This window comes from Alligator mississippiensis, chromosome 11 (genome assembly GCF_030867095.1).
Source record: "Alligator mississippiensis isolate rAllMis1 chromosome 11, rAllMis1, whole genome shotgun sequence".
NCBI lineage: Eukaryota > Metazoa > Chordata > Crocodylia > Alligatoridae > Alligator > Alligator mississippiensis.
The window spans coordinates 30,165,809-30,742,524 of record NC_081834.1 but is presented as its reverse complement, the minus strand read 5'-3'; the positions used below and the strand labels follow the sequence as shown (position 1 = coordinate 30,742,524).

The 576,716-nt window shown below is 44.1% G+C and overlaps 7 protein-coding genes and 3 long non-coding RNA genes across 21 annotated transcripts in view; 5 read left to right on the top strand and 5 right to left on the bottom strand.

Moving 5' to 3' along the window:
• CHRNA5 (cholinergic receptor nicotinic alpha 5 subunit) overlaps positions 1 to 5,896 on the top strand; it is a 23,628-nt gene extending 17,732 nt beyond the window's left edge. The window contains exons 5-6 of the mRNA XM_006261353.4: positions 464 to 1,295; positions 4,885 to 5,896. Coding sequence (XP_006261415.1) covers positions 464 to 1,295; positions 4,885 to 5,046 — 994 coding nt within the window. The 3' untranslated portion in view covers positions 5,047 to 5,896. The remainder of the gene's footprint in view (positions 1 to 463; positions 1,296 to 4,884) is intronic.
• Positions 5,897 to 10,604: 4,708 nt separating this feature from the next.
• Positions 10,605 to 21,902, bottom strand: CHRNA3 (cholinergic receptor nicotinic alpha 3 subunit). The gene is made up of 6 exons (XM_006261354.4): positions 21,317 to 21,902; positions 19,045 to 19,184; positions 18,910 to 18,954; positions 15,257 to 15,366; positions 12,950 to 13,952; positions 10,605 to 11,304 (listed from the first exon to the last, which is right to left on the bottom strand). The coding sequence occupies exons 1-6, from the start codon at positions 21,369 to 21,371 to the stop codon at positions 11,176 to 11,178; spliced, it is 1,482 nt and encodes a 493-aa protein (XP_006261416.1). The 5' UTR covers positions 21,372 to 21,902; the 3' UTR covers positions 10,605 to 11,175.
• A 10,425-nt stretch (positions 21,903 to 32,327) lies between these two features.
• CHRNB4 (cholinergic receptor nicotinic beta 4 subunit) lies at positions 32,328 to 58,248 on the bottom strand. Of its 2 annotated transcripts, none has more exons than XM_019477693.2 (7): positions 58,172 to 58,248; positions 57,795 to 57,969; positions 46,081 to 46,226; positions 42,449 to 42,493; positions 42,223 to 42,332; positions 36,730 to 37,702; positions 32,328 to 32,756 (listed from the first exon to the last, which is right to left on the bottom strand). In XM_019477693.2, exons 2-7 carry the CDS (start codon positions 57,847 to 57,849, stop codon positions 32,616 to 32,618), a joined length of 1,470 nt encoding a protein of 489 aa, XP_019333238.1. In that variant the 5' UTR covers positions 57,850 to 57,969; positions 58,172 to 58,248; the 3' UTR covers positions 32,328 to 32,615. The 2 variants fall into 2 exon arrangements, with proteins under 2 accessions (XP_019333238.1, XP_014461433.1); XM_014605947.3 differs by lacking the exon at positions 58,172 to 58,248 and adding an exon at positions 58,075 to 58,163.
• Positions 51,289 to 55,366, bottom strand: LOC109280681 (uncharacterized). The gene is made up of 2 exons (XR_002087085.2): positions 55,054 to 55,366; positions 51,289 to 51,652 (listed from the first exon to the last, which is right to left on the bottom strand). It is a non-coding gene; the product is annotated as an uncharacterized LOC109280681 (long non-coding RNA).
• Positions 58,249 to 223,672: 165,424 nt separating the features above from the next.
• On the top strand, positions 223,673 to 247,026 carry LOC132243994 (uncharacterized). Its single transcript, XR_009455609.1, has 2 exons — positions 223,673 to 224,783; positions 244,289 to 247,026. It is a non-coding gene; the product is annotated as an uncharacterized LOC132243994 (long non-coding RNA).
• LOC109280682 (uncharacterized) lies at positions 225,392 to 246,486 on the bottom strand. Its single transcript, XR_002087086.2, has 3 exons — positions 246,397 to 246,486; positions 235,872 to 235,924; positions 225,392 to 226,720 (listed from the first exon to the last, which is right to left on the bottom strand). It is a non-coding gene; the product is annotated as an uncharacterized LOC109280682 (long non-coding RNA).
• A 3,863-nt stretch (positions 247,027 to 250,889) lies between the features above and the next one.
• Positions 250,890 to 340,981, top strand: UBE2Q2 (ubiquitin conjugating enzyme E2 Q2). 2 transcript variants are annotated; one of them, XM_059714761.1, is made up of 13 exons: positions 250,899 to 251,394; positions 278,747 to 278,851; positions 292,358 to 292,462; positions 295,108 to 295,164; positions 300,801 to 300,941; positions 314,688 to 314,772; positions 328,723 to 328,783; positions 331,886 to 331,976; positions 332,305 to 332,363; positions 333,823 to 333,871; positions 334,760 to 334,855; positions 337,411 to 337,477; positions 339,245 to 340,981. In XM_059714761.1, the coding sequence occupies exons 1-13, from the start codon at positions 251,203 to 251,205 to the stop codon at positions 339,274 to 339,276; spliced, it is 1,140 nt and encodes a 379-aa protein (XP_059570744.1). In that variant the 5' UTR covers positions 250,899 to 251,202; the 3' UTR covers positions 339,277 to 340,981. The 2 variants fall into 2 exon arrangements, with proteins under 2 accessions (XP_059570745.1, XP_059570744.1); XM_059714762.1 differs by lacking the exons at positions 334,760 to 334,855; positions 337,411 to 337,477; positions 339,245 to 340,981 and adding an exon at positions 334,511 to 334,753 and having other exon boundaries at positions 250,890 to 251,394.
• A 1,325-nt stretch (positions 340,982 to 342,306) lies between these two features.
• On the top strand, positions 342,307 to 415,992 carry FBXO22 (F-box protein 22). 8 transcript variants are annotated; one of them, XM_019477481.2, is made up of 9 exons: positions 342,307 to 342,518; positions 344,245 to 344,377; positions 348,661 to 348,748; positions 349,220 to 349,315; positions 350,737 to 350,901; positions 352,068 to 352,233; positions 368,042 to 368,107; positions 399,815 to 399,910; positions 410,612 to 412,852. In XM_019477481.2, the coding sequence occupies exons 1-8, from the start codon at positions 342,415 to 342,417 to the stop codon at positions 399,861 to 399,863; spliced, it is 867 nt and encodes a 288-aa protein (XP_019333026.1). In that variant the 5' UTR covers positions 342,307 to 342,414; the 3' UTR covers positions 399,864 to 399,910; positions 410,612 to 412,852. The 8 variants fall into 8 exon arrangements, 6 of the variants coding, with proteins under 6 accessions (XP_019333026.1, XP_019333025.1, XP_019333029.1 ...); XR_002087016.2 differs by lacking the exon at positions 410,612 to 412,852 and adding an exon at positions 370,020 to 370,202 and having other exon boundaries at positions 342,309 to 342,518; positions 399,815 to 400,048; XR_009455611.1 differs by lacking the exons at positions 399,815 to 399,910; positions 410,612 to 412,852 and adding exons at positions 370,020 to 370,202; positions 399,127 to 399,671 and having other exon boundaries at positions 342,309 to 342,518.
• Positions 359,258 to 464,324, bottom strand: NRG4 (neuregulin 4). Of its 3 annotated transcripts, none has more exons than XM_006261348.4 (6): positions 464,090 to 464,323; positions 401,117 to 401,182; positions 391,443 to 391,536; positions 369,147 to 369,296; positions 363,830 to 363,909; positions 359,258 to 363,725 (listed from the first exon to the last, which is right to left on the bottom strand). In XM_006261348.4, exons 2-6 carry the CDS (start codon positions 401,124 to 401,126, stop codon positions 363,712 to 363,714), a joined length of 348 nt encoding a protein of 115 aa, XP_006261410.1. In that variant the 5' UTR covers positions 401,127 to 401,182; positions 464,090 to 464,323; the 3' UTR covers positions 359,258 to 363,711. The 3 variants fall into 3 exon arrangements, with proteins under 3 accessions (XP_006261410.1, XP_019333030.1, XP_014461529.1); XM_019477485.2 differs by lacking the exon at positions 464,090 to 464,323 and adding an exon at positions 402,000 to 402,141; XM_014606043.3 differs by lacking the exon at positions 401,117 to 401,182 and having other exon boundaries at positions 464,090 to 464,324.
• A 4,299-nt stretch (positions 464,325 to 468,623) lies between these two features.
• Positions 468,624 to 573,823, top strand: TMEM266 (transmembrane protein 266). The gene is made up of 10 exons (XM_014606044.3): positions 468,624 to 468,713; positions 471,418 to 471,606; positions 494,703 to 494,857; positions 506,332 to 506,405; positions 527,787 to 527,843; positions 530,665 to 530,803; positions 533,861 to 533,976; positions 549,475 to 549,661; positions 570,057 to 570,119; positions 571,069 to 573,823. The coding sequence occupies exons 1-10, from the start codon at positions 468,700 to 468,702 to the stop codon at positions 571,674 to 571,676; spliced, it is 1,602 nt and encodes a 533-aa protein (XP_014461530.1). The 5' UTR covers positions 468,624 to 468,699; the 3' UTR covers positions 571,677 to 573,823.
• The last annotated feature ends 2,893 nt before the right edge of the window (positions 573,824 to 576,716 follow it).

Sequence of the window (576,716 nt, the reverse complement as noted above, 5' to 3'; positions counted from 1 at the left end):
GTCCCTGTAGTTTAACGGTATAATATTTGATAATAAGTCTATTATTGTATTTATAGAATAATGTTTGGTGCCATGTGGATTTTTTAAATATCTGTATTATTTGGCTACATTAAAATAGATTTTTGCTAGACTACCACTGAGGACATCTTTTGACTAGGAACTACGTCCAGGAAAAAAATCAGATGTCGAGTGCTTTTTTAATGAAGCACTAAAACTATTTAAAAAAGTATCATATTTTTTAAAAATGATAAATTGTTTATAATACCCTTTTCCCCAAGCAACTAAACGGTTTTTGCTTAAAAAAACAAAACAATTACTGAGCTGTAAACAAATGCACAAAATTTATTCTCAGAAGATAAAAATCTCATAAGTATCTGAAATGACACTTTGGAAGGACATCATTATAATCACTTGTCCAAAATGAATGCAATAGTAACGTTTGTTTGTTTGTTTGTTTTTTTAGTGCAGATGGCCGTTTTGAAGGAACTTCTACAAAAACAGTAGTAAAATATGATGGCACCATTGCTTGGACTCCACCAGCAAACTACAAAAGTTCCTGTACTATTGATGTTACCTTCTTTCCATTTGACCTCCAAAACTGCTCTATGAAATTTGGTTCCTGGACTTATGATGGCTCACAGGTTGATATAATTCTAGAAGATTATGATGTTGACAAGAGAGATTTTTTTGATAATGGAGAATGGGAAATAGTAACTGCAACAGGAAGCAAAGGGAACAGAACCGATGGATGCTGCTGGTATCCATTTATTACTTATTCATTTATAATCAGACGTTTGCCTCTTTTCTACACATTGTTTCTCATTATTCCCTGTATAGGACTTTCATTTTTAACTATCCTTGTCTTCTATCTTCCTTCAAATGAAGGTGAAAAAATCTCTCTCTGTACTTCGGTACTAGTATCTTTGACTGTCTTCCTTCTTGTCATAGAAGAGATTATTCCATCATCTTCTAAAGTTATACCACTTATTGGAGAATATTTGGTGTTTACTATGATTTTTGTGACACTGTCCATTGTGATAACTGTCTTTGCTATTAACATTCATCATCGTTCCTCCTCTACACACAATGCTATGGCACCATGGGTCCGCAAGATATTTCTTCATAAACTTCCAAAACTACTTTGCATGAGAAGTCATGTAGATAGGTATTTTGCTCAGAAAGAAGAAAGTAGCAATATCAGTGGATCAGAATCATCCAGGAATACCTTGGAAGCAGCTCTAGATTCCATCCGATACATTACAAGACATGTCATGAAGGAGAATGAAGTTCGTGAGGTATGTGTATTAGTCACGTTGCACTCATTTGGTAAGATTAGAAATTAGAATGTGAATCTAAATGATGGCATAGAGTACCCATCCCTTACTATATTTTAAGAATGCTGATGACCAGAGGTAGCTTGACATGAGTTAGCATTTCTGTCTGTCATGCTTTTAATGGAAGCAGTGCTATGACCTTGTAAAAAAAACAAACAACCACCCCCCACCCCCCTCAAAGTATGGCAAAGTGTATGCGTTTATCAAGGCTTCTTGTACAATCTCTATGGGTCTCTTGTTCAGTCACGCCTGTTGGGTCTTTCTAAAAATATATTCTTTTAATTATTTATAAAGTCCTCTAGAGTTATTTAGCCAATTACATTAGTCTACATTGTAAATCTTTTTTTTTACTTTTTATTTTTGCCAGGAGTGTATTTAGGAGTTGTTCTATTTTTCCATTATTACAGGGAAGTAAATGCTCATAATTCTGATCCTTTTTAAGCTTAAAATTCATTGCTTTTTATAATAAAAAAGTGGTGTAATGGTGTAATACCAATTCTTCTTAAAAATATAACTTAAAAAAAAGATTTCAAAATCAGAAATAGTACTACTTCGAAAAATGTAGCAGCTGTAAAATTAAAATCAAAACCATTCTTGATGTATAATAGACTTCTAAGTACTGCCCCAAGTTGTAGTTTGATTAAATGTAAGTGGTAACTGTTGTATATCTTATATCAGAGGAGTGTGTTTTAAATCATCAGCATTTTAAAAGGTGTTTTCAGTCCATAAGTCCTCACCCCAAAGTTGCCTTTTTTTAAATGGATGGTAAGTTATAGGATCACAGGAAAGTACAATTGGAAGGGTACTCACAGGTCATGTAGTCCAGACTTCTACTCAAGGCAAGATTGTCCCTAACTAAACCATCCCAGCCAAGTAGCTGTTTAATCTACTCTTGAAAACTTCCAAGGATGGAGATTCCACAACTTTTCTAGGCAGCCTGGTCCAGTGTGTTGTTATAAAGGTGACATCAGTTAAGAGCATCGTTCATGTATTTTTTCCTTGTCCAAAATTTGTTGGAACTTATACAGCCTAAACGCACTATTTCAGGCCACTGTGGATGTGTTTGAAAATATATAACACAAAATAACAACTTTGCTGTGTGACTCGGTGCATAATAGCTTTTGACGCGATCATACAGTTGCTGCTGGCAAGGCACAGAACTCCCATAACACATCTTCCAGAACTGACCTGACCTACATGGGAAACTAGTCTGTGTGGCTGTTGCCTATTCCCCTGGGTCTGCTTATCTGCTGCTTTCCCAAGTCTCTCTCCTGATGTTCATTCTCATGGGAGTAGCAGTCTACATGTGCATAACTAGCACATCCCTAAAATAGCATCTCTTTAGCCTCATGCTTTATATAGTACTAACTGAAGTACCTGTTCTTTGCTTGGGTTGTTATTTTTGTAGTTGCAGTGTTTGTTTATTTTCAAAGAACTAAGTACAGCATATTTAGGTCAAAAATATTGTTTATTTTTCAAGAACATAGTACAACATATTTAACATTTAATATTTAACGTGTAGTGAAAAAAAAGGCAAGCATCAATATAATAATGACAATTGAACTGAATTCAGTGTATCCAAAATGGAGTGGTATCAGTTTGTTATCTGAGAAGCGAAGTAATCCTAGTCAATAGAAGCCCCCAAAAGGCTCAAGTGAAAAATAACTTGCCTATAATTTTCCTCGGGTGGTATTCAGTGATTTTTGGAAGGTTGAGCGTAGATAGGACCAGCCATTCTCAAGTTATAACTAAACATACATATAGATATGCACTTCATTTATATAGATATAGCTAAATATATCTATATCTATAAATATGCAAATGAATATATTCTATATATAGCTATATATAGATAGATATCTATATCTAGGGTCTACATATAGATATGCACTTCATTTATCTAGAGATATATATATATAAAATGAAGTGCATATCTATATGTAGACCCTAGATATAGATATCTATCTATATCTATAGATAGATATCTATCTATATATATAACTGAAGTGCATATCTATATGTAGACCCTAGATATAGATATAGATATAGATCTCTCTATCTATATATCTATAAAATATATAGATATATTAGATAGATACAGAATATTTCTTGTGTACAGTATGCTATTAAATGTATAGTTTCTTTGTGTGTGTTATGGCTACAATATAGTTGTAGTCAGTACTGTCCTTTGAGTGTTATGACACTGATTCTTCTTTCATTCTCACTGCACAACTCCACTGATTTGGTTTTCATGGGAATAAATGAGAAGGCTTGTTTAGTTTCTCCAATGTGGTGTTGAACTGATAAGCTTTTTGCAATGAATTATTAGGGTGTTTTTAAGGAAAATGTGTGTAGTGGTATCTGAATGTGCATTTAGGAACTAGGCATTCAAATTACTGCATGCTTGAATATGAGCTGGAAGTGCTACAATTGCTTTTCTGCTTTATCAGTTGCATTCTCTGCCATAATGTTGCATTATCCTATTGTTTATAATTTAAATATGTTAAATACAGTTGTATGAGGAAAACACCAAAAAGAAATAAAAATGCAATCCAGGGTCTTGATTCTGCATTGAGATTCACACAGACACACCACCCTTCAGCCATGCAAAGTTTATTGTAAGATCAGAACCTAAGCATAGAAACTAGAACTCTTGTAATTATTTTTAATGAGAGAGAATTGAGGGGAACAAAAGCAAGCAACAAGGAGTCCAAAACTTTAGAGGACCAATCCTGCAAACAGTTGGTAGCAAGTGATGTTCTTATTTTTGGTCTTGCCTTTAAAGTGGGACTGGGTTCGAAAGGTTTTCTCATTTAAGGCTGTATGTGGTAGAAGACATTTGCACAATGACATGACAAAAAGCCCTTATGTTTCTTCCCCATGGTTTAAAGATTTTGATAACTTCTCGGACTGTGAACTATTGACTATAATTTTACAAAAACCTTATAGGTTAACCATATTGAACTTTACCTTTTTAGTTGATATAACTACAGAATAACGATGGTACTTTTTAGATAAATTCTATCACATGTAGGCAAAACTGCTGCTCAGATTTTGGATGAATTTGATTCTTGCTAAAAAGACCCTGAAGAACACAATTTTGTACATACACAAATTCCGTAAATACACAACTCCTGTCCTAAACCACAAAGCCCATTCCACTTATATTCTAATCTTATTGAGAAGAAACTCTGTTGTTGTAGCTGACTGATGCAGATGGATGTTCAATTTAAGGACACCCACAAACTTCAGTATCTTCAGTTCCCAGGAAGTTCTGGGTGACCAGCATTTTTCAGGGTCAGGTTCTGATTTTGTAACTCTGGCTTATGGGCTATAATTAACATATGTTCTGACCTCTTCACAAAGGGGGATTGCTTTCCCGCTCTAGCTCACAGTGTAACAATACAAAAGTGAGATTGGTTGTTTATGAAGTTGGCATAATTGAAAATAGACACTGTGGATTGTCTGAATGAACACTGTATTTGATGTTGTATTTTTCAAGTGTTCTGTAGTATTCCATATTGATCATTTTTTGTTTTTTGTTTTTTAGGTGGTTGAAGACTGGAAATTTATAGCTCAGGTGCTTGATCGAATGTTTTTATGGACTTTTCTTCTGGTTTCAATAATTGGATCGCTTGTGTTATTTATTCCTGTTATTCATAAATGGGCAAATATAATTGTACCAGTCCATATAGGAAGTACAAATACATAAACTATTTTTGAGGTGCTGTTACTCTTCTGAACCCTATTTATAAAAGGTATCCAGTAGCTCTATAGTTATGCAAATTCTATATAGGGCACATTTTAAAAACTGAATTATAAAAACTGAAACATGTTTATGTTTAAGCAACACATTTTAGAATAGAGTATTGCTGAGTGTTAGTCTAAGAATTAATTTCTACATCAGTCTAGATAAAACCAGAAAGACTTTTTCAGGCATTTGCATGTATGCTACGCCAAAAAAATACAATAGGTTGCTACCTATTGGGTGCATCTACACGTCGCCTTACTGTGATGTAGCAGTAGATGCATGTGATTGCCAGCTACATTGCCATAGTGGTGCACTCCCTGGGTATAGTGCACTGCTATAGCGACGTAGTGGCAAAATATAACTATGTGCCATGCGCAAGGCACAGTAACTGCCCGTACTTCACTCTACTTTTGTTCTTCCAAACGGAAGTACTAAACCATTGTGGCATAGCAGTGTCACTGTATGGCAATGTGTAGACACACCCATTGAGAAGTGGAGGGATTTAAAAAGCCAAGCAAACTCGGAATTTGTTTTTAGATGCTAATTGTTTAGAACTGGCAAAATACTATATAAACTGTTTGACTGAGTATTAAACATTTGCACATGTTTATGTAATAGTGTTCTGGTTTGTTACTTCAGTTTATTACTGTGGGTGGCAGAGGATTTTTAAGAAAACTAACTCTTTTAAGCATGTTGGAAAATTCCAGGGCTTTTTTTAGAACAAATGAAAACGCAAAGAATTCAAAAACAATAACCAGCTATTCTAACACACTTGTTAAAATATGTAAATAAAAATAGTGATCTGCACTTCCATATTTTGTCTTTATTTGTAAATTCTCAATAAAAATTGCTCAACTTTAAAGACAGCTCAGTTTTCACCTGAAGTTTGAAATTAGTACTACATTGCAGTTCTATAATGGTTCATAAAAATAAGCATCAGCACCTTTATAAGGCAGAGATATATATTACTGTCCAACACTCCACATATCAAAAACGAGGGAAAGAATTCGGACAGACAGGAAATCAAGCTGTCTTGATTTGGGGCTGGGGTAGGGGGGAATCCAGGATTTTTATGGTAAGACTTTTTTTCTACTACTGTTTACAAAAAACATTTTGAGGGAAAAAAAATGGTTTTATAAGAAATACCTTTTGGGGGAATTCCTTTCTTTGAATGAAACTTACTCGAGAGATGCATAAGCTGTTTAGTTAACTAAATAGAATCAATTGAATTTTCACACATTTATTAACTGATAGTCCTGAAATTGTCCTATCATTTTTAGAGCTGGGCCTAGGACTGAATTATAAATAATTGAGCTTAAGTGGTGCCACATGATCTATTTTTTGGATTTTTCGGATTTTTTTGGTATGGCAACATGTCAATACTACATGATAAAAGTACATTTTGGGCATTTATTTTATTGCATATTAATTTAGTTTAAAGTAAAGTTCTCTGTCAATTTTTTTAATGCAAGTAAAAATGCTCTTTAATAGTATCTGGTCTACCCCTGATTTTTCCTGTACTATATTGTTATAACACTTCATATGGAAGCTATGTTTTAACATACAGGTTTATTTAATTAAGAAATACCTTGTTTAAATAGCAAATATAAATATTTAGGTAACTATTTAATTGCCGTGAAAAGATGATGTAATATGCAATAAGTTTAGCAAGGTGTCTCTCTTATGGAAAATGACAGATTTCTTCCTTAGAGGTAAATGACACTGATTGCAGCCTTGAAGACTTGGGCTCTTCTTTTTCCTCTTTCTTTGCAATAATCACCAGTGTCCTGCGGCTGACCATCACACTGGAATTTTTCTTTTCTTTGCTTTTGAACATATACAGTAACCCAGCTGATTGTTGCCTCACATCCCATTTCTTCCCTTTGGAGTAATTTTCTTGGTTTTATATTACAATTTTGTTAGCCGTGTAAGCAAGAGGACAAGTATATATGCTTGAGATGTGCCTAACTTTCCTTCTTTGCTTGTAATCAGACATTTAACTCTGCTTACATTGTCTTGTTTAATTTGAAAGGTTGACTTCCAACAAGGTACTGTACCCACATCTAAGACAACTCTAATTTTAAGAGGATCCATCAATAATTAAATTCTAGACATGGGAAATTGATATATTTGTTATAATTTTCCATGTCTACAGTCTAATTTTTGGAGGCTCATCTTAAATTAATTCCCCCAAACTGCTGCTGTGGGGCAGACAGCAGCAGGGGGGCTGGTGGTAGTGGGACAGGCAACAGGAGAGTTGAGCCTTGACTCCTGTCCGTTGCCACCAGCCCCACACAGCTGTGTGCTCCCCACCTGGTGCCTGCATGCCCCATGCTTGTACACGCTGCTGCTTGCTATCCTCCCACTTGCACCCCTCTCACCTTCCCCCCCCATCCCAGCACCTGCCCCTCTGCTGCTTCCCTCCCTTTCTGTCTGTCCCCTCCCTCATGCCTCACCTGATGCTTGCCCCTCCCTGCAGTGCCTACATCCCCAGCACCTATCCTCCCCTTCTGCCTGCCCCCTCCTCATCCCGGGGTCTGAGTCAGAGCTCCCCCCTGCTTGTACTCAAATCTAAGATGAGGGGCTTCCCCCCATGTTGAATGGGGAAAGAAACCTTGCCTTAGATTCAGATAAGTATGGTATGTGATTTGACCTATGGTATAACTTCAGTATCTTGGTAACTTTTAGTAGATGGTCAGCACCCATGTGTGCTGGGTGCAGAACTTGTTTTGGATGCTTGTGTCCTCTTACATTCATAGAATTATAGAAAATTAGGCTTGGAAGGGACCTCAGGTGGTCATCTAGTCCAACCTCCTGCTCAAAGCAGGAGCATCCCCAATGAGATCATCCTAACCAAGGTTTGTCTAGCTAGACCTTAAAAACCTCCAAGGATGGAGAGTCACAACCTCTCTTGGTAACTCGTTCCAGTGTTTTACTGGCATGAGAGAGTGAGAAACTTCCTCCTAATATCTAACCTAAACTTCCTTTGTTGCCACTTGAGACCATTGCTCCTTGTTCTGTCATCTGCCATCACTGGGAGCAGTTTAGCTCCATCCTCTTTAGAACTACCTTTAAGGTAGTTTAAGGCTGCTATTAACGCCTCCCCCCTCCCCCCCCCCCCCCAATCTTCTTTTCTCCAGACTAAGTACGCCCAGTTCCCTCAGCCTCTCCTTACAAGTGATGTGCCCCAGGTCCCTCACCATTTTTGTTGCCCTCTGCTGGAATGTCTCCAATTTGTTCACATCTTTTCTGTAGTGGGGGGCCTAAAATTGGACACAGTACTCCAGATGTGGCCTCACAAGTGCTGAATAGAGGGGAAGAATCTCTTTCTTTGATCTGCTGGCAACACCCCTACTAATACAGCCCAGTATGCCGTTAGCCTTCTCAGCAGCAAGGGCACACTGTTGGCTCATATTTAGCTTATTATCCACTGTAGCCCCCAGGTCCTTTTCTGCAGAGCTGCTAATTAGCCAGTTGGTGCTCTGCCTGTACCAGTGAATGGGACTGTTCTGTCCTAAGTGCGGGACTTTGCACTTCTCCTTGTTGGGATGTCTTTTGGCCCAATCCTCCAATTTGTTGAAGTTTCTCTGAATCCTAGCTCTACCCTGCAGCGTACCTAGTATTCCCCCCAGATTGGTGTCATCTGCAAACTTGTTGATGGCGCACTCTATGCCATCTTCCAGGTCGTTGATGAAGATATTGGACATAACCAGCCCCAGGATGGACCCCTGTAACACTCCACGTGATACCAACTGCGAACTGGATATCAGGGCATTGATTATTACCCTCTAAGCCCAACGATCTAGCCAGTTTTCTATCCACCTTACAATCCATTCATCAAACCTGTACTCCTTTAGTTTGCTTGTGAGAATGTTGAGGGAGACTGTATCAAAAGTCTTGCTAAGGTCCGCTGCTCTTCCTGTATCCATAGAGCCAGTCATCTAATCATAGAAGGTATGACTTGCCCTTGGTGAATCTATGCTGACTGTTCCTAATCACCTTCTTCTTCAAGTGCTTAAAAATGGATTCTTTGAGGACTTCCTCCATGATTTTTTCAATAGCTGAGGTGAGGCTGCCTGGTCTGTAGTTCCTTGAATCCTCCTTCTTCCCTTTCTTAAAGGTAGGCACTATATTTGCCCTTTTCCAATCATCTGGGACCTCCCCAAATCACTACAAGTTTTCAAAGATGATGGCCAGCAGCTTTGCAATCGCATCAGCTAACTCCCCCGGCAACTCTGGATGCATTACATCCGGCTCCACGGACTTGTATATGTCCAGCTTTTCTAAATAGTCCCTAACCTGTTCTTTTTGCCACTGTTGGCTGCTCACCTCCTCCCCAAACTGTGCTGACTGGTGCAGCAATCTGGGAGCTGACCTTGCCTGTGAAGACTGAGATGAAAAAGACATTGAGTACTTCAGCCTTTTCTGTGTTATCTGTTACTAGGTTGCCTCCCCCATTCAGTAAGGGACCCACATTTTCTCTGATCATCTTCTTGTTGCTAATCCTTGTAGAAACCCTCCTTGTTACTCTTCACACTGCTTGCTAATGTTATCTGTGTTTCTGCTTGCATTCACAGTGCACGTATTTTTACTTCTGCAACTACATTATTTGAATGAGAGGGAGCATGGTCTTCCCAGCGGGTTCCAAACTCTTCTGCTCCCGTTTTTCCCCTTTTTGCAACAGGTACAATGGGGACCAGTCCTTGTATAGGTATTAATATCCATTTTGCCAAATTTGTGAAGTGTTTTTAATCACTTCTATAGTTTAGACACATTACTTAAGGATACAATGGTGAACACCAGAATTTCTAGGTGTAGAGGTTCATCCTCAGGTGTTCCTTTGTGTTTTCTAAAACCAAACTATTTTTAAGAGTTCCTTACTCCTGGGTCTGTGTTTTTTGTTAATTACTCAGTTCAGAGTGCAGAAATTACCTAGTTATATAACACTCCATCTGTCACACATGAAAAATAAAGAAACAACATATACTCTTGTGACAACTTAATGTTTTATGAAAATAAAGAGAATTACATCTGATGATAATATCAACTGCTGTATTTCTAAGAACATTTCCAAGGAATCTGGTATAGAGAGAATGACTTGCATTTATACCAAATATCACCCCATTACAAATACTTAGGTATGTTGTTTACTTTTGGTCATATATCATGCTCCTATATGCATATCTATGGTTGTTGTCAAAACATACATTATGGGATGTATGCCTTAGAAACAGTTTATCCACACTTTACAGGATTTTTTTAATCTGCTGAAACTAGAACTTTGCTGTTGCATGGCACTCTCACTATTTTAATCCTTCAGTGAGCTAGTGATTGATGCCAAATGGGGGTTGTGTGTGGTGCTTTAGTTTAGTTTTGTATGGTACAACTTGGTTTGAATATCTTGACATCTTGCTGACAATCTTGTTTTGTGACACAGAAAAATATGGGCAGAATCAAACGATGGCTGCTGGTTATCTTCATATATTAACCAGTTTTAAAATAACTTTCCCACTCTTCAATCCCCTCAACTTTTTTATTGATTTTTTTTACATACATCGCATAACAAGAAGCTGCACTTCAGCAAAATAGTTGAGCATCTAAACTTTTTAAAGGCTGTATGCTTGAATTGTATCACTTATGACCTTGCTTTCAGAAGATCGCATCACATCCTAAAGGGATTTTATTTAATTTAGCAGAAGCCATGCTGTTGAAAATAATGTTAGCCTTGACTTTGTGAACACTGTATGGGAATACTGTGGTTTTCTCCTTCTATTGATGACATCTGTGTTGAGCCCTCAACACGCTCCTGTACATTTTTTGTACATAAACTGCTTTTTCTACAATTCTAGTAAAAGATGTCTGGTAAGTCTGGAGAATATTAGAAATTAACTAAAATAACATTTTTAAAAAATCAGTTAAAATTTTTTTCACACTGATTATGAATCTTGCTGGGTCAAACATAGTGACCCAAGAGTTGTTGTTAAGCTACTAATACAACTTGACATAGAGAAACATGTGGCATAAAAAAAGGGCGTACATGTTGGGTCACCAAACATGGCACTTCCTTTTAGAACACAATAGTTTTAATTTCTACACTTCATCTCCAGCCATCAGGGGTTGTAAGAACAATCCTGCTGTTCCGAGAATACATACCAGAATAAATACCCATAGAAAAATGCGATCAATTACCATGGCAACATACTTCCAATCATCTTGAATCTGGAAAATAAACAAAAGAAATAGCAAGTGTATGTGTTTAGTGGATTGACAAATGCATGACAAGACCTGTGTTCAACAAAAACGTACTTGGAGCGTGTGTACATCCATCCTGAAAAGGCCATTTTCGAAGTACGTTTTGGAGTAAGAGAAAAGCAGGTCAGTTTGCTACACACTCATCTCTCAATGATTCCTGACTGAGTACAGCTGAAGCTTATTTGGTATGAGTGGTAGAAGCTATCTTTTAAAGCTGAAATTAGCATTAGAGCATCATTTCAAATAAAACTATTCGTTAGCCTGGCAGGACCTCAGCATAGGTGGCAATTCTTCTGTGAGCAAATATTAGGGTTGTAGGGGGTACACTGAAATAGGTAATATTGACCACCCAGTCACTTGAGGAACTTAAGTCCCACTGCAGGTTATCGAATAAATTTCTCCTACTGAAGATGCTGAGAGGTATATGCATGGGAGAACAGAAGAGAATTGACATTTATGACTGAAAAACTCAACACAATGAATTGATACTGACAACACCTGCATGCTATGTCTTGACATATCTTAATAAAAGATGATTATGTATGATAGCCTTTCTCTTGTCTCATGTACCCTTTCATATTTTGAGGTTTGGGGAGGAAGGTGCATTCCACGGGACTGGTTTTCACATTGGACAATAATAAACATTTAAAAAATGTTAAGAACTGATGTTAGGTACAGCTTTAGTTAATGCACTCTAATTTTAACTGGTGTTTTTAAACTCAGACAGTTCATCTTTACTACAGCTTCCCTAGTTTTACATTATATACCTGCACAACTATTTTTAAGCTTATTCCAAAAGTTAGTAATGCAGTTTTATTTTTGAAGCAGAAAGTAATTTTTCTAAGCTAAAATATATTTTTAAAAAAATGAGTCCTGAATAAGGCTTTGATTCAGCAAAACAAACAAAAAAGTAACAAAAAACAACCCCCACCCCCCCCCCCAAACCCCCACCCGAGCCCAACTTTAAGTTAAATAGATGCCTGTGATATAACTACAGGAATTTATTGTTTTCCCGTTGGCTTTGTATGACTGAGAAACATCCATAGCCAGAGGAAACTCCCCTCTTTTTATTAAAACAATATGTACATTTATTCTTAAGAACCACTGCAGATTATCAGCTCTGAGGATGGCTGTTCTATTTTTTTGCAAGGGTGGAAGGGGTACAGCACGGACTGGAATCAACATAAGCCTTGCAGCCAGTCTGAATAATACTCTCCTTAAAAAGGAATAACAGAAGCAGGTGGCAAATGACAGGGAAGTCATGACCTCCTAGTAATGAGGCAGCAGCAGTGTTAAGATCAGAATCTGGGAATTCCTAGTGATAAAGCTAATGTTCTCTTTCAACCATGTCTGTCTTGAAAAGCATTAAGTGACAAATACAATTTTACTAGAAGTGTAAAAGTTCAGTGCAAGTTGTTTCCCAAAAAGAGTTGCAGTTAACTAGCAGATTCAAAGCCCCCTGTTCTTCTAATATAATACATTGCTTATTTGCATAAAGTAAAGCTCTGTTCTGCAAAATATATTTTGAAACATGGGTAGTCAATTAAAATACCACTGAAATGTTCTTTCTAAATGGCCCCATATTCTGAGCAAAGTTGCCATTTGTTCTTACCTCTTTGGCTTCATTCTGCATTTTCATATTCTCTGCAATGTATTTGATGCTTTCAAGGGCATCTCTCATTTCTGGTGACAAAACTGAAAGTGAAAGCAGAGCATCTACAGACTCAGAACTTGAACTCCTTGTAAGATTGTCACTGAAATCTGTGATTTTCATTTGCTGATACTGACAACAGCTGCATGCTTCATCTTGACATATGAAGCCACCTTTGCTTTCAGAACTGTTGAAGCAATTTAAGTTTGAGAGTTCACCATTATAAAATGGCTTTGGCTTCTGATTATATTCTTCATCACTGGTGGGCCTTGTCATAAACATGATCCTGGGAAGCAAATTCAAGAAAATGGTTCTCACCCATGTAGGCATCGTGTGCGTCTTGGGTGTTCTATAGTGCACATTAAGTACAAACACAGTAATGACGATGGAGAGAGTTACAAATATCATAGTAAAGAGGAGGTATTCGCCAATAAGCGGAATCACCAGAGAAGTGGAAGGGATGGTTTCTGTGATTACAAGGAGGAATACAGTTAAGGATAAAAGGACTGATATGCAGAGTGTCACCTTCTCACCACAGTCTGAAGGCAAATAGAAAACTAAGACAGTTAAGAAAGAAATCAGCAGACATGGAATAATCATGTTAATGGTATAAAATAAAGGCAAACGCCTAATGTAAAGAGAATATGTGATATCTGGATATATCTCGTCACAACAGTTGTACTTAATGTCATGTTTATAGCCAGGGGCTTTGATAATAGCCCATTCTCCGCTCTCCCAGTAGTCTTTAAGATTCATACTAGAACCAATTAAAACCAAGTCAATTTTAGCTTTATCATAAGACCAGGAACCAAACTTCATGGTGCAGTTCTGGTAGTCAAATGGGAAGTAGGTAACATCTATTTTACATGAACTTTTAAATATGGCTGGAGGCATCCAGGTCACTTCTCCTGTGTATTTCAGTAAAGCCTTTGTCTTGTCATCAACTTGGAAGTCTCCAACTGCACTGTAAAAACAAACCAAGGGAAAAAAGCTAGTTTGACAGTTCAGTTACATGAGTTAATTTCAAACAATTTTAAGAGTAAGACTATAAATATACAGGTCATTAATCCAGGGTTGTCACATGAAAATACTAATTGGGCTAAACTGCATGTGTAGGACTAGAACAACGGTTGGTGTAAATGCATTGTTCCATTGACGAGGGTGAAGTTACAGTCCTACACCAGTTAATGATTTTAATTAAACTATTTTCTATTCCAGTAACATGGTTAGATGCCATGAAGACCCAGCACAACAAACATGAAACATGGGTGTCAGAACAAGCTTACACAAGCTGACTTTTGCTGTGTTTGGTGCATGCTCTATCTTGTCCACTCCACAATAGCTGATACTATCCCTTGCCTGTGGTACAAAATTGGGTCTATTGATGTGAGGCTTCTTTGCAGTAGTGGTTCTCAAACCTCTTAATGGAGATATGTTTTTAATAATGTTTCATGGATTATCTCCCTACCTGTTCACAATTGCACAACATCCTTGGTGCAACTTTGGTTACTGCTCCCATGTTAAAGAGATACCAAGGAATGGTCTTTAGCTCTTTATGTGATTAACTAGCTGTAGAAGGAGGAGGAGGAGCTGATTCTTTAAGGACTCACTACCAAATACTCACCAGCTCACTACTTCTAATCTACTACATCAGAGGGTAGTTTAACCATATTTTATTGAGGCCAGATTCCTTAGATAGAACATATCAGCTAGCTCAGTAACATCTGGGTTCCTGATTGACTTCAACAAAAATCCTGGAAATACCAAGCCTGGGGCTCTTATATGATCATTCTTATGTAGGTGTTGGTATCAAATGGGCAGAATTTTGAACTGCTAAAATCCTGGATCTAAAAGTCAATTATAGTTAAAAGTGTGAATAACTGAAAAGCATCTTCTCCATGTAAATGAGAAGAATATTGTTTTGTAGAACTATGCATTCTTCTTTACTTTGTACTTGCAGACGGTGGTGAAAATATCTTAGAGTGGTTTGTGGAGAGGAAGTAGTAAAGGTGGTAGATCCTCAAGTTTTTTGTGTTCTTCAAGTAAAATGTATGGATTTTTTTTAAACCAGGTTGTTCATCTCAATGGGCTCCAAAAATAGTAGCATTCAGTTTTACAGCAAAAACTGCAGTGGCTGGTAGGTAGATCTCCCTTAAGACATAGAAACTATTTAAATTACGTACCCATATTCACTGTGCTGCTGGTTTGAGCAAAATCTTGTTTGTGTGTGCCTGAGTAAAAACAGCTGTGATGACATACAAATCTTACTTGTTATATAAGACAATGTCAGGTTTCCAGATCCTGTCAGATGGAACTCGAATAAACTCTGCACCCCCGTAGTCCGCTGGATTCCACCTAAGCTTGTAATCATTCCAGATCTAACCACAGAAGAAACCGAACTGTATTAGAAATGCAAAAAAACCTAAATTATGTGGACTATTGTACATTATTTCTTAGAGCATGTTATTCGAATGTTCATGTCATTTGTAAGGTTTTTGTATGATGATGACTATATGTATCATGTTAAAAGAAAGTGTTTGTATTCAGTAGCACAGAGAAGGTAGTCCTATTTGTGCTAGGTACTGTACATACAGGCAAAGTCTCCAACAGCTTGAAAGTCCACAGGGAAAGTGGGAAAGGGAGAAGACAGAAACAATAACTTGACTGTAGTCACGTAGCAGGTAAATTGTAGAGATGGTAATTGAACCAATGTCTGCTGCTGCTAAGTGTCTTTCCATTGGACAATGCTGCCTCCTGTCCACACTGCAAATGTTTCATTAGGATGCTGTTGCCCCTGATATTTTTTCCTACAGCCCCCATTCGCATAGGAAAAGTAAAACCAGTTGAAAAATATAGGAATATAGGAGTGGATGGGGCCTCTGCGCCTACTGAATTTAGTCTTCCATTTTTGTGGTTATTCTATTGTAAGGAAACTGTCTGGAAATATAACCTTGTGCTGTTTTGCTGCCAGGTCCCTCAAACTAGAGTGGCACTAGGTGGGTTAGAATATGGTTATGACTTACTATAGTTAACGCTTTAATGGGAGCTATAAAAGGAAAGGCTGTAGGAAATGGTGGTGGTAATCACCTAGGTGATGGTGTTCATTGGAAGTCAATATGGAATTAAGAACCCAGGTTAGGAAAGTGAAGTAAAACTGCAGCTGCCAACATTTGGTTCAGACTTAAAAAGAAAAGTCCTGACCACCTCTAGTAATTTAAATCCTGGTGTACTTCAGATTAGTCAGTGTGTTAAGCTCCACTACAAGTAGTTACATTTTTCTCCACATAAAATTTCCCTGTAGATTCAGAGGGATGATGTTGTTTGTTCTCTGTTTCATTCTTACACCAGAGCTATATGGATATACCATCTTCCACAATGCAGGGGTGGCTGCATTTTAATGATGCTTGAGGTATTTCTTGTGCACGGATGTGTCTATGGTCAGTGTATGTGAGACACTGCTGAGCAAAGATTATTGCTAATACTTATTCTCAGTTTGGAAAGGTTAATAATGTAGCTGATGACTGACAATTCAGGCTTCATTGAGTCCTTCTGTTGGGCACATTTTGAAACAGTGTGGGGAGCTGGAATGAGGAAGTCCCACAAGTCCCACAAACTATTTAGAAAGCAGCAGTCCAGTATTTTACACTTGAAATACAGAAGTTTGGCAGACAGAGTTCTGGGTATGTCTACACTAACAGCTAAAATTGACCCAAAGAGCACATCTGTAAAGTTATTGGGCCAGACAGCTGTGCCCCTCAGTATGGACTGTCTTTTGAACTGCGTTCCTTTGGCACTGTGCTCTGGGCTGGCTAATTATCTTCAATTCTCATCAGTCAGGCTCAGCCCAAACCAGCAGGCCAGGCCAGCTCCAGAAACTCAGCTGAATGCCAGCACTGGAGATTGAGAGGGTGCTGCTGCCTCCCTTCATCTAGAATTTAGCTAGGTACTACAAGCCAAAGGCACTGCAAGTCCTTCAGCAGCAATCCCATAATTCTCTATTTCTGACTTTTGACCCTTTTGCACCCCATTTACTCCATCTGTGATCTAAAAGTAGTGCCCAGTACTCTTCCAGCAGTTTCCTAGAAAGGCTGCATTTGAAGAACATTAGCTAAGTGTGATGCACAGTGGCTACACGGTAAGAGAAAGACAGGGATGGGTGATCTATTTGGCTTGGGCTGTCGGAGGGTTAGGATGAGCCCTAAATATTAATGTAAATGCACCTCTGAATTGCTTCTGGTGTAAGGTGTTTTTAGTTCTTTTAGCCATGCATGAATTTTGTATTGGGAGTTCTGCTCCTGCCTCCACCATGACCTTGCTCTGGGACCTTATGCTAGTTGCACCCAATCCAGTCCTGTCTGAGCAGCTGCAATTGGAATCAATGAAATCAGGTGTTTCTGGACACCAGGGGTAGGGTTGCCAACTCTGAATCTATTCTGGGAGGTCTCATCACTGAATACCATACTGGTATAAATGACTGAACTCATTCACTATGGAGCCACAGGAAGGCAAATGCACATTACTATTACATTTTAAAAACCCATTGGACTACTGTATAAATTGGATTCAACATTTAGTATTTATTTTATCTCCCAGGTGACTCTCAGCAGTTTCCTGAATATTTATATCTACTTCCTGGAGGCTCCAGAGCAATCGGGGAGGGTTGGCAACCCTGACGTGGGGAGATGTAAGCATGGAGTACGGAAGAGTCCTTGCTCTCCTCTTCTTCTGTCTTCCCAGACCAAAGCCTAGGCATAAACTACCTTTGGGGTTGGTTTCAGCCCAATCAATATTTATTCACAGCCTAAAACTGTTGCATGTGGCCTAGGCGAACACAGCGGGCTGGATTCTGTTTGGGACTCCTAGATGAGCAGAGGGTGAAAGTACATTACCAGAATCTATAGTATCAGCTTGAAATCCCATGATCCCTATTGTTTCCCCAGGGTGTGGAGGGTCTTACTGACAACTCTTTCTTTCCTGAGGGGGACGCGTTTTGGAGATTCATTAAGTTGAAGCTCACAGTGTATCCTTTGTTTTCGCTGCCATTTCAAAAGAGCCTCCATCATGTATTTATTGCAAATATAGAGGTACCCACTAGGGGGCAGCAGTGGATTAGGTAAACCTGGCCACCCTTGCACTCTGCACCGAAGAGCAGGTAAGTACCTTACCAGGTGCCCCTTATGCTGGGACTCTTTCCATTCTTTTTGAATACAAATCAAATTAGAACAAACACTGATCTAGCAAATTAATGCATGTTCCAATGAAGTTATTTGTTTTTGCTTCGATCTTAAACTGAATGGTACAGCTCTATGCCCATATCAGTAAAGTTTCTAAGTTCTTTTTACCTGGAGAAAAATATATACTGTGTTATATGCACTTATGCACCACACCATCTGCAGCCCCTCCTCCACTTTCAAAATCCTAGATCTGCCCATGGTTAGCAATAGCATCTACCTTTTTAATCAAAGATCTAATGGAAATACAGGAGAGGTAGTGTGAACTAATTAATTGCTACACCATGTAACTCAGCCAGGGCCCAAGTGGTCAAGCATGGAACTGTGGGCCTTAATGTTAGATCACAGACCTGGGTGTGCTGTCTTTGGCTTGGTGTGTGACCCTGGTCAAATCACTTCACCTTTCTGTGATTCAGATGATCCATCTGTAAAATTGGAATAGTAATGCTTACCCACCTATCTAAAGTACTGTAGGATCTCTGGATGGAAAATGCTTTAAATGTAAAATGTAATGTCATAGTCCAGTTATCTAGATAGTGAGATTAACAAACATTAACCAAAGAATGGTTAGTAGGATGTATCATGTCTCAAAATTGCCTTGGAGAACACAACAGCAAACTCTATATTGAAATTAAATTTAAATAAAAATCAATTGAGTTCCTATCAGTATTAGTGGTTATTTTTACTTACATGTTTCAGCCATAGGTTAGTCTCCATGATCTGATTCACTTCGTCCTGAAAACACACAGACATGTTGAAAAAGGAGTGGGGCTTTCTTTAGTCTGACAGCATAACACCTCAGTTGAGAAAAAAGCTGATACTCACCACCTTCACAAGCTGTGACATGGACACCTCAAACTGTATGATGACAGGGTCTGATACATTCTCCACTGGTCTGATGAACTGACTATAGTTGGTGAACAAGACTGAGAACAGCTTGTGTTCAGCTTCTGAACAATTGAAACCTGAAGGGGAAGACATATGGGCTTTGGTTTTTTGAGACAGGCCCAGAAGCTTCTCAGGGCAAAATGCTGTTTTCTTTTCAAGTTTAATAACTAGCCATTAAACCTCTGCAGCTGCACTTGCACCAGTTTCTTACCGATAGAGGGGAGGGCGGGTTGAACAATGACACAACGATAATGCTTTCATTATTCATGTTGCCCAGCACTAGATTAATTGCTCAGTATTTGTGCAGTACTTGGAGGAACCACAAAGCCTGGCATAACTGTAAAGTACAGTGTAGTTTCTGATGTTCCTATAAGTAAAAATGGAGCACTAAGATGTAATGGTATGTGGAGCTTTTTCGTGTGTATCTTTGTGAATGGACGGTTTCATAAAATCATAGTTTGGAGCTGAAGGAGTCCTTTTTCCTTGCAGAAAGGGTGTGGGTGCAGTTGCAAATGGACTGGACATCCTTATATCTTCTAAGGAGCTATCAGAGAGTCTTATGACATGACAATCTTCCAGGGAGTGCTGAAGCTTTGTTTGGAATCTGAAGCTCATGGTAGTGGGAATTACACTTAAAATATTAAATTAAAATATGGAATTTTTATTAAAATATGGAATTTTTGATTAATCCATATGATTAAAATATGGAAATGAGGATTAAAAATTAATTCAGTATTTTAGGAAGAAAATACATTCTTTCTTATTGTATTAAAATAAGCCTTAAAATATCCATTTGGCTATTAGATTTGCTCCAATGGCTGCTGGCAAAGCTGCAAACTGACAGATTTATGTCACATTCACTCACTCTCTTCTGGCTCCAGAGAGAATCATATTATCCCCCACTACCCTCTTATCCACAGGGTCAAGGAATAAAAATGTTGGGAAGTAAACCATACCCACAAGGTGGTAGTGGTGTGCTTAGGGGTCCCTTACCTGGAACTGAGATGAGATTCCCCCCAGATTCTTTCAATGGAAAAAAACAAGTCAGATCAATTCTGCATTTCTAGAGGACATCAGTTGAAAACATGGGTGAGGAGGCACAAACTTAACAGAGCTGCATTCTGCTCTTGATGACTCTTGTATGTAGCTGAAATAGCTACACAGGGTACTTTTTAAATACTGTCTGTGGGATTTATATACATGTTCTATCCTATGTCTGAGGCTTTTCAGCCTTTGTAAAAAAAATTTGAGTAATCAGCAGGGAAATCTGAACCAGAACTGATTTTAATGTTTCACAAGCCAAACTTCTGTCCCCAGACTTGTTATATCTTGTCTCAAACCTGCAAAATGTCAGGCAACACAGTTTAATATCCCCTTCTTTGACCCCATGGTAAGCTGCTTTTTACAGGTTAGTAAAGTTCCTCAAACCAACCTACCAGTTTAAAATAGAATGATGCTTTCCTGCTTCTGAAGAATTAACTTTTTTTAGCCATTTTGCTTGTTTTCATCAATATTTATTAATAATCTCATCTATTTTTATTAGCAAGTTAATATTCCTTGGGTCTTTTATGCAGTTGTGGGGGTTTTTTCAGATTCATATTCAGTTTTTAGACTCTTCCTCCCTAAATATTATTAGCCTATTTACACTTCCACAACATGTTCTTTAAATCCTTTGCGTGTGTGTGTGTATTGCATATCTAATAACCACTACATTATCGAGAGCAACTACATTGACTTACCTAAGAATTTAGTGCATTTTTTAGCATTTTTTTCATCACCTCTCAGGTCATCAATAATAGTAAGAAGGAGACCTCTGCTTTGCAGGGAGGGAGCTATACTGTGAACAGTGCGTCTTAAGACTCTTGTGCAATTTTTTTAGTATCCTCTATCTCTTCTGATGCTTCGGCACTATATAGCATGTACTGAGTGTGGGCTAAGCCTTAAAATATCTAGAACTTTGTCTTACTATATTAACATTTAAGTGACTTAGTGGCAGCCATTTGGCATCCCAGATCATGACTGTCAAGTTGTTACTGCTTTATACAGAGAGATCTAAAAACTGCTTAAGAAAAAAATCTGCGCTTAATACGAATCTGGTGTATGTTTCACTAGCGCTGAACCTTAACTCTGGACTAATTAAAAATGCATCCTCCAGAGCCGTTTTCCATCTTCCTCCTACCCGCTTTAAGAAAATTCAAGGATCACCTACCTTTAAAGACAAAGACGATGGCAGCAGTTAGAAAGAGTATGTACATCCTTCCCATGGTGTTATGAATTACTGCTCATCAGTAGAGACTGCAGGAGATGAGCTCAGCTGCCAGGACTGTATGCATAGGTATGGGAAAATACAGACAGCTCCAATCCTCTGATGTATGAAATCCTGGGAAACGACAGACTGCAGGACCCTGAAGAAGAGATCCTTACAGAAGTGCTCCCATTAGACTGCCTGGGCTGCCCTCTTCCAGCTGTTCATACGGTTGCGAGCAGAGAGTGTTAGAAACATAAAATAAATCATAGGCAAAATAGATCTAGTGACTGCAGGCAAGAAGCAATAATCTGGTAACAATGGTAGGCAAGAGGCCACAAATTGATGTTTAAAGTAACCCAGTAATCTGATAATATAAGAGGTTTTTCCAGTCTGCTGCTGTACAGAATCTGAATCTCCACAGGAACTTTGTGCCAAGCTGTTAGGACAGGTTTAGTTAATGAAAATCTTGTAACTGAATTGTGCTGAAATGGATGTTGACATTAGGGATGCTTGAGTTAGCAGTCAGCTGAGCCTGTGGGACCAGAATTTCCTGTCGCACACAGGTAATGAATTCACTGATGCAGGTACTGCTGTACAAGGGTTTGTTTGTTTTTCTGACCAGCTTCCCAGTCCTGCAAGCGTGCGTGCATGCTTTACTTTTACTGCTGTGGGTAATGCCGTTGGAATCAATGGGACTGTTCTCAGTCCTGAAGCTAGCATGCCTGTAAATACTGACAGCATTGGATGTAAGGCCCAGCGTCATGGTGGAAACCTAAACCTCAAGAGATGGGGCTGGGGTTCAACATCACTGAAATCACCTGAGAACAGCTCTTCCCACAGGGTTGCTGCCATCTTGGGCTAGGAAAATCCAGTTTGGGAACCAAAATAGGGAGGGCAGAAAAGGGTGCAGGGTTTTCAATTTGCTTCCTCCTGGCCCAGAGAGTCAGGGAGAGAGGTTGGCTTTGAAATTTTGCTATTTGTAGCAATGATCTTGGCTTGAAAGTTCAGTGAAGCCTTCCTGCTGAATGTTAAATTTTGATCATCCTGTGGATCAAATATATATGATTTGCAGGATCCATATATCAAATGCATACAGCTACCTGAGGCTTTCTTTTAAACTTCAGGAATAATTCTGAGTCCCAGGATCTTGTTCCAGAAGTTACTTGTGATAGAAAATCTGCCAGGAAGGCGAGCATAACAGCAACACTGCTTTTGCGTGGTGGTTGCCAACTCACCTCAATGCAAGGTGCTACAGGAGAGGCAGGGAGATGGCTCTGATGGCAGCTCTTCCTAGCAAAGTTTTGTAGGGCAAGTCCTTTCAGTCTGGCCAAAGCAAGCTTCCCTTCTTGCCTTTCCTTCTCCATGTGTGTTTCTTCCTTTCTTGCATATCTACTTTCCATGAACATTAATATCTTTCTTTTTAATTATAAAGCAGTAGCTCTTAAGTTGGGTAATCTGTTAGGGGCAACTTACTGCCAGACCTTCATTGAAGCTTTTATTTTGCTTTTTAAGTGCAAAGGTAGAGCAACAGAGCAATGCTGAGTATCTGTGGAGGCAGGGAAAGAGGCACAGTTAATTCTCTCCTTAGTAACTGCAGGAGACAAGTGCTATCAGGAGAAGGGCCTGGCCCAGCAGATGTTTATCTCATTTCTGTTCTCAGAAACATATGTACTACTGAGCCATGGTAACAGTCTGGAGAAAGGTGAGAAAAGGAAGAATGGCCTTTTGTCATCCTATTGGACTGAGACAGAAGAGACCTGGGATCTGTTCCCAAGTCTGTCAAGCATCCCTGTTTCCCACGCAAATTGGGGGTAGCAGTACTTACCTCAAATGGGTATTCTGAGGATACAAAGTTACTGTGTTTGAGGTGCTTGGATACAGGCCAAAGGGGCACATTAAATACCCAGACAGGCAAGGTAGTACTAAACCATACTCCAAATGGACTGAGTGGTAAAGTGAGAAGATCATTGTCTTCTGCCAAGATCATCATTAATGGAAACAGGAAATGAATACATCAAGGTTTGGTTCTCAAAAAGGACCCATATCTAGAAGTCCAAATTCTACCCTCAGATGTTTAAAGTCAGTGGAGTTAACATATATTTATACAAATTAGAGTGAGAGCAGACTTTGGTCCATGAGAAATAAACAGGGATGCATTTGGCCCAGTGTGTCTGAGTTAGATAATACTTCTGGGATTAATTAAATATTTGACAATAAAGGAAATGGTGTGAAAGGGATTCTTCAAATAAAGCAGAATCATTTTGAAGGTTCAATTTCTGTGATGTCCACCTTGTATTTCTACACAAGGGTCAAAAAAGGAGAGTGGCTGCAGAATTGTTGGGTAATGGGGACTCTTTCCAGAGCTGCTTTCCCCAAGCACCATAAGGGTGACAATTCACCGAATCCTCATCGATGAAGTTTACAACGGAAGTTCTTCAAAAGAAACAGGGCAGATTGCTTTACATTCACAGTACATCTGAGAGAACAACATGCATATTTTTAAAAAAATAATTCTAAGTTCTGTACATTGTAATGAAACAAAAAGGCCAAGTTTTTGGAACTCCTTTCTAGCTCACCTTTAAGGCAATGAGAATCCTGAGTGCTGTGTGATGTATTGCACCAATTTACAGTCAAGTCATTTGCAATAAAAATCTCATAGAATGTCAGAGGTGAGTGGGTTTAGGGATTCTTGAAACTGGAGTCTCATTCTGTGCAGAATTGATAATGGCTCTTTGGAGAAGTCAGGTAGGCCAGTGCTTAGGAGAGTATCATGGGACTTGAAACACTTGGATTTGTTTCTCTGCTGTACTTTCCTGTACTTGAGTCACCAGTCACTTTAAGACTTTTGGCTGCTTGTAGGACCAGGGACTAAAAACAATGTTGTGGTGGTCAGTAGCTTGTGATGTTTGATGAAAGCTTCAGACTCTTTACTTAAGTGGCTATCTTGTTTACCTACCGAATTTCCAGGAATCCTCTTACTGTGCTCTCAGCACAGAGCTTATTAACTCTGGTTATCTGTCTCTCAGAGCATCATTCAATCCATCCCCAGACACATGCTCTTCTGATAATTTCTGTAATTCTGTTAGCCTGGAGGAAATGCTCTTTACTGTCCATCTGATTCTTTCCATGGGCCTTCTGCCTCCTTGGGCTTGAAGTTTAACTCTTTGTTTCCTAACCTTTTTAGAGCCTTTAGATCAGCCATTTACCCTGCCTTCCTTCCCTCCTGCTCTATAAATGACCAACTTTTGCACCAGGGAAAGAAATTACAGGAGTGGGAGATGAACTCAGGTTTCAAATATCAGATCAGAATCCAGACACTCCTCCAAAGTTTTGAGGGTGTTTAAACCTGTGGAACTGATCCAGAATAGCAGCCACAAGCCATTTCAAGCATTTTGTTTTAATTTGTCTTGCTGCTTCTGCATGGTGGTGGTGATGTGTTATTAGAAACATGTGATTATGAGTGCAGTGGGGGCTACAAAAGAGAAGGGTTTGTATAGATGGGGGTGGAGGGTAGGGGGGAGGAAATCAATTACTCAGTCCCAAGTACCACAGATACTTGGGGTTATGGAGAACCTTGGGGTATTTGTGTTCCTAACCAGTACTTTGTAAAAGTGTTTCTCTAAACCAAGTCATACCTAGCTCAGTTCACAAGGAAGGGAAAGGGAACTATTTTCTGTCATGCATTGTAATATTGATTCTGCCTTTACAATACATTTGTATTGTATTGATAATATTGATTCTGTATTGTAATATTGATTCTGCCTCTCATCCATTTGCTCTGCTGCTGCTGCTGCTGCTGCTTCCCTGCCTTTTATTATCAGGATTTCAAATGAACTGAGCAGGGCTTGCAAGGTTGCATATGTACAGCACCACAGCATTAAAAAAATACTACAAGTAGGGTGTGTCTACACATTGCCATACAGCAGTGTTGCTACAGTACAATGCTTTAATGCTTCCTTTTGGAAGTACTAAAGCACAGCACAGCATGAGTGTTTTACTGCCCCGGGCGCATGCTTAGATTTTATTGCTGCGTTGCCGTAGTGGCACACTATGGCGATGTAGCTGCCAATTACGTGTAGACCCACATGATCACTACATCGCTGTAGCATGACTTGTAGATGCACCTGTGATTTTCTAATGGGGGCCCTTGGCTCTGCCTGGGGTAAAACTGGGGGGGAAGGAATCTGTGTATGGCAGAGACTTCTGCATTGGGATAGGAACAAAGGCTGGCTGACAATTTACTTTCTTTTGGTGGTAAATTGGAGTTGTGTCTAAAACCAAGAGTTGTCATAGAAGGTGTCTCCTTGTAGGGAGGAAAAATGTCTCTAGCTTAAACTTCAAGCCTGAAAGCTGAAACATCTGAATGCCATGTTTCCAGTCTTCAATATGATGCAACTAACAACTACTCCTTGAATCAGTGTGGTTCTGATTCTCATCACAATATTTTAATTTTTGGTATTCTACATAAAGTCAATTTGTTTTTGATAGAAAATATCAATGAAAAAAGTGTCTGTATGTCTGGGTTTTTTTGTTTGTTTGTTTTTAAAATTTTCTGCAGGAAAATCTCACAATATTCACTTACTAGCTCTTATTGCATTATAGGCATAGCTGGTAAAGCTGCTTGTGGTTAAGATGTATAACTCTTTCCATTATAATATTTCCCATACTTGTAGTTTGAAAACTTAGCTAAACTTTAACCAGCTGGGCTGAAATTTTCCATGCGAGGTGTTTTGCTTGGAGCTGAATTACTATTTAAACTTCAAGCAAAATTTGAATTGGATTAAAATTAGGAAAAACTCTGTGGCTTTGTGAAAGTTAAGTATCTCTTCATTTGTCTTAAACAGAAGCTCTGGTGCTTTCTGCTCTGGAGCAAGGACTTGGAATTTGGCTGGGAGCAGGTGGTCACCCCTGACAGACTGGAGAGCAATGCTCTAAGGAGTAGCGGTCCATGAGCGTGCTGCTTCGGTCCATGAGCATGCCGCTTTGGTCCTGCCTCCCCCTTTCGGTGCAGTCCGCCAGTAAGTGTCCCTAAGGAGAGTGTAATTGTATTGTTTGCCATTGAAACTTGGTGCAGAAAAGTAGAGCTTTTCTGGTTAGTTACCTTTTACAAATGCACATTTATATATATTTTAAATAGGCTCCAAATTCATCTCCAGTTACACATTTAACATTAATCTTTTTTTCCTTTAAGTTGCACGGTGCTTCTCATGTGATTGTGTAACAACATCACCAGTTGAGCCACTAACTTAGCATTGGTGGCTGAGTAAGCACTGTATTGGTGTTTTATTTCAGCTCAAAATCCATCTGGTCTTGCAGCTTTTTAAGAGTGTGAGAAAAATGTCGGGGGAGGGGGGTGTGAGAGGATCCTCTCTGCCCTAACATAAAATAATACAAATAATACTTGCAGGTTTTTAGCATCTTTATTTTAGCACTGCCATTAGTACACGATGATGTATTTATTGAGGGTGGATGTGCCCAACCTTTGGCACTTGGGGTCAGTCCACGGGTGCAATCCCAGGTGTCATTCAGGCTAGGGGCTGGCGTGGGCTCTGCCGGCTCTGGGGAACTGCTCTGCTCCCCAGCCCTGATGACATGTACCTCCTCACTCCCCAAGGTGATGTGGGGGAGCGGAGCAGTTCCCCAGAGCTGGCAGAGCCTGCAGAGCAGTTCCCTGGAGCCAGCAGAGCCTGTGCCAGCCCCCAGCCCCAGCCCCAGCCCCTGTCCTGCCTCAGGGAGGAGCTGCTGCCTGTCCTGGAGTGAGGAGTTTACCTTCGGTAAGTGTCCCATGCCGGCCCCGGTGTCTCTGCCGCACTCCATGCCCAGCTCCTCTCCAGCAGAGTGTGCAGCCTTAAAAAGTTTGTGCAGGGCAAGATTTTTATTTGTGCATGGCCGTACACGTATGCACCTTAGAGGGAACCTTGCTGGAGAGTCCAAGGCAGCCTCAGTGCAGCCTCCCTATTTGTCTCTCTTACTCTATCAAGTACATTTTGATTTTACTCTACTCTGACTTGTCAAGGGCAGATCCTGGATCCAGCCAGGCTTTGCTGGGCATCCCCTGTCTCTGCTTCTCTGCTCAGGTAGCTCTTTGTGTGCAAAAAAAAGATGGAGTCAGGACCTAGGATCTGACTCAGTGTCTGAAGAATGCTGTTGTAAAAATAATCCATTTCAGGACAGTGTAAGGGAAGAAGCAAGAGGTTTGGGAAACTGGGTGGGGATGCTTAGAGCTGTGGCACCAGGTGTGGTTTGGGAATGTGCAATAAGCATATTCATTGCCTGTTCCTGCTGAAATGCCTCATTTTCCTGGTTACTATCAGGATCCCACACTAACCCCTTTGCAACAGCTGAGGGCAGGTGGCACATCTGAGAGCTGTTGTTCTGGGCTATGTGTAGTGTTAGCAGACATTGATGAGTCACATTTTAGGCTTCCAAAGGGTTTTATTTTTATCACCACATGAAGAGCTGGAGAACCTTGTGTAAGACAGCAGCTTCGTGCCTGAGCAATTTGCATTGAGGAGCTCTATCTAACACAAGAAGTCTACTGGCCGATCAGGGGCAAGGCACTCCTAGACTTGGTTCTGGCCAAAGGGGACGATATCGTGAGCAACCTGAGGATCGAAGGGAAACTGGGCAACAGCAACCATGAGATGATCACTTTCTCCATCCACCATAAGTAAGGGAAATTGGCCAGTAAAGTAAAAATCCTTGATTTTAGGAAAGCTGACTTCCACAAACTTAGGGGAATGATTGTCGAGGCCCTGCGGGACCATGGTCTGATGAGGAAGTGGGTACAAGAAGAGAGGTCATTCCTCAAGGAAGCAATCCTAAAAGCTCAAAGGAAGCCCATTCCCTTTCATAAGAAAGGCAGCAAAAGGGCTGGGAGACCCCCTTGGCTCAACAGGGAAGTCATGGACCTCCTGAAATTAAAACAAGAAGCCTACAAAGGATGGAAGTCAGGAATAACTATCGAAGAGGAGTACTCAGCAACAGCCCACACCTGTAGGGAGCGGATCAGGACAGCAAAAACACAAACTGAATACAGATTGGCAACCAGAATCAAGGACAACAAAAAGTCCTTCTTTAGATATGTAGGAAGTTGGAGAAAAAATAAGGGAAGCATAGGGCCCCTGATGAATGAAATGAAATGGCTGATAACTGGCACTCAGGACAAAACTGAACTCCTGAATAAATACTTCAGTCCAAGGGTGTTAGCCTGCTTGACAGGATGATCATGGTGGGGTGACCACCCCTCATAGTTGGTGTAGATCTTGTGGGGGAGCACCTACAAAAGCTAAATATCTACAAGTCAGCAGGACCAGAAGAACTATGTCTGGGGGTGCTGAAAGAAGTGGCTGATGTAATCGTGTGACCAATGGCAAAGTTATTTAAAGACTTGTGGTGCTCGGGAGAGGTCCCAGAAGATTGGAAGAAGGCTAACGTGGTGCCTGAGTTTAAGAAAAGGAGAAAGGAAGACCTGGGAAATTACAGGCCAATCAATTTCACCTCAGTCCCTGGTAAAATCCTGGAGAAAATTATCAAAGAATCCGTTACATACAGGCTAGCAGAAGGCAGTATTTTAAAGACTAGCCAACATGGCTTCGTTATAGGCAGGTCATGCCAGACCAACCTATTTTTTCTTCTATGATCAGGTTACTTGCCACCTGGATGGGGGAAATGTGGTTGATGTAATATACCTGGACTTCAAAAGGGCCTTTGACCTGGTCTTCCATGAAGTCCTCATGAAAAAATAGGGAAAATGCAGCCTTGACTACTTTACAGTCTGGTGGCTAGGTAACTGGCTCCATGGTAGGACCCAGATAGTATTGATTGACAGAACTGAGTCATCATGGCAGAGGGTGACCGGTGGCATCCTTCAGAGTTCAGTACTTGGACCAGTGCTTTTCAAGATGTTCATCAATGATTTGGATTCAGGTATTAAAAGCAAACTAGCAAAGTTTGCTGACAATACCAAACTATGGGGGAGTGTGGTTACACTTGAAGACAGGCTGGCAATACAGGCCGACCTGGACAGGCTCATGAGGTAGGCGGACCTCAACCAGATGTTGTTTAATATGGAGAAATGTAAAGTGCTCTGTCTGGGGAGAAATAATCCACAACACTACGCTTGCCAGCACCACATCTGAACGAGACCCGGGTGTCGTGATAGACAACAAAATGAACATGAGCCATCAATGCAATGCTGTAGCTGGCAGAGCTAATCAAACACTGGCATGCATTTACCAAGGCATCTCAAGCAAGACTAAGGATGTCATCCTCCCTCTCTACTTGGCATTGGTGAGACCACAGCTGGAGTTCTGCATCCAATTCTGGGCGCCGCACTTTAGGAAGGATCTGGAGAAGCTCAAGAGAGTCCAAAGGAGGGTCACGCACCTGATTAGAGACCTAGATACCAGGTCATACGAGGAGAGGCTGAAAGACTTGGGACTGTTCAGCCTGGAGAAGAGAAGACTCAGAGGGGACTTGGTAGCAGCCTATAAGTATATCAGGGCCTGGGGGAGCATCTGTTCACCAAGGCCCCCTAGGGGAATACAAGAAATAATGGGCACAAGCTGATTGAGGATCGTTTCAGGCTAAACACAAACAAAAACAAACACATATAAATATAAACATAAACGAAATAAGCAAAAAATAAACAAAAATAAACACTTCTATCCTGCTTCTGGATGCCAGTTGCAGGGTCCCCCTTGTAGTAGGTTCTTTGGTATGTTTTGACATAGAAACAGAGTCAGGATAAAGTCAATGCTGCATACAGTTGTGAATTGCTAAATAGGTAATTACCTTTATTGTAAGCCTCATACTGAATTGGTGTTTTTGAGCTTCTCCATTGGATGCACTGAGATACCTCAATGGTTTGCTTCATCTGTGTTGTTCAATGGTAGTAAAGTCTCTACACTGAGTTGAGACTGGTCCAGCATGAAAACTGTGTGCCAGGAATCCAGTTCTCTTGCTTCAGAGTACACATAGCATATAACAAAGTTGGTGGGACTAGCCTGTGGCAAAAAATTGGACACTGACTCTGTGACTACTTAAGAGTTGAACATAATACAAGTGTTCATGTGCTTTCTAGGCTATTTTTGGAGGATCAGGCGGCAAAATATTTTAAACCACACTCATGCACTAGAATCACTTTCTCAAACAAAACAAGATGATCTCTCAGGACTGATCTTTCTTAGTTGTTTCTTCCCATTTTAACACCACTCCTTTCTCCACAGGCTGAGAGTCAGACTCCTAACAGCGACTGTAGAGTAAACATGTCCTAGCTACGTTTAAGTTAGCAAGCTCAGGTACTGGTATCAGTCTAGCAATGGCAGCAAAGAGCTCAATGCAGGTTGCAAAATATGCCTGAGAAGCCAGGTAGATTAACCTGTGCTGAGTTCTATGATATTGTGGCTACTACCACCCAAACTAGCTTGGCTATGTGCAGTGATGCTCAATCTTTAGGCCCTATGGGTCAGATCAGTGGTGCTGGGCCCATCAGCAGGTTGGATCTTGGGGGTTAATGCCCAGATGGGGCTCTATGTGGCTGGATCAGGCTCCATGTCACCTTGGCCCAGCCCTGTGAACCTGGACTGGGCTCTGTGCAGCTGGATTGGGCCCCACACTGCCTCACATTGGCCCTATTTGCCTCCATCAGACGCCATACCACCTTGCCTTTATGCAGTTTATCTAGCATGCAGACCCATGCTTTCCAGCATGTGGGGCTTCCCACAGGTCAGAAATCTGGCAGCAGAAGAGTGGCAATTAAAGTTGCTCTGCTCCCCCACCACCGCATTTTCATGTCTGTGGGGAGCTCTGTAGGCTGGATGACATGGCTATACAGGCCAAATCTAGCCCATGGGCCAGGGGTGAGCACCCTTGGCTATGTGTACCTTATACTGTAGTCCCTATGTGATCTGCAGTTCAGTTTATTTCTTGAGGTGATACTTCCCCTCTATCGGGCGCTGGTCAGACTACAGTTGAAATACTGCGTTCAATTTTGGGCACTACACTTCAAGAGAGATGTGCATAACCTGGAGAGGGTCCAGAGAAGGGCCACTCGTATGGTTAAGGGCTTGCAGGCTAAGCCCTATGAGGAGAGACTGGGGCACCTGGACCTCCTCAGCCTCCGCAAGAGAAGGTTGAGAGGCGACCTTGTGGCTGCCTATAAGTTCATCATGGGGGCACAGAAGGGAATTGGTGAGGCTTTACGCACCAAGGGGCCCCCGGGGGTTACAAGAAATAATGGCCACAAGCTAGCAGAGAGCAGATTTAGACTGGACATTAGGAAGAACTTCTTCACAGTTCGAGTGGCCAGGGTCTGGAACGGGCTCCCAAGGGAGGTGGTGCTCTCCCCTACCCTGGGGGTCTTCAAGAGGAGGTTAGATATGCATCTAGCTGGGGTCATCTAGGCCCAGCACTCTTTCCTGCCTATGCAGGGGGTTGGACTCGATGATCTATTGAGGTCCTTTCTGACCCTAACATCTATGAATCTATGAATTGACTCATCTCTGTTCCTAGTACACTTCACTCTTGACCCTTGGAGTTATGATTCTATATATTGAATCCCCTTTGCTGAAGTAAAAGCATTACAGGATTATTTTAGGAGTAAAGCTTTATAAAGGAGACTTGTTCACATTTTATTTCTATTTTTTCCAATGAACAAGAGTGTATAAATGTGTTTGTATATTGGTTTGGCCTGGTGAGGGTCCTTTAGCAGAAGTGACAAGATTAGAAATGAGATGGTTTCCCCAAGACTATGGCTCTGTATGCTACTTGGTTGTAACTTGAATATTGAATTCAAAGCAGTTAAACTTTCAATAACTACATTCATAAGATTCTCTGAAAACCAGACACAAATGCTTTTGATGCATTTAAAGGAAATAAAGACAGTAAAAGCATTTCTCTTGAAATGAGAACTTGTGCGATGTTTAAACTGTAGGACCGCATGGAAAGAAAATGTCCTTCCCAAAGAGACCCAAGTACAATATCATTTTAATAATCCTTGTGTAGCCTGACTTAGATTGAATAGATTAACACCTTTCTCAGTAAAATTTGGGTTTAACCAGATTGAGAGCACCAATTTTGCCCCAAAATAATTAAATTAAAAAAGAAATAGTCTTTTGGATATTTTCTATCATCATAACACAACAAGACAAATACTGTCTTACTTCTCAGTTAAACCCAGAGCCATTCATTTGATGTGGAACTGAAAGCAGAGCATGGGCCAGCATCTATGTAAGCATTTGACAACTTTAAATGCGAATTACGGGTTTCCAGCAACAGAGTGGTTTTGAAAAAGTGGCTGGAGAAATAATCCAACAGTCCCCAGGACACAAACAAAGACAAATATCCAAAGAAACAGTCTGTCCACTACCATGGCAACATATTTCCAATCTTCAATGACCTGGAAGAAAAAGCCAATTAAAGATAATTAGCAATTTGTCATATTCAATTCCCTCTCTCTTGCTGCTACTTAATCTTTGCTATTTGTGTGCAAAAAGAAGAGGATAGCAATCTCAAGGGCAGGTTACAAGACAATCATTTCACAGGTCAGGAAGGAATTTTCTCTGTACTGTCTAGACAGTTCTAGAAGGGCCTGGAAATATTTTTCAGCTTCCTCTGATGCATCAAGTGCTGGCTGCAGCTAAATGCATGGTGCTAGTCTGATGGACCTATGGTATAATCTAGTCAGGTAAATTCTTGTTTGTGAATTTTAATTTGGTGATATTATTATATCAGTTTAATTGTGGTAAATATTGTCCATCCCCATTATGAATAGAGCACTGCAACTGATCTTGATTCTCAGTATGCTTTGATTTTAGTAAAGTGGAAAACAATTATTGTTTTCATATCCATGTCAATTTAGGGTCAGTCCTTACATACATTTCTTAAATTGCAGGCATGCACACACGCATGCTTTCCCCATATATTATACACACTGTCAGTTTTTTCCTGTGTAACTGACCTTAATGACACAGAACATCTTCCCCTTGATAGCCTTACAAGTACTTCCCAGTTATCTCATTCCTTGTACTATCCCATTTATGTGTGTTTTCCCTTTAGTACATGTCCACTTTAGCCATACAGTGTAGGTATGTGAACAGTTGTTATCTGACAGTCACAGTAATAAAAAATCAGAGATTATAATTCAGAACCTAGAAAACAATGGTATGTAGCTGAGCTTTTTACCTAATATCAGATGACCTACATGCAAAAGGCATTACATTAATTTCTAGCTTGCAAATACCCATGACAATTTCTGTTTAGTCTCAAATGAAACAGGGGTTTTGTAAATCCTTTAATATACAGTGCTAGCTCTTGCAAGACTTCCTGTCTTTTGCTTTTTCAGCACAGTACAGCCTGCACCTATATCAAATTTATTGCAGTCTGTATAACCTTACCTCTGATGTCATAGATTTAACAGCTCATCTTCCTTATTTACATTGACCAATAACACTTTAGTTGAAAAACACAAAAAAATCACATAGATGGAGGACTAGATCCTAGAAGACTTTCTTGGATCAGAAGCTAAAAAAGGAACCAGGCTTCCAAAAGTACTAAATTGATTGATTAACAGCAGAGGAGAAAGGAGTACAGAGCAGCAATTGAGGATCTAGGGCTAGATTGGAAGTAGGGGTACAGCAAGGTCACCTAGGGAATATGTATAGGTGTCACGGTAGGTTTCTTCAGCCATAGGTGCATATCTGGATTTAACACTGAACCTTTGGACTTTGCCAAACATTATTCCATAAATATTTATATGAAGTTGAATGGTGTGTGTATCTGTAGGCATAAGAGGGAAGCAAAACTGCTCAAGTATGCATTTACTACTAGCCTAAGGAATGTCACATTCATCTCATGTGAAATAAGTGTCAGCTTCTGCAGTATGAGGATCTTCATTCCATCCTCACTCTTGCTAGAAAGGTCTGAATGGCCACAGTTAGCAGCAGCAGGATGTATAGGTGTTTCACCTCTTTGAGAACTAATTGATATAGGGCAATCTTTATTCACTCAGTATGCTCACAGGAGTTTGCAGCAATTTAACCAAGTCATTTTCTTTCCCCCTTTAGTTAAATCAGTGTACAAACTGTTTGTAGATCAACTTTCAGGTAAATCTCACTCTGGCCAGGCCCAGTCATGCTTTGCTCAAGGCTGAGTTACAGACATTCCCTTTATTGTGGGCTTCATTATAGTCTTGCCAAAATCAACAGGAAAAAAGCATTTGAATGTGCTGCCCACCTCCCTGCCCCAGTCTGAGGTTGAATGTTAAAAATCTCACTGCTGCATACTATTTGGAGGGCTGGACATGCTATCACATCTCTGATATAAAAACAGTTTGCTTCTTTTCCCTTTCCCTGAGCAATACATGTGCTGTTTGTAGAGATGGGGTTCCTGACTGGCTGGCACCGTGCTTTTCAGGACACTTTTTTCTTTTCAAATGACTATTCACAAGCCCATTTTCTATAAATTTCCTTCTAGTAAACAGTGGGCACATCTACACATGCAATTCATGCAACTGAGTCTACTCTGGCTCAATTTGAGACAGAGTAAACTAATCCTGACGTCACTGTGTACCTGGGCATTTAAACACACTAATTTACTGTGCTGCTGTATACCACTTGTATCTGCAGCACACAGTAAAGCATCTTGCGTAGATGCACCCAGTGATAACTTATGAGAAACTAATACATAAATAAAGAAATAAATTATATATAAGGCCTGTGTGAAGTGGCAAGTATTCACTTCGGATTCGGCCAATTTGGAGGACAGTGATTCAATTTGGAGATTTGAATCACTGTCCTGATTCGATTCAGCCAAATCAAATCCAAAAGATTTGGCACCATTTCAGAGATTTGGCCATAGACTAAACATATAGCTGACATGGCTGCCTCCAGCTGGTAAGTCTATTGGGGTTGGGAAGGGAGGAGGGAAAGGGTGTGGGGGAGGGAGGGAGTGGGGCTGGGACAAACCACCCATCTAAGGTTGGGGGGCACATTACTTGGGGAGGGGGGCGGGAGGGCGTAGGATGCGGGCATGGCAGCACTCAGAGTGGGGGCTCTGCCCTGCTGCCGCTTGCCCAGCCGGAGAGGAGCTTGCCAGGGGTGGGGTGTGATGCAGGTGCAGAAGCTGTGGGAGCAGTGGTTATTCCCTGCTGCTGCTTGCCTCCTTTCACCCGGAGTGAGTTGCACCCGGATCCTGCCCTCCCTCCCCCCTCCCCCCCCGGGTCCCCGTTCTGAGTGCTGCCATGCCTGCATCCCTTGCTCCCCTCACTCCCCTCCTCGAGTCCCGTGCCCCCCACCCCAGCTGTGCAGCTTGTCCCAGCCTCAGCCCCAATCCTTCCCACTGTGTCAGCTGCCTGTTTAGCCTGTGGCCAAATTGTTAAATCTTTTCTGAATCTATTCAGATGCTTCAAATTAAATTGGTCTCCTGATTTGATTTGATTTGGATTTGGAGATTTGGTCTCTGAATCGGGTTGAATCTCCTGTGAATCAAATTGCCTACTGAAGTTTGGTACAGCCCTAATATATATAAACCCTTAGTCTGTCTGTCCATAATGCTTTATTCACACTCTGATTGGCTGTCTCAGCAGCCAATCAGAGTGCTCCAAGGGTGTTTCAGCCAGCAGCAGGCAGTGTGGAGGAGCGCTGCCAAGATGGCAGGGACAGAGGGGACTGGGAGAGGGGGCGGCGGTGGCAGGGAATGGGGTCGGAGCAGCGGCAGGGGGGCAGAACAGGGTCAGACCCGCAGCAGTGGTGGGGTGAGGAGAGTGGCCCCAGCCCCAGACCCAAAGCAGCCTAGACGAGGGTGGGGGGAACAGGCCCAGCTCCAAAGCAGTGGGGTCTATGGCAAGGGGGAAATGAGGTCAGGTGCACTGCAGGGAGGGTAAAAGGGGGGAGTGGGCCCGGACCCGAACCACTGGTGGGGAAACAGGGTCAGGCCTGAGGAGGGAGGGGCCAGATGAACACGGGGGCAGTAGGGCCGCAGAGCCGAACGCTGGGCTCTGTCCCTGCCATTCCCCCGCCATCTTTTTTGACAGGCAATTTGCTAGCGTGTGTGTGTGTGTGTGTGTGTGTGTATGTGTGTGTGTGTAAGAATAATAGAAAATTAGGGTTGGAAGGGACTGGAGGATGTCATCTAGTCCAACTCTCTGCTCAAACCAGGACCATCCCCAACTAGATCATCCTATCCAAGGCTTTGTCTAGCTGGGTCTTAGACCTCCAGGATGGAGATTCTACTACCTCTCTGGGTAGCCTTAAAATTAAGGTTGGTTGGATGGATTTTTCTTTCCTTTTTTTTGAAGAAGGACACAGATATTTAAAACATCAAGTAAAACATAACAACCTTGGAAAAATTGAATTATTTCTCCTTTTACTTACACTCTGGTCATTGTCATCACTTTTCATGTGGTCTGCTATAAAACTGACCCCCTCGATTGCTTCTTGGACTTCAGGAGAAAACTTTGTTGAAGATCGCAACCTGAAATCTCGATGGCTACTGATGTTGTCAGGATTCTCTGTCATTTTCAGATCATACTTTTTGGCAGAGGCAGTGTTCACAAAATAGGTGGAGCTCTTATACAGGTCGGCTGGATCAGCGCACAGGTTCTCAGATCTAGTCTTTCTGCGACTGCATAACCTTTGCCTTGCAGAATTATTCTCTGGGCGCCTCATGAACAGGTATGTTGGAAGTCTCTCAAGGAAAATCAGCTTTACCCATGGGGGCATAGTGTGCGTACTGGGAGATCTGTGATGGACATTTAGTACGCAGACACTGGTAACTATTGAGAATGTCACTAATACCATTGTAAACATCAGATACTTTCCAATCAATGGAACATCCAGTGACGTTGGAGGGACAATTTTGGAGATCAGCAGTAAGAACACAGTCAAAGCAAGCAGTACAGATATGCATAAGGTCATCTTTTCACCGCAGTCAGAAGGCAAGTAGAACACCAGGATGGCCAAGAATGTAATTAGCACACAAGGAATGATAAGGTTGATGGTATAAAAAAGAGGTTTTCTTTTAATAATAAAATCATATGTCACATCAACATAATTTGGATCCAAGGGGTTTACAGTTCTTCTTCCAGGGAGTGCTATAATGTCCCACTCTCCACTGGGTGTAAAGTCATCCATGCTTGCCATGGATGTTTTAAGTACCATATCAATCTCTGTGTGATCATATGTCCAAGACCGGAATTTTAATGTGCAGTTTTGTTGATCAAATGGAAAATGCTTCACCTCAATCTTGCAGGCACTCTTGTAGATGGCTGGTGGCAACCAGCAAATGCTTCCATTGTTCTTTACAATTGCATTTGTATACAGGGAGACTTCATATGTGCCATCCGCACTGTAGAAATGGGAAAGAAAAAGAAGAAAGAGACTGCATAGGGTAGAATCTAGGTTCAAAACTCAGAGAAAGACAATCTCCTGGATTCTCAGCCCCCTCTGCTGAATCCAGAATCATGGCACAATTACTGCAAAAGTTTTTATAGTCGAATGGTGACTGAAATTTAACTGTTTCTAATGGTTTAAAACCTGACAATTACATTTTAATACATTTTCTTAACCTAAAGTATTAATATTTTCTCCAATATTTAGGTAGAAGTAATAATGTTAATGATGATCAGCGAATTTGCACATCTGTAGCTTGTTTCCTCCATGAGCACAGAGCACTTTTCAAACATTAATTAATTTACCTGAGCACCACTATATCGCTAAGGGCTAGCAAAGATGAAATCAGCCATTGCTGAAATGCAGCTGTCCTTGGTTTGGAACACAGCCATTATTTAATGGCTCCCAGCAACACTACTAAAGGTTTTAAATCAGGAAATGAAAATGAGTTTTATGCTTAGTTGAAAATAGAGGGAGAATGTAGGCAAAGAAATGTAATTACATGAGTTATAATTTAGTCAGGATGCTGTGTTTATTGCTCCTCCTCTTACAAAGAGAATGCCACAGGATTTTTAGTGCCCACAAATGGCCTTGGGTTTGTGTCTTAGTTAAAAGATTGAACTTCCTAAAAAATACTGTCTTCCTCCCTCTTGGTGGGTTGCTGGTTTACTGAAAAGAATCTTGCCAAATGACCAACTGACCCCCATTTCTTAAACCAGTCAGCCTTCCCTTTACAGCTTGAATACTGCTTAGCTTATGATTTGTGTAGAGATAGCAGTGCAATAGGGCATGACAGCAAATAAATATTCTTGAAAGTGTAATTATCCTGATAGAGTTATTTTAACAATCTCTTTCACTAAACCTTAGTTTATTTTGCTTAATTGTGTCCTTTTTTAAGACAGGCAAGGTTCTTTGGGTAGACGTGATATCTTTTATTAGCCCAGCTAAATAGTTGGGAAAAATTGTTCTTTGCAAGCTTTTGGGCACAAACACCCTTCTTCAGGTGTAGGGAGAGTCTGGTGAATGGTGTGCTTTCCTGGGTAGAATAGAAGCCAAAATGCAGGTCTGTGAAAATGCAAATGTGTGGCAGTGAGGATCAATGGGGTGGAAGACAATAGATGTGAGGCAGATTGGAGGGCGGGGTAAAGGGGGAATGTTGAACTGATGATAGAAGAATATAGCTGGTAAAATGCAGATGGGTTGTCTGGGGTTATCCTTAAGGCAATACTAGCTTAAATAGTATTTACTTCTAAATTTGACTAATGCTGCTATTGAGGACACCGTCAGACTAGAAGGAGCAACTATTTATCACCTTAGTTTTTAGTAAAAAAGAAGCACATGAACAACATCTTGAGTAGGTAACTCTTAATAAAGCAGGTTAGTCATATTTTAGAGTTAGAAGAGAGCAAAAATGGAAGAGAACATGTCTGGACTATTGTGCTCTTCACTTTTGTATAGTTTTCCTCTTTTTTAATGTTTAAATATGGACCATAATAAAAATTATATATTATGTAAAGGCTATATCTCATCACAGGATCTTTCAGGGTGCATGCAGATGTTTGAGGAGGTTAGACCACATAAAAAATTTAAAATATTAATTCAAAATGGCCCTCTGATCTAACTTAGTTCACCCAGGTGAAGATCTAGCACTTAGGGTACCTGTACACGTGCCCAATGCCTGCTCCAACATGTTCTAATTAGAACACATCAGAGCAGACTCAACTAATTGAATCTGCAAGTGCGTGCTAATTAGCATGCTCTAGCAACCTCATTGTCCCATATATTCAGCATCCCTGTACTTCAAAATAGTTGCAGGGGCGCTCTAACTAAAGCTCATAGAAGGAGCTTTAGTTAATGTGCTTGTCACCATTTTGAAGTGTGGGATGCTGAATACACAAGATGCTGCCGGTGCTTTAAATAGAGCGGCTCCTGAGAGCCCCTCTAATTTAAAGCACCCTCCCCTTTCCCCAGAGCATGTGTAAAGATGCCTTTAGATCCCTAGTTAGGTCAATCTAAGTGCAAACTGTACAGAAATTCAGGACAGTTAGATCAGTCTGAAAATGGATGACTCAATCTAAGTTAACCATACCTCTGAGGTAGTCCAACTTAGATTGGGTCCAGTGAGACTGATCTAACTGAACAGTACAGTTCCAGCCCAGCCATGGTGCTGGGAAAATCCAGTCATTGGCACCACCCCAAATGGACAACCTCCCCGCCCCCAGCCTGGCAAACCCCTCATCCTGCAAGCCACTCCCAATGCTGGTTTCACCAGTATTTGTTGAATGCCAGGAGCTGAGGAAGTAAGTTGGGGTGGGTGTGGGAGGAGGGATGGGTGGTTGGTTTTCTGGGAGGGTTGTTAGTTTAGGCTTGTCAAGATCAGAGGGCAAAACATAGCCCCTGTTCCCAGGGGGGAGAGCCCCTCCCATCTCCCCCCCAGCCACCCCAGAGACTCCATGAGCCCTTCTGATCTTGCCAAACCCTCCCAGACTCTACGCCCCCCCCCCTTGGACCCCACTTGCTCCCCTGATCCCTCCAGGCCCCCAGCCCTGCTAGTCCGCAGCCCCCATCCTGACTTACCTTAGATCAGGTAGCCATTTTTAACTTGATCTATCCTTCCCCTAATCTCCCCGGATGTCTGTGCATAGCCTCAGATAATTTCATCATGGGTATAAGTGAGCAGAATATTTGCCCTGTGATGTTTACATATATGCATAATGGATTCCTTCTACTGATAAAAGCACTTTGAAGAAGTTACTGAGAAGTTTCTTCTCAGTTTTAAACAATAGCCCTGGCTCTGTGCATCTATGCTGTGAGTGCCCATTTTTTAACTCCCAATCAGTTATCTGAAAGGTGACAGACTAACAACCCCAGGTACAAGACCTGAACTAAAATCATGAAAACTTTTTCAGATAGCTAACTAAACCACAGCCAGATCCAGACATCTCTATGTCTCAATACCACTAAACTTCGATGGATTACAAGTAGCAGCACAGGGGTCTTCAACATATTGCCAATCAACCAATATTCATCACTAAAGAAACCCTTATATAATTCAAATGGTCTTTTTCTTCTCCATGTTGGCCACATAGTTAATAAGCTACTGGCCTGTGGGGAAAGGCTCTTGGACTCAGGAGACCATGGTTGTACTCCTAGCTCTGCCACTGACTGACCTGCTGTGTGACCTAGGCCAGGCCTAAGTCATGTACACCTGCTTTCCTTTTCCAACTGTGTTCTGTGTTTAGATAGGTGGCTCTTTGTGGCAGTGTCTGTCTCATACCAAAAAAGGTTTCCAGTCTAAGTTGGGCCTTGAGGTACAAATGTAATATAAATAACAGATGAAAGTTTTTCTGCTTCAGGGCCATGTGCTTTCCCATCTCGCACTTATCAGATGCACGATTTGTGTTTGTTTTTTTTCTGTAGATCTGTTGAGTCACTCCAGGACCATAAGCTGTTCCACAATGTCCCGTTGTTATTGGCTGACTTGCTGCTTAGAACAATTAGTTGTCTGCCCTCTCTTAATCTTCAAAAGGAATGTTTAATACGGTTTGCCTAAGGCCTTGCCAGGTGCTTAAGTGGCTAACTGTAACGTATGGTAGCCTTAACAGCATTGTTTCCGAGTTAGTTGAGCCCTTTATCATGTAAAAACCCATCTTCCCAACAAAACAACTAAAATCTACCTCATAGAAGGCTTTTGGGGAGTAGAAACAGGGAAAAACATGAAATGCAAGGTTTGTTTTGTGGTTTTTCAAGACTAAATGTATTAAGTTCTGTTGTTGTAGGCTAAATATCTGTTCAGATCCAGTCATTTTGTCCTTCTCTGAGCAAGAGATTTTTTTCCCTATTCATGCATGACTGTGCCTGCATTTCCATTTCACGCTCTTCTGTTCTTCTCATGCTGTGTTACACATGTTTATTTTATAACCTTGAGCATCAAATGCACTTTGATTGCTCCACAAAACTTCAAAATGAACATTTGAAATAAATGTTCACAGATTTTTATTTTTTCCTCACTGCATTCCCTTGTGCTTTGAGACTCTCCACTGTGTATTAGTTGAACATCTGAGGTATGATTCTTCTCTGCTAGGAGCCAGTGGAGGTCTTGTTAACTGATTTCAGGAGTAGCAAAATTAAGCAATCTACATTTTAATTCTGAGACATCTCAGACTTCAAAACCATTGCCATAAGAAGTTTCCTGTTATAGAATGCTAGTTAGATTTTTAATCACAAAGGTTTGTTCAAATATAAGGTTATTCGTCCACTGTTATCCAAGGTGTCATGAATACATATTTTTCTTGAAGAGTTTTCATTTTAACCATATAAAATATTAATTTAAATATTTTGCTAAGCTTATATTAAGTGTTTTTTCTCTGCAGAGGTATAGAGCTCAATGCTTTTCTTATTAAGGTGATAGACCTTGTGTCTGCTGAATGTCTCTGCAGCTATATAGATATAGATGTATATTAAATCAAGACTTACTTATTGTAAAGTACAATGTCTGGCAGCCAAATATGTTTAGCAGGTATCCTTAGCTTATTTATGCCTTCGTAGTCAGAAGGTGTCCATGCCAAACGATAGTCAGTCCATTCCTAAAGGAAGAATCACACAATGGTGATGTCAATTATTTTTTGGCCAGTTGGGACCTACTGATAGCAAGAAAACAGCATGTTAACAGATTGAGGTAGCATTGCTTTGGGAAGGTTACCTGGTTTAGCCAGACATTTGTGGTCATGATCTGTTCACGTTCATTCTAAAGACAAAGAAAATAATTTATAAAGGCTTCAGTATAAAAGTTACTCTTATTATTCAGATGTATTCATTGGGCTTTCAAGACTAGTTCTAACTCCTGGGAGCTTACATTGATTTAATACATATGTTAATCCAACCTTTTATAAGTGTAGAAATCTTTCTGTGTCTACTGGTATATTACTAAGATGCACAACTCTATCACTGTATTATAGTAATTACATAAAATGTGACATGCTGTTTCATACCACTATACAGTTCCTTTCAAACATATAAAATTATAAATGGGGAATCATCATCCTTTGGGGGTGGTTCTGGTGGGTTCCTGCAGGGATCTGTTTGTAGCCCTATGTTGTTCAATATTTCTATCAACAATTTGGAAGAAAAATAAAGTAATAGCTGGTAACATTTGCAGTTGACATAAGATTGATGGAGGATGTGTAAGTTATACAAAATGATTTGTATTAAAGTTGGAGTCCTGATGTCTTATAAACTCTGGCATATTCATGAGACTTAGAAAAATCTTAGCAGCAAAACTAATTATTGCATTATTTCAACAATGTCAAAAAATACCTGCCCTGATGATCCAGAAACAACAACAACCTTAACTATACGGCTGATGGAAAAAATAAGAAGCCTGAGGGAAGACCAGAATTACCCTTTTGGAATACTGAAGTCTGTGCAAAACCACCAAGGTATAGCCACTATCCAATAGCTGACCCCCTAAATATTGTCCTATATAAAAATGATGTGAAGTAACATCCAGATTCTAAAGAACTCTTAAAAATCTATAATTCCTTTACTGATTTTTTTAAAAAGTCACCAAATTTGTATAGCCAGGGACAAAAAATATCAGACCTGCTTTTGGCTTATCAGATGCAATTAAATACCAGATCTGGGTGCCAGAGCTCATTTCTGAGGGTCTTATTAGTGATGCTTGTATACCACAAGGACAGGTAACAAAATGGCACCCTGTCTGTTTAGTTAGTATGATGTTTATGGGGATAATTGTCTGAAATAGAAAGCAATATTCACCAAATGGAAAAATCAAGAGATTTTTAGATGTGAAATTCTATTTCCAAGCTGAAGGATATTCCAAGCAGTAAAGAGTAACAAAAATGAACATGCAGGAGGCTGTCTTTGGATTATAGATTCTTATACTCCTCGTTTGCTGGCTCAAATCCAGCCCAAGTAAATAGTGACTAATAGTTGATGATGCTGTGCTGTCTAAAATAAGTCTCAGTATGGTTCTTTAAAGCCAGTACATGGCTGTAATGTACACTGTGGAGGGCAGTCTCAACAAGAAGGCAGAGCTCTAATGGACATGAAATCTTGCTGGGTCTTTTACTTCTAGAAAGGGTTCTTCCATGTGGGTTGAGGCTCATTAGTGGAAGCTTGCCTTCCTGGGTCAACTGTACCTGTCTGGTACATAAACAGAGGTTTTCATAGCTCGGCACCTTGGGCCAGCTCTAAATCCACAGACAAACCTTGTAGAAATAGGGGAGTGTCCTTTGTAAATCAATCTAGCTACTTCAGAATGATATCTCTCAAATTGCATTGATTGTCATCTTGTGAGTTGGCTTGGCAGCTAGGGTAAAAAGAGTGCATGGAACAGAGGGACGGAAAGGAAATTGCATTATCCTTAGATGTTGCCAGAGACCTGCAGGGCAACTGCAGAAAGCAGAGCTGCTTTTGAGATAAGATGCCTGTAAAAGTCCAAAAATATAAAGATAAACTAAACAAATTAAGATACATAATATTATTCTTATAAATATTGCCAAGTGGATTTTAAGTTCCCAGACATCGTCCTGGTGTGGGACTTGTCTCAGTAGTTGTTCTATTTATCTCTACAAATCGGCTATATTATGCAAGTTCCTAGAATTCATATAAGCATACATTAAACATTATAATTTCCTTATTTTTCTTACTCAATCTTCCTTTTATCATCTCTTTATCATGCAGCTGGGAAATCAGCCTACCCCTTCCCTTGTCCTGAGCCTGAGTTGGTGCTGCATTAGTCAGTTGGTCTAGTGTTCTCTCATTTCACCTGGATCTTTCTCATAGGGAGATGCTAGATGAGGTGAGGCTGATTGGATGAGGTGAAGTGAGCCTGGATCCTCTTTTTTCCCTTTCTTAAATATGGGCAGTATGTTTGCCCTTTTCCAATCATCTGGGACCTCTCCTGATAGCTATGAGTTTTCAAAGATGATGGCCAATGGCTCTGCAATCTCATCAGCCAAATTCCTCAGCACCTGTAGGTGCAAACCATCCAGCCCCACGGACTTGTCTTTGTCCAGCTCCTCTAAATAGTTCCCTACAGTACTTTGTTCTTTCATGAAGTCTACCTATGAGCAGTAGCAGATCCTCCCTCTGCTCTGTTCCCTAAGACCAGCCCTATATTGAGAAAAAAACATGTTTCAATGTGTTAACAGGTCAAAGGAAATGCTAGGCTCTCCCTTTAGGGTTTACCTCAATCACTGAACACAGGCTTAATCTACACCTGGCTTCTTTGCATCAGAATTTTAACATTTTAACAGTGTAAATGTGGCCTTAGTGTTAATGTACACAAAAAGCTTTTTAACTTCATGTAAATCATTGTGAATTGATTTGAATCAGCTAATGTATATATACATACTACTCTGGACACTCTTGGGCTTGTAGTTTGCCTTTTGGGTTCGAGGAACAAGCGTTTGTAGAGCATTCAGGCTGGTACGTTCCAATGTATTAGCTAGCTTAGGTTTACCAACAATCACTTCTCTTTTGTTTTAATTTAGACTATGCCTAAAGGAGCAGGGTAAGAAAGGAGCAAGCCTAAATGCAATCTGGAGATGTTTGAGGATGTACACACTGTCTGAAATAGGGATTGATATAGACCTAAGTGATTCATCCTGGACCACAGCAAGACTTGGAGCATTTGGCTGGCTCTCTGATACTCAGACTATTCAGTCTTATTTTCTGACTGTAAACAGAAATGTGATTCACCGTTACTTATGCATTCTATGAAAATTCTCCTCTGGTGTAAATCACTGCAGCTTTTTTCAAGTTGGTGAAATTCTAGTAGCTATAATCATCTGGGATCAGGCTTTTTTGTTTTTTCTGTATTTTAAAATCTAGCCATCAATAAATCTCCTTTTGCCTGACTGAAAGTTATAGTGATATATTCCAAATATTGACTGATGCAAGAGTAGACATTAAGGCTAGGTACAGACATTACACTTTTACTGGTATAAGTGAACAGAAACTGGTCTATACTCATAACAGAACAGAAGATCAGCACACACAGACTGGTTTAAAAATGGCAGAATCCAGTCTAAGATTTTTTCCCTCCCCCTTCCACCCCCACAAAGGACAAATGTGTGTTCGGTTCACTACTGATCTAAACTATGCCACTTACAGAAGACAGCGTAACTTAGATTAATTCTGCCTTGGGCTTTTTGAATATCTGTACCTAGCCTAAAACACATGCGTGTTCTGACCATTGATAATTATTATGTATATAGAGGCCTAGTGGTACTAAGAATATATATATTGTTTACACAGTGTTGTGTAACAATAGTAAAATATGAAAATGTGCAGCCTGTTTAAACTTACCACGCTGATTAGCTGTGCCAAAGAAACTTGTAGCTGTATAGATACCAACTGGGAGGAGTTGATTGCTGGGCGAATTAAGTTATTATACCTCTCAGAGCTTAATAGGTGGTTCATTAGCTTCTCTTCAGCATCTGCTGCCTTGCTTCCTATAAAACAAAACAGAACAAGACCACAGAATTGGGATGGAATTAGATTATGCCGGGAGCACAGCAGCACAGAAATCCTATTCAAATGAAATAATGAGGACCCTTGATTTTTGAAGGACCCTAATTTTTAATGTGAAGCAAAAGGGATATTGGTTTATTGTGCACCTTTTGTGTGAAATTCCCTCTGGCTGAAGTCAGGGTATAAATCAAGGCATATTAGCCTTTTGTTTTTCACACTGAAACCAGAAACCCTTTCTTTTTTAGTGCTGTATCAAAATGAAGAGGCACTCCAGGTGGTGTGGTATAAACTAGAAACTGGAAGCAGACTTAGAAGTAGATTTTCAAAGATTTAAAAGGAAAGCAGGTGCTTACCTTCCATTTGTGTCTTTGAAAATCTTCTTACCTTGTCATGGCAGCTGAAAGAAGAATTCCAAGCACTTGTATAATACTATAGTCTGATCTGTGAAGGGGGAGGCCTGGGAATAAATTGTGAAAGATTTTTTTTTTTAAATGGTTAGAGAACTTGCTCACAGCCAACACAATTTCCAAGTGTTTTACTGGAGGCACAAATTCAAATGGAGGCCTTCTGGAAACAACAACTGAGAGTTATGGACTAGTCACACTGTTAACACTTAAGTTTGAGGATTTATGTGACTTGCCAATATACTGTCTGATGTAGCCCAGGTTATCAAGAAACACAGATCATTTCTCACCAAGTGAAATAGTTTTAGGCACAGAACCACCTATCATTTTACTCCTGCTTGTGTTGTTCAAGTCTCCACCACTGCCTTTTGCAAACTATTGTTGATTACATTATAGAAAATTAAAGGGTAAATTTATTTTACCCTTACGTAATTAATTTTACCCTTACGTAATTAATTTTATTACGTGGGAGTGAAATGTACTCTGTCCAAGTTTGCAGATGACACAAAGCTATGGGGAGAAGTGGACACGCCGGAGGGCAGGGAACAGCTGCAGGCAGACCTGGATAGGCTGGACAAGTGGGCAGAAAACAACAGGATGCAGTTCAACAAGGAGAAATGCAAAGTGCTGCACCTAGGGAGGAAAAATGTCCAGCACACCTACAGCCTAGGGAATGACCTGTTGGGTGGCACGGAGGTGGAAAGGGATCTTGGAGTCCTAGTGGACTCCAAGATGAACATGAGCCGGCAGTGTGACGAAGCCATCAGAAAAGCCAATGGCACTTTATCGTGCATCAGCAGATGCATGACAAATAGGTCCAGGGAGGTGATACTTCCCCTCTATAGGGCGTTGGTCAGACCGCAGTTGGAGTACTGCGTGCAATTCTGGGCGCCGCACTTCAAGAAGGATGCGGATAACCTGGAGAGGGTACAGCGAAGGGCAACTCGTATGGTCAAGGGCCTGCAGACCAAGCCCTACGAGGACAGACTAGAGAAACTGGACCTTTTCAGCCTCCGCAAGAGAAGGTTGAGAGGCGACCTTGTGGCTGCCTATAAGTTCATCACGGGGGCACAGAAGGGAATTGGTGAGGATTTATTCACCAAGGCGCCCCCGGGGGTTACAAGAAACAATGGCCACAAGCTAGCAGAGAGCAGATTTAGACTGGACATTAGGAAGAACTTCTTCACAGTTCGAGTGGCCAAGGTCTGGAACGGGCTCCCAAGGGAGGTGGTGCTCTCCCCTACCCTGGGGGTCTTCAAAAGGAGGTTAGACGAGTATCTAGCTGGGGTCATTTAGACCCAGCACTCTTTCCTGCTTATGCAGGGGGTCGGACTTGATGATCTATTGAGGTCCCTTCCGACCCTAACATCTATGAATCTATGAATCTATGAATCTATTTGTCTAAGTTACTCTATTGTATATCTATAGTAAATCTAATGACTCCATTGAAGTAACTTAGAACAGATTTGGTCCTAAATGTTCAGAGATGCCAGTGCTTCCCCTCAAGAATAAAATTCCTTTACGGGAGACAGGAGATTCACATTAGGTACAAATTTACAGGAGACAGGAAATTCACGTTAGGTACAAATTCCATGCCTGGCTAATAATAGCAAATATAAAGCATTTGCACTAACTTGGTGAGATACCATTGACCAATGTAAAAGGAGTCACTCTAGACTGACATTGATGTGAATGGGAACAGATTCTGGAGAGAGAAATAACAGTAATGTTTTCCTCTTCCAAATGAGGCAGCTCTGAATGTAGGTAACATTTTCTCCACTTACCCCCTTCATGCCCATTTTCCCAATACTCATAAATCCTAGTCATTGCAAAACAGTTATATGAAGTAAAAAAAGTAGGTGTTACAGGTATTTTGCATTTGGGGTGTGTTAAGTCAACATGGTTTTATACATAGTTGTCTACCATAAGACCCAGCGATGGGCAGACACAAATTATTTGTATCACACAAACTTCCAAAGGTTTCTGTGAATCTCTGAATTGATACCTGGCCTGAATCTGAACGAAGCTAGAGATCTCTTGGGAACATACATCTTCATGAGCTTTCTATATCTGGGTTTTATCAAGCTTTAAAAATCTTGTTGTTTCTGCTTTCATTGAAACCAAAAAGTGGGAAGACATAGCAAAAAGTAGGAGCTAGACAACCAAACTTCCTCACTTTTGTGAAGGTGCTGTTCAGATTTTGAGGAAGATTTTGTGCCTCCAGTAAATGCTAGGTTTTCTTGATTTCTATTATGAACCAGTATATAGCATGGTACTGACAACATAATTTGTACAGTGCATTATAGAAGTGTACACGCATCCCATGTACTTTACACTTCAACACATGCTTACAGAGCCTCTCATTTTCAGTTAACTTGCTGACATTTTCCATGAATAAAGATTAAACAATTGCTAAGTTGCTTGTGCTATGTTAGAAGAGAAAGCTGAACAAATGCCAAGTTTTCACACTGTACATTTTTAATTGTGCAAAGAGATTTTTGTAAAATTTCATGACAGAGAAAGGAGAAGAAATGTCACATTCTGCACTCACCATCTTTTTTTTTCAGCAAAAAACATTATCCTTCCTAGACAGATTGGTATGACCCCTAGGAGGAAAATAATCTTTTTTTAGGGTAGTGTTCTTTCCATGACTGGGAGCCTGTTTTACCAACCTGATGGGCTATGGTAGAGTGATGCACAATATCCTTTCAGCCTACAGTGGCTTTGTAATCTCAAGCATTGCAGTTCTCAGCAGCTGTTGGTGTAGCCAGAAATGTTCAGATAGGCTACAGTGTACTTTCCATGAGATTTTAAAAATATACATTTTTGTTTTGTTTTGTCCAGCAAATAGGACTCTTTTACAGGGTTCTAAGAAAAAGAAAGTTTTCTCTGAATTTAAGGAGAGGAAGAATAGTAGAATTACCTTGTAACTCCTTAGAAGATAGTGTATTTCTAGTACTGTAAGGCATAGGCAGTGGAAGGCCGGGACTAACGGGGCTTAGCCCCCCACAACTTTTTGCAGTGGCTGGCAACAGAAGCAGCACCACAGCACTGCCGTCCCACAGCACCTGTCACTGCTTGGCACAGCCACTCCTCTGCCGTTGCGTACAGCACCAGCACATGCCAGCCCTACAATAGCCCTGCAGGAGGGAGGGGCAGGGGTCAGACAGGGCTCAGCCCCCTCCCAAATAATATTTCCCTCCACCGCTTATGCTGTAAATGAGATGAAAATGTGGGCATTTAAATTAGGAATACCAGTTTACATTTGGATCCTGAAATTAACACTTAAACTGGACACCAGAGATGCTGACAGAAGTGATATCTGTCCTGCTATTGGCCCCTTGAAAGTGCTTTATATCCATGCCCTGACAGAAGTGCACAGTTGTAGAGTGCTTTAAAAGTGCCCCATCATGTGACACATTAATGCTTATGCAATGAAGGTTCAGCTGAAGGTCTTTCAAAGTGGTGCACCTTCATTTAACTTTTGTCTGTCCCTACCCTAATAGGGGTGGGCTTGGTACAACCCAGCCCTGCCCCCTGTGCTAACTACAGGAAGGGACAGGGAAGTAGCTACTGACTGGGGCTTGTCCAGCCTGATCTGGGGGGGCTGAGTGGACTGGAACCCCCATCTTGGGGGTGGGGGGAAGCTCCAATCCACCCGCCTCACCCACTCCAGCTCAGGCCAGGCAAACCCCAGGCTAGAGTTCCCTTCACTCCTTTCTCCCCCCTCCCATCCTACAGACAGCACTGGAGCTGAGGTGGTGGTGTGTGCTAGGGGAGAGAGGTTGCAGACAGGCAGCTCCTGCATCAGCTCCAAAATAGAGCTCAGTTCACCTTCCCAGCACCCATACCCAACAGTGGACATTTGTTCAGTTGGTGGGGCAGCTTTAACTCACGGTGCTTTCTGTGAATATGAGTTAGAGCAGGGAGCTGCACATCTGTCAGTGTCCTAGAGCAGTGCTTCTCAAACTATCTGATGTGGCGGACCAGCAATTTTTTTTCCAGTGGGCCAGGGACCAGTGCCCGGTTCAGCCGATGGCAGCAACTGCGTGTAACAGCACTACCGGCTGTTTCTTTCTCTTTCCTCACCTTGCACAACGTGATGTCACCTGAAGTGTTGGAACGTACAAACTGTGGCATTATGACATACCAGTGTTATGCTTCTGAAAATATATTTCTTTCTTTCCTGGCAACTCGCTGTGGACTGGCGACCGGTGGCTCGCAGACTGGCACCAGTCTGCGGACTACCATTTTGAGAAGCACTGTCCTAGAGCTTAGTACTACAGAGCCTGTGAGCCCCCAAATGTAAGTGCTGGCAGCATATCCTTTCTCGTAATATTTTTATTGAGCCCACAGCATGAAGAGCAGAGGGTTCTGAAATGAGAATGACACCCAACACATTTGCTAGCACTTCCCTCTGTGTAGGCGGGCTCCTTTAGGATTGACTTTACAAACAAGAGATTTCCTTGAAAACACTGTAATTTAACCTCTTGCTTGATTAAAACCTAGAAAGGCCTGACCTCCTCAAAGGATTCTTTGTTAAATTGATCACTTAAAGTATGTTCTGTGCTCTCTAGATCTGAAAGGCTCTCAGGTGTGATGGATTTGTTCATGGCAAGAACTTACGAAGAAGCAGCAATCAGGTAGGAAAATGTATTTATTTTCTCTCTCTCACAATATTCATTTCCACAGGAATTCATAATATGAGGATAACAGAGTTTAAAGCTTTTCCAGTCAAAACTAATGTAAATGATAACATTTTGAGCTGGGAGTGTATTCCTGCTTGTCTCAGGCTCAGTTAAAGCAGTGGCGCAATTGAAGGCAACCACTCTCTAGTCTCCCAAAATGTTTGGTGGAAAACCTACAATAAAAATAATTAGTGCACAGCAGATCATCCATCCATCACTCCAGTGCCTGTTGTGCCAACCGTCAGGTTTACAGTGATGAGGTGTGAAATTGTTCTCCTCTAGAAAGTGTGGATCTTCCACTGCTTTTCCTGTCTCCTGTGAAGGAAGGAGAAGCATAAGGAATTATGGCTATACCATTCCATTGTAAAGACATATCTTCCTTGTCTATGCTGTTCTTACACTTGACATAAATTATTTGGGGACAAGCACACAATTTTTTTCTTGTTGAAGTGATGAGCCTTGACTATTTCTGTTTCTCTCTTTAAGGGCTGAGTTGCATGCTCTAGCAATCAATTTCTTTCTGGGAAGACAAAGAATAGTAATAGAATAGTAAGGCTGATGATGAAGTGTTGCATTTGTATCATACATTTCAACTGAGTAGAACTCCCAAAAAACCTAAATGAGAACCAGATACACCTAAGGCAGTAGAGGCAGAGCCTACCTGAACATGCATGCACTACCATATTATGGTGGCCACACCACTACTACTTCTGGTTCACATAAACTTGTAGAGCAGCACTGTACACTGAGTGGTAGAGATATGCCCTATATCATAGTTTCTCAACCTGTGATGTGTACCCCTGGTGGTAAGCAAGACACAGGCAGGGGGTACGTGAGCACCCCAACACTCTCTCGCCCTCTGTTCCTTTCAAAACTATGGCAAATAATTTGGTGTGCGGTGCTTTAAATTCCCCAGTAATAATTTGGCTGGTTCAGCTCTCCTAGCTTTGGCCAACATCACCTTTAGCCCAGTTACTTACTTGAGTTGTGCACCCCGGTGTAAAAGGTGGCAACCCTACTCACACCAGACCAGATGTCCGTCATATAATGTCCGTCATATAATATACACAGCCCTTCTTCCAACATATGGCGCACATTAGTCTGTAAATGTAAAATCCCCTGGAAAATTGAGTGTTGGGGTACTTATTAAAATTTTCAGAAGCTAGGGGGTACTTGCTACTTTAAAGGTTGAGAAACACTGCCCTATATGCCTTAGTCAAGGGGACAGAGAGTCGGGAACAAGAGAAGCCAGCAGGCTATTTCCACCTATCAAAACTGCCTGGTTCCAACCACTAAGATCACACTCCATCCTATACAGAGAACACCGTTCTTTATTTTGAATGGCAGAAAGCTTTTTGATGTTGCCTCCTTTCCTCATTATTAATAACTCCATGTTACTAGCTGTTCACAAAGCCCTGCAGTGAAAAACTCCACCAAGTCTATTGTTCTGTGACTAATCTGAGTACTGGCTGGTTTCAGGGTAATTTTTCTGTTCTGCAACCATTGCCTTGGTGAATTTCTAACATGTGACAGACATGAACACCCAGATCTTGATTGTGATAAGGTGCTGCTCTGACACTTCAAAGGGGTTGTAAAGCTGCCCTATATTAACAGCTATAATTCTACTGGATTGTAAGAATCCTCACATGGTACAACTGACATATGGGATGGGCTGTAGTGCCTGTTCCCTAGTGATCCCTGTGCTGTATGATTGAGATTAGCCATTAGTCTGCTCTAAATTACACCAGAGCCAAACTGGTCCCTTGTAGCCCTGTGAGTTGCAATGCACAAACTTGGCTTATAGCTGCCTTTGTCCCTGTACTCATACCCAGCTCTGGAGAAGGAAACTCTGACCCAGTGCACTGCCATTAACGCTGAGTAACAAGACAGAAACCATGTACGTTTCTAGAATGATGTCATGCAGATCTTCTCTCCTGAGAATTATTTGAGACTTTTTAAAATTTATATTTATTTTAAATGAAGTCGTTTGCTGAATTAACACTTCAGTTCTTTTCTGCAACATCTCTGCTGCCTCCGTCCACATCTATTACCTCCATCTTGTGCTGCTGAGCAAGGAATACCTGTTGTGTGGTGGTTTTGTGGTGGAAGACAGCCACATTTTATACAAGCCTTTATACAAGCCAACCTCATTCCAGCACTACCACATTTTTTTCCAAGTGTCATTTAGCAAGGTTGGGTAGAAACGAGTGAAGTATTTTAGATAAAACTTTTTTTCACTAAAAGTTAAAATTTGAGTCTATTTAAAATATTTCATAAATCCATTTTGATGCAGGCAAATTTGTTTCAGCTGAAGAAAAAGCCATAAAAAAAAATCCAAAAAGATAAACATTTAATTTCAACATTTTCAAAATGAAATGGTTTACTATTTTATTTAAACAACATTTGAAACGTTTCTTTAGCTTATTATTTTTAATAAACTCAGTAAGAAATGAAGATATTTATTTTGTATTGCAAATATTTTTTCCCTAATTTTTCAGCTTGGCTGGTAGACTAAAAAATCAGGCATTTGTATTATTTGGGTTAGGACTATAGATGAGAAAGAGACTAATTTACTGTGCCCACAGTATATATTGACCAACCATACATATTAACTGGAAAGCAGCTTTAGGTACATTACTACCAGCAGGACAGGATGGAAACCTCAGCATAGGTAGAATATAGGAAATAAACTTAGCGTATAGCAGTGGAAGTTGTCACTTTGTTCCAGGTGACCTATTCCTGCTCCCATTGAAGTCAATGGCAAGCTTCTCACTGATTTTAATAGCACAGGATTGTACCCAGAATATGGTACAGAGTGTACATTTTATGTTGTATCTTGTATCTTCAAATACTTCAGAAAGAAATGGCTTATGTCTGAAGTTCAAATCCGTATTAAAAAACAATGCCACAAATTGTTTTGGGAGCACTGAGTTTTAGACATTCACTCCTTACAATACCTTGAAGCCTGTGTGCTCTTCTCCCCATGTTGAGGATATGTTTAATTAGTGTTATTATATAAATAGGACTTAAAAAATAATAATGACCATAGACCAAAGTCCTTTCTGAAAACTTTCAAACTAGTGTTCTGGGTTGTTGTTTCTTTTAATTAAAAATTGCCCCCCTGTCCTTACCACTTGTTATAACCTGCTCTGTGAGACTTTAGCAAATGGAGTATCAAACAGCAATGGTAAGTGAGCAATGCAAAATATTTGCAGAATGTATATTTTGAATTTAGGGCCGAATCTTCAGAAGTCTCACTTCAGTAATTATTGCTTATACAACAGGAAATCAAAATAAACTATGTGGACATAGGTGCTCAATCAGAATAGCTCATACTTTCAGCATTGAGTACTTGCAACAAACTATACAGAAATGAATTGCACAGCATGAATTATTTGCAGAAATTGTTAGATATTTTCAAATAACATAAGCATCTAAGAAACCACCATCTGCTCTTGGACAAGTCATGAGCCAAGAAAAGGGAAATTGTTCCTAGGGCAAATGATTCTTTCATGAAATATCCATTCATTAGGGGTGTGAGAAGCGGGCCCTATTCGATTTGGATTCGGCCTGAATCAGGGACAGTGATTCGATTAGTTGATTTGGATCACTGTCCCTGATTCGATTTGTTCAAATCTGAATCTGAAGATTTGATGCTGATTCAGAGAATCAGCAATTTGGACACAGACACAGCTTTAACAGTTTTTTCTACATACCTCAAGGTACCAGCCAAACTCATGATTGCTGTGATGCTGGGGTGGATGGAACGTCCCACAGGAGTGCAGGGGGGCCCTCCACATGCTCGGCAGTGAACCTGGAAGTGGGAAGTACTTCCAGTACACTTCCGGGTCTGCCAGGGAGCATGCATGGGAGGCCCCTGCACCCCCCCCCTTGACAATCGGCTGCAGGGGGACCCTGGGTGCCCTCCTGATCCAGGAGGCACCAGTTGCTGAGCTGGGGAGGGTGAGGGGAGGCCCCCAGCACACTCCCCGGTGGACTTGTAAGTGGAGCAGAAGTACTTCTGGTCCATTCCCGGGTCTGCTGCCGAGCACACTGGGGAGCCCCCTGTGCTCCTGTGGGACACTCCATGAGCCCCAGCATCACAACATTCATGAGCCCCTGCTACCTAGAGGTATGTAGAAAAAACATTAAAAGCTGTCTCTGTGTCCGAATCTCTGAATCTTTCTGAATCTCTCCAGATTGATTTGGAGGGTTCCAATTTGATTTGGGGAGATTACAGGGTCCTGTGATTCAATTTGAATTCGGAGATTTGGCCACCAAATTGGGCTGAATCTCTGCCAAATCGAATCAGGGACCGAAGCTTTGCATAGCCCTACCATTCATCTCTATCTTTAAATGACATTTTATCATCATTTAGATGGACATCTACAATGCCACTAGAGGTCAGCAGTGTACTGGCATAGAGATTCTCACTGTGTAAATAAGAGAAACATTTTCTGCATGGGAATCATTTTCATAATTTGCTGTCTATTTACTAAACTGCATCAGTTGGATGACACTTAAGAACCATAAAATAGCCATGTGCACAAGTTGATTGTAAATATCTTGTGTGTGTGTTTCACAATGTCAAGGCAATGGTTTCAAAGGTCTTTAGGAGGGAGGGGTGTTAAAAGGGGTGGGGAATGTGCTTCTTGGATGATATTTTCCAGTTAAGCAATGATTGCCCAAAATTTGCATTTGAGCAAATTGATGGTTTTAGACACCTGATGGCAACCGTTAGAAAAGGGATATATATTATTTTCACACACAGAAAACAGACATGGGGAAAAACACACAGGCTGAATCTTCAGTTGGTACTAATTGTCATGTGTCCAGTGGACACACTATACATATGCTACAGTATAATGAAGGAAAAATTAAATAGTCATGTAACTTACAGTAGACATTTCAACTTCAAGTTTCTTTCTGTTTCTTAGGGGTTATCACAAATGACTTCCATTTTTGTTCTGAATCTCATGCTAAAAGAAACACAACATTTTATTAAAACTTCAATGCAGAGGTTCTCTAAATGTTGTAAGTAAAACTGTAAATTGTGACTGAAACAGTTACTCACCACTTTCAATGGTTGGTCCCTTTTAAAATGGTTGATCCTGATAAAATACGCTTTGGCTCTGTTTCCACAGACTGGAGTAAAGTTTACAAATACAGCTGAGTATCTTGTGATCATCTTCTAAACTGCAGATGTGAACCTAATCACATTTCCTTTTCTTCCCCTTGACTTTGGTTTAAACCAATGTCAAGTCACATTTAGAACTGTTGTGTTGCTCCATGTGTAGTGTCACTTTTTTTTCTTCTTTCCCTCTGCAAAATCACTAAGTGGATGATGGTAACCTGCCAAACTATCCTTTCAGTTAGGAAAGAGCAAGCAGGATCCAACAATAAGAATTCTCCATCTTCTCCTCTTAAATTATTTACTGATATAATTATTACTTCTTAAAATACGCCAAGTAAAATTATTTATTTATGTAACTTAAACCATGGTAATATGGTTCCCTGTAGAGTGCTGTAGTTTTTAATGCCGTTGCAATAGAAATGACATCTCTTAGTTCCTTGTTTTAAAGTTTGTTTTAATTTGCAAGCAGAAGTTAATACAAAGAAATTGCAAATATTCAAAGAGATTAAAAACCTGTTTTCCTACTGGTTTCATTTAAATTAGGCCTCACTTCTCAATTGACATGCTTTAAAACAGATTTTTTTAAAGTTACATTTACTGAATTTAATTAAGTAAGCAAATACTGCATGCATAAGTAAATAAATAATGATGAAAAGGGAAAGTTAGTCATTTGGGAAGCAGAGTTGCGTACATAATAACATTACTAAGCTAATGCTGCTGCCTTATTGTATATGTTGACTAAATGCTGTATATGAAAACACTGGCAGGTTATTGTAAACATTTGTAGTATATGCTTGAGTTCTCTGACTTATATTGACATAGTTTAACTTATTTTAAATGCTATTTAAATATTGTTTGTCAAATAACTAGTGAGAACTTTGCAAAATACATAGATCAGAAAGCATGAATCAATATTTGTCTTATAATTGTAGAAACAGGGGTTGGATCCTTGTCGTACCTAATTTGAAGCAGTTTTCACATCACACTTTCCTTACTATTCACAGTCTTGCGAAACACAGTCCCATTTCTAGCCCATCACAGAGGAACCTGGGAACATCTACAGGAACATTCTTTAGCAATATTAATTTTCTACTGTCTTTAGTACACTACATCCACTTTTACCATTCCTACATACTGCTTTCATTAATAAAAACAAGATAAAAGCAACACTATAAAAACAGATCTCATAGGTTGCTTTTTTAAGTCTATAAACTACAGCCTTAGAAGTTGGAGGCAGTCTAAAATCCATAATGCATTCCTTTCTCCCATCTCCTGAAAGCTATCATTGTCTGTAAACTGTACCGGAGAAAAAGGACCACTCACCATTAAAAGAAAAGGAAACCACTGCAAGGAGAAAGAGCTTGTATGTAGACCTCATGGCAGTAACAAAAGGATGTAAATTTTTCTTCAGTCAAGACTGCTGGAGATAACCTCTGCTGTCAGGATTGCACAGGCACAAGAAATAAAAGCAAACCTGGACCTTGGAGATACTACACCCCTGGAAAGAGACAGACAGTAGGACCTGGCAGACACATTCTGCAAAATGAAGCTTTCATGACCATGGCAATCCCTCCCCCTTTGCAGCCGTTTTAAAGAGCCTCACCAAGAGAAAAGCATGTGAAGAGAGGAAGCATAGAATGTTAATATGAAATAAGGGAGGGGAAATAAAATGGCAAGCAAACAAACAAGGTCCACATTACCAAAATGTATGATTTTTGCTACTAGGTAACTTTTAAGGGCTTTCTCATCATTGGTGGTTTTGAGCTGGCAAGAAATGGCTGGATGGGAAAGTGCTGGAGATAATTTTTTGCCACAAGCCTAGTTAATGAAATTCACTTAAATGAATGATGGCCCTGGCATTATGGTCATTTTCTGTGTTAGTGGGAAAGTTGATTATCTACTACCAACCCATTTCCTTTCCACAGTCCATGTTGTATATGGTCTGTTCAAGTTACAACTCTGAAAGCCTTAGGAAACAGCAGGAGAGCCATGGGAAATTCATTGTTATTAACATTGACAGGGATTTTAAACAGGAAGGCAACATCAGCCCACTGAGAAATAATAGTCATGAGAGTAATAAAAAATAAAGATGTTCTTGAGAGGCATGAGGGGAAGCCAGGGAACTCTATGCCAGACACTGTTACTGTTTGAAGGGTTCTGATGACATAACCTGGTGGGAGAGTTGCAAAATGTTGTGTATTGTAGGAGATATAGTGAATATATGTGACTGGGGAAGAGGAGGGAAGAAAGCTTACATACCCTTTCAGAGCAGAATATAGCATATTACTCTCTGAAGTTACTGGACAGAAGGCCAAAAGTCCTAATATATCCTTTTTCCCTCACTCTGCTTTAGCCATCCACAGTGGGTGATGATGATGTCCTTACTTCACCCTTCTACCAGTCTAGCACTCTGGGCTTCAACAGAGCTATTCCTGACTCACATCAGTGTAGCTGGCATAAATGCAAAGCTCATAATCTCTACTTCTGCTTCCAATATCAGCAATGTTACTGTGATTATGAATTTATGGGGGTGGAGGTGTTATGGGTATACGTGATGTTCATAGTCAGTTTAACATTGAGAAATTCATTGCTGTCTCCCTAATCATTCTTGTATCCTTCCTTTTCTACTGATTAGTCCAGCCTTCCTTGCTGTAACTTGACTGCCTTTAAAGGAGCTTTTACCACGGATGAAATTGGCCCGGTAAATAAACAGACAGCACTCCAGTCCCAGCTAGTTAAAATCTCCCCTTACTTCTCTTTCCAGTTCATTGTGTCCTTTAGCTGATTTGGAGTCATTTCAATGCTGAGTTGACTTTGATCAGGTGGCCAGTTACTGCTGTTGCCTTTCAAAAATCTGAATCTGTTAGCCGTTCACACCGTATCTTAAACCGAGCTACCCCTAGCTGGTGATTTTGAAGGTTCATAGGAAAGTAGGCCTCAGATGGTCATCAAGTCCAGCTCCCTGCTCAAGGCAGGATCGTCCCTGACTAAACCATCCCAGCCAAAGGTCTTTCTGACCTTCTTGAAAATTTCCAGGGCTGGAGATTCTCTAGCTCCTCTAGGTGGGCTGTTTCAGTGCTTGACTATGCTCAGGGTCAGAAAGTTTCTCTTAATCTCCAACCTACATTTCCTCTGCTGCAACTTGAGGCCATTGCTCTTACCTGTGTCCCCTATGGCTGCCAAGAAAAACCCATCTCTACCTTCTCTATAATCACCCTTCAGGTATTTGAAGACTGTTATCAAACCACAACACAGTCTTTTTTTTCTCCACTGTATATAACTTTAGTTCTTTCAACTTTACCTCATAAAGCTTGCTTCCTAAGGTTGACAATCTTCTTTCACAGGAAAAGCTGCTGTACACCCTGTCTCTTTTATTCTTTACCTGCTTAAATATGAATAGCTGCTCATTCTAAGATAGATCTCACAGGCTTTGTTGTTATTAGGGCTGTGCGAAGCTTTGATTCGGCGGAGATTTGGCCTGATTCAGCACCCGAATCTCCAAAGCCAAATCAAATCAGGAGACCCTTTAAACTCTCTGAATCGATTCAGAGAGATTCAGCAATTCGGCCATAGACACAGCTTTAAATATTTTTTCTATATACCTCTAGGTACCAGGCGCAGCTCATGAATGCTGCATGGTGGGGCAGGTGGAGCATCCTACAGGAGTGTGGGGGGCTCCCCAACGCACTTGGCAGCAGACCCAGAAGTGGACCAGAAGCACAATCAATGAATTGACTCACTGTCCCTGATTCGAGCTGAATCCAAATCCAAACTGAATGAATACAGCCCATTTTGCAAACCCCTAGTCATTATGTTTTGCATTGGGTATCTTCTGTTTTTGCAATCTTAATTCCGAAATATACTTTAATTGGTTAAATCTCTTGTACCTCTGCCCTTACCCACATACCTACATAAGATTATTTTGTTCATGGATTTTTTTTCCCCTCCTTTATTAATAATCTTAAAAGTTTGTAGAACTTTGAGGATAAGAAGGTATATGTACTCATAATTATTTTCTTAATAATGTCCATATTTTCCAAAATAGTCACTTGTAATGTACAACTCTTGGTCCCTTCATCCTCATCTGTGGCTTTTCAATCTATGTTGTTGTAATTTCTAATACAATAACACCTACAGCAGTGACTTTTTTCAACCATGGTGCCAAAGCACCCTCGGGTGCCTTGACAATCTTTCAAGGGTGTCACAAGGTGCCACACAACGTTAGCACAGTTAGGTGTGCACATATGTTTCAGAAAAACCCAGAATTTCAAATAGGAATCCCTAGTGTTGAAACCATTCTGCCCTGTTATGGTCTTTCTGAGTTTTTTGGTACAGAGGACTTGCACCAATATTTTTCTGTAGTCAAAAAACTAGTGAAAAGGAAGAGCTGGTATTTTCTGAGGGCTGCCTTGAGTCTAATAATGGGGCTCAGTCTGAAAAGGTGGAGAACCACTGACTTAGAGGCCCAGCTGGGATCAGGACCCGGTTGTACTTAGTGCCATGCAATATACTTAAGGGTTGATATCACTTTTGTAACCTTGTTTCTCTTCATGTAGTTCAACAAGGACAAGAGCAAGGTGCTGCACCTAGGGAGAGGAAATCACTAGTACACCTATAGGCGTGGGCACTTCTTTTTTTTTATTCCATGTGTCTTGGTTGGAACAGAAATTAGTGAATCAATTCATGCTTCAAAGTACTATAGGGAATTTAAGGAAAATGGCTGGGAGGGGAAAGACGAATGGAGGGGCTGTTAACTTGCATAAGTCTGCCTTGATTTAAAAAAAAAAAGCCAGTGCAAACCCAGTGACTGCATTTTAATCCTACTTCCTGCAATCAAAACACAATACTTGCCCCTCTCCTCCTCTTGCCTTCACTTAATCTCCTCCTTGTAGTTGTACATTCTCTTGCTGTCAGAAAACCAGCTCCTTTGCCCTCTCCTTGGGCAATCAGGTTTTTAAGAATACATAGGGAATAGGCCTCAGGACAGCCATTAGCCTGGCCAGTGTCTTCAGCTTTTGAGATTGTGCTGGAGCAACGTATCACTCTTTTGGGAAAAAGCCCATAAATGTCAGTTTGTTTTTACCCTCTGCTTCTGTCTGTTTTCCCCAAAAGCAAGTTCTTCACCTGCCAAAGGAACACAAGTCTGGGCATCAGTAACAGGCATAGCAGGAAAGGATTTATGGAGCTTCAAGTCACTGCACTAGCAGTTTCCCCACTTAAATACCTCCTGTAAACTCCTTACAGCAAAGTAGGCACCATTAGGGCACATGGTGCAATATATTGAGTGATCTGTGATGAGCAATTAGCAGGTTCACATTCTGAAGTACTTGCAGTCCAATGCGCCCACTGATTGCATTACTGCTCTACTGCTAGGGGAGCTGGAGTCAAATAAAGAGGACAGACAGACCTAGCTTCTTTTTTATTTTTCATGTTCTTTTCCTTCTGCCGTTAACTTTTTGCTGGGCTCTGGAAACAACGCATTTAAGTTCTCTGTGCATCATTCTAGGCCTATGTACATTGGCTATAACCATACCTTCCTCAGAGTGATGTTCTGGAGTTTTATTGGTTATTATGGCTTTGAGATCCTGAGTTTAAAAAACCTCCTCTTAGACATCTTATGGTGTAGTATTCAGGATTCATGCATTAATGTTCTCTGCAAATGGTGAGGATGAGATGGTGCTGTTGATACTTCTAATATACCAAAGTACTATAGCCCACATCTCTGTACCTTGTGAATGCAAAACTCCTTTTGATTTTGGTGAGAACTTTGGGAGCATAAGAAATGCAGGATCACAGAGTGCCCAAGAAAACAGGCAGGTATTGTCAGCAGATTTGTCACCGTGTTTTCAAACTGCCACTTGAATTACAGAAAATCCAGTCACAGATGCTGGAGCTTGCCAAGCTGAAGCAGCTCCAGGCACAGAGGGCCTCCTGAATAAGACAGGTACAGGGTAAAAGGTTGCTGCAAAAAACAGAATTGCTTCCAGATAAACAAACCTCCATTAGCCTCAAGTAGTTGTGATGATGAACTGAAGTTCAGGTTTGAGTTTGTGGCTAAATTAAACTGGTGACAAACTTCAGATTGATTTCTTAAATGGTGCCCTTGCAAAATGACTGTAGATTGGCTTGTCTGTTACCCTTCCAGAACATGTGTCACTTACCCTTGAAGGGAAATGTCAAATAAGAGCACAGTACACCAGGGGACCTCCTGGGTCCTATAGCATCCAGTACCTTGCTACATTTCACACCATACAATTCCTTTGTAGAACAAACTTTGTCTTAAGAGCAATTAGTATTCCATCCTGCCGCCACCCCCACCCTGGCCCACCCCAGTACAAGGCTGCTCCAGAATGTCAGTACCCTGATGGTTAGGGACTCTCTAATTTCTAGTTTAAATGTATTTGTGACGGTTAATAAGTTAATACCTATTTGTTCTTATGCCAACACTGTCCATTAGCTTAAAAAGCTCTTCTCTGTCCATGCTGCTTACCCCAGATGCATTTATAGGCAGTATTTGTATCCTCTATCAGTCTTCATTTCTAGATTAAACAAGCCAATTCTTTTTTCTGCCTTTTGATATGGCTTTCTAGTCCTCTGATTGTCCTAGTAGCCTTTTTCTGCACCTGTCCCTGTAACAGAAAATTAAGTCTGTATTTCTACAGCACCTTCCATCTGAGTGAGCATTAATGAAGTAAACCTGGGTCATGGCTCATTTCACCCAGTCAAGGGATGCTTCCCTTGGCTCTTCATTCAGCTTGCAAAATGGAATAATTTGCTAAGGGCTGATCTTCTACAATATGGTTCCTTTGCATGGGAAGTCATGGTGGTGATTGGGAAAAGGATACAAATAAGCCCATTATAAAAGGAGTGGTGATGCTAGGGTTCTGCCTATGTTGGGATTTGGGGTGGGGGGAGTTGCACAAATATAGCTATAGTGGTGCAAATTCCCATGATGGAAGTGTGGTATTCAGTGTAAGTTCAAGGTTTTAGTGGAGTGACTTGGTCTATAAGTTATTTGTGTAAGTGGCACTGGTGCACTACATCTGTTTTAGGGATTTGCCTGGGTAAAACTGTTAGTGCCCTAAGATGGAGAAGCTCCTACTCAAAATTGATGATTCACACAAAGTGATGGGTTGGTGTGATCTACTGGAATATGTAGTATGGAATAACTAATCACAATGTGGAACTGGAAACACTTTTTGAGATTATCAGTGGACATTTTTATTTACAAACTAACATGATGCCAAAGCTATGCTTTTTCTGTGTCTGAGATCAGATGCCACTAAAGCTACCTGGTATAGCATCTCCACAAACCTGTCTGAATTGTCATATAGAATTCTACTCAAATGTGCAGATAACGATAGCAAAATTTCTTCAGGCAAGGTCTAATGCCATCATGTTTGTGTAAATGGTGGTAGGAAGTAGATTTGTAGATGTTGAAAAGTGCTCATATAAATAACTCCTTTAGGGTTTGAAGTTATTCCTGACATGCAGCTATCACAGATATGTTTCAAACACAAAAATACTTGAAATAACTGCTACTGCCAAGAATACGACAAGGACAATCATGCAGAATGCCACATAAAAATTAATAGATTTGCACTGGGTCTAAATGTGGATCCTGCTGTCTAAATATGAATGCATCTGCTAAATCAAAAAGCACAATATCCAGCCTCACACACAGCCGAAAGTTTCAATCCTCAGCTGTGTAGCACCAGTGTTGCCCTAAAAAAAGCATGAAACTGGCTCCTAACATGCCATCAAAAATGCAAGTAATCAGGCAAAAGTGATTTGCATCCAAGGATGGGTCTGAGATGTACATTTGTTGGGATTCAAGAGAGCTGAAGGCTGATGAGCCAGTGCTTGATTCAAAAGGATGGCTCTCAATATATTTTGCAACATGCTGCTGGGTACCGCAATTTCTGTGATATGTGAATGGTGTTAGCTACTGGAAGTCTGAGGAATGACCTGGTGATTGAGTTCAGTTAACCATTGCACTATAACCATTTAACAGCCAATGAAGGTAATAAGGTTTGAGGGAACCTTAGGTATGCAAAAGGCCCTATAGGACACTTTTATTTCTGCTGCCTGTGTAGCACAATAGTGATCATCTTTCTTTCACTAGCTCTTTAGGGTCTTTCAGTGGGATTGACTGAACATTACACATGGCTTAGAGATTTCAGAGCTTCAGGATGATGTTCCAGACCAGCATTGCCATGTTAGGAATGACTTTCTTTTTAGTGATCTAGATTAACAGAGAGTATATTAATGTTTCATGCCATTGGCTTTCTGTGGCAGAATAAGTATTATTTCCTCCTGTTGGCTTAAGACACTTAAGATGCTACTTAATATCCCAGGTAGGAGCATCCTATTCAAAGGTAGCAGCAGACTTTGAGTACTATTCTTTTGAAACAAGAGATGTTAGTTCTTTGCCCATGTGCAGAGAACTAACAGCAATAGACCTTTTCAGCACATAAATCCTCTCAAGAAAGGCTTAGTAGAGCTCAGGCAGTGGATGGATTGTGTTCTTGTTCTGTGCAGAAGACTGTATTTTACTCTGTGAGAATATGGTAGGCCTGTGTGAAGCGGCTAGTATTCACTTTGGATTTGGCTGATTTGGGAGACAGCGATTCGATTCGGTGATTCAAATCACTGTCCCAAATTGATTCAACCGAATCTGATTTGAAGATTTGGCTGCTGCTGAATCTCTGAATCACCCAGGCCCATCCCCCTCCCGCTCTCCCAGTCCAGCAATGGCTGCTCCATCTGCCCCAGCTCTGGGCACTCTTAAAAAAAAAAGCCCCAACTCACTGGGTGCTGCCCAGCGGGGGGGGGGGGGGGGGGGGGGGGGGGGGGGGCAGGGAATCCCTGCTGCCACTCACTGCCCCACACTGCATGGGGGGCTCTTCTATGAGCTCCCCAACCCTCTCCTCACTGTCCCAGCCCCCCCATGGCTGCCCAGCCCGCCCCAGGTCTGGCCCTTTAAGGGAAAAACAACCCCCAAATCCCCTGAAATCACTGGCTCCTGCCCAGTAGGGGGCAATCCCCACTGCCCCCCACTGCCTCATGCTGCATGGGGGGGGGGGGCTCTGCACGAGCCCCCCAAAGCCCCGAGGCCACTGCAAGAGTCAGTTTGCCCAGGCTTTTTGGTTTTTTTCCCTTAAAGGGCTGGAGCTGGGGTGGGTGGAGAGCCCCCCCAATGCAGCATGGAGCAGTGGGGGGCAGCAGGGATCGCCTCCCCTCCCGCCAGGCAGCATCCAGAGAGTGTGTGTTTTTTTTAAAAGCACTGGGAGCTGGACCGGGCAGGGCAGCCATGGGGGGGCTGGGAGAGTGGGCAGGGGCCAGGGGGCACTCAGGGGGGCTGGGGGAGTGGGCAAGGGATGGGGCCTGGCAGGGGTCTCCCCATGGCCCCCCTCCCTCCTCCTCCAGCCCTGCCTCCCCTGGCCCCTACTTACCAGCACGGAGTCCAGCTCCATGCTGCAGCGGGCAGGGACTGCCTGAATCACCAAAGCTCTCTGAATCTTTTCTGAATTGATTCGGAGAGCTTCAAATCAATTTGGACCTTTTAATTGGTCCCCTGAGTCGATTTGGATTCAGAGATTCAACCACTGGATTGGGCCTAATCTCCTCCGAATTGAATCAGCATCTGAAGCTTCGCACAGCCCTAAAATATGTTCTTTGGGACCAAGCCTGAAGGCTTTCATCATTAGTCAAGCAAAACTCTAACTAACTTGCTTGAGCAAGGACCAAATAGAGAGAAAGTGACACTGGGATGAATCATGGCTAGGATGCGTCTACTGGGGAGGTTGAAAGATGTCTCCCTTAGTCTTCTGTCCCCAGCAAGTCCATTTACTGTTGCACATGCAAGAATGATACATGACTGGCTCAGGTAGAATAAGGTGGCAATAGGAAAGAGCATGTGCTGCACTCTCTTCAAAGCCATTGCAGTAAACATGTTCCTTCTATGAACCAGTGAGATCAAGGATGCCCCTTAAATACCAGAGCTCTAGTGGAATTCTACCCTGCCTCCAGTACGGTGGTATGCCTATTGACCACAACTGAGCCCTGGATAAGGGCTTTGGGTTTGACCCAATATATGCCTAAGGCGAGCACTTAAGGAGCACAGCTGGACCAATATTTATGTGCTCCTGTATGTTTCTTTTTCACTTTCTGTATTGGATGCCAGTTGATTTTTCATGTTTGAATTTCAGTGAGGATGCGTTAATGATGTCCAGTGTCTTGCGTATCTTGGCAGGGCTTGGAGAAGGAGCTCTATGAGGAAAATTAGCATGCTTATTCTTGTGTATCATACTTCACTGATTAGATCTTTTCCAGCATAGATTCAAAGATGCTAGGATCAGAAGGGACCTCAATGGCTCATCAAGTCTGACCCCCTGCCAGTGGCAGGAAAAAGTGCTGGGGTCATGTGACCCCAGCCAGGTGCTTGTCCATTCTCCTTTTGAAAACCCTCAAGGTAGGGGAGAACACCACTTCTGTTGGAAGCCCACTCCAGATACTGGCAACCCTTACTGTGAAGAAGTTCTTTCTGATGTCCAGCCTAAATCTACTCTCTATCACTTTGTGGCCATTGTTCTTGTTTATTCCAAGGGTTGCTTTAGTAAATAGAGCATCTCCTATTCCCTGCTGCTGCCCCCAGTGAATTTGTATACTGTCACAAGATCCCCCTTCAGCCTTCTCTTACAGAGGCTGAAAAGGTCCAGGTCCCTCAGCCTTTCCTCATAAGGCCTACCCTGCAGGCCTCTAACCATATGAGTGGCCCTCCTCTGGACCCTCTCAAGGTTGCCCATATCCCTCTTGAATTGCAGTGCCCACAACTGGATGCAGTACTCCAGCTGCGGCTCGACCAGCGCTGCATAGAGGCGAAGCATCACCTCTCTGGACCTGTTCATGATACACCTACTAATGCATGTACTAATAGTACTAAGACTTTCTTGAGAGGATTTATGTGCTGAGAAGGTCTTTTGTTGTTAGCTCTCTGCACATGGGCAAAGAACTAACATCTCGTTTCAAAAGAATAGTACTCAAAGCTCTGCTAATTACTTCGTCATATTGATGACTCATATTCATTTTGGAGTTGACAATGACTCCAAGATCCCCTTCTGCCACTGTGCTGCTGAGAAGGTCTTACCCCAGCCTATAGGTGTGCTGGTGATTTCCTCTCCCTAGGTGCAGCACCTTGCACTTATCCTTGTTGAACTGCATCCTGTTGTTCTCTGCCCACTTCTCTAACCTGTCCAGGTCGACCTGGATTTGGTTTCTTCCCATCAGTGTGTTTACTTTGCCCCATAGTTTGGTGTCATCTGTGAATTTGAACAGAGTGCTTTCCACGCCCTCACCCAGGTTGCTGTTGAAGATATTGAACAGCACCAGCCTAAGGACTGAGCCTGGGGGGACCCTACTGCCCACATCTTTCCAGGTCAGTACCGACCCATCCACCGTCACTCTCTGGGTACAACCCTTAAGCCAATTTGCCACCCGCATGACTGTGTAATTGTCTATGGCACAGCCATTCAATTTGTTTATAAGAATAGGATGGGATACTGTGTCGAAGGCCTTCTTAAAGTCTAAGTAGATGACACCTACCTCAATTCCAGTGTCTAAGCACTTAGTGACCTGGTCATAGAAAGAAACAAGGTTAGGCAGGCAGGATTTACCTGCTATGAGCCCATGCAGGTTGTCCTTTGGCATTATATTACCTGCTAGACTCCTACAAATGTGATCCTTGATCATTTTTTCAGGGATTTTCCCAAGGATAGAGGTGAGACTAACTGGTCTATAATTACTTGGATCATCCTTCCTCCCTTTCTTGAAAATAGGGACCACATTGGCCATTTTCCAGTCCTCAGGGACCTCACCTGAGCACCACAAGTGCTCAAACAGCCATGCCAGTGTTTCTGCTATGACACTGGCTAATTCTTTCAGCACCCTTGGGTGGAGCTCATCTGGTCCCGCTGACTTAAACACATCCAGCCTCTCTAAGGCTTACTAGATAAGCGCTGACAGTTGGTGGGCTGGTGTTTCTCCTGCTTCTGTCAGTAATGCATTTGGGAAATTTGTCTGGATCTGTGTTCAAGAATACAGAGGCAAAAAACTCATTGAAGAGCTCTACTTTGTCCCTCCTATCTGTTACCAACTGCCTTTGTCTATCCTGTAAGGGTCCTATGCTGCCCTGCACCTTCTTTTTGCTCCCTATATACCTGAAGAAGAACGTTTTGTTGTCCTTAATTTTTGTCGCTAGCCTGAGTATTAGGGCTGTGCGAGGCTTCGGATCCGGAGAAGCTTTGGATGCTTCGGGGTCTGAAGCAGCACATGTGGGTCGAAGTGCAGGCCTCATTAGGCTTCCTGATGTAGTTCGGAGTTCCCAAAGAGCTTCGGAGCTGCCTTGGAAATCCGGCCATAGGGTATAATGGGGAAACAATAATATATTTATAACTTTGTTGGTTTTTTTGTCTGATTTGGATTAAATTTTCAGGAGTGGTAAAATCTGCAGTGAGGATAAAATCTACCAAGTTTCAAGAAGATCAGTGCAGGGGTTTTGGGGCAACTGTACCCCAAATTCTTGAAAGTAAAACTCCCGTCATGTTTCTGTGTTACAACATAGGGGGGTCAAAACTGCAGTGGTGGTAGCTCTTACTGAGGCCACAAAGCCTGCCAAATTTCAACAAGATTGGTGTAGGGGTTTGGGTGGAACTGCCCCTTAAGCTGCGGACAAGCAAAATTCATGCCCTGGGTGCTTGTGGGACAGACTTTCTGTCTTGGAGTGTGGGAGACACTGCTGCAGGCCTGGCTGCTAAGCTGCTGTGTTACCAGTTACCAATCAATCAATCAATCAAATCATCATTTACTCCGGGACCAGGGACTCAGTGACCAGCTCAATACACAGGACCTAGCTACTACATAACGACTTAACGAGCATCAATTAGCACCTACAAAACCAGCTAAGGAGAGGAAAGACTCAGTACAGACAATCAACTGCCCCAGGGCAGACACAGTCTTGGCACAAGTTTTGTCTGTCAGCAGCAGAGAGTTCAGGGCCCCAGGACCCCCTGCACTGATCTCCTCGACAGCTGGCAGGTGTCACAGCAGGGGCCACCATCCCTGCAGCTGTCACCCCACTGTGCCTTAGCACATGCAGTGTCACCCGTGACACGATTTTGCTTGACCACAGCTTGAGTGGCAGTTCCCCCCAAACCCCTGCACCGATCTTCTTGAAACTTGGCAGGCTTTGTGGCCTCAATAAGAGCTACCATCCCTGCATTTTTTACCCCCCTATGTTGTAACACACAGCCGTGACATGAGTTTGGCTTTCAAGAATTTGGGGTACAGTTTCCCCCAAACCCCTGCACCAATCTTCTTGAAACTTGGCATGTTTCATGCTCTCAGAAGAAGCCATCATCCCTGAAAGTTTCATCCAAATTGACAGAAAACAACAAAGTTATAAGTATTTCATTGGTTCCCCCGTATTCCCTATGGCCAGATCTCCGAGGTGGCTCCAAAGCTTTAGAGCCACTTTGGCCGGATCGAGGCAGAAACCTGGTCCGGAGCTCCGGATCGGATTGCAGCCATCCAAAGTGGCCAGATCCGAAGCTGGATTGGATCGCAGCCAACTCATACAGGCCTACTGAGTATACTCCTCCTTGGTAGCTACCCCCTGCTTCCACAGTCTGTATGCCCCTTGTTTTTTTGCCCTTAGGCTTTCCTGGATTTCCCGGTTTAGCTAAGAGAAATTCTTGGCCCCTTTGCCCCATTTTCTATGCAGTGGGATTGCCTCCTGTACCCAATGGATTGCTTCCTTGAAGAATGACCACCCTTCCTGAAGCCCCCATTTTGTCAACGCTCTTGAGCCTTAATGCCCCACTAACTAATCTCCTAAGCACCCTGAAGTCAGCTTTTCTGCTCTGCTGGTTACTTTTCCCACCCTTTGCCGGGTAATGAATTAATGTAGACTGGTTCTTTAACCTATGAAAGCACATAAATAAGCAGGCCTCTTCAGCCTCCTAGCTGGACAGTGGGCCCGATTCCTCTCTTACTCCAGATTTAGGATCATAGGAAAGCTTTGCATTGGTGCAGTATAGTCAATCTCCTCAGATTTGCTCCTTATTTATCCCAGATTCAGAATCAAGCCTAACTGGCTAATTCAAGCATAAAAGGACAACCTCATTAAGACATTGCCTACTGTTCCTTTGCAAAATAGCATCTAAGGTCCAAAGCCAAAGATGACCACTGAATTGTCATTTAGTCTTCATTCAGGCAAAAATCACAGTGCTTGGGACTGAATAGAAACTGAGATATGAAACTGGGAGTTAGATCCACTCTAGATTCCATCCTTTCAGGGTTCTGACGTGATCTTCACAGCTTTCCATCTCCAGAAAAAAAAATGTCGGGAACAACATAAACCTCTCTACATGGCCTTCTTGAGCTCACAAAAGCCATCTACCCTGTCAACTGAGAAGTATTGTTGGGTATCCTTCTGAAGTACCATGGCCACTGAAATTCATCACCATTCTTTGCCTGCTCCATGACAGTGTGCGAGCAGTGGTTCTCAGTCACAGATCTATCACAGATCCCTTGGAGGTTAAGATAGGAGCTAAACAAAGCTGCAACACTTCTTGATATTCCTTGCTGCAATGCTGTATCTGACCACCAACAGGCTTCCAATCAGAGTGGAGCTAAACTACTGAATGAATGCTAAGCTGTTTAATCTCAGCCAACTCTGAGCCAAAACCAAGACCATCCTGACTTCAAAATCACCAAGCTCCAGTATGCTGATGATGCTGTAGTCTGTGCTGACTCAGAAGTAGGCCTTCAGGTAATCACGGATGTCTTTACCAAGGCATACAAGAAAATGGGACTGATGCTTAACATTCAGAACATTCCATTGACAAGCTCTTAATGTGCAGAACCCAGATCCAGCAATTCAGATTCATGATGAGACTTTAGAGGATGCTGAGTATTTCCTGTACCTCAGGATGCATCTCTTGCAGAAGGCTGACATTGACAAAGAAATCCAACATCACTTCAAATAGGCAAGTGCAGACTTTGGATGCCCGAGGAAGAGTGTTCAAAGATCATGACTTCAGATCCAAAACCAAGTTCATGGTTTATCAAGCAGTTGTGATCCCCATCTTACTGTACGGAGCTGAGACATGAACAACGTACAGGAGACATCAAGTCATTGGAGAAATACCATCAACACTGCCTGTGGAAGATCCTTCAAATCCAGTGGGTAGACAGATTCACCAGCATTAGTGACCTCTTGCAAGCAAACACCGGAAGCATCAAAGCGATGATCATCCAATATCAATTTCACTGGGCTGGCCACATCATCCAGATATCTGACTCAAGCTTTCTAAAGCAAGTTTCATTCTCCCAGCTCAGTCAAGGTGTATGCTCAAGAGGAGGGCAGAGAAAGAGCTTCAAGGATGTCCTCAAGGCTAGCTTGAAAAAATGCAACATCAATATCAACTCATGGCAGGCTATTGCCCAGGACTGACCCACATGGAGAAAGTCTGCTGCAAGGATCTCAGTACTTTGAAGCCTTATGATGGCAACAAGAGACAGAAAAGCAGGAGCGGCAGAAACAGCATTTTGTGGACCAAATCAAGAATCTGGAGCCACCCATCCCACACGGAAACACATACCAGAGTTGCAACAGAATCTGTCAATCCTAGATTGAGTTCATCAGCCATCTTCAGGCTTGCAGATAAGACAATCATTGAAGACAATCATCCTTAACTGCAAGGGATTGTCAAAGAAGAGATTCTGTCCTGGATTGCTGATGCTAATGACAATAAATAACAAGTTTCTTCAGTACTTAGTGCTAGTGTTAATGTGACACACAAATAAAAGTCTGCTCCTCAACATTTTCCTGGTAATACCTGAGGTGACCTTACTCAGTGATCTGAAGGAAGATATTTACAACATATTTGTAAACATACAACATATTTACAAAATATTTACAACCTATTTACAAGAGAATGGAAAGCAGTTAATATTGCTGAGTAATGAAAGTAAACTCCTATATTACTAAAGTGGCTAGGTTCCTGTAACCTCAGTAGAAGAACAGAAGAGGTGAACTATGAAATTGCTATTCCAGAACAACATGGCAGCAAAGAAAGAGTAGGTAGTACATGCTAGCCAGTTAAAAAGCTATGCTGTCCTCACAAGGAAACCTGATTGATTTATTTAAAAAAATGTGGAGCCTAGATGCTTAAAACAGGAGATTGAGTAAAACTCCAGTTTGGATAGGAACTTCTAAAAAGGAATGTTTTTCAGCAGTCAGAGATATAATGTGGCAGACTATCCTAAGGGAGATGAATTCCAAAGAAGGCAATCTCCATAGGCACCGACTCCGTGGGTGATCTGGGGCTCAGGCACCCATTGAAAGAAATTAGTGGCTCAGAATCACAAGCCACGGCCATTTTGGTTTTACATGTTAGATCTCTGTTGTGGCTGCTCGCAGACATTTAAAAAAACCTAAGAAAACAGAACCCACACTTTACCAGAAGAAACAGAACATTACTTCAACCCAGCTCTTCAGTGTCTGTAAAGATCGGGCTTTAGTGGGGCTTTTATCTAATAGCCGATTGATCTTTACAAATGCTGCAGAGCTGGGCTGAAGTAATGCACTGCCTTTTCTGGGCACCTGTGGGGCTTGGCATGGGAATGTGCCAAGTTTAAGTTCAAGCACTAGGGGTTTCTTTGGGTTTAGTAGGGCTGTGTTTAAATTGAATCTACCTTGTCTACCTTCACAGAATTGAATTGGAAGTCCAGAAAAAGCCTTCAAATTGATTTGGAGCCTCTGAATTGATTCAGAAAACATTAGGAAAAAGACTTGGAGATTCAGAAGGCAGTCTTTCAGGGGAACAGAAACTGAGAAGAGGGAGGGGGTACAGGGAGGAAAGACTGACATCTATACCTGGCCAGTGATTGTGATCTTTCCCTGAGTTGCCTTCCAATCACAGCACTCTGGGGGAGGCATGTAGAAACAGCATATAAGCCTCTGTCTGCAGTCTTTCTGTCCCTTTTGTGAACTGTTTCTGTTTGAGTAACAGCATCTGAAAGGTACTGGACTGGCTTGGCTTCCCTCCTGCTAGCCTCTGTTCTTGGAAAGGATTAGATACAGTTTACTAATTACCCTTGCCTAGAATCCCTCTACTTATCCCTAACCAATCCATTTCTTTCAACTTATTCTTCCCCAAAATCCTCTTATTTGTTCTTGTTATTTCCCCCCACATTTTTTAAAAAGAAAGCTATGTTTTCCCTGGCAGTGTGATCCATCACGGTGCAAGAAAGCACATACATTACATGCACACACACACACACACACACACACACACACACAGAGTAAACAGAGAAGAAGAGATATTAGTTACACACACAGAGAACAGATATTATAGTTGCATGCATGCACACACACTTTCCAGCACACTTCATGTTAATCTTTGCTGTGCTGGAAAGGCAGGTGTTAGGTCTTCTGGCAGGGGAGGGAGAGGGGCTAGAGGGGGTAGGGGGAGAGCTGGAAGTTCTCCCCCTCCACCCAACGTAGACTCTTGCTCTTTCCTGGCAGCAATAAGTCTTCTGCTGCCAGTGGGAGCAAGGAGGTGGGAGCAGTACCTGTCCCTGCACCTGCACCACCTTCCCTAACACCAGAAATAGCTACCAGCACCAGCATGACAGTCTCCTCCACCCCAATTTAATTTCCCAGCATGAGCCTCCCAGCTCCTCCTCTGGCACTGGATCTGGAAGCAGGGGACCTGAGCACTCTAGCAAATGAGGGAATAAGGGGGAATCCGAGTTTGTGTTCCAAACCCCTCAAAGCTCCCCTAGAGCCAGGTCTCCTTCTCTGGAAAGCAGCTTGGAGGAGGCTGAGGTTGTGGAGGCAAGTGGCTTAGCTGAGTAGGCTTCTCCTGTTGTTGTGCCTCTGCCTGCTGAGGAGGGGGATAAGGCAGGATCCCCACCCTCAACCCAGAAGCAAGGGGGCAGGGGGCAGTGTAGTGTGGGATCATTTTGAGGTGGCAGATGATCCCAAGTATGCTATCAGCTGGGGCAAGGAGGTGAAACACTTCACCACCATGGTGATGCTGCTGCATCTCAGGAGGCAGCACCCCCTTGCCCTGGCTCCTCCTCAGCCTGGCACCAGTGGGAGCGTGCCCAAAGGGAAGTCCTCCTCTCACTCCAAAGCCCCTGTCCCCATGAAGCAGAGGCAGGAAAACCACATTCCACAGACAGGCCTATGAACTTCACTTCAACAACCTCCTAGATACAGAAACTCACAGACTAAATATAGACATTGGATTTATGACACACTACAGTCTGCTGGACATATGACTCCCCAGGTAGCAGGGACCTCTCCATTTTTACCTGCTACCCCCCCCTCCCCAATCCCCAGACTGTCTCTCACCCCCTGACACCTCCATTTCCATTTTCACTGGCTGGCCTTCTTGCCTTTATTGTATGCAAACCTCTGGCTTCTTTACTATTCCTTCCATCCAGGAAGAGTGCATACACACCAACTAGATGCTTCCTCAGCCTGACAAAGGGCTTTTAAACCGGAAAGCTTGCAAAGAAGAATTTCTCCAACTATTCAGTTAGTCTAATAAAAGATACCAGATTGACCCTAAGAACCTTGTCTGGGCTATGTCCTTAGACCAACATGGCTACAACCTACGCCCCTAAACACACACAAGTGACACAAGTTTTGCTTTCAGCAGTCTGAGGTGCAGTTTCAAAGAAACCACTGCACCACTCTGCCTGAAACCTAGCAGGCCTCATATCTGCATGAGGAGCTATGTATGTATATGTGGCAGGACAGGTGCTAATGAGGATGACCATTTAATGCCCCACTCTCAGAGCTGGAGGTGTGTAGCAGGATGGCGTCCTAAGTGTCGTCGTGCTCTCCTCTAGCGCCCCCTTACTGTGCCAAGCTGCCTAAAGGGCACCCTCTATTCTTGCCCGCCATGTCTTTGATGTTATATATATTATAGGGAGGCTGCCTTTTCATCCTCCTGGACACAGTTCTCCTGCTATACGCTGCCCCCATTTCTGGAATGGGTGTTAAGGTACACCCCAGCCTTATGGGGTATGCGTGGCTCCAACCACCCCTTTACCACACCCCAAGCCTCACAGATGTAATGGACGTTGTTCAGTCTCATTTGATATCTCACTGGTACTCGGGCTCTCCACAGCCCTGTCTTGCTCTGCGCCCCACTGGCTCTCAGGCTTTCCACAGCCTTGTCTCCCTCTGCGTATTGTCTCACTCTGCGCCCCACTGGCGCTCTGGCTCTCCACAGCCTTGTCTCACTCTGCACCTTACTGGGCACTTGGGGTTGGCACACTCCCCATACTGTGCCCTTTCTGACGCTCAGGGTCGGCACACTCCCCATGCTGCCCCCTCTCTGGGGCTTCTCAATCGCTGCCCCCTCTCTGGGGCTGGGGTCCCCACACTACCATGAGTCCCCTATGAGGCCTCCTCCATCCCCTTATAGCCTCACCCAAGCCACCGGTTAAACAGTAAACAAAACACAAGCCCCTGGGCTATAACTTAAATCCTACCCACCTGGCTACAACATTATTCCAGTCATGCCCGGGGTGTTCTAGTCTTCCCCAGTCTTGGACTGTACCTGCAGTCCGGCCTCTCCCCTCTGCTTGTTCTGGGAGAACTCCTTCCCCCTTGGCTGCCGGCAGGGAACTCTCTGCCTGGCCTCAGCCCTGGGATTTAAATGGGAGCCAGGCCCTGCCCCTTCTGGTCAGCTGACTGCTAGCAGGTGTGGGTCACTGGCTCCCTCTGGTTGCCCTGGTAACTGCCACCTGGGTTCCTATGTCTCTTCTTAGAGTAGCAGGCACCTTAGTGCCCTGCTACAAGGCGCAGTTTAGTTTCTCACCAGCCAGCAGGGGAAGAACATCTCCCTGCTGAGCCCCTGTGCCAGGAAGATCTTGGAGGTATAAGGGCTGGGGCTATATGGGGAGGAGGAGGCCCCACATAATCATGGGCATGACCTAAAACTGCACCCTGCCAGGGTAGGGAGGCCTGGTGGGACTGCCAGTGGTGCGGCAGCCCCAGGAAATGCCAGGACTGCAAACCTGCCTGGTGAAAGATGGGTAGAAGCAGGAGGCACCTGATAACCTCCAGCCACTGCACAGTCCTGGCTGGGCAAAGCCCAGACCTGGCTGGGGAAAGCCCAGATCTTTGAGAGACCTGAGGCTTACTGGTTGTAGTGGAGTTGTGAGGGTGAGAACAGGGGCTACCATGCCTGCAGTTTTCATCTGCTGCGCCTTAATACACACACAAAGTCACACGTCATGAGTTTTGCTTTGAACAGTTTGAGGTGAAGTTTCCCAGAAACCTCTGTACCTATCTCCTTGAAACCTGGCAGGTTTCATGCACTCAGAAGGGGCTACCATCCCTGCTGGCTTCATCCAAATCAGCCAAAAAATGACAAAGTTATAGGTATTTCAGTGATTCCCTATTATAGTTTATGACTGAATCACCGAGTCTCTCTGAATCAGTGCCGAATCTTCCAAAGCTGATTCAGCTGAATTGATTTAGGACAGTGATCCGAATCTCCAAATTTAATCACTGTCCTCCAAATTGGCTGAATCTGAATCGAATACTTCCCTATTCACACAGGCCTAGTATTTAATGGTGATCCCTACTAATAAAGAAAGATGCGTGTGGGGGAGGGGGGAGGATTTGGCCCTTTTTAGCTGGAATTGATGCAAGGCCCATGGATGTGATACTACACTGGTGTGCTCAGTAAGACTTCAGATAGATTAGAGAGGTATCTATACTATAGGCATCACTATAGGATCTGAGGGTCTTATAGATTCACCTATTCAATATCCATGCAGGAAATGCTTGATTTCTGTTTTCCTCTTCTTCCCTTTCCTTCCCACAGTTTGCTTATTGTGAGGATGCTACACTGCAGATGTAAGGTTCATGTTTTGTTCAAGAGGTAGTGAGGTTCGTGGCCTTTGTGACTTCCTGAAGCAGCTAGACAGACCATCTCTTAAGATCTCTTAATTGTCATGATTCCAGCAGTTCTTCTGTTTCTATTTTTCACTTTTTAGGACACATTTTCAAAAAGAATGTGGGGAAGTCACAAGTAGTGGTGAAACCTGTGTTGTATTCCCAAATTCCTCTTCTGGCTTATGCAGCTCGGAGACTATTTTGGTTTTGCTACTGAGATCAGGTCCTACAATGTTGGGACCTGTAGAAATATCTAAGATAGGTTCATTGTCTCTTCCATGTAAGGGTTGAAGATAATATCTATCTGTGCCACTTTGGTTTTCCAGCAGCTTTTGTTACTGGATGAATGTAACTGCTGAAGCAACTAATCCAGACAAACTAGAAGTATGAGGCCCATTTTGCAGGCTTTTCCCTGAAACAGAGTGAGCATGGGGTTCTGTTGATGTGGTCATGTTTTATTTTTAAACTTTGTACATGCAATATATTTATAGTGGCTTCATTTCATAAGGTAATAAGAAAAAAAGAAATAATATATATGCAGTACGTTATCTTCTCCTTTGCAATTTGAGCATTCTCTAGATTCTTATTTTTTGTACCAAGGACTCGAAAGATAAGTGAAAAAGAAATGTAATTTCTTTTCTTCACACACCTATTTTATTTTGACATGGGGAACTACATTCCCTCTGCCCTGCAGGGAATGAGAGGGCTTTTATATTTGAGTGCAATTCCCATCTATGGTATAACATAGCTTCTTACCTCTTGAAACATCTCTGGTAATAATCAGCATCTCAGATAGTCCAGCTTTACAAAAAAACACTTCCTTTATGACTCTCCCTTCTTTTAATCCTAATCACTTGTTCTGTTTATAAATTTGTCTCCTGAGATTCCATATTCAGCCCTTTCTGTGAAAGGGCATACGTGCTGAAGTACCTGTGGTATCATTTAGTAAAATCTGGCAGAGAACGCTGCTTCAGTTTGTGCAGTAAAGGTTATTTAGTAAAATATGCTACATTCCTCTCAAAATAGAACACACCACTCCTAACAATCTAGACCAAAATGCACAGATACATAGTGCTGAAGGAATTATAACTTCTACTGTCAGTTTAAATGGTCATGCACTTACAGTTCTGCCATACTCAGGCAGTGATCATTAAGCTACTGAAAGCTGCACATATTGTTAAGACTGTGTGTTAGGTTTGAAATGCACAGACACTCTTCTGTATGGATGTGGATTTCGATTCTGTAGGCCTCAGACTATAGTTCAACATGAAATTTACTTTAGTGATTTGCACCATACAGCTGCATTAAAGGACAGCGAGCTGATGCTTACCTGACAAGTGACTTGTCCCACATTGCATGGTGCTTAGAGCAGCTAATTATTTTCTTGCCTTGTTTTTTATACGCTTGCAGGGCTGTCACTTGGGAACTGTGAAGGTTTTGTGGTGCAGAGTACACAGTTTTGCCATTTTTGTGAAAGACTGTTAGACTCCTGCACATCAGAGGTCTTCGCTGGGCAAACTTGTGTATCACAAGCTCACTTGCTCCTTGATGTCATTGGCTTGGCGCCCAGGTCAGTGATTTTTTATATGACTCTTTTGTCCATTGAGGGCTTGTAAGATGAGAGACCTTGGAGTATATTAGCTGTTTCCCTACAATTCATAAGACCAGCATGCCAAGACATGGAATCTGTTTGCACTCAGATCCAAAGGGGAATTTTCAGCTCTGGAAACTGGAGGTCAGGGAGTAAACCATTAGCATTTTATTTGATGAATTGAAATACAGGCTGTGTTGAAACAAATGGAATTTGTATGCAGGAAATTTTGGCTCTGTTCTTGGCTTCCTTTGTCATGTTGGTTAACTGTGCCTCAGTTTTCCCAGCTTTCAAATGAGGATAATGATTTACCCATCTTGTAAAATCTAGCTAAATGGTTTCAGAGTGCTTTCATATCCAGATATAAATATTACTAACAAAATACAAGTGTAGTTACAATAGTATATTATCACTGTGGCTTTATGCTATTATTTCTATGAGCAGAGCATACAATTTGAAGAGGCAATTTTTTAATGTATGTACAGCAAAATGTAGAGAGACAGTCACTGGAGTATGTGCTGTCTGACCCAGATCCTGTAAGGTGCTAGGTGTGCTCAGGTTCCCCTGTAGTTAAATAGATAAAGCTGAAAGAGCTAACCTTCCACAGAAGATTTTCCAGTGCTTTACACAAGTAGCATCCTTGTGACATCAGAGTTGGCTGCTCTGGAAATTTTTGTACACTGGTTTCTGCCTGTCCCTCTTACAGAAGAAAGTAATAAACCTCTGCCCTATCACTTTCAGACTTAACTTGTAAGCATAAATGGAGACCTATGAGGGTAAAGTGAACCTACTAGCTACAGAGATCCCTTTAACTACTTAAACAGAGAAAAGAGAAATAAGTGCACTCGGTGCAGAGACAACATTATTTCTACCTACTGAGCAAAGTTAGAATCACAGCAGTTAGAAATGGCATAGCCCTGTTAGATTCAGTTTGGAGTCTACGGGCATTTGTACGCACCACAGAGGTTTACTTCTGTTTAATTCTCCCTAAATTGAAGAGGTGGGTCTTTCAAAACACCACTTCAATTTAGAGCAAAGTAAACCCCCGTGGCGTGTACACAAGGGTTAGGTCCAACCCTTACCTGCCTCTCCGGTGGTGGGAAGGGGAGGACAAGCTGCCGGAGGGCCGAGTGGTCCCTGAGCTGCAGCGGGGAGGTGCTTCCCTCCCTGGCAGCAGCGGTGCCATTCAGGTGGCACCTGCCCACAAGAACCTGGCCCGAGTGGTCCTGGAGGGCACCACAGCTGCGGAAGGAAGCACCAGGCCCCGGCACAGCTCAGGCAGGCAGGCAGGCTCCGGGGAGAAAAAAAATTTAAAAAAAAAAAATATATATATCAGGCTTGCTGCTTTTTTTTTTTCCACTTCAGTGGAGCCTGCCTGCACAGGCTGTCGCTGGGCTACCTGCACAGGCTGCCTGCACAGCCCCTGAGATGCACGGGGCCCGGTGCTTCCCTCCACAGCAAACTAGACCACCTTGGAGATGTTTTATTTTGCTGCGTCCCAAAGTCATTCAACGTGCATTACACCACCAACATTGCAGCCTGCCATTAAAGAGCATTATGCCGCCAACATGTGCAAACAGCTGCACCATTAAAGCAGTGCAAAAGGGCATTAAGCTATTTTAAAGGCCAATTTTGTGGCATGTACAAATGGCCTATTCTCCCATTGGCCAATGGGAACTGGTACTAAATTATTATAGGCCAGTGCAAGGTGCTGCACCTGGGGAGGAAGAACCAACAGCATACCTACAGGCTGGGGAACTCCCTTCTTGTCAGTGCAGAGGCAGAAAAAGATCTTGGAATCATTACTGATGCCAAAATGAACATGGGCCGACAGCGTGGGGACACAGTCAGGAAGGCCAACTGTACCTTGTCATGCATCCACAGATGCATCTCAAGCAGGTCCAAGGAGGTGATCCTCCCCCTCTATGCAGCACTGGTCAGGCCACAGTTGGAGTACTGCATCCAGTTCTGGGCACTGCACTGCAGGAGAGATGTGGATAGCATTGAGACGGTTCAGAGGAGTGCCACTCGCATGATCAGGGGGCAGCAGGGCAGGCCCTACGAGGAGAGGCTAAGGGACCTGAACCTGTTCAGCTTCCACAAGAGAAGGCTGAGGGGGGATCTAGTGGCCTGTGAAAAAACTAGTCAGAGGGGACCAGCAGGCATTGGGGGAGTCCCTGTTCCCCCGACCACTACCAGGAGTGACAAGAAATAACGGTCACAAGCTGGCAGAGGGTAGATTCAGACTAGACATCAGGAGGAGCTACTTCACTGTCAGGGCAGCTAGGATCTGGAACCAGCTTCCAAGAGAAGTGGTGCTGGCTCTTATCCTGGGGGTCTTTAAGAGGAGGTTAGACGAACACCTCGCTGGGGTTGTTTGACCCCAGTACTTTTTCCTGCCACAGCAGGGGGCCGGACTTGATGATCTGCTCAGGTCCCTTCCAACCCTACCAACTATGAAACTATGAAACTATAAATGCTGTTCACAGGACACTGCTACATTGTACCATGGGCTTTCCCCTGATAGTACATCTCTATTTTTGGGCAAGGTAGCAGGGAGCAACCAGGAAGCAGTTGCCTTTTAGGATGTACTTTAAGCTTGTACAAGAATGGAGAGTGAAAATTAGAAGTCTGTGGTTGCTCAGCCTTTGTGAGTTTGGACACTAATTTCACTGATGCCCACCCTCAGTCGCAAGTGGTGCTGGCTTTGCTTTGGAATGTATTTTCTCTCTGCAAGCCCCAAGATTTGTTTAAAAAAGAAAAAAGATTAACATGTGAGACAGGTGGGCATCTGTCGCTGGTGCTTAGCAGACTTAAGAATGGCTTAATGAAATGACATCACCATAGGATCCTTGTGTACTGAGTGCAAACAGTCAAACAGTTTGTGTGATCTCTCCCAGACGATCTCCAGGTGATCTCTATAGTATCTGCAACCTATTAAGGGGGCCCTGGAAGTACTCAAGTCACCCATATACAATATATTTGATAGAGCTACTGTTTCATTGGGTGTGGATAAGGATATGTGTATAGGGATACATTTCATGTATTCCATGAAGTCTCCCTGCTCTTTCTGAAGTTTCTGATCATATGCTTTCATTGGCTCCTGATGAGATGACTAAGGCTCTTTACTAGGATCTTAGGATCTTTAAAAGAGTCACTTTTTAAAGTAACAAAATACTCCTGAAGGTTCTGTGCTAGCCAGGTCTAGATTTGAGACCCAAAGCTACCATAAAGGTGGCAATATAAAAAATTGTGACTTATTCCCTTGCCCACAGCAGTATTGCCAACACCAAGCATTTAAAAATCTCAAGTGAGACTACCCAGAAACATTAGATTAGCTTTTCAACGACATGTATGTTTTGTGTTGTTTTTTTTGTGGGGTGGGGGGAGCGGAGGGGAGGGATATGGAAGCTGAGAATCTCAAAGAATAGTGACTTCTAGAGCTGGGGCTGAAGAAACAAGACAGGATTGCCAAGGTCACCCCAGGAAGGTCTATAGCAGACACAGCACTAGAACACAGATTTCCTGGGTCTCAGTCCAAGAAGCCTAAACACAAAGTGAGCCAGCAAGAATTGTAGGGATGTGGAAGACTGCAGATGAAGTTCCCTCTGCTCTGCAGCTGAGGTAGGACAAGTGCCCCACCCCACCCGTAGGGAATGACTGAATACTCGACAAAGAGGACCAACTGCTCGGAGCATTAGCACATTCCTCATAGTTAGCTGCCTCTGACTAACATTTTGGAGACCTTATTTTTTGTGTGCGTGCGCGCGTCTGTAGTGGACAACTCCTTTTCTATTACATAGGTTGTAATATAAAAATGGAACAGCAGGTGGCAACCTAGAGCTTGACTGTTAATGGAACACTAATACAGCAATGAGACAGTAATGGAGGAAAAAATTGGCAGGATAATGAAGCAATTTTCTACGACTTAGAGTTCCAAATTATCAGCACATCAAGTGACAAATCTGTGATTCTTTCACAGATTATAACCTTCCTATTATTTCTTCTGCCCTTCCTTCATTTGTGCTGCACCAGGAAAACCCAGAGGTCAAAAGGCAGGATACAAAAGCACTTTAAGTAAAATCACATTCTTATTTTGGTTTCTTTTGACAGTCTGTTTACAAAGCCAAAAATAAAGTTCCCTAGTTTTGCATACACAATTCCCCAGCACTGTGCGCCAGTAATACTGAGATCTGTATCTGCTCTTCAATGACAGGGATTGTTTTCTTTAATCCAGAACAGGGATCTGAAGTTTAGTTTTTAATTATGTGGAGTTTTTAAAGCTCTTTGGATGACCCAAATACTTCTCTTTCTCTCTCCTTTACTTTACCCAGCATGCTACTGCAAGCACTTGTTATTTCCAAGGCAAGGAAAGCAGTTCCTTCTGTCTATTCTGATTTGGTTTTCTTAAGCTCCTTTATGCCTCTGGTCCTATCATCTGCACTGTGTGGAAAGCAGTAATTTGTGCTGACATTATCTAACCACCCTGAAGAAAAAAGTATGTTGCATATCAGGAAGTAAAGACAGAAATTTATCTATAATTTGGGACAATAATGGGTTTTAATTCCTGAAGTCTCATGATATCTCAAAGGCTGCCAGAATCTGCTGTGGTTCGAGAGATGTCTCAGAATTCGGTTGCAGAGATATAATAAACAATGACTTAAAGGAGACCATTAGGCTGACCTTCAGCTTTCTAACCACCCATGGATGTATTGTCATTCCTGGTAATTGTGCTTATTAAAACTTGAGTGGTGGTTTTTATTTTCAAAGTTGAAAAGAAACCCATAAATAACTGACTTTTCAAATAGCAGAGAATATATTGTGGTTGTGGAAACTACCTGATGATATGCACTGGGCTGAATTCTCCTCTCCCACCTGTTTTAAACCAGTTTAAACTACTGACTTTCTGGACTTTCTTCTATTTTACACCAGTTTAACCAGGAGCAGAGTGAGCCCAGTGGCTTGGACATTGGAGTGTACTTGCCATGATTAAACAAAATAACAAGTAATCCTGATATTTTGCCATTTGATCCTTGAAGGAAACTTCAGTTAAGCTATTTCTAGTACACACACCTATAGCTAAACTCCTGCCTCTGATGCTAGGAGTTGCATAAAGACAGGAAGGGTTTAGCCATAGAGGGGGCGGCAGTCCCTGAGCTGCAGAAATGGCACAGTGCTCATAGGCTTGGCAAGACCTAAGCGAGGGACCCATTCCAGTGCAGCTCCAGAGAGCTGAAAAATGAACTTCCTCTCCAGCCTGGTACTGCAGACTGCAGTGCATGTGCCTGCGGAGGGCAAAGGTGCAACTGCAGCTCCAGCTTAGCTGATCATGTCTTTTTGGACCATGAAATACCAGGGAGCTGGATTCCTTTCCAGTGCCTGAGAATGTGCTAGTGGGGTACTCTGCCCTGCTGCTGCTTGAATGTGCCACAGTAAAAGACTATTCCACCTGACTCCTCAGAGCATCTACAGGGCACATAGGGCATGATCTACCAGTCAGGCGGAGAACAAGCATCCTCTTACTTAAAGCCTTTTTAGCCAATCTTAGGACCAGAATTAGAGTGTGCAGAAGAGGGTGAGAAAAGAGAATACTTGCAAGAGACAAATGAGAGAAATGTGCCAAAATCCTTCTTGCTCTAAGATTGATAAGGTAGCATCTGTCATTGTGGTTCATCCAAGAGAAAGTTAAGACCTTCTCTACAGTCTGTAATAGATTGAGCCCTTCCTAGGACTTATAAGACTTCCCCTATATTCAGATATTTTCTGGCCTTCAAGTTTTTTGTTCTGATATCTTGCAAGTTACATAGGAAATTATAGCACTATGGCTCTGATTTTGTCACCCTTGAAGCTAAAAGTAAAAGTCTCATGGACTTCAGTGGGGAAGATGGGACTGGTTTGGGCTAATATTAATGACTTCCTGACATGCAGGAATATTAATTGGTTTTACTTAAGGTATCATTGATTTGTTCCTAGTTTATTAGCACATCTCTCAGAGGGCTCAAAGGCCTGGTTTGCCCTGGAGTGTACCATAGCTGTATGCAGCACTCCTTGTGGAGTGCCCACAATACCACAGTAAATGTCTCACAAAGTCAAGTGATGGTAGCACCTAAATTGTCTATCTTTTCCTGCTTTTGCATCCTTTGCTGGTTGTATAAGCAGGAAAAGCAGGATTACCTTTGCTTTCCACATTGCACGATGAGCTTAGAGTCTGAGGATGTTAGCTTAAGTTAGCATGGATTTTGTACACAGCATTGTTATCTGATATGCAGTTGACACACTGCATACAGTTTACAAAGTGATGTATCTATTACAAGATGAGATATATCTGATCCAGTAAGCAATACATCTGAATCAGCAGGTAATACATTTGGTTCACTGGGTGACTTATCTGCTTCTGCCAATAGTATATATAATGTAATGAGTGATGTATGTGTCTCAGTAGGCAATTTGTTTTTCCTCCTGAATAATTAACTTGTGCATACAAGTGTGGAGTTAGCTACAGGTGCCCATATAACCTACAGTAGATTTTCTTTTGTGACGTATTTATTTCAAGGTTAAAATAAATCAGTGTATAGTCCAATGCCCTCACTAGTCCCTTCATTGCCATATAGAATATACCAGCAATTATTTTAATTTTGGATATGGGAAAATATTTATATTTATTTCTAAATAAAGGCTGGATATATGTATAGGGAATAACTGGAATAACAAAGCATTTTAATATGCAACTGAAAATCTATAGACATCACATCATCTTGTTTAGCTGAAAATCCACTTTGTATTCAACCAGGTACCATCGGAAACTCTATCCGATATCATCTCCTCTAGTCTGAAATATGCCAGGAGGCAAGAAAGTAAATAAAATCCATGTAGATGAGACTAGGAGTGTGACCTAGGATTTGTTTGCTGTAGGTATATTTAATGCTGGGTGAAAAATTGAGGTTTTGGTTTGATTTTTTTTTTTTAAGTACAGCTATCACCAAAGTAATTTTTTCATTCAACTTGAACCTTATCATCAGGGTGGATTGACCTGAAACATTTTCTTTTGTTGTTTTTCTTGCTGAAACAAAACATTGACAAATTCTGTTTCATTTAAAATTAAATGTTTTCATTTAACCAAATCTGAAATGCTTAATTTTGGGGCACTTGTAATATAAGTTAAAGGAACAACAAGCTAGATTCCCATAGCTGCTAGAGGAGGAGAAGGTATTGCTGCACTCTTTCTACCCCTCTCTTATCCAATAATGATTAGGGCACTCATTTCAGATGTGAGTTTAAATCATACTTTGCCTGAGGAGATTGAAAGCACATAATCTAATTCCCAGTAAAGTGCCCTAACCACAAAGCTATGGGTGTTTGGGAATGGACTGGTTTCTGTTTTTCCACTGGTCCACATTCCCTGGACTACTTAAATACCCATAATAGGGCCTTGTTACCTTGTAACTTTAGGTGGCTTCTGGAGCTCTTAACCCAGGGATGGGCAAAGTCTGGCCTGAGGGCTGGATCGGGCCCATGGCAGGCTCCATTTCCCAGCAGCCCCTGCCCGTGTCACTGCAGCCAGTTTCCATGGAGACCCCAGGAGCAGCGGGGCTGGGCTGTGACAGGGTTTCCATGGAGACCAGTGCTGGCAGGGCGCGCCGCTGGGCAGGAAGCTGCTCTGGGGCTGGGATGTTGCGGCGGTGACAGCATGGTCTGGAGCCAGAGCAGAGCTGCGATCTGCTGCCCAGACGCTCTGAGCAGGGGCATGTGCAGGCCGCAGATTGCGGCTCTGCCCCAGCTCTGGAAACCCTGGCCCTGCACTGTCATGGTGCCGCCACTACTGGGGTCTCCCTGGAAACCAGCCACAGTGATGTGTGCACTGCTGGGAAATGGAGTCCAGCCACTGACCAGATCTGCCATTTTGCCCACCCCTATCTTAACCCCTGGAGTGGCTGCACATTCAAAACCTTTTAAGTGGTTTAAAGCACCCTTTATTTGGTTTAATGTTACCCCACTCCTGGGCAGGATTATCTCTAATCCACCTAATTTTGCTTCTGTTCCATTAATTAGTGGCCACTCTCTCCACAGTGTTTCTGCCCAGGTTGAAGTCCTCCAGCATCCCAGGAGGCAGTGGACCCACTGTGCCTCTCATTGTCACTTGTTCCAACTGGAGCAGAGCCAACCCAGAGGAGCAGTGGTGGGGGGTGAAGGAGAGGGGGGGAGGTGCTGCTCGGACCTGGCTCCGTTTCCCAGCAGGAGCAGAGTCAATGAGGGTTGGGGGGAGGGGGGCGGCAGGACAATGTTGCTTAGACCCAGCTGGCTGAGCAAAACGCAGTCCAAGCCATGCAGTTCCTTCTCCTCCTCCTGCTGGGACCTGGTTGGCTCTGCTCCTGCCAGGGAGTGGAGCCAGGTCCGAGTGATGTGGTTCCCTCCCCCACTGGGTCCTGGCTGGTTCTGTTCCCGGTGGGGGGCAGAGCCAGGAGCAGAGCTAGTCGGAGCAGTGGTGGGAGGCAGCATGGATTCCAGCACCTGGGGCTACAGCACTCACTCTGCTCTGGGGGAGCAGGGGCATGTCCTTCCCCTAGCTCCGTGTCCTGCCCCTGCTCACCAAGCCTCTAGGGGAAGTTGCAGCTGGGCAAGTGAGGGACAGGGGTTTTTTTGCCTTAACGTGTGACTGCTCGACTGAGCCAAATAGCAGTAAGCTGATTAATATTTTCCACTTACAGCATAATGTCTGACCAGGCCCATACAGTACAATAGATATGCATGATTCTCTAGCTCAGTGGTTGGAGCATTCTCCTAAGAAATAGGAGATCTTGATTCCAATCCTACTCACTGCAATATTCAGAGGTCTGAACCCCCAGCTTTCAGGATAGTGTCCTAACCAATAAGCTTGAGAGCCATTCTTATTTTTTTGCTCAGTGACTATTCCATTGATCCAATGAAAGTGCAATGGTGTCATCAGGAGGGACTAGGAGCAGCTCACTTCAAAATTGCCATGGTGGCTAAGGCATTCTTCTGTGAGGTGAGCAATATTGGATTAAATTCCTTGCAGGCAGACAAAAGATTTGACCTGGGCCTTCCCTGTACAGCGAATACCCTAACAACAGGACTATGGGATGGAAGAGTGTGGTTCTGCTTCTAGAAGTCTGTGAATTTAGCCCTTCATTTCCTTGGCTTTCATTTCTTGTGCCTAAAAATACAAGTTTGGAAATATTGGAAGATTACATTGTTGTTTATATCTTGGCCAAAGCTATTCAGCAAATTTGGCTGCTGCCAAACTACAGTTTTGCAACTAAGTGATTAACCTAATAACTAGTCCAGTTCTAGTCACAGAAGAAGACACTTGCAATAAATAGGCAGACTAGGATGCACTCTCCCTTAAAATTTATGTTGCTGTCATCAACATATTTTACACATGACCAGCATAGGTAAATTTCAGACTCGAACTTTTTACTTGTTTTTTAAAAAAGAATGGTAATCATTCATAAATATCAATAATAGATCATCATAATGATCTATTATTCTGTATGGGAGCTCAGCTTTCTCCCTAGCTGTAGTGTGTGATACACTTTTCACAACACATATTAAATAGAATGGCACTGCCTTCTAAAGCAGATGTCACAAGATGTCCTGAACCTTACAGTCACTGAGGCTAGGGACAGACATTCAAAAAGCCTGAGCCTGAATTGATTCAATCTTTGCAGGTTAGTCTAACCTGGCGAAGCTGAACCAGTTTGTAACTGCACAGACATCCTCTCTGGACTGAGGAAATTTAGGCACATGCCTGCAGTGGCTAAGGCTAGGAGCCGGCGGCAGCAGAGGGGTGGGGCACTAGAGTAGCCCTCCCTTCCCTTCCACAGGTCTGAGCTGAGGTGGAGTATGGGCAGGCCCCAGCAGGACCCTCTGATTAGGGAGCTGTTCCCCTGCTCCTGGATAATAGAGCATTTATCAGCTCTGTTATCAGCCTTTAGCACCCCATCAGAAAACAAAGCCTCTCTCATTAGTTCAAGCTCATCTTAAACAACTTTTTACAAGGAAGGGAACATTCCAAGGAGGGGCATTACCAGCTAGCTGTCGATTAGCTCCAAAAAAGCCCTAAGTGGACACTGTTCTGTTTGCCTTTGTCCTGTCTGCCTTACACAGACACCTCTCAGCATTAGCTAGCATACCACATGCTGGCTACAGTCTGTGCTATGGGAGAGAGGAAGGGAGGAATCCCTGCTTTCCCTGCTTGAGCAGAGAGTGGGGGGAGGGGGGAATGGAACAGGGAAGCCAGGCAGATGTTGTTGTGCCTGCAAGTCTCTGCCAGAGCTCCAGCCAGGGAGCAGAGGGCCCAGCCCACAGAGCATGCCGGGATGCTGAGGGACTCTGATTTAACTTAAACCAGGAAGGGGTCTGGAACAGAAATTGCATAAACCTGTTGGACTCAAATCAGCTAAATCTGATACTACATTCAACCAGGTTTATCTCAAACTGGTTTCAGCCATTTTGAAACTGGTTTATGTGCACTGAATGTCTATTCTGTTACAGGTTTAAACCAGCTTCTGATCACTTAAACGGGTTTATGTGTAATGTTTGTCCCTAGCCTGTAAGATGTAGAAAGCCACAATATAGGTCTGCTTTGTGTCAGATACAACAGGTTATGCCTGACATTTGCAGGAATCACCATAGCAACATGCAACAATTTTAATTGTGCTTTGTATCTAACTCGTCCTCCATAATTTTAAGTCCCTTCAGAACTTGCATCTTGTTTCTAGCTTTGCACTTAGCAGTGCTGTACATGGTAAGTGTCTAGGGTGTATCATAAATTTTTGTGGTTGTAAAGTTTGTCAGAATTAATTTTTGCATTCTTAATGGGAAACTGTACTAGTGTCACCAGCTGCCCCTGGAGCCATCTAAATAGATATTTTATTAAGCATTGGCCTTGGCACAGCAACGCCCCATTGATTCTGTTGTCATCATGGAAGGTAAAGCATTTGGAGATATGCTCACTTTTCATTATATTTTTCTCTACCATCAGCCTCCTTTCTTGGAATTATGAGGCTTCCTGAGAGAAATCTCACAAACTTGCTTAGCAGGAGCTGTTCTGTTTTTGCAACAAGATGGACTAAAACTACAGGGAAAACAGGAGGTCAGATGAGAGGACAACTCTAATGGAGAAACTGGAGAGGGACTTATGTTTTTATTTCTCCTGTCCTCTTTCCAGGCACTTTATGTATATGCCTAGCTAGGAAGTCTCCTAATCAATGGTGTATGTCTCGCTCTTATTGAAGAGACAACTGATATAAAAATCTCTTATATAAAAAAATGAATGAATTGTGGTGGGAATGGATAGGGATTGTGATGTGGAACAGCTGGTAACATATTCATGAAAGACCTGACCATCGAAAACACCAGTGCATCCCAGAAACCAGAATGTAGCACACAAAATACTGAGGTGAGTTGTGGGACAGGAATTTGAGGCAATCTGCTGCCCTTTTTTTTTGTGGTATTATTACAACTATTTGGGTTGTGCAGCTCTAAGTTTCAGATATTGGTTTGTCACACTGTATTTTATCGTCTCTGAGTAACTGCAATTTTCCTAAGGTCTAATCTTTTTTACCCATAATTATTTGTTGTCATATTCAAGCAATTGAAATTGGCAGCCATCAGTAACAGGATCTTTCCGATCTCACAGCTATTGGTTATATGCTGGAGAGGGTAAATCATTTTCCTACATAGCAGTGTGAACTCTGAAGTGTTTTGTTTCTGAGTTTGGCCACTGGCCACACACATTGTCCTTCAGGGTCTCTTGACAATTTGAGGTCAGTTGAAAGTTGTATTTCTGAGAAGGTATCTGCCCAATCAGTCCTCTCTGCAGTAGGAAATGACACCAGCCTTAGAGGATTTGATGAGAGGGTTTGTAAATAAAGTACTTTTGATATTGTTGTTAGGTCACAGGCATTTCCAGGAATGAGGCCATTTGCTGAATGGGGACTGAAGAATTTCTATCCCTAATTTTTTTGTAATTTAATGTTTTAAAAAAGAAAATGGTCTTTGGGAATGTAAGTACTCACAATTGTCCTATATACAGGAATAGGAAGGACTTTGCAGCAGAGCTGATATGTTAGCAGGTGTGTATAATGTTGTATTGGTTTGCATATCTTTTTTGTCTATCATAGGCCACATGAGCTACAGGTTAGCATATGGTAAAATTAACTCTAGCTATTTTCTTTTCCTCCCCCTCAGTTTTGGGAAGGAGAATAAAACAAATCTCACCTAATTAGACACCATTACCTGTGCTTACATTAGATAATGACTTTCAGGAAACTACCCACCAGCATACATGCTACTATTAGGAAGGGATATGGAGTTAGAGAAGCACACTGACAGGAGGTTGGAAAATTATAGTTGTTCCTTAGAAAAATTTTAATTATTTTTTTCCATTTATATTGAACTTATTCTTTAAAATCTGCTAAACACTAAAAATAATTTTCAAAGAAAATGCAAAAAATGTCAACCAAAAATATTCATTTTGTTGAAAAATACATTGATGGTAAACAGTATCATCATTAGTCTATGTGCATGACATCTAGTGCCCATTCCCTTTGGACACCTGATCAGCTCCCTTTTAATGGGGCTAGTGAAGGGAAACTGTAGTGAGTTTATGCCTCTTCTGCTCCTTTATGGCATATAAAGCATGCCTGAGATTTTCTGAGTATTTAGGGTAGGAGGTGATCCTTCTATATGACATTGGTCAGGCTGCAGTTGGAGTACTGTATCCAGTTCTGGGTGTCACACTTCAGAAAGGATGTGGACAATATCGAGAGGGTCCAGAGAAGGGCCACTCGCATGATCACGGATCAGCAGGGCAGGCCCTACAAGGAGAGGCTACAAGACTTGAACCTGTTCAGCCTTCTCAAGAGAAGTCTGACAGGGGATCTGGTGGCCATCTATAAACTGGCCAAGGGAGACCAGCAGGCAATGGGAGAGTCCCTGTTCCCTTGAGCACTACTGGGAGTAACGAGGAATAACAGCCATAAGTTGACAGAGAGTAGATTCAGGCTAGATATCAGGAGGCACTACTTCACAGTCAGGGTGGCTAGGATCTGGAACCAGCTTCCAAGGGAAGTGGTGCTCGCTCCTACCCTGGGGGTCTTTAAAAGGAGACTAGATAGACACCTAGCTGGGGTCGTTTGACCCCAGCATTCTTTCCTGCCCAGGGCAGGGGGTCGGACTTGATGATCTGCTCATGTCCCTTCCGACCCTACCAACTATGAAACTATGAAAGTATGAGAGGTGGCTTCCACTTGCTTTTTACATTAGAGATTCATATCTGTTTTTGCCAGGAAGACCAGAAAAGGAATGACATAACTTCAAGAGCTGAGAGCAAGACGGGGAGAAATTTTCAATCAAAATTCATAGATTCATAGATTCATAGATGTTAGGGTCGGAAGGGACCTCAATAGATCATCGAGTCCGACCCCCTGCATAGGCAGGAAAGAGTGCTGGGTTTAGATGACCCCAGCTAGATGCCTATCTAACCTCCTCTTGAAGACCCCCAGGGTAGGGGAGAGCACCACCTCCCTTGGGAGCCTGTTCCAGACCTTGGCCACTCGAACTGTGAAGAAGTTCTTCCTAATGTCCAGTCTAAATCTGCTCTCTGCTAGTTTATGGCCATTATTTCTTGTAACCCGCAGGGGCGCCTTGGTGAGTAAAGCCTCACCAATTCCCTTCTGTGCCCCCATGATGAACTTATAGGCAGCCACAAGGTCGCCTCTCAACCTTCTCTTGCGGAGGCTGAAGAGGTCCAGGTGCCCCAGTTTCTCCTCATAGGGCTTAGCCTGCAAGCCCTTAACCATATGTGTGACCCTTCTCTGGACCCTCTCCAGGTTATCCACATCCCTCTTGAAGTGCGGCGCCCAAAATTGCACGCAGTACTCCAACTGCAGTCTGACCAGTGCCCGATAGAGGGGAAGTATCACCTCCTTGGTTCTGTTCGTCATGCATCTGCTGATACACGATAAAGTGCCATTAGCTTTTCTGATGGCTTCGTCACACTGCCGACTCATGTTCATCTTGGAGTCCACTAGGACCTGGTGGGACTCTACCCATGACTGGACCACAGGTATAGATGGCTATACCTTGTACAGGAGAGATCAAGTAGATAAAAGGGGCGGGGGTGTAGCTCTCTATCTTAAGGAAAGCTATGCATCCCTGCAAGCTGATGTTGGTGACCAGGGTGGATGACTGGAGACCCTCTGGGTTAAAATTTGTGGGGAACACAGCACAGGGGACACAACGGTGGGAGTCTACTACAGACCTCCCACCCGAAGTCAACAGCTTGACCAGGAGTTCGCCTAGGAACTGGCTGAGGCCGCATGCTCCAGGACCATGGTTGTCATGGGTGACTTCAATTACCCAGACATCTCATGGGAGGATCACTCAGCAAAATCCGAGCGATCGCAAAGCTTCCTATCGTGCGTGGATGACCTCTGCTTGGCTCAAGAAGTCTATGGGCCAACGAGAGGTAAAGCGCTGCTCGACCTGGTGATGGCTACTGGGGAGGACCTAATCGGCGACCTAGTGATCAATGGGAAGCTGGGTGACAGGGACCATAAGCTGATCACCTTCACTATCCACCATAAAGCTGGCAAGTCAGTCAGCAACACTGAAGTCCTTGACTTCAGGAAAGCCAACTTTGACAAGCTCAGGAGGCTTGTCAGTGAGGCCCTAAGGGACCACGATCCCAGGGGGAGGGGAGTCCAGGAAGAGTGGTTGCTCCTCAAGGGAGTGATCCTCAATGCACAAACTAATTCTATTCCATCTCGGAGGAAAGTCAGCAAGAGGGCACAGCAGCCCCCCTGGCTCTCCAGGGATCCAGCAGACCTCCTGAGGCTAAAAAGAAAGGCCTACAAAGGATGGAGGATGGGATTCACCTCCAAGGAGGAATATTCTGCACTGGTCCGGTCCTGCTGGGAGCAAACCAGGAAAGCCAAGGCTGCAACTGAACTCCAACTAGCTTTGAGCATCAAGGATAATAAAAAGTCCTTTTTCAGATATGTGGGGAGCCGGAGGAAAAGCAAGAGCAACATTGGACCCCAGCTGAACCAGATGGGACAACTGACAACTGATGCCCAGGAAAAAGCCAACCTATTAAATGGGTACTTTGCATCGGTCTTTCATCAGTCCCATGGGACATCCATGCCCACTACAGGACAGGGAGGTCTGGGTGAGGGAAATCCCTTGCCCTCCATCAATGCTGACCTCGTAAGGGAACACCTTGAGAGGCTGGATACCTTCAAGTCAGCTGGCCCTCACAATCTACACCCCAGGGTACTCAAGAAGCTGGCGAGCATCATAGCCCAAACTCTGGCACAGACCTTTGAGAACTCCTGGAGGTCTGGTGTAGTGCTTGAAGACTGGAACAAGGCCAATGTGGTGCCTATCTTCAAGAAAGGGAGGAAAGTCGATCTGGCAAACTATAGGCCCGTCAGCCTGACTTCTATCCTGGGGGAGATCTTAGAAAAGTTTATTAAAGAGGCCATCCTTAATGGACTGGCCAACTGCAACATCCTGAGGGATAGCCAGCATGGGTTTGTTGCGGGTAGGTCTTGCTTGACCAACCTCGTTTCCTTTTATGACCAGGTGACTTATCACCTGGACAAGGGAGAAGAGATTGATGTCCTATATCTTGACTTCAAAAAAGCCTTCGATCTGGTATCCCATGATCACCTCTTGGTGAAACTGGCCAACTGTGGCCTTGGGTCCACCACAATCCGCTGGCTGGGAAATTGGCTCCATGGTTGGACCCAGAGGGTGGTAATTGATGGAAGTCAATCGTCATGGTGCTCTGTGACCAGTGGGGTTCCCCAAGGCTCTGTCCTTGGACCCATATTGTTCAACATCTTCATTAATGATGTGGACATTGGAGTCGGAAGCAGACTGGCCAAGTTCGCTGATGACACCAAACTTTGGGGCATAGCATCCACACCTGAAGACAGGAGGGTGATCCAGGCTGACCTGGACAGGCTCAGCAAATGGGCGGGTGAGAACCTGATGGTGTTTAACACTGAAAAATACAAGGTTCTCCACCTTGGGAGGAAAAACCTGCAGCATCCTTATAGGCTCGGCAGTGCTATGGTGGCTAGTACTACGGAAGAAAGAGACTTGGGGGTCATCATTGACCACAAGGTGAACATGAGCCCACAATGCGACGCTGTGGCTAGTAAAGCGACCAAAACGCTGGCTTGCATCCATAGATGCTTCTTAAGCAAATCCCAGGACATCATTCTCCCCTTGTACTCAGCCTTGGTGAGGCCGCAGCTGGAGCACTGCATCCAGTTTTGGGCCCCACAATTCAAAAAGGATGTGGAGAAGCTTGAGAGAGTCCAGAGAAGAGCCACACACATGATCAGAGGTCAGGAAAACAGACCTTACGACGACAGGCTGAGAGCTATGGGACTCTTTAGCCTGGAAAAGCGCAGGCTCTGGGTGATCTGATGGCTACCTATAAGTTTATCAGGGTGACCATCAGTATCTGGGGGAACGTTTGTTCACCAGAGCACCCCAAGGGATGACGAGGTCGAACTGTTATAAACTACTGCAAGACCATTTCAGGCTGGACATAAGGAAGAATTTCTTTACTGTCTGAGCCCCCAAGGTCTGGAATAGCCTGCCATTGGAAGTGGTTCAAGCACCTACATTGAACACCATCAAGAGTAAATTGGATGCTTATCTTGCTGGGATCTTATGACCCCAGCTGACTTCCTGCCCTTCGGGCGGGGAGCTGGACTTGATGATCTTCCAAGGTCCCTTCCAGCCCTAATGTCTATGAAATCTATTAAATCTATGAACTTGAGAGAGTTAAATATCAGTGCCTCTGGCTAAATACAGACAGTCAAAAAGCCCAGGCTGAATTGATTCAGTCTTTCCAGGTTAGTCTAAGCTGCGTAGATTGAACTGAGAAGCAAGTGAACAGACATTTGCTTTTGGTTCCAGAAATGCAGCCACATGCCTGCAGTGGCCCACAAGCTGGGGGGGTGCTAGAGCACACCTCCTTGCTTGGGTGAAGCAAGGCTAGCCTGCTCACCCTGCCAGGGGAGGTTTGTGGGCAGTGGCAATGTGTAGGGGGTGCACGGAAGTGCATGTGCACCCCCTGAAAGTGATGGTGTACCCCTTGACAGCCAGCACTCCCTGGTTAGGTAACAGGCAGGGGGTACAGGTGGAAGTACCGATGCCCCCCTGAGAGTGCTGGCTGGGGAGGGGGTGCCAGAAGAAGCACTCCTGGCAGTTCTGGGAGTGCTGCTGGCACTTCTAGGAGCACCACTTACTCTTCCAGGTCAGCATGATCAGCTGCAGGGGAACTCTCCCCCCCCCCACCCCCACCCCGGTCACTGACTGGCTGCTGGGGGGGCATGTGCCCCCCCGACCCAGGAGGCACCAGTCACCCATGTTTGTGGGGGAAGGTGCAAAGCATCCTGGGGTGCTGGGGGACTATGAATTAACTTGACTCTAGAGGGGATAGTTCAGGAAAACAATTTAACCTAAATCAGTTAAGTTTGATACCACATCCATCCAGGTTTATCTTAAATCAGTTTGAAGCAAACTGTGTTGAGATGGCAACTCAGTCCTGATCTGCTGCCAATGCTGGGGACAGTTAAGGGGTAGGAGACTCCAAGCTAAGTGGCTGGTGCTGGGATCCAGACTGTGCCTGCTGAAAGGAGAAAAGCAGCAATGTTAACAGTGAAGCAAATTACATTTTCAATCCAAGAGATCCTTTGACATGTACTCCTATACATTTTCTCCAGTACAATGGTATCATAGAGAAGCAGGGTTGGAAGGGACCTCCAATAGTCATCTAGTCCAACCCCCTGTCTGAGGCAGGATCAACCCTATCCAAACCATGCTATACAAATACAATGCCTAACTTCTTAGCAAAACTACACAGTCAACCCTGACACAGCTCAAGATGTAACACCCAAACCTGCAACAGGGAAGGCAGGGGAACCACAGCAGCCAACATTTGGCTTCTGTAAAAGGTTGTTAATATACATATGCTCAAGAGCTCCCAAACAGAGGGCCTTGCCTCCTGGTACAGAGGAGGGCAGAACCCCCCCACAGTCCATACCAACCCCCACAGTCTATACTTGTATCTCCTGCCAGGAGATATGAGAAGACAAAGGGAGCTAACCTGGGAGTCTTGCAGTAATATACACAGACTTAAAAGACAGTCACAGAAACTGTCCATCTGCCAAACAGCAAAAGACCCTTTGATGAAGCACTTCATCCTTCCTGTGGCTGAGGCTAAGAGGGATAAAGGCTTTTTGTTTTGGTGATGGCCTTTTCTAAAAGAAGCACTTTTACACAAAAATAATTCCCTGCCTGCCTCTCCCCCACCACATTGGGTGTGTTTGTGGGAGGGCTTCTGGAGAGACAGGAGATGCAGTCCAGATCTTCTGCGGCCCCTAAACTGTGCAGAAGGCTGGACAGTACCTAATAGAATCATAGATGCTAGGGTCAGAAGGGACCTCAAATGATCATCGAGTCCAATCCTCTGCCAGCGGCAGGAAAAAGTGCTGGGGTCATGTGACCCCAGCCAGGTGCATGTCCAGTCTCCTCTTGAAGACCTGCAAGGTAGGGGAGAGCACCACCTCCCTTGGAAACCTGTTCCAGATTCTGGCAACCTTAACCATGAAGACGTTTGCTTTGATGTCCAAGCTAAACCTACTCTCAATCAGCTTGTGGCCATTATTTCTGTTTATTCCAAGGGGTGCTCTGGTAAACAGAGTATCTCCTATTCCCTGCTGCCCCCGCCCGGTGAATTTGTACACTGCCACAAGATCCCCCCTTAGCCTTCTCTTGCGGAGGCTGAAAAGGTCCAGGTTCCTCAGACAACGACTCTGAGATTTCTTTCTGCCACTGTGTTGCTGAGATCATCCCCAAGCCTGTAGGTGTGCTGGTGATTTCCTCTCCCTAGGTGCAGCACCTTGTACTTGTCCTTGTTGAACTGCATCCTATTGTTCTCTGCCCATTTCTCTAACCTGTCCAGGTCTGCCTGGATTTGGTTTCTTCCTATCAGTGTGTTTGCTACGCCCCATAGTTTGGTGTCATCTGCAAATTTGAACAGAGTGCTTTCCACACCCTCATCCAGGTCGCTGATAAAGTTACTGAACAGCACCGGCCCAAGGACTGAACCTTGGGGGACCCTACTGCCCACATCTTTCCAGGTCGATACCGACCTCTCCACCACCACTCTTTGGGTACTACCGTTAAGCCAATTTGCCTCCCACATGACTCTGTAATTGTCTATGGCACAGCCATTCAATTTGTTTATGAGAATAGGATGGGATATCATGTCGAATGCCTTCTTAAAGTCCAAGTAGATGACATCTACCTCGACACCTACATCTAATCTTTAGGGACCTGGTCATAAAAACAAACAAAGTTAGTCAGGCAGGATCTACCTGCTATGAACCTGTGCTGGTTGCTTTTGAGCATTATATCACCTGCTGGACTCCTACAAATGCGATCCTTGATATTTTTTTCAGGGGTTTTCCCAAGGATAGAGGTGAGACTAACCAGTCTATAGTTACCTGGATCATCCTTCCTCCCCTTCTTGAAAATAGGGACCACATTGGCCATTTTCCAGTCCTCTGGGACCTCACCTGAGCACCAGAAGTGCTCAAACAGTCGTGCCAGTGACTCTGCTATGACACTGGCTAATTCTTTCAGCACACTTGGATGGAGCTCATCTGGTCCCACTGACTTAAATACATCCAGCCTCTCCAAGTGTCTTTTTACTAGGTAAGCACTGACAGTTGGTGGGCTGGTGTTTCTCCTGCCTCTGTCAGTAATGCATTTGGGAGATTTGTCTGGATCTGTGTTCAAGAATACAGAGGCAAAAAACCATTGAAGAGCTCTACTTTGTCCCTCCTATCTGTCACCAACTGCCCTTGTCTACCCTGTAGGGGTCCTATGCTGCCTTGTGCCTTCTTTTTGCTCCCTATATACCAGAAGAAGGACTTTTTGTTGTCCTTAATTTTTGTCACTAGCCTGAGTTCTAATGCTGCTTTGGCTTTCCTAACTGATTCCCCCCAAGTGTGAGCCAGGGAGATATACTCCTCCTTGGTAGCTACCCCCTCCTCTACAACCTGTAAGACCCTTTTTTGCCCTTAGGCTTTCCTGGATTTCCCTGATTAGCCAGGAGGGTTTCTTAGCCCCTTTGCCCCCTTTTCTATGCAGTGGGATTGCCTCCTTCTGTGACCGAAGGATCACTTCCTTGAGGAATGACCACCCTTCCTTGACCCCCATTTTGTCAATGCTCTTAAACTTTAATGCCCCACTAACTACTCTTCTAAGCACATTGAAGTCCGCCTTTCTGAAGCCTAGCACTTCTGCCCTGCTGGTTACTTTTCCCACCCTTTGCCGGATAGTGAATTCAATCAATTGATGGTCACTATCCCCTAGGTTGCTTTGTACCTGCAGATCCCCCACCAGGTCATCCCCTGTAACCAGCATCAAGTCCAGCAATGTGTTCCCTCTAGTGGGATCATATACCTCCTGCATCAGGTGAGGTCCTGTATGCAGGTTAAGATCCTACGTGAACAATTAGTTTTGGCTAACTGATCCTCCCAGCAGATGTCAGGGTAGTTTAGGTCACCCATGACAACTGTATTTCTTGATCGTATGGCCTCTGACAGTTGCCCGGAGAATTCCAGGTCTAGCTCATCCTCCTGAGCTATAGTAGACCGCCACTACCAAGTCCGTTTCCCCTTGACCCCCCTTGTATCCTTACCCACAGTACCTCAGTTTGGCTCTCCTCTGATCCCATCTTGAATATAGAAGATATATATTGCTCCTTAACATAGAGAGCAGCACCCCCCTTTTCCCCCACTCTCTCATAGAGCCCTTCTCTACTTCCAGCTTCACTTTGGGACCCACAATGCTGGGTTCATACTGAGCACTCAGACCTCTTGCCCAAGGTCCCATATTCCTATCCCTTCACATCCCTGACAGTGAAGCAGCACCAGTAGTAAGGACCTCTTAATACTGCAGTACAAAATGAGCCCTTGTGTCACAAGTGAGTTTATATGAACAGTTGGGCTAAGTATAGACAGGCAAAAAGTCTGAGGCTGAATTGATTCTGTCTTTGAAATTTAGTCTAAACTGAAGAGATTAAACTGAGAAACAACTGGACACACATTTATTTTTGATTCAGGGAATGCAGCTACATGCCTGCAGTGGCTCAGGTCAGAAGCCAGGGGGCGCTAGAGCATGGCTGTCTGGCATGTAGCCAGCCTGGGCTGTGTATTCGCTTTCTCTTCCTGCTGCCCCCAATGTCTCTGGGATTTGCAGTCCGAATCACATCAGCAGGACTCTGCAGGGTTGCTCATCACTCCCTCTTCCTGCTTCCAGATGCCTCTGGGATGTGTAGTCCATAGTCGCAGCCAGGAATAACTTTCAGTATGTTTAGCAGGGCAGGCAGCTCTGTACTCAGGGGAAGGGGGGTTTAAATCCCCTCCCTGGCCCCAGACCCCAGCTGGGGTTTACCTGGGGGGGCAGTCTCTGCTGGAGCAGACAGCCCAGCCCAGCCCAGCCCAGCCCAGGGCTGGAAAGCATGCTGGGGGATTCTGATTTAACTTAAACCAGGAAGGGGTCTGAGACAGAAGTTTCATAACCTAGTTGGATGCAAATCAGTTAAGTTTGATATACTACATTCAGTCAGGTTTATCTTAAACCAGCTTCAGCCACTTTGAAACTGGCTTATGTGCACTGAACTTCTGTTGTGTTACAGGTTTAAACCAGTTCCTGATTACTTACATTTGTTTATGTGTCACTTCTGTCCCTCGTCTTGGAGTCTATGCATACCTTTTCTGGGCCATTGGTCCTTAAGAACGGAACCAGTGATGTATCACTTGTTAATTTTTCCTGAGATGATTAAATTAAAAGCACTAGGGGAAGAGCTCATTAGAGCTGGGGCTGCCTGACGTATTGCAGTTGGTGAATACAGGAGTGCCACCTGCTGGCCAGATCAGCACATCTGTTCCTCTCTAAGCTCTGAGCGCTTTTGGCAGGGAGAGCACTCCCATGCGTGGGCTGCATGGAGGGAGGGAGGAGGGGGTGCTCCTGCTGTATCTGGTATGGCTCATGGGCTCTTCCAGCGAGCAGTGGGGGTGTAATGTTTAGGAGCCCTGCTCACAGAGGAAGCTGTTCCTAGCTAAAAGTCAATGTAATGATGCTTCTGTGAAGAGCAACTTAAGTCAATTAATTGCATTGGTCTCCTCTTAAGTCAGTAGCTTTTGTGATGTACTTTCCTTCCTCAAGTCCCCTGGATTGTACTTTAGATTTCTGTCTGCTGACCTTCTTCCTCCATTTTTTTGCACTAGCAGAAAATGTACAGGAGAAGTTACTGCTGAAGGCCTAAGAAAGCCCTGTACTGGTTACTACAGATGATGAACCCTGCTCTCCATTACAGTACAGTTTCTTTGCAGTGCTGTGGGGGAGAAAGCCATGAAGACAGTTTCAGTGATGATACGGCAGTTTTTCTCCAATATAGGGCAAAGCAACAGGCATGTAGTCCAGCTGTTTGCACCAGCTTTTCCTGGCTGTTACAGCAGCCCCATGAGCAGAAGGGGAAAAACACTCCCCGTATTTGCAATTCTGTTGAGGCTCCCACCCCTGCTGCACCCTGATCTCAGACTGCACCACAGACTGCAGGCAGAAAGGGGAATATTCTGTAGCAGGGGCAAGCAATTATTTTGGGCTGAACACCACTTACTGAGTTTTGGCAAGCTATCGAGGGCCACGTGACAGGCAGCCAGGGGCAGATAAATACTAATTTTCTAAAAAATTTTAAGGGCCCGGTGGGCTGGATAGAATGGGCTGGCAGGCCCCGAGGCTGCATTTTGCCCACCCCTGTTCTGTAGTGAAAAGAGTATTGTCCCAGCAGTTCCTATTGGGAGGATCTCATATCATCTGTAAATGCCCCCCTCTGATTTAGGAAGAGGCAACATATTGCAGGGTGGTTCTCCAGTAGTGGAGCTCATACAAAGCAGGGTAGAGCACAGGCTGGTGAGGCCAAGATGTCTGCTGCTGAGGGATTTTTTTCCTCTTCCTTCCCACATCCACACAGGTGCTCTGTGGGTGGTGGTGGGCTGGAGAGGGAGAGTCCTCCCGTGCATCTGCCCAAGATCTAGGTCTACTATTCATGTTAAGGATATGGCAGAAGATTTGGCCCCAACAAGGAGATTCTACCCCTATACTTGCTGAGTATGGTGGGCACCTGGGATTAGGGTAAACCACCCCTGAGGCAGCTCTGATTAATGGAGGCCAAACTGGATCCAGGGTCAAGGAGCAACAAGTGTTGTAAAGCCCTACCCCAGAGGCAGCTCAGTTGGCATCTGAACCAGCACTGCCTGGCAGCCTTCTTAGACCCTTGCTGGAAGGAGTCACTGAGCTACCCATGCTTAACAGCAATGACAACACAAAAGGGTTGAATGAACATATGTCACTTCTTATCTTACACAACCCATTTCACCTGTCTTAACAGTACAGGTGCTCCACATAGGGTTCAGGCAAAAGCTGCCTGTGCAGTACTCCTTGCTATTAGGAGCTTTGTGCTCAAAACTGGCCAGAGGGGGCAGGACGTTGTTCAGTGAGGATTGCATGATGCATTTTATTTGTGAGCACTTTCTCAGTGCTTGCTGAATAACGTTATGGCTGATCCTAGTCACTGGCTCTGCATACTCAGATCAGGGTGTACAATACACATGCTTCAGAGCATCAACTGATCACCACAGGGGCTGTGGAGAAATTCTCCCCCTTTCATTCCCAAGAGTAGATTGTATAGTTTTTCTAGTATATAAAATGACTTTGGGCCTGTTCTACCCCCACTTCTTCTCAGAGGTGGGAGGGAGTGTCTCAGGTCTGAGGAAGATCTGGGCTGCTCTGGTACATCAGGTTCTCTGTTTTTACAGGTATGTGAGGATTGTCCTCCTCCAAACCAAATGCAATTTATCTTTAACCATTTTATATACACAGTCCTGCAGGGCTGTCAGCTGGGGCAGGTATCCCAGACAAGCATAGAGGGAAAGTCTTTTATGGGAGTAAATCTTCTGCCATGTCCTTATCAGGAGCTGACCTAGGTGTTGGGCACGTGCACAGGAGGATGAATCTCCCTCTCCAGCCTGCTACCATTGAGGCTACAGCACCTGTGTGGATGTGGGAAGGAAGGAGTCCCTCAGCAGCAGACATCTTGGCCTGCCTGAGGCTTGTCCTCACCAGCCAGTGCTCTTCCCCCTTTATATGAGCTCCACTGCTGGAGAACCACCCAGCAATACAGCAATATGTCACCTCTTCCTAAACCAGAGGGGTAGCTAACAGGTAATATAGGATCCTCCCATAAAGAGGAAGGGGATGCAGATACGACATTCTGCTCACTACATATTTTTCTCCCTTATTATTATATTTGCATTTCTGTTATTTTTGTTTACACTTATATTATGGCTGTATGCCTGTTATGTTGTTTTTGGGAGCATGGCTTTCAGCCAGAATCCTTAATAAATTGAAATTGAATTTAGTTTTCTCCCTTCTGTTTTCAGCCTGTGGTGCAGTTTAGGATCAGGGTGCCGGAGGGGTGGGAGCCTCAATAGAATTGCAAATACCAGGAATTTATCCCCCTCTGCTTTGCCAACTTATGATGATCCTCAGGCTGAGGTTTACATAGGCTTTAGTGCCTTTTTTGTAAATTATCTTTAGGTGGTTCCTTCTTCCCTCATTAAGTGCACCTGGATAATGTTTCAGTTAAGGCAGGTTAGTGTTTTATTAATATGATACAATGCCAGGATGTTTTCATGGCACTGTAATAAAAATAAATGGAACCTCAAAGCAAACAATGCAGGGGGTAAAGGGCTCTGAGGCACACAGAACCACCTTGCATATTACAGTTGCCACAGAAGAGAGCTTTAATTGAAATATTGAAATGCAAAACCTAATCATATTCAGAGGTATTCTTGAGCTAAATGGGTGTCTTGTCAATCTTGCACACAGTGCACATTTTCAGGTACATTCTATGGCAGCAGTTCCCAATCTTGTGCTTGCAACCCCATTTGGAATCACAAGGATAAAAAAATGGGGTCACACACTCCCAAGGAAGTTGGCATGGGGGAGCATGTGCCCCCTAGATTTGTGCGTGGGGTTGGGGCAGATATGGGATACTCACTGTGGGCTCAGGGCTCCCCACCCTGCTGTCCTTCCCCTGGGGCTTATGTGGCAGAACATGGCAGGGAAGCTCGGTGGTGCTGCTGGGAGCCCCACACCAGTCGTATTGCCATGGCAAGGCACCCCCTGCCCGCCCAGCAGCAGCAGAGGGCACAACTTTGTGCCGCCACCACCACTGCTGCCGTGGCAGCACAGCTGGCGTGGGGCTCCCAGCAGTGGCACCAAGCTTCCCTGCCCTCCCTCACTGAGTCCCACCTGCTGGGTCATGGCGGCCCTGGGGGAACAGCAGCAGGGTGGGGAGCCCTGAGCCCACAGAGGGGAGCCTGCATTCCCCCTTCCCCCAAGCTCCACTCCAGCCATGCTGGCCTTAGGCAGGCTCTGCGCTCTGCTCTGGCTGCAACAGCTGCTACCTCCTGCAGACAGCAACTGGGGCTTGGGCGCTGCTGGGAAGGGGGCAGAGGTTGTGGGCCCTGGCCCTGGTCCTGTAGCCCTGGCAGCTGAGGGCCCCCCACCAGTAGGGGGCTGCAGGTTGCAAGTGAGGGGCACCAGCAGGGCTGGGAGGATGGGGGCAAGTGGGTGGGAAGTAAGGAGCACCTGGGGGATGTGAGGGTCTGTGGTTTAGGAGTGAGGGGCTGTGCTGAGGAAATGGAGTCATAAATGAGGTCATGCTGAGGAAAAGTTTGGGAAGCACTGTTCAAGTCAATCTCTTTATGCAGGAAATGGTTGTGCAACATTGTAAACCTAGAGGAAGAGGGATAATAAGGTTTACATGGCATGTAGAGATCTATACATGGACACTGCTAAGTAGAAGAATAGGCATCATTTACCTGATTTCACAATGGGGGAAACTGAGGCACAAAGTGGCTTGGGCACCAGCTTTGCAGCCTGCTTTGCATGGACAACTGGTCTAAGCTGCATGACCAGAATGTTTTGCCCGCCTAAAGCAGTTTTCAGGATTGGGGTGCAAGCAAATTGCCCAAGATCACTCAGTGAGTCAGTGGGCACCTTTATGTGGTAATCTCTCTGTACCAGGCATAGTGCCCTCAGACTCACTGAGCTGCTCCCTGCGGGCTGCCTCCTCAACTGGAATGAGGATAGCTATGCTCTCACTCTGCCTTCGGCATGCTAATTAGCGCTGCTGAGTGACGGCACTAATTAACTTGCCTGCAGCACTACACAGATGTGGTTACTCCGCTTCTAGTTTAGGAAATAGACTTGCATAGCAGCAAGGGTCCAGTTTCCTTTCCCCAATATACAGGCTGTGGTTCTTTCAGTTCTCCCACCTTCATATTGTTTCCTTGTTCCTTTTCACTTTTTACTCCTCTTTGTGTACTACCCTTCACCCACCCTCTCCCCTCACTGTCTTTTGCTTCATGCTCCATCTATTTTCTCATCCATTGACATCACACTAGTTAGTGAGTGAGGAGCAGACTGGACAAGTCTGAAGTGGGCTGTTTTACCAAGAATACTGAGAGTTCCTGTAGCATTTGCACTGAGTGGTTTCCAGGAGACCTGTCAGTACATGGTGGTAAACTAGAGTTAATCCATTTTAACAACTCCTCAGGGTCTTAATGAGTTCATCCTGGCATGCACCTTCCAGAGCACCATTCACCAGCATACTGGGTTTTTAAATTTATCTTGGGGTAGCATCAATGCTGTTTTTATGTCATAACAGTGAAATTTACTCTAGCCTAGAAACAACAGAAGGCCCCCAAAGCCCTGCAGGATCTCTCACACACCCCACCCTTTAGCATAACAGAGCTGGATTCCATACCGCGATATTAAAATTTAGGTGCAGAACAGAGGAGGGATGGTTGGTGAGTCTGAGATTCTGGGGATCCCCTGGTCACAAATTGCTACAAAGGGAATATGCAGGAGTTACAGGGTCATTTATTATCATTTTTACTGTGTCACTACAACCAAGTAAGGAACCTAGTCACAGCACAGGGCCCCCATTGTGGTAGGGGCTGTATAAACACAACCCAAGACAGCCTCTGCTCCAAGGAGTTTGCATTCCAATCTAGGACAGAAGAAAACAGGGGCAGCACGAGGAACTGATATGGAACTCATGAGTTTGGTTAGGCAGACATATCAGCTGTCCAACCATTGCTGAGTAAGTGTATGTCTTGCAGCAGAGGGGAGTTTAAAAGAGGAGAGTTTGCAGGCAGTCATAGGGAGCTGCTCCTGTTCTCAGTATTGCCAAACTCACTGTGCCCAAAATCATGAGACAGACTCTTAAAAAAGTCAAGAGATTGGCATGTAAATCATGAGATGCTATTTTTGAAGTGTGTGTATATGTGAGGGGTTATTTGTGAAGGTGTTGGGGGCTATGGGTGTGTGTGTGTGGGGTCTGGAGCCCAAGGAGGGAGGGTCCCTGCACACCCTGGCCTGATGTGGGGTGCTTTGGGTCAGGAGTGAGAAGCAGCAGTAGGGATGGGTGGGCTGTGGCTTGGAAGTGAGGAGCAGACAGACAGACAGACAGAGACACAACAGACACACAGAGACACTGACAGACATAGACAGCACCCAGCTTGTAAGTGGAGGAAAGAGGTGGAGCTGGAGATCGTGGCTCCCCTGGTGAGAGAGAGAGTAAGGCAGGGGCAGGGGCAGGGGTGAATGGGGCCCTGGGGCTGGGGCGGGTTGTTCAGAGACACAGGGGAGGAGTGCACACCCAGCAACCAACGTCCCCTGCCTGCCCAGCGGGTGGCAATGGCATCGTGCAGCTGAGCTCCGGGGGCAAGGCAGTAGGGCACAGAGTCCCAGTCCGCAGCAGGCAGCCTGCCTCTGGCCCGCAGGGGGCACATTCCCCCATGCCTCCCCTGGGGGTATGCGCATGCCTCCCCCCACATCTCTGGATGACCTACCCCGGCCCTGGGGCCCCATTCACCCCTGCTTCTGTCCCACTTCCTCCCTCACTGCAGGAGCCTTGATCTACGCCACCCACTTCCCCTCAATTTACCAGCAGGGAAAATCTGGAGATCTGAGGGTTGAATCAGGAGATCGTGAGTAAGAGTTATTTTGCCTTTGAAATCCTGAGTCTCACGATGGTTTCGTGACAGTTGGCATTACTCTGTTCTGGTCCAGTGCCCTTGTTGTTTTCACCCTTGGAGCTTAAACAACTTTACAACATGGAGGCAGATCCAAAGAGTCACAGCTATAAAAAGGCTGCATGGGATAGGGCCTGGATCTTTGTCTCCGAAAGTGGGGGGCTCCAATTTACCCACCACACCCTTCAGCGCTGGCTGGGCACCCCCCCAAAATGGGCTCTCTCTGCTCCCTTCCCCACCTCCCATTCCAAAGACAGTGCAGGGAACAGAGCTCGGCTGCATCAGCCAAGCCCTGCCCCCACCCATGCTGACAGATGTTAACGAAGGCACTCCTTTTTGGACCTATATAATGAGAGTTCAGATTGTCACCCAATCTTACATTTTTAAAGCGCTCTGCAGGCGTGCCCTTCTATCGGTGCACGGCTGTAGAGCACTTTTAGTGCTGATTGCATGACTAACTGTCACGTCTGTCAGTGCTCTCTCTGTTAGAGTGGATTAACAGATGTTTCCTACAGGCTACTTCCATTTGTTGACCTTCTACTGAAAAGGAATCAAAGCCTTAGGCAGGACATGTAGCAGCTCAGGTCAGGTGCAGAAGTATAGCATAGCCTGTATCTCCGCTCCCATCAAGTGACTCTGGGCCCCTTCTCAGAAAGAGATTTGGTCAGTTACTGTAAGACGGATGTTAGCACAGATCGCTGTCATCCAGGTAAAAAGAATCTTTTAATTTAATCAGGCCCAAACTCACCCAATTCTGTTACTGATGCAAAAAAAGAGAGTAGGCTATGTTTTAAGATGCCAACCCTTTTGAGGACTGATGGGTAGTTCAGCAGTTCAGTCGCAGGAGAAGGCCACGCATTCAGTATCTCACAGCGGTTTTCTTCTCAGCACAAGACGGGTAACAGATAAATCAAGAAGCTGCTCTTGGGAGGGGGGATCTTTATATGTGGCAGTGTTTTTTCAAGATCAAGCCTTAATCTCTCTGCAACCTCCTTGCATCAAGTTCACTTTTGTCAGGGAAAAAACTCCCTCTGCTCTAAACATGGAAACAAGCTCTGCATCTATTAAAGACTTGATTAGGTTAAATAAAGACATCTCTGATTAAATATTACTAAATGGTGGCAGAAATCAGATTAAGAAAACAATTCAATTGCGTTATCAGGTGGCTAAAGGAGAGTTTCTACCTTGCCTGCAGTGTAGCAAAAGTTAATCACTTTTGTGTGGTGGTAGATTAATGGCCCAGGTCTTAGTGTGCTGCTTTGAGGCAAGGAAATATTGGATGTATTTTGGGGCCTGGAACATTGCAGCCACTCTTCAACTTATTGGGGTGCAGCATTGAACTTTCTGCTTGCCCTCCCATCACTACTCATTTCCTGCAGTTTCTTCTTGTGATAGCCTCATAATATGTTGCTCATATTAGAATCAAGTGTATTGTGTTTATATTTTACCTCATGGCAGTTAAATAATATCTACAAAAGCTAAAAGAAAATGTTTCACAAGTTCCTGATTGCCCAGCAGTATGGCCAAAAGGCACCATTGCCCTTTTCTCTGTTCATTTTAAGGTGGATTGGTTAGTTTTACCTCTGTGCCTAGTTTGCAGCAGGATGAGAAAAGATGTCTTGGGTCAGTGGAAATCCTGTGAGGCCTGAACTCAGTGGGAATCTTGCCCAGATGAGGACTGAGCTCAGATCATCATGGATGGCCCTTGCCCCTGAGCAAAGCCTTGTTGAAGCCCCAGAACTGCTCAGGACTTGGTTCTGTGGATGAGCGTAAGGTGAGGGCCTGGGCAATGTTCTCTGGGTTGGTCTGCTGGCCAGAGTTCTTGTGTGACTTGTTGGTTTCCTGTGGTTTATGGGAAGCATTTTGCACTGAAGATTTTCTTTTTTGCATTTGTGACTCAGACATAGAAATTCTGTATTGCTCAGAAAATGAACTGCATCATTCCGTTTAAACAACAGAGATTTTTTAGATTTTGAGGCCCATAGCACAAACTCAGCTGGGACAGGCTGGCTTTAGTCATGGTTATAGTGCTAACAAGGCTTTGCAAGACCTGGCTTCAGTACCTTGCTCTGTCTTAAGGTTTGCAGAACCTGAAGCAATAGTTCAGAGAGTAGGAAACTGCACTTTCTTCTGAATGGGGATGACTGTGGTGCACCACAGTGACTAGGCTGATACTTTACATATTCACTTTTTGCTGCTCAAATCAAATAACAACGGGAAGGGAGAGTCACAATGATGATCTACACAATTTGTTGGAAGGGATAGTTCACCTTGGCACCACAAGCAAACTAGGGGCGTTTCTGTCACTTCTCATCCCTTAGTGGTAAGCCAAATGTAAGAAGTTGCACAGACCCTATGGGAAATGAGTTTCCAGAGTGCAGAGAAGATGCATAGTCCTATCTGAACATTTGCCAAGCTGACCATAAGTGGCATCACATGTGGGTGGAGCTTGGAAGAAGTTGTGGTCTGAATGGCCTCAGATTGTTTAACACTGAAAGTACACTGAGGCAATGTGAGGCTGAGGAAAATACCAGCAAATCCACTCGCTGGACTTGCTGGTGGGTGCTATGTTATGTGATGAAGGAATTTTATGAAGCTGCTTCCGCTTCCTGGAAACAGCCAAGGATTCTTGCTCAGTAAAATATGTTAGAAATGGGCTGGTAGAAAATTGACTCTGGGGACTCAGTTGTAAAGTTATTAGATCATAAAAATTGTGTTGGGGAGTTGGATGGACAGTAATTTATAATATACATAAAAGAGGACAAAGGACAACTATCCACTGTATAGATTAAGAGTCTGGTGAGAGCCAAGTTCCATCAGTTTGCTTAGCTGTACAATAGACATCAGGGGCCTCTCAGCAGCTCATAAGATTTGTCCCCAAAAGAATCAAATGCGATTACTGATCTACCATATTTACTTGAATCTGAGACTTTTCCTCCATAGGTATAAAAGCCCCTCATCTTTGATTCAAGTGGCGGGGGCATAAGTGGCTGTGGTTCCAACTCTGATGAATAGGTGGCTGTGATGCAAGTGATGGTGGTAGAGGCACTTTGGGGGCAGGAGTGGGGCATGCAGGCACTGGAGGAGTAGGCAGCTAGGGGCAAGTAGTAAGGGGGGACAACAGGCAGCAAGGGGCAGGGGTCAGGCCCCTTGACTTCCCTGCCTCCCCTCTCACCCCCCACCCCGCCTTCTCCAGCCCCCCTACCACTACTTCTCCCACTGCAGCATTGGCAGAAATAAATTTAAAATGAGCCTCCAATTATTAGATTCTATGCATGGAAAATTATAACCAGTTTATACATTTTCCATTTCTAGAATCTAATTATTAGGGGGTCATGTTGAATTCAGAGCAATCTTGGATTAAGGTAAATACAGTAATTGCACAAATTAACAGCCAGATTCTTGCTGTCTCCTCCACATATGATATCAGTTTATTACAACTTGAAACTTGTGGAGACTTCTGGGAGGCAGAGTACATTTAATTAGACAGAATAGGCCTAGGGGACTGTGATTCTGATTGCCTTCCCTGTCAGCACAGAAGATGGTTTGTCCAGGTATCTGCTGTAAATCAGTGGCAAACCCAGTCCTTGAACCCAGAACTGCTGACTTTGTCTCCAGTGTTTTATCTGTCTAAGGGTGACACTGCCTTCCCATGCTTAAGTGACACTGTCTCTCCACAAGCACATGGTAGTGGCTTTCAGTTACTGCCAGCCTCATTTGGGTTTGGAATAGCAATTCAAGTGAGAAGATTTGAGCAGAAAACTGAATAGTAATAATGTGCTGGTCCAGTTCAGCTGTGGTGTGGGAAGGTGCAGTTCCTACTGAAACCAATGGAAATTACATGCATTTGGTATGCATGGGTTAAAGCCAAAGCCTTTTGAGTGGTGAATTATTGAATGCAAGAGCAGTGTGGGAGAAGTTTGTTGCATCTTTGTTATTCCATAGAGAGTGCTGTACAATCAAGAGATCCTGCAGTCCATAATGGTTACGTATGGTTGATTTTGTTCTTGCTGTGAGAGACAAAGAGGCAGTTAACAGTGTTTGTTTTTTCTCTCTGTCTCAGAAAACTAGAACAGAAAGTCATTTCAGTCTGTCAGCACACCACATGATGTGGAAGGAAATGAGCTGCTTCTCTCCCATTGCTTTCTACAGCTGCAGTAGAGCTCTTCTTAAGCAGGATGAGCAGAATGAGTGATGGCTGGAAAAAATCACTTCTGAAATGTTTGTTGGTTTGATGTAGAAGCCACCGGCTCCTTTGTGCTATATAAAAAAGCTTGAGTAATTGTTAAGTATCTTATTGTTGTGCATGGAGAATGGGCTGCCTGACAAAAGCCTCAGTCTCCTTCAGTTAACTCCTCCATTCTTTTGGTTCCATTCATCTCAACAGACTGAGGAGGGAGATGTCTAAGAGTATTTTGATAATGCAGTCAAAGGCAGGACTGTCTGCTCCAGTCCAGGCATACTTGAGTTAGCTTTAAACTAAGTAGCTTTCGTATTGATAATGGAGCAACTGGGCAACACAAAATCAAGGTAGACTGCTAATCCTTTCCAGGATCCTGAATCAATACTGCTCTAAACTTGCACTGCTTTGGCTGCACTACTGGCCGTACGCAAGTTAACTAGCCACAGCTAGTTACAGTCTGAGATGCAGTCATGTCTTTGACAGCAGTGTAGACCCACTGCAAAGGTCAAAAGATTACCACAGCAGAGCTGATGCTGAGTGTTGTCACCTTTCTGACCCAGCTACAGAATATAGTACTTTTCTGTCCTGCCCCCCCAGCCAGCCCATTAGAGTGCTCTCGCAGGACAGCAGAAAGAGGAGAGGATAAGAGGTTTCAGGTCTGCACCACCAATCAGCAACGTGTGGCTGCAGAGTAGTTATAGCAGCAGGCAACAATTCCAGAGCTGTGAGACTGAGCCTTGTTCTGGACTTGTCAGTGGTTACCCCATTTGACCCTGCTGTGAGGGGCACTTGATCATTTTGGCTGAGGAGTGGATAACTGCTGTGGTACACCTTACATCTGTCCGTTGTGTGCTATTGGCTACAGAAGGTAGTGTGTATTAACTGTGCAGCCCAATGGGCCATTTGGCTTGGGTGGACCTTTTCTTTGGCCTTTCCTTTTGGATTTGTGAAAGATCTGTGTGTGCATCCCAGGGAAGATGTCCTTATAGTGTTTGTATCCCACGAGGCAAGTAGGATCAAAGAGAATGCCTGGGGTGAGGACTGCACCAGTCCCAGGCTAAGACATACTACTACAAATTGGGCAGTGCCTTTGGCCAATAGACTCTTAAATGCAGTAGATTATTTCAGGTTATTGCGTGCCTTCAGTGCCCCTTTCTACGGCCCACTCAAGCCCTAGCTTCCAGACCCCATCACGAGCAGGATTTCCTTTTTTCGCATATAGAAAGAAGCCATATACCCATCTGCTGCTTCTGCAGGCACTTTTGAAGCAGAAGATTGCTTGCCTTGCTTTTCCATCCTTCCCTGTGGACTTGCTCTGGGCTATCTCATGAATCCAGCCTTTTTTACATTGCCTTGGTTTGTTTAGCCCTGGCTGCCTCTGTGTGTTCACAGGATCACAGCACTGTGCAGGCAAGAGTTTTCTCTGCAGCTCATCCTATTTTGAACAGCCTAAGTCACCGCTTTGCTGTACTTGGGATCAAATTCTTCCCCGGTGTAATTCCACTGGAGTGAATGGATTTTACAGAGAGGATTTATTTGGATTGCTGGAAGCACTTTTTTTCTGCCTTGCCCTGCCTATATCTGAATTTCTTTCTCTTGCTGCAGTTCATTACTTAACCCTATAACTGTGCACTTCACTCTGCAGGATTCAAGTTCTGTAACAGATGTCATAAAAATCACATTACTGAATTGTGTTTAACCAACATGCATGCAAAATACTAAACCAAATATTTCAGGTCAGATTAATAGGAAAGAGGGGATATTTTCTGCGGTTGCATGCACTTACTTTATTATTTTTTCACATGCCTGGTTTTATCCCTTGCTCCCCCCCTCAACTGGCCTCAGCATGTTTGGCATTATTTTTTTATTTTCAATCTATTTCAATTACAAAGATTTGAAGCAGAATCCAAAAAAAGTGCTGACCCCTCTGGGATGGCACTCAGTAGTCAGCATAGCACTTTGTCATAGCTCCACTCATAAGCATTCTGCCTGCTATTTTTATCTGTTCCTATCTTTCACTCTGAGCGCTTGTTGGAGGGAGAAGCCCATTGTTCTGGGATTTGTAGATACAAAGCACAGGAGCTAGGTTAGAAGTGCCTCTTTCATTCAGTTACGGATCTATTTTGTCTTCCCTAACTAAACGCAGGAACTTTATTGTTACATACAACATGATGTGTACACAGCTTTGACAAGGTGGTGTTATATGAAAAGTTGGGGAGGCAGTTACTAGATTCTTAGACTCTTTCAGCTGTTCAGCGCAGCTGGAAAGTAGGGCTGCGTGAAGCTTCAGGCGTCGATTTGAATCAGAGGAGATTCGGCCTGATTCAGTGGCCAAATCTCTGAATCTGAATAGAATCAGGAGACCAGTTAAATGGTCTGAATTGATTCAAAGCTCTCCGAATTGATTCGGTGAGCTTCGGCGATTCAGGCAGTCCCCGCTGGCTGCTGCAGGGAGCTGGGCCCTGACTCCATGCTGGTAAGTAGGGGGTGGGGGAGGGGACCATGGGGGGACTCCTGCCAGGCCCCATCCCCTGCCTGCTCCTTCAGCCCCCCTGAGCACCCCCTGACCCCCATCTGCTCTCCCAGCCCCCCCACCCCCCATGGCTGCCCCACCCGGCCCAGCTCCCTGTTGTTTTTTAAAAAAGCCCCAACTCACCAGGTGCTGCCAGGCAGGGGAGTGATCCCTGCTGCCCCCCACTGCCCCATGCTGCGTGGGGGGCTCTGCATTAGCCCCCCCGACCCCACCCCACACTCTTCGAGCCCTGCCCAGCCCAGCTCCCAGCCCTTAAAAAAAAATAAATAAAAAAATCTCCAGGCTCACCGGATGCTGCAGCAGCCTCGGGGCTTCTGGTGGCTCGTGGAAGAGCCCCCCCCCCCCCCCCCCACAAATGCAGCATGAGGCAGTGGGGGGCAGCAGGGATTGCCCCCTGTTGGGCAGGAGCCAGTGAGTTCAGGGGTTTTTTTTGTTTTTTGTTTCAAGGGGCCGGGAGCTGGGGCGGGTGGGGCAGCCATAGGGGGCCTGGGAGAGCAGTCAGGGGGCTCATGGCATAGCTCCCCATGTGGCATGGGGCAGTGGGGGGCAGCAGGGATCTCCCCCCGCTCAGTAGGAGCTGGTGAGCAGGGGATTTTTTTTTTTTCCTTTCAAAGAGCCAGAGCTGGGACCTGGCGGGGCAGCCACTGAGAGCGGGCAGGGAATGAGGCCTACCTGATTTGGAGATTCATCTGATTCAGCATCAGCCGAATCTCCAAATCAGATTTGACCAAATTGATTTGGAACAGTGATTTGAATCACTGAATCGAACCACCATCCCCCGAATCAGCCAAATCTGAATCCAAAGCGAATACTAGCCACTTCGCACAGGCCTACTGGAAAGATGCCCTTAAAGGGCACTTAACACTTCTTTGGATATAGGGAAATGCCAGCATGCCTTAAAGCTACCCTGGGTGTCTTGGAGTCATCCAGTCCCATAACAAAGTCCTTGTTGTGATATGGGAGGGGCAGAAAGGATGTTTTCTGATTACTGTATTTACCTGAATCCAGGGTGATTCCCACTTTAAGATGGTCCCCCCGCTCAATAATTGGGTTATAAACAAACTGATCGTTTTCCATGTATAGAATCTAATTATTTGGGATCATCTTAAATTCATCCCTCCCATTGCTGTGGCCAAGAAAATACTGGTGGGGAGTCAAGTGACCAACCCCTACTACTTGCCCCACTGTCTTCCTTCAGCTCCAGCCTAGCCAGGTGGCAGTAGTAGTTTCAAGGGCAGAGTCAGAGCTGGAGCTGTAGCAGCTGTCTTGTTACTGCGTGGTCTCCCCAGCACTCTCTCACTGCTCTAGGTTGAAGCTGTCACTGCTGTCACGGTTGCTTGGCCAGGCTGGTTTGGCTCATGGGGAGGGAGAGCATGGGGGAGATTGTGCAGCAGGGGTCTCCCCTGTGCTTCCCCGCCCAGCACTGCACAATTTCCCCCACGCTCCCCTCACCACAGGGTCTCCCCTGTTGTTCAAACCACCCTGGCCCAGCCAGGCAGCAGTGGTGCTGATGGCTTCAGCCCCTGCACTGGAACCTGAGCTGTAGCAGCCACCAGCCCCAGTCTGTTCTCAAATATAAGACAAGGCCCCATGTTGAGTTGGAGTGTGGGGTGGGGGGCACCCTCATCTTGGATTCAAGTCAATGTACTTTGTGCCTCAGTAGTCTTCAACCAGTGGAATTGTTCTTAGGGAACAGTTAATGCTGAGCTAACAGAGAAAAGAGTTAGGCTAAGAGAATATCTGCACCAGGACCCAGGGACTAGAAGACTGACAGAGAGGTATGTTTCTCTCATTTGGGTCCCATGATGAGCATTCAGCAACCAATGCTGAGAATCTGGCTTTTCATATTCTTTAATAACATGGTACAACTTGCACCCTTTTCTGGAAGTGTAGGCATTATCAAAAATCAGTGGCCTAATACTGAAGCACTTTTAGTCCTTTGCACTTGATCATGGTCTAAATAAATAGTATGTTTTGGGGTTTCTTCCCCTATTACTTAGGCCCTGCAAGAGCAGAAGATCTGAATCTCTATTCTGTCAGACTAGTTAATTAGCTGTGCCTAGACCGCTGTAAAGCTGGGTTAGGCATGTAGAAATTGAGGTCCAGAGTTTACAAGAGTGTTTTTTTCAGATATGGGTTTTCTAATGCTACTAAAGTTTGGGGGAATTCAGACTGAGGTATAGGTTCAGCTAGTTGTGGACACTGAACCAAATAAAACATTCACATTTGGATGCAGTCATGGATTCTGCCCTGCACTCAGTGTTTGGGAGTAGGTAGATCTTAGACTTGATTTAAAGATTACTTCTAATTACCATATTAGAGGCATTGATGCAACCTCCCTGCAGGCCCTTTTGCCACCTTTTCCCCTGATTGTAATGTGCCAATGCTTTGAAACTAATAACCAATGCAACCATGTTTACTGAAGACTTCTCTTGCTAAAATCCCATGATTGGACAGAAGCTGATCAGTAGATAGCGACTGTATTTCCAGGCTTTGGTGTCAAGGCTGTATTTGTTTTAGTAAGTGAGAGAAGACTTTTGGATCACTTGTGAAGAAAAAAGCAACTATAAATTATGCATTCCACTCTGTGAAATGATGGTTTGACTATCAGACTGTGAGCAAGGTGGATGTGCACAACTGATGAGAAATGACAAGTAAAACAAAATAAAGAGCACTATATTTATGATCTGTTAACTGCATTGTAATCGTGACCTTTCATACAACAGTTACCTGTCTCAGTGTATCTGGATTAAACTTGTCAATGAGTTCATGTATGCGGCTCATGTAGAATGTAAGAGTAGATGGCTATTGTAAGAAATTGTGAAAGCTTTGGTTCAAAAGCTTTAGTCAGAATAGTAGCTGTCAGTGGCTTGAATATAACCACTCCCCCTTTAGGGCTCTGGCTGAAGAAGGGATTTCCCTCTCAGAGTCATAAATTGGGCTGAAGAGGGAAAAACGAAGGGCGCCTCTAAAGGTAAAGGCACAATGGGCTGTAACATGCGATTCATACAATCACACCTCCTACTATGCCACACGTGAATGTGCATTAGATCCCATTATGCCTTTTTGCTGAGGCAGGGGGAGCCCAATCCTCCCCCGCCCCCACCCGCAAGAAGCAAGATCCCATGGCTGGGAGCCTTCTCAGCTGAGGAGCTCCCAGCCACGAAGGCATCACCCCCCCCCTAGGGTGGGAGACACAGCTGCCGCAATCTCACAGCTCTGGGAGAGCATGAAGTCCCCGGGGCTGGGAGACTGCAGAAAACACAATCTCTCAAGCTTGGGACTCCAGCATAAGACTTAGTGTTTGGTAAGGCAGGTGCTGTGAAGGAACAAACAATGAATTAATTGCTCTGCTAAAGGCACACTTTTGCCCAAGGCCATCTGTTACCCTGCAGAGATTTAATTTTTTTAACTGGACCAAAAGGCCAGCAAAGGCATAGCAGATTACCTGGCTGAGCTCCATCTCCTTGTGGAATTTGGTGAGTTTGGTGATCTCCTGGATGTCCTACTTCGTGACCGTGTCATGTGCGGGGTTCAAGATGAAGCAATCCAATGTTGCCTGCCCTCTGAACCAAATTTGACCTTGGCTACTGCACAAGAAAAAGCCTTGGCTGCTGAAGCAATATCCCATAGCATGAGAGAAATTTGCCAGGTGTTCTCCAGCAATATCCAGTAGGGCTGTGCGAAGCTTCGGGTAGTGATTCAATTCAGAGGAAATTTGGCCCGATTCAGTGGCTGAATCTCCAAATCCAAATCAAATCAGGGGACCAATTTAAAGGTCCAAATTGATTCAAAGCTCTCTGAATCTTCAGAATCACTGTCCCCCAAATCATCCGAATCTGAATCTGAAGCAAATACTAGCTGCTTTGCACAGGCCTATTGTCCACTTACTCCAAAAAGATCAAGAATCGGATCATCACCAGCAAATTCAGCAAATTATACCCTCACCAACAGCACCACGTAAACCAATTAATCTACAGACATGTGGCAGCCAACATAGACAAAGGGAGTGCGTGCAGGTTTAGGAATGTGGAGTGTCATGCCTGCAAGAAGAAGGGCCACATAGAGAGGGTTTGCTGCTCGAAGGCCAGTTCCAGGAGGCAAAAAAACTGTGGCAAATGTATTCACTCCCAAACCACTCACAAATTAGAGTGCTCCCCAGAATGTGAGGTACAAAAACTATATTTGATTCAAAATGTTGGTGTTGTTGAAACTCAAGGTTCTGAGATGATTGCAACTATAGTAATAAATGGAAAGAAGTGCAAAATGTAAATGAACTTGAATTCAGGAGTATCCCTCATAGATGAAAACACATTCTTCCAGTTGTTTTGGCACCCTCTCCCTATTGAAACCTGAGTGTCGCCTGCATGACTACAATGGACAGATTGTGGAAATTTTGGGTAGCTGTAGTGTAGATGTCCAGTATGAATCCGTTAGACATTTTATCACTAAGGGTTTCTGCAAAAGTCTTCTGGGGAGAAGTTGGTTCTCACCAGTGGGAATCAGTATTCAAGGCATACACAGTCTCTGCCCAGACAGTCTGGAAAGTCTTGCAAGGGAGTTTCCCCAGGTATTCTCTGAGGAATTAGGAACTTACTCAGGTCCACTGTGATGTTCCAAATGGATCCTGCGATAGCCCGATCTTTATGAAGGCTCGGAATGTTCCTTTTGCACCGTGGCTGAAAATTGATGCAGAATTAGATTGACTTATCATGCAAGGGGTCCTCGAGCCAATTGTACATACAAGCTGGGACACACCAATTGTTCCTGTTTTAAAACCCAACAGCAGTGTTTTCATCTGTGGGATTCCAAGTGCACTGTTAACAAAGCACTTAAGCAGGACCCACGCTGAGTGCCTGCCATTAACCAGTTACTGTCTGTTCTTGCAGGAGGGAAGGTTTTTGTCAAACTTGACCTCACTCAAACCTATCAGCAATTGATTGTGGATGACAAGGCTGCTGAAGCCCAAACAATAATTGCACACCAGGGAGCATTCCATGTCAAGCACCTTCAGTTTGGAACTTCTGTGGCACCAGGAATTTTCCAGCGGTTCATGGAAAAAATGCTAGCAGGAATTCCCAGAGTTGCTCCATACTTTGATGTGTTGATCATGGGGCTGTCTAGAGAGAAACTTACTGAGAGACTCAGAGAAGTTTTACAGAGATTTGATAAAGCAGGTATCGGAGTAAAAAGAGAAATGTCAACTGGGAGTTTCCAGTATCAGCTTTCTGGGATATCAAATTGATGCTTCTGGCATTCACCCAGTTGAAGATGAGGGAAAAGCAATACATGTTGCCCCTATACCAAAATGTAGACAGGATCTTCAAGCATTCTTAGGACTTCTCAATTTTTATTACATCTTCTTGAAAGACAAAGTCACCATAGCAGAGCCCCTTCATTGCTTACTGGATAAAGAAGCTCAGTGGAAGTGGACTTGCCAGTACAACGAAGCATCCAGGGCATCAAGAAGTTGCTTACATCAGACTCTGTCCTTGTTCACTATGATGAGCAGAAGCCACTGCTCATTACTTGTGATGCTTCGCCATTTGGTGTTGGCGCTGTCCTCAGTCATACATTGCACCCGTTTTAGTTTTTATTCAAGAACAATGACTTCAACTGAGAAGAGCTACACATAGACTGATAAAGAAGCATTGGCAATCATTGCAGGAGTTAAAAATTTTCACAATTACGTTTATGGCCATAAATTTGAACAGACCACAAACCGCTTCATGGAATTTTTACTATGGACAAACCAACACCTCCTATTTTGTCTCCCCGTATGCAATGCTGGAGCATCATGCTAAATGCATATGACTATAAACTTGTGTACAAACCTGGGAAAACTATTGCAAATGCTGATGCATTGAGCCACCTACCACTACAAATACCTGATTGTGCTACTGTGCCGGGGAAGGCCTCATGCTGCAAGCCATGTCAGAAGCCCCTCTTCAAGCTGATCAGATAGCAAGGATGACTGCAAAAGACCCTATCCTTGCCTGTGTCATCAACTGGGTGTGGAGGGGCTGGCCTGCAGACAAATTGGCTGAGGAATTCAGGCCATTTTCATCACGTCAGCATGAGCTGTCTGCCCACAAGGGTTGCCTCTTGTGGGGAAATTGTGTTGTAATTCCAGAAGCAGGACGTCAAATCACACTGACAACACTGCATGCAGCACACCTAGGCATTGTGAGGATGAAAGTGCTGGATAGAAGTTATGTATGGTGGCTAGGTATGGACAGTGACATAGAAAGGGTTGTGAGGGAATGCAGCATTTGTCAAGCAACCCATCGTAATCCACGGAAGGCACCAGTATGACCTTGGGAAATGACAAAGGAACCCTGGTAACACATTCCCATTGATTTTGCTGGCCCTTTTCAAGGTAAGAACTTCTTAATTGTTGTTGACTCATACTCAAAGTGGCTTGAAGTGATTCCTGTCTCGACTCTTACATCAACTGCCACTATAACAGCTCTCCTTCACCTGTTTGCAACCCATGGGGTGCCTGACACTATCGCTTCTGATAATGGCAGTGCATTCACCTCAGTAGAGTTCCAAGATTTTGCCAGCTACAACCTCATTTGAACTGTTACCATTACACCTCACAGGATGCAGGCCAATGGGCAAGCTAAGTGAATGGTGCAGACTACAAAAGATGCACCGAAAAGGATTGCTGTAGGAGACTGGCCTACCAGACTGGCCAGATTTCTGTTTGCTCAACATGTAATTCCTTGCCCTACAATGGGGTCCAGCCCATCAGAGCTTCTTATGGGTCATCGTCTCAAAACATGCCTTGACTGTGTTAACCCAGACCTTGTGAGAGACATGCAGTGGAGGAAAGAAAAGGAGTTGGACTCTCCATTGGCATTTGCTACCATATGTCTTTTCATTCCGCAAGAGACTGTGTTTGCTCAGAACTACGGGACAGCCCCACTGTGGGTTCAGTCTAAAATGTAAGTGCCACAGGACCTGTATCATATACAGTTCAGACTGACTACAGACAAGTCTGGAGACGTCTTGTGGTCCAGCTGTGTGGGCGTTCTCCTACTGATAACCCTACACCTGAGCAATCTCCAAGCACCAATCCACTGCCAACAGACATGGATTAATTGGGGAAGTGCCTTCCTGTTTCCACCAATGCAAACCCTTTTCCATCACTGTCAGAAGGAAGCATCACTGAGTCATCATCTGCTGAACCCCTCACTCAGTCAGGCTCTATGGGAAGACCACAGCGGAAGCAGAGTCCTCCCAAATGGTTGGCTGGATATTTGGTCTAGGGGGAAGGGGTGTTGTGTCTTCCTTGTACTGCCCCTTTAAGGCCAAAGCCCTCCTGGTCAGCACTGCAGGGTTCAGTTGTTTTGTGGCAGCCTTGCAGCACTGGGGACTCCATTGTCTCTGCCATGAGAAGCCAGAGGCTTTCTTGGTTTCTCTCTCTACATAGCACTGGACTGAGTCAAGTCGGAGGCAGAGCAAGTATAAGGTCTGCATACATAGACTGAGGGCAATTGTTAAGATCCACCCTGGGTATGATTCCAGAGAGTTATAATAATAAATAACTTGGTTCAACACAGGAGTGTCCAGGGTGATGTTGCAGAACTTGCACCTTATCATAAACAGAAGGAATGAGACCTTAGGGACTTGAAAACATTGTGTGTCCTCTTTTTCTATGTCAACCAGTCTACTAGCTTGCAGAGGGAGCTACATTTGATCTCAGAGCTTTTTGCTAAGATGTTTATTTTTTTAAGAACAAGTTAAGTGTTTACGGAAATGTACTGAAGCTATTCAGCCCCTACCTTCCTTCACGCTTGCCATTCTCCTGTCCCAAATTTGTTGCTACACATAGGCAAGTTCTCAGACTTGAATGCCTGACCTGACTTTCTAAAATCCTGGATGGTTTGATTCAAACTGAAATTTCCTTCCTGGAAGATTTAAGTTTAATCAGTCTTCCTTTTGAAGTAGATTGGGCCAAAGTAAGCCCCAGATCCAGACTTTGGAAAGTTTTGGATTTGCACTTTGTGGCTAAAGTTAATTTTTTACTCTGACTAAAACATTAGGGGGAAGAAACGTTAATGTCAGATTCAGGACCAAATCATAAACTGGAAGAGATTTATCAAAGGATACCAGCTGGAAGATCTGAATGTAGCAGGTTTGAGCCCTCCAGGAGCAGCCATGAGGCCGCCTGGTGGCTACATGGCCCCTGCCCTACTCAGGCTCCCTGGATACCCTCCCTCTTATCTCACCTGCCACACCTTGATTCACTTATCTGTTTTTTTTAAAAAAGGGAGTCTTCCTGAGGGTCCCAGAGTGAGTCTTTGTCCATCCTTCAGCCAGAAGGTCCCTCCCAGGCCCCACTGGATCCAGTCCTGTCCCTCAAGTGCTAAGTGGGCCCTCCTGGCCTGTCCATGCCCCTGGGCACTTGCTATCTCAAGGGCTATCTGTGGCCTCTTTCCAACCCTACAACCACGCCCATGCCTTGCAGATGTTACTACTTCAGGCCTCCATATCCTTGCTGGGGCTTCCACCTTCCTTTTTTCAGCCCTTTTTATCTGACTGGGTCCCTTTCAGCTGTGGTCCACTGTGCTGGACCTGGCATCTGGGCTCCAGCCCCTGTCCTACCCCTCTCCAGCTTTGGGGCCCTTGGCCCTAGTTGTGCCCCTCTAGGGCTGTGAGCCCCTCTCAACTTTGTGCCTGCCTGATCTTGAGCCCCGGCCCCAGGGCTCCAAAATGGCATGTGCTCAGGCACCAATGTGCACACGTCATGCCACTCAGGCACCCCACTGTGGCTTAAACCTCAGTGTTTCCTCAGGTGCTCCTCTGTGGTCTCCTCATCACCCCTTATAGCCATACCTGGTCTGCAGGTCTGAAGCTTAAACAAAAACAAAAACCCAAACCCACTGGCTGTCACTAACATGCCCTCACACTGGGCCCTACTCCCTGAAATCTATAAGCCTTTTATTTGGCAGCTCAAGTGCCAGGCAGTGCCTCCTGTAGCCATCCTGCCCAGGAGCAACTCTTGCAGCTGCCTCCAGGGCCAGACTACCTGCTCTGGCACAGACCCTGGGTTTATATGCCTCCTAAGCCCAGCTCCTTCTGGTCAGGTGGCTCCCCAGCCACTCACAGGGCTTTCCACTTTGAGCCTGATAGCTAGCTTCCAAGGCAGCCTACTGCTGCTACTCTTGCTGCCTTAGCAATGCACCAGTTGCCCAAGCAGGGCTCTGTTCTACTGCTGGGCCGCTAGCTACTTCGAGTTTTGAGTCCCTGGTTGCCTACTCCCCCGCAGCCAGCCCATAATGGGCAGTGTTTCCCCCAACCTGCGGACCTCCCTGCTACTGCTTTTCCCTTAAAGCAGGGGTGGGCAAAATGTGGCTCACAGGCCAGATGCAGCCCACCAGGCTGTTCCATCTGGCCCATGGGGCCCCTAAAAAAATTAGAAAATTAATATTTATCTGCCCCTGGCTGCCTGTCATGCAGCCCTCGATGGCTTGCCAAAACTAGTAAGTGGCCCTTTGCCCAAAATAATTGCCCGCCCCTACCTTAAAGTAAGAGGAGCCTCTGGCTCCCTGTTACACTGACCTAGTACTCAACTTCAGTAAAAATATGCTAGCTTATACCATCTGAGAATCTAGCACACAGGTATAATGGGGTCAAGCCAGGGGTCTTGCAAATAGTTCGATGCGTTATACTGTAGTTGCTGCACATTCAGAAGTGAATAAGGCCTCTTGCTGTCTGACCAGCTGGGCCCAGAAACATTGTAGAGTCAACACATTTGCCCTCAAAGGAGGTGGAAGGGTCCAATTCATGTCACACTTCAGTGCCTACTTTTAGTTTTCTGAGGCACATTTTTGTAGATTTGGAATCTGCTTCATTTCCCAGCTGCAGGGTGAGTAAAGCAGTAACTGCCTTTATAGGAGAGGGCAAGGAGAAAGGATATAGTGGAAAACATGCTATGTAAAGAGGTGGACCTGAGTCTCAAGAGGAACCCCTTGTTACCAGGCTTGATGGGGTATGTGAGATGAAATGCTTGGGGTCCCCCAATGCACAAATTAGAGCAAAAGAAAAGTCAATATTGCTGGCATTAGAAAGATAATGGTTGATATGCTATTGGTGCTAGGGTCAGCTCTCTCAGTTGGAATGAGTTAAGTACTCTAATGCTTTGGAGCAGTAAAAATTATTAATATTTAAATATATATGCCTTCTCCACTTCGCTGTTCCTGAAAGGCATGCTATTATAGATCCAACTATCCCAGAGGCCCCAAAAGAAAGTTAATGCACTTAGTATTGCTTTTTTGTGTGTTTTAGAGGGGTTTTTTTCTCTTTTTGTGCACCCTTTACTATTGCTGATCTGTCAGTAGAACTGATGGAACATCCTTGTAAAAATCCTAGGATGAAAGAGATTGACACTGACACTAACACTAAAAAGTTAGAGGTTTTTGGATTTTGCCTTATTTGCAAAGATTCTTATCTCTGTGTGTTAGCAAATTGTTTTTAGCACAATTAAAGGGGCTTTCAAAATTATTTCTGTGCTGTTTGGCTCCTAACTTGCTTTGATGACAAAATTGTTATAGATTTGTTAACAAGAAGTCAGTTCTTTTATAGGCTGGTTGAGGCTCTGAGGAGCCTGAATAATAAATCAAAGAGGACCAGGAAGTACTTCGCCTTGCAGAGAATCCTCTTTATGCAGAATAAATGTATGTAACTGTGAAGAGTCCCTAATATGCTGCGTGTATTACCAGAATGTACATAAATAATACAAAGAATAATCCAGCCCAAATCCATGCATTAATATTAGTCATTTAACTATCTATTAAGAGTTATTCAGACTCATCAATGGATTACTAGCACTTACTGCATGTTGTGTATGTAGGTATAAACACAATTTCATGATGCCTCTATGAAACAAGCTCCCCCATCCTTTCCTTTCCAGGTATGGAAACTGATACAGGAAATTCAAGTGACTGAGAGTTGTATCTGTAATTTTTTCAAAGATCCACTTAGAAGATAAGTGCCCGTAGATGGCAATCAGAAATATGTTGTGTTGTTCTTGGGTTTTGTAGGACCAAAAATACAGTTTGTACTGCTAATTGTATGTTACATCGGCTCTTAACAAAGGCCACAGAATGTCAGTGTTGAAGCTAGGAGGTTATGCATTTCCATCTGAAGTCACAACTAATTGACTTTACCACAGATTCATTAACCTTCCTCTGTTTTGCTTATCTTCCTGTATGGAAGTATCAATACACACCCTCCAGTGGTACTTTCCACGAACCTGTTCTGGGGGAAGGACCAGTAAGCACAGCATGGTGCCAGTTACCTTGTGAACAGTATTTTCCTGGAAACTAAAATATGGTTGGGTCCTAACTGTTCCCTGTATACAGAAGGAATGCACTGACTGCATCATGAGGGATCTTTAAAGATGTGGTAGCTGCAGAGCTGTGTGGGTGGGACAGAATAAGGGAAAGCAGCATTACAGTGGGGGCTGCTGTAGGCATTTTCCCTGGAAACCTGGGACTAGGTGCAGTGCTTCTAAGGATGATGTGGGAGTGTACATAATACCTGACCCAAAGTCATCAAAGTGAATGGAGAGGTTCTCAATGACTTCAGTGTGGTTTAGCATCAGGACTTTACTGCTCTGTAGGTGGAGGTGAAGATTTTTTTTTCTGGTACCAATTGACTTTAGGTCCTCCTTTCCCATTTTTTGGTGCCTGACTGCCCTTTGAAAACTTCTTCCTCTGGCTATGGAGCTCTCAGCTCTTACATGGTATGCAAAGGGACCCTGGGTATATTCTGTTCTTTGTACAGATGTATTTGAGCCCTCTTGGTCTCAAATATTGCTATCAGCTTAGCAGGATTCTGTTTCAATGCCTAACCTCAAGCCTGCCTGATATCCATTCAGATCACATCACCTGCTTGTGTGGGGTATTGGCAGGGAAGGAGCTCTTGTGAAATGTTTTCCTCACTGGTATCTGTGCCAGGCAGCTGCCACTTATCCCTTCATTCTATGTTGACTTAACAAACATTTTTATTGAGTAATTGTTTGTTCCCCTTAAACAGTTGGTCTTTTCAAGGAAACTCAGTCTTACTGAGGATACTGAAGTGTAAAATGCCACTACTGTGATCTTCATTTCATACTTTTACATCTCTTAATGTCTGAAGGACTGAAGGTGCCTCTGTCTGAACCAGCATTAACTCTGTCTCAGTGCCTGTCTATCCCCCTAGCATATGCAGTAAATTCAGCAATTCACTCTTTCTGCAGTTTACTTTTCTTGAGACAAAAGTACCTGCAAGGTGGAGAAGACTCCTTGGCCCTTTGGGGAACTTGGATGTAGTCAGCAATTGCTGAGCTGGCTTTAGGTGTCATGTGATGCTCTGCCAAAAGCTGTGAAGCAGTGATGAATATTCATAGGATCATGGAGAAGCAAGGCTTGGAAGGGAACTCCATAGGTCATGTAGTCCAACCCCCTGCATAAGGCAGGATCATCCCTTTCCAAGCCATGCTATACAAATCCATTGTCTAACCTCTTAGCAAAACTACAATCGACCCTGACGCAACACAAGATGTAACACCCTGACCTGTTACAGGTAAAGCAGGGGAACCACAGCAGGCAATGTCCTGCTGGTATAAAGGCTGCTAATATATGCTCAAGAGATCCCAGGAAAAGGGCCGTGCCCTCTGCTACAAAGGAAAGCAAAACTTCCCACAGTTCTTACCAATCTGACCATATGGTAAAATGCCTTCCTGACCCCAAATATGGTGATTGGTTTGATGCTGAATGGAGGGGCAGGACCTTCTAGTCAGGAACCTCTGGCTTTAATTTAGTAAGCACACCCCAGTCAAAATCATGAGCCTGCAAAGGTTTAAGTAAACCCTGGTACATGTAGCAACACTAGGGGAAAGGGGAAATTTCCGTCCAGCCCTATGTGGCAACCAGCAAAACCCAGAAGCATGGGAAATACCCATAGTAGAACATAGGCACAGCTACACCTACATCAGTGGTGCCCACCCCATGGGCTGGGTGGGTGGTGCAGGGGTACAATCCAGCTGTGTGGGGAGAGGGGGCCCAGCCTAGCCTTGATCGGGCCACACAGACTTTGGGAATTTGGCAATGGGGGAGGAGGGCACTATTAATTAGCAAACTCAGGCGATTAGTCAAGGACGCACTGCAGAGTAGGAGTTTTAAAGTGATGGGAGCCCAAGAAGGGTGGCTGTGCCTTAAGAAAATGATCCTTCGGGCACAAAGGGAGACAATCCCGATGCGAGGAAAAAGAGGGAAAGGGGCCAGGAGGCTTCCTTGGCTGACCAGAGAAATCCAGGGCAGCCTATGGGCCAAAAGGGGAGCACATAAAAAGTGGAAACAGGGAGAGATCACCAAAGAGGAGTATACCTCCTCTGCTCGCTCTTGTAGGGAAGCTGTTAGATGGGCCAAAGCTACCATGGAGCTGAGGATGGCATCCCAAGTAAAGGATAACAAAAAATTGGTTTTTTAGATATATAGGGAGTAAAAGGAAGGCCCAGGGAGGAATAGGACCCCTACTAAATGGGCAATAGCAATTGGTGATGGACAGGGGGGACAAGGCTGAACTCCTCAATGAGTTCTTTGCCTCAGTGTTCCTAAGCGAGGGGCAAAACAAGTCTCTCACTGGGGTTGTAGAGAGGCAGCAGCAAGGCGCCAGACTACCATGCGTAGACCCTGAGATGGTGCAGAGTCACTTGGAAGAACTGGATGCCTTTAAGTCGGCAGGCCCGGATGAGCTCCATCCGAGGGTGCTGAAGGCACTGGCTGACGTCATTGCAGAGCCACTGGCGGGAATATTTGAACGCTTGTGGCGCATGGGTCAAGTCCCGGAGGACTGGAAAAGGGCCAATGTGGTCCCCATTTTCAAGAAGGGGAGGAAGGAGGACCCGGGCAACTATAGGCCAGTCAGTCTCACCTCCATCCTTGGCAAAGTCTTTGAAAAAATTATCAAGGCTTACATTTGTGAGAGCCCGGCAGGACAAATTATGCTGAGAGGAAACCAGCATGGGTTCGTGGCAGGCAGATCGTGCCTGACCAATCTAGTCTCTTTTTATGACCAGGTTATGAAACACCTGGACACAGGAGTAGGGGTGGATGTCGTATACTTAGACTTGAGGAAGGCCTTCGATACGGTATCCCACCCCATACTGGTGAACAAGTTAAGAGGCTGTGACTTGGATGACTACACAGTCCGGTGGGTGGTGAATTGGCTAAAGGGTCGCACCCAGAGAGTCGTGGTGGATGGGTCGGCTTCGACCTGGAAGGATGTGGGCAGTGGGGTCCCGCAGGGCTCGGTCCTTGGACCGATACTCTTCAATGTCTTCATCAGCGACTTGGACGAGGGAGTGAAGTGTACTCTGTCCAAGTTTGCAGATGACACAAAGCTATGGGGAGAAGTGGACACGCCGGAGGGCAGGGAACAGCTGCAAGCAGACCTGGATAGGTTGGACAAGTGGGCAGAAAACAACAGACTGCAGTTCAACAAGGAGAAATGCAAAGTGCTGCACCTCAGGAGGAAAAATATCCAGCACACCTACTGCCTAGGAAATGACCTGCTGGGTGGCACGGAAGTGGAAAGGGATCTTGGAGTCCTAGTGGACTCCAAGATGAACATGAGTCGGCAGTGTGACGAAGCCATCAGAAAAGCTAATGGTACTTTATCATGCATCAGCAGATGCATGACAAATAGATCCAAAGAGGTGATAATTCCCCTCTATCGGGCGCTGGTCAGACCGCAGTTGGAGTACTGCGTGCAATTCTGGGCAATGCACTTCAAGAGGGATGCGAATAACATGGAGAGAGTCCAGAGAAGGGCCACTCATATGGTTAAGGGCATGCAGACCAAGCCCTATGAGGAGAGACTAGAGAACCTGGATCTTTTCAGCCTCCGCAAGAGAAGGTTGAGAGGCGACCTTGTGGCTGCCTATAAATTCATCACGGGGGCACAGAAGGGAATTGGTGAGGTTTTATTCACCAAGGCGCCCCCGGGGGTTACAAGAAATAATGGCCACAAGCTAGCAGAGAGCAGATTTAGACTGGACATTAGGAAGAACTTCTTCACAGTTCGAGCGGCCAAGGTCTGGAACGGGCTCCCAAGGGAGGTGGTGCTCTCCCCTACCCTGGGGGTCTTCAAGAGGAGGTTAGATAGGCATCTAGCTGGGGTCATCTAGACCCAGCACTCTTTCCTGCCTATGCAGGAGGTTGGACTCGATGACCTATTGAGGTCCCTTACAACCCTAACATCTATGAATCTATAATTGCCATTGCTTTCCCTCCACCAGATTTGGCCTACAGGCAGGAATTTGAGCACTCCAGGCCTAGATCATTCTCAACTGGTGGCTGTCCAACCTCTTGAACACCTCTAGGGATGGAGAGTCCACAACTTCCCTAGGCAGTTTATTTCACTGCCTCACTTTTAAGAGTGAAGACGTTTTTCCTGTTATCCAGTCTGAATTTACTGTGCAACTTCAAGCCTTTGGACTGTGTCCTACTCTCTACAGCAAGAGAGAGAAAGTGTTTTCCCTCTTCTTCATCTGACCCCAGCACTCTTTCCTACCTAGGCAGGGGTTGGACTTGATGATCTGTTGAGGTCCCTTGCGACCCTAGCATCTATGAATCTATGAAAGACAGCTTCTCTTTGGGGGACAGAGTCTGAATGTACATTCTCATTCTGATTCTCCTCTTGGTTTACTACTTATGTAATTTCATTGAATTCAGAGTTATTCCAGATTTGTTCTGGTGTGAGTGAGAGCAGAATCCGCCTCAAGGTTTTGTCAAATCAATGTGCCTTTCTATGTTTCTGTTGCTGAAAATCTTTCAAGCCTGGTTTGGGATTAGTTAGAAAGGTAATTCTAAGACTGTTTCTTCCTTCACCTGCGGCTGCTGGCTTATACGCAGTTGCTGATGACAAACCTCTGTTTAGCTCCCAGCATCTGATTTAAAGGCAAGATCCCTGTTATGCTACAACGATGAAGAACATCTAGATGTTTTTGCTACCATCTTTCAGATGATTCAGGGCCAGTCTTCAACACTTAGCAGTCTAAGTAAAAGATCAAACTCAGCCATGTCACCAGTAGGGAAAACAAGATATCTGGAACTCACACTTCTATAATTAAGGGCTGAATTTCTCTCACACAGCATCAGACTTGTCTTTGTACTAAGAGCCAAAGACCTATACACTGCTTAAGACCACAGGTTTAGTGCAATTTAAGTGATCCCCAGCCTTGAGCTGTCCCTCAGCAGAGGGCAAATTTCATCCACAGCTTGAAGGCTTTGCCTTTCACCTTCTATCGTCTGAGGACTCCCACTCCTGCAGGCTCCTCCATGTTGGGTAATAAGTCCCTATCTTCTATTGCTTGGAATAGCTGGAAACAAACATTTTCAGAGCTTATGAAAATCTGTCTCTGAAATCCATTGTTTGTTTAAGAAATCTCTCATTTCTAAATGATCTTTCTGGCAAACTGTTACATTCCAAAGTGGGCACCATTTTTCCACCCTGGCAGCAGTCCTCTGGAGTTATGGCCTAATTTACAGCAGGATTTTCTATTTAATCAGTGAATGATAGAAAAGAATAGGCCCATAGTGAAGCAAAAAAATTGGGAAGAGTCAAACTATGTCAACACAGCAGTTACAGCAAGGTTGCAAGGTGGCATAAAGCCACCCAAGGTAGATTTAAATTAGCTATCTTAGGTACCAGAGGCAGCCTTGCTGTGCAGGTCCCAGTGACTTAAACAGGTGCATTCATCATCATGCACTTCTATGCCTGCAGTATAGACAGAGTTACTGACACAGAAATGAACAGGTGCTGTCAAGGAGTCCTAAAGAATGAGGTGAAGCTAAAGGATTCTGTTATAATACCAGAGGGCTAGTGGGCAGAGTAATCTCCTCCCTTCACAGTGGAATTCACAACTGTGTGCAAGAGCCAACATGACCTTGATCCACTACATTTATTGTTCTCAAGGGTGAGTGCAGTCAGTGCCTGTGTTGTTTTAGCCTAAGAGTATATGAAAGAATTTGCCCATGAAAGTAGAAAAGGTGTTTAAAACTAACATGTCAGTAGATGTCTGGCAAAAAAAAACATGTCAAATGTTTAGAGCCTGAGTTGTAAACCTTCTCTCATTTTTTGTATCTGTAACTATATTTGGCTACAACTTACTGTCATTTAGCAGTCTAACTATTGTGCCAACATGTCAGGAATCAACAGTAGTTCTTTCTTTTACTTGAAAACAGTTCTATTTCCCTGATGCTCAGAAGGTGTCTTTTTATCAGGAATCTGATATTCTGTATCCTTCACTGAGCTGCCTGAGCATTTGCATCTGGTCTAGGTTTTCTTGGATAGTTCTTATTTGGTCTACTTTGTTTTAGTATGCAAGTCTGGCTTTAAGCTACAGCTTCTGTATTATAATTCTGGGATTTATTTTCACGCATAAAGGTTAGCTTTTTTTTTCATTCTGCATCTACAGTTAACTAATTCATTGTTCATGGTTACTGTGAACATATGTGCAGTTCTACAAATCTGACTCCCATATTCTTCCAGAATATATGTACAATTTTCTAATGTATATTTTAGCTCTTCTCTCCCCAGACAGGTTGGTTCTCTCCACAGCCCCTTCCCCTCCTCTCCTCCTGGTTTTTTTCTGAGATTCAGGAAGCACATGACTAATAACAATGGTTACACATAATGCCAGTTTCTCCCTCTCAGCTGTACCATAACTTCTCAGTACAAAATCAATTGTGCTTTAGTCCTGTGATGCTCCTGAGCAGAAAATGCGGTAATGTTGGTTGATTTTTGTAGCCTGGGAAGAGAAAATTGACTGAGATCGTCAAACCTTTTTTCAATTAACTGTATTTTATCCAGATTTCCAAGAGTCCAAAGTTTATTAGTGAATTAACCTACTGTACCACTGTGTCCCTTCCAACAAGGAATTGACCTTGTTTTAAAGTGAACATTGTTAGTGAACATCTAGTAAGGAGCTCAATTTCCTCCTTCCCAGAAAGTCTGTACCGCAAAGTGGAAAAAATTAAGTGGAAAAAATAGAAAGGGAAACTTGACAGCACTAGCTTATCATTATCTAGTAATTATCTTCATGGGCATTTGATAGCAATAATGCAAAACAAATTAATTCTCTACTTCCTAATGGCACCCTTCTAGCTTGCAGCCTCATCTGATCAGTCCCCTTAAAAGCACTTGGAAAGCAATACAGGGAGGAAGCTACTAAACAATGGCTCTTTTTAATTACCATTTTATGAAGAAGGCAGGATAGAGTTGCACCTTATAGACTAACTGAATTAGAGATGCATAAGCTTCTGTGAGCCACAGCTCACTTCATAACTTCCCATCTTAAGATGGGAAGCTTGGTTTTGCCTGCAAGATCTAGCAGACGCCCAGTTGGTAGTGAATCAAAGTTGTTCCCATTCAATGGCTGTTCAGTATGTGAACAAATTTAATTTATTGCCTTCTAGCTAGTTCCTAAGCAATATCTTCAGTAGGGAGGGCAAGGTGACTTAAGGAATATCTTCCACTTAGGCATTATTTATGCTGCAGAATGTAGGCAATTAAGTTATCTTAGCCAAAGATGACCATGGTTTAGGGTTGCCAACTCTGTTTGAATTTATTCTGGGAGGTTGCCAGAATGCCAACATGCCCATGACAATGCGAATGTGCCCACATGCTTGCGTATATCAGTTACGGATTACCATGCGTAGACTTTGTCAGGACGGCAAATACACATTTCTATTACATTTTAAAAACCCACTGGACTACTGTATAAAATCAGATTCAACATTTAATATTTATTTTAATGAGTGCCTTATCATTTGTCTCTAGGGTGACTCTCAACAGTCTCCTGGAGATTTATATCCAATTCTTGGAGACTCCAGGGCAATCCTAGAGGCTTGGCAAGCCTACCATGGTTTGTCAAAACGGGGTAGATCAGAACAAGATTTAATTATGACTGGCTGACACAATGCTGAAGACCTTTATCTTGGTCTACACTTGTCATGTCTACATGTTCATTAATGCACTCTTCCTAATGTGCATTAAATGTATTATATCTGGGTACATGTACACGAGCGTGGAGGTTGTTCTGATGTGCTATAATTATAGCACGTCAGAGTTGACTCAGTCAAGTCTGCTGGAGCTTCCCATGCTTAAAAATGGCTGCAGGGGTACTTAAACTAAAGCTCATTCAACAAGCTTTAGTTCAGTGCCCCCACCACCATTTTTAAGCTTATATCAGGGATGCTGATATACAAGACACTGTGGTGCTTTAATTAGAGCAGCTCTTGGTGTGCTGCCCTCCCACCCCAGAGCACATGTAAAAGTATCCCCTAATGTAAGGTACTAAATGTGCATTAGGCTGCCCCACTGTGCAGTAGTGAAAGCTCACGCTTTTTTAGTGATGTTTAATGCGCAGTAGCCTATTTTTACTGTGGATTAGCATATTAGCATGGTTTTTACATGATGCTTTAATGCACAGTAAAATAGGCTACTGTACATTAAAGCGCACATGTAGATGCACCCACTGATTACTAAGTCATAACCAGCATTGTGTCAGTAACACAGAAAAGGCAAACTGAAATTAGATTGTTTACCTATAAACTGACACTGATTTAACTAAACTTTTAACAAGTAGCTTTCTTAAACCAATTAAGAGCAACTTCTGTGTGTAAACAAGATCAGAAGTGTTTCATCCATTCTGTAGCTAAGCAGAGGACTGACTCCAGGTTTTTCAATCTGGCATCTTCCATGAATGCTTAATTCACATTCTCCATTGTAAAAGTTGTCACTTGAGTTCTTAGGATGTTATCTGGAGCTCTACTTTTATACAGCAGCTCTACAAAGGATTAAAACCAGTATTTTACTGTTCAAAGATGCCATTTAATGTTGCCTATTACAATCAAAGTGCTGTACTAGTAGGCTATTATATCAATACTAAATTGACTAACTTAGCTTTTCCATTTTCCTACACATGAGAATAATGAATTATGGCATCTACTGGAAATTTCAAAAAAGTTATATATGCAGTAAGAAACAATGGGATGAGAATTATATTGCCGTACAGTAACTGATTACTGCAGTATAAATCACAAGGATACCAACCAATTGACTCCCTGTAAAACTAGATGAGAATTAATCTATGTAAATTAGTTTTGTATTTCTGTAAGATTATAATTATTTGGTTCCATTTTAAAGGGCACAACTCACTTGAAATTTAGTTAGTTAAAGGGCTGTGGTTTATTTCAGATGTTTTTTCTTGCTCCTGAATCCCCTTTCTATTTTTTCTGGTTTTACAACCAGTTTTACCTATTTTTAGCTGTGTTCTCCTCTTATTATCATATGAAAGATTTATGCAAATAACAGGAAAATGTTTTAACAAACATCTTGGTGGGGAAATAATGAACTGACTCTATAAGAGTGATGTTTAGGATATAAACTGGGGTACTTTGAACTACAGAGTTTTTAGGGTTTTTGTGTTTTGTATTAAAAAAATGTTGAGTGTGCCCCTTCATTCTTCTGCCCTTTGACATATCTTGTCTCTTTAGAGTGAGAGCTCCTTGGAACACACCTGTTCCCCTCCTCTGCTGCTTTGGTGCCTGGCACAATGGAATCCTGCAATAACAGTAATTAACATTAGTGTTTCATTAAGTCAGTGGTGTATATGAAACTCCCTCCAGGTTGAGAACTTTTTCTAAAGTTTTTCTAGTGATGATGGTTCTTAACTGGAGCTAGATTTTCAAAGAAATAATAAGAAAATGTATTTGTTTTTGCAGTAACGACTTGGTAGTCCTATTCCACTAATGCAGCCTTGTCCAACATACGGCCCACAGGCCACCATGTGGCCCACCAAGCCATTTTCTGAGGCCTGTGGTGCTGCGATGGGAAACGAAAGCAAAGGGCCAGGTATAGTATTTGTCGCAGAGCACTCAGGTGCCTTGCTTCTAAAGAGGAGAAACTGCAAGGGAAAGAGCCCTAGCAGTGAGTGATGAGCCCAGCTGCAGGTTGCCAGGGGAACCAGAGGAGGTCAGCTGGCTGTAAGGGGCAGGGCCTGGCCCTTATAAACCCTAGGGGCTGAGGCCAGAAGCAGTTCCCTGCCAGCAGCCAAAGAGGAAGGAGTTTTCTGTAATGGGAGAGAGGAGAAGCTTGATACAGGAGCAGTATCTAACATTGCTGAGAGATAAAGGGTCACCGGTAGGATTGAATGTTGTTATGGCTGGGTGGCTTCAGTTTAAGTTATAGCCAAAGGGCTTGCATTTGTGTTGTGGTTTATCACTGGTGGTTTGGGTGAGGTTATTAGGGGTTGGAGGAGGCCTCATAGGGGACCCACAGAGGAGTGAGAAAACCCCAGTGCCAGTGAGGGTGCAGCACTTGGGGTACATAGACCCCAGCCCTACAAAAAGGCAATAATGCCCAGAGAGGGGGCATTACTGAGAAGCCCCAGTGTGGGCATGGTGAGCTCCAGAGAGGGGGCAGCCTTATTGAGAAGCCCAGTGCAGGTGTGGCGAGCCCAGAGAGGGTGCAACATTACGGAGAAGCCCTAGAGAAGGGGGCGTTGCTGAGAAGCCCCAGTGCAGGCGTGGTCAGCCCCGGAGAAGGGGGTAGTACTGCAGGGGCAGTATTCCTGAGAGAGGGCGGCACTGTAGAAGAGCCCAGAGGAGAGGGCGGCTTTACTGAGGAGGCCCAGAGGAGAGGGCGGCTTTACTGAGGAGGCCCCGGAGAAGGAGGCAGTGCTTTGAGACGTGGCAGAGAGAGACGGGACTGCGGAGAGCCCGAGTGCCAGAGGGAGCACAGGGAGAGGGACAGAGCTGCGGAGAGCCCGAGTGCCAGAGAGGGTGTGAAGACAGCGAGAGAGGGACAAAATAACATCCGTTACATCTGCGAGGCTTGGGGCATGGTATTGGGGTGGTAGGAGCCACGCATAGCCCCTAAGGCTAGGGTGCCCCGGAAGCACCCATTTGTAGAGCGGGACCCACGAGGGGTCCGGGAGTCCACAGGGCAGAGACTATAGCAAGACGTGACCAACAGGGCGGAAAAGGCAGCCTCCCTTATATTGTGTCATCAAAGATGTGGCGGGCGAGAATCTGAAGGTGCCCTTGGGCCAACTTGGCATGGGAAGGGGCCTTGAGGAGATCATGGCCCTCCTGCAGGACCCCACCATGACAGTACTCTCTTCTAGTACCCATGGATCTGATCCTTTGAAGGGCTGAATACACAGCATCCCACTGAGCCAGCTAGTTACCATTCCTGGTTTTCTGTTTATTTTAAGATTACTATGAACCAGGAAAATCTCACAGAGGTAATTAAATGGGTGACGCCCAGTCTCCCAACTAGATAATGGAAGCACCTCCATTCTGGTCCTGCTTTAAGCCTGTTACCAAGGAAGATGACTTGCTAATGGACTCTGAAAAGAGAAGCAGACACAAGGAGTGTTCTCCTCCTGGAATTAATTTGCTTCTCATTAGGCAGCATTTTCATGTTTCACAATTGCAAATAAATCCAGGACTGGAATATTTCTTTCTGAATGTAAATGGATTTGAGGTACTCCTCTGGAAAGGGCTATTCAATCCCTGATGGACTGTATACTCTTCTTAGCTGTGAGCTGTCAGGGTATCCATGTAGAATACTGGACTTGAACCATTTTTGATGTGAAGAAATGTATGATTTGCCTGCAATTTATTGTCTCAAGGGTTGCAGTCCCAGTTATACTTGACAACAAGCATGTACAAATTATGCTACCAGTGTTTCAAATGGCATTTTCATGCTTGTGGCTCTTGGCTGTTAATCAGCTTGCAGAAATGTTCCAGTATTTAAATAGCTACACTGAACTTCACCAGGATGAGTTGCTTAGAGCAAATTGCAACATTAAAGCTTTACTTCATTAAAGATGCAGGCTTTTGAACATCAGTTCAATTCTGATGTGAAGTGTTGAGATCCAGAGTTGAACCTACTTCTAGGATACCTAGTTTTCATCACACATTAGTTTGGCTGAAACTTCAATACTTGTGGACTGTTCAAGAGTGAATGCCATGAAGAGATGCTGAGTGGTAAATGTTCTGCCCCATCTCTTCTTCTAAGTCTCCATCTGCAGAATCTTTCCATCCCTTCCCTCCTGTGCCCCCATAGATAAGCTATGTGGGACTTGTGCTTTATAGATCTTCTGATTGTGTCACTCATGGGCAAAATGGGGGTGGTGATTCAGATTCTCATCCTGATTATCTCACTAGTGTGCTGAATGCCTTTCAGCAAGTCCCTTTTAAGCTCTCCTTGTTTCAGTTTCCCATTCTGCAACTCTGAGACAGTAGTGCCACAGAAGAGTGTTGTAAGGCTCAGTAGCATACTATTTGCATTGTGTTTTGAGGTTACCTGATGAACGGTGTCTTAGAACAGTAACTTATTTATCAATACCAGTAAGGCATTTAAATTGTCATAGAGCTGTGCTGTGCCCTGCCCATGCCAAAAAATGGAAAATAATTCAGTGAAGGGGGCGTTAGGTGAATTGTTCCTTGTTCATGACTCCTTGGTCTACACCAGAGCAGTGTTGTGCTGTGGTATGGCACTTCCGGACAATGAAATATCTTTTTGCTGTGTTTACTTAGAGTCAATGGCTATTTAAAACCATTGGGCTCTGCAAGCAGATCAATTCAGTTCAGTGAAAATTAATTTACTGTCAGAGTCTTGGCTTTACAGAACTCTTAAGTAACAGAGGGGTTTTTTTCGTACTGAATATATTAATTGCTTTTGTGGATGCTCTGCACCAGTCTGGAGATGATGAATACACTAGATTCTGCTTTCTTGCATAGTGGGTATTCACATATTTTGGTTTTTTCCATACTTTCCTGTAGTACAAAAGCATTTGCTATCTGCTCAATTAAATTGCAGTCTTTAGCATGTTTTTGATTTGTTGCAAAATCTGGGACTAGGAAAAGAAAGCCAAAGACTGGTTAATCAAGTAATTTAAAAATTGAGATGTGGGTGGAAAGAGATTTCTGTTCACAACAGGTATTTATCATAATGTTTCAAGTTATGAAACCTCTTTGGAATCTGATGAATGACTACATAGGGCTTTTTGCTGCTTGAAATTAATAAGCACATTTTGGTTTTTGAGAAATACAAACTTGTTTCCTCTCACTAATGGCCATGCTACCCATGTTAGACCATTCAGTAATCAGGATGTCTGAGAGAAAGAGAATTGATTTAATATGTGTAGTTTTCTTTTTACAGTTCATGTATCCATGGTCAAGTGTGAGGTCCAATGGAACTTGTGATTGAACAGAAATTGTCATAATTTTTATTTTTGTGCCAGTAACTCTTCAGATCTAGGAAGAGACATTCAAAAAGCCTGACCCTGAATTGATTCAATCTTTGCAGGTTAGTCTAACCTGGCTAGGCTGAACTGGTTTTTAACTGCACAGACATCCCAGACACTCAGGCACACGCCTGTAGTGGCTCAAGCTAGAAGCTGGGGGGTGCTAGAGCAGCCCTCCTGTTCCTTCCACAGCACTGCGCTGAGCTGTGGGGAGGGAGCGGGGGTGTGGCCAGACCCTAGCAAGACACTTTGATTAGCCGAGCAGGGAATCAATAACAGCGTTTGTCACCACCTAACTCAGGGTTTATCACCCCATTAAGAAAACAGAGGGATATTATCAGGTACCTGTTGATTCTGCCTATTGATTCTACCTGTTGATTCAGCATGGACCATAGCCAGCATGTGGTCTGCTAGCTAATACACAGACACCTTCTCAGCAAGGCAGAGGGGAGGGGGAAATTCCTGCTTAGCAGGGAGTGGTGAGAGGGAAGTGGGGAACAGTCTGCAGTCTGTGCCAGAGCTGCAGCCAGGGAGCAGAGAGGAGGGGCCAGCCCTGCTGTGGAGCCGGAGCCCTGTCCAGCCCAAAGAGCATGCTGGGATGCTGGGGGTGTCCGGTTTATCTTAAACCAGCAAGGGGTCTGGGACAGACATTGCATAAACCAGTTTGACCCAAATCCGTTAAATCTGATACTACATTCAACCAGGTTCATCTCAAACTGGTTTCAGCCATTTTCAAACTGGTTTACATGCATTGAACATCTATTCTGTTACAGGTTTAAACCAGTTTCTGATCAATTAAACAGGTTTATATGTAATGTCTGTCCCTAGCCTAAGAGTTGAGAAAAAAACTGGTGCTTCTGGAAGTGCAATGCCACATTATGATTGAGGATTCTGCTGTTCATTCCAAATTGTTGTTGTTGCTGTTCTGTTTATGCAGATAGGCAGCCTGTGATGATAACGTTGGAAAAAAGCCTATGCAAATAACAAGAATGTACTGTATAATCTCCCGTTCCCCCCAGCCTCACAATCTCTTAGGTTAGGAAAGGGGCATTCCTACCAGAAGCCCTAGCTTCCTAACCTCCTTCCCCCACACGCGCACACACCCGAGGAGCTCATAGGAACATTCTGAGGTTCCACCTGCCACCACCACCAGAAAAGCAGTTGATGGAGAGGTGGCAAGAAGAACAGGTTTCCAGGCTGATCGCACTTGGTTTGCAGGAGCAGTAACTGACTTTCTAACTGCATTTATAGAACTCCCGTCATTCAATAAGTAACAAAATACCACATAAAATGGATCCAGTGTCACTGAAAGAGCTCCTCTAGAAACCGAGTAGAAGGGCACATTAAAATCTCCAATTCTGAGAGACCTCGGCTCCACCTTGACTTTCTCTAATAGACCATCCTGACTTTCTGGAAAAGTCCTGAAATGACTGAGTGAGTGGTAAGTGAATTTGGAGCTGCTAGTAACATTTAATAAAGTCTTCTCATAATAAAGTCCTCTCATAAACAGTTAACATCTAGCTTCAACATGCATTTGTTTGGTAATAAGGCTTGACAGGGTGTGAATTATGGTATTATAATCCATGCGAAGGGCAGTGCTGGGCCCAAGGTTGAATTGCTATATTATCATTCATTCCTTGGCATGTCTTATTGTGATTGAAGAACAAGGTTAGTGTGTGTGTGTGTGTGTGCGCGTGCGCGCGCACACACACACACACACACTGTATTTATTCAACTATAGGCTGACACCCCCCCCCCCCCCCAATAATTACATTCTATATATGGAAAATGTGTAAATTTGTTATAATCTTGCAGGTACAGAATCTAGTTGTTGCAGGTTTGACTTAAATTTGATCCTCTCTCACTGTTACAACAGGGAAAATAAATCTGGGGGGCCAAATAACCCTCTTGCCTTCTGCCTCCCCCACAACTTTTTCCCCCTGCAGCCCCTTTCCCTCCCTCCTTGCTTATCAGACCCTGGTCTCCCTGAGCATGTGAAAGTGAGAAGCAAATTTGAATACATGGATCTTGAAGTAAACTTACCTGTGTAAACTCCAATATAGGTAGTAATTCACATGTATCCATGAATTTAGTTCATCCATATTTGATGCATTTTACCTTGGTTTTTAAACTACTGCTAGTTTCAACACAGGTACTCTATGAACATATTTTTAAGCAGCAGTTTTGAACCTACTTGTATGTAGTGCAAACTATGCTTCTTTTTTTTTTTTTTTTTTCAATATTTGTCTCTCTCTCTGAGAGAGAGAAGAGGTGTTACTAGATGATCTCTCTCTTCACGCACCTTAAACCACATTTAAAGCCCATGCACCTGTTACAATAAACACATCTGTGGACCTGCATTCCTGTGCACCCATCCACAGTCCTTATCCTAATCCAGTCACAATCTCTTAGTTCTAGCCCTGATTTTGAGGTTTCCAGTTTTCGTTCATTCTCTGTTGTCACTTTCACTGTCTCTGTTGCTTCTGCTGCTGCTGACACTATTGCTGCCATCATCGCTGTCTCCAGGTCCAGCTGTCTCACTGTTCTCTTTGTTGTCCCTGTCTGCTCCCCTTCTAGGGGAGTCTTTGAAGAGCCTGTGCCAAGACTCCCTTTGCCAGGTGGAGTTGGCTGCATCTTCTCTGTCCTCTTCCACCAATTTCTGGTAGTAGGACTGGAGTTCACTCAGGAACATCTTAACAGTCTGTTTCCTGGAGTTCCATGTGTCTGTATATCAGGAAATTCCTGGACTTCCAAAGGATGCTCCTGACACAAGACACAAACTGGTCAAAGTGGGTTACCGGGGTTCCCTGATGTTTAGTCAGGTGTCTGTACAGTGCCACCTCCCTCATCATCAGCCTGACCCTGTCAACTCTTCAAGGAACTGGTTCACCTTTTTTGCACCTCTTTGGCGTATGGACAGAGGCATAGTCAATGGTCTCTGTTGCACCTTGCCAAATTTCCCTGGGGCAGCTGGGTCAAGTCCCTTGTCCATCTCTGTCTCCACACACTCGCTGAGAGTGCACAGTGGGCTATTAGCCAGTTCAGGTTTCTGTGGTCCTTTTGTAGGTCCTTGTCGAAGATCCACTTCCAAACGACCTGGCTGCCATCATCAGGGAGCAGCTCAACAGTCAATAACATGTCTCTAGCTCTGACCACCTTCTGTAACTTTCTGTAGTTTGACATAGTTACTGGGCCTTCATTCTGTAGCCCATACTAACCCCCGAACTCGGTCAGGACCTTGTAGGACCAGGGTTGGTACGTACACCCCCCACGGTCTCAGGAGGTTGCCTGCAAAATACTTGATGAGATGGGCTGTTTTGGTCTTTGCACATGTCATGAGCTTGCAGATCTGGCTCGTGTACCTGGCCCACAGCTGGCCACACAGCTTTGCAGGCAAGTGGTGTGGGGCATGGCACTAGTGGGGCAGTGGCGGCCACCGCATGAGGGCCACACACATGTCGCCTGGCCAGCAGGGGAGGGGGGGGCTTGCATGCGGTGGCTACCACTGCACCGCTGCTTGTACCCTGCAGCCAGCTGCATGGCTCTGTGGTGGTGTAGGATGGTGGCTGTGGCAGCTGTGTGCTGGCCATGGGGAAGTTTCACATGCGGCGGCCACCACCGTGGCCACAGATAAGTGGTAGCGGTGGTGGCCATTGCGTGTGAGCTGCCAAATTTGCATTTTGAAGCAGTATTTTCAAGAATACCATTTTTTCTTGCATCTGGTATAAAGCACAGAAATGCATTTGTCAAAAGCTACCGCGTTGTGTCATTGTTCTCCTATTCCCTTTTCCCATTCAAAGAAGTGCATCTATTCTGAAGAATACAAGGAAAACTAAATGCTATTTCAGTTGAAGATCTATTTATTCCAATCCTGTACATGACTTACTGGTTTCATTTGTCAGAGGGAACAAACTTGGTGAGATTCTGCATTAACTTCCATGCAGTAATATGTGAAAACCCTGGTAACTGTAACCCTTATTATAGTGTCCAAGAAAGTGTGGTGCAGGATACACAAACAGCTTTAAATACTTGCACTGTCCAGTTTGGTGTTCACAGAGGTAGGAATCCTTGTGTCTGTGTTTGCAATTGAAACCTAAATGCACTAATGGCCAAATGTATCTGGTCACTGGTACATACTGACTGCGTCTACACGTGCATTTGCTGCCACGCCAGTTTACTCGCAAGTAAATGACTTACGAGTAGATGGTGCCAGGCAGGTGTCTATGCACGCTGGGAAGTGGGAGCATATTTGCTGGCAATGGCATCAAAACTGCTTCCATTTCCGGGGGCCCTGCAATGGGCTTCTGATGCCACCGGGGGAAGCTCCAGGCTCTGGCTGCAGCTGCCATCAACCAACAGCCCTCTTCCAAAGCCATCTCCACTCTCTGCTCCTTGGCCAGGAGCAACATGCAGAGTTCAGGGACAGCTCACAGCAGCGCTCTTGTCACTGCCTGTGCCTCCCTGTGCCATGGCTGCTCCTGCCTCTGCCCCGGCAGCAATGACCAGTGCCCTGGGCTCCTGCTCTTTGCCATGCTGGCCCTGCTGTCCTGCCATCCCAACCTCCAGCTGGCCTATGGCTGTCTTGCCCTTTCTGGCTCCCCCACATACAGCAATCAACTGCCCAGCCACTGCACGCAGTCCCAGAGCCACTGCCATGAACGTGCTTCCTTGACCCTGTCTGCCTGGCTGGACCCCAGCAAGGATGCTGACGGTGGGCTCCAGGATGCCACCGCCGGGGCTGCCATCATCCTCCTGGGCTTCCAGCCTCTGGGCCCACCGGGCCAGCCAGGACTGGTGACTGCATGTCATCCAACACACCTGGGACAATGAGTACTGGCTGGAGTCATTCTGCATGACCTGGGCCACCTTCCTGGATCTCCTGGAGCAACTCTGACCACACCTGAAGTGGCAGGACAACTGGCCCTCGCCCTGCTCAAGCTGGCCACACCCAAAAAGCCTGTGGTACGTCAGCCAATTGTTTGGGGTGGTCAGGGCCACTGCTGGGGTCGCCTTCTTGGAGGTGTGTGGCACCCTCCAGGATGTGCTAGGGTACAGCATGTTCCATATGCATGACCCCCTGACAGTGGTGGCAGAATTCCATGCCATGAGATTTCCCCCAGTGCATCAGGGGCCAGGGTGGGACCCACATCTCCATCACCTGGCTGTCCCACAGAGACTGCCTCTAATACAACCAGAGGGGCTTTCACTCCGTGGTGGTCCAGGCCATCATGGACCATCATGGGGCCTTCACACATGTGAGTGCTGGCTGAGGAGGTAGTGCCCATGATGCTTGTGTCTTCAGGAAATCCACCTTGCCAGCCCTGGGGTAGAGTGGCTGCTTCATGTCACGGCTGCTGGACCTGAAGCTGGGTACCATGGTGGTCCCACCTCTCCTCATCAGGGACCCCACCTACTCACTCCTGCCATGGCTCATGCATCCCTACACTGGCCAGTTGGACCCCTGTGGCCAGCTTTGAGTGCCAGGCCCACTTTAACTACTGCCAGGAATAGATTCACAGCCTGGTGGAGTGCGCCTTTGGCCACCTCAAGAACTGCTGGTGTACCCTCACCACCCACTTCGAGTTTGCCAAGAACAACCTCTCCCAAGTCATCGCAGCCTCTATGCTGCATAATATTTATGAGGCCTGTATGAAGGAGATGTTGTTCATGGAAGATGCCTGGCAGTAGGAGCACCTCCTGTGGTGGCAGCAGCAGCCCACCCCCCCAGCCAAAGCCCCAGGAGAGATGTGCACACGCCTGTGGGGCTAGGGCACTGGCTGTAGGAGGCACTGGCTGACCACTTCCTCTGGCACTCTCTGCTCTAGTCCACCCGCTGTCCATGAACTCCCCCACACCCCCTGTCCACCCCCAGCATGACACTCACTGCAGCCATGTCTTAAAAGAACAAGTTTTTATTCCCCTTGCATAAATCAGAACCCCCTTGCTCCCTCCCTCCCCCTCAACAAATGGAGCCCCTACCACTCAGCACACCCACCAACACTAAAAAAATCTTCTTTTCCATGAAAACTATGTAGTGTGCCATGCTGGGATGGGGGCACCAAGGGGGCAGGGGCCATGGACAGGTGGCCAACACCCTGGCCTCTGGCTGTTCCCCCATGGGTGTGCATGCTGCAGCAGAGATGACAGCAGCCGGTGCTCCCCCAGCACAGGCAGGTCCCCCTCAGGCAGCCAGAGTCCACGGCCAGTAGCACTGGCATGTGGTCCTGTCCCCACTGCAGGCAGCTCTGGCTCAGCACTTGTGTGGAGCCAGCGTGAGTGGCAGGCCTGGGCCTAGGCAGGGGGGTGCTAGGTGGCACTGGACCTGGGGTGGGGGCTGGGGCAAGGACTCCTGGCTGCTGGAGGTGGCACAGGTCCTCCTCCCAAGCCCAGATGAGGGCCTGATGCTGCATGGCAGGTGGCTGCCAGGGGTCAGGCAGTGGATTGGAGGCCGGGCAGTGGCTGGCATGAAGGCAAGCACCAGGGCCAGAATGGTGTCCAGCACTCAACAGTCATCATCTGAGGCCTACCGTGCTCTGCCCTGCTGTTTGCTGCTGCATCACCTCAACTAGCTTGCACTCCAGGGCCAGGAGCGTGCCTAGAATTCCCAGTCCACCCAGTCCTGGGTGCCTTTGCGGGATACATCCTCCGATCGCCACCTGTCCTGGCAGGCCGCATCCTCCACTCACCAGGCCTGGGTATCCACCAGCCAGTCCTCCAACACTATGACCAGGTGGTCCAGGAGGAGGATCCTGTCCAGGGTCCTCCTCTGGCAGAGCTGGCTCATCTGCAGGGCCCTGGCTGTGGGCGTTGGCGACCCTGAGGCTGCATCCCAGCTGCCAAGTGCAGCTTGTCCCTTGTGTGCAGCTGCAGGCCCTGTAGAGCCATGAGAAAGAAGCTATTTGTGTGAGTTTGCAACATTGCAGAGAAAAGATGCTCTGTACCAGGGACCATGCACTGCCTGACCTCCGATCAGGGGTGGGGCATGCATAGCTGCCCATGGACCATGGTAAGTCGGTGGGCAGGCCTAAGCTCAGGTGGCCACTGGCCAAGCCCCCCCATCCCCCTTTACTCTCCTGGGGCAGGTGTGTGCCCCTGCTGTGACCACAGTTGTGGTCAGTGATAGCAACCCACTGTGCCCACAAAGCCTTGACCTTTGTGCAGCACTGCCACACTGACCAGTTGTGCCCAGGCCCCTGCATCCAGCCTGACAGCCCCTCATAGATGTGGGCATTGGAGCACCTGCCCTGCTTGAAGTGGCACTGCACCTCCGCCTCACTCCACAGTGCCAAGAGGTCACCAGTCTATTCCTGTGACTAGCTGGGACCCTGGGTAGTGGCCACAGGCTTGGGCACGAGCAAGGACATCACCACTGGGGGTCCTGTGCCAGCTCTCTAGGCCTCTGTGCAGCTGTCCCTGTGCTGTCGGTCTGAGCAGCTGCCTGCAGTGCCCAGTGCAGCAGATTGACAGCTGTGTGACTGAGGCAATGCCCTACAGCAGCTGCAGGCTTTGGGCAGGGTGCTAGGGGAGGGCTGTGGACAGCTAGAGCTGGAGCTGGCAGGCAGAAGCTGCCTACAGATGGGCCTAGGTGCTGGCAGGCCTGGCTGGAGTCTGCAGTAGCCTGCAGCACCCTGCAGGCCTGGATGGCATGGGCCTGGCAATGGTGCCAGGGTTCAAGTAGACTGGGCAGGCCACAGCCTAGCTGTACCAAAGAGACATAGGGGCCTGGAGTGACCTCAGGCTTCCTGCTAGTGTGCCCCAGGGCTCAAAATGCCTGCAGGCTTTTAAGGGTCTGAGGCAGGGGGCTGCCATAGAGGTAGCCCAGCCCTAGGGCAGGAGAGGCTCCCAGCTGAGAGCCCTGGGGCTAGCCTTAGGCTGGCTGCCTAGTAGCAGGGCTGACCTGGGAGTAAATTTACTTCTGGGTCACCTCTACATGTGAATTGCAGTGCAGCAACTAATCACAAGTAAATTTGCTACCTGCATATGAAGGTATCAATTTTACCTGTGATTAGGGGTTTTTACTGCACAGCAAGCACACACATGTGTAGACGTGTGCACTTACTGCGCAGTAAACTACACTAATGTGTAGTCAAGCATTTTATGTAGACGTGCCTGCTATCCTATTTTGTGTTAGCAGCATTCCATCCTGACAGCAGAAGTTCTGTCAAGAAGGCAGAAGATGCACGTAGGAGAGAGTAAAAACTACTCATGGGGCCAAATTCTATCTTCAGTTTTACTTGTGCAATCCCACTAGCACTGGTGGAATTCCTAGATGTAATCCTTTGGATTGTACCACTGTAGTAGAAAATAATGTTTGGTCATTAGACCCTCCTTGAACCTATTATTTTTAGAGTACTTGGTCATAGACAGCCAAATTTGAATCCCGATGAGTAAATGACAGACTTTTAAAAATAACAATTTAAATTAGTACACAAGAAACCTGGCTTTAAATAATGAATTTTTAATGTTGTTTTATTTTCCCATTCATTATTAAATGTTAAGACACATTGAAATCTATTTGATATAGCCTTAATACTAAATTTTGTCTTATTTTTTGCTAATCAGGAAGTTATGTTATATACAAATTAAAGTTATTATTTGGCTTATCAAAATTTTATTCAGGTTCTTAATTTATAATTTTTTTATGTTAGAAAATGGTGAAAGGCTGTTCTTATTTACTAAATCAGTGTGGGTGTGACCATCAGTTGGAGAAACAAAGGAGATCAAAAGATGCAAAGCAGAGAGTAACAAGTACTCATCAACTTCATATTTATTGCAAACATATTTATTTCAAACAAATTTATATTTATTTCAAGTAAATCCAAGGGGTTGGGGTGACAGTGATTTATTTTTCTTTCTTTTTTTGGAAGGTGTTCTAGTTGAAATACATTTGAACACTGATATACTTGTGTTTGTTTTACTTAGGCAGACAAGGTACTTTGGGTAATTGTGATATCGTTTATTAGACCAACTAAATATTTGCATCAAGATGTGTTTAAATGGAAATTAAAACTCAGCTAAAAATGCAGAAAGCTAGCATTCTAAATTATTTTATAATACAATAAAACTGCATTAAATGTGCCGGATGCCTAGTTTATTAAGGAAATGGAATGTTATCTGTAGTTAGTTAATCAAACCAATTTGTTTCTGGTTATTGGGTCCTGCAAGATGTGCAAACTCAGATCTCACCCTCTTATGCCTAGTTTTATTTCTAGTTTAGAAAAAGAAAACAAACTTTCCCACTCTTTCAAATCTTTCTCACTTTTAAACAAGCTTATTATATAATTGAACATAAATAAATTAAACTGAAAAATATTCTCTTTACATCTGCAAGGTAGGTTACACCTGTCAAAAGCTAGTTTATTGCCTTAGTAAATTCTGGTTCCAGGTGTTTTGCCAGTAACTTCCCCAGCCACAGTGGTTTGATATTTTTTTACAAAAAAATAATTACTTTCATTTAATTTATTGTAATAGATTATAGCAAACTTAGGTTTTAATATAGATTGTTGTCATTTCATATTTATTTTGAATAGGTTTATATTTAAACAGGATAAATATATTCAAATTAAACACAAAATCCAATTTAAATGAGTTCCTTTTTCTTGAAATAATGTTCTAATCAATTTTGCAAACAGCAGTGCAATAACACCGTTATAAATCTTTTTAGTGTCCTTCATAAAAACTGAACCCCAATATGCTTAACATAGTGAATAATATAAAATATGGATAGGGTCTGATATAAATACTTCCTGTGTGGAGAATATAAACCATCCACATGTAGCTTCTTTATACCATAGTATGATACCATCTGCTCAACAGTAACTAAAACAGAAACTATTAATCCAACACTAAGTGAAATCTTTGTGGTGCAGTGACCTCTACAGCTAGAGGAATGGCAGAAGGTGCTTTTAACTTATGTGATTAATGATTGGCATCTGTAAATGCAGCCCACGTCAAAAGTGATATATGTAACTAGTGCAGAAAAACTCAAGGGGTTTCAAAGAAACTTAAATTGGTAACAACCTGTCCCTATTGTGTTCCTGATAGTAATCATAATAGTTTTATACGTGCTTTTGACATCAGCCTGATAAAATTACCACAGACTGTTACAATCTTAATATAAACCTGGAAAGAAAAAGTTTCTAATAAGTTACTTTTTACAGTGACAGCAAACTCCTGCATTCTGCTATCTGTGCAATATAAAATTCTGTAAAGCTGCCATACTTCCATGGGTTTATTTGTTGGCTGTTTTGCTTGGAATTATTTCTGCTTACTACTTTGCTTTCTTTTTTTGTGGGTACTTTTTGTTTTCACGTACAAATATCTGAAGCCACAACTTGCAATGGGGAAAATGTGATGACAAATGTGGATGTTAGCAGGTATCTCTTTTATCAAATTGAAAACTAATTCAGTGGTTTATAACATCCAGATGGGACTTCTTTAGTGGTTCTGTTTTTTGTATTGTGGTAATATCTTAGAGACCCCGGCTGAGATCAGGGCTCTGTTTAGCTGGATGCTGCACAAATGTTCAGTGGGAGACTGTCCTCATTCTAAGGAGCTTAGATTTGTATTGTACAAAGAAGGTAATGAGAGAGGAGGTATTTTTACACCTACTTTACTAGAGTAGAACTGTAGGGCAGAACAGATTAAGTTACAAAAAAAAAAGAAAAATACTATATACTCAGCAGTTGAAAAGGAGTTTTCCCATCTTAGAATACCATGTATAATGTGAAATAATTATATAAAGATGTGACCCACTGACAAAAGGAAGAGGTCCAGAATCTGCCCTGTAGCCCTCATCCAAAAGCAGATCTGTGAATCTGCTGAGACGTAGAATAAAAAGATACTATGGAGCGAGTCTGGGGTTTTTTTGTCTTTACAAAACCAGGATCACTTGACATTACATCCTTATTGTGATGATACTACTGGCTGTTTTACACTTACTGTATGAAGTATTGTAAATAACACAGTGTAGATGATTTAACAAAGAAACAGCCAATCAGACTAAACCAATGGCCTGACTTGACATGTGTCAAGCACCCTCTGCTCTTGAGGTTAGTGGATGTGAAGTGTTCAGTACCTCCCAGAAATGAATTCTTAAATTCTGCATTGTCCTCCTGATTAGAAGGAAATATGTTTTTCATCAATTGTGTACAGCAAGTAAGCAAGAGGAGGGGCTAGTAAAACAAATTATTTATGTAATCAAGAGTTCAATTTTGTATCAGTAGATTCAATTTATAGAACACAGAACATCTGTCCTGGTCTAACTCAGTCTCCAGCACAGAGCACTAAAACATGCTCTGACAGACTGAATTAGAGAGAGTGCTAGCCAGAGGTCACTTCTTCCAATAAGGAAATCTGTTCAGCCTTACAGAAATTAGACCTTCAAAAATGGACATTTACATTTCTTATGTGAAGAGATTCAGACACTAGACAAAGGGATCACGTATGTTTGATGCTGTTCATGTCTGTAACAAGTTTCCCTTTGATGCAGAGATAAAGCTCACTGTAGAGAGATCCACACTTCTATGTTTTCTTTTGTGAAATCTCAACATGTAAGACAGAAATTATTAGAGCTGTGCAAAGCTTCGGTCGCTAATTTGATTTGGCAGAGATTCAGCCCACTTTGGTGGCTGAGTCTCTGAATCCAAACTGAATCGGGAGACCCTTTAATCTCTCTGAATCGAATCAGAACCCTCCCAATTGATTTAGAGAGATTTGGAAAGATTCAGATATAGACACAACTTTAAATGTTTTTTCTATATACCTTGAGCTACCAGGTGGCTTGCAAATGCTGCGATGCTGGGACGGATGGAGTGTCCCATAGGAGCATGGGGGGCTCCCCAGTGTGCTCGGCAGCAGACCCAGAAGTGGACCAGAAGCAATGCTCCCCCTGTGTTCCCTCCACTCAGCGACTGGTGCCTCCTGAGTCTGGGGGGCACTGGGGGTCCCCTCGTGGCTGATTGCTGAGCCAAAAGTATTTCTGGTCCACTTCCAGGTTCGCTACCAAGCATGTGGGGGTGGGGGGGACTGTGCTTCTGTGGCATGCTCCATCTGTCCCAGCATTGCAGCATTCACGAGCCATGCCTGGTACCTCGATGTATGTAGAAAAAACATTTAAAGTTGTGTCTGTGGCCAAATAGCTGATTCTTCAAATTAGCATCGAATTTTCAGATTCGGATTCAGACAAATCAAATCAGGGACAGTGATCCAAATCAACGAATCGAATCACTGTCTCTGATTTGGGCCAAATCCAAATCCAAATTGAATACAGCCCATTTCGCACACCCCTAGTGATTATGACAAGAGTACGAATATGTTCTTATGATTTGTTTTGGGACAGCACGAGTTAGATGCTCCAGGTGGGAGAAAATGTACATTCAGAACACATTCTTTGTGCTTTCCTTGTCTACAGGATCAAGATAACTAGATAACATAATAGCTCAGTCTAATAAATGTTTAGTCCTATTCAAATTATTTTTGCAAGGGAACATCCATCTAATCTCAAGTTACTAAAAAGAAAGGAATTTTTCAGCAATCTGTTTGAGATCCTTAAGTACAGGTCATATAATAATGGAGAAGATGGAGCAAGGAATAGACTGAAGCAGGATTAACATAAGGAAACAGACATGGGCAGAAAAAGGCTGTTTCAACTGTTACTAGTTGATAAATGCACTACAGATGCAACCAATCATTACTGTCAAAGGTAAACCAATTAATGTCAATGAGATCTTTTAGGTGTACTAAGCAGGGACATAGAATCTGGCCCTGGAGGAAATTTGTAATGCTAGTTGTTTTAATACTTCTGTGTTAGTGGTTACACTAGAAATCAATGGGAATTTTGCACGGGTAAATGCTTTAGGTGTGTCCCTGTGATTCTAAGGTGTTTCTTAATGGTGATGAGTGCATCTGCCTGTCTGTATGTACCTGTTGTAGTGCATATACTTAAGTACAATGAGAGTATCACAGGGAGTCAGCAAAACGGTATCAGCGAGCCAATTGATGCACATTATGACATTCTTGGCTTTTGCATTCAGTTCAGAGTATCTAAGTGACAGTACATCTTCCTAAGTGTCATCTTTTTTGGCAATCCCTTGCAGTTGAGGCTGATTGTCTTTCATGATTGTCTTATCTGTGGGTCCAAAGATAGTATGTATCTTCCTAGATGTATGCATGAATGGAAAGAATATGCTATTCAGTCACCTGCTATGTACTATATGACCCTGTTGTTCTTGAATTCTCAGGCTCCATTTTAAAACTAGTTCTACACATGCCCTCTCCTCCCACTGGAAGGCTGTTTCAGGACCACACAGTGAGAACTTTTTAGGTTTGGCCAATGAAAACACACCTGAGGAGAGTGGATGGTCCATTTGAAACTAGGAGGCTTTTACTTTAAATGTCCGGTTTGAGGTGCAAGGAGTTGTAATCCAGCTACGCAGAGCTTTGACAAAGATACCATCCTGTGTCCTGGATGATGAAACACCAGCCTGCTGCCAAAGGGGGAAGGTAGTATGCATTTATCCTTAGCATGCTCCATTAAGAATCAGTGAATCATGCTATCAGTTCATAGTGGCTGACGGAAAGAAGTGAGTGGGCACCCGATGAACTGTGGCAAAGGAATGTATGTTCCAAACAGGCCACATGCATCCTGTTTCCAATTGTTCAGGAATCAATTGACTTTTTTCCAAAAGAAAATACTTTTTTTCCTGCCCCTTTAAGATATTAGCCCCCTCCTGTAGTTGGTGGACCAGGAAAGAAAGTTTATTCAGACAAGAGCTGACATTTCCATGAGCTGAGTAATTTCCCTAGTAAATGCTCTGAGGGTCAGCCTTATTGCACCAAGCTGTAAAATGTGTTTTGTGGATATTTTTCACTTTGTGTTTGGCAGGGCCCCAAGCAGCCATGGCTCACTCCGTTGACTCTCTTACTTGTATTTCCAATTTTCTTTACATGAAGGCTCAATTTATCATAGGCAGCCTTTCCACTGGCCATTAATTTTCACTGACTGGCTGATTGACTGGACTTCAGCTCTGCATCACTTCATAAGAAAAAAATGCAAGTAGTTGCTAATAGCTAATTTGTCAGTGTTCACATGGTTGGCAAGTTTACCTGCTCCAAGTTACCTCAAGTTGTATTAATTGTTGCCAGTCTTAATGTACCAATTGTCATTTTGATTGACAATGTTACACCAAAGCATAATGCAACTGATGCCAACTAAGTAAAAGTGACACTGACAAGAGGGGACTGTATAAAAGAGTTTAAGATCAGTGAAAGAGAGGCATATCTTCTCTAGTATTTTTTTTCCCTATTTCACTGTTCTGATTTGCAGTTGCAGAATTGTTGGGCAGTTAGCATGCATCACTTTTATGTAAGCTCTTTCTTTTTTTATTTCTTCATTTCTAACCAATATATAATTCTAGACCTGGCCAGAAAAAAAATCAAAGTGCCAATATGCTATGGTTAATATGAAAGGTACCTGGGAACTGGAGATGGGCCTAAATCAAGACTACAGTCCTGAGTGCTCTGACTTTTGGAAGGCACTGGGTCCCAATATGACCTTTACAGCAATTCCTTTATCAGGGACAAAATCAAAACTGTGGCTTCCAACTTGCCTCAGGTTTGGATCCTGATCTCAATCCAAAGCCTCAGGAACAGATCTTCCCCTTATGAAAGGCAATGCTAAAACTACTTTTGACTTCCATGGTGCAGAACCCAGCCCTAGCTTAGAAACACAGGAATTGTTATTCTTGATCAGACTAATAGTCCATCTGGTCCAGCAGTAGTGATGCGGAGGGGGTGCACGGAGATGCATGTGCTGGTGCACCCCCTGACTGGCCACGCTCGCCACTTAGGCTATGGGCAGGCGGGAGTGCCGGTGCCCTCCCTGCAAGTGCCAGCCAATTGCTGCAGCCGCTCCCAGAAGTAGCTGCAGCGATTGGCCATCGTGATCAACAATCATGGGATTGGCTGCGGGAATGCCCCTGGGCAGTGAGATCTTCTGTGGGGGATTCCCGTCCCTCCCCCCCGCCCCCAATTGGCAGGATCGGCTGCAGGGGGACTCCCCCCTGGTGGGTGGTACTGGTTGCAGAGGGAGCACGTGCACCCCCTAAGGCAGTACCAGGCGCCCATGTTGCCCAGTGTTCTTTTTTTTTTTACTACTCAGTGCCAGTTGCTTCAGATGAGAATCCAGGAAACCCTCTAAATATAAATGTTATGTAAGAATGGACCCAACTTTAAAAATTTGGAAACAGATTTGAATCCGAATATGAATGTTACCCAACATGAATGACACGTGCCCCTAGCAGCTGGGGGGGCACAGCGGCAGCGGGAGTGTGGCAGCAGAAGCATGGTGGCAGTAAGTGGGGGAGCTCCTACAGACGCTGCCAGCACTGTCGGTGGTGGGGGGAGAGAGGAGCAAACATCGACCAGGGGTCGGGGACCACTTGCAGATGCCACTGGTAGCAGCAGCGGCAGCCAGTAGGCATCACAGGCCGCCTGCAGATGCCATTGGCGGCAGAGTGGTGAGCAGTGACTGCCCGCAGGCCTGTCAGCAGCGCCTTTTTGTAGGGGGTGCACCACTACGCTCAAGGGGTGCATGGACACCCGCATGCACCCCCATGCATTGCCCCTGTTACCCAAGTTATGGGTGTTTAGGTCTGGTGACTGGATTACAAGACTTGGATCTGTTCCATCTTTAATCCTTTCAGCTTTAATCCTTTCGCCTCTCCTGAACAGGAGCTGGGTGCTGTAATAGTGTGTGGCTGATGCCCGCTTATGCAGTGTAAGACCAGAGTGAAGGTTCTGAGAGATGCTTGTTTGGAGACACACAATGGCCACCTCCTGGAAGGACTGTCATTCTTTTGAGCTGTAAGTCTGTTCTCCCACTCCCCACCTTTTTTGATATCAGTGAGCTAGAAAAAACAAAACCAAGGTTAACTTGGATAAATAAAGAAAAATACTCTGTCACGAAAATACAGCAAAAAATTGATGTTGACAACATCAGCAAATTGCCACCTGTAGATTCTGGCATCTTGTTGTACACACAAGGCACATTCAAGTGTGTGTGTGTGTGTGTGTGTGTGTGTGTGTGTGTGTGTGTGTGAGAGAGAGATTCCAGAGAGTGAATGTTAGTGCTAGTGGAAGGTACTGAATGGAGAGTTCTTGAGACAACACATAACAGCAAGGAGGGCATTGGCTCAGTGTATCAGGGCTGGGGTACATACAGGTTCTGGCCTGGTATAACTAGGTCATTTGGGAGGATTGTTTTTTTGTTGCCAGTAGTTACACTGGTGCAGTCTGTTACAGAGCTGATGATTTATGAACCTAAATAACCTTTTTCCTTCCAATACGTTAGCATAAACAAACCAAGTTCTGCTAATACACATATTTCCATATTTGAAAGCGGAGATCCGTGGAGTTTGTCTCTTTCCTTACACCAGGCCAGTTGAAAGGGTACAACTTATGTGACAAAGACGATTCTGATCTAGAGAGTCCCTCTCCTCTCCTTCATATCAGTACAGCTGATGGAAATATGGCCTGTTTGGGTTACTCTGCTTGTGTGCAAGCATTATCACCAGCAATATTGTCAGTCCAGAGTTAGGATTAAGAGTCATTAAGCTTTCTGGTGGTGACCTGCCTGCCTCTGAAACAGTAGAGCACATTGCAAGTCCTTAGGCGAGGGCTATTCTTTTTTAGTTTTGTAATGAAAACAGTGGGCTTAAAACGAATCCAGTGTTTGCTTTCAATTCTCCACATTCTCCTCCATCTCTCTGTCTCGCTCTCACTCTCTCCCGCTCTTTTTTTTTTAAGTTTCTAAATTAAAAATCAGTAAGTTGGAAACACCTTTTTAAGTACCTGCTTAGTCAACATTCACAGGTCCCTTCCAGCCTTACTTTCCTATGACCCTATGTACCTTGTCTAGCTTCATTAACTGCAGTAAGGTTGTGTGTGGAGTAAGTGCTCAGGTTTAGCAAAATACAAAATGAGGTGTATGCACGTGTGACAGGGAACCCTAACCCTGTCACGAGGAAGAAGGTGCGCCCCTACAAGGCCAGAACCTTCTGGGCACAGAGGGCTGGGGAGGAAGGGGTTAACTGCTGAACTGGGTTGGATAGTCAGCTGACCGGAAGAGGCAGGACTATAAAAACCCTGGGTTGAAGGGCAGTAGAGGCCAGCAGCCAAGGGGGTGTGCAGGCCGGGGGCGAGCCGGGCCTGTCTTTGTGCATGCGGGCTGTGGCCAGCAGCCCGGGCACGCGGGGCTGGAGAAAACCGCGGGGCGGTTAGGTACGCGCGAGCTAGAATTAGTCACAGAGGCGTAATGGTTGATTGAAAGATTATTTACTTACACTGAAGATGGTCACGGTGCAGGCAGAAAACTTGCTTGAGTTACAGTTGCAGATAGAAAAGAAGAGAGGCGGACTAGAGTTCCTTCCCGTGAACACTCTCCTAGCCCATCCGGTTGGAGGCTCTAAACCGCGAGCCCGTTATCCCAACCGGAGAAAGTACGTACGGTAAAGAGCTCTGAATACACTCACTCACACGAAGTTTGCTAGGCTCCGTGGATCCTTTTTGCGCGCAGGGAAGAAGGATACGTCAGGATTGTGCTCGGTGATGGAGAGAGGCTAGAGGCTGTTCAGACCTCTGTTGCCTGCTTGAAATGCGTTGGGTCCGTGAGGATCTGCAGCGCTTAGAGATCTTCACACAGCGTGAAGTCTCCTCCTCCTGGTGTTTGTGGAGTCCTCCAACTTGGGCAGAAACCACTCAAGCTTTTTATACGGCTAGCAAGCCAATCACTAGCCGCCACGTGTGAATAATTTAGAACTAGCCAATGGTGGGGCACAAATTTGAATACGAATGGCGGGAACTCCTTGCAACGAGCATTTCTGTGCTACAACAAAGAAATGCACCCTGCAAAGAAAGCTACAAAACGGCAGGAACTTCTTTTGCACCCAGGGTTCTCCTTTGCAGCGGAAAACTCCACCGTGCAAAGAAGCTGCAATTTGGCGGGAAATAATTCAGTGGTGCCAAAGCACACACAAAACAAAAATCACAACTTTGGGTTGTGACAGGGGGAAGGAGTGGATCTCAGAGCTCCAAGGAGAAGCTTGGTGGAAAGCCCAAAGCCAGGAAGAGGGGAACTATAGAAGCCCTGGAGAGATGACAGCCACACTGCAGAAAGGACTGGAACTGATGGTGGGGAGCTGAAACATGAACCTGCAACCGTAAGCTGACATACCGCTTTCCTTATTCCCATTTTTGGGGTGGCAGATATTGCCCATGGACAGGACTGTTTATTTGTTTTCTTTTAGTGATGGAATAAGACCGGTGGTTTGGGTGAGGCTAATAGGAGTTGGAGGAGGCCTCATTTTGGGGACCCACTCCAGAGTGGGATCCCCAATGCCAGTGAGGGCACAGCTTTTTGGGGCACAGACCCCAGCGCCAGGAAGGGCGCAGCTTTTGGGGGAACAGCCCAGCACCAATGAGGCACAGAGAGAGACGGGGTGGTGGAGAGTCTGAGTACCAGTAAGGGCACCATTGTGGGACAATCTTAAAAAGGCCAAGGAGGCCTGGAGCACCTGGGGGGGTGCAAGTGTATATTTTTCTGTTGTTTGGATAGGTGGGGTCGCACTCGGGTTTTGAACTTGTGATGCCTTTGGCTGAGGGGCCAGCATGCGTGCTTTTGGACCAGGGGGTGCCGTGCCTTGGAAGGGAGCAGAAAAGGGGGCTAAGAGCCTCCAGGCACTGGAAGGAAGAGCTAGAGCCTCAGAGTCTAACCCTGTTTGGTGAGTTTGGATGGAGAGGCCTAGCTAGAGAAAAAGGGGGTCAGACCATCATAGGAGAGACCCCAACATACCCAATATAATCAGAGTCTCCCGTTCGCATACTAATTCGATCAAGACATGGCAGGTGAGATTAGAGCAGGACAGCAGAGGTCCAAGAGGACTCCAAGGGTGCCCCACGTAAGGCATGGATGACCCGGAAGATGGTGCTGGGGAGGGCGACCTGTTACAGCATGAACACTTAACAAAACCAAAACCAAACAAAACAGCCAAATTCTAAGTGAGCTGAACTTGATTGCTGGAGTTTTTGTTCCAAACGAAAGAAATTCACTTTATCCTTGCCAAGAAAATCGCCAAATTCCACTTGGCTGCATTAACAAAGCACTTTTGAAAGAGAATTTTTAAGGAACCTCAACTTGTTTAAAATTTAGGTGCTCAAATCAACAGGTAAGTATTAAAAGCATGTATGTGGACAGCCATATGTGATATGGGGTGATTGACTTAAGTATCCAAATCTGAACATTACACTTGGGGTGTAGAATATATTCAGAAGGGACATAAAATGTGGGTGTAAATGACATGTTCTCAAGAGTATATCTCCAATTGCAGTTGCTACTGTGACTGCAATGGAGTGTTGACATACTAAAACTAGTTCCAAACCAGCTTGCTTAGGTACTGCTCTAAATCCAGAGCAGCATGGAATTGGCACAGGCTGCAAGGTTTTCCAAAGGAATGGGTTAATATTCATAGATGCTAGGGTTGGAAGGGACCTCAACAGATCATCGAGTCCGACCCCCTGCCTAGGCAGGAAAGAGTGCTGGGGTCAGAGGACCCCAGCCAGATGCCTATCCAGCCTTCTCTTAAAGACCCTCAAAGTAAGGGGAGAGCACCACCTCCTTTGGAAGCCCATTCCAAATTCTGGCCACCCTTACTGTGAAGAAGTTCTTCCTTATGTCCAGCCTAAATCTGCTCTCTGTCAGTTTGTTCCTTGTTAACCCAAGAGGCACCCTGGTGAACAGAGCATCTCTGATCCTTTGCTGAGTCCCTCTAATGAATTTGTAGGTGGCCACAAGATCACCCCTCAGCCTTCTCTTGCGGAGGCTGAAGAGGTCAAGGTCCCTCAGTCTCTTCTCATAGGGCTTGTCCTGTAAGCCCCTAACCATACAAATGGCCCTCCTCTGGACCCTCTCGAGGTTATCCACATCCTTCTTGAAGTACAGCACCCAAAACTGGACGCAGTACTCCAACTGCAGTCTGTCCAATTCCGCATAGAGGGAAAGTATCACCTCCTTGGTTCCATTTCTCATGCATCTGCTGATGCATGATAAAGTGCGGTTAGCTTTGCTGATGATTTCATCGTACTGATGACTCATGTTCATCTTGGAGTCCACTATGACTCTGAGATCCCTTTCTGCTTCTGTGCTGCTGAGAGGGTCACTTCCCAGCCAGTAGATATGCTGGATATTTTGCGCCCTAGGTGCAGCACTCTGCACTTATCCTTGTTGTACTGCATCCTATTGTGTACTGCCCACTTTTCTAACCTGTCCAGGTCTGCCTGCAATCGTTCCCTACCCTCCGGAGTGTGCACTTCACCCCACAATTTAGTATCATCCGCAAACTTGGACAGAGTACACTTCACCCCCACATCCAAGTCACTGATGAAGATATTAAAGAGTACAGTTCCAAGGACCGAACCCTGCGGGATCCCACTACCCACATCCTTCCAGGTTGATACCAACCCATCTACTACCACTCTCTGGGTGCAACATCTATGTCGCAGCCTCTTTATTTATGAGAATAGGATGAGATACCATATTGAAGGCCTTGCTGAAGTCCAAGAAAACAACATCCACGTCTACTCCTGTATCTAAGCATTTTGTGACCCTGTCGTAAACAAAACCAGATTGGTAAGGCATGATCTACCTGCTACAAATCCATGCTGGTTTCCCTGCTGCATTATTTTTCCCATTGGACTCCCACAAATATGATCCTTCATAATCTTTTCAAAGACCTTTCCAGGGATGGAGGTGAGACTGACTGGCCTATAATTACTCAGATCCTCCTTCTTCCCCTTCTTGAAAATAGGGACCACACTGGCCCTTTTCCAGTCCTCTGGGACCTGACCCGAGCACCACAAGTGCTCAAACAGCCATGCCAGTGGCTCTGCTATGACACCAGCCAATTCCTTCAGTACCCTCAGATACAGCTTATCCAGGCCTGCTGACTTCAACACATTCAGTCCATCCAAGTGACTCTGCACCAAGTCAGCATCAGCAGTTGGTGGGCTGGTGTCCTTCTGATGCCCATCATCTAAGAACCATTAGGAGACTTATCTTGAGTCCTGTTCAGGAACACTGATGCAAAAAAGTCATTGGATAACTCAGCCTTGTCCCCCCTGTCCATCACTAATTGCTCCTTCTTGTTCAGTAGAAGTCCTATGCTGCCCTGCACCTTCCTTTTACTCCCTACATACCTAAAAAAATACTTTGTTGTCTTTAATTTGTGTTGCCAGTCTCAGCTCTGTAGTTGCTTTGGCCTTTCTAACTGCTTACATAGATTTTCATATTTCATAGATGTTACATAGATTCATAGATGTTAGGGTCGGAAGGGACCTCAATAGATCATCGAGTCCGACCCCCTGCATAGGCAGGAAAGAGTGCTGGGTCTAGATGACCCCAGCTAGATGGTTATCTAACCTCCTCTTGAAGACCCCCAGGGTAGGGGAGAGCACCACCTCCATTGGGAGCCCGTTCCAGACCTTGGCTACTCGAACTGTGAAGAAGTTCTTCCTAATGTCCAATCTAAATCTGCTCTCTGCTAGCTTGTGGCCATTATTTCTTGTAACCCCCGGGGGCGCCTTGGTGAATAAATACTCACCAATTCCCTTCTGTGCCCCTGTGATGAACTTATAGGCAGCCACAAGGTCGCCTCTCAAACTTCTCTTGCGGAGGCTGAAAAGTTCCAGGTTCTCTAGTCTCTCCTCGTAGGGCTTGGTCTGCAGGCCTTTAACCATACAAGTGGCCCTTCTCTGGACCCTCTCCAGGTTATCCGCATCCCTCTTGAATTGCACGCAGTACTCCAATTGCGGTCTGACCAGCGCCCGATAGAGAGGAAGTATCACCTCCTTGGACCTATTTGTCATGCATCTGCTGATGCACGATAGAGTGCCATTGGCTTTTGTGATGGCTTCATCACACTGCCGACTCATGTTCATCTTGGAGTCCACTAGGACTCCAAGATCCCTTTCCACTTCCATGCCACCCAGCAGGTCATTTCCTAGGCAGTAGGTGTGCTGGACATTTTTCCTCCCTAGGTGCAGCACTTTGCATTTCTCCTTGTTGAATTGCATTCTGTTGTTTTCTGCTCACTTGTCTAACCTGTCCAGGTCTGCTTGCAGCTGTTCCCTGCCCTCCGGCATGTCCACTTCTCCCCATAGCTTTGTGTCATCTGCAAACTTGGACAGAGTACATTTGACTCCCTCGTCCAAGTCGCTGATGAAGACATTGAAGAGTATCGGTCCAAGAACCGAGCCCTGCGGGACCCCACTGCCCACATCCTTCCAGGTCGAAGCCGACCCATCCACCATGACTCTCTGGGTGCGACCCTCCAGCCAGTTCACCACCCACCGGACTGTGTAGTCATCCAAGTCACAGCCTCTTAACTTGTTCACCAGTATGGGGTGGGATACCGTATCGAAGGCCTTCCTCAAGTCTAAGTATACGACATCTACCCCTACTCCTGTGTTCAGGCATTTCGTAACCTGGTCATAAAAAGAGACTAGATTAGTCAGGCACGATCTGCCTGCCACGAACCCGTGCTGGTTTCCTCTCAGCATAATTTGTCCTGCCGGGCTCTCACAAATGTAAGCCTTGATAATTTTTTCAAAGACTTTGCCAAGGATGGAGGTGAGACTGACTGGCCTATAGTTGCCCGGGTCCTCCTTCCTCCTCTTCTTGAAAATGGGGACCACATTGGCCCTTTTCCAGTCCTCCGGGACTTGGCCCGTGCGCCACGAGCGTTCAAATATTCCCGCCAGTGGCTCTGCAATGATGTCGGCCAGTGCCTTCAGCACCCTCGGATGGAGCTCATCCGGGCCTGCCGACTTAAAGGCATCCAGTTCTTCCAAATGACTCTGCACCATCTCAGGGTCTACGCATGGTAGTCTGGCACCTTGCTGCTGCCTCTCTACAACCCCAGTGAGAGACTTGTCGTGTCCCTCGCTTAGGAACACTGAGGCAAAGAACTCATTGAGGAGTTCAGTCTTGTCCCCCCTGTCCGTCACCAATTGTTTCTGCCCATTTAGCAGGGGTCCTATTCCTCCCTGGGCCTTCCTTTTACTCCCTATATATCTAAAAAACAATTTCTTGTTGTCCTTTACTTGGGATGCCATCCTCAGCTCCATGGTAGCTTTGGCCCGTCTAACTGCCTCTCTACAAGCACGAGCAGAGGAGGTATATTCATCTTTGGTGATCTCTCCCTGTTTCCACTTTTTATGTGCTCCCCTTTTGGCCCTTAGGCTGCCCTGGATTTCTGCGGTCAGCCAGGGAAGCCTCCTGGCCCCTTTCCCTCTTTTACCCCGCTCGGGGATCGTCTTGCTTTGTGCCCGAAGGATCATTTCCTTAAGGCACAGCCACCCTTCTTCGGCTCCCATCCCTTCAAAACTCCTACTCTGCAGTGCGTCCTTGACTAATCGCCTGAGTTCATTGAAATCAGCTTTCCTAAAGTCTAGCACTTTCACCCTACTAGTTACCTTACCCACTTGACGCCTTTTGGTGAATTCTATTATTAGGTGATCACTGTCCCCCAGATGGCTACCGATCTGTAGGTCCCCTACCATGTCATCCCCCGTTGCCAATACCAGATCCAGTATGGCATTCCCCCTAGTGGGACCACGTACCTCCTGTGTCAGGTGGAGGTCCTGTACATAGGTTAGAAACCTGCGTGAACGGTGGGACTTTGCCGTCTGTGTCTCCCAGCAGATGTCTGGGTAGTTTAGGTCCCCCATGACTACTGCCTCTTTAGCTTTTATGGTCTCCGAGAGCTGCCTCAGGAGCCCCAAATCTATTTCTTCCCCTTGGTGTGGGGGTCTGTAGCAGACCCCTACCACCAAATCCCTTTCTCCTTGCCCCCCATGTAGCCTAACCCACAATCCTTCTACTTCCTCATCCTTGGATTCCGTCTGGATGAGGGTTGACGTATATTGCTCATTGACATAGAGCGCAACCCCTCCCCCTTTTTTCCCCACCCTGTCCTTCCTGTACAATCTATAACCCTCAATATGTACTGCCTAATCGTGGGACGAATCCCACCAGGTTTCCGTTAGCCCTACTAAGTCGTAGGTGTTTTGTGCAAGCAGGAGCTCTAGTTCATCCTTCTTGTTTCCCATGCTCCTAGCATTAGTATATAGGCACTTGAGCCCTGCGACAGGTGCCTTTGCTGCCCCCCCGCTCCGGGTCCCAAGGGGCCCCTTATTTCTTACCTTCTCGTTTCTTACCTGTGCCGTAGTGCTGGCCGCCCCATGGCTTGCAGGTTCCCAATGTTCTCTTTCTTCAGGCTGGGCTGTCCTTGTGGGTGCCACATGGTTTGGTGGTCCACAGCTTCCCCCGCCCTCATCTTCCCCTCCCCCCGGCAAGCCTAGTTTAAAGCCCGCCGGAGGAGATCCGCCAACCTAGAAGAAAACACACGCTTAACTTTGGGGGACAGGTGAAGCCCATCCCAACTGAGCATGTCCCTCGTCATGATGTGCGGGTCGTTGTCCAGGAAGCCGAAGCCTGCCTCGAGACACCACTGCTGAAGCCGCCGGTTGGTCTCTCGGATGCAGTTCTCATGCCGTCTTCCGCGTCTGTTCACTGGTAGGATAGAAGAGAATACCACCTGTGCACCGAACTCCCTCAGCATGCCACCCAGAGCATTGTAGTTACGGCTGGAAGGGACCTCGAAGATCATCAAGTCCAGCCCCCTGCCCCAGGTGCAGGAGGTCAGCTAGGGTCAAAGGACCCCAGCAAGATAAGCATCCAAGCGTTTCTTGAATGAGTCCAGAGTAGGTACCTGCACCACATCTGGAGGGAGTCTATTCCAGTTCTTGGGGGCTCGGACAATAAAGAAATTTTTTCTTATGTCCAGCCTAAAATGGTCTTGTTAGGAGTTTATGACCATTGGTCCTTGTTTTTCCTTGGGGCACTGTGGTGAACAGACATGCTCCCAGATCCTGATGCACACCCCTTGTGTACTTATAGGCAGCTACCAGGTCCCCCCTGAGCCTGCGCTTTTCCAGACTGAAGAGTCCAGTGGCTCTCAGCCTTTTTTTCATAAGGCCTATTCTCTTGCCTTCTGATCATGCGTGTGGCTCTCCTCTGGACTCTCTCAAGCTTCTCAACATCCTTCTTGAAGTGTGGTGCTCAGAACTGGACGCAGTACTCCAGCTGTGGCCTCACCAAGGACGAGTACAGTGGGAGGATGACATCCTGAGATTAATTTGAGAAGCATCTATAGATGCAAGCCAGGGTTTTGTTTGCTTTACCAGCTGTGACATTGCAATGGTGTCTCGTGGTCAATCATGACCCCCAAGTCTCTTTCAGTAGTGGTGCTAGCAAGCATAGCACTGCTGAGGCTATAAGTATGCTGTGGTGTTTTTTTTCCCAAGGTGGAGTACGTAGCATTTATCAGTCTTGAACATTATCAGGTTTGTGTCCGCCCACTTACTAATGTCACAACCCAAAGTTGTGGTTTTTGTTTGTGTGTGCTTCGGCACCGCTAAATTATTTTCCCGCCGGTTGTAGCTTTCTTTGCACGATAGAGTTCTCTGCTGCGGGAGAGAACTCTGGTGCAACGGGGGATTTCCCGCCAAATTACAGCTTCTTTGCAGGGTGCATTTCTTTGCTGCATACTAGTGATGCACGTTGCAAAGGAGTTCCCGCCATTTGTATTTGGATTCGCGCCACATTATTGGCCAGTTCCAAATGTAGGCACACGTGGTGGCTAGCTATTGGCTTGCTAGCCGTACAAAAAGCTTGAGTGGTTTCCGCCCAAGTTGGAGGACTCCACGAACACCAGGAGGGAGGGAGAGAGAGACTCTGTGTGAAGATCTCCAAGCGCTGTGGACCCTCGCGGACCCAACGCGCCTCCCCTAAGCAGGCAACATAGAGGCTTAATAACCAAACCTACGGAGCTTTCGCTTCTAGCCTCTCCCCATCGCCGATCGCAATCCCAGACGTATCCCTTTCCTGTAAACTTAATCTTTCAACCCACGGAGCCTAAACAACTCCGGGGAACCAAGAAACCGAACCGGACCCATGGAGCCTAAACAACTCTGTGAGAGCAATCGAATTTGTCGTGGTCCTCTAGCGAGGATCTAAGCGCAGCTGAGCCTGGAAACCTGTCCAGCCTACATCACTACCATCTTTGGGTGTAAGTAAACAATCTTTTCAATCAACCACTACGCGTTTGGTGACTAATTCTAGCTCGCTGCCAGTTCTCTCCGACCCCGCATGCCCAGGCTGCTGGCCACAGCCCGCGTGTGCAAAAGACAGGCCGCGGATCGCTCCTCCCGACTCGCGCGTGGCAGCGGGATCGGGGCCCGGCCTGCACAACTAAGCTTATCCAAGTCAGCCTGGATCACTAGCCTGTCCTCAGGTGTGGATGCTATGCCCCAAAGTTTAGTGTCATCAGTGAACCTAGCCAGTGCACTTCTGACACCAATGTCCATGTCGTTGATAAAGATGTTAAAGAGAACCAGTCCAAGGACAGAGCCTTGGGGAATGCCACTGGTTACAGAGTGCCATAATGACTCACTGCCATTGACCACTACTCTCTGGGTCCGACCTCAGAGTCAATTTCCTAGCCATCGGACTGTGGTGTAGCCAAGGCCACAGTTGTCCAATTTTGTCATGAGGAGGTCATGGGACACCAGCCCAAAAGCTTTTTTAAAGTCCAGCTTTATGACATCAATCTCTTCTCCCTTGTCCAGGTGATACATCACCTGGCCAGAGAAGGAGATGAAATTGGTCAGGCAAGACCTTCCCACGACAAACCCGTGGCTATCCCTCAGGATGTTGCCCTCTCCCAGCTTATCCAGAAGGGTCTCCTTGATAATTTTCTTGAGAACCTTACCAGGATTGAGGTCAAACTGATTGTCCTGTAATTCCTGGGATCTACTTTCTGCCCTTTCTTGAACATGGGTACCACATTGGCCTTCTTCCAGTCTTCAGGTACTTCACCTGAGCGCCATGAATTTTTTAATACTTTTGCCAGTGGTTGGGCTATGACACCTGCCAACTCCTTGAGTACCCTAGGGTGTAATCTGTCAGGACCAGCTGACCTTGAAGGTGTCCAGCCTCTCAAGGTGATCCTTTACTAGATCAACACCAATGCTGGGTATAAATATGTCCTCACCCTGGCTGTCCCACATCTTGCTAGGCAGGGAGGTCCCACTGGACTGCTGAAAGACTGATGCGAAGTACCCATTAAGCAGGTTGGACTTTTCCTGGGTGTCGGTTATCAGCTGTCCCGCTTGGTTCAGCAGGGGTCCAATGTTACCCTTGCTTTTTTTCTGACTCTGAGGTGCCAGAGGGGGAGGCCACAGACTCTGCGGGGACCTGAGGGGTGCAGCGTGTGCCCATCTGCATCGTGCCACTGGTGGGACTAGCTTCCGTAGGGCTCACTGGCAGGGCCTCGGGCCCTCCCGCTCACCCTCCTGCACAAACTCCCGCACTAACTCACGCACCAGGCCCAGAAGTGCGCCTGTTTGTGTGTCCTGTTCGTGAGGCTCCAATCATGAGGGGGGCTGGGCCAAATAGGAGCCGGGGAGGGGGGCGTGCCCCTCCTCGGCTCCACTCAGCTGCCTTCCTGCTGGCTACGTCCCTCCCACTACGGGCCTCTGCTTACCTGCGGGCAGGCTGGGGCTCATCATGGGTCCTAGGGTCTCTCCTGGGGGGTTCCTGGGCTCACGGGGGTGCAGTGGGTTTTCACCTGCGCATCTCACGCTGCAGCTGGGATCTGAGTGCCCCTGCAAGTGTGGGCCAAGTATATACTTCTCCTTGGTAGCTTCCCCCTGCTTCCACTGCCTATATGCCTTCTTTTTTGCCCTTAGGCTCTCCTGGATTTTCCTGTTTAGCCAAGGAAGTTTTTTCGTTCCTTTCCCCCTTTGCCATTGTATTGGGATAGTCTCCCTCTGTGCCCAAAGGATTGCTTCCTTTAGGAACAGCCACCCTTCCTGGACTCCCATCTCACCAATTCTCTTATGCTGCAGTGTGTCATTGACTAGACTCCTAAGCACACTGAAGTTAGCCTTCCTAAAGTCAAGCATTTCCACCCTACTAGTCATCTTACCCATCCTACGCTGTATGGTGAATTCAATTGATTGGTGGTGACTGTCCCCAAAGTGACCACGAATCTGCAGCTCCCCTACCAGGTCCTCCCCTGTAGCCAACACCAAGTCCAGTAAGGCATTCCCCCTAGTGGGACCATGTACCTCCTGAGTTAGGTGAAGGTCCTGGACGCAGGTTAAGAACCTACGTGAATGGTTGGATTTGGCTGACTGCTTCTCCCAGCAGATGTCAGGGTAGTTTAGGTCCCCCTGACAACCACATCCCTAGACTATACAGCCTCTGAGAGCTGTTTCAAGAATTCCAAGTCTAGCTTTTCCTCTTGATGTGGTGGTCTGTAGCGGACCCCCACCACCAAGTCTCTTTCCCCTTGACCTCCATGTATCCTAACCCACAATACCTCAACTTTCTCCTCCTCTGATCCCATTTTGATTAGGGTAGATGTATAATGCTCCTTTACGTAGAGAGCAACCCCACCCCCTTTCTTCCCTACTCTATCCCTTCTGTACAACCTGTAGCCCTCAATAAGTACCACCCAGTCATGGGTAGGGTCCCACCAGGTTTCCATTAGCGCCACTAAATCAAAGTTATTATCTGCAAGCAGAAGTGCAAGTTCTTCCTGCTTGTTCCCCGTGCTCCTAGCATTAGTATAGAAGCACTTGAGCCCTCCAAATGGTGCCTTTGATACCCTCCCCCCCCCCCACTTTTAAGCCCAAAGGGCCTCTTGGTGCTTACCTGGGGTGTACTGTTGCATGTCTCACAGTTTGTAGGTTCTAAACTCTCTCCATCTCCTGCCTCCCCATCCCCCATCATACTTAATTTAAAGCCTGACATAGGAGGTCAGCCAACCTGTAAGAAAAGAGACTCTTACCTTTTGTGGAGAGATGAAGCCCATCGCATCCCAGGGGGTCCCTTGCACGGAAGTGCAGATCGTGGTCCAGGAAGCCAAAACCTGCACGATGGCATCAACTCTGGAGCCATGGGTTGACTTCCCTGACACAGGTGACGTGATGCCTACTGCCACTGCTGACTGGGAACATCGATGAGAAGACCACCTGCACCCTCATCTTCCTAAGCCTGATCCCCAGAGCCCTGTAGTCACTCATGATATGGTCTGAACTACTCCTGGTCAAATCATTTGTTCCCACATGGATGAGGACCATGGAATAGTTGTTGGAGGGCTGGATAAGGACAGGAATTCTTGCTGTGATGTCCCTGATCCTGGCTCCGGGCAGGCAGCAGATCTCATGCACCATGGGATCCAGATGACAGATGGGTCCCTCTGTTCCTCTCAGCAAGGAGTTGCCCACAAAGATGATGTGACGTCTCTTCTTCTGCTTACCTGGCTGGCCCTCAGCTCGCTCAGTGATGGCGGCAGGCCCCTCCAGTGCACATTCCCCCACTGCACACTCCTCTAGTGCAGCCAGGGCATCATATTTGTTCCCTAACTGCACCGGGGCAGCTGTCTCTGTGGTGAGAGGTCTGGCCCTGCTTCAGGGCACTCCCTCACAGCTTCTCTGCAAGGAGTCTTGTCCTGCAGAGAACGAAAGTAGCCATCAATTTCTTCTTCAATTGCCCTGATCCCCCGCAGCCTGCTCACCTCTGCCTGGACTTCCCTCACCTGCCCCTCCATTGCCTTAATCTGGACACATGTGGGACAGGCAAGGGAACCCCTGGCCTCCACACTACCCCCAGGCCTCAGAGGTCCCTCCAGGCAACCCCTGCAGACAGGGGGCCAGGGCACTGCCATCCCATCCAAGGGGCCTGTCTGGATGGAGGCCTCACAGGAGCTCCAGGCTGGAGGCAGCAGCAGGGCAGGGGCCCTGGCTGCGCTCCATGTCACCACCCCCATAGTAGCTCCCCTCCTCATTCACTTACCCAAAGTCTCTGTCAGAAGCTCCCGTGTATTCCTGTCCACGACTGGCCTACAAACTGCCTGTGGGAAGTTAGTGGGAAGTTAGTCCATACTGGGCTCCCTGCTGGGTAGTGACTGCAAGTGTAGACATGTTCTGAGTCAGTCTGATGTCTGTAAGTTACACACGTAGAACCTGACTGTCATTTGCACAAAGGTTTTTTCCACTGCTCTACATTTAATGTAATAATATTTAATTTATGATTACTTTGACGGCACTAGCATGGCAGAGTAAAAAGGCCTTTTTAAATGAGACTGTCTTATCAGAGCACGTAAATTTGGGGACATAGCAAGAAAAATGACTGACAGGAAGACATTTATAGATTACAACTTTTTGAAAATGGGTCACATTTTCATCCCAAACCAATTCAGTGTCTGAAAATTGACAGTGTCTATAGTTCGGGGGGTGGAGAGCCTGTATTTAACAGACCAATTTAAATAGTTTTCTTTTTTTTTGTAACAGATATATATTTGCCTTCTTTTTTATGCGGTATACACAGAACTGCTAGGGGCCTGGACACAGTAATCTGAACATTATATTGGATATTGCAGAATTGTTGTATTATGACTGGATAAAGCACGTTAGTAAATTTTATTTGTGCAGAAATTAAGGTAACACACCAGTGGCCTTAATTCCTATATGTCAATTGTCAGGGGAATTTAAAAATGGTCTTTATCTATTGCCTGTAAAATTATCACAAGGGTCTAAGCAAAACAGCTGGCAAAACAGCTGGCCTTCCAAATGGAGGTAGCCTAAACCAAGATGGGGTGGGGTTTTTTGCCCTTTTTTTTTTAAGAGCTGATGGTGAATAGTACTTTATGTTGCTTATTCTTGGGACTTTTTTCATTCTATAAGTGAAGTCAGTATAATATTGAAAAGCCAGCTGGTCTGTTTGTCTCTTTTGGTAAATTATTGCTGGGTAAATCCATTCCCTCTGTCCAATATTGGAATTTACAAAAAATAATCAGATGCATGCTTTTTTTGTGAAAATCATGATGATAGCTACACATCTGAGACAGGGTAAATGAAGGGATCAGGTAAAAAGTATGGCTCGTGGCTTTGATACACATTAACTGCTTGACTTTGGGGTGATTTTTTTTTTTCAGTAGTTTCTCTTAAGGCTTTGCTCCTGGCTGAGCTGCTATTAACATTGTTTCTATAGGAAAAATAGTACTCGGATACATAGCTCTAATTCAGTAATGTAAAGTCGGTGGACTCAGTTCCGTTAACATCAGAGTAATTGCAATGAACTCACTCTAAATTTAACTACAGCTGGAATTTAACCTAAATGTGAAAAGGCAATGAAGCAAGTAAACCCAGTAGAATGCTGGAAAATTTTAACTTTGTAATGTGTAAGTCCTGGGAAGGTTTTTCTAAGTAGAATCTGACAAGGAAGCGTTGGGAGGCTGAAAAGCATTTGTATGTCCCATTTATCCAAAGAACCGTTGGAAATAGTTGTGCCTTGCTCATGTAAGGAAATAAAAAAAATCACACTGGGCCAGATTCTACTCTTATTTATACCACTTTAAATCCCCAGCAACTTCACTGAAGTGAGTAGAATTATTTCAGTTGAACATCAGTGGAACTGAGATCCAGATCTAGCCCAAAGGATTTACTCTAAAGCAAACTTCATCCATTTCCTGGTGAGAAGTGTTAGGCCCCCAATGTAAGGTAACTACTTGGAGATTACAGTCTTATTCTAATACTTTCCTCACTACTGGTGTGTTGATAGTGGCAGTTCTGCTTCTCATTATGGCCCCTTCTGGATAATGTTATTTCTACTCCACTGTCACTTTCTTGAGTTGTGCTTTCTGATCTTAATTACAGCATGTAAATCCAAAATACTAAAATGAATAGAATTGCTTAGTGTTTACACAGTCAGCAGAGCTGTCCCTGGGGGGTGTGAATAGGGGCGATTTGCCCCGGGCCCCGTGCTTTTGGGGGCCCCGCAGAGCTGGGTGGAGCAGTGGCAGCACAGAGCTGGGCGGAGTGGCGGCTCCATGTCCAGACGCTCACTACTGCTCCCTGCTCCCCCACCAATGGCGGCAGCAGCTTCTTTGGGTCCGGGATTAGTGTTGGGGCAGAGCACCACATGGGCTTATTTGCTCTGGGCCCCGCACCCTGCTTGGGTCGCTTTTGACATTCAGTGTAAGTACAATCAGAATGCATCACATTTTTTTTTAATGTCATCCTGTTATCAGAGAATTTTTACAGCAGAAGGACTAAGCATTGTACAGTGGTTTTAAACACATCAATTAGGATTTTTCAAGAAGCCTAAGGGGCTAAGTACAGTCAAAAAGCCTGAGGCTGAATCGATTCAATTTTTGCTGGTTTTATCTAAGCTGCATAGAATGAACATTCCTTTTGATTCCAGAAATGCAGCCACATGCCTCCACTGGCCCAGGCCAGAAGCCGGGAGGGTGGTCCCCTTCTCGCTTGGCTGGAGCAGACAGTTTGGACCAAGCCTAGCCCACCCACCCTGCTCACCCTGGGGGGTGTGGGGGAGGTGCAAAGCATCCTGGGATGATAGGGGACTAAGTTAACTTGAATCTGGAGGGGATATGGGATAGAAGTTCAGTAAACTGATTTAACTTAAATGAGTTAAGTCTGATACTACATCCATCCAGGTTTATCTTAAACTGGTTTTGGCCATTTTGAAAACAGTTTAAGTGAACTGAATGTCTGTTGTGTTATAGGTTTGAACCAGTTTCTGATCACTTATACCAGTTGATGTGTAATTTCTGTCCCTAGCCCCTAGGGTGTTTCAACCCCCCCAAATATTATGGAGATCAATAGGAGCTGGGTGTCTGTTTCCACAGCCTCCTTTGAAAATCCCAGCTCAGGTTGCTTCTACTTGCCGCTATCTTTACCTTGATTGACTTTGGACAGGGCTTAGTGTGTAGTTCTTTTCAGTTCATTAGTTGAATAATGTTATGGTTTTTATATGCATTAGTTTCCAAGTGACAAAGCAACATACAAAACCTCCTCACTATAGCAGCAATTCAACTTAATTAACCTGAACTTCCTTTAGGATGGATTCTTTATTGCAACAATAATTTTGGTTTTCCATTGGAGATGTAAATCTTCCCTAAACATATTATGTAAGCAACGTAGATGATTCTGCATACATCAGGGCCTGACCATCCATTTAGTTTAGGAGTCTTATTAAGCTAAACAAATAAACCAAGTCCCTGATCTGCCCTCAGCCACCCTGATACTGATCCAGAGGAACTCCAGTGAAATAAGTCCAGGTTTACACCATGGTTCTCAAGAACAGAATTTGGCCTCGGGACTTTTTCTTCCTTGGAAGCTTCTTGGCTAGTTTGTCTGGTTTGTTTTAATTTTAGGAAGGTAAGTTTTAATGCAAAATTTAAACTGCTTTCCAGTCTACTCTGCATCATTCCAAGTTCTGAGGGGCAGGGAAGACCTTTCAGACTTTTGCCCCTACTGCTTGATTACAGAGAGGCCCTAGCACTTAGCCTGCTATTCCATATGAGTGGATTTAGCATTCCAGGCTCTTGTGCCCTGTTATTCTTTGCTGCATACTCTTACTGTCTTTTCCAGTGCCAACCATCCTAGCTGTCATCCTTCTACTGAAATCAATGGTAACTTTCTCTCTGTATTCAATAGAAGCAGGATCAGTACCTCCGTTGGGATTCTTGCAGTCTCATCTTTTGCACATTTCCTTTCCCTTTCCTTTTCATTGTCATCAGTCAAAATTGCATAATTGGGTCATTAATATTTCTGTAGTGCCAGTCTGCTACTGTGGAAGCCAAAAGCTTCCCAGGGGTATGTCTATGCAGCTCTCTTGACTTTGCTGTGAGATACAAACATCCTCTTTTTTTTCTACAAAATGAGAAACTTAGAAGCACTTGTAAGATGCCTCTTGTCTATCAGTAAGGGGATACAGTTTCTTTAAGATTCACCAACCCAACAGTACAGGATGCTGCTCTGGAGTAAGCACTTTCAGGCTTAGGTTTAAAATATTCTGTCTCCAACACTTGCATACCTGTCTATCATTCAGCTGACCCCAGCTGAACAAGAGAACTGTGTTACTATTAACTGTTGTATGCAGAGAGAGCAAACACCACCTCCCGGTCAGGGCTCAGGTGTCTCAAGTTCTCAGTTCTTTTTCTGTTGATCTCCCTGCTCACTAACCTAGGTCTTAGATAACTTTTAAGGCTATTTCTTTTTTTTTTTTTTTTAATAGTAAAAGGATATTCACATGGACCCTGTACTTGTTGCTCAGCATGGCACTGTATGAGGTGAAGAAATTATAATTAGAAAATGGGTAGGAATTGGGATGGAGGAGAGAAAGTTGTGGTTTTTGCTCTGACAGCATAAAAACAGGAGAGAGCTGTATCCCTCAACATGCCAAATGCAGCATCTCTTCCCTCCCACCTCTGCTTCTACACAACAATGCAGCACATGAAAAATGTACAGTACAGCTTCTCTGCCATTCACCAAAGCACCCCTTTCCCCCCACCCCCCCTCCGCCCTCTCTCCCACTACCACCACCACCAAAAAATAATCTGTTTCTCTGTTAGCAAAGTTTGTTTGTTCCTTCTCAAATGTCTGGATCTTTTTGATCTTTTCTCTCCTACCATCCCCTCTGACACCCCATCCCAAATGAGTGCCCCAAATGCTACCTTAGGTAAGATACCATTCCATCATGCCCTTCACCTGAGACAACTGCCACAACCTGATCATCAGCCATTTAAGTGAAACTACTCCTTGTCTTTCTCCCTCACCCCCATCCCTGCTATTCTTCACTATTTCCCCAGGTCCAATGCTCTTTCCTTCCTGTGCTCTCTTTTGTTTCATTAAATTTTATAAAACTTCTCTGGGTTCAATTTCCCTGTTTTGCTATAATAGTTCTCTGAATACAATAGTCAGATTCATAAATCAGAAAGAGATAGGAAGAATTATGAGCAGTCAGTAACGATGTTCATTAATACTATATGTTTGCTTGTCATGTAAATTCTCTTTTCCCTAATTATTCTTCATTCTTTAAAGCCAATTAGTTTAATGTGACAACAGGAATCCGCAGTGGGGCTGCCAAGCCATATGTTTCTAAATCTCCATGGGTTCACAGCATGACCATATTTTTTATCCACTGAGGCGCGACAGATGTGTAATGCTGAGAAATTGTATGCAAGCCTGTCCTGTTTTGAAAAATCAGGGTATAAAAACACAGATTACTAACAACATTCCATGTGCATGATTTAGAGCGGATTTTCTAAATCCCACAATCCTGCAAAGACTTCGATGTGTTCTTAGTGTTAAATGCAGGTGTCACCTTTGAGCTCAACAGAACTATTCATAGATTTCATAGACATTAGGGCTGGAAGGGACCTCAGAAAATCGAGTCCAGCCCCCTGCCCCAGGGGCAGGAAGTCAGCTGGGGTCATAGGATCCCAGAAGATAAACATCCAAATTTCGCTTGAAGTTGTTCAATGTAAGTGCTTGAACCACCTCCGATGGCAGGCTATTCCAGACCTTGGGGGCTCAGACAGTGAAGAAATTCTTCCTTAAGTCCAGCCTGAAATGGTCTTGCAGGAGTTTATAACCATTTGACCTTATCATCCCTTGGGGTGCTCTGGTAAACAATTGTTCCCCCAGACCCTGGTGAACACCCCTGATAAACTTATAGGTGGCCACCAGATCACCCCTGAGCCTGCGCTTTTCCAGGCTAAAGAGTCCCATAGCTCTCAGCCTGTCATCATAAGGTCTGTTTTTCTGACCTCTAATCATGTGCGTGGCTCTCCTCTGAACTCTCTCAAGCATCTCCACATCCTTTTTGAATTATGGAGCCCAAAACTGGACTCAGTACTCCAGCTGCGGCCTCACCAAGGCCGAGTATAAGGGAAGAATGATGTCCCGGGATTTGCTTGAGAAGCATCTATGGATGCAAGCCAGCGTTTTGCTCACTTTACTAGCCACAGCATCACATTGAAGGCTCATGTTCATTTTGTGGTTAATCATGACCCCCCAAGTCCCTTTCATTTGTATTGCTAACCAGTGCAGCACTACCGAGCCTATAAGGATACTGCAGGTTTTTCTTCCCAAAGTGGAGAACCTTGCATTTTTCAGTGTTAAACACCATCAGGTTCTTGTCCACCCAGTTCCTGAGACTGTCAAGATCAGCCTAGATTGCCCTCCTGTCCTCAGGTGTGGATGCTTTACCCCAGAGTTTGGTATCATCGGCGAACTTGGCCAGTCCACTTCTGACTCCAATGTCCACATCATTAATGAAGATGTTGAACAATATAGATCCAAGGACAGATCCTTGGGGGACCCCACTGGTCACAGGGCACCATGATGATTGACTTCCGTCAACCACCACCCTCTGGGTCCAACCACGGAGCCAATTCCCCAACCAGCAGATCATGGTGGACCTGAGGCCTCAGTTTTGCCAAGAGGTTATCATGGGATACCAAATCGAAGGCTTTTTTTGAAGTCAAGATATATGACATCAATCTCCTTTCCCTTGTCCAGGTGATAGGACACCTGGTCATAAAAGGAAATAAGATTGGTCAAGCAAGACCTACCCGCAACAAACCCGTGCTGGCTATCCCTCAGGATGTTGCCGTTGGCCAGTCTGTTAAGAATGGCCTCTTTAATAATCTTTTCCAAGACCTTCCCCGAAATAGAGGTCAGGCTGATGGGCGTGTAGTTTGCCAGATTCACTTTCCTCCCTTTCTTGAAGATAGGCACCACATTGACCTTCTTCCAGACTTCAGGCACTTCACCAGACTGCCAGGAGTTCTCGAAGATCCGTGCCAGGGACTGGGCTGTGATGCTCGCCAGCTCCTTGAGCACCCTGGGGTGTAGATTCTCAGGGCCAGCTGACTTGAAGGTGTCCAGCCTCTCAAGGTGTTCCTTCACGAGGTCAGCATTGATGGAAGGGAGGGTATCTCCCTCACCCAGGACTCCCTGTCCCATAATGTGCAGGGGCATCCTATGGAACTGATGAAAGACCCATGCAAAGTACCCATTTAATAGGTTGGCTTTTTCCTGGGTGTCAGTTGTCCCATCTGGTTTAGCAGGGGTCCAATGTTGCCCTTGCTTTTCCTCCAGCTCCCCACATATCTAAAAAAGGACTTTTTGTTGTCCTTGATACTTGTAGCTAGTTGGAGTTCTGTCACAGCCTTGGCTTTCCTGGTTCACCCCCTGAAGGTCCAGACCAGAGCAGAGTATTCCTCCTTGGAGGTGGATCCCATCCTCCATCCTCTGTAGGCCTTTCTTTTTAGCCACAGGAGGTCCGCTAGTTCCCTGGAGAGCCAAGGGGTCTGCTGTGCCCTTTTGCTGCCTTTCCTCCAAGATGGAATAGCATTAGCCTGTGCATAAAAGATCAGTCCCTTGAGGAGCAACCGCTCTTCCTGAAATCCCCTCCCTTTGGGGTTGTGGTCCCTTAGGGCCTCACCGACAAGCGTCCTGAGCTTGTCAAAGTCAGCTTTCCTGAAGTCAAGGACTTTTGTATTGCTGACTGACTTCTCAGCTTTATGGCGGTTGGTGAAGGTGGTCAGCTCATGGTCGCTGTCACCCAGCTTTCCATCAATCACTAGATCGCTGATTAGGTCATCCCCAGTAGCCAGCACCAGGTCAAGCAGCACTTTACCTCTTGTTGGCCCGTAGACCTCTTGTGTCAGATAGAGGTCATCCATGCACCAGAGGAAGCTTTGCGACCACTCAGATTTAGCTGAGCGCTCTTGCCACAAGATGCCTGGGTATTTGAAGTCTCTCATGACCACCATTGACCTGGAGCATGCAGCCTCAGCCAGTTCCCTGGTGAACTCCTGGTCAAGCTCTTGACTTTGGGTCAGAGGTCTGTAGAAGACTCCCACTGTTGTGTCCCCTGTGCCGTGTTCCCCACGGATTTTTAACTCGGAGGGTCTCCAGCCATCCACCCTGGTCACCAATATCAGCTTGCAGGGTTGCACAGCTCTCTTTGACATAGAGAGCTACACCCCTGCCCCTTCTGTCTACTCAATCCCTCCTGTACAGGGTATAGCTGTCTATACCCGTGGTCCAGTCATGGGTGGAGTCCCATCCGGTCTCCCTTATCCCTATGACATCGTAATTATTTGCATTAAGCAGAGGGACAAGTTCCTCCTGTTTTATTCCCCAAGCTCCTGGCATTCATGTACAGGCAGGCAAGTGTCCCCTTGGGGGGCCCTTGCCTTGCCCACAGATTGTTCCAGGGCTGGGGCAGGGGTGGGCTCCCTTAAGTGCCTTGGCCTGCTGGCTTTGCAAAGGTTGCTCAGCGGGCCAGCAGTGGCAGTAGTCGCCCATCCCCCCCCCATCCCTTGGCGGGCTTAGTTTAAAGCCCGGTGGAGCAGATCAGCCAGTCTAGCTGAGAAGAGCCTTCTCCCCAGCGGCGAGAGGTGGAGGCTGTCCCTTCCCAGCAGCTCACTGCCTCTCTCACCAAAGAACGGACTGTGGTCATGAAAGCCAAAGCCTTCCCGATGACACCAGCACCACAGTCTTTGGTTAACTACCTGGATCCTCCTCTCCTTCCTCAGTCCGTAGCCCAAGACTGGGAGGATCAAAGAAAACACCACCTGCGCCCCCAGATCCTTTAGCCCTGCTCCCAAATCCCTGTAGTGCCTCATGATCTGGCTAGGAGCGGTCCGAGCCGGGTCATTGGTCCCCACATGGGTAAGGAGCATGGGATAGCGGTCAGTGGGCTGGAGGAGTTTAGGGATCTTCTTTGCAATGTCTTGGATGCAGGCTTCTGGGAAGCAGCAGACTTCCCAGGCTAAGGGGTCAGAGCAGTAGATTGTCCCCTCAGTCCCCCTCAGGATGGAGTCTCCCATGAAAAGCGCTTTGCGTTTTGTCTTGGGGAGAGCGGGGCGGTAGCTACAGTAGTGCCCGTGTTGCCTGCGGGAGCTGGCAACTCAGTAGGCTCTGCTGGGGCTGCAAGAGGTTCGTACCTGTTGCATAGCTCCAGTGGGTGGGGACCTTTGTGCAGTGGGCCTTGGGGCCCTTGACCACCTTGGTCCATCCCCTGGGCTGGACAGAATGGGAGGTCCCTGAGTCCTCCCTTGTCCTGGAGGGAGACCTTGGGCTACCCTCTGTTTCCCAGGGGAGAAGGGCCTGGTAGTAGGAGTCTATCTCCTGCTTGTAGTCCCTGATGGCACGCAGTCTCTGGACTATGGCCTGGAGCTTCTCCAGCTGGTGTGCCAGAGACCCCAGTAGGGAGCAGACCCCACAAGGGTAAACCCATGTTTGAGTAAAGGTAAACCCATGTATGAGTCACATAAAGGTAAACCCATGTATGAGTCTTTGCAGGATTGGGACCTTATGTATGAATAGAGCATGGAGACAGTATAAGAGGAACCACAGCAAAATGGACTGGTTGTCCATTTAGGCCAGTCTCCTACAATACTCAGTGCAGGAGGTTTCCAAGAAAAGTCTGAAACCACTATAGTGCCCAATATTACTGCCCTTTTTACTGCCCAATACGATCAGAAGAAACTTCTTTAAGGAAGGATATTCCTTCCTGATCCCAGGGCTAGTTTATGATGAATAGCTTATGTTCCAAAGCATGTAGATTGTAGCTACTCTAAAGTAATTGATATTGAATTCAACATACTTCTTATATGCTAGGGTGCCCTGTATAAGACATGCACCTTCTTTTTGGAAGGCAGAATGAATAAAAAAATAACTTAGTAGTAGCAGGTAGAGAGCCAAGCCTGCTCATTTTTCTGCTCCCTGTGTATGCATACAGACTTTGCTATCACTTTCCCCAGTAAGCCGCAAAAATGCTTTTACCATATTCTTGCATACAATGTGCACTCCAATTTCCAGCAGCTGGTTTTTGGAAAAAAGGTATGTGTTGTATGTGAGGAAATATTTTACACTGCCCTCAAACTGTCAATATTAAAGGGTGTCTGTACACGTGCTCTGGTGGGGTGGAGTAAGGGGCACTTTAATTGGAGCAGCTCTGAGATCCACTCTAATGAAGGTGCCTGCAGCATCAGGTGTATTCAGTGTTCCGTGCTTCAAAATGGCAGCTGGGGTGCTTTAACTAAAGTTTGTTCAAGCTTTAGTTAAAGTACCCTCACTGCTAATTAGCATGCTCCAGCAGACTTGTAGCGGACTTGATTAATTGAGCCTGCTCCAACATGTGCTAATTAGCACGCATTGAAGCAGAGGTCCATCACATGTATAGGTGCCCAATGATACTGCAGTTTTTTTAATCCTAACACATAACCACATTTGAGACATCAGAAGAAGCTGAAAGTTCGGCTGGGGGAATATTTGTGCGTGTTGACACCCAGGAAGATGTAAGATTGGAAGTGTTTTGGAATTTAGGCTTGTCCACATTAGTTGAAAGTATCTGAAAATATTCAGCTAGGACATGGTTGCAATTCTAACCTTTATCTTTTTTTTTCATTGGATATCAGAGCTGTCCAGTTGAGGAGATGCTCCTTCTCTAACACTCAGATATATTGTTTCCTGTGATCTGAAGATTCTAATTAAACCCAGTACTATCTTCTCCTCCAGGGATGCATGGTAGGTAATCAGTTCAAGTAACTTCCATTAACTAATGAGTGTGCTGTTTGATGTGACCCAAAACAGTTGACATAAACAACAGCTGAAATTCATACAGATGCCTCATCATGACCATGGTACTTAAGTGGGCTTTGTGAAGGGATCTCGGGACTGAATCTGCTCCTTTCTTTCAGGTTTCTAACACGTAGATATTTATTGGGTACATACCCAGATTTCAATTTGTATTTGATATTTGAGACCATAGGCCCTCTTCTTACTCCACATATGTTTAACAATGACACCTCTCCATTGACAAAAGTCCACTTATTTCTAATTAGCACCAGTGTGAAAAGACTAGAATGGAGCTGGGGGAGAGGAGTTGCAGAGACTGCCCATAATGTATTCAATGAGCTTAGAGATGAAATGATAGTTGGCAAAGGAGGTGGGATGAAGGGTGCACTGAAGAGCCTAAAGCCTCTTTGTACTGTGGAAGGAAAGAGTCAGGAGAGTACAATTTAGAAGAGTAAGGAGAGGAGATGAGTGTGGACATGGGGAAAGTCAGGAGATGGGATGATGTCAGTGAAGGAAAATGTAAGGGTTAGAGGAGAACAGATAGTAAACTTCTACCTCTGTGACATAGGGAAGGGGGAAGGAAAGGCAAGCTGAGGGGAAGGGGAAGGTTAAGCTCCTTTTGTAAGAAATTGGAACAATGTTTGCGGAGAGGGGTGGGGAGAGTTTGAGGAGCAATTTGAAGATGCCAAAAGGCAACCAGACTTGTGGGCATGGGAGTTAAGTAAATTGGAAAGGCAGAGAGTCTTCACAGCTAATCATCTCTATCTAGTGCTGGAAAGAGCAGGGGCAGCGGATGAGGACAATAAAAGGGGAGTTCCAAAGAGAAAGTTGTTTTTTTTTTTTTGACAGCCCTTTTCTTCCAGAAAATAGTTTAAAAGAAGCAATGTTAACTTTTGAATGACCACTAAAATGTCAGTTGAGTGCCTAGTTACATGCCTGTTGCATATTTTTAATCTGAAATACATGAAACATTTTGTTTGGTGACATTTATGGTGCTGTCCTTTTAGACCTTTGCTGAGGTTATTTATTTTCTGTTTTGCTGGTGTTGTTACATCTGGGCAGTAAATTGTTTTTTATGGATGAGCAAAAGACTGTTACCTGAGTGTTTGTCATTCCAAATAACTCTTCCTCTCTTCATAATCACTGGAGCAAACATAATTTTTATAGTCATTACTTTGCAGGAGCTGCTCTGCATTCACCACCTCTACTTGTTTAAAAACTGTTTCAAATAAGCAGCAGTATCATCAGTGGGAAACACTCCCATTAACATCAGACCTTTGCATACATACATTGCTTCTTGTAATATTGGGGCCTTATTTTGCACTGATATAGTCTGTAAACAGTGGAAAATCCTGTGTACTCACAACAGATACACAGATTGCTCTTCCTTTATATTGTTGTTTGAAGGGTACAAGGACCGAAGACCAGGGGAGGATTGGTTAATGGATATGGATAAATGTCCTAATACTGAGATTGGCTGGGCTTTGGAGTAGAGGACAGATGGGAACTGTGTTGAGGTCATTTACAAAACTATAAATATACAGTAGTAAGTGATTCTTCATTAGTTAGATTGTATGACTGGTATTGCTCCTTTTCACTTGTATGGGATTTTACTTCATTAGCATTTTAAACTGATTTCCACTTTCCTGTATCTGACTGTTTTAAACTATATACTGTACATGCAAGTGGTTCTGTCCAGCGAGCAGAAGTTTTTATGAGAAAGGTGAAGTTGGTTCACAGTAGTGCAGATCCTCCCATACAGCTTTGCAGGGCGCCATGCTTTATCTGGCTTTGTAGCTGCTCTAATCAGTCCAGGTAAAGTCACTTCCTCATAAGGTTTGATCCTGTGGTAGGGGAGAGCTGACATGAGCATTCCAGTGCCACTTACTCAAGTTACTGGTGTAGCAGAGAGAAGGGCATGGCTGAGTTGGTTGGAATAATGGGCCCTCAACTTCTTTTCCAGTTACCTTTAGTTATTGAGAAGTACTCAGTGTTCTAACACAATGCAAAGATACAAGCCCTGCATAAGGCAAAGTGCAAGCGCACAATGCAAAGAAACAAGTCCTGCACAGAACAGCAGCAGATTTCTGCCATTTTCAGCCACCTTTACCCTTTGCTCCAATACATGTTCTGTGCCTAAAGACCATAGACGAGAATCTGACACTGCTTTTCAAGCTATTGTCACTGAAATGTTAAAACAATATCCTGATTTCTTCAGTTTGCTGTATTAAATTTCTGGATCGACAGTCATAGTGTTATAAAAGTCTGTAAATAACAAATTGGATATGAGGTGGTCAGAAACTAGCTATAGGCCAACATTTGGCTCTGGCACAGATGAGGACAGTGTTCAAGGCTACTCCAATGTATGCCCCACCTGCCATTGTCCCAACAAGAGAGTAACAAAGGCATATAAATGCCCCAGACAGACCTTCTTGTGCCCTCAATACACTCGCACAAAACCCTCTAGAGGGCTCCTACCAGGGAGTTCTCCTGCATTGTAGAATGCTTTTTCAGTTCCTTTTTATGTTACCATAAGTCATGCAACAAGTTCCTGTAGAGGGGACGAAACGGAAGGAGAATGTAGCAGATAAAGCAGCTAAAAAGAGGCTGTACAGGTAAGGATTAAATTCTGCTGAACAACCCTGATGTCAGTTGGAAGCAACCCCATTAAATCATTGCAAAAAGCAGTGAGAAGTAGAACATGCTTCAGTACTTGAGGTCAAATTCTGAAATGTGTTCTTCATTCTTGAAAATATGGCTGAATTGATAAAGTTGAAGCAGGACAGAGATCTGTAGCCTCTTAGCAGGCAGAGTTGATAGGCCCCTATCTTTCTTATACTGAAGTCACTGGGAGTTTTGCAACTGATTTCCATTTGGCCTACTGTGTCCTAATATTATTTAAAAATTCCAAGCAGCTAAGGTTTGGTACTAAGCAATGCCTGTGTTGTTCAGGCTCTAAAACAGTGCTTCTTTAGCTTTAAATCCATTCTGAAACTTTGTCTCTTGTAGTCACACAGTCTATTCATAAATGATTCTCAAGTGAATTTAGTTATTTACTGAAAAGACATCTAATTTATATATTTTTTAAAATCATTGGAACATTTTAACTGAAAGAACTACCAAAGCATTGCAAACTTGCCATTAAAATCAGTAATTAACTGAACAGTTGGGCAGTTCAATGAAATTCTCATAATCCTTTGATTAAACGCATCAATTCCACTGCAGTTTCTGTGTGAACAGATTTGACCAGAGGATAGACAATTTCCTCTGCAGTGTCAGAAAAGTTACAGTCAAATTGCGGCAAAAGCATTAACTCTCTGCAGTTAAATTGCAGATATTTCTCACCTGGATTATGACATTTAGCAGGTCTCATTTTCCATGCTATGTAGTTTTGCAGGGGGTGTGATAAATGAATTGCAGTTCATTTGGCTGATGTGCCTGTCAGCCTGCAGGTGCTGATAATATTCTGCCCACCGAGACTATAATGACAAATACTGCAAAAATCAGCTTTACACAGTTTGTGAGAATTATAAAAGAATCTTGCTTAATCTTGAAGATGAGTTAACATGGGACTGGCTGCACATTTCTCACTAGTTTTTATTTGTAGTGTCAAGGTGTGTGTACTGAGATCATGGCACCATTGCACTAGGCACCCCTCAAGTAATTAATAAGAGAACATTCCCTGCCCCAAAAAACTTACTATCTAAATAGACAAAAAGTTAGAGAGGAAACAAAGGTACAGAATCGATAAGTGACTTACGATACAGACCTACTGGTAAGTCAGTGTCCAAACCTTAATAGAACTTAGGTCTCCTGACTCCCTCTGTGGTACACTGTCTCATAGACCACGGCCCCCACCATCATGCTTTGGAAATCTGTATGAGGTGATTTATGGGCTAAAAATATACTAAGACTATATCACTCAACCCCTGCTACTCAGGGCACCCTCTCTGTGCAGGTGGGCAAGTCCAAATTTTGTCTCGATGCACTGGAACACTCTTGACCACCAAACCTACTGTAAATGAAGACTGCATGGCAGTGGGGTGTAGCTATATGCAGAAGGCAAGCAGTTATGAACAAGGGAACAAAACAAATGAGCACCACAGGGATGCTGATGCATCTCCGCAGGCACTACCCCTTTGCCCTGGCTCTTCCTCAGCCTGGTGCCAGCGGGAGCGTGCCAAAAGGGAAGTCCACCTCTCGTTCCAAAATCCCCATCCTCTCAAAGCAGAGGCAGGCCACCCTGGAACAGTGGGGGAAAGGCAGACAGAAAAGGGGACATGTTGCAAGGGTGAGCAAGATCACCCAGAACATTTGGGAAATGCTTGCTGTGGATGGTCAGCCCTTCTCCTTAGTTGAGCGGCCAGGGTAGAGGCAGCTCATGGAGCTCATAGCCCTATCATACGAAGTGCCTGCACTCACCACTTTCAACAGGACAGTGGTGCTGTCCCTGTATGAGGCATGAAGGGAGTACTTGGGGGGAGGAGCTGCGCATGGCAGGTCCTCAGGTGGCCTTACACTTCACCTCGGACATGTGGAGCAGCCAGGGTGGAGATCATGCCTACCTCTCCCTCACAGAGCACTGATGTAACCAGTCAGGCTGTTGGTGGGCTCTCCTTCAGGCCCAGGTGTTGAATGAGTCCCACACAGCAAGGGAGATCATGCTGGCCATGAATCACTTGGTGCAGGGGTGGCTCATTGGGCAGGGTGAGCTCACCTGCAGGTTCATAGTCACAGATAATGTGGCCAATATGGTCAAGGTGGTCTGTGATACCAACTTTCTTGGTATCTGCTGTGTGGCACGCAAGTTCTACCACATGTCAGGGATGCCTTGGAGGGGGACAGGGCTGCTGGTGTTGGTGCCAGCACCACCAGCAAGCTCGTTTCAAAATGCAGGAAGGTGGCAGGCTACTTCCACCAGAGCATTGGGGGCTGGGGCAAGATGCTGTGGGACAAACAGGCAGAGCTAAGCATCCCACAGCACAAAATCATGCAGGATGTGGAGACTCGGTGGAACTCCACATACCTGATGCTCGAGAGGCTTCACTATCTGGCTTCACTATCCTCAGTTCATACAGACCTAGTAAGGGGGCATCTGGAGAGGCTGAATATATTTAAGTCAACAGGCCCTGATGATCTTCACCCTAGGGTACTTGGGAAATTAACTGGAGTCATAGCGGACCCGCTGGCACAACTGTTTGAGCACTCGCGGCACTCAGGACAAGTCCCAGAGGATTGAAAAAGGGCCAATGTGGTCCCTATTTTCAAGAAGGGGAGGAAGGAGGAACCAGGTAACTATAGGCTGGTTAGCCTCACCTCTATTCTTGTCAAGACCTTTGAGGAAAATAGTTAAAGATCACATTTGCAAGGGACCAGCAGGTAAAGTACTGCTAAGGGGCAATCAGCATGGGTTTATAGCAGGCAGATCCTACCTGACCAACCTAGTTTCATTTTATGACCGGGTCACAAAGTGCTTGGATGAGGGAACAGAGGTAGTTTAGTTGACTTTAAAAACATAAAGACATAGTGTCACACCCAATTCTTATAAATAAACTAAAAAACTGCAATGTAAGTTATTACAGAGTCTGGTGGGTGGAAAATTGGCTTATGGGACGCACCCAGACAGTGGTGGTAGACGGGTCAGTTTCTACCTGGAGAAATGAAGGCAGCAGAGTTCCCCCAAAGCTTTGTCCTGGGATCGGTACTACTCAATATTTTCATTAGTGACTTGGATGAGGGAGTAGTAAGCACCCTGTCCAAGTTTGCTGATGACACAAAACTATGGGGGGAGGTACACACACTAGAGGGCAGGGCGCAAATCAAGTGGAGGAGGCTGAGAGGTGTTCTTGTGGCCACCTACAAACTCATCAGGGGGGTCAGCAGGAAGTGGGGAATATGAGGTTTACCAGGGCAACAGTCGGGGTAACTAGAAACAATGGACACAAGTTAAAAGAGACCAAATTCAGGCTGGACATCAGGAAAAAGATCTTTACAGTAAGGCGTTGTCCCCTTCTTTGGAAATATTCAAAAGGAGATTGGACAGACACCTGGCTGGGGTCATCTTACCCCAGTGCTCTTTCCTGCCCAGGGCAGGGGGTCAGACTCAATGATCTAATAGGTCCCTTCCAACACTAATAACTATGAAGAGGCTGGTGGAGCAACAGAATGCCATCCATGAGATGGCCTTGCTTAGGGAGATTGAGATTAGCAGCCCCCTTAACAGAGCTCAGTGGGATACTATCTCCCAGATCTTGGCAGTCCTCAAGCCCTTCCTCGAGGCCACTGAGACCATCAGTACTAGTGATGCCTTCCTTAGCCAGGTGATCCCTGTAGTGAGGGAACTTCAGGGCCAAATGGAGAACTTCCAGGGGATCAGTGTTCCTGTCTGGGGCAAGCCACTGTCACCAGACATGCAGGCACTGGTGAGGTGGCTGAAGGAGGGCATCAGGAAACAGTTTGACCCCTTGAGGTCCAGTACGGTCCATGTGCTGGCCCCCATGTGTGACCTGAGGGTGAAGGGCAGCGTATGCAGCAGTCAAAACCTGAATCAGTGGGTGGAGGTGCTGGTGAAGAGAATCAAGGAGGCAGAACAGTGGAGGCAGGGGGACATGAAAGAGGGGGATCTACTGTCCCATGATAGCACACCATCCACCAGCCAGTCTCCTCCTCCACCACAGGCACTGCTAATGTGGGCCAAGGGCATAGCTTCCATAGTGGGGTCCAGAGCAGGTAGCGCTCAGGCCTTGATGGCTGCCTATCTTGCTGAGGATGTGGAGCCACTGCTGTTCGACCCCTTGGCCTACTGGGCAAGCCGCAGCCAGATGTGGCAGGAGCTGGCCACGGTTGCCTGGGAACACCTGTCCACTGACCAGTGTTCCAAGAGAGAGGATATTCAGCATTGCTGGGGATGTATTGCATCTCCTTGGATACTGGTTTGGTGGAACAGCTGGTGTTCCTGAAAGTGAACCTCCCACTGCTGTGGTTCCCCAAGCTCCAGGTGCAGACGGACTGAATGCCATCCTCCTCACTCCATTTGCACCTATTTCCTTTTTTCATTTTTTTTTTTAAACCATTTAAAAAATGCCCCACTCTCAGAGCTGGAGAGGGTACTCACTGCATCACCAGCAGCAGGGGAAGAACATGTCCCTGCCGAGCTCCCATGCCAGGACAAACTTGGAGGTATGAGTAGTGGCTGTGGGGAAGGAGGAGAACCCAGGTCCCGGGTACAACCACTAAAACCGCACTCTGCCAGGGTCAGGAGGCCTGGTGGGACTGCTGGTAGTGCAGCAGCCCCAAGAAATGCCAGGACCGAGGATCCCCCTGGTGAAAGGCAGGTAGGAGGCACCATAACTTCCAGCCACCACATGTGCACACACAGTCCTGGATGGGGAAAGCCCAGACCCATCGTGTCTTTGACAGGCCTGAGGCTTGCTGGTTGCAGTGGAGTTGTGAGGCTCCAGGTGAGCTCAGCTCAGTTGCCTGGGATGCCAGCTTTCAGGTTAAAAAACCCTTTGTCAGACTGAGGAAGCACCTGCAGTTGGTGTGAGTGCTCTTCCTGGATGGAAGGAGTAGTAAAGAAGCCAGAGGCTGGCATGCAATGCAGTCAAGAAAGCCAGTCAGTGAAAATGGAAATGGAGGCATCAGGGAGTGAGGGACAGGCTGGGGTCGGGGAAAAGGGGGATGTAGCAGCACAGGTAAAAGTGGAGAGGTGCCTGGGGAGTCAGATGTCCAGCGGGTTGCAGTGTGTCAGAATTCCAACGTCTATATTGAGTCCATGAGTCTCTGTACCTACTACTTAGGAGGTTGATGAAGTGCAGTTCATGATCCTTCCCCCCCAGGGGGGGACACCCCGGTTGCTGACTGGTCACGGGGGGGGGCGTGTGCCCCCTGACTCAGATGGCACCAGTCGCTCATGACAATCAGGGTTGTGTAATGAAGCTTTTGTCTGTAGGAACCTTGTGTATTTTAACTAGAGAAATAAAATGTGTTGTGAATGAGATAAAAAACTGCAGAAAGCAAAAGGATACTCTCATAGTAAAGTCAGAGCTGGATCCTGTCCCTGCCTGTGCTAAAAGAAAATCCTGCTGAGGGTTCCTCATTTTCTGAGTAACCAACTTTCAACCAATGGACTGACCACTCATAATTGCAAACGGAGTCACTGAGAGATTTTTTTTCTATATGTACAAAATGCTACATAATGCCAAATGCTCTAAAGGATCAAGCCCTAGGCTTTCAAATTGGGCAGCCAAAATTAGTGTACACTTTGACTTTAATGTCTCCTTTGTTCTTCAGTTTCTCATCTTTAAATGAGGATAGCTCCCATCCCTCAGTGTACACTAATACTGTGAAAATAAATTCACTAATGTTTGTAAGCAGACAAGGTTCCTTGGGTGAATTTGATATCTGTTATTAGACCAACCCAAATAGTTGGAGAAAAGTTATTAAGCAAGCTTTCGAGTTCAAAAACCTTTCGTCAGGCTAAGGAAGTTTCAGCAGTTGGTGTGTGCTCTTCCTGGATGGAATGAAAAGTAAAGAAGCCAGGGGCTGGGCTGGGCTGGGCTGGGCTGGGCTGGGCTGGGCTGGGCTGGGGAGTCAGTTGCCAGGCAGATTATAATGTGTCAAAAATCCAATGTCTATGTTTAGTCCATGATCTCTAGTATCCAGGAGGTTGATGAAATGGAGCTCATAGGCTCGTCTCTGGGAAGTGTTGTGTAAGTTTCCTTTGAGGATCAGGACTGAGAGATTGGAGGGAGAGTGGCCCTCCTGTGAGAAATGTGCCCCCACCGGTAATTGGGTATTTCTGTCTTTGATAGATTTCCGGTGTGCGTTCATTCTGGTGCGCAGTTGTTGTTTGGTCTCTCCTACGTATTTTCCATCAGGGCATTTGGTGCATTGGATGAAATATATTACATTTCTGGAGGTGCAGCTGTAAGATCCTGGGATGCTGATGGCTCTGTTGTGGGGTGTAGTAATAGTGGGGGTGGTGGAGATGTGTTGGCAGGTTTTGCATTTCTTGTCATGGCACAGTCTGGATCCTTTCGGTGTGTTCTGGGCTTGAGGAAGTTTGCTTCTGGTGATGAGGTTGGTGAGGTTCGGTGCTTGTTTGAAGGCTAGGATGGGTGGCTCTGGGAAGATCTTTTTAAGAATAGGGTCTCTTTCTAGTATGGGTTGCAATTTTTTGAGGATTTTCCATACAGGTTCAAGGGAGGGGTGATATGTCATCACCAGCGGTGTGTGATTTGTGAGGGGTTCTGTACTGCAGCAGTTCTTCACGTGGTATCCAGGTGGCTCTTTCAAAAGTGCGAACTATCTCTCTGAACGAGTGTCCTTGTTGGGTGAAAGCCTTTTTAAGATTGGTGAAGTGGCAATCCCGGGTGTTCTCTTCAGTACAGATGCGGTGGTATCTGAGGGCTTGGCTGTATATCACAGCTTTTTTGGTGTGTTTAGGGTGATTGCTGGTTCTGTGCAGATATGTATGTTGTTGGTCTGTGGGTTTCTTGTATAACGTGGTCTGTATTTTATCATTCTGGATACTGATCATCGTGTCTAAAAAGGAGATGCTGGTGCTGGAGTATTCTAGAGAAAGTTGGATGGAGGGATGGTGATTGTTGAATTTCTGATGGAACTCAATCGGAGATTGTAGGTTCTCAGTCCAAATGATAAAGATGTCATCGATGTGTCTTAAGTATAGCAAGGGTTTGATGGTGCAGTTCTTGAGGAAGTCTTCTTCCAGGTGGCTCATAAAAAGGTTGGCATACTGTGGGGCCATTTTAGTGCCCATAGCTGTTCCCATCATCTGGAGGAAGTGTTGATTATTAGAAGTGAAATTGTTGTGTGTGAGGATGAAGTGTATAAGGTCAGTAATATCTTTGGGCCTGTATTCTGAGTTGTAATCGTGTTCCTGTAGATATGCAAGGCAGGCTTGGATGCCATCCTGGTGCGGGATGTTGGTATATAGGCTGGTAACGTCCATGGTGGCTAGGAGGGTGTTGCTGGGAAGGTGGTCTATGTTTTTAAGTTTCCGTAGAAAGTCTGTAGTGTCTTGTACAAAACTTGCTGTGACAAGCGGTTTTAGGATTGATTCAACGAAACCTGGTATTTCCTCAGTTAGGGTCCCATGGTTGGATGTGATAGGTCTGCAGGGTTCCCTTGTTTGTGGATTTTAGGGAGCATGTAAAAAGTCCCCGGGTTAGGTAGCAGGGGGATCAAGGTCTGTAGTTTTTCTTGTAGTCTAATGTTTGTAAGGCACTTAAACTTTACAGTAATGAACACCATGAGGAAACCACTAATTCTGTATTCATAGCAGTAAATAAGGCCTAGCACACAGAACCATGGAAAAATGGCTGAATAGCTGCTCAGTTGGTGAGCAGAATCTATTCTGTGCATTGAATGAGGTAAAGGTATGCACATACACACATGCATACACGCTAGAAAACTGAATTAAAGTTGCATGGCATCCTTCATTATCATGTTTTCTCATTTTTGCAACTTAAATATTCTTTTAATGTAGTGTTTCATATATATCATCTATAAAGTTATTGAAAACAAACCATAATGTTGTTTAAATTCTATAATGGGACAGTTACAAAAAAGAGGGAAAGAAAAGATTAATTCACCTGAGTTTTGGTAAAGATTTTTCTTTACTTTGGGGATAAATATAGAAATATATTTTTGTTCCCTTCAGCTAGATTGAGGTCCTTTTGCAAGCATAAATAAGGAATCCTTTTCCCTGTCTCCTTAAGTATGCAAAAGCTAAACATAATATTCATAGCAAATATTGCTGTCGTGTTTTTTTGTTTTTGTTTTCTTTAAAGTCAGCCAACTGTGCAACACGTACATGCTTGTCTGTCTACAGCCTGTTCTCATTTTCAGATTGACTTATAAAAGAACAAAATAGCATGTTCAGCAAATGTTAAGAGATTCATACTAATTTGTGACCTTTTTCCTTGTTTTGTAGAGACACAAATGTTGAAATTACAATGAGTAGGCCAACATATATTGAGTTGACAATAAATTTGTGTTGTAGTTGTGACCTTTCAGTAAAGAATGAACCTGAAAACCATCACCACATTCCTCCCAAGCTTTCAGCCCTAACCTCCTCATAAACCAGAGAGAAATTATTCTGCCAGCCTTATTTTATGCCTGAAGCATTAGGTACTGAACCATTTAACTGCTTGCAAATGTCAGCAGTTCTAGTTTATCTAGTAAAATGCTTCACTAAATTCCAAACTACCGTCATGAAAATGTAAAAAAACATGAGTTCCATGTCCATATTCAGTATGAATTTATGCTTTTTTCAAGGAATTATCAGTTCATCTGTCTTTAGTATACTTAATTGGTGACATAGAAACTTTCATTTAACATTTTTCTCCTAGGTTTCTGTGTATTTGTGGTTTGCTTTTTCTGATACAAAACGTTGAGTACTTGCAGCCTAAAATCCTTAGATATGTGAATCTATCAGTCAAACAGATATTCTCGATGTTGGATTTTATAGCAAAGCAGAGGAAGCTATCAGAATGTGAAGAATACATGAAATAAAATCTGATTAGAATACACCTCTTTTGGCACTTACAGCACTAACCTCTAAATAAAATATATGTGAATTAGATTACTTGGGCTAGGGACAGACATTCAAAAAGCCTGTCTGAATTGATTCACTTTTTGCCGGTTAGTTTAACCTGGCTAGGCTAGGAAAGCTCTGTCGTTGAGGACAGTAGAACAACCACTTTTGAAAGAGTTTTGAAAGAGTACACAGTTCTCCCACAGTGTATCAGGAAACCAAGGTTATCAGTTGGGGGACTCTGGTGCCTATACACTAATGCCAGGAGCATGGGGAACAAGCAGGAGGAGCTAGCCCTCCTACTCTCTGGTGGGCAATATGACCTTGTAGGAGTCACGGAAACCTGGTGGGACTCCTCACATGATTGAAACGTAGCCATAGAAGGCTACACCCTGCACAGAAGGGACTGAGTAGGGAAAAAAGGCAGAGGCGTAGCTCTCTGTGTGAGGGAGCAGTACACCTCCCTGGATGCTGACATTGGCTCCAAAAATAAGCAGCTTGAAACCCTCTGGGTCAAACTTAAGCAGCGGAGGGGGACGTGGTGAGAGAGACCTAATTAAGCATTTACAACAAGCCAGTAAACCAGGGGGAGGAGCTCGATCTGGAGTTCTCTCAAGAACTGTCAGAAGTTGCGCATGCAAGGGACATGGTCATCATGGGCAACTTCAATTACCCAGACATACATTGGGAGCAACACTTGGCTAGGTCAGATCGGTCACATGTCTTCTTAACCTGTATTAAAGAGCTCTGTCTGACCCAGCAAGTGCAAGGGCCAACCAGAGGCAACACTCTCCTAGACTCGGTCTTGGCCAATGGAGATGATCTGGTGAGCAATTTGAATATTGAGTAGGGGTGTGCGAAACGTGCCCTATTTGATTCGGATTTGGATTTGGCCTGAATTACTGACAATTATACCGATTCGTTGATTCAGATCACTGTCCCTGATTCAATTCGGCCGAATCTGAATCTGAAGATTTTATGCTGATTCGGAGAATCAGTGATTCGGACATAGACACAGCTTTAAATGTTTTTTCTACATGCCTCAAGGTACCAGCGCAGCTTGTGAATGCTGCAATGCTGGGGCGGATGGAATGTCCCACAGGAGTGTGGGGGGGCCGTCCATACACAGTAAGGCTGTGCAAAGCTTTGGTTCCTGATTTGATTCAGCAGAGATTTGGCTCAATTCGGTGGCCAAATCTCTGAATCCAGATCGAATCAGAGGACCCTTTAATCTTTCTGAATCAAATTGAAACCCTCCATATTGATACATAGAGATTCAGAAAGATTTGGCAATTTGGACATAGAGACAGCTTTAAATGTTTTTCCAGGGAGCGCGTGGGGGGCCCTCCTGTCCCCCCCCCGGCTCAGCAATTGGCCATGGGAGGACCCCGGATGCCCCCCACCCAGACCCAGGAGGCACTAGCCACTGAGCCAGGGAGGCACGGTTTCCCCCCCGTGTGCTCCCCAGTGGACCCAGAAATGGACCAGAAGTGGTTCTGGTCCACTTTTGGGTCTGCTGCCAAGCGCACTGAGGAGCCTCCCATGCTTCTGTGGGACACTCTATATGCCCCAGCATTGCAGCACTCACGAGCTGCCTGCTACCTAGAGGTATGTAGAAAAAACATTTAAAGTTGTGTCTATGTCTGAATTGCCGAATTTTCCAAATCGATTTGGATTCGATTTGGAGAGATTAAAGGGACCTATGATTCAATTCAGATTCAGAGATTCAGCCACCAAATCGGGCCGAATCACCGCCAAATCAAATCAGGGACCAAAGCTTTGCACAGCCCTAATGTTGAGGGTAGCCTGGGCAACAGAGACCATGAGATCAGAATGTTTACTGTCCGCCACAAGGCAGACAAATCAACTAGCAGAATTGAAGTCCTGGGCTTCACAAATGCAAATTTCAACAGGCTCAGGGTAATAGTAGAGGAGGCAATGCAGGACCAGGGACCACAGGTGAATGGAGTGCACAAAGAGTGGTTGTTTCTCAAGGACACAATCCTCGAAGCACAAAAAAAGACCATTCCCATGCAGAGGAAAGGTAGCAGAAGGGCTGGCAAGTATGCTTGGCTAAATAGGGATACCATGGTCCTCTTGAAAGAAAAAAGAGGCATACACACAATAGAATCTTGGGACAGTCCTCAAGGAGGACTATACAACAGTGGTCCGCACATGTAGGGAGAAGATTAGAAAAGCTAAGGCAGCGGCTGAATTTAAGTTAGCAATTGGAATCAAGGACAATAAGAAGTTCTTCTTTAGGTATGTAAGGAACAGAAGGGAAACTAATGGAAATGTGGGGCCCCTGCTTAACACCTCAGGACAACTGGTAACAGACCCTCAGGAAAAAACTCAACTCCTGAATGCCCACTTTGCTTCAGTATTTCACTGAACCAAGGGGAAAAACATGCTAGATAAGGCTCACAGGGGGAATGTGGGAATGACCGCCTTCCTACTGTTGATGCTGAGCTGGTGCATGACCAGCTAGAAAAGCTAGACATTTATAAGTCAGCAGAACCAGATGAACTCCACCTGATAGTACTGAAGGAGCTGGCCAAGGTCATTGTGGGACCCCTGGCAAAACTTTTCCAAAACTCGTGGCACTCGGGGGAGATCCCTGGGGATTGGAAGAGGGCCAATATTATGCCCATCTTCAAGAAGTGGAAGAGGGAGGACCCAGGCAACTATAGACCAATCAGCCTAAGTTCTATCCCAGGGAAAATGTTAGAAAAACTCATCGAGGAGTCTATGTGTGATATGCTCACAGAAAGTAGGATTCTGAATGACAGCCAGCATGGCTTCATCATGGGCAGGTCTTGTCTTACCAGTCTTATCTCCTTCTATGACCAGGTATTTTGCCACTAGGACAAGGAAGCGGAGGTCGACATTATATACCTAGACTTCCAGAAGGCCTTTGATCTAGTATCCCATGATATCCTCACAGGAAAAGTGGAAGACTGTGGGCTTAACTGCTCGTCTGTTAAGTGGGTAGGAAACTGGCTGTGAGGTAGGACCCAGAGAGTTCTTATGAATGGATTTGTGCTGTCCTGGTGAGAAGTGGTCAGTGGTGTCCCTCAGGGGTCCGTGATTGGTCCAGTGCTTTTCAACATCTTTATCAATGATTTGGATGTGGGGGTGAAGAGGTCACTGGCCAAGTTCACAGATGACACCAAGCTATGGGGGAGCATGGTCATGCCTAAAGATAGGCTGCAGATTCAGGTGAACCTGGACAGGCTGGAGAGTTGGGCAATCAGAACTAGATGAAGTTCAACACTAAGAACAATCCCCAACATACCTACAGGTTAAGTGGCGCCAATTTGACTAATACCATGACCGAAAGGGACCTAGGGGTAATAATCAACCATCACATGAACATGAGTCGTCAGTATGATGCTGTAGCCAGTAGAGCAAACAATACTCTGGCATGCATCAACCGATGCATCTCATGTAAAACCAAGGAAGTGATTCTTCCACTGTACTCAGCACTGATGAGACTGCAGCTGGAGTACTGTGTCCAGTTCTGGGCATTGCACTTCGCCAAGGATATGGAAAAACTTGAGAGAGTCCAGAGAAGAGCCGCCTGTATGATCAGAGACTTGCAAGGCAGACCATATGAGGAAAGGCTGAGGGACTTGGGCCTTTTCTTCCTAAAAAAGAATGCTAAGAGGGGACTTGGTAGCATCTTACTGCTACATCAGGGGAGTACATCAAGTACCGCTACATCAGGGCACCCTTGGGGAAAACCAGGAGTAATGGCCACAAACTCCTGGAAGACCACTTCAGGCTCCACTCTAGGAAAAAATTCATCGCAGTCAGGGTATCTAGACTGTGGAATAAACTCCCCCAAGAGGTGGTGCAATCACCTACCCTGGAAATCTTTAAGAGGAGGCTGGATGATCACCTTGCTGGGGTCACCTTATCCCAGTTGTCTTTCATGCCTAGTGCAGGGTGGCTGGCCCCAATGTTCTTTCATAGATTTCATAGATTTCATAGACATTAGGGCTGAAAGGGACCTTGGGAGACCATCAAGTCCAGGCCCCTGCCCCAAAGGCAGGAAGTCAGCTAGGGTCAAAGGGTCCCAGCAAGATAAGCATCCAAACGCTTCTTAAAGGAGTCCAGAGTAGGTGCTTGCACCACCTCTAGAGGGAGTCTATTTCAGGTCTTGGGGGCAGTAAAGAAGTTTTTCCTTGTGTCCAGCCTAAAAAGGTCTGGGAGGAGTTTGTGACCATTGAACCTTGTTATCCCTTGGGGTGCTCTGGTAAACAGATACTCCCCCAGATCCTGATGCACACCCCTGATGTACTTATAGGCTGCCACCAGGTCACCCCTGAGCCTGCGCTTTTCCAGGCTGAAGAGTCCCAAAGCTCTCAGCCTTTCTTCATAAGGCCTGTTTTCTTGCCCTCTGATCATGCATGTGGCTCTCCTCTGGACTCTCTCAAGGTTCTCCACATCGTTCTTGAATTGTGGAGCCCAGAATTGGATGCAGTACTCCAGCTGCAGCCTTACCAAGGCCGAGTACAGTGGGAGGATGACATCCTGAGATTTACTTGAGAAGCATCTATGAATGCAAGCCACAGTTTTGTTCACTTTACCAGCTGCGACTTAACATTGGTGGTTCGTGTTCATCTTGTGGTGAGTCATGACCCCCACATCTCTTTCGGCCATGGTGCTAGCAAGCGTAGCACTGCCAAGCCTATAAGCGTACTGTGGGGTTTTTTTCCCAAGGTGGAGTACCTTACATTTGTCAGTATTGAATGTCATCAGGTTTGTACCTTCCCACTTTTTCACCCTATCCAAGTCAGCCTGGATCACCAGCCTATCCTCAGGTGTGGACGCTCTACCCCAAAGTTTGGTGTCATCAGCAAACTTGGCCAATCCACTTCTGACACTAGTATCCACATCGTTAATAAAGACATTAAAGAGAACAGGTCCACGGACGGAGCTTTGGGGGACACCACTGTTCAAGGAGCACCATGATGATTCACTTATGTCGATCACCACTCTCTGAATCTGGTCTCAGAGCCAATTCCCCAGCCATCGGACTGTGATGTAGCCAAGGCCACAGTTAGCCAATTTTTCCAAGAGGAGATCGTGGGACGCCAGATCAAAGGCTTTTTTAAAGTCCAGATATATGATGTCAATCTCTTCTCCCTTGTCCAGATGATGTGTCACCTGGTCGCAGAAGGAGATGAGATTGGTCAGGCAAGACCTACCCGCAACAAACCTATGCTGGCTGTCCCTCAGGATGTTGCCATCAGCCAGCTTGTCAAGAATGGCCTCTTTCATGATTTCTTTTAGAATCTTTCCAGGGATTGAGGTCAAGCTGATTGGCCTGTACTTCCCTAGGTCTACTTTCCTCCATTCTTGAAGATGGGCACCACATTGGCCTTCTTCAAATCTTCAGGTACTTCACCTAAGCATCAGGAGTCTTCAAAAATCTTTGCCAGTGTCTGAGCTATGACTCCTGGCAGCTCCTTAAGTACTCTGGGGTGCAATCTGTCAGGACCCGCTGACTTGAAGGTGTCCAGAGTGTCAAGGTGTTCCTTTACCAGGTCTACACTGATGCTGGGTATAAATTCACCCTGGCCATCCCGTATCTTGCTAGGCAGGGTGGTCCCCTTGGGTTTGTGAAAAACTGATGCGAAGTACCCATTAAGCAGATTGGCTTTTTCCTGGGTGTTGGTTGTCAGTTGTCCCATTTGGTTTAGCAGGGGTCCAATGTTACCCTTGCTTTTCTTCTGACTCCCCACATGTCTAAAAAAGGACTTTCTTGCAAGATTCATAGATTCATAGATGTTAGGGTTGGAAGGGACCTCAATAGATCATCAAGTCCGACCCCCTGCATAAGCAGGAAAGAGTGCTGGGTCTAGATGACCCCAGCTAGATACTCGTCTAACCTCCTCTTGAAGACCCCCAGGGTAGGGGAGAGCACCACCTCCTTTGGAAGCCCGTTCCAGACCTTGGCCACTCGAACTGTGAAGAAGTTCTTCCTAATGTCCAGTCTAAATCTGCTCTCTGCTAGCTTGTGGCCATTGTTTCTTGTAACCCCCGGGGGCGCCTTGGTGAATAAATACTCACCAATTCCCTTCTGTGCCCCCATGATGAAATTATAGGCAGCCACAAGGTCGCCTCTCAACCTTCTCTTGCGGAGGCTGAAAAGGTCCAGTTTCTCTAGTCTCTCCTCGTAGGGCTTGGTCTGCAGGCCCTTGACCATACGAGTTGCCCTTCTCTGTACCCTCTCCAGGTTATCCGCATCCTTCTTGAAGTGTGGCGCCCAGAATTGCACGCAGTACTCCAACTGCGGTCTGACCAACACCCTATAGAGATGATAGGGAGGTGATAGAGGGTATCACCTCCCTGGACCTATTCGTCATGCATCTGCTGATGCACGATAAAGTGCCCTTGGCTTTTCTGATGGCTTCGTCACACTGCCGGCTCATGTTCATCTTGGAGTCCACTAGGACTCCAAGATCCCTTTCCACCTCTGTGCCACCCAGCAGGTCATTCCCTAGGCTGTAGGTGTGCTGGACATTTTTCCTCCCTAGGTGCAGCACTTTGCATTTCTCCTTGTTGAACTGCATCCTGTTGTTTTCTGCCCACTTGTCCAACCTATCCAGGTCTGCCTGCAGCTGTTCCCTGCCCTCCAGCGTGTCCACTTCTCCCCATAGCTTTGTGTCATCTGCAAACTTGGACAGAGTACATTTGACTCCCTCGTCCAAGTCGCTGATGAAGACATTAAAGAGTATCGGTCCAAGGACCGAGCCCTGCGGGACCCCACTGCCCACACCCTTCCAGGTCGAGACTGACCCATCTACCACGACTCTTTGGGTGCGACCCTCTAGCCAATTTGCCACCCACCGGACCGTGCAGTCATCCACATCACAGCCTCTTAACTTGTTCACCAGTATGGGGTAGGATACCGTATCGAAGGCCTTCCTGAAGTCTAAGTATACGACATCCACCCCTCCGCTTGTGTCCAGGCATTTCGTAACCTGGTCATAGAAAGAGACTAGGTTGGTCAGGCACGATCTGCCCGCCACAAACCCATGCTGGTTTCTCCTCAGCATAATTTGCCCTGCTGGGCTCTCACAAATGTGAGCCTTGATAATTTTTTCAAAGACTTTACCAAGGATGGAGGTGAGACTGACCGGCCTATAATTGCCCGGGTCCTCCTTCCTCCCCTTTTTGAAAATGGGGACCACGTTAGCCCTTTTCCAGTCTTCTGGGACTTGGCCCGTGCACCACGAGCGTTCAAATATTCCCGCCAGTGGCTCTGCAATGATGTCAGCCAGTGCCTTCAGCACCCTCGGATGGAGCCCATCCGGGCCTGCCGATTTAAAGGCATCCAGTTCTTCCAAATGACTCTGCACCACCTCAGGATCTACGTATGGAAGTCTGGCGCCTTGCTGCTGCCTCTCTACAACCCCAGTGAGAGACTTGTCGTGCCCCTCACTTAGGAACACTGAGGCAAAGAACTCGTTGAGGAGTTCAGCCTTGTCTGTCACCAATTGTTTCTGCCCATTTAGCAGTGGTCCTATTCCTCCCTGGGCCTTCCTTTTACTCCCAATATATCTAAAAAACAATTTCTTGTTGTCCTTTACTTGGGTTGCCATCCTCAGCTCCATGGTAGCTTTGGCCCGCCTAACTGCCTCCCTACAAGCACGAGCAGAGGAGGTATATTCATCTTTAGTGATCTCACCCTGTTTCCACTTTTTATGTGCTCCCCTTTTGTGAGCCCCACAAGGTCCTTCTTGTGAGGTTCTTCCAGACCATAACAGTCTGTGCATCTATGAATCTATAAAATCAGTTTTATAACCAGACAGACATTTCAGAAATGCAGGCATATCCCTGCAGTGGCTCAGGCTAGAACCTGAGGGGCACTAAAGCAGCCCTTCCTTCCCTTCCACAGAGCTGAGCTGAGGGGGCTGTGGCCAGACCCTGGTAGGACACTATGATTAGGGAGGGGTTCCCCCACTCCTGACCAGCCCAGCAGGAGATGTTTATCACCCCTAACTCAGTGTTTATTAAGAAAACAACAGAAGGACATTACCAGCTATCTTTTGATTCTGCCTTTGTCCCATGTGCCACAGCTTGGAGGCAGCTATCATGTGGTCTGCTAGCTAATGCTGAGAGGTGTCTGTAGGGATAGGGGAATGCCTGTTTAGCAGAGAGTGGGGAGGGAAGGAAGGGAGCAGAAGCCAGGCAGATGCCTGTAGAGCCTGCTGGAGCTGCAGTCAGGCAGTGGGGGGAGGAGCCAGCCCTACTGTGAAACCAGAGCTCCACCCAGCCCAGAGAGCATGCTGGGATGCTGGGGGAATCTGATTTAATTTAAACCAGCAAGGGGTCTGGGACAGGCATTGTATCGACTGGTTTGAACCAAATCAGTTAAGTCTGGTGCTACTTTCAACCAGGTTTATCTCAAACTGGTTTCCACTATTCTCAAACTGGTTTATGTGCACTGAACATCTGTTCTGTTACAGGTTTAAACCAGTTTCTTATCACTTAAACTGGTTTATGTGTAATGTCTGTCCCTAGACTTGGAGTCCAGGTGACTACATGATGTAGCACATTAACTGCCAAACTGGAAATTGAAAGACAACTCTGTCATCAACTCACTGAGAGGCTTCTCTGTTTACCTTTCTGTAAAATGAAGACAACATTGAACCAGAGTCATGCTATGAGAATTAGTTACTGCATGTTAAGTGCTGTGAAAATTGGTGATGTATAGGGGGTGCACAGGGGTGCACCCCCTGAGATTGGCTACTGCTGATGCAGCTGGTGGCATCTGCAGGCGGTCACTGCCCGCCCCCGCTGCCAACACTGCCAGCGGCATCTGCGGGCAGTCGCTGATCACCACCCCTCACCACTGATGACGCCGGCACTGCCATGGCCACCTGTGGACAGTCCCTGCTCAGCCCGCCCTCACCACCGACATCACTATGGCCACCTGTAGGCAGTCCCGGCTCACTGCAGCCACACCCTCGCTGCCACCAGCTTTGGCCGGTCGCCTTGTCCTCCGAGCCTCAAGAGGCATGAGGCATTCATGGCTGTGCACTCGTGTGTGTGTGTGTGTGTGTGTGTTATAACACAATACTGTACACACACGTGAGTATTATCTTTCCTCTTTTGCTATCAGAGAGCAATATGAAATTAAACTTCCATTTGAATTGGCTTGAAGGGAACACAAAACTTTCATTGCCCTGTAGTCTGGGTCATGTTTGACTGTGTAGCTTCCAATGTTTTCCTGACATTGGGTGCATCTACACAAGGTGCTACATAGCAACAAGCTACAGCCACGTAGCTCATCTCTACAGTGACATAGCATCGGCAGTCACGAACCATGATGCTACTGCTACTGCGCAATAGGGTTGGAAACAGCGCGTGTGGCACCAGGACTGTGCAGTACCAGAGATACTAAAGTAAGTACTAAATGACTGTGCAGTAAAAACTGCGCAGTCAGATCCATGTGTTGACACGCCCATTGTGTGTGTGTTGCGGGGAGGGTGTTCACTGGTGGAAAAGGAATCAGTGGAAAGGGATTCATTCATTTAGTTCCAAATCTCTTTTAGGTATCTTTTCTGTACTCTTTCTCACAATAGATTTTTTTTTTTAGTCTTTGATCTGGCTTTCTATATAAGAAGCAAACTTAGGAGCACAGAAAATCCAGTACTAACTTCAGTTGGGCAGCATGCTGATGATGGTAAATCCATAACATTTTTATTGACTTTCACTCGCAATTGTGCTTACAAGGCACTTAGGCACTTCTGAGACCTTAACCAGGTAGCAGTAATGGCTTGCATTTTCAAAGGAGCCTAGGGAAATTGAGCATAGGCACCCCCAAATTTCGTTTGAAATTAGAAGTTGGGTATAGGAAGTTTGGCATCTTACTCTTTTAGACTACCTTAACATTCTTTGCCAAAAAAAATATAATAATATTATAATTATGCATGAAACTAAATTATGTCCTCAACAATAATGAAAAAGGCTGAAAGGACAGTAGATATTAAAGCAATAAAATGTATTAGCTGGAATGTAAGAAGGATATAGTATTTCTATACAACAGTCTTATCAGAGTGACAGTGAATACATAGTTCAAATTATTTGATCAGCCTTTAACCTTTTCTGTGTCTTTCTTTGATTTCTCATGCCTATTTTTGCTTCCTGGTAGCCAAAAATGAATGAACAATTTCTCATTAGCTCTCCTTTCCTCTGATTTCATCACTAATTCCATAGCTTTCTGTACAACCTTTCTTCATACTTTCATTGTACCAGGGGATATAGATCTTTTTGTTCCAATCCTTTTGTGTGCAGAGTTGAACTCTGGAGCATTAAAAAAACAGAAGTGGAAATCATTCATTCTTTTGGGTAGGACCCTGTTCTCTTTTTCTCTTTCACAGGAATTTCTTTCTCATAAACTCTACCTATTGGGATACAAATTGATACGGCCAAATTCTTCTGGAGTTGATAGAAAAAGTTCCTTATCCCTGTGCACCAGCAGGGGAAAGAAGTATACCCTGAAGTGTGAATGACATTAATTGGCTGGTAATCTAATAAATGCTTGTCTTGTGGCTTAGGAATGGTTTGGTCTAAAATTCCACAAGATGGTGGAGGTGGGCAAACTGTATGTTGCCAGGTACTTCTCAGGGTTGGGGATATAGCTGTTATTTGCAAGTGGTAGATTGTCTGAGGTAAATAGTTCAGAGAAGTGTTTGGGATGGTTTGGGATACTGCCATTCCAGGCTTCACATCTTTCCATTTAGCAAATAATACATTATTATATAAAAATAGATATATTTTAATATAGGGGATCAGTGTCTCAGCCCATTTAGCTTTTGGTGAAGGACAAGCAGCTTGATATATGCAGTCCAATGCTACAATCAAGAGGATCATATAAATAGATTGCAAGAACAGACAGGAAGGGCAGACAATCCCCAGCTGAAAAATCAATTTCATTTACATATGCAATATCCATAAAAGAACTACAGAAGAGAAATTCTGATCAAGCAAACTGCTTAAATGTCCACATTTCCAGGATTCACATGCCTGAATATTTATTCCTTTTATAATAGCAACATAGTCTCACCTGCAGTGAATTCTAGAGGATTATAGCTCTTCTTGGGTGGATGAATTTATTTGGCTTTCAGCCTCATACCTCTGCTTGAGTGTTGCATAATACAAGGTTTAAAGAAGGTTGTTCAGAAGAGCAAGAAATTACTTCTTTCTCCACATTAAGCTGAATAATAAAATATTGACTAGGTTTTTGAGAAACCCTAGACTCACAATAAAGACATCTCAATATGAATTTCCTACACAGTAGATGAAGACCATAGCCCATGGTTTGTTGTTCTGCATGTGGAGAGAGAGAGAGAGAGAGTGTGTGTGTGTGTGTGTGTGTGTGTGTGTGTGTGTGTGTGTATGCATGCACATGCACATTAGACAGCAAAAACTGGGGAAAATGAGCTTGTGGTTGAAGCTCAAGATCTTGATTCCATCCTTCACTCTGTCACTAGCACTCTCTATGACCTTAGCAAGTCACTTACGTTGTGTCCAAATGAGTGCAGCCATGTGGTCACGTCCCACATGTTCTGTTGTTCTCCATGCTGCAAGAGAGCAGCGTGGAGGGATTTTTTGACCCCTGGATAGCCAGGGTAAAAAAAAAACATTAAAAAAAGCAGAGCGGAGCATGCATGAACAGCGCGCGCCACTCAGAAGTGGAGCCAGGCCGCCCCAAGCTGTGCTGCGGCTGGCGACCAGGCTGCACATAGCAGAATTGCCACTGCTGCAGCCCTGGAAGGCCTCCAGGACACCAGGTAAGGCCCAGTGCTGGCTCCAGCTTCCTCTACCCCACCTGGGATAACTTGCAGTGCGCCAGAGGGTGCGTGGCACAGGTGTTCCCTGGGGACAATTAGCAGCAGTGCAAGGTGCGCCGCTGCTAGTTGTCCTTGGGGAACCAAATATCCACACCATATGTGGACGCAGCCTTAGAGTGCAAACAGATGTTGTCCTTGTGCTCCCATAAAAATTCTATCAGGCTTCTGAAGCCCCAGGAGTGGCAGGGGCCTGACCCTTCAGGACAGAGAGGCTCTGAGCAGCATTTGTGAAGCAGATCAGCTGTGCCAGGACACATCCTGGGACAGCTGATCCTGCTCCAGAGATTATGTCTGTTTATACCCATCTCTGTTTCTCAGTTCCCCATTATTCAATGTGGATGTTAATTCTTTCTTTCTCCTACTTTTCATCTGTCATGCATTTAAAGGATAAACTCTTTGGAGAAGCAGTTGTGTGTAATACGTATTTGTATGATGTCTACATTAGAGCCTCAGTCCAAGCTGGGACTCAAAGCAATTTCTAATCATCTAGTCATTCATTAACCCAACTAGGTAGGAAAGTATTATTCCCTTTGACACCGGGAGAAACTGAAGGCAGGGGCAGAGGAGCAAGTTGAAGTTATTGTGGTGTAAGAGTGTGGACTTTATAGTGTGTCAAGTACTCTGCACTAAATGTTTATGTTTTTAGCTTATAATGAAGGATCATAGGATCATGGGAAAGTAGGGATAGAAGGGACCTTGCAAGGTCATCTAGTCCAGCTCCCTGTTCAAGGCAGGATCATCCCTGACTAAACCATCCTGGCCAAGTGTCTATTCAACACGCGTTTGAAAATGTCCAGGGATGGAAATTCTACTATGTCCCTTGGTAGCCTGTTCCAATACTTGACCACCTGCATGGTCAAAAAGTTCTTCCTAATCTCCAACCTAAATTTCCTCAGTTGCAGCTTGAGGCCATTACTCCTAGTCCTGTCCCCTGTGACCACCAAGAGGAGTCCATCTCTGTCGTCTGTATCACTGTCCTTCGGGTATTTGTGACTGTTACCAAATGCTCCCAGTCATCTTCTCCAGACTAAATAACTCTAGTTCTTTCAGCCTTTCCTCATTAGACTTGTCTCCTAGGCCCTTAATTTTTGTTGCCCTCTGCTGTACTGTTTCCAATCTGTCCACATCTTTTGAAGTGTGAGGCCCAAAATTGGACTCCTGGCAAGGCCTCACCAGTGCTGAATAGAACAGAAGAATCACTTCCATTGATTTGTACGCAACTCTCTTGTTAATACAACCCAGTATACTGTTGCCTTTTTTGCAACAAGAGAATGCTTTTGGCTCATATTCAGCTTCTGGTCCACTTCAGCCCTCAGGTCTTTCTCTATAGTACTGCAGCCTAGACAGTCCTTCCCCAGTCTGTATTTGAGCATGTAGCTATTCCATCCCAAGTGCAGGACTTTGAACTTGTCCTTCTTGAATTTAATCTGGCTGATTGAGTAATATACCTCGCATTTGCTGTGGATTAAGAGCATGCATGCACCTGATAGTCTGATTTCACCCTAACCTGCCTCACAGGATCTTGCTTCTTGTTCATGTACTTATACCCTGAACCATTAAAAGATTCCTAAACTGAAATGTTGTGTCTTCTTTCTTGTTCATCCTGCTTGTGGATGATTCAGTTTTACTGTGCATGCCCACAATACAAGTAAAATCAGTTCAGAATTACCAGGGCTTCTATTGCAAAGTTATAGAGTTAAGAGATGTCAAGTTACATTAAAAGCATAGTTGCTATAACTGATTACTTCATACACTATATTTACCAGCCTGTTTCTTGTGTAATCATGAGGAAGGCATTAGTTTAAGAATAGCTATGGAAGCAAATCATGAAAAAGTTGGAGAGACAGCTGTAAAAAACCTAGAATGATTGGTCACTCTGAATAAGTATAGTAGATCTGTTATAAAAAAAAAAACCACATTTCTGACATATTTAAAGAGAGATGAACCATAATCTTGATAATTCTCTGAAGTACTCAGCTGTGAAAATGGGTGTAGGCAGCAAAATTCACATCAGGATTTCAGCTGTTCTGATGATGTCTGTAATTATCCGGCATATTTTGAACTGTCATTCCTGATGGCACTTCTGAAAGGCAAGTGTCAGCCAGTGGAATTCCCTGTAATAAACTTCATACCACAGTGGTCAAAAAGTTGGTAGCATATCGTGTCAATTTGGTTGTCTGTTTCCCAGTGGTTTCAGTCCATGTTCCAAGGTACAGTTATGGCTCCCAGACAACTTGTAATAGCAAAACTTACTTCCCCTATAGTATTTTTATCCATAAATCCTCAGGTATTTTACAAAGGGGAAAATGTCATTACCCCTACCTGACACAACCTGAAGCAAAGCACAGCGATGACATGCTTTACTCATAATTGCCCAGTAGGTCAGTGCATGGGTGGAAATATCTCAGCATCTCTTGTCTCTGTACCAGTAGTCTCAGCAGCAAAGCCAAGAAGCAAATAAACATTTTAAGAAAACTATTTCCTGACCCTGAGATATCACCCCTCAGAAATTGGCCTGAAACACAGCAGCAGCTTAGTGTAATGCAACTGAGCAATCCCATTGCCCAGGCTGCACCTGCTCCAAGGGTAAACACTGAGCTTTAGTTTCCTGAGCTGTCAATCTGGCACCTTCCACAAGCATTAAATTAATTTTTTAAATGAAAAGAGCTGAGCCAGTGCCAAAAAGTTGTGATGCTGGGCAAAGACCATGAAGCCTGGGCAGGGGGTGCACAAAAGAGTTGAAGTGAAAACTCTTATATGAGAGGTCTGTACTCTGAGCTGTATGCAACTGCACTGAGCTATAACATGGTAAATGATTTAGAGGTGATGTAGGCTAACTCGGAATGGCATTGAAACCCTGGAGATAGATAAATAATGAATAAAAGCAGTTGTTTTCTTAATGGTTTGACTCATAGCCTTTTGGGTCTTGTAATTGGCAGCTGCAGGGAGAGGAGGGTGATGAGGGACCAGGAAAGAATGCACAATATTTTAAACTTGGATAGCAAGGAAGGAGACTCTGAAGTGGAGTTCCCAGCCATCACTGGATTCTTGTCATTCCTTTTGTAATATGGATATTATGGGCACTTAATGATGAAGTAGCCAGCCTGGGACTATTTTGTGACCTTAGGCCTTAAAAGGTAGAGACCAGGTCTATAAGATGTTCAGCATCCTGAATGCCAACTAAAGGTAGTCAGTATCTTGCAGAATAGACCCAAGTCCTCAACTGGTGTAGAACAGGGTAGCTTCATTGAAGACCTTGAATTATGTTAACTAATACCAGCTGAGGATCTGGCTCCCAATCCTTTCTTGCCTCTCACTGATCAAAGTACTCACCCCAGCACCACCAGAGAGAAAGCCTAACAATGCCCTGGCTAGATGTAGTTTTAATCTGTGGCTATCTAGGGGCCTTGGTAATCCACAAATGAATGTAAAGCGGATTAAGAACAAAATATGTGACATTTGACATTCAAATCCCTGTGGCTGTATCACTGAGAGTTTCTGACACTCTTACATGGACCCAAGAATTCTTTTGCCAGCAAGAGATGAAGGAGAGTTGTTGTAACGAAGTGATGCATGGGAACACTGACTACAAAGTGAAACTATTTTGTGGCCCCATTGACCTAACCTGGGTTAAGGTTGCAGAAGATGAGTCCCTGTCATATGACAGGACTAATGATCTATTGTCTCCAGTTAAGATAACCCAGGTTAAAAATAAGTTAGTCTGCAATGATCCAAAAATGTGGTGCTGCTGACTGGAGACCTGTTATTCCATTACCTTACCAGAGGTGCAGAGCAGGTGTAAAGAGCTTCAGTGCTGATCTGTTTTCATTTCATACTGACTTTGCTTTTACTCTGCTTAGGGCAATTACCTTAGGATGCTTGCGATGTAAAAAAAAACTAAACAAACAGTGCTTTAAACTTGATGCATTCCTGCACTGATCCCCACGCATGCCCAGAATAGGTAGCATGTTATTTCAATGTGGCTCACCCAGACATCTGTAAAAAATCAAGCACTTTAGTGGGGCTTTTTTGGCACTTTTATCTAATAGCTGAATAAATCAGCTTTATCTAAAAATGCCAAAAAACCCTGCTGAAGCACCCAATCTTTACGGACACTGCAGAGCTGGGTTGAAGTAAAGTGCTGCTGCTTCTGGTAAAGCTCTTTTTTTTTAATGTCTGCAAGCACCCATAAACTTAAAATCAGATGCTGTATTCTGGGTGGGGCCTTTAAAAAGATGAATATAATTAATGATGAATATTCTAGCACGTAGGTGCCATGTTATCAGACATCTTTATCAGTCACACAAAGAATGATCTGAGTAGTTGGCAGGAAGCTCAACTGGAAATAAGGTGGTTTTATAAAAAGGAAAGTATACAGAATAGTGCTTTTCCTCTCTGGGCCCATCACTCAAGTATAGAAATACATTGTGCATAAAATTGTCCACGATCATTACTGGAAGCCTGGGCATTTGCCTGCTCCCTAATGTGCAGCATGCTCATTTGCCCATCATGAGCTCCTCTCAGGAAGGTCAGATGTGTAATTCTGAAATGCCCAGGAAATTAGTAGGTATTGTAGACCCAGGGGAAATTTGTTACAGGAGTCAGGGGAATTGTCATTCTTTATCCAAACTTTCTGAAGGACTGGGCAGTCTGGATTATGGAGAAAACTGTTCTGTATTAAAGAGGTACCAAGAAGAACACTATATCCTGAGAGTTGTTTTGCAGCTTTACCTTCAAGTTGGAGAGGGTGGTTCTGCTGACCATAACTAGATTCATCAGACCCATAGGAAAATTGAGACCAAAAACTTCAAAACTATTTGTCTAGAGTTAGGCTTCTGAATCTATGGTTAGACATCTGAATCATGGGCCTGGTTTTCCAGTTATACTAATGATGCATTGGACCAAAGTCTGGTGAGATTCCAAGTTTGAAAGAGAGCAGAATTTGATCTGTTCTCTGCCATTTTTGGAAAAAGAGTCTGGAAAATGTCTGGCCAGGTGCAATTCTACGAGTTATAATCACACTTGTTCTTTGCATCTTGATTCACTAGGGAAGTTTTGCTTTAAACAAAGCAATCAACTCTGGTTTCTGGGGCCAATATCTGTGCTCTGATACAATGGACTGGAGAAAGGAATTCAGTCTACCTAAAGTTCCACTGCTGAAGTATAAAGTCAATGGATTTAGTCCACATTTATATCAGAGTGAGTACAGAAATTGGCCCTTGCCCTCTTTGTACTACCAGTTCATAAAGATGATATGCTTGAATATCATTAATTTATTATAAGGGAGAATCAGCATAGTACTAAAAGGTAATACAGCATTATATTAATTCTCTGAGGAATAATGAATGCTGGCAAACTTTCCACTTAAAAAAAAGTGCATATTGAGAAGGGCACAACTCCAGAATCCTGGTTGTTTCTGTTACTTCTTTGATATTTAAGGATTGTTTGTGATGAGAGGCAAGGTGAAGAGTACTGGGTTAAACAGTCTGTAGTTAACTAAGCTATTGCATTGACATACCAGACTGAGAGCAGCTAAAGAACTGCTCTACAATAAACGGTGAAGCTTTTCCTGAGCCTCCCAAGTGTTTAGCCCCAAGTCAACTAAGTAGCTTCTTGTTCTTTTATTTATAAACAAGAATGTTTCAGTCCTGTCCTTGTCTAAAGTCCTGTAGTAAACCAGAATTTAGGATTATAACTGGAATAGGATTCCCTTCCACATCTAGAGGAATGTGCCTGTTTGGCACTGTTCAGTGCAGTGTGTTCAACTTATTGCAGTAAGGACTCCTAAATCTCAGTGATGGACACGCACAGATCATATGCCTTAGGATCCATTTTGTTTTAGGAACTCTATCTGAAGCTGAAGGAGGGGGAAAGATGGAGCATGGGAATAAATCTTATGGCAGAGTAAACCGAACAAAGGAAATACAAAGAGAAGGAAGAAAGGGAAGTAAAGAGGGCAGGAACTGGGACTGAATAAATCCAGGGAGGAAATATCATAAAAAAAAAAAATGTTGAAACATCCTTTAGCCTTTTATTTTTTGGACATGTGTTATTCTCTCTCTCTTTCTCTCTCCATCCTTGTTTCTCTTCTGACTGTCTCTCCTCCTTTCACTGGAAGCAATTTACTGGCTATAAAAATCTTTCAAGGAAAAACTCCTTGGGCTGCCTCCATCAAGAAAATACTGCTTAAATGCTAGGATCCTGTGGAACAGTCTTTCTTACAGATTCCACCCACTCACCCCACCCACCCTTAGGTTCAGTCTTTGGAAGCAATGGTATTGCTGCATAAAATTCTGTGGGATAAACAGGTGATTTAAACCTTCTCCTTCCATGCCTGCATGTAAACATGCTGACCTGTTTTGAGAGAGATTCCTATTCCCAGCAATATTCCCCCATTTTAGTACAGGGAATCTCTCTCAAAGCAGTAAAGTTGTTCAAAATTAAAGAAACTTTTAAAGTATGTTCCCTTGTAGTGCCCGGACTAAGCTGGTCTAACTGAGAGGCATGGCCCTCCCAGATGTACCACATTTGGAAATATTAAAGCACCTTACTAATACTAATTGACTGTCTCATGATTCCCCTGTATGATTATTATTTTATGGCATTTTACACAAGGTGAACTATGACGGAGAGAATGCAGAATAGTTGGCAATAGAATTCTTGGCTCCTGCCTCATTGTTTCCTGCTTCTTGCTCTGAGGCATATTCCAGCTCACTGAATACACCATGCTCAGACTTTTTTTTTCTTCTTTTTCTTTTTGTCTATGCGAGTGCTGCTCTCCCCTGGCAAAACAATCTTCCCCATATGTAACAGAATCTACCCACCATCATTTTAATTGTTGGGTATGCTGTGCCTCCCTCAATATGGGCATTACGAGTCAGTTAACTCAGGGATTGTAGAAGGCTTATTTCTACAGTTGTGTCTGACCTATTCAGGATGAGACACTGTCCATTCAAATTCCTTGGTTTTACCTTCTTACTATGGTGAGGCTACTTAAGGTGGGGTAGTTCCTCTAAAAATACCACATTGTTGCAACCTCCAGAGTAAGGCGATTATAGGACACCTCAAAACCCTAGTCCCCACTCCTTGGTTGGAGAAAGACTAAGGGACATCACCCTGCTGAGAAACACACCCTTGCTGAGCATTAGGCAGTCAGCAGCAGTCCTTATCTGTTGCTCTGTGGCAGAAACTACAACTATTGAAACACTGAACGTCTGGCCTTGGTCTTGCCTTTGGATTCTGTCGCAATGATCTAAAGTGGGGGTGGTAGGTCTTGGGTAGGTTTCACTCCTCCATACACTGCCTGGGTGTATGTGTTGAAGATCTTGGTGTGATGGCCACAGGACTCTACAAGTGGATTCATCAGGCACCTGACTAGATCTGTTATGCATATACCATGATCCAGAGGATTGACAGTTGCCTACTACCTTTGGCCACCTCAAGATTATCAATGTCTGTCTTTTCCAGGGTCTCTTCTCTACCTCTGTGTTTTCTTATGTGTTTAAAAGCTAACATTTTTTTGCTAAATTCCTGTAATCCCCACCCTCCTCACTTTGCCTTCAAGCCCCACTCAGTAGTTACAGCATCTGCATTTTCAGATCTGCCTCCTCACTATACAAAATGTTATTTAAACCAAGATCTATTTAATTTCTCTTCCCCTTTAATTCCCCTTCCTCATGCCAAGTGACCCCTTCCCCAGGGGCGTGATCTAAGACCCCGTTGAAGTCAGTGGGGGAGCCTCCCCATTGACTTCAACAGGCTTCAGATCAGATCCTGGGCTAGTGTCCCATACTTGTTATCTTTCCAAGCTTAGGCTTTCAGTGAACACATTGTCTGTCCCAGACTATTTGTCATGAGTTCCTTTTCTCTCTGGTCACCTGTACCTTTATATGATTTACTCTGCTCCATTATTTGCTGATAAACAATTTGATCACTTCCTAACCTCTGTTCCTGTTGCTGATATGCAGCTCTACTCATTGCCTGCTCCTATGGGACTGCGCAGAGATTGAGGTTTACAAAGCACCACTGCCCATCCTCCATCCTCCAGGCAGGAATGGAATCTGCACAAGAGGCAAAATAAGTTCCACCAGCAGTGGAGACTCCCCTCCCCCCCCCCCCCCCCACACACGCACCTCTTGTTCAGTGTGTCATGCTCACTCACACATCACTGCCTGAGATCCTGGCCTAATGAGAGTTATCTTTGCTAATCGTAACAGCACGCTGCATAAAATAGGCAAATTCTCAGCTGCATCCTGAGAATGCACCCAGCTGAAGGTGCTCACTCCCTGAAGGAAATGAGTGCTTCTGGTGCAAAAAGCCCAGGGCCCAGATACAGTCACTGTGGCAGGGCACTGTTGGTACTGCCACTTTAAGGGCCTGAGACAGCAGCCAGCAGATGCCTGATGAGGGCAGCTATTTTAGATTTAGGGCTGCCCGTATAAACAGGGCATTTCACTGCTGGGAGCCAGGCAACAACACCGCCTGGCCGCAGGGCTGCTGGTATCATCTGATGGTAAGGCAGGAGCTGTAGGGGATGGTCAGGAGGCTCCTGGTCCTGGGCATGATGTAAAACTGCACCTGCCAGGGGTGGGTGGCCTGGTGGGGCTCCCAGTGGCACAGGAGCCCCAGGAAATGTCAGGCTAGTTACCACCTTGGTGAAAGGCGGGTCGGGGCACCTTAACCCCTAGCCCCCACAACTGGGTAGGTTACCCACTTTGTAGGGTCTGGAAGGTGGACCCAGAGAGAGAGAGTGTGGCCATAGACTCGTACCTGTCTGGACACCCCCTGACTGTCCCATGCTGGGGCCAGGACCAGAAGGGTCAAAGGGCCAGGGGCCCACCGCAAGGGACGCCCAGAGCTGAGGGCCTGGGGTCCCAACTGGCCTGGAGATGAGCTGGGGCTAGTAGCCCAAGGTCCCGTGGGGGGACTACACCCACAAGGGGAAGCAGTTCAGGGAGCTGTGCTGCCCAGGACGAAGGCAGATGAGGCCGCCTGAGGAGAGGAATCCAGGCAGGGTCCAAGTAGTAGGATTCTGGGGCCCAGTGTGGGGCCAGTAATATGGATAACATCTGGATGCCATCTGCAAAGCTTGGGCTGCAGTGTAGGGGAGAAACAGAGCCACAGATAGCGCCCCTTGACATTGGGGCAAGAAATGGGCAGCCTCCTGCTTGATTAACATCTATTAATTAATTACCAACAAGGTGTGGTGGGCGAGAAGGCGGGTGGTTAGCCCAGAAACAGGTGGGCAGGCCACAGTGACATCGGCATGGAGTAGGCCCCCTGTTACAGTCACATACAGTACAACCTCATTGCCACAAATCCTGTTTATTGCAAACCCCAATTTTTAACCATTTCAACAGAAGGAACTGGTTGTTTTTATTATGATTCAGCAAATTGAGTCATCTTATTACAGTGAGCACACTCTCTGAATGAATCTTTCTGCATCCCTATGGGGTTTGTAGTAATGAGGTGGTACTGCATATGTCTGTGTACCCACAGTTCTGTAGTTGGATTGAATGTGGCTGGAAATATAGTTCCTAATATTTTAAACTAAGTTTTTCCTCTAAATGAGCTTATAAGTTTCCTTTAGAAATGAGCTATTCCCTCACTTAAGCTCTGACTTTCATCTTTGATTTTTAAGGGGATTTACATCTTCCCAAGCCTTCTGTTACCCCAAAGAGCTATGTGGGCTAGGGCTAGTGCTGGGCAAAGCTGGACTGATCTTTGTTGAACCCTCCCTTAGTTGGTCTCCTGAGGCTATAAAAGTACCATAGTTCTTAGCCCAGAAGGAGGGTTTCATTTCACTCATTAGCACTTACCCAGCTAATAAGGAACATGGTGGGACAGCATCCAAAAGAACTGCTTTGAAGTTGGAAAGATTTCAGTCATGGCATGAGGACTTTAAGGGTGTTGTGGGAAGAGTGTGATTTGTAAAGCAGGGGAAATTAGGGATTCTCATGGCTCCAACATAAATGCAGAGGTCCTAAATTTAGGGTACAGGAAATATTCTGAATTCAAAATATTCTGTGTCAGTTTAGTGGGGCATGTTTTAAAACCCCTTCCGGTAATCTAAAGAAAGCACAGGGTGGAAAAAGGCAGCATACGTCCAGCCAGAAAACTGTGATTGGCTGTAGGTGGGAAGGCACTGTTCTCTGGAGTTCCCATCAGGGCAAGCACCCTTTGGTTGAAACAGGGGGATTAGCTAGAGGAGAGTGCCTATTCTATATGGCCTCTGACTGCTTGAGTCTGCCCTTGGGAAGGCAACAGGTGTTTTCAGATTATACTCTCCCTTATAGCTGCTAGCAACCAGGGTTGGGTGTGGCGTTATACTGTTCGAAACCCCACTTTACTGTATGCTTCTCTGCCAGAATAGGTGCCAACAGGAACACTTCTATAGTGGGAACTTTGTTGACAGCACTTCTATTTGGAGCAGAAATGCCTTTGCACTGCTGCAGAGAGTGAGATCTTGTGAACACATATTTTTGTCAGTAGCATGAGCAGATAGGCCACTCAGTAACAGGGAACAGCTTGGCTGAGGAAGAAGGTGCTGTTTGTGGAGTAGATACACGTTACAGCATTCATGGTACAACAGCAGTCAGAGGGCCAGGCTGTACTAGATCAGTCATGTCACTAGCCCTGCAGTCCCAAAACTCCCTGTCTCCTCCATCATGTACAGAACACTCTGTAAGCAATGGATGTAGACTTACCACAATCATGTCTTTGGAGATTTGTTAATACCACTGCTGGAACTAGAGCACTGAATACGAGGCATGTGCACCATGATCTGTTTCTATGGTCTGAAGTCCAGGGTGCTCCTCATGTGTCCTTTGACAGTTCTTATTGGTCTGTAGCTATGGAACTGGTACCATGGAGACTGATGCAGAGCCCTGTGGAAGATCAAATTAAATATTTTCAGTTTACCCCTCTTTATTGCATGTGGCAGTTTCTAAACAGCCCAGCTGAGATCATGCAGTAACCCATATTGCAAAAACACAGGCCATGCTCTGAAATGCTCGAAGTTGACAAGATGGACAGAGGGCAAAAGGGAAAAGTAAAGCACAGAGAGATGATGCAACTTGCCTATTGTCTGTGATTAAGCTAGGAAAAGAAACCAGACTTCCTGAATTCAAGCCCCTTTGACCTGTCCTCCAAGCATGCTGCCTCCAGTAAGCATTGACATCAGTCAGTTGTCTAAAGATATTGTCTGGCTGTATATCAAAATTATGGAAATGTTGCTTATCCCATGAAAGACTCTTGGGGAGTGGGGAGAAAAATATAAACTTGGAGACTGCCCTAATGCTTCGTCTTAAATTCAAGGTCTTTTCTCTCTCCTTGAGAGAGGCAGGAATTGAGATCATCATGGAGACACAAGAGGTGTCACTTACACCTCTACAGAGAAATGAAGAACTTAGGGAGCAGTCCAAAACTGGTCCATTGTCAGAAGGCAGAGTTTACAGTCCGGAAGGTGCCGGTTCCTCTGCAGCATGTCTGTGCCAGGAATAAATAAGATAGTCTTACTGAATAGGCTAATGGGTCTGGTTGGGGATATCCTTCTTGATTGGGGACTGGAAAGAATGTGGGCAGAGAAATGTTCAGGCTGTCTCTTCTTCCAGTCTCTGGAATCTGTGCCCGCTCAAATCAAGCAAGTCCAGGAAGCAGGTGCAAGTAGGACTTCAGCACCAGAGAAGCTGATTGGACAAAGTTGCAACATTGCTTCTGGAGATGTATTTGCAAACATAACTCGGCACAGGAGATTAGTTTAGTAATCCCTACCATACACCTGGGACAGCAGCACAGTGAGCCAGGGAGAAGCAGCCTCAGGCTGGCAGCAGGCTCAGGGCAGGCAGGGTCAGTCACACGACTCCACAGTTTTGGCATTTTTGTGCCCCAGCCGGCCCCCATCCAGTTCCACCACCTGGAGCCCAGGGCTGCCTAAGCCTGCTGCCAGCCAGTGGCTGCTGTGCCCTGGCTCAGAGTGCTGCTATCCCAGGTACAAGTGTAGACGCTGCATCTGGGAGCAGAGTAGCCCGGAGCAAACTGCTCCAGAGTTTATCATGTCCCTTTAATTGCGTGTGAAGATGCACCCACCATGTGTCTACTTGCTTTGCTGTGAGCTAACTATAACGCCTAATTGCAGAATGCTTTACATTGATCACCAGCAAGGAAGTATTCACCAGTGTGAAACAAGCTGAACCTGGGCAGAGAATGCAGTTGGCATCGAAGTATCTTTTTTGACAGATTTATGGTATTATTACCCTTACTGCAGCAGGATGAGATGCCCTTTTGCCAAACTGCAAGGATACACTCTTGTGGCCATGAGGTGTCATACAAGATCACTGTTCTCAAGTGTCTGTTAGAAAATGTGATTTATTACATTCAGATATGAAGAAACTACTTATGCTCTCTGTACATATTTTCACAGGTGTATTACTAGCAAAGTATTGCTTTGATTTCTCATATGGCATGTGTGTTCCTTTAAATTTGGGAGTGGGGAAGTGTTATTTTTTGCTATGCCCACTTTACCCCCAGAACTCATGTTTCATCGGCCTTCCTTCAGCAGCAAAAGTAGAAGGGATTGGGTCTTCCTATGGACCCCTCAAAGTTGTTCCTCAGTGGTTCTGTTAATTTGGTTTGCTGTACTGGATGGTACATGTGCACCACTGTTTTTCTGAGCCTTTGAGGGGGGCAGATGTTGCTGTGCATGCCTTGAAGTCCTTTCTCTCTGTCAAGCTTTTGTAGCTGCTTGGTGAACAGCTGCCTCTTTGTGGCTTAAGGGAGAGAAGCAATATAAAAACAAACATTGGTAGTGTCAGAGACACCAGTCTCACCCATTAGGGATATTGCAAGCTGTACTGCGCCTTATTTCCTGGTGACCATTATAATTGTCACTTCTCCATCATTTATCAGACAGTCGAAAAAATCCACAATCAAAGTTTCATATACTTTTCATCATCCCTTGCTTTCTCCTTGTTGGCGAAGTTCAGTGAAAGGATCCAATGGAAATGTATTTGGAACTAGTGTACCATAAAATGTTGATGTTGACCATTAGACAGCAGAATTGCAGCCAGGGAAAAGCAGAGGCAGGGGGAAGCCTAAGGTGGAGCAAAACTGTTTGATTCCCAACTCTGCCAGACTTCCTGTGTGACCTTGGGCAAGTCGCATAATTTCTCTGGGCACATTTTTAAAGGTATTTAGGTGCCAAAAGATGTGAATAGATTTTCTGAAAATCCTCTACGGCACTCACCTGCAGCTGTAAAATGGGAGTAAGCACATTGTTTTCTGCTGTTTGCTGTCTGCCTAGTCTGTTTAGTCTATATGTTACAGGCAGTAACCGTCTGCTACTATGTGTTTGTGCAGCATTTGAGCTTAACTCCAATGGCAAGTATTTGAGTGTACTACTATACAGATAGAAAGTATTAATGACAAGGCAGGGATTTTGCAGACTACTTGTGCAAGGTGCTAATATGGAACATATTTGTGGTGATATACAGTGAGGCAATCAGGGCATTTTCCAAACATGAGACTGAGAGAGCCAGAGACAGAAATGGTGTAATCAGCTGGCAGCTAGAAGCAACAACATGGGAAATTAGTACCAGACAAATGAGATAATAGCGTGTAGTGGAGTCTGCCAGGTTTGCTGGCTTATTTGTGACTGTGACAGATGTAGTTTGGATACCAAAAGCTAATGCCTGCTGCACACCATAAAATGGAGTCCCTAATGCTGCCTGAACTTGTCACATAATCTTCTTCTGGATACATGCAGCTTTGCCCTGCTTCCAACACTTTACAAATCCATCTGCTACATATGATAACCAGATCGCACATGGGACAGAGGAGTGGCAACCAAGGCACATATTATGTCTTTGGACCCATCCCAAAGTATCAGCCCAAAACTTCAATGGCAGTGATAGGCAGGCTGCTGAGCACGGCTTAATGCACCTAGAACGAGGGTTAGAGCCTGTACAGCTTGAGGGGCTTGTTCCTGCATGGTAGTGATCATCCTATTCCCCCTGAAGCTGCGTGGGAACCAAAAGGTGTGCCTGGGCAAACACCAACCTGCCACAGAAATACATTGTCAGCGACCCTACAATTCCCCAGCCAGGATTTGACCTACCAAGAAAGATTTGGTCCTCCCTAAATCACACCCAGACACTTTGTGGAAAATGTGGACACCTACACCGTAAATGGAGATCAAAGAGAGTCCTGGTTGTAATTGTGGTGCAATTTTTCAGATGGTGGAACACATTGTGAATGATTGCCCAATTAGATTATTTAATGGCAATCTAAAATCAATCCATGCAGCTACCCATGAAGCAGTCAAATGGTTGTCAAATTTAGATATTAATCTATGAATGTTGTAATCCTAAAATGTCATATGAAAGAAGAAAGGGCAGGTTTCTTTTTGATTACACTGGGTGCATCCAGACGAGCGAGCACGTGCCTCTTGCCCTGTCCCAAACCCCTTTGAGATGGGGCAAGAGGCACATGCAGAAACGAAAACGTTCCCCGCGCTGCAAGTTAGGGGAGAAAATTAGACCTCTGGATATCCAGGGGTCTAAAAATAATGTAATTTTAAAAAGTGGGGCGGGGTCTTCTGCAGTGTGCTTCAGCACTGGAGGCTGCATCCTCCACAGAGACACTCTGGCTGCCAGGAGAAGGGGGGAGGGGACTATGGGGGGACACCCGCTAGCCCTGCCCTCTCTCCCAGCCCCCCCCCAGCTCTGCCTTGCCTGGCTCCACCCCCTGCCTGCCCCCTAAGGCCCCCCAATCCCTGACCTGCTCGACCCTGATCCCTGCCCTGCCTGGCCCAAGCCCCCCCCCCGATCCCTGCTCTGCCTGGCCCCACCCCCCACCTGCCCTGCAAGCCCCCTTGATCCCTGTCCTGCCTGGCCCCATTTCCCAGAGCATCCCCGTATGAGAGGAAAAAAACCCCCAAAACCCAGCACTTACTGGCAGTCCAGCTGCCGTCTGACTTACTGGGGCCCCACCCACACCGTGTGGGGCAGAGGGACAGCCCCAGCGGCCCCAGCCTTGGCCCTCCTGCCCCCTGCTGTCCTGTGCTGCCTGGCGGGGCTCTGCCAGGAGGCCCTGGAGCACCTCCAGCCCCTGCTTCTAGGGTAAGTAGAGGCTTTTCTTTCACTTTTTTTTTTTTTTTAATTAAGTGATGGTGCCTGGGGTTGGGGGGGGCAGCCATGGGGAGGTCTGGGAAAGCAGGGTGGTGGGGCTGGGTGGGGCAGCCATTGGGGAGGCTGCAGCAGCTGGTGGGGGATGGGGCCAGGTGGAGCAGCAATTGGGGGGGGTTGGGGGGGCATGTGGGCCTTGCAGTAGGGGGTGGTAGCCCCTGTGGGGGCCATTTGACCTCTGTTGTGGGACCGTAGGCCCTGTGGGAAGGGCAGCAAAATATATATTTATTTATTGATAAATTCATGAAACCTGTATTTAAAGTGCACTTTATTATTATGATAGAGACACTGGGACGATTCCACATTGCTTTAACACTAGATATATCAATAAAACATTGCCCAACTGATTTTGCACGCACTCTCTCTCTCTCTCTCTCTCTCTCTATAGTCATCTTATGTTTTAATTGTGGAGGAACATGGGTTTGGGGGTATTTTACAGTGTGACTTTGGGATTTTTTATCAGGGATTTTTCAGTTTTCCAATAGCGAACATCAGAATTCCTGCTAGGGAGGCCAGTGGCAGGACCCGGCCTGCTCAGAGCTGGCACCTTGGACCCATCTGGCTGTGGCTGACCTCCTGGCCAAATGGGGCCAGGAGGACATGCTTTGACAGTACAAAGCAGGCCACCACACCTGGAACATCTTCTGGGCGCTAGCTGCCCAGATGGCCAGGCAGGGGGCATACATGGCATGCCGCACAGAGGCCAACTTTGCAGCCACAGCCCACTGGAAGCTGGCCCAGAGGGGCAGATGCCTCTACTGGCTGTGCAGTCCCCATCTGGGTCTTGCAGGTGTGCAGAAGGTCACAGCCAGGCAGCAGCTCCCACTGCCAGACTGCTGCAGTGGGTAAAGAGTGCAGGGAACTCTCAGGGCTGCTTCAGCAGTCCAGCTGGCACAAGGGGTAGTGTCCCCAGGTACCAATTGACTGGGTCCCAGAAGCTCCTGAGAGCAAGTAGCCCTGAGCTACTTGCAGGGCAGCTTTTTGTACTGATGGGGCCAGGACAGGGCAGCTTTTTATACTGCTGGGGACAGCACAGGTGCTGGCCCCGGGCTCTAGTTCCCCCTGGATACAGATCCAGGAGAAGCCAAGCAGGGTTACTTTGCCCCAAGTGGCACATCTTGCTCCACAACAAAGTGCATGTCCAAGCATGTGCACTGAGGCAAAAAGCCCCGGGTCAGATTTGCACCGCTTCTATTTGAGCAGCTGCAAGCGCGCTATTTTGGACTGCTCTGGCTATAAAAAGGAGCCTTAAAATGGGTAGGAATAAATGTTGCATTTGTCCCTGGACACGTTTTGCCTGTGTTTGTCCAAGAACAGAAATATCCTGGGATTGGCATGTACACATCACCCTTCCTACTGAGGTTTAGTGAGTGGCTGAATGCACTGCCACTCTTCTGCCATTGATTCAATGATGCAATCCTGGTATAACTGTTCAGATGCACTTGGCAATGCCCTGGGATAAACTGTTAGTAGTTTTTCTCCTGTGACTCTTTTTAGGATTTTTCCAAGGCATTGAACATGAATGTCTGAATGATTGCATTTTGTTCTGGGAAAAGTGGTTTATCCTGGAACAAGTGTGACATCTGTTTCTAGTTAATGAGTACAAATTCAAGGGGAGTGTGGGTGAATAAGGCAAGTGTGAAAAGTCCATTTTAGGAGAAAATATGAAGCATCCACCTCTGGAAAACAACTGAATTATTCCCAGCCTGTAACTGCAATGGTGGGGGAGGGAAGTAACCAGCTTTCAGAAGGGTACAAGCCAAGAAGAATTAATAAGTGTCGCTGCTTCTCCCAACAGCGCATTGTTTTTCTGTTCCGCTATAATAAACATGACAGTTTAATCAAACAAAATGTATTAGCTCTGGAAAACATTTACATGAACACATTTCCCCTTTAAAATATCAAATTATAACCATAGCCAATTGCTTTTATTTGAAAATCATGCACAAAACCATTTTCCATGGTGCCTTTCAATGACAAAAGAGGTCACTGATGTTTTGCATTGTCATCATACAAAATAGATCCCCTGGTCCAAGCAGGGGATCCATTTGTTTACAAATATGTAGCTGAAAGAAAACAAAGCAAACACTGGGCCATAGGTAAGAGGATATATTTTGTAGCCCCAAAGTAAATGTTTTTACAGAAACTATTTCAGAATAGAAAGATGATATAATAGATTTAAAGTGGCATTAATTGTGCAGGGATATGTCAGGTAGGAAAAAATACCACGAGCAAATATTCTAGGAAATCTCTAGAAAAATTTAAATTGACTTTGTTCAGTATATTGAGTGGTCCAGAAATAATTCTTGTCATGTGAACATTATAGTTCAGTTTAGCCTCGAGTGCATTGTAGTTCATGAAATCATAGAAAATTAGGGTTGGAAGGGACCTCTGGGAGGTCACCCCTGCTCAAAGCAGGACCAGCCCCAACTAGATCATTCCAGTTTAGTTCAGTTTAACCAGGTATCAGCTTAGTAAGAGGAGAAGCCCCCTCCTTGGCAACTTGGTGGGATTTGTATTTGAAAAGCCAGAACCTACTCTCTATTAAATAAATATAAATTTAGCATAATTTCACTGGCATTACTCCATGTTTACCTCACCGTGATTGACTTTGTGCTAAGCTACCCATGACCCCCAGTGAGTTCAGCTGGACTTGTGAATGCATCACCCTTCAAAAAATCAGCCTCAAGGTGTCCAAAATGGGATTATTTTTCTGTGCCATCAAAAATTCAAAAGTGTTTAACTTTTTATCTATATTCCAGATTTTTATTAAAAAACACTTTTTTGTTGATCTGCAATTTCCTAACCCAAGGGGATATTTTTGGTGGGCATTTCTATTTCACTCAGAAGCCGTATTTTCCACCAGCTTAACTCTCACACTGCATCACCTCCATACCACAGCCCAGCCATTGGCCATTCCTTGGTGTGGCTGAGAGAGACTAGGCCAGGGGATAAGGAAAACAGTGTAACTGAGCTCAGAAATAGAAAGTAGTACTTTCTATCTGAAGGCCACAGCACAGACTTCCTCTGAAAACTATTGCTCTGATGCCATCTTCTGGTTGCCTGTTCCATATTAATTGTTTCTGAATCAAGAAACTTTCTTCTCCATCTTTACTCTTGTGCCCACAGAGGTGAATTAGGAATAAAATGTCCCTATTTGGTGTGAGATTTACTATTTCTTTTCCTTTCTTTTCCTTTCCTGAAAGCTATCCAGGGCTAATGTGAAACATAGGGCTTTTGTACATGTGACAAGGGTTTATGCCCTCTAAATTGCAATGGTGGGTTTTATTTTTTTGTCATTGAAAAGGTGGGTTTTATTTTTCCGTCACTGAAATGCTGGGTTTTAGCAGTGCGCTATTCACAGTAAATTACTGCAGATGGTGCCATGTAGTAATCCACCCCGCTGATCTCTTCATACTAAAATTGCAGCAGGGGATGCCAATCCCCACTACAGATCGGTCATCTCTATAGCTCACACCTATTATTAATTCATTAATTTCATTAGTTTAATTACATTTTAACTAATCTTTAACACATAACTTGCAACCACCACTATGAACAGGAGCAGAGCTGCCCCCTTGGTTCTCCCCCGCTCCCCCCCACTGGGAGTGCCTGGCAGCTTGGGGACTTTATTAGCAGCTGGAGAAAGTGCTGGTCCTAGTCATGTGTCAGCTACATGCGGCCATGCAAGCTGCTAGACCGTGCTCATTATGGGCTGGCAAAGAGCTGTGTATGCAAAGCTACCGCTACACTTCCCCCCCAGGGAAGGCATCCCCCAGCCACTCTCTGCAGCCTGGATATGGGAGCCTGCACTGGGGGATTGGCAAGCTGGGGTGGGTCCCCTGTCTCCATCAGCCCAGCAGTGCTGGTCAGTGCAGCTCAGGCCTCCCAGTCACCAGCCCCTCAGGGCTAGCAGAGCGGGAGACTGCATTGTTCGTCAGGGGTGGATTAACACATGGGCCCACAGGGCCTGGGCCCAGGGGCTCTTGACAATCAGGGGCCCCCTGGGGGTAGGGGCCGGGGCAGGGGCCCACCACACTCCCTAGCCTGCAGGGGAAAGTCCTGTGAAGCACTCAAGCTCCATCACATGTCAAATGCATGAGAGCCAGTGGGAGGTGGAATCTGGGAACTTGTCTGACTGCTCCATGGGGACAGCCAGGGTGAGGTGGCAGCAAGGATCCCTGCCACCCCTGCCACTTGCTACCTAGCTGCTCTTTCTCTCTCCTGTGCCTAGAAGGAACCTTATCCTGCCCTCCCTCTCAGGCGTCAGGTTGCAGGGCGGGCAGGCAGCTCAGGACAGGCTGCCGTGCCACTCACACCAGATGCAAAATGTGTGTGTGGGGGGGGGGGCTGCAACCCCAAACCGACCCCAAACCACACCAGATCCCCTGAAGGACAGCATGCAGTGCTTTAGTCCTGCTGCCAAGGGCTGCTTCGGGACACAGAGAAGGGAAATCCTGCTGCCCTTGGGATTTTCTGCAGTTCTTGACCCCAAATAAGATAACTAGCAAATTACCCATCAAAAATGATGGGGTGGGGGTGGGGACAAAGGCCTGTGTTGCCCTTCCCCCTCCTCACCACCTTGGGTCGGGGTCCAGCTTCCCACCCTTCCTCCCCGTCTTCTGCCACCTTGGGTCTGGGCCTGCTTCCTCCTTTTCCTGCCTGCCACTTCAGGCCCAGGCTCATTCCCCCACTCCCAACCCCCGCCCCTGCCCCCTTTGGATCTGAGCCCGTTCCCCCCTGTCCCCGCATTGTTTCGGGTCTGGCTCCCCCCTGACGCTTTGGGTGCCGGCCTGTACCCTCCCACCCCCCGCCATTCAACGCCTCACCGCCACCTCCCAGGAAGAGGGGAGGAGCTTGCACGTGATGGTGGTGGGTGGTGTGGCAGCGTCCGTGCTCTGCCACCAGTAACCCCCCCTCCCCTTCCACTCCCTTCCCCCTCTTTTCCCTGCTGCCTCCCCCTTCCCTCCGGCTGTTGTTGGGTGGGCGGACCCTCTACTCCAGCCCCTGGCTCCAAGGAGCAGGGCCCACTCTGGCCCCTCAACCCCTCAGTCCCTGCTGCCATGGCAGCGCTCCACCGTGTGGGGGGGCGAGGCCAGTGCTGCACTGCTAGCACCCCGTACCACTGCTGCCTCCACTGGCCTTGCCCCCCCGCTTCATCCCCTCCGTCATGGCAGTGCTCTGGTCCCTGCCGTCCCCCTTTGCCTCCAAGGAGCAAGGCCAAGGGGGGCAGGCCAGTGCCACTAGCCCCACCCCGCTCCAGCCCCTCTGGCCCTACTGTCATGGTGGCACTTTGCCATATGTCTCTGTCTGTGCAGAGCACTCTGGCTGCCAAGACAACCAATCAGAGTGTGAATGAAGTGTTATGGGCAGACAGACAGAGACTAAGGTTTTATAATATCAGAATGATGCTCCCATTCTCTGCTCTAAAGCAGGAAGCTTAGAAAGACTCAGAGGCCTGACTCTAGCTGGGGTCTGCAGGCCTGCCAGGGTGAAGTTCTGGTTCAAATATAACTGCCTGGAGACAGCTCCTGTGGCTAGAGACCTGTGTGTCCAGGGTCCTGGAGTATCTGGACTGCAGCTCTGGGGCAGACTGTCCTTGCACACTGTAGTCTGCAGTGTCACTAATGCCAGGAGAGTCCATCTCATGGGTCTACCCCAGGACCCCTGCCTTGGTTTGGGGAAAGTCTGACAAACCCAAGACATATTAAACAAGACACTTAAATCTCAGCAAAGTCTTGCCAGAGATTCTCAGAGCTCCTCTGCTTGGGACCAGACTGCTGCAGCCTGGGCGGAGAACAGCAAAGGGTTTTACCCAGTTCCTCAGCTAGGGATCCTTGCTGTGTGGAGAAGGAGGAAGAGGTGACTGTGCCTGTTACAGTTGGGGATGTTTGTCTATTCTTTCAGGGTATCAGATCCTGGCATTTGCAGGGGAAGGATTCAGGTGCGTTTCTATCATGGTCAGGCAACAAGCCCCAGACAAAGCCCCTCCCCCAGCTCACCAGGCCGGCTGTGGGAAGGGATCAGACCCCTCCTGTTGGGGGGGGGGGGGGGGGGGGGGCAGGATGGGAGTGGGGAAGGGTCAGGAGTTCAACCGGATGATTGGCAGTCTTCAAAACCAGTCAGGCAGGTTTCAGTCAATGGTAATTGTCACTACAAGCCAGCAACCCTTTTGCCGAGTTAAGGTCCGGATTGCTGAGTTGTGGGGAGCAGGAGGCTGGAAAAAATAGCTGCTGCTAAGCTGTGCAATTATACTCACAATCGGGTGCTAATTGCTCTGAGCAGAACACATCTAACAGGGCCAGAGATCACCTCCCCTGTTGTTGCAAAGATTGTCAGCTGTCTGAACAGCAAGGGATCTTTGCAGACCCATTAACCTCCTGTTAGGTGTTAAATGCTTAGAGCAGAAGACTAGTATGCTTCACTGACAATAGCATGCTTCACTGTGTGGTATTTGCATAATAGTGCTAAGAGGGTCAGGGTATACTAGATACCACACTATCCCTGATAATGGAGAAGGGAGCACATACATAGCAGACATTGATTGATCTCCAAAAGAGCCCAGGATTACCCTGATTTTAAACCCCGCAACATACCTCAGGGCCTTTTGGACACCCATCCCACCAAGTGAAATACGAGATGACAAGCACTGATTAGTTGCTTTGAATTATTTGTTTAATAAAGTAATAAAAAGAGATCAGCAGAAGATTGATTCATGTCAGGTTCTGCAGTTATACCTGGTGTCCTAACACAGTCCTTACACACAAATATCTGCAAATTGTAGTGACACCTGGTGGACAAAGTAGCTCAGTACATGCAATTAGTGAATTACCACATACACATAACAAATTAATGGCTGCATAGTTGCAAATTGGCACATCAGGATGTGGTTTAGTTTGTAACTATGAGAATTAATTTAAAACCCCTAAAGTTTGCATATGTGTACAGGCAGCCCCCGCTTAACACGGTTTCACTTAGCACTATTTCACTATAGCGCTCATTTAAAATTTATACCTCATTTTACTTAGTGCTGAGCCAGTTTCGTTATAGCACTCAGTGAAGCAGCAGCAAGAAGTGGTGAGTGGCAGCAATTGAGCAGGCAGGTGGGCATGAGCTTGGGGCCCGCACTGGTGCTGCAGAGCCAGGGCCAGCAGGGGCCCAGGCAATGTTCCCTCTAAGGAGTAGTGGTCCATGAGCACACTGCTTCAGTCCACAAGCGCACCGCTTCGGTCCGTGAGCGCGCTGCTTCGGTGCGGCGTGGGACACTTACCAAAGGTAAGCTCCTCACTCCTCACCCAGGGCAGGCAGCAGGGGCTAGGGCCTGGAGACCAGGGGACTAGGGGGCTTCGGGGCTGGGGGGCTTTGGGGCTGGAGCCTGGCATGGGCTGCGCCAGCTCCAGGACACTTCTCTGCTCCCCAGCTTCACCTGAGGGAGCGAGGAGGCACATGGCATCAGGGCTGGGGAGTGGAGCACTTCCTCAGAGCCAGCAGAGCCTGCGGAGCAGGTCCTCGGAGCCAGCAGAGCCTGCGCCAGCCCCAGCCTCCATGCCTGCCTTGCCTCATCTCAGGGAGGAGCCGCTGCGGGCCCTGAGTGAGGCTCTGCCAGCTCCGGGGAACTGCTTGTGGCATATGGGCTGGGGAGTGGAGTACTTCCCCGGAGCCCATGGAGCAGTTCCCCAAACCTGACAGAGCCTCACTCAGTGCAGGCAGCAGCTCCTCCCTGAGGTGAGGCAAGGCAGGAATGGAAGCTGGGGCTGGGGGCTGGCACAGGCTCCGCTGGCTCCAGGGAACTGCTCCACGGGCTCTGCCAGCTCCAGGGAAGTGCTCCACTCCCCAGCCCTGATGCCATGTGCTTCCTCACTCCCGAAGGCAAGGTGGGGGAATGGAGCAGTTTCCTGGACCTGGCAGAGCTCGCGCCAGGCTCCCACCCCTGCTTCTGCCTTCGCCTCACCTCTCGGAGGAACTTACCATCATGTCACCATCCTATCCAGGTGGATGTGTGGCCTAAGTTTGTGCGTGGCCAGCCTTTTACTTGTGCATGGCTGCACACGCGCGCACCTTAGAGGGAACCTTGGGTCCAGGGCAGGACAGCAGGAGCAGGGGGCCTGGGCTTGCACATGGTTCCAGAGCGGCTGGAGGAGCTGGCAGGAGTGCGGGGCGTGGACTGGCACATGGGGCCAGAGTGGCCAGCAAGCAAGTGGAGGGGTGGGGAGAGGCACTGGTGATGGTGAGAAGCTACAGCAAGAAGCAGCAGTAACCAATTATTTCTATTTACATTAAACCCTATGGGGAAATGGGTTTCGCTTAGCACGGTTCCGCTTAACGCTCAGTTTTCCCATCACCAATCAAGAGTGTTAAGCAGGGCTTGCCTGTAAAGTGTGATGCCAATAAGCTACACAAAGGAAAATTTTCATCACTTGCACATCATCTCGGCGTCATGTGTACAAGTGCCCATAGTACGCAAACAGGAGCTGAGACACTGTGATTGCTTTGAAGAAGGTATTATTTAATATTAAACATCAAGAGTGCTTGGGTGCTTGCAGATTTCAGCCCCAAGGCCTATACAGTCTAGACAGCACTAAACACCCTGGAGAACCCATAGGAAAAGTCTCCGATTCTTGTTTTTCTGACAAAACTATAAGGGGTAGTAAGTTAGCACTGAAAGGCTTTATGGCATAGTCATTCCATAATTGCCCACTTCAAGATTTCTTGCTGTTTCCATTGAGTCAGCTGTTACTGGCAACTGTTGAACACAGGATATTGAACTAGATGGAGCATTGGTCTGAACTAGCATGTCAGTTCCTAAGTTCCACAGTGGGAGTTTCTGGAAGCCACAGAAACTGTCCAGAGGAGAGCTGGACAACCTCAAATCATGTGGGAAAGGGTTGTGAGTGCCTTGCTTGGGAGAGAAAGGCAACAACACAATATGTGCCTTCATTCCACCTCCCAGCCACTCTTCACTATTCACAGGTATTTCTCCATAGACTGAGGGAGGGGTCGGGGAGGAGGGGAAAGAGCAATCCCATGCAGCATTTTCTCCTTCAGATTCACTCAGGGTGCTTTAAGCAGAGAGTACAGTTGACTATAAAAAACACACCTCCAGAGGGGTCATATTGTGCCTTTGTATCATGGAAAAACAATCAACCCAGTTTGGTGAAAATTAATAGTAGTGATTAGCAGCTAGTGAAGACTCTCAGCACTCCAGAGCCTGTCTGGAAAAAAAACAAAATAAAACAGTGCTGTATTTCCCATCTTTAAAATACACACACATATTTTCTTTTCTTTTTCACCAGAAAAACATAAACTAGCATCTTATATTAAGAGACTCCTGCATGCATTATTATTCAATTTAGCAGCTTATGATCTTTTAAAGGTTTTTAAAGAATGGGAAACAGTTTCTAAGCGGAAATGAACATGATCACTGAGCTCAAAAGAAATGAGAGTGTTTCCTTGTCAGAAAGTCCAGCCCTCATCTAACCATTAGGGATTAAATTGTTTCCTTGCCTCACTTGCAGAGTTTGGTGACCCAGACTCCTACTTTTCATTACAGAAAGATTATAGTGCTCCAAGGTTAAATGGATTTCAAGTGGCCTGTGTCCCATCAGCTTCACAAAATTAAAGCAGTTTCAGATCCTACACATGCCCTGGTTTCCCCCTGCCACTTAAGGTGGTTTTACAATCACAGTGTCCTATTTTTAAAAAAATGTTTTGCTCCTCCCTGCTCCTGTGTAAAAAACAAACAAACAAACAAACAAACCCACAACCAACAAGGGAAAGAGATTAACAGTTTTCGGGAAACTGAAAATCTGCAGAGTGCTGCTACTGTTTCCTCTAATCTCTCTCAGTTAGAATAACCTCAGAAACAATAGTAGATGGAAAACATTCCAAAAGGGAGTGATTTTTACATGGCTTTATGTCCCTTTTAGCTGAAGCTTTCCTTTATTAATAAGATTAATTTTGATTCTCTTACCTAATTTTTAAACCCCTCACCCAAAAGTCCTTAAAATAAAATGAAAAAAAAAAGTGATCTGAAGCTTCAGTTATCTCCTCCAAAGGATTTTGACAAGGGAAGAACTTTATGAAAGCAGTTTTCTTATATTTCTGTTGTGCAGGTGTTTATGATTGTTGAGAACTGGAGGACTGAGAGTGGCCAAAGGGACACAGGAGCCCACGAGCAGGGTATGTGGCAGGCACTCTCTGCTGAGGCCCAAAGAGCCAGAGCCCGAGTTGGCAGACCTGGACTGAGGGACCTCAGCTGGAAGAAAAAGGGACTAAGGCCAAACAGGCTGAAGCCTGGACAACAGTTGGCTTCGGCGGGACCCAATATTAGTCTGGTGCAGAAAGAAAGAGAGAGACTTTGGGTGTCAGGGTCTGAGTCCCAAGTCAAGCGGGTCAAGTCGAGCCCATGAAGTAGCAAAGAAAGGACTAGGACAAGCACCTAAGGCTCAGTAGCCTCCAAAGGGAAGTCTCCCTTCTTCCCTTCTTCATTAACAACAACAAGACGTGGCAGATGAGACACCAGAGAAAGACTTTGAGAGGCAGAAGTGAAGGCTGGACAGGACTAAGGCAACCATCAAGGGGGTGCTACAGCAACCCCAGGGTGTATCCAGTTACAAGGAGGCCTTTTCAGAATATAGTGAACATGCAGGAAACCATGCTTAGTGCAGTGATGCTCAACCAGGGCACCATGGCACCATGGGATACTTTGTGATCCCTTCAAGGATGCCATGGGGTGCCATGCAATAGCACGGTGAGGTGTGCAAACATGATTCATAGAGAAACAGAAATTTCAAATAGGAACATCTAGGGTTAAAAACATTCTGACCTGTTGTGGTCTGCTTGAGTTCTTTGCAACAGAAGAATTACTCTACTACTTTTCTGTAGTCAAAAAACAAGGGGAAACTAAGAGCTGGCCTCCTCTGAGGAGGGCCATGAGTCTAATGAGGGCTGCCCTGTGTTAGGGTTATCAGCAAAACACAGCCAAATCCACTGAGACTATAAAGCCTTACCTGTGTATTGAAGAGGGAAGGTTTTGCTCAAAATTTCATGAACTTCATTGCACCTAGGCTGGGTTAGGGTGGTTAGCAAAACAGGCCATCATTTTGTGGGCTTCTTCTCAAAATGAGCACATCATTTTTAGGCTTCTGTAATCTACCTTCTGATTTCAAGGACAGAAGCACTCTTATCACAGCTAGAACCATCACTGTAAGCAAGAAAGCCAAGGAGAGGACTCAGCATTGCCCCATGAATTGCACAGTCATTTATACCTGAGCAAAATGAGTTTGCAGTGTTACCAAACCAAGATAGTGTCATTTCACACACAGTCTGCACTAAATGATTGCACACTGTGCAGGACCACAGTGCATCAGAACTGCTTTGTCAGCTAGGGATGTGAGAGAATCAGACATTCATGCCCAATGTAGCTGCGCCAGCATGGTGGAGGCAAATTTGCTTACAGAAGAGTGCTTTGGTTGGCTTAATTTACATCAAAAAGAGGTGAGAGGTAGTTAGCTATTTTGTCTGAAGTTAGGGAGAATGCAAGGTAGTTTCGCACTTTATAAATTAACTAAATCAGAGATGTACATTATGAATTTATTAAGTCCAGGCAGGTAGCGCATGTGTAATGTAAGATGCCCTGTAAAGTCAATGTGCCCTTAGATAAGTGATTTTCAACCTTTTTAGACTAGGGACGCACCTCCTTGTTAGAATCTAGGCACCCTTTGGAAAATGCCGATCTTAGTTTTTCACTTGCTTTTTGACTATGGAAAAATAAGAGAACAGCTGTTGCAGAGAATAGAGCAATAGTTGCAAAAAACTGAACAAAGTGACAAGTCAGAATGTTTTTGACACTATGGATTCTTATTTGAAATCTCTGGGTTCATCCTGTCTATTACATTTAAGTGTTTGCACACACAATCATAGATGACGGAAAGGGGGCTCATGGTGCTTAGCCCACCCCGCAAACATGGGGCAGTGGTAGGGCTGCAAGGCAGCCTGGGCGCAGGCTTCCAGTGGGCGCAGCAGGGGTGGGGAGGGGTGCACATGCAGCGGTGTGGGAGGGAGTGGGGCTGGGGCTGGGGCAGGCGCTGCACAGCAGGGGCAGGGCAAGCCACGGGGTGCGGGACTGAGCCACAAGTGGCTCATCTGGGGGGCATTGCTCTTGCTGCTACACGTACTTCAGGAGGCATGGGGGGCACGTGCCCCAGATCTGTGCAGGGCAGAGTGAGCTGCTGCTGCAGGCCCAGGCCGGGGCTACACTGGGCTCTTCTCAGCGGGGTGGGGGGATGGGCTGGGTCGCACTCAGGGCAGTCAGTGGCAGCACTGGAATGGGGGCTACAGAGGGTCTGCAGCCACCACAAAATTTGCCATAGCCCTTGCAACCTCTTCTCCCAGCACTGTCACCACCCAGCCTGAGCACAGCACGGACCAACCCCCCTGCCAGGAAGAGCCCAGCCCCAGCCCTCAGCCCACCCTCACCCCACACACAGATCCTAGGTACATGGCCTCCATGCCCTCCTGGGGTGTGTGCAGTGGCAGAAGCCACCACTCCCTCCCAGTGTCAGGTGCCCCTGGACAAGCTGCTCGAGGCTCTGTCCCATGCCTTGCCCCAGCTGTGCAGGGCCTGTCTTTGCCCCAGCTCCACTCCCTCCCTCACTACTGGGGGGGGGGGGGGGGGGGGCAGATCGAGGCCCCAGCAGTGAGGGAGGGAGCGGGGCACAGGCAGAACCAGGGTGCTGGGGTGAGTGGGTCCTGCCTGTGCCCCACTTCCTCCCTCATCACTGGGGCCTCAATCTGCCTCCCCCTATGGCCCCTCCCCCTGCCCTTTCTCCCACAGACTTCCCTGCACAGCATGGGGCGCATGGATGCACACACACACTTATCCCCCACAAATATTTTTTTCTCTCTCTGCCTATGCACATAATAGTGCTAATATGGCAAGGCACCCTTAAAGGATCCTGTGGCACCCTGGCTGAGAATCACTACCTTAGAGACTTATATGGGCTGAAATGGCAAAAGCAAGATGCACCATAGATGCAACTAATTATAAAAGTATAAAATTAGTTTGATCACCTAATCCAGATCTTGGTGACATTAATCTGTGTAACAGCACCATTATGCAGCATGGCAGCTTGAGACAATTGGCCGTGTCTATGTTCACAGGCCTCTCTCTGGAATAGGAGTGGTACTGCAGGGATGGAAGGGAGCAAGGGCAAAAGAGTATGTTCAGAACCACAGAGAAAGGAAAGCTTAGTAGCAGGGTTACAGTAGTATTGAAAGTGCTAATCAAAACTGGGTTTCTGCTGTGATAGACACTATACAGACACAATGAGATGGGCATTGCTCCAAAAAGCATACACTCTAGTTAACCAGATAGAAGAAAATTGGAAGAAAGGAAGTCTTCTTATCCCCATCTCATAGAAGCAAGGTTGAGATATAGAAATTAAGTGACTTTTCCAAGATTACAAAGGAAGTCTGTGGTAGAGCCAGGAATTTAGTCTGGGTCTTCTGAGCCCAGAGACAATGTATTAAGCTCAAGGTCATCTCCTCTCTCTGAAATTGCATTGAAATAATAGCATATCATTCATGTAATTCTTAGTTGAAGTGTGTGCTACCAGCTTCAGTTGTACTGAATACTGGGGGGGTGTGAGGCAGACTGTATTCGATTCGAATTCGGAGAATCAGTGATTCGGCTATAGACACAGCTTTAAATATTTTTTCTACATACCTCAAGGTACTAGGCGTGGCTCATGAACATCGTGATGCTGGCGGGGACTGCAGGCCCGCCCCCCCCAACGTGCTCCCCAGTGGACCCAGAAGTGGACCAGAAGTGCTTCTGGTCCACTTCCAGGTCTGCTGCTAAGCATACTGGGGAGCCCCCCGTGCTCCTGTGGGACGTTCCAAGCACCCCAGCATCACAGTGTTCATGAGCCACCTGCTACCTTGAGGTATGTAGAAAAAATATTTTAAACTGTGTCTATGTCTGAATCTCCTAATCTTTCTGAATCAATTCGGAGGGTCCCGATTCGATTCATAGAGATTAAAGGGTCTCCTGAGTCGATTTGGATTCGGAGATTCGGCCACCAAATAAGACCAAATCTCTGCCGAATCAAATCGGGGACTGAAGCTTTGCATAGCACTACTGAATACCTGCACAAATAAAAGAAACAAAAGGCACAAATGCTGGCATTTTGTAAGTAAATAAAGTAGCTCTGAAATCCAACCTATTCCTGGAAGTGTTAACTCACTTAGAAATCTTTAGTGGGCCATATTGATTATATGAGTATGCATACACCAGCTGTGGATGTTGCAGTAGCACTGAACAAAGAGGCAGCATATTATTAGCACATCAGTTGCTCTCCTGATGTAAAAAGGAGTTATAATTGGGCTAATAATGATGGACTCAACCATATGCTGAGACTGTCCAGCCGTCATGAAATTATCTTGCAATGAGCAAATCTGTTTTCCAGGGAAGAGCCTTTCGTGGTATTGCTGGTCTGTGACTTTGTGAGGGACATTTGTGATTTTTCAATAGACTCCATTTCAAAACACAGTGGTACTAACCTCTCTGCTAAAGTAAATTGTTTAGTTTGAAACAGGGGTGTCAAACTTAACTGCCCCTGCCCGCCCCCAACACTCCTGGCCCCTCTAGGATTCTTCCAAGCCAGTTGTAACAGCTTTGTGGACCTGATTTGGCCCATGGACCTTATCTTTGACATTCTGGGCTAAAAAAGTGGTTTCCTAACTTAAAAGGGACAACTAAGCAAATTCACATCCCCAAGGGCCTCATTTTCTTGGCACTAGGTTGGCACCAGAGGTCTAGGACTTATATGGGGCGGCCACAAATACATACAGGGTGAGTCTACATGAGACACTGAGTGTGCAGTAGCCTAATAATACTGCACAGAAGCATGCCAGGCAAAACCCATGCTAATATGCTACTGTGCAGTAAGCGTCACTAAAAACCCATGTGCCAGCACTACTGTGCAGTAGCGCAAGTTACTGTGCATTGATTTAGTACTTGGTTATCCAAGTACTAAACTTAATGCACAGTAACTATAGTGCATTAATGAATGTGTAAACATGCCCACAGTGTGTGAGGAAGTCAAGGCACTGTGCCCCCACAACTGCCAGCATACTGCTGGGGTAGTGGAGGGAGTAATTTCAGTTAAAGGGTAGGCTGTTAACATGGGATGGCTGAGAGCTCATTTCCTCTCATTCATTTCCTCATGAGTCAGTGCAGGGTTTGCAAGCCAAGCTTCCAAACCTGTTTTGGGCTCCTTTTCCAAAAGACACCTCCATGGATGGAAATGCCTCTGTTTATACTTGGGGTTATTGCCTAGTTCTTGGACCAAACAGAGCAGAAGTTAATCACAGTTCATTCACAAAATGGATTCTCTCATGTGTAGAGAGCTGAAATTATGCTGCTAAGGCTCAGTTCAGAGGGTTCAGGCTGTGCCAGGCTATACTTTTATTGGCAGCTTGCCAGGAGTGAGACTTTGACAATGGAGTTATTGCAGCCAATTACATCTAGAACATGGCCACAGAAGCTGTGAACAAGATTGGGCTGGTGAAGCCCCTGATATCATCTGATTACATGGGGGCAGGGCTTTCCCCCACACAGCAAAGGCTTTGAGAGGATGCCAAGGGCTTCACAAGAAGCCCATAGCCTTTGACCATAGTCTCTCAGCTCCAGGTTCCCAGTAAGCCAATGCCATTTTAGCTGTGCAGCCAGGACTTCTCCAGGCTGCTTTTGTCCCTGGTGAAATAATAGTCAGAGACTGAATTATCTTTTTTGCCTGGAGTCTGCAGGAGCAGAGAGGAACAATGTGCATCTCCCCAGCTCAGCCTTAAACTGACTCAAACCACCTTCCAGTCTCTGTTTCTTGCCATAGACCAGGGGCGGGCAATTATTTGGCTGGAGGGCTGCTTAATGAGGTTTGGTGAGCTTTAGAGGGCTGAGTGGGTAGCTCCACCCCTTGAAAATTGCTCCCGCCCTGGGTGCCATCTTGGGACCGGAAGTCCTGCCCTCTAACCCCTGACCTTGCTACCAGAAGTATTTCCCCTTGCCCACTGGAAATATTCCTTTTGGGAGGCGGGGGTTGTCATTTTAGAACCAGAAAAAAAACAAATCATACACTAAAAGTCAAATACCTACTACAGCATACTTTAATTGTATTACAAAAAATATTTTGTCATGATTTGTGTTTGCATACAATAACTCATAAATAAAGTCTTAGTCTTGTATATTGTGTGTAGGGGAGTGTATGAGGGGGTTTATGAGGGGGTGTGGCTGTGTGTGAGGGGGCATATGGTATGTTGGGGGGTGTATATGTGTGTGGGGGGTTGTGGGGACAGGACATGGGTGTGTGGTGTTTGTGGGGTGGGGGGAGGACCCCCCCCACACACACACACTTCCCTCATGGCATGCAGCCCTACTGGCAGCAGTGACAACAGCAACAGCAGCTGGTAGGGGTGCTCAGGGCACTTATGGCTGGTGCAGGTGCTGGTGCCGGTGGCGTGCAGCTCCAGCTAGTGCTGCACATTGCAGCAAGGAGCGCAGCCTGGCTGGGCTACCTCTATCGCGCAGCTCTCCCTGCGTGCACGGGTAGCTCCTGGCATGTGCAGGTTCTGCACTCGCGCACCACTGGAGGGAAGCTTCACATACTGGAGCAAGCTGCCTTCCTTGCCCCCTGCTGCAGAGGTCCCAGGACTCCACCAGAAATGGAAAGCAGCCCCAGCTTCCCTAAAGAGTCATGGGACCTGCACAGCAGGTAGTGGTGAAGGCAGCCAGCTCTAGCGTGTGGAGCTTCCCTCCGGTGGCACACTAGCGTGGAACCTGCACGTGTGCATGGGGAACATTGTACAATATTCATAGATTCATAGATGTTAGGCTCGAAGATCATTGAGTCCAGCCCCCTGCCCCAGGGGCAGGAAGTCAGCTAGGGTCAAAGGATCCCAGCAAGATAAGCATCCAAACATTTCTTGAAAGAGTCCCGAGTAGGTGCCTAAACCACTTCTGGAGGAAGGTGCTCCAGCCAGGCTGCGCTCCTCGCCATGATGTGCAGCGCTGGCCAAAGTTGCACACCGCTGGCCAGCAGTGCCTATGTTGCTGTTGCTCCAGCTGCCACCAGTGGGGGCTACACACCATGGGAAGGGTATGGTGGGGTGCTCATCCCCCCCACCACACACTCACACACTACCCACCCGAGCTCTGTGCTGCTGCTGCCCCCTGGGTGCAGGCTCTGTGCTCCCACTCAGCTGCAGCTCCCCCACCAGCCCCAGCCCCACCCCTGCCACTTCCCTACCTGCTGCCTAGAGCAAGTAGGACACCAAGGAGGCCAAGCAGGTCCCCAGCTGCTACTGCAGAAGGGCTGGGCCCTTCCGCCCACAAGGGTTGGAGCCAGGTGCAATAGGGTATGTTGGCGGGGTGTATAATGGGTGCCTTGCTCCCACCCTCATGAGCAGAAGGACTGAGCAGGGTACAATTTGTTGGCAGGAGCTGCAGGTTGGATAAAAGTGCCTGGCAGGCCAGATTTTGCCCACCCTTGCCATAGACCATGTAAGTGATGGGAAGGGTATAAATGATGCCATGGAGGTATCAGAATTGTTTTCTAGTTGGAATGGGAGATTGACATATAGAAGAAGGAGCTGGGGAGTTGATCTGGGTCCATGTTAAACAGGCAGGCCAGACTTGACAGTGTAACCTTTAAATCATAATTTAAAGCAAAAAAGTTGAGCAAAACTGGCTTTTAACATTAAATGTGTACATAAAGCCCAGTGATTCAATGAGAGTGTATATTTATCCAGATGGGTAAAGTGAAGTATATATATAAGTTCCTTGTTGGATGGGGGCTGAAGTGATGGAGCCTACTGAAATAACCTTATTGTTCTGATGATGGGCCCTGATATAGGATGCTCAGTTATATCACACTAATTCCTCTTACTCTGAGACCTGAAAAAGAGCCAATTAGATATTGGGAAATTATAGGGTTTTTTTCAATTCAGTTTCCCACATCAAGTGCTAATTAGACAAACTCTTAGCTGGGATAGTTGAGGCAGAAATTAGCCTGCTTTGATTAGGGAATTGGATTAGTTGCCTCCTGCAGTCCCTATATTTTCTATGATTCTCTGATTTAAAAAACTGACTGAAATACTGGCTATGGAAAATAAGGGCATTTGACCTTATTGTTTCAGGTTAAGGCTAGCAGCCAGAATGTCATATCATATCCTTGGTTTATTTAAGGAATAATTCATTGTTGCCAACACTTAAAATAGTCAGTTATTTTTCTTGAAACCTCAGTCTCTATAGTTTTGCACTTCCACCTGGATCTCAGCTTTTGTTTTTTAAAAGGTGAATTTTACCTCTCATGGGTGCAGAGAGAAGCTTGAAAACACAGTCCTTTGAAAGCTCAAATCTAGAAGGCAAACAAAAAGACCTTTAAACCTGTGATATTTAAAAATAGCAGTGTTTAAAGCCGATCTTGTTATTTTTGTGAACTGTGAACTGGATTTCTGGAGGCACAACTGAACATGTTAGTCATGTTGCAAATATAATTTGAAAGATAAAATGTGACATTCTACAGATTTACCTCACAAGGTTCACACCAAAGCCACTGTACTTTTTTTTCTGTATCTAACTACAAACAACATATCTTGGGTAGGCCAATTTATCTCAATGACTACAAGAGCCCTATACATACATATATAAACTAGTAAAGCCTAGTGAAGAGTTGATTAATGAATAACAAATTCAACATATATTGCTCTTCTATTGAATTCTGGAGTTCTCACATGTATTCATTTGAAAATAGTTGTGTATTTTTAACATACACATTTTGTTCTTTAGAAGAGCTTATTCCAGCGCTCTCTGAATGTAGGAAAGACTTCTATTGGTTTAGCGAGCTGTGGATCAGATCTATGTTCTGCAAGCAATTTATAGCATACCTTTATAAATTTCACAGTGATGATTAGTCACAAGTTACATGCAGTTTTTTCTGTTCTCGGACTGGGTGTTGTGTGGAACTAAAAAGGAAGTAGACTGAACTATACCATTTGAAATTAGCTTTTGTTGTCAGGGCTAGATCTAAAGTCCATTAAAGTCACTGGGAACCTTTTCATTGCTTTCCATGGGCAAGGATTATTGGACTTTCAACAAATAGAACAGTTTTCGTGATATCTTTTATTGGAGTCCGTCCAATAAAATAAATAAACAAAAAAACCCTTCCTTTTTGTAGATTTCCTGGATCATCATGGCTGCAACAACAGCTCACCCCTACCACAAGAAATACAACAGCCTTCAAACCAAATAGTCGTGTTTTGCATGTATTTCTGCTAAACTCAAAGGGTAGATCCCCAACAAGTGTCAATTGCTCCAGAGAATCCAGTGCATCTATGACACTTTTCCCTGGCTAAAGATCTGAAAGCCTAAGAGCTCAAATGTTTGTGGAAAGTAAATGCAAAAGGTCACAAAAGTACAGCTGAGTCACAATCCACTTTCAAATTCAAAGCAATGTTTGTAGACAGATCTGTCCACTATTTGCTCACCTCTACCAGCCAGTGTATCATTGTACTATTCCAAAAGCTTTGTTTGCAAAAAGCTATGGTTTATATGAATGGAAAGGATTTGAAAATGTTACAGGCTAATCTCCTTCACTGGAAGTGCTTGAGCTTCTATAAAGCGCATACAAGTAAAAAATCAATGATCGTTCAGGTGGCTTTTCTGATTCCTAAATAACTAGACAATAAGACACACACAAATTAGCATCCCATTAACTAATCAAACTGGTATGGTCAAAGGAATCACTAAGAACCTCTAGAGTCAGCATTATCCAGCCAGCAGAAGAACAGAAAGGCCCTGTGAACAACAGCCTTAAGGAGAAACTGCCTCAGTCCTTCCAATTGGTCATGAGGCAGACTGGGCTTGATTATACTATGTAAACTTTGGACTCATTCCTCAGCGGTGCCCAATTCATACTCTGTTCAGGGGAACAGGGAGAGGTAAAGGTGACCTTAAGCTACTTTTCTGCCTTTCACAGTTATGAGCCTAACTGTGGGCCCGTTCAGCTGGTGGCACAAGTTACTGCAGTCTCAGGACTTCCACCATTTCAGTGTATTCCCTGGGCATCTGGATAACATGTGAAAGACCATACTGAATGCTGCAGAAAGATTCAGGAGGATGCAAATATGTCTCTCCTTCCTTCTGTTGGCAGCTCTTCACTCTGAAGAGCTACCTAAAGGGTTGCTTGCAAAAAATGGGGTCTTTTGTCCCTGTTCACAAGGTGTGTAAAAGGTTTCTGGGAGAGAGAAGACAGAGCTATTACCATATTTCCTCATATTAAATAGCGTTCACCACCACCTCCCCTCCCCCCAACCCAGCTGCTGGAAATCGTAGTGTGCATTATATGTGAGAAATACAATTAGAGCAGTTCCTGCAATGTATTGGCAAAAGTGATAGTAAAATGTGCATGTGACTCATAGGGAGCAGAGCAATGAGCAGGTTCTGCTCCCTAGCTGCTGCTACTCAGGGCTGTGTTACACGGTAACTTTAGGTGGCTTCTGGAGCTCTGAGCCCCTGGAGTGGCTGCATGTTAACACAGTTTAAGTGGCTTAAAACACTCATTATTTGGTTTAATGTTATGCCACTCTAGGGCAGTATTATCTCTAATCCACTTAATTTTGCTTCTGTTCCATTAACTTGTGGCTACTCTCCACAGCTTTTCTGCCCAAGTTGAAGTCCTCTAGCATCCTAGGAGACAGTGGGCCCTCTTGAGTCCGAGTGAGCAAAGATGCATAGGTCACAGTGCCTGCTCACCAAGTCATTAGTGGCAAGTCACAGCCGTGCAGGTGAGGGTCAGTCAGAGCAGCTTTTTTGCCTTAATGTGCAACTGCTCCACTAAGCCGAACAACACTAAGTCAATTAACATTTGTGTAGCTTCAGTGTATGGTGTAACAAGGCCCTCAGTTACTTACTAAAAGGTAACTTATTAATGCTACTTTTTCTTCATTCTGCCTTTCACAAATAAGGTGAGCATTATATTCTGGGGGTGTGTTGTATGCAATAAAATACAGTAATGCTTCCAGTCCCCAAGTGCCTATATCCATTTTAGTCCCCATGTAACTGAGTGTATATTGAATATATCTAAGTTATGTCACCTGGGGTGACCAGAGTCTCGAACAGCAGAAACACCTGGTCTACTTAGGCAGAGCTGGACACAGGCATGGGAACCGGGCGGCCGCTTGGGGCCCGGACAGAAAGGGTATTGGCCCAAATCTGTTATCTGATTATCATTATCTCTGGCGAAAGGGGGCCTGATACTAAAAGTTTGCCTGGTGCTGCCAGGAATCTAGGCATGGTACTGTACTTAGGGGTAACACTATATTGTACACTTTGTTACAAAAAGTACATATTAAATACAAAGTCAACACACGAAACAACATTTTGTGTAAGCTCGCAAATTCCAAGTGGGGAGCACATCCATCAATCCTATGCACTACTGCCTTAGCTCTTTGTTTCTCTGTGGCTGAACATGCCTGTACCACCTGGGAATGCACAAGTCACAGTAAAAATATTGAAGCTGCCCTAAATGATGCATGCAGAATTATAACAAGCTGCCTGAAACCCACCCCCGCTCCCTGCCTATACACACTATCTGGTATAGCACCCCCATACATCAGGAGGAAAGTAGCAGGTGCCATTGACCAGCAGGTACAAGAGTCAGATGACTGCCACCTGCTATATGGAAATCAACCAGTGCACCATCGTCTCTCATTGAGAAATAGCTTTTTGTCCTCTACCACACCATTGACTATATCACTAAAATCAGCCAGAACTACTCCCCGGCAAAAAGAATGGGAGAAACTAGGTAACAAAGCTGTTGAGTGGAACCAGCGAGGAATTACCCCCAGCGAGGAGCTAGCATTTGGCTCCAACTACAAATGACATATGTGGCGGAGCCTGAACAAATTTAAAGTGGGTCTCGGAAGACGCAACTTTCTCATGGAATCACAGGGCCTCTATACAACTGACCAGTGTGTTTGTCAGGAGAAGCAAACCATGGATCATCTCCTGAGATGCCCTGTAGCACCACAATGCACCCCACAAGATCTGGCAATACTAACACCAGAAGCAGTGGCCTGTGCAGAATACTGGGAACAGACCATATAGAAAGGTTGGATTGGAGACACAACAATGAAGAAGATATTAAGTCACACTGGCTGCAGACAACTGCACAGCCATATGTCATATAAAATAAAGGTGATATATATCTAGCCAGTGCTCTGGACCTTGATGTTTCACGCTGAAGCCCGGATTCACTGGAAAAGTTCATTCTTTATTCTTTACCTGCAACAAAAAATGTTAAGCAGCAGGTGGCAGTATGAGTTCATGCTAAAAGGCCAGTCTTGCTAGGATGCTGTTTAAAATTCCAGTAGGTTTTTTTTTCTCTCACTACTATTTTCAGAACTGTTAGCACCATCAAGAGCAAACCTAAGGTTACAAGTATGTAGCCAAGTGTGCTTCAGCCCTAGACTCAGTTAGCTTGGGAGCATTTTCTAAAGTCTCCTTGATCAGATCTAACTGCTTATTCTCTTGTAACTATCTGCAGGGTGTGGACACCTAACCTCAGCCTTATACAGCTCAGGTTATAGTGATGCCTGGCATCCCTGGGCAGCTCCTCCTTTCTATGCCAACCTGATTTTTTCTCTGCTACACATTGATCCTTTCCTGCCTGGCTTGTCCCCATAAAAACATGGATTTTGCAATAGGTTAAGTATGTAGTAAGAGCTGGAACCCAACTATTTGACCACCTCTTTGCCTACACAGAACATTCATTACCACCATGAATGACACGTGCCCCCGCCAGCTGTGGGGAAACAGCAGCAGTGGGAGCATGATGGTGGCGGCAGGAGTGCGGCGGCGGTAGGCGGGGGAGCTCCTGTAGACACCGCCAGCACTGTCAGCTGCGGGGGAGGGAGTGGGGTGGTGAGCACCGACCGGGGATTGCAGGCCGCCTGCAGATGCTGCCGGCGGTGGTGGTGACGGGCCTTTATGTAGGGGGTGCACTGCCACACTCAGGAGGTGCATGTGCACCCACATGCACCCCCTACGCATCGCCCCTGATTAGCGCACCAAGGTTCCCATAGACTAATGCTTCTTTCTGTCAGGGGGCTCTGGTTTGACGTTCAGGCTGCACTGTCCTTAGGTTGTGTCCTCTCTTCCCATACCACCTCTAGTCTCCATACCACACTGTGCCAGGCTAAATAATTCCTGTCCTTGCTCATTGTTCATATCCTGCAAATACCATGAGACTGTCATGCCCTTCTTCTTGGTAGTTATCACTAGAAGTGTGCGATATTGGCCCTATTTGATTCAGATTCAGATTTGGCCTGAATTAGGGACAGTGATTTGATCCGTTGATTCGGATCACTGTCCCCAATTCGATTCGGCCGAATCCGAATCTGACAATCCAATGCTGATTCAGTGAATCAGCAATTCGGATACAGGCACAGATTTAAAAGTTTTTTCTACATACCTTGAGGTAGCAGAATGGCTCATGATCACTGTGGTGCTGGGGCGGATAGAGCCTCCCACAGCAGCACGGGGGGCTCTCCAGCGTGCTTGACAGCAAACCCAGAAATGGACCAGAAGTACTTCTGGTCCACTTCCGGGTCTGCCTGGGAGCATGCAGGGGGGCCTCCCACACACCCCCGGCCTGGCGATCAGCTGCAGGGGGACCCTGGGTGCTCCCCCAGACCCAGAAGGCACCAGTCGCGGAGCCAAAGGGTGCGGGGAGGGCCCCCAGCACGCTCCCCAGTGGACCTGGAAGTGCTTCTGGTCCACTTCCGGGTCTGCTGCCGAGCATGTTGGGGAGCCCCCCGTGCTTCTGTGGAACGCTGCATCTGCCCAAGCACTGCAGTGTTCAGAGCCCCTGCTACCTAGAGGTATGTAGAAAAAACATTTAAAGCTGTATCTACGTCCGAATCACCGAATCTGTCTGAATCTCTCCAAATCGATTCGGAGGGTTCTGAATCGATTCAGAGAGATTAAAGGGTCCTCTGATTCGATTTGGATTCAGAGTTTCAGCCACCGAATTGGGCCAAATCTTCACTGAATTGAATCAGGGACCAAAGCTTTGCACAGCCCTAGTTATCATTTCACCAAGATATTCGTGTGAGGCCAGTTCCTCAACCCTGCAGAATCTACTTCTGCCAGCTGACCAAAGGGAGTCCTCCAGCAGTTCATGGCCACCTTGATTCACCCTGTGCCACCTCCCTGACAACCTCCTGTGTAGGGCATGGAAGTTCTTGGCTAAGATAAGAGGGAGCAGGGTATGGCTGCAGTGCTCGCCACATTCTGGTGTACCTTTTAAATTACAGTAGCCCTGAAGTTGCTCTGTGTTGTTCCAGGGACCAGAATGACCTCCAGCCAGCTCCAGAATCAGAGGGGGAGGAAGGAGAATCCTGCACAGTGGGTGCATCTACACAAGATGTTAGAAGCACAGTAGACTGATTGTATTGTGCATTAGTGTCATGTAAAACGCGTGCTCTGGCACTGCTGTGCAATAGCTCCAATTATGGCACATTAAGTTTGTACTTGTTATTACAGGTACTAAACTTAATGCACTGTAATTATGGCACATTAATGCAAGTGTAGACGTGCCAAGTGTGACATTTGACTAGGTGCAATGTTCTATTATCTATGGCACTTTACCCTTTTAGTCTCTCTCTGAAGTCTGTCCTTCCGAGCCCCAGTATAATTTGTGGGGTACTCCTCTGAACTTCTTGCAATTATCCATAACTCTGCATGCAGAACCAAGTGCAGTTGCACAATAGCTACTTCAAGAGGGACTGTCATGAGGTAATGCCCTAGTATTTACCGCCCAACATTGCACAGACTTTCTTTTGGCTGCCATATCAAATTGCAGAGTTACATCTAATTTTCCATCTTCTGCCACACCTAACTCCCATGAGGCTTTACTCCTTATATCTCCCTTAGATTGATTTCCCCTCATGTGTAATAATTTGCATTTTTAATTTCTCCTTTTTTCGGTGCTCACTGTCCCTTTACATCATTTATCTGCCTTTAGTACTGTTCAAAGTTCCTCTCATTTCATCAGTCACTACCTCTTTTAGATTATTAATAAAAATATGAGCACAGACCTAACACAGATCCTTTTGGTACTGAACACCTCTCTCAACTCAGTAATTTGCTACTTTAGCATCTTGATAACTGTTCTTGTAGTCACCTGTGTACCAAGGGGGTGCTCAGCTGTGTCTAAACTGATCTGAATTAATTTTATAGTAAGATTTTTAAGTCAGTCTCTCAAGTGATCAGTAAAATCTGAAGATATTTCTGTCACTTTCCTTTCATCAGTTGAGTATATATATCTATCAAAAAGACATAGACATGTGTCTGGCAAGATCCATTCTTTATAAACTTCCAATGTCAACATAACAGTTTGTGATTTGATTCTTTTAGCTGTTTTAGTTGGTTTTTGCTCTCCAAATGTGTTCATTATTTTATTTAGTTATTTACAAGGTGGTAATTACTAGAATCATTCTTCTTTCCTTTTCTGAAGATCAGCCTTACATTTGCTTTTCTCATACCTCCCCAGTTTTCAGTGATTTTTCTTCAGTAAAAGGAAAGAATAATTGGACACCTCATGCTTCAAAATGTCTGCTTAGACAACTGTAATATCTCCCTTTACCTTTACAAATAAAGAGGCTAACTTTCCAAATGCACTTGATTACATGTATAATGTTGTATTTATGAGTATTATATGCTTAAAATGGTTAGTCACATAGCTACTGTGGTTTGACAGGTATATGACTGACATATTGTTACTACTAGTTCATCAGTGTCCTAATACCTTTAAGGGATGCAGTAGGTCTAAGGATGTGGTGGTAGTCACTGTAAGGGGTACAGGGAAGGACATATAATGAAAGCACAGGATAGTTGCTCTACTAATGTTAATCCAGAAGCTTGTATAAAAGAATCAGCATTATTTCCAATGGACATGAGGCCTTCTACACTAATTTATTAAAGGCGCAGTCCTGAGATAGATTGCAACCAAGGAGTATGTGTACCCAGTTCCTGTACCACTTCCCCTACAACCTGTGGCATAAATTGGTGTGGAAAGGGATCAGGGCATGCCATGCCAAATTAACTGGTGTAAACCAGAACCATTTCTGCTCTAATGTAGGGCAAAGCCAGGGTAAAGCTGGTATGGACCTTGCCCCAGGACAGTGGGACCTGGATCAGCTCCCTTGTACTCTCCCATCAAAAAGAAGCAGGACACAGCTGAAAAACTGGGCCAGAGTTGTCACCAAACTGCTGTGTAGCCTTGAGATAGTCACATCAGCACTGTAGGTTAGATTCTGATCTTAATCACTTAGTGGGGATCAGAAGTAATTCAAATGGACCCAGCTAATTTACAGGTGGCTCCTGGTACAATTAGGTGCCTAAAATACCTTTGATTTTGAGTCTTTGTGTCTGATTTTTCCCATCTGTAAAATGGGGTTACTAAAATACTCTTTGTCTGCTTTGTGGGGGTGGAGGGGCTGGAATGATGAGAAGTTGTACAACACGCTGAACATGTAAAATCTGATTACATTCAGGGCTTGGAGTGAGCTGGCATGGTGACTGGCATTTCTTTGTTCTACAAAGTCTAAGCTTACTGCACAAAAATTAATGAGAGTCTCTAGCTGTTTTGGTTGCTGAGGTACCCTCGTTTCATGTTTTCAAGGCTAACTGATGTGGTGATGTCTGGCTGCATTTGCAGGACCTGAAACAATAACTCTGTGACCTACTGTGTACATCTCAGTGGATGCCAACTCAGATGTCCAGTGATGATACTGGAAATGTCAACATGGTTAACTGTTTCATTGTTCATCGAAGCGTATAACAAAGGAGAGAGAGGACCGTGGTGTGAAGAGCTGCACAATCTACTGTTTATGAGAGCACCCATCCACAAACCAAGGTATATCACAGAACCCAGTGTGACATCCAAGTCATACTTCCCCATTTCTGTCTCTCAAGTTCAACAGGCTCAGTGGGATGGACAAACTTCACAAGAAGGAAAAACAGCATAGTGAGCTAGTGTTGCTTCTGGAACCCAAGAGAAAGGAACCAAGCCTTGGGCGGGCAGCAGAGGATACATATGAGCATATGTTAAACATCTGCATATTTTCTTGTGATCAACATGCCACATAAACAGAGCTTATTTTTTGGCTGGAGTTAGGAAGAATCCTGTCACCTTTTTCCTTTTTCAGCCAGTGCTCTGATACTGTTGTTGGTTTTTGGGTCTCTCAAGTACAGTGTATTATTGGTTTTGTACAGTATGATTTCTTTCACTGTTGAGATTCTGCATGGGTTAAAGGCCTGATGGAATACCAGGCATAACCTCACACCTCCTTTGACAGCAACCTCCGTCTTTAAATTGACATGTGTCCAGAGTTAGATTTATGGTACATTTCTGTAGAGGGTTCTAATCTGTATGCACAGCAACAGGAAACTATGGCTAATATTGCTTTGCCCTTCTAGAGAACCTTTCTGCGCAATAATTAAACTCCACAATCATCCTGTGGGGCAAAAGAGGATCATTAGGCCCAGTTTACAAAGAGCTACTGACTATTTCAGCACTGCACCAGAGAGAGAGAGAGAGAAAGGCCAGAGCTGTAAACCTACAGGCACTAATGACATCTTTAAAAAAATGGCTGATGTTTCCTGTTTAGGGGTACAAAGTTTACAAAATACTTACGTATTCTGAGCAGAAACATTCTGAATAAAGTGATACTTTATTACCATCATCCATAGAAGGAGCAAGAAGGGGCAAAATCTTATAAACTTGCCCTCTGCAGTCCTTTGACCATTCTGCCCTTCTGTCTTCCTTCCTTTTTCTACTGAGCTCATCACCATGGTATCTGAATGTCTGCTGGCACCTCCCCAACACCTCTGCACAAATGTCTGAACTACAGCATAATGAGCAGCGCAAAGCTGGGTGAGGATGTTAGTAGATTTTTAAATGCTGTTTCATTTTGTGATTCTTTATATCCTTTGAAAGCAAAACAGTTATTTGAGGATCTATACCAGTGATTCTCGGTCCGGATGCCATGGCACCCTAGGGTGCCTTAAGATTCTTTCAACAGTGCCATGAGGTTACACACAACGTTAGCACTGTTAGGTGTGCAAACATATGATTCACAAGATAAACCCAGGGATTTCAAACAGAAACCCATAGTTGTAATCTTTCTGAGTTCTTTGCAACAGAAAAATTGCTCTATTATTTTTCTGCAGTCAAAAACGAGTGAAAATTAACAGCCAATATTTTCCAAGAGGTGCCTTGAGTGTATCCAGGGGTGCCTCAAGTCTAAAAAGGTTGAGAACCAGTGGCCTACACTATTGCATGTCCATGCATAGTTACTAGTGCTTGTTTGGATTTGCATCGATGTTCTGTGCAATTTTTTCAATGGGTTTTGTGTTTTGACCAGTTGCCCTAAGACTTTATGACAGCAGCTTCAATATCCTGGCAGTGACTTTGATGATTTCACTCCTGGGTAGTGGGTTCAGAACTGAACTAAAAGTCTGGTGCCTTGAGTAAGATGGACACCTTAGAGGCAGTGGGAGCAAAAAATTTTGGCAAGCATGCCACACCCGCCTGGAATATCACTCCAACCTGCTTCTGCCAGATCTGTTACTTTGCTTTCTGCTCCCTGTCCTATCTCCTGCTGTGTTTGCTGCTCCCTCCCCAATCTGCCATGTGTTTTATACAGACACTGTCTGTGCCACGTGTTGCATGTGTGCCACAAATTGGCCACCCCTGCCTTCAGGCAAGGAGGATCCTAATCAGACTTAACAGTACAAAAACAGAAAGAGGTGTTACATACTTACATTTCTCATTCAAAAGGGACAACATTCGGATGATGAAGTTGAAGATGATGCCCGGGCAAGTCAATTCAGCCAAGTTTGTCTGCAGAGCGGTGACTTGAAGCAGTGGAATTTTTTCAGAAAAACAAAGAAATTAGGGGTTTATACTTGGTCTTAAAAGCTACATGGCCTGGAAGACTTGGCAAGGAAGGAACTCAGAAAAGCTACTCACAAGCACAGTGCCTTGGGCAGAGAAGAGGAAGAGAAGGGCGTGACTTCATAACAGAGGGCTGGCTTAAGTGCAGGACCAGCTGAGGAAGAAAAAGAATTGTGCTGGAAAAAGAAACTCCATGATTAGAAGGACGTATTGTAAAGGAGGGGAGGATCTGGGCCTCCTCAGAAGATATTCTCCTTACCACAAAGAGTACTCAAAAGTAGTGAGGAAACAGAAGCACATAAATGTGTATAGGTAGTTATAATTTTGTTTATAAACTGCATACTTCCTGTGCTAGATAAAGTAGTGATTGCTTTTTGTAAATGTCTATTTGCTTCAACTATCATGGTTCCTTGAGGAGGTGACCTGTAAATCAATTTGTTGCTTTCCCAAACATAGGGTACATCTACACATGCAATTAAAGTGAAGTAACAAACTTATTGCACATATTGCACTGGAGTTCATTTGAACATGCACTGTTTGAACATGTGCTGTTTGAACATGCACTCAGGACCACAACACACTGAGCCAGGTTGGAGCAGCCTCAGCTGGCAGGGAGTCCCGGGTGCAGGGAGGGTGGGTCAGCCTGCTAGCCTCAGGCTGCTCCAACCTAGTTCAATATGCTGAGAAGGGCTGCCAGGTGCTCCAGTACAGGACTAGCTGGCAGGCTGCCATTGCACTGAAGTACCTTCATGCCCCAGCCAGCCAGGTCAGCATCTACACATGCACTGCTGCACACACAAAAACTCCACAGCAGGATAGTATTTGTATTTACTGCTGTGGAGTTTCTTAGTTTCCTGCGGCTTAATAGGGCTGCACATGTAGATGCCCAGATGTTTACTGCGGACCTAATTAGGCAACTGCAGTAAACATCTCATGTAGATATACCTATGAATAACACATGCCCCCGGAGGCTGGGGCCCCCGCAGGCAGCAGCAGCACTGGCAGGGGCGTGGCAGCAGCGAGCAGGGACCACTCGTAGGTGGCTGCAGTGATGTTGGCAGCAAGGGTGGGCTGCATGGGGACTGCCTGCAGGTGGCTGCAGTGGTGTTAGCAGTGTGTGTGTGGGGGTGGGGGGGCGAGTGGTAGCCGGTGAGCGAGGATTGCCTGCAGCCGCCAGTGAAACCACATCAGCGGGGGTGGGGAGGAGGAATGGCAATTGCCCGCAGAAGTTGGCAGCAGCTTCAGCGGCGGCCAATGTCAGGGGGGCATGTGCTCCCCCCCCCCATACGTTGCCTATGGATGTACCCACAGTGACCTAGTGATGGTCAAGCTGGTGGAGTTTGGACCATCACTTGAGTGGACCATATGACATTTGGACTGTATGACATTCCCAAGGATCTTTTTATTGAAAAGCTTTTATACTTGTGCAGTTTAGCTCAAATAATCTAGGATCTCCTGAGTCTTCTTGATGAGGCTTACAGGAAGGCACACAGCTCCAAGGCCAGAGCAACCCTGAAAGAGGGAATGAACTGGACATGATGAACAATAACTTCCAGCTCTGAAGCAGTAGACTTAATTCCAAAGAGCAAAAAATCCCTGATGTGTTCTGAAGATCTTTATCACAGGAATGAATTCACAGGAGGTCCTATTACATTACAGTTTGCGCAACGTACTACTAAATTTAGAAAGTGTGACAGGGGACTTATAGGGACTTACAGGAGAGTGGAGTCTGTGTAGATGTGCTTTGTTTCTTTAAATGTAGGGCAGGCAGAAAGAGGCTGGGGAAGATTCTAAACAAAAATGCAAAAAGGAAAGCAAATAAAGTGTGACAGACTGAACTATAAAGAAAATATTTTTCCCTCATTCTAATCAAGTTCCTTGTTCAGTTTTAGAAGAAACCATGCTGAAGTTCTTTTCTGTTGCCGTACGATTGTCCCATGCAACAGGGGTTTGGCTCCAGCATTTTGATTTGGCCTATTATACAGGTATAGGGTGTCTAAAACATGCAGATACCTCTCAGGTTTCGGAATGTTTGGAACTGGAGTCTGGGCTTGGGCTGATCTCTAAATTATGCATGTTAAATAACTCCATTAAAGATTCCCCTTGTTATTTTTTATTGGCAGTAATTTCCACTAAAATAATCTAGATGCTTTCTAAACACTCAGGAGGGATGGTCCTTGATCTGAGGGTCTCAAAATTATAGGAATCTATTCAGATATGAATAAAGTATATTACTACTAGCGGAAGGACCTGTTCTTCACCTGGGTCATTATTTTTGTAACTAGCCAATTGCCTGTTATGAATAATGGAGTGTTTCAGGGAGTGTTTACACACTCCCTTATTCACATAGCTGGAGACACAAGTTGGACCCCCTGGATTCTTTTCGCATTAGGGGTATTGCAGCATGAAGCTGTGAAGGACGCTTCAACAAGTTGTCAGCTGTTGTAGGCAGCCACATCAAATAATTCCTTTCATAAACTGACCACTAATGTGGGTTTTCCCCCCTACTCTCATAGAAGGCCTTCCAGGACCTTGGTCATAAATTAGTTGGACACTTTCTTATTTTCAGTCTAAATGTATTCATAGTCAGTTTATAGCAACTTGCTTTTGGGCTAGCATGGTCTTTTAGCTTAAGTAGCTCTTCTCCCTCCCTGGTGTTTACTCCCTATGTATTTATAGACAGCCGTCATATCTCCTCTCAGCCTTCCTTTTGGCATGTTCAGCAAGCCGAGGGGCAGTTCATCCCTTTTGTGGGAACTGAGTCTTGTGTGTGAAGGTTATTCAGATGAGATGTGGAGAAAAAATCCTGGTGTTGCCCACGCTCTGTGGACTTTAAAAGAGCTTATGGCACCTTTTTAAAGAAGCCAACATTTCCATCTTCTGCCACTTCAGAAGTGTGCTGCATACCAATTCATTGTTGCCATCTGTGCTGGCACCTTCATTGGTGATGGAGAGATGCAAGTTTTTATGATCCTGAGTGCACAGACCTGGGTCTGATTAAATCCAGTGGGACCATTATGTACTTAAAGTTTGTCATGTGTATATTGCTTCCCTGGAGCAGGGCAAGAGCACTCATGAGACTGTTTATCATTTGTGAGATGCTGCCAAATCCTTAAGTTTATACATAAATGGCAAATATTAATGTAACACAAGGGAAGGCAGTTCTCTGCTCCACTTTGTATGTGACCTGCAACATTAATTAAAGGCCACTAAGGAGAGAATAATGATACTTTCCCTTTTTTTATTATTTGTATTACAGTGGGCCTGTTATGCCAGGCACTAAAAATACACAGTGTGAAATCAATTCCTACCCCAAAGAGCTTCCTGTCTGTGTAGCCTGGACAGATAAACGATGGGAAGGAAACAGGCACCCAGAAGTGAATTGATTTGTCCATTTTCACCTAGTAGGTCAATGGAAAAGCCATGCATAGAAGCAGAGCTTCCCGATTCCCCGTCCAGTGACCTCTACTGCTTGTCATGCTTTGCAGCATGTCACTAGAGCAGCTGAAAGCATCTCAACATGCAGAGGCAGAGTTCACTGCAAGGCAAAAAAAGATGTGCTGTCCCATTTATTGTGAGAAGGCAGGGAAGATACAGATTTTTACAGTCCAATTAAATAAGGTATATATGGCATATAGAGAGAGCACAAGCTTACATGAATCAAAGTTGTGTTATGCTCAGCTTTCTGCATGTTCTTTTGCAGCATCTGTTGAAGTGAACTTGGGTGCTCTATATTATTTAGTTAGCCTGTAAAGGTGTATGTCTGCCCTGCCCTCTGACTGACTGGAGCCTGACACACCAACTACCTTCTCTGACCATTTATCGTGTCCAACCTCTGGGAACTGCAGAAGCAGAGTTTGAAGAGGCTCCTTTTGCAATGCAGCTGCCTCCACTTTACATACCTCAGGCCTCAGTCTCCCCGTTTCTGCCAAGCCCACTTCTGAAGGGCTGGAAAACTTACAGAATGGCAACCTAACGAAGTGTGAAACCCAAGCTGCGTTTTTCCCAGCAAAATGAGAGTCCGCAGAGGTTGCCTGGGAGAAGGGGAGACATGGGGGACAGACGCTTGCTAGGTGACGCTGTGCTTCCTCACGGGAACCCCCGGGCTGCCACTGTCCTGAGCAGCAGGGCGCAGGGCAGGTGCTGGGAAGCCGGGCAGCCCAGCCGCGGGGCAGAGCGCGGAGCAGGGGGCTGGTGCGGGGCAGCGCGGGCAGACGGGGACAGCGGGGCTGCGGCCGCGTGCGTGCGGGGCGGGCCCCGGGCGGCGTGTGCGTGAGCCCGGGGCAGGCAGGGCCCTGCGTCGCCGCGGGCCGGGGCCGGGGCCACGGCCACCGCCGCCCCTCGGGAGGACGGGCCGGGGCGGGGCGGGGCGCGGGCCCAGCCCAGCCCAGCCCAACCCGGGCTGGAGGCAGGGAGGGGGCGGCAGCGCCGCTGTTGCCCTTTTAAGCGAGCGAGGGGGTGCTGGAGGCTGCTACAAAGGGAGTCGCTGCCGCCGCTCCTGTCGTTGCTGTCGCCGCCGCTCGTGCTCCCTCAGCCGGCCGCTCCCGCTCGCGCCATCTTCCGCCCAGCAGGCGCGGCGGGGCCGGGGCGGGTCGGGCCGGGCCGGGCCGGGCCGGGCCGGGCGGGGGTGGCGCAGGCCCAGGCCCGGGCCCGGGCCCGGAGATGAGGCGAGGATGTCGGTGTCAGGGCTCAAGGCCGAGCTGAAGCTCCTCGAGTCCATCTTCGACAAGGACCACGAGCGCTTCCGCATCGTCTCCTGGAAGCTGGACGAGCTGCACTGCCAGTTCGTGCTGCTGCCGCTGCCGCCGCCGCCCGGGGCCAGCCCGCCGCCGCCGCCGCCGCTCACCATCCACTGCAACATCACGGTGCGGGGCCCATTGTCCGCGGGGCGGGGGGCTCGGCCCGGCCCGGCTCGGGGCCTCCTGGCTGCCCCGGCCCGGCACGGCCCGGCCCGGCCCGGCCGCCGCTTCCTTTTGTCTGGGGCCCCGGGGCGCGCTGCAGGCGCACACAAAGGGCGAGCGGGCCGGGGCCGGGGCCGGGGCCGGACCCCCTGGCGGGGCGGGGGGCTGCCCGGGCACGTGTCTCCCCCCTGCCCGGGAGGCGCAATGTGCGCGCATTACTGCCTGCGCCACGCGCCCGGGCCTGCGCCGCGACCTGCCTCCGCGCGGCCCGGACGAGGAAGCGCCGCACAAAAGCCGCAGCGGGGACGCGGGCAGCCCCCCATCGGGCCGGGAGCGCGGCGGGACGGGGCCTGCCCCGAGTCGGGGGAGAGGACGGACGGGGAAACTTTCCCTGCTCCTTGCCGGCAGTGTGGAGGGGCCGATCCGGGCGTCTGCAGCCGGAGCGGGACGTGTTCCCGGGAGCCCCGGCCCTTGGCCGTGCGGGGCCCGGCTGCTGCGGGGGAGGAAGGCTGGGAAAATGTCACTTGCCTCCGTGCCGAGCGCTTCCGCCCTCGCGTCAAGCAAGGCCTCTCGCCCTTGTGGAGTTAAACCAGGGGGAGGTGGCAGGTCCTTCCTGCCGGCCCGGCTTCCAAGTGCACCTTATGATTTGCTTTGGAAACGCTGGGAGAAGCTCTGAGGGGGGGACAGGGCATTTCCTCTCCCCAAGGCCCCATTGGCAGGTTTGGGTCCACGAAGATGTCAACTTGACAGTGTGTGTTTGGCTGTTCTTAAAGGGAGACGGCTTCCAAGCCTCCAGTGGGTGAGGCTGAGGTCTGAGGTATTGGAGGGTGCAAGGAAGGAGAAGCAAAACTTTCACTGTTCCCGTGAAAGTGCCCTCCAACAGTGATTTCCTCCTGCCCCCTTTTTTTGGCAAAGATGTGATTAGAAAAAGCAGAGAATTTAAATGAATCTTCAGTCGTGCAACGCTGATTCTGATTCCTCTTAACAGAATCAAGAATTCCCTACCTGTGTCCGGGATTTTCATGAGCTTAAAAGCAGCAAAACTTGTAAATGCTTTTGGAATTCTTCTTGAAGCCGTTTAAGTGAGATGAGTGTGATGTGGGGGAGTATTGTTTTGTAGTTAGGAACAGGTGACAGGGTAAGCACCTAACTGGATCCAAGTGGATTTTATTGGCATCCATAGCCTTAGGACACAAAAGGCTTTACCTTGAAATTGACAAACTGGTCAGTTCAGGACTGCTTTCAAAGCTTGAAAAGGTTGGCTTCAGGTTGGTGGCATCAATTATGTTGCTAAACCGAGTCCAGTGAGGTTACAAAGTAGACAGTGCGGCTAGAAGTTGGCTTTAAAGATGCAGAGTGTTTTTGGTAGCTCAGTATGCCACCTGCTTCTGCATGTTGGTGGCATATCAGGTGATAAGGTGGCTGATTTACCTAATTATCTTTGTTTTGATAGAAAGCTGTATTTGTTCTTTTATTAAGAAGGCTGACTGCTACTTGCCATGAGCATAACCTCTTTCATAAGTCTTTGGAATGAATATATAAGCGCCAATGTTCCTATACTCTTACAAGTTGGATTTTCTTCATCAAATGATGGGTATCAGCAGCCAGTAGCAATGCTTAAAAAGTTAATTGCATTTCTAGATTTGTGCTGAGGTGTTTCCAGCACTTCTTTCTTCAAGGCAGTGATTCTCAACCAGGGTGCCATGGTACCCTGGGGTGCCTTGAGATCCTTTCAGAGGTGCTGTGGGGTGACATGCTGCATTAGTACTGTTAGGTGTGTGAACCTGACTTGCAAGATAAACCAAGAGATTTCAAATAGGTATCCATAGTGTTAAAACATTCTGACTGGTTGTTGTATTTCTGAATTCTTTATGACAGAAGAATTGCTGTAGCACTCTTCTGGAGTCAAGAAACAAGTGAAAACTACGAGTTGGCATTTTCTGAGGTATGCCTCGACTCGAGAAAGGGTTGGGAGCTACTGCCATAAGGTCACTTTTGGCAGTAGTGAAATTGCATTGCCTCTTTCCACACTGCAGCTTGGTGTTGGGTGATTTAGCTATGATGAATCAGAGCAGGAATCTAAAACTGTAAAAAAAGTAATCTGGGCTTTCTGCAGCTTCGTGGTATCAGTTTCCTGGGCCACATTATTACAGTCACTTGTTTCACTGAGCTAGGTCCCTTATTTACCACTAGCTTCAGCAGCATGTGATCTTGCCACAAAGGAACTGAAAAAGGTTGTTTCAGACGTACAAGCCTTGGCTCCTGCACTGAATAGAGGTCAAAGGAAAAGCTGCTTGGGAATCTTATTTGGGGTTTTCTGTGGGTCCTGGTACTTGCCAAGATCTGCCAGTTCTTGTAATATTGATGATTTGGCTGACTTTATTTTATTTTTACATATGGGGAGGGGAAACTGAGGCAGAGAAGTTGACTTTCTCAAGGTTAGGTGGGGAATTAGTGGTAGAGCCAAAAAACCCCCAACAACCCTGGTTTCAGGATTTCCAAACCTGAAGCCTTGTCACAAGTATACCCTTTCATTCCCCTTAAGGCCTGAAGAGGCAGAGCATATTCTCTGTAGCAGACAGGCTGTGGCTTTGACTCTTGAGCCATAAGTACTTCCAGCTTTATCTATTACATATGGTTGTCTAAAATTCATTCTGACTCCTTATATTGCATTGAGGTTGGTGTTTCTAAAGAGCTGGGTCAAGACACTCCAGGATTTAAAACTTCATTTCAAGTGACAGTGCAAAAGTTGGCAGTAAACATCTGTTTTCTCTGGAGAAATTCAGCATTTTTGAGGCGTTATCTCCACATTCTGGAGTTGCAGTGCAAATATGTATCTTGGGTAATTTGTCTCTCCTATCCAGCTTAACCCTTACAATACTCGAAAAACCCTCTGGGATAGTTTCTTCACTTTGGAGGAGAGTGCCTAAGAAGCTCTGCTGCTTTCCTTCCTCCTTCATGATATTGCAAAGGGTAATATTACACTCTCTGTTTAGCACCGTTTTCAGTGTAAAAAAAACTGACAGTGCATATGTTCAGTACTTAACATGAACCTTCTTAGAATAGGCCTCTGGGCACCTAAAGAATCCTATTTGTAAGGGAAAACTAACTAACTAACCACATGACACTTTTCATTGTGTCATTTATCAATAACTTTATTATGAGACTCCTAGTTTGCCTTATATAGTTTGGTGGCTAAACAAGCAGTCTAATGGTACATTGAAGTTAGAAGGGAACTTTGATTATTCTGGGACAGGAAGTCCTCAGGAACTGCTGGACAAAGTCAGAATGCGAGATTTGATAGTTGAAGTCTCGTATTTAATCTTCACAGAAAATTTCTTTCAACTATTCAGTCTAGAAAGAGAAGGCAGAGGGGGTAGAGTCTACAGGGCAAAAATGCCTGAGCTCAGGGCATGCATAGGATGGTCACAAGGAGTTCGGTGTTCTAAAGGGCAAAGTATGTGACCTGGTATTTCCCACTGAGATGACACTTTCACTTCGGAGACCCCAGAATAGTGCCTCATTGGGGAAAAACAGCTTATTGAACTGTCAAAGCTCAGTGAATCTATATGTTTCCAGGAGTGCAGCACCTCTAATGCTTACAGATCTTGCTTTTATGTTGCATGTCTAACTAACTTCATGGCTTATCACTTTATAGAGTAGGAGTGATCAAATCTGTCCAGGTCAGAGTATGAGGAATTTCTGTCCTTTACTCCTGTCAGGAGAGTGACATACACTGGACCTTAAATAGTTAATCCATTTATTTTCAAAGAGGGCTCTTCAGGGTGGAGTCCATCCCAGTCAGAAATACTGTTTCTTAGTCTTGAGTGCTAATTATTGAACTTGTTCAGGCTGTGTACTTGTGTGCTTCCATTTGTGCTGCCAACACCAGTATGTTGGAGCTGTTTACCATGTTTGTGCTTCCTCTGTAGTTAGCTGAGACCCATCTTACTCTGGTTGAACAGACTTTTCCACTATACACTCCAAATGGATTTAGTCTTGTCTCATGATGTGTTTTGGGGGGCATTTATGGACAAAAAGTAAACCAGTGGATTTTAAATAACTTACTGTACGTATGGTAAATACTTTGTTGCATATCTTTGAGCTATAGAGTTTTGACTGGAGATGCCAAATGGGTCTTGCCTGGTACCTAAAGCTAAATATTGTGACTAGATGTTTATCTTTCTTCCCCTTGAACAAGAATAAGCCTTTTATCTGGGCTAATCACAAAGAGGCAAAAATCCATTTATGTAGTAAAGTTCTTTTTTTTTAAGTGGCTTAATTTTTTCATTTAAAGGCTCATTTTTGTGAATAAATTGCAACTTGCTAATTGAGACCAACACTTTGTACCAATTATTCTTACAAGAAACACTAAATTAATTCAACAGGTGTATATTGGCTGTGCTGTTTTCTGCGATCTCTTTAGAGTGAGAAGCTGGGCTCTAATCTCTGCTAATATCTGTGCAAGGATAAAATTCACTCCTGTGCAGAGGGCCAGCAAAAGATCTGTGCACTTAAGTTGCAATTGAGGAATTTAAATGGGTCTTGCATTGTACATTGGACCTGTGCCAGTCCTCTGCACAGAGGGAAATTTTGCCCCAAACGAACACCAGACTTTTGTTTGTAGGGGTACCCTTCACAAATCAACAGAATTCAATTCCTGTAATGTGACTGATGAAGGGACGTTATTGCTCTTCTGCTGGAAAGAGGGATCATCTGCCTTCCATGAAAAGAGCCTGCTGCTGTTAAATCAGAGCTGCAAACTGCTGTGAAAGACTTAAAAGGATTGATGTCTAGAGATAATTGCAATCAATGGGAAAGGACTTTACTTTTCATTCGAAACCCAAACAGACAAAGGGACAGATTTTTATTTTAGCTTGAAACATTTTGATAATTTACAGTATAAAAATTGGCATATCAAAGCATGCACCTGTTTTCCTGAGTGTTAGTATTAAAAATTCCTGTCCCTTCTAGGTAGTGCCATCGAAGCTAATAACTTTGAAAAGGATGTTCAGCTTGTACAGAAAATACAATCCCATAATGAACAGGCTATGAGCTCAAACTACAGAACCTCTGTTAATATTGTCAAATCGCTCATAGTGACTCTTATGGGCTTTTTTTATATGCAACACAAGAAATTAAGAGAAAGCTACTAAAAAAATCACCTTTTCCCTTTGAAGAAAATGAATATTGTAATTATTCAAATGATCAGACGTTTAGAAGTCCAGGCCAAATGGCATCTATAACCTTTGTGGCAACTACCATGTGATATAATATTTTATGATACATAATTTAATGGTAGTGAGGGGTTTCCTCACTTCATTTAGCAATATACTTTGCAGTAATGTAATTAGGGTGGGACAAGTGGGGTACCAGCTCTGAGTATGAGGGGGTATAAGAATCTCCCCTGCTGGGTGTCTTTGGCATGGAAGGGGCAATCCTGTGCTGCCACTGCCCAGCTATAGGAGCCAGGCAACTCAGCACTACACCAAGCCATGTATCGGGGGTGAGGGCCAAGTGGGGTAAACAGTATTGGGCACCCCCTGCATTCCTCCTGGGAGTCCTTGCCAGAGCAGGCTCAGCTTTCTACTCAATATGTATGTATCCAGGGGCTAGAAGGGAAGTGAATGGGGCACTGGGATTGGGTCCCAGGGAGCCTGGCCATGGTGTTACTGCTGTTGGAGGGTAGGTAAGGCTACCACAGTCCTCCCTTCCCCTGGGTTCAGCATACCCTTATGTCCCTGCCCCAGGTACTCCTCTGATGCTTTGGACTGTCTTCTAAATATTCTTTTTCCAAAGTAGCAAATAGGTAATACTAAAATGCAGTGGATGCTGTTTTTAGTTGTATTTCATAGAATTGCAGAACAGTAGGCTTGGAAGGAACTCCAGGCAGTGATCTAGTCCAACTCCCTGATCAAAATGGGATCAGCTCTGACTAAGCCACTCCAGTCAAATGCCTGTCTAACCTGCTCTTAGAACTTGTATATGACTGTACTGCAAAACTTTGAAAAATGTGACCTTGCTATAACAGGGGGTGGTTTTTTTTCGGGGTTTTTTTTTTGGGGGGGGGGGGGGGTTGGGGGCAGGCAGGGGAAGCTTCCCCAGGGGAAGCAAAAAATCAAAATTTCCCCAAACTGAAGAATTTAACTGAATGTTTCAAGCTCTTTTGACATTTCCTGTTCTTTAATTGCACTTACAGGGCAGTGACTCTAACAAGAATACATGACTTGGTGAAGGGGTTTTAACCTCTTTTAGTAAGTGTACCCCTGGGGGTGGCTCGCAGCTGGACACAGAGCGCGGCAGTGTGGGGTGGTGTGGTGGAGCTCCGTCCCCATCCACTTGCACATACCCCCTCGCACCTTCCCAAGTACCCCCAGAGGTACATGTACCCCACGGTTGACAACCCCTGGCTGAGGGGTTAAGAGCCTTGCCCTATGCATAATGATAAATTGCTGTTAAAATATCAAATAAAGTCACAGATATAGACCCCATTCATGTAAATAGGGTTCATGTGTTGCTTTGTGCATGCAAGTGTAAACTGAAAGAATGTCTATAGTTTCAGGTTTAGGACCAATGATCCCCAAATAAGGCTTATTTTAAAAATGTTCCAGATCAGCTGATTTTAAATGCTGAATTTTTAATCATTATACCTGCTTAGATGGATTAGAATTTAAAGCCTCCTAATGTTAACAGACCATGAGGTCTCTGTAAAATTCTGAATAGAATAGTCACTGACAGTCTTTGCAGGTTTCTTAACATTCACTTCTGCAGAAACTAAACTTGGCATAGTATTACTTCATGAGATGCCTAGAAGGTATTTGATTGCATAGACTGGCTATTTGTGTTTCATGTTGCCAAAAAGATTGGCTTTGGTCCAGGTGTTGAGCAATAGCTTTAATATCAAGCAGAATGCATGCAAGTAACACTTCTAAAAAAGGCATTACTAGTTCTGTGTTTAATTTAACAAGATGTATATAGCAAGGATGTTCACTCCAGCTGCTTCTAATTCTTTTTCATTATTAGAACCAGCCCCTATGTCAAAACTTTATTTTAGTTCAGTGGAAAAAAGGGGAAATGATGCAATTTTCTGCTCCCCAGTTGCATCCTGTACTGATTTTTGCTTTCATTCTCAGAAATGAATCAGATTGACTTCCAGAGTGGCAGAGCTAAATAATATGCACTTTGGGTAGAACTCCTTACCAAGTCAAAAACTTTTCTTCGTGGTGGAAAGAATGTCTTCTCTCTAAGATTTTGTTACTCCAAGTTTGATAATCCAAGCTCCTTCAAATTGATATTTGAATTCCAGCTCAGTTCTCCTTGCAAATCTGTCCACCTGCCATCTCTGTATTGAGTCAGTGGGTGAAGCGTGAACCCTTTATTCCCTTTTGTTATAACATACAGCCACTTACTTGTTAAATCTGGTCTGTCTCCTGTGTTCTGAGGGTAGAATTTACTTTGATAGCTTGCACCATAATCTTGTAGATAAAATCACTGTGGAGGAGGGGGAGAAAGAGGGACTTGGAGTACCAAATTAATAAACTGAGTAGTACTGCCTGGTTTCATACTAATCAGAGATGCCTGGAATCATGTTCCATTCCCCTATCAATAAAAGCCCGTTAGTATACTGTAAATTCTCAGATGATTTGTCCCATCTATTTTTAATGACCGCTAATGAGACTTCCATAATCCACCTGATTTTATAGGCCTAAAACTGCAGAGGATTGCAGGTGTCCTTCTGAGGGACTGGTGGCTTTTTTGGGGTACAGGATAAAGGGTCCAGTTGCCTTTTGATGAAGCTTAATAGGTACCTGATCTGTTTGAAATCATAAGTGACTGAGAGGATCGGCCCCCAGAAATTCTGCAATTTCAAATTTACCTCTGATCTTCAAAAAGAAAGGAGAGCAAAGGACTCAGCGTGGACATTGGTGTGAAGAGACTGCTTTTCTAATAGAGCTGACCTTTTAAGAACTGCACTGGGAGGCAAGCAGGTGGTGTATGTTGTAATTTTGCTTTTGGCCTAGCTTGAATGACTGTCCAGTTTCTCTCTCTCTTTGGTGGTTATCTCTTTAAATGGTTGTGAAAGGCCTGACTGCTATTGGTCATTGTTTATCAACTTTTATATAAGTTAGTTGAAAAATTGTCATGTCCAATTAAAATTTGCTTATGCCTGTAACGTGACTAAACATTCCTTTGTTTAGTCAAGTATTTGCAAGGGAAGCAAAGCTTTGAATGAGAAACTGAAATAGGAATGAATGAAAACTGACTGCTGTCTTCTGTTTTCTCTTTAAAAGAAGAACTTCTAAAAACAATGGCAAAACTAAGGTATGAACATCAACAACTTAAGGGTTTGCTTAAACAATTTTTGCATTAACTTTAATTGCTTTGGTTTGGTGCCAATACAATTAAATTGGCATAACTCCAAGTGTAGACACAATTATGCTGAGATAAACATCTTTTCATAACAGTCCTCTCAAGGGATTGTGCTGATCTAAACGTATTTGATCCAGACCAATAGAGTTAGATAAGTGCAAAAATTGTGTAGTTGGACTTGAAGTGCCCTTAATAGAGGTAAAGAGAGTGGCTTGTGGCTTAGGTTTTTCTAGCCTGATGTTGCTCCTTTAAATAATGACCTGCAGTGCACTGGTACCCTACACCACAGCATATGCAAGTATATCTTGGATCACCATAGGCAGAATGTTCACAAAAAAGTTTAATCAGAAATTCTTGTGCATTGCTACACTGCCTGCTATGTTAATTATTTTCTTTTTCTGGCTCTTTACAATCACCTGATGAAAAATGGTTTGTCTTTGAAAGTTTGTCTAACTATTGCAACTACAGTTGGTCCAATAAAAGATACCACCCTGGGAAATACTTGCCTCTTGACATATGATAGGCATTTCAGGGGTCTAGATATTCTAGAGCAGTAGAACTCAGCTGGTATTGTAATTCACAACAAGGCTGGGGGTAGGGGTAGGGGTGTGGGTGTAATGTAGTTCTCCTCTCTCCATTTTTTACTGTAACTGAGAGTTGAGTGTGTGAGAGTCTGGGGTGGGGAAAGGTGGAATAAATAGGTAGTGGATGTTCCTTGGCTGCTGGAATCTACAGGCATAGACAGAATTGAATATTTTTACAGAGGTGGCATTTCAAAAAACATTTGCCAAGCATTACCACACAGTGGTGTTCAAGATACCACAGACTTCCTTGAATGTTGAAATAAGAAATAACTGTGGTAACATGTGGTATTTGACTTCTTAATGGCAAACACTTACTACCTGGCATTTAACCATACTTTAAAAATCTGCAAGTGAAAGATGGGGTTCTCCAATAAACAGTTTGGATGTCAAACAAAAAGTACACGAATTGGCCATTAGAATTGTCTGTGAATATTGGTGTGTATCAGCTTTGTCAGGTAGTTGTGGTGTTTGGGTTTGTTTGGTTTTGAAGGATAGCTGAGAACCAAGCACATGTTGATTGGCACGTGGCTCAAGCTTGAGGGACCAACGACAGAGCAGGGATAGCGGTGGATGAGGGAGAAAATATAACATTTAGTGTTTTAGATGGAGCTCTTAGTGAAGTGTCAAAAACAAGTACAAAAAAGCGAGCCTGTTCTGTGGCTGAAGGGCCTGAGAGTTAAGTTGGTAACAAAGGCTGGCAGTTCCAAGTCTGGGTGTGGGCAAGTAATCTTAAATCACAATTTATCCCCGGGGGTCAGTCCTGGGGCTGGTTTTGTTCCAGGTCTTCATCAATGACCTGGAACATGGCATAGAGTGCCCCCTCAGCAAGTTTGCAGATGACACCAAGCTGGGGGGAGCAGTATATACACTGTCTAAGTTGCTCTGAATCCCAGTCCTACCCTCCAAATTGGAGGATTGGGCGAAAAGAAATCTCATGAGGTTTAACAAGGACAAGTGCAAAGTCCTGCACTTAAGACAGAACAGTCCCATGCACCAGTACAGGCTGGGGGCTGACTGGCTGGGCAGCAGCTCTGCAGAAAAGGACCTGGGGGTTACAGTGGGCAATAAGCTGAATGTGAGCCAACAGTGTGCCCTTGTTGCCAAGAAGGATAACAGCATACTGGGGTGCATTTGGTAGGTGTGTTGCCAGTAGGTCAAGGGAAGTGATTATTCAGTAGGGGTGTGTAAAGCGGGCCATATTCGATTCGGATTCGGGGGACAGTAATTTGATTTGTTGATTTGTATCGCTGTCCCAGATTCAATTTTGCCAAATCTGGATCTGAAGATTTGATGTTGATTTTGGAGAATCAGCGATTTGGCCATACAGACAGCTTTTAAATATAAATATGTTTTGTACTTTGAGGCATGTAGAAAAATAATATGAGTGTGGCTTGTGAACACTGAGATGGTGGGGTGGATGGAGTGTCCAACAAGAGCATTGGGGGGGGGGGGACCCATGTGCTCAGCGACAGACCCAAAAGTACTTCCAGTCCACTTCCGGGTCCGCTGCCAAGCACATGGAGGGGGGCCCCCCTCACTTCCACCTCCCCATCCCCAGCTTGGCGATCAGCCACGGGGGGACCACGGGTGCCCCCCCAGACCCAGGAGGCACCAGTGGCCAAGCCGGGGGGCAGGGGAGGGTCCCCCATGCACTCTGTGGTGGACCCAGAAGTGCTTCTGGTCCACTTCTGGGGTCTGCTGCCAAGTGTGCTTAGGTGCCGTCCCCCCCTGCACTCCGCAACGCTCCATCCACCCCAGCATCTCGGCATTCGTGAGCCACCAGGTACCTTGAGGTATGTAGAAAAAACATTTAAAGCTGTCTCTATGCCCAAATTGTCAAATCTCTCTGAATCAATTTGGAAGGTTCCAGTTCGATTCGGAGATTTGGTGTCTAAATCGAATAGGCGACCAAAGCTTTGCACAGCCCTATTATTCAGCACTGGTGAGACCACATCTGAAGTACTGTGTTCCATTTTGGGGCCCCTACTACAAAAAGGATGTGAACAAATTGGAGAGAGTCCAACAGAGGACAACAAAGATAGTGTGGGGGCTGGGGCATACGATTTATGATGAGAGGCTGAGGGAACAGTTTATTTAGCCTAGAGAAGAGAAGACTCAGAGGGGATTTAATAGCAGCCTTCAACTACCTAAAGGGGGGGGGGGTGCTGAAAGAAGATGGAGCTAAACTGTTCTCAGTGGTGGCAGATGGCAGAACAAGGAGCAATGGTCTCAATTTTCAGCAAGGGAAATTTTGGTTGGATATTTGGAGTCTTCTCACTAGGAGGGTAGTAAAATGCTAGAACAGGTTATCCAGAGAGGTGGTGCACTTTCCATTCTTGGAGGTTTTTAAGACCTGGCTAGACAAAGCTTTGGCTGGGATGATCTAGTTGGGGATGGTTCTGCTTTGAGCAGGGGTTGGACTAGATGACCTCCTGGGGTCCCTTCCAACCCTAACTTTCTATAATTCTGTGATTCTATGAAAGCCAAGAACCATTTGCACACTGGTGCAAGAAGGGAGGCAGTTCCCTTGTGTTGTCAGAAGAGGTTTCCAGCACTTGATGGTAGTCCACACTAGGAAAATCTATGATTCCTTGAAGAAGAAGGGACATAAGAGGATGTGGGCTTTAGAAGATAGACTGTACAACTAGTGTAAAAGCAGAAGTGACATCTGTGAATGCCAGGCAAAGGAGTTGGCTTAAGTGGTGCATACTTTGTCTTTGAAATTAGCAAAATCATGGAAGGAGAAAATGGAGGAATGCTGAGCCTTTGATATAAGAACTTGGCATTTACCACTTAGTATATTCCCTTTTCTTTTAAATCTTCCTCTAGCCATATAAAAAACCATATCTGCTCCTCTCATAAAATGTAAGTAGACATCAGCAGTATTGGTAAGCATGCTTGTCCACATGACAATAGAAATAAGATGGTTGAATAACTTGACATACAAACAGCATAGTACAGGCAGTCCTCAGCTTGCGTTTCTAATTACAACATTTCGCACTTACAATGTTTATAAATTGACACCGTTTCAACTTTGACGTCCGTTTCAACATTACAGTGCTTGATCCGGTGCGACACCATGCCAGCAAACAAGTTCATTGTGTCGCTGATCTCCCTAGAGAATAGCTGTCCAAACTTCCTTGGATGCTTTCTTTAAGAAAGCAGCCAAGACTCCAGAAGAACTTGCAGCCAAGACTCCTGAGAAGACTACAGCCAAGAACCCTTCAAAAAGTCCAACCAAGAGCCTTTCAAAAAGTCCAGCGAAGTCACCTCGAAGTCCTTATAAATCAATATGATTGCTATTTACAATATAAATACATTAATGTAGCTATATTACTCATCTATAATTGATCTGAGTACAACATTCTGGGGTATTTTTAGTGAAATAGGGTATCGGGCCTTGGTTCAGGAACCAAATCCCCTATTTATAACATTTTCTTATGAGAAAATTGGTTCATAGTTAGTGTTTCCACTTAAGATGCGGTTTTCAGGAACCAATTGTGTTGTAAGTCCAAGGAATGCCTGTATTGATTTAATGTAATTGAAGTTCCTTCTTGCACCAGCTACATAAATTTACCATGTCCAGTAGTCATCATATTTCTAGGTGAAAGTTGCTTTGTACAGATGATACTTGTAAGAAGGCATGGACTAGTATATAGAGTAATTGGGTTATGTGCATGGATCAAAATACTTATTTGACAATCCAGAAACCAGTTGTACGAATTCAGGTAGCAGACAATGAGAGAATATTTGTGGTTTTAGTTCTTGAAATAAGAATTCCCTGAAAAAACTGACATTTAGATTATGGTAAAAACTGACAAGTCTCATCTATGCTATAGAATTCCTGACAAATCATGGGTGTGGATATGCAAGATGCCTTTTATGGAGTAATTTGACTTTGCTCTGCTTTTACACTAGAGAGAATACCTACCATGGAAACTTATGACAGTGTAAATCATTATTCTGCACTAATTACCCCTCTGAAAGTGAGAAGCACCAGTGGTGTGCCTACTCACCTAGTAGTTTAATCCCAGAATAGCTGTTTTCTTGTTGGCCAGTTGCTGTGTTAGTGCTTATTACAGGTAGCTAGTTTTGGAGAACAGGTCTTTTATCTCCACTTATTTTGGAGTCACTCAGAAAATTATTCCATAACAGCTGTTTGTGTCTGCACTGTACACGAGTTGCCCAGTAACACTTCCTAGTCTTACCTACATGGAATATCCTGTGCTGCTGGCTAAGGAGGCCCCTGAACATGGCTTCAGTACAGGTGTGGTTGAGGACTAAAATTGTTTAAAAGCAGTCTTTGACCTTGACTGCTAGTGTAGCAAACAAACCATATTGTGCATTTTAAATTCTGTTTAGCCATAGCATGGTTACAGTTACTGCAGACTTCCTTATTTCCTACCTGTGGGGTTATCATCTAAAAAAAAAAAAAATGGAGGGATATCCATTTAATTGTGAATTTGCTTTTTTTCTGAATAGTTATTGACACTTCATTTTTCATATGACTATGAGTGTGACCCTGTGTGGCTTATGCTGTTGCTCTTTCCACCTTCTTGCTTTAATTAAATCTATTCATTAATTAAATTTCTCTTTAGCACTAGACAACAACTTATAAACAAGCTGTTTTCATTTAACAAGGGGTTGTGGCAGCTGAAATGTGTGCAGAAGGGCAGACTTCCTTCCCCAGCCATAAATTCTGCAAGGCAAATGTGGTGTTTTTTTTTCTTATTGCAGTCAATAAACCAGTAAGTATTCTATACATCACAGATGTCAAACTCATCTGGCCCCATGGGCCAGAGAATTGATGTGAGGCTGGTCCATGAGCTGGATGAATGGGGTTAGGTCAGTTGTGCCCTTGCCCCCCACTTCTGCCTCTGCCAGGGTGGCTCAAGTGCACATGGCCTTTCCAGCTGGTCCAAGACCCAGCGGGAAGAGGCCCAGCTTCCCCAGCACTTGGCTGCAGCCATGGTAAGAAGCCAGGGTGCTGGGCTTCTCGCAGTGCTGCTAGGGCTCCAGCACTGCAGCCCTTGACAGCTTGACTGCCAGGCATTCAGGTGAGAGCACTGCTGGAGCTCTGTCAACGCTGCGGAAGAAGCCCATCATCCTGGCTGCCACTGGGAACAAGCCGAGATGCTGCTGGGACTTGAGCACCTCTGGTTTTGCCCAAGCACTTGGCTGACACCAGGGAAAGGTTCCCTGTCATGGCCTGATTTCAGCTTGTTTGACACCCCTGCCATTATAGCGTGTATAATACATAGCCAGAAGCATAATTTCTCATAGTTGGCTATAGAAACTTTTCTTCCAAGAAGCCTAAAATTGATACATCTACCATGTTTGTGCTCTTGCAGTCTGTTACACACATTCTGGCATGTTGTAAAGTACTTTAGTCCTGGAAGGCTGATTTGTTTTTGGAAGAGTTTTAGGGCTTCAGGAATATTTTAGAATGGGTATCTGGGTAGAAATGTACATGTCTGAAGTAATCTTGACCTACATTATTTTATTTGTTTAGAAACTTAAGAACTATTAGTGTCTGTCATCCTTAGCTGAAAATATTATGTGAAAGCTAGCTATTGCTTTCACATAATATTTTGCATTTTATTTTGCATTTCCTTCTGCCAAAATAATGCTTTTAATTTTTAAAATGATATTTACTGCTTTAACATTTTATTTCAGCTACATTTACAGCTCTGCAACAAATGCAAGAGACTTCTATAGAACTAACTTGTATACAAACTTGCCAGCTACATGCTTCTTTTAGTATTGGAATGACTTCCCACACATGGAAATTTTGAACTTGAAGTATTAGATAACTTTTGCGTGTATTGAATGCGATGTTGTAGTCAGGGTCTAATGAATGCTGGCACTAGCACTTGTCACTGAATCCACATCTGCTGCTGCACTGTGCTCCAGAACCTAAGCTTCCAGTTTTTTTGAAACTTCGCTAGCCGACACGCTTGTGAAATAAACACCAAGATGTGAACAGCGTATAAAGCAGTACAGAGGTCTGCCAGAGTTTGTAAAGTCTAAGATGATAGCTTAGGTATGTGCACTGCCTCATTCTTCTTAAAAGGGGTGTAAATTGTGAAACCTAAACATTGGAGTTTAAATGTTAGCAGCTTGTCTGCTGACTTAAGCAAAAACATTTAATTCTTACCACAGTGGCGCTTCACAGTAAGGGCAGAGGTCACCTGTGTGGAACACTGCTTGCTTGGGGGGTTGGCCCGTGATGGTGGAATGACCATTGCAAACTCTGGCATGGCCTTGTCCACCAAATGTGAACTTCTGTGTAAATCGAATCAATCCAAAACAAGACACACCACTGTTCCTGCTTCTCCTGGGGAGATTTTGAGAGCGTCGCATGACAGTATTAGTCCTATTGCTGAATGCGCTACTGGAAAGTACTTGGTGTTACAGTTACAGTGAGTCTGGTAAGACCCAGATAGGATTGTGGGATTCTATTCTAAGCTCCTTCCCACTCCTTGCTCAGATAACTAGACCCTTGCCTGCCCTTTCTGTCACCACCAAAACCTCCAGTTTCCTTCATGGCTCTCCTACAGTGTGTTTGTGTACTATCAATACAGTATTTGACATAAAGCTTCAGCAGAATTTCTGGTCTATTGCATGAGTGCCATGTAAGGCAGGAATGTGTCACAACCCATATATTCCTTTTGATTTAAAATAAATGGGACTTTGACTGGAGGGAAAATGACAATGAAATAATGATTTTATTGCACAAAAAAAACAAAACAAAAAACTTACTTCCTATCAAAGGTAGATCTTGTGTGCTTTGCTTAACTCTTTCATAGCATCTGATACAGTAGGCTATCACTTATGATAGCTGCCTTGCTGCATGAGAGAGTCTTTAAGGTACCACCTTGCCCTAACTTGTCTTGTTCAGTTAACTGTGAACCCTAAAGAAAGATTTATTTATTACACATAAATAGCCATTTTATTGGGTTTCAGACATGCCTAACAACCTTAACAAACCATCAGATGAAAAAATTGGCTTTGGTCTGGGTAGATAAAATGCTTAATTAAAAGCAACTTTTTTTTTGTTTTTGTTTTTTAAATGTTGAAATTGACTGCCTATTTCAAGGAATAAATTTATTAAAGTATTAAATTAATTTAAATAAAATTCTGCATGAATGAACTATCAAATCTTGGTGAGTTAAGGGATGCTGCCTTTTTAATTGTATGGAGAAGTTAACTTCTGCATATGATTCAAGTTTTAAAAATGTCAGTGCAGTAAGTCGCCTGTTTCAATCTGATACCAGCATTTGGTCCTCTGCATTTGGAGAGGAATTTACATATATAGAATATCTGTTGTGCAAAAAAAAAAAGCCTTTTGGTTTCAGTTAAGCTAGCAGAATATCTTGGAAAATTTCATTTTGAAAACTATTGTTTGCTCCTTCTAATCTATTTGGTGTGGACTCCTTTATGGTTTTTTGTTGTTTTTTGGGGGGTGGGGGGGTTTGAGTAGTTAGGTGCCTAGTAAGTTCTATCAGCATCTTACCCCCCCTCCCTTCTCTCACATTTTTCCCCCTCCCAAAAACCCCCAAATGTTTGAAAATATGGCCAAAACAGTTCCTCAGATAACTAACTGTAGTTAATTAGGTAGTATTTCAGTTCTTAATACATTTTAATGCTTAAATAGTTTTATTAACTATCAGTTTAAAGTGTGTTTTTGATACAAATGCAAATAAAAACATTGTACAGTAAATAGAAAATAGTGAATGATGCACTAACATAACAGAAACTAATACAAATAAATGTTAACCACCAACTGACTGAATGCATGTGTAGTACATTCTCTTCATAAGCAAAGATTGATGGGCAGTGACTATGTCCCATACTGAGAACCAGCCTTCTCCATAGAAATCAGTTAAAGGATAAATATAAATCAGAATGAAGATTTGACTTGGCAATACTAATAGTTTTCCTGCTTATTCTATCTAAATTGGTCCAGTTTCACTTCGGTAACACTAGTATCTGTCCAATGAAAAATGAGCCATGTGCAAGTGGTTTTTGTTTTTGTTTTGTGTGTGTATGTTAAGTCTGAATCAATATTTCTGATTACAGATTACAGTTGTCTGGGCTCATCTGGGTGGAGATATTTGGTATTATTTCTCATTTTAACAAAAATAAGATCGAGACTCATTATGTGCACATGCATGTGTTGTCTCAGAATATGGATTGGACTTCCATTGGTAGCTCTGCAGAATCAGTTGATAAGCTCAAAGTTTTCAGTACTTGAATGATAGTCTGCCCCTCATTTGGGAGTTGTTTGGGTTTGTTTTTTTGCCTATAGAAGCCAAACTTGTTGTTATTAAATCTGTTATTAATTTTGACTCAAAGTTCAGATTATAGGAAATAGCACTAGTTCCTGTTAGTTACAACAGGATATTTTAAAAGAAAAAGATTCTCCTCTGAGTGCTTGCTGTTAGGTACGTCTGGCTGTGGCTGTGGATTTGCCTCTAGTGCTTGAAACTTTTTATTGCATACAAGTCCAGCACACATGTATTGGGCCTCATAATGTTCCATAATGCAAGCATAAAGGGTGGCTCATTTTTATGCCCCTTTTTCCTCTTAATTGCCTTGATTTAGAGTTTTTACCACCTAATCCAGACTCTTGGGCCTTTCAGAACTTACTCTCTCTGTTTTTTACTTCCCATGCCACCCCCCACCCGGACTCCAGCGTGCTAGCAAGGAAATGGCAGAATAAAAATGTGCGTGCTTCCATGTGTTATGCCTCTTATAAACCAGTATTATGGCAACTAGCAGGAGAGTAGCATTTAACTGTCCCAGTGGAAGCTAGTAAGGTTACATCCCCCTCCTGTGGCATTTATTTAATGGAGCAGTTTTTCTTTTTCATATCTGTGTAGCACAGAATCTGGACAAGCATTTGGGGATTTTGTCAACACAATCCAGTCTAGCTAATACAAAGACTGACCAGAATGTGGTGATACCGTGAATTGCAATTGTATCAAGACAGGCTGAATGTTTACAGCCATTGTCCTCAGCCTCAATGCACTCAAGGTGTGATGTCATATCACAGGATGTCCGTGTCCTACCAAGCAGTTGCATTATCTTGGTGATCTGGACAGTACACAGATCAGCTTGTAAAAGCTACCCAAATCTAAGCATGCATGCTGTGCCTTTTGTGACAAATTCCTGCTTTTAGCTGTGGAGGTCTCTTAAAGATTGCTATAAGAAAACCACTGTTTAATGTGAGCAGTAATTGCAGTTAAACCATATATAACTTCTCCGCACGTGAATTTTGTGGCAAAAGGTGAAGTATTTTCAGCCTTCTGAGAAATAACAGTACTTAAAACAGCAGGTATCCAATATAATTTAAGAACTGTGATTGTGGAATTGCTTTCCTAAAATATCTTCCCATAATTAGGCAGTGAGTTATTTAGAGATGTTTAGATGAAATGTGGTGTCCTATTGGTGCTCCCTGCTTTCCTGCCAGTCTCTTGTAAATACATTTTAATTGTCTGACAGATTTTTTGGAAGGACTATGTTGGGAGTAGTTGGGATAGCTTTACAAACATGAGCTTTGTCTCTTTTATAGATGTTTAAAGATCATAGCTTTTTTGTTTTACATTGCAAATGCATATGAATAGTGTATATGTATCTGTGTTGATGTATCACAGTTGGTATTTTAAGTGTGTATTTACATTCCATATTCCAAAATAGATAGTGACTCTCTCTACTACAGCTCAGCTGTCATAAATATGGGACATTTTGTGCTGATCTATGGGAATCTTAATGTCACTTAACCTTTTAAGATTCTATTCACTTTAAAATCATGAAGTAACCCTATTCAGACAGTGGGTTAAAAAATGTCTAGACAAGCTAAAAGTTTGGTTATTAACCATTTTAAAATGCATGGTAAGAAAGATCTAAGATTTCAGAATTTCCATGGTGAAACTTTAATACCTTGATTACATACAAAAAATGGAATATGCATATACATACATGATTAGTGGAAGCTAAAATAAAGTTGATGAGTATTGATATATGGGTTTATATTGAACTTGAGAGTGCTTTTTCTGCTTCCTTCCCCCCCCCCCCCTTGAAGCAAGCGCCATTCCATTAATGTTATAGTTAGTATATTGTGCACTGTGCCCTGTTTATTTTGTTTTTAAAAACAAAATTGAACATTCAGGGTTAAACGGGATAAAAGAATCGAAATGCCTACTGCCAAACTCAAGTCAATAAGACTTGTTCTATCTGCAGACAATCCAACTCTGTGGATTAAGTGTTGGAATGAGAGGAAAGAATAAGAATATTGTATAGTACAGGACATTGATGCATATTGTCAACTATGCCACCCCACTTTAAACTGTGAGGACCAGTGGCTCCACAAATCCAATGCCATCCTCCATACTTGTCCTTTATGGCAGTGGTGCTCAAACTTCTTTTTTTTCCCCCTACCAGGACCCATTTGTAAACATCAGTGGCTAGCCCTGACCCAGTGCCCCTCACTCCTGACCTGCTGTCCCCCCTGACCCATGCCCCCTTGTGTGTGAGGCACCAGGGGCTGGAGGAGAGCCCAAGCAGCCGCTCTCAGGCTGGAACTGTGCCAGCCAAGGGAAAAGCCATGGATTTGGAAAACTCTGCAACTGTAGGAGCCATTTTAATAATTTCTAAACATGGTTGGTAAAAGCTTTTAGTTTAAGGCCATACTTCTCAGTCCTTCCAGCTAAGAACAGACATTCAAAAAACCTGAGCAAGGGCTGCTGCACCTGTGCCAGGCAGACCCCATTGGGGTCCTGTGCCAGTGGGAGGGGGGTATTAATCCTCTACCTCCCTACTCCTTCACCTCAGGGGGCCACCTGGCCTGGTGTCTGGCCATACCTCTGCCCCTGCAGCTTGAGCTGGAGGGGGGAAAGCCTGGCGGGGGCTTCTATGCAGACCCTGACTGGAGTCCCATGCAAGTGAGAGAAGGGAGAGGGGTTAATTCCCCCTTCCTGCTCCCCACCTTTGCCTCGCAGGGCTGGGCCAGGATCTGGCCATGCCCTCCACCCCAGCGCAGGAAAAAGCCTGGCAGGGGCTGCAGTCCAGAGCAGGGTTTCCCACCCCACCCCCTTCTCAGACAGCCAGAGCAGTGATAGTGCTCCATCTGCGGTGTAGAGGGGTGGGGCCAACTCTATTCCACTGGAACAGATGACACGGTCCAGCCCAGCCCAGGGCACAAAGCATTTTGGGATGCTGGGAGACTGAAAACTTAAACCCGGAAGGGGTCTGGGACAGAAGTTCCTTTAAACTAGTCTGACCTAAATCAGTTAAGTCCAATACTACATTGAACTGGGTTTATCTTAAACCAGTTTTGGCCATTTTGAAAGAGGTTTATGTGCACTGAACTTCTGTTACCAGTTTAAGCCAGTTTCTGATCACTTATACCTGTTTGTGTAACTACTGTTCTTAGCCTCCATGTCAGTCTTCATGTCCTTAGGATGGGGTCTAAATCTTAATTATGAAGCTGGACTTAAGATAGCTGTTCAGGAAGAGTGCTCTGTAATGTCCTGCCTTCAGGCTGCGGACTGAAAAAGGATATTATCAGCTTGCTGTCCTTCATTCATTAGATCTGAAATGATCTGTCTTTCTTTCTGGAAGTCACTTTCTTGCTCTAAATTGAGGGTGGGCATTTATTTTGACTGGAGGAGGAGTTTTGGTGAGCTGTTGAGGGTTGCACACAGTCTTGTAGAAGATAGGGTCTTCAAGAGGAGGTTAGGTTGCATAATAGCTCAATTTAAAGTCTTACTCTTGCATATTGTGCAGGGGAAGGCTTGTGGAGGGGGATGTGGGTGTACATGTGGGGGGAGGGGGGAGCTGCCCATGCACTAGGTCCTGGGAGCTGGTTGTGGGTGTGGGGGGAGCAGGGAGAAAGTCTAGTGCTAACAAGAACCAACTCAGACATGATTGTATTCCCCACTTATTTAAGTTGGGCAGTGGGTACTTTGCATTTTTTTTTAAAAACAAACCAGAAACTATGACCCTGATCCATCTGCCCTGGCACATCAACATCTTACAAATAGAGGTTGTGGGTTTTTTGGCACTCTGCCCAAAAACATTGCCAACCTCTGATCTAATACAATCTTGACAGTCGGGTGGTAGGAAGCTGGTTGATGCAGGGTAGGACCCAGAGAGTTCTAATGAAAGGGTCTGTCATCCTGGTGAGAAATGGGCAGTGGTGTCCCTCAGGGGTCCATGCTTGGTCCAGTGCTTTTCAACGTCTTAATGATTTGGATGTGGGGGTAAAGAGCTCACTGGCAACTTTGAGGATGACTCCAAGTTATAGGGAAGCATGGTCACACTTGAAGATAGGCTACAGATACAGGCAGACCTAGACAGGCCTGGCAAGTTGGGCAAATCAGAACCAGATGAAGTTCAACACTTGAGAAGTGTCAAGTGCTCCACCTGGGGACTAACAACCCCCAACTTACAGGCTCAGTGGCACCAAAATGACTAGCACCACAATTGAATTCTCATTAATAAACCCCATTCTCATTAATAAACTGAGTGACTGTGGCATTGAGGGCTACACAGTTGGATGGGTCAAAAATTGGCTGATGGGGCATACCCAAAGTGGTGGTGGATGGGTCGTACTCAACCTGGCAGGATGTGAACAGTGGGGTCCCCCAGGGCTCAGTCCTGGGGCCTACACTGTTCAACATCTTCATCAGTGACTTGGACAAGGGGGTGGAAAACACACTGTCCAAGTTTGCGAATGACACCAAGATGTGGGGAGAGGTAGGCATGCACAAAGGGGGAGAGAGAGGCTACAATTAGACTTAGACTACAGAAGTGGGCGGATGGTAATAGGATGGGCTTCAATGTGGATAAATGCAGGGTGCTGCACCTGGGGAGAAGGAATCCACAGCATATATACAAGCTGGGGAACTTCCCCCTTGTGAGCACAGAGGCGGAAAGGGATCTTGGAGTCATTATTGACTCCAAGATGAACATGAGCTGCCAATGCCAGACCGCAGCCAGCAAAGCCAACTGCACCTGGTCGTGCATCTAAAGATGCATCTCAAGCCGGTCCAGAGAGGTGATACTCACCCTCTACACGACATTGGTCTGACCTCAATTGGAGTACTGCGTCCAGTTCTGGGCACCGCACTTTAAGAAGGATGTGGCCTGTCTGGAGAGGGTTCAGAGGAGGGCCACCTGCTTGGTTGGAGGGCAACAGGGCAGGCCCTACAAGGAGAGACTGAGGGACCTGAACCTGTTCAGCCTCAGCAAGCGGAGGCTAAGGGGGAGATTTGGTGGCTGCCTACAAACTCGTTAGGGGAGATCGCCAGCAAATAGGAAGGGTCCTATTCCCCCCAGCAGCACCTGGGGTGATGAGGAACAATGGCCAGAAGCTGCTGGAGAACAGGTTCAGGTTAGATATTAGGAGGCACTATTTCACTGTCAGGGTAGCTAGGATCTGGAACCAACTTCCTAGGGAAGTGGTCTTCGCTCCTACCTTGGGTAAATTCAAAAAGAGGTTGGATGAACACCTGTCTGGGGTCATGTGATCCCAGCGTGTGCTCCAACCTGTGGCGGGGGGTTAGTCTAGATCAGGCTTATCCAACATACAGCCCATGGGCCACCATGCGGCCCGCCAAGCCATTTTATCTGGCCCACGGCAGTGCCATGGTGGCGCGGTGCGGAGCTGCGGCAATGCGGAGCCGGTGGCAAAGGCAGGGCAGGTAGGGAGCACGGCAAGGCGGGCAGGGAGTGCTGCAGGGCATGGAGCCGCGGCAGTGAGGCGGGCAGAGAGCACGGAGGGAGCGTGGCGAGGCGGGCAGGGAGCACTGTGGAGCAGAGCCACGGTAGCAGCAGGGCCGCGGGGAGGCAGGGCCGGCCTGCAGGCCCCAGCTGGCAGTGAGGGGAGGGGAACTGCTTACCCCTGCGGGGCCTGGGGGATCGGCTCCACGCAGGAGGCCAAGCAGTGGCTGCTGGCAGTGCCAGCCCACGCCTGCCTCTTCACCCCCCCACCCCCACCCCTGCCGCTTCAAGCCAGCCTGGCTGCCCTGCCCTGCCCCACAGCAAGGCGGTGCCTGCTCCCCCGGCCAGTCTTCCCCTGGGCACTGTGGTTCTCTGGGCCCGGCTGCCCACGCATGAGGCCCTGAGGGGGCCGTGCTGCTGGGGATGGGAGGAGGCCGGTAGGGTCTGCGCTGGCCAGCAGAAGCGGCAGCAGAGCCATGTGCTGCTTGGAATGGGACGAGCCTGCACCGGTCAGTCCTGAGCAGCACACGGCTCTGCCGCTGCTTCTGCTGGCTGGTGCAGACCTGGCCGGCCTCCTCCCATCCCCAGCAGCGCATGGGAAGCCAGCTTCAGCTGCATGCTGCTTTTCCTGGCCGGTGCTGACCCGGTTCTGCCCAGGCAGATCCTGCAGCGCCATGTCAACCCGGGCATGGCACCGGCAGACTGGGCGGGCCCTGGGTTAACCCTGGCCTGGTCCTGCAGCTTCTCCAGCCCCAGGTCAACCCAGTTGTAGCCAAGCGGCTCCTGCAGCACCATGTCAACCCGGGCATGCATGCCATGTCAACCAGCACCATGTCAACCCCTGCAACTTCATTGGTGTCAAAGGTCACATGACATCATTTCCTGATATGAGACCACTTCCTGTGACGTCTTTGAATATGGCTCACTGGCCCACTGGGTGATAAAAAAGTTTGTGATCTGGGCCCACATTCCAAAAAGGTTGGACACCCCTGGACTAGATGATCTATTCAGGTCCCTTCTGACCCCGAACTACTATGAAACTATGAAAGGGACCTAGGGGTAATAATAGACCATAGTATGAATATGAGCTATCAGTGTGATGCTGTAGCCAGCAGGGCAAACAATATTTTGGCATGCATCAACTGATGCATCTCAGGCAAAACCAAGGAAGTTATTCTTCTGCTCTCTTCAGCACTGGTGAGACCACAGCTGGAGTACTGCATCCAGTTTTGGGTGTCACATTTCAACAAAGGTGTGGTAAAGCTTAAGAGAGTTCAGAGAAGAGCCACTTGTATGATCAGAGACTTGCAAGGGAAGCTATATAAGGAAAGGCTGAGGGACCTGGGCCTCTTAACCTAAAAAAGAGAAGGCTGAGAGGGGACTTGGTAGCAGCGTACCGTTACATCAGGGGAAAACATCAAGGGCTCAGTGAACAACCGTTCACCAGGGCACCCTCAGGGAAAATAAGGAGTAATAGCCACAATCTCTTGGAAGACTGTTTCAGGCTTAACATTAGGAAAAAATTCTTCACAGTTAGGGTGTCCAGACTGTGGAATAAACTCCCTCCAGAAGTGGTGCAATCGCCTACCCTGGAAATCTTCAGGAGGACGGTCACCTTACCCCTGTTGTCTTTCCTACCTAGTACGGGGGGGCTGGACACGATGATCTTGCAATGCCCCTTCCAGCCCTTACAATCTATGAATCTTTAAATCTGCTTTTATGGTTCCAACGTTTGAGAGGTTTTTAATGGCAGAACCATACAATTTTGAAGATGGGATGATGTCTTTTTAAAGACTAGGAACTTCTGAATGCACTCTTGGGTACTGTAAAGTAAAAAAATAGATGTGATTAGTGAGAAACAATACAAAGCCACAGATATAGTATGCATTTGGACACTTCTGTGCATTTAGTGAGTTTGCTGATTTTAAAACCCAGTCTTGCAGTAGCGCTGAGAATTTTGATTTCGGTTAATAAACCATATGCAGGGTTTTTTTCCTTTTATGGCTGGTAAAATCATGTACCACTGCACTTGTAACTTGGAGTAGAGGTTTTTATGGGGTTTTTCAGGGAACTGAGTAAAAAGGCCTTACTTGTATACTGTGAAGCTGGGGGAATGGGAATAAAGTTTGATGTTTAGTACTAAACAGTGCAGTTCAGCAATTGGTTGAAAAGTAGAATATGCAGCCTGGTCAGTAGCTGAGAGGTTTGAAACTTTGGGGACCTCTTTGTTTTGAGATGGAGATGTGCACGTCCATATAGACATAGTTTGAAATGGGGATGAGTAGACAAGGTAACCACTAACTTGCATGTCTTGGCTCCCTCTCGTAAAAGATACTTAACGCTGCACTTCACAAAGACTTCATAGGTGATTGAAGTGATGTCTTGGTATTTCAGTACTCTTATAAAAACCAGTATGTTAAGACATTTTCAGCTTTAATTGCAGTTGCCTGACAGCAATAGAATACAACATTTTTCTGAATTGTTTTCCCCTCTTGTTTGCTGATTTAAGACCTAATTGTGATTTATTTATTTTTTTTGGTTCATTTGCATGCATGGGAGAATCTCCTAACCCTATTATGATTTCATAAATTGCAGCAGGTTTCTTTACTGCCCTCGAAGGCTGCATATCGTGCATTCCTGGGTTTTTTTTTTGGTTTTTTTTTTTTTTAAAGTACTAGTGACCTGCCATTGTTCTTTATTTAAACCGCTTCAGTAAAAAAAAGTCATAGAACAAAACAGCAAGTCCTTGTGGCACATGAATTTATTGGGTTTTTTTGTTTGTTTGGTTTTTTTTATGCTTGTGCATCTGCATGTGTAGTCCAGTTTGCTCTTTGCATCCAATCAGATGCAGTCCTACTGATGTTAGCTCTTCATTGGAAAGAGTTATTTGCAAGTGGCCCTCAGTAAAGGTTTCTTTTTGGTTTTTTTTTTTTTTTAGGTTAGTTTTTAAGAGTTCTGAGAACTAAAAAGATTGGGGGTGGGGGACAGTCCAAACTACATTATATATAAGATATACTGTTAAAAGCTGAGTTACTGTATTTATAGTTTCCTCCCCCATTCAACATGGGCAGGGGAAGGAGGGAAGCTCCTCATCTTGGATTAGTATACGAGGCTGAGGGAGGGGAAGCAGGTAGTGGCTCTGGCTCCAGCTCTGAATTGGAGTCACAGCTGCAGCATTTGTGCACCTTGCTGCCGCCTGCTGTGCTGCCCCCCCCCCAATGGCTCCTTAGCCTCAGTTGTGGCTTTAGCTCTGGTCCTGCTCTAGCCTGGGGCACGGTGCACGCTATGGCTCCTGCCTGTGTGTAGTCAAGCAGCAGTGGCAGCTCCAGTCCTGGCTTAGGCTCCAGCTCTGACATGGTCCTGGGGCTGGGTCCAGAGTCAGCGTGTGTGTCCTGGGCTGAAGCCGTAGCCATGTCTGAGGATAAGTGGCAGGGGAAAAGGGAGGTAAGTTACTTCCCTCCCTGCCACAGCTATCCCATCTACAGCAATTCGGGGGTGGGGTATGAATTTAACATAGGCCTCCAATAATTAGATTTTAGACGCAGGGTGTTTGTTATAATTTTTCCTCATCTAACAGCTTATTATTGAGGGCTTGCCTTATATTCAAAGTAGCTTTGGATTCATGTAAATTTAGTAGCTTCTAAACATAAGACAAGCCAATTCTTAATGTTCTGGTAACACAGCTCTGTGTGTAATGTGCCTAAAATGTATTAGGCACTTACCTAATTGAAAAATATATTTTGAGCTCAATTGATACCCTGAAAATCTTGTTGAAGAAAAGTTTGAGGCATGCTCTACAAAAGGTCATCTTTGCTCTGGAAGGCCTTCTACAAGCCTTAAGTTGCTGAAGCAAAATTTTTTAAAATGGCTCCAGGAGTCTGGGTCTGGGAGGTGAAGTGTTGAATAGGCACTCAGGTGCACTGTAGGTGTACTGTTGGAGAAGTCCTTGTTCCACAGTTAACAGGGCGCTCCCTCCCCCGTTCTGTGTGGAAGTCTGAAGCTCTTAATTCTTAGTACCGTCAATATCGATCCCTTTTCAACAAGCACTTTTTTGCTTATTTAAAGAGGGTTAAAGCTTTATTCAGAAACAGGAAGTTGGGACGTAGGTATTCTGTTATTTAAACTCTTTATTTCAACAAGGTTAAGTCTCACTTGTGATTAGTAGTGACTGCCTATACTAAACTGCTTGATTCTCTTTTTTTTTTTTTTTTTCCATGGTTCCTCCCCTACATCCTACCCATTTCATCTGGGTCTAAGCTTTCTAGCATCTAGGGAGGGAAGCAGTTGCAGGGGTCAGGTGCTGGGGGAGTTAAATGACCTGGCTTGCCCCTGCCACCACACACGCACCTTTTTACCCTCCCCACTTGCTCCCCATCCATCCCTACCACCAGAATTACACTTGTCTATTGTTTCAGAAGAAAAATAGAATGAAGTTTAATACTCCAACAGAAATATACTTGAGTAATGAGTAGTAAGTTTGGGGTAGAGAAGCTGAAAGACACAAATATTTCCTTTTAAACAAAATGCTTTCATTCTATCAGTGCTACATATTCTAGTACATTAAAGTACAATATGACCAATGCAATATTGCTAGACCACTGCTCTGAACACATCTTAACTGTCTTTTATTACAGGAATCTTACCCCTCTTCTTCACCAATATGGTTTGTGGAATCAGATGACCCAAACCTGACTTCAGTGTTGGAGCGTTTAGAAGATATCAAGAAAAGCAATACTTTGGTGAGACATTTAGTTTTTTCATTAGTCTGACTAGTAACTTCCTAAGATGTCAAAAAAAACCCTTCTTTTTGGCTGCTCGTACTGCTTTTCACATCAGAAAGCAGATGGCACATTGATATCAAAGTGGATCACCAGTAATCCCAAAAGATTCTAGTATGTGGGGATTTTTTTTGTTTTTGTTGTTGGTTGTTGTTTGTTTGGGGTTTTTTGGGGGGGGAGGTTTAGATGACTTGAAACAAATATCTAGGAGAACTTGATAGTTTTGCTAATAATGTTGTAACTTGTTCTTGCTGAAAATTGGCTACATGATAGTTCTCATATAAGGAAAAAAGTTAGGGTATTATTCATTGATTGCATTATACAAAAATTATAACTATTGGGACAAAACATTGTGTAGTTTTAGAATACTTGTGCTCCATATTTCACCTGGAACTGTGGTTCGTGCAGCTGGGGAAATGTTCAGGTTCTTCCAACTCCCTTCTCATTTTTAGTAGGAAGGACTTTAATTGGTAACTCATCTCTGACTGTATGTTTCAGGCCAGTGCTCCATTTCAAAATTGTCTTAAACTTGAGAGAAAAACATCACATATGGATTCTGTCTCAGTCTAATATTCTGGAGTACAAGTTTTTTGTACCATTTCAAAGGTGTACAGCAACATTATTTCTGACTTGGGTGCTCTTAGGTATAATGATGAGATTGAAGTAAAGTGTTTTGACTTAACACCTCTCATTCTACCCAAGGAAGGAATGGCTTATTTTCATATTGCTTGGAGGAAGATTTCAATGAAATGTACTTGGTCTCTTGAAGAGAAAAAAAGAAGAGCATTACAATACATCAGAGAGGAAATAGATGTGTGGTTTTACTACTTTAAAAAAACCAAACAAAGATTTGGCAAGTTTCCTTTAAGCTAAAACACTCGTTTTCAACCTATGGACTATGTCTAAGGGTTCTACTAAAGATGACTACGATGAATCAAAAGTATGTGAATACCCACACTTACAATTCAAAGGGATCTACAACTTCATTCGCAACTTCCGAAGGGGTCCTCAAATGGAAAAAAAAAATTAATCACTGGGCTAAAACATATTTAATTGGTTAAAATGAGATGTCCTGTACCTTAGGGAACAGTCTTAGTTTTGGTCTTGTCAGAGTGTTTAGCCTGCCACGGATATGAGAGAAAATATTTAGATTCTTCAGGATACTAATTCCAAAACTAGTAATTGAACAACGTTCGTTTATTCTGGTGAAAAATGAGGGATTTTAAAGTAATCACTTTTCCAAAGCGTTTAGCAGTATAATGTCAGTTATAGGTGGCTTTTAATAATTTGGATGTAAAAAAATGCACAGTAAAAACCACCTCTAGTAGTACCTTTTTGCTACTTTACCTAGCCATTTCTGTTACCAAGAAATCAATAACTGAACAGGAAATTACGTATGCTTCACAATAATTAAAAGGAATATCACCTTAATTACTTGGACTCCAACAGGGTACATAATGCAGTCTCTGGGCTTCCCTTACCTCCTTTGGCTTCACTTTCTGCACCTGCAGAAAGTGGGGTGGGGCAGTGCAGTGCAGCGCAGCACAGGGGGGCTGAGGGTGAGCTCAGTCATGCGAGTGTACAATGCAGCAATAGGGCAGGAGAATACCTGTGCAGCCCAGGGACCCATGGGGTATGTGGCTGCTGGTTGCTTAGATGTTGGACAGCCCTGGTGTATATCATTATGGCTGCTTACGAAGGTTTAAAAAAAAAAATCACACACTTTACCAAAAGAAGCAATGTGGTAGTTCAACCCAGATCTGCAAGCGTCTGTATAGATCAAGTGCTTCAGTGGGGCTTTTTGGTGCTTTTATCGATAGCTGATTGAATTAGCTTTTGGATAAAAGCCTCACTAAAGTGCTCAATCTATACAGATGATGGGCGAGCCAGATCCAGCTAACACAATGCCTGTTCCGGTCATGTGCTGGGCTGAGGATGCCAAGGTTAAAATCCATTTTTTTTTAAACATCTGTAAGCAGCCTGTGTGACTATTTTGCATCAAAGCAGTAACTTATTACAAACTTGTGGATTACTATACTATGGAATTTGGTATGGTTGCACATGGAAATTTTGGGGTACAAAAAAAAGGTACATATCCCCCCCACCCCCAATACCTCTTGAGCTGATTGGACACTGAAGGTAGAATTTCTGAATTAATCTTAAAAAGCACAGAAGAAAAGTGGGGGCAGGGACAGCAGAATGACTCCTCTTTAGTCCCACCTGTCAAGAGTTGTTGTCTTATCGTGTTTTGTGAAATATGTAGCTTGGTTGACCATACTTCTATCTGCTACTTTCAGGCCTTAAAAAGCCTGAGGATAGAAACAAAGCTCAAATATGCAGAGCCCAGAAATAGCTGGAGCCTGTTATGCCACGTTGTATTGCCTCCCTGTTGAATCTGAGACTACAACTGAGAAATGTGTTGGTGCATACATCCAGGATCATTTCAAGCAGCATACACTGAGTTGGGGATGCGCAGAGCCAGAGTGAAGAGGCAGGGCTTGTTTCTCAATGGAGGTCCAAGGCAGATCATGGGGGCAGATACGGTTTTGAACTCTGAGAAAAGAAGTCTAATGGGCATGACCCTGCAGCTAAGTGGCTGAAAAATGTGTTAAAATCTTTTTTCTAACAGCTGCCCCCCCCCAATATTCCTGAGCTTGCTTAATTTCTACTGCTTTTGAAGAAAGGGTCTGTTTTGTGTTGCAAGTGTGTGTCTACTCTTTGAATAAAGAGGGTCTTTGAGTAGACATATAGAGACTGGTTTATTTGCATCCTCAAAAAGGGCAGTGTCAAAAAAAAAATTTTTTTTACTTTCTTTTATTGGTTTCCCTGAGAGTATTGTAGCTAACAGAACTTGTGCCTTCAGACTGCAGTAGGGATATAGGAAACAAAGTTGTCACTGCAGCAGTGTATTTATGAATGGAATAGTGTCTGGCTCTTACAGTAACTTGATCACACTGCACATAGTGAACATATATTAAAGATTTTATTTATATATATATATATATATATATATATATATATATAGGCAGCACTGTTTGTTGTGTCTAGAGTTGGCTTCAGTCTTGCTTGCTTATAATTTATCAGACATTAACTAGCTGCTCTGAAAATTCCCACGTTGGTAAGTTGCTGGAGGCTGCAAATTTGGGGAGTTTAAGGGAAAGTGTGTTTTGCTCAAGTTAAATCTTTGCAGGTTCTTCATGAGAAATGCTGGTTTGTGCCTTCACGTCTTTGCTGCAGAGTACGAAGTTTGGGCAGGATTTACCCTAGCATCAGCCATATATATGTCTTTTGTTATCCTTCTGAAAAATACTTGCTTGCATATACTCAATATGGCTTGTTAGATTTAATCAACTAAATTATCCAGAAGCAATCTGCAGTGAGCATGCTCCAAGTGTGATGCAGGGGCTGGAACAGAACTCTCCCCAGCAGTCAGGCATCTCTATGATATAGAAGTGAAGAGGGAGAATCTCTTCTTTGGTGGTTCTGCTACCTAGGCATCATGAAGAAGAAAATGTTGGGGGATGAAGCCAATGGCAGCAGTTTAAGGGCTGGTTTGGTGGAGCAAAGAGGAAGCATTGCAGAAAGGCTGTCAGATGGAGCAAGGGCACGGGTCAGCAACCTAGGCCCAGTCTAAAACTGGCTCATGAAGAGACTGGATCTGGCCAGGGGTAGCTCAAGGAATGAGCAGCAAGCTCCAGCCTCAGCAGCAAAGGAGGCATCACCAAGGTGCTGGCACTTGGCTTTATCTATTCCTTCTGCAGCATCTACTGATTGCCAGGGGAATACGGCCCCATAGCAAGGGCTGGGTTGCAAGCAGCAGCCCACAGTGGCAAAATATTGCTAACCCCTGGGGAAGGGGGTAGGTGCAGAAGGAAATAAGATCACTAAAACATGCTTTGCTCAATGTCTCCTGGCTTCATTTCAAAGTTCCAAGTCTCTTTATTTTTCGGTTTTTAGTAAATGTGTGTGAAATCCAGAGAGGCTTTCATCCCTCATTTTTAGCGGCTGCTCTGCATAGAAAATGACCCTCTGCTGCTACTAGTTAATTCAAGTGGTAGATCTGTACCCAAAGTGGGTATTGATATAGTTTTTTTCATAATGGGCTCGTGTGTGTGTGTGTGTGTGTGTGTGTGTGTGTGTGTGTGTGTGTGTGTGTGTGTGTTAAGCAGAAAACCTTTTTGGGTTGTGTTTGGGGGTTTGTTTTTGTTTTGATTTTTATTAAAGATTCAAAAAACTATATTTGAAGACATGGCATAATACATATGGACAGTAGAATTGAATTAAGATTGCATGGACAACTCTAATTCTAGCATTTCCAAACTATTAAATATTTGATGTATGATCTTTGAAAATTCTTTACTAGCACGAGGTCTTCCTGATGTGATAGAGCTTTGTCTGCATTTTTGAAGAAGTTCATGTCATTAAATCTCCCACTTCCTGGTTTTTTTGTTATGAATTTCAATATGCTCTGTTTCGTTTCAGTGAAGAATGCTTAATTGCAGTAGCAGTCACTGCTGCTGATATTTGAGAGGATGAAAGCCTCATTCTGTTCTGCTAAAATTTCAGGGGCTAATCCTGAGTCACAGGAGCTGACAGTGCTGAGTAGTGACATATAAGAAAGATTACCTCACCTTATCTACAGTGGTAGGATAACATTTAGAGCTGTATTGCTCTGTTCTCTGGCCCATACTGCTTGACAATTGTGTAGGAAACATGTATGTGCTGGGCCCATTGTAAACATTAATATCCTAATTAAGATCTCAAAATTCCCTTGTGCCCTCAGACTGCAGATTTTTTTTCTACAAAAGAGAGTGAAAGGGCTTTTTGTGTGGGTTAAAAGTTAATTTGGTACATAGTCGCTTGCAAAATGTTAACACAGGAAACTGAAATTAATGTCTAAACACCTCTTGGAATTAAAACATTATCATGGCAACCACAAAAGCAACCAATTTCTCAGAACCCCTGAGGGCTTTTGAATAATTTCAAAATCACTCTGGTCACTCCAGCACTTAGCATGTTTCTCAGGCAGACTGTTTTGTAGTGCTTCCGTGATGCTAGTGTTTTTAGAAGTCCTCTAGCTCTCCCCCCACCGCAGAATCTCTTGATGCAAGATTGCTTCTTGGCTTCTTGTAGGCTAAGATCAAGTGTAGTTTTTTGCAGCACTGGTCTGTTGCCCAGCTAAGATCCATTTAGAATGGCTTTGTGTAGTACAGGGTGCAGACCTGCCCAGTGCACTGTGGACATGACACCTTGCAAGTATCTACTATAGCTTCCCAATGGGAGGCTACCATATTTCACAATGTATAAGTTGAGTTTTGAAGCCCAGTTTTTTTGTTTGTTTGTTTTTTTTAACTCTTAAAATTCAACCTTGATTTATACACTGTATCAAAGCCTGCAGGCCTTGCTATCGCTATGGAGAGACCACTTGGCCTGCAAGCGGCGCCGAGCTTGGCGCTGAGCTTGGCACTCAGCTGGTGCAGCTCAGGCAGCGCCACTTGCAGGGGACAGGGCCGGGCTCAGCACCTCCATAGTGCGCTTGCAAGGGATGAGGCCATGCCAGCTGAGCACTGAACTTGGTGCTGCTCCCGAGGAATGGGGCCAGGCTCGGCACTCAGCTGGTGCGACTCTGGCAGTGTCGCTCTCAGGGGAATTGGCAAGGCTCGGCACTTGGCTGGTGCAGCCCTATCCCCTGTGAGCAGCTCTGTGGCATGTGTCCACACTCAAGGGATGGGGGGAGTCTGCAGTGAGGGCACACAGGGTCTGGTGTAAGGTGACTCCATATTTCTGATCCAAAAAGTTAGGTTGACTGCCAGTGGATTTGTAAGCATCTGAAACCCCAGGCTGAAGAGTCTGGGATGGAGGATACTTGCCAGTGGTAATGTCATATAGACTTGAATGACTGAGTTCTGCTCAATTGATAGGATTTGGAACAGATTTGGCTAATTCAGCCTGGAATGCAAACTTTAAAAAGAAACATGAAAAAAAACCCTCGATGCAAGATTCTGCTAAAAGAATAAATGTTTCTAGTTGTATTAGCAAGGATCATTTGGGTAATTCTAATATCTTTTTACTGGACCAACTGCATGGCTAGGATAGTTAGACAAACTTTCACATGAAAGGCATTCTTCCTATTGACATTTAAGCTTATTAAAATGAGTCTAAACAGTCAAGTATTGAAGCCAGTCATTCTCAAACTTTTTGTCATTAGAAGTTGGAGTGGGTAGGAGTTGTCAACCAAGGTCAGACCCCTTTCCAGGAAAAACTTCTGGTTCTAGCAGCACTTTCTTGAGACTTCTTTGGTTTAACAAAGTTCCAGACTAGGGGTAGGCAATTGTTTGGGCCCATGGGCCCAAACAAGGAGTTTCAATGAGCTGTCACAGACCAGGTCAGTACTCCTCCCCCTGCACATGCAACACCTTGCCAAAACTCTGTATGTGGGGTGGGCAGCAGTGTTTGGGAATGGTGCAGGCGAGGATGAGGTCATGGGGCAGTGACAACACGGGGCTAGGCCCGGGGCAGAGCTGCAATCCTCTTCCTGCACACCCTGTGACAAGCACAGGTTCCTCAGACAGGGCTATGTAGGGAGCCCCCTGCTTTGAGCCCTGCCCACGCAGCTGCTGGCCAATGTCCATGGTTCTGTGAGTTGGGGACATGTGGGGTCAAGTCCCAGGGCAGAGCTGTGATCTGCTCCCTGTACTTCCCTGCCTGGTGTGAGGTGGCGTGTGCATGCGTGTTAAGGGGTGCTGGCTGGGAGCAGGGTCATGTGCAGCTGAGCTAGCCCAGATGGTGTGGTCTGTAGCTGCCCCCACAGCACTGCACGGAGCCGAGCCCCATCTGCTCCCCCCAGGACAGCCCTCACCATGCTCCTGCCCATGCCTACCAGCCCAGCCCCAGCCAGCACTTACAGCTTACTGGCGGTGCTGCTCCTGGTGCAGCTACAGCTGCCTGGGTGCTACTTGGCTCCTCTCACCTCCCAGCAATGGTTCTTCCTCCTCCTCTTGTTCCTGCTACACCACTCCAGGCGGTGGGAGGGGAGGGCGAGCTGCAGCCGGGCCGCTCTTGCCATAGCACATGAGGCTCCAGCTCTAGCTCTGAGCTGCCTTCCACCCACTTGGCTGCCCACAGGCACCAGGTGAGCAGAGCGAGTAGAAGGCAGCCGGGATCTGGATCCAGAGCCCAGCCGCAGTTCCCCCTACAACTTGGGGCAGGAAAGGAGGGGGAGCTGCTGTTGGAGTCAGGGGGAGCTGAGCAGCAGCCGAGCAGCTACAGCTACACTGGGAGCAGACCCACCAGAAACTGCGCATGGGCCAGGGTTGGCAGGCACGGACAGGAGTGCAGCACTGACTTTCCCAGGCAGGGCTCGGCCCCATGAGAAATGCTGCAGGGGCAGCTGCCGACTGGATCCAGTGTATTGGCAGGTGTCCCCCGTGGGCTGGATCCAATCAGTTGGTGAGCCAGAGCCAGCCCATGGGCCGTATTTTGCCCGCCCCTGTTCTAAACTGTCTTCAGATGAAAAAAGCAGAGCTTAATACACAAGTGTCACTGGTGGCGTGGCTGATATGCAATATCATTAAACCACCTTACAAAACTAAACGTATCTTGCCTAGAGCAGGGGTGTTCAACCTCTGGCCCACAGTACCATGTCATCTGGCCTGTGGAGCTCCCCATTGGTCTGGAAATTTGGTGGCAAGCCAATCCTCCAAAACCAAATTTACGGGTCCTTGAGGAGCCTCAGGCCCCTGCATGTTGGATCTGACACCTGATCCTGGCACACAAGGCTGGGTGGGGGTGGTGCTGGCCCCTGGTATGTGGAGGGCAGAAGGGGACAGTGCTGGCCCCCAGGACCCAGTCCTGGTATGTAGTATAGGGAGGGGATTGTGCCAGGCCCCATGGCCTGATCTAGCTTGTAGATAGCCCAATCCGACTTGCAGATGGGCTCCGCACCACACATCTGGTCTGTAGGGCCAAAAGACTGAGCACCCATGGCCTAGAACAGTATCCACCCTAGGAGTGCTTTACCAGAACTTCTGTCTGAGTCAGCAAATTATACCTTGTGTCCTTGCAGCTGTGCCTCAGATATGACTGTTGGGGCCTAGGGGCTGTGGCCAGCAGCCCGGGCACATGGGCTGGGGAAAAGTCGGCATGGCGAACTAGAATTGGGCACTGACACGTGGAGGTTGATTAAAGATTGTTTTACTTACACCGTAGATGGTCGCGGTGCAGGCAGGAAAACTTGCCTGGTTACAGTTGTAGACAGAATAAAGAGCTCTCATCGTTCAAGTTTTCTTCTTTTCAACTGATACGAGAGTCCGTGCTGTGACTCTCAACGAGTGCGCAGGGCAGGGGTACGTCAAGGATCGTCCGGTGATGGGGAGAGATTCTTGGTGGCTGATCAAACCACCATTCGGTCCGAGATATACGTAGAAATCCACGAGATAATCGTGGACTCCTTGCCGAAATTCTCGGAATCGGGGTTCTCAGGATCCTCCTGAGATTCTCGGAGATCTCCAACTTGGGCGGAAACTGCTCAAGCCTCTTATACGGCTAGCAAGCCAATCACTAGCCGCCACATGGGAATAATTTAGAAACAGCCAATAATGGGGTACGAATTTGCATGCGAGCGGCGGGAACTCCTTTGCACCAGGGTTTTCTCTCTGCAGCTGAGAATTGCACCATGCAAAGAAAGCTCCATGTGGCGGGAAATAATTCTGCAGTGCTGAAGCGCGCACACAATCATTGGGTAATGACAATGACAAAACCACTTCTACAAGCCAAATGAACTCGGTACCTTTTATGCTGGCATTGGTGTGTCTGCCTGGGCTTGTGCTGTATTTTCTCATGTATAGCACACCCCTGTACTAATACCCCTTGATTTTTGAAGGAGACCCTACAGACAGAGTGAGTGGCAGCTCAGCAGGGAACTGAGCCTACCCCTGTGCCTTGTCCCAGTCCCACGAGCACACCATGATCAAGTCCATGTACAGAGTATGACCTGGCATGCTGTGGCTCTAGGGTTGCATGCCAGCTCAGACTTGGCACGCTGAGTCCAAAGCCACATGTTGGCTCTTGAGCACATGCTGGGTCTTACCCAGCCCACAGCCCTGAAGCCAGCAGCTGGTCCCAGACTTGGCAGGTGAGGTGTGACCTGGCACATGGCTATGCAGCCAGTACATGGGTCTGGACCTAGCATGCCAGGTCTGGGGCATATCAGGTTGGACCCAGCACACTGGGTCTGATCACAGACCAACCCCACACAGTAGCCTAATCTAACAAGCAGTTGGGGAGAGGATGTAACAGTGGCAACATTAATTGCCATGGCCCCCAAAGCCCTGGCAATTTTTAATAATGCCTCCCTGCCCTCCCCCCACCCCCTCCCCCCCAAAAAAACTTCCAAACCCATGGGGATCCCTTTTCCTCACAATGTGCACCCCAATTTTCCCCTTCTGGTTTTCTGGGGGAAAAGGTGTGGGTTATATGAAGAGAGATTGTATTTTCTTACATGCCCTTAAGTCATAGCTATTCTGACACTTAAGAATACCTATGACCTTGGGAAATGAGATAATGTAGAAAAACAAGTGTGCTGGTCTCTTGCTTATAAAATTGCTCTGACATCATGACAGCAAAACAGCACAAGTAGAAAACTCGTGTGGATTGATTGTTTTACAGCAGCATTATGGAAAAAGAGAAGGTATCTGACTGGAGGCAGGCTTTTTCCATAAACATTTTACCTGGGAGGGAGTACTGAGAGCTCAGCCTCTTTGGGAAGGTGTAAATGGCATGGTGCAGTGCTATGTAGAGATAAGAGGGCTAGTTCAGGTAAGGGAGTGGCAGTGCTGTGTTTATACATGCCCTTAGTTTTGAGCTACTACACAAGCTTGAGGCCTAGCAAAACCTCTTGCAGCTAAGTGCCTAATTGCAATGGAGACTATTTACTTCAAACTTTGCTTAGAAATAGTTTTCTTGAATTAGTAGCTGACTACTTCTTTTATTCAGGCTTCTCCAATACAGGGATTCATCTCAAAATAAACTTAACAATCAAAGCAGGGGGTTGGACTCAATGATCTAATAGGTCCCATCCGACCCTAGAAATCTGTGGAATCAGTCTCTGGTCTGCATTGCCTTATTTGAAAGAAAGGTTAGGGACTCGAAATGGAAAGGTCATCTAGCGCAAGAGAATGGCTCTCTTTGATACTTTAGCTACTAGAAGAGTCAACATGGAAATTTATAAACAAGTACACTGGCGTTTTGAATTCAACATCCTAAATAATCTATTTCCAATTCCTACCTTGTGTTGGTAGCACAAAACAATTTTACTTTATTTACCTGTTAGCAGAAGAAAGCTTATCATTGTACAGGTAACAGTGAAATAAATATGCTACAAACTTGGCAAGCCATAATTGCCACAGTGGAGATTAAAAAAAAAATGTAGTGGTGACTTAGCAGAAGGAATAAATGTTTTGAGAAATATCAGAATAGGAGAATACTAAGAATAGCCATGTGTGCATAGGCACAAACTTTTTATTTTTGCTGGGAGTGGCCTAAGATGATGGACATGTGGGAAGTGTTATGCATTTCAGGTTACAGCCCTCTTCCTGAGGGGGCCAGGACCCTCAGGCCCCCATATACTTGGCACCTCTGCACATATGGGAATAGTATGTGTTTTGGGGCAGTAGGGGGGAGCTTCTTATAGAGAGGGAGGTCTATTTCCAGCTTTGTCATGGCCTGTGTGACTTTGAGTAGTTCTACTTAATGTCTGCTTTTGTATTTGTAAAATGAAGCTACTTGTCTACTACATAGTACTGCTGAGTCTTGAACGTAAGAAAGGTGGAAACTTGCCCTGCCAGTGCCTGATTTGAAGATCTTCTTTACAAGACTTGGATTCTGTTGGGAAAACTCATGGAGATGGGAATGAGGGGGAATGGAGGAAGGAAAGTCGGAGTGGCTTTTCCCCTCTCCCCACCTCCTTATCCTTGCTATAACACACGGTCTTTGCTTAAAGGAAAAGTCTTTTTATTCCCCCCCCCCCTTCCTAAAGTTACTTTTTCCTTAGGCTTGCTATGAATAGTGTGGAAGAGCAAAGTATTTAAAATAAAAACAAAAACACCCCAGCTTCTCAGAGCTTGTAGGCAGCCATATGGTGGGGAGGGACTGCCAGATTTCTTATAACCTGTCCAAAGGCTCTGGCTCTTGTACTCCACCTGATTAGCATGCTTAAAAAAACCCCCAAAACTATAAATTATGTCAAAAAAAAATTTGAAATAGTAGCGGCAGTTTCCGCTGCATTTTTGTGCTCCTGCTCTTGTTTCATGTATGCATACGCCATATGTGGTAAAGACACCCATGAGAATATTTATTTCTCCCCTGTTGGCTGTCTTGGGTACATTTTTACCTGTTGCACAATCTCCCAAAGAACTGAACACCTGAGAAGCTCAAAAGTTATGTAATTTTTTTTTTCCTTTGAGAAAATTGGTAGCTCTCACAAGGAATGCAGATTTTCCTAGCTCAGGCTGCGAAGATCTTTGTACCGGGTGGCGGCACAGGGCTGGGAGTGGAGCTGCGGTGAAATTTGGGGTGGTTGCAGTCTCCGCCCAGTGCCGCTGGTGCCCTCTCTGAGCCTAGTCCCTGGCGCGAAGAGACCTGCGCAGCACCAGCTCCGCCCTGCCCCGTGCAGATGTGGGGGCATACGCCCCCCTCCCCCCTGCCCTCCCATGTGGGGTAGGGGCAGCTCCTGCTGCTGCTTGCACCGAGCCGCAGATCCATCCCACGCTCCCCTGCCCCCTCCCTCACCGCAGGGGGTGTTTATCTTCACCCCCATGCCCCTTCCTTCCCCATTTCCCTTCTGACTTACCAGCTGGAGGGAGGTCTCTACACTGCCACCTCTGCTCTGTGCTTTATCAGCCATATTATCAGCTCCATAGGGCCAATATCCAATATAGACAGTTTTCTTCATATCGGTACTGATCTGATATCGGACCATATATCGGTGCACCTCTAGAGTTCAGACTTTTTAGGATTCTTTCCTTGGCATCAATTACAGCGAGAAACAAATATTTTATAGCATTGGAAAGCCTCAGTATTTGGCTAGTGAGTATCTGGTCTAGCTAATTGTAAGGGCTGGGGCCTGTAAAATTGTTCCTGGAATTAACTTTATTTAAAGTCTATGCATACAAAATTAAGTCTTAATTTTCATATTATCTAAACACCAAAAAAAACATGGATTCTTTGCATCTGTCATGGAAGAATGATACCAACTGCTACACTCTTGGGGAAACAGAAAGCTAATAGAATGCATTCTTAAGGAAATATTCTTTAAAGGGAAACTAGGCTTTCTCACATAAAATAAGTGCCTCTACTGCAGAAAGACCAGTGTAAAGAAACTTATACCTTGTATACTGAATTCTAAAAATGGCAAGAGACAAACTCCTGATACCTGACAGAAGGGACATCTGTAGCTGGCTTGTAAATTGTCTCATCTCCAGCCTCTGCGAGCGTCATCTAGGGGTCTGTAGTACATAGTCCTGGCTGATAATTTTGCAAACAATCTTCAATCAATGCTTCCTGAGGCAAACTGTACTTTGTCAGGGCCTAGAGAAAGGAAGGAAGCACTTGGATTTAAAAAGAACTCCAACACTAAGTGAGTGTCTGAAGATTGCTCAGGAATCTGGAAAGTTAGTAATTATGGAAATGAGTTTGTATATAAATCAAGTGGCCAGGGAGCAAAATTAATGTCACTATTTTCTGCATTCATCAGTAAAAATGTGTGTGGATACTATGACCAAGTGAAATCTCTTGCATATAAATTGGAAGATTCTGTGACCTATGGTGCGCACACAACTCTTGGATTCCCGTAGTTCCAGTAATTCTGTCTTGGAATATGTCTGAACCTAACAGAAGGACGTGTTTTAAAGAGACTACACTTTGTGTGCTAGGGCTGCCTACTCATGTTGGCTAGGAGGAGGTGAAGCTGGGATTCTGTAGCTCCAGTATATTAGAGAAGCAAGCTGCTGTCTTTTAAATACATATGCCCCACAAGAGAAGAAGCTGGTGGGTACATATTGCATTTTGAGGCACGATTGATGCCACTTCTCACTGGGGTAATGTTACTCCAAATCATGCCCTGATGCCTCCAATGTGAATTGTTCCTAAGGCTAGAGTCTCTGACCTCCTCTTTTTTTTTCACCCCCCCCCCCCCTTCATTCCACCTCCACTCTCACTGACTCCCTTTTTAAAACTGCCCTTTTTATTACCTGCCATCTTGCTGGTTTTCCAATTGAGGGGTTTGTATGATCACCATAGAAAATAAGTACCTTGAAACTTAATCACTGAAATTGTAATTCTGTGGACTTAGTACTGTATTTAAATGTTAGAGCTTGGCTGAAAGTTGAGTGTATTTCTGTGCAGAACATTGGAAATATTACTACAGGTTTCAAATACTTATTTGGGTTGTTTTGTTCTTTTTTTTAATAGCTGCTTCAACAGCTGAAGCGATTGATATGTGACCTGTGCAGATTATACAACCTTCCTCAGCATCCAGATGTTGAGATGTTAGATCAGCCACTACCAACAGGACAGGTAAAGTCAAAAGATCCAAACTTCTATGTACAGAAACCTAAAACCTGCTCTCTAATATTGACAAAGTAGGGTATATAAAGAAAGGAAGAAAAAATATCTTTTAAGCAGTTGCTTCTTGGGTATAGACCATAGTTACTTTCATACAAAACCTCAATGTCTTGCTCCTCCTCATGGATTTTGTTGTAAAATATACCTTTTCTGTAATTTAACATAATATTTTAGCTCCTTCACAGGCAAACTTATCTTTCTATTAAAGAGGTAAAGTTAAACTGCATATAGTAGCTTATGGAAATTATCTGCCTGCTTTGAGGTAGGATATGGGAAAAGACCCATCCTTTTGTTCACTATGAAACCTACTGATAACCTGTCCAATTCCTTTTGTGCAGTTAAGAAAAGTTACTGTAAACTGTTTTTGAGGCATGTTGCCAGTGACCTTCCTGTTCTCCCACCATTTCTGGGGTCTTGCATTGAGTCTGCCCCATCTTATCCATCTGGCCTTCTTCCCAGTCTTTCCATCTAGCGTGGTCTTTTACCTTGTCTCATGTGAAGACAGATATTTCCTGGATCCACTCTGCTTTGAGCACTACTTCTGTTCCCTTGCTTCCTAAATTCCTGCTTTCTCACTGCTGGCTTATGTCAACATTACCTAGTTTTTTGTCATCCAGTCCAACAACATCTCTGAATTTCCTTTTTCCTTGTCATTTGGTCCTCTTTCACATCCATAGCCTCCCTTGGATCCTGGTCTTAACCTATACTCTGGCCTCATATGATATGCCACTTCTGCTGCCTCCTGTATTTTTCGCCCCAAATATGCTTAGCTTCTGCTTCCACGCACTGAAATTTTCGGAGAAAAGCTAGGGATCCTGAAATTCAGCCAGCATAAGCTTTTGTTTACCATCTAGGTCAGGGGTGGGCAATTATTTCAGACGGAGGGCCGCTTACTGAGTTTTGGCAAGCCATCGAAGGCTGCATAACAGGCAGCCAGGGGCAGATAAATATTAATTTTCTAAATTTTCAGGGGCCCTGCAGGCTGAATAAAATGACCTGGCAGGCCACATCCGGCCTGCAGGCCACATTTTGTCCACCCCTGGTCTAGGCCCCCCAAAAACTGCTACTTCCTCCTTAAATCTGTTACTTCATTTTATTCTTCCTTGTTTCCTCTCCCTGACTTTTTTGTTTTGGGTCTCTGTCTGAATCTACTATGACTTTCTCCTTTTGTGTTGGAGAGCAGAGCAGTTACTAGTGCAAGGCTTGGTATCACTCTTGTCCATGCCCCTTTATGCATATTCCTTACCTGCAGGCCTTTGTCTCAGTTTTTCATAAACATGCTCTTCTGCATTAATGCTAGCCTCAATTCCACTTTGTATCCCCATCTTTCTTTCCATGCTGCTTTGTTCTTAGAGTTCCTCACTTAAACGTGTCCATCAAGCCAACTCCTGCAGCTCCTTAACCTTTTTCCAAAACTTGCTTTTCCTCACAAGTGGAGCAGAGGTAAACAATACACAGGAAAACGTCAAGCCAAGGAGTATGCATGGTTTACTGAGGAATTGAATGATCCTGTGGCCAGCTTCATCCTTCCCCTCCGTTCCTCCTAGCAGTGTCATGTGAAATCAAGACTGCACACCTCTCTGGGCAGGCAATGTCTCTGTACTTGGTTGTGAGGTGCCTAGCATGCTTTTGAGCTCTTGAAAAATTAACAATTGCAAAGGGTCACTAAGCATTCTGGTTAATTAAAACACTTTATCTTGTGTTGATTGTGTAGTGTCTAGCACAGCTGGCATGCCCTACTTTTTCTTAGCAATAAGTTCTGAGAGTAGTCCTTTACTTGTACATGATGAGTTGATGCACTTTTCTAAAAACTCCTATGAAGCAGAGGTATAATGTGTGGTAATGACTGACTCTGCTTAGCTCTGCTCTCAAGCCCAGTTATAATTGCTTATGTCTTCACCCAGCTACCTGCAAAAAAACCTCCACTTTGGAACAGACTTGTCAGTAGCTCCCTTGCACAAGGGAGTACACATATTGAAGATGCCCGATTTTTTTACATCGGGAAGCTACAGCAAGCTCATTGTAGTGGCTTGTTACTTGAAACTTCTGATAATCTCTAGAAATTGCAAAAAAAAAAAGTTGATATATCGTTAAATAATGCAAACTAAAATACTTATGCATCCATTTTTTTAATATTATTGCAAATCTAGAACTATTATAAAAATAAACTGTTTTTTGATTCATTCATTAACAGAGACCATACATGGACTCTGAATGTTCAATATGGTGATCTATTTTGGATGTTGGGTGACATCAGTTATCTGATTTTAGTAATTCACCACAGTTATTACCATTTTCTGAATAGGATATCCTTGTTATCAGCTCTTTTTTAAGGTTCCACTTAACATATTTTTGCTGTTATGCTAGTATGCCACTAATAACAGCATTCTGTCTGGGCTTTGCAAAGAAAAATATCTTCATCATTTCTTCCTGGGAACAGGGTAAACAACATGGTTCCTTCATCTTTAATCCTTTTAGGTTAAACTGAATGTTAGCAAACATAAACTGCACACTTATTGTATTCCTTTTGGTCAGTAATACAGCTCCTTTGAAGTAAAGCAAAAAATGACATACACAAACCTAATTTTGTATTCCAGAATGGAACAACAGAAGAAGTAACATCAGAGGAGGAGGAGGAGGAAGATATGGGTGAAGTACGTGTATATACACACACGAAAACTTGTTAGATTGTGAATCTGGTAGAAGATAAGCATTATGTTGGAAAATCTGCATGGTCCTTGCCTTGGCTGCTAATATAATCAAGATACCCATGTGCCTTATCAGAAAATATTTCACATCAACACTATAGAGTATTGGCCCCAACAGTTTGAAACTTTACCTTTTGGGTTCTTGAGTATCTTTTCATCTGCCACAATGTCTTTTTGTTTGTTTGTTTTTTGTTTGTTTTGTTTTTGTTTTTTTAATTTCCCCTCCTCAAATTCGTTTTCAGAGTATCCTGCTGGAAGTGAGGTGCTTGAATGTTAAAATGTAGACATCTGTTTGTGGTTTATTCAAACAACATATTAAATGTTAGGCCAGATCAGCAGGCAAGCACTGTAAACTCCTGTTTACAATAGCCTATAACCTGACTTTGTTGTGTTTTAAAAGTTGAAACAAGCTTTAGGTAGGAGTAAATTAGCTTGCTACTTTTTTTTTTAATAAGGCAGCAGGACTAATTTTTAACTATAATACATTGAAGAAGATGAAAAGAAATGTGAAATAGCAGACGTGCTAAACTTTAAGTGGGTAATATGATTGTCTAGCAATGTGGTGCTCCATTTTAATGAGCTGCTTGTAATATCCAAACCCCCACTTCTTAATTATTTCCACAATGTTTTAGAATGTCTCAGAAAAATGCCTACTTTGTTAAAACAAGTATAAATTACTTTATTAGATGAGGACTGCTTGGAGTTAAACACTTTTTTTTATTTTTAATTAAAAGGGTACTGAACAAGGGTAAAGAACTTCCTCTTTGAATGGAGAATACTTGTTTTCCACAAAGAAGCCAGATACTGTGCTTCATGAACTAGAACAGCGGTGTCCAACCTTTTTGAATGTGGGGCCGGATCACGAACTTTTTATCACCCAGTGGGCTGGCAAGCTATATTCAAAGACCTCACAGGAAGTGGTATCACATCGGGAAGTGATGTCACATGACCTTTGACACCAATGAAGTTGCAGGAAGTGACAATGAAATGGGTCTAACCAGTTCAAAACTCTCCCTCTATAGCATCCACCTCTGCCGCTGTTCGGGACAGGATACTGAGCTAGATGGACCATGGGGCTGACCAAGCATGGCACTTTTTATGCTCTTATGTTCAGAAGCTCTTATGTTCTTTGGCTGAGCTTCCAAACTATGGCTGAGCTTTGCAAAAAGGGGTAGATAAGCATGTTACAAAGTTGTCATAAAGGATTTGGAGCCCTCTAACTCTCATTCATTTTAATGGAAGTTGGCCTTTTGACTCAGCTTTGAAAATCTCAGCCCAAGGTGCCAACCAAATTAAGTCCAAATCTATTTTGCATTTCTATGCAGTGCATCTATGTGGGGCTTTCCAAGCATTTTACAAACATGACGTGAACCTCAGGATGAGCCCAGCCAGAGCAGCAAGGGCTCAGCTGCACTTTCTCCCTACCTGTGCTGGTCAGGCCCAAGTAGCACATGGCTCCGCCACAGCCTCTGCTGGCTGGTGCTGACCCGAGTGGATCTGTCCCATCCAGAGCAGCACGCAGCTGAAGCTGGCTTCCCACGTGCTACTGGGGACGGGAGGAGCCCAGCCGGGTCAGCACCGGCCAGCAGAAGTGGTGGCAGAGCCATGTATGCTTGGGACTGACCAGTGCAGGCAGGGGGAAATGCAGCTCAGCTCCTGCCACTCCGGCCGGGCTCGTCCCGTCCCAAGCGGCACACAGCTCTGCTGTCGCTTCTGCTGGCCGGTGCAGGCCCGGCCTGGCTCCTCCCGTCCCAAGTAGCATGTGGGAAGCCAGCTTCAGCTGCATGCCACTTTTCCTGGCCGGTGCTGACCCGACTGGGTCCATCCCATCCGGAGCAGCATGCAGCTGAAGCTGGGTTCCCACGAGCTGCTGGGAACGGGAGGAGCCTGGTCGGGTCTGCACCAGCCAGCAGAAGTGGCGGCAGAACTGTGTGTTGCTCGGGACGGGACGAGCCTGGCCGGAGCGGCAGGGGCTCAGCTGCATTTTCCCCCTGCCTGTACCAGTCAGTCCCAAGCAGCACACGGCTCTGCTGCCACTTCTGCTAGCCGGTGCAGACCCGGCTGGGCTCCTCCTGTCCCCAGTAGCACGTGGGAATCCGGCTTCAGCTGTGTGCTGCTCCAGATGGGGCAGACCTGCCCAGGTCGGCACCAGCCAGCAGAGGTGGCGGCGGAGCCGTGTGCCGCTGAGGACTGACGAGCGCAGGTAGGGGGAAAGTGCAGCTGAGCCCTTGTTGCTCTGGCTGGGCTCATCCTGTCATGAGCAGCACACAGCTCTCCTCTTCCCACACGCACCGCATCAGCATCGTCAAGCTGATGTGGTATGTGTGGGAACCTTGTCCCTTCCTGAGCCCTTCAGCAGCCATTAGGAAGCTGCTGAGGGGCTGGGGGAGGGACAGGGGGTGGGAACGAAAGTAAACTGTGTTTACTTTCGTTTCCCATCGCAGCACCGCGGGCCACAAAAAATGCCTTGGCGGGCCGCATGTTGGACAAGCCTGGACTAGAATAACTGTAAAAGAACATCCTGTAGATAGACTGAGTGAAGTTTTCTTGTTGTTTTTCAAGCAGCCCAACACACTTTCCCTACAAGCGATTCTGGACAAAAAGGTTGCCTTAAACATGTAGGCTATAAGGCAGGCCCAGACTGCAGGACTTAAAGCTCTGTGTGTGGCAGCAGAGTGCATCAGAACATTTTTGGGATCTATTCAAGAACTTCCTGAGATGGATAGAACCAGTACAATCTGCTATAGTAGGCAAAAGCACTCGGGACGGTATGACCAGACCTGAAACAATCAATATATAGGGGATGCATTTATTGAACACATTCGTTAATTAGTAAATTGTAAAGGTATAGGGCACCAAATATGATTGATCATGAAGAGCACATGCAAGACAGAAAAACTGAAAACTTTGTGCGGTAAAGTTGGTAAAATATGGTGGACTGCTTGTAATTATAATGATCATTAATCAGCATACTGTAAGATGCAATGATATGGGCTTGATATAAGTGCTTGTAACATATAAAAAGAGTAGAATAGAAATCCACTGTAGATTTTGTGTTTTACCTTGCACTATCCTTGCTGCTGGCTGGTCTATTTATCTGGCTTATAGTATGAATAAAGGCTATATTAAGATTTATACTAGGGCTGACAGACTATTAATACCAATTTAATTGTGAGATTTAAAAAAATAGTCATGATTAATTTTTTTAATTGCACAGTTTAAATAGCATCCCCACACCCAACATCCTGGAGCCCATGCACCCTGTAGCTCCTCCCCACCACCACCAACAGTACACCACCAACAGCTCCTGCCCCAACCCCAGCCTGCCCTGCACCCACTCTGGACTCCAGCCTGCCAGAGCAGACCAGTTAGAATTCGCATGCACAGCCCCAACCCTAGCCCACCCCATACCTGGTCCACACACATCTGTCCATGCTGAGCAGCAGCAACTGCTGGGCAGAAGCTGCTGCTTGGTATGGGAGAAAAGTAGCCCCCACTACCCTCAACACTGCTATAGCTGCCTGGAACCCATGCTCAGGCTGCCCTGCAGCCCCTCTGCATTGCTACAGTTAACCTGCTGAGTTGTCTGGAGACAGCAGTAGCAGTGGCAGAGAGGTGCTGCAGGGCAGCCTGAGCACAGGGAGGCAGCTGCAGCAAGAAGGGCTCAGCAGTGGGGCTGGGGGATGGACACACAACTGATTTTCCCCCCCCACCACCACCACCAAGCAGTAGCTTCTGCCCGGCCACTGCTGGCTCTATATTTTGCCCATGCCTGGTCAAAACTGGCTCAATTTAAAGCTTGTTTAAAAAAAAATTAATGCATTAATTTATTTTTGTGTTAATGGTATCCATTAACTGTGATTAATTGACAGCCCTATTTTTTACTATAGTTTCTCACACCAAATTGGGTTTGTGTGTCAAGCAGGGAAGCCAATTTTCTGCCCAGGATAGATGCGTTCTCCTTTAATTCATGCCCCCCACAATATAGCAGCTGTTGCATAACAATCATCTCTTTTTAAAGGTCTTGTTGTTCCACTAATCAAGCTAAGCTTTTACTAGGGCAATTTCACAATCTACTGGCTGCTGCTGGTATCTCCTCCTATTTCACAGCCTTTGACACTTTTAAACGTTTTTTTTTTTTTTAAATATTAGATTGACCCATGGAAACCAGTCTTTAGTAGCAGCTAGGGTTTCAGGTAGCTAATCAGGAAAGGGAGAGTGAATCAGCTGAAAATTAGGCTCTGTCCTGACTCCAGCCATATTCTGCCTTTAAAATAAAAACAAGGGGCACATAATATTCCAGGGTGTGTTGTATGCAACAAAATATAGCATGCATTGAATAGTTGCTGCCTGCCTATCTTGAACTGCATTGCAGTAAGACCTAGCAGGTTCTTGGAGGCAACAACAGAACCCTGAGGAAAACGGGGAAGTATGTCACCATGTGCATATCAGCACCAGAAGTAATCCTCTTCAGACTAGTTAAAATTAACAAATAAGAACTAATTAAGATACCTGCTGCATCACTACTTTTATTGTATTGTTTTTGTCTGAAAAATCCTTGCAGAAGGAAGTTTGCACAAAGATGCACCAAACAGGCATTTCTAAACCTTCCTTAGCTTTCAGTGCATCTCTGCTCTCAGTTGTTCAATCTGGTTTTTCATGGCAGACCTAAGGAGTCCAAAGTATATGACATTCTCTCTACTTTAGCATGGAGGGCAGTGTCGGGGAAACGCAAGAATCCCATTACTGACTAGATGGAATAAATTTAGCAAGGACTCTAGAGCAAATACCTCCTTTTAGAAAATAATTAACTCTTGCTAGTTTGGGTACTTGTAATGGGGACCATACATTAAGTCTCAATCACCTTTAAAAAAAGTACTTTTTAGCTTCACGTTGCCCCTTTAAGATTGTATTGCTCCCTTTTTAGAGGCATGTTTTAACTGACTTGTCATACGTAGTCTGGAACTATAAATGAAGCCCTTGTCTCCTGAACTATAGTCCAGCATTCTCAACTCAGACCATACCTCATCTGTCCTCTAAAAGTGCCTGAATAACAAACACTACTTCTGGCACCTTCTACCAAAATAGTCATATATCGCATGACATGGCACTTGTTTTTTTCCAGATTTGTTAATCCATATGCAGTACTGGCTAATAATGTAGTACTCTTGGCTTTCTACTGTGGTGGTGAGGATTTGCATTTAGAACTTGGAAATACAAAGCATCTCCTGCTAACTCACTACAAAATACACTAGGTGCCTATTTCTATGTACTTAAGTGGACTAGTCCACCACAGTTACCAGCCACCTGCCTTCATTCCACAAAAGTTACCTCCTTGCAATGGTTTCTGTTAAAAGCATGAGATGAATCTAGACCTTCTCTACAGTCAGAGACTCCCTAAAATGTATTTACCTTTAAGTGAACAAAGTCCAGGCAGAATAAAAATAACATTAAAATATCACCATCTCAATCTGCACAGGACACCACCACCTGTGTTCCCAAGCTCTATAATGAAGAGTGGTGTCTTGTACTAACTGGAATTTACAATTCGTGTTTTCTGTCAATTGTCTTCCATCTTGTAGGACATCGAAGACCTAGATCACTATGATATGAAGGAGGAAGAGCCAGCTGATGGAAAGAAATCTGAGGATGAAGGCATTGAAAAAGAGAACCTGGCAATTTTAGAAAAAATCAGAAAGAATCAAAGGCAAGACCACCTAAACGTAAGTATATCTGAGTATTAGATTTTAATTTAGGTGCAGCACTTGCCTATGCTTTGTCTACCAAATAAAATCTACTGCTTATGTAAAACATTCTGACTTATTTCTACCATTTTTGGGCCAAGAAGCTTCAGGCCCTGAAACTTGCTCTGATACTCCATTTAGCTGGTTTAGTGAAACAGCTTCTAAACTCCAAAGTTAATTGATCGCTAGATGCAACTTCTCGAAAACCCTTGGCTCTAAATGAGTTTTGCTGCAAGGCTGCATCCCAAAGAAGTGCTATGACTACTTCAGAGTGCTCTGTTGCATGCCTCTTTCAGTTGAGTTAAAATTTGCCAGTTTAAATGTTATTTGTTTGGTCAAGGTGGATTAAAGAATTCTTGGATTTCAGCTTTAAAAATGACTGACTGGAGAAAAGGGTGAGAGAGCAACTTTTTCACCCAGATCCATTTTTCACACTGCTTAGCACTGTTACTAATTGCCAGTGCTATCTAGCCATCTCCTTGGCTGATTTTCCTTTCTAATTGTTCCCCTACTTGCCTTCTGTGTTATCAGGGGGCTGTCTTCACTGCAAAATGAACATAAAGCAGGTTGTGATTATAAGCTGTTCCTTTGGGAGAGACTGATTAACCAGACACGTGCAAAAGTGATCTCTAAAGGAATCAACCCTTATATTGTAAACCCTGGAGCTCATGCTTTTAAGGGGATTTTCCAAACTTGTATACTCACAGCTTATGCCAAAGAAGATGGTGTATGGCTTGTTTGTGCACCTCTTGATTAAACTCTTTTTTTTAAACAGATAGTAACAAAACTGGCTTTCAGCACAGAAGCAGGATGTAGACTGCAAAATCCCTCCTCCTTTCCTGTGCACTTCAGGTTTTAGAATTTCAGGGTTGTCCCTTCCACAAGCAGTGGCAACAAGGAGGCAGTTGCTCTCATCCATACTATCCTATGATAACCACAGAAAATACAGCAAGTAAAGTTGCTTAGATTTTGTGATTTCTGCATTCTCTCCAGGGATGTAATCTCCACATAGTCAGTGGTACCCGTTGCCAAATAAGGTTCCACCACCCACAGAATTTGTGGGAGGAAATAGGGACTTTAAAAAAAAATCTTTTTCACAAGAGCCTCTCATTTAAAATTTTGCATACATTTTTCTGGTCAAGTGTCTTGTTTTGGTTTTTGGATTTTGTTGGGTTTTTTGTTGTGGGGTTTTTTTTCCCCTCAACTCCCTATATTGAAGAGACTAAAAATAAATTTTAAAAACCTTTTCTGCCAACCAAAACTACTTCTAAAATAATGGAAACAAGATCAAAGGGATTGTAGCTTGCTTGCTTTAAACAAGGTAAGTTCTGTAACCTGTTTTCATTTTAATGCTCATACAGGGTTCATGAGTGCTCCATAAAGTATCATGCCTGTGCTTTTCATCATGATTATTGGTCAACAAATCCTTAATTTTCATCTGAACCTTAGGATCTGGTGGTTTCTCCTCCTGTTCACTGCCATCAGAGTTCAAACTGAGTGGAGGAGAGGAGCACTTAATGAAAAGACATAGAATCATAGAAAATTAGGGTTGGAAGGGACCTGAGGAGGTCTAGTCCAACCCCCTACTCAAAGCAGGGCTGTCCCCAACTATATCATCCCAGCCAAGGCTTTGTGTACCTGGGTCTTAAAAAGCTCCAAAGACGGAGGTTCCACCACCTTTCTGAGTAACCTGTTCCAGTGCTTTGCTACCTTCCTAGAAAGAGGTGTTTTTTTCCTAATATCTAACCTAAATTTCCCTTGCTGCAACTTGAGGCCATTGTTCCTTGTTCTGTCATCTGCCACCACTAAGAACAGTCCAACTCCCATCCTCTTTGTAACCACCCTTCAGGTAGTTGAAGACTGTTGTTAAATCACCTGTCACTCTTTTCTCTCCAGACTAAATAAGCCCAGTTCTCTCAGCTTCTCTTAAGTCATGTGCCCCAGCCCCCAAACCATTGTCATTGCCCTCCACTGGATGCTCTCCAATTTGTCCACATCCTTTCTGTAGTGGGGGGGGGGGACAGCAAAACTAAACATAGTACTCCAGATGTGGCCTCACCAATGCTGAATAGAGGGGAATAATCACTTCCCTTGACCCTTCTGGCAACACACCTAGCAATGCAGCCCAGTATGCCGTTAACCTTTTGGCAACAAGGGCACACTGCTGGCTCATATTCAGCTTATTGCCTCCTGTACCCCCCAGGTCCTTTGCAGAGCTGCTGCTCAGCCCTGAGCCTGTACTGGTGCATGGGATTGTTTTGTCCTAAGTGCAGGACTTCGCATTTGTCCTTATTGGACCATGAAGGTTCATCTAGGATAATTTTCTATCCCTTCTCTGCATTATTTAGTACTCCCTGCTGGCTGTCTTAGCTGCATTTTACCTGCTTCACAATCTCCCTAAGAATCAAACACCTGAGAAGCTCGAGTTTTTATGTAACCTTTTTTTTCCTTTGAGAAAATTAGTAGCTCTCACAAGGGATGCAGATTTTCCCAGGTCAGACTGTAAAGACCTTTGTTTCACATACCGTTTGTACCTCTAGATACCTGATGGTGACCTGCATTATTCAGGAACTGATTCAGTGTGACCTGGATAACTGACACACAAAGCAAAGTATGGCAAAATATTATTAAAAAAATAAAAGCTTGACTTTTAAGCTTGGCTGACTTATTCCAAAATATGATTGTTTGAAGAGGATTGAAAGGAACAATGTAGTCCCTCCCTTCCATTGTTATATCTATTCTAGACTCTGACTTCAGGTAAACAAAAGTACAGAATATCATACAGTTTCAAATATTATCTTTAACTTCCTGTCTGGGGGTGTATTGGGTTTTTGTGGGGTCTTCCCTTTACAAATAGGCCATGGCCAAAATTGTTTTTGGGAGCAAAAGCAGTCATCAAACTGAACTGCACTAGTGCTCCTAGTACTCAACCATTCAGATATGACTTGTGGTTGTGCATACTCTTAAAGGTGTAGTTATGTATAGAGCTTGTGGCAGATGCTACTTAAAACTTAAGACTTGCATAATTTAAAAAACCCCTTTTGCACAGAAGCTGGAGGTCATGGTATAGTCATTCGAACTCTTCTTTTGAAATTAAATGTAGCTGAAAATAGGTCATGTTTAGTATTAACTTTAACTGAGCTGCTCATTTTCTTTCCCTACAGACTTATTCTCTTCCAGTTGGCAGACATTGGGTTCTCTTTTCTCCCTCTGTCTGTAGTGGAACTGAAATGAACATTGCTGGTTTGTTTGACAACAGCAGATTCAACTTACATAATAACAGTTCCTCATGCCAAGACACTCTTGTTGATGCCAGTGCATAAACAAGGTCAGCTGAGTACAGGGAATTGTGTATTCTGCTGCTGCTGAGGAACCGCAGTCCCTTTGTGGGTAATGAGATATAGTAGCCACTGTCCTAGATAAATATCTTCTCAAAGGCCTCATCCCTTGGACTTGAGAACTGAAAGCTATAGCTGCACTGCTGATCCAAAAGAGAATGTGTTAATCAAGATGCTAGTGAAGCTGTCTATCCTTGTATACATACCCACCAGGTGTAACTATAGCAAAATATTGGCCCCACCTCAAATGCTAGGAAATATGTTCTACAAGCCCAACTTTGCATATAAACTCATTGAGAATGTACTTAGTGCTTTGAGCCACAAATGCAGTTCTTCAGTGTCCAATTTTATTTCATTTTTACACAAACTATTGCTCTTCAATACTTTTCCCATCTTCTACAGAGAACAGCAAAACAAGCAAAGCTGAACAGAAGTGGAGTGGAAGACATTTTAATTGTTAACGTTTAAACGATAAAAATGGGAATAGGGAAGTGGCAGGCAGTAACTATACAGTGTCTGTTCACAAATACAATGATTCCAAATTTGTAATGTAATTGAGAAACATGACGTAGAAGGAAACTCTTCAATGAGCTGAAACAAAAAGTAGCTTATGATTAGTAGAAACTTTGAACAAACGACTAGGGAGGAGTATACAGGTATACTCAGGCATGCAGAGATGAAATCAGGAAGGCCAGAGTGCAATTGGAGTTAGTTATCAAGGGTCATGAAGGATAACAAGAAGGGTTTCTACAAGTATGTCAGCAACAAGAGGAAGATCAGGGGAAGTGTGGGTCCTTTATTAAATGGGAGAGGCAACCTAGTGACAAAGTGCATAAAAAGCTGAAGTACTCAATGCACCTCAGTCTTCACGGGCAAGGTCAGCTCCCAGACTACTGCACTGTTTGGGAGCAGGGGAACAGCCCTCAGTAGTGAAAGAACAGGTTAGGGACTATGTAGAAAAGCTAGACATGTACAAATCCACGGGGCCAGACGCTATGCATCCGAAGGTGCTGAGAGAGTTACCGATGTGATTGCAGAGCTGCTGGCCATCATCTTTGAAAGCTCATGGTGATCCGAAGAAAGAGGTCCCGTACCATTGGAAAAGGGCAAACATAGTGCCCATCTTTAAGAAATGAAAGGAGGAGGATCCAGGGAACTACAGACCAGTTGTCTTCACCTTGGCCCCTGGGAAAATCATGGGGCAGGTCCTCAAGGAATCCATTTTTAAATGATTGGAGAAGGTGAATAGGAACAGTAGGCATGGACTCACCAAGGGCAAGTCATGCCTGACCAACTTGACTGCTGTCTGTGATGAGATGACTGGCTCTGTGGATACGGGGAGACCAGTGGACATGATGTGCCTTTACTTTAGCAAGACTTTTGATATGATCTCTCTCAACATTCTTACAAGCAAGCTAAGGAAGTATGGGTTGAATGAATGGACAGTAAGGTGGATAGAAAGCTGGTTGGATGGTCGGGCTCAGGGGGTAGTAGTCAACGGCTTGATATCTAGTTGGAAGCCTATATTGAGTGGAGTGCCCAAGGGTCAGTCCTGGGGCTGGTTTTGTTCAATGTCTTCATCAACACCCTGGAAGATGAGATGGAGTGCACCCTCAACAAGCTTGCACATGACAACACCAAGCTGGAGGGAGTAGTAGATACACTGTAAGGTAGGGCTAGGATTCAGAATGACCCAGAAAATTGGAGGATTGAACCAAAAGAAATCTCATGAGGTTCAACAAGTACAAGCACAAAGTCCTGCATTTAGGACAGAACAGATCCCATGCACTGGTACAGGCTGGGGACTGAACTAGATGGGCAGCAGCTCTGCAGAAAAGGACCTGGGGCTACCATGGGTGACTGATGCCACCTTAGTCAGGTGTTTCTTCTCCTACCGCAGCCAATCTCACCAAGGGGGGGTGGGGCATGGCAAAACTTACCGACTGGTGAGTGGCGCTCGCACTCCCCGGCCAGTACTCACAGGGGGGGCACCAGTGCTGCTGCCTGCCCCCCAGCCCATTGCCTAAGTGGGGAGCACAGTTGGTCAGGGGGTGCACTAGCACTCAGGGGGTGCACATGCACCCCCTACACATCGCCACTGCGGGGTTACAGTAAACAGTAAACTGAATATGAACCAACAGTGGTGCCCTTGTTGCAAAGAAGGCTAATGGCATACTAGGCTGCATTAGTAGGAGCATTGCTAGTATATCGAGGAAGGTATTTATTTCCCTCTCTTCAGCACTGGTGAGGCCACATGTGGAGTGCTGGGCAGGGGAAGTCCTGATCACTGGGGAGGTGAAAACCATGGTTTTAAATATGCCACTGTTTTTGGCTCCCTATGGTGATTTGTGGAGGGGTTCCAGTGGACCTGCCACTTGTTGCTGACCAGATAGGAGGCAAAAACTGCAGCATATTTAAAACTGTGGTTTTCACCTCCTGGTCATAAAGAATGAGCAGCACGTGGGGGCTCCAATGAGGCCCCTCTGCCAATCTGCGATGGGGCAAATGAGGGAAACTGCAAGATTAAAGGAGCCACCACCCAGTGAACTTCCTGTGCAAATTCCAATGACCACTACTTATGAGGAGAGGCTGAGGGAACTGGGCTTATTTAGTCTGGAGAAGAGAAGACTGAGGGGATATCTAATAGCAGCCTTCAACTACCTGAAGGGCAGCTCCAAAGAGAATGGAGAGGTGGCAGATGACAGACAGGGAGCAATGGTCTCAAGTTGCAGCAAGGGAAGTTTAGGTTAGAAGTTAGTTTCTCTTAGTAACCATTTTTACTAGGAGGGTAGTAAAGCACTGGAACAGGTTACCCAGAGAGGTTGTGGAATCTCCCTCTTTGGAGCTTTTTAAGACCCAGCTAGACAAGGCCTTGGCTGGGATGATCCTGCTTTGAGCAGGGAGTTGGACTAGATGACTTCCTTTTGACCCTAATTTCCTATGATTCTATGACTACTTTAGCAAGAGCTTTCTGACTGATGTCCTCATCATAAGTGGAAGGAGGAAACATTATTTAGGGGGGCTGAGCATGAGTGTGCATGCCACCCCCCGCCCCAGCAGTTAAGTCTGTGGAGGATGGGGCAGGACAATGGAAAAAGGGCCAGGGGGAGGCAGATTGAGCCCCAGTGAGGGAGCAAGGCAGGGGTAGAGGCTGGGAGGAATGGGGCCCTGGGTGGGCCAGGTGGTGGAGAAATTGGAGCCCAGGGGCTCCTCCAGGGCCATGGGAGGCTCCCGTTGCACTGCGCACCTTGGCAGAGGCCTGGGGGACACATGCCCCCCCAAATCTGTGGCGGTGATGGCCAGCAGCTAGGTGCAGAGGCAGAGCCCAGCCCGCTGGAGCAGCCCACCCTTGCCTCATGCACAGATTGGGGGGGCACGTGCCCTGCCACGTTGGCTCCCCTGTGGTGCACCCCCCTCCCCGCGCCCCTAGATACACTGCCCAGGCTCCAATTTTTCCTACTACCTGACCCGGCCAGGGCCCCATTCGCCCCTGTCCCACTTCCTCCTGTACTGTGGGGGGGGGTCTCAATTTGCCCCCACCCCCCAAGCCCCATCCCCTTCACAAAGAAAGTAGATTAAACCTTGCTTGTTGTGGTGGGCAGCCACATACTGGGGCTGTGATCCTGGCTGCGTATCTGAGTGTACGTGCTCCTACCCTGCTGCTGCAGTAGCCTGGAGCCTGCAGCCAGGATGCCCTGTGGCCATATCTGCTGTCCTGTATCTGGGGGGTCTGAGCCCTGGTAGCCCCACCCCCCTTCCACCGCCAATGGTCCTCATAGCATATAAATGCATATGAGCATCCACAGTTTTGCTAGTTACATATATACTCTTTGATCTTAATCCTGTATAGTAGCAAGCTGCTCTCGACTCCCATGAATTGAAATGGATATTCTCAATCAGCTGTTCTCTCACAAAATACAATCTTGTGTAAAAAGAAGGTAGCCAACTTGCAAGTTGCATACCTTAACAGGATAAGGACACATCTGTTTTGAGTCTTCCATTCTAGAAAGAAAAATTCCCAAATTTTTCTTTAAGTGTAGAAGAAATTAGATCTGTTTTAACTGGAGGCCCCCTCTGTATATGCAGGTAAAGATGTGATGGGATCTAACGTGATCCCACATTCGCACTTCCTGCCCTGCATGTGTGGCATGGCAGAAAGCATGATTGTGGGATTTGCACATAACCCATCACACCTTACTGCCAGTAAAGTGGGGGCTCCCCCTGCACCAGCAATAAACAAGCTCCCACAGCTGGGCGCCTCCATCAGTAGAGGGACTCCCAGCTACAGGGGCACCCCATGCAACCCTGAGGCTGGAGGATTCCCACTGCAGTGATCTCGCCACCTCCCAGGGGTGTGGGAAACCCCCAGGGCTAGGGGATCACTGGTGCAGCAATCCCTAGGGCTCAGGGGTGTGAGGAAACCCCTGGACCCTAGGGATCACAGCTGCCATGTTCCCCAGGGCTCAGGGGTGTATGAAACTCTCAGACCCTGGGGACTGCAGCAACCATAATCCCTAGGACTTGAGGTGGAGTTTCATTGGGCATGGTGCACCACTGTGGCTGGGAGCCCTGCTACAAGTGCACATTAAAGCTCAGTAGCAACCAGCTATAAAGTTAGTACACATTTTTGTGTTAATATGCATTTTACATGATAAAATGTTTAAGGTGTCATATACCGCTATACTCCTTTTAATCCTTGGCATTAGTCTATGCTAATTTCTGTGGATCTATGTACTGACTCATCTAGTTGTTACTTGCCTAAGCAGATACTGAAACAGTGAGACTACTAATGCAGCAGTCAGATCCTTTTTTGCTCACTCTGTCTAAAATTAAATAGAAGTTAACATTGGACATTCAGCTCAGTTACCCAAAATCTAAAAGGCGAAAATGCATTCTCCCTCTATCTGTAAGTTGTGGCAGCTGATGTAGGCAATCTCTGATTTGATAAACTGTAAACAAAAGCCAATATTCAAACTAGAGTATTTTACGGTCACTGGGTGCATCTAGTTGTGTGCTTTACTGCAGAGCTGACTAATTAGCTCTTCATTAAAGTGTCAGAGTCTACACATGCGCTGGTATTAGGGCACAGTAAATGAATTAACTCAGATGTCAGTTAGTACCATTTCTGACAGTACTGTTTTATGGTGGAGTCATTTACTGCACTTAAACGCATATGTAGATGGTGACCGGGGCTGGCTGGGGCACGAGTGCTAAAGTGCGGGGGCTGGCTGCTGCCTAGCCACACAGCTCTGCAAGTTCTGCACCCTCATGCCCCAGCCAACCCCAGTGCCGCCACCTGGAGCCTGGGGCTGATCCGCTCCCTCTCCTCAAACCTGCTGTCAGCCTAGGGCTGCTCCACCCCAGCTCAAGCTGCTGCCGTCCCAGGCACACATGTAGATGCTGTGCCCGAGAGCAGTTGATTTCAGCTCAAACAGCTCCAGAGTTTATTGCATGGCATTAATTGAACATGTAGATGCACCCACTCACTCTACCATACAACTTCAGATTGCAGTAAAAATGTGTTCCTGATTGACCCCTGCTCCTCCAAATGCTTGGTCTGAGGAGCAAGGCCCTGGATTAGAATTTTTGCCTGTAAGGAAGGATGCAAAATGCTAACTAGAATGCATGTCCAGCAAGAACAGTGCACTTTGATTTGATTTTGCCAGAAGCATGGATTCCAACCTCAAACTGTCTCCTGTGAGTTCTGGTACAGCAGCAGCTCAAACCCAGTGTCACTTTGTACAGTGGTCTTGACCTAGCAGACAAAAAAAAAAAAAAAAAAAAAAGCCTAATTTAATAATCTGTTGTGGCTTGGTTTGGACTCTTTTGATTTTTCTGGGGTTTTTTGGTACCTGCAAAACTAAAGCAACACTTTAAACTTTATTCTTGATAATGTTAACTTTTAACATGCCCAAACTAAAGCATCAGTCATGATAGGTCTCTTATTGTCTCATGTGATATGTCCGTACTTATAGCCTCCACGTAATCTCTTCAGACTTGTTCTAAACCTCTGATAGCTCCCACTTAAATATCAAATGAGAATTAAAAAATCTTGGAGAATAGAAAAAGCGAGCATTATCACACTGGAAGAAGTAGGTTCCAGCTTCCCAGTAGGGTACATGAGCACTTTTAGCTAAATAAGTGTTCTTGTATGTAAATATTTCCAGTTTGAAGTTTGTTGATGTAACAATTCCACAGAATGTGGTGAGAGATCAGGTAATTCCTGTATTATGTTGATACTTTCCCTTTGTCTAACCAATCTTAGTTTTGGATTCCAAATATTACTCTAGGGCAAACTGAACTTTCTTCAGTGTAGCCTTTATTTGGAATCTATGATTGTGAGAGCACAGTAGCTCTACCATCTTCCCAGCTGTTTCATTAAGAAGGCAAGGACTACTACAAAATGAGCCATGGCCTCCATTGAGACCTCTCATCTTGTGCACTTTTTTGCATATCAAATAAAGGAGACATTCTCCATGAAGTATGTAATTGCGGACCATATTTTCAATTTTCAAATTGAATAGCCCAAAAGGAATATTCTAGACCCATAATACAGTAGTCCCCTTGGGTAGCTGTTGGGAAATGCCAGCTTTTAGGTTTCACTTGGTTCTTGAAAATGGAATAGAAACATATCTGTGGAAAATTTATAGAGCAATTCTTCTGTTCCAAAGAATTTGTAGCACAGCAGGTCAGAATATTTTTGACACTGTGGATTCCTGTTTGGAAATCTGTGGGTTTATCTTACAAATGGTGTGCAAGTGTTTGTATACCTGCAGCACCCTGGTTGAAAATCACTACCTTAGTATCTTGCCCCTGCCTATAGCTTACCACTGCGAGTACCAGGCAGAAGAAAATGCAGTCTTTTAACATGGCTCCCAACTGTTGTTGATCCTTATTTTCATTAACAGGGCAAGGGAGTAAATTAAGTCAGTTCTGCAAAGTCTTTCTTCCTTTAACACTAAGTAAGTATATCATATTTCTGTTTGCTTCAGGCACGCTAGAATGACACATCAAATACTTGAATAGTAAATGTTTTTCAATCCGTTTCCTGCCCAAACCTTATTTTCATTTTCTGTATACAGAAAAGACCTGTTCGCTGGCTGTTCATAGTGTTCTCAGGAAGCCAAAACAGCAAACTCCCTCCAAGTTATTGGTGGATCAGGGTATCTAAGGCCCAGTAGAGTGCCTAGGGGTGAGGTGAACAGGGAACTAGCCCCAGGCGCTGATTTAGAGGGAGTACCAGCAGAATCCTGCAGCACTCGGCACTCCTGTTTTTCAGCATACAAGAGCGTCTGTTCCTAGGGCACTGAAATTGCTAGTAACACCCCTGTTAAAGCCCACATAAGTTCATTAACATTATGTAGGGCCTTAATTCTTTTGTATGTGGCATTTCAGTGAGGATTTTCTGTGCGTCTAATAAAATATACTTCTTCTAACATGCTGGCTGCCATGCAAAAACCAAGAAAAACAACTGGGTTTTTTTTAGAGGATCCAGAGGATGCAGGGAAAGAAGTAATGGCTTCCTTACTTTATTTGCTAGAAAGCAGGGTTTTTGTGTGATTATCTTTTATTGGACCAACTGTATAGTTGGGGGAGATGTTAGACAAAGAAGGGGATTTTGTATCTGAAAGTTTCCTTGTCTAGTATATCTCCTCAACTAATACAGTTGATCCAATAAAAAATATTGCCAAATATCTTTGCTTATCACTTATTTCCTGGATCATCATGGCAACAACCTTACTTTATTTGGAGGCTTTAAATTAAAGGGGCATGAGGCTTGGGGGTTCTACCCCCATCCCCAGTTCCTTTCCGTTCCCTTCCACAAAAAGCTTGAATATAAAATGTAAATAGGCTTGAATGCATGCAAGCGGCTGTGATAAATATTTAAAACTTAACCTTGCTATCTTGAAGTCTGTGATGACCAGAATTAAAAGAAAAACCTAAAAAGGAGGAACTCAATATTTATGTAACATTTTCTATCTCCATGTTTGTTTACAATTTTTTATTAATCTTTACCTCACCTTTTTGAGAGATGGAAATAATATCCCAACTTCAGAGATCACGAAACTGGCAGAGTGGTTAAGAGAATGTCTTGAGCTTATGGAAATGTCACCCTTGGAATTGGAGCTTGGAGTATTCTAATTCCAATACTCATTGTTCTAATGAAAGATGCGTCTGAGCATTATCTAGTCAACACATTGAGTAATTTAGGTGTTATTTAATAATTTCAGATACAAATGAGCCCTTTTTAATATCAAGGCAACTGAAAAAAATGGATTGATAACCTCAGGCACTCTTTACACCTGACTATAAAATTAAGGGAGGAAAAGGTATACCATAAGCCTATATTTCTTGTACACTCAACATAATGAATTAAATGGTAGACATGAAAACATAGTTGTAGGACAGTTCAAAGAGATGGTGTTCTGCTGTGATCCACGTGTAGGAATTTTAACTATTAGAAAATGTTACAGCAAAAATAAACTGAATTCTTTTAAAATTTTTGGTAGTTAGATTTATTTTAATATCCCTTCTGTGTAGAAGAGAGGAGAGAACTGCAATTTAATTTCTGAATGTTATCGTTAGTAGTTAAAAGGCAAATTTGACATGCATTCGCTACATGTACCAAGTTTCTTGACATTTTACCACCTCAAGGGATTTGCAGCGCTTCCTTAATTGTCCCCACTTCACCCTAAAACTAGTGTTTCTGTTGAAAGAGTTTCTCCGATTTTGTGGCTTGCACCAAAATGAAAGCAAAAATACTCCTGAAGATGGAATAGAATTTTACTCCTAGAAGCTTAAGCTCTTAATTTTGATTTCCACATTTGCCCTATCCTGACATGTAAGACCTGTGTTTACACTTTATCTTATTTGGGGAGAGAGCGATTGAAGAGTCTGTGGGCTTGAACCAAAGACAGACAAAATGGATGCTTTGGTTTTGACTGGTTTCATCAATTACATCCTCTTGCACCGTGAAAACCAGGGTAGTTCTAATGTAGGTACTGCAAGACTGAAATAACCACCTCTGTCTCTCCGCTTAATGGAGTTTTGAAAGTCTCCTACTTTCTATCTCTTCTCCATTTTTCTCCATAGTTTAATCTGGCACATAATTTGACTGGAGAGTGATCTCAAAAAGTAAATGAACCCAATTCTGTAATAGGTGTGAACATGAACTAGTGTTTGTTCACAGCATTCTTTAGAAGGGGTGATTTAAAAATCTCTACTCCCTTCCTCCTTTTCCTCCCCCCCCCCCCCCCGCCCTTTAATTATATCGGCAAGTGTAAAAGGTTCTGGGTAAATGGCTGTATAACCTTTTTGTTACTTCATTAGTTTATTAAAGCTACCCATTGATCCCTATAGTTAAGGCTTATTCTAGCTTCTGAAAAGTTTTGTCTTCTCGGTTGTTTACAAACCTTTTAAAATTCCTTTTCTTAATTACTATAGTGTTGTCTTGGCTTAAAACACCCTTTCTAAAGCAATATATTTTAAGAAGATTATTTCAGTTAAGTTACAAGCGCTTGAATGGGGAGAAGGGAAACTTCTTTTTTTTTCCCTGTGCGTAGTGATCAAAATGATTGTTTGCATAGCCAAGTAACTGTATATAGATGTATAGCTACTTTACAACAAGAAATGCGTGGTTTCTTTTTTTAAAAAGAAAGCCCCCCTACTAAGTAGCTTTAAAGATACGACTGTTTAAAGCTCACAGTCTTGTTTGGAACCACTAGAGCAGTGGTTTTCAACCTGTGGTCCGCAGACCTCATGGGGGTCCACAAATCATATCTAAGGGGTCTACAAAAGATGACTATGACCAATCAAAAGTATGTGAATACCCACACTTAAAAATCAAAGAGGACTGTACTTTTATTTGAAACTTTTTAAGGTCCACAAATGAATAAAGGTTGAAAACCTCTGCACTAGAATGTGTTGGTTTCTAAAATGTGCCCGTTGACTCTGTACAGGTCCAAAATTCCACAGATTTGCAGCTCTTCCACCTGCACTCTATTTGAGGAACTTAATTTTTTTCTAAATCTACTCCTACAAAGGAATTTTGTACTTCCAAAAGCTCTGCTGGATGTTCGTACTGTTTGCCTTGTTAAATGTTTGCATTTTAATGATTCCATAATTTATAGGATCTGGGTATTGTTGCCAAGCTGTTGTTGTGAAAAACTCAACTCTTCTGGGTTTTCTGACTTTATGGATACTCAATTGTCTCAACCTTTGTGATAAGCTTTTATTTTTTTACGTCCAGTGTACCCCTACCTATCATCGTGTGGTACCTTTTTAATACAGTTGCATAAATTCTGTAGCTGTATAGATTTTTTTTTTTTCCAACCATTAATAATGCAAGCAAAGTTCCTGGTGTTCAGTGTTGCCATTTTTATTTCAGGGTGCAGTCTCTGGGTCAGTTCAGGCTTCAGATCGACTTATGAAAGAGCTCAGGGATATATACAGATCACAGAGTTATAAAACAGGTAAAGTGCTTTTACATTTTAATGCAGATATCTTGTTGTTTTCATGAGTAGTAGTAGTAAACATTTGTTAATCCCTCTGTTTTATACTTTAACTTCAAAAACTGAAGCTAATATTTAAAATGTGCACATCATGAAATAATTTCCAATAAGTATTCCATCTGTAAAACATTCTTATCCTGGCTTGATGACTTCCCCACCCTTCTTCCCCACACTGCTTCTGAAAGGGCTTCTTTGCCTGACTAAAATTTATGCTACTGAAAATACAGCCCTGTTATTCCACATGTATACTGTATTTATAAAATGACCCCCCCATCAGCATTGGAAGGGTGGGGGTGGGAGCCCTAGTCTTAATCTCAATGAAAGTGGAGGGGGCAGCAGGCGGCTGCTGCTGCAGCTCTGATTCTGGCCCTGGGCCTGGGTCAGGGCCAGTCAGACACAGTAGTCACCTGCTCCGCACCTTCCACTTCCCTTCTGTGGCTTCTACCTCCCACCTACCCCTTCCCTCCCCCTTACTTTCAGGAGCAGCTGAGCTCCAGCTTGGGCTGGCATCTCTCCTGGGCATGGAGCATATCCTGGGCATAGAAACTCCATCCCCTGTCTGGCCAGTCAGCAGTGCCGACACTTGCATGGCCAGGCAAAGGATAAGCTTCTACTGCTGTGCTCAGAGATGGAGCAGCCTGAGCAGTGTCTGACAGTAGGGAGGGGATGGAGGGGCAGAGACTGGGGAGCAGGGGGGAAAGGGGCAGAGGCTGTGGGGAGCTGGAGCAGGGTGCAGGTAGCAGGGTACAAAAAGACTACAGGGGGAAGAAGTGGGTGGTACAGAAGGTTAGTGGGGGCACCTGATTTTCCCCCTAACCCCAGCCACCGATTTAGTTTTATTCTCTCCCCACCTGTGCTGCAGTGGGTTGGGGGGAGGATTCAAAACAACCTTCCAATTCTTAGATTCTGTACCTGGGAAATTATAACATTTTATAAATTTTCCATATATAGAATCTAATTATTGTGGGAGTCATCCTAAATTCAGGGTTGTCTTGTATTCAAGTAAATTGGGTAGGTTTGTGATGCCACCCTGATCCCCTGGTATTGCATGTTACTATTTTGAAGCAATATTAAAATACTCTGGCTTGTATTCAACAATTAAAAGCCTTCAGCAAGAATTGGTTTTGGCCCTGCTTTTGCCAGTCATTTACTGCAGATTACACTGGTAACTCACCTGGACTCTGTGTGAACACTTCACACTATAGATTGTTCTTGAAATGCAGCTGTAAAGAGTGTGTTGCATTGCCTGGATGTTTAGTGAGTAGAAATTCTTCAGCTTTTGTAACTTCTGAAGTTGGGTTGTGTTCATATTGTCAGCCCAATGGCAGAATATGAGCCTACACAACCTCCCCTCCCCTCAAATAATAATAATAATAATAAAAAGCAGTCTGTGGTAGGAGTGGGAAATATCTGATTATGACATGGATTTGCTGACAGGAAGACGTCTGTCCTGTTCATTTAAGAAACAAATTAAAATGAATGAACGCTGCTGTTTATGCCTGTATAAAGAAACTTCTCTGTGAAAACACTTCCCTGCATCTTTTTAGTGCCATTTTTAGCCACTGTTCTAGTTTCTCACATTCCAGTGTGCCTGAATCTCAATCTTTCCCTGTTTCAGGGATACGGGTTGTAGCCATATTGGTCTACAGGCAAAAGGAATCAGAACTCGGGGTAGAAGTAATATCTTTTATTAGACCAACTAGATATTTGCAAAAAAATTATTTATTTGCAAGCTTTCAGACACTTCCCCTTCTTCAGGCATAGGAGAATGCAAAGATGGTAAAATTTCTCCTAGGTGGAAACAAAAATTCATATTTCACAGGAGAGCTGAAGGTGGTATAAGATCTCCTGGATGGAAAAGTTCCTTTTATGCCAATTAGGCTCGGATAAAAGTTAGAGCAGTATTTACTCGTTAATATCTGGCTATAGTATTTCATTTTATAGTGAAAGAAGAATAAAAACTGAGCAAGTAAGACCATGAGTGGTATTTTGTTCTGATTCTGAATATTTATTTGAATTTGAAACAAATAGCTCCTAGATTTTTATAGCATTAATAGTGTTAGTCTGGCTTGAAACCAAGATCAGATCAGCCAATATGTCATATATCTAGTGCTGCCATCAGTTGCTCACTTGAGTTGTATGTGTGTTGTTCCCAATCCCCTTTCAATCCAGTAGAGAATAGCATGGTGCATCTGTAAAGAATCTAGAATTAGGTCATCTGCCTCGGGTCACAAAGTGTACGTTACTGTTTATATAAAGATTTCAGGTCCTTTTTAGAAAAATGAGTATATGCTTTAGGTGTCTTGCATGTAAGTGAAAAGTTGCATGCTTTCTCCTCAACCAGAATAAACACTAGAGGAAACCACTGGGATCCTTCATCATATCAATAAATAACTATTTTCCAAGTGACAAGCAAAAGCCTTTAAGGATAGCTTTCTAAAAGTAGCAGGATTTTTTTTTTTTCTTCAAACTTATGCTGGGGCTGCCATTTTTCTTTATAAATAAGACCACGCCCTGCCTATTTCAAAATCAGAAAAGCAACAGTAATAGTACAGAACTCTTGAAATACGTAGTGTTGGGAGGTGTGTACTCTAAGCAGGAAAGGATTTCAATTTTCCAATCCTCCAAATAAGTCTAACTTTATCTCTCGACAACAAATTTTTAAAGTAGTGCAGGCCAGTGTATTTGGCAAGCATGCCATAGATTAGCCCTGCACCCTTCTTGAATGCCACTCCAGTCTCCTTCCCCTCTCTGATTTGCTGCTCTTCTTTCTCTTTGCCTTAATATCTTTGCTGCCTGTCCACTCCCTGATCTGCTGCATGCCACACACAGACTGCCCATGCTACTTGCAGTACATGTACCACAGGTTGGTGGCCATCCTTGCTTTTAAAGGACTACAGTTGGGAACTTCATGATCATCCCTTTTTTTTTTCTTTTTTAAGCTACTAATTTAGTCTCAAATTAAGGGCTCCATAATACATTATTTTGACTGTAGATTCAGACGAAACTACAAAACTTTTCTTGGATAACTGAATAGTAAAGCTATTGTTTAACAAGTAAAATATCCTCTATCAGCATCAAGAACAAACTATATATTTTTGAGTGGACAGTGTACTCCTTGTATTTAGGAATTTTAGAAACTGTAGGAAGCTAAACAAGATCTAGAATCTCATGTCATCACACAACATAGTTTGAACTATGTTCTGCAGGTTTTTTTTCTATTTGGAAAAAAAAAAGTGGAGGGAGCAAGGAACTGTCTTGCTAGTTTAACACTTTACTTCTTTTTTTTCTTTCCCACAATCATTAAGGACTTAATCACAGACATGTATAATTCTATACTGTAAAGTTCTGAACTTGAAATTATTATATAAGGATAAATAGAGAGGCCAAATTCCTCAGCTAACAAAAGCTGTTTGAAAACCTCCATAACTGACAGAGGTTAAAGAAGCTATAACGCTGAAAAAGCTCCAGTGCCTTATGATGTTACTGTTTTTAAAGAGTTTCACAATCCGTTATTCCCTTTCTGTTAAATTCTGCAATTCCTGAAACTAAAATAAGTCACAAATACAAACTAATCCCTCATATTTCTATTTGTTATGGTCTGTTTTTTAAAAACTTTTGTTCTTTTATATAGCACTAGTTGCAACGGGTTCTTTGGTGCATTGATATTGCATCCAAATCAATTATTCATTACTTATAAAAATTCCATTTCAAGGAAGCTGCATCAGCAAGTATTAACACACCAAACAGTTTTTCAAGAAACTTGGAAAAATTCCTGATAATCTTGGCAGATAATTTTAAACAGTATTGGTTTGTACCAGAGAAACTAAAATGAAATCTGAGACTTTCTCTATAGATAATGAAGCATTGGGTTGTGTAGAATGTCCACAAAGTCTTTACATATGAGAGTTTTTTCTTTAAAGCATTGGTTCATCACTGGAACCATGACTACTTGTCCCATAGCAGTACAGATTTTTTTTTTTTAAATAATGTTAATTTTCTTTTCCATCTACATTTATTATGTGAGCAAACAGAGTAACTTTGAAAGTTCCCTTGACCATTTCTGAATGAATAAAATATCTTGGAATGGAAGGTCTTCAGGGCTAAGGACAGACGGTTAGAAAGCCCAAGCCTAAACTGATTCAATCTTTGAAGACTTCTTATTGGTTCAAGCTAAGCAGTTTACAGAAAGTGAACTGATGTTTGCTTTTTAATAGTGAAAGGCAGACAGATCCCTGCATTGGGCCATACCAGGCGCCAGGGGTGCTAGAACTTGCCCACAGCCTGTCGGCCAGTACAGAGAGCCAGGGAACAGTGATTTTCCCCAGCTAGTGTCCAGTCAGCTGAGAAGGTGTGGGGGTAACTTCCCCACCAGAGCTCAGCAGGGGCTCCCCAGTACTGGGGAAAGGGTAGGAGGGAAACCCCCAGTGGGGTGTTTCTCCCTCTCTCCCTGTGCCCAGAGCTGGTTCCCCTAGCCATGCCCCCCCCCTCGGTCCCGGCCAGCTGAGGAGCAGGCCTTGAGGGACCGCCCCCCCCCTTGGACCCCAGCCAGGGTCTCCCCCACAAAGTGGAGAGGGGGGAAGCCCCTGGCAAGGCACATCTTCCCCTCTCTCCCTGTGCCCGGAGCCAGACCCCTTAGCCACACCGCCTCCTCACTCTGGGGGGCCAGCTGAGGAGGGGGTGTGAGGGAAAACCCTCCCCTCTGCCTGGCACTGGACCTCCAGCTGGGGTCTCCCTGGTGTTGGGGGAGGGGGAAACCCCCAGCAGGGCAGTTCTTCCCCCACACCCCAAACTCAGAGCCAGGAGTTGGGCCACTCACCTGGCCATGCCCCCCAGTGGCGACACAAGGGGTGCATGGGCTCCCCCCGAGAGCATGGGTGCGTCAGCGCCTGACAGGCCGCACTCTCTGCTTAAGCAATGGGCAGGGGGGGCAGGCAGGAGAGCCGGTGCCCCCCCTGCGAGCGTTGGCCAGGGATTGGGGCACGTGCATCCCCTGATTAAGGTGGCACCAGTCACCCATGATGCCCCCCTCCTTGGCCAACGGCTGGCTGAGGAGGGAATGGGGTGGAATGGCCCTCCACCCAGCTCTAGACCCCCGACTGGCCTGTGCCAGGTGCAGGGGTGGGGGAGCCCTCAGTGGAGGTTATTTTCCCCTCCCACACTTCATCCTCAGCTGGTCTGATGGCCAAACTGGGGGCATGGCCAGGTGATCAGCCGGCTTCTAGCGGCAGAGAAGCATGTGGTAGGGGCTTTGCTCCCCTGCCTGAGCCAGGAGCTGGAGTGATCACCCAGCCAAGGCCCAAGACCCATGTTCAGCTGGCAGGCTGGCTGAAGAGGGAGTGGGGAGGAAAATGACGCCCCTGCCTGGCTTTAGATTTCCAGCCAGCCTGTGCCTGGCATGGGGTGGAAAGCCCACAGTGGGGGCCATTCCCCCTCCCCCCCAATCTGCCTGCCAGCTAATTCCCACCCACATGGCAGGAGCTAGCACCTGCTTCCCATTGGCTCTGCCTCGCACAGCCCCAGCAGCTCCCGGCCCACCAGGGTGTGGTACAGGATGGGAGTGCCACTAACATGGGAGTAAGGTTAGAGCTTGCATCGCCGGCTGCAGCTCCACCACTCCAGACTGTCGTGCAGCAGGCCGGGGGGGAGCCCTGCCCCTGCTGCCCTGACCCTGATGTTCTCGGGGTGGCTGGCCTACCGGGGAGTGCATCAGGGGCCTCTGCTGCCTGAGTGCCAGCCCTTCCATAGGCTCCGGGGCTTTCTTCCCCACAGTGGGGGTTTTACTCCTCTCACCTGAGCTGGGAGATGGGGTGATTCCCAGCCATGCCCCCTTCCCTGCCTGTGGGCCAGTTGAGGTGGGAGTAGGTGGGGGGGAATGCCTACCCCCTGCCCAGCGGAGGGGGTAAGCTGGCAGTCAGCGCTTTACTCCCCTGCCCCAGCTGGGAGTTGGGTCTATTCCCTGGCTGAGAAGGGGGTGAGGTGAGGAAATCCACCCTGTTTTTGGCTGCTAGAGATAGAAAAGTCCCTGCTGGCAGCTGGGGCAGCTCTGTTGTAGCAGAGAGCACAGCCTAGGGCTGCAGAGGATGCTGGGGGACACCAATTTAACTTAGACCAGGAAGGGGTCTGTGATAGAAGTTCCATAAACCAGTTTGACCCAAATCAGTTAAGTCTGATACTACATTGAACCAGGTTTATCTTAAACCAGTGCTGGCCATTTTGAAACCAGTTTATGTGCACTGAACTTCTGTTCTGTTGCAGGTTAAAACTAGTTTCTGATTACTTAAACTGGTATATGTATAGCTTCTGTCCTTAGCCCAGATGTCATCTAGTTATTCACTGGTTCAATATTATTTTTTGACAACAGACACCTACCCATCTGCTTTCACTTATGTGAAGAGCTACCCTAATAAAAATGAGCATTCTTCATTTTGAGCTCTTGCATGACAAATATCCCAGTAATTCAATCATTCTCTAGTAAACTAGGTAAAATGCCTCATTTCTTTTGACAAATTTGAAAGCCTAGGCTCACAGAACTATGGAGGCATCCACTCTCTAAATATAAAATGAAGGTTTTGGTTGGTCCATATGGAATATCTTACTAAGCCTCTAATCCTGCACAAATCTTCACCAAGGGCTTCTGACTGTGATCTTGAAGAGATGAGAAGCAGATAATTGGTAGGTGTTAGGTTGGTACATTTATTGCACAGCTAGTGTTTCCATTTCTAAAAACAGCCACAGTGAATGAAATGCCTAGAGACAGCTGTTCTATGAGAAAATAAAAGTTAGAAAGAGAGTGTGAATAAATCCTTAAAAGGATACCATCAAATTAGTTCCCTTTTGCTTTAAATGATGTGTATTACAATTATATAGTGGGGAAAAAATATAAGAAGTGTATTTGTGTTTGGAGTTGCTTCAGACTCCAAACTTGAGAGTAGTCAGTTTTTTTGTGTTCATCTCCTTGGTTTATCTTGTTCATTTGACAAGCCTCTGTATATTTGTTCTTACTTGCTCACATCTGCCATTGTCTCTTTCAGAGAGAAACCTTATGAAATAGTATAGGAGAGAGAAAAACTGGTATAAAATGAGGAAGGAGTAGTGGTGTGGGGTTTTTTTGGTTTTATTTTGTTTTTTAATCAGGACAACTTACTTTTAAAAAGCCTGTGCCAGAAATCAAAATGTGTACATCTTATATTAGTTGAGAAGTTCATGTTGACTGTCCCTTTTCCCAGCATATCTGGCTAAATGGAGATGCATTAGAGGTGATTCTAAAGATATCCCTAAGAATTTGTTAACCAGCAAAAAAGAGCAATTATGAATTATTCTTCACTCTGAGGACACATGGCTTTAAAACGGTAAAGGAAGAGGAACTTTCTTTACCTCTGAAGTTCAAACAGTGCTGAAATATTTTCTGGTAATAATAATTTTTTTTGGTGGTGGTACCATTGTACCCTTATCTGTCTGAGGGAGCCTACATTTTCCCCACTAAAGCTGTGTACACATAGTTGAGGCCCCATGTTACAACTTGCAGACTAGCCTGTAGAGGGTTCCAAGAATCAAAAAAAGGCTGTTCCTTAGACAGCCGGGGAAGTTGCTAGTGAAATGTATTGTCTTTGCAAGCCAAGGGTCCATTTGGTGAATTCTGGTCACTTGCCTGTTAGATGGCAATAGGCCATGAGGGCTTGGTCATCTTTCTAGAATTTTGAAACATCTTAGCAACTTGAATCTTTAAAAACAAATGATAGACTTATCATTTTAGTAATCAGACCAGAGTCAATGAAAGGTCTCTTGTGGAATCTTGAAGTTTGGGATTCACTCTCCAAGTCATTCCTGATTGTTTTGCAGTCTGTTATAACGAGTTTTGTGGTACTTCAGTTATTCTTATGCTAAGAAAATATACTGTTAAGAGGCTTCTCCATTCTGTCTCCAAATCATTAATTTTGGATGTGAGTGGAAGAAAATATCCTATCCTATAGGGAAATTGTGCCCATGATTAATATGTTGAAAACCTGAATGAAGTTTTCAAATGCCAACAACTTTTTTGTTATATCAGAGCAGCACAAATTGAAATGATACTTAAAGACTTCCATTTTTCTCAAGGGTGATTCAGAAAAAATCTGTTCATCTAGGTAATTTGGGAAAAACCCCTGTAACTTTTTATTGTCTTCTCCAGTAGAAGTGTGGTATACTTGCTGTACTTCCTGATTTTATTTATTTTTTTAAGTGAGGCTTGAGAGCCCTGTAGATATGTTTCTCCTTACCTGCCTGATTGTCCAGGTGGTAAGGGGGCACACATGAAATTATGATCATTGCTGCTACTTCTGCTTGTATATTATGTGTCTTTGCTATCATGACACATCTGCTCTATCCTATTACAAATAATGCAGTAAAATTTCTGAATGTTTTTGGGCTTGCATACAGGTTTCCTTCACCAGCCACAGGGGTTAGGTTCCTGAAAGTTCCTGTGGTTGGCAAGACAAAAGGCTTATGGGAAAAATGGCAGGTGGCAGGCTGGTGCATGGCCATGGAAAACCATGGTTACTCAAAACTGTATACTGTGGTAGCCAAAAAAAGATTAAGCATGGCTACTCAAAACCATGGTTGGCGAAACTGTGGTTGGCAGGGGACACCTGTACTTCATATCTGCACTAATTCTGATCATTGCAAATGCAACATAATGGATCTTAGAATAATACCTCATACTAATTAGCATCAGTAAAATTGCATCCTTGAGTGTTTTTAAAAGAATTGTTTACAAACTCCTTTAAGGAGGAGGGTGGAGTGGGGGTGTGAAAATCATCAGGATCTTGATGCAGCTAACTTTCAAAATATGTCTGCATGTGTGACTTGATTTTTTTTAAAGGTATACAGATTATATCCTCTTGATAGCCTTGACTTCTATAACTAAAAATTATTTGTGTATTCCTTCTACATTATTTTATACAATAAAAGCTTGAAGAGTTGAAGCTTTGATATCAAAGGCATCTGGCAAACTGGAAATTAAGATCTATGTAACTAGATTTCATAGACATTAGGGTTGGAAAGGACCCCGAAAGATCATAGAGTCCAGTCCGCAGCCTGAAGGGCAGGAAATCAGCTGGGGTCATAGGATCCCAGCAAGATAAGCATCCAATTTTCTCTTGAAGGTGTTCAATGTAGGTGCTTGAACCACCTCCAATGGCAGGCTATTCCAGACCTTGGGGGCTCGGACAGTAAAGAAGTTCTTCCTTATGTCCAGCCTGAAATGGTCTTGCAGTAGTTTATAACCGTTCAACCTTGTCATCCCTTGGGGTGCTGTGGTGAACAAACGTTCCCCCAGATACTGGTGGTCACCCCTGGTAAACTTATAGGTGGCCATCAGATCACCCCTGAGCCTGCGCTTTTCCAGGCTAAAGAGTCCCATAGCTCTCAGCCTGTCATTGTAAGGTCTGTTTTCCTGACCTCTGATCATGAGAGTGCAGAGGAGAGCCACACACAAGCTTCTCCACATCCTTTTTGAATTGTGGGGCCCAAAACTGGACGCAGTACTCCAGCTGTGGCCTTACCAAGGCTGAGTACAAGGGGAGAATGACGTCCCGGGATTTGCTTGAGAAGCATCTATGGATGCAAGCCAGTGTTTTGGTTGCTTTACTAGCTGCAGCATAGCATTGAAGGCTCATGTTCATCTTGTGGTCAATGATGACCCCCAAGTCTCTTTCTTCCGTAGTACTAACCAGCATTGCACTGCCAAGCCTATAAGGATGCTGCAGGTTTTTCTTCCCAAGGTGGAGAACCTTGCATTTATCGGCGTTGAACACCATCAGGTTCTCACCCGCCCATTTGCTGAGCCTGTCCAGGTCAGCCTAGATCACCCTCCTGTCTTCAGATGTGGATGCTTTGCCCCAAAGTTTGGTGTCATCGGCGAACTTGGCCAGTCCGCTTCTGACTCCAGTGTCCACATCATTAATGAAGATGTTGAACAGTATGGGTCCAAGGACAGAGCCTTGGGGGACCCCACTGGTCACAGGGCACCATGACGATTGGCTTCTGTCAATTACCACCCTCTGGGTCTGACCACGAAGCCAATTTCCCAGCCAGCGGATCATGGTGGACCCAAGGCCACAGTTGGCCAGTTTTGCTAAGAGGTGATCATTACCAGAGAGAAGGCTTTTTTGAAATATATGGGCTATGATGCTAGCCAGCCCCTTGAGTACCTTGGGTGTAGATTGTCGAGGCCCGCTGACTTGAAGGTATCCAGCCTCTCAAGGTGTTCCCTCACGAGATCAGCATTGATGGAGGGCAGGGGATGTCCCTCACCCGGACCTCCCTGTCCCGTAGTGGGCATGGGCGTCCTATGGGACTGATGAAAGACCGATGCAAAGTACCCATTTAATAGGTTGGCTTTTTCCTGGGCATCAGTTGTCCCATCTGGTTCAGCAGGGGTCCAGTGTTGCCCTTGCTTTTCCTCTGGTTCCCCACATATCTGAAAAAGGACTTTTTATTATCCTTGATGCTCGAAGCTAGTTGGAGTTCAGTTGCAGCCTTGGCTTTCCTGGTTTGCTCCCTGCAGGACCGGACCAGTGCAGAATATTCCTCCTTGGAGGTGAATCCCATCCTTCATCCTTTGTAGGCCTTTCTTTTTAGCCTCAGGTGCTCTGCTAGATCCCTGGAGAACCAGGGGGGCTGCTTGCCATCTTGCTGCCTTTCCTCTGAGATGGAATAGAATTAGCTTGTGCATCAAGGATCGCTCCCTTGAGGAGCAACCACTCTTCCTGAACTCCCCTCCCCCTGGGGTCATGGTTCCTTAGGGCCTCACTTACAAATCTCCTGAGCTTGTCAAAGTCGGCTTTCCTGAAGTCAAGGACTTCTGTATTGCTGACTGACTTGCCAGCTTTACAGCGGATAGTGAAGGTGATCAGCTCATGGTCGCTGTCACCCAGCTTCCCATCGATCACCAGGTTGCCGATTAGGTCATCCCCAGTTGCCAGTACCAGGTTGAGCAGCGCTTTACCTCTCGTTGGCCCATAGGCTTCTTGAGTCAGGTAGAGGTCATCCACGCACGATAGGAAGCTTTGCAACCAGCCTGATTTTGCTGAGTGATCCTCCCATGAGATGTCTGGGTAGTTGAAGTCACCCATGACAACCATGGTCCTGGAGCATGCGGCCTCAGCCAGTTCCCGGGTGAACTCCTGGTCAAGCTCTTGACTTTGGGTGGGAGGTCTGTAGCAGACTCCCACCATTGTGTCTCCTGTGCCGTGTTCCCCATGGATTTTAACCCAGAGGGTCTCCAGTCGTCCACCGTGGTCGTCAATATCAGCTTGCAGGGACGTGTAGTTTTCCTTAACATAGAGAGCTACACCCCCACCCCTAATTCAGCATCATCTAAAATATAAAAGGATTGGTCCCAAATATACTTTCTTCACAGGCCTCCTGGTAGCCTGTCATCCTTTTGATTTTATTTTCTTTCCACTCCAACCTCCCCACCCTGCTTTTTGGGTTGCTCTTGGATCATCTATCCTGGGGTAGGCTGTTGGAAGGAGGGGAGCAGGAGTGCTGGCACAGTGCAGACGTTGGGAGTTGGCAATTGATACAATCTGGCCCAGGCCTATCCACTTTGCACCCACTGCTGGGGACACTGGATGGAGTGGGCGGGGTCTCTGGAGACCAGCCAGGACCCTCCAGGCAGGGCACACCTGGCCAGGAAGATGGAATGGCAAGGACATGCAGGGAGTGGATCATGGTTTGGCCTCGGCCCTGGCCCCACGCTGTCACTACCCCACAATCCTGGCCCCCGCCCATCTGCCCTGCTCTTGGAGGCTGCTCCCCCGCTGCCAGAGGCCCCATCCTATCCACCCAGTCAAGTGTGACCTGCCCACAGAGGTCATGGCTGGTATCCATGGAGACCCTTCCCACCCACTTCGTCTGGCACCCCAGCAATGGGCATGGGGTGGACAGGCCCAGACAGTGGGGCTGGGTCCAGCAGCAGTGGAGACACCAGCAGCATCAGCTGGAAGGAGCCCAGGCTGCTGGGAAGTGGGGTCTGGCTGCCATGCCACCCCAACCCAGGCTTGCACTTGGGGGTGTCAGGACCAGCCATGTCCGGCCTGGGCCAGGCAGGGTCAAGGACCCACTGTGAACTGGATAAAATCCCTTGATGGGCTGAATACAGCCCACAGGTCATATTTTACCCACCCCTGGTCTATCCACACCTAATAGTGAAGATGATCTTTCTTATTATTTATAATTCTACCCCAGGTTCTTTATCTTTCTAGCAGCATTGACTCCTTGCCTTTGAATTATGACATTCTGTATTCAGACTAGTGTGCATTTGTAGTCAATCTGTATGTAAATGTACTGTTACTAACGGTAATGGACATCAAATAAGGTGGGGCTCTACCTATGTTAACAGGCTGCAGCCACCACACTCTGGCCCAGGTGGGACAGAGGCAGTTGGGGGCCCTACTACAGCAGCACTAGGGAGGCAGGGGGCTGCAGGTTGGGAGTGAGGAGCATCAGCATGGCCTGAGGGGCCAGGGAGCTGTGGGTCAGGAGTGAGGGGCACCAGCAATTTGCATTGTGCGAATTGCACAGTGATGAATGTCACTTGGAGGGCCACATGTTGATATTGCTGTTAATATTTTTCTGTTAGTGTTGATTCTTCTTTTAAAATGAAGACTATAGAACTACTTTAATTTGTAGTGTGTAATAAGTATTTTGGGGCCAAAATACTTGCGTGTTTTCTACTTAAAGTATTTACTGGGTCGGGACTGACCATTGATGTTTACAGGTGGGTCCTGGTACAAAAAAGGTTGAGAAGCATTGCTCTGCATCATGCCTGCTGATGTCCTCTGGTCTGACTTCCTCAGCTGTTCTACCACAGAGTGCTTGAAAGCAGTTGCTGACTTAAGTCCACACTTCAATTCTGGGGGGGGGGCTGCTTCAAGTAGTCATAAGATGCCATGTCTCTTCATTTCCCTTTAGCCTCTCCAATATCAACCTCTCATAACTCCTGTCTAAATAATCTTCCTTTTTCTTGATGTAATATAATATAGATACCCATGCTTCAAACCTTTTGAATCTTTTCCTCCAGGGCACACATCAACTTAGACTTGGTGCAGATGAAGTGGTCCTGACCCTCTGGGAGGGGCACAAACATGGCACATCCCATGTAGATCACAACTGCTGACCCAGCCTCCATTTGTGCTTCCTTTCCTCCCTGGAGGACACCTAAGCTGAAAACGAACAAAATAAAAACCACTGAACAAAAACCCACACACAAAACACTGACACCTGGTGCCTTGTGCACACCCACACAGGCTCCTGCCCCCTGGATCTATTTGTTTCTCTGTCTCTCCCCCTCTCTCTGCTGGGGACTACCTAGCCTCATTCCACCCCTTAATTAGATAAAGCAGGCCCAGACAGACCAAGTCCTGTCAATCAGTCACTCTAGAGGTGGGGAAGAAAGAGGGGGTGGGGGAAGGAAAAAAAAAAAAGCCATACCGCAGAAAAACCACACACCAGGCAATAGGCAAACTCAAGCACAAATCAGACACCCAAAGTCACTAGCTCCCAGGAAAGCCTCAAGGCAGTCTCACTGCTGAGCTGCTTATCTTGGTGCAGCTGCTGACTGCTTACTGCTCTTCTTGAATTGAAGTGGCAGAAGTCTACTATTAATGGGACCATAGGACACCCTGGATTCAAATGGTATTTCCATTGATGCTATTAAGAGTTAAACTAATAACCTCCTTGCACTTCTCCTGAAAGTGTACAGCTTGATACCAGTACCTTATCCATGCATATAGCGGATTAACCACTGCTTTTATTTATAGACTGTGCTAAAGGCACTTAGAGAGAAGATTCTAATGTTTAAAAAATAAATAAAAACCATTCAGTCAATTGCTGAAAGAAAATGTTACTTCTCTGATGTTTCCACAGGGATTTATTCAGTGGAACTTGTAAATGACAGCCTGTATGAGTGGCACGTTAAACTTTTAAAGTAAGTGACTTTTTTTTAACTTCACAAAGCAGTATCCTGTATTGACACTGTTGAAGGGATGACGTTATGGTCTAACTGGTGTGTGCTATTGGGCTTTCATGGCCAGAGGACTCCAACTGGAGGCATGCTAGGACTGAAATGCATAGCTAGTAGGGCTATACAAAGCTTCGGGTCTGATTCGATTCGGAGGAGGTTTAGCCCAATTCGGTGGCTGAATCTCTGAATCCGAATCAAATTGGGAAACCAATAAAAAGGTCCAAATGGATTTGGAAAAGATTCTGAGAGCTTTGGAGATTTGGGTAGTCCCCGCTTGCTGCCGCAGGGAGCTGGACCCAGACTCTGTGCCAGTAAGTAGGGAGGGCTGGGGCTGGGAGTGGGGGGAGGGGACCATGGCTGCCCCACTTGGCTTCAGGTCCTGGCTCTTTAAAAAAAACAAAACAAAAAAACCTCGGGCTTCTGCCAAGCAGGGGAGGGTGATCCCTGCTGCCCCCCACTGCCCCATGCTGCATGGGGGGGCTCTACCACAAACCCTACCTCACCCCACCATGGCTGCCTTGCCCAGCCCCAGCTCCCCCCCCCCCCAAATAAAATAAAAACAAAACAAAAAAAAAAGCTTCCACTCACTAGCTGCTGTAGCAACTGTTGGGGCCTCTGGGGGTGTGTGGCAGAGGCCCCCCCCCCATCACGGGGCAGTGTGGGGCAGCAGGGATTTCCCCCCCCCCCCCCCCCCCGCCTGGTAGCAGCCCATGAGTGGGGGCTTTTTTTGAAAGAGCCGGGAGTTGGGGCCAGGCAGGGCAGCTATTGACGGCGCTGGAGAGTGGGCAGGAAATGAGACCTGTCCAATTCGGAGATTCGGCTGATTTGGCAGCGGTCGAATTTTTCCGAATCAGATTCAGCTGAATTGATTCGGGACAGTGATTCGAATCACCAAATCAAATCGCTGTCCCCCGCAGTGGTCGAATCCAAAGCAAATGCTAGCTGCTTTGCACAGGCCTAATAGCTAGGTAAAGCTGGCACTGAATATGCTCTTCTGCACTGTCAATCTGGTGTGCTCTCAGGAAACCTTTATTACTTCTGAAATTCCTTACCCAAACCACCCCCCAAAAATAAAGCCTCTTGAGATGAAATTCCTTATACAGAATCCTTTCTGCTTGTTTTCTGAAGAAAGAAGATTTGGGTTCACTCTTGCATAGCTTGAGTAACAACTGTGTTGCTGGCCTTAACATCGCTCTCTAATTGTACAACTCACCAGTGACATGAGAATCTGTTTGTCAGTGTAACAGTTCCCGTATCTGTTCAGGAATTATGAAATGAGAGCAGTAACATCCTCACTTGTGTAATTCTTTTACTGCCCATATTGGCTAATGTCTCATTGTCCTAAAAAGGCATTTCAATTAATAAGTTTCCCCTAACCAGTTATACTTGTTATAAATGTCTACCTGTATTGATAGGTAATGGGTTTTGTTTAAGGGGTTTTGTGGCTTTGTTTGAAGGTTGTTTGTTTTTTTTAAGTACTACTTCTCTTGGAAATTACCCCTGCTGAAAGGGTAACCCACTACCTTTGCACAGATTAACTTTAGGAAGGAAAACCATACCACAAACAAGATGAGTGGCATCTATCTTTAGAAGTAATAGAGAGGATTGTGTCCATCCAGTATGAAGTCCATTGTAGAACTGCATGGATGTGCGTGCATTGCTTTAGGAAAAAAAACCCTTCGCTGCATGGATCTGTTCGATTTCCAGCAGTGAAAATTCCTTTGGAATTTGAAAGAGGATTTCTAAATTTGCAGGCAAGTCATTGTTCAAACCAGGAGTGATGACTGTTATGTGGACTTGCAAAGGGAAGTCCCTGTTCTTCAGTACAGTGCACAATGCATCCAGCAGATATGTAACAAAATATTCAAACCATTGTACCAGATCTCTGAACTATTGTGTACAGTTCTAGTTACCCTTCTTCAAATTGAAACAGGTGCAGGACCTGCCAGGCCATTCTATCCAGCCCGTGGGTCCCCTAAAAAATTTAGAAAATTAATATTTATCTGCCCCTGGCTGCCTGTCATGCAGCCCTCAATTTCCTTGTCAAAATTCAGTAAGTGGTCCTCCGCCCGAAATAATTGCCCACCCCTGCGTTACAGCAAGGGAGTGGACTTAGTGACCCAGAAGGTCCCCTCATATTTTGTGTTCTTAAGTATAGCATCTGACCTTATTCAGGCCTGTGAGGGTACCAGTTCCTGACACAGAATTAACACAGTTCTGCAAGAACTCATAACCAGATTGCAAGCTATTTGTAGCCCTACCATTAGCCCCTCACTATAAACAAAGGTATTGAAATTCTGCGGCTAACAGAAGCTTTTGATGTGTTACTCATTCCAAAATTGAAGAATTTATCATCAAATCTGATGCAGAAATCTTGTTGCATCTGACAGTCTGGTCTTAAAACCTATTATTTAAATGAAGGGACTGAAAAGCTGTTAATTTTTAGTAGCGTATCAACTAAGAGGAACAATAACTTCCTCTTTCAAACAACAATAGGGTTTTGAATATCTCTATTGAGAATGTGGAGAAAAACATCAGGAATGGTGGGAGATTTTCTTGCTGATTACTTACTTTGTAACTGATCTTGAATCTTCTACAATTTTTTTGAAACTGCAAATACATGGAAGTAGATAAAAGACTCAACCCGTGTCCAGACAGGCAGGGGCATGCAGTTTGTGGTGCCACAAACGTAACTATGGGGCCACAAATTACATGTGTGGAATTTCGAAATATGTCCTGCAATGCAAATTTGCAGCACAGGGGCAAAATTTGCTTCCAAGATTTGCTGGCCAGAGTGTCTCTGTGCTCCATTTGTGCCCTGGCTGCTCCAGCATACAGGAGGAGCAGGGCAAGGGCAGTTTGTCCACAGTGAAACAATGCGTTCCTCAACAAAGTGCATGTGCAGGGTCGTGTGCCCCGGCACAGATTTGTGCTGCTACTGTTTGTGCTACTGCAAGCGCATTCCCCTGCTCGTTTGGATATGACCTTAAAGAGCATCTTCTTTTATAGAAAATTAAGTGATTGACTTAATTCTTTTGCTCTTTTTCTTCCACCTGTAACTTCTAGGGTTGATCCAGACAGCCCATTACATAGTGATCTTCAGGTCTTAAAAGAAAAAGAAGGTGTAGAATACATTTTGCTCAATTTCTCTTTTAAGGTACGTGGTTATCAGAAGAATACTGGGGTTAAAATTACTATCTCAAAGTAGATACTGTTTTAAATAATCTATAAGCAATGTCTGCTCAGGGGTCATGGTATACTTTTCAAAAAATAATCTAGTAATATATATATAAAAAAAAAAAAAAAAAATCTTCCGTAGCTGATTTTCTGGGCAACTAATTATTTCTGTATAAATGAGAGATGAATATGTTCAGCTTCCAAAAATCTGTATGGGATTGTGGTCCAAAAGAGGTAGCTGAAATACCTTTCTCTTGGGTACTCATGTTGAAGCTTAGTATTTAAACCTTTGTATCTGTGCTTTTCAGGATAACTTTCCTTTTGATCCTCCCTTTGTGCGAGTGGTGTCTCCTGTGCTTACAGGAGGGTAAGTTTTAAATCCAATCTTTTAAGACCTGTTTTATAGTAGAAACATCATTGAATGTTCCTTTCTCTTATGGGGAGATGAGGTACTTTTGAAGCTCAGAGTCTTTTCCCCAAAATGCATGTGTTCGAGCAAAACATGGAGATTGATCTCAGGAATTGGTAATTTCCAAGTAGTGACCTCTGTGTTCAACCACACCAACTTTTTCCTGACCCTCCATTATTGCAGGTGTGCAGTAGCACTAAAGGTAACCATTGGTGGTTTTAACTCTGAGTCAACCTGCTCTGCAAGATGATGTAATGGTGTTATACTGGCTAATATATGCTGGGCCTCTGGTAACAGGAAGTGTTATGAAAAAGTTTAGTACAGGTGTAGCCTAAGAGTGTTTTCAATTTAATGACATTTCTTGCTCCATAAAGTGATCTAAAAAATCTGGTTGCAGTACCTTAGCTGGCATATGTAGCAGAAGTGTTGTAGGTATTGGAGGGGAGGCAATAAAATTAATCAATTTGCAATGCACTCTCATCACCCTCCTAAAATGAGTTCTCAGATACGGGGCTTTTGCTCTTTTTTTCATTTTCCCTTCAGAAGTCAGAGCCTGTGGAAGTGATGCTTGTTCTGACTTTGTTTTAACCTGTGCCAAACTTAACTTTAATAAATGTTAGATGGTAAATATGCCTACTGCTGTCAGTATGTACATAATATCAAAACAGCACAAAGCAACATTGCTGGAAAAAAAAGGTTAACAACTCACTGGGCCTGGATTTATGACTGTTTGCAGAGGAATGTAACACAATTCTAATTCGGAAGTATGTCTGGAATGCCCCCAGTAGTCCAAACTAAGAAGCCATTCTGCATTTCATGAACTTAAAACTCTACTCCATTACTGGTTCTGCAGTGCTCTAACATGTTGTGGATGGCAGATTACTAATAAATGCCATGTATCTGGGGTCATTTTTGGACCAGAAGTAGCAAAGTATTTTAGGAAAAGCTGAATTAAGATTAAATACGTCTTTCTCTAGTCTATGTCCTCTGTAGAGCAGAGGGCATTCCACGCCATTATGAAGTTTTGGGAATTGTTACATTCCTTTATGGAAGTTGCTTTTAAAAACTACACGCAAGTACTACATCCATAACAGAACTATCACAAATAGCAATCCTCCTCCACACTTTTCACTTTTGAGAGTATAAAAAACTGTGCAGATTAGCTGAATTACTGATTCTTATTAAGCCTTCCCTCATCTGGGCAAAGCAAATTAGTTTCTCTTGTAAAACATTAATCAGCTCTGTAGATCACCAATTCTCACCAGTTTTATTTATAGCTGTGAAAACAGTATGACAAACTAACCCTGTGCAGCCTAAGATCCTATGACTGTGATATTTTTTTTTTTTAACTAACTGATCTCAACAGAGATGCCAAAAGTAGTAATTTCACTGCTTCTAATATAGTATTTATTTTTAGGTATGTCCTGGGTGGAGGTGCATTATGCATGGAACTTCTTACTAAACAGGTGACTATAGATTCCATCTTACTTTGTATTCTCAAGAGTAATGGTAAAAGAGCACCTCTTAGTAGGGTTAAAAGTGATTTTTGAAACCTGTTAGCATTCTGACTGAAAACATGCTTAAATTCATGGCAACACCTGCTTTTATTATCTTAAAACACTTTAAGAACAAAAGACGAAATCAAACACTCCAGGAAGTGCCTGAACAAGGCCCAAAGATTGGTGAATTTAATTCTGACTTCTCCCTCCATGCTGGGGAGTGAGGCCAAAAGGGGATGACAGAACTGTAGTCCTCTCCTTTTCCCCCCTCCCCTTCAAACTTGCTTCTCACCTCCCATTCTGGCAGCTGCCTCAATCTGGACTGGGATGGGTATAAATAATTTGCCACCTGAAGAATATAGCGACTGATCACTACCTCTTAAAAAAAATAACCCCTTCCATCAGAGAGATTCCATTGAACCCTGAAGTGGTGAAACAGTGCCAGAGAGGCAACCATCTTCATGGGAGCAAAACTCTCTCTGCTTGCTTAATTGCTTCACTGAAAAGTGAACTTTAAAAGTTGTAAATGCTATTGTGAAGTTTCTGAAAGTGAGTAGAGAATAGTATAATGTAGTTGTGTTTTTCTTTTGTTTTTTGTCTTGCCAGATTCTGGAAATGTGTGCAACTTGGCATTTTCCTTTTTCCTACAAGTTCTTAAAGTTAACATAGTTCACTTTAGTTTCTTGTTTCTCTTGGTAATAACTAATTGTTTTATAGTTTTTAAAAGTTATTGATGGAAAATACCAGGGTTTGCTAGAGTGCGGCAAAACCAGACATTCTTTGCAAAGTGGATTTGCAAGGTGAGCCTAAGAATCCAAACACGCTTTCTGTAGAAGTATTTCCTTCTTCCTTTAGGGCTGGAGTAGTGCCTATTCAGTAGAATCGGTCATCATGCAGATCAATGCCACTTTAGTCAAAGGAAAAGCCAGAGTACAGTTTGGAGCCAATAAGGTAAATATAAACGGTGTAACTGAAATGATTTTTTGTGAGAGAGTATTCTAGTGTTGTTTTTAATATTGACTCTTGAAGGAAGACCCAGTATAACCCAGCTCTTCCTTTTCCAAGATCCCAAAGTATACTCACATTGGTTTAGTTCCTGTGCAAAAACATGGGTGTATTTCAGTGTCTTATCGGAAAGTTGCTATTTGGATTTTGCCTAGAAAGCAGTGTGTATAGAGGAGACACTTTGAGATTGAAGGGGCTGTAAGCAGGTAAAGTTCATATGCTGCCCCCATCCTTGGCATCAGTAACCTAATGCAACAAAATATTTTTCCAGAATTGTGTATCTGGCTTCCTAGTCTTTCTCCTGCAGGTGCGCTCTGCCCCTGAAGAGGTTGCAACCCTTTGTAAACCCTTCTTATAGTTACTTGAACCCATGTTGCCCTTTCCTTATGGAATGATTTGGAGGAGCCATGCATCACCATGCAGGAGTTTAGTCTATGCTCCTCTTTGCAGACATGTTACTGTGTCCGGGTTAAGTTCTTTCTCATCAGAGTGTGTGTTGGTTTGTTGGTTTTTTAACTTGACATTTAAGTAAAAAAAATCCAGACTTTATGAAAATGTAACAAAGGGTGGGAAAAAGTAAACAAAGTATCACTAAAATGTATCCTAGATTTGTATAGTACTGATAGAAAGTACTTCTCACCTGACCAAGAAGCGTTTGCATCTTTTCTTTCCTTTTCACTTTAATTATATGAGCATAAAAAGCTATAGGCCTGAGAAGGATAAGTCGGCTTGCTGGGTAACAGTACTCAAGATGTGGTTTTTTTGTTGTTGTTTTTTTTGGGGGGGGGGGGGGTTGGTTTTTATGTTTGTTTGTTTTGTTTTTTTCAAAGGTGACTTAAACAATTAAGTCAATTAAACTTATGCTCCCAAGTCATTTTTTAAAATGGAACTTAGGCCTTTATGCCACTTAAGTTCTGGACAGAGGTAATTTTCCAATATTTTTAAAAGGGGAAGGGGAGTTGCAGGTTCGGAACATGCATCAACTCTATGTATGCAGTATAGGCAAGTTAAATCACTGTTGCTTTTAATTGAAACAGTTCAATTTATAATACCCTTTGCTACACCTCTATCACTGTAGGAGCACCCAGCTGTTAGTTATATTGTAACAGTTTATGCCTGTATCTTTTAATAGCAGCATACTTGTTATTTCTGTCCACACCTTTGGCACTGAAAATTGTTTACCTGTTGTCTTTCCTTATCTTGCAGTAGAGAACTCTAAAATTGATTACTTCCCTAAAGTCAAGTGGAGTTTTATGCTCCAACACGTTTAGACTGAAAAGCTCCAAATTGTAGCACAATCCTCCAAAGAATTTCAAATTGTGACTCAACTTATGTTGGAGGCCCTTCTGACACTGAGTGTGTACAAGTTATTTCATCCCTACTTCAATCTGTTCCATTTTAGTTGTGCAGGAAGTGATTCCTGTTTTAGGAGCAGGGATCTAGTATTGCAAGCCTTGTTTGGAAGCTTGATTTAGATTGTTTGAGAGTAAGGATCTTCAGTGATGCATGTAAGGTAGATTTATTGTGACGTCTGTTTGGGTTTGTTTTTTTTGAGGGGGGGGCCTGCCAACCCCCTGAGTATTTAACAGATTAATTTCTTTTTAAGTCTCTACTATTTGCTGGATTTGACATTATGGAACAGTTCTGTTTTTTCACTTTTATGTCTGCCTTAAGCCTCTGTATGCACTGTCATTTGAAATCCTAGAAAATTAGGGTTGGAAGGGACCTCAGGAGGTCTAGTCCAACCCCCTGCTCAAAGCAGGACCAGCCCCAACTAGATCATCCTCGCCAAAGTTTTGTCTAGCTGGGGCTTTAAAACCTCCAAGAATGGAGATTCCACCACCTCCCTGGGTAACCTGTTCCAGTGTTTTACTACCCTCCTAGTGAGAAAATTCTTCCTAATATCTAACCTAAATTTCCTAAATTGCTGCAACCTGAGACCACTGCTGCTTGTTCAGTCATCTGCCACCTCTGAGAACAGTCCAGCTCCATCCTCTTTCGTACCCCCTTTCAGGTAGTTGAAGGCTGCTATTAAATCCCCTCTCAGTCTTCTCTTCTCTAGGCTAAATAAACCCATTTCCCTCAGCCTCTTACTAGAAGTCATGTGTCCCAGCCCCTCACCATTTTGGTTGCCTGCTGTTGGACTCTCTCCAGAGGGAATGGTCAATCAAGGTGTAGTTTAAGTCCTCTAGTATACTAAAACCAGGTATGGTTTTGATCAGATCAAAAGGTAATCAGCTCTTCAATCCTGGAAACTACTTTTTTTGCCCATTTATAATTACAACTAAGCAAGCTGCATGACACCTCCTTGACTAAGATTTAAAAAATGCTACTTACCTAATATTCTCACTGACTACAGGGCAGTGAAAAACTGGGAATGATGAATAGGAAACATAAGCATAGTATTATAAAACAGCTCTTTAAGTATCTGCATGTATTTTTGATCTTGTATGTTGTGATGTCATTTCTTTATAGTAGTATTTTTAAATGTTTTCTTTCAGAACCAGTATAACCTAGCAAGAGCACAACAGTCCTATAAGTCTCTAGTACAAATACATGAGAAAAATGGTATGTAAATTTTGCAGCTCTGCTTGTTTGTACAAATTGTACAGCAGCATAGAAAATGTTTTTTACATCTGTTGTGTTTGCTCTTTGGTATTGAATAAAACTTTTTTAAAATATTGGAGCATTTTGCTGCTTAAATACTTTCCTGCTGTTTCTTTTGTCATCTTAGTTGAGAAGGATAGCAGTACTTGCAACTAAACAATCTACTGTTCACTATAAACTTATGCTATATCAAGTAAAATTATTCCATGCTTCTGGCGTGTGTTGTACTGTATTTTCACTTCAATGTGCAAAGTTGTTCTTATGGCATCTTTTGTGTCGCATCAAGTCTCCTTTTCCTTCCCCAAGAAGCTAATCAAATTATAGCACAAGCAGACAACAGTTAATGAAAGGATCAAGTTTACAGGACTGCAAGTTAAATGCAGCATGTCCAGGGGATGTTAGCTTGGCTGAACTATTCAGTTCTGCTCTGGAAAGTAGTGGCACACATCCCATACAAAGCTAGTTACCACCAGTTTGTCCTCTCAGAACTGGCACTTTCTCAAAGTGCATTAGAAATGGGACTGGTAGAATTACATCCACCTTCCCAATTGCAAAGGGGTGCAAATAGTTTGAGACCCTGAGGGGTTAAATGACTGTCAAGTGACAAGATGGCAGTAAGGCCAGAAACAAGTCTCTAGATTTATTTTTTTTTTCCCAGTCTTGAGTACCAGTTCCTGTGAGGCCATGTGGATGTGGCTGCCTCCCAACACTTAATGTTAATGCTTGTCTAGTAGAGTGAACTACTTGAAGCAAGTATTGGGTCTAAGAAATCTTATCATGATCCTTCAATTGAAAAAGACCTCACAAGTGTCGTCTAGTCCAACCTTTTGGCCCCCAGGCCATATAAGTGGTTGCACTCAAGCTGTGCTGCCTCTACCCAGCCTTGGGCACCCAGACTGGAACCCAGCCCTGCATACATAGATCAGGCTCTATGCTGCCTCTGCACAGCCTGCATCAGCTCCATGCTGCCTCTGCCCTTTGCAGGGCCCCTCAGAGATCTGGAAATTTGGCAGCAAGGAGCAGCAATTTAATGCTACCACCACTTCCCCTACACACCAAGCTTTTGGATCTGTGGGGGGCTTTGTGGGCCGGATCTGGCCTTTGAACTGGAAATTACACGCCCCTGATCTAGTTCAACCCCTTGCACAGATGCAGGATTCAGTGTACCTAAACCATTCCAGACAAGCGGTTTATCAGTCGTATTGAAAGTCTACTATGAAGGAGTTTGCACTGCTACAATTGCCTGGCAGCCTTAAAAGGATCTCATGGCAAACCCAGGTGCAGCAGCACCCTGGTTGAGAATCACTGGTATAGATCTCAAAACTGGCATATGTCCAACTTTAGCAGGCAAAATAAGATTTATATAAGCACATGCCTATGTAGTTAAACTGCAGGTGCTAGATACATGGCTTGTTGGATTGAAAAATAAGGTCCTTTTAAGGTTTTGAGATGTATGAAAACTAGATGGTGATCCTTGTTCAGTTCAGCATGCCAAGAGGAGCCTCAAATGTTAATGCTTTATTTTCAGATATAAATACTAGCTTTCCTTCTGCCGGGTGATGTTTAGGGCAGCCGGTGCCCTTTTGTTAAATTATTCCTATTTTTATAATCAAATTTTAAGCTTCCATCTTGCACAAATCAAGATAGAGCAAAAAGTTACCTTCTTGCTTACTTAGTATGGGCTTTGCAGTTGTTCTAACATTTGCACCTAACCTGTTTCTTCTACAGGCTGGTACACTCCTCCAAAAGAAGATGGTTAATACTGAGGACTGTTTTACACCTGGACCAACATCAACAAACAGAGCTCTTTTTTATTTCTCTCCAACACACACAGACTCAAGCTACAAGTGCCCCTACAACAGCCGTACTGAAGACTTTAGCTATTAGATAAATTAGTGGATAATCTGTCAACTGACACATTCAGTATAAATTACAGCCTTACCATTCCGCTCTTCTTAGGTATCTTGGACTGAGCAGTTTTGGCCTGTACTGTATTTGTCCCTCTGGATTAAGTATACTTGGGTCATTCCCTCCCTTTTCCCACTTTTTTTTTTTAATTTAAAAGTGTAAACTCTTTAAAGCAGGCTATCAAGTTACTAAAGATCACTCAATAGAAGTTGCTCACAACACTTTTTTGTGTACTTCTTACCTTTTTGCAGAACGTGGACTGCAGAGATTTGCATTGTATTATTTCATTTAAAGCCAACAAAGTTTAATACATTGTTTAATACTGTTCTAGGAAATTTCAGGTCTTGTAAATCACAGTAGTTTTTCTGGTCTAAAATGACAACATTTGTAGTATTGCCAAATTAATGATATAGGAAAACAACATGTATGCTAAGTCATTAAACTTTTTTTTCATGGCTGTGTTGAGGATATGAACTGTTTCTTGGAAGAGATACTCTTAATTAGATTGTTGTATTTTATAAGCAGAGCAAGGCTGTGCCAATAAAATCTTGTAACTAGTCACTTCCACTGGGGCATCAGAATCTTGCTGGGCTGTTCCTGCTACTTGTTGGCTCAATCTCTTAACAACGGCCACAGTATGAAGCTTGAAGTTATTTAAGATACTAAAAACCTTTTTAGGTGTTCCATTTTTTTTTATTAACGGGTTGTTGCAATCATTTGTAAACTAATGAACTTAAGTGATTGGCACAAATCAAGATGAAAATCCTTGAGCAAAAATTTTATAGAAAAAGCTAAATAAAGTACAGAAAGACATCACCCGATTCAGAGATTTTAAAAGTGTTGCCATAGTCATGACAGTGGTTTTGATATTGAAAGACTAACGGGAACTATTCTTTCTTAGGAAACGAATCTGGGTCTGTGTAATTACTATGTTTCATTGCCTTATCTAAATCAATTCTATTTTGGTTGTAGCATTAGGGATTAGACCTTTACCCCCAGGGGTTGAAATAAGGGTGTGTACCATGGATTAAGCACTTTTTAGAAGCCCAGAAGCATGTGTGTTGTTTTTTTTTTTAGTTATGACTATCAAATTTGTGCTCTTCTTCTTTTCTCTATCAGGCACCCCTGGGTCCTTGTGCATTTGCTTCTAGATCCAGTTTTTAGCTTGAAAGAACAGACTGAAGAGATTTGGCACTACTCCTGATTTTATATATTATTTCAAATAGTTTTCTAGGAAGTATAGTGAATGACTTCCCAGCCTTTCTGCTTCCTTGGTTGTATGTATATTTGTATTAAATCCTGGTAGCCAATTGCTCAAATAGCAAACTTAAGTGAAAGGCAGAACTCTTTAAGCATTAAAGTTCCTTAAAACCTGAGGCTAAAATCTTTGAATACATTATTGAATTCTTTAATATTCTAATGGGCTAGCAGGTTGACAGATGCACATTTGGCATGCTTTGTTTTGGATTTCATTTTTCATTGCAGAATTATTTGGCAATGTACAGTAATTTGTAAACTTGCATCAAGTTTATGAATAAAGAACCATTTTAAGAATTATTCTTTTTGTGGTTACTGTCTCTGGATGCAGGCAGCATTCTGTTCATGAGTACCTTGTGTTATCAGTGTAGGAGGGAGTTTAACAGGTTGCTGGTACTTTGCTTTACAGTGAAGTCTTGCTATCAGGCAGCTCTTTCATTATCCCCTAAATCAGGGGGTTTTCAACCTTTTTTTAAGGAGTGTACCCCCCTAAAGAGTTGGGGGTGGCTCCTCCAGTGACTGGTCAGCACACAGCATGCTTTTCAAGTACTTTTGGTGTGCTTCCCAGGTACACTCTGGTGCTGCAAAGAAGCGGGGGTACTTGAGAAGTGTGCTGCTGCCTTGCATACCCCCCCAGGGCCTTCCCAAGTATATACACGTATCCCTGGTTGACATCCCTTGCCCTAAATGAAGGATCATGAAACCCTGAATAGTACAAATTATCCTAGGATCGGATCTTCCACTGCTGATACCAGAAGTACTAAAACGGCTGGCTAGGGTGGAACCATTTTAAGATGCTGTTAGAGCTGTTAGTAAACTTGAAAGCATACAACTGAGTTAGAGATTGACAGCATTTACTGTCACCAATACCTTGCCTTGCACATGAAAGTGCCCATTCGTTGGCAAAATGATGACTACTTAGGTTTACATATCATTCAAATGATATCCTCTCTATGCAGCACAATGCTGGTTTTAATACTAATCCAAAGGTAACAGCACTGCCTTCTCAATTGCCAGTGGCACTTGTGTAACAGTTGTTTCCTTGACGGTTTGGTCCGGCTTGCTCTTAGCTTGGGATCTTGCAAAATTACAACAGGATGTCCTGTGGCACCAAGACTAAGAGATTAGTTTTAAGCGGAGCTATTTTCTTAGCCATTTGCCTGGAATGACCGGCTGGTGGCATAACTAGGCCAACAAAAGGCCTTCATGTCTGATGGAAAACATTTTTAAAAAACAGCTTTTACTGCGGAGCTTCCTTCTGAAGCTGCACGGCCGATGGGGCGGCGGGGCCAGTCTCTCCTGCAGCCTGGTGCCGCTCTTCGTGCTCTCGCAGCCTGCTGTAACTGCGTTCCCCAACTCAGTGCCTGCAGCACTGTCCTGGCAGATCTAAACGCATTTCTTTTTTAAACGCCAAACTCGGTCCATGCCCCAAATGTGCTGGAAACCTCGAGGCCCCCGCTAGCCTTCCCCAGCTACGTTCTCGTAAACGCCCCCCGGGGAGGAGGCGGAAGGACTGCGGCGCTAACGCATCACGTGGCCACAAACCAGAAGCGGAACCATCGTTCCCCAGTCTTTCCCCCACAGTGATCGTCGCTTCCGGCCACGTGACTCCGGGTGAGGCTCGGACGCGGATACCGTGTGATGACGCCATCAGAGCGTGCCGCCGGGCTGCGCTCTGTTCCCCGCCTGGCCGCTCGCTGCGCGGGGCCAGGCTCCAGGCCGCGGCGGTCGCCATGGAGACGGACACGCAGGGGCCCTTCGTGCTGAGCAACCTGGCCGAGGTGGTGGAGCGGGTCCTGAGCTTCCTGCCCACCAAGGCGCTGCTGCGGGCGGCCTGGTAGGCACCGGCCCCGCAGCCCTCGCCCGCCCCCTCCGTGCGCAGGGCTCCCCCAGCTCCGGCCCCGTCCGCCGCTAGGGCCTGGGCCCCGCCGCCCGCTCCCTGCCGCGGGGCTGGGCTGGGGCCGCTCGACGCCAGGCCGCTGTGTCCTTCCGCGGGGTTCGGCCGCGCCCGCTGCTGCTGCCTCGCGCCGGCGGCGCTCGGGGCGGGAGGAGCTGGCGGCGGGCGCGGGGTCGCGTGGCCAAGTTGCACGCAGGTTGGAGCAGGTCTGCGGCGGCCCCTCCCAGGCCCAGCCAGGCTGAGGTCTCTTAGGTTTAAATGTTTCCAATGGAGACTTGTTTACGAGGCTGAGAAACTTACAGCACCCGCACGGCCTGCATCTGCTCCTTGGGATCCCGATCACCGCTAAGAACGCGGGCGGGGGGTGCTGACGCCTTGTATCCAGAGAACAAGGAGCAAGCCAAGCCGTCTCTGCAGCGCTCTCGGCATCTGTACCATATCAGCATTTTATGTTGCTGATACCTACATTTTGTGCTGCAGAGAAGAACTGGGAATGAATTATTCAACGTACTGCTCTTGTGCGGGAGGAAAAAACAAGTCTCTTAACATACGGCTGTCTCTAAGTGAGGCAGCTTAGTACCGGATACTGTCAAAAACATTTTATAACTGGAAGCAACTACTAGGCCTGTACCCATGCAAATAAGTTATTCAAGTTATATAGAAGGCAGTGGCAAACAGGGTGCATTTGTTTTAAATCAAATCGATTTAAATCAGTGGTCATGAAGCCTCAATTTAATCATTGTTTTTCTACAAAAAGTGCATCTTTGTTTGATATCCTCTATTCATTTAACTTCTTGAAACTTTGCACTTTTAGAGAAAGGTAATGGCTTGACTGCATGTATGCAAACTTGCAGAGAGACAATAGGGGTGATGGGTAGGTAATCAGGTCTGTTATCTTTCATCTCCATGTACTGCTGTTAACAAGGATGTTATCTCTGGAGATGACAAACTCTCCCTATGCCTGAAGAAGGGCATTTGTGCCCGAAGCTTGCAAAGAGCAATTTTTCCAACTATTTAGTTGGTGTAATAAAAGATTTTGCCTGTCCTCAAAGAACTTTGTCTGCCTATGATCTCTGGAGACACAAATACACTGTTTGAGAACTGAAACTAAGCATCACAGAGATGCTTAATGGGATCTCCTAGACTGAGCACTGAGTCCCATTGGGTAGAGTGGTTTTCTTTAATCTTTACAATCTATAGAGGAGTTTCCGGGAGCCGTGTAAGATTGGACCCCTAATATAGTCCATGGCCTGTTGTGACCTATTTATAAAACTTTAAAAAAGATTACATGAATATATTGTCTCAAATATTGTATATATAATTAGAAGTTATAATCCCTATTCCATGATTACATCTTTGAGTTTTATCATATCTTAAATTAAAACTATCTAAATTATTTTTAAGCATTTAAAAACTGATTTACATTTAAAAAAATCAATTTATTTTATTTTATTTTAATTTAAAATTGTTGATTTTTATCCACCCTGGTGGCAAGCCACAATAATCCCAGTTCCAATTTAGTCATTCCAAGTACTTCTTTAAAGGAGTGTGGGTAACTTCTGACAGCGTGTGATAAGCATTTCCAAATCAAAAGGGAAAACAGTGGGGGACTGACACATGCCAAAGTTCCCTTTTGTAGTTGTGACGCGGAATCCTTGTATTTCAGCGTGTGCCGGTTATGGAGAGAATGCGCTCGTAGAATACTGAGAACGCAGCAGAGCGTAGCCTGGGTATCCGCCCTTGAGCCTGGTCCATCTGACACTCATTCGCTCGTCCGCACATTAGCAGAGGAACTTGAGGTAGGAGAAAATATCACAATTACACTGATACTCGTGGTTGAGTTTCTAGCTACTGTGGCAAGATCTTTGAGCAGACTCCTGTTTCTGCTGATGTATTTCTCAGTCCTTCCATAGCCTTTTTAAGTTTCAACATATATATATGAGGTCTGTTCAAAAAGAATTGAGACTGATGCTGTAGGAAACAAAAGATTTAATTTAGAGGGGTTTCGGCTTAATCTCCTTTGAAGTATGCTCCTTCCGCAGCCACACGCTTCTCCCAACGTTTCTGCCATTGTTGGAAAAACCTCTGATAAGCAATTTGTGGAATCACTAAAAGCTGGTCAGTCGCATTTTGTTTTATAGTTTTCACATCACAAAATCTTCCTTTCAAGGTTTTCTTTAGCTGAGGGAAGAGAAAAAGGTCACATGGGGCTGTATCGGGTGAATATGGAGGTTGCGGCACTTGTAGGATATGGTATTTGGCTAAAAATTGCTTCACAAGCTGTGCTGAGTGGTCAGGTGCATTGTCGTGGTGAAGCATCAGTTGGACCTCCACTTCTCTGGTTGTTTTTCTGGTCATTTCCTTCCCAAATCACTGGTTAGAATTGAATGACATGAACCAACAGAAATTCCATCTTCTGCTATCTCTCAGATAGTCAATCAAACCAAACTGTGAACCGCTGCCACATTTTCATCATTTCATGATGTTGAAGGGCATCCGGAACGCTCGTCACTTTCGACCGATGATTGTCCTTCTTTAAACCAATGATACCATTCGAAAACTCTTGCACGGCTCATAGTGTCATCACCAAATGCTATTTTAAGTAATTCAAATGTTTCACTTACCCTTTTCCTGATTTTCATGCAAAATGTAATGCATAGAAAGTGTTCTGAACACTGACATAACAAAAGGGGACATGAGATGCAAACTATCTTGCTTCAGCTGCTGGCCACAGAAAACTGGGGAAACACCATAAGCTACAAACTTGTCCAGAGGAGTCCCAACATGCCCAGACATTAGAGCTGTGCACAGTTTCGGTTGCTGAGTCGATTCGGCCCAATTCAGCAGCTGAATTTCTGAATCGAATCAGAAGACCCTTTAATCTCTCCGAATCAAATCGGAACTCTGAATTGATTCGGCGAGCTTTGATGATTGGGACATAGACACAACTTTAAATGTTTTTTCTACATACCCCAAGGTACCAGGTGGCTTGTGAATGCTGAGGTGGTGGGGCGGATGGAGCGTCCCACAGGAGTGTGGGATTGTCCCCAGCATGCTCAGCGGTGGACCCAGGAGTGGACCAGGAGCACTTCCAGTCCACTTCCAGGTTTGCTGCAGAACACTCGGGGGACCCCTGACTAGTGCTTCCTGGGTCTGTGGGGGCAGCTCCACAGCTAATCACTGAGCCGGAGGGACGTGGGGCAGGATCCCCTGTGCGCTCGGCAGCAGACCCAGAAGTGGACTGGAAGTACTTCTGGTCCACCTCTGGTTCCACCACTGACCACACTGGGGGGAGGGGGGGGCACCACGCTCCTGTGGGATGCTCTATCTGCCCCACTATCTCAGCGTATGTGAGCTGCGCCTGGTACCTTGAGGTACATAGAAAAAACATTTAAATTGTGTCTATGGCCGAATCACTGAGTCTCCGAATCGGCGTTGAGTCTTCAGATTTGGATTTGGCCGAATCAAATTGGGACAGTGATCCGAATCAATGAATCAAATCACTGTCCCCCAAATCGGGCCAAATCCAAATCGAATACAGCCCACTTTGTACACCCCTACCAGACATGTTCAGTGAAGCCATGCCCTTCATCCACATACACATTCAGTCTCTATACTTTTTTAACAGACCTTGTGTATCTGTCTCTCCCAAGACTCATCTGGATATATCATGGAGAAGGAATTTTAAAAAACACTCTTTGATCATACAGCTCACAGGTCTCCCAGCATAGCTGTGCTGACTTTGGACCTGACTTGGCGAAGTCAGAAAATATGACTGCCACAGCTAGTTACTAAACTTCATTTGGTAGAGCATGACTAGAAAAGTGTCAAATGTTTTCTAATTATTACCTGTAGCTTTCTCATCATTTATATTCTGTGTACAAGGTGATTTTTTTTTAAGTTCAACAGTTATTTTTTCTGCATAAAATACAAATATTTAATGTTTTAGCTGCTTCAAAGAACTTTATAACTTCCCTTGAATAATGAGAACACTGGCTTTTATGGGGGTGGGTTTCCACAGTTTAAAGATGGTCAAAAGGAGGAGAAATAAAAAATGCTTAGAAAAATTAATATGTTTATTATTCTATGTGCCCCTTATCAACATAGTAAGAATGAGAGAAAGTGTGGCTTATTTTGGCTCAGTGCGTTACTAAAAAGGATTAGTATATAAAAAAGCAAATGATCTCAAATGAGAGTTATTTAAGAGTGGATCGCCAAGGCATTGCTGAAATGTTTGCTTTCTATAGAGCTGGCTCTGTATATGTCTTTTTCATTTTGTAAATAATAGTGGGTACCTGATAATAATTTTGGCCCTAAGCCTGTTTTATTTTACACCCAAGATATGTTATGTCATCAAAATCATTAGTATTTTCCACAGTTTGGCTTCACTGCCCAAGAGGACCATCAAAATGAGGTCTGCGATTGGGAGCATTCTTGAGAAATTCCAAGGAAAGAACAGCAACCAGGCACTGTCCAGACCCAAGGGGCTTAGCAGCATGTGGATTTCAACAGTTCAATCGAATCACAATAAGTTGGTATCTAGAGAGACACCCTGACCCAGGTTGCAAGAAGCAGGGGCTTTTCTAACTGGGTTTTAAATTTTGTTTTGACTTCATAGAATCAGAGAAAACAGGGCTGAAAGGGCCCTTAGGAAGTCATCTAGTCAATCCTCTGAAGGAGCATCCCCAACTAAACCATCCTAGTCAACTATTTGCCTAACCTGCTTTTAAATGCCCAGGAATGGAGAATATACAGCATCTCTGGGTAGCCTGTTCCAATACTTAATCAGAGCAAGACTGTTCTAACTGTTCTTCTTAATGTCCAAACTAAATTTTCCTTGGTGCATTTTAAGACTACTGTTCCTCGTTCAGTCCCCTGTGGTCTCTGTCCTTTTTGTAAGCACTCCTCAGGAATTTTAAGACTTACTGAATCCTCTCTGTCTTCTCTTCTCTTCTCCAGATTAAATAATCCTTGTTCTTTCTGCTTTTTCTCTTAAGGCATGTTTCCCAGGCTTCTGATCATTTTTGTTGTGCTCTGCTGGACCCTTTCCAGTTATTCGTAGTACTACAAGGTAGTGATAGCAACATAGGAAGGAAAGTTCATTTTTTAACATGGCCATCTGTTGACGTTCTTTAATTTGAGAGAGTATTTTAACCATATGTCATGATCACACTACTGAAGACTGCAATACTATTAAATACATCTTGGAAATCCATTTGCCAGGGACCAGTTTCTAAGCTTTCTGAAGTAAGTCTGGGGTTCCAGGATACTAGCAGTTTGAATATAAGCTTCAGTATTTCATCTCTGGCCCTTATTTAGTGATAGTGAGCATGTCTTCACATGCATTAATGCTCTTTAGTTAATGCGCACTAAATCTAGTACCTCCATTGTGAGGTAAGAGGAAAACGCATATTAGCCTGTCTTAATACACATTAACTAAAGAGCATGGTTTTTAGTGGCGCTTAGTGTTCGTTAGCCTATTTTAATGAGCATTAACTAAATAGCACATTTTAGTGACACTTTAATGCTCATTAAAGTGCATGTGCAGATGTGCCCTTAGGCATTAATCATTCTCTAGCCTTTTGTAGTGCTATTAAGTGAAAGGAGACCAGGAGCATCTTACCCAGACTGTAGAAGAATGTGGACCACCAAATGAATAAAGCATTTGTGGTTCCAAACAATGGATATTCAGATTAAGCATTAATCTGAAAATGTAGATGAACAAGTAAATGTAGATGGATAAAAGGCTTTTTTGTTGACTGAAAAACAAGTTAGCCTTTCATGTGACAGATGGGTAGCTAGGTACAGAACTGTCTACTCCTGTGCCTGGTCAACAGTGACACAGCTAATGTGTGATTAGGAATGTAGTGCAGTTTCATGTCTCTAAAATGTGTTGAGGTTCTTTGAAAAGGATTAGAAAAGAAGTCAATTTGTTATAGCCAGGACTTTCTCATCACTGGCTTTCGGGAATCTTCCTCTCATACATCTAGTCTGGGTTAATTGTCTTTATGAGTCAAGGTGCTACAGCCTGCAGTTAAGTGGCAGAGTCTGTTTTTCTTATGCTGTTTTTTCTACTTTACAGAAAGTGCATGTCCTACCACAAACTGTGCTCTACATAGCAGATGCAGAGACTTTCAGTGGGCATGAAGACTGTCATGGACAAAAGAAAGGTAAATACTAAATCCATCTGTACTCCCTGTATTAAGAAAGCCTTGTCTGGTACAAGAGTAAAGTCAAATGCCTAAAGGAAAACATTGGGTAACATGGTATCATCCTCGCTTTAGCATCAGAGGAAAGTAAATCACTAGGTAAAACATAAGTGAAGTTGTCGTCTTGGATTTGCATCCATGTCAATACAGCTCATCCTATTCAGGATATTGAATTTCACTGTACCTCTTTCGCACGCTGTAGTTTTGTAATGTGTTTTAGTTGATAAGATTTGTCACATGCTGAAAAAGCTAGCCAGTGATGACTTGCTTTGTTTAAATAGCCCAGGGTTGATTATAAGCCACTGTTTAATCCCTGTTCAAAGTCTTTTCTGTTATTATGTAGAGCAGAGGACTCTGAGTCCAGAGGCTGGGGCCCTGGGCCAATTACTTTAACCATTTCTGTATCTCAGTTTGCCCCTTCTTTTCTTACAGCAAGAAAAAGAAATAGTAAAGAAACAGCAATTTCATTAGAGAAACTATTGCCAAAACGATGCCAAGTTCTGGGGCTGGTCACCCCTGGAATTGTAGGTAAGAAGTAATGTCTAATTGGATAATGCCCTGCTTTCGATATACTTATAGCTAGGTACAGGCATTCAGAAAGCCTGAGGCATATTCATGCTAAATTACACAGGTTTGTCTAAGTGGGCTACATTAGTTTGGGAGTGAACACAATTTCACCATTTCATGGGGAGGGGCCGGGGGGCACAAAAGCTGCCTGCATTGGTGGAGGCCAACAACTTGGGGACGCTTCTGCACACTTGCCGGAGACTGCCAAGGGGAGCCAGATGGGTGGAGGGCCGTCTCTGATTGCCTGCTGGGCACACGCCTCCTCCTGCTTCCCAGTCATCTGTCAGGCAGCTGTCAGCTGTGAGCAGCCAGCAAAAAGAAGTGTGCTTACCCCAGGACTGAACTGGAGTGGCTCCAGGAAGGGTTTGGTGGATTTCCCCCTCTACCCTAGAGCTAGCACCAAGTTCCTAGCTGAAGTCCCTTTTCCTGCAGCTTCAAGGATATGGCTGCTCCCCTCCCCAAGGACTGGAGCCCTGCACCCTGCTGAGGGCCAGCAGTAGCACCTACATGTGCTCAGGGCCAGGCTGGACATGTGGCCCCACAAGGCCCACCAGTGGCAGCATGTGCTCAGGTCCAGGGTAAATGCGCACACATACCCACACAACCTGAGCCCCTGCGCCCTGCAGGGGGGCTTAAATGGAAAGTTTCTTTCCTAATTATTTAGTAACATAGTACTGAAGGGGACCTTCTGCTCACCGTAACCAGTTGTGGCTATTGCAGACAGCTACACCACAGTCCAGCTCAGGAACAGATTAAGCTTCATCTTAAAGTTAATGACTCTCTTCCTGATATCTCCAGTTGGAAGGCTGCTTTCATGGTTAGAAACCTCTTTCCCAGATGAACCCTCTTCATTCCCAGTTAATATCCATTTGTCATTATGCCCACATTATATATCCTATGGCATTATCCTATAGCTTAAATTAGTCTTTTCTCTTCCTTGTTTTTATCTCTCTCTGTGTATTTATAGAAAACAAGCCTCTCCCTTCTCAGTTTTTGGTTTGTTGAACCTAGCAAACTAAGCCCTTGTCTTTTCTCAGGAAATAAGCTAACCATTCCCCTGCTTATCTTCGCCTTTCTCTGCACCTGTTTAAGTTTGAATTTTTTGGATAAGTATAAATCCCATTTTCCAAAGCGAGATGGTCTGAGTTTAGTGGAAAATCAGTAGGACTTTGGCTTTTAAGTGCCTTCATCTCTTTGGAAAAAAATTACATTGCATTTTCAAATAGATATGTCATTTCTGAAAACAGGATTTCGCAGAAAAAACTTGCTGGATGCCAGAAGCTGATTTTATCTGGTTTCTCTCTTTAGGTATATCACAATGTAGGCAAGATCATAGATATCAAAATAAGCAAGTTACTTACATTACATGTCTGTATTATTAGCTACTCCTATGGGCTCACGTGGGAATCGGCCTCAAGAAATTGAAGATGGTGAAGCTGGCTTTGCTTTATTGTTCCCCAAAATTGATGGTGTGAAGATCCATACTTTTCACTTGTTTAAAGATCTGAAGAACAAAGTCTTTGATGAAAGTAAATTCGCTGAGGCAGGCAAGTCACTGTTTAATTTTATATCAGCTGCTTCATGTGTTATAGTATCAGATTTGTTGGTGCCTGAGGGATGTGAGTTGCTTTATTTGTGACTTGCTGACATCAAGCAGACTTCTGGCCGAGTGGGTAGGTATACAGTTACCCTGGAAGCATGCAGATGTGCATGACAGTCTGAGCTTGCCAGCACTGTGGGGTCCATCTCTTAGACTGTGGTGCTAATTCACAGCACCATTGTGATCAATAGATCACAGTTGTTTATTATTTTTACAAAGCCCTGTCCTCCAGAAATTATCCTAAGTCTCTTCAGTTGCGTGCCCAAGTGAGGATGTCACAATCTCTGGCACACTCGGTCCCTCTTAGAAACCTCCTATACATTCAAAAGGTCATCAGAAAATGGCCAGGGCTGTGCAGTTTGGACTGCATCAGCTCCAGTTGCTTTTTGAAAATTAATTTTCAATGTACATAGTTCCTAGTCAGACACTTAAAAATAAGGAGTAGGCTGGAGGGGAGGAGCCAGCAGAATTCCCCTTGCTGACCATAAAGCATGGTATAGAGTCAGCACACTGTGCACTCAGTGGAATAACTGACCCTGCAAGAGGAACTTGTCCACGTTGGGGGTGGGGTTTATGAGCCTTTTTAATTTCTAGGCACTTACAGATACCCTGTTTCCAATTTGTGTGTGCCTGAGCAGTGCTACTGCCTGATGCACAGGTTTGCTGTTTAGCAAGGAAAGGTATTTACTGCATCATAAAAGTTTTCCCAGTGACACACTTACTGTGTTCCTCCCTGTAGTATTCAGAGTTCGGGTTGCTAAGTACAGTTCAAAAATAAAACATACCATTATTGCTGTGGAAGCAGAAAAGAGCTGAATAAGGCCCAGGCAGTTCTTCTGTGGAGGGTCAATCTTCATCCTGTGCAGAGAATCTCAGCACATGTTTTTGTACCCCTTACCTTTGTGCGCCTGAAAAATGCATTCCATTTATCTCGCTGCTGGAGGACCCAATTCAACTTGCCTCTGGCTGTTGCTGCCACAGTAGTGAAATACTTTATGTAATATGCCAGCTATGGTGGGGAGCGGGGAAGGATATCATTAAAGATGCTTGGATTCCAGGGGCTGAGACCCTGTTTTAAGGGTAAAAAGTTTGTTGTTTTTGTTTTATTTCTAGGTCTCAAGAACAATCCTGACCTCAGAGTGGTTCTTCTGTTTGGCTACAATTCCTGGCGGACAGGAGCAACTCGATTTCTTCACCAAGTCATCAATCCTTTGAATGAAAAAAGTATCATTCTGGCTGGTGGGCATGTGGAGAACTTCACATCACTGACCTCAGAAAAGTGAGTACCTCATTCTGGATACCTGTGATGAAATATTGGAGCATCATAGATGAATGTAATCTCTATGAATAGAGCTGAGTCAGACAGCAGTGAAAGCCACGAAACAACTGTAGATGAGCTGTATTACTTTTGTTGTGGGGGGAGAAGGGAGGAGGAAGAGGAGGAGTACCTAAGGGCCAGCCTTATGTTCTAAATAGCATAATTTAATATTAGGAATGAAGTATTAGAAAGAAAGGCTGACAGTGGCACAGAATCTGCATTGAGAAAGATGGTACAGGGCTGCAGCTTCATGTGGACTGTTACAAAAACAAAGCAGTAGATGCTCAAGTGCTAGAAACCAACCTGCAGGGGAATTATAGAGGAAAAACTTCTGCTTTGAAAAATTCCCATTAATGGGACCATCTTGAGAAATCTTCACCTGAAAGCAGTTGTCTTCTGTGTGCCCCTGCATGCCTTCTCACTCTCATTTCAGTGGTCAGGACTCCATGCTTTAGCTAGTAAATGTATAAAAGCCTGTTCCTTCTTCAGTGGGAACAATCTTGAAATTCTGTTAATGGTGGCTTTCAGCACTGTGTCCCAGTTGTTTCATCATTGGTTCACAAGTTCTTACACGTTCATCTTCCAGTTTGGGTATGAAGTGCTCCTGGACAGCACCTCAGGTTATTTTCTATATAAATTTGTGATATAAAAGAGCTTTATAATTTATCTCCGTCTGGGGTTGGAGAAATCAGCAATCCCCAATTTTCTTGAACAGTGCATTTTTTGGTATTTGAAAACTTATTGGCTAGCAATTAAATGGTGCTTGTGTGCGCCACTCCTGTCACCTGTGGTCAGGTGCTGTGCTGGGAGTGTTCCTAATGCCCCATTATGCTTAGGATTTGATGGTGACCAGCAGGATATCCTACAAAACAGTGCTACCGAGGGCTGAGCCTTGTCACAGCAATGTGACTGAGATCACCACCTGATAACACAGCATGTCCCAGGCAGCTGAGAAGAGGGGAGAAGCACCAAGACCCCGCAGGTTTACTGGCAGTCCACTCCCTCCTGCTCCCTTGTTCTGATAGTTGAACACTGAGCAGCCTGATTTGCCCAGTTTAGTAGGCCTAATTCCTAAATAGTAGGCCCTAATTCCCCAAACAGCTGAGCCTGGCTTGTGAATGGTCCTACATACGAAATTGCATTTGGCTTGGAAAGGTATATTTATGCCTCATCTTCAGCAAGGGATTCTTCCTTTTGTTGAGGGGTGTGAAAGACTTGCCACTGGCTGGTATAAAGTGCCTCTGCACAGGGTGCATGTCAGTCTGGCCCTGATGCCAGTCTGGCTGATTGGGCCTGTCTTTTGTGGATGGCAGTAAAGATCTCCTTGGAGCCTTGTCTGTTCTGTTGGTATAAACTTCTGCCACAGCCTGTACTGAAATCTAGAATGATTCCTCTGGAAACCTCTAACTTGGTGTGCATTACCTTTCAGTGGTAACAATCAGCCTGGTGATTCCTGTGGGGTGGTTGGATTGGCTTTCAGTGGACCCCAAATACAGAGTGCTACAGTTCTGTTAGACCAAGATGTCGTTGACGAGAGGACAGCAGAAGCAGCCATGCAGCGTCTCAAAGCAGCAAACATTCCAGAGCACAACACCATTGGCTTCATGTTTGCATGTGTGGGCAGGGGTTACCAGCATTATAAAACCAAGAGGAATCTTGAAGCAGATGCGTTTAGAAAATTTTTTCCAAGCATTCCCCTCTTTGGCTTTTTTGGACATGGAGAAATAGGTTGTGATCGAATAGTCACCGGGAATTTCATACTGAGAGAATGTAATGACGTAAAGGATAATCTGCTCCATGGGTATACTACAGTTATGACTCTTATTCATCTTGGTTCAGCTAAACCCAACCAGGTTTAAATGTGTTTTTTAAACATCAGTTGAGCTGCTTGGTGGCTTCTGGGACAATGGATATGTTTGCAGTGAAGGCATTTTCCAGAATCTAAAGGAAATAGCTTTCTTGTAATGTTCTCAGATCTTGTAGTCAGAATACAGTTTAATATAATAGGTGTGGGAAGGCTTTGCATTTTGTGTAATAATTTGCACAAATCAGTTGCAGGTAAATTTACATGTGATGGAATCTTGCAGTAGAGGGAAGTTTTCTTTTTCTCAACCTAGGATTTGCACATATTCCAGTGAAGTCCCAAATTAACACAACTCAACAGTGTAGCAGTGAAGTCAGTATTTGATGTAATCTAGTCTATAAATATATATAAAACAGTCTGGGGAAAGGTCATGTGATTGATTTCACTGAAACTACTTTCAAGACAGAGAGCTACACATCCTCTCCACATCTGGAATTGGGTCCTGTTAACAAAAAGGCCTCTCTTCCTTAGGCGAGATGAGTGAGAATCTTTGGATAAGAATTGTGCCATATCCATTCAATAAAATACAAAATATGTAAGGCATCTAGTATTGTCTATATTAAGAAAGAAAAATGTGATTTAAAGGAAAGCTTTCCAGTTATAAACTGACACGACTAAACACCTTGTAGTCAAACAGTTTTGAATATGTTATATACTCTTTACTTGTTTATATATTAGTCTGTAGGAGTGGGGTCATGAGGTGGGAAGAGAAGAAAAAGATGTTGCTTGTTTATCTCATTTTTACTTTAATGGACATGTTTTTTTCCCCCCAGGCTTCTCTGGGTTGAAGTTCTTAAATGTGCCGTTTTCCATGGTTTCTCATTTGCATCAATACAACTAGGAAGAAGTACCAGCTCCACTAGATATTCAGATTACCAACTCCAACTGGGGTACTTCAGATTGTTCTGTCAGTGGAGCTTTATTATCATTTAAATATTTTTCCTTATCTTAATCAGTGAAAATAAAGATGAGAAAAAATTACTCATGTTTTGCTGTATTTCACACCATCTCCAAATACTAGATGTGGCATGAAAGATGGGATGGTGGGCTAATGTCAGCCCCATGAAGACATTGCACCAAACCGATACAGCAGGGAAATCCCAATTCAAGATAAAATAATGCTGTCTCCATGGGATGGGAAGGCTTGTTTTGTTTTAGGACAGACTGTTGCACCGTGACCTATTGATAACTGCTGTCCGTAGTACACACCTTTTAATATTTGCCATGACATGTCCTGTTGCCGAAACTTGTCACTGAAATTCACTCTCACAGTGACACTGGCACTAATCTGTTCTGTGTTGAGGGAAAAATCAGGGTTCAATCTCTCTTCTCACACATGGCTGTCCTATTAAGAAACCTCATATGGTTGCTTTTCCTCTTTTCTACCTTTGGTAAAATCTAGAGCCCTTACCCATCTGTTAAAACATCATATGCGCACTATACTCCTTACTTTTTATTTAGCTTCTTTCTACTTCAATAACCATCTGTCATTGGCTTCTGGGAAGGGTTTATGGTATGAAATTATATACTGGCTCCCAGTCAATAATGGTGCAATTCTGGCTGTAGCAGCAGCAGATAAAATGAAAAGCTTGAGTTAAGGACTTTGTAATGGGAGCACATATTTCAGAGAGGGGCCTGAACACAAGATTACTGTACCAGCAGCTTGAAACCAGCACTAAGAAACTTAGTGTTGTGCTGCAGTTCAGAGACTTTTCTGAAATTCAAGCCTAGGCATTTGGTAACTGAAATCATTATAATGCTGGTATAGTAGGTGGCTATGATACAAAACTCACTTAAGTCACTCAGAGGTTTTCCATTGACTTCCAAGCAGCTTTGGGCAGAGGCCTAGATCAACCGTTTCTTTGGCTTTTGAAATTAGAATGCATACAAACTGTGCTCTGAACTCCTTATGGTTTATAGAAAAGTATAGGTCTGGCATAAAAAAATCCTTATTATCCCATTTAATTATGTATTTTGCAGTGTTTGATGTGTTAAGGTCCTTTTAAAAGGGGAATTTTCAGTGAGGCTTTTTGAATTTCCCATAGAGTTGGGGATTGCCACCTCTGAAGATGTTCCCTTCAGGCATATTTTTACTACTATTTAACCTGGATGAAGATTTAACTAAGGAAACAGTCCATATACTTTTGTGCAGCTTATCTTAAACCATCATCTTTGAAAACTCCTGGTGATCAGGAGAGGTCCCAAGTGGTTGAAAACAGCAAACATACTGCCCATATTTAAGAAAGAAAAAGGAGGATCCAGGGAACTACAGACCAATCAGCCTCACCTCAGTCCCTGGAAAAATTGAGCAGATCCTCAAGGAATCCATTTGTAAGCACTTGGAGGAGAAAAGGGTGATTAGGAACTATCAGAATGAATTCACCAGGGCAAAGTCATGCCTGACCAACTGGATTGCCTTCTATGACAAGGTGACTGGCTCGGAGAGACCAGTGGATGTGGTATACCTTGATTTTAGCGAGGCTTTGGTATGGTCTGCCACAGCATTCTTACAGGTAAGCTAAGGAAGTACAGGCTGGATGAATGGCCTGTAAGGTGGATAGAAAACTGGCTGGAGCATCAGGCTCAGAGAATAGCAATCAATGGCTCAATGTCAAATTGGCTGCCAGTATCAAGTGGAGTCTCCCAGGGGTCAGTCCTGGGGCTGGTTTTGTTCAATGTCTTAATCAATGACCTGGAAGATGGCATGGAGTGCACCCTCAGCAAGTCTGCAGATGACACCAAGCTAGGGAGAGTAGTAGATACACTGGAGGTTAGGGCTAGGATTCAGAGTGGCTTAGACAAATTGGATGACTGGGCCAAAAGAAATCTCGAGTTTCGACAAGGACTAGTCCTGCACTTAGGATGGAACAATTCCATGCACCAGTACAGGCTGGGGGCTGACTGGCTGGGCAGCAGCTCTGCAGAAAAGGACCTGGGGGTTACAATGGACAATAAGCTGAGTGTGAGTCAGCAGTGTGCCCTAGTTGCCAAGAAAGCTAGTGGCATACTGGGCTGCACTGGTAGGTGTGTTGCCAGTAGGTCAAGGGAAGTGATTATTCCCCTCTATTCAGCACTGGTGAGGCCACATCTGGAGTACTGTGTTCAGTTTTGGGCCCCCCACTACAGAAAGGATGTGGAGAAATTGGAGGGAGTCCAGCAGAGAGCAGCAAAATGGTGTGGGGGCTGGGGGACATGATTTACGGGGAGAGGCTGAGGGAACTGGGTTTATTTAGCCTAGAGAAGAGAAGACTCAGGGGATTTAATAGCAGCCTTCAACTACCTGAAGGGGGTGCTGAAAGAGGATGGAGCTAGACTGTTCTCTGGTGGCAGATGACAGAACAAGGAGCAATGGTCTCAAGTTGCAGCAAGGGAAGTTCAGGTTAGATATTAGGAAGAAATTTTCTCACTAGGAGGGTAGTAAGGTACTGGAACAGGTTACCCAGAGAGGTGGTGGAGTCTCCATCCTTGGGGGTTTTCAAAACATGGCTGAACGAAGCTTTGTCTGGGATGATCTAGTTAGGGCTGCTCCTGCTTTGAGCAGGGGGTTGGACTAGATGACCTCCTGGGGTCCCTTCCCACCCTAACATTCTGTGTTTTTATAAGATGTGCCAAGTAGCTGCTCGAAATATATGCCAACTGCTCAAGTTTTGTAAACTTTCTGCAGCATGCACCTTACTCACTCTTCCTCACTATACCTTGGGTGTACAAATGACAGCCTCCTCTGTGTTTCCTTTTGTAATAAATTTGAAATATTTAAAATGGGGATGCACTTTTTTCTGGATTTACATAGTGTGGCTGAAATGTGTCCTTTAAAGGACCCATCTGGCAAAAGCTATGTCTGGGGAATTAGGATTTTTATATGCGTTCTATGGGTATGTCCCCATGAGCGGGAACGTGCATTTCCCCAGGGACAAATAGCAGCAGCACATAGTTTCCCCCTGCACGCACGCTCTGGAGCGTGGCAAATTACCTGGGGCTGCAGCAGTGGTGATCCACATGTGCAGAACCTGGCCAGCAGCCAAAGAGTGACTGCGGCCAACCTGGCTCCAGTTTTGGGCATGCAGCGCATGCTGCAGCCATGTGTGCCATCCCACTTCTTTCTGGTGAGGGTTTTTTAGATACTGGAATTTCCCAGTATCTAATTTTGCCACCACACTGAAAATACACAGTGCAGCAAACAGAATCTTGAGCACCATGTGCATTTCACAACACCTCAAAAGGCTTTGAGATGTTGCAAACTGTACGTTCATGCTCATGGGGATGCAGCTTATATGGCTACTTCTAATGCAGCTTTGCAAGGGTGACCTGTTAGAAGGGAAGAGGTTGGAAGCCACACGACACAGAAAGGGATTTTAACCCACAGAAACCTGTTGATCCCAGCTTTTTGTTGCATTTTGCACCTGAAGATTTGGCCTGGTTATTAATAGAAAAACCTTATTATACAAATGAGTGAGTCAGGGTGAGTCATGTCCTCTTGGCAGGGATCATGCAAATGATGAAACTGACTTTCAGCTATGGCAAAGGTGCCTGGTGAGACCATGAGAAATGTGTGTTGAAAAGTATGTTTTCTTATTTACTTCTCAGTTAAAAATCCAGCTCTGCTGTGTATCAAATGGGATCCCGGAATTCTCTGCTGAGGGGAAGTAGGGAAATAATGTTCAGAGTAGCAGAAGAAGAAAACAATCAGTATAACATGGCTCTATGTGGCACTGGACTCTTGAAAGATCCTACATACATTTTAGGTTCCTTTTGAGGTAACATGCAAAAAAGGAAGAGGTCAAATGATCAGTGTTGTGCTATATGCAAAATGTTTTGAAAAAAGTCTTTACCTTGTGTATGCTGAGAAATTAACATTCAGGCGTTTCATTGGGAAGACAGAGAGGTGCCTTTAAAGAGGCTTTTGTTAGGAGTGGTCTATGAAGTTAATGTTTGAGAGAACACTAGAGTCCCTCCACAATAATGGAAACAGCAATTTCTTGCCTTTTTTAGGCTCTATAGTAATTTCTAATTTTTTGCATTGCTCTGCAAATAAATAGAGGTATAAAAACTGTGTGAATCAGTCATGAGAGAAGATTTCTCTTGAGCATTGGCCCAAATATTAAAAAAAAGAGCGCGAGCTGCTGGCAGTCTACACTAAATACTTTATTTTGTGCATTTCATTTGAGATATAGTTACATAGATAGCTTCTTACACAGGCTATGATCAGAAAAAAGAAAGCAAGAAGAGACATGGACTTTTGATAATAACAAGGTAGAGCAATTTTTTGTACAATAAAGAAAAACAGTTTCAGTTTTTTTCGGTGTCCTTTTGGTAGCTGTGTGTTCTTTCTCTTTAAAATAAGAAAGGTAGCCCTGCTTGCTTTCTAAAAGGTATGAACCTCTTCCTCAATGGAGAAAAAATGATAAATGATTTAAGTCTAGGTGCTTTTGACTTATTTGGTATTATCTGGGGCAAAGGGGGTGTGCCCTATCTTTTCTATAGCTCTTCAATTTACCATCTAGCTGCTATCAAGAAGAATTATCAGATTCTGCATTTTTACCTTACAAAACTACAAAATTGGTTCCCAAAACTCTTAGGGAATCATCAAGTAACCTGATTTGTGTATTTTACAGAATTATAATAGAGTTCTCAACTAGCAATCCTGGACTCTAAAGTAGCCCTACCAGAAATGGAAAAACTGCAAGCTGAGCCCCAGTTTCCTCTAAAAACAATTTAAAATATTCTGGTACTGTGTCTACATCTGAAAGAAGCCAAATGCCAGTGGAACCTGATGTTGTAGGGTTTTTCCATGGTAATGTGTAGAAGAGGTAGTAATGCCATAATACACCCATAATCACTGTTCATAAGAGATCTCCTCATACAGCTATTCCTTCTGCTTTGGTATTTCTTCTTTTATAATTTATGCCAGGGTTGTCCAACTGGCAGCCCATGAGTTGTATGTGCCCCCTGAAGGGTTAGCATGCAGGGTCCTGGCTGACTGCTACCCCAACCCCCCTCTTCCTCAGCTACTCCTATCCCACTGCCCCAGCCCTGCACAGCAAAGTGGGCAAAGGTGCCTGCACTGGAGGTGGTTGGCGTGTGCAAACAGGAGAGTGGGACTGGGTTCTGCATGTGTGAGTAGGAGGTGGGGGAGGACAGGCTACCTGTGCTGTGGGAGTTGGGAGGGGGAGACCACCTATGTGTGCAGTTGGAAGAGAGGGGAGCTGGGCTGCCTGCACTGTGCGAGCCATCCTGTTCACGTGGTGGAAGGTGGCAGGGTGTATTTGACAGCCTAAGTGGTGGTGAGGAGCCAGAGGGTGCCTGTCCATGTGACATGTGACCCCAGGGTCTGTGGCCTGCACAGCAAGCAGCCCCCAGGTCTGGCCCCTGGCTGCCTGGAACGAGATATTTTGTTCTCTTCAGTTTTGGGGTTATCTTTTCCATTTGGAGAACACGAATCAATACTGATAACTCACAGAGTGAGAATGGTGCTTATGTTTGAAATTATTGAATGGGGCAAATATTTTCTGTATTGCACCTGCCACCCATCTCCCTTTTTAGATGCCTGGGTCATTCTATTGAAGCTCATCTCCCTCCCTTTTCTGTTTTGAAATGAATCCTGAAAGGAAGAAGAGAATTGTGATTTTGTGCAGTGAGTGATGAAAGAGCCGGGTTCTCTCTAACGCTTCTTTTTGAATCTTTAGAGCAGATAGTAGACTTTGCTCTGTATTCCCCCTGGGTGTTGGTATACGAGCTGAAACAAGCAGCAGAAGAGGAGATCAATGTTCGCCTAGTGTTGTTCCTTACTTTGGTGTGCTCTGCCACCCTGACAGCAAGGCTGTGTACCAGGGACAGCCAGGCAGCATTTTGATTTAGGGCTGCAACTGTTCCCCAAATGAGCTCTCACATGTTAAGGGAAACCTCTCTTCAGAGATTTTGGAAGGCAGAGGTGCTCCTCAGGCACAACGCTGTAGCTGTGACAATAGTTTTGTCAAACCATGTAATGATGATCTTTTGCCACTGAATCATTTTTTAGTTTTTTCCAACAAATGTGGACCAATGGCTTCATACAATGTTATTGTGTTGGAAATAATGTTGACCACCATGTTTTTTGTGTGATATTTGGGCCACTTTAAATGAAGCTGTAGTCTGTTTTCATTTGGAGATTTAAGACATATTGATGTAGCTTGTGTACTGCTATGATTAATTTTAAACCCCACATATGCCACTGATCTGAGTGACTCTGTAAACATTAATAGAGCATCCACAGACAGCACTGTTTTATGGGCTGATCTGTTTGCAGTTAAGCATTGCGTTGGTTGATCTTCTCTAAGTTTCTGTGCAAATATTTTTCTGATTAATACCAGCAAGATGGGAAGTTGTGGATAAATTTGCCATGTTCCTCTATGAAGCAAGAGGGGCTTTGAGTGTTTATAGAGTAAGATTTCAGTACATTTTTTAACTGGCTTTTCTAGAATTATTCCCTTCAGTAATTTCCATTCACCCTGATTAAAGACCTTTTCCACCTCTAATGAAAATAAAATATCTGCCTTTGCCTTTAGTAAAATCAAAGGGATTACAGCCAGTTGCCTAGGGAAGTTATCTAATAGCAGTCTTCCCTGATTGATTCCCAATTGGTGTATGCTGGTTATTTTAAGTAAAATTGATTCCAAGTTGGCTGCCAACACCTTTGCAAAATTCTTAAACTCTGTATTTAACAGTGAGATGTGTCTATGTGTAGTAACTTCAGTTTTATCACTTCTGGCCTTTAATATCACAGCAATATTGGCTTCTTTCCTACTATTGGCTAAAGTTTGGAAGTCCTGAATAATGTTTAGAAGATTGGTAAGTTTGCAGAGAAAGTGACCCATCAGAGACATGTACAATTCAATGGAGAACCTGTCTGGGCAACACCCTTTTCCTGAGAGTGAGACTGACTTGCCTCCCTCCCATTCGTTCTGCATGGGGTCAGATATAACTCGGAAACCAGCTTCTCCAGTGTAATGGAGCTTGCTGTTTTGTTCTCTCATCCCAATCATGGTACTCATCTTTGCTAAATATTTATGGCCTTTGTTTCCCATCTCAATGTACTTTTGTCTGAACTGATAAAACATATTTTCTGTTTCTTCTAACAAGGAAGCATGGAGCAGGCCCCACAGGGAGATAGATTTCTTTAAATTTTTTCTTTCACCTATATTTTTATGCAAAATTATGTTTTTTATTTCAGAGAGGAGCAATCTGTGTTCTGCATGTCTTTCCCTTCCAATAGTAGAAATTGTCTGCAATAAGTTTCCCCTTAACCCTGCTTTGTAAGTCCCACATATCGTATTGGGAGCTAGCTTGCCATTTTTATCATCATTTAAATAAATTTTAGATTTGCTAATGATGGCACCCCAGGCTGCAAACTCATTAAAAAATGCATTGTGCCATTCCCAGCTGCTATGGCTTCTGCTACCCAGCCAATGTCTGTGTGTAGTCATGACAGGAATAGGGACTGACTGGATCAGCTGACCTCCATCTGTAATGGTTAGAAAATCCTTAAAGTGAGTAGACAAAGATATAGAAGGCATTTGAATGAATAGCAAAGGTAGGTGTGAATAAAATAAATAATTCTTTGCTGGTGGCTTCCCCATCATCCAGGATTCATATACCCCCAGCTGGAAAAGGTTTTGTTTCCAATATGGGCCATGGGAATTGGATTCCTCTCTTCTATGGTCTGAAATAACAGTGGGCTTTAGGATGAGATTTAAATCTCCCTCAGTAATGAGATCCTCAGAAAGAAATGTCAAGAAAGGAACAAAAGCATTGAGGAAGGCCCTTTGCTCAGTATTAGGGGCATATACCAAATGCAAGGTAATTACTCTGCCCAGTAGTTTTTCTTTAACAATTATAAATCTCATTTTGACATTTTTTATTGCAAGTTGAAGTCTCTGAGCTAGAAGGTGATGTTTTGAATCACTGTTTTAAAAAAAAAAAAAAGGTACTAATGTTAGCTGCAGAGAGTGATGAGAAGGTACCTTTTTCCACATCTGGTGAGTATTCCTGAAATAGGTCAAATTCGGGACATATATTCTAAATATAAATTTGGGAAACACTGGATTTGGCTAGCCTCTGGGCTCCTTTGAGAAATGCTTCTGAATTTTCTGTGATAAGGGGTGATCAGGTGAAAGAACCCTCTATGAGAAGCCTTTCATACTCCTTACATAGTGAAAAACACACTGTGATTATTTCATGATCCCTATGTGATTATTTCATGCTTCCTAACTGCACATTTGAAAAAAAGGGGGGGAACCAGCTGATGTAACTACTTGGTAGCAAAAGGTTTCAGATGCATTTGTTGGGAAAAATCCCACAGTCAAAAGCTGGTCCAAGTGCTCTCCATACAATTTCCCTTTGCAAACAGCCTGGAACTCCGAGAAATGTAACTGTTTTTCCTTACAGCCTAGCTGCAGACCTCTCCCAGCACATTAGCAAACCCCCTATTTGTTTCTAATTTTTTCTCCACACATCCTGCTTAGCTTGCTCTCCCATACACCTGTTATATGTTTATGGTTGCTCTGCACATTGCTCTGCCATGGTTCCTCTGTTTTACTGCTTTACTCTGTTATTTCTGAAAAGTAAACACAAGTATGTTTGTTCTCAATGCAAAAGACCCGTTTCAGACCCCTTTCCTCCTCCAGCAGAGCCCCACCACTTCATTTGGAACATACTCACTGTTGCAGCCATTGCTGCTGGTGGTCTCGGTCAAGCTGGCACCACACTCAGTTGAACTGGTCCTTGGAACGTGGGCCTTCCTGTCCACGAGTGAGTGACCAAACAACCCCAGAAAGGCAAGGGAGAAAGAGCATGAGAGAAACTAATCACAGATGACAGGTGCCTGTAATGAAGGGTGCTTTCACTGATAGAGTTACTTAGTCCTTTGTTGTTTCAAAGAACTTGACAAAGTTTAATTAGCACCGTACACTTCAGTGAGGTAGGCCAAAGATCAGTCACATCTTAGAGAAGGAAGAATGGAGAAAAGAGACATTTGCTCAAGACTACAGAGTGTGTCCGTGTCACAACCAGACTTAGAATTAACTAGTGCAGTGGTGCTCTACCTTTTGGCCCTGTGCACCAGGATTGGGCTCCTTGTTTTCTATCCAGAGTCAAGCCCCACACCACTGCCTTCCCCTCCCCGGACCACCTGGATGGGGCTGTGCGTTCCCCAATTGTGCCCTGCTGCCTCTGCCCAATCCAGCATACCAGGATCACAACCTGCCACCTCCATCTGGGCCAGCACACTGGGATCAGCACTTGCATGCCCAATCCAGAGCACAGGGCTGTTAGCCACCTTGTGGGGCTCCCCACAGGTCAGGAAATTTGGCAGCAAGGGAACAGCAACTGCTGCCACCACTTCCCTGCTGCCAAACTTCCTGACCTGTGACAGCTACACAGGCCAGGTGACCTGGCTCTGCAGGTTGAACACCCCTGAACTAGTGACTGGCTTTCAAACCCAAACTAATATCCTCAGTCCAGGCTGCCTCTCTCGAGACTTTAATATATAATTTAAAAGTATCACAAGGCTATTTAATTCATCATTGAAAATCTATTAACATACCCTTTCAAAATAGTAAGGAGCGTGACGTGCTTTCCAAACCCATTTTCTGAGGCAAAGTAGCTGTTAAAAAGAACTAAGCTCTCTTTCTTCGTTTAACACCTAGACATATGCTGTCCTGAGAAAAGCTGTTAGTTTTTCTCCTTCCCGTCCAGTTTGTGTCCTGTGGTGGCATCAACTCCTCCGCTAAATCTGTTGCCTTGGATAGCACTTATGGCTCTGTTCCTGGAGTCTGTGGTTTAAAAAGGATAGATGCCTCTGCTCTGGTCTGTTAACATGCACTTCTCTTACAGTTAATCTGACCCATCAATGGGTTTATATTGCAACTATAGCAATAATTCAAGGATTTGTTTTCATTATTCCTAATCAGCGATGTAACTGGGGCAGAGTGTCCAGAACAGCCACCCTGAACACCAAGTTGGGGATGAGGGGAAAAAACAGCTACTGCTGCAGCTGCACAAATGCCAGCCAGAAGTCACTGCAGGCCCCGTGTGTTGTCTGCCCTGGGCACCCAGCTGCCTCATTATGCCTCTGCTCCTAATGTTCCTTCTGCTCCCTACAGGCTATATTTTTGCTTTTAAAGCCCCTTAACTTAATCCAGTTAAAAACTTAATCTTGCAAAATCATGGCTGCAAACAGATGTTGTCTTTGTGCCACCAAAAACATTTTATAGCGGCACAAAGTGAAAGCAAACAGATGTCTGTGCCCTTTGTCGTGCCACAAAACCAAAGGATGTGGCTGCAACAAGAGGTCAAATAAATGAATGCCACTCTTTTGTGGTGGACATCTGTTGGTTTGAAGGCAGGAGAGTGCAAGCGGAACAGGACTTCAAGCATGCCCAGGGCTTTAGGGGCCTGATTCTGCAGAGGAATTCCCAGGACACGCAGCATCAGGCCCTGAAGCCCTAGGAGCACCTGCCCTGGATTCCCCACTTGCAGAGGCACAGCCCTGCATCAGAATCCCTAGACGAGACTCAGCAAGAAAAGAAAACAGCCCCATTTGCAGAGGTGCACCCCAAGTGATATCCTATAGGGCCTGAAAAATGGAAAACATGCAGAAAAGTGCCACGCTCTCCATCTTGCCCAGCCAGTGCTCTAATCTTTAGAATCAGACCATTTCTGTTTGCAGTTCACAGTATAAATATTTAGTTACCTTCTCTAAAGTATAGATAATGGTGATGTCAGGTGCCAGAGGCTGAGAAGAATTTAACATATCTTGACCTGGTGAGCTTCTAGAACGGACAGAGTGGACATCACTAGACCACAATTTTAGGCTCCCTCTTCTGAAAAGTCAGAATTAGTGTGTTTGCTTTTTATAGAACCAGAACACTTCTGAATAGAGCTTAGTCCTGCTTAAGTAAATGGCAGAAAATCTTGAAGACTCTTGAGAAGCAGGGCTGGGCTTTTTTAGAAAGCCTTTAAAAATAAAACTCTACAGAGGACCTAGTTTTTTACCTTTGAAAGTCCATGGCGGTTTTGCTATTTATTTCAGCGTAAGAAGGATGAGGTCAGGCGGCCTCACTTTCCCGTCATGAGAAGGCAGTCCGGACAATGTCTGGGCTATGGGAACTGTGGACATTTCAGAACACTGCTCTGTGCACAGCCAATCTGTCTCTACCTAGCTTTGTTCATTTAGTTTTCTCTTCACCAGTCTCTGTCCACTCCTTCATCTTCTTTTCTTTTCCATCCCTGTCCATTTTCATCTGTTCCTTTATGTAATATTTCCTATTTGACTTAGCCATTCCTTCACTTTCCTCTTATCGCTTTCTATCACTATCTCCTCCTACCCACTTCAAATGCTCCTCTTCTCTTTCAGCACTAATCTATAATTTTTCCTTCTGAATACAGGTTCTGCATCCTAAAATGTATTGTCCTGACAAAACTCAGGAAATAATACCTTCAAAACCATAGCTATAACAGCAGATTGTTGGCAGGCTGAATAGGTAAATCAGGGTCCATGTCTACTGAACTTTTTTCAGAGCGCAGCTGACAACAATTAGATGATTCAGGACTGGTTCCTGCTCTTATGCAGATTTGTTTCTGCTGCAGCCTTTCTTTAGGATGAGCCACCTTCCCTGTCATTCCTAAGAGATTTTAAAAAAGGGGGCAGGGGGCATAGTTTATTTTCCTTTATCCCAGAAGTAAGATATCTGTGGGGTCCCATCCCCGCCATGGCCCTTATTTGCTGTGTGATTTTTAGCTCCTTAATTTCCACAGGGGTAAATTAGGTTGAATACTACTTCCTTACTTCATGGAGGTAGGAAAGGTTTTAATACATTGAATTGGAGGGTTGTTTTTACACCCCCCTTAATCTTTGTCTCTCCAAACTGAATATATTTAGTTTCTTTAGCTTTTTCACATTGCAACCCCTTTCATATTTTTGTTGCTTGTTTCTGGATCCTCTTCACTTTCTCTACAACTTCTCTACAACCTTCACATTTTCTACAACAGAGCCATACAAACACAGTACTAATATGTAAGTAAATATGATGGAGAAAGCCACTTTCCTTTATGAGATTTCAATTCCAGATCAAAGGCCCAGATTAAAAACAAACAAACTAGCAGAAATTTGGTATCACAATTTAACGTTTATATTCTTCAAGCCAAACCTCCCTGTTCAAGAGAACAAACCAAAAATTACATGAACCCCAGTCCCTACATAACTCCAGAAACTTGACTGGTACATGTAGTAGCTTGATTTTTAGATAGCAATGTGTTTTAAGCCAAGCATAACCCCATGTAAAAGAAGGTTATTAACCACAGCTGCAGTGATTAGCCTTGTTTATAACTCTGAAGCAATAAGAGTAGATTGAATCACTCTGAAAAAAAAAATCTGTGATTTGCTGATCAGCTCACTAAAGAACCAAGTATTTTCAGCTAGCAAACTTATCTTGTCCTGAGCCTCTAGGAGAAATCATAGCAAGCAACTGGGGAATAAAATGACCTGCAGTGCAAGACTAAGACTAAGATTATCCTTATAAAATGTTGGATGTTTCTTTATGGTTTGACAAATCAGCTCCTATTATATAAGATTTCCCATAGTAGTCCGAGTAATACACTGGATTCAACGGTGTATTTTTACACTAAAGCTATATAGGTCTCATTTGAAAGTTCTTCATGTTGGGGGACTGGCAGGGTTTTGTGCAGTGTTATGTGAATCTCTGAATACCAGGTCCATTTAGCTGCAGTTTTGGTGGGCTGTGCCTTTAATGCATGGAGTTGGGAAAAGAGGGAGGAAAGGAAATCGGAGAAAGCTGGAGTGGTCAAGCATACAGGCTACATACTTTTCTCCCAGTAGATGCCGTTGTGCTTTTTTTTTTTTTTTTCCAACAGTTTTTCTTCCCAGAAGCAAATTTTAGTTCTGAAGATCTGTAAGACTTCTGGCATGCATTCTAAATGGTAAGTGAAAGCCTTGCTTTTCTTATTATTTTAAATATTTAATGAAATCTATTTTCTTCCCACTAACGAGCAGGATTAAATTTAATTAAAATGGCATGCCAAGGTTAGGGTGTAATTTACAACAACTTCCTGACATTGAGATTATCTTAATGAAATTGTTCCCTCTTTTAACTGTGTTTATGTTGAGAGAAAAAAATTAGCGTTTAGTGAGTTTCCATTACAGCAACCGACGTGAAACAAGCCTGGCTATTCTAAGTGTTTTGTTTGTTAAAGGGCCTTTCATTGGACAGGCCAAGTCTGCTGTGCAGAAAGCCAATGTAGATATGGAAGGAATTTTTTTTACTGTTGTTTGATTTCAACAAACTTAAATTCAGACTGAACTTGTTTATGACCTTGACTGTTGGCTATGATTCTTCCCTTTAGTTTCCTGTTTCTTCCTTTACTATTCCTGGGTTGGAGTTAATGGCATTCACTTAGTGGGTTGCCAATACAATATCTCTGCTTTTGTCATGACCAGCCCAGCCACATGAGCCTTAATTTAGTCAAAATGTGGTACTTTAGCTGTAAAAATAAAACACGGCCTAGATGGTTTTGGTTTTCAAAAGTACCTAAGGCCTGTTAACTTCCTTTGGGAGCTAGGCTCCTGTGTAACTTAGATGCTTTGGAAAATTTCAGCTGCAACAGATGTGGTTTCAAATCTTTGCAAACTGGCAATGTAAAAGTGAGTTATACCTTAACTGGTGTTATCTGAGACCAGATATACCTTTAGCTAGGAAAGGAAATAAGCATACCACAAAGAGTGTAAGTGACTACCGATGGGGGAAAAAAGCTTTAAAAAAGAGGCATTCTGGAGAACTGCAAACTAGAAAATAAAATATTAAGACCAGAAAGATGACACATGCACATTAATTATGCTGAATGCCCTAGCATGCCTTATGGATAATTCATTACATAATTTCACATTCAAATAATTAGTACGTGATTACCAGAAAATATTTCTACTTGATTGAACAGCTTCAACACTCTGAAGTGCTTTTACCTGCAAAAGAAGTAAAATGTTCCAATTACAAGTACCCCTAGAAGAACAACTGAAGCCAAGAAAGCTGCAAACAGGTCAACTGTAGCTTGGGTCTTGATGTTGGGCAGCAAAACTTCTTCACAACGGGCTCCTGTATAATTTTCAATACATCTGTGAAAACATGTTTTATATAAATTAGTTCTTGTCTGCTTCCATCCCTTTGGTGGAAAGAGGACTTGCTTTCTGACTCAGTACAATTCAACATTTATATTCAGTTCCATAACAGGTTCCTGATGAACTAAGTACATAAATACTCTATAAAGAGTAACAAGAATTTGACAGCATTCCCTTTAACTTTGTAACATCATTGATGCTTGTTTATCCCATGCCATTCTCTGCTAAATTATTCCAAACTACCCTTTCCTAAATGTTGCTAAATCACTATGCTTTCCACAGGAGACCCTGTGGAAGGGGCAGATTTATTTGGTTAACCAACTGAACTTGGATAGGTTTAATTTCCCACCGCATCTTGTCAGCCGACATGATGTTTTTTGGGACACAGAGGGGGCGGGGCAGAGAACACAGCCCTGCAAATGCAAAGCAGCCCTAAAAATAACTCAAATGATACTTCTCTTGCCTTCCTGCCTGCATTTCCTGCATAGTTAGCTTCCTCTTGTTTGAGAACTCTTACTGCCAGTTATGACACATCAAGGGAATGGGTATTCATTGAGACATGAGCCATATAAAACATTTGACAAATTGCTGTGATAGTTACATTAGCAGAGTATACAAGGAAATTATAAGTATGCCAACACACATTATGTGCCTGTGAAATGCACTTACTTTCATAGATAGACCTAGCTGAAAGGCTTCCATACACCTGCTTTCTTTCAGACTTCAGTGAACCTTTTCCAAACTAAGGAGATGCGTTATGTCAAAAGCTGCAATGATCTCCAGAGAAATAACAGAATTCTATTAACTGATCACCACAGGGAGCTATACCTTTTTAAGAGCCTCTGGTGGGGAACTATACCTCTTAAGAGGCTCTGACTTAGCTGATTGCAGCTGGCTGTTAAGGTAAGCAAAGCCTAGACTCGTGTTATATGATGCTGCTCAGTTAGAATTCAGACACTGAAAAAAGTCCTTCAGAATCTTTGGCTCAGAGCAAACCATGTGTGGTCCCAGGTTTTACATGAACAAACAATCTATCTCGAGTGGAAAAATGGGACAGTTAGCCTCATCTGAGTTGAAACTATGGAAATATGGACGATAAATGTAAAGTTGGTGATTTTCTCTATATGTGTAAGCAATGAATGCCAGCAAAAAGGAAGATTGGGGGGGGGGGGGGGGATTTGTCTTGTCTCTGACAACAGCTGTTTTTGAAGAACTTGATGTTTTGAATCCTTTTTTAGTTAACTCAGCCAGTTGAGGCTAGCTAGGAAACTGAATGCAGAAATGTGAGGTATATTGCACTCCATGTTAAAATGAAACCTAGTTAGACTTTTTAAACTGAGTAAAAAAAAAAAGTGAAACCAGAAGGGTTTGTGACTGATTTCAAGCTAAAAAGTTTGTTTTAAAGCTTTGGGAAACTAAGTCCATGCTAAAAGACTGCATCATGATTGGGATCTGGGGGAGGAAGGGGCAGGAAGAGAGAATCTCTTTATCTTTCTCTCTTTCCTGGAATTCCTAGAATTAATCACTGATATAGCCGTTAAAGGCCAGACTGAAATGTATACAAGATAGATAGTTTTCTGATCCTGTGAGCATGAGAGAGAATGTGAGCAAAAAATGGCCTGAGGCGTAGAGGCATGTAGTGCTTGCAGCTGGAGTCCATGAGAAGTAGCAGATGGAACTGCACATCATGGCCAAGAAAATGACACAAAAACTGGATGACATTACTTCAGATGAGTTGGTAAATACCATCAGAATGAATGCAAGGTAGCCAAACAGGCTGATGACAATGCACTAGCTTAAAGGGATTTTTTTAATATAGGCAATGGACAGTATTGAAGCAGAAGATGACTAGACTACTAGCCTGAAACCTAATGAGATGCATATGCAAAAATGCATGAATTAAATCTTGGAATACTCCCTGATTGTTCCTGTAATAGAGATACTTTCAAAGAGAGAGAAATTCAGTCTCTCCTCCTTCTTCCCCTTCTCCTACTGCTGTGAAATACACCTTTCCTAACAGACTGCTGCATGCAGTCCTCTATTATAAACTGATCCTTAGGCTTACATGACTGTGAAAAAAGGTTGTAAGCTAGATGCTATTAGTTGGATCTAGAACTAAATTACCACTACATGAATATGTTAACTTCATACTGATTTGAATGATAAACAATCAACTTTAATGGTTTGTTCAGTAATTCATACCACACAAAAAGTCAAAGTAAAATAGTTTCACATGCTGAGGTAGTAAACAGAAATCAAGGGGGCTTTTCTGTTTGGTTTTAGAAAATGTACCTATTTACTTATCTAACTTCTTAAATAGATTCAGTGCATCACAAATGGAAAATAAACATTCAGTAACCATATTTACCATACATCTGATACTGTCTTCATTCATTTTTCATTAAAAGAGTCTGGAAGAAGAGTCTGAATCTGTTTCTCAGTTCCTTTTTCTTGACCTTTTGAAGTCACAGTAGGCATATCTACATGCGGCATTTACTGCAGAGTAGACTAACTAGCTCGGCAGTAAATGTCTTATGTCTACACGTGTGGCAGTATGAGACTGCAGGACACTATTGAACTCTGCAGCAGGACAGTACTTGTAAATACAGGGCACTTGAACATGTGATGGGAATTTAATCTCCAAGGTTGCATTCTATGTCCCCTAAATTGAAACAGTGGGTTTTTAATCGAAACCCACCATTTCAATTTTCCTGTCATGTTAGGACAAGGAACCCAATCCTTTTTTTGTCAGAGCCTGCTTACAGCCAGGGTGCCAGCTGCTGGCAGGCCAAGTCAGGCTGCCAGCAGGTTGGGTGCTGCCCCAGCCAGCTTGGGGTTCGAGAAGAGTTGGATTGGCTGGGTGCTGCCTCCCAAGCTGGAGCAGCACCCGGCCTGCTAGCAGCCCACCCAGGCAGCCCTGGTGGGCGCTGCCACTGTGTTGCCACTGGGGTCCCCCAGTCTGGAGGAGGGAGGGAGGGAGAGGGTACTGTTTTTCCCCCCCAATGGGTCACATCCCCTCCCTGGCTGGCAGGCCACCTGAGGAGGAAGTGGGGGTGAAAAATAGCCCTCCAACACCTGGCTCTGGACCCCCAGCTGGGCTGTGCCTGGTATACGATGGGGGGAGCCCAAAGTAGGGGCTTTACTCCCTCCACCTAAGCCAGAAGCCAGGGCATTCCCCCCACACACACACACTCCCTCCTCAGCTGCCAGCTGGCCAAGGAGGGGGCATGGGCAGGTGGCTGGCCCAGTTCCAGCTCTGGGTATGGGGGAGAGAGGGAGAAATTCCCCTCTGGAGGTTTTCTCCTTCCCCCCATTATGCCCACACCAGGAAGACCAGAATGGGTCCAGTGCAGGGTTGTGGGGGGGGGGGGGGTCCCCCACCCCTGCTTCTCAACCAGCCTGGACTGAGGAGGGAGGTGTGGCCAGGGGGACCAGATCCAGGAACGGGGAGGGGAGGAAGAAATGCCCCACTGGAGCCGTTCTACCCTCCCCCGTTCCTTGGTGCTGGGGAGACCCTGGCTGGAGGCCAAGCTGGGGCAGGGGTTTCCCCCCCATGCCCCCTCCTTAGCTGGCTGCAGACTGAAGAGGGGGCATGGCTGGGGGGATGTCTGTCCCCCGGCTCTCTGCAGTGGCCGGCAGGCTGGGAGGTGGCTCTAGTGCCCCCTACCGCCTGACATAGGCCACTGCGGGGGTCTGCCTGCCTTTCAGGTTTGAAAAGTGAACATCAGTTCACTTACTTATCAGTTCAATCTAGGCAGTTTACAGAAAATTGTTAAGATTGATATGATTCAGCCTTAGGCTTTCTGACTGTCTGTACTTAGCCCAAATTTCTACAGCAATTCATTATAACATCACAAGTGAACTGGCTTCAGGTCAGGAATAAGATGCCCAATATTTGAAAATCAATGACCTGATTGGACACAGAATTATTCCCAACTTCTTAATTCATTTTCTTTGCATGCACAGAGAAATAGTACATTCCAGTATCTCAGTTCAGTCCTTCAAATGCTCAGTCTTATTTTCAGTTGTCAGGTATCAAAGTTATCTATTACTGATTACATAGCCATCACTTGAGACCTGATCTGTTCCTATTTATAGTACTTGATTCCTGAGGGCTATGTTGACCAGGCTTAATCAATTGATTGCTAACATTTAAGACATTCTCCATAGTCTGTCACATGTAATATGTTATTTTTATAGTATCCTTCATATAAAGTACAAAGAATTTCATATAAAGCATGCAAAGAATTTAACATTGTAATAAAATAAAATATAGTTTTAAAGAACAATGCTCCTCTCATTTAAGTAGAAAGAAGGAAATGCTGAATATGGCTGCACTAGAAAAGCTGCAACAGAAATAGTGTATGCACAAGCGGTAAAAATGCATATATGTATTCTTGCAGGCTGATGGCAGGGAGCAATGGAAGGAAAAAATCCTAGAAAAGGAAAGGCAGATAGGATTCAGCATCATTGTAAGAGGCAGTCAGTCACTTGAAGGAAAAGATGGGGCAGCAAAAGTAAAAGAGACTTTCTACAATTTGTAGAGTTGCAGAGAAGGGCCTGGGGAAAAACTAAGATTAATGAAGTAGTCTGATAAGAGAAGAGAGATGTGGTAAGTACTCCAGGAGTAATACTAAAAACTAGAAGGAAAATGTTGAATGTGCTGGACAGAAAAACAGCAAAAGTCGCTGAGAATGTGGTGGCACAATTTTATTAGCTGCAGAACAGAACTTGTTGAAATTTGTGCCTTGAAGCACTAAGAGGTAGAGAAGTTTTTATAGCGAGAGGTCCTAGACTGTGCAATGACACACTGTAATTTAATCTGAACACTGAGGCAATAACCAAAAATGGCAGAAGGAAAATAAACTACTTGAGTAGTTCTCATCCTGTTCTCAGGATGAAAGCATTCCCCTTCCAGACCTAGTAGAAGTTTCTTCATTGATTCTATTCTTTGCACTTCAAATTGTAGCTTTTAGGGAGTTTTCTCTGTTCTCCCTACAGATGCACCTGCATGCCTGTAACATGAGGTGGAGGTGGGACTCATCTTGGCCCATGCATTCTCCTCTTCAGCTCCTCTAGACCAGTGGTTTTCAACCTTTTTTAATTTGCAGACCCCTACAAAATTTGGAATGGAGGCACAAACCCCTTTGGAAACTTGGAATGGAGGTGCAGACCCCTTTGAATTGTGTGGGTATTCACATACTTTTGATTGATCATAGTCATCTTTCGCAGACCCTTTAGACATAGTCTGTGGACCCCCCCAGGGGTCTGCAGACCACAGGTTGAAAACCATTGCTCTGGACTAATCTAGTACTCCCCTAACCCTGAAATGCAAACACTATTTAGAAACTGCAGCCCTGTAGCCTAAATATAACCATATATGTGTTATAGTTTGACAAATGTCAGGTTCATCTTCTGGTTACATTTTCAGCCTTTACCAAAAACATTAGGAATGATAAATGTGCTGATTAAACTATGGTAATGTAAAAGTGATGTTATAGCTATGATTGTCCAGGAACTAACAACCTAAGAAACCCTTGCCTCTTGCATATTTTTTATTAAACTAACTGCATAGTTGGGAAGTGCAGATACATAGATGGGAGGGATAGTGACTGGTAGGGGGTGCATGTGCCCCCCCTGACAGGGCTGGTGCCCCCCTGATGGCTGACACCGACACTGTCGGCAAGGCTGGTGCCCCCCTGACAGGGCTGCTGCCATCAGCGGCTTCTGTGGGTGCCCCCCAGAGTCAGGAGGCACCAGTCACTCATGGGTGGTGATGATTGTAAAAGCAAATCTAACTATCTAAATCTAAACTAAACTAAACTAAATCTAACACCTTCTAAGAGGGAAAATGTCTTTTACTGAAGAAGTCTGGAGTGCTGTAGCTGTGATGGTCCAGGAACTATGCGAGAAGCATGGGTTTTTCTAATATCTTTTATTGGACCAGCTGTGTAGAGAGATGCTAAACAAGCTTTTTGGGAAATAAAATGCCCTTGCTTAGGTCAGGTCAGGTCTTTTTATATGGATGTTTATCTAACATTTCTCTCAATTGTGCAGTTGATTTGGTCCAACAAAAGATATCACAAAACAACCCCTAGCTGCTTTATGAAGATGCTTTTTAAAAGTAAGTGGGGGAGAGGCTAGGCAGATTTTTATACTGAGTGAGGATCTCTCCCCCTGCCAAAGACTAGAATATCCACTTAAATCAGTATAACTTCAATGATTTTGGTGGAGTTATTTGTTGATGTCAAGTAGGAAAAGGAGGCTTATGACTCTAACAGGCATGTAGTGTGGCTTGCACAAATGACCATCAAGATTAAACTATATCATGACATCACAAAGGTAGCAATGCTTATTATTAGGAGCTTTAAAAATCAGTGCCAACTTATCAGTCTGCCACTTCTATATACAGCCAGTGTAAACAACACTGGTAGGTATGCTTGGCTCACAATTGCTGGATTCATGAGCAAACGTGATGCAGCACTATAAATGTCTGCAAGAGACAGAAAAGCCCTGCCATAAGCTTATTAGGAAAGAATTATACTGATCAAGCTTTATGATCAGAAATGCAGGAATACCTATGCAAAACGTGTTAGTGAATGCTTTCAGCATGCTGGCTTAAAAAAAATCCTGCCACATAAGAAGAAAACAATTTAATCCTCCAAGAAATAAGGACAATATTTTGAATTTAAAATTAAAAGATTAGAATAAAACACTGAAAAAAATCAATAAGTGAAGCAGCATGGCTGAAAACATCCAAAACCATTTCAGATGGTATCAAAATGTTGGCTTTTCTTGTAACTAATATATATATTGTTTAATACATACTATGTATAATGTGTGTGTGTGTATATGTATATAGAATAGAGGTCAGATCCAAAATAAAGTATTTGAGTTCTTAACTTCTATTTAGGTGTCTAAACTCACATTGACATTAATGGAAATTTAAATACCTAAATAACCGCTTTAGACCAGACTCTAGATCTTTTGGTCTGCAACAGGGCTACAGATGGATTTAAGGCAGCAGTGACAATGCAAAGGGAAAACAGGTGTAAAGAGAAGGCCAAGGACAGAAGTTACACACAAACCAGTTTAAGTGATCAGTGACTAGTTTAAATTTATAACAGAACAGAAGTTCAGTGCACATAAACCAGTTTTAAAATGGCTGAAACTGGTTTAAGATAAACCTGGTTCAGTATAGTGCCAGGCTTCATTGATATGGGTCAAACTGGTTTATGGAACTTCTGTCCCAGATTCCTTCCAGGTTTAAGTTAAATCAGAGTCCCCCAGGATCCCAGCATGCTCTGCAGCCATGGGCAGGGCTGTGCTGTCTGCTCCAGACAACAAGGCTGGCCCTGCCCCTCTGCTCTCTAGCCAGAGTGGGGGTAGGGGCATGGCCAGATGTCAGCCCCACATGGCTCCCTGAAACAAAGGGGGCAGGAAGGGGGTTTATTTGCCCTTCCTCCCCTCTTCCTCAGGGGACCTCAGGTGCTGACCCAGCATTGCCCCCCAAGGCAAAGAGGGCAGGGAGAGGGTTTATTCTCCCCCACTTCCCCTTCTCACCAAGGGACTGCAGCTGGGGTCTGCCAGCCCTGGCTGCTGCCTCCATCACTTGTCCCAGGCCAGGCAGACCCTGGCTACAGTTTCCTGGGGGAAGAGAGGAGGGAATAAACCCCCTTCACCTCTGAGGGCCGTGCTGGCTGGTGTCTGGCCATGCCCCTGCCACTGGAGCAGCAAGGTAGTTGGGGGGGGGGGGGGAAGGGGGCAGGAAGCCTGATGGGGGCAGCAGCCCCTGTCATGGTGTCCTGGGTGGCTGTGCTGCAGGCAGGAGTGGGGTGGGCATAGCTGCTGTAGCCTGTGCGGGGTGGGCAACAGTGGTGGCAGGGCTGGGAGGGGTGGCTATGGGATGACCATAGCTCCCCAAGCTCCCCCTAACCAAGCTGAATTTTGGGGTGGCCATAGCCACCCAACCTCCCCCCTCTCCCCCCATCCAGTGCAGCCATCACACGCCCTGCACAGGCTGTGGTAGCTCTGCCTGCCCCACTCCTGCCTGCAGTGCAGCCCCCCACCAGGAAGAGGCTTGCACTCCCTGGGACACCATGATAGGAGCTCCTGTCACCATCAGGGTCTTCTCCACCTTGCTGCTCCAGGGGCAGGGGCATGGCTAGACCCCAGCCGGCATGGCCCTCTGAGGTGAAGAGAGCAGGGAGGGTGTTTATTCCTCCTTTTCTTCCCGGGAAACCCCAGTTGGCTGGGTGCAAGCAGCGGAGGTGGCGGCTGGGGCTGGCAGATCCCAGCTGTGGTCCCTGGTGGGAGAGGAGAGGGGAGGGAGGCGGGAATAACACCCCCCACCCCTTCTTCTCAGGGAGCCATGCTGGGTTGGCATCTGGCCATTCCCCTACCACTGGAGTGGGGAGGGGGTTGGGGGAAGGATCATGACAGAGACTGCTCTTCTCTGGCCAGGCAGACCCCAGCTGGAGCCCCCAGTGGGAGAGGGGAGGGCATGGGGTAATAAACCCCTTCCTTGCCCCCTTCACCTTGGGAGGCTATGCTGGGCTGGTGTCTTGTTGGGAGCCAGGGTCTGGCCACACTCTTTCCCCTTCCTACCCCCCACCAAAGCCTGGCAGGGCTGCTTCCCCCCTCTCCCTCCAGGCACACCCCGGCTGGGGTCCTGGCAGGCCAGGGTTGGGGTTTAAACCCCTCCCCAATCATACTTGGGCCTGCCGGGGCACAGCTATGCCTCCCCCAACTCAGCTTCCCTTGGCCACTGCTGAAGAGAAGGAAGGGCTCACTCTAGCACCCCCTGGCCTGAACCACTGCAGGCATGTGGCTGCATTTCCAGAATCAAAAGTGAATGTCTATATACTTGCTTGGCAGTTCATTCTACACAGGTTAAACTAACCTGCAAAAATTGAATCAATTCAGGTTTAGGCTTTTTGAATGTCTGTACTTAGCCTTTGTCTTGTACATTGCTTGATGTGGAATTCTTCATGCTATCATTAAGAGGATGAGGAGAGTATAGATTAGATCTGGAAAGATGCAGGGATACAGTGGTTCTGCAACTATATAAATCCCCTAATGAACAAGTCACTAGCCAAAACATGAGCACAATAGTTATTTAATGGTTAAAACAGAAAGTTGCATTTGTGTCAGTTCTGACTGAGCAAGTCAACCTGGGAGCAGCAGAGCCCTTTACACACATTCCACAATTTGTCCTTGGAATGAATAGGAATAAACTTGGCCACGATAACACTTTTTTCTGGGACTATCTCAGATTCTTTAAGTGGAAAAATAGGTTTATACTTCTGTAGGATCCCAGGATTAAAGGCTTTGCTCCAGGAGAAATCTGACATCTGTTTTCACCCTAATAAGACAATGCACCTATTTCTGCCTGTAGGTATCTGCTGTTTGTTTTGGTATCTGCCCCAAAGTTTAGATGGGAAGGAAGGAGGGGTTCTTTTTTTTCTATAGTTTTAGGGCACTACAAAGAAATCCTGCTATAATTGGCTTTGCAAGTAGAGCCAGAATTTAATCCTAACTGCATTATACCCTTCTGCTTTCTATCAGGTTCATAGTAGTATTAATCAGAACAAATATTATTATTTTGAACTGGTTAGGAAAAATCAGGGGTATTTTGGTTAACAATGGTGTATATATAAATACCAAGCTCTACCAGACAGAATGCCTTCTTAAAATTGTCTCCCTGCCAGTTCAATTTGAGTCAAGTTGTTAATATCCTCAAGATTGGCACAGGTTCTAGTCTTCAGCAGACTCCTAAAAGTTAAAGTCAACCTTTATCCAGTTGAACAGTTTCCAGTAAATAAATAGTAAATAATAAATATGAAAAATATTGGCAATTAAGACCACATTTTCAAAAGTTTGGACAGAATAAACAGCCATGTAACACAGCACTACACATGCATACCCTGCACTGGTTCTGGAATGGGAAGCAGCATAGTGGTATTAGCATGGCATTATTCAAGCTACTTAGGTCTGCTGGGAAGCAGGGTTTATTAGCCCAGGCAGGGTACCAGACTGATGTGAACAGTGGCCTCAGATTGCCTTACAAATAAGTTGTTTGAGGCCTGAAAAAGGACAGGCCTAATTGGTTAAAGCGCTCAACCATTGCCCCTCACTGATTATTTGCAAGATATGCATCTAAAGACGCACAGGATAGACAGTAATATCCCTACTTGTACATTCACTTGAGAGAGAGACAGACAAAGCCAAGAACAGGGTGGGGAAAAGACAGGATGTAGTAAGAATTTGTATAGGAAAGAGGGAGGAGATCTGGGATTAGGGTAGCAGTGAGAGGAGAGGAGTGTTATGGAAGAAGTGGAAATACCCATGGCTCAGGCAGGGTTCATTAGGGTGTTCTGAGGGTAAGCAGCACCGGGGGGGGAAGCAGTAGAGCATGTGACCATGCCAGGCCTATAAAACATGATAGTGCTTGGCAAATGGAGGTTATAAGGAAGGACTTTGTTCAGAACAGATCCTGTGAACCTCAGAGGTCCTTCCTCAACCTCACCGCGGGGCGAGGGCATAAAGAGGCACGGGCTTCCAACTGGAGCCATCCAGCACAACTGTGCTGAGCTGAAGGCCAACTCCATGGTGCCAGATCACCTCCATCTGAGTTAGGGTCACCATTGCACTTGCCTCAGATACCTGGGAATACTACTAGCATCTAGTCTCTTTTTATGACCAGGTTACAAAATGCCTGGACGCAGGAGTAGGGGTTGATGTTGTATACTTAGACTTCAGGAAGGCCTTCGATATGGTATCCCACACCATACTGGTAAACAAGTTAAGAGGCTGTGACTTGGAAGACGACACAGTCTGGTGGGTGGCAAATTGGCTAGAGGGTTGCACCCAGAGAGTCATAGTGGATGGGTCGGTATCGACCTGGAAGGGTGTGGGCAGTGGGGTCCCGCAGGGCTCGGTCCTTGGACCGATACTCTTCAATATCTTCATCAGCGACTTGGACAAGGGAGTGAAGCGTACTCTGTCCAAGTTTGCGGATGACACAAAACTGTGGGGAGAAGTGGACACGCCGGAGGGCAGGGAACAACTACAGGCAGACCTGGACAGGTTGGACATATGGGCAGAAAACAACAGAATGCAATTCAACAAGGAGAAATGCAAAGTGCTGCACCTAGGGAGGAAAAATGTCCAGCATACCTACTGCTTAGGGAATGACTTGCTTGGTGGAACGGAACCGGAAAGGGATCTTGGAGTCCACTAGGACATGAGTCAGCAGTGTGACGAAGCCATCAGAAAAGCTAATGGCACTTTATCGTGCATCAGCAGATGCATGACAAACAGATCCAAGGAGGTGATACTTCCCCTCTATCGGGCGCTGGTCAGACCGCAATTGGAATACTGCATTCAATTTTGGGCGCCGCACTTCAAGAGGGATGTGGATAACCTGGAGAGGGTCCAGAGAAGGGCCACTCGTATGGTTAAGGGCTTGCAGGCCAAGCTCTATGAGGAGAGACTGGGGCACCTGGACCTCTTCAGCCTCCGCAAGAGAAGGTTGAGAAGCGACCTTGTGGCTGCCTATAAGTTCATCACGGGGGCACAGAAGGGAATTGGTGAGGCTTTATTCACCAAGGCGCCCCCGGGGGTTATAAGAAATAATGGCCACAAGCTAGCAGAGAGCAGATTTAGACTAGAAATCAGGAAGAACTTCTTCACAGTTCGAGTGGCCAGGGTCTGGAACGGGCTCCCAAGGGAGGTGGTGCTCTCCCCTACCCTGGGGGTCTTCAAGAGGAGGTTAGATGAGCATCTAGCTGGGGTCATCTAGACCCAGCACTCTTTCCTGCCTATGCAGGGGGTCGGACTCAATGATCTATTGAGGTCCCTTCTGACCCTAGCATCTATGAATCAGCTGGTCTGCTAAATTTGACTGGAGCATCTTCTAAAAGCTATGACCTGTAGGGTTAAAGATCAATAGGATTACATACCAAATTATACAGGAATACTTAATTGTGGGTAACTTCCCATTTAAACTGTAGATGGCACATGGTTCACATCCTTTTAATTAAATCAAAGAGAAGCTACAGTATGTAGCACTACAAACCCAAGTAGTAAAAATCATGAGGCAAGGCCCAAAAAATCATTAGATAGGTTTAACAATCTTAAAATTTAATTTAGAGGGGAAGTATTTGATTTTTAGCTTCTGATCCTTAAGAGTATAGTTGGTTCATGTTTTAGCTTTTTTTTGCCCACCAAAGTCATAAAAGCTAGAAATTTATTTTAATGAAAAATGAAAGTCAAGGTTTTCACATAATCACTTGCCCGAGGGACCTGGGGCTTAAAAACATCAAATATCACAATAGTTTGCCATACTGAGTGTTGAAATAGAAAAGGTGACTATTCTCTAAATATGATGGTTGTACTATGTGTGACAAAAATGGTATTTGCAGCTGTGCTGGAGAGTTCCAAGGATTGTACCACTGCTTCTGTGTCCTGCCTTTGACATTACCAACTTAATAACTTAAATCCACTACCCCTCATTTAATGTCAGCAGAGAGTGCCCTGGAGCTTTTATCATTGAGATGCACCATTTTTTATCAACTGCTGTTAATGTTGTTAATGTTTCCGCACTTACCAGGACTGGAATAAGACTTGCGTACTATATGCTTTACCAACAACCTGAGCTCCGAGAGTCCTGTGATAGGGTCAGTGTCTTGATTTAAAAACAAAAACGTTTCTATCCTTTCTAATTCTAAACATAGCAGCAAAAAGGTCCAGGTTCAGTCTACCTGTGATCACACCAGGCAAAGAATTTGACTTGACTCCCGCTCCAGAAGCCTAGGAAAGCTAAGTATGCCCTCCAATTGCTCTGACGACAAAGAGCTTGCTCATTCACAGGCACACAAACTGTTCAAACAAGGAAATATTTATAATGGGAAAAGGGATGTAGAAACTTGGTGAAACTCAGCAACTGAATATATAGGCAAATAAGCATAAAATCCTCTCTCAATAACTGTGGCAGGAATCTAACTTTTTGCTGTTCACCAGTTAAATGTCCTGCAGATATAGTCCCTGGCAGCACCAGGTCATCCATCTATCAGAAGCCACTCCTAGTTTGAATCATCAAGTAGCAGTAGTCTGAAAATATCTTTATCTGTTTATAGTCTGAAAGAAGCTGCTTGGCTGGAGATACCTGGAGGTCTAGCACATAATACAGCTTAGTGATTCAGGTTCATTAAAGTACCAAGTAGATAGAACCACACTATAACTCAGGTCTTTTTTCCTTTTTCTTTTAGTTGTCCTCAGTCGGCATAATTTCTTGTACCACAAAAGTTGAAAGAAATTTGAATCCTTGAAGGAAATCCTAACTAGCTACTAACAAGTTTTTTAGTCACACTGAGACTTTCTGGGAACTCAAGTTCATGTGTAGTTATGGTAGGTCCCCAAAGGTCACTAGAGGAACTGGAAGGAGAAAGACATGTTAATTGTTCAGATTATGGCAGCACTTCTCTTTTTTCAGCATTACGCGAAGTAAAGAGTTTTTTTCCTATCTCATGATTTTGGCTGTAGGCGTTAAACAAAACCAAACCTGAAAATGTGAACTAAGCATAGCCAGTACAATAATGTCTTATGGTATCAATATCAATCCTGAAACTTTTACTGCAACCTGCATCTCAATAGGATATTAACATCTAGGCTCTCTTAGTAGGGAGGCTGCTTGACATACTCCAAGGCTAGGGCCAGACTTTCAAAAGCCAGAGCCTGAACTGATTCAACCTTTGCAGGTTAGTCTAACCTGCCTAGCTTGAACTGGTTTGTAACAGAACAGGAGCAGGCCAGGCGCCAGGGGCAGGAGAGCGCCCTCAGCTGCAGGGAAGCTATGGGGGGCATGGCTGCTGCAGGCCATGGCAGCAGCAGTGGCAGTGCTGTGGGGGGGCTCTGGCCCACTCCAGACCCTGGTGCTGCTGCATGCAGCCTGCCACAGCTCTACCTGTCCCCCAGCGGGGGGCCCCCTGCCAGAAAGGGGCTTGCACTTCCAACATTATGATAGGGGCTCCTTCCCCCACCAAGGGCCATGGCCCCTCCTCCTGCAGTGGCCAGGTCGGGGGCACAACCAGACACCAGTCGGCAGGGTCCGTTGTTGGGGGGCAGGGACAGGGGTTATTTCCCCTCCCTCCGATGTCTGGTGGAAGGGACAGCAGGGGGCTTATTCCCCCACAGGGAGCAAGCACAGCAGCAACAACAGGCAGACCTGGCTGCCAATGGGGTAGAGAGGAGACTAATCCCCTGCCCTGCCCACCTCTGCCTCAGGGGCCATGGTGCCCTGCTGCAGCAGCAACGGGGGAGCACCTGGCAGACCTGATTTGGGTCCCTGCTGGTGGGACAGTGAAGAGGGAATTAAACCCCACCCTGGCCAGACCCCCACCCCTGCCTGTCTCGGCTGGGGCTGGGGAGCAGAGGGGTAGGGCCAGGTCCGCTGGGTTGGAGCAGACAGCCCAGCCCAGAGAGCATGTGGGGTGCTGAGGGAGTCTAGTTTAGCTTCACTGAGGTCTGAGACAGACATTGCATAAACTGGTTTGAGCCAAATCAGTTAAGTCTGATACTACATTCAACCAGGTTTATCTCAAACTGGTTTCTGCCATTTTAAAACTGGTTAATGTGCACTGAATGTCCATTCTGTTACAGGTTTAAACCAGTTTCTGATCACTTAAACCAGTTTATGTGTAATGTCTCTCTCTAACAGACTTCCCTCTGTGGGGAATAAAAGACTGCAGCATGCTGGTATCTGCTGTTGCTTATGGGGTAGATAAGGGTGTACTATGCTATTGTGTCTGTCTCTCCAGCAAAGGAGTTAAATACATCCTCCAATTGCCTCTCTGGATAGTGTACTTGGGGCTCTAGATTGCCTTAGCACTGGGCTTCCTCTTGTTCCCGCATCCTTATTGCCTCTTTCATGCATGCCTGAAAATAATTTCTATTTATATTCCTCACCACCTAGGTGTTCAAACCTCATTAATATATAGCTATATCCGTCACCATTTTGTTGTTTAGCTGGTGGGTGAGAGGGTGACATTCAGAAATCAGTTGAATAGCAGTACCTGGGGAACAGAGCATCCTAAGAAAGGAATCTGTAAAGCTCTGTGGCACATTCAGCACTAATATTACATTTTCAAAGAGCAAGCATTGCCACATTCTGCTTTGGAAAGTGTCTTAATTGTTTCAGTGCATAAACCTGGCCACTCAGATGCTCTGCATATCTCAAAAGAAGGCTTTTAACCACCCCTTCCCCATATAATAATGCAATTAAAAAGGAGGAAATATTTTAGTATGGGAATGTATACCCCAAACAACAGTCTGAATTTAATTTGACACTACATGAGGCAGCTGTACCTCAGGTCCTGATGCAAACATCTTTCAGCTTTCTATCTTACAATACACCTGAGACAGTTGTGTTTCACATTCTAGCTTATTCTCTGTAATGTGATTCTTCATGCATTTTTTTTTTTTATTTGGGTATTTTAGTGTTGAATCTCCCTGTGTATATGGTGCCAAGTGCAGATTTTACCTGTGAGAAAATCAAGCTAGTAGTAGAAAAGACAAAAAGTGAAGATGGCAGCTGAACAATTTAACATATGCCGGATGCATATAAAACCTGCAAATGTTATGGTGTCCAAAGAAATATCAACCAGTATTTTGCTGCTACCATATACAACTACCTGCTTCTACCAAATGGAAGTAGCTGTGAAATATCCAAAGTAATGGGTTACTATCAGTAGGGGCATCTACATATGTGCTTTACTGCAGTTGACTAATTAGCTCTGCAGTGAAGCATCACTGTCTACACATGTGGCACTGTTAGGCTGGAATAAACTAATTAACTCTGCTGTAGGATAGTATTGAGTGACACAAGTACTATATACCCTATGGTGGAGTTATTTACTCTGCCACAGCACATGTGTAGATGGTGACCAAGGCTGGCCAGGCCACGAGGGTACTACAGTATGGGGGCTGCCTGCTAGCTAGCCCCAAACTGAAGTACCCTTGTGCCCCAGCCAGCCCCTCCACAGCATGTTGAGCTGGGACAGCAATTCCAGGCTGGCAGAATGACCACCTGGGGTCCCTGCCAGCTGGGGCTGCACCGCCCTGGTTTAACATATTGTTGTCCCAAGTGCATGTGTAAACACTGCTTGGGAACAATGAACTCCAGCACAAATTCACTGGAGTTTATTACCTTGCACTAATTGTATGTGTAGATGTGCCCAGTGTCCACATATTTTTATAAAACACATTTGTTTTAAAGAATGATGTAATTCTGTTGTGTATAAAGAAATCAGTAAGCAGAATTACCTCAGATGATATTGCATGATGTATACTACATGATCTTACTCAGCTCACATTTACCATAATGGGCTGTTTTTATTAATGTATCTATGTGGTCTTTTGAACAGAGTTGCTTGGTTGCACCTTTTCAGTCTTTGGCCTAGGGCTCCTTCTGAAGCTCTACACCTTAAAGCTATTCTTTGTGTTGCTGTGAGGTGGTCATTTGCAAATGCTTGAAGAGGCTGCACTTTAGGGTGGTACTGAGTCCCTGCTATCTTAGGAGCTATGGATGAATAGCAAATATAGAGTTTGACTGCTTCCTTGCTAATGCCAGTCATAACCAAGTTTTAAAGGCTCAAATATTTGTGTTGTTTCCGCTGAGCAGTCTTTTCCTGTTATTCCTATTCGCCTCAGTGCTGATTACTAAGATAACTGTGTGTAAACAGAACCTTTCTCATTTATAATTAGCCTCTTTTCTGACTGATTGAGGAACATGCTTGGAATGAGAATGTGCATAAACAGAATGCTTCTATTTGAGCTCCATATAACTTGATAAGCAGCTATTAGATACACAAGAAAAATGCTTGAAAATTTAAATGGGGAGTGAAGAAATACTTGTCTGAGTATGACAGGAACGCTTTAAAGAAGTTCAGTTTTTTTGCCCCTGCAGATTGCAAACTGCCCTGCTGCCAGTCATGACCTGAATTATGAAAGACTTTATTTAGAACCCTTTTAAAATAGAAATGACCTGTGCTTACAAGTGTGTATTGCTGAAGAATTCATTGTTCAAAATGTCTGCTACTCCACATATACTGTTTTTGCAGTAGATGCGCCTTTTTCATTATGTCCTGACAATTCCTGGGAGACAGTGATTTGAAACTGTACAGGAAGTTACCACCTAATTTAAATGTTCCCATTTTCCCTTGCTTATTAGTGCTAATAAAATGTGGAAAAGGATGGTTTATTTCTAGCCAAGGAAAAATAAAAAGTAATTTTGACATATTATTTTAGTTTAAATTTTTCTGCATTAATTTAAATTTAAATTATGTGAATTAGTGTAATATTTAGCTAGAGCAAACAACTGTAAGCCAGGGTTTCTGAGTTATACTTATTTCTGCACCTGATTCACAGTATGATATCGAACAACACACTTAATCTCAGTGATGTGCACTGTATAACTTATAACAAGGTTTTTCCACAAATAAGTTCTCTTGCTCCTTAGCTTGGTGATATCCTTTTGTCCTACCCTGTTACAGGGCTTTATGAGTTTGCATAAAAAAGAAAAATGAGGGACCATGTGAGGTACTTTTTTTCTATTTTGTCATAAATATAACCAAACAGTAAAGTAACAGGCTGTCTGTCTCTTATCAAATGCATTTCACTATAAATGTTTGAACTTCCTTTCACAGAATACTGGTACTAAGGCTACAGTTGCACTCCCTGAAGTTAAGTGATATGGACAGCAGTTCCACTACTGGAGCATAAACTTACTGATAATGTAACATGCATAATTTCTGTAGTTTTGAAGTAAAACTGCAGATTGTGTGGGAAGATTTATTATAGGGCTTAAGGAATAGTGTTCCAAGAAACATTTTCTAAAAATGGCTGTTATGTGATGCCAACTAATGCATTTCAGAGGTAAAAATGTACACTTCATAAGTGTTTTTTTTTCAGCCTCAGTGATAACATTTTTGGGCATGGCTGATATAACTGCCCCTTACAAGAAATTCCCTCCACTAAACCTTCAATCTGATGACAGACGGGCCTAAAGATCTCTGAGGAACCCCCCCCCCCCCCCCCAACTCCTCCCAACAGACTTCTAGTCTTATCATTCTGTACCTCAGTTTACCCATCTGTAATATTGGCAAGTTATTATCTATTTGACAGGAAATTGGTGGGGCTTAATTTCCTGATTAAGAGTGAATAATTACAGTGGTGATATGTTGATTCTTTGATGTGTGATGTATTTATTGTAAGGCTTTTCATAATTTGTTAATAAATGTTCACACAGGCACTTTTTAAAAATTCCAATAAATTAATTGATAATTTATAAAATATCTTAAGAAATTTGGAAAACAATCACTAGGATACAAAGGCTACCAAGTTTGGATTTTAAGTTAGAACTTCAAAGACTTTGTAATTGCAGAAAATTTGTCAAAGAGTCCTCCAAACTGTGTAGCTTGTCTTGTACTCTTTTTGCTTTTTTCTATTACAGTGGAACAATTTAGAAATACTGTGAAAATTCAGTTTTGATGGAATGGGCCTACAAACACTTTTTTTTTTTTTTTTTTAATTCAAGTTGCAAGATTTTACATATAACCAGTAAAGATTCTTCCCTACATTTTCAAAATATATTGTGGAGATTTAGCAATGCATCAGAACTGTGTAGTTTTGCTAACAAGTTAGACAATGGATTTGTATATGATGGTTTGCGTAGGGATGATCCTGCCTCAAGAAAAGGGATAGATTAGATGACCTCTGGAGATTCCTTTGAGCCCTGCTTTTCTATGATTCTGTGATCTTGCATTGATTCAATAGGAATTGTATCAATGAAGTCTCATTCAAAACTTTGAAAATTCTGAAGTCAGGACTTGAAGTGGGACTTGAATGAGCCATAATATTATTCCAACAGTTCTCTGGTGGGCCTTCAGGAAAACATAGGTTTTAGTATAAAGGAAATAAGTCCCTGTCCTTACAGCTGAAACTATTCAAATTTGACCCTTAGCAGCATTACTTTGCTGAATCTATATCTTCTGGCATAAATAAGTGAGAGGTAGATTGACCTATTTCAGTAAGGTGTTAACACTGAAGCCTAATTATGCTGATATAAATGGCAACTTTATTAACTACTATGCTGCTGATAATGTTAAAAAAATGCTCTGTTAATATGTGCATTCCTAGTGTGACCAGGTAATATGGAAGTTAAAATGGGAAACATTTATGAATCCTCTACTTGATCCCATAAAACAGGAGCATCAAAGATGCAGCCTGCCAGTCAGATCTAGCCCACGGAACCCTGTCATCTGGCCTCTGGTGCCCCCGGGGAGAAAGGAAAGAGGAAAATGGCCCTAACAATCTAATCTGGGGCTGAATGCAGTTCCAGTTTTCTGGAAATGCATCAGCTTGCTAACTGAACCATTGAAGTCAACCAGTTCATTTATCTCAAATGAACAATAAACTAGAATCAGCAGATGACAGCCTAAGATGTTATAATCAGTAAAATCTTTCTTCTTTCTTTGATAGATGTTACACTGAAATAATAGATCTGTTTTTACAAATGGAAGGGATCCTATATACAAATCTAGGCCTTTCCACATTCTGTTACATCAGTGATTCTCAACCTTTTTAGTCTCCAGGCACCCCTCCATAACTTTTATAAACAGAGCAGCATGAGCTGGACCATGGGGGAAGGGGAAGAGGAGTAGCAGGAGGGGGACAAGCATGTGGTTACCTCCTTGCAGAGGAGCTGGGGAGTGAGGATGCAGAGCAGCCATGCAGGGATGAGCCTGAGTCTGCACTTATCTCTTTCCACCTTGTGGCACCCCACGGGGCCAGGGAACCCAGCTGAGAGTTGCTATGTTACATGATCCTCTCCTGGGGAGCTCATCTATCTCTCAGTCCCAAAAACCTCTGTTATATTAAGTATAATACATACAGACAATGTTGCTTCCTTGCCACCCAGCCTTTGACTGTTTCCTTTGAGTTCTGTGAGAGCTCAAAGAGCTTTCTGTTGCATTTTCTCCCAAAGGAAACCACTTTCTTCCTTGACTCCTCCCTACTTGGCTTCTGCCACACCCTTTCTATGTTGTTGCAACTTGGATAATTCATAGAGAGAAAAGCAGGAAAAAAGCCCTTCGGTATGCCCTTTTACTAGGAGACACGGGGCATTTTGTTCCATTCTGGACTGTATGAGGGGAGGGAAGTAGCTGGCTCTAAATAAAGATAACAGTTTGAATCCTTAAGTAAATGAGTACTGCTACATCCACTAAATCAGGAGTGGGCAAAATACAGACCGCAGGCCGGATCCAGCCCACCAGAGACTTTCATCCAGCTCGCGGCACACTCCCCACATCCCCCCACAACAAATTGTGCCCCACCCAGCCCTTCTGTCCACAAGAGTGGGTGCGAGGTGCCTACACCTGCCCCCAACATATCCTATTATACCTCGCTCCCACCCTTGTGGGTGTAAGGGCCGGTCCTGCTAGCACGGGATGGAGCTGCTGCTGCAGGCTTCCCAGGAATCCTACTCCCTCTGGGCAGCAGGTAGGGAAGGGGCAGGAGCGTGGGGCTGGTGCTGGGGTTGGCTGCAGCGTGGAGCCTGCACCCAGGGTGTGGGGGCAGCACAGAGCTTGAGTGGGCAGGGTGTAGGCATGAGGGGGGAGGGGTATGGGAACCCCCCTGGCAGATGCGGGGGGGGGAGGACCAATCGGGGAAGTCACCCCAGGCCCTGCGCTTTGGGGGGCCCCGCAGAGTGGAGCGGAGCAGCGGTGGCATGGAGCTGGGTGGCGTGACAGCTCCACATCCAGCTGCTCACAACCCCCTTGCCCCCACGGCATCCGCTGCTACCAATGGCGACAGTAGCTTCTTCAGGTCTGGGACCCGTGGGATGGGAGTGGGGATGGGGTCCCACATGAGCTGATGTGCCCTGGGCACCCTGCTTGGGTCAGCTCTGGTAACGGGGGGATGGGGGTGGCATTCTGCTTGGTGCTGGTGCTTGACTCCTGTTTGTTTCCCTAGTGCTCCCCGCACTCATTGGTCATAGGATTGAAGCCCCAGGCACTGGAGTGGGCTGGGGCGTGGGAAGCAGCCATCTTCAGTGCCTGGGGCTTCCCTCCTGTGCCCCACTTGTGCGGGAAATGCCAGGGAACAAATAGCCCAGCAGGGGCTGCACTGCTCACTGCCACATGCAGCACTGGCCAGAACCAGGCACCAGTGCCCCCACCTGCTGCTGAGCCATGGGGGGAGTGTGTGAGGGGTCCCAACACCCTTCCCATCCTCCCTCGCACCCCACAAATGCCCCCCACACACACCAGTGTTGCCTGCATTGACTCCAGAGCCAAACACTCACACCCCAGAAACCACACAATCCTGCAATATAACCTATGCCCCTCCACACACAGCCACAACCCCTCACAAACTCCCCCCACACCTCAACATACACACTCACACCCTCACCATAAAACCCCCACACCCCACCATACATGCATATACACACACCCAACCACACCCCCACACACAATATACAAGACTAATAATTTATTTTTGAGTTATTATGCAATTAACTCTATATACAGTACACAAACACAAATCATGACAAAAATATTTTTTGTAATAAAATTAGAATATGTTATAGTAGGTGTCTGACTTTTAGTGTATGATTTGGTTTTTTCTGGTTCTAAGATGGCAACTCCCCCCTCCCAAAAGGAGTATTTCTGGGAGGGAAGGGGAGAGACTTCCAGTAGCAAAGGTCAGGGGTTCCAGTCCCAAGATGGCAACCATGGGGCAGGGCTCCTGTCAAGGGGCAGGGCAACCCATGCAGCCCTCGACAGCTCACCAAAGCTTGTTAAGTGGCCCTCCACCCAAAATAATTGCCTGCCCCTGCACTAAACAGCTATTTTCCCTAAGTTTTTTAAAATATTGCCTTCTGTGAGTCTGCTCAAGGTATTAAACAAAGTGAATATGAATGGCTGAATTTGCAGTGACAAACAATAATCAGTTCTTGACAGTCATAGCTCCATGGTCATTTTTTCTAGCATACTACATTTCTTTTTACAAAGTTGTTATTAATAAAAATGTGTTCTTTATGATAAGAGCAATATCTAAATGCAAAATTTAGATTTCACTTACCTGCAAAAAGGACTGGATACAGTAGGTACCATATAACAAATCCCACCATTTAAACAAAAAGATCCATAACTGGTGCCACAGAGTTCTTCATGATCTTAAATAAAACATAAAGAGAGATTTGTATGTTCTTCCTTATATGCATGAGGAAACTCAAGAATGAGAAAAAAACATACTATGATGTGTTAGGTTTCCCCCCACCCTGTTAAACTAAAATATAGAAGATAACTGCTGGAAATAAATGAGGACCCAGTCTCTTGTAATCATCAGAAATATCTGTGAAATTTCTCATGGCTTTCATACGTGGAGATTTTATTGAATACAATGGGCCACAAGATGGCCTCTGTCAGGTTTGACTTTTAACACTCCAGTGGCTCAAAGCAGCTTTACTACAAGCATAACCAACTAAATGGAGGTGCTAACACAGGTGAATCCACAGATGTGGGTCAGTATGGGAACATAGAAAAGTAGGGCTGGAAGGCATCTCACAAGGTCATATATTCAAGGCAAGATCATCTGTGACTAAACCATCCCAGTTAAGTGTCTGTGTAACCTGCTCATGAAAACTACCAAGGATGGAGATTCCACAGTTTCTCTAGGTAGCCTGTTCCAATGTTTGACCACTCTTGTAAACAGAAAGTTCCTTCAAATCTCCAAACTAAGTTCCCCCTGCTGAAAACTGAGGCTGTTGCTCTTAGTTCCTCCCCTGCGGTCATGGAGAAAAGTCCATCTCCATCCTCTGTGTAATCACTTTTCAGGTATTTAAAGACTGTTATCAATCCCAACCCTTCCCCCTCCCTCCTCTGCCCTGCAACCACCCCAGGCTTCTCTTCTCCAAGCTAAATAATCTTAGTTCTTTCAGCCTTTTCTCATTAGTCTTGCCTCCCAGGCCCCTAATCATTTTTGTTGCTCTGCACTGGGCTCTTTCCAAATTGTCTGCATCCTTCTTGAAGTGTGAAGCCCAAAACTGGACACAGCACTCCAGGTGAGGCCACAACAGTGCTGAATAGAGCAGAAAAATCACTTCTCTTGATTTGCAAGTAACATTCCTGATACAACAACCCAGTATGCTGTTGATGTTTTTTTTAGGCTTATGGTCCACTGTAACCCCCAGGTCCTTCTCTGCAGTACTGCAGCTTAGCCAGGGCTTCTCCAGCCTGTATTTGTGCATTCATTTATTCTGTCCCAAGTGCAGGCCTTTGCACTTGTCCTTGTTGAATTTGTCTAATTGATTGTAAACTGTTCCTCCACTTTATCCAGGTTGTCTGGCCCTACATTAACCGTCCTCATAGCTACTAGGGGTGTGCGAAGCAGGCACTATTTGATTCGGATTCGGCCCAAATCGGGGACAGGGATTCGATTCATTGATTCAGATCACTGTCCCCAGTTCAATTTGGCCAAATCTGAAGATTCAATGCTGATTCAGAGAATCAGCAATTCAGACATAGACACAGCTTTAAAAGTTTTTTCTACATACCTTGAGGTAGCAGGCATAGCTTGTGATCGCTGCGATGCTGGGGCACATGGAGAGTCCCACAGGAGTGCAGGGGGACCCTCCACATGCTTGGAGGACAACCCAGAAGTGGACCAGAAGTACTTCTGGGTGTGCCAGGGAGTGCACCTGGGGGGCCCCCCAGTGGCCCCCTGGCTTGGTGATCAGCTGCAGCGGGACCCTGGCTGCCTGCCCAGACCCAAGAGGTACCAGCCACCAAGCCAGGGAGATGCAAGTGGCTCCCTGTGCGCTCACCGGTGGACCTGGAAGTGGACTGGAAGTGCTTCTGGTCCACTTCCGGGACTGCTGCTGAGCATGCGAGGGAGACCCCCGTGCTTCTGTGGGACGTTCCATGCGCTCCAGCATCACAGCACTCACAAGTCTCACCTGCTTCCTAGAGGTATGTAGAAAAAACATTTAAAGCTGTGTCTGTATCTCCAAATCTCTCTGAATCGATTTGGAGGGTTCTGATTCGATTCGGAGAGATTAAAGGGTCCTCTGATTTGATTCAGAGATTCAGTCGCCGAATTGCGCTGAATCTCCACTGAATCAAATCAGGGACCAAAGCTTCGCACAGCCCTAATAGTTATGTAGTGGGGCAAGGAAAAGAGGGACAATTTGAGCACTTCTCTATTTCTAGCTGTAAATGAACCCTCAGGCCTCATATACCTGAACAGAATTTGAAGCTGCCTTGCAGATATTCCAAACTGTATCGAGAAAAGCAGTCATCCAGTTGGCTTCATCCATCTTTACTGTACTTAGCTTCATCAGGTAGTACTCTGATGCCGTTGAAGAGCTACCTCATTAAATCTTGCTTATGTAGAAAGTACAGTTTCAGATCACTCCAGACAATTAAATTTGTGTCTTACAATTTAGTATCCAAAGGAAATATATTTTGCTGTAGATTTTGTATCAGAACACTCTGGCTAGGGGCAGACATTGAAAAAGCCAGAGCCTGAATTGATTCAATCTTTATAAGTTAGTCTAACCTGCCTAGATTGAACCAATTTGCAAGTGAATAGACATTCAGGAAATGCAGGCACATAACCGCAGTGGCTCAGGCCTAAAGTTGGTGGGGTGCGAGAGTGTGCCCTTGGCTGCAGGGAAGCTGTGCTGGGGGCGTAGCCAGGCCTAGCAGTAACCGCAAGTGAACTGGCCAGAGAGGAGATTTAATTCCCCTCTCCATGTCCCACTAGTATGGACCCTAGTTTGGGTCCACCTGGCACTCCCTTCCCCACCTCCCCTAGCTGCTCCAGTGGCTGGAGCGAGGCCAGGGCCAAAGGCTGGCTGGCATGGCCCCCTGAGGCAGAGGGAGCAGTGAGGCGATTTATTCCCCTCCCCCTTTCTCCCCGGGAGACCGCAGCTGCTGCCCCAGCCACCACCGATCGCTCCCTGTGCGGAGTGAGCAGAAGGATAAGCCCCTCTTGCCCTCTTTGCCAAATGCTAGAGGGAGGGGGGGAAATAATCTCCCTCCCTGCCCCCTCTCCTAAGGGTGCCATGCCAGCTGTTCTGTAGTTGCACCCCCACCCCTACCACTGGAGCAGCAAGATGGCAGAGACCATGACAGGGGCAGCACCCCCTGCCATGTTTTCCTGGGAGTGCAAGCTTCTTTCTGGCAGGGGGTGAGGCAGTCTGAGCTGCTTCAGACTGTGTGGGCCGAGGGGTGGCACTGGGGCTCAGAAGGGTGGCTATAGCCCCCCAGGCTCCCTCTAGCACCATTGCCCCTTACCCCACACAGTGTGCGGCAGCTCTGCCCACCCCACTCCCACCCATAATGCAGGCCTCCTGCTGGAAAGAGGCTTGTGCTCCTGGGAAACCATGACAGAGTGTGCTGCCCTCATCAGGGTCCCTCCCCCCTCACTGCTCCAGCAGCAGGGCAGGAGTACAGCCAGAGGCCGGCTGGCATGGCCCCTGTAGGTGTGGGGGCAGAAAGGGGGTTATTTCCCTACTCCCTCCAGTGTCTGGTGGAGGGGGCGGGGAAGGAGCTTATTTCACCTCTCGCCCTATGCAGGGAACAATTGGAGGAAGTGGCTATTGGGGCCGGCAGACCCTGGCTGCGGTCCCTCAGGGACAGAGGGGGCAGAAGGGAAAATAAACCCCCTTCTTGCCCCTGGGGCCATGTCGGTTGGCCTCTGGCTATGCCCTCACCCCTGCCGCTACAGCAGCAAGGGGGGAGTACCAGGCAGACCCTGGCTCAGATGCTGGTGGGAAAAGGAGGGGGAAATTAAAACCCCTCCCTGGCCAGTTCACTTGAGGCTACTGCTGGGATTGGCCATGCCCCTGGCTCTGGAACAGCAAGTGGAGAAATGCCTGGCATGGGCTGGTGGCACAGGGGAGGAAGGGCGGAACAAACTTCTTCCCTGCTGCCCTTGCTTTAGCAGAGCTGGCATCTGGCCACACAGCCACCCCTGCTTCAGCTAGGGAACAGAGAGGTGGGGCTAGCTCTGTGCTCCACTGGAGCAGATAGCACAGCCCCACCCAGAACTGCAAAGCATGCTGGGATGCTGGGGGACTGTGGTTTAACTTAAACCAGGAAGGGGTCTGGGACAGAAATTCAATAAACCAGTTTGAGCTCAATCAGTAAAGTATGATACTACATTCAACCGGGTTTATCTCAAACTGGTTTTGGCCATTTCAAAACTGGTTTATGTGCCCTGAACTTATGTACTGTTACAGGTTTAAACCAGTTTCTGATCTCTTAAACCCGTTTATGTGTAACTTCTGTTCCCAGCCTCTAAGCCCAGGTTTCAATATCCCATATTAACAGATTGTCAAAATCCTGAATATAAATGCTCAAATTGACATTCAGAGAATTAATTGGTATTAAGACAAAATTAACAATTTCAGTGTCCAAAGTACAGGATTTGGACATTTTAATAAATTCACATTTGAAAACTGGGTTGCATGTTCATAGATTCATAGATGCTAGGGTCCGAAGGGACCTCAATAGATCGAGTCCGACCCCCTGCATAAGCAGGAAAGAGTGCTGGGTTCAGATGACCCCAGCTAGATGCCTATCTAACCTCCTCTTGAAGACCCCCAGGGTAGGGGAGAGCACCACCTCCCTTGGGAGCCCATTCCAGACCTTGGCCACTCGAACTGTGAAGAAGTTCTTCCTAATGTCTAGTCTAAATCTGCTCTCTGCTAGCTTGTGGCCATTATTTCTTATAACCCCCGGGGGCGCCTTGGTGAATAAAGCCTCACCAATTCCCTTCTGTGCCCCCGTGATGAACTTATAGGCAGCCACAAGGTCGCCTCTCGACCTTCCCTTGCGGAGGCTGAGGAGGTCCAGGTGCCCCAGTCTCTCCTCATAGGGCTTGGCCTGCAAGCCCTTAACCATACGAGTGGCCCTTCTCTGGACCCTCTCCAGGTTATCCACATCCCTCTTGAAGTGTGGTGCCCAAAACTGCATGCAGTACTCCAACTGCAATCTGACCAGCGCCCGATAGAGGGGAAGTATCACCTCCTTGGATCTGTTTGTCATGCATCTGCTGATGCACAATAAAGTGCCATTAGCTTTTCTGATGGCTTCGTCACACTGCCGACTCATGTCCTAGTGGACTCCAAGATCCCTTTCCGGTTCCGTTCCACCAAGCAAGTCATTCCCTAAGCAGTAGGTATGCTGGACATTTTTCCTCCCTAGGTGCAGCACTTTGCATTTCTCCTTGTTGAATTGCATTCTGTTGTTTTCTGCCCATATGTCCAACCTGTCCAGGTCTGCCTGTAGTTGTTCCCTGCCCTCCGGCGTGTCCACTTCTCCCCACAGTTTTGTGTCATCTGCAAACTTGGACAGAGTACGCTTCACTCCCTTGTCCAAGTCGCTGATGAAGATATTGAAGAGTATCGGTCCAAAGACCGAGCCCTGCGGGACCCCACTGCCCACACCCTTCCAGGTTGATACCGACCCATCCACTATGACTCTCTGGGTGCGACCCTCTAGCCAATTTGCCACCCACCAGACTGTGTCGTCATCCAAGTCACAGCCTCTTAACTTGTTTACCAGTATGGTGTGGGATACCATATCGAAGGCCTTCCTGAAGTCTAAGTATACAACATCAACCCCTACTCCTGCGTCCAGGCATTTTGTAACCTGGTCATAAAAAGAGACTAGATTAGTCAGGCATGATCTACCTGCTACGAACTCGTGCTTGTTTCCCCTCAGCATAATTTGTCCTGCCAGGCTCTCACAAATGTGAGCCTTGATAATTTTTTCGAAGACTTTGCCTAGGATGGAGGTGAGACTGACTGGCCTATAGTTGCCTGGGTCCTCCTTCCTCCCCTTCTTGAAAATGGGGACCACATTGGCCCTTTACCAGTCCTCCGCGACCTGGCCCGTGCACCACAAGTGTTCAAATATTACTGCCAGTGGCTCTGCAATGACGTCAGCCAGTGCCTTCAGTACCCTTGGATGGAGCTCATCCGGGCCTGACAACTTAAAGGCATCCAGTTCCTCCAAGTGACTCTGCACCATCTCAGGGTCTACGCATGGTGGTCTGGCACCTTGCTGCTGCCTCTCTACAACCCCAGTGAGAGACTTGTCGTGCCCCTCACTTAGGAACACTGAGGCAAAGAACTCGTTGAGGAGTTCAGCCTTGTCCCCCCTGTCCATCACCAATTGTTTCTGCCCATTTAGCAGGGGTTCTATTCCTCCCTGGGCCTTCCTTTTACTCCCTATATATCTAAAAAACAATTTTTTGTTATCCTTTACTTGGGATGCCATCCTCAGCTCCATGGTAGCTTTGGCCCATCTAACTGCCTCCCTACAAGTGCGAGCAGAGGAGGTATACTCCTCTTTGGTAATCTCTCCCTTTTTCCACTTTTTATATGCTCCCCTTTTAGTCCGCAGGCTGCTCTGGATTTCTCTGGTCAGCCAAGGAAGCCTCTTGGCCCCTTTCCCTCTTTTTCCTCGCATCAGGATTGTCTCTCTCTGTGCCCAAAGGATCAATTACTTAAGGCACAGCCACCCTTCCTGGGCTCCCATCACTTCAAAACTCCTACTCTGCAGTGCGTCCTTGACAAATCGCCTGAGTTCATTGAAATCAGCTTTCCTAAAGTCTAGCTAGCACTTTCACCCTACTAGTTACCTTTCCCACTTGATGTCTTATGGTGAATTCTATTATTTGGTGATCACTGTCCCCCAGGTGACTACCAATCTGTAGGTCCCCTACCATATCATCCCCCGTTGCCAATACCAGGTCCAGTAAGGCATTCCCCCTACTGGGACCATGTACCTCCTGTGTCAGGTGGAGGTCCTGTACACAGGATAGGAACGTGCGTGAACGGTGGGACTTTGCCGTCTGTGTCTCCCAGCAGATGTCTGGGTAGTTTAGGTCCCCCATGACTACTGCCTCCTTAGTTTTTATGGTCTCTGAGAGCTGCCTCAGGAGCCCCAAATCTAGTTCTTCCCCTTGGTGTGGGGGTCTGTAGTGTGTTTGATTATATGATGAGATTATATAGCTATAGATGTAGATAATGTGTATATACATACACAAGTTTATTTTATAACTCCTTACTTATAAAACTCCAACATTTCCCTTAAAACAGGAATAGAATGGGTTTGTGACATAACACATGATTCTCAAGTTTCTGATATCACTTTAGGTGGTGTTTTCACTGTTATTTCTAGCAGTATCTGAAAATGAGACAGCTGAATTCCTATTGTTTATGTATAGAAAAATTTGACTTACTGGTTTTATACAAAGGACACTATTGTAGAAATGGGTATTGTGATTTACATTTTTCATCTCTACTGTTTTGGAATAAACCAGTGTAGCCCAGTTGTAGCTTCTTTTTACTGTATTCATAAGTAAATCCAATGTCTATATTTACTCCGTGATTTTTTGTATCCAGTAGGTTGATGAAGTAAAGTTCATAGGCTCGTCATAGGTAATACCTTTCACAGATGAGCCTATGAACTTCACTTCATCAATCAACTGGATACAAAAAATCATGGACTAAATATAGGCATTGGATTTATGACACATTGTAACCTGCCTAACATCTGACTTCCCAGGTAAACCATCCACTTTTTACCAGCTATTCTCATTCTCTTCCCCCATTTCTCCTGTCTCCCATCCTTTGACTACAGCTACATTCATGCCCCCTTTCCCCCCACCCCCCACCTGTCTCTCACCTACTTACGACCTCAATTTACATTTTAACTGACTGGCTTTCTTTCTTTGTCACTCCATCCAGGAAGAGCACAGACTATCTGTAGACACTTCCTCAGCCTGACCAAGGGTGTTTGACCGAAAGCTTGCCAAGAAGAATTTTTCAACTATTTGAGTTGGTCTAATAAAAGATATTGGGTTTACCCAAAGAACCTTGCCTGCCAATGTCCTTAGACCAACACGGCTACAACCTACACTGTTTAAAACCCATGCCACTGTCTTCTCTGCAGTCCCTTAAGCCACGTCTCCATTCCATGGCAAAATACCTCAGGAATTCTAGTTTCAGCCTATCTGGAGAGAAGGGGCAAGTCGGAGCAGGGCAAGAAAAGCAGCTCTTCAGAGCTTGCCGCTATATTATACATTTTCTGAACTAACACTTACAATGATAAGGAAAAATGTTAGTTCTCACTTGTTTAAAGTGTTTGCCAGTAAGCTGAGTCTTTAGAGAATATCTTCCTACATCTGACTCAGTCAAATGTTCTGTTATGAACTCATCTGTACTTTTCTCTCATTCCAGTATGGGCAAATAACTATTTCCTCTGCTGTTTATTAAAAGTATCCAGAGTGACACTGCAAAATGGCTCGCACGTTTTATTTAGTACAGTAAATATTAAAATGTAAATTATTACAATTAATATAAGTCATGTTCATTTCACTGACATGGTTTAGACCAAAATCTAACACACAACAATCTTTTCTTTTCCACTTTACAGGGCAAGATTTTTCCCTGAAGTTTACAGCCAAAGATCCAGTGAAATATAAGTACTGCATGAAAATCAGAATGTATTGTAACAGACCTAGGGACCCAGGTACATTAGTATAAGGGAGGATGTAGTATAGCTTGCCACTTTCTTAAGAGATTAGTGTTTTTTTAGAGGTGTGCAACCAGACCTGCCAGTTCATCTGGTATTGTGCTCTGCTGCCAAAATAAACTTGTCCAACCTGAATCGCTATCTTTTTTTGATTCGGTTAAATGTGTATATGTGGCAGTTTGTATTTGGTTTCAAAAGGCCACACTGTATTATCTTATGAGTGAAGTTAGTACCTTTTTTTAAATCTAAAAATGCAAATTGTATTCTCTGAAAGGCAAATATATGCAACATTTGAATTAGTATAACCATAACCGATAGAAAAGATTGCTATGGAAGATACTTGATGATAGGCAAAACATTTTCAAGATCGATGTAGATTAAAAATCAATTTAAAAATAGATATTGTCAATAAATTTCCAAATTAATTTCTCTGTAGAAATGCTACTGACCTATTCAATTCTACAACATGTACATTTTTTTATTTTGATCAAATATTTCACTTGCTGAGAGAAGAAAATGAGGTCAAAAACATTTCTGGAAGGTGATCAAAGAGTCTGTGTTTTTGAACCAAGATTAAAGAACATTGAACCACTCCAAGTTAGTGCTGTAAGGAACTCAGTGTCAGAGGTAATTGCAACATTACGTTCTGCATGCACATATTCAGGTCCAATGCATGCAAAACTGCTTTTACATCTTTGTCTGTATCCATTGAAAACTTTGGATCTGAGTGTCCTGTCTTTGAAAAAAGGCAAACAACAACTATAAAATCTCTTAGTAGTACCTAGAACCTTATCCACCGCTGCTGCTTACAACTTTGGTTTATTTGTCTCCCAAGTCAGAAACTAAACCATCAAACACTGCCTAAGTTTGATATCCTGTGAACCAAAAATAAAACAATTCAAAATTGTTAGAAGGCAGCAAATAAAAGGTTTACATCATCCTTCTTCATTTATACAAAGCTTTGGGCCGTGTGCCAGCCAATCCCAATGTTAAAGAGATGCATTAAGATTGGCCAATGTAATCCTTCCTTAGGGAAGATGTAGGTGTTACTAACTGCCAAGTACTTGTCCATTGCCCTGGGTGTGGAGTTGCTCTCAGGAGCAAGCTTAATAGTCCAATACCAGCAGCTGGAATCAGTGGACTTTAGTGAATTCTAAATATATTTAAACACACTAATTAAAAAATAAACTTACTAGAATTTACCTGTTCGCATATTATTCTGACGACAATTTTTATTCTTGGTCAAAGGCTATTCTTTTAAAACAGCACCTGAAGGGGGAAAAATATATTTAACATGTAATTTTTAATCCTTTTTTTTTTTTTTTTGTGCATTCACTAGAATGTGAATTTTCCTGCCTTATAATTCTGGAGTTGAAGGAAATGTGTTTAGTTGTATCTATCTGCTGTTTGACTGTCAGGTGAAATAGAAGTTGAGACAAGAGAATTAACAGGATTCAAGAAGGTATGAGCCATACCTATGGATGGTGATTTGTTTTATGAGGGATATACATTTTCTTGCTTCAGGACAGAAACAATCACTACCTGACAGAGCTACGAAGAAACTTCTCTTATTGGTTGGTCAGTTCTATAATTGTCTATTGTAAGGTTTCTTGTTCTTTCTTCAATCTAAAGCACTCGGTATGGTCACTACTACACAGGATCTTAGTTCATTGGCTGCTCTGGTATTGCAGTTCCTATTTCCAAAGTTTCCCTTTTCTCAGTCTGTTTTAATTCACATACTATACTATTTAGTAAACCTTTAAAAAAACAGAACATTTAGAACTGAAGTGTGGCTTACAGCACCATTTGGGAGGAATATGGAGAAATACTACCTCAGAGAGTGCTCTGGGAGAAACAATGCCATCAGAGAAAGTTAATTTATATGTTCACGTTTAAAGGGATTACAGTGTTGCATCATCCATCTGAAAGACTTTTTTCCCCCTCTGTTAAAAGATTTTTTTCCATTTAAATAGCAAACCAAGGTATTTGTAAACATTAAAAGAAATGCCTAATACTGAATCCTTAGCAGGGCAAAGCAAATTTATGTAAATTCCTGTTTCAAAAGACAAAATGGGTTTGTACTTACTGTATAAATGTAAGCAGATAAACCTGTTTTTCACAGGAACTTAACCCACTTCTTTACTCCTGCTTTAAGCGTCCTGTCCACGAAAGAGAAATCTGAAATGGCAACTCCCTATAATGCAGAGGTGTTATAGCAAGGTCTCCACCCAAGGGCAGTCCTCCTCTTGGGCTGTCTCACACATGCATGCAACTTTATCTTCATTAAAAGAAAATGCAGTAACATCTGGAACCCTACAACCAAACCAAACCAAACCCTAACTATGACTTACCTCAGAACCCAAATCTGAAAATGTTATATGAAAAAAAAAAAAGAAAAGATCTTGAATAGGTATACATCTACGAGTAGCCAAGATTTGTGTTGAATTCCAGCTGCTGGAAAGCTGGAGAATTATATAATTGCATCATGCAATGTGGAGGAGGTTGAGACAAAAGTGTGCACAGAAGCCAAGTATGGGCCAGGGTAAACACTCCTTTGTACTCATGAGACTGCTCACATGTTCACCACCAATCCTAGAAAACAGGTACTGTAGATGGTATTTGGCATACTGCTAAGCAGGGTCCAAATTGCAATACAAAAAGAATGCTCTGTAATGAAAGATCTGATTTAAAATAAATTTTAAGAAATGTAGGAAATGTTATTCCTAATTTTTACCTCGGTAAATTGAATCTAAAATCTTCTCTTTAAAATGTCTCACACTACCATTAAATACTTAAAAGCCCTAATCACACTAAATTTAAACAAGATATGTGACTTAAACTTTAAACTAATTCCTTTCCAAAATTTGATAATGCACCATCACTAGTATGGATATCTTATTTAAATGTTTAAAGGAATAACCTGTCTAATTTCTTGAACCCATTCTAAACATTCCTGTTTTTGGCTTACTAATATTGTATATTTGTTCCTAACATATAAAACAAAAATGCTTTGCTTAATACCTGGCAAACTTACTTTCTCCAGTCCTCTAGGTCAGTGGTTTTCAACCTTTTCTCATTTGTGGACCCTTTTAGAAAGTTGGAATGGAGGTGCAGACCCTTTTGAATGGTAAGTATGGGTATTCACATACTTTTGATTAATCATAGTCATCTTTTGTGGAGCCCTTATACATAGTCTGTGGACCCCAAAGGGCAGGGGGTCTGCTGACCACAAGCTGAAAACCACTGCTCTAGATTTCAACTCATGGTAATTTTTAAAAACATCCTATATATAATCCAACTCTGTTATTGCTGGCAGGGGAGCTCTTCAGAATCAAATCAACTCTGTGCCAATCCAACATCTGAAGAACTTGCCTGACTCCTGTGCAATAGTTGTGTCTATGCAAAGTAGGAGTGATATTTTACAATTAGAATTAATCAAGAATTCTCATTTGGTCATCTTTTTACACCCAATTCAAACAAGTGTAAATGACTTCAGAATAAATCCTTCAAACCTCTATTTTTTTTCACCATTTAACATGGGGGGGGGGGTGGGGAGGAGGGAAGCCCCTCATCTTTGATTTGAATACAAGCTGAGGACTAGCAGAGGCAGGCAGCTGCTGCAGCTCCAACTCCAGCCCCAACCTGGGGTCAGAGGTGGAGCACAGCCACTGTTCGTGCCCACCCCCTGCCTCTCACAGCCTCTGCCCCAGGCTCCCCGTCTCCTCCCTCCACAACTGCTTACCCTCCATGGCTCCAGCTGCCATCCTGCTTGGGCCCACGGCACAGAGAACATGGTTGACCTGGTCCCAGCCCAACCATGGCTGTATTCTTCAGCTTTCCAACAGCCAGAATACAACACAAATCTTGATGGCTGCTAAATGTATGTACATTCGAGATCTTTTTAAAAAATTCTTATATAATAAAGGTCTTTGTCTGTCTGTCTGTAACACTTTTGGAGCACTGTGGTTAGTGAAACAACCGATCGGAGTGCGGAGTGTCGCCGTGATGTCAGGGACAGAGCAGGTGCTGACCTCCTTTCTCCCCCCCCCCCCCAGTCCCTGCTCTTCGGAGATGGTGGAGTGCTGCCATGATGGAGGGGATGGAGCGGGAGGACAAGGCTCGCATGCAGGCCTTGCCCCCCGCCAACTCCATCCCTGCCATCATGGCAGTGCTCTGCTGCCGCTGAGGAGCAGGGCTGGAGGGGAGGAGGGAGTGAGGCCAGCGGCGCTGGAGGGGAACGAGAGGATGGCAGGGCAAGCTTTCCCCACAGCCCCTGCTCCTGGGAGGCCGTGGTACCACAGGTTGGTGGGTGGCAGCACTCCATCCCCACCCACCCCACACCGCCATCATTCTTGATGGGCAATTTGCTAGTGTGTGTGTGTGTGTGTGTGTGTGTGTAATATATATAAAAAAACAGTTTAGGAGGTAAGTCATAGTTGGGGTTAGGTGGCAGTGGTGGCAGGAGCTCCCATCCTGGCTCCAACTCCGCTGCTGGGTCTGGAGCTTCAACTGCTGCAGTCAGGCCTGGCAGGGGCTGAAGTAACCATGGAGTACGCTCTGGAGCTGCAGAGGGTAAACTCTGGGGGGACAGCTGACAGTGGAGTACAAGCTTAGGGGGAGGCAGGAGGGAGAGGGGGCAAGTGATAGCAGGAACAGGTCCTTGGGAAGGGCAGAAACTGTAGGGCAGGAGATGGGCTGGGGTGCACAGGCACTGGTGGGGGAGGCAAGCAGCAAAGGAGCAAGTAGTGGGAGGAGGACAAGGGGCAAAGGGGCAGGGGGCAGGCCACTTGATACCCTCCTCTCCCATTGCCTACTTCTAGTGTTGCTTGCCCTGCTGCAGCAGTGGGGGAGATGAATTTAAGGTTATGCTCCAATAATTAGACTCTGTACATAGAGAATTATAACAAATTTATAATTTTTCCATGTATAGAATCTAATTTTTGTGGGGTGGGTCATCTTAAATTCAAACTCATCTTGAATTTGCGTAAATAAGGTGATCATATTTCCTGTCTGACTCATTTTTCACTGGTGCCAAATACAATATTTTGTAAATCTTCAGTACATTAGTTATATAAATGGTACGTCACATAGAAGCTTTCAGTTAGTTTGCTTTTTTATGACATTACTTTGATCTTGACCCAGTAAAGCCCAGGACATCTCTGGTGTAATGCTATTGAAATTAATCAGGCTAAATCAGGGCTCAATTTTACTCAGATATGGCTTGGCTTCTGTCTCCAGTTTCTTTGTTAAAACAAGTAGGTACTATACCCCATGTTTTGGAATTGAACAGAACCATTTTTAATTAGATTAGAAATTAGGTTCTCTTTGACTTCATCTGTGATCTAAAGGTCTGACCAATTAGATCCACACTCGAGATATTAATTTTGCCACTGGCTAGCAAACATTTTTGTTTTTTATTTATCATTTGTACTGTGATAGTAAGGGCCATGATAATAGTGTGTTTAAGGTGTCTCACTATAACTTCAGAGGCATGAGTCCGAGCCTGGTTCTGGACTAGTCCCAAAGGCTTACTGTAGTTGATCCAGATGTAAATTGATACTTGGTCATTTTGGGAGTGAAGTCAAAGGTTGCCAGATGTGAATGTAAACCATAGCACTCCCCTGTATGCAGTTGTCTATGGAAGCTGGCATTCCTTAATCCTAATAGGCTCAGCTGGGCCATAGTTGATTGACCAACTCTGGTATCATAAATGAGACTAGTGTTGGATGAATGCCCCCACCCGCTGTGTTTATACTCTGTAGACACACATAACTAAGTGGTCCAGAATGATCCAGAAACTGGTATGCACTAGGCATAATCATAAGCTGTTTGCAGATATTTCACTGATGCCTATTATAGTCAAGCAATCTGGCAAGGCCTACTCAGTCATTTTCTGAAAGTGGAACCACTGTAATCCACAGGTACAGAGAAAGAGTTTAGAAATAATAGGAGCTACATTTGGGTGAAAAAAGGAAAGGGACAGAGCAGTGCAAGGATTAGAATGGTCCGTGATAAGGACAAGAGGCAAGAATTTATGTGGGTGATATTGTGCATTGGACCAGCTGCATGACTGGGATAAATTTAGACAAGTTTTCAGATATTACAATACCCTTCCTTGGTCTCAGGGTCTCCAAGAGAAGCAGAATGTATTCCAGGACGTTACCAAGTTTATTGCATTAAGGCTGCAGATTTTCTCACCCTATTGGAAATGTTGCAAATTGCAGATTGTTGTGTAGAGATTTAAAGGGAGTTTAAAGAACGTTACTGGACTTGCTTATTCCCTAGCTCTAGGGACTTGCACGACCAACAAAGTTTGGGCAGCATTACATACAGTGAGAAGTGTAAATCCTCCTATAAAACAGCCTTAAGGCTAGAGAGCGCATGCGTGTGCATGTGTGTGTGCATGTGTGACTATTTTGCATTTAATATATTATAATAACAAGTACTAAAACTTAGTAAGGGGAATGCTGAAAGGTGTTATCTTTCAAAGGGTGCATTTACACAAGATGCTTAATACACAGTAGCCTAATAACACTGTGTAGTAGCGTGCTGGGCAAAAACCATGCTAATACGCTACTGTGCAGTAGCATTAGGCTACTGTGCAGTAAGCAGCACAAAAAAAATCTGTGTACCGGCACTACTGCGTAGCAGCTATAGTTTGCAGTAACTCCATTAAGCAAGAACTAAACTAAATGGGCGTTAATGAATGTGTAGACTCATCTAGTGAGTTGTTGATAAATTCATAACTGTTTTGAGGGCAATAAACAAACAGTTACTTAGTTATATATATATAGTAAAATATGGAATGTATATTATCTAAATATATAAAATTAAGTTTATGTCTATATGTATGTTCACTTATAACTCGAGAATGGCTGGTCCCATCTACTCTAAACCTTCCAAAATCACTGAATACCCCCTTTGGAAAATTATAGGTTGGTTATTTTTCACTCGACTCTTTTTGGGGCTTCCATTGACTGGGATTACTTAATTTCTCAGATAACAGACTGGTACCATTCCATTTTGGATTCACTGAATTCAGTTCAGTTGTCATTATTATTTTGACGCTTGCGTTTTTTTCGCTCCACATTAAATATGTTGTACTATGTTCTTTAAAGATGGACAGTATTTTTTACCTAAATATATTGTACTAAGTTCCTTGAAAATAAACAAACACTGCAACTACAAAAATAACCCAGGTGAAGAATAAGTACTTCAATATTTTCCTTCAGAGATTTAATTTTTATATATCAATGCCCTGAAAAGAGTAAATTTGGGTCTGTACTACATCAGGAAGATAAACTGAGATACAGGAAGGGGAAAAAAATACTGTACCTGATATTAGTATTTGGCTTCTCCCAATCTGGTACATCTGCACACAAATCAGATATGTACAGCACAATGACCAGCTTACAGGTCTAACTACTTGCATGTGAAATAGCATTTTAGGTAAGTAGCTATCATAACTGCTTGCACAGACAAAACCTTGTAAATAATATAATTAAGTAATTAAGTTAAACATCTTGGAATCATTTGACAGAGATGCTCTTATTTAATGTAGGAAATAATCTTTCAACCTAGAGTTGACAATATGGTCATATTCTCAGTTTCCAGAAATGTACAGAATATTTGAGACCCGTATTTAACCCGTAACAGATGAACTGCAAGAACCCACGTCAACCCATGATTTTTTTTCCCCTGCATCACAGTACCATGATTGTTCTATTTTTTTCTAGTTTTTAAGATGATAAACATTTTAGAAAATATGTTACTTGGGTTAAATTTCTAGTACTGGCAGAACATGCTGACATTTTAGTTTCAGCCTCTTGTACCACCTGAGGTTCTATTTTTTCTTTTATATATTATATCTTTGTACTTCTGTAATCCGTCACATTTGACTAGATTTGCTAATAACAGTGGCTATAATCCAGCAAGGTCCTTAAGCATATGCTTAACTCAAACACATAGAGAAGGACTATGCCAGGGGTGCTCAACTCCCAACCCACAGAGCCATGCCATCTGGGCCAAAAAATCTGGTGGTGCGGGAGTAGTAGCAGCAGCAATTCCTGCTCCCCTGCTGCCAAACTTCCAGACCACTGGAGAGCCCAATGGACTGGACAGCATATTGGATCTGTGTGTGGATGTGTCCTGGGACCTGATCCAGGGATACAAGAGCCAGCCCTGGGAGGTGGTGCAGGGCTCTGGGAACCAGTGTGGGGCCCAATCCTGGCTCATGGGACCTGATCTGACCTACAAACCAGCCCAGAGCAACAAATCCATCTTGCGTGAGGAAAAGGTTGAGCACCATTGGGCTGTACCATAAACACCATGGAATTGGTGGGATTTTGCTGGATGGTGGAGGAGCTGCACAGTATGTCCACCTAACTTCTGCATTCTGTGGCTGTTCTTTGTACTGAAGTGTGGGAGAACAAGAATGGGTCTTCTGCATATATGGTGGGGAAACAGCCAGTGAGTATCTCAGAGGGAGGCTCCTCTGAACCACAGAAAGACACAGGAGCAGAGTTGGGTTCAGTGTATTTCTGCTGTTACACCCAGCAGCAGTGACTGCAGTCCATAAAGGAAGGGTGTCTTTGACCCTGTTTTGAAAAATTTGAAGGAACTGTTTGCTCAGTGCCCTTTCCAGGATTTGTCTCTCAATGCATCTGTTTGCATTTTACCCCCAGCACGTAAGCTTACTAACTGTTATGTTTATTCCCCATTTACTCATAATTAAGACATTAGTAACTTTTATACAGAGCTGTGACTTGCAGCATCCCCAGAGGAAGGTAAATTGGAGGCCTTATGTATACAGGCAGATTAAAAAAGGAATTGGCTGAACAGCAAAATCCCAGATGTTCCCTATTTTTGTGGTGCTTGGCTCATCAAACATTTTGAAGCTACCTTCAGATTCCCTAAAGATGATTTTAAAAATGATTTTTTTGTTGTTGTCATTATAGGGCTGCTGCTGTTTGTTTTTTGAAGTACAGCATGTCATGGACACTAGTCAGGATTGGAGCCCCATTGTGCTACGTATTCATAGATTTTATGGGCAGCAAAAACAATTGGATGGAGTTGTAATTGACTGTGTAACAAAGGCTATAGAATTTTACCCACTTATCCTTGTATGGAGCTAGTTATTTTTGTATAGTATGAAAACACAAGGTAAAAGACAATTCCTTTTTCAAAAAGATGTTTGTTATTTATTTAAAAGATGATACAGGGGTATGAAGTAGTCTGAAGGAAGGGAAAAGGGACAAAAAGAAATACTAGTAAAAAACAAATTAGAATATGGAGACCAGATATATACACAGTTAGCCAGTTTTGAATAGACTAATTTATCTTATCTGATTTTTCTGTAAATATTGTAAGTCCCGCTGTCCATGTAACAAGGCTATCAGTTGGCACTTATCCATAGGCATTTCTGTTAAAAGGGATGTTGAAAAAACCTGTATTTGAAGAACAACAGGTTAGTGCCCATGTGGAGAACGTGTCCTTTGTATATGATGTGGCATGGAAAAAAGCATAGAGGCTCTTGTGAGGAAAATGAATAGTGAAGGCTGGTATTTTTGGTGGAGTGGAGGGGGCAGGAACAAAATAGTAAGAGACAGAGCTAAACTGTATAGGACCTTAAACATAAAGATCAGAAGCTTGCTGTTGATGAGGTGAAGGAGGAAGGATATGGATACACTCAGGGCCAGATCCTATTTCTATTAGACACCTAAATGCAATCCTATTCTATCATGCTTGAGTCCCTGAAAAACTTTTAGTACAAAAGGTATTTTCAAGGACTAAAATGTGGTGGAATAAGATCACCAGTTAGAAGCTTAATAGAAGAGCTAGGATTGTGGTCTTCTTATAAGAACATGCAAAAACAATGCACAGAATTACCCATGTATGGGACTGCTGCTACCACAATCACCAGCAAAGCCTTTGCAGCCAGACTGCCCTCCTAATGAGCTATAATCATACTCTGCTTCTGTCAGCAGAGCTCAGGGAACCATGATTCACAGCCTCAGGGGCAGAAGGGGAGCAAGATGCTTCTGAAAAGATTCTATTTTTATTCTATGTAGAATTAACATTAACATGAGAAAGAGATCAGCAGTGGGGTCTCACTGCAAAAAGAACATTATTTTTCCCTCACCTCTCATAAATAAAAGCCTGCTGAACTTTCTTGGAAAGAACCATTAAATTATTCAAATCTGTATTGAGACTGAAGATAGTCCCAGGATTAGAGAACTGACATCAGCTACATCAGTTATACTCAGTGTGTCTCCTCTGTTCAGAAATACTGAAGCCTCATTTGAGTGTATGCAGAACCTGGTCTATGTTTTCGCTCTATTTTTTTCCAAGGTAACATTTGTTGGACTCTACAAATATATGTAGGTAATAGGAAACCATCAGTGAGAATTTTTTTTACAAGATTACATTCATTGAGCTCAGTCTGGTTTTACTAGAAATAATTATTTTTTCCTGTAGATAATCCCCTGCAGCACATTGTGCATTCTTCTTTGGCAGCAGATTATCATCACATCATCACAAACAGCATTCAAATAGTAAAAGCAATAACTGAAAAACTTCTGGGTGATATGTTTTGTGGCAAATCCTTAGTCTTTACTCAAATGAATTTCCCATTAAAGTCTATGAGATTTAGTCTGAGCCATGACTGATGGGCATTTCCCCTTTGGTTACACTCCACAGGAATTCTGCCATCTTCTTCAGTGAGAATGGGATTACAATCTGAGCAGGAGTGTCAGAATTTGGCCAACTGTTTCTTTTTGACCATCAGAATACGAATTTGTTTTATACATGGAACATACAATTCTTTATCTAAAGAGAGAACTTCCTTTGGAAACTTCCTATGGAAATGCTTATGAAATCCACACTAATACATAATTTCCTCAATATTATTGCTATTATTTTATGTAATCAAACATCTCATAACCAAGGCAAAACACATGTAGGCAAAATTTATGTAGATACACAATCACATAATTTCATTTATCATATACCCTTGATGGCTTCACCATACTCTGCCAACTAACATACTTCCTAGATCTTTGTGATATATTCTAAACATCTAAGCACCTTGAAACTGGTGCCATTAAAAATATATTTACCAAAAAAATGTGTCTTCTCCCACCTCCACATCAGATTGGGAAATTCAACCCAAAATAACCTGATGAGAGGCCTAGGATGACTGTTGAGTTTTAAACTCTTTGTAGAGCAGGAAGTGGCATGAGGGCTATGTTCTGTCTGTTCCCTGAGTACTGGCAGGTTCTACGGGGATGGGAATTAAGTAGTGCACATACAAATAACATGAATAAAGAATGGCTGTTCGGTGTGCCCAGCCACTTATGCAGATGCCACTGAGAATTGCCTGTCAAGGGGCTGTGTTAAAGCCATAATCTAGCCTTCTTCTGAATTGGGCTGCCAACTGTGAAGGTAGCCTTAACAGCAGAAGGATGCAATGTCAGGTGTAACCCTCAGTTTGTGCTACAGCCTCATACATCAGCCATTTTAGAGATAAAATCAGGTATATAAAGTTATAGGCTTGCTGAATATTGGTGACTTTGAATCTTAAACCAAAAAAATAAATGTTAGCAAAGAAATCATAATGTAGCTGTTGCAGGTATGCAGAATTGATAGGGCAAATGCGTCAAGGAATACCTCAAAACCTGTGGTATCCCTGAAGTAATTAATCAAGTGACCTGTTCTCTGTATACCCTTGACTGATATATACTGCAGTGATTTGGAGTTAGGAAGTTCAGCTTTTTGTGACGTCTGACACATTTTCAGTGAAAGGAAAATAATTTGGCTCTGTATAGCTGACTTGTTTGAGATTTTGAAAAATACAGTTTTTGCCCTGTCACAACTCTCAGCTGCTACTATGGAGCAAATGACAAAACTGCTTCTAGACTGGAATATGAAAAGAATAGTTTATTAATATAGTGCCTGTTACCATACCATGGGTATGTCTACATGTCACTGTATGGTGACCTGGCTATGGTGCTGTGTTTTAGCATTACCCTTTGGAAGCACTAAAGCATGGCACAGTACGGGCTGTTACTGCACTGTGCATGAGGCACACAGGTAAATTTCCCAGCTGTGTTGCTGTAACAGCATGCTATACTGGGGAAGCACACTGCTACAGTGACATTAGTTGGTGATCACATGTAGATCCATCTTTACTATGTCACTGTAGCATGCCCTGCTAGGTGCAGAGCCTGGCCTACTAGCCCAGTAAGAAGCCACTCTGGCAAAGGAGAACAAAAAAAAGTGTAATGCAAAAATGAACAGCTAGTAGTGGACACAGCCATTGATAATGAATAGAAATATCTTAGGTTGAACCTAAAAACAGTTAGAGAGAGAATCTGATATCAGTTTACAATCTGTGTTCATGTTTTTTAAAAAGCAATAATTCTGACTGGGGTTAACTGTGGGGTTATAGCAAAGGTAAAAGAAATGAATCACAGAGTTAAAGGTGACTGAGTGACCTTGAAAATACTGAAGATGATTCATGCAAGTACAAATGCATTTTAGTCACATGACAGGTATGAGGTTCTGTAGGCTATGGTCACTAGTCAGTACGGCAGAAACATTCTTGAGTACATGCTGGAATGCAAAGTGTTTTGGTACAAAGTTGTTTTTGTCTTTGCAGTATTTTGCAGCTAGAAACATGGAAAATTTCAGTCTTCACTAAGTTGAAAAACAATAATTCACATATATAATTACTGATCTACATTCCTTTAAGTAAAAATGATGTATATTTATTTTTAAATTGATATTTTCAAGTTTGTAACGTGTCAGTTATGTTGAAGAATAAATGGCAGAAATTACAATTGGTTGCATTCCTTGCACAGTAACTGCTTTTCATAAGACTTCTGTTTTAAACATGGTGTTCTAGAAAAATGTTTTTAATAAAGCTATTTTCATTTTGTATCTAACTATTGTTTTATTTTGTTGAGCGCATATGCATGATTCTTTTTATTTCTTGTTACTAGCTAACTGACTGAAAAAGTAGATTCTTCTCTTTGGACTTTATTATGACTCCCTACACAAATGAAGCTAATTTCTGTGGAATAATTTGCAAAAATGGAGTAAAAAGCTGAATCCCAATGCACTTTGTGATTTGCATGCAAACTATCATGTTATATAATAGAAGGGAATAATTTAAAACCCAATGCAGAGAAGCATACTTCACAGATAGGCTCCAATTTGGCAAAATGTTTAAAAGTAGACTTAAACGTACTTACACATTTTGCTGAAACAGGGCCATAGCCGTTATACCCAGATGATATACACTTACAGATAACTCCCAGTCTATTCAAGCTGCTGAGATGCTGTTTGTTTATAATCCAGGTATTTGATATATGCAAGTAGGAATGACTGTTCAGTGAACATTGCAACTGGATTACACATTTTAAACCTTGATTCCTTCTACAGACCACATGCCCCATTTTCATGTTTATATTGAAGTAATACTTGGTTTACAGTCGGCGCCTCTACATGTTCATTAATATGCTGTTACTGCGCGCTATTAACTGAATGCACAGAAACTGGTGGTGGTGCTCAGTAGCAGCGGTGCACAGGTTTTTTGTGATGCTAATGCACAGTACACTAACTCTACTGCACATTAGCATGGCTTTTGCTGTGACATGCTAATGCACAGTAGAATTAATCTACTGTGCGTTTAGCATCTTATTTAGACATGCCAGTATCACCAATAAACTCCAGTTAGAATTTGGGTAAGAACTGAAGTTTATTTTTTAAGATCTTGTCCTGCTTAGTACCATATAAGCTAATATGAAGACACAGTCCCTGCGTGGAAGGCTTAACAATCTATTTATATTGTATGATAACTGGGCTGCACGAAGCTTTGGTTGCTGATTTGATTTGGTGGAGATTCAGCCCAATTTGGTGGCTGAATCCAAATCGAATCAGGAAGACCCTTTAATCTCTCTGAATCAAATCAGAGCCCTCCAAATCGATTTGGAAAGATTTGGCAATCCAGACATTGCATACTTTCATTTTGAAAGGCAAAACGAAGAAAAAAGATAGTTCCTTGGAGTAAGTCATTGAATAGCAGCAGCTGAGTTGCCCAGCTTGCTCATTGTTCCACTCCCTATGGAATGCCATGCACAGAGTTACTTTTTCCTTTCTTATAATGTGTACCCCAATTTCCAGAAGCTGTTTTTTGGGAAAAGGTGCATACTGTTTGCAAGAAAATATGATACTTTCTTTTCACTCTGGAGAGATTTGTATAGGCCTACAAAACATCAAACTAGCTATCTGTTGAAATATTTTAGCAAATCATTTCCACCCCCAGAAATGAAAAAGATGCTAAAGTATGCATTTTAATAAAACAATGCAAAATCTATCTGAAATGAAAAGAAATTAAATATTTGGCATTTTTTTGAAGGATTTGGGAATCAAGAATTTAACAAACATCCAAGATCTGCTATGTTAGGAGCAAACTGCTACTCTCAAAAACTGAAAAAAAAAATCAACATTAACAAGTGCATTCTATGTATCTATCCAGGTTTCCAAATGCTGTCCATCACTGAATGTTGATGGCTTTTATGCAAACACCAGTAGAAGGAAATTGAAAGATGATAGAAAATCTAATCAAAATGGATAGGGTTAGTTCTAGGCAAGCTCCTTAAGGAAAAGTTTTGGTGGGACCTGAAGTTCCATTTTACACTTGTCATTTCTAAATAACTGCAAACTTATGATTTTTTTCCCAAAATAACTCAAATATTGGTAGTGCCAAATCACTATATACAAATGGAACAGGTATGTTATAACACACAGCAGTAAAACTACACAGTTCCTTAGACATTCATATCCACTAAGTTCAGTGAAACATAATGTTAAATGGTTCAGATCCCAGACTTCAGCAAATGCAGACTGGGAATCTATATGAAATAGGTAATAACATTGAGGTTATGTATACTAGATGATGATGAAAGAGGTGGCAATTTGACAAGCAGAGTTTCTGTAACTATTTTTTTTAATGCAGCTAGGGTGTGATTTTATTGTAATTATATTAAGTTACCTGGAGCATAAGGTACCATAGACATCCTTGTATATCTAGATTTAAAATGATAAAGTGGGTTTATTTTCCAACTCTTCAAAAACTTTATAAGTATCTAGTTCCAGTGTTGTCCTGCTGAAATGGATAAAACTGATAGCAGTTCATGGTTTCTTATGCTTTGTATTATACAAACTGAGTTATTGGTTTTAAAATCTGATGTAAACATCTCTGCTCTGCTTCTTTAAGAATTCTGTTGTGCAATTGACTACAAAGGAGGTGTGTCCCCATGAGTGGGAACATGTGTTTCCCCGTGGACAAATAGTAGTGGCACATGTTTGTGCCACTGCTAGCTGTCCCAGGGCATGTCCCTGCATGCATGTTCTGGCATGCAGCAGATTGCCCTGGGTAGGGTAGTGGAGGCAGGGGCCAGCACTTGGGCTGGCCTCAGCAACCTTATCTGGGATCTGGGGGGCCTCCCAGGGCTGCAGCAGTGGTGATCTGGGTGCGTGGAACCTGGCTGGCTGCTGGAGAGTGGCTCTGGCTGTCCAGGCTCTGGTTTCAAGTGGTGCATGCTGCAGCCCTGCTTTTTTCTGCTGCAGTTTTTTGGGTTTCTTTTTTTTTTTTTTTTTTTTTTTTTAACACTAGGGATCTCCCAGTGTCAAAAAAACAAAAAAACCCACCATGCTGCAAATTGGCATCACAGTGAACACATGCATGTGTGGTGCACTGCAAAACACACATGCACACTTGTGGGGATGTGCACAGGGATCCCTGGTACTCTTATGGAGACTCAGATTTTAACAGGGCTCTGTTCACGTATAACACACCAGCTGGTGAAGAGACCAGCAGACCAGGAGCATTAACAGAGCTTAACTGTTAAATGTGATTTAATCTTTAAGACTTAGCGATTGTGCCTCAGTGAACTCCTTTGCTCACTTATACAGTGACACTTTGCAGGTATGGACTCCAAACTTGAATTCTTCACGTGTGTGAAGCCAGGACTACCAGTAGACCACCAATGGATGGATGGAAAGGACAAACTAAAGTTACCAAGTTACCAACAGGGTGAGACCAGCCAGATGCTGTGCTATCAGGTAGGCAGAAGGTAGGAAGAAGGTAACTGCTTGACATTATCTTATTGGTTGCCTCCATATACTGAAGGGAAATAAAAAAAATGATGCAATAAATCAAGGGGATGGCAAGGAAAAAAAGGATTAACACAATATATTAGGTGAAACACATGATTTTAGAGAGGAGAGATGACTTACTCTTGATAAAACAAAAAAATTGCTTGTAAAGTTAAATTTAATTGTACTAGTTGACAAAAATTAAAAAAAAATATTTAAAATGAGGGCAGTGACACACAAGATTTCACAGCCTGGTAAAGAGACAAATATAGAATGGTTGATTGTGTTCCCCATGTTCTAGAAGGACAACAAAGAGAAAATATTACAAATAAAAATTCATTTTCTTTTACTGTTGCACAAATGTGATTATATCACACAAAAGCAGGGAAGGGATCAACCTCTGTTTCTTGGATTTTCAAATTCCTGCTAAGGTCTTCATATTTACTTAGAAGCTCAGCAGAAGGCATAGTCTTAGACAACAAATTATATGATTTCTACAATTTATAAAGACTGCTATAATTAAATGGTAATGCTGATCATCTTCTAAGGTTTCCCAAAGAAGAAGAAAATTATTTAACTGTAGTGGGGAACCTTTACTAGCCTGTACAGCTTTGAAGGATAGGATGCTGCACGTGCATCAAAGCATTATGATAAAATCAAAATTAACTTACAAAAGGCTATTTATTAAATGAAAAAGTTAGTACCCAGACACAATTAGCTAAGATTTTTGTAGTCTGCAGCTGGTGATGAATGGTGAAAGCTTTGAAACTGATGATCTCTTGTGTTATAAAAAAAATGAGTGCAGTAATATGCAGATACTCAGCACAAATATGAGTCTGCAAAAGCTTATTTTGTGAAGATCAATGAAACAACTTGCTTCAGTTTGTTTATCATTTTCTACCACAGGTGAAAAACACTGAAGTTCAACTTTGATATGTGTAGCCAGTCTATGAGAGATTACTTAACGCTAGAAAGTTATAATGAAGGTAGTGACATAAAGGACCAAATTCTTTCTCCAGGTATATCTGTTGAACTCCACAGAGCTTTATACATCACTCACTGTATTCATTGCTTCTCCAATTCCCAGTCATTGCAACTTCCAGATAGAAATGTATTTCTATTTTTTAATATGCCCATCAGGAATTTTCCATTTAAAATTACTCTGAATATATTTTCATATTGGTGGACTGCTCTTCTGTTCACTTTAAATGCATTGATTAATTCTCTCTGTTAGTATTCCTTAGGTATTTGTTTACTCTTCGTGTGTTCCCTGTTTGCCACCTCTCTTCTAACGTGTGCATTTCTAGTTCTTTCGGTTTCTTCTTGGAGAACATGCCTTTTAACAATAATTTTTATAATCCTTCTTTGGACTTTTTCAGTTGGTCACTGTTTTCTATATTGAGGGCCTACACCTGAATGTTGCATTAACTGTCAGCTCTGGTCTCATTAAAAAAAAAAAAAGTCAGTTTTGAAAATGTTACGTTGGTTACTATGTCTTAAAAGGCAGTGTAATTTCCATAGCATATCCTTATTTATCTGAGCACATTTGTAGTTTCAATATCTGTCACTGTATACCTGTATGTCTGACCATAAATTGTTGCCCATTTATCTGTTTTTATCTAGCCTGAAGGGGCTAGGGTGGCACAAGCACTAAGGCACTTGGTTAACAGCCCACAGGTCCCAAGTTTGTAGGCCCTAACAGATGCATTTGTGGTGCAGCCCTGTTAGATTCCAATGAATCTGAAAATTCTGCTAAATACCTTGTCACATGAAAAAGGAAAAGTACCTGCATTATGTTCTGTCAGTTTAATTTATAACAAGCTTTCTAGGTATTTCTTTACCAGTGATTATATAAACTATGTAAGTTATGAGTAGTATTAAGAAAATCCTAGACTCAGCCCAAAGGCAAAATAGATAATATCTATTGTACCTGCAAGTTTACTCTCCCTGTGGGAACTACAGATGGAGCCCTCAACTTAATGTGCACTAGCCAGAGGTCAGCATCTGAATCTGCTACTACATGCAACTGAAAAGGAAAGGCAGCATATATAGCCTAGTCCTATGTGTAACCCAGTGGCGTACCATGGGTCTCCAGCGCCCGGGGGCCAATACTTGCATACATGCCCCATCCACGGCCGATCGCTGGGGAGGGAGGGTCCCACTGGCTACCAATCACCGAGCCCAGAAATGCTGGCAACAGAAACGGAAGTGCCACTGGCACCCCCCACCCCAGGCCAGCACCCAGGGGCATGGCCCCTTTCCCCCTCCCCATCCCTGTTGGTACGCCACTGATGTAGCCTAGTCCTACAAGATATGCACTGTATGTAGGAGCAAATGACCATGTTTCCAACAGGCCTGCTCCTCCCTGTTCTATGTTCTGCTGTGAAGCATCATTATAGACTTTTATGCTGTGGCTTAAGGCGCTGAAGAATTCTCCTAAGGTTTTTTTACCCACTGAAGTGGGGAAGAAGAGATTACTCTCAACTTTTTTTCTCCAAGCATTTCCTCCACAGATCTATACTGTGAGTTTATATGTCCTCTTAGGTGCTTAAAGGAACCCACTTCAAAGCAGTTAACCATAAGGGTAGGGACAGACATTATACATAAACCAGTTTAAGTAATCAGAAACTGGTTTAAACCTGTAACAGAACAGACATTCAGTGCACATAAACCAGTTTGAAAATGGCTGAAACCGGTTTGAGATTAACCTGATTTGAATGTAGTATCAGACTTAACTGATCTGGGTCAAACCAGTTTATGCAATGTCTGTCCCAGGCCCCTTGCTGGTTTTTAGATAAACCAGACTCCCCCAGAATCTTAGCATGCTCTCTGGGCTGGGCGGGGCTTTCTGCTCCACTGCAGGGCTGGCCCCTCCCCTCTGCTCCCTGGCTGAAGCTTGCAGGTACAGAGCATCTGCCTGGCTTCTCCCTGCTAAACAGGAATTATTTCCACCTCCCCTCTGCTTTATGCAGACACCTCAGCATTAGCTAGCAGACCACACACTGGCTACAGTCTGTGCTGTGGGAGAGAACAGAGGCAGACAAGGCTTTTGGGAGCTAATCAACAGGTAGCTTAATGTCCTTCCTTGGAAGAGCTGTTTAAGAAGAGCTCCATTAGTTAATGTAGAGAGGCTTTGTTTTCTTAATGAGTTGGTAAACACTGAGTTAGGGGTGATAAACATCCCCTGCTGGAAGCTCAGAAGGGGTGGGGAATAATCAGAGCATCCTGCCCCCACCTAGCCAAGCCCCCGCCCCCAGCTCTGCCTTGTGGAAGCAAAGGGAGTACTGCTCTAGCATACCCCAGCTTCTAGCCTAGCCACTGCAGGCATGTTCCCGAATTTCTGGGACGTCTATCTGGGTTACAAACTGATGTAGCCTAGCCAGGTTGGACTAACCTGTAAAGATTGAATCAATTCAGGTGCAGGCTTTTTGAATGTCTGTCCCTAGCCAAGGGGAACATGTCTGCTTCCTCCTACTGTCCCAGCGTTCCAGAACTAAGGATGCAAAAGTCCATAATTCTAATGTTTCCTCAGGTTTTCTCATTTGCAAAACATTCCTAAAAAATAAGTAGATGGGATAAGAGGTTTTTAATACGGACCATCTACCATGTCTATTTGTATTGAATTATGCTGAGATTATTCAGCAGGTTTACCATTTATTCAAATGTATAAAAAATATTTTAGGCATACATTTTATGTTTTGCACCCTTATAAATTACAGTTAATTTCTACAGAATATTAAAGAACCGATTGCAGTTATAAATACAGACTGTCTACCACCCTTGAAAAATTATAGCACTATACCACTATAACGATTATGCATTTCTGTAGCGTATCAAATGGGTATTTGGTAGAGTAAACTCTGCCCTAAGTTATACCTCACAACTGTTGAATTTAGTGGGGTTGGACAAGAGGTTGTAAATGGGAGCAGAAGGTGGCCTATTATTTGATTTCAAGGCCAGGTTTACTAGGCAGATCAGGTAAGAGAGAGAACTTTTATCTCAGGACAGCAGTATCCTAACAAACATAAGCTGAGGTTGTAGCAAGTCTATCAAATGCCTATGACAATGGTATACTTACCCCTATGTATTTTGTAGCTTTCTGGTCGGATTGAAGTCTTTGAGTTGTAAAAGAACAATTACTTACCCTCTTTTAGATGAATATTCTAGATAAGTACTTCTTCCTTCCCTAAAGCCCACAAGGTTACACAGCATCCTCACACACTTAATTTCTTTTCTATGGTGACACTGGCTCTCATCAGGGGCAACACATGGGGGGTGCACACAGGTGCACGTGCACCCCGTGTGGCGGTGCACTTCCTGCAAAAAGGCACCACTGACACTGTTGGTGGCAGCTGTAGGCGGTCGCTGTTTGGCACCCCACCACTGGCAGTCCATGATTGCCTCTGGCCCCTGCCGCCTGCAGGTGGTCACTGACCTGTGGCCAGTGCTTGCCACCCCCAACCCCTCTCAACCGCTGACAGTACCAGCAGCATCTGCAGGAGCTTCCTGCCCACCACCGCCGGCTCCCATTCTCAAAGGCTCCCCCCACCCCCTTTGTTTAAGCTCATTTTTTTAAAGTGTAACACGATGTCCAAGGCTCTTCTTGCGTGTTTAAATTCATAATTCAGAGTTATTGACAGCCCCAGCCAGAGCCTGGGCTCTGACCCTCCTCCGATCTGGTCATGTTCAGATTCAGATCCAGGCAGGACGGTGCAAGGAGGGGGAGGCAAGGATGACTTTGGGGCGAAATATTTTACTGGACCAGCCACGTGGCACATTGAGAACCAGCCCGGCCCGTCCTTCTGCATCTGAATGAAACCACTGTTGAGCTCTTGGAAAATATACCTGGAAGACCTCAGATATTTAATTTGGAAAAAACACAAAGGATGGCGGCCCAGCTTTCCCCCGCGCGGTAGTGGAGGGAGCAGCGAGCCCAGCGCGACCAGGCAGTGGCGGGAGCCGCCGGAGGGCAGGGTCAGCCCGAGGCCGGGGTCTTGTTTCTGCCCCCCCCGGCCGGCTCTGCCCGCGAGTTTGTGCACGGAGCAGTCCCCCGCCCTCCGCTCTCCTCGGGGCAGAGCTGCAGAGGGACCCCCGCCCTGCCCGGCTTGCCTCGGCCAGCCCCGCGGCAGGGCCCAGGATGCTCCTCTGAAGCCCCGCCCCAGGGCGTGGCCTTCCCTTCAGTCCCCGCCCCCACCCCACCCGGCCGTAGTACTACGAATGCCACGGCCCGGCGCCTCCATTGGGTCCCCGCCCCCACGTGACACCGAGCGCGCGCCCCAGCCCAGCGAAGCCGCAGCCCGCTGGTTTCCAAGGCGACCCGGGCTGAGGCGCGCGCGGCCGGGCGGGGGCGGGGGTGCGGGCGCGCGCGCCAGGGCCAGGCAGAGCGCGCGCTGGAACCCCGATCCCGGCCGGGCGCGCGCCTGCCAGTGCCGAGCCGCCTCCGCCGCAGAGCGGGGCTGAGGGTCCGGGCAGCAGGTACGTGCGTGTTCTTCCGCCCGCCCCCCCCGATCCCTCCGCCCCGGAGAGCCGCACGGCCCCCTCCGGCCTGTGCGCCTGGGCACGGAGCGGGCACCCCGCGTGCTGGGCAGCGCCTGGCCCTGTGGCGCGGGCGGCGCGTGTCCCTGCAGTGGAGCGGGGCACCCCCTGTACTGGGCGCTGCGGGGAGCGGGGCATCCATCCCCTGTGCGAGGGGCGCCGGGGTCCTAGCGCGGGGAGCAGGAGGGCCCCCAGAGGACGGATGCTGGGGGGAGCAGAGCATCGCCTGTGGGGCGGCCGTTGGGGTCTCTGTGGCAGGGCAGGGCAGGGCAGGGCAGGGCAGGGCAGGGCAGGGCATCCTTCGTGCGAGTCTATAGTCGTAAAGGCAGAGACATCCCCACATTCAGTTCTCTGAGGGGCCGAAGGCAGGGAAGTCTCCCTTCTCCCACACGCCCGGCAGGTAAGGCGCTGTTCCAGCACTGGACAGCACCCACCGCGATCCCCACGGAGCCGGCCGGGAGCTTGCTGGGGTAGGGAGCAGTTTGGCACCATTTTCCCTCTCCATATCGCAGGCTGTGGCACCCGTAGCAGGGGGCTGGGATCCTGGCTTCATCTCCCTTTAGTGAGCAGTGGGGGGTTCCCTGTTGCAGACATCAGGACATCCCCCTGTTGTTCATTCCCATATGTTAGTTGTTCTTGTTAAATTTGAATTATTGTAGCACCTGGGAACCCTAGTAACGGATCAGGACTGCACACTGCTGGGTGCTTTAGCAAGAGAGAGCAAAAAGAGGTTTACAAATATTTCTCTCCTAGCCATCCTCATATAACTGCTGATAAAGTTGGAGTAGCAGAGGGCAAGGATATCCATCAGACACCCACCTCACAGAGCCTAATTGGGGTATGCAATGGCACAGTGCATAGAACGCTTCTTTCCCTCCATCAGGATTTCTGTAGCAGGGCGCATTGCAATCATGCCCCCTTCCTTGCCCATAATCAAAATACAACCACCCCTGCAAAAAGAACCCCGAACAAACTAACATGCTATTGACTTTCTGTAACAAATTATGTAGCAGTTGATCCTCTTTCTGCAATGTTGAAGACATGCCCTGGGGTCCGTGCGACAATGTGGCACCTGCCGCCTAAATAAGAGATGGGCTGTGGGCCTTTGCAGTACAGTATGTGGGTACACCTCAATGCATCAGGCATGCTGTAGGTTCTGTACAAAGCATGTGTTTGCATTATATGTACTGTTTGTCATTTCATGTACCATTATGTACTTTTTGTAATTGTCCATAAATTCACATCCTTACTTAGATCATTACTGTCTCTGTTCTTTATTTCAACTAAGTGCAATTTTAAGTTTATTAACAAAGCCCCAAAAGGGAAAATAGACTCTGAAATCTTAAAGAATAAGATAGTGTTACATGGTAAATAACTTGTACTTGAGACGCGGTTATAACTTTGGAAGCTATTTTGAGCGTCATTGCTTCTGCCATTGTTAAAGAAAAAAGCTAAGCCAAATATTTTAAGTTTTCAGTGGATTAGGGTTGTTCAAAGAATTGAGGAAGGCTACTCTCATTGACTTAGGCTTTGATTCAGTTCTTGGATGGGAACAGAGTGAATGAATTTCCCAATTCTGTTCTTTATCAGTAACTATTAAACTGGAGCATTGTTTTCTATCATTGCTTAGTTTTGGCTTACTGACCTATATTAATGGGTCTTTCATGAGGAAAGAAATTATTAGCAAAACATTAAAAGGTGCATGACTAAGGCTAATACATCTTTACAAATCTTGACCACATAGAGCAACCTCAGAAGCCACTGCATGCCATATTATTATCCACACATAAATATAATCAGTCCCAGGAATCTGTGGGGATTCATGTCATACTTTTCCCCCCTAAAATCCATCTATTTTCTGGATAATGCCTCTTAAAAAATCATGCTTTTTTCTAAATGCTGTAAATCTATTAAATTATATTGTAACTCTTGCTACCAATGTTCTGACCTATATAAGCATGATAGCTTACCACAGCAAAAAGAGCACCGATAGATTTGAAGGCCAAATCCATAGGGACTATTTCTGGTTAGAGAATTTTCTGTTTGTCCCCATAATCTAGAGCAGAATTAACAAAACACAACTGTTATGCACATGGGCAGGACTGAAATCACTAAACATTGGAGGGTCATGTGCTATAATAAAATGATACAACATGCCCTGATAATGTAGTGAAAATCATACATTAAGAGTCATCACTATTAAGTTTGTTACCTCGCTGTCAATATATATAAATTATGAAACGTTCACTATGATTTAAGTTTCTTTCTTCTGTCATGGATTTGGCTGAGTATGACATTTGACTTCGTGCTCCTTAAGCCATATGTGGCTCTAGGTGCAAAATGGTTTAAATGTAACACGTAAGTGTGTGTGTGTGTGTGTGTGTGTGTGTGTGTGTGTGTGTGTGTGTGTTTCCATGTACATGATAGAGCCATCTATTTATATATTAACTATATGTACAAAGATGCATTGTGTATTTAATCTAGCCTACACCTGATATAATGGGATAGATTGCCATTTAAACCGGAAACTTTTTTTTTAATTCATAGTAAATAGTATTGGCAAGATTTTGTTTCTTAATGTGGCTTAAATCAAGAAGAGTAAGTTTTCTATATATACTTTAAAGTTTGTACTTTCTGTATTGGTTTGGATTTCATTCCAGCCCATGTGCCCATATTGGACTACTGGTACTGCACGGATACTACAAGTCCCTATAGAACAGACCTGTTAGAGCACCTGTAAATAGTTTATTAATAGTATAGCCATGGTAAAGATATTCCATACCTATTAGACTACAGTTGTATGGTAATGACGCAAAGAATCTGCTTTTCCTATGTGAGAGGATACTGATTCTAATATAACAGATACTTTTTTGTGTGGAAGTAATTGTTACCTTGAGAACTGTTATAAGACAGGTAAAATTCATATAGAAAAGGAAGGAAGTGCTTCTCTCTTTCATAGAACTTGCTGAATAGGAAACTAATATGTGCTGTTTATGACATACTGTATGTGGATTGGGCTTATGATCAAAGAATTGACTATAGACCTAGTTCAGGGAGTAGAGCAGCAGTTCTCAGCCAGGTTGCCACAATGCAGGTGGCGCTGTCATGGCAGCAGCTAGGTAAAACTGTCCTGTACACAAAGCTATGGCACGTTTGCATGCTCCTCAGGCATTAGGGCTTTCTGATAACCCTAAAACAGCCAGTAGAGCTGGCACAAGCTGTAGCCTTTCCCCATCTGGCCTCCTGCTTTGAACACATCTCTCAGAAACAGAGGTATGCAGGACAGTTCTAGCTGTCCCACGCACCTGTGTTTCTGGGAGACCCTGTGCAGGATTGGACTAGGAAAGTCTGGAGCATGAGCCAGCTCTCCTGCCTGCTTGAAATTTATCAGAGAGGCCTAATGCAGGAGGAGTGTATATATGTGCCCTTCCCAGTTTAGCTGTGCAGCAGACATGGAGGGCAGTTTTGAGACCTCATTTGAGAAGCATTGAAGTAAGCTGTGGCAGCACCAACAATCGTTTTCAACTGAGGGTGCTGCTGTATTAAAAAAAAAACTGGTAGGAGGGTGCTTTGATTCTGAAAAGGTTGGGCACCAGGGGAGTAGAGTGACTGCATTCAGGAGGAAGGATATATGCACACTGATTCCAGTATGTTTCTAGACAAATGCAAATTAATGTTCATATTATTTTTTTAGTTGCACAATTGGTTTCCTATCCCCCGTGCTCAGTGTGTTATGACTTTCTGCATGCAGGGTAAAAGGGGCTACATTAGACAAGAAAGTATATGATGCTAGCCTTATCGACTTCTACTACAAATTCAGTTTTAGGCAAAAGGTATAAATTTAAAGTGTGAGCAGGTATCCCAACCTTAGACCTTGAATAACAGGCTATTTGTGGACCTCATTCTTGCCAATTCAAAAGGGGTCAGACAGAAAATTACAAAGCTCAGCAAAGCAGGGTTCTTTCTCCCCTTGAGCTAGCCTGCTTGTATCTACACTTAGTGACCTCGTACAGACATTCAGTTTCTCCTGCGAGAGTTGCTGCTCTCCTAGGAGAAACCACAAGTGTACAGATCTTCAGGCTTTTTCTCCCACCATAAAAATGGCCACTCAAGGAGAAAAGTAACCAGAGAACAGCCAGGGTAAAATCACTCCTAGGAGAGTTTGTCCTGGAAGAGCAAATGTCTGTCTGTACATGCTGAGTGTCTGTACAAGTAAGAATCTAAAATTCAGTTAAAATATCTGAGCCTGTGAAAGAGAGGTAGTTAGCCATGTTAGTCTGAGACTAAAAAATATTCTGGACCCTGCGCAGGAGGCAGCATGCAGGCATTTCTGTTATCACCATAACTGTTTTCTAGGGGTATGCAAAGCGGGCCCTATTTGATTCGGATTCGGCCTGAAACAGGGTCAGTGATTGGATTCATTAATTTGGATCACTGTCCCTGATTTGATTTGTCCAAATCCAAATCTGAAGATTTGATGCCGATTTGGAGAATCAGCAATACGGACATAGGCACAGCTTTAAAAGCTTTTTCTACATACCTTGAGGTAGCAGGTGAAGCTTGTGATTGCTGTGATCTGGCACAGATGGAGCGTCCCACAGGAGTGCAGAGGGACCCTCCACGTGCTCAGCGGCAAACCCGGAAGTGGACTAGAAGTACTTCCGGTCCACTTCTGGGTCTGCCAGGGAGTGTGCCACCTCTCCCTACCTTCCCCCAGTGCTCTCTTGGCTTGGTAATCAGCCACAGGGGGACCCCAGGTGCCTCCCTCAGACCCAGGAGGCACCAGTCACCAAGCTGGCAGGGTGCAGGAGGGGGCCCGCACGCTCCCTGGTGGAGTGGACTGGAAGTACTTCTGGTCCACTTATGGGTCTGCTGCCGAGTGCACTGGGGAGCCCCCTGTGCTCCTGTGGGACACTTCATGCGCCCCAGCATCACAGCATTCACAAGTCACCTGCTACCTAGTGGTATGTAGAAAAAACATTTAAAGCTATCTCTATGTCCTAATCTCCGAATCTTTCCAAATCAATTTGGAGGGTTCCGATTTGATTCAGAGAGATTAAAGGGTCTCCTGATTCTATTCCGATTCGGAGATTCAGCCACCAAATTAGACCAAATCTCTGCCGAATCAAATCAGGGACCAAAGCTTTGCACAGCCCTACTGTTTTCACCACAGGATTGATTGCCTTGTAGAGGCACACTGCAGCTATGTGTATGCATGTAGGTCAGTGCTAACTGCCATATTGGTTTTTGTGCTCCCTTGATATTTTTGCTGCTAGAACCAATGCATTTTTACTGCACCCTGGTTGGCTGAGAGCAGGATATTTGTTTCCTTTCTGCTGGTCTGTCTATAAAAGTATGGTGTAATGTAGGACTCTGCCCTTGTGCTATGCAGCAGTACTGCCCCAAGGAGATGTACTTTCACAGAAGGAGATTTGCTACTTTCACAGAATGGTGAAAGTAGCACATCTCAAGTACAGTGAAGGGCATGGTTTTGGTATCTCCACATCACATGCAGGAGGAGTTAGATTGTGTTGTTAGCACAGCTGGCCTCTTTGCTAGGTAGCTAAAGCTATGTGGCCAGTATTTACATCTGTTTACATAACCTGCCATACTTGAAAGCAGAACAAGTATTACTTTTAATTGCCTTACATAGTTAAAACACTCCTTACTAGAATTACTCATGCCTGTCTTCAAAAGTAACACACTGGATGTTATGTAAGGATGTTATTTCTTTACCCAACCCATCAGCCTCTTGGATAGTTGGGGTACTTTCTGGACCAAAAGTATTATCTTTGTTAACAATGCAGAGCTCATATAGTCTTAAGAAAGTGTGCCAGAGTATTTTCTGCCTCGTGTATTAACCTCAGAAGTGTCAACTAAGTTCCGTTTTGATTCATGCATATGTAAAAGGGGGACCTTAATATTTCCCCCCCTAGATCTCAGATTGAGAGCCTACTCCTTTTGAAATAAATGGCAAGACTTCCATTAATTCCAGAGGGAGAGGGAGCAGAAGTAGAAGCAGGCTCTCAGTCCACATATAAAAAGTTTGGGTTTTTTTATTTGGTTGTCACAAAAAAAGTTTAGAATTGACTAATCCTTTTAGGCGGACAGTTCAGTTTAACTTCGTAATTTATCTTGGAGAAGTTCAACTGTATTATTTTTTTAAAGTGAAAAATCCTTACTTGTTACCATTGGGCAAAACTTACCCCACACATACCCTTTGGCTGGAGAAACACTTGCCTAGGACAGAACCAACACTGTTCCACTGTGCATTGTTTACAAGATGCACGGGGGAGGGGCTTGAAGCTGCCTTAGAAACAATGGGAGCAGTTCTTCCCAGTTTCTGTTTCTATAGACTGGAGTGTCAAACTCAGTTGCACTGCTGGATGGATCTGGACTGTGGGGCTCCTCACGGTGGCAACCTCAGGGCAAGCAGGGGGGTAGGGATTAATACAGCCATTGCTCATCGCTGATCCACATACCCACTGGCTGAGGCTCTCTGTTTGGGAATTTGAAGGCAGGCCCCACCCCCAAAGTCCTGGTCCCTTTGGGAGTCTTGCATGCCTGGTAAATCGGCTTTAGAGGCTGGAACCTCTGCTGTAGATTTTGTTGCTTAAGGTATATGCTGGGCTTGGATTTGGTTTGGTGAGAATAATGTATTAAAGTTTAACTTTTAATTTATTTGTAGGGTGAAAATCAGCCCTCAGTTACACCCATATAATCCTAGCAAAGTCATGGGTGTTATGGGAACATAACTAATGCCAGAAGTTGTTTTAAAAAGTTGGAAAGTATATGTAAGTGATTTGATTCCCAGAGTATTATTAACTAAACATTAGAAAATGGGGTATCTATTTATTGGTTCATTCAAAACCACACTGTTTTCACTGTAAGAATTTCTTCTTCTGTTCCACTTCCTTTTTATCTCCTCCAGGGTTCTGTGCTACTTTGATCAGACTAGATTGTAAGCTTTTCAGGACAGGCACCATGTTTTTCTTGCTCTATAAAGTGCCTCGTACATCTGCTGCAGTTAAATAAAGCTATGTTTAAGTTTATGTTAAGAAAACTTTATTTAGGCTGCAAAGACGAACCTAGATTTGAAGCAAAAGTTTGAAGGTTGCAAAATTAGTGTCAGGGACTGCCAGATTTAAGATTGCCCATGCTACCTCATAATTAAAAGACTATATTGTAGTACAGATTTAAGGATTCCAAGGCAGTCTGAAATCTGGGACTTCCTCCCTTTCAAGAGCTTGACTTTTCAACCTAAATAACATAATTTATGTATGGAATTTCTTAATTATTTTTCAAAAATAAAAACATGTAAAATTTTCAGTTATTTTATAGAGGTGTTAGGTATACATATCATAAGCAGCATTTAAACCAACAGCATAAAGGTACAGAATTAATTACAAAAGTAGAGATGGTCCACAGGGGTCAAGTGCTGAGAGTGCAAGTGAGAAAACTGGGGCCCAACCCATCTCTTTCTCTCTTTCCTCTCCCAAAGTTGAGGGGGCTCCTGTGCCATATGTTACCTGAAAAAGTAGGGATGGAAGCCTGGGGCTATTTGCTTAGTCCATTGGAGTGACTGAGAGGAGCCAGACTCTATTCTCCCACCCCCAATAAACTTTGTCTTCCACTGTAGTGGCTCCTAGGCAGTGTTTGCTTCTGCTTAGACAGTGGCACAAGCCTGGTCTTGGAATGTCCACACTTAGTTAAACTGACAGGACCAAATAGCTTCTGAGAAATGCAAGTAAAAGAAATTTCAACAGTTTATATTTCAGCTAAACCTGAATGGAATGTCATGGGACAGAGAACTTCTGCCACTTGAGAGCACTTTATAGGTCTTCTGCAAACAAAGCTTCTCAAAAAAGAAGACTCTCCAAACAAGAGAGCTTCTCAAAAAAAAATGTTACAAACATTTTATAATGGAAATTGTTAGTCACCTAAATGTAGTGATTGCTGCCAGCTTCCTCCAGAAATAAAAATGAGAATTTGCAAACATCAGACTAAATCCTGATCTTATCCAAATTGGTGTGAGTTTTGCCATTGGCTTTAGTAAGGCTAGGATTTCATCTTGTGTTGTTCATTTATCTAAGTCCACCAAATCATTTCTGCTGGGAAATTCGTCATCTAAACTATGCCACTATGCTGTACTGCTTTACATTTTTAGCATGAAAGCTTCTGACTGCAGAAACTGAATTCTAAAAACTTGTTTAGTAACTGAATCTTTCAGCTATAAAAGTTTACATTACCAAACTACCAAGATACAAGCACTGGGTATATGATGTACATCAGCTACCAAACAATCCATGAATTTACTCAGTATCTAATAGCCTATTGGATTTTACAGGCTACTTCTAATAAATTATCACATTCTTATATGGAAAGGTAAAATTAGTAGGTTTGGTAGACAACAACTTTTTTTAATTGAAATGTGAGATGGGTCAAGATGCACATGTTCACTTACGCAGTTGATCCAAAAATAAAAAGATCCTTTAAAATATGCACTTCTAAGTATTCATCAGTTTTTTCTACCCTTACTTCCCTTGTCAGCTGCCACCCCAAATAACTTGAATATTTACTGAATTTCTTTCTTAAGCAAGAGGATATTTGAGCAGGAAAAGCAATCAGTAAAGTAGATAAATAGGAAGGGTTAACTTTTAAATGTACTGTATTTAGGAATATTTCAAAAGGGCATGTACTCCTTGTAGTCATTACAGGTCATGGGCATATTATCACCTCCAGCTAGAGTGTGACGCTGAACTTGGGAAGCTCCAAGATTCACTTAAGAGTTTGTGATACAGTTCCCTTGGGCAGAAGAAATTCAGAGGCATCCGTGGACTGGATGCTGTCTCTAGACCTCTTGGAGCTTAGTGATCCACAGGGAAAGAAAACTTCAGACTCACAAGAAGCAGTTCCTATAAAGTGTTGTCTTTCTCAACTCTCTTGTCTGATCTCAGCAGGTATGATGTCATTGGCTTTATTATCTCCACTTGTTCAGTGTTAATTCGAACTTTCTCAGGAATTTAATGCTGCTATGTGTAGCACTGGTTATTTTCAAAAACATGTGCTTGCCAAGTGAGGATTATGTTGTGGAGAGTAGCTGCTCTCTAGCTCCATCCCAGTCATTGTTCTCCCTTTCCTGAGCTGCATATCCCAAGCTATGAGTGGAGCAAGGGAGTTGTGTAGCCACCTAGTTGAGGCATCTCTCCAGTCTGTTCCCTCTCTTTTTTCAGTTCATCTCCGCTCACCTCCCTACCTGACAGGAAAGGGGAGCCATTCGGACTGTATCATCCGTCTGGTTACTATATATGCACATAGCACACAATCATAACACAATCATTTTGCAAGAAAATTTGGCCTTATCCTGTATTTCTTATACAGGAAAAATTTTTCATCAACTTCAGTTGGTTCTTAAGGATTTATTCTTTTCTGTAAATTAGATGTAAGCAGAGAATAAGTAAAACAGACCTCTCTTTGTGTATTTACCAAACTACTAAGCATCTATATTATGGTAATTCAGTAACGCTGAAAGGCAAAGAAATTGGGTTCTTATTGTGCTGCATACTGGGTAAATGTAAATAAAAGACAAGGTTTGCTGCAGTGGGTTTACAGTCTAAAATAATTTAGTTAGAATAATGTGTGTGGTGACAAGTACTAAGAAGTACCCTAGATAGGCAGATAATATTGTAATATTACTAATTACGTCTAATTTGTAATTTAGATTGTGTTTTTGCTTCATAGCACAAACCTATATTGTGGTGTTTTGGGTTTTTCTGATTAAGTGCAAAACTAAAAATCCTAAATTGTTTCTAGTATTATTGTTGTATCTACAAATTTTAAACAAATACTATTTAAATTCTTATTTCTCTGTGTGTTAACCCAGAATTGCTATATGTATTTTAAATTAACATAATAGTAATTATCTTGTTATTTATATATAAAGGTTCTGCTGCTGAAATGAAAACCCATCATCCTTTGTAGGACAACATGAGTGTAAATGTCTGCATAGATTTCTTTCCCATAATTTGGCTTCAGATTATTAGAACTGAAGTTTAGCTTCCCTTTTGTCATGTATTTTGTTGGTTTAAAGTGATTCCAAGGTCCCGCATGATCTTCTCATAAACAAATTGGAAAAATGTGGGCTACATAAAACTACTACAATGTGGATAGATAACAGGCTCAATAGCTGCAAGCAAATGGTAATTATTAACAGGTCCATGTCAGAATGGCAGGAGGTTTCGAGTGGAGTCCCCTAGGGTTCTGCCCTGGGCTTGGTGCTGTTCAATGTCTTTTTTAACTATTTGGATGGTGGCATAGAGAGCTTTTTGAGTAAGTTGACAGACGACACAAGACTGGGAAGGACTGCGGACATGGAGGATGCATACACAATTCACAAGAATCTTAGAAAGTTGGGCTAGAGCTAACAGGATGAAGTTCAGCGTGGACAAATGCAAGGCGCTACATCTCAGGAGAAAAAATCAAAAACACAAATTTAAAATGGGTCATACATACCTGGCTGGATTGCAGCACTATAGAAAAGGATTTGGGAGTCTTGGTAGACTGCAGACTTAATATGAGTCTGCAGTGTGATGCAGCCATACAAAAGGCAAATGTGGTTTTGGGATGCATCATTAGAAGCATTAGGTACAGCCGTACAAAAGACAAATGCAGTTTTGGGATGCATCAATAGAAGCATTAGATACAACAAACAGGAGGTGATAGTGCCTCACTACTTGCACTGGTTAGGTCTCATTTGGAGTATTGTGTGCAGTTCTGGGCTCCACATTTTATAAAGGATGTGGAGAAGTTGGAGAAGGTTCAGAGGTGGGCAACAAAGATGATAAAGGGCTTGGAAAGCAAGTCATATAAGGAGAGGCTGAAGGAGCTGGGTATGTTCAGCTTGTGGCAAAGCTTGTTAAGCTTGTCCCGCTTAAGAGGAGACATGATAGCAGTCTTCAAATATTCAAATAACTGTCATAAAGAAGAGAGGAAGCACATTTTCTCTCTTGCTGCAGAGAGGAGGATGCAGACCAGTGGCTTGAAATTGCAGGAAAGTAAATTTAGATTGGAAATCCTGAAAACTTCTTCACTGTTAGAACAGTGAGACAATGGAATAGACTGCCTAGGGAAGTTGTGGACTCTGTCACTGGAAGTGTTCAGGAAGAGGCTGGACAGCCACTTGTCATGGATGATCTAGGTATAGCTATGCCTATGTTGCACCATGAGTATTTCCCATGCTTCTGGGCTTTGATCATTGCCCCTGTTGCCCCTTTCTGCTACATGTGTCAGGGTGTTTTTAAGCCTCCCCCAGAGGCATTGGTTGTGGGCTACAGCCAAGGCTGGGGACTTTGACTGGACTTGGCCTGTTCTCCTGCTGGTACCCAAGCTGGAAGTTCCTGGCTAAAGAGTCATGCCCCCTCCACTCGGAGTTAGGCCAATCACCATATTTGTGGTCAGGAAGAAATTTTACCCCATGGTCAGATGGGTATGAACTGTGGGGGCTTGTGCCTTCTTCTGTAGCAGGGGGCATAGCCCACTACCTGGGGCCTCTTGAGCTTTTATGGTCAATGTTTTATAGAAGCAGGACATTGACTACCATGATTCCCTGATTTACCTGTGGCAGGTTAGGGTGTTAGGTCTTTGTTGTGTAGAATTTAGATTATGGATTGTGTAGGATGGTTTGGATGGGGATGATCCTACCTCAGGCAGGGGGTTGGACTACGTGACTTCTGGAGGTCCCTTCTAGCCCTACTTCTCTATGATCCTATGAAAGCCAAAATATCAGTAAGGGATTTTGTAGGTAGGTTTATTACCTGATATTACCTAACTAATTATTTGGAGCAGAGACCATTTTTTCATTATGTGCTTGTACATTGCCTAGGGCAGTAGGGCCCTCATCCGCAATTATATACAAGTACTACCGCAATACTTATACTACAGTCATATTTTTAAGTTGGCTAGACTTTAGACTTATTGTGTTCCTAAAGTTCTTTGTACTCTACTTTTAATAGTGAAAATGGTCTGTCATTTTCCCTTTCTAGTTCTCACGTGCTGGTATATATAGGGTTTTTTTGCAAGGTTGAATTCTAAAGAGCATAGGGGAATGTTTTGTATCAAAGTAAAACTTAATTGTAGGAAAAAATCAGAAAAGTGTTTATGTTAAGGTTGGTTGGTTGGTTGGTGGGTTGTTTTTTTAAAGAAAACTTGAATTTGAGGCCTAAACTAAACTGATAGCGTCCCTTCAGAATTAATAAACTGACACATCATAACTATTTTCTATTAAAAAGAAAACCCTGTCCCAGGTGTAAGAGAGTAGACTACCTCTGGGGATATCAATGAGTGTTTGGGAAAAATGTTGCTTAATGGATTTTATTGAGTTTCATGACAGTTTTGAGTTGTATTCAAAGCAGTAGAATTTCTCGCCAAGCCCATCCAAAGTTGTCTGGGCACAGTGGGACTTGACAAATCCCTACAGAGCTGTGCCTTGCAGTATTCAGGGTTGAATTGACCCTTATGAGTAGCCTTCTGACAAAGCTCAGTGAAATCCTGATTGTTCTACAGTGTAAAAGATAAGAAAATTGTGTTTACCCTATAACATTAAATGGAGAACAGAAAATTTTCCTTACCAATTTTATTATTTTTAAACCTATATAATACTCTGTGTGACTACAGTCTTTTCCTTTTGCAATAATTTTAAATTTATTTAAGTATTAAGGAATTTCTGAAACACTAATCAATGGCAGGTATAATTATGATATACTCAAATTCATGAATGCTTTCAGAAATTTGGCTCCCCATATACCATTTCCAGCATGGCATAAGTAGGAGTGAATGATAGGGGGCACTAGTCCGAGGCACTGAATTTTTAAGGAGGTTCAATAATGGTGGTGGCTGCCACTGACCCAGCTGTCTCTGCTGCCCTGGCTTCTGCTGCTGCCCAGGGCCCCAAAACTGCTTGCAATGCTTCTGATTTCTAGTAAAAAATAAGCTGACATCCTTTTAGAAATCAGTTTCTTTTGAAAATAAAATTACCAATAGGACAATGATTATGATCTGGAAATCAAGGTCAGACTATCACATTTGCTTCATAAGCCTAATACTCAAGGAAGTTAAGAGTTTAGATCAGTGATTCTCAACCCTTTTAGACTAAAGGCACTTCTTAGAAAATTTCATCTTCTAGTGTTCACTTTGTTTCGACTACAGAAAAATAATAGACCAGTTCTTCTGTTGCAAAGAACTCAGACCACAACAGGTCAAGATGTTTTTAGCACTATGGATTCCTATTTGAAATTTCTGGTTTTATCTTGTGAATTACGTTTGCACCATGTTACGCTGGTTGAGAATCACTGGCTTAGATGATGTGTAAAAATAGCATCCATTTTCCTGCATCTGTTAACATACTGTAGAAGTAATTCTGCTGCATGCTTAGGAATATAGAGCCATAGCCGTGGTGGATACATTTGCACAGGAGTGTCAAACATATGGTCCATGGGTTGTGTTTGGCCCATGTGGCCAAACATTCCATGTGGCCCACTGGTAGTCTGGTGGGCTACCAGGAGGTGCGGGGAGTGTGGCCTGCCACAGAATTCAAGGTTTCTGGATTTTGATGACATGGTCATCATGGGCAGCCCTCCTGCTCTGTGCTGCTTCCCAAACACAGTTCCATGTTACTGCATGCCTTAGGACCTGTGCTGCTGCCTGAAAGCATCTTCCCACTGTTGCAGTCCCAACACAGCCCCCTGCTGCTGCTTGGCCAGAATTCTGCACCATTGCCTAAAAGCCCTATGCTATCACATGCCCTTGGCTCCACACGCCCACCCATCTGAAGCTCTGCCCTGATGCCTGGCACTGCCACCCAAATGCAGCCCCACACTGCTGCCTGACCTTGGACCAGCACTGACATCCAGTCTTGGACCCATGATGCTCCCTGAAGGGAGCCCTCTATCACTGTCTTCCCCACCCTGCTGTCCAAATGCAACTCCGCTTCAGTTGCTGTCAGCCTTATGGAGCCAGCCTGGGAGGAGCCCCTGCAGTTCAGATCTGGTCTGGAGACCAGGGTGAGTTTGACACCTCTGCTTTAGCAGATGCCCCAGTCTGCTGCCTTAGGAGTTTGCACTACTTTCTCATCAAGAGACACAGCAGAAGGTAATAATTTTGATGTGTAATTGAAAAGAATTCCTTTTTGGAAATGTTCATGAAGCCTGGAGAAGGAAGAGCAATTCTCTTCATTCTTCCACAGAAGTCACCAGGGTTTAAGAAGTCTTACAGGTTTTTGAAAATGAGTTGCAATACTGACCAGTTGCAAAATATTTTAAAAGCTTCTCTTTCACTTGATCCATTGAAGGTACCATATTTCATTTGGTATGGGATTTATTGCTTTTGAAGCACCTGTTTGATTCTAAAATGAGTTTACTTTCTTGGAATTGGGGGATAGAGAGCAAAACAGATAGCTGCCACCTGACAGAAAATATGAAAACACTGGATACAGTTAACTGAACAGAAGAAGGATCAAGTTTCTCTTCAATTGACAGATTAAAAAATAAAAGGATAAGGATGGTAGTGATTAAATACATATCTGGCTGTTTTGTAGATGTTGTTAACACCAGTTCATATTCAAATAAGCAGGAATCCACATCTTTCTCCCCAAAATCTTAACTGTCATACTTGCAAGCCGCCCCAGTAAAGAGAACATGGATTGAGTGGGTCATAAACAGAGTGAGGCACCTTCTTGCACTTAAAGGAATGCCTCTGGATCTGGGTGGAGCCATTGAGGGACACTGACTTGGAAATTTGTATTTACATTATTAACTCTTTTATAGATAAATAGAAGACTTCACTTAGCAGAATCGAGTGGCCACTGACACAAGGTGGGCCCCCTCAGCCAATCAGCAGTGAGGGGTGGGACTGGGGCCTCCTCAGCCAATCAGCAGCACAGGGCAGGTTCACCACAAAAAGGGCACCTCTTTACCTCCCTCCCTGGCTGGGAATCCTGCTCCTCCTGGCTTTCACTGCTCTACCTCTAGGCACAGCCAATAGAATCACGAGGACAAATGATTAACGTGTATTTCCACCAGTGAACTGAAAAACGGGACTTTTTGCTGTCCAGTTCTCATTTAAAAACAGACAGGACAAAAGGGTTTAGAAACAGAATGGTCTGGTATAAAATAAGGACCAATGGACACCCTACAGCAGAACCTTCCATCACATGGGCCCTTTTACAGCTTCTAAAATTCATTTTAAGGGGTTTTTGCCTTTTAATATGGGGTGTCTCAAAAAAGTAGATACACACTTCTAGTTGGCAGGAATACAGAGACACGTTGGTACAGCCACAGTCAACTGTCTCCCGTGGTTCAGCTTTGCTCTCAATATGAGGGAACTGCCTGGATGTCTATGGTGGATGTTTTGAAACGCTTACAGTAATGTACTTTGTAAATTATGCCTCTTGATTCGCTCCTTAAATTGGCACACTTGATCTATTTAGCTCTGTTTCTGCTGACTAAAGTGTATGTACACTTTTTGAGGCACCAGCCTCTCTTCAGCTTCGAACACTACATAGAACAATGAAGTCATAGTCTCATTTGTAGTGATTGATTACATTTTTTTAAAAAGAAAATGAGGAAAAATAGCCAGTATTTAGAATACTGCTTTTGATAATGAAGGATTTGGTACTGAAGAGAAATAGATGATGTAGTAGGAACTGCTTTTCTGGAAGCACATATGATCTTGCTATACAATAGTTTCACTAAAACAATTTAACAAAGCAGTTCACCGGCTGAAATAGACTGTTTTGTCAAGCATATTGCAGGAACAGCATTTGGCAGGAGAAAACAGTGCATCTGAAACCTTTAATTATAAACTGTAGGTAGCTGTGGGTCAGAGTATCCACATTCTGAAATGACATGTTAAAGATGTTCAGAAGTTATGCAACAGCTTAATTATGCATTTAATGCTTGGTCTTTTTTATGCAGGTAACCACAACATTTTCATTAGAACATAAGTTTGAAATGTTTCTGTGCAGAATCTCTTGATTTTCTGTTGATGTAAGAGCTGTATCAAGTTGTGTTCAGCGCAATTTTATAGCAGTAAAAGTAGTGCATATTGTCCTATACATGTTACACTTCCACTCTGTGGGCCACTGGCAGTTTCAAGAATGTTCAAGGTATTTCAGTTTATTCACTTTCATTGCATGTATATTTAGGACTATAGGAGCCCTTTCTTTACTCAAACTGAAAGGAAAATGAAGGAAAAGCAGTGATTTTTGGAAACATCTATGATATTCTGCTTCCCAAACCGGAAGAAGAAAAGCCTGTGTTTAAAGCACAGGAGTGGGATTCAGAGATCTGAATTATATTTCTGTTTCTACCAAAGGCTTCCTGTTTGACCGTAGGCATATCACTTGATTTCTCTGTACCTCACTTTCCTCATCCATACATGGAAATAACACCTACCTCACTTGAGTGTTAGAAGTTTAATTCTTGTGCTTATAAAGTGCTTTGAAATCCTCAAATGAAGCTGCTTTTGAAAAATAAATTACCATCACCAGTGACTGAACATTTCTGCAAGTATGACAGAATATGGCAGTTCTGGGATTCGCTGGCAACTGTTCTAGGTGTCTGGGTTGCAGAGACAGTCACAAACCAGCAAAAGAGGCTATGGAGGGGAAGGGACATCTCTTTTCTGATTCAATCTCTTTTCTCTAGATTCACCCTGCTTAAAAGTTAGGCAACTAATTTTCTTTTCCCCTATTACATAGGCATTAAAGAAGAAACACTGGGATGGTGCAACTGAAAGAGGGTTTTTTCCTTTAAAAAAAACCCAACCTCAGTCTGGCTTTCCAGCATGAGGTCCAGCTGATTAAATTAGCCCAATATATTCTAAAACCACCAAATATCTCGGTCTTGCACTAGAGGAGTTACATTTACAGTGCGAGCTATATATCCATTTGAGCTGGGATCAGTACTCCCCCTCCCCCAAGGAGATGGTGATGATTGTAACATTTATCATAAAGGAATCTGTCCTACCTATATAGCTGCCAAAAGCCAGATCAGAAATGGGAACAAAGAGAGTGCTATCTAGCTTCTCAGAAACCTTTCAGCTAGTGGAACTAATGGTGAATTAAGAAAATCACTCTTGCACTGCTCTCCCAGATATCCCCTTTAGGAGCAATGAGTGGGTGTCACTGGAAGGGTACAAGTAAAGGTACATTACAGCAGAATTCGATGTGAAAGTGACTGTTCTAGTATGTCGGAGCACAAGACTGTTAAACACCCAGACTAGATTCGGTCACATGGGTCAGACCATGTTCATGCTCACTCAAAAAAACTGCGAATATACAGACCATGTACTGTGACATGAATCAAAAATTGTTACAACCAGAGAATGACTGGCCTTGTCACAGTAGTGGCCTTTTGTTGAAGGGAGAACCTGTAGCTGAAGGATTTACTTGTTTTGGATCAGCCATCCTGGCAGATCTCCTAGGCTGAGGAGAAGAAGCAAGACTAAACACTATAATATAACTCGTTCAGAAGAAAAATCAAAAACTGCTAAATACAGGGGGAGTTCATCTGCTTTTTTCTGGACTTGGGAAAAGAACAGAAGGCAACTTATGTACTGGTGTATTCAGACAACCCTGGGAATGCATCAGGGAGAAATGAGACAAATGAGACCAAGGGCAAAAGTTCTCTGCTTCCAGTAACAGAGAAACAAAAAATGGAGCAGACTCAGGTGGCAGAATGATCTCCCAAAGGAAAACTCTTGAGTCCAAATTGGTTTTTTGATCCCCTGTGCAGAAACAACTAACACAGGAGATAGATCAGCCCAGCTGACTTTGACAGAAATAAAGCTTTTTTCCTGTAGATTCCTGTGTGTACCATGCAATTCAGAGCAGATGGGCTGCGTTGAAGAAAGGTATTTAGAGGTGGGCTCAAGGGTCTGAAAAGAGGAAAGAAGGAATTTGCTAGTCACCATGAAAAATAAAACGATATATACAGATTATCAGATTCAGCATGTGACCCTTACATTTTCTCTTCATTATGATTGCAAACCATCTTTGTAGTAATCAGAGTACTTAATTAGGTAGAGAAGTACTGTATTTACCAAAATCCAAGCCGACAAATTTAAAATGGCACCCCCAGTAACTAGATTCTACATATGGAAAATTTGTTATAATTTTCCATGTCTAGAATCTAATTAGTGGAAGAGCATCTTAAATTTACTTTCCCCACTAATATGGTGGGGAAAGCAGTGGCAGAGGGTGAGGGGCCAGACCTCCACCACTGGCTCCCCTGTGCCTTTGCCTGTGCCCCTGCAGCCTGCCTCCCCCCATCCCTTCCCCTTACTTTCTGCTGCAGCTCTGCTTTTCTTGGGCAGTCAGCAGCAGTGTGTCCCTGGCCTGGCCTCAGCTCAGCCTCCTCCCCTTCCCCCGTAGCTCCCAGCTGGCCCTGGTCAAGCCTGGAGAGACTGGAATAAGTAGACAGTGGGGCAGGCACAAGGGGCCCAGAGGTTGGCAGGGAGGGGGAGCAGGCACAGGCATAGGGGCCAGGGGCTGCAGGAGGAAGGCTGTAGGTTTCCCCACCACACCACATAGTCTGCTCTCCCTCACTCCCCTAGCTGTGTGCCCCCTCTCCTACAAAACAAGCCATTCTGGCCCAAAGCTGAGCTACTGCCTGCCTCAAGCCAGTACTCCAAGATAAAGCTTTCTTATTCCCATGCTGATTGGGGGGAGGGGGAAGGTATCTTGGATTCAAGTAAATATGGTAGTCTTATGAAAGTATACTATGTGTGTGTGTGCATATGTGCACACATGCACATAAAATAAGAGTTTAGCTTTTGAATATAATTTAGTATGGGTGGGGAGGAATCATAAAGGAGCTAAAATTGTGCGACGAGCCCATTCTGTAAAATCTATGAGTTGTCCATAGAGCATATTCTGAGAACATCTGGAGTACAGAATCCATCTCTTGAACTTTTTTGGTTTGTTTCTTGGTATGTCAGCCAATGACTATATTTTTAAATACTTGTAGTACTCCTGTCATTTGCTAAAGGATGCTGAATCTGTAGTCAGTTTCTCTATTTCACTTTCTGGGCAAAATGGTCTTATATTTAAAGTCAGACTGTACTGTACAGTATAAATACAGATGTACTTGAGCTAGCTTTAAAACTATCCAGCTCAGGAACTGATAGCTGTCTAGGTGCAGCAACATGGTGGTCAGCATAAGCTAATTCATCCTGTTTCTTTCTAATCCTGAACGTAAGTCATTGGCCTTGAACATACAATATTGTTGTTTTGGACCATTTCTTTTCCTCCAGTAAAACAGAAATCAAATTAAAACAGAAAGGGAAGAATATATATCTGTAACTATTCCTATTTTATGGCCTATATTATACCCTCTGTGCAAAAGAAAGAGAGGTTCTTGCTGGAACATACAACATGAGGCAAACAATTTATGGGCAAAAGCAGCTTAAGTAACATGGTTGCAGTATGCCAAAATCAACACAGGGGTTCCTTGGGACTTTTTGGAAGGAGGCATGCCACAGCTTAGGGTAGAAAGAGCTGAACCCAGATCCCTTAGGGCAGCAGTTCCCAGTCTGTGGTATGTGTACCACCAGTGGTAAGCAGACAGCCTGTCAGAGTTCGCAGATTTATTATAATTACTTTATATGACAAAAATTTGCTGGTGGTACTTAAGGTTGTATCATTTTAAATGGGTAGTACGCAATCTGTCAGAGATTGGGAACCGCTGCCTTAGGGTGCATGCAGACATTCCAGGAAGTTAGATCACATTGAAAATATCCACCCAATCTAAATTAGTTCACCCAGGTGTGGACCTTACACTCAGGGTGCAGACAGAAATGCAGCTCCCCACTGTAACTGAGAATGCTTTGCAGAAAACATTCTGAGTTACAATGAAGTTCACTGTTGGTTGTAGAGGGGAGGGGAATCTAGCTGCTGTCTGGCACCTGTAGCCAGTTTCTGCTAGCAACAGCCCCTCTTCTCTCTCAGCCTACCCTGTTTCAGAATGGGAGGGGAGAAAGAGAGCAGAGGGAGCTCAGTTCTAGGGGTTCCCTAACCAATGCTGGGTGGGTGAATTGGAGCCCCCCACCTTGGGAAGGGGCTCCAATATGCCTGCCCCACCCTACAGTGGGGGCTGAAAACCCCCCACACCAACTCCCTCTGGTCCCTTACCATCCCCTCCCCCCCCCTTCCATTTTGAAAACAGCTCAAGGCTGGCAGGCAGGCAGTTAAGGCAGAAATTAAGAAAATGTTCTGTGTGTTCATCTGATTCCCCATGCAATGAGGAGGCAGGTTTTCATCCAGTTGGCCATTTTTTGAAGCTGTCTACAGCCATGCACTTGTGTTTGGTTATGGCTTTCTGTGCCCAGATCGGATGAAAATTGTCACTTCTGTCTGAGTCCTGAGATACCTAGTTAGGTTGATCAAAGTGCAAACTGTACAGAAGTTCAATGCAGTTGGATCAGTCTAAAAATTGTTGATCTGATCTAAGTTAACCCTGCCTCTGAGGTAGTTAAACTTGGACTGGGTTTGCCATTTTTAGATCCATCTAACTCTCCTGAACTTCTGTACAGTTCCCAGCATAGCCACAGGGCTAGGAAAGCCCAGCTGCTAGTCCCAGCCCTGGAAAGAGAGCCTCTCAAGCCCCTTGGTGGACCCCACTAGACCCCTTGATCATGTCAGACCCCACCAACCCCCCTCAGCTGACCCCAATCCCTCCCATGGGCCTGCTTGCCTCTTCAATCTCCCCCATGGACCCTGCCTGCCCCCTGATTTCCCTCCCCCAATTCTCCCCTGGAGCCTGCTTCCCCCCAAGCACCATCCCTGCTAGCCCCCTTCATCCCATGTTACCTTAGATCTGGTGGCCATATTTAACTTGATCTAATCTCCCTCTAACTTCCCCAAATTTCTGTATGCACCCTTAGAAACATGCCCTACGTACAAGCCAAATGGTCAAATTCATTGTAAATTTATGCTGGTAGATTTGGCATTAACTGTTCCGATTCACTCAGTCTCATCAGAGGTCAAACGATTGTAATTCTTTTATAAGGACCAGTGTTTTCTGCTGGTTTTGGTAGTACTGAGCCATTTTGTGTTAATAGAACATCTTCCCAGACCTTTTACAACTGTTTTCTTCCCTTCCTCAGGATGCATGTTCCCTTACAATAGCCCCACTGCATTTCCCTTGGAAATTATTCTGTTTTGTGCATATGTCTTCTTTCTCAAACTGCTAAAGAGAGTTCATGCTCATTTAAAAACATATATTTGTCAGCAAAAATTGTGTCTTTGATGCAAGATCAAATCTTGGAAAATGTTTTGGTCACGAAGAGAAAGGGCCCAGGCCCTTTTTTACCACCGATCGTTCCTCTTCCACCTTCTTTCTGAAAACCCACATCTTCAGTCTCACATACAAAAAGTGTGACTTCATATTAGTTTAAAAGAATTGCCAAAATGTAAACACACTCAAAACTAAATAACCATGTGATTTTCCTGTTGTTTTCATCTAAAATTAGGTTTTGAGTTCTTTGGGGGAATTTCTAATCACTTCAAAAAACGATCAGTAAATTACTTATCATGTTTTTTAAGTACTGTATGCCTAATAATAAGTGTCAGGTCGATGGCTTCTGAGATCTTAAAAATTGTATCACTTTGTTTCCTGTTGTACTTTTGCCTAATTCTGTTGTGATCTTAGCAGCTGAAGCCTTTGAAAGCCTGGCTCTGAAAACAAATGCTTTATATTATGTGGAAGTCTGGTTTCCCAGTTTTTGTTTGTGGGATTTCTTTTTCGTTTCTTTTTTAATTTTCAAATGATACAGAACATCCATCTTAAAAGTTTGTGATCAGTTGGATGCTAAAATCATGTCTGAGTTAACTATGTTGAGGGTAAAGTGTCATAGGAATTACATGGGATTTGTGTTTGTGGGGTTTTTTTGTAGGAACAGTATCTCATGAACTGTAAAGAACAGAAATGATCACTAGGTAGAACTTAAAGCTATGGCTGGTCCCTCAATTTAGGAGTGTCTTGCTAGTACTGCTCCGAGACTTACTTGCAATTTTTCTCATTTTATTTGAAGACACTATAGATTTTTTGGCTTTCTCTTGTATTTCTAATTAAAACAAGCCTTTAAAACAAAATAACATTTATTTTTTGATGAGTGGTAGATTTTGTATATACCATGAGCAAGGAGTGGAATATTCTTAGACTGGGTTTTGCTTTCTCTTGAGAAGCAGTATGGACCAGCAGATTGAACACTGGGCTGGGAGCCAGAAACATAAGAATTCTAATTCTGACTCTGGCACCGATTTGCTCTGTGGTCTTGGGTCTAGATTCTAATTAGTGGATATGTACAGTTTCAAGCCAGTATGTAGTTTCTTTGGGAGTATAAGATCTGTGGTTTGTAGCTGCAAGCTAGTTGGCAGATGGTAGTTGGTTTGAGGGGGGACACACTCAGTGTTGATGTTAAAATCCTAACTATGTGTTTCCAGACTTTCTGATACTATTTTGGTTTGATTTAAATGTGTTTTCAACACAACTGCTGATACAAACCTAACTTCCTGCCTCTCATATGTGTGAGGGGTTTTTTTAACATTCCCTTTGAATTTTTTTCATTTAAAAATGTGAATAAGTATGATAGTCTCATAAAGTTGTTCTAATGTTAATAGTTAGTTGTAAATAAACACCAATAGTAAGTTCTGTGTAGTATGTATAGTAATCACAGCTAAGTTTCAAGGTAGGGGTAATATCTGTATTTCAAGGTTATAAAGAACTGTGTGAAAAATATACAACAATTTATTTTTATGTTGCTCATCCCCATAATGTTTCAGTCTTTTATGTTCATCACAGGTATAGATTCTCTGCATGATTGTTGATTGAAAACATCCTTTTTACGTGACCAGTGTCTTAGGAACTCATTGAACTGAGGAACTCATAGAGGAGACTAGACAGTCACCTTGCTGGGGTCACCTGACCCCAGCTGTCTTTCCTGCCTGGTGCAGAGGGATGGATCCGATGGTCTTCTGAGGTCCCTTCCAACCTTACTATCTATGAACTTAAGGCATTAAAGGTACGGTTAAAATAACACACAGGAAGTCACAATTCCCCGAGGCATTGGGATGGGGTGGCAAATGCAGTGGTTCATCACATCACTGGCAGTAATCAGAGTCATTAAGGTTGCAGGGTATGAAGATAGGGAGAATGCCCCTAGTGTGCCAAGGGAGGGCTCTTGAGTACTACACTACAACTTTTGAGGGTGGAGTTAATTTTGTTGTGGGCATGGTTTGTTTTTATAGTTCATGAAGTTCTCCAAGTAGTTCTCTAAAGGGTCTCTAAAGGGTTTATTTGATTAATTAAGCTAAAACATTGAATCAGATGAGGTCTTTTCAGTTACGATTGGTGGTACATTTCCTGAAGCCTAGTTCCAGTGTAATGAAGTTTGTCACAGACTGGTCCAAAACATTCCTTTTTTCACGATAAACTTCAGCATTTGGTGTAAGTGCTATAGAATACAATTACAGTATATATCTTTAATAAAGGCAGAGCGGGCTCTTGGTTTCTGACTGCCACAAGTATAGATGAGTATAGGGTGCGGAGAACTCCTTGTAAGTTCTCCTCATGTCTTGTACACCTAGACAAAACCAGCCACAGTCTGATTCAGTTATTGCTAGCTGTTTGTTTCCTGTCTCTCAAATAATAAAGTAGAATAATTTTTATCCCTAGTCTCTTTCCTTGACTTATTTTATCCATCTATAAATAATACCAGTCCTGTATTTAGATTGTGGTCTTCAAGTTAAAATATGAATACAAGATTATATATAGCCATAAATTTATTTATGTTCATATTTTCTCTAGTCTGTCATTTTCCATTATGCATTCATTGCATTTCTGTTTGATATTTGGAGGGAATATATACTCAAAAGTGTATTTAAAAATTATTGGAGATTTTGAAATGGGGATTTTGTCTACAAACATTTTCAACATTGCTGGTGCTAGTTCAGTTGCACTGGTATTAGTGATATCAGGACCTTAGACAAACTGGTAGCCACCTGCAGTTCTTTAAATACCACCTGGATTAGACATTACATGAGCATGGGTGGATTAATTTGTTTAGATACTATGACCCCCACTGACACAGTAATAAGTGCCTCATCATCTTAAATCAGTTTATTCTCATAACACCCCTGTGACGTAGGGAGCTGCTGTTATCCGCATCTTACAGAAGGATAACTAAGAGTAGAAGTAGATGATTCCTGACAATTTTTTTTGGCGGTACAAATGGTGAGCAAATAGATCTCCCTACCCTTTGCTGCACCAGATCAGTGGCTGCAACAAAAAGTAATGTAAAATAGTATAGTATCAAGAATTCCCAGGATGTCTATTTGTTCTGCGGCAGAAAAGCACAAGCACCCCAAAGTTGCCTGCATTCCCCAGCTGCCCCAGGCAGGTGTTCTGGGGGCTAAAGGGGTCTGATCCTGGGCACCCTGGGAATTTGTGTGCAGCACTGGGTCCTGAAGCTCTTGGAGTACCTGCCGAGCTTTTCCCACTAACAGGGACCCAACCTGGGATCTCCATGGGCACATCTTGGTACATGGTGAAAGTCTTTGTGGGTCCCTACATGGAGGCATGGGACCCACGGAATCCCTGGTGCCCCATGCCTCCATTCTGAATCAACCTGCTTCACTCTGCTTCACGCGGAGGCGCAGGTCAGCATGAGACCTGTAGTAGCTCCCACTCCAACCTGTTTTGCAGAATTCCTAGCAACCCATGCCTCCACGTTGGGACCTGCATAGACCCGTGTCTCCGTGTGAAGTACAGGTCAGCATGGGACCCAGTGTAGGTCCCAGCGTGGAGTCATGGGGTGTTAGGAATTCACATGTCCCATGCTGCCATGCACCTCCTTGCTGGGAACCACACCCTCCCATGCATAAAGAGGCATTGGTTGAGGCAGGTCCTGCTGTAAAGGCATGGGGCACCAGAAATTCCCTGACTCCTGCACTGCCCTGTGCTTCTGTGCCACCTTGTGCTGGGACTCGCATTGACCTGTGGCTTTGCAGGGCCCAGTGCAGGCCCCTGGTGAGGGACATGGGGAATCCCCTGACAAGTGGCGACATGTGTTATGCCCAATAAAGTGGATCAGCTGTGATAAGTTAAAAACAGACATCGCCAAATGAAGTAGATCAGCTGTGGCGGGATGCATCCTAAGACACAGAGCCCATGATGGACACAGGATTCAACCCAGATGTGTTGAAGCAGTGACTCTTAACTAGGGTGCATTGAGATTCTTTCAAGGGTGTGGTGAGGTGCCACACAGTGTTAGCTCTTTTAGGTGTGAAAACATGATCCACAAGCTAAGCCCAGAGATTTCAAGTAGAAATCCATAGTAAAGACATTCAGACTTGTTATGGTCTTTCAGAGTTTTTTGCAGCAGAAGGATTGGTCTATTATTTTTCTGTAGTCAAAAAACCAAATGATATCTCAGAGTTGGCATTTTTCAAGAGGTGCCTTGAGTCTGGTAAGATTAAGAATCACAGTTCTGGGGGGCAGGCTGGACCCTATTCCCTGGAGCAGCCTCATCCCCTCAGAGGATAAAGTACTTAAAATGTTGCTAGTAGTTCCTAGTTTATTTTCCCTGACACTCCCCATTCATCTTATTGTTAAGCTATACATAATCACTGTGGTTTTTGTCATGTAAGAAACCATTTTATCCCAGGACAAAGTGCAGTTGTTCAGACATCTATGTCTGTTGTTCCAAGGCAAACCCTAAAATATTTCACAGAATAACAAATGCTAATAGTTTTGTCCTGGGACATCACCAGGTGAGTCTGAACAGTTGTCCCAGGATTGTATCACTGTATTTCATAGATTTCATAGACATTTGGGCTAGAAGGGACCCTGGAGGATCATTGAGTCCAGCCCCCTGCCCCAGGGGCAGGAAGTCAGCAGGGATCATAGGATCCCGATAAGATAAGTATCCAAATGTGTCTTGAAGGTGTTCAGAGTGGGTGCTTGAATCGCCTCCAGCGGCAGTCTATTCCAAACCTTGGGGGCTCGGACAGTAAAGAAGTTCTTCCTTATGTCCAGCCTGAATCGGTCGCAGCGGAGTTTGTGACCATTCGATCTTGTCATCCCTTGGGGCACTCTGGTGAACAGATGTTCCCCCAGATCCTGTTGAGCACCCCTGATAAACTTGTACATGGCCACCAGATCACCCCTGAGCCTGCGCTTTTCTAGGCTGAAAAATCCCATGGCTCTCAGCCTTTCGTCATAAGGTCTGTTTTCCTGACCTCTGATCATGCGCATGGCTCTCCTCTGCACTCTCTCAAGCTTTTCCACATCCTTTTTGAATTGTGGAGCCCAAAACTGGATGCAGTACTCCAGCTGTGGCCTCACCAAGGCCAAGTACAACGGGAGAATGACATCCCGGGATTTGCTGGAGAAGCATCTATGGATGCAAGCCAGCATTTTGCTTGCTTGTATTAATAGCAGAAAAGTGGCAGTGTATTCAGCCACTCGGTAAACCCTGATTGGAAGGGCAGTTGTGTGTACTTGCCAATCCCAAGACTTTTCTGTTTGACAACAAACACAGGCACAGCTTGTCCCAGGCAAAATGCAGCATCTGTTCCTAGCCTTAGTAACAGTAGGACTATCTTGCAAAATTTTGTAGCGGAGGCAATGTTTCAGCAGCCATAAGTGATTTTAAATACATTAATCTGAAGATTCCCTGTGTGCTTCTTCCACTATTGCAACCATGGGCGACTGGTGCCACCTTAGTCAGGGGGGGCACATGCCCGCCCTGTGACCAATCCCGCCGATTGTGGGGAGGGTCCTCGCGGCCAATCCCACAATGGCCAATCACTGCAGCCACTTCCGGGAGTGGCTGCGGCTGCTTCTGGGAGTGGCTGCAGTGATGGCTGACACTGGCAGGGCAAGCACCGGCGGTCCCACTTGCCCCCCCACCCATCACCTAAGTGGTGAGCATGGCTGGTCGGGGGGGTGCGCTGGTGCTCTCAAGGGGTGCACGTGCACCCCCTACACATTGCCACTGATTGCAACCAGTGGAAGAACACAAGCTAACATTTTTGTTATTTAAAGAAAAGGCAGCTGATGGCAGGGTGGGCACTGCGAAAGGTCCTTTTTTGAACTTGTTTCCCTCTAGTTCAGTGGTATCCAGACTTTTTAGACAGCAGACCACTGTTAACCCTCAGAATTTTTTGCAGACCAGTCTGCCCCCTTATCCTCAAAACAAATGTTATAAAGAGGCACAGTGCTCAGTGTGATCTGCAGGCTGTTTACCATGGCCTCATGGGTCATCACTGGTCTGTTGACCACAGTTTGGGAACTTTTGCTGTAGTCTGTTGCGCTCTGAACATGATGGGCGTAGAGTACTCCTGTAGCATGAACATTTTTGGAGGGTTTGAAGCAACAGAGTGTAAATAATATCATGGTTGGACAGGGTGTGTGTGTGTGTTTAATTTTGTTTTTAATTTTGTATGGTGATGGTGGGAGGGAACTGACAGACTGGACTCCTTGAAAAAAATTATCTTAAGGATCTCTTTCCTCTGATGTTTACACTTGGGATTTTATACAAACTACATGGAATCATATGGAGGTAATTTTTTTTTAAATATACATTTAAAGAGATGCATTTTGAAAGAGAACAGCTCAACTTTGTCTTGCAGCAACGTATTTGTTAATTTGCACAGTATGCATCATTTTCTGTCCTTCCAAAAACTATTCCTTCCTTGCGCTTCAGTGACCCTCTTTATACTCTACCCAAAGTAACTAATGAATCAATTAACTCCAGTCAAATAAGTTGAGAAAACTTGATTACAGCTAAATTAAGAAAACCTAATGCTTACATTCAACTTTCATAGAAAATCAATAATTGTTTTAATACCTGAATTCTACTACAGGGCTGTCCAACTTCTAAGACCTCAGGGACCACATCAGTTGGGGCTACACACTGCAAGGACCGCACCAGGTACACTGCACAGATGCTCCTCATTCTGCCACTACTGCACAGTGCGGCCATGATCCTCCCTCAGCGCGCGCGTGCACACACACACACACACACACACACACACAGGTGGCTTCTCTCCCATCATCAGTGTGACCCCGAACTCACCCTTAGTTCCCTGCACTGCCACACTTCCCTGCAGCCTGGGGCAGAGACAGGAAGCAGCAACTGGAGGAGGGAGACTCCAGCTGGAGCATGAGAGGAGTGGCCAGCTGGGTGAGAGCCCAGGGGCTGCACATTAACCCCTCCTGGGTCACATGAGGCCCTCAGGCCAGCTCTGTTCTACTACATAAAAAAAATTAGTCACAGATCTCCAAAACACAACTTGTATACAGACATTAATAATTAGTAACAACAGTGATTAAAAAAAATATACTTTCATGCTTTCTTTAATAAACTCCAGAATTCCTACTTTGATTGTCCAACATAAGAGGCAGCAAAAATAAAACTTAATATTTTATACAGCTAATCAACTGTAAAAGGTATCAGGAAGGAATTTCGCCTTTGTGTACAGAATTGCATAATAAGCTGTATACATGGTATAGGGCAATGGGGGTCCAACTTTTTTTGCAGGTGTGCCACTAACTAGCTCTGTAATCCTTTTTGAGTGTTATTCTGATCCCAATCCTCTGCTTGATCTGATGCTGTTTTCTGCTCCCTGCTCTGTGCTCCCTGCCTGATATGCTTCTCTGCTTTCTGTTCTATCTGCTGTTACGTTGCATGCCCCCTCCCTGATCTGCTGTGTGCCACATACAGAAGGTGTCTGCCATTTGTGTCACGTGTGCCACAGGTTGGACACCTCTGCTATATGGTGTCTTGTTCTGGAACCCTAAGCAGCTTGTAAGATTTTGATTAACTGTGTGATTCAGCATAGCAAATTCTATGCCATATGCCATCATGATGAGATACAGTTCAAGAAATAAGCTCATTTGTCACCAAAACTTAAATTACAGGGAAGAAGTTTGATTTTGCAATAAGAGCAATGAATTTCAGCTTAGCAGGCTGATCATGTACCATTATGCAGTTGCGTTTCAAATATGCAGTAAAGCTACAAATTAAATATACGGTATCCTTTCTGAAAGGATGCCCATAGCTTTTATGAATGATGATGGCCCTGGGAATTTCTCAAAAGTGGCAATTTTCATTTGTAGTGTAGTGGGTTTTCAGTATGAAATCTTCACTTCCGTATATTGAATTTGACTTCCCCTATACTAGTTTATACAGAAGAATTTAAAAGCAGGGCTATAATTCAAAAGCAGTGCTGCACACACAGCTGGAATAGCCTTCTGTATTGAATCAACCATGGCAGGGGTTCTTTAACTTTCACTTTTTCTAAATTTCCAGTTTTGTTTAATAATATTTCTCTTATTAGGTCTGTGTGGAAAGAGGGAGTACTGTTTAATAGAAGAACATTCTTAGTATAAGGTTGCTTAGGCTCTATTCAAATATATGTCCCTGACTTGTGTTTGACACTAAGGGGGTCAAATAACCTCTATTTCAGTTTCCAGTTTGTAATATGAATATAACATTCATCTTCCTTACGCGAGCAGTGTTTGTAAAAATGCATTCACATCCTCAAATGCAAGGAGGCATATAAATGCAAAGATTTTGTTTGGTGTTTTTTCATTTGTTTCATTCCCTCCTTCCTCCCCCCACTTGCTGAACCTTCCATGTGGAAAGGTAGCATTGCTCAGTGCTTGACATTTACACCTCTAGAAAATTAAAAAACAGCATAGAGGGTCTCTGAAAGTGTTCCTGTCCAGAAGGTGAATATAATTTGGATGATCCAGGTTGAAGGATTTTAATTGATAGAAGTGGAAATCTGCAAGGCTTGAATAGGGAGGCAGATGTCCTTGCAGTAAAAAGAACACACAAGGCAACCTTAATGCACAAATGCTTAGACACCATAACTAAAATCCTAACTCCAATGGAGTTTTGCCATTGACTTCAACTGAATCAGACTTTCTACCTTATGCATATTATTAAATGTTTGTAAAAATTATCTATGAAAATACTTAAAGTTAGGCAAAAAATGAAAAACTCCTAGGAAGAACTAAATAAATGCAGAAATGTGTCGACTTTTAAAGGAATTCACTTCACCTTACCCTTCCAAACACAAACTAGGTCTGTCTTGCTCAGTTGATGAGAACTGAAAAGATCACAGCACATGGCTGTAGGCTAGTGACTTTTTGTCATTTGAATTCACTGCAGCACCAAGGAATGAGCTTAAAGAGACTGGAAACAAAATCCAAAACTAAATTTCCTTTTGGCCCAGACAAACAGCTCTATTGAGAGTGTACTTCTTTGTACTAGTGTTGTATTTACAACACCTAGGCTAGGGGCAGACATTACACATAAAATGGTTTAAGTGATCAGAAACTGGTTTAAACCTGTAACAGAACAGATGTTCAGTGCACATGAACCAGTTTGAAAATGGCTGAAACCAGTTTGAGATAAACCTGGTTGAATGTAGTATCAGACTTAACTGATTTGGTCAAACCGGTTTATGCAATGTCTGTCCTAGACCCCTTGCTGGTTTAAGATAAACTAGACTTCCCCAGCATCCCAGCATGCTCTCTGGGCTGAGCAGGGCTCCCTGCTTCACAGCAGGGCTGGCCCTTCCCCTCTGCTCCCTGGCCAGAGCTCTGGCAGAGACTGCAGGTACAGCAGGGTCTGCCTGACTTCCCCCTGCCCTACCCTCTCTCACTGCTTGCTAGACAAGCTGGGATCCCCACTTCCCTCCCTCCTATCTCCCACAGCATGGACCCTAGCCCCACAGACCGTAGGTATGTGGTACGCTAGCTAATGCTGAGAGGGGTCTCTGTGTGTAAGTCTCTCCAGTTTCACTGGGACAGGCAAACAGAACAGTGACCACTTAGGATTTTTTGGAGCTAATCAAGAAGTCAGCTGGTAAACTGTTTAAGAAGGGTGTGAATTAATGGAGAGAGCCTATTGTTTTGCTGAAGTGGTGATAAATACTGTTATTGGCTCCCTGCTGGCTTGCTCGCCTGTCAGTTTACTGTAGACAGTATAAAGAGGCAGGGAGAGGGAGATTGAAAAGCTCCGAATCATCAACAGATACATGCATTGCACACCCTCCTTGCCTCAGAGTGCTAGCAGGGGGCTAGGGTCTGGCAACACTCCCGCCCCTTGAGCAGTGAACGGGAAAAAGCCTGGGATGTTGCAGGCAGGCCTCACTAATCAGAGGTCCTGCCTGGGCCTGGCCCCACTGAGCTTGGCACTCTGGAAGGGAAGGGAGGGCTGTGCTAGCCCTCCCCCTCCGGCTTCTAGCCTGAGCCCCTGCAGGCATATGCCTGAATTTCCTTAGTTCAGAGAGAATGTCTGTCCAGTTACAAACTGGTTTAGCCTAGCCAGGTTAGACTAACCTGCAAAGATTGAATCAGTTCAGGCTCAGGCTTTTTAAATGTCTGTCCCTAGCCTTACAGCAGTAAGTGTTTGAAACTCATAAGGTGGCCTCTGTGGCCCTCCAAATCATTTTTCTTTAAACAATACATTTTAGTTATTTTTTATTTGCTTACTGGTATTAGAGTTGTTAGTGTATATTCAGTTCATATTTGCAAGGGTTTTTTTTTTCCTGCAAACACAAGAGCCAAAAACTTCTGTTTCAAGTGAAAATTGAAATTGTCTCCAGGCATTAGGGCTTTAAGTAAAACATCTAATATACAAGACCATTAATAAAATGGTGAGAGTTGGCAACACTACTCTGAACCCGGAAGGGACCAAACACAGAATACAGAAGATTTTCAAATGGCTGCCTGTCCAAGTATTAAACAGGTCAACCCTACTTGTCTTTGAAAATTAGAAGAGTAAGATTCAAACCTTTAAGTTGCCAACCCTCACCTGAGCATCCCTCTAGTCCCTGAACTTTGTGGCTAGGTATAGACATTCAAAAAGCCCAAGCCTGAATTGATTCAATCTTTTCAGGTTAGTCTAACCTGTGTAGATTGAACCAATTTACAAATGAATAGACATTCACTTTTGATTCAGGAAATGCAGCCACATGCCTGCAGTGGCTCAGGGCAGAAACCAGCGGGTACTAGAGCAAGTCCTCTGCTGGAGGGAAACTGAGCTGAGGGGGGGGTGTGGCCAGGCCTTGGCAGGCCTGAGTGTGATTGGGGAGGGGTCTAAACCCGCACCCTGGCCTGCAGGGACGCCAGCCAGGATGTGTCTGGAGGGAGTGGGGAGAATGAAGGGCCTGCCAGGGGTCCCCAGCCCCCCTATCCCTATTCACTCACTCACTGCTCCAGCAGGAGGATTAGGAGCATGGCCAGACCCCGGTAGCCCTAGGGGAAGTGGGGGTTTAATTCCCCCAGGGCAACGGCAACCAGATGTTGGTAGCCTAAGGGGAAGGGGGGAGTGGTGTGGGTACCAACACAGTACTGGCTCCATCCCATGCTGAAGATCCCCTCAGACAGGGGCTGCGTTGCGGTGCCTGGGCTGAGTCCCTCGGAGGAGCAGCAAGCAGTTCCCAATGCCAAGGTAGGTCTGGCCACGGGGAGGGAAGAAAGGAGCAGGATTGTAACCTGGCTGCAGGCACAGAGGGGAGGTGGGGGGGAGCCAGGGCTAATCACAGAGCCTGCTTCACCGTTGCCTCCCATTGAGAGAGTGCAGCCTGGGCTGGGGTGGCCCTAGGGGGTAGGGGTCAATGTCTGCCACCTCCCTGCGCAGGGGGTGGGGGTCAGTACCTGCCACCTCCCTGTGCCCTGCGCAGGGGGTGTGGTTTGCAGGCAGACTGCAGCTGGAGCGTGGCTCCCCACCCCATCAGAGGGGGTGGAGATCAGTGTCCACCACCTCCTGCCCCACACAGGGCCTGCAGTTTGCAGGTGGACTGCAGCTGGAGCACAGCTCCCCATCCCCTCCTTCTCCCAGCAGCAGCAATGGAGCAAACCATCACGGCAGGCAAAGGTGAGGCACCTGTCACCCACCAGGAGCTCAGGGCAGGCTTCTGCAGGTCAGTCACTGCCCACATCCCTGGGCCGCTGGGCCGAGCCAGACCAGACTGGGCTGCAGCAGTCCATTGCCTCCCCCCTCCACTGCCCACGCCCCTGGCCCAAGGCAGCCTGCCCCAAGTGCCTGGCACCTCTGTGAGCAGGCGGCAGGTGACAGGTGCCTTATTTCTGCCTGCCACGATGGTTTGCTCTGCCACCACCAGGAGAGGGAGGAGGCAGGGAGCTGTGCTGCAACTGCAGTCCACCTGCAAACTCTGACCCCCATGTGGGGCGGGAGGCAGGGGGTGCTGACCCCCACCCTCTAGGGCCACCCCAACTCAGGCTGCACTACAGTAGGGAGTCAGGGTCCATGATTAGCCCTGGCTTCCCCCCACCGCCTTCCATGCCTGCAGCCAGATCACATTCCCCCGCCCGTGCCCCCTCCCCATGGCTGGAAATGCCTTGTATTGGGTGCCACTTGCCGCTCTTCGAGGGACTCGGCCCAGGCACTGCAGCGTGGGCCCTGCCTGAGGGGTTCTTCAGCATGGGATGAAGCCAGCGCCGTGTTGGTGCCCTCGCCACTCCCTGCTTTTCCTCAGGCTACCGGTTTCTGGCCATGGTCCTGCTCCTGCCGCTGGAGCGATTTCAGGCCGGTTTCGGCCGTTTTGAAATTGGTTTATGTGCACTGAACTTCTGTTCTGTTACAGATTTAAACCAGCTTCTGATCACTTAAACCAGTTTATGTGTAACTTCTGTCCCTACCCTGTGAGGCAGATCCCTCCATCCACTCCAGGCCACTACCTGCGATACTTCTTCTCTCCCCCTTCATACTTCTGCCACGAGGGACAGATGCAGATAGGAGCAAGCTGGAGACTCCAACAAGTGGAAACACCTGAATAAGCAGCCACAGAAAGAAACTTCAGCCATTCCTGGAGCTTACTTCAGTTCTGACTGGATTGTCTCTACCCTAGCCTGATTACTTGTTTACTTCAGCCATCTTTTTCTCTCCCCTTCTTCCTCATAGTCTCTGCCATGATTTTGTTTCATGTCTACCTCCCAAGTCTTATCTCTTCTTCCCTGCCCAATCCTCCTTCATTGCTTTTTCCTTCACTTTTCTTTCTGTGTATCTGATCCTTCTTTTATGAACGCCCACAATCCAAAACAGTTGAGCTAAAAGACTTTGGTGGCATCAATGCCACCAAAGCGATTGTGGCATTGATGCCTGCACAGTTGGATGGGTCAAAAATTGGCTGATGGGGCGTACCCAGAGAGTGGTGGTGCACGGGTTGTACTTGACCTGGCGGGATGTGAACAGTGGGGTCCCCCAGGGCTCGGTCCTGGGGCCTACACTGTTCAACATCTTCATCAGCGACTTGGACAAGGGGGTGGAAAACATGTTGTCCAAGTTTACCAATGACACCAAGATTTGGGGAGGGGTAGGCATGCTCAAAGGGAGAAAGAGGCTGCAATTAGACTTAGACAGACTACAGAGGTGGGCGGATGGTAATAGGATGGGATTCAATGTAGATAAATGCAGGGTGCTGCACCTGGGGAGAAGGAATCCACAGCATATATACAAGCTGGGGAGCTCCCCCCTTGTGAGCACAGAGGCGGAAAGGGATCTTGGAGTCATTATTGACTCCAAGATGAACATGAACCGCCAATGCCAGACCGCAGCCAGCAAGGCCAGCCATACCTTGTTATGCATCCAAAGATGCATCTCAAGCCAGTCCAGAGAGGTGATACTCCCCCTCTACATGACATTGGTCCGCCCTCAATTGGAGTACTGCATCCAGTTCTGGGCACTGCATTTTAAGAAGGATGTGGCCTGCCTTGAGAGGGTTCAGAGGAGGGCCACCCACTTGGTTGGAGGGCAACAGAGCAGGCCCTATGAGGAGAGGATGAGGGACCTGTACCTGTTCAGCCTCAGCAAACGGAGGCTGAGGGGAGATTTTGTGCCTGCCTACAAACTCATTAGGGGAGATCAGCAGCAAATAGGAAGAGCCCTATTCTCCCCAGCAGCACCTGGGGTGACGAGGAACAATGGCCAGAAGCTGCTAGAGAATAAGTTCAGGTTAGAGATTAGGAGGCACTATTTCACTGTCAGGGTAGCTAGAATCTGGAACCAACTTCCTAGGGAAGTGGTCCTCACTCCTACCTTGGGTTAATTGAAAAAGAGGTTGGATGAACACCTGTCTGGGGTCATGTGATCCCAGCATGTGCTCCAACCAGTGGCGGGGGGTTAGACTAGATGATCTATTCAGGTTCCTTCTGACCCCTAACTACTATGAAACTATGAAACTGTTTGCTAGCAGCCCTGCTGGTGTGTTTTATTCCTTCTCCAGCAAGGAGTTGTTCACATCTATTTAGATTTGAAGGTCGCCAAAGCAGGGACTTCTTGTGTTCATATAGCACCTAACCTTGGTTGGCCTACAGGTCCCATTCAGAGTTTTCCCTCTGGGGACACTGAACTATTGAGGTGGAGTGCCAATATGAGGATGCTCATACAGTCTAATGGGTCTGGCAGCTCCAGATGCTTTCCCTGGTTAAAGTTCCTGCCTCTTTCTTAGCAAGAGAGCTAACAAATTCTATTTTTAGGTTGCCTAATGGCTTCCACTGTAAAAGATTCCTGTATTTTGATAAGATGCTCTATCACATCCATTGTTGGAGCAGGACAGTAAAATTCATCCTGCCAGAGGCCCTTTTGACGGGAGGAATGTGTTTTTGTCCTATGACATTCTGTTCAGGTGCAACTAAATTGTAAACTGTTAAGCAATGCTTTTCCTCGCTGTGCCTTGTGTTTTTCAGGAAAAGGTTGGTAGGGTGCCAAAGTAACTGAAAGATTCTGGCCCAAGGCTGCAGCAGCACATGCTGCATTGGGGATGCTTGGGAGCTAGAACAGAGCTGAGGAGCATGGGGAAAGAACCCAGCTCACACACCCCTGCCAAACCACATCCATAGAGCAGGCACATGATCTCTGAGTCACATCTGTCCCTTGGGGGAAGTAACATGTGGAGCAGGTATTCCCCATCTTCCTGGGAAGTGAGGGGACAAAGAAGACAGACTTCACTTTCTATATACACTTCTTGAACAGAGCACATAGCCCCAGCATGTTTCTTCCCTTTGGGAGCAGCAGGTGGAACAGGGAAGAGCAAGGGCTGAACTGGGCTGTTCCTGGCGCCAGCACATAGATCCATTGACCCACTTCCTCACCCCAGGAAACAGCCTTTTCTTCCTTCCTCCAAATTATAATTGGTCCTAGAGTTTAGCATTGCTACACAGCTTGAAAGCACAGGGCTCAAGACCTGATGATTGAGGTATGATAGAGAATTACTGTTCCTTACAGGAGTGTTGGTTGTAATTGTGTTGGTCTAAGGACATAGGCAGTTCCTTACATTACATAAGACCATGCTTTACATTCCTTTTCCCTCTTAAAAATATCTAGGAAACTGCGTATTCAGTCTGTGCATCTGGATTCTGACAGTCTTTAATTACATATTCACATGCTATTTTTTGTCACAGCATTCTGCTTTATTCAGCACACAGGATAGTCCCACAAGGGGGTAGAATTATGGCTGCATGAACAACTTCAAATCTGGCATTTTTTAATTTTTCAGGGCTTTGTTTTTCCAACCTAAATATTGTTCTTTTATCATAAGTCATTTTTTCATCTGTGCAATGTAGGATAAATATCCAGTAAAATCTTGAAGATTGCAAAGTCCACTGTCTGTCTCCCTTTCTTAGAAATATGATAACCTCTGAAATTCCTTGCACCTCTCTCCTTGTTCACGCCAACTTCTTTGGATTCCCTTGTGAGAGCAGGGGGAAGGATCAGTAATCTGGAGTGTAAAACATCTAACCTGTTCCAACATATATTCAAATTGATGAGGAAATTAATTTACCACAGGAGACCAATACATTTTTCTCAGGAGTAATATTGCTTTTTTTTCAAAGCAAGCAAAATAACTGTTCTTTATTTTTATCTACCTACATGTAGAGCTGTGAAAATTAATTATTTTTTGGTTCAGTGGCTGAACTAAAAACTCAAAACAAAAATTGCTTTAGATTGACCAACAGTGAAAAAGTATCAAAATGAACACCCTCAAAAACATTTGTTTTAGGTCTAACAAAGCATTTTGTTTAATCCAAAGAGCAATGTTTTCTTTTATGTTCTTGCCAAAATTGGTCTCACACATATTTAGAAAACAAAAGTCAAAACCATTTTGTTTTTAACCATTTTGTTTTCAAACACTTGGTTGAAATTAAATGTTCTGTCTTCTCAATTCATTGTTTTCCTTTGGCTGATACTATTGAAGTGGAATGGTTTTGGTTACTTCAATCAGTATTTTTCTGTGAATATACTAGTTTGTCCTAACATTTCATTCAGCTTTATCTTTGTTCCATTTAAATGGTTTTAAAACTTGACTTAGCTGAACAGAGCTTTATTTTTTTGGTTTTGTTTTTTTAATAAAATAACACAAATTTATTTCATATAACTACAACTCATTGAATAGTTTCTTTAAAACTTTCCAAAAATATTTACCTAAAATAAGAAATATTTTTATTAGAACTCTTATGGTGTAAGTTTTATAGAAAGCAGGGTAGATGTGCACCTTATATAGAGTAACCAAAGTAGATTTTGTTTGTGTGCATGTGTATCACATATATATGATACATGTATGTATATGTCTATATATCACAAGCTTTCATGAAATGAAGCATGCTTTACTAGATGCTGTGAGAGTTTTGTCAAGCCTAACCAACAGCAACAGAAAAGATATTTTATATGTTAAACTATGTGCCTAGGAGGTACTAGGATGGGGCTTGGAGGGGTCCCACCATAGCACTAGCAAAGTATGAAACAGCAAAACTGTTGGAGGCAATGAACAGCTTGCTTAAAACTAGTCATCTCTCAGTAACGCATTTGAATTTTTACTGCTGTGAGGATGTCTCATTTTACATTACGTGGATCTGTGCTGAAGTGTCAACCTCTCTTGTGGCAAAATACTATCTAGACCCTATACACAAATTCTAAGTGTTCTCCACTTGAGCCATGGTTATCATAGCTCAGTGAAACGCTGGAGGAGTTTCAGTCCTTAGCTTATAAACTGGACTCGTGTTATTCCTGACTGGTGAATGCCAGCAGGACAGCGCTAATTCATATATCAGTAGGGATTCTCAGGGATTCACTTCAGAAATTTAGGCTCCCAATTGTCTTTAGAAAACATTTTTCATATACCCTCTAGAATAGTATTTTGCCACAAGAGAGGCTGACAGTTAAGCACAGATACAAGATTAAAAACTTTTTTTTAATGTGTTAAATATTTCCAGCTATGGATGTTTTAAAATGGGGGTTGTCAACCGGGGGTACGCATACCCCTGAAGGTACATGGACTGGTCCTAGGGGGTACGTATGGGCGGGTGGGGACGGAGTGAGGCCGCCTCCCAGGAGCAGGGCTGGGAAGGACGAGGGCAGCAGCACCCCTCTGCGGGGCAGGGAACCATTGCAGCTACTGCCACTGTCACACACCAGCCCAGTGAGCTTCCCCGCCCTGTAGAGGGGTACCGCTGCCCTCACCCCAGCCTGAGCTTCCCTGCCTGACCCTGGCCCTGCGCCTGGGAGGCGGCAGCAGTGCTCTGCCCCCACCTGGCCGCAAACCGTCCCTGCTGCCCTGCTCCATGTCCGGCTGCATGCTTACCCCTCCCCCCGCTTGGCATCCAGCCACCAGGGCTACTTAGACTAAAAAAATTGAAACCCCCTCTTTTAAAACTTAAAAAAAATGGTAGACAGGCTGAAAAGGCTGGCTGTAAGAGAGTAAATCAGATGGCATCTGGAGTTCCCAGCCTTTTTCCACTTCAGGCAATATAGTTTCATGTTTTAGTAAAGTATTTTCTCACAAACAGCATGCACCTTTCCCTCAAAATAAGCCCTGCCCCCCTGGGAAACAAAAGGGGTGCATGTATTATGTAGAGAAGGCAGACAAGATTATTTGGGTAAATGTGATATCTTTAATTAGACCAACTGAATATTGGAAAAATTGTTCTCTGCAAACTTTTGGGCAGACACCTTTCTTCAGGCACAGGGAGAATCTGCTGATTAAGTAGAAAAACTGATTTTCTGCAAGGGGTTGGAAGCAGCCTGGTTTGATTCCTGTTGCAGAGTGCAGCAGCTGCAGTGTTACTGCTCAGGCAACTGGCAGTTGGCATAGTGGCTCATTTTTCTTTACTCTACAAATGTTAATGATGGCCTCTCCTTTTTTATGGTCTTGACTTCCACTAATCAAGCTAATCTTATGACAATTTTGCTATTTGCTAGCTACTCCTAGACTCTTTCACAGACTCTTTAACTCAGACTCTTTCGCTGTTTAGCACAGATTCTTAGTTTAGATCTTTTCAGAATCTTAGATCCACCCATGTAGACTAGTGTTTAGCAGCAGCTAGGGATTCAGATTTAGCTATGCAGGAAAGGAAGGGTGAGTCAGCTGAGGATTAGGCTCTGTCCCCAGTATGCAACCATAGCTCTGGAAAAATCCTTTTTTCTTCATTCTGCCCTTCCAAAACAAGGCGTGTACCTTATTCTGGGGTGTCTCAAATGGGAGAAAATACAGTACATAGTTTGTACTAATACAGCTGACTAAACTCTTCCTGTCCGTACACAAAGATCTTGATCGTGAGAATCTTTCTTAATTTTTTTTAATCAGCTGCTTTCTATGTTCCTGATTATGAAAGTTTTTTGACATACTTATTTTTCCTTCTAGCAGAAGTCATGTTCCTTTTTTTGAAGGATCTCAGAAGATAATACTAAATGACTACTCACTACCATTTTGACTCGAATGTAAGATGAGCCTTTTCCCCATTCAACATGGTAGGGGGAGCCCCTTGGATTCCCCTTCTTGGATTCAAGAACCAGGTGGGAGGGCGGGTGGCTGCTGTCATTCCAGTTCTGGCCATGGCCAGGGTTCAGGCTCAGGGTCAGAGCTGCAGCCTCTGCCCCCTGCCTGTCTCATGCCACCTGTGCCTCTCCCATACCTGGACCCTCCTGCCACCTTTCCCTCTTCCCTCCCTACAACCCGTAATGGCACTTACCCTCAGTCACAACTCCAGATCTGGTGCTGACTCTGGTCCTACTCCAGCTGGGGGGCAAAGAGTATATTGTGGTTCTGACCCCTGCCGAACTGGGGGAAAGGGGAAGGCACCAGGGGAGGAAGTGGTGGGGGGGACAGGCAACAGCAGGGGGGAAGGTGCAGGAGGGCAAGGGACATGGGTCAGACTCTCTGCCCCCTCTGCTACTGCTTTTCTTCTTGCTGCTGCTTTCCCCACTGCAGTGGTGGGAGGAACAAATTTAAGATGACCCTCAATAATTAGGTGTTATATATGAAAACTTGTAACAAATTTATAAGTTTTATCTCAATAATGTATAAATCTAATTTATAAATTTCCATATATCAATCTAATAATTGGGGTCATCTTAAATTCAAAGTTGTCTTGGATTTGGGTAAATATAGTATTGGACAAATTCTTAGAAGAAAGGGGCACGGGAGTTAGGGATACAACATCTGAATTTGAACTTCCTAGACTTTAAATGCTGGAGGCTGCAAGAAAAAACCCTTGTCAGACCCTGTTCACTCTCTCTTTCAGTATCCACTCTCTACCACTGTGTGACCCAGGATCCTGGGCAAGATGGACTTATGCGCTGACCTAGTAAATTGTAGTTTTTATGCTCTTATGATAACTTTTTCAAATTTCATATCATTCTTTCCATTTCTCTTCTCTTGAGAAGCTCCATAACTTTGTTATAATTTTCCACTAGGGATAATGAAAACTTTAATGTTCCAATCACCTTCCTTCTAACTTTAGAAGAGAAAACAATGTTATTCAGGGATTGAATAGGAACCTTATATTCCATGTTAAAAAATTATTCAATATAGGCTGTATTCAGTGACTGTTTCAGACCCGCATAGGATTTTTTTCCATTTTTTAGCTTCTGTGAAACAACCTTTTGCTGTTCTGGCATTCACTTCAAATCTCTGTTAATATTGCCTAAATTTATTGACTCAGTGTGTGTGCTGCAAGGCTTATCCATTTTCCCAAGCTTTTGTTGAGGTGGTGTGTGAAGGGCTGGGAGGTGGTGGGAGGAAGAAGTTAAATTTTATTGGGTAATGAGTTTGCTTTAACCAGGGATCTAGTTCTGTTTTTTATTTTCAGCTTTTGTGTATATCTTTTTGTACAGGAAACTAGAGCTGTATGTACTTTTATGAGAGTGTGAATTAATACATGAAAACAATTAACTTCCATTTGGGTTCTCCTGATATACAGTGACCTCAGCTCAGTTGCACAGAGTACAAGTCAGCACAGACTTTGGCCCAGAATGTTTAAACTGTTTTTCCTCGCTTCTTCTCTCCCCCCACCCCATCTTTAATCTTCAGTGCATGCATAGTACATTATTGCTGTGTAGATATGGTAAGATTCTTAAAAATAAATCCTGTTTATAATACAGAAGTTTCAGGGTATAGATTTTTGAGGTTGCTCTTGATTTGATTTTTGTAATTACTGTCTAGTGTGCAGTATATTCACCCATCCACTTTACTTGTAGGTATCATTTTTCATCCTAAAGCACTTTTCAAGCTATGGTATATGCTTACAGTCCCATTGAAATACAGCCAGTCAATGCACTGTATGGTTCTTAACATACAATGCTCTATATAAACACAAGCAAATTAACTCAGGCAGGGAGAAATTCTGGTAAAGGCACTAGCTCAGATCCCTCTTTTAGTGCTATAGCAGGGGCATAGACATTGGGAAGTCAGGAGACACAACTGCCACCATTTACTCAGGGGCTGTTGATCACCCCCATGTTAAACCAGTGTTCCCACTATTAGGCATATCTTCTTCTGCACTAGGGCACTGCCACCCCCATCTGGCCCACCCTTACATAGATGGAGGGACTGCCTCAGGCTTTTGCTCCACATCTATAAAAATCTACTATTGGGCATGTCATATAATATCCAGGGAGAGGTGATATGGAGTTTAGGATCTCATCTTAGAAAGACATGCAGTAAACTGTATATAATTTGATTCACATAGCATGGGATTATGAAGTGCTAGGTCAGCCCCACTGAGCTTTGAAACTGGGATTGCAGGGAGCCTAGGCATTTCAAAACTAGAGACTTAGCCCATAAACCTGATTTCTTCAACTGTATATAGAGTTCAGAAGGCTGGACAGACAGCCATGTTTCCCATGAAATTTTAGCTGTGTCCTGGCTCCAGTTCTTCTCTCAATAGATGCAAGATAATATTTTAGTGCTTTCAGCCTAGGGAATATCTCTACATTTTTATACTACACTGGCAACCTGGATAGGAAACCTTTCATCATATCTTTTTATTCAGTTTATTTTAACCAGAGGAACTATGTTTCCCCTATATCTTCCCTTGTTGCCAATCCTGAATACCCCACAGAATGAAAACAATAATTAACTGTGATAAAATGGACATCATTCCTACTCACGTGGAAAGCCTGTATGTACCATCTGATGTCTAGTTTTCATTTTTCTTGAGAGAAGCTGAATGTGTCAGTGTAGAAGAGGCCAAGCCATCCATGTCTGCAGAGTGCTGGATGGGACAGATGGAGAGAGGTGTACACAGAAAAGCTTTGCTGCTTGGGGGTGTTCCAGCCCTATCCTCAGGATGACCTCTGTACCCTGCCGCTCCTCCTCTCCATTGTCACAGCATTGTGGGAAGAGTGGGGGGAGGGTGACTGACTGCACCACAGATTTTTGCCTGTGGTTTTTGCCTTTAGGAATGTAAGCAAAAGATAAGAGCAGAGGAATGAAATCTCCTGCTGGTCCAAGTTACATTTAAACAGCGCTCAATTACAGGTATTCTCCATGGAACTTCAAAGTGTTTTATAGTGCTATGAGGAAGTTTTGCAGGAAGGCCTTGGGATGTTACTTGTAGACAAAAGGAAAAGACAACAAATAAATTACTGGAAACATCAGGGTTTACATTGGGAGGGTTCTGGTGGCTTCCTGTAAGTGAAGCATGAATCATCAGATTTCATTTAGGATACTCACAGCCTTGTATGTCCAATTTGAGGGCTTTAAACTGGGGTGCCCATTTGCTACAAATAATCATTTGTCCTTTAAATTCAGTAATTGAATTGCTACTTGCATACTTTTGCCACTTTCTCCCACCCCAAGAAGGTTCCTTTGGAGACTTGACTTCCCTCTGCCACCTGCCTGTGGCTTTACTCTTCACTTATAGTAGCTTCACAGACTCCGTGTCATGAAACTATCCCTTTGGCTAAGGAGAGCTGGATTCTGCTCCCTCAGGAACCATCAGTATTATGAGAGTAACTTGCTACAGAACAGCTTTGAATTGCCCCTTTCAGCCCTGCTGGCAGACATACCTTTCCCTGTAGTGCTGTCAGTGCCAAAAAGAAGGAACCAGCCTGGTATTTGTGCTGAGATTAGCATAAAATTTCTTTGAATTGCCACAGACCTAACCTGCTTATGCCTGGAACAGAATACTTTATGAACATGACAAATTGCAAGTTTTACGAAGTCTAATAAAGACTGAACTTATTTTCTGGAGGGGCAAGAAAAAAAGAGGAATTACAATACTAATAACCAAAAGTTTTTTAAACAATCATGAGTCAATCTCCCTCTCCCAAATGATGCGGTTTCCTTTATAAATTATGATATTGTTTTTTCATCTGTGTTTTGATTTTTTTGGATCAACACATATGTGTTCAGAGAGGTGATTTTGACCCCAGCTGCTGGACCTTTCAGATCTGCACCCAACTCTTTTACCTGCGTCCAACATCCATGTCAGCTCTGTCCCCTCCAGCCTCATCTTTGCTCCTTCTACAGTTCTCAATACCCCGTTCCCTCCCTACCCTGTTCTTTCCTTAGCCTGATGGAGCAGCTGCAGTAGAGTCTTCACCTGTATCCAGGTAGGGTGGGAGCAGTTTCAAGAGTGCATTATCCATCGCTTTATCCCCTTCTCAGGCTGAGTGCTGGCAGGAGGGGGTGCAAAAAGGCTATTCCATTGCTCCCAAAATGGAAAGAGGAAGCAGTGCCATTTGGAGCTGCTGAGCATTTTCTGACACCCCTGCCACTTCTTGTAAGAATCATGTCAGGTTGCCAAGAGGAGGGCGAAAAGAGCTTTGCCTGCTTCTTTTAGCATTTCCAATTGTTTGTTCTACCTCAAGAGGCAGGCAAGTTGGGCAGTCAGAAGGGTTTCCCTCCCACTCTCTCCCCTGGCAGCACTAAAATTTGCTAGAGGATTATTGGAGCTTCTCATGTCATTGAACAGCTGGCTCCAGCCCCAGCCAGGATTCCATTGCTCACTTGCAGAGAAAACCCCATAAAAGCTAGCAACACTGGTATTGTATCTTTGTTTATCTTTTATGTTTTAGGGCTATTATGTTAATATGGACATGATGAATCCTAACGAACAATAATAGGAGGGGGGGGAAATATAGGGTAAAAGGAAGCTTTCAGAACTGTACAATGCCAATTTCTGTTAATAGTCTGTGCCCAAAATCTTAAAGGCATTTTACCAGTGGCAAACAAAAAAGAGAGATATGTTATACTTTTTAAAACTGCAAACTCTTTTGAGTAGGGACAATGATTTTATCTAGAACAGTGGTGCAAACTTTTTGCTCTGTAGGCTGCATGGGTGGTTCCTGGTCCCTCCGCGGACTGGATCCAACTGGTGGGCCTGAATTTGTGTGCCACAGGGCAGGTGTGGTGGCCCCAATCCAGCCATGCAGAGGGAAAGGGATGTGGCCCAGGCCTGATTTGGCTACAAATGGAAAGAGGGGGGCATGGGAAGGGACCATGAGCCAGTGTCAATCTGGCTGCACGGGGCTTTGGAATTTGGCAGGAGGGTAGAGGTGGTGATGTTAATTGCCACTGCTCCTTGCCACCAAATTGCTGACCTGTGGGGAACCCTGTGGGCCAGGTGCCATGGCTCCACTAGCCGAATTTAGCCTGTAGGCTGGGGGTTGAGTTGACCATTTCTGGTCTAGGAAGTCCTTGCATCATTTAGGCGAGTGCTACAGTCATCAATGTTTCAGTTATTCAAATACTCTAGTCACAAAAGACAGAACTGTCTCTTTTATTCTCTTAGCACTCAAAACAGTCATGACTGGATTTTAATCAAACTTCCTCGTAAAAGAGATCATATCAAAGAATCTTTAGGAAGCTAAGAGCCTTGCAACGCAAGATTTTATATTGGAAACTGATTTGTATTTGTGGTAGTAATTCCCTTGTGCCAGCTGTAAGACTTTAGTAAAACAGATATTTAAATCCCATTGAAGTCATTGGGAATTTCCCCATCTAATTTATTTTAAGGATGTGTGTACATACAGTGTTTTGCTGCTGCAGGAGCCTGATCAGTATACACAGACTACTGAGGCCATCAAAATGATTCCTGTTGGCTTAAAACTGGGCATTGGATCAAGTCTGCAGTGCATCAGAGCAGGTTTATCTCAAGCAAAGCCCATTTTTACTCTGATATTTACAATACCGTAAGCTTGTAGAACAATGTAGCATCTATGTTCTTTTTAAAATGTATTTACTGCATTGAAGCCAATCATGCTTCCTTTATGTGGAAAAAATCTATTGACTACTGTTGGTCTACTTGCATGCAATTAAGATTTGTACCTTAGGCTTTAGAATACTTCAGCAATAATAGCCAATCTAAGAATGATTTGAATGGGTTTTTACAATGTTACAGGTTTATAGTATGTGAAATAAAGATTTAGAAATTGCTATACAAATAGTGTAACCTTAGGCTAATTATTTAATACCGAATGATAGCTAAGAGTCCTGTTGCCGTTGTAATACATGGTAGCTATAACCTTTTTTAGTTTATTGTATGAATTTTTTTTAAAAGTATCATGGGATACCCTTATTGATTTGAATGTTCCAAGTTGTAATCAATTCAGGCAAAGTTTAAGATTTGAGAGACATTCTAGTTTTAATAAAATAATAGCATTTTTTCAGTGTTAGTATAATACATTTCTGTTGGGTTTTTTTGCCCTGTTTATCAGTAACTCATTTAATCAAAATAAGAGTATTTTTGTCTTTCACAAGTGGTGTTCTTAATTTGATTATAGTTAATTATATTCACTGAATGATCCTGATAATATTTTTAAAAGCTTCTCATTATATCACTTACCCTCACTTTTATTCCTTATTCACTATTCTCCACACTACATTTTTCCAAGCCCTTAACTTAAGCGAACAATGACTTGTTTTGTTCAAAGCATTTAGTGACATTTTAAAGTATTTTAAATTGTTTCTTAAAGTTAGGGTTGAAATTTTGTGTTTGCTGGCAACATGGTTCATGAGCTGCTCCCAGCAGTCCTTAGTCTACCTCTAGCAAGCTTGTCCAATACAGTTTTGCTTTTGTATCTCAATCCCTGGAGATCACATAGATGGTCAGGCTTTGAACAAAGAATGTCCATTATCCAAACTCATCAGTGAGCTGTAGAAGTAAATTCTCTGTTGACTTATCCAGTACGTATAAGATGAATAAAGACAAAGTGGTAGAGACTTTCTCCAATAGGTAAGAGATTTAGCAAAAACCATAGAAGTCAGTGAGACTCATGCTTCTAAATTCCTTGGCCACTTCAGAAAGTCTCTCCTTAGTTTTAAGTGATATTCTTAAACATACAGATCTATCTAGTACCTAGAGAAATAAATCCTATGACTTGTGCTCTAAATCCTTATCCTCTTTTGAAAATCTTTGCCTATGTCTTTTCTATCGTTCTAAATTATCCAACAGTTTAAAGCTGGACCTATAATGAGTTATTTACATTTATTTATCTGGACCTGTAATTTTAATTATAATTATTGTTATTTACTAATTTTTGGGATGTAAACATCACCACAGAAAGGAGAATGGCTTATGGCAAATAATATTGCTGGACAAAGAACATCATATGAAAACAAATATTAATAAGGATATGTAAGGGCAACTGAGTTCTAAATTAGCTTGTTTTCTCTCTTTTAGAAACCTCACCTTGAAATGTGAAAAATTATCTGCAGAGGAGTTGAATAGCTAAGTACTGGAACAACAGCTGATTTTTGGTTTGTTTCTTCCAACATGACCAGTCCCCAGTAAGTACCATTTCAGATGCTTTTATAAATTTAATGAGTCAAATCCTAATGTGAAAAACTTCCATGGTGCTAAAGTGTGATGTCAAGGAGGTTGCGTCAGTATTTCTGGGAAGATAATTTAACCCTTTGAGTAAAGGTTGAAAAAATGGGTCGGTTGTCTGCAGACCCCAATTAGCAGGGATCCTGGTTTTCCCTGATTTAAAAAAATCACAAATTCTCTGATGAAAAATCGCAGATTCTCTAATAAAACCCCGAAAATCTGTGATTAATGCCCCCCCCCCAGCTCTGCTGGTGCCCCTTGGTCCCCATCCCCCCTACAGGCCTTCTCATGCCCCTCACTCCCAACCCACAGCCCCCACAGCCCTACTGGTGCCTCACTACCCCAACCCCTGGACGAGGCACTCACATCCCTGTCCCACTCTCTGCTGGGGCCCTGCAGCCGTGCATTGCAGCCTTGGTCCCCAAGCCCCATGCACTGCCCGGCTGGGCAGCAATCCCAGCTCCAGCCTTGCCCAACTCCCTCCCTCCCTATGGGGGCCTCAATCCCCCACCTCCTCTTACCTGCAGGAGCTGCTCTCAAGGCTGCCTGGTAGCCATGTGTATGTACATGCACCACCTTCTAGTTTCAGCCTGCAAGGGCCTGGTTGCAGTGGGAGAAGTACAATCAGGAAGGGGGTGCCACGTGCACTTGCACACACTCACATGCACATGGCAGCTGGGCAGCATGAAAGCAGCTCCCACGGCTACATGCAGGTAAGTCTTGGTGTGGGGGGACTGAGGCCCCCATAGTGAGGGTGGGAGGGAGTTGGGCATGGCTGAGCTTACTGTGGTTACTGTGCATTTAATTTAGTACTTGTATAATCAAATAATAAATATGCAGTAAGCAGAGTTACTGTGCTGTAGCATCAGCAAATGGCTTTTTAGTGATGCTACTGCACAGTAGCCTAATAATACTGGGCAGTTGGGGTGTGCAAAATGGGCCGTATTCAATCTGGATTTGGCCTGATTCGAGGGATAGTGATTCAATTCGTTGATTCAGATCACTGTCCTGATTCGATTCAGCCAGATCCGAATCTGAAGATTCAATGCTGATTTGGAGAATCAGAGATTTGGTCACAGACAGTTTTTTCTACAAACCTCGTGGCTCTTGAATGCTGTGATGGTAGGGAAGATGCAGCATCCCACAGAAGCACAGGGGGGCACCCCGCATACTCAGCGGTGAACCTGGAAGTGGACCAGAAATACTTCTGGTCCACTTCCGGGTTCACTGCTAAGCACACAGGGGGACCCCCCTACTCCACCCCCCCGTCGGCCCCATGTCCCCTGGCTTGGCGATAGGCCTTAGGGGGACCCCAGGTGCCCCCCCCCCGAGCCGGGAGGCACCAGTCACCGAGCCAGGAGTGGGGTCTGCCTGGTACCTTGAGGTATGTCGAAAAAACATAGAAAGCTGTTTCTGTCCAAATTGTTGAATCTCTCCAAATCGATTTGGAGGGTTCTGATTTGATTTGGAGAAATTAAAGGGTCTCCTAATTTGATTTGTATTCAGAGATTCCACTGCTGAAATGGGCCGAATCTCTGCTGAATTTTATCAGCAACCAAAGCTTCACACAGCCCTACTGGGCAGTAGTGTATTAACAATGTTTGTACTGCGATAAGCTGCTGCACGGTATTATTAGGCTACTGCGTAGTCAGTGTCTTGTGTAGACATGGCCAGAGTAAGTCAAATGGAAAGAAGACATGTTTACTGAAAATGGAAAGAATTCATTCCTGCTAGTACTTGACTTGCAATCCCTCTTCTCCTAACAAAGCTACTTCTCTAACAGTATAGTATATCATACAGATGCTTAGAGGAAAGATTTTTCCAAGTAACTGGTAATATCTTACTTAGAGGTGCAGAATTATAAAATAAGTAATTGGCAATATCTTGCTTTCCTCTAAGTAAGTGTTATCTTATAATAGATGTAACATATAGGTGTGGAGTTCCCATTGATTTTACTTGGGGTAAAGGAAAATATATACCCAGTTTTATAAGTTCTCCATATATGTTTAGGTGGGAAGAAATTGACCGGGCTTCTTTTGAGAGAGAGAGAAAGAGATAATATTTTTTCCTTTGTTCTTCCTTTATAGTGTTCCTTGAAGGTCAAATAACATGCCATTCTTTTTTTCTAATTGGGTATGGCTAGAGATGTCTGTTTTTTAAAACAATTTTTAGACTGACAAGACCTAGTAAAGGGAAGATATAATTTATATATTAACTAACAATGATTTCTCTACTAGTCAGTAGAAAACTTAACCATTGATCACTGACCTGAGCTCAGAAAGGTGAGTTTTTAATTGATGTAGATACATGCATTCTTTGCATTGATTGCTGTACTGTTCTGAAGGTGTACCTTGCTATACAGTTCATAATTTGTTTTTCAGTATGTTTGCATTAATGTATCAGTTCATGTTTTATGTTCACAAACAACCTTAGCCCCTCTGAGTCACATTTTTTGTCCTTTTGTGATTGTGAAGTTTCTGTTAACTTCATTGACAAGACTTGGTAGATTTTGGCCTCACATAACACTTTTCCATAGGAATTGTCAAAAACGATGTCTGTAAACTAGCAATGAAGCTTTGTAGTATGTACATTTTTAGTGTTGCTACTTGTGGAAGTTTCCTGTTCCTCAGTGCTTATGTTTTTGCATTGCTTATTTATTTTTAGGCCCGCAATAGAAGGTGGAATTTCAGAAGTTGAGATAATCTCGCAACAAGTAGAAGAGGAGACCAAAAGTATAGCTCCTGTGCAACTTGTTAACTTTGCTTATCGAGATTTACCACTAGCTGCACTCGATCTATCTGTGGCAGGGTCCCAGCTCTTGTCAAATTTGGATGAGGAGTACCAAAGAGAAGGGTAAGTGCAAAGTATGTAAAGGTAACTTACAGATATATCTGAAAGGTTTTTCATGGCTTACATAACAGAAAATCATGTGCTAGAGAAGGGCAGCTAAAGTCTTATTGAAGTCCTTTATGAAGGCAGTAATAGAATACACTCCAAGAGCCACTCTTATTAAAGCATCCGAAACATCATGTGTATCAGTGTCCCTGCACTGGTGGTAGGGATGCTTTAACTGAAGCTAGTTAAACAAGCTTTAGTTAAAGCGCCCCCAATGCCATTTCTCAGTGCAGGGATGCTGATACATGTGATGCTGGAGTCTGCTGCAGCGTGGTAATTACTAGGGCTGCGGGAAGCTTCAGTCCCTGATTCAGTTCGGCAGAGATTCAGCCCGATTCGGTGGCTGAATCTCCAAATCCAAATCAAATCAGAGGACCCTTTAATCTCTCCGAATCGAGTTGAAACCCTCCGAAACGATTCGGAGAGATTCAGACATTCGGACATAGAGACAGCTTTAAATGTTTTTTCTACATACCTTGAGGTACCAGCGTAGCTCATGAATGCTGTGATGCTGGGGCACATGGAGCATCCAACAGAAGCACGGGGGGCTCCCCAGCGTGCTCAGCAGCAGACCTGGAAGTGACCAGAAGCACTTCTGGTCCACTTCCAGGTCTGCCAGGGAGTGCCCGGGGGCCCCCCTGCAGCCCCTCATCTCAGTGACTGGTGCCTCCTCAGTCTGTGAGGGGCCCCCCAGTGCACTCTCTGGCAGTCCCAGAAGTGGATCGGAAGTACTTCTGGTCCACTTCTGGGTTCGCTGCAGAGCACGTGGAGGGCCCTCCCACACTCCATCTGCCCCAGCATCTCAGCATTCACGAGCTGCACTGGTACCTCAAGGTATGTAGAAAAAACATTTAAAGCTGTGTCTCTGGCTGAATTGCTGATTCTCTGAATCAGCATCAAATCTTCAGATTCGGATTCAGCTGAATTAAATCAGGGACAGTGTCTCTGATTTGGGCCGAATCCGAGTTGAATAGAGCCCGCTTTGCACACCCTTAGTCATTACCACATTCCAGCAGACTTGATTAATCGAGTCTGCTCTGACGTGCTATAATTACAGTGCATTGGAGCAGCCTTGCTGCACGTGTATAGTTGCCCAAAGTGATTTGGGGCTGCCATTTAAATACAGTGCATGCTAGAAAGCTGCTGTCAGAGAGAGAACCCTGAATTAAATTTCTGACTTTTGACCCAGGCCCCTAAAATAGGCAAACAGGCCACTCCAGAAGGTTTTAGAAAAGCATTTCAGGCCAGGGTGAGACAAAGGCGTCAGTGGCTGTGATTTGTCCATGTTTTTGTATATTTCCAGACCTGATGATAACAATTGTGCACTGCAATTTCTTGTTGCTAGCACAGAAGAATTTGCTCCAGGTTGACTGTTGTATAAGCCCATTGCCAGTCAGAATACATATGTAAGAAAACATTTTCTGAAAGAACATGTTCCAGTCCTGCACACATTTACACATCAGTTCAAATAAGACATATTTGTTGGAAAATATATTTGGAAATGAAAGAATTTATAAAACTTACTAAACATACTTTTTAATCATGAGATCAAAAAAATTAATATTAATCAATATGAGAACTGCAAAGCATTCTACTTGAATAAGTAGTTGTTTGTAAGTACTTACTTTTTAATAATTTACTGCCTCTAAAGGCAGACATTACCTGCACTGACTAAGTCCACATAGAAAGTTCTTAGACACACAGTACAACATCTGTTAGGCCCATTTTGGCCTGCTGACTTTGATGAGGAACAGTTAGAAAATAAAAATTACAGAGTTATGTAAAAAAAATTGATACATACTTACTGAATAAATCAAAGTTAATTGCATATTTGTTACAAAACAAAGTATATTATTGTACAGTTGTTGCACAGTGACTCACTTGGAAAGTGACTCCCTCAAAATATGAATCTCTATAAGAATAATGTTGCCTGTGATAAGGGGAATAATAGCATCAGATTATATAGGCACTGTTGTTCATTTCTGTTCCACTGTGTCATATCAAATGTATATAGCTCCTCATACAGTAAGATCTATGTAAGAACACTTCACAATAACTCATCCTGAGTCTTCAAAATTAAGCCATAAAGGAACTTATATCAGCCTCATACTATTACCAGTTAAATGTGTTTTAACCTACACTTTGAAATCAGCAATGAGACACGCTTAATTTTCATTCTGCAGGTATTCCATGTTGCAGTTAGGAAACAGAATTGGGCTGGGGGACGGCGGAGGACTCTTGCCATTAATTTAATTCCAAATCTGCAGTTCTGTTACAATGGCAACTTTTAGCTTGCTTGCAGCTTGGACATTGAACCAGCCCTAGTTCTCACCTGGGGGAATCCCATGCTCCCTGAAATTCCTTTCAGTTTTCTTTTCCTCCTCAGTGGTCAGCAGCTCAACCAAACCTCTTTGCTGCAGAGCTCTTTTAAGAAGAAATCCAAACCCGACTTCAGATTTCTGATTGACATTTGGGCCTAATATTTTGCTGCTGTGTCTTGAGGCAGCATTTGCCTTCTAGAGAGACTGTTTTCACCATAGTTCCCTTTCTGCTTCTGAGGCATTTGCAGTGGTGAGTGCCTCTGGAGGCTTCAGGAAAAGTAGGCTATGTCTGTTGCTTCACCTTCTTCCTTAGTTCTGTTGGCAGAGTGTAGTATCCTTCTTACAGCCCAAACTGGGCATGGTTGCCTTAGTCTCCCCTTCCCTATAGAGGAGGGGAAGTGGGCAGAGTTGGAATAGTGGGCTGTAGAGGCAAAGAGCTCTTCCTACTCTGGATTCATTAAAGACATAACATCAGAAGAATCATGCTCCAAATAGAAAAGCATGCTGAAAGTCCTTATAGGATGCACCAGCAGCCGTGCACCTGACTGCAGAACCCAGTCACTTGCTCCCTCACCTGCTCCCTTTCCCTTTAATCTGCAGATAAAGGGTTCAGGAGACAGCATAGCCAGAGAGTACATCAGGGTGCCTTTGGGCCCATGTCCCTCAGTTTGAGAAGCCACCTTTACAGCAGATGTTCTAGTCTTCCTTATTGATATCTCCAGCTGATACCTCCAGGGAAAGCACAGATCCATATGGCTCACATTGATTCCATGCACAAAAGATAAGAGGTAGTGAGTAGCAATGATACTGCTTGTGTTTTTCTGGCTGAGATGTCTTTGGACCTCCTGATGACTCTATATCATAGAGGTTATTTAAAAGCAAGCCCCCATCCAGTATTAGGCAGGTTCAAAACAGGTACCTGATTAAATTATTCTCATTATTGTAAACTACAAAAAGAAGTTAGGAACTAGAACTTTCTCTGCTGAGTGCTACAAAGTCCATATTTAACTGCCATGCTAACCAAGTGAAACATGACCTAGCGTTTCTCCAAGAGAGCTGGTTTGCAAGTCCAAGCAAAAAGTTCAAGTCTCTGCATGTTATCAGTCTAAAAGTGATTGCCTGTCAAATGCAAATATAACGCAGAATAGTCACAGCAGGGATGATCACCTACCAACAGTCAATGTAGGGCTGGTGAAAGAACAGCTAGAGAGGCTGGATATCTATTAGGGCCGTGCAAAACAGCATCATTCCGCTTCGACTTCCATTTCAATGTTTTGACAGAACAGTGTTTTGTTTCAAGTTTTGTTTAGATTTGAAAGCACTGTTCTATTTCCTGGGGTGGGGGCGGGTCCCTGCACAAGTTGATTTGCCCTGGGCCCCACACCCTTCTCCAATCGGCTTTGGTGCGGAGCCCAGGGCAAATCAGCTTGTGCAGGGACCCCTGCCTCCCATCACCGGGCTGCTTTGAAATTCAAAACATTTCAAAAATTTTGAAACGTTTTGACTGGCCTCATTTAATTTCAAAGCTGTTTTGAAGCCCTTCGTTTCATTTCGATTTCACTTTCGAACTCAAAACAAGTCAAAACAGCATTGAAATGAAACAGCCGACAAAGCTTCACACAGGCCTGATATCTATAAGTCAGCAGGACCAGATGAACTGCATCTGAGAGTGCTGAACAAATTAGCTGAAGTCCCTGCAGGACCACTGGCATACTTCTTTTGAATTCATGGCACTCAGGAGAGATCCCGGAAGACTGGAAGAGGGCCACTGTTGTGCGCATCTTCAAGAAGGGGAGGAGAGAGGACCCAGGGAACTACAGTCCGTTCAGCATGACCTCAATCCCAGGAAATTATGGGGGTCATAATTGGCCATAAAATTAATATGAGCTACCAGTGTGATGCTACAGTTAGCAGAACAAACAGTACACTGGCATGCATCAAGCGATGCATCTCAAGCAAAAATAAGGAAGTTATTCTCCCATTGTACTTGGTAGTGGCAGCTGGAGTACTGCATCAAGTTCTGGGTGCCACACTTCAGGAAGGTTGTGGAGAAGCTTTAGAGAGTCCAGAGAAGGAGCCACTCGTATGATCAGAGGCCTGAAGACTAGCCATACGAGGACAGACCGACAGAGATAGGACTGTTTAGTGTAGAAAAGAGAAGACTTGGGGGGGGGTTGGTGGCAGCTTACAAATATATCAGGAGGGCATCAAGGCCTAGGGGAACAATTAGTCACCAAAGCGCCCCAAGGGAAAACCAGGAACAACAATCATAAACTCCTAGAAGGAGATTTCAGACTGGATATAAGGAAAAATTTCTTTATGGTTTGTGTGACCACACTCTGGAATAGACTCCTAGTGGGGGTGGTGCAGGCATCTACCCTGGAAATCTTCAAAAAGAGACTGGATGCATGCCTTGCTGGGGTTATTTGACCCCAGCAGTCTTTCCTGCCTAGAACAGGGGGGCTGGACCCGATGATCTCACAAGGTCTCATCCAAACCTAAACTTCTGTGAATCTGTGAATCAGCGTAGGAAGCTAGGGCTGGAAGTGACTTCATGAGGTCATCCAGTCCAGCCTCCTGCTCGAGGGGATCATCCCTGATGAAATCATGTCAGTCAACTGTCTCTCTAACCTGCTTTTAAAAATTTCCTGGAATGGGGATCCTGCAGTTTTTCTAGATAGCCTATTCCAATGTTTGTTTAACTACCTTCATGGTCAGAAAGTTCTACCTAATCTCCAACCTAAATTTCTTCTGCTGCAGTTTGAGGCCATTGCTCCTAATATTGTTCCCTGCAACCACAGGGAAAAGTCTATCTCTATCTTATTTATAATCACCCTTCAGGTATTTGAAGATAGTTGTCAAATTCCCCATCTTCTCTTCCCCAGGCTACAGCCCTAGTCCTTTCCATGTCCAGTATGGGAATGATCAGCTCATGCCAAGAAAATAGACCTATTTCTAAACAATAGCTGTTGTGAAATAACAGGATGTCTAAAGCCAACACCAAAGGATAGGCTATACTTACTGGCTGGTGTTGCACCACCTGATATCAGAAGAAAGGTAGTGAGCCAAAAAGATCGCTGCAGATGGAAGACCCCAGGCATTCACTCAGTGGTCGCACAGAAGTAACTAAGTGGCTTAAAACATGAAAGAGTTTTGTGACCAATGTTGCACTGTTGGACACAATCAGTGGCTGGTATGTCATGAATGAGGTTATGGAAGGAAAGATTATGTGCGATCAGGTGCTCTGAAATGACCTTGAACTCCAGGAGGACCTTCCAAGAGGGACGGATTTAAATTGGCCAACATAGTGATGCCTAAATTGCTTGAGCATGCAAATTGGAAGATCAAAAATAAACATGATCAAATGGGGCTACTCTAATTACATGAATATATGCAAGTGCGGTGAAGTATAGACTATGGAGCACATGCTTGTTTGCTGACTCCTTTGTGTAACCTGTATGAAGGAGGACCTTGCTGCAGCAATAGAAAGCCATTGCTTGTGCACAATTCTGGAAAAAATAACTAATTTATCACAAGGACACAAAAAGAAGAAGTTCCAGCCCTAGCTTCCTATGCTGAAGTCTTTCCTCATAAGTCATGTTTCTGAGCCCTCTAATCATTTTTTTTCAATCTTTCTGGACCCTTTCCAATTTGTCTATGTCTGTCTTGAAGTGTGGGTCCCAAAACTGGCCTCACCAGTGCTGAGTAGAGCAAAATAATCCTTGTTTTGCAAGAAATGCTTCTGTTCAGGGCTGGATACAGAGGGGATACAGTGATGCATTTGGACTCCTTTTTCAGACCACACTACAAGAGCAACAGCCAGAGACATTTTTAAGTCCCTGAAGCAGGTAAGAACCTTTTACCCCTCCCCTCCACCCTATCTCAGCACTCCCCCTTCTTCTCTGCACTCAGTGGTGCATCCCCTCCCCTCCCATTCTTCCCTTTCTCCGCTTGCCTCTGCTGCTGTCCCTGGTTGATCTGGGGGGGCAGGGTCTAGAGCTGCTCCTGCCCCACTCCAGCCAGCTGTGCAGGGAGCCAGGCTCAGCTGAGGATGGAAGCAGCAGTGGCAGTGGGAAGGTCATGCCCCCACCCCCTGAGTTTGCTCTTGAGCTGGCAGGAAACATCTGAGGAGTTGTGTGGAGAGGAGAAACCTGCTACTACCCCCACATCAGCCAGGGACAGTGGGGACAGCAACAGCAGTGGGTAGGCACAGGGGGGATGGGAAGGGGAGGGGTACTGAGAACGACATAGAGGTTGGAATTCTTACCTGCTTTGAGGACTTAGTCTGTGGCTACTGTTTCCATGGTGTGGTCTGTCCTTGAGGGTGGAGGGTTGGGGGGAAGCTGGAAGAGGGGAATGAAGCTACCCTTGCAGCGCTGGTCATTACTCTGGTACCCTCCTTTTACAAAATCCTGGATCTGACCATGCTTCCGTTAATACAACCCAATGTGTTGTTGGGGTTGTTTGCAACAGGACCACATGTTGGTTCATACTTAGCTGATGGTCAAGAACAGGAAGTTTTGTAAAAAAAACACAAAACAAACATTAAATTATGCCTTAGAGGAACAACCCTTATTGCAGATTGAATCCCTGCAGGAGATGACATTTTACTTCCTATCCTTCGAAGTAGACATCCTGATAGTTGTTATTTCCTGTCAAATGAGTTTTGAAAATGGGAGCTTTCTCGAGTGAGATATGTATAGTGGCTTCAGGCTTCAGGGCTGGCATGGCATGGCATTCATTCCTAAAGTCAAGTCAAATTTTGGTCTTCTGGAGCAGCGTTTCTCAACCAATGGGTCATGACCCAAAAGTGAGTTCCAAGAATATATGAAAGGGCCACAAACATACTTTAAAAATGGATCAACCAACTTTAAAAATGGATTCTCCTTTCAAGGAGAAAAATGAGGGAAATTGTGTCTTTTCCCTTGTGGACTGTCAAGAGTTCCAGCCTGCAAGGGACTGCTTGGGGCCCCCCATACTCCACATACCACCCCTCTACCACAGACGCACATCCCCTGCCCCACACACTGGGGGCAGGCGGCAGCAGGTCGGGAGTGAGGGGCTCTGGGTTGGGACTGGCCATTGATGTTTACAAATGGGTTCCAGTACAAAAAAAGTTGAGAACCACTGTTTTGGAGTACTAACAGTCTCAGGGAAAAGAGTTGTGTCTCGTCTTGATATTTGCTAGGTGGCTACAATGCCATCACTACATAATTTCACCAAAATTTAAAGTACTGGTCATCTGGTCCTTAGTGAATCATGTTTTGACAAAATATTTCTTCACACTTCAGAGTTAAAGAAAAAGGGGAGAATATATTATATCCCTATTTGGATCCCCTTATTTAAAAAGGTTGGAGTGACGATATAGCTGTGATTACACCAGGAAATATATGAAAGGAAGTTAGTTTTTGATGATATCTTTTATTGGACCAGCTGTATAGTTGGGAGGGATGTTATACAGGGTTTCAGGCACAGACTGTCCTTCTTCAAGTCAACTCTAAATCCTTGCCTTATTTAAAAAAAATATTCTTGCTCTTCTCCCTTGAGGTGCAATACAATGAAAATCCAGTTGTTATAGATCTGTGGACTTTAGCATGATAAAAAATAAAAAAAATCATCCATGGTCACCTGAAAACTTCCTCTCATTGAGTAATAAGGCCTACAGATCAGATCTATATTGTAGGCAAACAAATATTCCAAAATAAGGATGGCAGCTGACATTCCAGAGGTTTGGATTTGTCTCACTACGGATCATTCTTATGCTCAGCAGAACAAAACTTTTTTTGTTTTTCCTCTTAAGATATATTTATAAACAAGGAGAGTACAGGTGACTTCCTCTGGCTGTAGAAGTTTTCTTAGCTGGAGGGAACCTCAGAGAGCGGAACATTTCCCGTATGCCAATAACTGTTTGATCTGGCATCATCCTCCCTGAGGTGCAGTTAGGTAGCAGCAGCAATTGTAATATGTACCTTATTACTGTGTACCTTATTACTAAAAAAAAAAAAGATATTCTCAGGTAAACACAGATACATTTTCCTATAACTAAAACCTTTGTACTCCTCTAGTAGTACAAAGCAATATGTGATCAAGGTAGACACTAGGAGCTTTGTGATAGTGAAAAAGGCTCATTCTAAAAATGTTCTTCAAGTAGTAAAAAAAAACCCTTGATAAATACTTCTGGGTTTGTTGTCACAGATCAGGAACTCTTTCACACAGAGTGAGTACAGAAAAATCAACCCTCAGTACTACAGTTAGGCTTTCATTAGTTTTATTGGAAATTCTGCAGTAGATTTGAGAAAAAGGTGGATAAGAATCTAAATTTTTATTTTATGGGAGCCAGTCAACCAGATATCATGGGAGATTTAAAAATAAGTTGTTGAAGTTAGCTTCTGTTGTCATTCATAGTTTTATGATTTTAAGCTAATTTAAAAAAAAATTATAAAAATGTGTTCTGTCCTTTATTGATAGAACACCACAAATAATGGAAAAATGAGTGGGAAATTAACTTTATAAGGACAATCTTAAATGCATACAATAAACAAAAGGGGGAAAGACTTTCCCCCTAAACTCTTAAAGTTATTCTTTGCTTATTTTCCGTATCATTTAAATTAAAAATGTTTGGACAAAAATGTGAGTTTTACATGGTGGGGAGGGGAGGGAAGCTGTAGTGTAACTAATAGAAAGAGAACCTGACTTTTCTTTGCCAAGTACACTTTTTCCTGAACCTAGATGCATTTTAAATGCACTGAGATTTGCCTTAGTGTAGGCTAGGTAGAAAATAAAGTATGGAACATATGAAGCAAGAAGGATGGGACACAGGAGAGAGAAGGGAAGTAGAGAAAAGAGCAACACAAAAGGAAAAGATGGACATAGATATATTGCAAAGAGGAAGTTTACACATATACAAATAAATATCTTTTAATGCTTTTCATTTTCAAATCACTCACAAATGTTATTTATGAATCTGACAATCCTATGAGAAAGTTGAATATCACTGTTTTCAAAATAAAGAAACTGAGGTGGGGAATTGAAGTCCAATATATGATTTACAAAGCAAAGTTTGATTTTAGTTAATTAGTTAGTTAGTTTTGGTGCCTTAACTTTTAGGTAATCAGTTTTGGTAACCTTCTTTAGAAGCAAAATTGGGGCCTTAGAGATGTTGAATACATACATAGCTTCTACTGTAGTCAATGGTACATTGATTTTAACAGTTCAGAATCAAGCCTTTCATGGCCAAAGCTGGTAACTTGCTTCTGGCCAGGTCTGTGTATTTAGAGTATTTTTTTAAATCTAAACAGTACACAAACCTCTTTTTGGGTAGCTTTTTGTTGTTTTTTGCTTTCCTAGGTTTATCTTAATGATCTCTCTTCTTTCTAGTCAATGTTTTTGGTTATCTTCTTCAGACATGAGGTATAGAATTGTGGTAAGACTGTGTCTCTGTGTTGCTTCACTTTCCTTGTCCCAATTAAATGTCAACATATATTTATGTAGATGTGGTTCAGGAGCATACACTTGACTATCCCAGTCTTTGCATAATTCCAACATTGCTTCTTTTTCCAGTTAATTAGTGTTCTTAGTCTATAAAAGCTGTACAAAATGGCTTTTATAATTCGAGTGTGACCTGATTTCATTGTATGTGACCCCTGGAAGCACCACTCTTAATTTCACCTCTGCTCAAAAAGTAATATAGTCAGTGGATATATCTACGCCTGCTATTAACACAATGCAATAAACTCCACAGCTGTTTCAGCCAGAGTCAGCTGCTCCCAGGCTGAGCATCTACACATGTGCCCAGAACAGCAGCAGTTTGAGCCTGGGCTGGCAGCAGGCTTCAGGGGTCAACCCTGGGCTCCAGGTGGTGGTATCAGGTGGCAGAGGGGCTGGCTGGAACACAAGAGTACTAAAGTGAGGAGCTGCATGGCATCCAGCCCCTATACTTTAGCATCCTTGTACTCCAGCCAGCCCCTGTCAACATCTACACATGCATTTCATCACACTTATTTACTCTACTGTAAAATAGTACTGCCCTCAACAGTATTATCTTATGGCAGAGTTAGTTAATTTACTGCACCCTAATACCAGCACATGTGTAGACAATGATGCTTTACTGCAGAGCTAATTAGTCAATTCTGCAGTGAGTAAAATACTGGCCCCACTGAAGTCAGTAAGAGTTTTACTGTTGGCTCCAATGGAGCCAGGCTTTCACCTAGGAAATCATTTTATGATGAGCTGACATAGATCACATGGATGAGTCCTTCATGTTTTTCATTTTATCTATTCCACTCCTATACCCATTGAGCTTGGTGATGCCTTTCGTTGAACCTCTTTTTCACCATCTTGTGATGGATCAAAGAAAGCGACCCCATCTTCTGTTCAGTTGACCATTTTCATGCTTTTAGTTGTCTGTTTATTTACTTTTGATTTGTAATAAATGAGTGGTGTTCTGAAGTAAAACAGCCTCTTATTTTTCCAAAATATCCAGTAGTATAGTATGCAGCTATTCCTAGGACTTTTATAATCAGCAGGGATCCTGGTTTTCCCTGATAAAAAATAGCAAATTCTCTGATTAAAACCCCAGAATCCATAATTAAAATGAAAGGCCACTCTGTGTGTGTGTGTGTGTGTGTGTGGGTGTGCTTGCGCGTGCGTGCGTGCATGTGTATCAGTTGAACATAATGTTTTCTTGATATAGTTACAATTTTAAAGCAATTTGGAAGCCTACCAGTGCCTCAATCACCATTATAAAATACATTCTAAATATCTATACATTTTGGAATTTGATTTTGAGTTTTTTATCATTGAAAATTAGAGCTCCCCCTACCCCCTTAGCTCACAGAACATAGGTCCATGCTCCCCACTCTCAAGCCATAGCCCCCCCAGCTATGCTGGTGCCCCTCACTTCCCAGCAGGGAGCCAGCCCTACCCCGTCCCCCTGGGCATACAGCCTGCAGGCCCATCCCACTCCCTGCCAGGCCCCTGCAGCCATGCATTCCAGCCCCAGGTCCCAAGACCCACACATCCCCCGGCTAGGCAGCATCCCCAGCCCTGCCCAACTCACTCCCCCTCTCCCTATGGGGGCCTCAATTTCCCCCCCCCCGACTTACCTGCAGGAGCTGCTCTCCAGACTGCCTGGTGGCCATGTACACCTGGTGGTGCCCCCTGCCTGACCACCCTCCTCTCACTACCTCTCCCCTTCAGCCCCTTGGAGCCTGCAGAGAGGTCTTTGCAAAATGAGTTCCTCCCTTAAAATGAAAAATCTGGGTAAAGGGAAAAATCCACATTTTTCTCCATTTTACCATGGGAAACAGAAAACCTGGATCCATGATAATCAGTAAAATTTTGGTTAAATTTCACATATACACATGCAGAGAAAGCAGTATCAACAAGATCTGACGTACTATATACTATTTATTACAAACACTACCTAAGCCCCACTTTTACATATACTAATGCACACTTGACGTAATGTTAGAGTATGTAAAAGTTTTAAAACACTCATAAATGTTGCATCAAATCAATAGTAAGATTTCCTGGAAGACGTCATACAGTAATTGTGCAAATATTGTCTATTGCTACTAAATATTATTTCTTTGTTGTTTTTTGTAGTGTTGTGGTTTTATATTGGTTGTCTTGAGATGGTCATCATTGCTATTCTATTTGTCTTTTGCTCTTCTTGTCTCATAGTAGATTGAAACATTCTGTTTTCGAACATTATACTGCTGATTTATCTCCATTTTGTTTTAGTGGTGTTATTTCTTTATAATTTGTTTGTAAAATACCAAAGGTCTGAGAGATTTGTTTCTTCACATCTTGTGTTTACAGATGGCTGACTGTATTTTTTCAGGTTTCTTCCAAACCTTTGCATTATTACTCTGATCTTTGGTATACTAATTGTATTTTATTCAAGACTTAAAAGGACATAAATATATTTCAGTTTATTCTGTTAAGGTTTTTGCCTTTCTCCCTTGGTTCTCAACTTGGTACTGTAAGTGCTTTTACCATCCATCAGGCACTCCTCTCACTAATTCTTTTCAATACACATAGACCCATAAAGATAACAGGTTGATCCAGGGCAAATAATCCAATTCAAAGCAGAGAGATGAGGCAGAGATCTTTTGGAAGGTTGAATTGTATCATGCAGTAAGTGAGTTCCCTCTCTATTTACAGGAGGAATATTTTTTATACTATGTACAACTGCCAGCCATGATCTGGGGCCAAAAAATGGAGCAAAACCGGAACAGCAAATTGTGCTGAATGAGACTGTAATGCTGATTTGTTCTGTTGTGCAGTAGTACATCACTGCTACTGTGTGCTCTGATCCAAAACTGAGACCTGCACTGCAGCAGAATATTCTCGTTCTCTTTTTTCCCCTCCAAAATCTGAGAAATGGCCAGCTCTGTAATGCAGAACATGAAACTTTGCGCAGTCTGGTATATTACAGATCATGATTTAGAAATATCTTTTTTGATTCAAGTCTTTCAAGTTGTCTTGTAAATGCTTCTGTTGCTGGTAGGTTGTTGCTGTTTGTATCATGGGACACAAGACCTTTAGATTTTTTTCTGCATTAGCTTTTCTCCCTGAAATCTCCCATGGGATTCTTCCTGGAGTAGCTAAACCAGTGGAAGGACAGGAGGAGCACTACTAAGGGTAATACAGCAACTGATTTTCTAGACAAAAGAAATGAGGTAGATCTAATCTATCTGGACTGCAGTAACACATTTGATGTAGTGCCACATGGGAAATTTGTTTAACTAGAGAAGGTGGGGCTTACCACCAGAGCTGTAAAGGGGTTAGGAACTGACTGAAAAGGAGATGCCAACAGGCAGTGTTTAAAGGGGAAGTATCAGGCTTGATAGAGGTTATTGGGATACTCATTCAAGGATCAGGCTTGGGACAGATCTTATTTAATATTTTGTATTTATCTTGTTTTCATTGTCACAGAAAAGTTGGAGTGTGCTAATGAAGCTTGCCAATGATGCAAAATTGGGAAATATTGTCAGTATGGAAGAGGAGTAGGCTGCCCTACAGAAGAAAATAATAGAAATGGGATTAAAGTTAGCTATATTATGCACTTAGAGACTGATAGCAAGCATTTCTGCCTTAAGTTAGGAACTTACTAGTTCAAAATTGCAGAGGAGAAAGGGATTACAGCATGACTCTGAGCCACCAGTGAGGCGGCTTTCAAAAAGTTTAAAATGCATCAGGTAAGGTATTTCCAGTAGAGAGAGGGAAGTATTCATGCCATTGTACAAGACACTCATCTGTAATACTATGTACTGTTATGGCTGTTCATGTTCAATAAAAATGAATTGAAATTAGAACAGGTACAGGGGAGGACTAGTAGGATGATCAGGAGAATAAAGATCCCATCTTAAGAAGAGGCTGAAAGAATTTGGCTTGTGTAGAAGGCTGAGAGAAAACATGGCTGCTGCCCAGGGGAGGAAAGCACCAGTAAGGAAACAAAAATTGATGGTATAAGATAATGATAGCCTAAGAAGGAATGGACATGGTTACAAATACATTTTAGATAGAAATTGGACGGTTTCTTATTATCAGAGCAACAGGGTTCTGGATTAGCCTTCTAACAGGAGTTGTAAAGGTAAGAGATCTAAGGTGGAGCTTGCTAAGTTTATGGAAAGGATTAGGCTCAGGAGTACCCTCCAGTCCTGTGTTTCTAATGGTATCTTAATTACTATGCCTTATAGGTCTTCTTTGAGTAGCTAGCAGGACCACTGGTAGTTCTGTACCAGTAGTAAGTTTAAAGAAAAGGCTAGTGCAAATGCAACCTTGCATACTTAGCATGGATAGTAGATGGCAGAGCACTGGAACAAATGGGCTAGTGTTTTGCATGCTGGCTATACAATTTAGTTTTAGTTTTGCTCCCACAGCTCATATAGCTCCAAAGCTAAAGGAGGAGACTTTATTTCAGTGGCCACAGAAAAGAAAGGCTGCAGATAAACTCAGTGTTAAAACTCCTTGAAATAAGAAGTTAAAAGTAGTTTTTAACCAACCACCTTGTGAGTTTAGTAGGTGGGTGCAAAGCTGTACCTGTCAAAGTGCCTCAAGTCTTCCAGTGGCCACATGCAGCCTCATACCAAGCCCTTCTGCATAGTTTCTTTTAGCCAGGTTCTAAGCTACTACTCACTTTTCAACCTTTTATCATGCCCTGTCTCTGACTTAGGTGCAGATATTGGTCTCTGCCACCCCTTAAATAAATAACTGTGTTATCTCCGTATGCCATTGTGCAGGAGGCAGACGTTCACTGCTTAGCCAAGATCTCAGGTTACTGCTATTGTGAAGATTTTTTTTGCAAGACAAGGAAAAAGAAACAGTGACAGCTGTTAACAGCTTGAACAGTGTTTGTAGTGATTCCTTACCAAAGATATATGGCAATCTTTTCCCCAATTTTGCTCAATGTTAATCATTCTTTTTGAAAGCTGTTTTTATTAAAATGAGTAATGAATAATAAAGATGATAAATCTTTGCACTGATACTCTCAACTTGCTTTCCACATACTTCTTTTTTACCACTCACAAGTGTTGTGAGGCTGAGTAAGTCTTATTTGTATTTAATCTTGGAGAAACTTGCGGCATAGAGAATCTAAATATCTCACCCAAAATCACCCATGATCATGATAAAATTGGGAATTCAATCCACAGCCCCAACTCCCAGTCTTTTATCTTAATAATATAACTGCTCTTCCCTTTGCAGGGTAAAATGTGGCAGAGCAATATTGTTGATTAAATAGACTTGAATAGATGGAATAGTAGAGATGGAGAAACTAAATGTTCACAGTGCTGGGATATCACCTTTAGTGTTATGGGGTTATACTGCAGTCATTCCTCTAGTCTTCCATTTATTGTTAGAGTGCCAACTCTGCTGTAGTTAAGTTGGAAAACCCATTTCTTTTTAAAGATTTCCTTTTCTAAGTGTCCTAAAATCCAAATGTCAAGATTGCTTTGAAATTTAGTGTGCCTTGTGGGGTTGAAGAGTAGAATTAGCATTCCAAATTTGGGGTAATCTGAACAAGGAGTTTCTGAAATACAGCCTGCTGCGAAAAAAACATAATTTCTTAAGGCTGACAGATTCTACCAACTGAAATCATTGTGTTTTCTCACCCTTGTGGATCAGCTTAGTTCTCTGATCATACCTCAAATGAGCTTCATCAGTTTATGTTTATCTCAGCTGATGCATGGTATCCTCTACCCCAGGGGCAGGCAAAGTCCAGCCCACGGGCCAGATCAGACCATCCATTTCCCAGCTGCCCCACCCGTGTCAGTCTGGCCAGCTTCCTTGGAGCACAGGCTGGAGCCAGGGCAGCACGGCATGCAGGCAGTGGCTCTGCCCCAGCCCACACTGTCACCACTGCAAAATCCCACCCCAGCCCCATAGCAGCTCCCTGCCCAACCACACACCTTTTCAGTGCTGCTTGGGCTGGTTTCCATGGAGACCCTGGCCCTGCGCAGTCACAGCCCCACTGCTCCTGGGGTCTCCATGGAAACTGGCTGGAGCAACATAGGTAGGGGCTGCTGGGAAATGGAGTCTGGCTGCTGGCCAGATTGGCCATTTTGCCCACCCCTGCTTTACCTCTTAAGGCAGTGATTCTCAACCATGATGCCACAGCATCCTGTGGTGCCTTGAGATCTTTTCAAGGGTGTTGTGGGGTGCCACACAATGTTAGGTGTGCAAACATGATTCACAAGATAAACCCAGAAATTTCAAATAGGAATCCATAGAAAACTAAGAGCTGGCATTCTTCAAGACATGCCTGGAGTCTATCAAAGGGTTCCTCAAGTCTGTTAGGGGGCACCTTGAGTCTAAAATGTTGGGAACCACTGTCTTAGGGGAAGTAAAATTGACAATAATCGTAACAAAAATAAATAAATAGTCTATCAGGATAGCCAAGCCTAGGAGTCATGATTTGTGGATTACAGTGCCCTGGAGTGGACATAGATGAAATAGTTCAGTCTACTAGTTTTGAGATGAGTAGGTAAAGGAGATTTGCTCTGCTCATTGAGTCTGATCTTGGAATTTGGATCAACTACACCACTGGCAGTTTTCTTTTATATTTCATACAAAAAAGGGATGTCTTGCAGGATTTCAAGATATTTTCTTTCTTCTCTTGTGTGTGCCAGTGAATTTAGATTGAAAATAAAACACTCTGAAATAGGAGCCTACATTTCCCCTGTACTTTTTGGTAGGTGAAATTTTGGCTCCTATTTCAGAGTGTTTTATTTTCAATCTAAATTCACTAGCACAGTAGGAAGTAGGACTCTAGGTGGAGTAGCTAGGGCAGGGGCGGGCAAAATATGGTACTAGCACTGCAGACGGGAAACACATGGTGCTGGAGCAACCGGCTGGGAGGTGGAGGGGAGTGGCCACCCCGCTCTGGACCTCACCAGCGCTGGCTCTGGCACACCGCATGGCCCCGTGCTCCCGCCTAGCTGTTACTGTGCTCCACACGTCTGCTCACATCCTAGGCACGCATGGGGGGCTGAGGCGGCCCCGCAGAGGGACTGCCTTTCTAGGCAGCCTGGGCCGCAGCAGCTCCTTTGGAGCTTCTGGGCAGGGCAGCGATGACAGTGCAGGGCAGCCCCAAGTCAGCAGTGACAGATCTGCACTGCATCCTGGCGTGGGCTCCAGGCAGCCACACCAAAAACTACCCAGCAGCAGTGACAGGGAGGGGCTGCTTTCCCTGAACCGAGCAATGGTTTTAGCCCAGTGCCACCACCACTGCTACTGCTGCTCAGACTGGATCGGCAAGTCCAGAGCTGGAACAGGTCAAGCCTGGAGCCGGCATGGGGCATGTGGGGTTGCAACTGCGCATGCTGGTCTACACTGCCACACACCCCCTGTCAGCTTCGGGCTCACAGCAGGATCCAGGACGCAGAATGCATGGACGCAGACTGCAGCAGGAGCCAGCCCAGTGTGGCCCATGGTTTCTGGCCAGCTGCTGCTGCTGCTGCTGCTGCCTCTATGGTGGGGCCACACACTGGGGGAAGCCCCGCACTGGAGCTGCTACCTTCCCACCCCTGCCGCGCAGCTCAGCAGACTGGGAGTGGAGGGAGCCCATCCCCTGCTTCCACATGGGGTCCAGCAGGGCTTCCTCATGCAAGAGCAGGGGCTGCAGGCATGGCATGGAGCCCCCTCAACAGAGGCAGCCAGGCAGGCCCCAGCTCAACACTGGCCGGAGCTGCACCCCTCTTCACCCCAGCTCAGCACTGGCTGGAGCTGCACCCCACTGAGCACCAGCGCCTGGGCAGGAGCTCACTGAGTCCCCCAACTGCTGCTGCTGCTGCTGGCAGCAGGGGCTGCCATGGGGGCAGTTTGTGGGGGGGTCCCTACACCCTGCTTCCACAGCCCCCACCCCACAAATAAATACACCCCAGCATACCCTATGCCCCCTACACACACAGCCACAGCCCCTCACAACCCTCCACACACCCCACCATACAAACATATGCACCCCCACGGCCCGCACACAATATAAAAGAGTAAGACTGTATTGTTGCGTTATGATGCAATCCCTTCTGTATACACTACACTAAAACAAATCACAACACTTTTTTTTTTTTTGTAATAAAATAAATGTATGTTCTAGCAAGTGTTTAACTTCTAGTGCATGATTTTTTGTTAGTTTCATAGTATCATAGTGCTTAGGGTCGGAAGGGACCTAAACAGATCATCAGGTCCGACCCCCTGTCCTGGGCAGGAATGGGTGCTGGGGTCATATCACCCCAGTCAAATATCTGTCCATCCTCCTCCTGAAGACCCCCAAGGTAGGAGAGAGTACCGCCTCACTTGGGAGTCCATTCCAGAGCCTGGCAGCCCAAACTGTAAAGTAATGTCTCCTGATGTCCAGCCTGAATCTTCTCTTTAACAATTTGTGACCGCTATTGCTAGTAACCCTGGGTGGTGCCCAGGGGAACAGAGCCTCCCACAATTCTTGCTGGTCCCCCCTGGTGGGTTTGTAAACGGCCACCAGATCCCCTCTCAGCCTTCTCTTGTGGAGGCTGACTAGGTTCAGGCCCTTTAACCTCTCTTCGCAGGGCCTGCCCTGCTGCCCGTGGACCATGCAAGTGGCACTCCTCTCAACCCTCTCAATGCTAGCTACATCCCTCTTGAAGTGCAGCACCCAGAACTGGACACAGTACTCCAACTGTGGCCTGACCAGTGCCGCATAGAAGGGAAAGATCACCTCCCTGGACCTGCTTGAGATGCATCTGTAGATGCATGACAAGATGCAGTTAGCCTTACTGACTGCTTCCTCGCATTGGCAGTTCATGTTCATCCTGGAGTCAACAATGTCGAAAACGACCCGTCCTCCACCACTCTCTAGGTGCGACCATCTAGCCAATTTGCCACCCATCTGACTCTGTAGGCATCAATGCCGCAGTCACCAAGTTTTTTTAAGAGAATGTGGTGGGAAAACATGTCAGAGGCCTTCTTAAAGTCCAAGAAGATGACATCCACCCCGACACCCTCATCCAGGGACTTTGTGACCTGATCATAGAAAGAAACCAAGTTAGTCAGGCAGGACCTGCCTTCAGTGAACCCATGTTTGTTGGACCTGAGCATTACCTCCGCTGCTAGGCCCTTGCAGATGTGCTCTTTGATAATTTTCTCAAAGGTCTTCCCAAGGACCAAGGCAAGACTGACTGGCCTATAATTGCCAGGGTCCTCCTTTCTCCCCTTCTTGTAAATAGGAACCACACTGGCCCTTTTCCAATCCTCTGGTACCTGGCCAGTGCCCCATGAGTGCTCATAGAGCTGTGCCAGGGGCCCTGCTATGACTCCTACCAATTCCCTCAGCACCCTCATATGAAGAGCATCTGGACCTACTGATTTAAACACGTCCAGCCCCTCCAAAAGTTCCCTAACTAGGTCGTCCCGGACCCTAGGCATGGCGGTGCCTCCCCTGGGTCTGTCCACAATTCTAGTGGGGGAGATGTCCCAGTCCCTGTTCAGGAATATGGAGGCAAAGAATTTGTTAAATTCGGGTTTAGGGCACATGAGCAGGGGGTTGGGTACTTGACCAGGGTGTTCCCTTGCACAACAGGTCAGCTTTTTTGTTTGCCACAATCACCAGATTGCCAAGCCTATCCTGTAGGGGGCCCACATTACCCGGTGCCTTCTTCTTACTTCCTATGTATTTGAAAAAGGACTTTTTATTATCCTTAATTCTGGTCGTTAGCCCTAGCTCCATCTCTGCCTTGGCCTTCCTAACAGCTTTCCTGCAGTCCCGAGCAATGAAGGTATAATCCTCCTTGGTCATAGCCCCTTGCTTCCACTGTTTGTACACCTCCTTTTTTGCCCTCGGGCATCCCTGGATGCCTTTGCCGAGCCATGGGGCTTCTTGGCACTCCTGCCCCCCCCTTGGTGCGCATTGGGACTGACTCCCTTTGAGCTCAGAGGATCGTCTCCTTGAGGAACAGCCACCCGTCTTGGACTGCTATTTCATTGAAGCTCGAAGAGTTCAATGCCTCTCCTACTAACCTTCTTAGCTTACAGAAGTCGGCCCTCCTGAAGTCAAGGACCTCTGCCTTGCTGCTTGCTTTCACCACCCTGCACTGGATAGTAAATTCCAGAAGGCGATGATCACTGTCGCCCAGGTGGTCGAGTATCTGCAGACCATCTTTTTGGTTCTAAGATGGCAACCCACCCCCCAAAAAGGAGTATTTCTGGGGGTCAAGGGGAGGGACTTCTGGTAGCAAAGGTCAGGGGTCAGAGAGCAGAACTTCTGGTCCCAGTATGGCATCCAGGGGGCAGGACAAGGGGCGAGGCTACCCATGTGGCCTTTGACAGCTCTCCAAAACTTGTTAAATGGCCCTTCACCAGAAATAATTGCCTACCCCTGAGCTAGGGGGTGGTTGACAGACTGGCACACCGGTAAGCCCCATATTCTCCTCTGTCGTGTATACCAGGAATGGGCCTTGTCACTCTGAGGATGTCAAAGCCTGCCCCCCAGATATGAGACTGGGTCCTGGGTATCCACATGAGCTGAGATCAGGGTTTTGTCCCTCTAGTATGATCCAAGCCTGCATCTGCGTCTCTATATTTTTGTTGGGGGATCTGGGGATCCCTACCCATTTAAGGGTATCTGAGCTCTTCTCCGTGGTCCTATGAAGAATTGTGTGCGTTTGTTGAAGGCAAGGGGAGGGGGGGAGGGCAATGATTTGAGCTTTTCTCCCAGCTTATCCATTCTCATCTTGGAGAGGAAGAGTTCTGAGCTCCTTTCTCTGCCCCCAAGAGCTGATATTTGGCATATTGCAGATTGGCACTGGGGAGGAGGAGATGAGAACACTTTCTGCCTCAGCCATGCCTTTAGGTGCACACCCAGCACCACTCCTAAGGTAGTTTACACGATATCCACTTCTGGGTTTAGGGCACATGAGCAGGGGGTTGGGTACTCGACCAGGGTGCTCCCTTGCACAATCTGCAGGTGGTGCAGACATACCCTCTGTAGCTTGACTTTTACTTGGCTAAGGTTTAGAATTTACAACCCCTTTGAGGGAGCTGTGCTGAGCACACTATTCAGCAAAGAGTTAATCTGTTCCAAGTTCTGCCACAAGCTTTTCTTTTTCTTTGGTTCTTTTTCTATGCCTCCATTTCTCTGCCTGCAAAATGGGGGAAGAGTATTTCACACTAACTTGCTGCGTGTGAGGCTTAGTTCATCTCCCTTTGTGTAGTGTGTTGAAAATGTTGAGCGCCACTGGTACATGTGATTAAGGAGAATAAAGCCAATGGCCAGAACAGAATTTTCTGTAACAAATTAAAACCTGCCCAGATGACAGGAGGCTGAGGGTTGTAGTGAATGCCTGTGCCCCGGTTAGAGGAAAGTTATTAGGAGGGCACTCAAGGAGTTGGTGTTAGAAGCACTTTCTAACCCTTGTTCCACAGGGAGTCTGATTAGTTCTTGATGTTTCATCTGTTGTGGGATTTCCTTGGGGAAAAAATTAAGTATTGTGGATCAAATTTTCTGCGAATCTCCTAACTGTTCCTTCAATGTTTCCAGGCATATACAGAATCCCTTTTTGCATTCAATTAAAACATGTATGCACATATTTACTTGCTGTGTGCTAATGTACAGAGTTTTACATATTCAGATAGTTATCCAAGCAAAGCAAAATTAGCCCCTATAAAACCTGAGTAATTGCACTTTGTGCGGATAAAATGCACAGAGGCTGGGAGAAGGAAAAAATCCATCTTGCCACAGGTGGTAGGGTGCAGCATAATTATTGCTGCTTGTGCCTGGAAAAAAACTGTGAAGTTCTCCACTGTTACACAGGTTGTTAGAACCACTGCATCCACTTAGGCTAGGGACAGAAGTTACACATAAACATGTTTAAGTGATCAGAAACTGATTTAAACCTGTAACAGAACAGAAGTTCAGTGCACATAAACCAGTTTCAAAATGGCTGAAACTGGTTTAAGATAGACCTGGTTGAATGTAGTATCAGACTTAACTGATTTGGATCAAACTGGTTTATGAAACTTTTGTCCCAAACCCTCTCCTGGTTCAAGTTAAATCGGGAGTCCCTCAGCATCCCAGTATGGTTTCCAGCCCTGGGCTGGGCTGTACTGTCTGCTCCAGTAGAGAAGGGGGGGCTGCCCCCCCCCAGGCAAACCCCAGCTGAGGTCTGGGGCCAGGGAGGGGTGTTAAAACCTACCTTCCCCTGAGTACAGAGCTGCCCTGTTGCTAGACTTACTTCAATTTACTGCTGGCTGCAACTGTGGAGTACAAATCCCAGAGGCATCTGGAAGCAAGAAGAGGAAGTGATGAGCAACCCTGGAGAGTCCTGCTGCTATGATTGTAGACTATAAATCCCAGAGACCTGGGGGGCAGCAGGAAGGGGAAGCAACCACATAGCTTATGCTGACTTTGTACCAGAGAGCCATGCTCTAGCGCCCCCTGGCTTCTGGCCTGAGCCACTGCAGGCATGTGACAGCATTCCCTGAATCAAAAGTAAATGTGTGTCCAGTTGTTTCTCAGTTTAATCTAATCTCTGCATCTCAAACTAACCTACAAAGACTGAATCGATTCAGCCTTGGGCTTTTTGACTGTCTGTACTTAGCCCCTATTACTGATCCTTATCCCAAAACCTCCCTTTCCCAAACCTTTGCTGGTCTTTATGACAGTATAGATGCTACTGTAGCAAGCACCATTGCATATCTAGTTTGGAAATGCTCCCCATCAGTCTGTCACTGCAGATAAGTAGCACAGCTATCCAAGGCCATTAAACTCACTTCCACAGGTAGTGCCACAAGCATCACTGTTTTCCAGTCTAATTGCAAAATATACCTCTTTGCCCTGCCCTTTACAGATAAAATCACATAATACATATATCAAGAAATACGCATGAAAGTTTTCCCCTTGAGGAGGGGACTAGAAAAAGAAGCACATCTGAGAGGTGGTAGTCACCTTTGTACAGTTGGGAGGTACTCAGATACTATGGTGAGTTTCAGTGATACTGCAAGTACAATTAAAGACGTCCATTAAATAGAGGATGGTGTAATTGATTAGTGTAAGTAGGATGTTACTTTACACTAATTTGCAAAATTTGATGAGAGAAGATTCTAACCTTAACAAAGAGGCCAATAAAAGTAAATGGGATTTAGAAAGTCTTTGAACTTTATTGATGGCTGCATCTGTCATTTAGAGTCCATTACTCTTTACCTCTTCCTTTCTTTCTCTCTTTCTCCTTTTTTTTCCTCCTTTTTTTATTTCCTTAGATCTAACTGGCTAAAACCGTGCTGTGGGAGACGAGCAGCTGTGTGGCAAGTATTTTTGCTCAGTGCAAGTCTCAACAGTTTCCTGGTAGCCTGTGTAGTATTGGTGGTGATTCTCCTGACTCTGGAACTCCTAATAGATATAAAGCTTCTCCAGTGTGAGTAGTAGGTTTACATTTTTGTTTTTACATTTTTGATCAAAGGAAATTATGCTTACCTTTAACTTGTTCTTCGTTCTTTTTGGACTAGATAAGAATATTTGCTGTAATTTTAATACAGTGGAACCCTGGTACAGTGAAGTCTTCTCCAGCAGCAACTGCCTTTCTTTGCAAAATAAAGTCATCATGGGACAGATTTTCAGTGTTACTTTATCGCACTAGCAAACAGTCTGCACACAGGCTTTAGGAAACTTTCCCTCCTATCTTTATGCAGAAAACAGGTCATTTATGCAGGTGATAGATGTCTGTATGCATAATTTTCAAGTTGTTTATTTACTTCCATCCATAAATTTTTGCTGGAGCACTCTGTGCTATCTCTATTTTTAATTTCTCTCTAAACAGAGAGTTATTGGAACTCAGGATGCAATGCTGAAACAATTCAGTATATTGAAACAATTAGAACTTTTATCTAATTCACTAACATGCTATAAAGAAAATAACTGTACAAGAAGAGTTTTGCTGTATTATCAGAGTTCACTCTACACAGGTTCCACAGTACATAATTATTTTAATTGTGGTATTTTGTTTTCTTGGTTGATCTGTTCTTTCACTGTTCTCCCTCCATTTATTTTTTGCCCTGTCACACAAACTTGCCTGAATTTAAACACCAACTACAAGTTTTCCTTTGCTAACTATTAAAAGGCAGCCTTTAAAAAAGCAAAACTTGCCTATACACATGTGGACAGCATAGATATATATATTGAAATTACAATGAAATGTTTAGACATACCAACAAACAAAAAATTATAGCATTAAAGACTATGTGCCTGATTATGTCTTCTTCCCCTCCATTTGTATCTACCTCAGACTCTTCAGAGAATATGGTATCCAAGTTCAAACAACTGCATCACTTATTTGTAAGGCTCTGCAGCCCTTGCTGACCTAACTTCTGTGTGGTCTAACAAGTCAGGAAGTTGAACTAAAATAGTTTTCCAAGTTGTGGATTCAATCTTTAGTGCTAGATTTTAGAAAGATCCCAAATGTATTAAATGAAAAAGCACTTTTGTAAGTCACCTGTAAGCCTTTTTTGTCTACCTAGAGTTGTTCTTTTGAAGGCAGGGTAGATTTGCACCTTATAGACTAACCAGAGTAGATTATATATATAACACAAGCTTTCATGAACTGAAACTCACTCAGATGCTGTTAAAGGACATACACAAAGCTGTGTATAAGTGGGAGAAAAAAGTTTGATTACAAAAGCAGAAGGGAGGGAGGGAGTGCTGGGAAAGGCAGACATGCAGAGAATAAGTCCATAGGAGCAAAGGAGTCAAAAAAGCTAATTCAGGTAATGGAATAAGAATCTGTAGCCCCTATTTAAACCATACTTAACACAATCCAGTCTGTCATTGATTTATTTTTCCACAATTTCCTGTTCAAATTGCTTTTTAAAGGTTTGCTATCTAAGAACAGCCACTCTCAGGTCAGTGATGAATGAGCATGTACAGAAGTTGCTTTTTTCACCATTTAAATTGCTTTGGGTATATACAGAAGTGCTCCATGCATGTTTAAAGTGCTGTACACATACAGCACTTTAAATGGTGAAAAAGCAACTTCTGTACACATGCTTTATTTCCATGACTTAACAGAACTTTAAAAATGGGTACAGCACTTTAAATTAACCCTTGCTAAATGAGGTATTAAATTTGAAGCACTGTATTTTACAGCACTTTAGCAACTTACAGCGCTTTAACTTCTGTATGCTGGTCAAATATCTGGTGATTCCACCAGGGGTAGCCCGGGAGCACTAGCCAAGCCTGTAAAAGCTGGCAACCCCTCTTGCTCCCACTGGCAAACTAAGACGGCAGTGATCAGGCCAGACAGGACTAGGAGGGGCGGAGAGGGGAGGGTGCATCCCTACTGGGGGGGCATGGCTCGCTCTGCAGCTAGAGAGGCTGGCTCTGTGTTGGAGGCCAACAGGCTCTGTGCAGCCCAGGCTGGAGGGGAGCATTGCCACCAGCTCCATGCCATCTTGCCTAGCTGGGAATCTACTCCCTCCCAGCATAGTATGATACAGTTGGGAAGAGCCTTTACGGTCTTGGATGAGTTACAAAAGTGTCCGGGCTTGGCATGTGTTGGGGAGCTACATACCTACATACCACAGAGCCCCAGAGCAGCCATGGCTGGGGGTCTGGCGTAGTGCATAGCACCTGGGCACTGCCTAAGGGGATCTGGGTCCGTAATGGCACCTCTTCCCCCTCACCCCTCTACCCTGCTTCTGCCGGCTCTCCTTTCCATTTTTGTGGCCCGGGTTTTCCCCTGCCCTGTGTCCAGCTCCACCTCTGCTGGTCTGCTGCTGTCCACAGTCTCCTGCAGTGAGAGGAGGCTATGGAGCACCCCCTGCTGCCTAGTTTGAAAAGTGCAGGGAGGCTCAGCACCCCCCCCCCCCGCCTCCCCGCACACCAAGCACTCTACTTCTGTCATGTTTAAAAGCACTGTAACTTTATAGTGCTATAAAAAGTGCTCTAAATTACAGTTCTGTGAAACATGCATGGAGCTCTCCAGTGTCCAGGGTGGTTAAAGTGTTCTGCCACAGGCCTGCATGTAGCTGATGTCAGATTAGTGTTCATTCATTCATGTAGGAATCACCCAGTCTATCCAGTGTAAACAGCAGAGGGGCACTGTAGCTGATAGCCAGGGATCCTGGTTTTCCCTGATAAAAAATCGCAAATTCTCTGAAAAAAAATTGCAAATTCTTTGATAAAACCCCCCCAAAACATGATTAAAATGAAAGGCCCCCCCACCAGCCCTGCTGGTGCCCCTTACTTCCCACCCCCCTCCTGTCCCCTGGTTCTCCCGATGTTCCTCACTCCCCCCATAAAGCCCACACAGCCCTACTGGTCCCCCTCACCCCTCATCCACAGCCCCTGTGCGCTGGCAGAGGGGTCCCCAGCTGAGCACAGAGCCTGGCTCCCTCCTGGCTGTCTGCCTGCTGCTCGGGGTGGGGGGACTTAATCCCCTCACTTACCTGCAGGAGCTGCTCTCCAGGCTGCTTAGTGTGCATGTGTATATACATGCACATGGCATCTCCTGCCTGACTGCCCTCCTCCCACTCCCTCCTAGCCTCCTGCAGGCGAGAACTCTGCCAGCCTGCAAAGGACTTGCTGCAAAACTGCAAAATCCATAGGTTTCTCTGCTAAAATGAGAAATCCACATTTTACTCGGGTATGGGGGGAAATCCGTGTTTTTCTCTGCTTTTCCATGGGAAATGGAAAACCGGGATCCCTGGTGATGGCATATATGACATTGGCAGAATTGCAAGTGAATGAACCTTGGATGCTATAATCTGTGTTATTTGAATCAAACGAGAATATTACTACATCCACCTCTCGGGAGCCCAGTTTTTGTGTTTCCTGAGGTAGATCTGTGGTGGATTTCTTTCATTGGTGGTGTCTTTTAAATAGCTGGCAGCTCTAGTGGCATATAGAAATAGGATAGAATCCATGCAGCTAGAAACTCCCTCCATGATGGTGCCAGTTCCAAAAATAGTGTGGTGTCTTGGGATTGCCAAGGATTGCCATAGTGTGGTGTCTTGGGATTGTGGATCTTGTGTAGAAAGTAAAAGTTGTCCTGTGTGACTTCTTGGGAGATGGAAGCAGTAATCTTCTCCATATAATCCAAATAATGTGGATTATAACATCTGAGGTTCATTCACTTGCAATTCCCCAATGTCATATTCACAATTACCTGCTCACAGTGTCCCTCTGCTATGTACACTGGACAGATGGGGCAATCCGTACATGACAGAATGAAGGAACACAAACCTGACATCAGCTTACAAAAGCTTGTGCTATAGATAAATTGATTGATCAATATATCTTTATATATTTTATATATCTACTTTGGTTATAAGGTGCAAATCTATCCTTCCTTCTATTTGGCTTCAGACCAGCGCAGCCAACTATGTCTGTCTTATGAGTAGAACCAGAGTGTTAAAGGTTTAAATCTAACTGTGGATTCTCTTATCTTTTGTGGGTTTTTCTTAGACTTTTAACACTATTTTGGAGGGACTGTTCTTGGATCACTTGCATTCCATACCATTTATTCCCCAGCAAGCCATCTGCAAAGGCCTGTATATCAAGGCAATACTCCTTTTCCAGCAAGTGCTGCACATAATTTCCTTCAGAGCCCACCAATTCCATATAGCAGCAAAAAATGCTTGCTCAAGGCCAACAGATGGTGCTCTGTTCATAGGCTGTGTGTGACCTGTGCAGCATCCTCAATCCTATACTGGTACTGGGGGGGGAGCGGACCCAACAGGTTGCTGTATGGTAGAGCAATGCATTGCCATTAAACCACCAAGCTACCACATTCCCCATTATTTAATATTTCATTTGTGAAATTAATGTCTTGGGTTTTGTTTTAAATCAGTTATAGAATACTTCAAAGGGGTTAATGTAAACTCTATAATTTTAATCTTTTTAGAAGCCATCAGTGTACAATTATGTTTTAAAAGGGTAATTATCATTTATGAAAATTCCTTATAGAATATGAAAGCAACATATACCAATGTATTAAGGATGTTATGACATATCATTGCCAATGTTATCCATATAAAACCAGTTAATCCACATTGTAAAATGCAATTACTTAGGAAATCTTTCTTTTTTAATTAGTTTTTAATGAGACATGAGTGAGACGTGCGCAAAAAAAATTGCATTAAAAATCAGGATTATTTTAGAGTAAATTCTCCTCTGCAGTTCTTAGCACAGGTCTCAGCTGTGTTCTGCATTTGTCCTATACACAGAACTCTTGGTGTCGTCAATAAAAAATGCATCTACAAAAGTGCAGATTATGCAAATGAGAAATACATAGACCTTGAGTGACACTTGAGCATGAAGCACATTTATTTTATGTTGGAGTTACAGACTCCAGAAAGCAAAGAGTAGTTAGATGTGGTAGTCTGAAGTCAGGCAAAAGGTGAGGGAGATGCACCTTACAGACTAACTAAATCAGAGATTCATAAGCTTTTCTGAGCTAGAGCTCATGTTTCTGCAGTTCAGTTAGAAGAAGTCTCTGTGTTTGGTTGGGTTTCTTTTAAGGAAGATAAGTCATTTGAGAGTGGTATAATTGTTATCACAGCTTATGGGCCAGTAATTCAGTTTTTGCTCGATACCTTCTTGCCTGGAAGGTTAATTGAAATTGTTTGCTGTTGGTATTGGAGTTAGGCACCATCCTGTATAGCAACGTTTCTCAACCCAAGGGTTGCGACCCAAAAGTGGGTTCCAAGAAGATTTTAAAGGGTTGTGGAGGAAATGCTGCAAGGCTGCATGGAGCCAGCATGCAGTGGGGGGCGTGGCACACAGTGAGGGGAGCGTGGGGAGCACACAGCTGTGTGGGCCGGGAGCGGTCTGAGGCCCTCGGGGGCGGGCTGTGGCCAGCAGCCCTGCCACATGGGTCAGGGAATGCAGGCCGGTGGACTAGAATTAGGCACGGACACGTAGCGGTTGATTAAAGATTATTTTACTTACACCGTAGATGGTCGTGGTGCAGGTAGGAAAAACTTGCTTGCATTGCAGTTACAGACAGACACGTGGAGTTTGCTAGGGTCCACAACACGAACTCGAACAAGACCCATAGAAAACTCGAGCCTCTTGAAATAACTCGGACAGAGCTCTGGATACACACACATGAAGCTTGCTAGGCTCCGTGGAACAAGCGCACAGGGAAGGGGTTCGTCGAGGGATTGCGCTCGACGACGGGGAGAGGCCAGAGGTTGATCAGACCCCTATAGCCTTCTTAAGGCACACGCTGGGTCCGTTAGGCTCCGCAGTGCTTAGAGTTCTTCACGAGACGTGAAGTCCTCTTCCTCCACTAGATGGTTGTGGAGTCCTCCAACTTGGGCAGAAACCGCTCAAGCCTCTTATATGGCTAGCAAGCCCATCACTAGCCACCACATGGGAATAATTTAGAACTGGCCAATAGTGGGACAGAAATTTGCATGCGGGTGGCGGGAACTCCTTTGCACCGGGGTTTTCTCTTTGCAACTGAGAAATGCACCCTGCAAAGAAAGCTCCTTGTGGCGGGAAATAATTTAGCAGTGCCGAAGCACGCACACACAAAATCACACCCTTGGGTTGTGACATCCCCCCTTGCTGAAGGCACAGCTGAATTATGCCATACACTCGTTACTCGGGTTATCGAGAGCTCTTACCATGGGTCGTCGAACTAAACGGATAAACACAAAATTAACTAACGTAAAAAGTTCGTCCTCTAGGGATCGAATCAAATAATAACCAGCACAAATACATATACACATAATTAGATTCATAACAAAGAACTGCACGATCAGGGCTTCAGTGGGCGTCATGGCGAAGTCGCACATCAGGCCCTCACTTCTTTCGATGATGTTATCCTTCTTGGGGCTTCTCTCCGCCACGCACTCTGAATTCCGGATCTGTAAACAAAACTCTCAGAAAATAAGTTAACGTATATCAAAATATTTACAAAATCCACACACAATAGGGCGGTTAGTCAAGCTCAAACTCCATGGACATGAGTTCCAGCCATGAGACTATAGCCTCGTCAGATTCCATTTCAGATTCTCTGTACAGCTCCTGTAACTCCATCCAAGCACGAATGCGACTGGTGGCAGCACAAACTTCATCTTGTTTATCAGTCACTGGGTTGATCGTGGCTACAGGATGAGCTGTTACTTCGGGAGTTGATGTTGTTACAGGCTGAACTGCTGCTGCTGGAGTCATTGTTGTTAGTGCTTCAGGCAGGAGGGGCGGATGCACTCCTCTGCTTGATTCTCCCTTCCGTCGGCAAGAAGGCGTGGTCGCCGGAAGCGATGCTGCATCGGTGGGCGGGGTCACTGGAAGCGATGCTGCGTCGGTGGGCAGAGTCGCTGATCGAACTCTCGCGGGTTTCTCCGAAGCTCCACCCTTCTTTTCTGGTTCTTCCACGCGGTCTCCCTTTTGCTCGGCGCCATCCTGGCGTGGCGTCTCAGGATTTTCTTTCGCAGCCGCTTCTTTGACCGCTCGAACGGCCATACGCAGCTGGGCTTTCAAACTTAAATTCTTTTGCATTAGATCGGTTAGAGTGCGAAAAGTTGCAGTTAGCATTCCCCCCTTGTCGTATTTTGGGGCCACCCTCTCATCTGCGGCGCGTTCCTCCGTCTCCAGATCTTCGCGGAGTTCGGATGGAAGCTCACGACCCCTTAATCTAGACGCCAGCATAAAGGGGGCGAACCGGTTGATCGGCACCGGTTCTTCGCTCTCCCGAGCACATCTTAGGCAACGGGCACACTCCCGGGTGAGGGTCGGGTTTACTGCGCCTGCCGGGTTGACTCTGGCGAGGGACACAGTGTCGAGGGGCCTGAACAGGACCCACTCATCACTCATTATACACCCGAATGCCGCGGGGTGAAAATACACTTCCCTCTCTTTCGGGGCTCCGTCTTCGGAAGCTCCCTCTTGTCCCTTCAGCGAAAGGCGTCCACTGATAAACCTCTCACCTGTTCCGCCCGCCTGGTGGTAAGCGATATGCGCATCCAGTTCCAGAAAGCTTTCTACTTGGCGTTTTCCACTGCGCCAAGGGCAGTTCTTAACTAATTCTAGCTCCAGCGTGCCTTCCCCTGATCCCATCCTCGTCGCCATGTGCGGGCCAGGAGCGGTCTGAGGCCCTCGGGGGCGCGTGGCGGGCTGTGGCCAGCAGCCCTGGCACGCGGGTCAGGGAATGCAGGCCGGCGGACTAGAATTAGGCACGGACGCATAGCAGTTGATTAAAGATTATTTTACTTACACCGTAGATGGTCGCGGTGCAGGCAGGAAAAACTTGCTTGCTTTGCAGTTACAGACAGACACATGGAGTTTGCTAGGGTCCACAACACGAACTCGAACAAGACCCGCAGAAAACTCGAGCCTCTTGAAATAACTCGGACAGAGCTCTGGATACACACACACGAAGCTTGCTAGGCTCTGTGGAACAAGCGCACAGGGAAGGGGTTCGTCGAGGGATCGTTCGGCGACGGGGAGAGGCCAGAGGTTGATCAGACCCCTATAGCCTTCTTAAGGCACACGCTGGGTCCGTTAGGCTCCGCAGTGCTTAGAGTTCTTCACAAGACATGAAGTCCTCCTCCTCCACTAGATGGTTGTGGAGTCCTCCAACTTGGGCAGAAACCGCTCAAGCCTCTTATATGGCTAGCAAGCCCATCACTAGCCGCCACATGGGAATAATTTAGAACTGGCCAATAGTGGGACAGAAATTTGCATGCGGGTGGCGGGAACTCCTTTGCACCGGGGTTTTCTCTTTGCAACTGAGAAATGCACCCTGCAAAGAAAGCTCCTCGTGGCGGGAAATAATTTAGCAATGCCGAAGCGCGCACACACAAAATCACACCCTTGGGTTGTGACAACAGCAAGGCAGTGTAAAGCAGTGGGAGGGGGACAGAGTGGGCTAGATGCAGGAGCTGGAGGAGAAGTGGGGAGAGAGGGAGATACTCTGTGGGTCTGGGACTGGGAGGGTGTGGGTCACGGCAAGCTGATAGTTATGCTAATGGGTCCCAGTGTGAAAAAAGTTGAGAACTACTGCTGTATAGTGTGTCCTCCAGGCTTTACTTTAGATATTACAGCATAAGAAAGTCTTGCTTCAAGTACAGTATGATATATCTTTGCTTCTACACTAGGGGGCAGTTAGAGGCCTGAATGTCAAGAGGCTGCTATTAGAATAGTAGCCCTGTTTTTAAAGCAGTCTGTTGAAATTCTCAGCACTTTTTCTGCAAGAAACTTATTCATGTCAATTCCTAAATGATACCTGTTATCACAGTCAAGGGCAACTCTTTTAGTGTTACTCCTTAAATCATGACTTTTCCCCTCCTTTTAGTCCATTTTAGTTGTTAAAATGGCATGCTTCATTTGGTGCTCTTTGCATTTGTTCCTGGGGCTTGATAATCATCCTGCAGAAACTAAGCACTTCCAAGCACGCAGAGCTCTTGACATCCAGGCAATGGACAGAAATTACACATAAACCAATATAATTGCTCAGAAATGGGCTCAAATCTGTAACACAGCAAAAGTTCAGTGCACTTAAACCGCTTTCAAAATGGCCAAAACTGGTTTAAGATAAACCAGGAAGGATCCAATATCAGACTTAACTGATTTAAATTAAATCGGTGCATTGAACTTCTCTCCTAGATCCCCTCCTGATTCAAGTTAACTCACAGCCCCCAGCATCCCATGATGCTTTGCACCTCCCCTGAACCCTCCCTCACAAGATAGCCTTTGCCCATGCTGTCTGCTCCAGTCAAGCAAGGAGGCATGCTCTGACCTGTGCTACTGGAGGCATGTGGCTTCTGGCCTGGCCTGTGCAGGCATGTGGCTGCATTTCCAGAATCAAAAGTCAATGTCTGTTCAACTGCTTGTCGGTTTAATCTGTGCAGTTTAGACTAACCAGCAAAGATTGAATCGATTTAGCCTCAGGCCTTTTGACTGTCTGTACTTAGCCCCAGAGCTTTCTATTGTGTGATTACTCACCTAAAAAAGGTAGATCTTCTCAAGGACACTAGAGGGAAGTGAGAATATCTTGTCTCCTTATTTCTTTGTTCTGAATTTCCAGACTATGACCTTTCAATTTTCTTCTGCTCTATGTATGTCTCAAAGACACATTAATCATGTATAGACAACCCAGACTCTAATCTTTCTGGCAGGGTAGTGAAACAGTCTTACCACTCACACGATTTGTCTACACAAAGAACTTAGTACACAGTAAACTGTAATGTGGATGACAGTGCACTAACTCCCCTTGCTGCTCCCTAAAGGTTTGTCTAAACTGTGACTCTTGGGAAAGTTCATTTGAATTAAATGAATTCACTTACAAGTGAAATAAATTACATTGAGTAAAGACCACTTTAATTCTGAATAAATCTTCACGGGGGTATTATGCAGTGTAGCTAATCTAGTTAAAAGTTGCACTTCTAGGTAATTTGGATCAACTTTCGTGAGTGTGTCCTTGTAGCCATAGCCAAAGCCAAAATTGGCAGTTTGACAGCCATATGCTTACTGAAGTATATTATATGACACAGTTACATTCCTCTAACATATTTTATTTAGAACCACCATTGATAACATTTTAGCCAGTTGGTCAATACTTTTATTAATGTAGTTCAGAGTTGCAATATTTTGCTAATATATGTATTTTCCACCTAACAATTCCTCTTTGAGTGGTTTGATATGGGCTTTCAGTTGAGGGTTTATTTTGTTCTAATTCCACTCAGTTAGATTTATGTCCTGGAACATTAACAGGAACAATCTTTCTGCTACTAGTCTCACTGCATCTTTTTGTTACAGTTTCATAGATTTCAACTAAATTAGAGGGGAGCAGAGTCTTGATGCAGTTATTACCTTGTTCTTCTATGGAAATAGTGGCCAGTGAATACTATATGAAGGTACCTAATTGAGGGATCTCTTCTGAAAAACAAGCCATTGATTTAGATGGCTATGTTTGGAAGTCTGAATTTAAGCACAAGTCCTGGAAAACCTTGGTCTAAATAATTACTGATCTTCCAGGGCACAAATTTTGAAAAACCAAAGATATTTTAAATGTTCTTTCAAGGACAAATGGATTGTTTTTAGTTGCACAGGGTTCAGTCTACATCTGCTAGTAAAGCCAATATAACTTGTACAGTGAAAGCATGACTCATTGACAGTGTAGGGTATTATATACTGAAGACTGTTTCTGTAGCACTTCATGCACAGGACAAGTGCAGAATTGATCTGCCATGTCATTTGGACATTTCTCTTTTTCTGTAGATTTTTAAATGGGGCTGATAACTTTCAGTAGAGTTGTGATTCAGTCCACTCCAAGCAATCCACTGGCCCAAAAGGGCTCCATGCTAGTGGAGTTGGGTGGAGGGCCTTCAAAGGAAGAAATCAGACTGAGAGGAAAGGGGCATAAAAGCCCTTCCCTTAGAAACATTTCTGCTTTCTCTGGCAGCAGCCTGGAACCCCAGTTCCTATACCAAGTTTTTGCTTTATTTTTCAAAAACTCCAACGCCATATTCTACTACATCTGTACTGTACAGTAACCCTTCTGTGGCTGTGATTCAAATTTAAAGAGAGAAAACTGTGATGTGCTCTCTTCCTGGAGATTCTCAGTTAATGAACCTTTTAATGATGTTGGTGATCATTGCATAGGAGCAGTGAATGATATAGCTTATTTAAAATGAGTAAGCAACTCAAACCTTTGGATAAAAACTTCCAGTCATTGCTGACCTGAGCTGTTTTGAGTGAGCATCCTAAAAGGGATAAAGGGCCATAACATCTTGTCCCCTTTGTTACATTTCTGTTGTGTTTCGCACAGAATGCTTCTCTTTGTTGTTGTAAGTTGTTATGATATAAATTGTCATTCAGTATAAAAAAAGTACAAGTTACTGCCTGCTACTAAAATGATGCTTCATTATATTGTGTTAATTGCAGTTTCAAATGCATCACAGTTTGCAGGAATTATTCACTGGATCAGCCTAGTCATCCTGTCCGTGTTCTTTTCAGAGGTATGTATAATGCAAAGGTTTGAACAACAACATGAAACAATTTATTTGGATATATGGCTCAGCACTGCTTCCATTGAAGTCAATGAGAGTTTTGATACTGACTACAAATCAATATTTGCTATAAAGTTCTCATTTCTACTGACACTGCCTGTCTTCACTGGAGTTAAGTAGAACTGACCACAAGAATGAGAGAACTTTACCCTACAAAACAAAATAGGAAAGTTGTGAAAAAGAATAATTATATCTTTATCATCTCGAATAAAGAACAGAACTAGTTCTGAACTCCTTACTTGAGAAAGACTCTTATTGGGCTCAGTGGGCACTTTGCTGAATGGATAAGAATCTAATCATGTACTTTTACAATTTACTTAGGTAGTTCTCTGGTTTTCCTAGGTAGTTTCCTTTCATCTGTACTGTTGCTATGTAGAAAAGGTAATTACATGTAGTAAAATACTTAGTTAGAAAATGAACACATGGTGAATTTATATGTGAGTGTATATTCATACCCTAATTAAATATGTTAATTGGGAAAGCTTATATTCATAATGCAGCAAAATGGCCAAATTGAAATAATTTGTTCCAGTATGCACATTTATTCCAAAAATCCAATATGTGTTGAAATACCATATTTAGAACATATCTGAAGTGGTTCCTAGAAGTCCATTTAGATTATTTTTCCAGTCTATATTTTGAAGTGTGTTACAAAAACAACTTTTTTACATGATTGCACATTTCAAATTCCTCCAAAATCCATGCCAGAAGATGCCCAGAGTATCTACATATCTGAAGAAAATGTTTTTAATTTGACTAAAGGAAAGAATTTTCATACAAAAACAACAGTTAAGAGTTTGCACTCAATAGCTGAAATTAACTCAAGGTTATCAGCATTCTTTTCTTGAAAATAGGATGACTAATAAAGCAGGAGCTTTGATAACTGAAAGTGCTCTTGTTAAATATATAGTTCATGATATCACACCGGCATTTTTTCTCTGAGGTTGTAGTACTAGAATGAAAACTAAGATTAAAATCCTAATACAGGGTATGTCTACATGTTCATTAATGTGCTTTTCCTAATGCTCAGTAAATTTAGTACCTCCAGTGTGAGGCTGCCCTAATGCACAGTGAATGTACATTAGGCTGCCCTAATGTACAGTAGCGGAAGTGTACGCTTTTTTAGTGGCTCTTAATGCACAGTAGCCTATTTTTACTGCACATTATTGTATTAGCACAGTTTTATGCGATACTTTAATGTGCAGGAAAATAGGCTACTGCCCGTTAAAGCCCACATGTAGTTGTGTCCACAGGGTCTGAAATTTCTGTTTACCCAACAGCCAAATCCTGATTGCTAACCTTTTCTACTAATTAGGATACAGAAATAAAGCATAAATTATTTCTGAATATGATGGGAAGGCTGGGTCAGATTCCATTGCACCTTTTAATTAACCTCTGTCAGTGGCCTTGGAGACCTTCAGGTAGACTGGAACAGTAGAGCTTACATATGTGTCAGTGCTAGAAGCAGGATCAGCCTCGCGTCCAAAACATCCAGGATTCCATCTCTCTGCTTGCACAGGGCATCATATTTCTTATCTGAGTGTCCCAATGCCTCGGTTCTCTATTTCATGTTTTAGCTATACTGTTTGCTCATGTTCTGCCTCCTTTGGCTGCCATTGACTAAAAATTAACATATGGTTGTTCGTTTCCTATTGTATTGCCAACAAAACTTAATTTATTTCTTGGTGATTCATGTACGGACATGCCAGCAGAACCAATACTAGTCTCTTATTCTCCTTGAAGAAGTTTGCCTCTTCAGTCTTAGGAGATCACAGTGTAGTAGGGAGTAGATAAAGTTTGTCATACAGGCTTTTCTTAAAACAGTACAGATATTCTGCACATTTGTTCCAATTGTCCTCCTTTGACATTGAAGCATTTTCCCTTGGGCAGAGATGTCCAGAAATTTGTGCACGCATTCTTTCAGGGAATTGCCATTTCTATTTTGTATTTATGCTCCCTTTCCATATCACAGTCTTGGAGAGAGTGTGAAACTTCATCTTAACAACTTGATGGTAGAATCTGCCATTGGATGTAGCCAAAATAAAGGTGAGCAGTCAATATATGCAGTGAAATGCTGTCCAAACGATATGCAGGGTTGTTGCTTGTAGCCATGTTGGTCTAAGGACATAGACAGGTAAGGGTCTTTGGGTAGATGTGATATATTTTATTAGACTAACTAAATATTTGGAAAAAAGTTCTTTGCAAGCTTTTCAGACACAAAAACCCTTCTTCAAGCAATGGGAGACTGCTGATGTTTTGAGTTCCCCAAGGCAGAAAAGAAGCTCTACTAAACAATCAGTCTGTAAAGATGTGAATGAGTGGAAATTTGGAAGACAATGGGTAGAGATAGGGGGAGGGGAGGGAAAAGTATGAAGGAATGCAAGGGGTCAGCTCGCTGTGCATTCACTCTGGGGTGCAATTGTTGTTTGGTTTCTCCTACATATTTTCCATCAGGGCATTAGGTGCACTGGATGAGATATATTACTTTTTTGGAGGTGCAGGTGTGAGATCCAGGAATGGTGATGGTTCTGTTGTGGGTAGAATTATTGTGGGACTGGTAGAGATGTGTTGGAAGGTTTTACATTTCTTGTCTTGCCATGGTTTGGATCCATTTGGTGTAGTTTGGGTCATAGGATGTTTGCTTTTGGTGATGAGGTTAGCAAGGTTCACCAACATTTCCTTTTTAAACACCATGATCAATATCCAAAATGGTAAAATACAAACCACCATATACAAGAAACATACGGACCAACATACATACATCTACTCAAAACCAGCAATCTTCTAGACACACCAAAAAAACCTGTAATTTATAGCCAAGCGCTCTGGTATGTATAACCAGGATGAAAGCACATTGAAAATCCATCAAAGACAAAAATATCCAATTACTTGTAGTGCACACTTCTCACAAGACAGTCACTCCTTCTCCAGTCTCTCAGTTCTGATTCTTAAAGGGTACTTACAAAACAGCTTTTGTAGACAAGCCTACAAACTTCACAAATCTACTGGATACAAAAAATCATGGACTTAATCTTGGATTTATGACACATTACAGCACACCAGGTAACCTGCCTGTTAGCTGACCCCATGCATTCCTTCACACTTTTCCCACTCTTCCCCTCCCCTCCCTTTCCCCCCATCTCTACCCTTTGCTTTCCAAACATCCACTCATTCGCATCTTCACAGACTGCTTCTTTACTTTAGCTTCTTTTCTACTGTGGAGAACTCAAAATATCTCCAGTCTCCCAGTGCCTGAAGAAGGGTGTTTGTGCCCGAAAATACCTTTTTCCAGCTAGTTAGTTGGTCTAATAAAGATATCACATCTACCTAAACAACCTTGCCTGCCTATGTCCAAAAAGATATATCTTGCTTCCTATTAACACACATAATTGTAAAAAAAAACCTCTTTGAAACTGTGCTGTTGAGGTTGGGAGGGTAACCTGTTCTTCCTCATTGACTGGAAAGTCAAATCACAGCCCTCTTTGTTTCCCTCAGTTTCCCCATTTCTGGATGAAGCCTCTGTAATAGGAGAATGATAGAAAACCAGCAACTCACTTTTGTCGGGAAGTGAGTGGGGAAGTCTGCCACAAGCTGTGAGAAAAAGCAATTCTAGAAGCAGGGAGGCAGCTCCCCAGGTGTACCAAAGCTCATCTGACCAGCTCCAACTGCCTGGAGAGGTTGTCTGGCAGCAGGGAAGCTGAGCGAGGCTGGAAATAAAAGCCAGCAGGCTGAACACTGCTAGGGAGGGGGAGAGAAAGTGTGGAAGCTGCTGGACAAGTGTCATGCCAGAGTTCTCTCTCCCAGGGTCTGTAGTGAGAAGACTACACATATGGTTTGTGGATTAAAAGGGTCCAGACAGAAAGAGGAGGCAGCGAAGCAGAACCCTGAAGCCCGGGATAGAGCACGCTCTCCTGGGGTCTGAGAACTGAAGGGAAACCAGAGGTTGGTTCCACCTTCATTTGTTTACTTGAGGAGGAGATGTGTTTGTTGACCTGAAGATTAAAGGTTTGTTTACGTCCTCCAGAGACAAAACCCGGGGATATAATAAACAGACTGTTTTGAGGGACTCAACAACCCTTTGAGGATGGGCGTATTGGCCTGTTTGTTTACTTTTGTTCTTATCTCCTGGTCCATTATTGGAGTTAAACCAAGAAAAAGGGGGAAAGAGAGGCAAGGACTTAATTTATCCACATGAGTCAAGGGAGCAGGGTGTAGGGGTGGAGGAGCCCTGCAGAAGAACCCTGTCAGCAAACCCATGACAGAGACCTGGTTACAGCCGCATAGACAAAACTAGATGTAGCCTCCTAGTTCCTAAAATTACAAATTGTGGCATGCAAAGATTAATAGGAGACTATGAGCTATGGCTGTCTGGTGTTCAGTGGATGCTGGCACAGGTATACTAGAATCACCTGCAGACAGTCTCAATTCCAGCTCCATTCAGCTCTGCGTTCTCTGAAGCCAAAGGCAATGTTCAGTATCCAATATCCAAGATAATTCCCTGTGTTCACATGGTTGTTTTGTTTTTTTGGTTTGTTTTGGGGAGGGGTGGGGGGGGGGGGGGGGCTATCATTTATTCAAGCCAATGCTGCTATGTGTATGTGACCAACACCGGTCTGTTTCTTCCTTTTTCCAGAGACTATATGAACAGTCCTTGTAGGTGTCAGTGCAATACTGAATGTTTAAACTGAGTCATGCTTATTTCCTAGAAAAAAATACAGAAATTCCTGTATTCTCCACATGGCCAAAGCTAACTGTATCCATATTTGTATTCCTTTCTTCTTTCTGGATTTAGGAAAGTGCAAGTATTAGGTCTGAATTTTCCCTGACTGCCTGTACTTCACATTGTTCTAATCCTATTGGCATCCACTTTGCAGTTTACCTCTGTATTTCAAAATGTGACTACTTTCATTCATCAGCTTGTTAATTTTCATCTAAGAAAAGCTTCCTGCTTAGGATAAGAAGCATCCATGCAGAGAGCCTAAATGGGCTTTGATGTCTACAATTCAGTTCATCAAACAAACTCTGAAAAATTCGAATCCTAGACTGTGTTAATGCTAGCAACATCACACCTTGGTGCTGACAGATGCTTTACCATTGTAACAGGAAGAACTCTGTAGACAACCTGGAAGTGCTTTACAGTATACAAATCAAGAATCTTTGTGTAGGGGACAAGTGAATTCTTGTCTTTGCTGCTGTTTTGCTGCAAGTTTAGCTTAACAGGGCAGCAACACATCTAGTTTTGTTGTGATCATTATCATCACACTGGATAGAAGTGTAGAATTTTCAGAATTTTATAAAATGGTGCAAAATGTGGAAGCCCCCAAAATCACAATATCTTGTGTGCTCTTATAATTTTATTTATTTATTTAACAGCATATTTGTTTTCCTGTTCTTGCAATTCTGTTGGGTTTATTTTTGTTTGTGGTTGGTAGAGATGACATTTTCAGTAAAGCATTTACAGTCCCTTGCTGCTCCCACCTGGCTGGGCAGAGAAAAAGTGTAATAGTCTCCCCAAAAAGCTAAGGTTGTGTTTGATTGTTCAAACCGTAACATATTTCTGCAGAATCTAATCAGTCATTTATAATGCTGTTTTCCCAAAACCAAACAAGAGCAGTAGTGCTCAATGGGAGTTTTCTTCAGAGCAAGTATCATATCCTGAAGTTCAGCCATTTGTATTGCAGCTTTGTGTTTTCGATGAGTTTGGTTTTCAATGCAGATAGATTTTTTTTTCCAAAAAATCCTTTTTTTTATTACTCTTCGATTATTTGTAATAGCTGAAAGTATTTAGCTCCTATTTAAAATACTGACCCTCAGATAGAGGCCAAAGATGGAAAACTTTCAGTACAGAACTAGAATGCTTTGGAAAATTGTAACTGATTAAAAGCTGGAGTATTATGAGGGAAAAATATTTTGCATCTTTAACAATAGCGGGCACTATTAGCACCCACAATAACCTCTCATTGCAGTTAAATAGGAGCTGGTATGCTGCTTGATTGAAGTGTAGGGGACAAATGTGCCGAGAATTTATAGCTGCGAACAAAACTGCTGCCAGTGAAATGAAGTTGCAACTCCTACTGCATTTCCCTTCCATCTTTACATCTGTAACTACAAATCTTAGTGAATTTATTGCACCATGTTAATTATGCCTCTTTCTACTGTTAGTCTTAGTGACTTTCCAATATAGCAGTTTATTTCTCTGGAGTGACATGCCTGTAACTTTTTGCATATGCTCAGATTAAATCTATTAATTGTGATTATTTTTGTTTATTAGTCTCTGTTCACATATAATACTATAATTTGACCATGCAGCAAACATTATATAGCATCAAGAAAGAAGAGATATCATGTCAGAAAGATACTGGGGCAAAAAGCCAAGTTAACAGGTCAAGGCGAGGTCAAGAATATGCCCTGAGTAAGTGGACAAAATCAGTTCTGATGGTGCTTGTAACAAGGAATGAAGACAGGAAATGTAGCATTTAGGACTGTCAATTAATTGCCATTAATGTGCACAATTAAGGAATTAATTGGTTCTTCTGTTACTTTTTTTAATGCGTTAATTGCACATGTGGCTTTGGAGCCCCCAGCTGAGCTCCGCTCTGCCACCATCACCACCGCCTCCAGGCAGCCCAGCAGGGAAGCAGTGGTAGTGCAGAGTACCGCAGGGCATCCCGGACATGGGCTCTGGGTTGCTGCAACAGGAAGACAGGTGAGGGATGTGAGGGGGACGACACAGGCACACACACACACAAGTACACACACACACACACACACACAAGCAGCCACAGCATGCACGTAGCCAGGAATGCAGCCTGGAGACTTGTAGAGCAGTGCCCAACAGGTAAGTCTGTGGAGGGGAAGGGGTGGGAGGAGAGGGAAGGGGAGGGGGGGATAGATTGAGGGCTTCATGGTGAGTGAGGGAGGGAGAGGGGCAGGGGCTAAGGTGCATGGGGTCCTAGGACTGGGGCTGGTTGTGGGACAAATCCATGGTCAGGGGAAGGGGGGGCACAGCTTCTCACCACTGTGCATACTCCCAGGGGAGGCATGGGGGGTTGTGCCCCTTGGATTTGTGCACTGAGTGGAGGCAGGCTGCCCACTGTGGACTGGGGCTCTGTGCCATACTGCCTTTCCCCCGGAAGCTGCACGACATCATGTTGTCCCTCCTGCCACCAGGCAGGCAAGGGACACATGGCCAGCACGTGGCTCCCATGGCAAAGGCAGCAGGGCGCAGAGCCCCAGTCCACAGTGAGTGGCCCACCTTCGCCCTGCGCACAAATCCTGGAGGCACGTGCCCCCCATGCCACCCCCAGGGGTGCATGTAATAGCTGGGAACCGCCCTCTCCACGCTCCTAGACAAGCCTCCTGCAGCTCCTCACATGACTTGCCCCAGCCCCAGGGCCCCATTCACACCTGCCCCATTCCCTCCCTCACTGTGGGGGCCTCAATCTGCACCCCCACCCCTTCCCTCTCTCCCCTCTCTTCCCCTCCACAAACTTACCTGTTGGGAGCTGCTCTACACACTGCCAGGCTCCATTTCTGCAGGGTTACCATATTTTATTTTAAAAAAGAGGACAACTGTGGGGGGGTAATATGATTGTTGGGCAGGCAGTGATATGCCCATGCCCTGCCCCTGCCCCCCACTTCTAAGCCACAATCACCACAGCCCTGATGCTGCCTCTCACTCCTCAACTACAGTACTCCTCATCCTACCAGGGCATGTGGAGACCCCCCCTTCCTGGGCTCCAAACCCCATACACACACCCACAGGCCCCCACACCTTCACAAATTCCCACCCCCACATACATACCCCACACCCACCCCCAACCATACAAAGTACCTGCATAATTTTGCATAGCTTTTAAGTTTTTCTGTGTATAATTTTGATTTTTTAGCTGTGCAATTAAAACCATTATTAATTGTGACTATTTTTTTTAATCATGCAACTAATCATGATCAAATTTTTTAATCATTTGACAGCCCTAGTAGGATTGGCTTTGGTTAAGTGGCCTGGACACTGCAGATATTTTAATAGCTTTACAGGATTGGCAGCAGAAGCCTAATTCATGCAGCCCTTACTCTAAGTGCATCTCTATCTTTTGGCTAAGATCAAGTGATGACTAGATCATATACATGCCTTTACAATTTTTTTAAATCATAGGAGTGCAAGTGAACACAATTTGATTCTTCAAGTGAAAGGGGTCCTGGGGTGGACCCAGAAGGAGTGCAGTGGTACAGCTGCACTCCTCTTTTGGACTGGACCACGCCATGGGGGCTTCTGGGTTAGTGACAGAAATTATACATAAACTGGTATAAGTGACTGGAAACACTGTAACACAACAGAAGTTCAGCGCACATACACCACTTTCAAAATGGCCTAAATCAGTTTACGATAAACCTGGATGGATGTAGTATCTGACTTAACTGATTTAGGTTAAATCACTTTTTTGAACTTCTGTCCCAGATCCCCTCCAGATTCAAGTTAACTCACAGTCCCCCAGCATCCGCAGATGCTCAGCACCTCCCACATAAACCTCCTCACAGGGTGGGCAGGCTAGCCTTGGCCCAAGCTGTCTGCTCCAGTGGAGCAGGGAGACATGCTCTGGCACCTCCCCCCATGTTCTCCCCCCGCCAACTCCCTGGTTTCTGGCCTAGGTCACTGCAGGCATGTGGCTGCATTTCTGGAATCAAAAGTAAATGTCTGCTCACTTGCTTATCATTTTAATCTATGCATCTTAGACTAACCTGCAAAGATTGAATCAATTCAGCCTCAGGCTTTTTCACTTTCTGTACTTAGCCCTAGGGACTTCTTTAAAGTCTCTAAAATACATATGACTCCCCACTTCCTTCCCCTCCATGCTTAAAGGCACGTCCTCTCCCTTCCCCATCCCCCCTCTCCCAACTGCCCTGCTGCTTTCCAACTTTCCCTGGAGCAGAGAAGCTTCAAAACTGCTCCTGCATGCTCCAGCCAGGCTGCGCTGGGGTTGGACTGAGCAAGAAACAGTGATAGCAGCAGCAGGGGCAACGGGGGGCTTGAGCTTTCCCACCCTGCCCAGTCCCCTGAGGGTAGGTGCAGAGAGGGGAAACCCTCTGCTCACTGCTGCTGCCACTGTCACTATTCTCAGCTGAGCCCAGCCCCTGAGCAGCCTTGCTGGAGTGGTCAGGAACTTCTCCCTCCCCCAGGACAGCAGTGGCAGGTGAGGGAGGGGAGGGAGGAGATGTGCCTTTGAGCACAGGAGGGTGGGATTCTTACTGCTTTGGGTACTTTAAAAAAAAACCCTTAGAAGTTTTGGTGGCATGGTCTGCTCACACCAGTGGATAGGGTGAGGAAGCTGAGAACAGGGTGTGCAACCATTCTTGCAGCCCAAGTGGCTGCCCCTGCACCCCACTTTGCCAAATTCTGAATTTGCCCTGGAGGGGCCTTTAGCCATTAGTACTTTACTGAGTACTAAGTTAGCAAAGTAATTATGCACTATGCTAACTTAAAGCAACTTTGTTGTCTCATTGAAATCAACAAGTCTGTTCATGTGAGGAATATGCTGAGTTAGACCCTTTTTCTGCGAATGTGTGAAAAAAAATAGGCACTGGAAAGGGAAGATATTCAACAGTTTTGGAGTTCTAGTAACTAAAGGGGTATGTTTAGAAGTTGGTTATAATTTTTATTTTCATAGGTTTAATTTTCTTGATGAGATATTTTTTACCTCATACATGTCCCTAGGATAACCTGTGAACAATTTATTAGAGTCTGTTATAAGTTTTTGTACTCCTTGCTTGTAACAACCCTTAGGAAGATTAAAATCTCTTAAGGAAGAGACGTATAGGGCACATCTACATATGCACTTTATTGCGCATTAGTCTATTTTAATGTGCAGTAAAGCCTCACAAAAAACCTGTGCTCTTTAGCTAATGCACATTAAAATAAGTGAATGCATATTTTTCTAGTACCTCACAATGGAGAGTGTGTGTAGATGTGCTGCAGGGCTGGTGGAGCAGACTCCAGGAACTGAGTCTGCTAGTAATGTGTTAATTACTGCACTCCAGCCAGCCTCTACATCTCGTGTATTAGCATCCCTGCACTTCAAATGGTGGTGGGGCACTTTAACTGAAGCTCATTGAATGAGCTTTAGTTCAAGTGCTCCTACCACCATTTTGAAGTGGGAGGATGTTAATACATAAGATGCTGCAGCGCTTTAGTTAGCGCAGCTCTTAGAGCCGCTCTAATTAAAGCACCCCCCACAACCCCTGGACCACGTATAAAAATGCCCAGAGGTACTAGATTTAATGTACATTACCTAAAGCACAATAATGAGCATGTAGATCTGCCCATACAGTATAATCCAATTCAGTCCTCCAAGTCATTAATGAAGGTAATAAACAGATATTGGCAGACTCCTGGGATCTTTGCATTACAAAGATGAAAGTTAATTCTTCAGGGTATCTGTATAAGCTAGAGATATGTCATCCTTAATGTAAGATCAAGAAAGAGGAGATATAATGTCAGAAAGACTAAGAAAGGACCCCTTTCTCCCATCTTCCCTCCTCCCCCTCTATTACAAGCAATATTTTTAACCTAAACACAGTATCATTCTCCAATACCATTACCAAAACTTACCAAAATTTACCCTTCATCCTAACACTTTTTGTATCTGTACACTAGGACTGAATATGGCAGAGCAAGTCACTGCGTGTATTTAAATGCACACTTTACTGTGGAGTTGACTTATTAGCTCTGCAGTAAAGCATCACCATCTACACACATGCCGGTATTAGGGCACAGTAAATTAATTAACTACACTGTAAGATAGTACTGTGGGGGACAGTACTATTTTACAGCAGAGTACTAAACACATATAAATGGTGACAGGAGCTAGCTGGGGCACGAGGGTGCTAAAGTGAGGCTGCCTGCTGCCTGGCCCCACACTTTTGCATCCTCATGCCCCAGCCAGCCCCACCCCGGCTTAACACTACCATGTGGAGCCTGAGGCTGACTCTCCAGACCCTCTGCCAGCCCAAGGCTGTTCCACCCCGGTTCAGACTGCTGTGGTCTACAGCATATATGTAGACACTGCACCCAGGAGCAGCTGACTCCGGTGCAAACTGTGCATTTAGTTTATCACATTTCCTTAATGACATGTACAGATGCACCCACTGAGTAGCATACTAACTGTGCAAGCAATAAAGTATTTTAAAAAAATTACTGAATGTACAGTGCAGTCAGCTGACAAGTGTGGCTAACTCACACAGATTGTGGGAATTCACGCAGCTGGCTCAGCAAAGCTCTTGGCCAAGTTTCCCTCTGAAATTACACAGAAAATTTGCAGCATCATGCAACTGTTCACAAACCTCACTGCAAAGAACTAACTCTCTTTAGTTGACAACAGCATACCATAATCTTAAAGGAACATTGTTACCTTGGAAATTACATTTCTGCATGGAAATTATTTTCCTTTCATTTACATATAAGTGTATGTAAAAGAAGTTACCAAAAATATTTCTTTTTTTTCCAAATTTTTATTTGTGCATTTGATGGCACTTTTGGTATAATCATTTAGTAAGTTTCTCTCTTGCTTTTAAAAAAATGCAAATGTAACTGTGCATACTATGGCTTGAAACACTGTTGACTACTGGAGCCCAGCCCAATGAACCTTATGGTAATCATGAGCCTTTTGGCTTTGGACTAATATGCATAGTCTATACTATACATAAGTAGGTACAAAAAGTGTTGCTTAAAAGAGTGTTTATGGAGTATCTGTACTAAAACTTGAAGCAATTTAAAAAAAAGGTAGAATGCATCAATTCTGGGTGAAACCTGGTGGGATTTAACAGAAATCTGGTGGGATTTAACAGAAAGCTGGTGGGATTCATCCCACGACTGGGCGGTACATATTGAGGGTTATAGGCTGTACAGAAAGGACAGGGTGGGGAAAAAAGGGGGAGGGGTTGCGCTCTATGTCAGTGAGGAATATATATCGATCCTCATCAAGACGGAATCGAAGGATGAGGAAGTAGAAGGATTGTGGGTTAGGTTACATGGGGGGCAAGGAGAAAGGGATTTGGTGGTAGGGGTCTGCTTAAGACCCCCACACCAAGCGGAAGAACTAGATTCGGGGCTCCTGAGGCAGCTCTCGGAGACCATAAAAGCTAAGGAGGCGGTAGTCATGGGGGACCTAAACTACCCAGACATCTGCTGGGAGATGCAGACAGCAAAGTCCCACCGTTCACGCAGGTTTCTAACCTGTGTACAGGACCTCCACCTGACACAGGAGGTGCATGGTCCCACTAGGGGGAATGCCATACTGGATCTGGTATGGGCAACGGGGGATGACATGGTAGGGGACCTACAGATCGGTGGCCATCTGGGGGACAGTGATCACCTAATAATAGAATTCTTCATAAGACATCAAGTGGGTAAGGTAACTAGTAGGGTGAAATTGCTAGACTTTAGGAAAGCTGATTTCAATGAGCTCAGGCGATTAGTCAAGGACGCACTGCAGAGTAGGAGTTTTGAAGTGATGGGAGCCCAGGAAGGGTGGCTGTGCCTTAAGGAAATGATCCTTCAGGCACAAAGGGAGACGATCCCAATGCAAGGAAAAAGAGGGAAAGGGGCCAGGAGGCTTCCTTGGCTGACCAGAGAAATCCAGGGCAGCCTAAGGGCCAAAAGGGGAGCACATAAAAAGTGGAAACAGGGAGAGATCACCAAAGACAAATATACCTCCTCTGCTTGCACTTGTAGGGAGTCAGTTAGATGGGCCAAAGCTACCATGGAGCTGAGGATGGCATCCCAAGTAAAGGACAACAAGAAATTGTTTTTTAGATATATAGGGAGTAAAAGGAAGGCCCAGGGAGGAATAGGACCCCTGCTAAATGGGCAGAAACAACTGGTGACGGACAGGGGGGACAAGGCTGAACTCCTCAACGAGTTCTTTGCCTCAGTGTTCCTAAGCGAGGGGCATGACAGGTCTCTCACTAGGGTTGTAGAGAGGCAGCAGCAAGGCGCCAGACTACCATGCGTAGACCCTGAGATGGTGCAGAGTCACTTGGAAGAACTGGATGCCTTTAAGTCGGCAGGCCCGGATGAGCTCCATCCAAGGGTACTGAAGGCACTGGACGACATCATTGCACAGCCATTGGCAGGAATATTTGAACGCTCATGGCGCACGGGCCAAGTCCCAGAGGACTGGAAAAGGGCCAATGTGGTCCCCATTTTCAAGAAGGGGAGGAAGGAGGACCCGGGCAATTATAGGCCAGTCAGTCTCACCTCCATCCTTGGCAAAGTCTTTGAAAAAATTATCAAGGCTCACATTTGCAAGAGCCCGGCAGGACAAATTATGCTGAGGGGAAACCAGCACGGGTTCATAGCAGGCAGATCATGCCTGACTAATCTAGTATCTTTTTATGACCAGGTTACGAAACGCCTGGACACAGGAGTAGGGGTGGATGTCGTATACTTAGACTTCAGGAAGGCCTTCGATACGGTATCCCACCCCATAGTGGTGAACAAGTTAAGAGGCTGTGATTTGGATGACAACACAGTCCGGTGGGTGGTGAATTGGCTGGAGGGTCGCACCCAGAGAGTCGTGGTGGATGGGTCGGTTTCGACCTGGAAGGGTGTGGGCAGTGGGGTCCCGCAGGGCTCTGTCCTTGGACCGATACTCTTCAATGTCTTCATCAGCGACTTGGACAAGGGAGTGAAGTGTACTTTGTCCAAGTTTGCGGATGACACAAAGCTATGGGGAGAAGTGGACACGCCGGAGGGCAGGGAACAGCTGCAAGCAGACCTGGATAGGTTGGACAAGTGGGCAGAAAACAACAGAATGCAATTCAACAAGGAGAAACTTTTCCTAGGGAGGAAAAATGTCCAGCACACCTACAGCCTAGGGAATGACCTGCTGGGTGGCACGGAAGTGGAAAGGGATCTTGGAGTCCTAGTGGACTCCAAGATGGACATGAGTCGGCAGTGTGACGAAGCCATCAGAAAAGCTAATGGCACTTTATCATGCATCAGCAGATGCATGACAAATAGATCCAAAGAGGTGATACTTCCCCTCTATCGGGCGCTGGTCAGACCGCAGTTGGAGTACTGCGTGCAATTCTGGGCACCGCACTTCAAGAGGGATACGGATAACCTGGAGAGGGTCCAGAGAAGGGCCACTCGTATGGTTAAGGGCTTGCAGACCAAGCCCTACGAGGAGAGAATAGAGAACCTGGACCTTTTCAGCCTCCGCAAGAGAAGGTTGAGAGGCGACCTTGTGGCTGCCTATAAGTTCATCACGGGGTCACAGAAGGGAATTGGTGAGGTTTTATTCACCAAGGCGCCCCCGGGGGTTACTAGAAATAACGGCCACAAGCTAGCAGAGAGCAGATTTAGATTGGACATTAGGAAGAACTTCTTCACAGTCAGAGTGGCCAAGGTCTGGAACGGGCTCCCAAGGGAGGTGGTGCTCTCCTCTACCCTGGGGGTCTTCAAGAGGAGGTTGGATATGCATCTAGCTGGGGTCATCTAGACCCAGCACTCTTTCCTGCCTATGCAGGGGGTCGGACTCGATGATCTATTGAGGTCCCTTCCAACCCTAACATCTATGAATCTATGAAACTAAGTCTATGGGTACGCACAGTACAAAGTCAGTGTTTTCAAATTTGCCATTCACTTCCACGTGCTAAGGAATAGCAGAGTCTGATATTAAGGAGGTGCGGAAAAGCTACAGGGGGAAAAAGTTTTGGGGACCTGGGGGCTGCTTGACCCCCTGGATTTATATTTCCTACTGTAGCAACGGGAAGGGAAGAAATTCAAGGCAAGCTTCCAATAATTAGATTCTATTCCTGGAAAATTATAACACGCATATACATTTTCCAAATATAGAATCTAATTATTGGGGGGGTTGGCTTATATTCAGAGTTGTCTTATATTTAAGACAGTAATTAAAAAATCTATCACAAATTTTGTTTTACAGAGTTGTTTCAATTAAAAAAATTCAAGTTAGCAATGGTCCTTTAATCCCCAAACTACAGCCATCTATGTTTGATGTTTGCCTTGATGTTTATACATTGCATTATATCTACAGTAGATATCCACCAGTGCTACATGTACTACAGTGACAGAAAATGCCTGGACATAGAGGCTGCATCTACACAAGGCACTTACTGCGCAGTAGCTCATTAGTACTCTGCAGTAGTGTTGCAGGGCATGAACCATTATGCAACGCTACTGCGCAGTAGTAATGAGCTACTGTGTAGTCAGTGTCACCTGGAAGCCATGTGGCGACACTACTGTGCAGTAATGCTGGTTAATGCGCAGTCATTTAATACTTGGTTATGCAAGTACTAAATGACTACAGAGTAACAACTGCACAGTCAAGGTCTTATGTAGATGCAGCCAGAGAATAACAATGTTTTTTTCTTTTTCCTTTTCCCTTACAAATACTAGTTTAAGTACAAATGATTTTATATCACATTGTTGTTGCTCCTTGTGCTTAAACTATGAAGAAACATTTTTTAGTTTGATCCATGTAGTATGCACAAGATGCCTTGATCAATACTCCTCTTTGTTTTTCAGAGACCACCATAGCTGCTGGTGTTTTTAGTTGCACTGTAAAAGTAATGTACATTATCACATTAAATACATTTTTGTGGCCCAAGAAATTTACTTGTTTGGAAGAATATTAACAATGTTATTTGCAAGCAATCGTAGTGTTCATTTTGACCCAATATTTATTTGTTGTGTCATTCTGATAGGATCAAAAATTGTATATAAAAATTTGTTTAGAGAAGCTCAGGTTAGTCTAGTTGGAAGTCTTTTTGGTAGGAGTCCTGACAATACCCATGGAAGTGTTTTGTTAGCACATGTTCTGCCTCTACAGAGGGACAGTAAAAGAGAGTACTGCTAGCTTGGAATCACAATAGAGAGGCTTGGCTGATGTGTACTGAAAACACTGCCTGAAAACACTGCAGGTGTATCTTGGGACATATGCAGTATTAAAGATTCATCAGCTATACTACCTCCCCTTTTCCCCACACACCCACAAAGCAGGAAATCAAATCAGCAAAAACCAAGATTTCCTTATGTTTTTTTATTTAGCTAACATCTTAATGAATATGTTGATGAAAGGTGTCAGTCTGTAGCCTGGAACATAGAACAAGTAGCTGCCCATCTTCTTTATGTAGCATTCAGATGTACCTGTATTGTGTTCTGGAGATAATGGCCCTAGGATGAGAGCTATGATTGGTCAGCTTTCCTGCTTACTTGTCCACTCGTCTCTCGTCATAGGCAGCAAAGCTGTTGATTGTGAAGGTATACTTCTGTGGACATCTGTACTACAGAAACTGAGGTTCACCAGTTCATTCCACAGGTCCCACTTAACTTCCACCAAATCTCTGCTTTAAGTCATTACCAACTTGTGTTGATTCATGTCAGCAGCCTAAGGTGGAAAGGCTTGTGTCTTGCTTCCAATCCTATGGGCCACCCTTAATATGACAATATCTCAGCCCAGGCAGAACATTGCAGGGAGGATGAAAAAAATCAGTCACAGTACAGAGAAAAACTTTTTCTTATCCCTAAATAGAGAACTTCATGTAAATTTTATGTAAACGATAGAGAATTAGGAAGGAAGGAACATGTTGCAAGCAAACCTAGACAGGTTAAAGGGGTGGGCTGATGAGAACAGGATGGGGTCCAACACTGACAAGTGCAGGGTACTGCACCTGGGGAGGAAGAACCAGCAGCATACCTACACACTGGGGAACTCCCTTCTCGCCAGTGTCAAGACAGAAAAGGATCTTGGAGTCATCATTGATGCCACAATGAACATGGGCCAACAAAGTGGGGACGCGGTCAGGAAGGCCAACCATACCTTGTCGTGCATCCACTGATGCATCAAGCAGGTCCAAGGAGGTGATCCTCCCCCTCTATGTGACGCTGGTCAGGCCACAGCTGGAGTACCGCGTCCAGTTCTGGGCACCGCACTTCAGGAGGGATGTGGCCAATATGGAGAGGGTCCAAGGGAGGGCCACTCGCATGATCAGGGGTCAGCAGGGCAGGCCCTATGAGGAGAGGCTGAGGGACCTGAACCTGTTCAGCCTCCAAAAGAGAAGGCTGAGAGGGGATCTAGTGGCAGTCTACAAACTAGTCAAGGGGGACCAGCAGACATTGGGAGAGTCCCTGTTCCCCCAAGCACTCCCAGGAGTTACAAGAAACAACGGACACAAGCTAGCGGAAGGTAGTTTCAGGCTAGACATTAGGAGGCGCTATTTCACTGTCAGGGCGGCTAGGACCTGGAACCAACTTCCAAAAGAAGTGGTGCTGGCTTCTACCCTGGGGCTCTTTAAAAAAAGACTGGACGAACATCTGGCCAGGGTCGTTTGACCCCAGTACTCTTTCCTGCCCCGGCGGGGGGTCGGACTAGATGATCTCCTCAGGTCCCTCCCGACCCTACCAACTATGAAACTATGAAACTATGAATTATTCCCTTCTTTCTGCAGAAGGTATGTCTTACTGTTCCAAAGATAAAATGTTCTTGAGCATCCTCTGCCCAAGGAAAAGGAAATGAATTTCATAATTGATTTCTGACTATGTGCTAAGTTCTGGCCATGGCTAGGGAGATGGTCAAATGTTCATCCGTAGCCCTGTAAAGTGCCTCAGCACTTTGTAGTGCTACAAAAAATGGAGCATGATGGGAGTATTCAGATGTTTCATATCCTGGCTGGAGAGTCACAAAAGTTGCCTCAAAGGTGCACTTTCCATCCAGGAGGCAACAGGGGGCTTCTCTTTTGTTGCCCCTGCCCCTGGGGGAGCCTGTCAGTGAGCTCCATTACTGACAGCGTGCCCTCTCCAGCAGGCTGTCAGAGGTCAGTAGCTTTTCCTAGCATTCCTGTGGTGGTGGCAGTGGCAGCTTTTCCCACTTCTGGCACCAGCACAAGACCAGGGCTTTTCCAGCTGTTCCCCCAGAGTCTGTGGCAGAAGCACAAGTTGTTTTTCCTAGTGTCCCTACAGCAGCAGTAGCAGCTCTCGCAGCAGGAACAATTTCTGATGCCCACAGCAACAGAGGCATTGGCTCTTGTCAGTGCTCTTACTGCAGCATGACAACAGGGTCCTGGCAGGCCTCCCTGGTACTTCACTATGGCAAGCTGTCAGGGAGTCTTCTGTTCTCCCCCACCCTTTAGAGGAGGCTAGGGAGAACAGAGGACTGGGATGTTGGGAGTCCAAGGTTCCCTGACAGAACTTTATGCCATTAGGCAGATGTTGTCCTACAAAATTTATTGATACAAACAAGTTCCTTTTTTAAAGTAGTGAATTTGCCTTCTTTTTTGCTCTACAGATGGTGTGCACATCTGTACACCAGCTTTTTGTAGCATTACAGTGGCATCTGTAGCATTTAAATGTAACATATGCCTATAGCCTCCATAGCTGCCCTGTAAATGTTTGTTGACTTCCTATTTAACAGTTGCTGCCTATGTATAGTTAAAATGGGCAGAACTCATCCCTTCTGTGACTCAAGTGAAGTAGGGTTCAAGAGACTGAAACAAAGAAATATTTTCTTTTGAAATGCCCAATGACTACCAGCTCTAGAATTTGCTTTGCCTAGCTATTATGTTCTGAAGCATGTTATGCAGATTTTTTATCAGAGCTTCAGCAGATGCTTACATGAGAACCAAACCCCCAGTTACATTTGTGTCTGCTGGTATTTGCTTAGGGCTACTACTTTCGGATTTGATGAGTGCCTGCACTCCATTTGTCCTCAGCATTTGAACTTACTCTCAGTGTTCTTGTTCTCACGTATCTCTGGTGAATACAGAATCATTAGAAAAGCCATTCTTAAGATGGCACCTTAAAATGAAGTCCTTCCTGCCTATTGAAGAGCTGATCCCTTGCCCTCCAAGCAACCTCTGTAAACAGTCTTACTGGTTTGCTAAATTTAGAAAATGCTTTGGAATGAAAATGTACTTTGCATGTCTGTGATGATCAAAGCAGCAGCATTGGGCCCAGATGGTAGTTCAAGGTCTCCTAAAAGCACTTCTCAAATGGAAGAAGCACAACTGAGCTCACTGTCATGACTAGTGTTTCCCTTCTCAAACAGTTTTAGATGCCACATGCTGATCTGCTTGCTCGCGTGATCACTGATCACAGCACTGCTGGTAATGAAAATGTAACTAGCCTGTGGTTCACTATATGGTCACACACTAGTTTGTTTTCTGACTAATTATTCTAACCTTAGCTTGTTTGGCTTATAGCCTAATTTGAATCTAATGTAGCCATTTAGACCTGTGCTCATATTTGGAGCTCCAGGCATGAATGCATTTTGTACAGGTGCAGCTTACTGCAGTAGTAAAAGCATTGCAAGACATGTGAGGCTTGGTGGGGATATTCATAACTTACTTATGAATAGTTACATTCTGAAGGGTCTGGAGGTTTCTTTACGTTACAGTGCTACTGCTGTTACAGCTTTTCCTACCTAGCTATAAGAGTCCCCTAGTGGAGATAGGAGGTAAGATGGAAGAGGGGTTTTTTTCCTATTGACACATTCGCACCATTTCCCTGAATGACAACAAAGCTATCAATAGATCTCTTCTGTCAGCATAGCTGTGTGCCACCTGGGAGGTTTTCCAGCATGCCAGTTTACAATGAGCAGTGATCATTTCACACCCCCAACCATCATAGATATTTGAACAAACTTTGTAGTGTATCATAGAATCATAGAAAATTCGGGTTGGAAGGGACCTCAGGAGGTCATCTAGCCCAACCCCTGCTCAAAGCAGGACTGTCCAAAACTAGATCAACTAGAATGAGAATAGTTTAGCTCCATCCTCTTTGGAACCACCCTTCAGGTAGTCGAAGGTTGCTATTAAATCCTCCCTTGGTCTTCTCTTCTCCAAATGAAATAAGCCCAGCTCCCTCATAAGTGCCCCAGCACCCTAACCATTTTCATTGCACTCTACTGGAATCTCTCCAAATTGTCCATATCCTTTCTTTAGTGGGAGGGGGTGGGGGGTGCCAAAACTGGACATAGTATTTCAGATGTGGCCTTACCCATGCAGAATAGATGGGAATAATCACTTCCCTTGACCTGCTGGCAGTGTTCCTACTAATACAACCGAGTATGCCATTAGCCTTTTTTGCAACAAGGGTACATATTCATCTTATTGTCCACTGTAACCCCCAGGTCCTTTTCTACAGAGCTGCTGCTTAGCCAGTCAGCCCCCAGCCTTTACTGGTGCTAATACAATTCTGTGGTTAGCTTATAGTTAGTATGTTCAGAGAATGATCACAGCATAAATCTGGAGTTGGTTTGTTTTTAATATATTCCTATTTGAAATAAAGAGGTGACTTTTTATATTCATCACAGCCATTTTTGTATTTTTCCCCTGCATAGTTCCTGGCATCCGCTCTGCTCGCAGACCTGCCAACCTGTTTCAGATAAACAGTCACATTTTGGTGTTTATCAGCTACGTTCTAATCCTCATGCATGTAAAGTACATTTAAATGAGTTCTGCATTGCTACAGGCAGAATTGTGCCCTAATTTTGCGGTTTTATGAAAGTTAAATTACAGTATTTTAAAATATTGATCTTTTAAAAACATAAGCATGAGAAAAATGGGAAAGAAGTTGTTGGAGTTTTCATAGGAATTCACCATGGGTTCATTATCTGTTCACATTTTATCTTTTTCTCTAAAAAAATACTTTAATCATTGCTGTTTGCTTAAAAGCTGAAGTGGATGCTTTTCCCTTGAACACTGACTCCCTGATGCTCCGATATTAGGAAATGTCCTCTTGCTCAAGATAGAGAGAATGGCAGCCCAGGAGTATGTAATAGAAAAGTGCCATCTCTCTTCAAAGTATAAAAACACTAATATCTTTGGACATCAGAATGGGGAGATGCTTCTTTTTTCAGAAGGAAACAGGCACTGGTACTCTAAAGACTGCATAAAAAGAAAGATGACACTTCACGCTGACACCAGTGCTGGATAAGGGATATTCACGTTTGATTTTTTTTTTTTCTGAATCTCACAACCCTAGAAAAGAAAATGAAGCATTGTAAAACTATGATAAAAGACATGAACATATGAAACTTTCTACAGGAAAAAGTGTTCTTTTGGTTAGCTGAATAATGATAGTGTTTAGAAGGAGTCACTGCAGTTTTTAATAGAGAAGTATAATTATTTTTATTAAAATCAACATCATTGTTTAGAAGAAATCATAATGTTTCAACAAAGTGAAAAGATTCCAGGGTATCATTAAATAGGGTAAGGGGTTTTGACTTTTTTATTCAAAAGGATTTCTGAATGCATATCATTGAAGTTATAATACAATTATTGTCTTTATTTTTCCTTAATTTCTCTTCTTAGACTATTTTGAGGATTGTGGTTCTTGGCATATGGGATTATATTGAAAACAAAATAGAGGTAAGTGAAAGTACCACAGTCAACACTGTTTGCATTATTTTTCAGCATGGCAAAGTAAGAATAATTAACTGTTCCTGCACTGGATGATTTTGATACAGGAACGGATGCAAAAGAGGTATGTTTCCATTAATATTTGCAGAGCCTTATGCATGTTCTTCCCAACACAGTAAAATTAAAGATACAAATTAGTTTCTGCAGTGGATATGGCCTTATTTGACTAATACAAGTTACAGCAGCATTTGAACAAATCTGTTTTCTTGCACAATTATATTGTGGTTTTTCCTGATTTGTGTAGACATGAGTTTATTTTTAATAACCGTGCTAATTAGACTGTCAGCACTGCAATTATAACTGAGACTAGTTACCAATATGATCCAGAATTATGTGAGCTGCAGCTAACTATGTTCTTATAACCAAGATACATTAGAACTGGTTTGAAAATGTTTGTCAAAACAGTGTTCTGTTAAAAAATGCTGTTTTGACTGAAACAAGTTTTGTGAAATTGTATTAATTTTGATGAAATTTAAGTTTTGAACAAAGCGGAAGAACGTTTGAAGATGTCAAAATGTCCTATTTAATAATTTTTAGAATAAAAGGGTTATTTTTCATTACAAAATTACTTGTTTAACATTTTTACTTTATTTTGTATACAAAGTTTTAAAAGAATATAAAGGACTGAAATTTAATAAAACATGCAAATGTATTCTGTCAAGTAAAGTAAGGTGATTTTTTGAATTTCAGAAAATGTTGGCTTTTATCCTGAATGAGGATTATTTTTAAAAAATATATATCAGACCCTTTCATCCAACATACGTCTTTTTTTTGTCTAGTTCTGATTTGACCCCTAGGTCAAATCAGAGTCCAAGGATGCTGCCCATTTATAGCAACACTTAGACATTGTATATAATGGCGTCCTTAGCCATATTGTTAACCCATCCTCAGACTTGATTATGTTTTGTTATGTAGGCAGAGCTTACAGACAGGTCCCCTTCCACCCAAACAATCTTCATTATAGTTCTTTAACAGACAATAATTTCTTGTCCATTCTTGTCAAAGAAACTATGTTAAGAACTTGTTAGCAATAACTGTGTCTAAGAACTGTATACTTGAATCAAAATCAGGAACAGATAGGGCCTTATTATATCTACCTAACAAAACGATTATTAAGAGTGTATGCTGCAAAAGTACAACAGTATTTAATATACATTTTAATTTAATTATAAGAGTCGGCTACATTTTCCTACAGTTCAGAGACCAAAGACAGTACAACAGAAAATGTTATCCCCATTCAGTTCACATAGTTACATAAGAAGACTTCTTACATCTGACCTTCACACTGAGGAAAAAAAGCTCCCATTCCCACAAGTGGATTTTTTTCCCTTATATACATTATTCATAGTTTAGAGAAGCTTGCTTACTAATTACATTGAGAAGCTTGCAGAAAGCACAAAGAGGAAACAATTGGCAGCAATTTTACCTCGTTTTTCATGCAGTATTCCAGAGGCAGACAGGGAAATGCATGTGTTAAAGCATCATAGAACAAAACCCGAACCTAACCATAAATCCCAAAACCAAAAAAATGGAAGACTGCTTTGAAAGAAACAGAGATTAATAGGATTCTACTTGTCCGTCCAGATAGCAATCTGAGTGGTTTAAAAGAGAGGGAAAGAGATATTGTGTTTTTTCATTGTCTATAAAAAGCTGTATTTAGAGCCGTGCAAAATCTTGCATAACTAAATGTAAAACTACTTTGTCTGGTTTACTAAGTCTTAGGTTTGACTATTCAAAATGAGACTTATAGTATTAGTTGGAAGTAATGTAGTACTTGGTGTTATCCAGGCCAAACACAGCTGTTTCAGCAGAATTCTGTTTTGTGTTTGAAGTGAAGTGGTCTGTTATAGCATCCTATCTGTGGTGACTACTTGTTTCTTGCCCTGGCACTGAATTAATGCACATTTTTTGATGTATGACGTTATTAAAGGTAACATTGTTTCTGTCTGTACAAACCATGAGTAAATGGGTCTTAATAGGGACTGGGAGCACTGTATTTTCCTAAGCTGTGGAAGACAAGCACTATTACATAATGTCGTCTTCTCTGTTGGCTATGATATTTAAAACCAGCGTTTCAAACAGATCTATCCATACCTTCATCTGCAACTGTCCTCCTTAACATAATCCAAGGCCACTAACGTTTCCTTATTCAGATCTTGCTTGAAGGTTCACCTTTGCTGTAACTCCTACAGGAAGCTAGCCAGTTGGTAATGGAGTCCTTGGTAATTGGAGTCGGTATATCTTTGACCTTCACATAACACCCACACAAGCTGAATAATCAGAATGTGTCCAAGTGCCATCACTCTTATTTATTTGCTGTTCCCTTTTACACCAACTCTTTCTCCCTGTCTGTTTTGTCCATTTAGAATGGGAAGTATTTGGACAGGAACCGTTTCCTCTTTTGTGATTGTTCTGCACCAAGCATCTGGAAATAAGTAGCATTAATAATGCGGCTCCTGAATTGAAATAGCATTTGGGGCATCACCTCTTCATGGAGATTGCAACCAGTGGATCAGTATAGTTGCAGATTCCTCTGGCCATATCTTCATGTCACCCCTGAAATTTTGGATGAAACAATTAAGGTTTTCTGTTTTCCAGCATGAAATGATGCATCTTTCCCATGGTCTTCACCCCATGTCCCCCACCTTAACACAGAGAATAAATATTAACTCATTCAAAACCCTTTAAGGCCACCAAGGGGAGTGGCAGCTTTTGTGACCTTTGGAAAGGGTTTGGAAATACTCTTCATTAAAAATCTCTCTCCTTTCAGGTCTTTGATGGCGCTGTGATAATCTTATCCTTGGCTCCAATGGTGGCCTCCACAGTGGCCAATGGCTCAAGCAGTCCATGGGATGCCATCAGTCTCATTATCACTCTGCGGATTTGGAGAGTTAAGAGAATTATTGATGGTAAGTGGTGATTAAATGTTGTCATGAGAATGCCCAGGATTGGCAGCCCTCATAACTGTTTGTATAGAATAATTTTATTTTTCTCTTTCCTCTACATTTTAAAAGCAGTGAACAGGTGTATAGCATTATGATCCCCATTGATGAGACTGGGAATTAGTTTTTAGGCTAACTACCCTGTTATGATTTTTTTTGGTTTGTTATATACCTTCTCCTGGCATACAGATATATGTGACTTGTTTTCCTTCCTGTCTTTTCTCCCCAAACACCCCTTCTTTGTAGTGCCAGATAAGCATCTTGAATCTGACACTTCTGCAACTGCTGTCTGTCCACTCTGGCATCTTCCATCTTTGATCCCTTTTGCTTTTGGTTTCTGTCTTTAGCATAACTCTGTGTCTGATGCTTTGTGCTTTCTCTGCATCTTGGAGGTTCCCCACTGAAGATGCACTCTGCAAACCTATGTGTGCTATTGGGTGTGATTTTTAGGCATGTTCCAGTGCTATTTTGCACAGGATTCTGGGACACACCTCCATTGGGGAGGCACCAGGAGAATATTCTGAAGTGTTGACACTGCAGAGAACAGAAGCAATGAATCTGGAAACAAGGAATCAAGGAAAGGAGATGTTAGAGATGATGGAGGGCAACTAGATCCATTATCAAAGTATAAGTTGCTCTGGTATAAACCTAAGGGATTTCACAATGCAAGTCACTTTCCTTCTGTGTGAGAAAAATTAGTATCAGGTTGGCACGTCTGGCCTAGGTCATGAGGGCTTCCAAAATGCAAGATGAGGCCCAGTAGTCTAGTAGGGTGAAGTCAGGGTCTGATTCAGGTTCTAAAGAATATCAAGGAATGCAGTAAATTTTGAGCAGTCTTGCCAAACAATTTGAACTTGCCCTAGTTGTGACTCAAAGGAGATTTTTCTAGGCAAATAGGCATCCAGCTCCTGTTGAAGTCAGTAGGAGTTGGTTGCCTTCATACCTTTGAAAATCTCTCTCGTAGTCTATAATTTCCCTTCATATAGTTGCTTTCTGCAGTTATATTTAAGAACCAAAATACTCAAGGACTAAAATACCTCCCCTGGAAGCTGGTGCATACCTATACAACATACAAAATTGGAGGGGATGAATGGGACACCAAGCAGAGAACAATCCTGCCTGGCCACTGAGAAGAACTAATATTTGCTGGGATAGACATGCATTTGTGTAAAAGATCAGGCAAGTGTTGCAACAAGTATTTCAACTAGTGACAGAGATTTCACTGTGCGCATCTACATGTGCATTTGCTCTGGGGTGGGCTTACTCTAGAGTAAAGTACTGTAGAGTAAACCCACTGTGAGCAGATGTCTGCATGTGCAGGGAAGCTGCAGCAGCTCATCTGCTCCTGGCAGCAGTCTGCTCCCACCCCCTCTGGCCCTGCACCGGCCCCCTACAACAGCCAGAGAGAGCTATAGGCTCCTCCCTCCTGGGTGGTAGACCAGGGGTTGGCAGGGAGCACAGGACCAGGAGACAGCTGTCTCTTGGCAGGGGCTAGGAGATTGCTCTCTGCTCTCAGGCGGCTGCCTGCTGCTGAGGCAGGCTCCACCACCGGAGCCCGGGAGCGAACAACCTCCCTCTGCCCCAGCAGAAGGGAGCTCCTTGCCCCAACTCCTCAACTGGGGACAGGGGACTTGGAAAGAGCTGCAGGAGAAAATCAGGTCCCAGCCCCCCGCCCCAATCTACCAATGGGGCAGCTAGCAGCAAGGCCCTGTCTGGGTGAGCATTCCCACTGCTCAGGGCAGGAGGCTGGGATCTGCCCCTCACCTGCAGCTCTTTCCAAGCTTTACACCTCAATTGCCCTATTGGGGCATGAGGCTGGGACCTACCCCCTGACTGGGACAGTCCCCAGCCCCCACTCCACCATTGCAAGGCAAGGACTGGGAACAATCTCCACACCCTTCGCTCCCCGATCATGATTAGGGAGTGGGGGCTGGGAGCTCCCTGCTGCCTGGGCATGAGGACATTGACCCTGCCCCGGCTCCAGTGGCCCAGTAGCAGGCAGCTCCCGGGGGCAGGGAGCAATCTCCCATCCCTTGCTGCCCAGCTGACCAAAAGCAAGTTTGCTCCCAGTCAAATGTCTACACATGTGCTACTGTGCAGTTACTAATCTTGAGTAAATTTGCTACTTGCATTTGCAGGTAGCAAATTTACTCATTATTAGAGCACATTCCTGTGCAGTAAGCGTCTGCATATGTAGATGTGGACACTTACTGAGCAGTAATTAGCTCTTCTGCACAATAAAGTGTCATATATTTCATAGATTTCATAGACATTAGGGCTAGAAGGGACCTCGCAAGGTCATGGGGTCCAGCCCCCTGCCCAAGGAGCGGGAAGTCAGCTGGGGGGGTCAAATGATCCCAGCAAGATAGGCACCTAAGTGTTCCTTAAAAGTGTCCAGAGTAGGTGCTTGCACCACCTCTGCAGGGAGTCTATTCCAGGCCCTGGGGACTCGGTCAGTAAAGAAGTTTTTCCTTATGTCCAACCTAAAACTTTCTTCCAGAATTTCGTGACCATTGGACCTTGTCTTCCCTAGGGGTGCCCTAGTGAACAGACATTCTCCCAGTTCCTGATGCACACCCCGATGTACTTATAGGCTGCCACCAAGTCACCCCCGAGCCTTCGCTTCTCCAGGTTGAAGAGTCCCATGCCTCTCAGCCTTTCCTCATAAAGCCTGCTCTCTTGTCTTCTAATCATGCGTGTGGTTCTCCTCTGGACTCTTTCAAGCTTCTCCAATCCTTTCTAAATCATGTAGATGCACCCACTATAGATCTGAGAATCTCTGATGCCCGAAGGTGGAGGTCCTTATGATTACATAGGATAGATAACCATTTCTAAAATAAGCTGTAGCTCAACCACAAGTGTTTGTGTTTATTGCAGGAATGACTGGGTGAAAATCTACAGCCTTTTGTTCATAGGAGATTAGAATAAATCTAATGCTTTTTTGTAGTCTTAAAAACTAGGAAGATGTTCCATTGAATAAGTAAAAATATAGATAAATTTCAAGTTTTTACTTGTGTTTTTTAGCCTATGTACTACCAGTGAAAGTGGAAATGGAAATGGTGATTCAACAATATGAGAAGGCAAAGGTCATTCAAGATGAACAGCTGGAAAGATTAACCCAGATCTGCCAAGAACAAGGGGTAAAGTTCAATTATGTTTTTATTTACATATTTCTTGTCTGAGATACTAATGTCATGGTGACGGAAATGGCCTGTGTGAGTTGCCAGATCTGAAGTTAGAAAAACCCTATTAGGGTTTCGTTAGAAAAATCCTTAGCTGCCATATGTGAAATAGACCTGACTTTAGACCAGATGGGTATTTCAAACAGTTTTACCTTTAAGTGGGGATAGCAACTACTTCTTTTCATTTTTAAAGGAGAAAGCAAACGAGCACTTTTCTAATAACTCATTGATTAACTATCTATGGAAATCTTGACACAATAAACAGAATAAGTGGATGTTGTTGGATTTACTGGACATTGCATTTATATTAATCCTATTTGCAGTAAAATAACCTACAGTGGAAAGCTAATAAATTGACTAAAATCTTGTTTTCTCTGAAATTGCACTAGCTTTAAATGCAGCAGGCAGCTTCCTAGTGCGCCTGTTTGAGACTTCTGGCAGACTCAAAAATACTTCAGTAGAAGCTTCTAGTTGCTGGAAGCAACTCAAGATTTTTCAGATCCTCCCAAATCCAAATGTATATAGTAATTCAGTCTTTAAAGAAAAATGAGATGCAATGCGAAGTGTTTCACATGACTACATTTAAAAAAAAGTTGGGAGAAAAATATCACTGTTTTTGGCAGTGACCCAAGTGTTTTGAATTACAGTTGGTAGCACAAAAAGAACTATTGAATTACTAGTTTTTAAATCTATTCTCTTTAGCAAAAGCCAGTTGCATGCAGCCAGCCAAAGCTAAGTTGAGCATCAGGTTGTCTTTCAAATAAAACATTGTTATCCCATAAAGATTATTTCTGTTCTTATTGGACAGTGGTAAATATTTGTATTTCAGTTACAGTTAGATACTCTGACTGAGATCAGTGCCCCATTGTGCAAGATTCCTGTGCAAACACCCAAAGAGATCCTCTCCCAGAGCTTAAAGTATAAGTGTAAGAGCAACAAGAAAGACTTGGAGAGAGGAAAAGACTTGCCCAAGGTCACACAACAGGCCAATGGGAGAACTGAGAACAGGTACCTAGGTCTCCTGCTTCTGATGCATTGCAATCAGGGATAATGGGAATTGTGTATTTTCTGAATTTAGGGAGTTCAGTGCTGACTGTTTTCAGAGGTAGTTGTTCACAGCACAGCACTCTTTGGACAACTTGTAAATTTACCTTTAACTAGCATCTAAGTACTAGGCCCCAGTCCCGAAACAAATTAACTTAAAGTCTTTCTTCTAAATGAAAGTCTCTGCAGAACTATATCCTTAATTTTTCCAGATGTTAGTAATAATGCTTAACAGAACTACACACACTTTTGTTAACTCATCCTCTTACTGCCTCTGTAAGTAAGGTAGATAAATTGTATTATCCCTGTTTTGCAGATGAACGAAAGATTATCATTTCACCAAGACCACACAGTAAGGTAGTGATAGAGGGGGGATTTGAACACAGGATTTCCTGAATAGTGATAGAACAGGAATTTGAACATAGGATTTCCTGAATCCCATTCCAGTGTTTAATCTGTTAGCCCACACGCTTATTACAGCTCTTCCCTTAAAGGGATAGTGGAAGGTTAAAAAACATCAATTTTAATACACATATTTCTGTTTGTGTTGAATTTGTTGACCTATTAAAACTCAAGTAGTTTTGGGCTTGATTGCTTCTCATTAAAGTGGAAGTAGCCCCCTTCCTGGAAGGGGAAGTAGAGTGGTGTAAAAGGATTTAGTGGACATGAGTATTGGACCATCCAGTCTAATCATAGGTTTTGTGTTTGCTTTCCTTATGACATTTTTCTAAGTGCAGAAATAAAAACAAGCCCGTTTCCTTTGTGCTCCTTTTCCTGAACATCTGCTAAAGTGAGCTGTGGCTCATGAAAGCTTACGCATCTCTGATTCATTTAGTCTATGAGATGCATCTCTACCCTGCCTCCTCCCTTGTCCTTTGATTATGTTCCCTTTCACTTTTAGGGTCTCAGCCTGAGCGGACAGTGTTTAGTTTGGGGGGGGGGGGGGGGGGGGGGGGGAATTTTATTTTTATTCTTCCCTTTCATCAGAAGGGGCAGAGTAAATTGAAACTGTAACATTTCTTTTCGTCCTGGGAGTTTGCTAAATTTGGATAACTTTGTGGTACCCAGGCAAAGGGACTGGTATCTTGCAGCGTTTACAAGAACATCAGGCATTAGGGCAAAGAAGAGTCCTACTAACACTAGATTCTGCCAACATCTACCAGACACAGCCTGTGCTGTCAGTCAGCACACCCTTATGTTACACCAGGGGTTTTCAACCTTTTTGGATCAATGTACCTCCAGTGGCTGGACACAGAACAATGTACCCCCAGCAGAGGGTGGGGGTGGTGTGCAGCTGGACCCAGAGTGGGGAGGGCGCATGGGGGGGGGGGGCACAAAGCTGGAGCAGCGGCAACCCCACATCTGGCTGGGCAGACAGTGCCTGCGCGGCAGCGTGGGATGGTGCGTGGCAGTGCTCCATCCCCACCTGCCCACATGTACCCCCAATGCCTTCTCAAGGAACCCCAGGGGTATGTGTACCCCCAGTTGACAACCCCTGCATTACACCAAAGGAAATATTGCACTGATAGCTGGGGTGAATCTGCAGGAACAGACCAGGTTCCTTCCTCCTTTCCAGGTGTCATCTGCTGTAGAAAAAAAAAGACTAAAGACAAATGACAATGTACTAATCTTCATTTTAATATCTTGAATTCCTGCCAGACAAATGTCTTAGCTGTATAATATCCTGTAAATGTACTAATTTGCTGCAGTTAGCAACATAAGACATTGACACAAGCACTGCATCCTCCCTTCATAAATTAACAGCTTCATAATTCAGTCAAGAACAAGTTGTCAGCATTATAATATTGGCATTAACACCGTATACAGCTTGTAGCTGAGAAAATGTATCATAATATTCTTTAATGTTCTGCAGGTCCCTGAACACATGAGTTTACATTTTTAACACTAGCTTTTTAAATCGTGGCTGCTTCTTGGTGCTTGTTCACTTGAAAGTGAGCAACCATATTTTCTAGCTGATTATATTGATTTTGCACAAGGAAGTTCTTTTCAGTACAAACAGGGTCTCTTAAGATGGTAACTTATGGAAGAGATAGATAACAGGAATCAGAGAGACCGAGAGAGAGGGAGAAGCCAATAGAGGGAAGTTGGGGGGGGAAGAAGAAATAGGGTCAGACTACACATTAGAGTTAACAAGTGCTAATTCTAAGGAATGTTAGTTTGTGTTAAGGTTGCTTAGTGCTAGTGATCAGTCACATGTTTGGGGTTAAAATGATCTCTAATGTACACTAGTCTGACCTGCCACTGGAGGGCTGGCTAGGGGCTGCAAGTCTCCTCCATTCCTGCCCTGCTTGCCAGCTTTCTCACTACAGTATAAACCAGGGATGAGGAGGCCCCATACCACTTGGATTGCTCTCTCCACTTTCCAAATCACCTTGCTCCCCCCTGCCTCTGGATCCCTCCTCCACTCTGCCATTGTCCCTTCCAGTCCCAGGTAGCCCCCCACCCCCTGATTGGTCCCTCCATCATCAAATCACTGCCCTGCTATGCCAGTCAGCCCAAGAGCAGTGTCAGCAACAACAGCAACGGAGTCCCCCTTCCTGCCTGCTCCTGGGCTCCCTGAAGCCCACGTTGCCCCCACACCTGGATCCAGCCTCCAACAGGCTCCACACCAGCACCACCACTCTTAGGCTGGTCGAGGTGCTAGGGCAGTGATCTGGGGGTGTAGAGGCAGAGGAGGCAACTGGCGTGGCAGAGGAGTGATCTGGGGGTGGGGGGGATGATTTGGGAGTCAGGGCAATTTCGGGGGCAGAGGGGGCAGCAAGCTAGCAACTCCCCACCCACCCACTCTGTCCTTCCCCCCATCCCCTCCTTCTCCCCCCTGCTCCTTGGCTTCCCTACCTTCTTCACCCCTTTTCCCTCTCCCCCCGACTCACCCCATCCCCACCCACCTGATGCCTGGCTGTTCCCAGCTAACAGTCCATGGCCATAGTCCTGGATGATAGCTATTCCACCTGAAAGCAATACCTTCTGGGATACTGGAGGACTGCCAATTGGTCGCTTAAACTCAGCTAAACACCCAGAAGTTAACTTAACCTGGGCTGGGCAACACAGATCAAAGATAATCTGTACTCAAAGTGGCATAATTTTAAAATCCCTGAATTGTATTTTAGCATTGTTAACGAGCCTTAACGTGTGATTCAAGTTTTCAGTGTTCTTAACATAATCTATTTGTAACGTATAATCTTACTCATAGAGAATATAAGACAGTTTCAAATCTGATATTGAAATAAAACAGAGGAATGGCAATTCACAGCAGGTGAGGGTTTTTTCCATAAAAGTGAGTTTTTTGTGTGGTATATGGTTCAATATTGAATTTCACATTCAAGCAGCATTGGTAGCTGCACTGAGAGTTTTACTTGAGTTAAGAGCTCAGATTTAGCCTGAAGAGTCTGGAAGAGAGATGAAAATGTTTCCAACACTGAAGACTCCTGCAGTTTTATATTTTGTGAGAACAAACTTCTGATTTACATTAATTTGCAAATTATTGGCAGGGTTAAAGGCACCACCTTTCATAAAGGTTGCCCAACACTTCCTGGGTTGACAAAGCCTTGGTTGGGATGATATAGTTAGAGATGGTCCTGTTTTGAGCAAGGGGTTGGACTAGGTGACCTCCTGAAGTCCCTTCCAACCCTAATTTTCTTTGATTCTATGATCCTCTTTAAAAAGGTGTTTTATTTGCATTTCTTATGACTTTGAGAAACACAAACCATTTTTTCCATGCCAGTTTGTCTTCCTCAGGCTCCATTTTTTTTGCTTCTGAGAATTTTAGCCAAGATGATTCAGTTATTTCTGAGAACAAGGTTAGGGAAGAGTATATTGTTTTGCTTGCATTTAAAAATAGTGATGACTGTTTCATTGAGAGGCTTTACTAATCTCATGCTTAAGTGAAGTGACTTGAAAATTGGCAGGGAAGTGGCCTTTGTATCTGGGACAGCCAACATTTGGTTAGTTGTTAACCTATGAAAAATCAGTTTGCTTGTAGCAAGCAGAGGGGTAGGCAACGTTTTTTGGCTAGAGTGCTGAAAAAACCACAATGCCTACCTTGGAAGGTGCCGGAGTGCCGACATGCCGAAAAAATGAAACAAGGGCAGGGGGTACATGGCAGGATGCCCTGCTTGTGCCCCTTGCCCCCCACCCAAAGCCCCTGCCCCCCAGCCCTGCTTGTGCCCCTTGCCCCCCACCAAAGCCCCTGCTCCCCCAGCCCCCCAGCCCTGCTGCCCCTTGTCCCCCACCCAAAGCCCTTGCCCCGCAGCCTTGCTGCCCCTTGCCCCCCACCCAAAGCCTCTGCCCCTCAGCCCAGGCTCTGTGGCTATCAGGAGCTACCCAGAACCTGGGCCAGCTGCAAACAGCTGCTGCCTCCTGGCCCCGGCCCCAGCCCTGGCCCCAGTTGCCTCCCAGACCCAGCCCTGGGCTCCAGGGAGGCAGCAGATACTAGCAATGCTCCCCGCCGTGCTGCCTTCGCCACCACTTCTGCAGAGCAGCGTGTGAAACCCAGTGCAGCAGAGCACAGCCGGGGTGCAGAAAACTGCCTGCCGCTCTGACCTCCCCACTGTCCTGGCCACAATTCCCCTGCAGGCGGGGGCAGCAGCAAGGGGCATAACCCTGAGTGTTGCCCACGCGGCTCCCGTGCACACAGGGGAAGTATGACCCAGGCATCGCAGAGCTTGCAGCAGCAGGCAGCTTCCCTGTGTGGCCCCTCTGTATGCTGCTGCTCTGGGTTGCACACGCTGTGCTTCTGGCCCTGCTGCCCTCCCCTGGGCCCTCCAGAGCACAGTGTGTGCGACCTGGAGCAGCAGCGCACAGAGGGGCCACACAGGGAAACTGCCTGCTGCTGCAAGCCAGATCTGGGGCTGGGAGGCAGCTGGAGCTGGGGCCAGGGCGGGGAGGCAGCAGCTGTTTGCAGCAGGCCCAGGTTCTGGGTAGTTGCTGATAGCCATGGAGCCCAGGCTGCTTGCAGCAAAGCTTCCATCCTCCCAGCCCGCTGCTGGGAGGAGCCCGGACTCAGTGGCTCAGTGGAAGAGCAGCAACTGTTTGTAGCCTTGGCCAGCTGCAGCCAGGAGGCTACAAACAGCTGCTGCCCTCCCAACCCAGCCCTGGCCCCAGCTCTCTCCTGGCCCCAGGCTCCAGGAAGGCAGCGGGTGCCGGCACTGCACCCATTGGGGCCAGAGCGGGGAGGCAGCAGCCGTTTATAGCCTCCCGGCTGCAGCTGACCCTGGCTCTGGGTTAGCTGCTGCTAGCCATGGTGCCCAGGCTGCTCCCAGCAGGGCTTGCAGCCCCCTAGCGACCTGCTGGAAGCATCCCGGGCTCCCAACTGGCAGCAGCTACCCAGAGCCAGGGCCAGCGGCAGCCAGGAGGCTGCAGACAGCTGTTACCTCCCTGCCCTGGCCCCAACGCATGCTGAGGAAAATGGCTGGGGGGTGCCGACTCCTAGGGCTTTGCAAGACAGTTCCCAACAGAATCTATCTATAAGGACCAAACTCCAATCTAGGGCCCAGGGAAATGTTCTAGGCATTTGTAGCTCTGGCTTGTCATGGGCTGGGTCAGAGCACCAGAATTAAGGGGAAGGATAGCATCCTGTGGTTTTGGAGCCCTCCCTGTTGATGCCCAAGGAGGAAAAGGAGGAAGCTGCCTGATTCAAATTCGGAGGGGACAAGAGATAATCCTGAAGAGACAGCAAAGGGAGAAGATCATAACAAGGAGCTTCGAGGATGAGGTGGGAGGTTGGAACTGGAGACTGGCAAGGGAGCTAGAGAATGGGACTGAGAGTTGGATTGGAAAGAAAATGATACTCATGAGGCAAAGATTAGGAGCCAGGGAGGAGAATGGTAGAGTTAGCTAGTGGCAGGGAGATTGGGCAGGGAGCCAGGAAGGGGATGGGGTCAGGCTGAACAAGGAGCATGAGGAAACGTCAGTATGATGAAAGGAAGGAGGTGAAAAAGGATAAACTGATTTGATACTCATTGAGGGTGCTTGGAGACTGGGGCTAACTGAGCAGGGATGTGGGGGTGAGAAAGCTGAAGATGGGAAACTGGATAAGAATGGAAATAGGATGAAGAGCTAGTGGTGGGAAAGAGGCTTTGGCAGAACAGACAGACAGATTGGAGCCCACAGGAGCACAGTCTGCTCCAGAGCCTGGAATGGATCCCATGACTGTTTGGCATCACTGTTCTTCTCCTCTCAGTATGTATAGCTGAAATACTGGCAAAGTGCCTCATCTCCCCAAGTGCCGGTCCACATAGACGATAACCAGCTAGTACTTGTGTAATGAACATATACAGAAAAATTAGGTCCTTTGTGTCTCAACATTCCAAATTAATGGATAATTTTACTTTAATTTTTACCCCAATTACCTTAATCTCTGTGCTTTACTTTGTCATCCATTATATGAAAATAATACCATCCCATCAATCATATGGGTGTTGGGAAAGTAAATTAATATGGTGAGGCAGTCAGGTACTGTAGGAGAGAGCACCGTAGAGAAGCCAGTGAGGAAATGAAGAAGTCTCTTCAGAGCAGAGTTTGACTAGCATGCAGCAAATTAGATGGGGAACGACCACTGAACAGTGAGGATAAATGAAATAATGATCAGCTGCTCAGGAAGGCCACATCCAGATGAGCGGGGATGTGTGGTATGTGGCACCATAGACCCATCTGCTTTAACATTCAATGAGCTTTAGGTAAAGTGCCCCACCACCATTTTGACATGTGGGATGCTGAATACATGAGACACTGAGGGTGTTTTAATTAGAATGGCCCCCAAGAGCTGCTGTAATTAAAACGACCCTCCCACCCTGAAGCACGTGTATAGGAGCCCAATGAGCACCCTGCCGTATAATGAATTATGGTGATTGAATAAAGGTGACATTTCCATTTTAAAGAAAGTTAAATGAACAGTTAACATTATATTATGTTTTGCAGGCAACATGACAAATGCATATATAACTTTCTTTTTGTTATAGTGGTACAACATAGCATTCAGCAGATGTATCAGTGAAGTAGTTTCTAAAACATTCCAAACAGAAAAGATGCAAGTTATTTTTTACTTTCTTTTTTATTTGCATTTCTTCTGTTTATGATAATGTGCTTTCTTGGCTGATGATCAGATATCACAACCATATAGTACATTTCCACTCTTGAGTGACATGGGAGCTCTGCACTTTGCAAATATTTATTTCTGGCTGGCCATGCATTTGGGGTCAAAATATATTTTAGGAATTATAGTAGCATGCATTGTTATTTTGACCTTTCTAGTACCTTACTGAAATTGTTTGAATTTCTGGTCATTATATTATTCCCCACAGACTAAAGAAGATGTATAAGATAAAGCAATTGAGGACAAACAGACACAACTCTGATATTTCACAAAGCATTGCAAACATTGAAGTCCACAAATGTATAAAAGGTTATACTAGTTCCATTGTAACTTTGTAGTAAAGAATCTGAAGAGCACTAAATTGTGGGTGATAGAGTTTTACTTGTCTGATTTAAAGTAAAAAATGACAAAACTCCAGAGATTTTGTTAATGGTGGAAGTTCCAGTCAAGAAGCATTTAGCTGTAACTCTGGAATTAGCTGTGAGGGAAATTCCAACAAGTTATCAATTCCAGTAATAGATCAGTTTATGAACTTTCTTGTTTAACTTTCTGCTGAAGAATCTGCAGCTGACTATGATCCAAAAAAGCTACATATACAGAAATGGTCCTTTTCTGTCAACACACATAGCACTGGGTTTTTCATCATTCACAAAAGCATAACTAGGGAAGCTTAGATTTTTTTCTTTTTAACTTGGTCTGTAATTTGTAAAACAGCTGCTAGTTTAATGGCAGGGCTATTTAGCTGGTAAAATTACCTATCAAAGAAATAACTTATGTTATCCTTTTGCAATAATTGTAATTTATTTCTAACTACCAGTCATTTTCCTAGTGAATGGAAGGCAGCCAAGGTCATCCTGTGTTTCATTCTGCCCATAAATCATTAGTTTGCAACTGTCTCCTGATTTTTATTGTTACCAACAATGGCCAAACTAATGGACATAAACATTGGATTGTGTCCCAGTGGCAGATGAGTTTTAGGGCAGGGCATTCTGTGCAGACAGCACTAATAGAATTGAGCAAAATTATTGCTACTGCATTAGACAAGAGCAAGTTTCTGGCTAAAGTGTTCATTGATCTATCTCTGAGGCTATGTCAATTATATTCTGTTGCTGGACATTTAAAGAGAAGCAGTGTATGATTCACCACAGTGCTCCCTTCTTGATTCTTATATGCGTGTTGTAAAACAAAGATAGCCAACCTGCGGCATGCATGCCACAAGTGGCATGGGCAGCCTTTGTGCATGGTATGTGGCCCATGGCAGAGAGGTGGGGGACAGGCAGCACAGCAGCAGATACGACAGGGTGCAGAAATCAGAACAGCAGATTGTGCAGGGAGCACGGGACATGGAGCAGAAAGCAGAGCAACAGATTGGGCGGAGGAAGAGAATCAGAATGGCACTCTAGGAGGTCACAGGGCTTAATCTGTGGCATGCTTGCCAGAAAGGTTGTCACTGTTATAAAACATGAGAGAAGATAAGTGGCGCTTTTTATAAATCTGTGAGCAGATTCACAGAAGTTTAGGACATGGAAGGGACCTTGTGATATCATTGGGTCCAGGCCCCCTGCTCTGGGCAGGAAAGACTGCTGGGGTCAAATAGCAAGGTGTACGCCCAGTCTCTTTTTGAAGATCTCCAGGGTAGGTGCCTGCCCCAGCCCTGCTGGGAGTCTATTCCAGAGTCTGGTCACATGAACTGTGAAGAAGTTTTTCCTTATATCCAGTCTGAAACCTTCTCAGTCCCATGTATGTCATATAAATGTAGATGTTTCTTAGAATTCCATATTGGTCTCTGTCATTTTCTCTATTTATAGGCATTGTGTTATGTAGCAATATGCAGTGTAATACACCATAATTCATGGCCTTTTATTTCCTAGCAATGTGTTACTAAGTGAATGTTACCCCATGATACACAACTAATTTAACAAAGAATAAGATATTTTAAATTCCCCAACAAAGTAGTCATGAGCTTTACCTCCCAAACTGACAACTTGGTTATGATTCCCTTTCGTTCAACTATAATAAAAAGATTGAAGTTTCAAAAGCCAATCAAAATTTAAAGGCAGTTTCTCTCAAATATAGGTAATTCCTCTCAAATATAGCTACCGACCAAAACACAGACTTTAAAAATTAAAGCTTTAAGACAGTACTTAATGTTCTGTCTTAGAATGCTCACAGCCAATGAGATCATTATTCTGTGCAATAGTCTCTGATGGTCAGAAATGCTGCTCTCAGTTTTGTACAAAAAAAAGGATAAATAAAAAAAGACAGAGAAGATGCTTCTCTGAAAATGACCAGTAATCCCTTTTCTTCAGTACAAGAGTATTGTCACTTATAGATATAACATTTACACCTCAGGATAAGTTGCTACAATTAGGGGGTCTGGACCCAATGATCTGTAAATTCCCTTCCAACCCCTAAAAACTATGAAACATAAATTCAGTATAAAGGTGAGGCAAAGTTAATATTTTCTACACAAAATGTTAATTTTAGTATAGTTCTCCCTTTTTTCTGTTTCCAGAGACATAGAATTAGAAGCTGTATGAAAGCTCCAGAGATACAGTTAAAAAAAAAAAAGAACGATCCTGCAGGTGCTGATTCTTAGACTAGGTTCCAACAAAGCAGATTCTGCCAGGCCAAGAAAGAATTGTAATCTACCAGGTACTTTTCAGTAATAATTGGAACGTGGAATTTTTTTAGTGGAGGCTTTTCTTAGGGTGTAAGTTCTTGTGATGGGAACCACATCATGGATGTCCTGGTAAAAAAACTTCACTGAAGTACAGATGGATCAGTGTTCAACAGTCTGCTCATCTCTTCCATTCCTCCAAGGCAGAAAACAAAACTAACTCCCTTCAAATACTCAGTTGGTGTATTCCTGTCTTTGCCTTCTAAACAAGCCCACATCCTACAGAGGGCCCATTTTTTGTGTTCCAAGTTTCCCAGTCCAGAGCCAAGACTTATCAACAGACACTCCTTTAGAGAGTTCAAGGGACTTGTCTACATTTGTCCTCTTTGTGTTTCCATTAGGGCTGTGCGAAGCTTCAGTCCCTAATTCAATTCGGCAGAGATTTGGCCCGATTTGGTGAATTAAAATCCAAATTGAATCAGGAGACCCTTTAATCTGTCTGAATCGAATCGGAACCCTCCAAATCGATTTGGAGAGATTCAGAAAGATTTGGCGATTTGGATATAGACACAGCTTTAAATGTTTTTTTCTACATACCCCAAGGTACCAGGCAGCTCATGAATGCTGAGATGGTGAGGCGGATTGAGAGTCCCACAGGAGCACGGGGTGGTCTCCAGCGTGCCTGGCAGCAGACTCAGAAGTGGACCAGAAGCACTTCTGGTCCACTTCTGGGTCCACTGGAGAGCATGTTGACAAGTCAAAATAAATTACTCTTATTTTTATTGGCTTGCTTATACTAGATAAATCTCTTTTGTTAAAGCAGACGGTATTATTTCTGTATACAAGTGTCATATTTTGAGCATAACACACATTTAAACTTTAACATTCATTACATCAAATTTATTATGCTAATCACTTGAGTAAATGCCCATTGAGGTTTCACAGGCTTAGAAGGTAACATGTCTAACCCTTCATTTTTCACTGAATATTTTAATAAGTGTACTTGTTAATAATAGCAGGAAGTAATGATTTCCTCCCCAGTCTCCTTTTCCATGCCAGCTAAACTACAAAATGAGATTTGTGTTCTAAAAAATACATATTTATTATAATGATGGTAGTCAACTTTCACTGTTGGACCAAACTGTATAGTTACTTTACACCAATAATATAGCCCGAGTGTTATGTGGACCATTGATACAAGACACTGGACTCATCTTCAGCAGTAGAAAAGCCGTCATACATAGAGGGTGTGTCTACATGTGAAATTAATGTGATTCAATAAACTCTGGCACACATTGTGCCAGAGTTTGTTGCTCCCAGGCACCATGTTTACATGTGCGCCTGGGAGTGCAGTATGGGCTTGAGCTGGGTCGGAGAAGCCCCAGGTGGCAGGGAGTCCAGGAGGTCAGCCTGTCAGCCCAAGGCTGCTCCAACCCAGCTCAACATGATGCAGAGAGGCTGGTTAGGGCACAAAGGTGCTCCAGAGTGGGGCCAGCCAGCATGCAGTCCCCACACTTAAGCATCTGCCCCAGCCAGTCCCATCAGCATCTGTGCATGTGTTGCTTTACGCTAAAGAGCACCACTGCAGGAGGGTACATATATTTACAAATAATAGCCTATGGCAGCATTTATTAGCTTACTACAGTCCAGTAGGACTACACCTCCAAACACAGAGACTTTACTGTAGAACTAATTAGGCCACTGCAGTAAACATCTCATGTAGATGCATCCACAGGGTAGTATTTTACTCTTGCTTTCCACTGTTGGATATGACTGTCCAAGGTTCAGACCAATGGTGAAGTGAATTCTAGAAGGTGACCCTTGTTTCCAAAGGGGGAGAGATCGTCTGCATAATCATTTATTTTGCTGCGTGGGTTTCAGTCAAGTATAGGAGTCATCAGTATATATATCTAACTTCTTATACATCTTTGTGTACTATTGTACAATACTATTGAAGCCAGTGGAACTGCTGATATATACCAGCTCAGGATATGACCCTTTTTTCCCTTTAACTCCCCCTCTAATAGTCTACATTTGATCTCTAATCCAACTGAACCAACAAAGGGGCAAGGGTAGAAATAGGACAGACATGAGGATCATATTTTCAGAGATCAGTAAAGGCATTCACATATGATTGCTAAAGGGAATCAGGTGTGCATATGCTTTTCCTGCTTGGTCAATAGAAAAGTCAAACTTTCCATACTGCCTGAGACATCAAGGGTAGATTTCAGGAGCAAGTAAAACTAGGTCTTCTGTTCTTTGGCATTAGCAGATATGTCCTCTGCAGGATTGGCAATGTGCATGTGTGTAGTTTTGTCCTTTGAACATAAGATGGCAGTAAAGCCATTCTGTTGTTTTACTTTACAGGAAGTAGTATACGGCTCACCTGAGTTATTCTGTTGTTCACTCTGTTTGTGATCCAGTTTCACCCACCAGTCAGAATATTCATCTTTGATTTTTTTTAATATATATTTATTTGTTATAGCTTATTCTTCACATTTATTTTTTCACTTTGTTTTATCATGATTTGTTTTGAGGAACTGCAGTTGCCTAGTGATGAGCATACAGAAGCGTAAGTCAGGAGACCTGGTGTCTTATGCCCATTTCTGCCATATAGCTTTTGTGTAACATTGGCGCTATGCGCTTTGCCTGTTTCCCCGTCAGTAAAATGGAGATGGTTTTTTCCTATGTGATGGGTGTTGCACAATTTAACCAATGCTTGTAAGAGGCTCTGTATTTATTGTGCTATAGAACTGCAATGTGGCAATGTAATTTTATTTTGTTTACTTGTTAATAGTATCAGCCATTTGCTTTTTAAAACACCACAAATCAAAATTATGTTACTTTTTACAATCCATAATGGAAAAGAACACCTTGTATTCAGCTTTTAGGTGCAGATCTTGTAATGCTTTTTTGTTTTCAGATGCTCCATACAGGTAGAGACTTTCCTAACACCAAAAGGCCATCAGTTGCCTAAGCCATATTCACTTTCAGTTGGAATTGGATACCTGAGTGGTTTTTTAAACTTTTGAAAACTTCCTCCATAAGTTGTTCCTCACTTCAGATTTCTGTGTGATATTTGTTAAAGAGGGAATCATAAGATTTTTCTGTTTTGTTTTAAGTATGTGCTCTCATAAAGATTCAAAATTGAAAGCTGAAATTCCCTATCATCTCTGCCCATTATAGTGCAAGGAAAACAGGGAAATAAAATACAGTGAGTAGCCAGTGAAATGTGAAAGTTCCCAGCTCTACATTACTGATTGATACTGGAGTTAATGGAAAGTCAGTGTCACAACCTGGCTGTTGAAGTTAGGGTGCTATTGTGGAAGAATTTATTGGGCCCAGTCTACTTCTGTCTTGGGTGTTAGGTAGCTTAAGAAACCTTCACTGTCAGTACCTGTGCTGGAGTCAAATGGCATAGAAAGACTCACCACACAGATGTGTGCCTTAGCCAGACAGATGTGAGCCACTGGTTCACAGTATGGGCTCATATTGTGAACCACTGAATCATTACAGATTTTAGACAGTCATGCTGAATCCTAAGTGGTAGCTTTAAGCAGAGGACTCAATGAAGTGTACCATATGAAATGAGCCAAGTGCTGCCTAACATGGAATGAACTAGACCAGCCCACATTTTATACTCTTGACAGCGCAGTGGATTTGAGTCAGCATCTCAGCGGTGAAGGCAGGAGCCATATTCTGTTAGCTAATGTGCCCTTTCACATAAGTTTTTAAGCATTAAGGTGCTAATTTCCCTTCAGCAGCAAATGTGCAGTGACAGGTGCATTACAGTATATGCTTGGTAACACGTCTCCTCTGCTGCGTGGTGTTTTTACAGGCCTTTGGTTAAAGGAGGCACAACGTTGCATTTCAAATGCTTTAACCTCCTATTTCACTCATTTTCTTTCCCCACTCACTATACCTGTAATTTGATTTCTCTGGAGCGAGCGGTTCCTTAGATCTCAGTCTCATAAGAGGGAGGGACCCAATGCAGCTCTCCCTCAAAAGCATGGCAGCTTACATGTGGGGTTTATAACATGGGAAGAAGATTAGGTGAATCCTTGTAGCTGAGCAGAAAATGTCCAGGCCCTTTCCTGTCCCTGCTGAGAGAGACATTAATCTCACCTCACAGGGGGAGTGTGGCTGTCAATCGTGGTGAAATACAGTCTGCCTGTGAGATTGCTGCTTTCTGTCCTTCTCCTTTTGATCATTGTCCCTATCATTCTACACAGTGCTGTCTACCCTGACATGTTAAAAATAATAACAATGAGGTAAAATCTGCACCTTTCCCTGCAGCTCTTGAGGGCCCTTTCTGGGTTTGAGGAAAGAGGTCCCAGTTAATGGCAAACCTATGCAGGGGCTGTTTCCACATTTCTCAAAAAGATATATTTGGGGGGAATCAGCTGGTAAGACTTCCCCCTCCACCAGGCAGTGGGTGGGGAGAGCAGGAGTGCTACCACTACTGGGCATCTGAGGAGGAAACTCCAGCTCTGTGGACTCCCTCAGGTCAAGCCCCACTTTATTCTGGCTGTGTGTCAAGAACAGAATTTGCTGTAAATGCAGGCCTCAAAACAGCAAACTGGACAGTATGCCAAGTCTCCTGTAAATAATGATTTTCAGGTGGCTTTTTTTTGTACCAGATTGTTTTATGTTGTGTATTTTCTCTTTCCCCCTCCAGTTTGAAATTAGGCAGTTGAGGGCCCACCTCGCTCAGCAAGATCTGGATCTGGCTGCTGAGAGAGAGGCTGCACTGCAAGTCCCCCACATGCTGAACCAGCAGAGCAGCAATAGATATAAGGTAGTGGCAACTGGGGACTCGGATGATGAAGCCACAGAGAACATCACTGAGTTACGGCCTGCGCGAGGTGAGTCCTGTCTACATGCTGTCTACCAGCCAGTACTGCTGTTTTCTTACGTGGAGTTATTGAATTTGCTGAATAATTTTCCCTTTAAAAGTGAATTGATTACTTTCCCTGAGGACTGCATTTTCCCATTATTGCAAGAAAGCTACGTCTGCTTCAGAGTGGCAGATGATGTTCTGTTTATGAACAAATTCCAGCCAGAGCCAATAAAATATCCATGGACGAAAATGACTGTGATGTACCTTACACAGCATGTCTCCAGCATTCTGATTATTACATCCATCAAGCACTGAAGTGCAGCAGCCAAGTCAGAACTGGCAAAGATTATTCACTTGGTGATAAAAGCATGGAAATCAGGAAGAAAGTAGAAAAACTTTGTCAGACTTGGGGGCCTCTGCATATTTGTGATTTAGAGCATCTAAGGCAGTTTGGGACTGATGTCATACCTCACATCTGCTACCAGCTGGTAGCAGATGTGTGATGTGTAGCAACCTGTAGCAACCTGGTAGTTCAGAACTCAACCAGCATTATGATTATTATGATTTCAGTATTAACAAATTAATTCTGTTGGGCCAGATTTGTGTGCAAGGTAAATCTAATTCATGTCACTGAATTTACATTAGGGATTAATTTTACCTATAATGCCAATAATTAATTCAGTTTTAAGTGTGGTCACACATTGGAGGTGTTTGGAGGGAAGGGAAGGCCAGTTCCACTCCCTAGCCTTCTTCCATGTACTTTTTAGACTTGCTCTGGCATTGCTGTATGGTGATCTGAGTGGGATGGTGATCAGACTTTAGCAAAGAGGACTTTTTTACACATGCTCCAGGGGTAAGGAGGGTGGTGGTGATTAAGCTGCTCTATTTAAAGTGCCTGCAGGGTCTTGTGTTTTCACTAAAGCTTATTGAACGAGCTCTAGTTAAAGTGCCCCTGCTGCCATTTAAAGCCAGAGATGCTGATGCATGAGATGTGGAAGCTGCTGAAGAGCACTAATTAGCATGCTCTAGCAGACTCAATTAACTGAGTCTACTCTGAGGTGCTGTAAATACAGCCTCCCCATTTGTCTATAGGCACCCAGAGAATGGCAATCCCGATCTCTGAAGTAGAGCAGGGGCAGCAACCAATGGCCTGCAGGCAAGATTCAGCCCACAAGCCATTTGTTCCATCCCACAGATGTGGGGCTTCTGCAGTTAGATTGACCCAGTTTGGGTCAGAGGTAGACAGGTCCACGGTGGGTAAGTGGGCTTTAGGACCCAGCTGCCACTGCTGCTTTTCCCTGTAGCAGCATGGGAAGTGTGTCTGCAGCCAGTGTTCATGTCTGTGGTGGCAGGGGAAATCCCCCTGCCACCACAGGGAAAACTGCCAGCTGCCAACACTGTCCCCAGGTGGGTGCTGGGAAAAGCAGTGGCAGCTGTAGCTAGGTCCACCTCTGACCTGAACTGGGTCAGTCTAGCCTGCAGCCTGAACAGGTTGCTGACCCCTAAAGTTGAGCATCACCTGGCACCCTACTTTCAGTCAAATTCCACAGAATTCAAGGAAGAAAGAAGTTTCCAATATTTTTCAAACAATTCTCTTTTCTCTGGTAAATATGAACTAGTAACAATGAAACAAGTTAGAAATACCAGCTTTATTTATTTATTTATTTACTAATTTACAAGTCTGATCACAGTTTACCTGTTAAGTATTTCAGCTTTCAAACTTTGTAGTTTGAAAACAGGAAGCAGAAGGTTGATAGCCCATAAAATGCATTTCCACCCTTTTCAGAGGTGCAATTTCAGAGGTTTGCCCAGGTGAATATATCATAACTTATGCGTGTGTTTCTTGAGGGTTGGTTACATTTGGAACTGAACAGAGTTGTGCACTTTATAAGTAGGTTTGCCAAAATTATCGTGCTTCTGACATTCATCTTAAAAAATCTTCAGCTACATAAATTCTAACTTTCAGGTTACCACAAGCACCCATTATTTGTGTTTCCTTATAAAATACTGGTTATGCATGCAGCATGGTAGGTACATAACTGAAAGAATTCATTTCTGAAATCAGTTAGATTACACAGTTGCTTACAGATTCCTTGTCACTGAAGCCATGAAAATACACATTAGCTGATGATAAAAATAATTGCTATTTTTCGTGTTCTATTCTTGGATAACATAGTGCTATGTTAGATTCTAATTAGGAATCTAAAATTAATTTTAACTCGAGTGTAAAGAAAAGTGTTGTTACAAATTATATTAATATTAGCTGCAAACAAAAATCTGGCTTACCGTTATGTTCAATTCTTGACTTTGCACCCTAATGTGGAAGCACCAATTTTAAGATTGTCCTCTGCATTGAATTAGGCAGGGGTCCTTTTGGGACAAATAGCATGTGATTATGTCATTGAAGACTATCATAATACATATATGTACAAGGGATCCAAATTAAGATTGCATGTACAAACCATAAATCTGGCATTTCAAAACTTTCAAGTACATGACTTTGCAAGCCAAAGAACATGAATTTAATGCAGTTTTTACATGTTTTATTTCCTGGCTTATATTTAACGGAAAGAGGTAAATACAAACTATGAACTAATGCAGGTTATGAACTAATTCCCCCCTCATGTTTCATCATCATCATCAGTATTTGAGTCCTGAAACATTAATGTTGCTGTTCAGATTGATATCGTATCAGCTCCAGGACTGGCTATATTAATTGGCATTAGGAGAAGGCTGTTATCCTAGGGGAAGAAGATAGACCATTGGGACCGTGTATTAGCTCAGCCAACCTTATCTCCCTATCTCCTCCCAACCTCACTCTCTGCAGCTGTTCCAGTAGGTCTGAAGCATTCCTAGCACAAAATATGCTGCTACTGTGATAGTCTGATCAGTTATTATTGTGGCAGAGTGCCAGAATTGTCCTGAATTGCGCAGTGGTTGCTTTCAATTGAATGCATCTCAGCAAAACCTGAGTGTAGTTTCAGGGGAGAAAGAAAGGGCAGTTCTTCTGCACCTAGCACGTCTCATTCTTCCAGCATTGAGAGGGCAAGGGAGGCGGGTAAATTCACTGTGTCCTTGCTCCTCTACTCTGCTCTGCTCCTGGCAGACCTCCCTGCATTCTAGGGGAGGAAAAGCCTTTCTGATGTATAACTCTGCAGAACCAGAGACACTCTTAGGTGTATTCTTTACATCCTTACCCCTTATGCCCCAAAACAGTGGCTCTGCTATATGCAAGGCCTTCCGCAGCCCTTACTTGGTCTGGAGCTGAATGCCTGTGGTGTTGTTCTATATCATTTTACTTTGGCACAAGGACTGTATGCTGCAAAATATCCTGTGTGTTAAATGGTCTTAGGAATCATTTTATCTATGCCTACACCCAGATCTGTCCTTTATTAAAAACCCTGGCTTGTCAGAATCACTTTTGATCAGACTAACGTGTTTGGTTCATATCAGAACAACTGGGAGCTATGAAAAATGTATAGAGAATGGGATAGCGTGGCTAGCATGCTACTGTGCTGACCCCGTTTTATCAGCCCCAGGTCAAGAACTTCACAGGTTTGGAGGGCCCTGGATTCTGCCAAACCTAGGGGCTTACTTGGCTGAAGAACATAACACATGAGAAAATGGGACATTCCTTCCCAAGCTAATCTTACTTCTCCTGTCCGTAAGAAACAATGGAAACATTCAGTATGAACTGCTTTACCACGAAGGGTTACAGCATAAAAAAGCATTCAGACTTTTGCTCATTTCCCTACATGTGAGTTTTATGGGACAGTGCATAAGTTAAAGCTCCCCAGGGGCAGCTCTAGCTTGCACTTTGGTATTTACACTGGATTTTGTGCAACCATTTACTACAGCATTCAATAAAAGAAGTCAGGTAACCCCTGCATCACGTGGCACACATGGCACCTTTGGGACCCAGACTTCCGCAAAGAAATGCAGTATATACCTACACCTGGAGAATACTGTATGTGCTAACAGCTTTGGTATCTTTCAGCTCACTCTTTCAACTCTTTTTTTTCACCTCTGCACAACTGCTTCTTACTTTTCTTTGTTTCTAAAGTGAGCTAATTGCTGGGGGAAGCGTGGGAGAATGAAGTGCTATGTCTATACCATAGCCAAGGGCACTTGAAAGCTTTCCAGAACAGCCCTGGCAATCTGACTTTTGCTTGTTCCGGAAAGCCTGCATCTTTCAGGTGATAAGGTTATGAGATCTCCATGGCCAAATCAGTCTTATGCTAAGATTTTGAGTAACATCTCAGTTGCTTTAGTAGCATATTTTGGTGTCCATCAGGTCAGGTCACTGGAAAGTGAACTACCACAGGCTGCTTTCTGAGCTAGTTTGGCCAAGAGATGCAGGAAACATTTCCTCTTTAAATGTGCTTTAAATGTAGATTTTACTTAAAATATTCCACCAAAGTGATTTTTAAAGCAGACGAATATAGAGATTAAAGTGTAGACTTCAGCATGTAAGTAGTAGGGTATCCAATCAATTGATTTGGAAAGAGCTAAACATGAAAACTGCTATATGTCAAGTCCTTTTTAGGAGTTGTACAGTCATTCATTGCCTAATGATAAAAGAAATATACTGTGTTTCTCTGTCATCTGTCTTTCGCTCAGAAAAAGAGTGATGATGCAATAGCAAAAATTATTCTATCTATTCATTATAAAGGTCAGTTTCTTTCTTCTTTGTTAAATTCATGACTCATATAATATATAACTGGTCACAGTCAGAACATCTACTGTTTTCTGCTTAGATATTCTCCTGCACAAATCATTTTTAAAGCTTAAGATACAAAGTTCCAGACTTCAGGGAATGCCAAGTTCACAATGCCCCATATAGCCATTAATACTTCCTTCCAAAATTTATTATTCTTTAATCTCTCCCATAATATATGAATTACAGTCCCTGGTGGAAATTCCACATTTTCCTGCATATATCATTTCAATCTTTGAAATTCTACAATACTGACATAGTTTAAAATTAATACACAGCCCTTATATTCGTTTGGGCAAAAAGAGAATCCCAGCTCTGTTACTTTCCATTGCAGGAAAGTTATTTTAGATATTCTGAGCCAAATTTCCATTTTTATGAGGTTGGCAATGAAGTTTTTACTTCTGGGAAAAAGATAATAGTGCTGCAATTTATAAGCATGGTTGGAGAAAAGTAAAGCTTGTTGTACCCACTGGTTCCTATTCTTATACACATCTTCATCAAAGCAAGCAAAGAAAATGGGGTTTGGTGGATATGAACAAATGAGCGCTTCAAAGGGTCTACATTAGGATTATTCTCATCCGAGCAAAAAAACAATTAAACCATTATGAGGTAAGGGATTTTACTAACCACTCCTTGTAGCATTCATTCAGTTATATGGATCAGATCTGGCTTTCAAATAAAGCCAGTTAACTTTGGTGCTCATGTGTTTGTGCTCACCCACAGTAATCAGTGGGAGTTCTGTGTATAAGGAACAATAAATGGCAGGAAAAGAATAGCTACTTTTTAGATGACTGTCAGAATAAATAATATCTGAATTGCGGTGGGCTAGCATGCTAGAATGCTATGTTAGACCAATTCACTGTATCCATACAAAAACAGAGCTTGACTGCTTTGTATGTGTGTGACCCAGGACATGCAGTGATTTGTTAATCCACATGCTGCAGTCATTCAGAAGAGTGGACAGGAGTCATGGAACTTAATCCTCAAAAAAGCACTTCCCTAAATTCTACATGTTGTTGTAGTAGGGACACTATTGAACTGTGTGTTAAAGCTATGAAAGCCTTTATGTTTGCAGAAGCAGTGCACATTTAATTAATTGTATGAAGTTAAAGGGCCCTGTTTTAATTCAGTGGCTGTGGTGTTAAGTGTGCACTTGACAGGGAAAGGAACATACAACTTTGAAGGTACCTCCTGAGTCATTGTATCTGTTCCACTATTATCACAGACACTGTCACATAATCCATGTCTTAAATTATCAGGCTTTAACAAGTGTGGGGGCCAAGGGGTTGCCCCCACTACTCCTATTGGAAGGCTGTTCCAGAACCTCATGGCTAGAAACCCTCTAATTTCCAACCTTTATTTATTCATGGCCAGTTTATACATACTTGTTCTTGTGCCAAAATTTTTCTTTAGCTTAAATAGTCCTTTTCTCTTCCTGGTGTTTTACCGCCGTGGTATATTCATAAACAACAATCATACCTCCACTCAGACTCAATTTTCTAAGCTAAATAAACCAAGCTGTGTAGTATTCTCTTAGTAGCTGGCTTCTCCGTTCCCCCAGTCATCCTAGCAGCCCTTGTCAGCATCTGTTTTCATCTGTGTTCATCTTTCTTGAATAAGGAACCAGAATTGCACGTGGCATTTCAGATGAGCTTGTGCCTGTGCCTTGTACAATGACATTAATACTGTCCTATCTCTTCTAGAAACATCTTGATTAATACAGTTTAGGATTTCATTGACCTCATTTAGTTCAAACTGAATTAACACTTTGAATAAACACACAATTATCTTGCAGATTTATTTACTAAAACTAAGAACAAAGTAATGCTTAAAGTCATTTGCCTGTCAGTCACTTTTAGAGCTTTTTCTGTTACCCCAATATCTGCTTATTAAGGAGGAGCTGCTGTTTGTCTTAGGATTTTCCAACCCAACAACCTCTCCACCTCTCAGGTATATTTTTTACTGTAAATCATTGTCCCCTGTGGCAACCAACCTTGACATTTCTGTCAATACAGATGCAACAGATCCTCCCAAGCTCTCACACATACTTACAGTCTCTGCAGAGACTGAAAATTCATCTGAATGGAAAACTCCAACTGGCATTAATGTGAGAATCATCTTCACAAAGCAAGCAGAAAGGAGTCTTCTCCTGGAGAACCCCAGCTACCCAAACATGTCCCACCGGTGCATGTGTTTCATGCCATTAGTGTGAAAGAGAAACTTGCTAGTGCCAGTGAGGTAGAGAATATGAAATTTTACTCAAGTCATCCTGAAACCCATTTAGGATGCCCAATATAGCATATCAAGGAAAGGGTGTTCACATGATCTCCTGGCTGCAGATGTTTTCATTATAAATTGATAACAGCAACATTAGCCTGGAGGTGGGGTCAGTTCTAGAGTTCGAGGAAGGGGACTTTGCATGGATGAAATTAAAAGGTTCTGAACCACCAGAGGTACATTGGAAATAAACAGGACTGTACCAGTTCATGTGCATTTCTGACGTGCTGGGTATTAGAAAGTAATTTCTAAGTAGGAAGGTAGTTAAGAACTGGGAGAGATTATCTGGAGAGGTTGTGGAATCCATCACTGGGAACTTTTAAGTTCAGGTTAGATAAGCACTTGTCTGGGGTGATCCTGCCTTAAGCAGGGGTTGAACTTGATGACCTCATGAGGCCTCTTGTAGCCCATTTTTTTCTGTGAAGATATGAATCTTGCACCGTGTTCTGAAAATTATAAGGCTAATTTATCCTGGTCTTCAGTGCACAGTTGTCCTAGAAACTGCCAAGGAATTTCCACCAAAAATGCTCTGCTTCTAACTCCTGTGGAGAAGTGGAGCTCTGTCAGCTGAAGTTCTGACTGAAAGCTGTTTCTTTCCTGGGACACAAAGCCAGAGGCATCAGAGGTAGGTGGGTCACATTCTGTATAGCAGGGCATCAACAACTTATGGCCTGGGGCATCAGCAATTTATGGCCCATGTAGCCCTGAATCCAGCCTACAGAGGTAGGGGGGCTTCACCCAGTTGGGGTAGCTTCACCCATGCCATGCTGGGCAGCGGAGAGAAACCTGACCTGTTGTCTTGGGAAGTACCTGGAGCCCTGATCCAAGATGTCATGGAGGGATTACTGAGACACATCCAGCCCTCTCACTGCTACCCCATGCTGCTCATCCATGTGGGCACCAGGGAGACCCTGAGCAGATCAGAATTGACTACAGGGCTCTGGGTGCAAGGGTGAAGGGGTCTGGGGCTCAGGTTGTGTTCTCTTTCATCTTTCCTGTCAAGGGAAAGGGCCGAGGCAGCAGTGGGTACATCCTGCAGATCAATACCTGGCTGCACAGGTAGTGTTGCCAGCAGGGCTTTGACTTCTTCAACCATGGGATGATCTAAGAAGAAGGATTGCTGGGAAGAGATGGGATCCACCTGACAAGGAGAGGAAAGAGCATCTCCGCAGACAGGCTCACTAACCTAGTGAGGAGGGCTTTAAACTAGGCTCACCAGGGGATAGAGACCAAAGTCCTGAGGTAAGTGGAGAAGCGGGAGACCTGGAGGAAGAGGGTGCAGGAGGGTGCAAAGGAGAGGTGCTCTCATACTTCCTGAGAAATCAGGGGAATTGACTAGTTACCTCAGGTGCCTGTACATGAATGCATGGAGCCTGGGAAACGAGCAGGAAGAACTGGAAGTCCTTGCACAGTCACAAAACTGTGACATGATTGGAATAACAGAGACTTGGTCAGAGGTCGCATGACTGGAGCACTGTCATGGATGGATACAAACTGTCCAGGTAGGACAGGTAGGGGAGAAGAGGAGCAGGAGTTGCACTTTATTGCCAAGATCCATATGATGCTCAGAGCTCCAGTACAAAACTGGAGATAGGCCTGTTGAAAATCTCTGGGATAAGGTTAGAGGGGAGAGCAACAAGGGTTGTGTTGTGGTGGGTGTCTGCTACAGACCACCAGACTAGGAGGAAGTGGTGGATGAGGCTTTCTTCAAACAGCAAGTGGAAGTTTCCTGATCACCCTGACATCTGCTGCAAGGACAATACAGTGGTGCACAGGTAATCCAGGAAGTTTTTGGAGAGTGTTGGGGACAACTTCCTGGTGCAAGTACTGGACTGGCCAACTAGGGATCATGCTCTTCTTGACCTGCTGCTCACAAACAGGGATGCATTGGTGGGGAATGTAGTAGTGGATGGCAACTTGGGTGGCAGTGATCACAAGGTGATTGAGTTCAGGATCCTGAGGAAAGGAAGGATGGTGAGCAGCAGAGTAAGGACCCTGGACTTCAGAAAAGCAGACTTTGACTTGCATGGGCAGGATCCCCTGGGAAGCCAGTCTGATGGGGAGAGGAGTCCAGGAGAGCTAGCTGCACTGTAAAGAAGCCTTCTTGAGAGTGCAGGAACAAACCATCCTGATGCACAGAAAGACTAGCAAGTATGGCAGAAGTCCAGCTTGGCTTAGCAGGGAACTCTTCAGTAAACTGAATTACAAAAAGGGAGCTTATAAGAAGAGGAAACTTGGACAAATAACTAGGAAGGAGTGTAAGAGTATTGCTCAGGCATGCAGGGATGAAGTCAGGAAAGCCAAAGCACAATTGGAGCTGCAGCTAGCAAGGGATGTGAAGGGTAACAAGAAGGGTTTCTACATGTATGTCAGTAGCAAGAGAAGGATCAGGGAAAGTGTGGGTCCCTTTCTGAATGCGGGAGGCAGCCAAGTGACAAATGATGCAGAGAAGGGTGAAGTACTCAATGCCTCTTTCACCTCAGTCTTCACAGGCAAGGTCAGCTCCCAGACTGCTGCACTGGGCAGCACAGTTTGGGGAGAAGGTGAGCAGCCAACTGTGGTGAAAGACCAGGTTAGGGACTATGTAGAAAAGCTGGACATGTACAAGTCCATGGGGCCGGATGTGATGCACCTGAAGGTGCTGAGAGAGTTACCGATGTGATTGCAGAGTCGCTGGCTATCATCTTTGAAAACGCATGGTAAATCGGAAGAGGTCCCAAACAATTGGAAAAGGGCAAGTGTAGCGTCCAGCTTTAAGAAATGAAAGAAGGAGGATCCAGGGAACTATAGACCAGTCAGCCTTGCCTCAGCCCCTGGAAAAATCATGGAGAAGGTCCTTATGGAATCCATTTCTAAGCACTTGGAGGAAAAGGTGATTAAGAACAGTCAACCAAGGATTCACCAAGGGCAAGTCATGCCTGACAAACCCGATTGCCTTCTCTGATGAGGTGACTGGCTCTGTGTATGCAGGGAGACCAGTGGATGTGGTGTACCTTGATTTTAGCAAGGCTTTTTATACAGTCTCCCACAACATTCTCACAGGCAAGCTGAGGAAGTACAGGCTGGATGAATGAACTGTAAGGTGGATAGAAAACTGGCTGAAGCATCAGGCTCAGAGGGTAGTAATCAATGGCTCTATGTCTAGTTGGTAGCCGGTATCAAATGGAGTTCCCCAGGAGTCAGTCCTGGACCTGGTTTTGTTCAATGTCTTAATCAATGACCTGGAAGATGGCATGGAGTGCACCCTCAGCAAGTGTGCAGATAACACCAAGCTGGGGGGAATAGTAGATACGCTGGAGGGTAGGGCTTGTATTCAGAGTGGCCTAGACAAATTGGAGGATTGGTCCAAAAGACATCTCATGAGGTGTAACAAGGACAACTGGAAAGTCCTGCACTTAGGATGGAACAATCCCATGCACCAGTACAGGCTGGGGGCTGACTGGCTGGGCAGCAGCTCTGTAGAAAAAGCCCTGGGGATTACAGTGGACAGTAAACTGAATATGAGCTAACAATGTGCCCTTGTTGCAAAGAAGGCTAACATCATACTGGGCTGCATTGGTAGCTGTGTTGCCAGCAGGCCAAGGGAAGTGATTATTCCCCTCTATTCAGCACTGCTGAGGGCACATCTGGAGTACTGTGTTCAGTTTTGGGCCGCCCACTACAGAAAGGATGTGGACAAATTGGAAAGGGTCCAGCAGAGGGCAACAAAAATGGTGAGGGGGCGGGGGGACATGACTTATGAAAAGAGGCTGAGGGGACTGGGTTTATTTAAGTCTAGAAAAGGGAAGATTGAGAGGGGATTTAATAGCAACCTCAACTACCTGAAGGGGGTTCAAAAGAGGATGGAGCTAGGCTGTTCTCAGTGGTGGCACATGACAGAACAAGGAGCAACAGTCTCAAATTGCAGCAAAGGAAGCTTAGGCAAGATATTAGGAAGAACTTTCTCACTAGTAAGCTAGTAAAACACTGGAGCAGGTTACCCAGAGAGATGGTGGAATCTTCGTCCTTGGAAGTTTTTAAGACCCGACTGGACAAAACTTAGGTTGAGATGATCTAATTGAGGCTGGTCCTGCTTTGAGCAGGGGGTTGAACTAGATGCCCTCCTGAGGCCCCTTCCAACCCTAATTTTCTATGATTTCTATGAAATAGCAGCATCAGTGGTGGAAGCCAAATCCTAGTGCTGGTCTATCTCAGACCTCAGCTGAGTCATGCCAGGTCCCTCCCAGAAAACCTTGTGAACCATTGTTATATAGAATTTGTAGGTGTGAATACTGAACTATAGAGGTAATCACTGGGAAGCATGAAGTGCTGCTGCATTTTTCTGAAGTTTGCAGCACATTAAGATTCTGCTCTCTTTGCATACCAGTTCATGTTGAGAATTGATAGAAGACACAGGTAGCCAAAGGCAACATAGTACAATCCTTGTCACAGCCCTTAATTCTAGAAGCAGATGAGTAGATACTGGTGCCCCAGTGAAAAATCAAGATTAGATCACATAACTCTGTGACCCAGATAAAAAAAAAAAGGTCACATGAAAAAGCAGAGTGGCTCAGAGGGTGGTCATTCTTCCTAATCAGGCCTTTATTAGCTTCTGCCCCTTCCTTATTCCTCTAGCTGTGTGCTATGGCCTAGTCTCATATGAAACCATTAGCTGTAATGTAATTTTGAACTTTTGAATATGGCTTCATTATCCAGAGAGAGTGCTATTTAGATTATTAAATGTAGTTAGTAAAAGACAGCCAAAATCATGAGACAGTAATCAAGTTACTCCATCTCTTATCAAAGCTGAAGTATCAATGACAACCTTTAGTTAAAATAATAGATGAAATTATACTGGACAAGCACAGAGATCTGTTTCTGGAGTGCCAGCTAAAGTACATGCAGTGACATTTATTATCTCTTGACGTTAATTTCTGAATTTGCTTTTGAAATCATTTTTAGTTGTCAAGTTTTAAATTTAACAAAACTCAGTCCTAGTGTCAAGGAAGATACTGACAGTGGTTCATTAGCATTTGTTGCTAAACTTAAATATAAAATGTTGCCAGTTTTTTCTATAGGCTTCAAAATGCCAGTCATACTTAAAAGAAAAATAGCTCGCAGGTAGCACTGATGAGGCTGGAAAATTCCATTTTGTAAGGAAAAGAGTCCTTAATGTGAGGTTTATTATGAAAACATGCCGTTAGCATCAAGAAACAATAAGACTTTCATTCCACTCAAAAGATTCATGACCTCACAGAGCTTCGGCCCAAAAGAAAGAACTCCCTAGTTTAGGAAATTCAACTCCAACAGGCAGAAGCCAACAGAATCAGTGGCAATAAAAAATAAAAATGCTTCAATAATAAAATATTTCAAGGTAACTTTAAAAAAGCCCTCAATCAAGACATACAAATGGTATTTGCTGTATGCAGGAGTTTTGCAGGCTTGTTCTGGGGTCATTGATGAGACAATTAAAGGTCACAGTGGAGGGATTATAGGGCTAGAAAAAGAATCTCCCTTGATGGACAGAATGGCGTTTATGTGTTCCACCAAATTTATTATGTTTTTATATGGATAGGAGAGAGAGATTATATTGTTGTCCCATGGGTTAGAAGGGACTTTACTCCAAATAGTTTATTATTCCCAGGAACATTTCAGCTTGTAGTCTATAATTTTATAGAAAAACCAGGCTGATTTGGAATTTTTTATTACACTCCCTTTTGTTTCTGCGTATTCCTGACCAAAAACACCACATTTTTCATGGATAACATTTTGAACAGCAAGCTGTTTGAGTAGACACATCCCCTCTGAAGAGAGGAGATAGGCCTGGATTCACCACATGTATAGCACTGCTCAGGCTGCTGACCCATGGAAAATGGTGGGTTACAGTTTCAGGGAAGGTGAATCCAACTTTCATAAGAGACAGGCTATCAACACCAGTTTCCTGGCCAACGTGTGGTTCAGGTCATTACATTCTAAAGGAAATTCTTAATTTTAAATTCAGAATGATTTTAAAATTCCTCTGTATTAAATTGATGGGCAGTGTCACCATACTCCATGATAAACTGCCACATTCCCATGGCAGGTATTAAGTGATTTCTTTTGTGTGATTTTGTAAGATTTTTTTTCAGGGTTGGCATTGAGTTACTACACCATCCTTTACCAGGGGCAGCAGTGTCATTGGAAATGGCCTGTTCTGCCTGTCATTTTTCCAGCACACCACTGACATTTTCCTTACCACCTTCCACAACTCCAGATCCATCTTCACTTCTGGAGTGGGTAGTTGGGCATGGTCCCTGGGTGAGAGAGCTCCCTAGTTCATCATTTGTATTAGCAATGGTGTTGTTTGTAATCCAAACCCTAAAGAATAACCAGCTTCCTTGTGGAGAAGAGTTTTGATTCCAGTGGTTCTCAACCTTTCCAGACTCGAGACACCCCCCACAACTTTTTTAAATTTAGCAACACCCTGTTTTAAAACTTATAGAATTATATTACTGGTATTCTTATGTAAAGTTAATTATCTTGTTAATACATTATTACTTAATTCAGTCATTATAATTATTTTATATTCACCCCATTGCTACTGCAGCCAGGTAGAACTGCACCACGTGCTTCCTGCAAAGTCAGATTGGAAAGTAGCTGTGGCAAGGGCATGTGCTCTTACTACAGGCCTTCCTGGTCCAACTGCACATGGTGTCTCCTGGAAACAGAGGTATACGGGGCAGGTGAAACTGTCCCGTGTGCCTTTGCTTTCAGTTGACACATCGGAGCTGAAGTGAGAAGCAGCTGCAACAGAAAGGCACACCTGGCTGGATTGCATTAGTGTGTTCTTGCAGCACCCAGGTTGAGAACAACTGCTTTAGCCATATCGAACAGAAAAAAGACCAAGCTGCTCTGAATTATCTGGGTGTGTCCTTGTCTCTAGGGAATGCCCATGCCACACATGCTCTGGCACGCAGCAGGTTACCCCGAGTGAAGTAGGAAAGGCTGGGGCAAGCAACTGTGCCTGCGCCAGCAGCCTTACCTTGGGTTCTGGGGACCTCTGGGAGCTGCAGCTGCAGCTGCAGCAGGAAGCCCGGCCGGCAGCCAAAGTATGGTTCTGGTTGGCCAGGCTCCGGTTTTGGGCAGTGTGTGCTGCTGCCACATGAACTGCCCTGAGTTTTTTTGACATTGGATTTTTTTTGACCCCAGGATCTCCCAGGATCAACCCCCTGCAAAGTATCATCACAGAGAAGGCCTGCATGTGCAGTGTGTGGCACCACAGACGGGTCTGCAGCGCCACATACCGCACGTCCATGCTTATCTGGACGTGGGCCTTAAGTCCGTTGGCCATGTACATTTTTCCAAAGCTATCATTATTAATATATAAAAGGAAAAATATTTTTTCCTTGTTGTTCAGCCTCATCATCTTAGCTGAGAGAGGAAGAATAGCATTACAGAAGAGGATGTGGAGACTACATCACTGTATTTCACAACTATCTTTCCTCATATAAAAGGAGAAAAAAATGTCTTAGCTCCTGGATCCTAAAAAAGTTAAGCTGCCTGTGGAGTAAAATCAAAAGAGAATTCTGGGTTTGTAGAGGAAGAGTATAATGGGTAGATTACTACTTGTCAGGATTTCCTTTCTCCAGCTGAGATTGTTTTAGAATTATTTGGAAAACAGAAAACACTATGTAGATTTTAAAATAATATAAATAATCTGCTCTCTCCTCCTTGTATGTCCTGACATTTTGCCTACAAGCACCTGTCATTTCCATCCAATTTTAATTGTAGGTGCTAAAAGATAGGGACTTTTAAAAAAATCCTATTGTGAATCACCATGATCTGTCAGTACAGCTATGTGTGATATTACCCAAAATATGCTTTATTTGTATGTACATCTGATGTTCAGGATTTTCCAACTGTGTTCTTCTTTTTTTGCTAAAGTCCTTGACAGCAACAGTAAGCTGGTTAAAAATGAATAATATCTAGGATAACTTGAGAAAATCATCCTTTTGCTTCTAAAATTCTAGAGATTTCCATATGATTAAAAAAACAGTTTAAGTGCCAGTTTGCTTCATTATAATCCTCCAAAGCTTATGCTGTGGCTGATACATATATATAGTATAATGTTCTTTTATCATAACATGTCATTGCTTTCTGTGATGAGAAGCTGCACACAAATATAAAAATGGATAATTTTATGCTCACTAATCTTTTTTTTTTGTAATATAACTGAAGATAATCAAATCGAATCTTACCATCCCCTGTGCAGACTGATTACTTGCCATGTTCAGTAAAGATTTTTTTCCCCTCCATGTTCAGCACTGCATAGTTAGCTAGCTGCATTATGAGAGGCTTCCTTTTGAGTATGAGGTAGTTACTGTTGCAGCAGTCAGGAGGATGGACTAATGACCTCAGTCTGTAGGGTAAGTGTTAGGTTGATTGGTTAGAATGCTGTTCATTCACATATCATATATGCTGTGTTGATTGATTTACAGCCTCTTAGGCTGGTACATGCATGACCTCTGGAGGAAGCCATGAGGTCCAATTTGGGCTTTTACATGAAGAATTAAAAGCCAGCAAGCAACTCTTACTGGCAGAGTGATTCTGCCTTTTTATTATAATGTACCATAACATCATTGGCTCCTCTTCCAGCACAAATTTTGTTCAAAGATCAGAAGAGATTCTTAGTGTTGTCTTTAGCATCCAGAAAATCTAAGAAGAAGCCTAATCTGATCTAGTATCTGCTGCTCCTGACTCTTGCCACAGAAAGGTATGTATACACCTGAAGCTTCCAGCACTATAATGTTCAGGTGGCATTTATAGTATAAATTATGTATGAGTGAAACGAAGGGTATTTTAACAGCAGATAGCTGAAAAGCATTGCAATGTACTCCGAATCCAGCAGCATTGCCTGGAGCTACTCTGAGGCCTCTTTCTAAACTCAGGCATTAGCACAAAGCACACCTCTGACTGCAGGCATTTAAAGATCAACAGGGGCCAAAAAAGCTTTTAAGATCCAATGAAACCAGGAAAACAACCATGTTCCCTTTCAGTGTCAGGTTAGATTGCCATCTTATGAGTGCAGCTATTCCAGGTACAGAGTGCTTAGTGGTTTGGGTCTTGTTATGTGGAGAAAGTGTTCCACAGCAAACATCTGTTTCTTTCACCTGCAAACCACAATGTGCTGTGAAAAAGCAGGACTGTAGCCACAGAGACCCAAGGGGGTGTGGGAAATCTGGCTCAGTGGGATGAGCATGGTTTTCTGAAACATGGTATCAAAAGAGCACTTAAAAAGGAGAGGATGCTTTTAAAGCACATGATACACCACAAATTGGGCAGATTAGGTTGCTTTTAAGCTTAAAGTTTTTACAGGATGTTCTCAGTACTGTCATAATAGTAATATTGGAGTTTTGCATCAGGACAACATGAGGGTATTTTTTTCTTTCTTTTTTCTTCTTTTTTTTTCAGGTACTGTAATATTGTCATTGCTTTCCAAAGTACAATTAATTATTATCAGTTGGGAAAAAAACATTGTACAGAGCACATAGCATATATTTATACACTGGGTACAGCTGACATTTTTCTTTTCCATTTGTCAGTGTCATTGCTACATAAGGGACCTTGGGGTTATGGTTGATCACAGGATGAACAAGAGCCACCAATGAGATGCTGTAGTCAACAAAGCTAATAGCATACTGGGATGTACTAACCGATGCATCGTGAGCAGGACTAAAGAAATGATACTTCCAGTTTACTCCATGCTGGTGAGACCCCAGCTGGAGTACTGTGTCCAGTTCTGGGTGCCAGACTTCAAAAAAGACGTGGAGCACCTTGAAAGGGTCCAGAGAAGGGCCACAAGAATGATTAAGGGTCTGGAGGACAAACCTTATGAGGAAAGACTCAGGGATTTGGGACTGTTCAGCCTGGGGAAGAAAAGACTGAGGGGAGACTTGGTGGTCATCTATAAGTATGTAAGGGGTGAATATCAGGAGCTGGGGAAAAAAAACATTCACTAGGGCACCCCAGGGCAGGGCAAGGAGCAATGGCCATAAACTGTTAGTGGATAGGTTCAGGTTGGATGTAAGGAAGAACTTCTTTATGGTAAGGGTGACCAGAATCTGGAATAGACTTCCCAAGGAGGTGGTGGAGTCCCCAACCTTGGAAGTCTTTAAGAGGAGAGTGGACAGACACCTTGCTGGGACCATTTGATCTCAAGACCATTCCTGCCCAGAGCAGGGGAGTTGGACTCAATGATCTTTCAGGGTCCCTTCCAGCCCTTAATTTCTATGATTCTATGATTCTGTTTTACAATTTAAATTCATATTTCATGTGCATGGGTACTGTCATCAGGCCAAATTCTTAACTAGCAAAAGTATCATTGCCCAGTTAAAGTAAATAGAGTTATGATTATTTAATCCAGTCAAGGATGTGACCCCTTAATTCTTTCTGGGGGAAAAAATGTCATCGTAGAAACAGCTGACCCATTAACAGAGTTGTGTTGACAACCACTGAGGATTTCACCCAAAAGTTATTGTAAATTTGATCTGTTTGTTGGGGGTCCCAAGCCTTGTAGGAGTTGTGCTTCTTTGAGGTGTAATGTCCATTGGTTTTTGATAAATTCTGTGACAGACGTTGTGTTGTTTTTATTTATCAAGTGAATCATGAGGCATAGCACTGTACCCCCCACAGGTTCTCTGCTCTGCTGCTGTGAGAGTACTGGGCAAAGTTACCATTTTATTAATTAAAATTGTCTCAAAGCCAACAAGTTCAAAATCAAGAAGGAGGGAAAGAAGAAAGAAACAGACAGAAGTTTTCAGGGGTGGGGCAGAGGATTACAAATTATCCAAATGTAATGGAACAGCAGAACGAGATTTTTAAAAAAGAAATTACTATTGAAAACAAAGAGAGCAGTCCAGGACCACCTGGTTAGCATCACAGGACCTTAAAAAAGGTGCTAGAGGAAATAAAGATAGAGGAATTAAAACTTGCTAGTCCCAGCACGCACACTAAGAAAATTTCTAAAAACCTTGACCATTTGCTGAATAATGGAATGGCTGCAGGTGAGTAACAGGTGGTCTGGATTCACAAAAGGATAGTCAAGCCTCAAAAAGGAGGACCAACATGATATAAGCTACAAGAATATCATAATTGTGCCAAAAAATAGAGGGGCCCATTCTGTTTCTAAAGCGTGGGAAAAGGTAGCTCAGTAGCCCTCTTCATACACCAGGACTGAATGCCACAATTCCCTGGTATCCCTGGCTCCAATCCTAGATGGGTTAATGTAAACTTTCTTCTTTTCATCCTGCTGCTTCCACCATCTTCCCCAGTGATCTTGCGCAAGCTTGGGTCCTGGCTTCACCAGTCTACCATTGGAAAGTATAATACTTAGCTAGTCTCCAAGGGTGCTTTGAGGCAATGTTTATTGCTGCTTATAAAGTACTTTGAGCTCCTTGAATTGAAACTGGTGGAACAGCAAACCACAGTTTTCTGGCATGCATTTTCAAACGAATTATGGGTCAGCCATATAACATCGGCAGACTCCTAATGTAAGCCTTTACAGTACGAAAATGCCAAGAGATGCTTTGACACCAGGGGAGATAATAACATATAACATCTGCAGACTCCTGATGTAAGCCTTTACAGTAAGGAAATGCCAAGAGATGCTTTGACATCCAAGCAGTTTGGGATCCAGGGAGAATCAAGTCCCAAACTGAACATTATTGTCATTTTAAATCAATGGCCATTGATCAAAAAGAGTACACTTGTGTTGACAGAAATTGCTAAGTGATCTAATAGGGCATCAAATGTAAAAGACATGTTTGTCATTCTTCATAACAGGATGGCTTATGTCAGGTGCATAGAAATGTTAGCAGCTGAATGATGACAGTTGTGGCTGGGAGTTCCAAGGCCCCGTTTCTCTGAATCTCCCATTTGCTACTTTATAAAGTACCTTAAGTGATCATTAAGGACCTGGTCCCAAAAGTCCCACTTAAAGCAACTTCCATGGACCTTCTGTGGCTAGCTAGGGTCTGCTAGATCAGGACTATAGTGAGACAGCTGCCAAAGATACGTTATTGAACACCAGCTTATATCCTAGCCAGATGCAAAGATAGAATGAGCAGGGATAAGATATGGAGCATATAGAAGAGAGCATTGCTGTCATGAACCTACAGTGCTTGAGGGATTCATGGGATATCATTAATGTTTTCTTGAGCTCATTTTACTGATATGGCATGTGTAGTCTCTATGTATAGGTACCACCAAGCTGTATTTAGCCTTGTCATTATTATGTCTTCATGAATTGTTATATTTGATATAAGTGTAATTTTGTGGGCAGTGATTAACTTAAGTGTTCCTTGCCCATTCACAGGTGGAAGAGGTAATCACTGAGAATGAGGATTTGACATGAGTCTATTTACTTATCTCCCTTATAAACATGCTTTGAGGCGCATGAGCCTTCTAGACAACTATGTGTTTACGTTTCAAAGGAAGAGACCCATAAGAATACCACCTGGAAGGATAGTTCCCACGATGGGAAAATTAAGTGAGAGACAGTAACTTTAGGATACTGGATTAGTATTTTTCATGTCTGAAAGGATGCAGATAGTCTCCTGACCTTAATTAGAGCAGGAAGGATTTGTTAGTCTGGTAAGCATGTGTCTTTGAGGAGCAGCAAGTTATATACCTAGTGTGGACTCCCCAAGAATCCAAAAGTGGTGAGATAAGAAACCAAACTTAAGCTTTGCCTTGAAAGCAAGTTATGATCTTTAGTTTTTTTCCACCTATAGGGAAGCACTGAGGCCCCCAGCCAGCCAGCTGAGTAAAGCAGGCTGACAGGGAGCTTGAGGAGGCCCTGGCAGAAAGGTGAGAGGCAGAAGCTGCTTTCTAATCTGTTGAGCTGGATAGGAGCTGAAGTCTTAGGTTTAAGAGGCAGGGTAAGATCAGATTGTTGTTCTGACATTTTCTTTTGTTTTTTTCTTATATCTTTGTATCTCAACATATAGTTACTGATTTCTGATCTTTACTTTCATTTTCATAATACAACTTTTTGTTATCTTTTTTACCCACTTACCATCCGTGCTATTTGATTCCAGAGCATCTAACCATACAGGGAGGCCTCTTCCACAGAAGAAGGAAATCCATCTTTTCTGAGGGGATGACTGGACAAGGGCATGATTCCTCTAGCTGGCAAAATCCCCTTTTCTAAGAGCTGGCGTGACGTAGGGGAGGCAGGTAGAGCTGAGATTCTAGAGGTCGGGGAGGTGACCTTTGAAGCATCTCAGTCTGCTCTCAGTGGTCAAGCTGCAGATAGCAAAGATTGGAGCCAGAGGTCTGAAAACACCTCAAAAGTGTGTCTCAAAGGCCACATCTGGGGCCAAGGCATGTCACAATTATATAGCAGTGTACTAGAACAGTGTCGATTAGAATAAGTAATCTCTAATGACATTCTTTCTCACTCTTTCAGAGGCCATGGTCAAAGATGATATGAATAATTACATCAGCCAATATTACAATGAGCCCAGTAGTGGTAAGTTTCCTTTAAAGATTTAGATTAACAGTGAATTTCAGAGCCTCATTTCTGATTGCTGAATTGCATTGCTTGGTGCAGAACAAGCAAGCATGAGCAGTTAATAGATCCATTGTGAAATTAAACCAATCTTTATGAATGTCCTATCCTTTCCATGAAAGTTTTTGTCAAGATGAAACTCTCAAGGATAAAAGGCTTGATGGCGCTCCTCCCACAGAAGTCAATTATAATGGTTTAAAAGATCCAGGTGTGTGATTTTACTGGAGTAAGACAGAGTGGTTCAAATGGGCTTAGAAAAGAAAACTGTGGAAAAGTAAGTGAATGGAAAGCAAATTGGAACATAACTTAGACGAGCCTCAGGCTGGGAACCTTTTAGAAAGGTTAAACTGAGTGAAGGAAGGATAAGAAAACTCAATGCCAGACAAAACTGACATGTGAGTAGTGGCACTAGGTCAAACTCCAAATGGATTTCTATATCTTAAGGATTGTATTGTAACCATTAAGAGGGTCATAGGATCTGAGTTTGAAATAGGCACGTACTCTACCACATTTTATACATGAGTACCCAATATGATAGATTTTAAAAGCTATGAAATAAAGCACATATTCAAAGCATCATAGGTAACTCTGTGCAAAGTTTGTTAATAAAAAATATGGGTTTTGTGTGGTATTTTTACCTTTCACTTTAAAAATGTACTCCCAGCTATGTGGTTGGGTTTTTTTTTTAAAAAGGGAATATTTCAGTTCACAGTCATCTTCCCATATCTTTGTATTCAAAGACTTCATAACAAGATGCTTGTGAAAAGGAGTGTTTGGATGCACATTTCATTTCTGTGATTATAACTACTTATTGCATGATTTTATGTGAAGCTGTTCTCTCTACAATATCTCTACGTGGTTCAAAGTAAGGCCTTTTTATGATATATGATCTTATTATCTTTCCCTTCAGACAGTGGAGTTCCTGAGGCAGCTATTTGTGTCATTACCACAGCAGCCATAGATGTACACCACCCAAACATATCTTCTGACCTGTTCACAGTGGATGTGCCAATGAAGATAGGAAGTACTGGAACTTCCACTAGTGCCACTTCAGGCAGTGTCTCCAGATCCACAGACAGCTCTGTAACTAGAGCCCAGAGTGACAGCAGCCAAACCTTTGGCTCCTCCACAGACTGCAGTACAACCCGGGAGGAGTCTTCTGAGTATTGCCCCTTAGAGAGGACGGGGAACACAAGACATGACCAAATCGATCCAAGGCAGAGGGTCAACAATGCAGTAGTTCAGGAACTGTTATCATCCTTATCAGAGGATTCATGCTTAACACAAAAAGGATTGGATCCAGTCAACCTCAAACTACCAACTCCAGCAGGTTCCACTACAGCCAGCCCCGAGCTGGAGCACAGAGTGAACATTTACAACAGGAAGAACCAAGAGAGCTTTGACGTGTTCCAGATTAAACCAGCTATCCGCTTTCAGCAGAATGCCCCAGTGATCGACGACAAGTACAAATCTTTGGAATCCAAAGAGCCAAAGTTAAACAGGGTCCCAGATTCATAGTTCTCCACCATGGTGAGGAAAAACAGGAGACGTTCTAAGCTTTAATGGTGCGCTCAGAATTACCACTGGCTGGATAGCTTGCTGCTTGCGTGGTTTGAATTAACTGAATATTCATAAATGCATGAGTTCTGAGAGCCAGCCGAAAACCATGACATTTCCAGGTTCCGAGGTCCTCGGGCTCAGCCCTGACAAGAGAGGAAACATTCTGTATTACAGAACAATGACCTCAAAGATGTACAGATTCTTAATCTTTGTTTTGCAAGGGTTTGTTTTTTTTCTAAAATAAACATTTTTTATGGAATTCTGAACAACTTCTGTCAGGTCAGGCTTCAGCAGGGTATGATACTCATAAATGTAAACTTCTTCTAAAATTTCTTACCGCCCCTTTGTACATGACGACAGTTGTAAATCCCTTTGTACAAATACTGGCAATTCTTTTTCTTCTTCCCCAAAACTTTTTTCAAGGAGCACTTTGGGCAATGCAGATTAAAGAAACAAAATATCTGATCAGTTTTTATTTTTGCATGAACTCTTTAAAAAACTTATTTTGGAAAAAAAAAATCTGGTTTTCACCTCCAAGCCAACTTGGTGAGAGAACAATGGACATTTTGCAAATTCAATTTTAATTAAAAAAAACAAGCAAACAAACTAAATGTTTGTTCTATGCTTTTGTTCACTGATGTTATGGGCTGGGCTATAGGCATAATGAAATACTGCAATTAGCTTCCACTTTGGGGGAAATATGTTAGTCTCATTTATTATGTGCCACAGAGTTTGTCTACACAGCTTGCACATAATATATTGAAATGATTGGATTCGGACAAAAGCCTTTTCTGATCTCAATAACCTTAGGGGTTTTTTTAACTCAACAACCTTAGTCTGAAGTGTCCAAATATAAGGGTTAACTCTTAAGGTTTTCCTAGCTCTGGCCATGGATTTTACAATTCAGCATGACAGGAATGTGCTTATGCAGCTTGTGTGCAGGGGTAAGTTGCACTGGGGTGATCCTCTGAGAGCCAGTGATGTCCTCTGTCTGGGGCACAAAGGGACCCCAGTACAGCCTGTCACATGGGCTACTGGGTATATTCATTTTTATATATATATATCTGTGTTGCTGCAGCACACAGAACTGATTGTATGGAAATGCATACAAGTTTCTGCCCTTTCAAGAATTCTGCGCTGGTGCTGCGGGAAGGTGTATTGTAAAGCCCCAGCTAGCCTGGCAAGCGCACACATACAACTAGGACTTCAGCAGAAGTTGCCTACGCACTGCTGCCCCAACATGACTTCAGGGTAGTAGTAAGGCAAACTGAAGAAATCATTGGTTTTGCAGTAGTGGTTTTTTTGGTAGCCTGGCATACTTGCCAGTATTTCAACAGTAGGTTGAAATAAGAAAATAGGAGTTGGCATAGGAGGACAGACCAGTGGTCTATTAGCCCAGTATCCTGCTTTCCACCAGCAGTCAGAGCTAGATAAATCACAGGAAGGTGAAACACCCACACTAATTGTGTATCTCTGTACAGAGTAGCAGAAAGACAATATTCTGAACCCAGCCAATGATTGGCTATGTGCCTTTGCTAATGAAAATGCTGGTGCTGGGTTTAAGTCATAAAAGTCTAAGCTATTTACAAAACTTACTTTTGCCTCCAGGATCTTTAGCAGCAGAGAATTTTGTGACAAATTATATCTATGTTCTATTTTTAATTTGCTGCATCCTAATTTCATTGAGTGCCTCCTGTTCTTCATTCAGATAGCTAGCCATAAAATGAATTCACAATTACAACTACTGCTAAGCTCAAAACTAAGCAGTCACTAAAGGCAAGACTTTTTTTTCTCCTTTTTTCAGATGGGCTCAACTCTCACAACTGGAGCCAAATTCTCCTAAGAGCTCAGTCCGCATTCAGAAACTGGGAGCTCCTGGGAGATAAGTGTTACTGGACATGGTCATGAATAGAATATGTCCAAAAGTTCCCTAAAATTGCCTTTGAAAGGAAAGCAGCACCTAATTTCCTTTTCAAAAAATAACAATACCCATTTTCCCAAAGAGCCTAACAGGGTAGCCAACTGCCACTCCCTTTGTGTTTTCAATTGTGTTTTTAATTGATAAATGTGTCTGGTTTTAATTAAAAAGTTATATATGAACCTACTGTTCGCTAGTTCTGCAGTGGTGGTCAATATATTCCTGCATCCTATGCATTGCCTGAATTTGTACATGCTTCCATACGGATTCTGATCAAAATTGCTTTGACCATAGAATTGATCCCCATATCCTATGCTCTCATTTATGTATCTGGACAATAATACTTATTCATTAACATTTGGTTGAGTCTTTTTGACAGAGAAGTCAATAGCTGGAATACATTTCCAAGTAAGGTGCTGGGATCAAATAGCATTAATATATTTAAACAAAAATTGGTGACTGTGCAGAATTTGATCAATTTATGGAGGAGTATTAGCTCCATACTGCAGGAAAACCAACTTCCTTTCTGCAGTCTGGAGGGTCATTTTGCTTTGATCAGACCTTTTCCCCCTGATCAGCAATAGGTTGAACATTTGCCTTACCATTTTTTCCTTTTTTTTTTTTACTTTGCCTTTTTCTGAAACATCTGATTTTAAGATCACAAGTCAAATATTGATGCTGTCAGATTCTTCCAGGGTGTATAAGTTGCTTCACCTGTAGCACAGCTGTATAACTATTTTATATACACCAGAGGCCCTGAGGCTGCAAACACTCATGCATGCAAGTGCTTAGCTTCACTACTTAGAATAGTCCCACAAATTTTTTTTCAATACGCACAGCAGTAAAGTTATCCAGCTGGATGGGTGCTAGCAGGATCTGGTCAAAAAATTCAATTGTATCAAGTAATACAATGAATTGTTCATATAATACTCCTGTGAGCCATGCATCCATCCAGTGGGTATCTGCAGTTTTCATAGCTAAGAAAAATACATTGCTATAAAAGTTTGTTTATGAAATGCTGTGCATATTTTTGCAAGGTAAGGATAGTGTGTTGAAATGAGCAATCAGACCAAATCATCATCAGGCTACTGCTATTTGTTCTTGCCACAAAGAATAAGACCGGGAGAAATGAAAGGATGGGAGGTGATATTGTTGCCAGAGTGTGATGCCCCAGAGGTATAATGAGATGATCACGTCCTTAGTCGCACAATCCAAATAAAGAATCTAGCTTTGGAATGACAGAAAGGTGCCACTAAGGTTAATTGCTGTTCATCTCCTGGCTCTAAACATCCACTACCTGCTCTTCTCTACTGAATGGAGGATGGAGTACATCTTCAATTTAAATGAGAGGGTGGGGAGGGGTGGTGCAGAATTTGGGGTTACTTTTCCCCTATTCTTGCTGTTCCTTTTTAGCCTGATCATTATTGCAGGCTCTTCTCTCGGTCTTCTTTTTAATAGCGAAACTTGGGACTCTGTTTTTAAACCAAGAAGGAACAGAGCTGCAAGAGCTTCAGCCTATGACTGCATAAAGCTCAGCTCCATTATTGCATGAAATGCTCTGGTCCTAACTGCTATAGGCAAATGGTGCTGCACCAGCTCTCAGGGCTCCCTCTGCACTTGACTGACCAACTCATCAGGAAATGAGCTGACCCACAAATGGTGCTTGTTGTTATCAAGAGCCATAATAGAAATTTAATTTAAAAGAGAGAGAGAAGCAATACTTAACTCCTTAGGCTTGGGAGCTCAAACTAATGTAAACCACCACACCCTCTGTGCCCTGGAAAGATCTTTCTGATACTTAAACTGGGCCCTGTATTACCTGACCTAATGCTACAAAGCATTTGATTTGAAGCCCTTTGATCAAATTACTTTGCTCTCATGACTTGGATCCTTCTTTTGCTTTTAGGTGTTCCCTGGCAGACAGGCAAGTCCATTGCCTGGGATCAGCCATAGACCCACATTCTCTGCTGTTATCTTCTGCCTCCCTGGGCCCAATGGAGTTAAGTTAGTTCATAGCTTTCTCTTTTCCCTGCATGTCACAGGGATGCTGTTTTCACTTTTCAGTAAAAGAAAGCCACCTTTACAAAGCAAAGCAAGCTACCACAGGCTAAAAGCTAGAGGGGAACATGCTATAGGCATTATAAGTTTATACTGTTTTAGAGATTATGTTTGTGAGATGTTCCAATAAGGTTGTCCTGACACGCTCAGCCAGACAGCCAAGTCTTTCTTCTTGGCCAAGCAGTGACTGAAAGTTGGTTGTTGGGCTCCAGCTCACATCTCTCAGATCCAGGAGCAAAAACTGCTCCCATCGTTGCTCCTGGAAGCTGGAAGTGTTGGTTTCATTCCAGTGCTCAGGGCTGACTTTGAGGTTAGGTGGAGTAGGTAAATAAATAAGTAAGAAGATGGAGATGGCAAAAAAAAAAAATGGTTAAATGTGAAATGCCTTCTATTCGCCACCAATGATTGTTTTCTGTTAAAACTGGAAAATCAGTAAGGTAGCCAAATTGCTGTCAGCAAACAGCAGACAAGCAGCTCTTTCTGTTTTGCGCACACGTGTAGTTGGCTAGCAGTCTCCAGGGATAGAGCAAATTATCACAACCAAGATTCAAGGTGCTAGTAACAGTCTCTTACGAAACCAGAAAGTTCTTTTTGAAACTCAATATTGCAGAAGAAAAGCTGAAATAGAAGCCAGTGATCTGAAGCCATCAAGCATTTCTAAAATACCTGAAAATAATTGTTCCAGATCTGCTGTGGTTGTCCTTACTGTTGAGATTTGCCTTCACAAAGACATTTTTGTTTCTCCTGCTGGTTCCAGTAGGTCTGAAAGAAGAGAAAAAGAAGCAAAATGTTGTTCTGAGTGAGGTAGCTCCATTTGATGATGTGGCTGTGCCTTGGAGCAATAATAACTCAATTCAATTGTGCTAATTTTTTAAAGAAGGCAGAAGTCCCTGCAAAGGAGGTAACTGAGCACTGATGCCCTGAAAAATTATGCCAAATGGCCTGTAATCCACGACAGAGCCTTTTGCCTTTTGTCGTGATTTTGGGGCCATTTCAAACACAGTGAAAGGATTTTCCCATGG

Bases quoted from the DNA above. Each gene is read 5' to 3' on its own strand.
- CHRNA3 (XM_006261354.4), bottom strand. From the start codon at position 21,371: ATGGGAAGGATGTACATACTCTTTCTAACTGCTGCCATCGTCTTTGTC. The intron at 19,185-21,316 runs GTAGGTGATCCT...CTTCCCCTTCAG, and splicing joins CATCGTCTTTGTCTTTAAAG to GTTTCAATTGTTCAGAAGCT. The intron at 15,367-18,909 runs GTAAGTAAAAAT...TTCTGTGGTTAG, and splicing joins CTAACCTATGGCTGAAACAT to ATCTGGAATGATTACAAGCT.
- CHRNB4 (XM_019477693.2), bottom strand. From the start codon at position 57,849: ATGAGGTCTACATACAAGCTCTTTCTCCTTGCAGTGGTTTCCTTTTCT. The intron at 42,494-46,080 runs GTAAGTTTAAAC...CTTTGTCTTTAG, and splicing joins TGGCACAGCTAATCAGCGTG to AATGAACGTGAACAGATCAT. The intron at 42,333-42,448 runs GTAACCTTCCCA...TTCTTCCTTTAG, and splicing joins CAAATGTCTGGCTAAACCAG to GAATGGACTGACTATCGTTT.
- UBE2Q2 (XM_059714761.1), top strand. From the start codon at position 251,203: ATGTCGGTGTCAGGGCTCAAGGCCGAGCTGAAGCTCCTCGAGTCCATC. The intron at 292,463-295,107 runs GTAAAGTCAAAA...TTTGTATTCCAG, and splicing joins AGCCACTACCAACAGGACAG to AATGGAACAACAGAAGAAGT. The intron at 337,478-339,244 runs GTATGTAAATTT...TTTCTTCTACAG, and splicing joins ACAAATACATGAGAAAAATG to GCTGGTACACTCCTCCAAAA.
- FBXO22 (XM_006261347.4), top strand. From the start codon at position 342,415: ATGGAGACGGACACGCAGGGGCCCTTCGTGCTGAGCAACCTGGCCGAG. The intron at 344,378-348,660 runs GTAGGAGAAAAT...TCTACTTTACAG, and splicing joins CATTAGCAGAGGAACTTGAG to AAAGTGCATGTCCTACCACA. The intron at 348,749-349,219 runs GTAAATACTAAA...CTTTTCTTACAG, and splicing joins CTGTCATGGACAAAAGAAAG to CAAGAAAAAGAAATAGTAAA.
- NRG4 (XM_014606043.3), bottom strand. From the start codon at position 464,129: ATGAAAACTAGACATCAGATGGTACATACAGGCTTTCCAC. The intron at 391,537-464,089 runs GTGAGTAGGAAT...GTTTTATTTAAG, and splicing joins GGTACATACAGGCTTTCCAC to ATCATGAAGAACTCTGTGGC. The intron at 369,297-391,442 runs GTAAGTGAAATC...ATGTTTTCACAG, and splicing joins GTATCCAGTCCTTTTTGCAG to ATGTATTGAAAATTATACAG.
- TMEM266 (XM_014606044.3), top strand. The intron at 506,406-527,786 runs GTATGTATAATG...TTCTCTTCTTAG, and splicing joins TGTCCGTGTTCTTTTCAGAG to ACTATTTTGAGGATTGTGGT. The intron at 533,977-549,474 runs GTAAAGTTCAAT...TTCCCCCTCCAG, and splicing joins AGATCTGCCAAGAACAAGGG to TTTGAAATTAGGCAGTTGAG.